This window comes from Panthera tigris, chromosome B1 (genome assembly GCF_018350195.1).
Source record: "Panthera tigris isolate Pti1 chromosome B1, P.tigris_Pti1_mat1.1, whole genome shotgun sequence".
Taxonomy (NCBI): Eukaryota; Metazoa; Chordata; class Mammalia; order Carnivora; family Felidae; genus Panthera; species Panthera tigris.
This window is the reverse complement of record NC_056663.1, coordinates 198,728,032-199,294,042: the sequence shown is the minus strand read 5'-3', so window position 1 is coordinate 199,294,042 and position 566,011 is coordinate 198,728,032. Positions and strand designations below refer to the sequence as shown.

The following is a 566,011-nucleotide window of genomic DNA, read 5'->3' as shown; positions in this document are numbered from 1 at the left end:
CACCAAGTCTTAGTTCCCTGGAGGGCAAAAACCATGGTGGTTGCTTTGCCCAGTACTCTCACCTTGATTATGGGAGATGGGAGCCTCGGGACAAAGACCTGAACCTCTCCCGCCTCCATTTCAACATCTGTGCGCTTGGCAACAAGCTCTAGCACCCACCGAACCGGGTTCCAATCCTGGTGACGTCCTTAACGACCCGCGGGGCCGAGATCGGGTTGCTGAACACCTTGGGTTTCTCACTGTGGAGATGGGACCATCCCCCGCCGCCCCGCGCGGGGGGCGCCCTGGGCGTACACCGGCCAGGTGAGCACGGGTTCGCCGAGTCCAAGCTGGAGCCTGGCCGAGCGCCCCCAACGCAACTGCTCTCAAGACCAGGTCTCCCGCCGACCGCTCGCACCCGTCTGCCCCAAGCAGCGCCCGAGACCGTCCCCGGCCGCCCGGATTGCAGGCCAGCTCCGGACCCGGGGCCGCACCCGCTTCGGCACCGGCGGCCGCGGACAGCGCCGGACCCAGGCGGCCGGAGAACCCGCCTGGCCCCCGCGCCCGGGCACGCGCGCGGAGCGGACCGGGAGGGGCGCGGGCCGGGTCACGTGCCAGGGCCTGGGCCCGCGGGGCCGGGCCGCACCGGAGCGCGCCCACCCCGCCCCGGGGGCGACCTCCGCACTCCCGGGCAGCGGGGCGCGCGCGACGGGGAGGGGCGCAAGTTCAGCCACTGACCCGCAGCCTGGCCGCTGTCCCGCCGCGGGTCGCCCGGGACGCGGCCCCGCGCCCGCAGCTCTGGCTCCGCCTCCCCCCCCCCCCCGGCCCCCGGCGTCCCGCCGCTCCGCCCCGCCGCTGCGGGTCCCCGGGGCGCGGGCTCTGTCAGCTGGGAACCGCTTCGCGCTGCCAGGGGCTGGCGAGCAGGGCGAGAGTCCCAGCCGCGCAGGGCGCCCCGGGCTCCGGGCTTTCCCGGCAGCCGCGGACTGGGCGGGGTCAGAAGGCGGGCGGGGGGCGGGGCGGCGGGCCGGGCGAGCCCCTCCCCTCTGCCTCGGACGGCGTCCCTCCGCCCGCACCGCAGTTATATACGCGCGCCCAGTTGGCGAGAAAGAGCCAATCAGCGACGGTCATCTTTGAATTCTGTCTTCCAATATCGCTAAATCGCGCAAGAATACATACGCATCGTCACTATGGCGAAAGTAGGACATTCAGAGCAACCCCTCTCCCGGAATCCCGCACCTCGAAGCCGACCACCTGTTAACCCATTAACAGGTGCCTTAAGTAAACATTTTTTTTTTTCCAAAATATAATTTCAAAGATAATTCCAAACATATAAAGATAGCCACGAGCTCCGCCTCTCCTGATGGCAGCACAGCTCGATCGCATATTCCCTTCTGGTTTGTGGCAGGTGACACGAAGGCGATCGGGGGCCGCACAAACCCTCTGTGGGTAATTTTGAGGTTGCCTACGGGACGGCACAGCCTCTAGAGCCAGACGGTCTGTTCATCAGCCTACTTCTGCTGGGTAACCTCTGGCTGGTTCCCTCACCTCTCTGGGCCTGAATCTCTTCATCTGTTAAGGGGGGATAATAATAATGCATATTATTAGGCCCAGGTGTGGGATCAAAGAGTACTCCTAAAGTACATCAGAGGCACTCAATAAATACGTCTGTTCTTATTTCTGAGGCCTTCTGCACATATCAAGGGTGATAAACAATAATTGTGTGACAATATAATTTGGTCTTTTCCTACTCTGCAAAGCTCCCCACTCCATTCCCACGTTTCTGTTTTGTTTCGGTTTGGTTTTTTTTAACCAACCAAGGGCTTCAACAAATAAATAAGTCAGGAAAACTCTCTGTTGCTCAGTTTCTTCCCTTATAGAATAGAGATAGCATTAATAGCATCACACGAATGCCTGGGGATTAAATGAAATGTTGGAGGCGTGCATGTATAGGATTGCTGAGTACCATGCCGGGGCGTGTGATGGCACCAAAGGCATACAGCTGCTCTTATCACTGGTGCTGCCTCATGCTCACAGGGAAGCCCCAGGGCTGAGCCAACATGGGCTGGGACTCCCGGCAGGACAGGAGCCCAGAGATCTAGATGCCGTCCCCTCTCTGCTCGGTGGAGGAAACAGCTTGCCTAAGTGAAGCTGCTTCTACCTCCCCACGCAGCCCCTCAATTCAGTCCAATTAAATGTAGCAAATACACAATGAGATCCCCTCCTTACGAAAATGGGTAAAACCTATTCCCCTAACATAAATCCTTGAGATTGGCCAGGCAAATTATGAAAAGAAGAACGTGCCAGACTATACCTAAAGCCACCGGAATTGAATCACTGAGGTATTGATAGAGGGATGACACATGCATGGGCAGGACCAAAGACAGAACCCAAATCAAATCCAGAATATGTATTAAGTTAATCCGTGACCGACATAACAGTTCAATTCAATGAACAAGAATGAGTTATTAATGAATACTTCTGAGAACTGACCAGCCACCTAGAAAGGGAATAGAGTCCAATCTAACAACAAATACAAAAGGAAACTCCAGATGGACTAAAGACCTAAATGAGCCAAGAAAACAGTAGAAATCACACAAGGAGACTTTGGGATCCCCAAAGCGTGCTCGGACAGACCCACTCAACAGCAATACCTTCTCAGATGAAAATATTGAGATGCGGGACTATTCCCAGCATACTTAAAATGCCCTGCTGAATGTACGGGGAAATCCGGGGAAATCCCAAGGACCACGCCTCCCCATAAGAAGAGGACTAGCCAGCCCAAATCAGTGTGTGAACCCAGAAGTCTGGCCTCCACCGGGTACAACCACCTACAACAGGAGCTTCAAGTTCGAGGGTCTCATGCTGGTGCCACGGACCAATGAACAAACCTTCCCGTATCGGCTGCCTCTCGTGGTAAAACCGAACGTGATGTAAATAAATAGTCTCTCCAGAGACCCTGTACCGAGAGGACTGCTCCCACGTGTGTCTGAGGAGCAAATCTGCCCCGCCCAGGAGGTAAGAAAACTTACCCATCAAAAGAAATTGCAATAGTTACAGTTTAGTAGCGCCCCCTGGAGCCTAGAAGAAGTACATGCAAATGCCCTGCGGAGAAAAATCTCTTCCATCCAGGCCTATCACCTTGTGCCGTATATGAGCTCATAATAAACACGGAAAGTCCGGTGACCTGCTACTCCACACCTGTGAGGATGTCTAACCTTAAAAAGGCAGACCACGCCAGGTTTTGGCGAGGATGTGGGAGCACTGGACACTTGACATCCTGCTGGGGGTGGGGGCGGGGATGGAAAATGGTACGGCCACGTTAGAAAGCATAAACTTTCTAGGTTAAACACGTATGTCCACAGGATCTGGACATCGCATTCTTAGGAATGAGTCCCCAAGAAATGTGGGCATGCATCCACACAAAGACTTATACACAAGGGTTTACAACAGCTTTGTTTGTAACAGCCCCAAACTGGAAACATTCCAAATGGCCATTAACATAAAGGAACTGTGGTCCTTCCATGAAACGGGGTATCCCTGAGAGATAAAGCAATACTCGTGGCACCTGCAACGACCTGGACGAATCTCAAAATACCTGTGCCTGGTGAATCAAGTCCAAGGAGAATGCCAGGGATGAGGACTGGGTGGGGGGGGGGGGGGGGGGGAAGAGGCAGGAGGGAGGGGCCGCAAAGGGGCTCCAGGAAACCTTCAGGGGGACGGATGTGCTCATTATCTTGACTGGGCCGATGGTTACACGGGTGTATAACGCTTCTCTGCGTTTTATATACATGTGCAGTTTATTCTCGACTCATTTTACCTGACTAAAGTCGTTATAGAAGTATAATGGGCAGTTTTAAGCAAAAGCGACTATACTGCACTTCTGAATTTATAAGAAACATAGGAGTAAAGTAACTGACAAAGCACAGAGGAAGGCTGTGTGAGGTAGCCCGTGTTAGCTGAATGGCACCGTGGTCAGGAGAAATAGACAAATTCATAATTATAGTTGCAGATTGTTAAAATATTTTCTTTAAAGGTTTATCTATTTATTTTGAGAGAGAGAAAGAGAGAGAGAGCCAGGGAGAGAGAGAGAGAGAGAGAGAATCCCAAGCAGGCTCTGCACTGTTAGCACAGAGCCTGATGTGGGGCTCGAACCTGTGAACCGTGAGATCATGACCTGAGCTGAAACCAAGAGTCAGATGCATAACCAGCCGAGCCACCCAGGAACCCCTATAGTTTCAGATTTTTTGACATCACTCACTCTCTCAGTAATTGGTAGAAAAAGAAGAGAAAAACCAGTAGGTGTTTAAGATCTGGAAAACTCCATCAATGATTCTGACCTAATTAACATTATAGAATCCCCTCCCCAATAATAGTAAAACTTGCATCTTTTCAAGCGCAAATGGAAAATTCACCAAGATTGAGCATGTGCCAAGCCATAAAATATGTTTCAAATCGAAGAGAACCCAAACCATACAGAGTATGTTTTCTGCTAACAGAAGGGTTAAATTATAATTTAGTAACAATAAGATGTCCAGATAATCCCCCAAATATGAGGAAATTAAGCAATACATTTGGTTTTTTAAGTTTATTTATTTATTTTGAGAGAGCCAGAGAGCATGAGTGAGGAAGGGGCGGAGAGAGAGAGAGAGAGAGTGGGAGACAGAGAATCCCAAGCAGGCTCCCCTGAGTCAGTGCACAGAGCCGGATGCAGGGCTTGAACTCATGAAACCATGAGATCATGACCTGAGCTGAAACCAAGAGTTGTACACTCAACGGACTGAGCCACCCAGGTGCCCCAAGCAACAGGTTTCTAATTAATACATCAGTCAAAGAAGAAATCAAGGGGTTGATTGGAGACAAAATATTTAAAACTGAATGGTAACACATACTGGGTCTATAAAATGAGTGATGTTTACTTTATAAGGTTAAACAAAAGAAACCCAGAAGCTAGGACTACAGTACTGAACAGCAACCTTGTAACCCGGGAGAGCAGCGATCAAGGTCAAACCATTTATTGCTGGAGGCGATGGCTGAGATATGGATTAATTAGAGCTTTGTAAGATAAATGCGGTAAAATTTCTAGGTCAATCGCTGAAAGTACGGAAATTATGTAGCTTTCAAATGGCGGGGAATGGAATATGACCAAAGGCTCAGGCAATCCCCAAAACGAGCACAAATGGAGAAAAAGGAGAAGCAAGGAAAAGTAAGACGAGTAAAAACGCAAGATCAGAAATAGCTCCCAAAACACTGGTGGTCCCAGTCCGTGTAGACGAACAAGCCGGCGGGCAGGGTCAGACAGTACTGGACTGGCAATGGTACAAAACCCAACGATCTATATGGTCTTTGCTTGGGATGCATCTCAAGTGTGAAGAAGACGCAGGAGGGTGGAAGGATTTACCAAGCTATGGAAGGCTGCGGTAGCTTTCACCAGTGGACCAAATAAAATTTAGATCAGATCATCATTGGGGTAAAGAAGACGGCCACCCAGTACTAAATTCGCCAGGAAGAGGCCACACTTCTACAACTGCACGCATTTCGCAGGAAGCGAAAAGACAGAACCAGAAGGAGAAAGCGACAAATCCGCTATCTCGGCGGGGACATTCTGACACGCGTCTTTGCAACATTTTCTCTGTTGTGAGAAAATATGCATCACGTCAAGTTTAGCCTCTTAACCACTTAAAAGGTACAGTTTGGTGGCATTCGGCACATTCACACCGTGGTGCCGCCGTCCCCATCGCGCATCTCCGGAACTTCTTCCTCTTCCCGAACTGGCGCTCTGTCCCCATGAAACGCTCACTCCCCATTTTCCACTGTCCCCAGCCCCTGGCACCCACTCGCCATTGTGCCTTCTGTCTCTGTGAATCCGGCGACGCTAGTATTCATGTAAGGGGGGGTCATCGCCTCTGTGACTGGTCTGTCTCACTCAGCATAGTGTCACCCATGTGGTGGCAGGTGCCGGGATTGCCTTCCTTTTTAAGAGTGAATAATATTCCCGTGTGTGTGTGTGTGTGTGTGTGTGTGTGTGCATCCATCACCTACGATGTATCCATTCATCTACTGATGGACACTGCGATTAATGCTGCGATTAATGCTGTTTGTGAACCTCAGTGTACAAATACCTGTTCAAGTCCCTGCTTTCGTTTCTTTCGGGGGCGGACTCAGGAATCTTACTGCATCACACGGTGATTCTCTGTTTAATTTTTTGAGACATCCCCAGAGCATCTTCCACAGCGGCCGTACAATTTTATATTCACAGCGACAGTGCACCGATGTTCCTCACATCCTCACCCGCACTTATTAGTTTCTGCTTCTTTTGGATAGTAGCCTTCCAAACGAGTGTGAAGTGTCAACACTTAATAATCGATAGACCAGCTTGTAAAAAAAAAAAAAAAGACAGCTGGTAAGGATAGAGGACATTTGAGCAACACAACTAATTAGCTTTACTTAATGAATGTATACAGAATCTTGTACCTGTCACATAAAGAACTGTTACAGTTTTTAAAAATTAAAAAAATTTTTTTTTAATTTTTGACAGAGAGAGAGAGAGCACAAGCGGGGAGGGGCAGAGAGAGAGGGAGACACAGAATCCGAAGCAGGTTCCAGGCTCCGAGCCGTCAGCACAGAGCCCGACGCGGGACTCGAACTCACAAGCTGCGAGATCATGACCCGAGCCGAAGTCGGACGCTCAACCGACTGAGCCACCCAGGCGCCCCAAGAGCTGTTATAGTTTTAATAAAGATACCATTTACGGGAGCAAAATAAAATGAGAAATGCATCTATTGACAAATAGGCGAGATCTTTATACAGAGAATCTTAACTCCATAGTGAAAGGTGTTTAACAAGAGCTACGTGAATAGAGGATTCATCAGTGGAGGACTTGATATGACACATCATGTCTCTCCCAGTTGTGTGATCAATTTAATGCAGCTCTGATCAAAATCCCAATAAGGTTCTTTGCAAAATTTGCCTTTCTAATTCCAAAGTGGATATGGAGAACAAAGGGCTAACAACAGCTTCAATGTCCCTAAAGAAGATGGCCAGGCGGGGAGGACTTGATTTGGCAAATATCAGGACTTAGTATAGGGGCGCCCGGGTGGCTCAGTCGGTTGAGTGTCCGACTCTTGTTTTCAGCTCGGGTCCTGATCCCAGGGTTGTGAGATCAAGCCCTGTGTTGGGCTCTGTGCCGGCAGCATGGAGCCTGCTTGAGATTCTCTCTCTCTCTCTCTCTCTCTCTCTCTCTCTCTCTCACACTCACTCTCTCTCTCTCTGCCCCTCCCCCTCTCCTGAGCTGGTTCTCTCTCAAACACACAAACGACTTACTATAATGCTAAAGTAGTTGTGACAGCATGAAATTGACACAGAAACAGACAAATAGACAAAAGAAACAGACCATGGATCCTGCACACCTGATACATGTCATAGGTGACACTGTAGCCCCTGTGAGAAAGGAAGGGGTTTTACATAAGCGATGCTTGGACAACCGGCTATCCCCACGAGAGGGGAAAAAATAAAACAGGACATCTTGCTCTCACTGCCCATAAAACTCAACAGCAGGGGCCTTAGCCTCAAAGTAAAACTTAAAATAAAACTTAAAGTAAAACTTTAAAACATTCAGAAGGGAATATAAGAGAATATTCTTAAGGACTCTAGATAAGGAAGGATTTCTTAAAACACAAAAAGCACAGATCCTAAAGGAAAATACTGAAAACAGGGACTATATTATAATTAATATTAAACATTTTTTAATGCTTTATTCATTTTTTTTTTGTTTTTAGATAGAGAGAGACAGAGTGCAAGCAGGGAGGGGGAAGAGAGAGCTGGAGACGCAGAATCGGAAGCAGGCTCCAGGCTCTGAGCTGTCAGCACAGAGCCCAACATGGGGCTCGAACTCATGAACCACGAGTTCATGACCTGAGCTGAAGTCGGACGCTTAACCGACTGAGCCACCCAGACACCCCTAAAATTAATATATATTTTTAAATTTATTTATTTTGAGAGAGAGAGAGAGAGAGAGAGAGAGAGAGAGGGAGAGAGACAGCATGCACATGAAGGGGGAGGGGCAGAGAGACAGAGAGAGAGAGAGAGAGAATCCCAAGCAAGGAGACCGTGAGATCCTGACCTGAGCTGATATCAAGAATCAGACGCTTAACTGACTGAGCGAACCAGGTGCCCCTAAAGTTAATATTTCTACTCACCCAATAGAATGCTACAATAATATAAATACAATATTATAAAGGAAACTACAATAACATAAGACGGTAAGCCCTTAACTGAATGGAAGTATGTGCAGAACATATGCCCAACAAAACATCAGTATCCAGAAAATATAAAGTATCCCCGAAAAGCAATAGGAAAAGACAACCCAAAAGAAAAATAGGCGGGATACGTGAAAAGGCCACGTTCATGGAGAGAAAGTATGAAAAGCCAAAAACATACAAAGAGCTTCTGTCAGAGAAATTCACACCGTTACGTTGCTCGGAGACACCAGTTCACTCTCACCAGGTTGGTAAACATCCAGCCAAGACCGCAGGTTGATAAAGATGGGGAGGAGCTGGGTTTCTCATGGACCGTTGGTAGGATACTAAATTGGCATGAACATTTTGGACCGCTGTTTGGCAATACCTTGTAGAGTTGGAGACGTTCACGCCCCATGCCTTTTAGCAATTCCAGTCCAGCAGGGTGAACTCCAGAATGGTACCTCAACTAGGGGTGATTTTGCCTGCTAGGGGGACATTTGACACGATCTGGAGACATTCCGCTGTCACATCTGGGAGGAGGGTGCGAATGGCATCTGGCAGGTGGAAGCCAGGGACAGCCCCCTCGACAAAGAATTATCCCACCCAAAATGTCAGTAGCACCGCTGTCGAGAGATCCTGACGGACAAACCTCTTATCTACGCGCATCGGGAGGTATGAATGCAGATGTCTGTGGTTGCGCTGTTTAAATTTTTTTAAAAAAATGGCCAGAATGTCTATTTGCAGTTCAGCTTCATGTTTCAAAGTGGATGCATTTTTAAAACTCAATGTGAAATAAGAAGAAAAATATGGGAGAATAGAGAGAGATATGACACCATGCAACCACGCATAGGAAATCAGGGAAAAGATAAAACACATTTGAGAAACACGGTTACCAGTTGGGGACAGGCACATAGGACAAGGCTCATGTTCTATTTCTTAGGTTGAATGGAGGATACAGTAATGTTTATTTGATAGTTTTTTAAATTTATTTTATTTTTTGATTGTATTTATTTTGGGGGGAGGGGGGAGAGAGAGAATGTGAGCGGGGTAAGGGCAAGAGAGAGAAGGAGAGAGAGAATCCCAAGCAGACTCCATGCTGTCAGCACAGAGCCCAACACAGGGCTCGAACTCACAAGCCTCGAGATCATGACCTGAGCCGAAGGTGGACGCTTAACCGACTGAGCCACCCAGGGTGTGCCTGTAATCTTTTATTCTTTGAATATAGCAAAACCTTGAAGTGATGAATCTGATGGGAACACAAATTCTGATTTAACAGTTACTGATGGAGTCCTGTCCTCTGTCGAGCCCCTATTCTAAGGATAAAGGGCCACTAACATTTCTTACCGTGTGCAGGGGTTACCATCACCCAAAACTCGCTCAGGTCCCTGTGGGGTTACCGGTGCAGACAGAATTTTACTCTATTTTTGTGTGCATGTGCCCCCCCCCTTTTTTAGGCAGTATAGAGACGCAACTGACATTTTTGGAAACCCCCTTACTGGGCTTTGGAAAAATACATATGTTATATATATATTACTTGGCATTCTTGAAATATTTCATACTCAAAACATTTTGTAATAGTTGGAAATTGGTCTCCTTAAACGTATTTTGTAAGGTCACGCTTCCCAGGCAGATCACGTTTTTATTTTTTGTGAATCAACAATGAATGATAGCTGTCCGAGCTTTCTTGAACGAAAATCTAGGCTACAGCGTGCTCTAGGTGCCATGGAGACCAATCTAACCAAGAACGAAAGGCAGAAGCTATATGAAAAAGAAAAAGAAAGGGAGAGGGTCTGGCTACATACTTGGCTATATAACGTGGCAACAGATGCCACGAGCAAAGTCAAGAGATGCAAGAAAGGTCTGGAAAAAATGCTTGAACCCCGAGAACCAGCAGAGGAGTACCCGCTCTGCTGAGAACACTTAAAAATGGACAAAAGGGAGCAGGCTCGTAAGTATGGAGAACAATCCTGATGATACACATGGTTTGAAAAACACAGTTTCCAGAGGGGAGGGAGCGGGGTGGTGGAAGAGATAGGTGAAGAGGCGGGGGCGCCTGGGTGGCTCAGATGATTAAGCGCGGGACTCTTGATTTCAGCTCAGGTCATGATCTCACCGTTCGTGGGTTCGAGCCCCACGTCGGGCTCTGTGCGGACAGCTCAGAGCCTGGAGCCTGCTTCACATTCTGAGTCTCCCTCTCTCTGCCCCTCCCCCACTCACACTCTGTCTCTCTCTCTCTCAAAAATAAATAAACATTAAAGAAATAAAAATAATAACCCTGTGATAACGTTTATGGTGACATGTGGAGACCGCACCTGCTGTGGTGAGCACTGAATAATGTATAGGATTGCCAAATCCCTATATTGTACACCTGAAGCCAATATGACATTATATGTCAACTATACTTCAATAAAAATTAAAAAAAAAAACCCTGGAAACACTCCCCCCCCCAAAGGACAAAAGCAAAAGCCCCAACTAAAAATGGACAAAGGGTAAGAAGCCAATTCCCAAAAGAGCACCTCTAAAGTCAAACATATATTCAAGTTCTCCCCGATTCCCCAGTAGGCAGGGAAATGCAAACTAAAGTCACAAGGACAGATCACTTCGCACTCATCAGGATGGCAACGTTTACAGCGTGCCCTGGCATCAGTTGATGGTGGGAACTGTGTGCATTGAGGCAGAAGGGTCAGGTGTCACAGAATCTTGGGAAGGTAATCTGTCAGCATCTATTAAAATAAAAGTTTAGGTCTTCAAACCAGTAACTCCACTCCTGGGAATCCAGTCTGTGGGAAGAAAAATACTGACACTGACCAGGAGATTTCCTGCCCATTGTTCTTAGCCGGCAAGGGCAGGGAGAAGGCGCACATCATGGGATGTCATCAGCCTTTCAAAAGAATGAGGCGAGTTCCCTGAAGAAGCTAGCGCGGATTTCAGCAGGTGTTGGCGAGCCTGAAAAGTAAGAAGCAGATAAATGTGATTAGGAGGGATTCTTTTTGTAAGACACTGACCCCCAAGCTCCCCTGTGGGTGCGTGTATGTGTGTGAATGCACGTGTGTAGGTACGTAGCATATACTTACGTGTGTCTGTGGAGAAACATATGGGAGAAGGTAAGCCAGGGGGTTATCAGGGGCCACCTCATGGGGGATGTGCTATGGAAATGGGGAGGGGGAAGCGTCCAGAACAAAACCATTGTGTTTTTATTACGCCCATTCATGTGAACGTATCTGCACATGGGAGAGGCACGGAGGCCTGGTCACCGGAAGGCTCTCGGGGATCACCCCGGTGTGGCGAGATTCAAGGTGACCTTTGTTGTCTCCTTTATATCCGCCTGTACTGTTTGAATTCTTTACAATAAGCATGCATTATTCATAGAACCAGAAATAGCCCACAGAAAGCTGTTTTCCTTGAATGGCGTAGAGGAAAAGAAAGAGCATGTCCTGGCCTGGGGACGCTGCGTCCCAGGAGGCCGGACTCCCCGACACGGAAAGGGATGCAGAACTTGGACACTCTGCCCGGCCTCCCACCCCTCATGGCTGATCCACCTTGTTTCTGGAGGGAGATCCGCAGGCCCTCGGTGCCCACCCCGGGGCAAAGCCCTGTCCTGTGCAGGAGACTCCTTGGGCAGCTACCTTCGTGATCATCCTGTTTCTTTAAAAAATAAACTTTTTGTATTGAGATCGCTGGACACTCACATGTAAGAAACAATAACGAGCCAGTATACCCTTCACCCAGTTTCCCTCAAAGGTAACACCTTGCAAACCTATAGTTACAACATCACAAACCAGGCAACTGACGTGGATAGGATCCACCCGCCTCAATCAGATTTCCGTGGCTTTACCTGAGCTCACGCGGGCGCATGTGTGTGCGAACTTAGTTCTGTGCGATTTTATCACTCGTGTAGACTGGCCTGTGCACCGCCACAGGGTACCCTCGGGGTAGAACCCAGTGCCATCCCGCTACCCCTTTATAGACACGGCCACCACCCTCCCCCTCCCCAACTCCTGGTGCCACGCATCAGTCCTCTATTTCTATAATCCCGTCGTTTTGATAAAGTTCTATAAATGGAATCACGCAGCTGTTGAGCTCAGCATAATTCCCATCGTCATCTTTTAGGATCTGAACGTGAGCTGATGGCAGCGTGGGCTTGGGGTCGGAGACCTGGCTGCAGTTTCCAGATCCTTTTGTCTGACTCTCCTTTGTCTCTTCCAGAAAATGACAGTAACAGCGCCTGCGGGGACACGGAGGGAGGTAAGCTTTTCTGCTACGAATCCCAGCAGTGTTCAGTGCACACATCGAATAGCCTCACTCTTTTAGGTGTGCCATGATCACATGCCTAGGTCCTATTCTTCCCATCACTCGGATGGTGGCACTGGGGGCCAATGGTGGAACCAGGACTCACATCCCAGAGTGTCTGGCAGGTGTGTGTGTGTGTGTGGGGGGGGGTGTCACCATTTCTATTCGACAGGGAGGAAGGAGACCTAGGCTCAGAGCACTGATGGGACTTGTCCCAGGGACACAGAGCTCCCCGCCCCTCACCTGGCACTGGTTTTGCTGTGCCCCCTACCTCAGGGCATCTTACCAGCAGTGGGGTAGTTTTCTGCTACTCAGGAGATACAGAGAGCCTGAGCGGTGTCGGCCACTGTGGAAGCCAGGTCTGCTGGTTCCGATCCCCAACTCAGCCACTGAGTTGGTGCCCTGAGGCAAGTTATTGAACCTTTACATTCCTCGGTGTCTAAGGATAAGGAGGGAGGGATTGAAATGGGTTAATTTCTATGAAGCTCAGACAGTGCCCAGCACACAGTAAGTGCTCAGTAAACGTGAGTCGTTATTATCAATGTGATGGTTTATTTATCCCCAGAAGCAATTGCATTCTGGCTCTCCTGGCTGTGAGACCCTGCGCAAGCTGCCTAACCTCTCTGTGCCTAGGGTGGTTGTGCAGATTAAATTAGTACACGCAGCGTACCTGCATCAGTACCTGTTTGGAGCAAGCTTGACCAGCGTTTGCTCTTGTCATGGGTACCCTTCCCCCAGCACCGTTCACCACCCAGAAGGCAAGTCTTACAAGTTGGATCAGCCTAGTCGGGGGCGGGGGTGCCGCTCAGAGGGTTCTGACCTGTCCTCCTGGGACCGTGGGTCAAACTGCCCGGATTCTGACCCTCAGCCTCCTTCGTCTCAGCCAACGCCACGGTCTCTCGCCTCCACCTTCCCACCCAGCCTCCATGCAGATGCCAGAGTCTGCCAACCAACTCCAGGGGCGTCATGGCCTGTTCCAAATTCCTTGATGACCAGAAGTCCCAGTGAGGCTTTCAGGCTCCTTGTGATCTGGTCTTGCCAGCCTCTTAACCTCGTGTGCTCCCTACGGGGCAGCAGGCCTGGAATCCACGGCTCAGTCTTTGTGCCTCTATGGTCCCTCTGCACGTGCTGTTCCCTCTGCCTGGAAGGCCTGCTTCCTCCCTCTTTGTCTAGCTGCAGTGCACATGTCTCCTCCTCCAGGAAGCCCCTCCTGACTCCCTGAAGTGGTCCCAGGAGCTCCTTCCCTGGCACTCGTATAGTCAGGGTACCCCATCATAATGCTCCACTGTGGTCTCTCCCACTGACCCATGAGCCACGGGCAGAGACAAGCTGTCTCCCTGCCATGTCCCTGCTGCCTGGGCAGAGCATCCCTGTGCAGTGGGTGCCTGTGTCCGCGGGATCCCTGATGCAGCTGGCGGGGCCTGCCTTGCCCTTCTGTACTTGACCAGGCCTCCTTGAATCCGGTCACTCATGGCCTTCCTCCAGAACTCCTGATGGCTCCCTTCCCACCGGAAGGTCAAGTCCAAACTCAGGACCTTCACACTGCTGTTCACTATCCCTGGAATATGCTCGCTTCCTCTTTGTCCAGCTAGCTGAGGCTCAGGGCTGACTTCCTCAGGGAAGGCTCCCGGACCTCAGACCACGCCAAGCTCCACAGGATGTGCTAGCTTCGCACCTTTCCCCCCTCCTTAGGAATGATTACAATTGTAGTTAATAATTCTGTGACTTACAATAACATCCTGGAACCTGAGAGGGTGGCCTTACTTGGGAAAAGGGTGATTAGATGTGATTAAGTTAAGGGTCTTGAGGTGAGATAATCCTGGATTAACTCGGTAGGTCCTAAATCCACTGACAAGAATCTTCATAAAAGAGGAGATGGGGGGCACCTGGGTGGCTCAGTTCGTTGAGCGTCTGACTTCAGCTCAGGTCACCATCTCACGGTTTATGAGTTCGAGCCCGCATCAGGCTCTCTGCTCTCAGCACAGAGTCCACTTGGGATCCTCTGTTCCCCTCTCTCTCTGCCCCTCCCCTTCTTATGCTCTCTCTCTCCCAAAAAGTTTTTAAAAAGAAGAGGCATGGACAGAGGAGGCAGCCACAGTCATGGGAAGCCACATTTGAGTGATGTGGCCACAAGCCCAGGAGCATCTGGAGGCCCCAGAAGCTGAAAAAGGCAGGAAAGAATTTCCCCTAACAGTTTCTGGACTAGGGACTTTTACCCTATAATATTATGAGAGCACACATTTCTGTTCTTTTAAGCCTCCTGGTCTGTGGTAATTTATTTTTATTTTTATTAAAAATCGTTTTGAGTTCATTTCTTTTATTTTGAGAGACAGAGCACAAGCAGGGGAGGGGCAGAGAGAAGGAGCGACAGAATCCCAAGCAGGCTCTGCACCATCAGCACAGTGCCTGATGCGGGGCTCGAACTCACAAACTGTGAGATCGTGATCTGAGCCGAGATCAAGAGTCAGACGCTTAACCGAATGAGCCACCCAGGTGCCCCTGGTCTGTGGTAATTTATGATGGCGGCCTTCAGGAAGTAGCAGAGATCCATATATATTAGGTCATTTAATCCCCGCCCAAACCCACCGATTATCACTGTTTTAAGGTCCATTTTACAGACGAGGAAACTGAGGAAAGCCAAGGGTCAATCACTTGCCTAAGGTCACCAGCTAGTAAGTGGTCAAACCGGGATCCCTCCCCTGACCCCCAACAGCTTGGTCCCAGCAGAGGCAGGCTAGTGGGCACTGACTGCTCCCCGTCTGGAACGCAGCAGGAACCCCTTCCCCAAGACCCTCAAACGTGGACGGCCTGTCGAGGGGCTGGGAGCTCAGCACATCTTCGAGAGCGGCATCTCTGAGAAGAACGTTTGTCCTCTTGGTGAGCTGAAACCCGCCTCCCTGCGACTTGGAGGTCTGGGCTCACGAACTTTGAGTCTCAGGGTACCTGGAAGGCTGTTCTGGACAAGTTTGGACCCTTGGCTCCCACCTTGCTACCTGCTGTGGATCCTGGGACCCGGGGCCTCCTCATCCCTAGCGAGGAGAAAGTGGTGGTACCTGCCTCTCGGGTGGTCCGGAGGGGTGGTCCAGACACAGCAGATCAGCACACTTCAAATACGTAACTCTGACGTTGTCCCCACAGACCACTTTCCCTGGTGAGACGGCCTCAGGATAAACTCAAATCCTTTCCTGTAGCCAGAGACCCTACAGCCCTGGCCTCTACCCGTCTGGTCACCCTCCTCTTGGCCATTCATCTCACCCGTCTGTAGCCCGGAGACACCCCCCTCTTCTAGATTCTCAAATAAGCCACACTTTCCTGTGATCAAGGTGCTTTCTCATGCTTATGTGAATGCTCCTGCCTTCCTTTTCTTTGCCAGAATATAAGCTCCCGGAGGGCAGGACCTTCTGTCTGTTCACTGCGGTATCCCTAGATCTTAATGGCTCCCTGGTACATAGTAGGTGCCCAATTAAATATTTGTGGAACGGAACTGAATGAATGGATCTTTGCCTCACGAAATCCTACCCTTCCTTCAAGCCTAGGCTGGACATCACATTATTCGTTCCACTATTTTTTGCTAACACGGGTTTGCCTCGCGATGAAGGCTGTCAGCTCTGGCGTGAGACTCCTGGCTCTGCCCCTGGCTAGCCGTGCCACCTTCAACACTTCCTTTCCTGGGACCCGGGACCCTGAGAGTTCCATGTGTACAAAGGCGCAGGTCGTGTCTTCCCTGACCGCCGATGGCCTTCGATGCCCACCGTCCCAGGTGAGGGCAGGGACGGGCTTCCCGGAGCCTTCAGCCCGAGCTGGAGCTGGCAAGCCCCTCCCCAGGGCGGCTCCCACCCGCCCGGCGCCGCGGCCCTGCGCCTCGCCGGGCGCTCGGCCGCGGGACCCCGGCCCTTCCCCGGCGCGGGCCTCGGGGCCAAGTGCGCACGCTCAGGCCTCCCCGCACCTCCTCCGGCTGCCGCCGAACGGCTCCCGGCCTCGGCCCCGGGCGGGGGCGGGCGAGTGCCGCGCCTTCCCTCTGACTGGCAGGAGGACGGGCCAATCGGAGGGGCGGCCCGGGGAGGGGCGGGGCCGCGCCGCGAGCCGGGCGCCGGGTGGTCGCCCGAGCTGCAGCCGGGAGCGTGCGGCACGCGCCTGCCGGCTGCCCCGAGCGCGGTCACCGGCGCCGCCGCACCTCGCCCCTCGCCCCGCCGAGCCGCGCGCGCGTCTGCCCGTCTTCCCCCTTTGCTGCTTACGATTTTTCTTTCTTTCCTTTTTTTTTTTTTTTTTTTTTTTTTTGCACGCAGCCTTTTTCTGTTCCGTTTTGTCCTTTTTAAGGCGGGGGCGGCGGCAGCGTAAGCTCGGGGCGGGGAGGGGGCGGCCGGATGATGCGGCGCGGGGCTGCGCTGGCTACGTCCGCTGCTGCTGCCCGGCTCGGGCCTGAGCGCCGAGCAGGTGGGTACAGGTGCGCCGGGGGGCGGGAGGCGCGCGCTGGCCAAAGGGGACCCGCGGACCCCACGACCGGGGGGCGGACCCGGCGGCAGGGGACTCGGTGACCGGTGCCACCCCGCCCAACGCCCACCTCCCCCTCCTCCAGCCCTCGCGCCCCTCCGGATCCCTTGACGCTCTCGCGTCTCACCTCCGTGGACCCCCACCCTTCCCATCCCCCATTCCTCCCCAAATCCCCCCGCAGCGTCTCTCTCCCAGCAGGAGAACTCTGCGTCGTCTCCCTCCGTAGGCCCCCTCCCCGTCCCGCCCCCAGTGCCTCTATCTCCCTCACGCCACCCCCATTTTCACGAGCCAAGGAGGGGGAGGGGGACCCACCGGCTGCCTCCAGGGAGTGGCGCGGGGGGCGTGGCCGGCCGGTTCTCTCGGTGTCCTACCCACTGAGTAGGTCCGGGTACCCCCGGGTCCCGGCCGAGGTGGCACAGAGGTTGGAGGCCGGAGGCGGCGGGGTGGGGGGCGAGGCCGCCCTGCCTGCACCCCCGCCCCGCGCACAGCACCCGCCGCCTAGGCCCCTGCCACGCACACCCCCGCGCTGCTCCGCCCACGTGGGTTCGGGGAGGAGGCTGTAGCGCTGGGAAGAAAGGCTGGTACCCACCCTGCTGCCCCGCCGGCGCGCCCTGGGCGCACGCAGCCTCGGGAGATGGCGCAGAGGGATCGGCTCTGCGGGGCCGGGCACCTTGCCTGGGCGCGCTGCGTTCAAGCCCCGGCCTGTGGGCCTGCGTTAGTGCGCCGTGCCCTCGCCCCCAGCCCTCTGCCCCCCCCCCACTCCATCACTCCACCCTCCCTGCTTCGGGTTCTTGAGGAGCCGGCCTCGTCATCCCTGATAGAGGCAGCTTGCCAGGCTGGAGTCTTTTGCCATAGAAGCACCCCCCCCCCCCTTCCCCACGACCTCCCCTCCCCACACACCGGAGTCTGCCTTTCTCCTGATGGCTTGGCCGGCCTGGGCTCTCCGCCAGCCTCTGCCCGGCTCTTTAGACTCCGGAGATACTGTGTCTAACCGCGGGTGCTCCGCCACCCCCACCCCTTCCACGCGCACTCACAGGCACACTGTCCTTGGCCTTTGCTTGTGCTGTTCCCTCTCTAGGAACGCCATTCCTTCAACTGGTCGGCTCCTTCTCTACCAAGGTCAGGGAGAACCCCTTGCCCCGCCTGAGGTTCCTTGTATGGCAGAGTGGGACACACTCTCGTCCTGTCTGATGGCTTCAGCCTGCCAGACCAGATTAGGAGATCTTGGAAGGGCAGGGGCAGCCTCAGACCCTCATATGGGGTTCCGGGGCTCCCTGCCCCTGAGGGGGGCTCTCCCCACGAACTCTGTCTGACCTGCTGGTGTAGGGTGTCTGTGGGGGAGCTGGCTTCTCCTCCAGGACCTTGGGCAGAGCCCAGATGGACAAGGAGGAGGGGCAGGTTTGGGGATGGCATGGGTGGTCAGGACCCTTCTCAGATGCTTGTCCAGCAGGGCAACTTCCCGGATTGCTGCTGCTGAGAAAAGTCTTCCAGAAGGTGGGTGATTGCCAAGTGTTTGTTGCTGAGCTCTTGCACGTGGGTTGTAACGCTGAGCATCTCTGCAGAGCATGGGGGTAATTCTCATTTTCAGACTTTTCACGGTGAGAGGCCCCTCAGTGGGTCAGAGTGTGGGCCCAACAAACGCGATCATTGCCATTGTCCTCCTTGACAAACCATCCTGGCTCCCGCTGCCCCTGTGACCTCACCTGTTCCTCACATCCTGGCTTCCTTGGCCCTCCTCTCTCTCTCCCTGCCACGCCGTCTCAGCTAAGTGTGCCACCTCTGCGTTCCCCAGACAGGTCTTGACCCTTCGGCTTCTCCCCCTGTGCTGTGGTTTTGTTACTGTTGTTTTTGGGGGAGATGTTCCCCTCCCTTGTCTGCCTGGAGAACTCCTATTCATATGTTAAGGGCCAAGTCTCTGGGTCCTTCTTTGGGATGTTTCCTGATTTTGGCAGACAGATTGTGGGTTCTCTTATCTGTGCCCTTTTGGAACATATATCCGTGTGTGGTTTAATATTTGTGTAGCTTTTCCTTAAGCAGACCTTGCCCACCGGAGACTGGGGACACAGTGAGGTCTGAGGGGCAGCCCTGCTTTGAGGGGGGCTCCGCCTTCCAGGGGGGCAGTCACGCTGTCATGGATACTGCCAGCGCCGTAAGAGGGACAGAGCTTGATGGTCTGTCCTCGGCCTGACCAGAAGGTTTCACGGTGAGGAGGCAGGAGGGAGGCCCCACCCTCTTAGGGTACAGGGTGGATTGGGGCCAGGAGGGGAGCAGAAGGAACAATTTTCTGAGGAAGGCATAAGCCAGCAGCCAGTGCCGCCCTTCCTCTCCACGGGCTCTGGAGCCAGACTGCCCCGGTGCCACGGCGGCCCCGCCCCTCACTCAGCTGCAGACCAGCAGGTGCCTCCCCGCCCTGGGCTTTGAAGCTAAAACGGGGTGCCTCCCTCAGAAAGATTGGGGATGACTGCACTTGTGTTCCAGTTTTCCTCGTTTGATCTCCTGAGGGTGTCTGAGCCCCCACAGGGCTTCTGAAGCGGGGTTCACCTTTGTCCTGTTCCTTATGGTTGTGTGATCCCGGGCAACAGGATTAACCTTTCTGGGTCTCCCATTTCCTGTCCAAATGGGGGCAGCGGTCTGTCTGGCTGGGTTGATGTGGGGATCAGAGTGCGGTCTCCGGGCGCGGGAACCACTGAAGTGGCCGTGATGATGAGGGAGTGTATGGTTAAAAAATGAATCTTTTGGTTTTGTCCCAAAGCGGCCACCCCAGTTAGAGGCCCTCCGCGTCCTTCCCTAGCTAACAACACCAGGCCAACGAGCTAAATAAATAGCCAATGCGTGGGAAAGACAGGCGGAGGGGGTGCGTGCGTGTTGGCTGCTGGGAGTTGTGCACATCTGTGTGAGAAGGTGCTGAGGGCTGCAGGCAGGAGTCCTGAGCTCACCGTGCGTGCAGAGAAGGCCATCCCCCTGGCCACCCTCCGTCATCCGAGCTTCTTTCCCGCTCAGTGGTTAAGCCGTGAAGGCACAGGGCGGGGTCATGGGGGCTGCACTGAGGACCGGCTCAGACCCTACTGGCTGTGCCACCTTGGGCAAGTCACTTAACCACTCTCTGCCCAGTTCCTTTCTCTGCGACGCTCACGTGAGGAATGTAGCTATGGTTGCTTAAGCTCCCACTCCTGCTGTGAGTTCTCTCCCCGAAGCTGCACAGAACCTCCCTAGGGTAAGGATTACGTGAGCACCTGACAGGCAGGGGCTGAGTCCGGAGGTGGGGGCGGAGGCGGAACTCACGGGGCGGAGGGGAGGGGTCCCGTGCTCCAGAACTCTGGTGTTGCTTCGTGGAACACGCTGATCCCTGTAATGGAAAGTCGACCTTCCCAGAAGGCCCGTGCGAGGAATCAGTGAGAGGAGGCTTCTCGGTGCCTTTAGTCGAAACAGGTTACCTTGAAGCCAGTAGCAGCCATTAGGGTTGCTGGGATCTGAGGCTCAGGAAGGGACCCCAGGGCGGGCCAGCAGTGGGACCTTGCTGGTCATTGTCATTCTAGCCCTGAACACGGTCAGAAAATGTTTCCCTTGCTCTTGCCTGTCTAAGGCCGGGTGGACAGCCCAGGGATCATGGGCCAGCGGGGAGGGGCAGGAACAAAGAGGGGGGCCTGAGGGCCTCGGGCTCTGGGGCAGGGGTGAAGAGCCCTTCCTGTAGGAGGGGGGAGGGGGAAGAGCTTGCGGAGAGTGGCCAGGGCTGGTTCAGAAAGACTTGAAAGCAGCGGAGTGGGGGCAGGGCCTGGGGCTCAGAGTGAGGGAGCTCCCCGCCCCCCCCCCCCCCCCCGCCTCCACTGGGCGGGGGGACCGAGGCTCTGCTCTTGCCTTCGGTATTAGTATTTATTTTTGGAACTGCCACAGGAAATATTTTACTTCTCATTCACCTGTAGAAATGAAATAAATGCCATTTTTCTTCATTGTAACAGTTAACATTTGTTAAGCACCTACCAAGTGCCAGAGTAAACGCCGGGGTGGGGGGGGGGGGCGGCAAGCTGTGGCCCATCAGCCCGCCGCCTGCTTCTGTAAATAAAGCTTTATTGGTACCCAGCCACGCCCACTTGTGCACCTGCTGTCTGTGGCTGCTTTCCTGCTGTGCTGACAGGGTTACCTAGCTGGGGCAGTTACCCGTAAAGCCAGAGACAGTTACTGCCTGGCCCTTTGCGGCTGGAGTGTGCCACCCCCCTGGTCTGTGCTGTCCCTGATTTGAGTTCATTCAGTTCTGGACACAAGCCCAGAGGGAGGTACCTTGCGCCTCTCATTTTACGGATGGGTACAGCCTGTAGCCTGCCCAGGGTCACAGAGCTGGTACATAGGGGAGCAGGGATCTGCTCCCGAGCAGCCCACATTATTACTTTTTTGGGGGGGAGGGAATTTGTATTTTTTATTAGCTTCTAATTTGAATTTTACCACGTTTAGAGATTATGGTCTGTATACTATCGATTTTTAAATATTTATTGACAAAATTTTTTTTAAGTTTTTTTCTTTTGAGAGAGACAGAGACAGCACGTCAGCAGAGGAGGGGCAGAGAGAGAGGCAAAGAGAGAGAATTCCAAGTTGGCTTCAGGCTGTTGTCACAGAGCCTGATGTGGGGCTCGAACTCACAGAACTGTGAGATCATGACCTGAGCCAAAATCAAGAGTTGGACGGTTAACCAACTGAGCCACCTAGGCACCCCTCTTTTTTTTTTTTTAATTTTTAGTGCTTATTCATCTTAGAGAGACACACACACAGAGTGCAGTGGGGGAGGGGCAGCGAGAGAGGGAGACACAGAATCTGAAGCAGGCTCCAGGCTCCAAGCTGTCAGCACAGAGCCCGACGCAGGGCTTGAACCCACGGACCGTGAGATCATGACCTGAACGGAAGTCAGATGGTTAGCCAACTGAGTCACCCAGGTGCCCCCTCCTTTTTTTTTTTTTAATTAATTAATTTAAATTCAAGTTAGTTAACATGCAGTGTAGTATTGGTTTCGGGAGCAACCTGGGACCTGATCATTTTTATAGGATCTTTGTGTTAAATATATATGTAATATTTTTAGTAACGGTTAACATATTAACGGTTAACATATTTCATAACCGGTCAGTGGCGTGGAGTATGTTCACACCGTTGTGCCGCCATCACCGCCCAAGTCCAGAACTTTCCCGTCCTCCCAGAGTGGCAGTCCACGTTCTTAACCATGACTCCATGCTGCCTTGTGGGAGTTTTGGAGGAAAAAACGCAAACGTCAGCGGCATCCTGACTTTGCACAGGAGGCTTTGGACGGAAGCTTTGCGTTTGAGCGCTGGGTCTGCCATTTACCAGCTGATGGGGGATGAGGCACGTGAACTCCTCTGTACCCGCTACAACTCGGTGTCCTCATTTGTAAAGCGGGGACGCCCCCAGTCCCTGTCCCTGGAGATGGCGTGAGGAAATAAAGAGTCGAGGTGAAGGCCCAGCCTCGTGGGGTGGACAGTGGCAATGATGGGGCGCTACGTCTGTCCTCTCTGTGGCCCGTGGTGCCCCCTTTATCCTTTCCAGGTCCTGGAAGCATCCTCGGGTCCCATCACATGCCTTGAAGCCCCTCCTCCTGGACCTCAGAGGACCCAGATGCCGTGTGGATGAGGCCTCCCGCTGTCCCTTCTACCCCGTGGCCCAGACTTGGCTGGAGGGCCACCTTAGAGAATGAAAGAGGGTTCTGTGTGCGACCGTCCTGACTGCCCATGTGGCAGTAATGCCCTTGTGTGTGCCAGGTCAGGGGCCCCAGTGGCTCTGCCTCGGCTGCATTTTGATTTGGGAGTCCTGGACTGGCCCCTGGTCCCTTCGTCAGAGCTGCGGGGGGGGGGGGGGTGTGGAGTGGGACATGTCACCGAGGAGGTTTTCTGCTTCCTTGGGAGGACAGGCAGCCTGTGAGGATCACAAGGTAGTAGGGGCTAGGAGAGGGCTGGCAATATTAGCTTGCTGAGACACGGGGACGCAGCCTGGCTTTCCTTTGTGTCTCCCCCTTTTGAAAAAGCGGGGCGGCCTTCACACAGCATAGGATTAGCCATTTTAAAGTGTCCCATCCAGTGGCATGTGATGCGTTCGCGAAGTTGTATAACCACCACCTGTATCTGGTTCCAAGACATTTTCGTGGCCTGCGGTGAAAGCCTTGTGCCCGCTAAGCGGTTCCTCCCCGCCGCCCCCTCCCTCAGCCCCTGGCAACCACCGGTCTGCCTTGCGTCTCTAGGGATTTGCCCATCCTGGACGTTTCGAGTGAATGGGATCCTATGTGAATGTCCTCAAGGTTCATGCAGGTCGTAATGGGGGTGTCTGTGCTTCAGCACTTTTTATGGGTGAGTAGTATTTCATTGCGCGGACAGACCACATTTTATTCTCCATTCGTCTGTGGATGGATGTGTGGGTGGTTTCCGCTTGGTGCCTGGTGCGCCCAGCGTTTGAAGCAAGGCTTCGAGTGTTAAGATGCTCTTCCGGGGGCCTTTGCTGCCCAGGTTGTGTTGTCACCTCTTACTGCCACTGTCGTCACCGACCCGCTCGGCGGATGCTCCTGGACAGACACTCCATGCTGGCGTGTGCTGGGAGCGGCCGGCCTGGACTTGATCTTGACCCGAGAATGGCTTGCTGGCTTCCCATTTTCCAAGCCGGGGTGTGGGAGTGCCCTGCGGCGGGAGGGGTGGCATGGGGGCCGCCTGAGTCGCCCCAGAGAGGCTGCTGACACGGCGCTGGGAGCCCGGGCACCTTTCTGTTGGTTCCTGGAACATGCTGGCTTCTTCCTGCCCAGAGGTTTTTGTGTACTGCTTGCCGTCTGGCATGCTCTTCCCTGCCCTCGCCAGAACAGTTTTCTGAGCCTCCACATCTTAGGTTAAATTTTCCCCTCCTCGGAGACGTCTTCCCTGTCCATCCTGGGTAGATGCCCACCTCCCCTCTGCTATTTCCCCTCCCCGCACTCTGTTTTCTTCTGAAGTCATCACCATCTGAAGTGTTTTTTTCCTCATTTATGATCATCCCCTCATTTATGATCATCCCCTCCCCCCTCAATGAGCTGGGGGGGGCGGGTAAGCACCACAGGACAAGAACCTTGCCTGACATGTTTATGCTCATCTTTCAACACAGGGCATTGGCGCACAGTAGGTGCTCAGTAAATAATTGCCTGTTGCTTAGAGTCCGACGTAACTTAACTTCCTGATTCCAGGCATCAGGCTCTGTGTCCTAGAACACGTTTCTTCTGAGCATCACTTCCTTTCTTAGCCAACACGGAGACCATCCGGTGTCCCTACCTCTTGGGGTTGGTGTGAAGGTCAGAAATAACCTGTGCAGCCTTCCCAGAGCTGTGCTGGGCTGTAGTAGGCACTTGGCAACCCGTGCTGCTGTTGGTGGAAGTTGGAGACGTGGTCACGGTGATTGCGCAGGAGTCTCCCTATGCTGGGTGACCTGTACGCGTGCTCGCCCAGAGGTGGGCAGGGGACTCCTGGAGCCAGGCTCCCCGCCACTCGCCACTCGGAGCTGTTGAGCCCTGAAGTGTGGCTCCTCTGGACCGACCTGCTGGCGAGTGAAAACAGGTTTCTAAGATGTTGTGTCAGCAGAGGGTGTAAATGATCTCAGTAAAAAACTTTAACAGCCATCATGCATTGAAATGATACTATTCTGGATCTGTTGGGCCCAATGAAATGTATTATCAAAATTAGTCCCATTTGTTTTTTTGTTTGTTTGTTTCTTTTTTTTTTAAGTGGCAACTAGAAAATTAAAAACTGCAGGTGGGGCTCGCATGGTATTTCTTTGGGGACAATGCTGCTGTAGACCCTAATCTCCTTGAGGGCAGGGGCCAGGCTCAGGGTACCCTGCCTCTGCCTTCTCCGAAGTACATGTCCCTAGGCAAGTTAATTAAATTTTGTTGTGCTTCAGTTTCCTCCTCGTAAACAAGCAGTCGGGTCTGATGACAAGCAGTGACAGTGCACACTTGAGGGCTTCCTGTGTCTCCTGGGAAGGAGCGAGAGCCCCAGTAAGAGGAGGTGTGGCAAGGGCCCTGCCCACACCAGCCTTCACTCTGGGGAAGCAGAGACCCACGCAATCGAAATAGAACACGGACCCAGTCCCCGAGACCGATTGTCCCCCGAAGAATCCAAGGAAGAAGGCGCCGTGGACTTCATACTGCCACGAGAGCCGGGTCTCTGGTTGGGAGGATCTCCATCCGGGGATGGATCTCCGCCCAGCCTGGTCCATAGCAGGTTCTTCCTAACTGGCAGCCGAGAGGACTATTCTGGGACGGCTCAAGAGCATTGGACCACTCTGCTAAGATGAACCTCCACTTGATGGCTCTGGCCTTTTTAATCCCAATGCATGTAATCACCACACCGGGATTTTGCTGCTGTTCTCTGAAGATTTTGCAACCTCACCTTTATTTTCCATGGCTCCTGAATGCAAGACTCTCATCCCAGCAGCTTACTCACGGCCAGCTCTGATTGGACAAGCACCTGATCGGCCAGCTCTGATTGGACGAGAGCAGCTGATCGGCCAGCTCTGATTGGACGAGAGCAGCCGATCGGCCAGCTCGGATTGGACAAGGGCAGGTGATCGGCCAGCTCTGGTTGGACGAGAGCAGCTGATCGGCCAGCTCTGATTGGATGAGAGAAGCCGATCAGCCAGTTGTGATTGGTTGAGGGCAGCTACTTCTCGGGGTGTGGCACAGCCGCCCTCCTGCTGTACATATTGCTTCTGCTCCATAGCCCATCTCCATGGATTTTCTGTCAGACCTGGGAGGGAGAATGGATTTTGTCCCCAGTCCAGCCAGGAACCACTAGGGAGACCCCCCGTACCCGTCACGAGGTGTGTGTGCTCCACGTGGACAGATGCCCAGAAGAGCTTTGTTTCAGTTCTGCAGAGGTCTCCTAACGTTGTCCTCCTAGTTGTCCACAGGCACCGCCGGCCTGCAGGTGCCTGGCATTGTACTGCCTTCTGGGCTGGGGGGTTGAGAGTGGAGACCCAGGGTAGGTGATGGAAGGCGCCAGAGTCTTCCTTTCCAGCCCCCACTGGGCCGGCACCACCTCAGTGCTGCAGAATGAGTGAATTACCTGAGGTTGCACAGGTAGAAATGGGAGTGGTGGGCCTGCTCTGGCTACTCCTACAGTTGCTGATTACATATGAAAAGTGTGCAGAGGCCTTATCTAGGCGTTCAAAGCTCGCGTGGACTGCCCCCAACTCAACTGCCGGTATTTACCCCAGTGGACTGCACCTACCCCCTAAGCACTGCTCTCTCTTCCAGATCCTTGTTTGCCAGCTCCCTCTGCCTGGAATGGCTCCCCATGGCCCGCCTGTGACCTCCGCTTGCTCCATGGCCTGGTGGGCCCGCCTGGATGCTTCTTCCTCCATTCTCCCCGGGCCCCCAGGAGAGACCTGTTTGCTTACTCTCCAAGTTCAGATTGAGTGAATGAAGTCACCGCGGTTGGATTAAGACAGGAACGGCCTGGAAGCAGAAAGAATGCACCAAAGGGGCTTCTGCTCATCCTAATTTTGCCAGCATGGCGTGGCCCGCTCCTGCCTCCCTCTCCTCCCACGCTTTCAGTAGGGCGTGTGGCCAGCTACACCATCTGCCCACGGTTCCTGACTGAACCAGGCTTTTGCACAGGCTGTTCCCTCTGATCGATTTGCTCATTAGCTTTTCCTGTCCTCATCCACCCGGGGAACATCTTCCACTTGTGCTTGGGATCCATCATCAACCTTATTTCCTCCAGAAAACCTTCCCTGATGTACGTACCCTCTCCCCTTCCCCAGGCCAGGTCAGTCGTGTCCCTAGGGCTCCTGCTGCCCTAGGCATCCTTCTGTTACTGCCCTGGACATAGTATTGCAGCTGTCAGTGACTTATCTGACTCTTCCATTAGACAGAAGTCTCCAGAAAGTTCTGGGAGGCTTGAAATGCCATCTGATTCACAGTGGGATTCCCAGAACCTGGGTGGGGCACACAGTAGGCAGTCAATAGGTTTTTGGCCCTTAGTCTCACAGATCCCAGTAATGTCAGTGTTGGGAGTGGCCTCAGCAGGGAGGTGGTAGGCTCTCCTCTCTCTTGCTTGTGTTGGGTCCACTCGACCCTTAACTAGCCTCACTCCACTCTCTGCAGCAGTCACCTCTAGTGACTACCCTGTGAACCTTAGATCCTGCAGAACTCGGGGCTGAGATATATAGTGGTTGTGTTAGCCCAGAGATGACACTGGGGAACCTCTCTCACTTCTCCGGAAAGTCTCCTTCCCCTGCACGCAGGGCTTTCGCTGTCTTACAGTGCAGCCTGCTTTTGGTTTAGGACAACAAATATGTTAGAAAGCTGTTCTCCAGAGTCCAAAGCATCCTCTCATGTTTATTGAAAGCTGTATTTCTTGTTAAGTTGTCCTGGTCTCACCCTTTATCCCATCCCCTCAGGATGCACTCAAGGAGGTGTGGCTTCTTTTAGGAAGTTGGCAGAACTGCTTCCTGGGTCAGGGCAGCTGGGTGAGGAAGTTCATTAAGTCGGGCAGTAATTGGGTTTCTGCAGCAAGCCCGGGGTGCTTCATGGCTTGGGACTAGGTGTTCTTTTTGTCAACCAGATACTTGATTTTGAACCAGGACCTGGATGCCTACAAATTGTTCCAAATCTGTTTAAGCCTTCTGGCAAATGGGCTCTTTAGTGACACTTGTCTCTACCTGGAATGTGACAGTCACCCAGGATGAGCCCCATTTATGACAGCCTGGGCATTTTAGATCCCCTGAGACTTCTACAAGGGTAACTGAAAACAAATGCAAGACACTTCAGACCAAAGACACAAACAAGTTTTATGGCTGGGTAGGATATTGGAACTGGGGGGGTGCTCCAGCAAGGAGATGGGAGGAGGGGTGCCAAGTGCCCCAAACCTCAGGTGTTGACAACATGGATTGGGGATTTGGGATCTCACAGTTCACAAGCTCCTGGGTTACAGCCTCCCTTCATGTATGTTGGTGAACAGAGAGCTTAGTAGGTAAACTAAGAGGTCAAATGACCAGGAGGTTGTGGTGTAAGTTACTTAGGGCAGGATGTGGGCTGATCACTTCAGATGGGGTGTTCACTATGGCAGGTACAGAGGGACTTCTGCTCACTAGACCCTCGTTAGCATCCATGCCAGGCATCTGCAAGAACAATGCCACGGCATTTGAAAATACCCATGTTGTGGACTTGTGAATTCAACCATCCCTTCCCACTTTGGTTTGAAGCACTGAGCCATTACCACACTTGTAGTCGCTATGTGTCAGGAAGATGACTCCCAAAATATTGCGAATGGCCCCATCCCTTTTCCTTGTGGGCAGGTCAATTTGTAGCTTCAACTCCTCTGATTCAGGAAGTTGATAGTAGACATTTCTTTAGATGGTGTCCCGTGACTATTGGACAAATAATCGATGTGCTCCTGTCTGCTGGAACCAGAGAGAAGAAATCATGATTGTTTTGAAAATGAGCCATTTAAGAAACGGAAAATTGTCAGGGAGGTCATTTTGTTATCTGAATTAAAAATAATTAGCCCTTTGAAGTTCTTGCTCTACCTTTTATGCCAAACCCAGTGTCTGATTCACTTAATACAAGAGAATGCAGTAAAGGAGGAGCAGAGGAACCAAAAAGACACGAGATCTACAGAAAACAGTAAGTAAAATGGCAGACGTGAACTCAACTATACAAATAGTAATATTAAATGTGAATGAGTTAAACAATCCAATCAAAAGGCAAAGACTGTCAGAACATATAAAAAATGATCTAAAGATACACTGTCTACAGGAGACACACGTCTTTGGATTCAAAGATAAAATAGATTGAAAGTACAAGGATGAAGAAAGATCTGTCATGTGAAGAGCAAAACCATAAGACAGCTGGAGTGGCTGTACTGATATTATATAAGACAGACTTAAAAATAGAGATACAGAGGGACATTTTGTAATGGTAAATGGGTCAATCCATCAAGAAGATATAAACAATCACAAACATATATGCACCTAACAGAGCGTCAAAATCCATGAAGCAAAACCTGACCGAAATGAAAGGAGAAATAGATAATCCCACAAGACATAGTTGGATACTTAAATACTCCACTTTCAATAATGGATAGAACAACTGGATAGGAGATCGGCAAGGAAATTGAAAACTTGAGCAACCCTGCAAACCGACTAGGCCTACCAACACCATCAGAATGTGTATTCTCAAGTGTACATGGATCATTCTCTAGGACAGACCATAGGCTCAGCCATAAAACAGCCTCAATGCATTTAAAAGGATAGAAGAAATAATGCAACCTATGCTTTCTGACCACAAGGCAATGACGTTAGGAGGCAATACCAGCAAACAGTGCCTGTCCTGTAGCTGATGCTCTGCTCCCCTCTTGTCAGCCTGACATCCCAGACCTCCACTTGTCCTTCCCATCTCATCCTTCATCACTCTCAACACCTTTACTTCCTGGCCAGACCAAGCCACTGACTTCTCCAACCGCTGTGTCCAGCTTCCCTGTGTTTGCTCATGCTGCCCCACTTTCTGGAAACCTCATTCCACTGCCTTCCCCACCCCCATCCCATCTCCCAAGTTTGCATCCTGCTCTTCCTGCCTTCCACGAACATCTGCCTTAGCAAGCCACAGTGAGGAGGGTACATAAGGAACTGACCAGAGCGGTGGTTCTCTAAGTGGGGTCCTGGACCAGCAGCATCAGCATTACCTGGGGGCATTTTAGAAATGCACATCCTTGGGGCACCTGGGTGCCTCAGTCGGTTAAGCGTCCGACTTTAGCTCAGGTCATGATATCGCGGTTTGTGAGGTCGAGCCCCGCGTCGGGCTCTGTGCTGACAGCTCAGAGCCTGGAGCCTGCTTCGGATTCTGTGTCTCCCTCTCTCTCTGCCCCTCCCCCTGCTCATGCCCTGTCTCTCTCTCTCAAAAATAAATAATCATTAAAAAATGCACATTCACAGGCCCCACCCTGAGCTACCGGGTCAGAAACACTGGATTGGGGTCTGGCAGCCTGACTTTTAATAAACACTGGGAAATTCTGATACTCCCTCCAGCCTGAGAACCAGGGCAGGAAGGGCTTGTCCCACTTATCCTGCAGTTACACAGTCTGTCTCTTGGGTCATCACTAAGTGGAGGGGGGGGGGGGTCAGTCCTCCTGTCCTGCCGAATCTACATCTGAGCACAGGGACCCTTGTTTCCCAAGGGCAGTTCCTTAAGGGCGGTTCTTCTCTGCCCAGTAAGCACAGGCTCCAACTGGCGCTCAGAGCAAAGGGTGCTTGGTTTCCAGGGGTTTCTGGTGGGAGAAGGTGGATGTCCTGACCTTGCTCTACTGTACCTTCTCCCTCTTTGTGATGGATGTGTGATTTCCAGGAAAGAGGGAAAGGGCAGAGTGTGAAAACCAGCCCTGAGCCGGGAGTCACAGGGCCCGGGCTTGCATTCTGCCCACCTACTGCCTGTAACGCCCTGCGGTGGTCCTTTCCCGAGGGTATATGTGGAGCGTCAGCCGCGTGCTGGGCACTTGGGTCCTGCTGTCTCAAAGCACACTGAGCAAGCACGATAATCATAGTTAATCACAGAACAATGCAGCAGCCTTACCTCCCTCTAGATCTGTTTTCCCATTTGTAAAATGAAATGTTTTCAAAGAAAAAAAAAGTTGTAGGGGCACCTGGGTGGCTCAGTGGGTGGAGCATCGGACTCTTGATTTCGGCTCAGATCGTGATCTCAGGGTAGTGAGATTGAGCCTCGTGTTGGGCTGTGTGCTGACAGCACGGAGCCTGCGTGGGATTCTCTCTCTCTAACTCCCCCTCCCCCTGGCCCTCCTCCACATTCGCACACATGTGCGCACTCTCTCTCAAAATGCATAAAAACACTTCCATTTTTACAAACAGCTACACTGTAATGTGGTCAAATATACAAAGCAGGGCCATGACGGCTTATTACCGCATGCATTTTATGACCTTGAACTTAACAACTCTTACTGGTTCTAAGGTCAGTCCGTGAGAACAGGGAGGTTGATCCGGTGAAGATAGCTTTCAGAATGAAAAACTTGGGGTGACAGTTGTGGTCTTAGCAGCTGTGGCATCCTCGGCGTTGCCAGGCTTTTGTTGTGGTTGGGAAAACATTCTGCGTTTCGAGAAGCCTCATATGCCACGTTGGCCATGGGTTAGGGTTTTGTCAGAAAGTTGCCTTGCGTTTGACCGGGGGTGATATGAGAGGCCGTACAAAGGCCTGCACAGAGCCGAGTGTTCTCCTGGCAGCTCGGGTCCACGCAGCGGGTTAACATCTGGTGTGCAAGTCATTTGAGTTTGTGTGCTGTCTGTGTGGCTGAAAACGATCACACCTGAAAAGACAGAATCAAACACGCGTGGCTCCAGACCCCTGATCCCTGACCCCCGAGCGTCTTCGCGGGGCACCAGGGCTCCGTGGCACGGGGTGTGCGATCCAGGCCCCCGCCGTCACCTCCCAACCCCCTGACCTGCTGATAGTCCTGCTCTGTTTTAGACATTGGCCACCGTCGCTTCACAGGTGCCTGTGCCTTTGTGTTGTCATCTGGCCTGTGCGACTCATGTTTGGTTCTTTGTTGGGTCTTAGGCTCTGAGTGTCCCACGTGGCCCAGGCTGGGACCTGGGAAGGCGGAGCCCCGCCGAGCAGGAAGAAGAGTGTGTTAGGGCCAGCCCTCGCTTCACCTCGTCCCTGGGAGCAGACCCGGGGGGTCCAGTGCCCTCCTGGGAGGCTGTAGGTCCTGCCGGCCCACTGCTTCTGCATAAAGGCCTCGAGTTATCGGGTGTTTGGGAAGAACAACAACCACGCCAAGGAGGATGATATCTCCCTGAAGTGACACCTGGCTGTGTCACTCCTCTACTTAGCGGGCTCCCTGTGGCCCAGGATGAAGTGCACGCTTCTTGTCATCACATCTGTGACCTCTCCTGATGCTCCTGCTTTTACCGGCTGTCTTAGCTCAGGCTGTCATAACAAAAATACTATAGAATGGGGGGCCCAAAACGATGGAAATGGAATTACTCCTGGTTCTGGAAGCTGGGAAGCCCAAGGTCAGGCTGCCAGTCATTTTTTTTTTTAATGTTTATTTAATTTATTTTTGAGAGAGAGAGTGAGAGAGAGAGAGAATGAGCAGGGGAGGGGCAGAGAGAGAGAGGGAGACACAGGATGCGAAGCAGGCCCCAGGCTCCGAGCTGTCAGCACAGAGCCCAACGCAGGGCTCGAACCCATGAACTGCGAGATCATGACCCGAGCCGAAGTCGGACGCTCAACCGACTGAGCCCCCCAGGTGCCCCAGGCTGCTGGTCAATTTTGATGTGAGCTCTCTTCCTGCCTTCTTACTGTGTGCTCATGAGGGGGCAGGAGAGGGACAAAGCAAGCTCGCTTGTGTCTCTTCTTGTAAGGGCACTCATCCCATCTTGAGGTCCCCATCCCTTAAAGTCCCTAAAGGCCTCATCTCCAAATGCCAACACACTGGGGATTAGGGCTCCAACATACGAATTTGGTGGGACACAAGCAGTCTGTAACACTGACGCCTACCTTAGGGACCCTGTGCCTTCCCTGAGCTTGCCAGGCCCCCTTCCTTCCTCCTGACTCTCTACATCTGTGCCTTCTTCCTAGCACTGCCCTTCTGCTGCCTCTGGAGGTGGCCTCAGTCTCACGTCCTTGGGTGCCTTCCTGACCCCCGGGCCCCTGCACGTCTTTCTGTGACAGCCCTGACCACACTGTGGGGCTATCATCTTTCATAGTCTTCCTTGCTCACTGGCTGCAGCTCAGGACCCAGGTGGGGTCCGTGTTTGAGGCTTCGGTGCCCGGCCCGGGGCCAGCAAATGTGACACCTGATGAAGTCATCCTTGACCACCTTCCTTCCCGACTCAGCTGGCAGTCACCTGGCAGGGAGTAGCCCGACAGTAAGTACACCTTAATCCAAGCCCCCCCCCCCACCCTGTAATTAGTGTCCCTCTTTGAGCCCCTGGTCTCTCTCTACCTGTTTCACCTCCCCCCCCCCCACACACACACCCCACCGTCCCCTTCATTTCTAGAGTCACCTTCTTGAGAGAAGCCAGGACACAGGCTCTGCGTCCCCTCCCTGCAGCTTTGGGCACACAGCAGGCACTTGGTAGGTGTCTGTTGAAGAGCGCCCCAGGCACAGCACACCACGTTGGGTGGCTGCTGTAGAAAGGATGTGGAAACCACAAACGAAATCGGCTTGAAAGTCACTGGTCGCCTCTGCTTGTTCCTGGCAGTGTGATTGCCTGTCAGCCCTGTGACTCATTTCAGCAGAGGTGGGACAGAGACGACCTGACAGCTGGGGCCTTTTCTGGGACTTCTTGAGGGCACTTTGCACCTCAGTAAAGAGGTGATTCCGAAATGGAGCAGGGGGTTTGCCAAAGGCCAGCAAGCGGCAGTTGAAAGGGCAAAGGTAGGGACTTGAGCAAATCCGTTACTCACTTGAGGTTGAGCCTCTGTCTCCGCGAAATGAGGAGGATGACATGTGTCTGTCCGGGACCTTGTGAGTGCTGGGAGTCTGTGTGTAAAGCACCTGATGCCAGGGGGCCGCAGCCTTCTCCCCCCAGGTGTGCAGAACAGCCAGGCTTAGCCCGCTGCTCCATCAGTGTGGTTCCTCTGGCCTTCCTTTGGACGAGGTGATGTCTGGGTCACCCTCGTGGCTCTAGCCTCAGGCTGGGACCCACGTAGCAGAGCGGGTAAGAGCATAGACACTGGAGCCAGACCACCTGCTCATCTTCCCACCCCTATTTGTTGGCTGAGTCACCTTGGCCGAGTAACCTCACCCCTTCCCGCTGGAATGCTAAAATGGGGACACTGATAGCACCATGTCTTAGGGCTGCGGAGTAGTAGATAATTTGGAAAGGCTGGGAAAGTTTCTGGCACGCCGTGACGGCCTCGTGAGCGGGGACTGTAGTTATTAGCACTTGGTGCATGTTTGTTGAATTGTGTTGAGTTCTGTCTGCCAGGAGAGGATGTGGGTGTTGCCACGATGCTTTACTTTTCTTAAAGCCCGGGTATCAGTTCCCATTGCTTGTCCCCACCTCAGATTTTTCTCTCCCGTTCAGCATTTGTAAGGTTCTACAGTGAAAAGTTAAAGAAAACAGAAAGGTCCACACGCGCAGAATGTTCTACAGGAAGTTTCCTCATGTTCTTGTAAATGCTGATAAAAACTCTCAAACCCGCTCTTTGATGGGAGTTTTGCGACGTGGGTTTTGAATGGGAGTAGCAATTTTATCGGGCATATGTTTGTGTTTGTGGGTGTGTCTGGTGGGAAAGTGAAGTCGGTGGCTTTCTGTTGCTACTGGAAGCTTTTCATGGACTGGACTGTTTGGAAACTGTAGCTTTATGGAAGCGTTGAGGCTAATTCAGCAGTATTTAATTTGCTGTCAATATGCTTTGCTCTGGGAGGGTGATGGCACAGTGAGCCTGGCTGTCCCTCCCTAAAAATGTGCTTGGGTGCCTTCTGAGACTGTGCCTGGCACGGTACTAACTCCTGGGGATAGAAAGCAAACCGACACACTTCCTTGGGCAGCTGGGAAGTGGCCTCAGAGGCAGACGGACGTGGGTTCGAGTCCTGACTCTGCCACTCACACGCTGCGAAGACGGGGCAAGTGAGTTCACCTCTTTGAGCCTCAGTTTCCTCATCTGCCAAACGGGGATGACCCTGTTACATGTTTCACAGGTTTTGAGGCTGGGTTGAGATGGGCACGCCCAGCACGTTGCCTGGCCGCGAGTGGGCTCTTAGAAAGGGCCGCTCTTGTCTTAGTTGCTGCTTGGGGCTGGGGGCAGCAGTGATGTTCTGAGAGACCCAGGCCCCCTGACCTGGGGCTGCCCCCAGGCCACTTCCTTTCCTTTGCTCTCCACCTGGCAGAACAGGCAGGGTCACTGTTTGCAGAGGAGATGCCTGTGTCTGAGGGCGAGAGAGGCCTGGTTTCCTGTGGGCTTGTGGCTTTGTCCTATTGATGGCACCTGCCGGGGTTTCTGGCATGCCTAGGAGCAGGTGGTGGGGGCTTGGGGGAGGGTCCTCCGTGGGCTGGGCTTCCTGTCCGGGTGTGTTCAGTCCGCCTCTCAGCCGTTGGGTGTACCGAGTGCCCCCCAGGCAGGTCCCCTATGTGCCTCTGTGGGCCTCTCCAGTACTGTGCAGGAGGGCGGGAGATAGCAGAGCCTTCCAGCAGTCACAGGAGGTGAGCCGTGGAGCCTCAGGAGGCCACCTTGCCCTCACCCACGCACAGGGGGCCTTGTGGGTGGGCTCAGTGAGGGCTGCTTGGGAGGCTGAGGTTTGGGCAGCGGGTCCTTCCAAAAGTAGCAGCCTCACGTGGACCCGCCCCCCCCCCCCCCCCCCCCCCCCGCAAGATTTCATTGCTCAAAAAAAAAAAAAAAAAAAAACCAGGGGCGCCTGGGTGGCTCAGTGGGTCATGCCTCTGCCTCTTGGTTTCAGCTCAGGTCACGCTCTCACCGTTTTGTGAGTTCTAGCCCCACACGGGGCTCAGCGCTGACAGCATGGAGCCTGCTTGAGATTCTTCTGTCTCTGCCTCTCTCTCAAAATGTGTAAATAACAACGTAGAAAAAAAAAGAAAAAAAAAACACATTCGATAAGCACCATCCTTTTTTTCTTCCTGCTCGTTTGTGCGTGTTTTAGATTTTACTGGGGTCGCGCTGTGCCAACTTGGTAACCCGGCCTTTTCTTTGACTTTATTTTTGTTTAAGTTTATTTATTGATTTTGAGAGAGAGCACAAGTGAGTGGGGGAGGGGCAGAGAGAGAAAGAGAGAGAGAGAGAGAGAATCCCAGGGAGGCTTCACGCTGTCAGCACAGAGCCTAATGCAGGGTTCAAAACATGATCTAAAACTGTGAGATCGTGACCTGAGCCGAAGTTAAGAGTCAGATGCTCAACCGACTGAGCCACCCAGGTGCTCCTGGGCCTTCTTTTTAAACATCACAGCCCGGGCCAAAGGCTTCCCGGCTTCTCCCTGCGCTGGCCTTGGAGGCTGGGCATCCCCAGGGCTGGGGGCGGGACTGTTGGTGCGGACAGGAAGCGGAAGGGGAGGAGTCGGCTCGGCTTATCCCGGTGGTGGCCGGAAGTGAGGCAAACGGAAGTGGGGGCGGGGTTGGGGCTGAGGAGTGAGGGTGAGCCTCGGCACCCCGGAGGCCAGGCCAGCCCTGGCGTGAGGAGGCCTGGCAGGGGTGGGGAGGAGAGGGCAGCGCCGGGGGCTCGGAGGCACGAGGGAGCTAGGTGCTTCCCAGGCGCGGCCAGGAGGTGGCCCTGACGTGGGTGGTGGCCCTGATGTTCCAGGGGAGGCAGCCGTCGTTGTTCCCGGGGTCGGGCTGCGGAAGGGGTTGCTTCGCGTCAGAGCCTGCAGTGGTTGTCCGAACTCACTTAATCCATGCCACAGCCTCAGGAGGCGGGAGCGCCTCCGGCTCAGGTGGCAGGACTGGATGCACGTCCTACAGGCAGTAAGGGACGGAGCCATCAGCCAAGTCCAGGCTTTCTGGGGAGGCATCGTGGTGATCATGGAGGGCTTCCTGGAGCAGGTGGTGCTGTGGCTCATAAAGCTTCACCAAGCCCCGTGTGACACCAGGGTATAGGCAGATTGCAGGAGGGGCAGTGAAGAGTCGGGTTTCCGTGGGGATTAGACACCCCCACCCTCGGCCCCCTGTTCCATCTGTACAATGGGGAGATGGGACCAGATCTCGAAAGTGTCCCTTCCGAGTCTGGAGCTCACTTCTCCACGTCAATGTTTGCTAAATATTTTTCCCTTTAGGAAGCCTGTCGTCTGACTGCCAACGCCCCCTCTCTCCCCAAGCTCCCTTTGTGGTTTCAGGGTTGTCAGTGGGTGTCCCGGCGGCGATCACTATTCATGACCACAAGGGCTGGAAAGACTCTTATCTCTTTCTGGCCACCCAGGCTGCGGAAGCGGCTAGAAGGTTCACCCTGTAGGCGGTGCCATGAAGCAAGCCCTGGAGCCGGACAGATCTGCGTTCAACCCCCTGCTTTTCCTGCATGTTCCATGGAAACCTGGGCCCATCAGTCCACCTCCGAGAGCCTCAGTTTCCCCATTTGTAAATTTGGAGGTATTGTCTCCCAGCCCTTAATTTCCTCGGCCCCGCTCCCCATCCCGAGTGGGTCAGGGTGACGTGGAACAGTCATGCTTCTCATTTTCTGCCAAAAGCCAGTCTGGCAGCAAGAGTAATAAGGAGCCGGGCCAATGTTTGGAGAGGTACAAAAATCGGTCCCCATGTACAACACCACTGCACTCCAGCTTTAGGAATTCTTCCCTGTCCCCTGCACTTGGGCCGTAGGTCCTGTCTGGTTCTGCCTCCCAAAATGTCTTTATCCATTGCTTACCTCTGTCCTCTTCTCCCGTCACGAGATGAGGCCACAGCTTCAGCACTGTCTCTGCCTCCGGGGGCGGGCGGGGGGGGGGCTCCAGGCAGCCCTCCATGTGGACCCTGAGCAACTGATCTGAAATGCATTGGTGTCCAACGTTTTTTCCTCCCTGGCATAAACCTCTCCGTGGCTCCCTGCTGGGCTCAGGGTCACGTTCAAGCTTTTTAGGGATTTATAGTCCTCCCTCCCTCCCACCAGGCGTTCATTCACGCCAGGGCAGAACTGCCTTGTTCATCTCTCTATCTTTATGTTTTTCACATTTATTCATTTTTGAAAGGCAGAGAGAGACAGAGTGCGCAAGGGGGAGGGGCAGCGAGAGAGGGCGACACAGACTCCGAAGCAGGCTCCAGGCTCTGAGCGGTCAGCACAGAGCCTGACGCGGGGCTCGAACTCACAAACCATGAGATTGTGACCTGAGCTGAAGTCGGACGCTCAACTGACTGAGCCTCCCGGGCGCCCCTCATCTCTGTATCTTTAGTGCCTGGGAAAGTGTCTGGTGCTTAGTAGCTTCTCAGTGGTAATAAATGGTAATGAGGCCGTTTGTTGTCTGTGGTGGAGGGAGGGCACCTCATCCACTATGAGGCACGTCGGTGGTCATTCTGTGCATGTCAGTATCACCATCTCTTGCATGGATGAGGAAACTGAGGTTCAGAGAAGATAGGGGTCTCGATGGGATTCAAAATGATCATTAAGTAAATATACGCGTACCCTTTAAGCATCTGTTACTTTAATCGGAAAGCAAAAGTCTGAGCCCTGAATCTAGAGTCTTTTCTAGGTTCAGAGAGAGCCAAGGATCGACAGGCACGCGGCAGGGGCGGGCAGGGTATGGTCTCGGGCAGCGTCCGTCTGCCTGGACCTGCCTCGTGCCAGCCACTCTGGGTGAGTCCTCAGCTGAAATCAGGCCACCGGCATTATCACCCGTGCGTAGCGATTCCCCGATGCAGTGACAGTGAGATGCGCGTGGGACTCTTTATCCCTTATACCTGCTGGTTTCTAGTCCTTACCATTTTCCCACCCTCAACATAAAACTGTGTCAAAGTGAAGGTCTCGCGAAAAGATTCCCACCACCCTCCGGACCACTGTCAGTGTTCTTTCCGGCCTCGTCCGGAGGTGGCGTGGAGAAAGATGAGTGTCGATGAAACATTTTGCTTTCTACGTAGAATGAAGGGAGCTCGCTTAGTTGTGCCCTGGTTCTCTCACTCCTGAGCTGAGTGACCTTGGGTGAGTTCCTCAACCTCTCTGAACCTCCGTGGCCTCAGCCGTCCCCTAGAGGATTCACCCACCCGCCGGGGTTGCCGTTCTCTGAGGTTGGTTTGGCGGACGAGGAGGGCTTGAGCAGATCTACAGTAAAGGGACAGGGGAGGCAGGGAGCAGACGAGGAGGGGCCTCATCCAGGCCCAGAAGTGTGGTTTTCACTCTGGGGGCAGTAGGGAGCCCACGGTGTGAATATATTTCGCTGTTCTCTAACTCTTCGAGAAGTAGTAATGGCCAGGATCCAGGGACCCTGAATCAGGACTCTGCATGGTTCAGGGTGACCGTGGATGAGGGGAAGGTGGGGGGGGGGGCTGCATGGGGTGGGGCAGAGGGTGAGGAGGTGGCCAGTGGGGACACACTGCAGAGGGAGGCAAGAGAAACCAGCCCTCTGCAGGGAGATGGGTGTCGTGGTCTAGTTGGGAGTCAAAGGGGTCAGAATGGAGACAAGGGTTTGGGCCACGAGTGGCTGGGGCTTTGCGTTTCTGGGAGCCCTTTCAAGAGAGCCTGGGGGTAGGCTGGGCGCAGGCTGCACTTGCCCCTGGGGCCCTCGGGGAGGCGCTGCGGGCCTGTCGATGGGACACTGAGGCCCATGCAGCTGTGTGACTTCTCCAGAGTGACTCAGCAGGTTGAGAGCTCTGAGCCCCGGGTCCCTGCTTTTCTGCACTGTGGCCTGACTGGTCTCCTCTGCCAGCTCCCAAGGACAGAGGGGACTCCACAGTCAGGCGTGAGGGCGTGTGGCTTGTGTTTTCTCAGAGCAGGAGCCAACGACCAGGGTCCGGCGTCAGCTGAAGATTTGTAATCCTCTCCCTCTGTGCCCAGAACCCCTTCCGGCTGCTCTGCCCTATTGTCAGATGATGCTTATTAATCTTGATTATCGTCATGTTTTACTTTTCTACTTGGTTAACTCGGGGAAGTTTGTCTCTGGTCCCGAGTACATCTGACAAGGACATGGGTGCGTTTTGCGGACAGCTTCTCTCAATAAGCGCTCTGAGACTTGGGTCAAGAAAGTCATCATTTTGCTACAGAGACATTCTTGTGACAACCGGTGACGTTTGAATATGAGATGTATGAGTGATAACATTTCCTGGGCTTGTTCGCTGTGTTGTGATTTCGTAACATCCTTGGTCTAAAGGGGTGAAAACCACAGCATTTTAGGGCGAGATGCTGTGATGTCTGCAGTTGGCTTTCAAATTGGTCTTAAAGATAAACGAGAAACACGTATCTTGATCTGTAGATAGTGCAGATGTGGAAAAACGTGAACCAACAGTGAGTCTCGATGAAGGTACAAGGAGTTCATTGTACTCTTCTTGGAACTTGTCTGTAGTTTTGCAACTTTGGAAAAGAAAACATTTTTAAAAGGGCTGCTGGGTTGGGGGGTGTCTCGAGTATCTCGGGGTCCACCCGTCGGCCCTCTGCTCCCTGCCCTGTCCTGGTCTCTGTCGATTGGAGACCCAGGGAACTGCCTGCCCCACAGTTAAATTCTAGGCAGCCCGTTGGGGTCCGGCTTTGAAAGAGCGGCAGACGCTTTTGACAAAATGTACTCCTTCCTCTATAGAGAAGTCACTACATTTCTAGAATCTTTCGTTGGGGACCAACTTCCCTTCAGGTTTTCATTTCTCCCCTCAAAATTTTCTTTTAAATTTTGATTGCCTTCTAAAATGACCGAGGCCGCATTTGTTGTTGTGATGATCCAAACAGAGAAGAGGATAAAGAAATTAATAGGTCCCTGTTTTTTCCATCGCCCGTGGGGTGGTCAGAGCCTCTTGAACTTTGTCCTGTGCTCTTGGGAACACATACAAACACCCACAGGCATCCAGTGGAGCTTGACGTCTTGTCATTTTTATCCTTTGTTAACCTGGCTGGCCAGCCGGCTCCCTACTTCTCCTTGAAGATGCAGCTTGGGGGTCATCTCCTCCAGGAAGCCCCCCAGGCTCTCCGTGCTGACCTCATCCTTTGCAGTCACCCGAATCTGAGCTGCCTCCCCTGCCAGGTCTTGGGTAACCCGAGGGCAGCCGCTGTTTCCCTTTCGCTGTCTGCACTTGAGCTGGGAGCCCAGGAGACGCACAGTCAGTGTTTGTGGAGCCAGCAAACGGGCAGGGGAGGCATCCTGAGCGAGGAAGAGGAAGCCGCCTGAGCAGAGCCTTGCAGGTGAGAGAAGCTTTCTCATTCAAAACGTTCCCCCTAGCCCCCGGGGGAAGAGAGTGCCAGGGCCCTGCGTGTCTGGGAACAGAAGGTCACTTTAGGGAATGTGGACACTGCCTCCCTGGGGCTACCTGTGCCCTGGCTGATCCTTTCCTGGCACAAATGCCCTCTGTGGGTTGGGCCGATGGGGTGGCTATGAGCTACCGAAGGGCTGGGCCGGGGCTGGGTCCTCTCTTCTTCCCAGGGCTTAGTAGGGCCTGGTTTGCTGCGGGGGAGGGGGTGGCTCTTGGGGGCGACAGGAAGAAGCGAGGCCAGGGCTGGAGCAGCCCAGGCTTTAGATGTGGGCCTGGCCTGGGTCTCTCTCTCTCTCTCTCTCTCTCTCTCTCTCTCTCTCTCTCTCTCCACGATCCTGCCTCCTTCCTCATTAGGGGCGCTGTTTTCCACAGCTGGGCTTTGTTAATGTCTGCAACGCATCTGATCGATGCCGGGGACCGGGTCACTGCCAGCTTGAGGAGGCTGAGAGTGGAGTGAGGGTGGAGAACCCAGTGGCAGTGTAGACCAAAGCATCCCTCGCTCTGAGAAGCTCTCCCGAGCTCGCCCCCCACTTCAGGCCGGCCTGATGGTGGGCTCGTAGACCTTAGGGCATCAGGCCACCATCTCCAAGGACTTATGTTGCAGGAAGTGAGTGGGGCCGGGAATCCCCACGTGGTGCTGTGCGGGTTGTGTTCTAGGAGAGGAGTCAGTGTCGTTTGGGGAAATCGTGGAGGAGTGAGGAATTCTACTCTTCTGTTAGCGGTTGACTGCTAACGTAAATGTCATTACCGCTTGCCTATGACCTGTCTACATAGCTTTGCAAAGATACCCCCCTCACCGGGTTTGAATTCAGCGCTCTCCCCGCCGAACGGAGGCATGAGCGGAGCGGGAAGTGACTCGGAACGTCGGGGCTCGCCGCCTCCCCGGGTTGTATGCCAGGCCCTGTGGGGGGAGGTGGAGTTTGGAGGTGAGAATGCACGGTCCTGCCCTCAGGGAGCAGCTGGCCTAGGTGATTTTGGAGGTTGAAACACGGGTATCCAGGACCTGCAAAGGTTCCGCTGCCGTCGTCCCACCCCTGTCTCTAGTTTGCACGTGTGCCCTGGGCATTAGGTTCCGAACAAATGCTGAAGCAAATTGAGATGGCTTATGTGACGGCAGGCCCTCCGTCCTCCCTCTCTCTCGGTTTCTTGTCTGCCGTTCCACCTAAACTGGCGTTCTTTGCTGCTGGGACCGTACTGTGACTATCTGGCGATAAGGGCAGTGGCGGTGATGGTGGCAGTGAATGTGTGGGTGGCAGGGGCGGTGGCGGGAGCGATGACTGCACGAAAACTGGAAATTCCAGGCACATAGCGGGCATTCTTAGAATCGCTCGAGCCCTCACAGCAACCAATGACTCGTAACTGTCACGGCCCATTTTCCAGGTGAGACCCCCGAGTCAAAGGGCCACCCCGTCAGTGCCCGGTAGAGGAAGATTCGAAGCCTGATAGACTAGTTTTTTTTTTTTTTCAATATGAAACCAGGAATACCCAAGTGTGGAAATGCACATTCGGGGGCCCCCAACCCATTGGATCAGCACTGCCGGGCAGGGGTCCGCTCAGGGAAATTCAGGGCACTGGTAGGGTGTTCTCACTCTTTAATGGGCCCCGATCCCCTGGGGACCTCGTTTAAACATGCAGGCTCTGGTTCAGCGGGTTTGGGTGGGGCCCGAGACGTATCTTCACAGGAGCCCGCTGATGCAGACCGGGCTGGCGCTTCGGGCGGCCAGGCTCTCCGCGACAGGTCCTCACGCTCCGGATGGCTTAGCGTCACACGGCGGGCCGGCTGACACGGACTGTGGGCCCCCACCCCAGAGTGTGGGATTTAGTAGGCCTGGGGCGGACCTGAAATCTGGCAGCCCCAGTGAGCTCTGTGGTGAGGCGGGGACTCCTGGCACGGAGACCACACAGGGCCCTAAACCAGAGATTTCTGCTTTGACGGCACATCGGAATCAACTTCAAAACCGCGGAGACCCGGACCCCACACTCAAGTCCTGAGTCAGGGGGACTGAGTGGAGCCCAGGCATTCTGGATCGTTCTCGTGTACACCCCTGGTCGAGGCCCCCCCGCGCCTGAGTTTTTCTTTTTACGCTGGCTGCCTAGGTGCCTGGAGAGGTGACAGTATGAGTCAGGCCCACCGCCAGAAAGATCTGATCGGTGGCCAGGTGGCGCCAGGCGATGGCACGAAGAAGAGGTTCTCCGGGTGTTGCCGGGGGTGGTGGGGTTGAGAGCAGCTTCTTGGACCAAGTGCTGGCCCCTCTTGGGTCCCCTGGGCTGCCAGACCCGGGCCCTGGGGAACGGCCTCTGGTTCCGAGCCTCCCCTTCCTGCCCGGGGTGGGGGAGGCGCCTTGCAGTCGGACGTCTACACGGACTCTGCTTCTGCTGCTCCCCTGCTGGGCCGTGTGACCTTCGGCGACTCGGTTCCTCTCTCTGGAGCTCTTTCTTCTCTGTAAAATGGGAGAAATAAATGATCTGCGCCAAGGAGTTCCTTGAGAAATAACATTGCTCAGTGCCCGACACCCAGGAGGCCTCAAGATCAGTTCTTGTGTATGTCCGGGTAGGGTAGGTTGTCACGTACAGCAGCTGGAGGACATCGGTGGGGGAGAATCCCCAGGGGTCTGCAGGGGCTGGTCTCCGTGAGCCTCCTCAGCTCTCCAGGTGTTCTGATGCTCAGCAGTTAGAGCACCGCTGATGTTGCTGTGATGACCCGATGGCTGGGGAACCTGATCGTTGGTGGTTATTGTTAGCCAGTAGCCAGGAAGGACGCCCAGATGTCATAGGTTTATGAATTAGTGTTTTTATTTTCTTTGGGGGAGTACCCACGACTGGAATTTCTGGATCGCATAGTACTTCTATTTTTAATTAAAACAAATTTTTTTTTAACATTTATTTTCGAGAGACAGAGCATGAGTGAGGGAGGGGCAGAGAGAGAGGGAGACACAGAGTCCGAAGCAGGCTCCAGGCTCCCAGCTGTCAGCACAGAGCCCGACGCGGGGCCCGAACCCACGAACGGTGAGATCTTGACCTGAGCCAAAGTCGGCCGCTTAACCCACGGAGCCACCCAGGCGCCCCTCTATTTGTAAGTGTTTGAGGAACCGCCACACTGTTTGCCACAGTGGCTGACAGTCTGCATTCCCACGAGCGTCCCTTTTTCTCCACATCCTCACCAGCACCTGTTGTTTCTTGTGTTTTTGATTTTAGCCGTTTTGGCGGGTGTAAGGTCGTACCTTACTGTGGTTTTGATTTCCATTTTCCTGATGACGGGCGATGTTGAGCGTCTTTTCCTGCGTCTGTTAGCCATCTGGATGGGTTCTTTGCCTATTTTAACATGAACTCGTTTGTCTTTTTATTGTTGAATCGTAAGGTCTCTTTATTCTAGATGTGGTCCCTTCATTGGGTACATTGCACCCATCCTGTGGGTTGTATTTCCATTCCTTTATGCTGTCTGCATTCGTTTCGTAACCTGCCATAACAGCCGTAGGTGGGGGACCGTTGCCTGAGCCGCCACCAGAGTCCTACTGGCCCTGACGAAATGGGACTTGGTGGAGGATGGGGAGGTGGGGGCAGAGGTGAGGAAGGAGACAGAGGGCCGGGCCGGTCCAGGCCAGAGCAAGACGGTGCGGACAGAGAGACTAAGCAGCTAGCCCCGGCAGGACTTGGGGCCTGTCAGGTGTAAGAGGGAGGGAAGGGGGTCTCGCAGGTCTCTAGGACCTGGGTGATCGACTGGAGGAGGGTGGCTCTTTGCCGAGCCAGGTCTCATCCCAGGGAGGAGGGGCAGGTTTGGAGCAAGACGGATTCCAAGAATTCTATGAACAGCAGCCGTCACTGCGTGCGGCCCGTGGGCCAGGCCCTTTCCTAAGTGCTGGGCGTGGACAGCCGGATCCAGTGCTTGCCAGGCCCTGAGTGGTAGAGACTGTTGCTGCAGACAAGGAAACTGAGGCACAGGGAGGGTAAGAAATTTGCCCAAGGCGCACAGCTGCTGTGGGGAGCTCAGAGCGTGTGCTTTTAGCCTCCCGTCTCCACTGCTGCTTAGACGTAAGCCGTCTGCTAGACCGACCTTGCCTGTTGGCTGGGTTGCACACGTGATATCTGTCGTGGCTGAATGGTGGCCTCCAAAAGAAATGTGCGCGTCCTTACTCTTGGAGCCTGTGAATGTTACTCTATGCGCCAAAAGAGCGAGTATTACCTTACATGGCAGAAGATGTGAATAAGAATTTGGGGGGGGGGGGGAACTTATCCTGAATTATGTGGGTGGGTCCTAAATCCAGTGACAAGTGTTCTTATACGAGTGAGGCAGGAAATGTGACGCAGGAGAAGGCAGTGTGAAACTGGGGTAGAGGCTCCACGAGCCGCCGGGAGCTGGAAGAGGCAAGGAGGGAGTCTTCCCGAAACCCCCCGGGGGAGTGAGGCCCTGCTGAGCCCGTGATTTCTGCCCCGTGATCTGCATTTGGGCTTTGACCTCCAGAACTGTCTGAACTCTGCAGGACCCAGGCCTCCAGCTCTCAGGGGCACGGCCGTTTCTTTCCACTGAAAGCCCCGCAGAGCCTGAAGCTGGGTTTGATCATGAGGCAGCAGAGCGGAATGTTCCAGCGCGTCTCACGTCCGGGGCTGTGGCCTCACACGGTCACGGTGGAGCTGGTGTGGATATGCTGCTTTGTGGGTGGCGGGAGGGCAGAGCGGTGAGCAGCTTTGCAGGCGCGGAGGGGCACGGGCTCGCTCCCGCACGGTGACCGCTGGTTCCCACAGCTGTGCCACCGTCCCGTTGCGGCCCCACAGCCCCTCCCGAAACTCGGCCTGGACTGCGTCCCCTGGCCCGTCGGGCCGTGAGCGGTGCTGATGGCGAGGGACCCGGGCTTTGGGATCAGACACGCTTGGGTCCCACGCCCAGCTCCTAGCTGGGCGACTTGGGGCAAGTGTCAGCCCCTCTGAGCCACTCTTCTCCCCTTGACGGTGGGGGTACTGGTGACAAGGTGAATGCCGCCCCCTTAGCCGGTGGCCGTGACGGCGGCAGAGCCGATGGATGGGATGAGACAGCGGCTTTCCCACCGCCGTGACTGCCTCGTGCAAGTCAACCCCTTCCCTAATGTGCAGTCCCATCTGCGTTTTGGGAATCAAAAAATGGGAACCTGCATCTGGAACGTGTGGAGAAGCCAGACCTCTGGTTTCACCCAGCCCCGCCTCTCGGCTCCCCAGGGACCTCAGCGGGAAAGACCAGGGCCAGGCTCACGCGGGTGGGGAGCTTCCCGGACCCCCGCCGACCTGACTGCGCGGGAGCAAGCCCGGCTGTGCTGCGGGGCTGTGTCCCGGCCCCCCGGGGGCCTTCCTGCAGCTAAGTCGCGTCCGTCCCTTGTCAGACCGGCGGACCGCACCAGTTCCCACCGCCCTCCAGGAAGACAAGGGCCAAGTCTGGTAGTGGCCCTCACGAGCCCCCCTGGTGACCTGCCCCCCGATCCGGCCGCGCTCCCAGCCTCCCGTCTGGGTCCGGCCTGCCCCATCCCAGGCACGGCCGAGCCTGAACGTGGGGTCTGCCCGTGCAAACCGCTCCCCTTCCTGGCTCCTCCACCCCAGCAGGGAGGCACGGTGTCCCCACCGTGCCGACCAGACATGAGGGTGCCCCAGCGTGGCCTGTCCCTCGGCCCCCTGTGTCCCGTGCATCCCCCGGTGCCCCTGGTGATCCTTCCTGCCCACCTGCCCGCCATGTGGGCTCCTTGCTTTCCCCTGGTGCGCCAGCTCCCTCTGCCTGGAGCGTTCCACTCCTTTCCACTGGGTCGGCCCTTTCTCCTCCCTCAGAACTCCGCTTAGCATCACTTCTTGCTCAAAGTCTTTGGGGAACCTCCGTGTCCAGGACGGTTTGCCCCGCCCCCCCCCCGGTGGCCGGTTTCCTTTCTTGCAGCGCACCTGCCCGGGGTTCGGCATCTGCTCAGCTGTAGGTGTGTTGGACTTAGCTCCTCCCACTCGAGGGTGACGCCTGCACGTTCCTTCGGGACGCTAGATTCCCAGTACCCCCGGGGCCTGCATGGAGGAGGTGGCCAGCGGGCGTTCTCCCACCGGATGGCGGGGGAAATCGGGGGGCATACGCATGGTTCCTCCAAACAGCTGCCTTCTCTTACTCCTCTGGGCTCTAAAACTGTGCTCTGATTGACGCCCCCCCCACGCCACCCCATGCCCGGACCCCCCCCACCCCGGCCGGCTCCTGTTGGTGCTGAACCTCAGGCCACGGTCTCCAGGACTTTCCCTGAAGCTCGGGCCCCCACAGGACCGTGGGATCTCTTGGCAGAGCTCGACGCCCTCTTTCTCTACCCGGTGCTCTTCCCTATTGGACTGACGCCTTCACAGAGGCGGGGAGGGACCCACCCGCACGTGTGCTCAGAGCAGATGCTCACGGGGCATGTGGGACACCAACAAGTTGGACCCCATAGGTGTTAATCATGACCCTGAGCATCTGCTGTGTGTCACGTGCTGCGCTGGGCCCTGGGGGAACCGCCGTGAACACGCCAGGCCACGTCCCTGCCCTGCTGGAGCTCGTCTGCCAGCGGGAGAGATGGGTCACCCACACAGACAAACATGTGACACGGGAGGTGGTGCTGAGATCTAGAACTATGTTAAAGGGGGTCCAGAGAAGCCTGAGGGGACTGAGGGAGGAGGCTGTGCAGGCATTTGGGCGAAGAGTGGTCCAGAGAGAGAGAGGTAGCAAGTGTAAAGGCCCTGTGGTTGGCCCTGTGCTTGGTCGGTTGAGGGACAGCAGGAGGCCAGTGTCGCTGGAGCAGGGGCCGAGGGAGGGAGGCTGTGAGGTCTGGGGGGTGTTGTGGGGGGGATACACGATAGAGGACCTCACCGGTGTTTGACGGCAACGAAGCCGTCTCACCAGAGCCCACGCCTTTCCTTCCCAGGGCCCTGCGCCGTCAGCCTGCCAGTCTGGGGGGTGCATCCTCTTGCCTGGAAGGCATGTCAGCTCCCCTCCCAGACCTCCTTGCTTGATCCCACAGGGTGCCTCGGGCGCTCTGTTTGTAAAGTGACAGTGGTATCAGTGTCGGCTGAGAGGGGGGATTGAGTAGGACGGGGCCGTCACACTCTAGCGTGGTGCCTACGCATGGCGAGGATTTGGCGGTCCTGAGCAAGTGAGATCATCACCTTATGGACTAAATGTGACCGTAATCATCAGGGGAGAGAGTGTCTGGGCTGGAAGGCTGGGGTCAGCGATGTCAAAGTCCACTTAATGGTCAAAGAAGTTAAATTACGAAGCGTGGGCTCAATCTGGCAACGTGGCGGTCAAGGGAGGGTGAGTGGAGGCCAGTGGAGGTGACGCCACCTGCAGAGAAGTGAGGAGGCCATCCGGACGACAGATGGAGACAGCCCCGAACGACTGTGGACAAGCAGAGAGAGGCAGAGGTTAGGGGGATTGGGCGCAGGGAGGCTCGGTTTTGTTTTAATGGGGGCGACCTGAGTATGACAAGTGGATGGTGAGGCGCCCTTGGAGGGAGGACGGCGTGGGAGTTTTGGGGGAAAGGTGGGAAGGAGAGGGGGCCATGGCCAGGGCGAAGAAGGGAGTATTGCTTTGGGGGTTCAGGCTTGAGGATGATGGTGTCTGGTTCCCAGTTCAGCTTTCTTCTGCATCCGCAAGATAGAAACACCACTTTCTTCTCTCTCCTGAACATTCTGTGCTATTTTTCCCAGCTGCTTTTGATTCAGGCATAAATAACCACCCTCTAGTTTTGTGCGCCGATTGCTTATTGCTATTACGTTGGAAAGCATTTTTTTTTTTTAGCACTTAGCCGCTATCCAGTGCTTTGGGGGACCCTAAAAATCCCATCCGTGTGTTTTGGAGCAGATGTGTGACTTGACCTCTCCCCTGTCCATTTATTCCCGGTTTTCTTGGCCCAGACCTACCCTCTCCCATGTCCTCGGTTCTCTCCCTCCCCTGCCCTTGGTAGGAGCGGCCACCTTCTCTTTCCAAGAATTCTCTTGGTTCACACAGCCTCCTCCCCCTGCCCCCAAATGGAAATAGCTTTCCTGGCTTCCCCTGTTCCTTAGGGCTGTGATGTCAGCAGGTGTCTGTGTCCGTGTGGGTTTTTTTTTTTCCCCCTGAGAAAGGAGATCTCACTGCTTGTGACTGGCTTTTCCCCACACGGCAGGTGTGACAGGATTGTCCCCCAGCCTCCACGGTTTGGACACTCTGCGCCTTAGTTAACTAACCAGTTCTCTGCCATCCCCGGTGTTGTGGACCATCCCCTTGTCCAATTACCCCCTTAGGACAGAGCCGAGAAGTGACGTTAGGGAGCCAAAAAGCGATCCATATTTAAATTTTTCACAGAAATTGTCAAACAGCACTCCAGAAAAAGTTGTGCCAACTTGTACCCACCGAGAGTGAATGAGAATAGCAGTTTGCCAGACCCTTGCCAACAGTGAATGTTGCAGATCTCGGCTAATGTGGTAAGTGAGAATTCTTCTGGTCCCCGTTCCGTCGGTTACATCTCGTGGTGTGTGTACCGGCCACGTGCTTTCTCCTCTTCGGGGAACCGTTTCTTCATTATTCACACTAATTCCACGATTGGTGTGCTCTCAAAACACCTTTGATTTTTTTTCTTTTTAATTTTTTTTAATGTTTATTTATTTTTGAGAGCGAGAGAGAGCGCACGCGCACAAGCAGGGGAGGGTCAGAGAGAGGGAGACACAGAATCTGAAACAGGCTCCAGGCTCCGAGCTGTCAGCACGGAGCCCGACGCGGGGCTCGAACTCACGAATCACGAGATCGTGACCTGAGCCGAAGTCGGATGCTCAACCGACTGGGCCACCCAGGCGCCCCCAGACCACTGTCATTTGTAGAGCCCTCCTAACCCATTAAATACATTCGCCTGTGGTCTGTGACACGCGACTAATGTTTTCTCCCCACCTGTGGTTTGACGCTCTTGCCTGTGATGCGATGCTTTTCCTCCGTGGAGCTTCAACACAGGTGTCTTCTGTGGCTGCTTAGGCTTTTTGGTCTCCTTTTATGGTTGTTTCCCGGAGATTTCTTAGTTTTGTCGTTTCTTTGCGTTTATTTAGCACGTGGCCCACCTGTAAGTTGTTTTGCTGTAAGGGTCTCAGTGGACGTCTGGTCTTACCTGTTCCCAAGCAGTTAGTCCTTTGCCCGGTGTGGCAGCAGGGGCTCAGCTGCTCTCTCTTGCCTTTTACGTGGGTCAAATTCCTGTCCGCCCTTGAATCTGTGTTTGGACTGTGTCTTCTGTCTCATCGATCTGCTGAGCAGCCCAGTTTTTCTCCCTCTGGAGAGAGACGCAAACTTCCAGCTTGAAGTTTTCAGACCAGCTTTTGTTTCAAGCTGACAAGATGAACTTCTTGGGGTGCCTGGGGGGCCGAGTCGGTTAAGCATCTGACTCTTGGTTTTGGCTCAGGTCACGATCTCCTGGTTCGTGGGTTCGAGCCCCGCGTCAGGGTCCTCACTGACAGTGCGGAGCCTGCTTGGGACTCTCTCTCTCTCTGCCTCTCCCCTGCTCGCTTGCTCTGTCTCAAAATAAATAAGTAAACTTAAAAAATAAAAAAAAAAAGACTCCCTATCAGAAGTTGGCTGCTGTCATCTGGGAGGGGTGGCCCGGGGTGGGGGGGGTTTTGATTGTCCTCCACTCCAGCCTTTCTGGAATGTCCTCGTCCCTGCTTTCCATCTGGTCACAGCCCACCCCTGGCTCCAAACCCTCATCTGTATTTGACCTACGGCCACTTGCTCACCACCTCCCAGATGAATTCGCCAGGGGCTTCCGAAGCCACCAGCTCTGGTGCCGCGAAGCTTCGCGGCCCCGTGTTCCTCTGCAGCGTTTCCGAGATCCCTGCCTGCAGGCCGGTGGGCAGGCAGGCATCACCGCCCCACCGTCGTCCCGACACTGGAAGGTTCTTGGCCTTCAAGTGCTTTGTGTTTGCAGTTGAGATCACTGGTGGGAAGCCGGAGCGTGCCGGGGAGCACACGGGGACGCCTGGAGCTCGTGCCGTGTGCTGGGCATCATCTGTCCGCAGCCCTGGCCTGTTCTTACCATCCTTGCTTTCCAGCCAGGGGACGGAGATGGAGAGGGCGGGAGGAGCCTGGACGGGGTCCCCGGAGCCAGCCTACGGCCGGGGCCCCGCCTTGTCGCACTCACTGTTCTCTATTGCTGTCGCCCCGGAATGCGGCCCAGAGAACCCTTCTGAACTTGTGCGAGCTTGGCCAGCTTTGTTGTTCGGGGGGCTGAAACGATCCTCAGCAGGAACGCTGCACCGGCCTCATGCCGCTGGTGTAAATGAAGACCTACGTCGCCGGGAGTAGCTCCCTTCCCCACCGTGCGGGCTCTGGCACCAGACGGAGGGCAGGTCTACCGCTCGGGGAATGGGAGCGCAGCCAGCCAGGGCCCCGTTTACACACAAGGAGGCTTCGGGGGTCTTGGGTGGCCCGGCCAGGGTAGCACAGGGGGACGGTGGCCGTGGATTCGGGCTTCACATCCCGTGTCTTCACTGCCGGCACCACTGGCTCATGAGAAGGTCAGGACAGGGTAGGGTTTAGTCAAAAAGGTGAGGTGTTCCGTCGGGAAGTCGGAGGGTTTCTCTGTCTCCACATCGCAGCTTCCTGAGTGTCGCTGATCCCCCCCGTGTAGATGTTGCTGCTTTTAGAGAGTTTTCAGATGACTCTCATGTGGTTCTCAGAACAACCCTGGGTTGGGGGCCAGATTCCCATCCCCGGTCCCCTCCTGCAGATGAGAGTAACTTGCCCAGGGCGTTCGGCTCTCTTCTGAGCCGTGGGACTAGTTACGGGAAACGCAGGGCCGTGGAGCATCAGCGAGCAGGTGCCGGTCCCCCGAGTGCTGGGAACTCACAGCGGGACCGACAGCCGCTGTGGACAGACCACGTGCCCCGCTGAACATCCAGGGCCAGTGGGGTTGGAGGTACCCGGGTTCTGGCCCAGCACCGGCCTCTGGCCCATCCTGTGCCTCCGAGGAAAATGCTGTAGAAAAACCCCTCCAGCCGATGCTGTCACAAGTGTCCAGGTGAAGACATGTAAACTGCCATTTGCATCAGACCTTGCATTCGTATCTCAGGAGCTAAGTGTGGGACGGCCAGGACCACTGGGGGCTGAAGCCAAAAGCTTAGAGCAGATGGCGTGGGATTAATTTTTGCAAACCATAAGAAAGGGAGCGCACGGCAATCTGTTAGCTGTGTCGGCATCTGATCTTAGTTTTTTAAATCAGAATCGTGGACTCCGTTAGTTACCGTGTTCTATTAAATCTAAGATGCCATCGGTTGAGAGATGCGTCATTGTATTTATACCACCGAAGAAAGGGAGGAAAAGCAACAGTGACAGAGTCAGGCTGTAAGACACATTGTCATTTCAGAGATGTTAGTGAAGAAACACGCACCACAGGGCTGGGCAGTGCATCAGTGTCCCCTCGTTGACCTGCTGACAGACCACGGCCGAGGGCTGGCTTCGTGTGGGCACAGAGGGATGAGAGGATGCTCCCAGTCCCTGCGCCCCAAAAGCCCACGGACTGCTCAAAAATGTAGCTAATGCTAAACAGATTGGTGTCAGAAGTTTGCTGATTGATGGGTTCACTCAGCCACAGAATATTTCATGAGCACCTACTATGTGCCAGGCACTGTTCTAGGCTCTGAGGACCCCACGGCGGACAAAACTTCTCACCGAGCTCACTCCCTTCCAGGGCAATCAGTATGCATTCCCGGTAGCAATTCTCAAACACTCCCGTGCAGAAAAATTCACGTGCAAAAAATTTATGTTCTGATTGCCCGGCTTCTAGTCTTTGCTCTTTATCAGGTGTAGGATGAGACTCGGGGGTCTGCATTTTCCCAAGCACGCCAGGAGGTCCCAGGGCCGGAGGACTTCCAACCAAAATGTGACAAATAGAGCTTCAATGTTAATGACTTCATCGTAGCCTGTTGTATGAATGTCCTAGAATACATTTACTTGTTGGGGATTTAGCAGATATTTAGTTTGTTATTATTTTTTTCGATCTTCCCATTGTAAATGACACATCTGTGAATGTCCCTGCCACTGAATATTACTTGCATACCTCCTCCGTGGTTTCTTTAGGGTCCGTTGGGCAGGGATACTTGGGCTGAGTTTTTGAGGGTGAGGTAGGAGTTCGCTGTGGTTCTCCCCACCACCACATGTGGCCCTGGAGCCTGACTGCCTGGGTTCATTCCCCACTTATTAGCGGGGGACTTTTGGGCAAGTTCTTTGCCTTGCCACAGTGTTTTCTCATCCCTCAAATGGGACAGTCATAGTATCGACTTTTTAGGGCTACCATAAGGAGTGAATGAACAACGCTGGTGGACCCAGCTGTGCACGCCGTGGCCGTGGTGGCAGTGGTTGCGATTTGGCATACGGCAGGCGGAGCAGGGAGAACCGTTTGCACGGTGCCCGCATCCACAGCTCGGGCGTGGCCGTGGCTCTGTGGACGGAAGCTCTGGATGTGCTTCGCCTCGCGTGTAGGAGCTGATGCCGGACGATGGACCTCACGTCGCAAATCCACGCCCAGCCCGTCACCCACGCTGCCCCTGGAAACACCTTTCTACCACATTGGTCTGGATGTGTCCCTCTGCTCACGTCCCCTCCCTCACATCCTGCTGCCTGGACACGACCCGTAAACCCCTTGGCGCACGGGGGAAGGAAGGAGAGCCCTTAGGACTTGGTTTCGGCCTTCTCTAATACCACCCCACCCCCGCGTGCCGCTGTGTGACAAGAGTCTCGTGGGAGGTGATGGCAGAACTCGGCCCTCAACCCCGCTCGGCTTTTGAGGAGTGAATAGGAGTTTTCCAGGTGGAGGAGGAAGGGAGGGCTGTCCCAGCTGATGAGCTGGCGTGTGCACAGGTACAGCGGTGTGTTTGGGGTGACGTCAGTGGGTCACGGTTGGGGTGGGGCTGCTAATGAGGGTGGCCGTGGCTGCAGAGGCGGGCCCAGCATCGTCGGGCTCTTGAAAGTCGCCCTGGACTTCCTCGTGTCTCAGCTCTTCGGCTGTGCCTCTTTCTAGGCTGAAACGCGCCCCCACTCGTTTCCTAGCTTTTTAAAGGACCGTAGACATCTGACAAATTCTTGCCCGATTGCTAAGGGCGCAGAAGGCTTCCCTTCATTATTTAGTTTGCCTTGGAACTGGGACTTGGAAGGCAACCAGTCTTTCTTTACACGCTTTGTGGTAAATCCCTTCTGGGAAACCAAATGCGACATCTCAGAAGGCTTCTCTTGCAGAAGGTTTGATGGGAATGAAAATAACTTAGCGGGCTAAGACGCGGCTCCCGGGATGTGGCCTCTGGTCGTCTTCTGCGTCCACCTGGCTTGCTCTTTGCTTGGCCTCCAGAGTGGTGTCCATGCACCGTATTGATCAGCTCTGCAGAGCGTAAGGTGGCTGCCTCCCGCCAGGGGAGGCGGGTCTCAGGAGGGGAGAGTTGGAAAAATGGACCTTGAATCATCACTGTGGTTCAGCCGCCAGTAAGCCCCTGCTGTATGCAGGCATCAGGCTAGACTGGACCCGGGCTGGAATCCAGACTTCCCCAGGAATCCAGACTTCCTCAGGGAGTGGTCATTTCTCCGGGGGCCGTGTGGCTCTGTGATGCGGGAGAAGGGTTTAGGTGGCACGGGGACAGATGTGTTTTATTTTGATAGTATTTCAGTGTGTATTAGAGAAAATATAGCACATTAAGTCTGTGTGTGTGTGTGTGTGTGTGTGTGTGTGTGTGTGTGTGTACATGGACTGAAATAGTCCATACTTCTTAAAAACATTATTTATTTAAATTCAAGTTAGCTAACATACAGTGTGGTCTTCGTTCCAGGAGTTTCATCACTTCCATAAAACACCCAGTGCTCATCCCGAAAAGTGCCCTCCTTAATGCCCACCACCCATGTAACCCAACCCCCAGCCACCTCCCCTCCAGCCACCCTCCGTTGATTCTCTGGATTGAAGAGTCCCTTATGGTTCGGCTCCCTCTCTGTTTTTATCTTATTTTTCCTTCCCTTCCCCTGTGTGCATCTGTTGAGTTTCTCAAATTCCACATAGGAGTGAAATCATGTATCTGTCTTTCTCTGACTGGATTATTTCGCTTAGCATAATACCCTCCAGTAGCATCCACGTTGTATGTATGATTTCAAAAGTCAGCGATTATAAGAAGAATATTAGGCAAATGAAGGTAAGTTGCAGAGGGGCCGTGAAGGAACTTTCTTGGGGTTCCCCAAGATGTTCTTGATCACAATGGCTAAAACGCTTTGACTTGTAACTTCCAGTGCAAACCACGCCACAGTAAAGTTGATTTTGAAAAAGTAAATATGGGTCATATGTGTTTTACGCAGAAGCCACAGCAGCCGCACCTGCGTGACTGAGGGTTGGAGACCCCCGTCTGGGCCAAACGCGCCTCACTTTTCCAAAGGCACACCGGAGGCCCAGAGAGGCGGGTGCCGCACAGGTGTTGTGCCAGGGGCAGGATGGGCGGGGTGGGGCCCGGCGTGGAGGCCTTGGCCGGCTTCACTGCCCGGTGTGGAGGGAGATGGCCGTGATGGATGGGTGTGGGTGTGGCTTGTGGCAGAAGACAGGCTGCCCTCACATGGGCGGGCAGGTGGCATGGGTCTGCTCAGGTTGCTAAGGGATGCCCGCTTCTGTGAGGAGGTCCTGCAGGAGGGAGCTTTTCTGTCCTTCTCCCCTTTCTTCCTTCCTTCCTTCCTTCCTTCCTTCCTTCCTTCCTTCCTCCCTCCCTCCCTCCCTCCCTCCCTCCCTCCCTCCTTCCTTCCTTCCTTCCTTCCTAGTTTTTTTTAATGTTTATTTATTTTAGAGAGAGAGAGAGAGACAGAGCGTGAGCAGGGGAGGGGCAGAGAGAGAGGGAGACATGGAATCGGAAGCAGGCTCCAGGCTCCGAGCCGTCAGCACAGAGCCTGTCGCGGGGCTCGAACTCATGAGCCGAATGACCTGAGCCAAAATCGGACACTCAACCAACTGAGCCACCCAGGCACCCCAGGAGGGAAGTTTTCTAAGTTTCAAGACCAAAGAACCCGAGTTTCCCTTTGGGGGTTATAGAGTCCTCTGCACACTCCCAGGTATCAGCTTCCAATGTTCCATTTTTTTTCTCTTTTAGACACTGCCAGTGTCGTGAGGGCTGACGCCCACTCACTCCCCCCGGGGCCAGGTCTTGTCTTGGCTCCTCAGCAGGTGGGCAGCGACACCTGGGGTGGGGGTGGGGGTGTGGGGATCAGGGGCTGCGGGCTTAGACCTCCTGTCTTCCCCTCAGAGGCCTGGGTGGGTCAGGGCAGTTCACCAGCATCGCCGCGGGGCGCCCTGGCCAGGAGTCACAGACGCTTGGCTTTTTGGCTCCCATTTAGGGACTGGCTGTTGGTTAGGCTCTTGTATTCCTGGTTGATTCGTGGCCTCCCTCCTTCTCTGCCTCAGTGGTTACAGTGCATCGGGCACAGTGGTGCGGACCAGCAGCGGTTACCAAGTAATCCTACTGACACGAGCGAATGTTTTGTCACCGTGTGTCCTGTGCCTAGCACTGGGCGAACTGGTTTTACTTCTGTGGCCTCGTTTACTTCTCAGGGCAACACTAGGACGGAGGCGTGTTGGCGTGTTGTTTAAGGACGGATGGTCCGCGAGCTCACTGAATTCTCACCTGCTCCCGCGCAGAAACAGTGTCTTTTGTTGGGAGACACCGTGAGTGTCTCGCTGGGAAGGAGGAGCCTAAGGGCCAGGCGTGGACGTGTCCTCCGTGGTCTCTTCCTCCTGTCCTGGTCCTCGGAAGCTGATTTTAGAGACCCGTGTTGCAAAAGTGTTTTTGTTGTTGTTTGTTTTTTAAAAAGATTTTGCTTCCTACCAGCAGCATCGGGCACTTTTCTCGGGCCCAGACGGGGGCCGCGGGGTTCCAGGGAGGAGGCCAGACAGACGCGGAGGCAGGCACTGCCACTCCGAGGGCTATTCATCAAGATCAGGAGGCCGCTGAGGGCCGGGAACGCGACGTCAGAGCTGGGAGCAGAAGCACGTGTCTATTCCTGGATGCAGAAACCACTCTGTTCAGCAAGCAGGGCCGTGTCCCTGCTGCGTCAGGCCCTGGGCAGGGCCCTGGGGACACAGAGGTGGATGAGCCATAGGCACTGCCCTTGCGGGTCACGGCACAGTAGGAAAGGATTCGGGCAGATGGAGCTCTGAAGGGGTGGGGGCTGCTTCCCAGTCCGTGATCTTGGGAGGGTCCCACTGTCCCCTTCTCTGAGATGGGGGTTGGGACGGGGACAGTAACAGCATCAATTCCAAAGGCACGGAGCTCCGACCGGGAGCTGCCCCCCTTGCTCGGTCTCTCTGACCTGGTGGAATGTTCTATGCTGTAGGGAAGCAGGGATGCTGGCCTACTACCTGTCTCATTCGCCCTCCCTCCCGCGGCATGTCTGTTGAAAGAATGAACGCGACGTTGACCTTGGAGGATTTGGGGTTTAGGCGGGTGGAGGCTTGGGAAGAAGGGCGGTGTCGTGGGCAGGCAGAGGTGCAGAGGAGGGCAGGCCAGAGGCATGGGCAGGGAGGACGGGCTCCTGGGGGGGAGGGCTGGGCTGTGCTACAGATCCTAGCAGCCAGTGGGATACCTTGCTGAGGCGCTGAGGCCAGCTTTTGAGCACCGGGTAAGAAGGGTCTGCTCTGTGCTGGTGGGGAGGCAAGAAGCGTGGGCCCTGGCCCCCTTCCCAAGGAGCTTACGGCCTGGATGGGAGAGGAGGACCCCACAGGTAGAATGAGAACTTGATATAACTGGGACTTTGTGAGCAGATGTACATATTGAATTCAAGTCAGGTTTTTTTTTTTTTTCCCCCAATTTTCTACTCTTTGGGAGCTAAATGACACGGACCTTCCTTCCACTTTGGGCACGTGTGGGACAGACACGCTGGGGTTTGGAGTCGGGCCTGGTTTCAGGTCCTGGTCTCAGTACTTCTTACCAGGGCGGCCTTGGGCCCTGACTCCTGATTTCGCTGAAACCCTGCCTTCCCGTCTGTAAAGCGTGAGAGTCCTTCTTCATTGGTGAGACTTGAGGGTCAAGTGTGAGGGTCTGCCCAGAACTGGGCCGGGACAGAGCGCCTGCTCACTGCTGTTGGGTCATTTCTTCGTCGGAGGAAGGGCTGTAAAATTGGTGTGTGTGTGTGTGTGTGTGTGTGTGTGTGTGTGTGTGTGTAGGGGTAGGCTGTAAATTACTTTTTGTTTTCTTTTCTGAACCCCTCGAATTTTTTCCTTGATGAGCATTTTATTTTATTTTTCTTGAAGACTGTAACTTATGAGGAACAGACCTGACTAAGCCATCTGCTCAGTTGGGTCTTTGCTTCTGCAAATTGGCCCTGTGCCCTCAGTGGCAAGTTTGGGACTCGTGAGTGAGCCCCACGCCTTGGTAGACACATGCCATGTGCTGCTTTAAAGCCGTGAAACGTCCCGGGCAGCCAGGAAGAAGGGAGACTCTTGGACCCTGGTTCCTTTGCAAAGCCTTTTGCCCCATAAACGTGAGCCTCAGGCTGTCAGTCCTGACCAGCCCTCCAGCCCCAGGACCTTGGATAAAATCCAGCCAGGGTGCAAACCCCCAGCCCGCTGTTTTCTGGGTGCGTGTATTTGGGCCTGCTGTGTAGCCTCTTGGAAGCGCCCCCCCCCCCCCCCCCCGCCTCCTGCAAACCTAAAAGCACCCTGTGACGCCATCCAGTTACCTGCATCAGAAACCTGGGCGTCTTCCTGCCTTCTTGCCCTGTCCCCTCATCCAGGCCCGGGCCCTGACCAGGAACCCCCCTGTCTCCTTCCACGTGTCTGTGGAGGGAAATTCACCCAGTGAAGAAAAGTGAGTGCTTACTATGAGCCAGGCCTCAGGATGGATGCTGTGGAAAATCCACAGATAAAGCCCCAGCCTCCTGGACTTGACATTCGGAGCGGATGGTGGGGGCTATGTTGGGCGGGTGCGGGAGAGCCGTGGTGGACAAGTGGAAAATACGTGAGAAATGTAAGTGCGCGTTTGCCGCAGCTCCTGGAGGTCCGGTCTCCCAGCACCTGCTTGGCCCCAGGATATGCTGGCCAAGGGAGCTGGGTGCAAGAAGGGAAGACGTTGGCTCTGCCATCTTGAAAGGGCAGACTCGCCCTCCGTGGAGTCTGAGCGGTGTCCGGGTTACTGCGAGGGGCCGTGGAGAAAAGGAATGTTTGCATGCACTTCCTGGAGTCCGGAAGCTGAGGCCTGAAACCCTCATTTGCTTAGGAAGAAACAAATGCAAAATGGCGCCACGCCTCTGCCCAGGGAAGATCTGCTGGGCGTGAGCCAGCCTTTGAGACCGGCCGTCCTTCGTCCACCTGGAGCCTCTCACCAGGAAATGCGGTTGCCCTGCTCTTGGCCTGAAAGAGAGGCACCAAATCATTGAGCTCTAGCTGGCGTTCAGCGTGGGGCTCTAGAGTTTACTCAGCGGCGTCCACATCACCCAACCCACTGCTTTTCCAGAAAGCTGTCCTACAATGGGAATCACGTCCAATCTTCATTTGGTCCCTCACTATTCTCTGGGCACCTACCTAGGACCAGGCTCTGGGGGAGGTCCAAGCGCAAAGTTGACTAGACCGGGTTCTTGCTTCTAAGGATGGAGTGTTCAGAGGAGGTGAGCTCTGGGTGGGGGGCAGGGACTTCTGTCTGTGTTCTGTCTCTGTGTCCGGCCGAGCAACGGCTCGGCGAATCCTTGTTGTACGAACGATGCTTGGGTGAGATGAATGAGTGATTGGATGGGAACAAGTCAGAAGGTGATGCCAGCCCAGAGTGGCCAGGGTGGCCAGGGCAGAGGGGAACACAGGAGCCATAGGTGCCCTGATGCAGATTATAGAAGCCTCTGGGGGAGGCTTATGAGCCGAGGAGGAGAATATCCACACGGCATCCGGTCCCTCTGGCAGAGGGAGGCACGGGAGCGAACTTTCGGAGAGCTGAAGGGGGCGGGGGTGTGGGGGGGGACTTTAGAGGAAGAGGAGGCAGATGGGAGGCTGGTGGGCTTGGGCTGGACCCTGAGTGGGGGACCACCTGAAGCCATTTCGGCGGAGGAGTGACATGACGGGGCGCCCCAGAAGACCACGTGGAAGACGGTTGGGGCCGGCGGGGCCTGGGAAGCAGACGAGGCTGCACCTCAGAGCCCAGGCTTCCCCCGCTGTTAATTCGCCAGGGTGTTGCCCAGACATTGGTGTTTCCGGTGTTTCGGCCCAAACACGTTCTTTGCGGACGGCCAGTTGATGTTTCTTTGTTACCTGTCGATGTGCGCTTTTAAAACTAAACAACTTTGTGTTAGCCCCCTTAGATGATTTAAGGGCCCCGCCAGTGACTGAGTTTTTAAGAGTTGGCCTCTTCCGATTTCTATGCCATTAACTTGAAGGAGGCAGAGGAGTTTCTTGTGTCATTTCTTCCTCTCAAACGTGTGTTGGGCAAGAACCCAGACCTGTGTTCCAGTCCTGCTCCATTACCTACCAGCTCTGTGACCCGGGGGGCAGTGTCCCCAGCTGTTAACAAGGGAGACGAAAGGTACCGGAGATAACTGCCCTGCCTGTTAGAGATGGCGGCGTCTGACCTGAGGGTGTCAGTGCCCGGTGTCGTCTCTTCGATTAAACTTTCTAGCTAAAGTTGGCCGCAGGGAAAAGGGTACCTAGTAACCGAAGCTCATTCCCTTCACGGTTATTGGACTTTCATGTGCACAGGGGGCACCCGGGTCAGTGGAGTGCGCTGTGTGACCTTGCCCAAGTCACTCAACCTCTCTGAGCCTCAGTTTCTAGTTTCTTAGCCTGTGAACTCGGGACCATAATCATTTCCGTCTCACTGGGTATCGGGACAGATAGGAGAACTCCAAAGCTAAGAATTGACCTGGAGTTTTCTGACTCCTGGTTTTGTATCCTCAACCCAATTCATCTGAAATGGTGCTTTCAAGATAACACCTTATGCGTCCTTTTAGGCCTGCTATTTAGGGGGATCCTTAAAAACAAATAATGTTCAGGAGTTAGTAAGTTTCTTTGGTAAGTATTTTTGGTAAGTTTTGAAACGTTAAGGTAGGCCGTATTTGAGGATGAGTTCAGCGGGGCTGGCTTCCCCCAATGAGCTGTGTCTGGAAGGAAGCACAGCCCGGGGTAGGTTGTGTCTTTCAGGCAGGTTAAGTGGGAGAAGATACTAGAGAAGCTTCACATCTGTTACTAGCAGATGTTCTCGACCCTGGCACCTGCATGTTGGAATCCCCTTGAATCACCTTGTCTGTTTTGGAAAAATACCCACGTCTGTGTCCACCCCTGCCCCCCCCCCCCCCCCACCGCCCTGATCAGTGTTGTCTGGACTGCATCTGGGTGTTTTCCTAGTTTTGTTTTTTCATTATTGATACAGAAATACAATTAATTTTTGTATACGAATCTTGTATCCTGCCACCTTGCTGAATTCGTCTATTAGTTTTAATAGTTTTGGGTTTCTTGGTTTTTATAGATTCCTTAGGGTTTTCTGTACACAAGATCCTGGGAGCTGCAAATAGAGATAGTTTGACTTTTTCCTTTCCAATCTGGATACATCTATTGCTTTTTTTCTAGCCTACGTTTTCCGGATAAACCCGTAGTCCAATGTTGAATAGAAGCAGTGAGAATAGACATCCTTGCCTAGTTCCCGCTCGTAGAAGGAAAGCTTTCAGGCTTTCGCCGTTGAGTGTGATGTTGGCTGTGGGGTTCTGCAGATGCCCTTTATTGGGTTGAGGAAGTTTCCTTCTGTTCCTAGTTTGTTGACTGTTTTCATCATGACAGGTAGCCGATTGCATCATATGCCATTTCTCATCTGTTGAGATGATCTTGATGAGGTTTTTGTCCTTCATCCTATTTTTTTAACTTTTAAAAAATCTTTCTTTACTTTTGAGAGAGAGAGACAGAGACAGAGCATGAGCAGAGGAGGGGCAGAGAGAGAGGGAGACACAGAATCCGAAGCGGGCTCCAGGCTCCGAGCTGTCAGCACAGAGCCCGACAGGGGGCCTGAAATCATGCACCACAAGATCATGACCTGAGCTGAAGTCAGACGCTCAACCGACTGAGCCCCCCAGGCACCCCTTTCCTTTATCCTATTTAATATGGTGTATTACATGGGTTATGTTTGGGTGTTAAACCAGCTGTGCATCCTGGGATCAATCCCATCTGGTGGCAGCGCATGCTTCTTTTTATATGTTGCTGGATTTGGTTGTTAGGCAACCAAATTTTGTGTTTTGTTGTGTTTTGGCTTACAGATGCATCGCCCCAAGGTCATCCATCTTCACGTGACCTTCTCCCTTCTCTCTGTCTCCGGATTTTTCCTTTATATAAGCACACCAGTCATCTTAGATCAGGGCCACCCTATCATGTTAACCTGACTGTGTTAACCTGACTGTGTTGGTAAAGACTTTATCTCCAAATAAGGTCATGTTCTGAGATACTGGGGTTAAGGCTTCAATACATGAATTTTTTCAGGAGGGGGAGGAATTTAACCCATTATACAGATCAGGAACACTTTTCAATATCATTGAAATGTTCTTCTGACATTGATTTTCAATTTTTTTTTCATTGGGTGGAACCCATTTTTTTTTTTAAAGTTTATTTATTTTGAGAGAGAGAGCATGCATGCGAGCAGGGGAGGGGCAGAGAGAGAGTTAGGGAGAGAGAGAATCCCAAGCAGGCTCCACACTGGCAGCACAGAGCCAGCGGGGGGGCGCGAACCCGTGAACTGCGAGACTGTGACCTGAGTAGAAACCAAGAGTTGGGTGCTTAACCGACTGAGCCACCTGGGCACCCCTGGGGTGAAACCCTTTTAATGAACAGAATCTTATCTTGAAGTCCATGTGGAACATGTGAAACCCCCCCAAAGCAAGCTAAAGTTGGGGGTAGTGGTGCCCCAGCCTCAGATGGGTCCAGAGATGAGTGGAGTTGTCTGTTGTTGTGTGTGTGCACATGTGTGTGTGCGTGTGTGTGTTCCTCACTATTAATTCTTAATTATTAACATTAATGAAATGGTTATTAGTTATTAATCAGGTATCCCCGATTCCACCAGAAGAATGGAGGGAGGAGTGATTTTTTATTTATTTATTTTTTTTAACATTTATTTATTTTTGAGACAGAGAGAGAGCATGAACAGGGGAGGGTCAGAGAAAGAGGGAGACACAGAATCCAAAACAGGCTCCAGGCTCTGAGCTGTCAGCACAGAGCCCGATGTGGGGCTCGAACCCACGGACCGTGAGATCATGACCTGAGCCGAAGTCAGACACTTAACCGACTGAGCCACCCAGGCGCCCCAGGGAGGAGTGATTTTTAATCTCATCTTTATCTGTCTTCCCCAAATTTTTAACAATGAACACATAATACTTACTAATTAATCATTATGCTCATTAATAATAATATCAATCAAATTATTAATTAATGAGTTAATGCGACTCTTGCTGTATTCACAACAACCCAACCTCCTGAGGTGTAGGTATGATTATTTTCCTCATTTTTCCAGGTAGAGAGACAAGCTCAGAGAGGACAAGTAACCTGCCCGGGGACACACAGCCCATAAGGGGTAGGGGCTCGATTCTAACTCAGTCTGATACTGAGCTGGGCCTCGAGAACACTCTGAGGTTCTAGAACATGAAGTTCCATCAGGGGAACTTGGGTGTGGCTAGGCTCTCTTTGTAGTGAACGAGAACAAAGTATTAGGTTTTCTGCTGTGTTATTTGAAGTTGTTCTTTATGTCCCTCTTTAATTTTGGCGCAGTTTTCTGGGGCACCCCTATCTCTACCTGTGTTCATCTGTGGGGCTACTTCAAACAGGGGTGGGGGAGGCAGGGGTGGTTGGAAGGTGGAGGGGCTGGGTCTTGGCTGGGCCTCAGGCTTGACCCCAGAGTTGCCCTGCAGGGAGCTGAGGGGGGGGTCAGAAGCCATTGTGCCACGGCTGGCTCCAGCCACAGCTGTAAGCAGGGTGATGGCCACACCCCATAAGCACCCCCCCCCATATGCCAGGCTCACACCAACAAACGGGCACCTTGCAGCACCCCCTGGGTCCCCATTGATCCTGGGGTCAAATCTCGTGTGGATGAATGAATGAATGAATGAATGAATGAATGAATGATGTATCTATGGTTACCTGTAGAACCCAGCTCCGAGGCAGCCTAGGAAATGTAGTTTCTGGCTTTGGAGCCTCCACAGTTCAGGGGGGATGGCTGTCCCCGTTTGGGGTCATTTCCTCAGGGTGATGTGAGTACAGACAGACTGAGAAGGGGGGTGTTGAAATGCCTCTGTCTCAGATCTTCTTTTTAGGTTTATTCATCTATTTATTTTTGAGAGAGAGAGGGAGAGAGGGAGAGAGAAGGAGAGAACCAGCAGGGGAGGTGCAGAGGGGGGACAGAGGAGCTGAAGCCGGCTCTGTGCTGGTAGCAGCGAGCCTGATGCGGGGCTCCAACTCACGAACCGTGGGGTCGTGACCTGAGCTGAAGTCAGCCGCTTAATCGCCTGAGCCGCCCCGGCGCCCCTCGAATCTTCAAGCTACTCATGGTTCCCTGGTTCCCAGGGTCCCTCCCGGACGGGTGGCACGTACCGTCTCTGAGCAAGACGTACAGCCTAAGTCTGCTCTGGCCCCTGTGGCCCCTGTTAGGACAGCACGCCCTCCTCCGTTCAGCTGGTGGTTCACAGGAACCACAGGGCCCAGCAAGCAAGTGGCATGGACGAGGCAGGGCTGCACGCGGCCGTCTGCTGGGGCAGGAAGGAAGGAAAGCCAGAGGGCAAAACGACAGGCCGCCCCTCGGCCCGAAAACGTGGGGAGAAGAAACATGTCCCATCCCACGGGTAGCCCGGACGGGGCCACCCAGTGGGAATCCGAATCCCGGAGCAGAGGAGGGCTGGAGCAGGCAGCCTGCGGAGGCCGGGGTGGGATCTTGGCTCCTCACTTCACCTCCTCGAGCCTCAGTTTCCTCACCCGTAAAATGGGATAGTCGGTTGAATTCCATGAGCTCCGTGTTGAGATTCAGCACAAGACCCCGCGTAGCTGCCCGGTGGGAGACGAGCTGATCGCAGGCACTGTGTGGTCTGATCTCCGCGTGCCGTCCGCCGGAGCTTTCTGAGAGCAGTCCGGACCCACTGGCACGGGGCTTACCGTCGGCCGGCAGGAGCGGAGGGGGAGGGGACCTTCGTGGCTGGCCTCTTCCCGAGTCGGCGGTTCCTCGGAAATCTAAATTCTTTACCTTAGTTCGGCTCTTGACCAGCACCGACCATCATCAAAAGTAAGAAAAGCAGGGGTGGAAAGGATAAGTCAGGGGTAACTGAGCGCCGGTGTTTCTGGCCGTGTGAGCGTGGGCAGTGGGTTGGCCTCTCTGTGCCTCCCGTTGTTTCCGGTACGAGGCATGGAAAATGAGACCTCCCTCTCGGGAGCTTGATAGGGTTAAAGGGCTGGCCTTAGCACTTGTAATAGGTTCCTGTGGTGCTCCCCTCATTCCTGCTCCTGGAGGAAGACATTACCGCCGGGAGGCAGGAATAGGCCTTCCCAGGGCGATTAAATATTCCCGTGGTTGTTTGGGTTCAAAGAGACCAAAATACGGGTTTATAGGTGCCTGCTGAGAGTCCAAGCCCTTCTGGAAACGTCGAAGGAGCTGTTCGTTCACCGCGGGATTCTCCCCACATCCACCGTTTCTCGATTCGCCCGCCACCAGTCTCCACCCGGGCGCTAGGTGATAATTTGAAAACGTCTGTGAGAACTTCTGTGAGAGCTGGCCGTGCTGGCGGGCAGTGATTTGGGGAGGAGCCAGTGGCTGGGGCTCACGGCGGCTCGGGTTCAAGTGCAGGGTGGCTGGGGCTCCGCGGGCCTCTGTTTGCTTCATCGTAAAGCGGGGCCATCACTGCCTCCTCAGCTGGGCTGTGGTGGTTGATGCAATGAGATGGGGGGGGGTGGCTAGATTATTTTACGCTGCAACGTGCCATGTACATGGTGGCATTTTTGTTAAGGGAGGGCCAGGCTGGGCCCCGGAAGTGCGCATCTCTGGAATGGGCTGGGTCAGCTCTGGTGGCATCCCGCAGCTTGAGAATGGGGGAGGAGTGGTCCCCGAGGAACCCCGCCCCAGGCCCCTCCAGACTCCGAATAGATGGACCCTCCGTCTTTCTCCTGTCCCTGCCTGGGTCCTGCTGGTGCTGCGGGGCCAGCTCACAGGCTGCCTCCGTCACGGAAGGCGCCTCTCTCGCCTCGGGGCACCACGGCGGGCTAGCCCTCGTCTCCCGTGTCGGGCTGATTATTATGGACACCTCACCCCTACCCTGCCGAACTTGAAGACCCGGTGGGAGTGGGAGGGTCATCATCTGGATCCGGTCACCTCTCTATCCCTGGGCCCCCGCGGCACCTGCTAGTGTCTGCGTGCGTGAAGGAGGGCGCCGCGGGGTTTCCTGTGCGCGCATGTGAACGTCTGTGTCACAGGCACGTGCCCGCTGCCTTTGCCCGGGGACAGGTGCCCAGCCGGGCTCTCAGAAGGTGGAGGACATGTGTGTCAACACAGCACGATCAGGACTCCGAGGAAGGGAAGCTCGGGGGACCACGGTGTGCAGGGGACGCCCCCGCCGGCCTGAGGGTGGGAAGTCGTGCCAGCACCAGCTGTCCGAGGAGGTAACCCCCAAGCTGCATTTGGAAGACGGTGGGCAGGTGGGGGCGCCTGGGGGGCTCAGTCGGTTAAGCCTCCGACTCTTGGTTTCGGCCCAGGTCACGATCTCATGGTTTGTGAGTTCGAGCCCCGAGTCAGGTTCCGCGCTGACAGCACGGAGCCTGCTTGGGATTCTTTGTCTCTCTCTCTGTCCCTCCCCCACAGGTGCTGTCTCTGTCTCTCCCAAAACAAATAAATAAATGTAAAAAGGAGATGGACGGGCGGGAAAGGGGGAAGGGCATCGCAGGAAGGGAGGATCAGCTGGGTTTGTCGAGGTGATGCTGGAGCCCCAAAAGGTCCCTTCTGGGTCACCCGTGCTCTGGAGCAAGTCCCCTGGGCTCTTGTCCGGGGGTGGATTTCAGGGGTCCTGCGCTCCCGTCTGGTCATGCCATCATCTCAACATGTGGCTTCGAAGGCCTCTGCCCCCAGGGGGAGAGAGGAGGAGTCACTAGGGCTCTTCCCCTCCTCCCCCCCCCCCAGTCCCGTAGTGACACAAGTCACTGCCGCTCACGCACCACTGGCCAGGGCTGGTTACACGACCCCCACCCCCTGTAAGGGAATCTGGGAAGTGGAGGGAAGCAGGCGCGGGATTTGAGGAGCGCACGGGGAACCGGCTTCCAGAGATTCCCCGGGGCCCAGGGGAAGACGGCATCGATGGGGCTTATAGTCCCTGGACTTCGCGGCTCTGCCAGAAACTCGATAAAACACCGACTCCCTCCCCGCCCCCCCCCCCCAACAACTACTGGGCATTAATATTATGGCTAGAAAAGAAACCCGTGGAAAGAACAGAGCTCAGGGGATAAAGGGAGTCTGGTTACAACATGTGGAGAAGGACTAAGTTCTTTGGTGACTGTTCATGCTTTTAAGGAAGTGGGTTTAACATTGGCCCTGTCTCCTTCTTGCCCTCCCTCCCTCCCTCCATGTCAGAGTGTAAACACTACGGAGTAGGTATGGTGGGCTTTTTCGTGTGGAAACGAGCCCTTTACATTTACGAGTCTTCTAAGCCTTTCAAAGAAGCTGCTCACAGAGTCTGCTTCTCGTTGCTTCAGGAGATGCTGGCTGTGGATGGGGAAGCGGGGCTGAGTCCTGCTCACGAAACGCCCAGGAGCACAGGCAGGGGAGTCCCGCTCAGCTACCTTCCCCGTTCTTCTTGGCAAGGGCTTGGTCTTCGCTTGCGAATTTACATTCGTCATCATGGTTTTGTGTGTTCTTTCGGGCCACATTATTTCCCAACGTGCTTCTGGAGAATCAGTTGTATAATGCAGTTTTTATCTTACCGAATTTATTACGAAGATCTTTCTTTAATTCAAATAGCTGGCGCTTTGGGGTGTAGGTGAGAGACTGTCAGCATCGGGAGACCAGCAGTGGCTGGGGGTTCGTTTCCCTTCGTTGACTAGGAGCATGCGGAAGACAGCTAGCTTTGTGGCAGCCTCGGGGGGGGGGAGGGGTCTCGAAGTTCACCGCTGTCTTGTAGACCACACGCAGCTGCCTGCCGTTTTCCCAACCACTTTGACAGTCCCTGTCTTTTTATTGGTGCAGTTAGACCACTGATGTTTAAAGATTTTTTAAAAATATTTTTTATATTTGAGAGAGAGAGAGAGAGAGAGAGGGCACATGAGCAGGGGAGGGGCAGAGAGAGAGGGAGACACAGAATCTGAAGCAGGCTCCGGGCTCCCAGCTGTCAGCACAGAGCCTGACACGGGGCTTGAACCCACAAACCGTGAGATCATGACCTGAGCCAAAGTCGGACGCTCAACCGACTGAGCCAGCCAGGTGCCCCTGGACCACTGATGTTCAAAGTGATTATTGATATAGTTGGAGTAATATCTACCATATTTCTTATTTTTCTTTTTTTAATGTTTATTTATTTTTGAGAGAGAGAGAGAGAGACAGAGCATGAGTGGGGGAGGGGCAGAGAGAGAGGGAGACACAGAATCGGAAGCAGGCTCCAGGCTCTGAGCCATCAGCCCAGAGCCCGACGTGGGGCTTGAACTCACGGACCGTGAGATCATGACCTGAGCTGAAGTCAGACACTCAACCGACTGAGCCACCCAGGCACCCCTGTTATTTTCCTATTCATCCCCGTTCTTTGTTTCTCTTTTTGCCTTCTGCCCTTTTTCTGCCTTCTGTGGTTTTAACTGAGCATTTTACGTGTCCCCATTTTCTCTGCTTTCTCGGCATATCAGTTACACAGGCACACCTCATTTTCTTGAGCTACGCTGTATTGTGCTTTGCAGATAGGGCCTCTTACAAATCGAGGGTTGGCGATAACCCTACGTCGAGCAAGTCCTGTCTGTTAGAGCCGTTCCTTCCAACAGCATTTGCTCCCTTCGTGTCTCTGTGTCACATTTTGGTAATTCTCACAATATTTCGAACTCTTTCATTATTATTGCATTTGGCAGGGTGATCTGTGATCGGTGATTATGACTCTGGGAAAGCTCAGATGATGGTTAACTGTTTTTAGCAATAAAGCATTTTTAAATCAAGGTATATACAATTTTTTTTTTTTTTTTTTTATTTTTGGGACAGAGAGAGACAGAGCATGAACAGGGGAGGGGCAGAGAGAGAGGGAGACACAGAATCGGAAACAGGCTCCAGGCTCCGAGCCATCAGCCCAGAGCCTGATGCGGGGCTCGAACTCACAGACCGCGAGATCGTGACCTGGCTGAAGTCGGACGCTTAACCGACTGCGCCACCCAGGCGCCCCTATACAATTTTTTTAGACATTGTACTATGGCACGTGTAACAGCACAGTATGGTATAAACGTAACCTTGATGTGCACTGGGAAACCAAAAAATTCGTTTCACTCCTTTCGCTGAGGTATTCACTTTATTGCAGTGGGTCTGGAAGCAGCCCTGTAATGTCTCCAAGGCGTGTCTGTGTTTCTTAACTTCTCAGAGTGGCGGCCTTAGAATTTGCAACAGACACGTAACACAGACGCCTAATCCAAGTCCCTTCCCAAATGACACCGTGTGACGTCACATGTAGCATGCAAGCACCTTCCACACAGTCTTCTTGTTCCCTCTGTCTCGACCCTCACCGCACTGCTGCCTTCCGTGCCCCTCATCCAGAAGCTGTAATCACGTGATACGTTGTTGCTGTTACTATTTTGACCACCGTCACCTGATATATCATTTAAGAATAAGGAAAATAAGGGGTGCCCGGGTGGCTCAGGCGGTTAAGCATCTGACTCTCGATCTCAGCTCAGGCAGGTCCTGGTCCCACAGTTCATGAGTTCAAGCCCCACATTGGGCTCTACGCTGGGCATGAAGCCTACTTGAAAAAAAAGAGAAGAAAACTAAAAGTTTGTATTCCTTGTCTAGCTCTCTTCCTTTTCCTGTGTAGATCTGTATTTCTTTTCATTTTAATGTTTTTAATTTTCATATTTTGAAATCTATCTTCCTTCCTTCCTCCCTTCCTCCCTCCCTCCGTCCCTCCTTCCCTTCGTGGTCTGCATTTCTGACCTACATCATCTTTCTTCTCACAGAAGAACTTCTTATCACTTTTTTTTTTTTTTTTGCAAGGAAGATCTACTGGTGACAAATCTCTTCAAATTTTGTCAGAGAAAGCCTTTACTTCTTCACCTTTGAAAGATGATTTCACACGGTACAGAATTTTAGATTGGTGGGAATTTCCTCTCAACACTCGATCTCACTCCACTCTCTTCTTGCGTGGTTTCTGAAGAGAAGTCTGATGTGATTCTTACCTTGGTTCCTTTTTAGGTAAGGCGCCCTCCCCCCACCTCGGCCTCTTTCAAGATTTTTCATTGATCTTTGATCTTCCTCAGCGTGAGCGGGATGTGCCTATGAAAAGATGTGTTGGCTTTCTGGTGTTTATCCTGTTCGGTGTTCGGTGAGCTTCATGGATCTTTGGTTTGGTGTCCAATGCTGACTTTTGGAAATTCTCAGACATCACTGGTGCAAGTATTTCTTCTCTTCCTTTCTCTCTTCTCTTTCTGGGATTCCCACGATGCACCTGTTACGCCTTTTGTAATTGTCCCACAGTTCTGGGATACTCTGTTCTGTTTCAGTCGTATTTTTTGCTTGCTGCTCGGTTTGGAATAGATTTATGGACCTATCCTCACTGGTTCTTTGCCCAGCCGGGTCCAGTCAGCTAATGATCTCCTCAGAGGGATTCTTCGTTTCTATTTTAGTGCCCTTTTTTTTTTTTTTTGGTTTGTTTTTTAACCTTTAGCACTTCTTTCTGGTCCTTTCGCAGAACTCCCGTGTGTGCTAACGTTAGCCATCTCTTCTCGTGTGTTGCCTACTTTTTCCTTTGGAGCCCTTCGCGTATTAATCGTAGTTACCGCACAGTCCTGGTCTGATAGTTTCAGCATCACTTCCCTATCTCAGCCTGGGTCTCATGGTCTCATGCTTGGTCTGTCTCTCCGAGGTGGGTTTCGAATGCCTTGTGATTTTGTAGTTGTGGAAAAACTGGGCAGGAAGTATCTGGTAAAAGGAACCTGAACTGATTTATTTCCATGGCAGTTTCTGCCCTGGTAGGGTTGTTATTCTCGGTATCCATCTGTCTGCCTCTCCAAATTGTGCCGTGTGATCTCAGCTGACAGACGGGCGTAAGAAAAGTTACTGATTTTCGGTTCAGCTTTTCCTCGTGCGGATGAGGGTGAGGACTTCCAAGCTCCTTACGCGCCAGACCAGAAGCTGGGAGTTGGACGCAATTCTTTCTGTGTTCTCCCTCCCTCCCTCCCTCCTTCCCCCCACCCCGGCCTCCCCTGTTCTCCCCCGCTCCCGCCTGCGTGTGCCCCACCTGCGTCGCACTGGGCAGGACTTGTCTGGGCGTTGCCCTGACTGGAGGTTTCTCTGGTTTTTGTTTTTATTTTTTATTTTTTAGTGGGGGGCATCATGAGTTCAGGCCCGAGCTCTATGCGTTGGTGTTTAGAGAGGCCTCCCTTCCCTGAACTTGGCTGCACTTTACTCCTTGGGGACACATCAAGATGGGCATGCTAGGGTCAGGTGACAGAGGTCGTCCGGAGTTTCCTGGGCCCTCCTGCCCCTGTTGAAGGCCGTGTCTTCACGGTCCAGCTGTGCTTTCTCAACTGCACCCCTCCATCCAGCCCTGAGCTGGGATGGAGCATGGAAGGCCCTGAGATGACCATGCTTATTCTGTGGCTGGGGTGACAGTGACAGGTGGCAGTGGTAGGTGATGCAGCCAGCGGAAGGAAGGGGTGTCTGACTAGGGACAGAGGAGCATGGCCCATGGGGGAGTTTCGCTGTGCCCCTTCTGTGGCTGTACGTAGGATACAGAGGTGGTTTCTTCATGATCTATGTGTAGAGACGTTGAAACGAGCAGACAGACAGAGGTCTGCTAGGAGGGGGCTTTGGGCAGGAGGGGCCGTGAGCATCGTAGGGGCAGGGCGGGGTGCGGCTTGCTCAGTGGGTAGGAGGTGGGCAGCAGAGTCCTGCTGGGCAAAGCATGGGACGCATTCAGCCAGCTAAGTTCCTCTGCTCCCAGTTGTGTTTACCCAAGAGCAAGCCCCAAGGTCCTCGATGCTCAACGTCTTGTCTTTGTGCTGCAGCCATATTTAAATACGGAGTGTGCGTGACTAGGGTGGGGGGAGGCCAGAGAGCCGAGCCCACCATCGGGTGCCCCGTCTCTGCCCACGCACATGCCAGTCCTCACGTGGCTGTACTTGGCTTCTCTGTGGAATGGGGCTGTTTTTAATCAAGGACTCAGGAAACCTTCGTTCCCTGAAGGACCTCTGGTGTCCTTCTGGCTTTGTGACTGGAAGGACACCCATGGGGATGGGTCTGGGGATGGGCGATGCTTTCACACCCAGCGGACATCCAAGGAGGGAATCCTGATGTTTGGGGCACCTGCTCTGGGCAGGCACTTTGCTTGGTGCTGGAGACTGAGTAAACCAGGTGACTGAGGAGCAGCTGAGAGTCCACAGGCCCAAGGCCTGCAAACAAGCAGAGGTGGCCCTGGGGGAGCCGGCAGGGGGTCTTGCCAGCCAGACATGCCACTGCAAGGTCCCTTCTGGGCCTGTCCCTGAGGCAGCGGGACTCCTGAAGCTTGATTTGCTGTCGTTGTTGTTATCACTGGTGATGTTTTGTTAATTTTCTGCACTGGGGTGGGAGTGGGCTGACCTCTGCTTTGGAAAGTGCCCTCAGTGGGGGGCTGGGGAGGTAGGTGGCTGGGAGGAGGGGGGCAGGGAGACTGTTTAAGGCCTTGAGGTTCATGGGGCTGAGAGTTGGCACCAACTTGGCAAGAGCATGCGGCCCTATGTGTATGTGTGGGGGGGTTCTTGAGCCTCAGTGGCCCCTGGAATAGGAGGGTCCTAGGCAGGGGGCCTGCTGACCCAGGCGGGGGGACCCCCCAGCTGCTGTGATGAATGACATCATCAGCCAGACAGAGGGGGCTGTGGAGCCAAGGGCACCTCAGTGAGCCTGGGCGGGGTCCACGGTGTCCTGGGCGGGGGCGGGGGGTGGTGTTAGTTCCACTGCTTCTAAAGCGCCAGGTAAGCTCTGGTGACCACCTTGTGAGATGGGGTGGGGGGGGGCTGTGGGGTCTTCTCTCCCCTCTGGGCTGCCAGTCCCTCTGGGACCCCAGGCAGGCCTGTGATCTTCCTGGGCCTCAGTTTCCCCATCTGTAAATGCTGGCCTCATAGTCCTGGAGACAGTCAGGCAAAGACGCCTAGAATCATCCAGTGCAACGTGGGCTACAAGGACCCCCTGACCTTGCCTGTGGGTCCAACAGGGGCTTGGAGGAGGCGTGGCCCAAGGTGAGTCCTGGGAACGGTCAGGAGGTGGCCTGAGGTGGCCCGGTGGGGCAGGTGGCTGTTCTGTTGTCATTTCCAGGACCTGCCGGCTCTGAGCTTCTGGGGTGTGTGATGGGACGCAGGGGCCGTGGGGCCCGGGCTACAGGCGGCTTGCTCTGGCCTCTCTGACCTTACTGGCGCTCAGCAGCCCTGCTCCCACGCGGTGCCGTGTGCACGGCACATTTCCCCTGCATGATGAGAAACGTTGGCTGAGGACACAGCCCAGGCCGGGCCACGCACAGGTCAGTGGCAGGCACAGTGGCAGGCCTGGGTGAGTGACTGGGCCTCTTCCGTTCCTCATCCTGGGTTCTCACTACAGAGCTTTACCCCAGAACCAGAATAAGTGTTAGGAAAACCTAACTCACTTGACATTATTTGTCGCATTTTATGGAAGATTTAAAAAAAAAAATTTTTTTTAACGTTTATTCATTTTTGAGAGACAGAGACAGAGCATGAGCGGGGAAGGGGCAGAGAGAGGGAGACACAGAATCCGAAGGAGGCTCTAGGCCTCAGCTGTCAGCACAGAGCCCAACACGGGGCTCGAACTCTCGAACTGCGAGATCGTGACCTGAGCCGAAGTTGGAGGCTCAACCGACTGAGCCCCCCAGGCGTCCTTGGAAGTTTTTTTTTTTTAACTTCCACCGACTACTTTGCACCAATATGAAAAGAGTCTAGACAGCAACAGCCTTATTAATTTGTTACAAGTGGAGAACAAGGTCTCCTAAAAAAGTTAATATCTAGGCCTCTCGGGCTTTTTCTTTTAAGTATTTAAGGAATTATTACTTTGCTCTCTTTTTTTGGTGGCGGTGTGGTGGAAAATCTTTGTTCCCTTGTCACTGCCTGTCTGTGTTTATCTTTTGTAAAACTGTCTTCCAGTTCCTCGCTTTTTTTTTTAATGTTTATTTTTTGAGAGAGAGAGAAAGAGAGAGACAGAATGCAAGCTGGGGAGGGGCAGAGAGAGAGGGAGACACAAAATCTAAATCAGGCTCTGGCTTCTGAGCTGTCAGCACATAGCCTAACGCAGGGCTTGAACTCACGAACTGTGAGGTCATGACCTGAGCTGAAGTCAGACGCTTAACTAACTGAGCCCCCCAGGCGCCCCCCTCACTTTCCTTTTCTGCTCTGGGCAGGGAGGACAGACACTGTGCTTGCTAGCATTGTATGTAAAGCATGAGATAATGGGCTCTGAGCGAGGGACTGGAGATTTGCCTACTGTGCGGTGCTCACTGGCCTTGGGTGGATGTTTGCTGAGCCTCTGTGGGGTTCTTCTGTCAGCCCGGGGCCGTGCCGTCTGCTCATGCGCTCGGAATGGAAAGCCCCTGGCACGGAGTGGGCACCCAGCTCATCTCAAGTAGGAGAAGGACCTACTTTTGCCTCCATGGGTGAGGCCGTCATGGTGGTCAGCAGCTGCGGGGCTGTTGGTAAGGATGACAAGTGACCCTGTGAGCCTCGGGCCAGAGCAGCGGGGGGTGTGTTCCTGGGAGAGGAGGCCAGCTGCCTGGGGCCCACGGAGAGCCCTAACTTTGAGCCCATAACTTGGGGTAACATCTCCTCCTGTATCCCCTCATCGCGACACGACTGAGGCCCCAGCCTGGCCAATGTTGCGTCAAGATCCTGCCCTCGAGGGGCTGACGGAGGAGCAAACACACAGGGCAGCCCTCTGCCAACCTGGGAGCCGAGAGGAGGTGCCTGACCATGGGGTCATGAGGGGAGGCTTCCTGGAGGAGGCAGAATGGGAGGCCACGAAAGGAGCGGGAGGGAGGATGGCTTTCTCCGTCAGGGAACTGAATGCACCGTGGCCTGCTGGGGAGTGTGGGGCGGGTGGCGGGGCCCGAACTTCAGGGTGAGTCAGACCCTGTGGGGCCCACACCCCTTCACGGGCCAGGCTTTCTTCAAGGTCAGCCTGCACCTTTGATGGCCGTGAAGCAGGCATCTGATTGCAGATGCCGATCTCCATTTCTCATCCGTGAAGCGGAGAACAGGTGCTGAGGCTCTCCTGAGACACTGGTGTGCACGCCCCTTTCCATGGGTGGCTGGGGTGACAATGGGGTCGTCCCCACACACGGCCTCCCTTCTCTGGGTCTGGTCTGTCTCTCCTTTGGCCTTTCTGCTCTTGGGGCCCCGAACGCCTGGCTGGGAGACTAGGAGGCATTGGGGTCCAGCTGGCCAGGGCGGCTGATACAAGTTGGTGTCTGGGGACTGGCCCCGAGACTTCACCGGGCTCTGTTCTCACGGTCCCCCAGGTGCTCCTGGTGTACTGTCCCCCCACGGGCTGGGGCTTCCTCTCCCACCCTCCCCTTGTGGCTCAGCTGGGGTGCCATCCCAGGGCCTCACGAGGAGTGGGCCCGTTTCACTGCCTGCATCCGGCGTGCTGTGCCGCCTTGGGCAGGTGCTTGACCTGCCTGAGGCCCAGATGCCTCATCTGCTACCCTGTCCTCTCTGGCATCTTCAGGGACCCTGGGAGGGGCTGCTGGGGAGGGAAAGGGGCCTTCAGGACATATACTAGGGCCGCTGAGAAACTGTGACACTGGCTGGGCTGCACCTTGATGTGGTGGCTTCCAGTGGTGCCTAATCTTAGCACCTGTTATCTTGACCTTCATGGAGGCTACTGGGAGGCTGGCATCACTCCTCCTAATTGATTCATATTTCTTTTGTTTGGTGAGTGTCTTCATTGGGCTGAGTGTCCTGCTGAGCACAGATACGGATCTGAGCAATTCCCACACACCCCCGTGAGGTTTAGTGCCGTGGGGCCCATTTAACAGATGAGGACACTGAGTCTTAGAAAAGTTCAGTGACTTCCCCAGAACCATCCAGCCAGGAAAGCGTGAGCTGAGAGGACACACTTACTGTGGGTGACAAGGCTGTCCTACAGAACAGTCAGCTGTGTCCTGGGGGATGTGGCTCGGGTCCTCTCTTCCCAGGCGGGTCCTTCCCTTCCGGGCGGCCCTTAGGGACGCGGGTGGAGTTGCTCCCAGAGAGTCCATCAGCCTCAAGAGCAGGTGTCGCTGCAGTGGTCCGGGGACAGGGCCCATTTGCTTTTCCTTTGGCTTCTGTCTTCTCTCTTTCCCAGCTAGATCCAGATGGTTCTCTGAAACTTGCTTTCTTTTTTTTAAAAACAAAAAAGGCATCATTTTTTTTTTCCTGTAAAGCAGTAATAGAAATAGAAAATTTGATTTATCTGGAAGAGCGTAAAGAAGAAGGTAAATATCAGCTGTCACCCGGGCAGTCGCTGCTAACATTTGGGACGCCTGGCTGTCTGTTCCTCACCACTGCGTCCCCAGGGTACTAGCCTGGAGCCCAGCAGGGGCTCAAAAAATACTTGTGACCAAATGGAAAAAATGAATAAGTACATACATACATACATACGTATATATTTCTTTTTTTATTAAAAAAATTTTTTTTTTACATTTTTATTTATTTTTGAGAGAGAGACAGAGCACAAGTGGGGAGGGGCAGAGAGAGAGAGGGAGACACAGGATCTGAAGCAGGCTCCAGGCTCCGAGCTGTTGGCGCAGAGCCCGACGCGGGGCTCGAACTCATGGACCGCGAGATCATGACCTGAGCCGAAGTCGGACGCTCAACCCACTGAGCCCCTCAGGCGCCCCAAGTATATATATTTCTGAAAACTGAGATCACAAATTGTATTTGTTCTTTGACTCTGTCTTTTCACTCGTTCATCTTTCTCCCTGTGGTTTGGTGTCATTTACTCAACCGTCCCTTGGGCTGGGGGGACGGATTGTTGGGATTGTTGGGAAGGAGAGCTGTGTTTCTACAGAGGCCGTATCTCTGGTTAGTCCTTGTGGTGTGTTCCTAGAGGTGGTGTCGTTGGGCCACAGGATGGAGTGGACAGGAGAAGAGTCCTCCCTCTGGGTGATGGATCTGGAGAGTGCTCCCTGCTCACTCTTCAGGGGCGGGGATGCTTCCGAGAGCTTCTGTGCCGGTAAAGGCAGGCGGGTCAGGGCAGCGAGGAATGAATTATGGATTATGCTCTAATAAGTCACATGATTGCAAAGGGAGTTCATGCTTCTCTGAAGACAGAACGGACCTTTCTGGAATCAATCCGTGGGGATGCTGATTGTGCCTGGATAATCCTTCATGGCATGTTGAGAAAACCGCTCCCTCCTGCTCAGCAGGGCTGTGGCCGGCCTCCACCTCCGCCTTCCCAAATGGCTAGACATTCCAGCGCCCCCAGGCCTATCAGGTCACGCTCGACCTCAGCTCACAAGCACTGAGCATCTACAGCTTGCCTGGAGTGCTGGCATCCATGAGACCCGGCCCCAGCTCCCTGTCTGCCTCCCTGTCCCCCTCCACCACCCCCCAAAGCAGCTCCTGCCGAGGCCCCTGACCCCCTCCCCTTCCCCTTCCCTGCCCCCCCTGCCCAAAGCAGCTCCTGCCGAGGCCCCTGACCCCCTCCCCTTCCCCTTCCCTGCCCCCCTGCCCAAAGCAGCTCCTGCCGGGGCCCCTGACCCCCTCGCCTTCCCCTTCCCTGCCCCCCTGCCCAAAGCAGCTCCTGCCGAGGCCCCTGACCCCATATTCCTGAATCTGGTGGATCTGTCAGTTGTCCCCCCTTGCCTTGCTCTTGCCCTGTCAGGAGCTGCTCTCTGTCGACTCCTTCCTTCTTCTACAACCCCTTCTTCTCCTAGCCTCCCTGGTCCCCCCTTGTTCTCCTTCTAGCTCCAGGCTTCTTGTTTATGGCCTCCCTTGCTGGCTTCATCTCTTCGGCTCCACCTGCGAAGGCTGGCATTCCTGCATGCCGGAAGGTTCTCTTCTCGCTGTGCATGCTCTCCCAAGGCGATCTAACCCCGGTGCTACCACTGACTAGCTCTGTGGCTTAGGAGTAGCTTACTGCACCTCTCTGTGCCTCGATCTTCTCTCCTCTCTAGGATGGCCCTAACATCTGTGCCTACCTCTCCAGGTGCTACAAGGACCACACGCTCCCCAGCTCCTAGCACAGGACTTGATGCATCATAGGGCTTCACTCATTCATTCATTCATTCGCTCACTCGTTCATTCACTCATTCATTCACTCACTCATTCAACGCATACTTCTGGAGGGCCTCCTGCATGCTGAGCTCTGATTCCAGGCGCAGGGGATACAGTGAGAAGCAAAACAGACCCAGGCCCTGCTTGTTTGGAACCCGCGTGGTTTGTCACGTGGGAAACAACCATGAGGCAGAGCAAGGGGACCAGGGGAGCAGAGTCATGCTGTCAGGGGCAGTGCCGCATGGGGTTAGGCTAGCACAGTGCTGGGGGCTGGGGGGCTGGGGGGGGGGGTCCAGACTCACCACGTCCAATCCAGCTGTGGGCCTTGACCAGGTTAATGCTGTTTTCTCGTCTTGGCCGTGTGACTGTTGCTAGCACTCGGCCTCTTTGTGCCTCAGTTTCCTCATCTGTGACACGGGGCCACATCACCTACCTCGTAGGGCAGTTGTGGCGATTAGTGAAAGGTGACAGGAGTCACCTGGATGCAGGTGCCATTAGCTGTCAGTCTAGACCCTATCTTAAGGCTTTGTCACCCTGTGGCTGGGAGGGCACCTCCACCAAATTGAAGGCCCGGGCCTCCCCTGGAGAAATATGGGTGCTGGAGGGGCAGTTAGCTCATCATGGCGCCCCCGCGAACCAGGAAACCAGCCCCGGCCTGGCCAGGCGGGCACAGAGGCCTGGAGGGACCGCCGTCACCTCCCCGGGGCACAGAGCTAGCAGTGTGAGTGACCGGTGCTGTGCTAGGCCGGGGACGGCATAGGGGAGCCACTGATCTTTATAACGGCCCATTTTTCAGGGTGCGGTCCTCAGATCCTCTTCCAGAGTCACCTGGGAGTGTGGACGGAACATCCAGTGTCCTTGGTCCCACCACGCACCTCCTTGTGCCCTGAGCTCTGGGCTCCCCGGGGACCTGCCTTTTGAAACGCGCGCCCCGGGCAACTGAGGCTCACTGACGTTTGCAGCCGGTGGCCTACGGGTTGCTCCGGTGATGTGGTCTCCTCTTGATAAGGACGGTAGTACATCCAAACTACTCAAGGTGTGGTCGCCTGGGAGCATCACCTGGGAGCTTGTGAGAAATGCAAATCAGAGTCTCCCGGGGGGAGGGCCCAGGACTCTCGGCCTTAACAAGCTTCTGCGGCCGCCAGTCTGAGAAGCGCTGGGTCAGTGTTGTGAATGGCAGGGCCACCTGGCGATGAGCAGGTGCCCGGCCCAGGCGGGGAGGCCCCGGCAAACGCCGGTTGCCATTTGAGTGCCCAGGCAGGGACGCCAGCCCCTCTCTCTCTCCGCTAACCCCGTTTCCCTCTTCCCAGGGTCCCAAGTGATGGTGGTTTACACGGAGGACAAGCTGAGCCCTGCAAAACTGGTTAGCACGGCGGAGCCCGGAGCGGCGCCTGCTGGCTGGTGGGTGTGAACCGCGGGATCTCCGCGCCTCAAGCCACGAGGAAGCATGTCTAAGAAGGGCCGGAGCAAGGGCGAGAGGCCCGAGATGGAGACTGATGCCGTGCAAATGGCTAACGAGGAGCTGCGGGCCAAGCTCACTAGCATCCAGATCGAGTTCCAGCAGGAAAAGAGCAAGGTGGGAGGGGTGCGGGCCTCCCAGCTCCGCGGACGGGGCGCGCGCCCTGGTGGACGATACTCCCCTCCGCTCTGAGTGGAGGGTGTGTTCCGGGCTGGGGCTGGGGACGGGCACTGGACCTGTGAGCCTCAGCTTGTCCCTTGTTAAAACGGGTATAACGTCAGTGGTGGTACCACCGGGATTCCACTCCTGGCCCCGTCGCGTCTCTCTATGACCTCGGACCAGCTACGTTACTCTCTGTGCGGTAATCTCCCTCGCCTGCGAGTTGGGGTCATGGCGGTACCACCCGAGGGGCCTGTGGCTGGGAGTTAGGAGGCGAGGGTATTAAAGAGTTTGCAGCAGGGTCTGGCTCTGTGACGGGGCACCGGAGCTCTGGTGGGGCGAGACTGAGCTTTGGGGCCGCTCGGCACCATCGCCAGGTGGGTGCCAGGCCGGCCGTGCGCATCCAGTCAGAGCGCGGCTGTGACAGGCACCCTGTCACAATGGAGGAGCGCGGGCTTTCTCACCGCACAGACCTGGCTTTAAACTTCAGCTTGGCCCCCGACTGGCTCCGTGCCCTCGGACAGGTGACATAAAGTCTCCAGGAAGAACCTGTTTTTTCCCGTCTGCAACGCAGCGTCATCATAACCGGCCAGTTCAGTGTCCTAAAGATGCAGTGTCACGGATACAACAAAAAGCCCATCGGTGTTCTCGCTTGGGTGGTTTGAGGGCAGAGCGGGCTGGGGCTCTGTGGTGTCCGTGGGAGAAGAGAAGGGGGGATGGGAGCTTGCTCCCGGGTAGGCTGAGTGGCCGAGGGTCTGGGCTGTTCTGGGTAGGATGGGGGAGGTTATACCCATGTCTGCAGTTGGTATGTCTTCCAGCACCTGGGGCCCCGGGAGGGGACAGCCGGGGTATGGCTGCAGGTGTCCTGTCTTATTGAGAGCTGGGCCTCGGCAGCAGCGGTGGGGGTGCTGGTTGGGGTCCAGCCCCCAGGTGGGGAGCGGAGCTGGGTCCTGGGCCCCCGACTCGGCCCCTGGCTCAGGACAGCGACATGGAGAGCAGAGGCAGAGTCCAGGGCCTGAGGGATAAAGGCTAGGCTCCTGGAGCTTGAGGACAGGTGTGCCCCTTCCCATCCGCAGACACTCAGGATTCCAGGCCCGCGGCCGTCACCGGCACGGCTGCCCGAGGTGCCAGGCTGGCCACACTTTGTGCAGCTCGGGCGGGATTCACCTGCTGGGATCCCTTGGGGCTGGCACGTCCCACCCAGAAGCAGCGATGGCGGCTGTGGTTGCCGGGAAGCCGCATGGCCAAGGTCATTCTGCCAGGGCTCCACCACCTAATTCGCCTTGAGGTCCGGGGGCAAAGCCACATAACTGCCCATGCCTCCGTTTTCCCATTTGTTACATGGGGTCCTCTGATGTGCCCGCCCCCCTGGGTTGTCGGCAGACTGGATGAGACAGTCACACACACGTGCTGCCTGTCACACGCAGTCACACGGCAGTTGGCTGACATTTATTATATGTCTGCTGTGCAGGTCACAGCAGATGCCTCGGAGGGCCTCCTGACCCTGGCAGTGACCTGCGCGGTCAGGGGCGGCTTTCTCCAGTTTATAGGTCAGAGAGGAGAGGTGACTTTGCCCAGGTGCGTTAGCTTGCTGGGGCCACCGTAACGAAGCACCACGGACTGGGTGGCTTAAAAATTCCAAAGAACTTCTTCCGGAGGTTGGCAGTCATGGGACAAGGTGTGGGCAGGTGGGTTTCTCCAGAGGCCTCACTCCTTGGCCTGTAGATGGCCGGCCATCTTCTCCCCATGTCCTCACATGGCCGTCCCCCTGTGTGTCTGTGTCCTGATAAGGATACCGGTCATAACAGGCCAGGGCCCACCTACATGACCTCATTTAACTTCTTTTAAGATTTCACATCTTCTAAGATTCTCCAATTATAGTCACATTCTGAGGTCCCGGGGGTTGGGACTTCCACATGAGAATTTTGGGGACACACCTCAGCCCATCCCACAGCAGGTCCACACAGGTGTAGGTGGTGGCACTGGGCTGGGAGCCAGGCCTTCCCCGTCACCTGGCCACCTCCCTGCTGGGCACGCCCGGCTGCCTGTTTTCTCAGCCCAGCCATCCACGTGGGCCCTCGGGAGGGCTTTCCCCGTGTCGCCGCTGGGGGAGCTCCTGTCCTCAGAGAATTCCGCACAGGGCTTACTGGCTGGTAGGAGAAACATAAATATAAAGTTTACAGTCGCATTTAAACGGTATTTTTATATGATCTCATAAAACTGTTGTCGATGCCCCAGTTGAAGCATTGTTTTCCCGGAGGATCGCCGTTGAGCAGGGGCGGATGAGGGGACGTGGTAAATGTCTCTGTGGATTCATTCATTCACTGAACAGCCTGTACCGTTGTTCCGTGCTGTGCGGATCGGCACGGGGGCAAGGGGGCCCGAGCAGGCTTCGCAGAGGCCATTTGGAGCCGGCTCTTTTTTAAGGCTTTTGCTGGTGCTCCCACGGTCCCGTGAGCACCCCGGTCGCCAGTCAGGGGCACCAAGGCCCGTGGGGCGAAGTCCCTGCCTTGCTGGCCAGCCCTGCGGTGGGCAGGGGCAAAACAGGGAGATTATGGTTAGGAGACGGCTGCCGCGGTCGGGCGGTGGGACCAGGGTGGCTGCAGGGAGTGGAGGAAGTGGCCAGGCCTGGAAATGGGGAGCCAGCCCTGACGGATCGGATGAAGGGCAGGGTGGAAGGGGACAGAGACAGGGGGAGGCCGGCTTCGCCATTCCGGCTGCAGTGGCAGGTGGCGCTGGCTCAGAGGCTTTTCTGCACCGGCCCCTCCCTCCTCCTCCAGGGCGCGGTCCCTCCCTGTCATTTTGCTCCTGTCTTATATGCAGCCAGGTGCTCGTCTGTGCTGCTGTGCCGCCAGACTTGAGAGTGGCTTGGAGGCAGCTGGCGGGTAGAGTGCTGGCACGCTTTAGACCTGCTCAGCGCTAAGGAGTCGGGAGCAGGTGCTCTGTGCACAGCCCGGGCCAACCCAGCCTCGCTCTGCTCTGCTCGGGTCGTGGCACCTGGGCTCGGCCCTCGGCTCCTCTGCGACCCGGCAGGGCCTTCCCACTCGACCCCGTCTTCCATCCGCGTCGCTGCCCTAGACACCTGTCTCAGCAGGCCCGACCTCCCCCAGGCTGCCCTGCGCACGCCTCTGCTCCCCTCCGCACCCCTTCCTTCTTTTTCACCTGTGAGCAAACTTCCCTTTATCCACTCAGTGCTTTGGGTTTTCCTCCTCCCAAGTCCTCCCGGGCAGCTGCTGATGTCCCTGTTTCACAGTCAGGGTTCCTCAGAGAAGCATGGAACCAATAGGAAATTGTGTGTGTGTGTGTCTGTGTGTGTGTGTGTGTGTGTGTGTGTGTGTGTGTGTGTAGGGGTGGGGAGTGGGAGGGAGACACATTTTTTTTTTTTAAGAAGTTGGCTCACATGGTTACAGAGGCTGGCAAATCTGAACTTTGCAGAGCAGAGGCAGCTGGAAATTTCAGCAAGAGTGCATGTTGCAGTCTTGCGTCTTGAAGCAGCCTGGAGGCTAAATTCCTCTCTCGTTGAGGAGCTCAGCCTTTTCACTCGAGGCCATCGACTGATTGGGTGAGGCCCACCCACATTATGAAGAGTCAGCTGGTTTACTCAAGGTCTGCCGGCTTAAATATGAGTCACTTCTTTAAAAACTTTCACAACATACAGATGGGTTTCTCGCCAAATGAGTTGGTACCACGGCCCTGCCGACTTGACACGCACCATTCACCATCGTGGGGCTCAGTAATCACACAACCGTGCAGGCTTGGGATGCGACCGACCCCTGTCGGCAATAACCAGGGAAGTCGGGACAGCGTTGCCTCCTGGGAAGGACAATGCCAGAAGCAAATATTAGTCCCTCGCTAGGGGCAAGCACGTTAAATGTTTAAAGTTCTGGCTTCCCGGCATTGCGTCCACTAGGAAAAGACTCCCAGTCCCAGCCCAGGGAGGGGGAGGCCCGGGGCTGACAGGTTCTCCCGTCTTGTTTCTGAGATCACAAGTGTTTGATGTAAGGAGATGCTGACTTTCTTTGTGTCTTTGCCTGGCTTACTTTTTGCTTCTTTCTCCGCTGTCAGAAGGATTTATCCATACCGAGGGACACTGTAAAGCTCCTCACCTGACATTAATTTCAAAATGTGGGCATGCCATAAACAGCGTAGGCCGGGGAAAATGTTGGCCACCTTCTGCAGAAGTCGCGCGTGTCTTCTGTGAGGTACAACTGGTTCCCGTTCTCTGGAGACTGGTGTGATATAGAAAGCAAACGGACTGTAAAGGGTTCCTGCCCAGTGTGTGTTTTTGTGGGCTACTTGAAAAGGGGCGAATATGGCGTTCTGGAGCGTCTTAAGCAAATACTCCCTGGGCACATTCTACAAGCCATGGTTTAGATTTTGCTGATTAGACGGATGCGCTCAGGCTGGGTTGGCAGCCGGGCATCTGAGCAACATGGCTCTGGGGCCAGGGGCCTGGGGGTGAGCTGGGCTCTGTCCCCTGGCAGCCCCTCCCCCCAGGCAGGTCTCGGAGGCATCTCTGAGCCTCCACTGCCTCCGGGCAACACAGTCACCTCCCTCCTGGGACCCCCTAGGGATTAATGTGGGGGATGCTGTGGAGCCCCCAGCCCGCGGAGGGGACAGGTCAGCAAGGGTGGTTGTCCTCCACTGCCCCTCTCTGCCTCCATCTGCTCTGTTTTCCCTGTGCCCACGGTCCAGTGCACGGGCACTGAAAAGGTATTTCTGGTGTCAAAATGTGTCCATCTTTGGTGAGTGACGATATCTGCTTATGTGTCTTGTGACCGATAAGTCTCCGAACTGGAAGGGATGTCAAAGGCCTGACTGCCCTCGCCGGCATCCGCAGGTGGCTTTCCACCTCTAGCGAAATTCCCAAGAAAACGGTAGCAAGTAAAGAAGCAGGTGGGGCTGCTGAGGGTCAGGACCACAGGGGTGGCAGGCGAGGGAACTGGGGTGAGGGTGGGGGACCCGGCGAGGGTCTCGGGGGCCCTCCCGCACAACGGGGCGCGGGGAGGTGGCGGCGGGGCCTGGCCGGCTCCCCCAGCTCCGACCCTGACCCGTGTCCCCGTCGCTCGGGCTGCAGGTGGGCAAACTGCGCGAGCGGCTGCAGGAGGCCAAGCTGGAGCGCGAGCAGGAGCAGCGGCGGCACACCGCTTACATCTCGGAGCTCAGGGCCAAGCTGCACGAAGAGAAGACCAAGGAGCTGCAGGCGCTGCGCGAGGTGCTCATCCGGCAGCACGAGCAGGAGGCGGCGCGCACCGCCAAGATCAAGGAGGGCGAGCTGCAGCGGCTGCAGGCCACGCTGAACGTGCTGCGGGACGGCGCGGCCGACAAGGTCAAGACGGCGCTCCTGGCCGAGGCGCGCGACGAGGCGCGCAGGGCCTTCGACGGCGAGCGCCAGCGGCTGCAGCAGGAAATCCTGGAGCTCAAGGCTTCGCGCAAGCAGGCCGAGGAGGCGCTCAGCAACTGCATGCAGGCCGACAAGACCAAGGCGGCGGACCTGCGCGCTGCCTACCAGGCGCACCAGGACGAGGTGCACCGCATCAAGCGCGAGTGCGAGCGGGACATCCGCAGGCTGGTACGTGCTGCCTGCGCCCCCTCCCGGCTGGCGTGCGTGCCTGCACCCTTTTCTTCCCGCCCGCCCGCCTGCCCGCCCGCGCGCATCCTCTCCTTTGTGCCTTCTTCCCTGTCCGGCTTGCATGCATGCGTTCCTTCCTGTGTGTGTGCGGTAAACGCCGAGTTTTGAGGACCCGCTGTGCGTCAGGCACGGTTCTAGCACGGGGCTTCTAGCAAAGCCCCTGCCGTCCTCGTGGTGGTAAAGGGGCGTTGGGCAGGTAGAACTCTTCTCGCTGGGTGTGGGATCCTTGGTCCTTCTTGGAACAGCTCAGAACCACAAGTTTCTGTAAAATGGGGTTAATAGGTTAACGGCCAAGGTTGTGGTAAAACAAAAACAAAAACAAAAAAACGACCGTGGAAGCTTATCAAAGTGCTGGGCATTTATTTATTTATTTACTCATTTAATTACTAAACTGGAGCACGCTTATACCTCCAGGTAAGATGTGGTAGGTAGGGACAGGCCAGCCATTCTGTTGCAACAACTGGGGAAAGCCAAAAATTGCAAGCAATCTCATCTCATCTCATCTCATCTCATCTCATCTCATCTCATCTCATCTCATCTCATCTCATCTCATCTCATCTTATCTTATATTTTTAAGTTTATTTTGAGAGAGACAGAGGCGACACCAGCGGGGGAGGGGCAGAGAGAGAGAGGGGGAGAGAGGATCCCAAGCAGGCTCCGGGCTATCAGTGCAGAGCCCGATGTGGGGCTTGAACCCATGAAACTGTGAGATCACAACCTGAGCCGAAACCAAGAGTTGGATGCTTAACCGACTGAGCCACCCAAGCGCCCCACAAGCAATCCTGTTTTTAAAGGCTGGAGGGCTATGGAAGGCACGAGGTCTAGAAGAGCTAAAATTTCAAGGAGAGGAGAGAGAGCCTGGCCCAGGAGAGCTGACGGTTACCAGCTGACAGCTTCTTCCCTGTGGGACATTTGTGCATCCCAAGAGCAGGCTGGGGATGGGGCTTCCCCCCAGCAAAGAGACTCCACCAGGGCTGAGACAGGTGAGCAGGGCTCTTTGCCATCTCTCATGGTCAGCATGAAAAGTGGGAAACTAAGGAGCCCCCACACTGGGGGGGGGCGGTTCACACCCCAGATATTTCCTGAGTTCTGGGGTAATGCGGGAAGCCAGCGAGTCGGGGTGGAAAGGCAGAATGAAATCTCCCAGAGTCGTGTCATACTTAGGAAACAAAGCTCGCCAGACGGGGGAGGGGCTTCAGCAGGCACACCACCAGTCCGCCTCTCAGGACGACTGTCAGACTTTGAGCCTGTGTGCTGCAGGAGGCTGAAAAGGCGAGCAAGCTAAGTTTCTCAGGGTAGAGTCAACAGCAGTGACAACAGTGATGTTTCCAAGAGGCATATCTTGATTATGAGGATGCAGTGAGGCTGAAAGTTGTAAGGGTGGAAATAGATACAACATCCAAACACTAACCACCAGAAAGCTGCTCTGTATTCATGTTGAAGACCTCAAGGCAAGAAGTAATACTACAGACAAGTAGGGGATGCCTTTTTTTAAAAATTAAAACATTTTTTAAAGTTTATTTATTTTGAGAGACACAGAGACAGTGTGAGTGGAGAGGGGCAGAGAGAGAGGGAAAGAAAGAATCCTAAGCAGGCTCTGTGCTGCCAGTGCAGAGCCCGACTTGGGGCTCGAGCTCACAAAACCGAGATTGTGACCTGAGCTGAAACCAAGAGTCAGAGGCTTAACCAACTAAGGCACCCAGGTGCTCTGGGGACGCTTCTTAATAATAAAGGGGTCCATTTGTAATAGCACTTAGTAACGAAACTTCCAAATGTGCAAAAGAAAAGCATCAAAACTAAAAGGAGAAACAAAGCCACAGTTGTAGTTGGAGAATAAGACTCTGAGCAAATAATAGAACATATAGACAATAGATGAACAAAGACATGGAAGATTTAAACAGCATTCAGTTAACCAACTGGAGGTACACTGACAAAATATGGTATCTCAGCAGCTGCACATACTGTTCTCTTCAAGGGAACCTACACACTTTCTTTTAAAAATTGTGCTTCTTAGAATAAAACAGATTTTAGACAAAAAGGAATAAATGCTGAAAACCAAACATCTAAGCTTCCATCTTGAGAACGAAGAAAAAGAACAGCAAATTAATCTCTGAGAAAGCAGAATTGAGGGGCTTAATCAATAAGGACAATCAACGCATCAAAAGTTAATTAAACTAGGTAAACTGATAAGTCCTGAGGAATACCAATGAAGGAACAGAGACAAGTCCCCCAGTGTACAGAATGTAAAAGAGACACTACTACAGCCCTTACAGAAATTAAAGAGACAGTATGAGTACTTTCTGAACAGCATATGCCAGTGAACAAGAAATTTGGATGAAATGGGCAGATTTTTTGAACAAGTACAACTTAACCAAACTGACACTATAAGAAATAGAAAATGTGAGTAGTCCTATAGCTGTTAAAAAAGTTAAATCTGTAATTAATAGTTTTTCCTCAATGAAAAGTCCAAGCCCAGAGACTTCACAGGTAAATTATTTAAGTATTTAATGAAGAAATAAAACTAATTACACAGACTCTTTCAGAAAAGAGAAAAAGGGAACATATTCTAATTCATTTTGTGAAGCCAGCATAACTGACCCCCAAACCAGTGATATACAATAAAAGAAAAAAATTAAATAATCTTTTATAAACATAGACACAGGAGTACTAAATAAAACATTAACAAATAAAATCCAGCAGTATACAGAAGGGTTAATAAACTATAACCAAGTTGGGTTTATTCTAGGAACACAAAGGTTGGTTTAATATTAAAAAATCAGTGAATATAATTCAGCTAGTAATAGAATAAAGGAGAAAAAAGCCATATGATCATCTTAATAGATACAGTAAAAGCATTTAGTAAAATTCAACATCACAGTATAAACTCTCAGCAAACGAGGAATAGAATAGAATTTTCTGAATCTGGTAAAGGGTTCTACAAAAAAATCTACAGGGGCGCCTGGGTGGCTCAGTCGGTTGAGCATCCGACTTCGGCTCAGGTCGTGATCTCGCGATCCGTGAGTTTGAGCGCCACGTCGGGTTCTGTGCTGACAGCTCAGAGCCTGGAGCCTGTTCTAGATTCTGTGTCTCCCTCTCTCTCTGACCCTCCCCCTGTTCATGCTCTGTCTCTCTCTGTCTCAAAAATAAATGTTAAACAAATTTTTTAAAAAATAAAAATAAATAAATAAAACAAAAAACAAAAAAATCTAACGTATAGTGATATTGAACATTTCCCAGTGAATTCAAGGACAGAACAAGATATCCACTGTCACCACTTCTGTTCAACATTGCACTGGCTAGGACCTCAAATCTGAAAGACAATAAAAAGAAAAGTTTTAAAGATTGGGGGAAAAAAGGGGGAAACCGCCGTTATTTGCAGATGCTGTGATTGTGATGTAGAAAATCCAAGAGACTCTACAAACTATTAGAATTAGTAAGTGAGTTTATCAAAGCCTCTCAATAGAAAGTAAATATGCAAAATAAAACTGTGTTTCTATATATTAGCAATGTGTAATGGGAAAATGGAGCTTTACAAAAGACCATTTATAATAGAGTACCAAGACCTACGAATAAAGTCTGATGAACGTTGGGTAAGTTGCAACACGCTGAAAGCTTCAAAACACTGCTGAGGAAAAATAAAGGAGACCAAAATAAATGTAGGGAGAAGCCATTTTCATGATATAAGTATCAGTACTTCCATAAATGATCTATAGATTTAGGGCAATCCCTGTCACAACCCCAGCAGGGTTTTGGTTTTTTTTTGGTAGACATTAGCAAGTGGATTCTAAATTTGATAGAAAAATTTAAAGGACCTGGAGTCACAATTCTGAAGACAAAAAAGCCCAGGAAACCTGACACTACCATGTAACAAAGCTTACTATTAAGACCAGCTGAAGGATACGTGGATGAATCACTGACCAGGAGAGTCCCCAGGCAGCCCTATGCACGTGTGGTCACCTGGTTTAGGAAACAGGTAACATCATAGTCCAGTAAGGAAAGGGTGGTCTTTCCATAAACAGTTGAGGTAGGTGGGCATCTGTAAAACAGGAACAGTGATCCTTGCATCCTGCCATCCGTGCATCCATAGTGATTAATTCAAGGTGGACCATAGATGTGGATGTTAGAAAGTAGACTAGTGAGTTGGTTAGGTAACACAGAGCAGTATTTTCATGATCTTGGGGCAGATGACACCCCAAGAAGATTTGGGTCTTCTTGGAGTGAGAAGACACAGATACACCAGTCATATAAATGCCCTATTCGGAGAAGGTTGTACACTGAACTTTTGAGGAATAAATTTTGTTCATCCAAAGGCACCAATGAAAGAGAGACAAGGCACAGTACAGATCGGGAGGAGATCGTTTCAATACGTGTTATCATAAACCGCTTTTATTCAGATTACAAAAACAACCACGAGGCAAGAAGAAAAACAATTAAAAGGGGCAAAGAGTACTTCAAAAAGGGAAAATATACTTAAATGACAGATAAACATCTGAAGAGGCGTCCAACCTCACTGATCATCAGGGAACCACAAATAAAAATTATAACTAGATACTGCTTCATACCCAGTAGAATGGATGCATTTAAAAAAAAAAGAGGGGTGCCCGGGTGGCTCGGTGGGTTAGGCGTCCGACTTTGGCTCAGGTCACGATCTCACGGTTCGTGGGTTCGAGCCCCGCGTCGGGCTCTGTGCTGACAGCTCAGGGCCTGGAGCCTGCCTCGGATTCTGTGTCTCCCTCTCTCTCTGTCCCTCCCCCACTTATACTCTGTCTCTCTCTCTTTCTAAAAAAAAAAAAATAAACATTAAAAAAATGAAAAAAATAAAATAATTCAGCAGTTTCTTAAACTGCAATTTGCCTGCTCCCTCCCAGCACCTCTACCCCCAGCTGTATACCCAAGGAGATGAAAACATGTTTCCATAAAGATGCATACGTGATCACCGCAGCATATTCATAGTAGTAAAAGCGTGGAAGCAGCCCATCTGTCCATCAATTGGGGAATGGATAAAATGTGGTATCGAATGGGCTGCTGTTGAGCAGTAAGGAGTGGGATGTTTATTTACCTGAGTTCCAGCACTAGCTTAGGCATCAGAACTTCTCTTCCTTTCTGGGTGTGGGGGTGGGGTGGGGGGAGGTGTTATCACATCAGGGGAAGGGAAGCCTTGGGGGAGAGTCTGCTCCGGGTGAGAGTCCAGTCTTGTTTACTGGGTGACCCCAGCGAAGCTGCCTCCCATCTCTGAGCCTGTGGTGTCTATTCTGCGAAAGGGGAATGATTGCGCACCTGCCCTGGGGTTATGAGAATAAAACGAACTACCGCGTCTGGCAGCTCTTACCATTTCTGTAACAAGAGACCCATGAACTGTGTTCCTCTCTGGCAGGAGAAATATACGTTTAAAGTAAAAAAAAAAAAAAAAAAAAAAAAAAAAAAAATGGGGAAGAAACAAATATTTGCCTAAGGGACTGCCGGAGCTTATTTAAAACGTACCAGAGGACGTGGTGTCTGTTTCCGCGTCGGCACTAAACAGGAATATCCTCAGTTCAGGTATTCTCGGTGGGCGTGTGGCTTTCACTGCAAACGCCCCACTTGGACGATCCAGTGAAGAGAACAGGTGTCCATTTCTCCCGTTACTTCCCCCCCCTCCCCCACCCCCCTCCAGTTTGAAAAATGTGGCTTCTCAGGCAAGGCTGTTTGTTCGTGGCAACGTGTTCGGAAGGTGGCCCGCGTTTCATTTCTTGGTCAGCTGGATTGGATCGGATCGGATTGGAAATGCAGGCAGGTCTGTGGACGCCCCGCTTACACATTTAACGTGCGTCTTAAGGGAAGCAAAGCAGAGGGGCGTCTGGGTGGCTCAGTCGGTTAAGCGTCCGACTTTGGCTCAGGTCACGATCTCCCTGTTCGTGGGTTCGAGCCCCGCGTCGGGCTCTGTGGGGACAGCTCAGAGCCTGGAGCCCGGTTCGGATTCTGTGTCTCCCTCTCTCTCCGCCCCTCCCCTGCTCGTGCTCTGTCTCTGTCTCTCAAAAATAAATGAAAATGTTTGAAAAAAAAAAAAAGAAGCAAATCAGAAAAGGAAGTTACGGCCCACATGGGGCAGGGACACCAGACTGGACTCCTTCCCTAGACCAGTTAGGCTCAGGCCTGGTGGCACATAAGGGACTACTCCCTCAGGACGCGGGGCTTCAACGTTGGAAGTTTATTTCTCTCTTGTGTACGAAGTCCGGAAAGGGCTGCCACAGGGCTCCACAGAGTAGTGAGGGACACGGGTACCTCCCAGCTCTCTCCTCAGAATGGACTTTGGGACTTTGGGATGTGGCCCTGCCCTCGTGGGCCTTCATGCTCACTGAGCGCCAGCCATCACGTCTTCGTCCCAGGTTGGCAGTAGGAGGGCCGATGAAGAAGGGCATAGTCTTCACTGAAGAACGCTTTTCTTTTTGGAAGTTCCATACACTTCCACTTCCACCGCTTTGGCCAACAATTACCCAGCCTCATCTACCTGCAGGGGGCACTGGGAAATGTAGTCCCTTTGCGGAGTGCACCGCAGTGTGATAAATCCGGTCTGGTGCTCTGTTAAGTTTTCCAGGGCTGCCGTAACAAGTCACTGCGAACTCAGCTGCTCCCAACAGGAATTTATTTCTCTCACGGTTTTGGAGGCCGGAAGTCTGAAATCAAGGGGTCAGCGAGACCACGCCCCCCCGCCGCTTGCAGGGAGGAATCCTGTCTTGCCCCGTCCGGCTCCTGGTGGTGGCCAGGAATCCTTGCTGCCCCCCGGCCTGTGGCCGTGCCATTCTAGGCTCTGCCGCCACGTGGCCTGTCCTCCCCCGTGTGTCTGTGTCTCGTCCCCTTCTCGCGAGGACGCCAGTCGTGGATCTAGGGCCCGCCCTAATCTGGTGTGACCTCATCTTCACGTCCATCGTAATCGCATCCACGGAGACCCCGTTTCCAAATAAGATCCCAGCCTGACTTTTAGGGTCGACGTGACATTTGGGCGAACGCTCACGCTAGTCGCTGACCACAGGTAGGCGGGAGGAGAGCGGGAACAGGTGTCGGGGTAGCAGCCCCCACTTCGTTCTTCGTTCCCCGAACTTTGGGGTGCGGTGGAGCTCACCAAGCTACTCGCACGTTGCTGGGCATGTTGGGAGCTGACCACACGAAGGTTCTTGTCGGGACAAATGTCCTGGTGGATGCGACCGTGGGGAGGTGGTTGGATTCTGCACCCGAGGGGCACGTGGGATGGTGAGGGCGTTGCAGAGGCTGACCTGAGTTGGCCTCGTGGTCCTGCTGCTGACCAGCGCTTGGGCACATGCTTCTCTCCAGGCCTCACCTGGCTGTGAAGCGGGGCGGGTAGTGTCTACGTGAGGGTCTTCTGAAGACAGAGCGTGTCTCGGAAGTATGGACGAGGCACCGAGCTCGCGCTGGCACGTAAGAAGGAAGTGACAGCCATCACCCAGTCTGTGTGCTTTCCCTAACTCCGTGTCAGGGTCTTTTGGTCGCAAGTGACAGAAATTCCACCTCCGACCCGCTTGAACCATCATCTGTCAGCATTTGTAACTGAAGGAGTAGGAGAAGCTTCAGGCAGGGCTCCAGAGGCACTCATGCCCCCCCCACCCCAAGGGATCCAGGGTTCCCAGGCTCTGCTCCGACTCATCCTGTGTCATTTTCAGCCTCGGGGGTCTCACGCTGTGCTGGTGAGATGTCACTGCTGTGCCGGGCCCCTCCCCCCCATCCTCACACACACAGCTCAGAGAAAGTGAATCTCCTTTTTAGCTCCTAAGGAGGAACAGGAGGGTCCTAGCTATGCTCTCTCTAGGCTATTCGTTCTGATTGGGTCCTGTATCCATCCCGGAGCTGTTGAATGTGAGGGGGCAGGGCACGTGACTGCTGTGAGCCAATCAGGGCCTGCCCTGGGAACTGGAATGATTTCAGCCCCACCCCTCTCCTGTAACATATGCTGAGAGCAGAGGCTGGGAGAGGGAGTCTGCTCGCTCAGGGGATGCAGGTCGGGGAATCTCGTGTCAGAGATTCATGGCCTTGTCAGCATCCTGGGGGAAGGGGACAGGGTTGCTGAGAACTCAGCCTGGGAGGCAGACATAAAGTCCATGAATGGAATGCTTGCCTTTAGCTGTGTGAAGTTGGCAAGTCTCCTACCCTGGGGGGCCCTGAGGACTCTGGCTGGGGAAGGTACAACAACCTGACAGATGTTGATTCCAGAATACGTTCTGCGTTGTCCATTCGTTCCTGGCTGTCATCGCTGCTGGTGGAAACCGTTTTCCGGGAACCTTTCCCAGGGTGATGGGTGCGAGCCCTCTGCTCGTTTACGAGAGTAAGCCGGGAACGGGCACTTTCCTAAGATGCAGAATTTGGGGCTCCAGAGGTGTCCTGCTCGCAGTGCTGCCGCTTTGTGTGGGAGGAGCTAGTGTAATGCACGGTGGGGGCTCCAGTGCAAAGCAAGAAGTGTGTGGCCCGGATGCCGAGGGGACCCTCCCTGTTAACTCGCACCACGTCCCGCTGGCCCTGCTGATTCCCGCACTTTCTTTTCTCCCGCTTGCGCGAATCCCTCTCTCAGCCACTGCAGTGTTGACTTATTGTTTAGTGACTACGTCCCCCTCCAGAGTGGAAACTCTGAGGGCAGGGACTCTAGCCTGTTTTGTTTGCAGAGGCTTCCCAGGACCCATCAGTGACGCTCGGCTCAGTATTTGTTGAATTAATGGCAGCGCGTGAGTGGTTTACATTAATGAACTCCTTTCACGTACTGCTTAGTGCTTCTGGGCTGGCCTGGGCAGTGGGAACAATTTCCGCATCCCTAAGGATTCCTCCCCACGGCCAGGAGGTGCTCCTCCCAGGGATTAGGGCCAGGCGGGGAGCTGATGGCGGGTTGCCACCAGGGGGAGCAGTGGGCACCTTCTGTCGAGGCTTCAGGCAGGCCCAGGGCTGGAGTCCCAGGAGATTGTCCTGTGGGGCTGGGGATGTGGCGGGAGGCGAGCACACTCTGCTCTAAAAGACAGGCGGCGCAAAGAGTTTTTCAGAACTGTAGGACTTTTGCTTGAAAACCTCCCAGTATTTTGAGGGTACCAATTCCCCCTTCTGTAATATGGTCTGCTGTTTCAATATGTTCACCAGGAGCTAACACAGATTCACGGGGGCAGCCAACATTGACCACAGCTTATAACATGCCAGGGTCTGCACTAAGATCTAACTCTCCACAACTGGACCGGGGAGGTCCTAAGAGGTCTCCGTGTCCCCACTTTACGGAGGCTGAGGCTGGGTCCGACAGGTGGCCCTGCCTGTGCTGTGCCTCAGGAGGTCACGCGGTGTCGGGGAGGGCCTTTGAATCAGCTTTACGTCTGCTGCCAGAACGGGGCTCTTAACCACTGTTCTCGGCCGTTGACTGTCTGTGGACTTGAGGTGCAACAGTCACAAGTAAGAGGTACAGATCACAGTCACGGAGTATCTTTGTTTCCCATGACTTTCTTAACAAACAGCCACCAACTCAGTGGCTTAAGACAACAGAAAGGTATTCCCGCACAGTCCGGAGGCCAGGAGTCAGGAGTCAGGAATCAAGGTGCCGATAGGGCCGTGCTCCCCGGGGGCTCCAGGGGAGGGTCCTTCCAGCCTCTCCCAGCTCCTGGGGCTCCTGGCAATGCTGGGCTCCCGCATCACTCTCTCCTAGTGCTTGGCAAATTATCCCTTCTAAAGCCTGTCTCCGTTTCCCAGGGCTGCTGTAATAAAGGGCCACACGCTGGGTGGCTAAAGCAACAGAACTTTATTGGCTTATAGTTTCGGAGGCGGAAGTCTGAGATCAAGGGGTCACAGGGCCGTGCTCTCTGAAGGTGCTGGAGAGGAACCGTCCTTGCTTCTTCCAGGGCTGGTGGCTGCAGCCAGTCTGTGATGTCCCCAGGCTTCTGGGTCCATCACTCCAGTCTCTGTCTCCGTCTCTACCCAGCCTTGTGGGCAGAGGCATCTGTGTGCCTCGTCTTCTCTTCTAAGGACACACTCATAGGGACCACCTTACTCCGGTGTGACCTCCTCCTAACTATATCTGCAGCAACCCTGTTCCCAAATGACCTCACAATCTCAGGTTCTAGGAAGGACACGCAGTGGCAGGGGATACCCTAGCACAGCACCCTTACTGGGGCAGTTTCCCAGCCGTTGGCTCTCTGGAATCAGTTGAAGCGGATGGCCCGGGGCCAAAGCTTTCTCTTCTGTGAGCTGCTTTCTGCTTGGTTTCCTCTAGGGAATGCTGGACAAGACCGGGCTGGGGCGAACTGGGGCTTACTTGGAGGTTTGCATGTGGAGACGCTGAGGTCCTTTAGAGACCCCAGCAGAGATGTCAAATACTCAGTTAGTTCTATGATTCTGGGGCTCTGAGAGAAGTCAGGGCCTGGGGAACACATTGGGGTGTCGGCTGCATATGGGGGTTTAACGTCATGGGTGAGGACGCGGCTGCCTGGGGAAAGGAAGAGGGCCAAGCCTTGGAAAGTCCAGACTTTAATGGCGGCCGGAAGAAGGTGAGTCTGTAAGGACAGAAACCAGGAAGTCATGGCATAGGGCGGGAGGGGCGGGAGAGCTTCGTGGAGCAGGGTGTGAGTGGCTTGGTCACATGTTGGTGAGGATGAAGGACAGAAAGTTGCCCTGTGGGTCTGGGGGCCAGGGGAGCATCCAAGACCTTAATGAGAGCTGTGTTGGTGGAGAGGTGGGGGCTGTGACCGGACGGTAGAGGCTTGGGGGGTGAGTGGGAGAGAAGACCCACCAACTCGGTGAGGAAGCCGAGCTGTGGGGCGTGAGGTGGCTGGAGGTGCCTGGAGGTCAGGATTTTGTTTTGTTTAATTCGCGTGAGAGAGAAACGAACGTAGCCCTGTTTCAGGGGTGAGCGTCTGGCCATCGAACCGTAACTTGTCCGCTCCTCTGTGCTCAGGGGAGCGGGGCCTGGGCCGTGGACAGTGGCCCCTCTGTGTCCTGAGTTTTCCCAGTTCAGCTGACCTGGGTCCTTGATCCTTCTTAACCTTTTCCTCTGGGCCTCAGGCCAGCGAGGGAGAGATTTCCGTGGTCACGAGCCCTGAGGCTGAGTGTTCATTCTTTCTCGTTTGCAGATGGACGAGATCAGAGGGAAAGACCGTGTGATCCTGGCCTTGGAGAAGGAACTCGGCGTGCAGACGGGCCAGACCCAGAAGCTGCTTCTTCAGAAGGAGGCTTTGGATGAGCAGCTGGTTCAGGTCAAAGAGGCTGAGCGGTACCACAGTAGCCCCAAGAGAGAGCTCCCGCCTGGCATCGGGGACATGGCAGAGCTCATGGGCGTCCAGGTACGGGGAGTGGCGACTCGCACAAGCACCGGGGCCCCGTGGCTCACCGCTGCCTGCCCTTCTTTCTGCGGTCGTTCCGCCCCCCCCCCCCCCCCGGGCACCTTGCCCGCCTGCCTCCTCTCACCCCTCCCTCCCTTCCGCCTGTCCGTGCGTCTGGCCTCCCTCCCCAGACTGGCTGACGTTAACCACGTGCAGGGCCCAGCATTAGGCCTGGGGATACGGAGGGGAGAGCAGCTGACTGCGTTTGCTTCCAGCCGGTCTGGAGCCCAGTGGGAAAGAGAAGTGAAGGCGTCAGCGCCGGGTGCACAGTAAGAGCACAGAAAGGCGCCCAGTCTTGAAGTCAGAGCCCTGCAACATGAGTAGGAGCTTAGCCAGAAGGAAAGGGCTCTGGGGGCAACGTGCTCAGAGGAAGCTGAAGCAGCGTGCCTTCGTTCACTCATTCATTCATTCATTCATTCATTCGTGCAGTCAGTCACCAGATGTTTGAACGTCTGTCGTGCGTGCTCTGTGCGGACAGCATACGAGGTGCTGGCGAGATTGGCCCGGTGGGTCTTGAGGGATGTCCTGGCACGTCCGTCACGGGCCTCTGTGAGAGAGACACAGCGGGCCCGGGCTGGAGCGTGAAGGTCCCCAGAGACCACGCACAGCTGTCTTGGCTTGACCTCTTGTCACTTTGAGACGAAGTCTCTTGCGGGTCCCTGGCAGGGCCTGGGGTGTCGTCCCCATGGCCTGACTGCAGGGACGCCCAGCGTGGTGTGGGGCCCTGTGAGGAGGAGCTCGCGGTCACGTCCCACGAGTTCCCTGGGAGTGTTCGGAGTCACTAAGACATCTTTGAAGTACGTTCGTATCTTGACTTTCTTTTAGGATCAACATATGGACGAACGAGACGTACGGCGATTTCAACTGAAAATTGCTGAACTGAACTCGGTGATACGGAAGCTGGAAGACAGGAACACCCTCTTGGCAGACGAGAGGAACGAGCTGGTAATCAGCCCCCGAGAGACAGACGGTGCCTTGTAGGGCGCCAGGAAGCCCCCCCGGGGCCGAAAAACCCGCCCTGAACTCATAGTTAGTGCAGAGGCCTCCTGGTTTCCTTTCCTTTCTTTCCCATTAATTCCTGACCAAAAATCTAGCGCAGGTTCCGTGAAGACACCTGCTCCTCCCCTTTGTTTCTACAGGAATTTATCCTGGGCAAAGAGTCAGAGCAAACAGTGAGGAGTTTAGAGAGGATGTTCACTGCAGTGTTGACGCTAGCGACCCAAAGTGACCCGAAACGAAACAAAAACCCAATTGTTCAACGCTCAAGTATTGGGCAGAGTAATTATGGAACATTTAGGCAGTGACCTGTCTACAGTCGTTAGGAGGGACGGTAGACATCGCGTTTATTTGCTCACAGTAAATTAAAGCGACACGCAGTTTACAAAACAAACACGCACATTGTCATGACGGACATTGGGAGCTGTTTTAGGTGGTGTAATGATGGATCATTTTAGGTTTTTTGCTTCTCTGTTTACTTTCTTTTGCAGAAAAGTTCAGACATTTCTTTTTTAAAAATTTGTTTAATGTTTATTATCTATTTTTGAGAGAGAGAGAGAGAGAGGGAGAGACAGCGTGAGCAGGGGAGGGGCAGAGAGAGAGGGAGACACAGAATCCGAAGCAGGCTCCAGGCATCGAGCTGTCGGCACAGAGCCTGATGCTGGGCTTGAACCCATGAACCATGAGATCGTGACCTGAGCCAAAGTCTGACACTCAACCGACTGAGCCACCCAGGAGTCCCAAAGTTCACATATTTCTAATTTTAAAGATAACGAACAGGGACTCTGGGTTAAAAAAAAATGAATCCTTAGGGACGCCCATTTCCTCTTTCTCTGCCCCTCCCCCACTCAGCACATGTACAGTCTCTCTCAAAATTATTAAATAAATAAACAAATAAAAAGATAATCTAGTAAAAAGAGTAGTTTCCTGAATATGTGTAAATTTGCTGCATAAACAGCGAAGTGAACTTTTATGTCGTGGGAGTCAGTCCATAAACTTCTTTTTTTTTTTTTTAAATTGTTTTTCAACGTTTTTTATTTATTTTTGGGACAGAGAGAGACAGAGCATGAACGGGGGAGGGGCAGAGAGAGAGGGAGACACAGGATCGGAAACAGGCTCCAGGCTCCGAGCCATCAGCGCAGAGCCCGACGCGGGGCTCGAACTCACGGACCGCGAGATCGTGACCTGGCTGAAGTCGGACGCTTAACCGACTGCGCCACCCAGGCGCCCCAGTCCATAAACTTCTTGACAAGTGTCTTGTCATATTTCTGTTGATTCTAAATTTTATCGTGAAAGCGAGCGCATCTATATAGTACGTGAGAGCCATGCGAGATGAGCAGCGTAAGAGTCACCTCTTTGCAATCTTAACAGGATCGAAGTAAAGTCATTGCCTTCAAGTTTTTTTTCTTAATTTTTTCAAATGTTTTTATTTATTTATTTTGAGAGAGAGAGTGGCAGCAAGGGAGAGGCAGAGAGAGGGAGAGAGGGAATCCTAAACGGGTTCCACACTGTCATCCCAGAGCCTGAAGCGGGGCTCGATCTTACGAACCGTGAGGTCACGACCTCAGCCGAAATCAAGAGCCGGACGCCTGACTGACTGAGCCACCCAGGCACTCCTCCATCAAGTATTTTTAAAAGCATACTTTCAAGTGGCTTTAATCAGACTGTATGTCTAATATCAGATGTACGCTTTTCGCTTAAATATTCATTAACTAAAAAAAGTCCCTCGTGTACTGCATAATAGCTCACCGAGAAGATTAGAAAAGAAATGTAGCTTGTGTGAAACAATTTGGAGCACACTGAAGTGTTTAAAGCAAAAATTGAGCAGCTAGCCAGCACTTTGATCTTAAAATCATGAAATAACTACCATCAGCTGTTTGGGGTGGTTCTTACGTGCTTTTAAAACTGGTGTAAATACATCGACACCCACCAGGAGACTTTCTGTTGTTGTTTTGCCGTTACAGACGGGATATTTTCTCCTCTGTATTATTGTTCTGCAACTTGCTTTTTTCCCATGATTCATCAGTTCCGGCTGTCGTTTGGGCAGGTGCACGGCTCACGCCCCCCCTTTGAGGACGACCCGTGGTTCATTCACCCATTCCTCTAGGCTGCTCGGGTTTCTTTGCTGTTATGAGCATATGTCACCCGAAGACACATTTCTGTCGTCATCACTTGGAATTTTATTCCTGTGAGGATTTTTCAGAAGTAGAATGTATGGGTCAAAGGTCTATTTTTTTTTCATAAAGTTTATTAATTTATTTTGAGAGACACAGAGACAGTGCGAGTGGCGGGGCGGGGGGGGGGGCAGAGAGAGAGGGAGAGAGAGAATCCCAAGCAGGCTTCTCTCTGCCAACACAGAGCCTGACGCAAGTCTTGAACCCATGGAACCGTGAGATCATGGCCTGAGCCGAAACCAAGAGTTGGATGCTTAACCGGCTGAGCCACCCAGGCGCCCCTCAAAGGTCCATTTTATATTTGAGTGGGTCCCACCAGACTGCTTGATCTTAACTTTACAACCTGGTGACCAAAATCAGGGATCTGCAGTCAGTCCCTGTGCTTGATTCTTGGTTCTAGCACTTTCTGTGTGGCCACGAGCACAGCATCCCACCTCTTTGCTCTCAGTTTCTCTGTCTGTAAAGTGGAGATGGGGCCCCTCCTGGGGTTGTGGGGAGGCACAGTGTGTTCGAGAAGGCAGACCTGACCACAGAGAGCAGCCCTCAAGGGCCGGGGCAGAAACTGAATGACAGAGTTCTCCAGCCCCCGAAACCAGGCCTCACCGTGTCCACCCCTCTATGCCCAGCACCCCACATTCTGTGTTCCCACTGCACTGAACGAGCTGTGTTCTTGCCCGCTCTGAACCTCAGGGCGCGTGGTCTCCCCGCCTGGAACGTCTGCCCGCACTTGGCTCACCGTGTTCTTACCTCCTTTACTGTCTTTGCCCTCTTCCTCTGACGTTGGGCGGGCACCCTGGCGTGCCGTCCCTTCGATTCAGCCCCCAGCACAGGGCCCCAGGCGCCAGAGGGGCTCCCCCAGCGCTGATCCCACGGGAGAGACTGGAAGGACAGCCCCTAGTTGTACAGACTCAGGGAACGCCTTCGGGTTTGATGTCCCAGCACCGAGTCTGGCACGGAGTGGGGCCCAGGATTGATTGCCTGCTGTCTCAAGAAGGTAGAGCTTTCTGCTAGGTCTGTACTTGGGGAGGAATGGTGGCCAGGAGCAGCCGGGTCATGGGATTGACCTTTGAGCGTGAGACCCAGGACCCCTGGGGGTTATGCCCAGAGGTTAAGGAAGTGCAGACCAGTGGACCCGGCACAGGTCACTTGCCAGCGGGGTGCCCGGGGGCGGATCTGTGGGCCTCCCCTGTTGCCTTACACGAGGCCCCCTGAGGCTCTGGTGGACTACTGTGTTTGGGATCCAGGTGGCTGTGGGATCTTCCTGGGGTTTGTGGTCCCAGCGGAGGCAGCTCCGGTCCCGGGTTGGACCCCTGCTGGCCTCCGCGGTGTGACGTCAGCAGTCCGCTGGGCCTTACAGCCACTGGCCTTCTGTGTCTTTCTGATCGCAGCTGAAACGCTCCCGGGAGACCGAGGTCCAGCTGAAGCCCCTTGTGGAGAAGAACAAGCGGATGAACAAGAAGAATGAGGATTTGCTGCAGAGCATCCAGAGGATGGAGGAGAAAATCAAGAGCGTCATGAGGGAGAATGTGGAAATGGTGAGTCAGCCCTGGGTTCGAGTCTCCGCCTGGGCTTCTCCAGCCCCCGACTGACCCTCGCAGCCCACGGTCTCCCCCCAGCCCCGCCTCCCCCAGGAAGCTCGCCAGGGCTCTCCGCCCTCACCCAGCCCCGCTGCCCCGCTTCTCTAGGAGGCACGGTGTCGAGGGCTCTGTGCCCGGAGGCAGAAGGCCAGGCAGTGCCCGCAGCTGGGTCTGCGCCTCAGCCCTGCCCCCCCGCCCCCCGCTGCCCCCGGGGCCCCGGACACAGCCCCATTCTTTCCGTGCCTCAGCGTCTTCGTCCACAAAGTGGGGATGCGGTTATCAGCACCGCGGGGCTACCCAGAGGGTGGAGTGTTGGCATGGAAAGTCCTCACGGAATCCTTAGCTCTTCGGAGACGCTTCGCACGTGACAGCAACGGCCACCGTTGCATGAGGGATTTGCGTTTGCTCCCATCAGAGTGCTCGGTCTTTGTGGCCAAGGTTCATTGTCCCCAGCGGTGTCAGTCGCCCCTTTTCCAGCAAGAAGGCTGAGGCTCTGGGAGGTGGGGTGCCCTTCTCCCCGCACCCCAGCAGGCCCCGGTGTGAGGGGGACACGATCGCCGGTGGCGTGCCTTGCCTCCCCAGCTCCCTCGTCCAGCCTCCAGGGCCCGGGTTTGGACGACCACCTCCCACCCCCACGCCTGCCCAGCCCGTTCTCTCAGCCTGCAGCTTGCTTCTGGTCTGCACCTGTCCCCTCCTCCCGCGTGGGGACTGGGTAGCCTTCTTCCCTCCCGCATCCCTGAGCTCCCGCTGGGTGCTCCCTGACCTCCCTCTGGGTGCTCCCTGAGCTCCCGCTGGGTGCTCCCTGACCTCCCTCTGGGTGCTCCCTGACCTCCCGCTGGGTGCTCCCTGACCTCCCTCTGGGTGCTCCCTGACCTCCCGCTGGGAGCTCCCTGACCTCCCGCTGGGTGCTCCCTGACCTCCCGCTGGGTGCTCGCGCTGTAACTAACCTGCTGGCTGAGTGGCCCTGCTGGGCGCTCTCCCTCTGGCTGCAGAAAGAGAAGCTGTCGGCGCAGGCGTCCCTGAAGCGGCACACTTCCTTGAACGACCTCAGCCTGACGAGGGACGAGCAGGAGATCGAGTTCCTGCGGCTGCAGGTTCTGGAACAACAGCACGTCATCGATGACCTCTCGCTGGTACGTTCGCGCTTGGTGACATCGCTCGGTGTGGCGCCGGGTGACGCGGTGTGACGAATGGCATCGAGGCTCCAGGGCGCTGCTGCTGATGCGGGTGGGGCCTCACGGAGCTCACCCGCGCGGGCACCTTGCTGCTTTAATTCAGCCAGACAGCAGCCTCGACTTTGTGTAAAAGACACCGCTGGTGCCTGGAAGCCGTCTCCATGGCTACTCTTTCTCAACTCTTCTCCCTGGTTTGCTGTTGCTAAGAAGCAGCATCCGTTTTAGGAATGGGTCGTCTGGCCTGGACACAGTGGGCACAGTTTGTCCCTGAGAAGTCTATTTTTTTTTTTTTAGCTTAGTTATTGCAGACCATGAACTTGAAAGCCTGAACCTTGTAATCAGGCTAGAATTTGAAGGGCTGGCTGAGACTCTACATCTACAAGGTTAAGGGGAGAGGAGGGTGTCTTAGTAGGCGAGTGTTATATCCAGAGAATCCTTTTTCTGTCTGTGAAAGGAGCTTAGGCACCAGTAAGAGAGCATTTGCAGTAAGCTTCAGTTGGACCCTAGAAGCAAAGTGTGTTCTTAATGCCCAAGAGGGAATGTGATGGTTCCACTCATGGGTCTTCCAAGAGTAGAAAGCCAGTGATCAAAATTCTAGAAAAAGCTTTGACCATAACTGTCAAGCTCGCTTTGCTGGCCTATCTTCCTCTCTCTTTAAGTCCTTCCCTTCTTCCTTCCACCCACCAATCCATTCTCCCTCCCGTCCCTCCATCTATCTTTGCCTCTGTCCGTATTCCCATCTTCCCATCCCCCCTCCCTCCTTCCATCTCTCAGCTGTCCGGCCACCCATCCATCCATCATTCATCCATCCATCCATCCATCCATCCACCCCTTCTTTCTCCCATAGCTTCCTTCCATCTGTCTGTCCATCCATCCTTCCTTCCGTCTGTTCATCCATCCACCCTCTCCTTCCTTCCATCCGTCCATCTATCCATCCTCTCATCTTCCCATCATCCTCTCTCTCCTTCCATCCCTTCTTCCTCCCATTTCTCTATCCATCCATCCATCCATCCATCCATCCTCCTTCTTTCTTCCATCCCTTCTTCCTTCTATCCATCCTTCCTCTCATCTTTCTCCATTACCCAAAAACTTGGTAGAACATAAGATGAAAACATACCTTCAATAAAATGACGATGAGGTTGAAAGAGGAATAATAAACCAACAATCCCAGAAAAAATAAAGATCGCTGCATCCATTGAGATGAGGAGGGACGGATGGGTGGACCATAAGGGCTATAACCAAACAGCAGATTTGTCTCTGGGTTTCCCGGCAGCCAAGGGGAAAAGCAGGGCTGAGTTAGAAAGGAGAGACCTCCTGGTTTTGCCTAGAGCGGAAAGGCTGCCACTCCTTCTGCTGCCCTGCAGATGTCGATCTTACTGACAGTGGCCACCAGGCAGCCACAGGCTCTTGTTTCTTTCTTAGGGCCACGCTGCTTGGTAGGTTCTAGCCCCATAGAGCAAAGGAAGAACCTGAGAGTCAGAGAAATAAAACGCGTCACCTGGTTCAGAGGAGGCCCATGAAGATTTGGACCCGGCTCTGTCTGAGCTCAAAGCCGCAAACTATTTCATCCTGGGCTGTGGTCACTGACAGAACGGCGATCGCCAGTCAGCACTGCCTCGTGCTTTACGACTTCCAGCTCCCAGCGCAGACAGGCTGGGGCTTTCAGGATTGGCACACTTTGGTATTTTTTGGTCAAGACAGTCCCCGTCCCGTTAAGGACTCGAGTAAATGGGGTGACTCTGTAGCGTGCAGTTCTGGGAGGCGGCCGTCACGCGGGTGCTCAGAACTTGGACGAACGCACGCCCAGTGCCGACGGGGGGGAGGCGCACTTTGGGAGCCAGTTGGGTTGGCTGGTGTGATATGAGGCTGGCTGATAATGCCAACCGTTGTATCTCCTTCTAGGAGAGAGAACGTCTCTTGCGCTCCAAACGACATCGCGGGAAAGGTCTGAAGCCACCCAAGGTGAGTCTGCGGGGGTGTGGCTGTCCTGCTTGCTGTCCTGCATGGTCCAGGGGAGGGAGGAAACGCAAGCAATCCGTGAGGGGCCCTAACGGCAGGGACACTCACATGTCTGCACGTTTGGTGGTGAAAAAGCTGTTATCGCGTCTCTCGGTGCATCGGTTATGGCCGCGAACCAGTGACTGTAATTTATTCATGGAAAACTCACCGATGAATTCTGTCTGTAGGCCTCAGGCGCTGTTTGCCCCCAATTAAAAGCATAAATACTTAGACCTTTTGAAGGATTCAAAACGCACCCGGGCTTGGTTTCTGACATCTTATATCCCGTTCTAAAAAAAATCAGGAGCTTTGAGCTTCTTTTTGTTCAAATAACGCAGAACCGTGTTCTTTTTTTGGAAGATGTGGTTTTATAGAGACGGTGCCCAGATGTCCTGGCAGGGAGAGCACAGCTGGACGGGGAGAATTCAGACGCCACAGGGGCCACGCTGGAATAAACAGAGCAAATTGGGGCAGGTGTGGAAAAAAAAAAAAGTTTGCATTTAAACCCGTGAACCTCGTTTCACCGCCACAGAGACGTGGGTCTTTCGTTTGAACTAGACGCCCCCTCCTGGTTTTTCTTTCAATAGAGATGTGGTTGTAGAGAAATCTTTGTCTTCTCTAGAGAAAACAGCAGTGTGGATGTGCTGCCGAAAAGCCACAGGCACGTGGCTCTCGAGGCTGGCAGCAGGGAGTGGTGGGGACTGGGGCAACCTGAGCGGGAGGCAACAGGGGGTAGTGCCACGTACTCCAAGTGGTGGGAGGGAGATGGGGATCCTGGTGCATCAGCTCCCTGGGGCTGCGTGACAAAGTACCCCACACCGGGCAGCTGGGAACAGTAGAAACGTCTCGTCTCGCGGTTTGGAGTCCAGGGGTCCAAAATAAAGGTGTCGGCAGCGCTGTGCCCCTTCTGAGACCCGTAGGGGAGTCCTTCCCAGGCTCTTTTAGGTTCTGGTGATTTCCTGGCACACTTTAGCGTTCCTTGTCTTGAAGCTGCGTCACTCCAACCTCTGCTTTGGTCGTCAGAGACCATTCGCCCAGTGTGTCGCTGTCGTCCTATAAGGACACCAGTCATACTGGGTCAGGGACCCGCCCTCTTCCACCATGACCCTCATGTTAACCAAGTACTTCGGCAGTGACCTTGCTCTCTTTCTCTCTCTCTCTCTCTCTCAAAAATGAAAAAAACATTTAAAAAAATGTTTTTAATAAAAAATAAAATAAACACACTGTGCTGAGCCACTTCCATTTCTGAGTCTCTGAGGTCAGTACATAGAGACATGTGCCTCATGCAGCTTGTCTTAGTGGTGGAAACGTGGGCCTTGGAGCCCGGACTTGAATTTGAACCTCCCCCTTGTCAGCTCACTTGGTCTCTGAGCACGAGCGGGGTGCGGCAGAGAGAGAGGGAGACACAGACTCCGAAGCAGCCTTCAGGCTCTGAGCCATCAGCACAGAGCCCGACGCGGGGCTCGAACTCACGAGCCGTGAAATGGTGACCTGAGCCGAAGTCGGACGCTCAACCGACTGAGCCACCCGGGCGCCCCACAACTTGTTTATTTTTAAATAGTCACTTTTACTGTGGAAGCAATATCACAGCACCACAGACTAACCTGAGAAATAAGCCAAATGTCACCCACAGGGCCTCCCTGGCACCATCTAGGCTGGCGTTTTGTGCAACCCCTCCCCCACCCCCAGCCCTTGATCTGCCCCATCTTTTTCTTTCTTAATAATGTGACTGTGACTGTAGAGTACGCTGTTGCTTCCTGTTTTTTTGTTTTTTTTTTACTTAACGTTCTACCATAAAGCATTTATCCGTGTCATGACCCTGTCGTCATACAAGCAAATTTTGATGGTTATATAATCTGTTGAGTAGATGGGCCATACATTTGTGTTCCATTCGGTGCCAGACATGTTTGCTTTTAGCTCCTGGCAGCTGTAACTCCTGCCGCAGAGTGTGTTTACGGTAGGCAGCGTTCTGGGCCGGTTCTGTTGTATTCCCTGGGTATTGACCGTTGCTTTAAGGGACTGGACTTTCTGTTTCTGTAAATGCCACCCCGGTGGCCTCCTTTTGTCCAGGAAGCTGCGCCAGGGTCTGGATTGTTCCCGTGGACAGATTCCCGGAAGCTGAAATGTGGATCCACAGGGTGTGGAGGCTTTGGTGGGGAACACGCGACCCCCTGTGCCGTACGGAAAACACGCCTCGTTTCGTACAGCTGCCAGTCATGTGCGTGAATGCCGTTTTCACCACAGGCTGTGTTGAAACAGCAGTGGTCTAAAGGCATTCGGCCCGGAGAGCCGGGAGTATTGCGGCATTGTGCAACCCATAAAGCTTCTAAAGTAGGGGGGCCCCTAGTCGGCTAAGCATCTGACTTCAGCTCAGGTCATGATCTCGTGTTTGTGAGTTCGAGCCCTGCGTCAGACTCTGTGCTGACAGCTCAGAGCCTGGAACCTGCTTCCGATTCTGTGTCTCCCTCTCTCTCTCTCTCTGCCCCTCCCCTGCTCATGCTCTGTCTCTCTCTCTCTCTCTCTCAAAAATAAATAAACATTAAAAAAATTTTTTTAGAAAAGCTTCTAAGTAGGGTTTTCGGGAGTCCCTCTGTTGAGCTGTGACTTTATTTTTCAAACGTGTATCAGAGTTCGTGGAGTAAGGAAGATTCCATTGTCCTTTTCCCGATTTCCTTTATGGGAAGAGAACTTTACAAGGGCCTAGAACTGACCTGTGGTTTGCTAGGCTTGTGTGCACAGCAGGTGAGGAGGGCAGGAGCGGTGTCCTGCTCACTGCACCCCCTTCACCGTCTTGGCACAGAGTACGTGTCCCTAAACAGTTGTTGAGTGCATAAGCAAATTGCTTGTACTGGCGAAGTGTGTTTGCACAACACCGGATCATGTCAAAGGATGGGATGTTCGGTCCCTAAGTGAAATAGTTCGCTGCCACCAGAAGGCGGGGTTTGGGAGTCTCCATGGGCATTTTCCTGAGCTGTGCGCAGTCTTCTCAGCTTAACTGTTTCTATGATCCACGAACCTCTTATCTTTGTCTCAAGATTCAAGATAGAACAGTTTCCCCCACATGCTCCTACTTACTCCTGGAGTTGTCCAGGGCAGGTGGGGACCTGCACAGGTTTGTAACCCCCTAGGGCTATCTCTCGGGCCTGGGCAGTGTCCCTTTCTTCCCTCCCGCAGGCTGCTGGGATTCAGTAGTTTCCTTTTCCCCTTAAATGCCTCCATCGTGCTCTGTCTGTTATGTATCTGTGTATTTTACCACTTTGCCCGGGCCTTTGTTGGGCACCGATTTTTGTGCCAGAATTTTCTGGAAGTCTGACAGCCCGTCTCTGCTCTCTGGCTAGTTCAAGCTTCCCTGGACTCTCTGTTTCCCCCAGAAGGGGGTTTGTTCTCCGGTCCCACATCCACACCGCAGTTTGCTGCAGATAATCGTGATGGCAGAGCAGTGGTGAGATCCAGCCCTCATCCCGGGTGGGGGGGACCCTTACGCCCCAAAGGCTGCTGACCCTGTCTCACCGTGCTCCTGGGGACAGAACCGGTGTGGGCGTTTCGCCTCGGGACCCTGCTATTCAGCACCCCCATGGGGAGTTGCGGGAGAACCCCCGGCGGCCCCCAGGCCCCATCTGGGGAGGGTGGGCTTGCTCCGCAGAAGTCCAGTGTCACGGTTGAACCCTACACGGAGCCCCTGTGGGCGGTAGGTTTGCTGCCTCTGAAACTTGCTGTCTAACAACGTGGAGCTGTCTCAGTAGAAAGCTGAGCACGCGAGCGTGGCTAAAATCGGCATGGTTTGCGCACACACCTCGGTTACCGTGGGGCTGGGGTCTCGGCTGAAGCTGAGACCCCGTAGCCTGTAGCCGTGTGAAGGTCCGGTCCAGCTCCTGGCTCTGTGGCATTGACCTGGGAGGGCCTGTTTCCTGGTTCTTACCACGATCATCACATCCAGAAGATTATACAGAGCGTCTGGCTCTGTGCCTGGCATGTAGTCAGGGATCCACAAATTATGATTCATCCTTCTCCCTTCCTCTTAAACCGACAGCTTTCCTTTGGAGGGCCTGTTGAATGCAGATTCCCAGGTCCTGCCCTTGATTTCCCCCGTTCTAATTTGTGTCCTCTTTTTTCAAAAGAGGGACCATCTCAGGTGACAGTGAGGTGAGCTCTTGATGCCCTTTATTATTTTTTGAGATGTTTATTTATTTACTGGGGGGGGAGGGGCAGAGAGGGAGAGAGAGAGAGAATCCCAGGCAGGCTTCACGCTCAGCACAGAGCCCGATGCGGGGCTCGATCTCACAATGGTGAGATCATGACCTGAGCTGAAATCAAGAGTCGGATGCTTAACCGACTGAACCACCCAGGCGCCCCGTGCCTGTAGACAGTAGTCAGCCTTCACAAGAGGCTGGGAAACTTGCTGAGAAACATCAAAGTACCATGGGAAGAATCGCCCTTCCGAGGGCCCGAGTGTCAGTACATGGTCCCCCGGTCCCCATACGGACCCTGGGACTGCTGATGCCTGAGGAGCTTCTGGTGGGTCACTCGTGGTCAGTGGCTCCTGTATCGCTGCTCATCGGACACTTAGGGCCTATCCAAAGTTGACCTTGTGCCCCCAAGGCCAAGCCTGCTCCTTCGTGGTGGGAAGGACAGGGTGCCGGCCGCTGCCCTGGAACAGGAGCCGGTGTGCACGCCCTTCTGTGGCTAGGGCACCTGGACGTTTGTCATCATGTGCCACGCTTTCCGTTTCTAAGTACCCAGAGGAATCCAATTTCCCCCGTATTGTCGTTTCCACTCGACTCTGCTCCTGGGCCGTCCTTTCCCGCAGCTCTGTCGCCAGCTGCCTCTGAGCGAGGTGCGGCTGGACCGTGTGTGCCTCGTTCACGGGGCTGCCTGCAGTCCCCGGCACGGTCCCCCCTCGCCGCGGGGGCTCTGTAACTTGCACTAAGCGAACGTTAGTCATTTCAGGCCACTTGCCGGCCCGGCTCCCCACTGTTGGCTGGCCTGCGGCTGAAGGCTTTTGCTGCGTGTATCATTCTCTGTAGGGGATGAGGGCTTGTTCCCTCCAGGCCGGGCAGCGACCCTGTCACCTGTCCCCTCCTCCACGGCCTGGCAGAGCCTCACATCAGAAGCATGAGGGGCCCCAGACGCTGTTCCCATGCTGCCCGCTGGGTTTGTGGGGCCCGCTGGTACAGGACTTTGGATTTGGGTCCCGTGGGTGGAGCATGGGGACAATTGTGCAGGCACAGAGCCTGCGTCCCGGGCCACACCCGGGCCGCTGAACGGCCCAGCCATGCACACCGTCCGCATGTGTTGACCTGGGGCAGCCCTACACGTTGCTGGGTAGCAGGAGGAGGATGGGGCTGCCCAGGGCACGTCATCTGGCAGAGCAATGACCGCGGGACATCGAGGCCACACCTGAAGACTTTGGAATAGACAGGAAGTCAGGGTGGTTCCAGGCAGCATATTCAAATGGGACAGGAAACCCCAACACTGAGAAGGAGGCCTCTGGAGAAGAGCTGGCTGGGGGCTGGCCTGCAGCCCCAGGCCCCCTGCCTAGTGTTGAGGCGACCCCAGAGCCATCGGGGAGGGGCTTGAGGCAGAGGCTGTCTGATCCCAGACCCATCCTGCCAGGCCTCTGCTTTCCCAGCGCTCCAAGGTTCCTTCGAGCCCTTATCTGCTTGTCCTGGGACCCCCTCTGCTTTCTTGGCTGCCCCCTTGGCTTCCAGCACGTTCCTCCCTCCACAGCTCCCAGAACCGTCTTGTTGAGGCACAAGTCTGGCCTCGCCACCTTCTTCCTAAGAACCCTATGCTGGCTCCCCCTTTACCGGGGGATAAAGTTGGGGCCCCTTGGGCAGCTCTCAAGGCCTTTTGGGACCCGGCCCTCCTCACCTCCTGCTGTATCCCCCTTGGCACACCCTGGCTCCAGTCCCTTGGGTTTGCCGTGTGGCCTCATCTCCAGACCCCATCTCGGGCCGGCCCCCTCACGTCCTCTGCTCCCGACCGCCTCCTGCTCCTTCAAGATTCGGCTGAGTGGTCCCCGTTTTCGACAAGCCGTCACCCTCACAGCAGCGGGCCCTTTCTCTGGGCTTCCTCAGCCCTCTGCTCCTTCTGCCCCGACACGTGGCGCAGTCTCCCCATCTTCTTCTTCTGAGGCCCTGTGCTCGGAGGACCCGGGGTGCTGTGGTCGAATGTGGTTGATGGCAACACAGAGAGCAGGCGTTGGGGGCCACACAGTCTATCCTGCAACCCAGGGAGCAGGGCTGTACTCGTGGCTTATGCCTGGGGTCCTCAGTCGGGCTCCCCGGGTCAGGTGCTGGGACAAGGCGGACGTGGTGGTCATGAGGCATTCTGTCCCATCTGGACTGCCCCGGGCCTGAGGTTTCTCATGTCCACCGCGAGCCCAGGGCTGACGGCCAAGGCAGTGTGGCTCTCAGCCCCTCCCATCCTCCATCCCTCTTGCCATCAACCTGGGCACAGCAAAATGTCAGGTGACAGGGCGCAGAGGGGTGTCCCCACCCTTGAGGAGCTGTGGCCTAGGTGAAGGTCTTAGTAGGTCCGAGAGCCAGCGGGACAGGACACGTCTCATGGTTTCCCCAGAGCCAGGAAGGCACCTGCCAGACAAAGGCGGTCCCTGTTTCTTCTTGAGGGTCCAGGTGCACAGCTGCCTGGAGAGAAATTGGCTTCAGGCTTGTCCCAGAACTCAACAGTTTGCAGACGGCATGATTTCTAGGATTATCGTCCCCTCTTCCATTAGCCAAGATTATTTTCATTGGGAGTCTCAAAAACCCAAAGTCATTTAAGAAGGGAAAGGGATTTATATCGCTGCTAAGTCTGGAGGTGGCTGGTTTCAGGCACGGCTGGATCCAGATGCCCACACGATATTGCCGGGAACGTGTCTCTCCACCTTTCCACCCTGCTTTCCTCTGGGCTGGGCTCCTTCTCAGGTGGGGTCTCCCCATGTGGTCACCTAATTGGCTTCGGCAGCTTTAAGCTGGTGTTACACTGCCTAGCAATTTCTGTAGTAGGAGGGCGTCTCTCCTCAGTGGTTCCAGCAAGAGTCCCAGGGCGCATGTTCCTTGGCTCAGTTTGGTCACAGGCTTGTCCCTGAACCAGGCCCAGGGAGCTCCTCATTTGGAAACATGAGTGAAAGGCTTGGGGGGCATAGCTCGTATCGTGGCTACTTTGAAAGGAGCAGAGTATCGAGCATTATTAAAATTGAAAGTTGTATATGCACTTGGTTGCCTATGTTTTGCTTTTGTGGTTGCCCTTCGCCTTTTAGAATCGCTTGAATATCTTTCAAAGTACAGAGGTTTTACTTTTTTATGGTGTCATCTGCCCATTTTTTCAACATGTGGGTTTTCACCTTGGATGTTTCGCGGAGAGAAGCTTCTCCAAGAAATGCGGGCTTCCGTGGGGGCCCCGCATGGGCGGGAGCACCGGGCCTGCACCCCTGCAGCCCCCCTGTGGCTAGTGGCTTCATCAGTCTGTATAAACGGTCAAACAAATGCTGAGGGACAGATCAGTGAGAATCCTGTGAATTCAGTGGGCCCAGGGTGCACATGGGGTGGCCGGGACGGACAGACAAATTGCCCAAGCGCACGAGGCGGGAGGCGCCTCCTCGTTTTTGGCTCTGGTCCGGAAGAAAGCTGTCTCTGCATCCATCGTGGTTGCTAGTGTGGTGTCCCCAGGGGGCCTCGTGATCACCCGGGGCCTGTGGGAGGGCGCTGACGACAAGGCAGCTCGAGGAGGGAGAAGCCGTGTGACTAGCGTGCCAGCCTGGCCCCTGGATCTGCCCTTGGGCTGGCGGCCTTGCCCACGAAGCCCGATCTCTGTGCAGGAAGCCTCGGGCACAGTGGGCTCGGCGTGGTGGAGGGAAGGAGAATGTTCCGGGAGAGAATGAGCGCTTTCCACTAGGACTTGAGAGAGGTCTGCAAGCAGACGCCAGTGAGGCTGCTTTTGGCCCACGGGGCGCACACGGGGCCCACGCGGGCTCCACCTCCCTGCCCGGCAATGGAGTACATCCTCTTCGTGCTGTACTTCTCCTTTTTCCTCTGTCTCTGTGCCCTGGTGTGTCTGTACTTTTCCGGTTGTCAGGAGATGACCTACAAGCATGAAGGTAAGCGTCTGGCTCTGGGCGGCCGCGGTTCGGAGCGAGGACACGGCCGAGGCTGGGAGGCCCCTTCCGAGCTGGCGGTTGGTGGTCCCGAGTGATGCAGGGGGACAGGAGACGGGGCTCAGAGGCCGGAGCCAGCGGAGGGATGTTTATTTCAGAGACACTACACCCCACCCCCTCCCCCGGTGCCTTTTGATGTGCTGAGAACGACCACCTCTGTGTGTGCAAGGTGCAAATGGACCAGACACGTTTATTTTTCACTTGGGCCCAAGCTGCATTTAAAACATTTGGATTAGTTTGTATTTTATTTTTATTTTTTTAATGTTTATTTATTTCTGAGAGAGAGGGAGAAAGAGAAAGAGAGCACACAAGCAGGGAGGGGCAGAGAGAGAGGGAGACACAGAACCTGAAGCAGGCTCCAGCTTCTGAGCTGTCAGCACAGAGCCCGACGTGGGGCTCGAACTCATGAACCCTGAGATCATGACCTGAGCTGAAGTCAGATGCTTAGCCACTCAGGCGCCCCTGGATTAATTTGTAAAGAGGAGTCAGCAAGGCAAGACTCCGGGGGGTAGAGAAAATGGGAGTCTTGGACGAGCGAGCTCCTTCCATAGGGAAGATGTGCCACCCTGAGCAGAGACGGGGGTTTATGCTCCCAAACTATCTGCTCCCGGGACATAAATGCCCGGGGGATCTGAGCAAGGTGGACGCTCTGAAAACTCAACGATTTCCCCAGTGCTTGGCTCTTTAAGAAAGAGGAAACCATGTTTTCTAGATGATTCTGTCATTCCTCGGAGGCAGGCACTATTATTTTACACATATTTTGAAAATGCAGCATAAGGCACTGGTTGCATTGTCCTTAAAGAAACCAGCCCCCAGATTTTCTCTTTAAGCATTCCAAGGTCTGTTTCTCTCTTGCATTTATTAACAAAGGCATGAATATATGCAGTACTTCTAGACTTCCTGCATAATCCAAGAGCTTTTAAGAACCTAATCCTTCCAGGAAACAAACTCGTCCAGCCTGTATGTTCCGCAAGGTTGGGGAGAGGGGGTCTCGCATCTGCAGATTCGCCTCCTGTTGTGAGAGGGTCAGAATGTGAGTGTTTGGTCTCCCCAGCCCTGCTCCCTACAGAGCCTCATCCTGCCTCCCTCACCGCCGCATGCTTCCCCGGGGTCTTGGTCTCTGGGGCCACCCTGGACTGAGGGGCTCCATTCGGGTCTGGGGTTCGGCTGATGACAAAAGCAGCACTTTAAACGCACGTCTGCAGCATCCGGAGTGAACGCCCCGTGTCAGGACTCGGTAGCGGAGTGCCCAGCTAGCCGTCCTGCAAGGTTTCAGGAGGCAGATCAGCCCGGGGGATGAACAGAGGCGTCACAACGGTCCGCGAGGCTGACCGTGGGTGTCGTGTCCCGAGGCTTTGGAGAGACTGTGGCAGGATGGTTCCCGGGGACTCGGTCAGCGTGCGTCACTGCTCGCTGCCAGTCCACACGGCAGCAGACACAGAACTGTCCCCAGAGGCCTCGCAATTAGCCGTGTTTACAAGAAATAGGGTCGGGTGAATGGCTGCCCGGAAAAATGAGGAGCCTGGAGCCCGGGGCGGTGAGCTGTGTGCGTGCAGAGGACCTCTGAGTGCCGCAGACCTGTCGCTCCTGAAGGTGCCGTTGTCACCGTCAGGATGTCGTGGCCGCTGCCCCCTGGAAATCGTCTGGAGAGTTTTCGATGCCTGCATTCAAGTGAGGTTTCTCATCTGGAGAGGAGATTGGGGTATATGATTGTCTGCAACCTCTACTTGGAGAGAAGGAATCATGGAAAGCCGACAGAACCTAATAGGTCCCCACAGTCCTACCTGCTAAACTCACCTGGGGTGGGTAACCGGGCGGGGGTCCAGCGGTGCTGGCTGCGTGAGTGAGGGCAAGGGCTGTCGCACGCGAGCCCGAAACTAGGGGCAAACAAGTTGGTGTAGCTCTGAGTTCGTTAACAAAGACATGTTCACGAATACGCATTGAAAAACCGGTGTTGACTCAGTGTGCCAGACTCTGGGCCACAGTGGGGAATAAAAAAGCCCAGATCTCTGCCCTCACCGTCCTCCTGGGTGCCTCTAGCAAAACCTCTCGAGAAACTCTAGCTGCAGAAGGTGACAGAGCAGTCCACTCTGTCTCCCTCTCCCTTCCTGATTCAGAATTCTTTCTTTCTATTCTATTTTATTTTATTTTTTCTTAAACATTTTTTAATGTTTATTTATATTTGAGAGAAAGAGAGAGTGCACGAGCGAGCGTGAGGGGGGGAGGGGCAGAGAGAAAAGGAGACACAGATTCAGAAGCTGGCTGTCAGCCCAGAGCCTGACGCAGGGCTCGAACCCACGAACTGTGAGATCATGAGCTGAGCCGAAGTCGGACGCTTAACTGACTGAGCCACCCAGGCACCCCTTAATTATGTTATTAATTGTGGTACCGGCCACATTTTTCTTACATCTGGGTGCACGAGATTGCAGACATATGCCCGCTTAAGCAAGCAGGTTAGGACGGGTCCTCAGCATGTGGGGTGTGCCCCGATCCCTCTGTGGGGTGAGGGATGGGGAGGGGGCTCTGGGAAAAGCCAGGTTCTGGGTGAACCAGTGGGAGCCTGGGGCTCGGCTGTGGATTTAATTATGTTTCTTTCTTCATGGCCATGAAAAGTACTCATCGGTTGTAAGAAACAAACAAAGAAACGAACAAAACATTGTTCCTAACACAAGGGAGTTCGATCTGGTGACTGTGGGTTGATGTCCGCAGACCACCCCCCCCAGGAGACTAAGCGAAGCTCCTTGTGGTGGGGAGCACGGCTGGTGTTCATCAGGTGGTGTTCCCCAGGCCCCGCCCAGTATGTGCCCCTAGAAGGTGCTCAGTCAGGGGTTTGCCGATTGAATGCGGGCATGTGTGCGAAGCCACATATATCACGGTATTTGGGGTGGGCAAAGTACTGGGTGGGGTAGCCAGGAGGCTGGCGCACAGAGCGGTAAAATTTCCTCCGACTCTGAGTGATGGACGCGTGAGGGGTCCGTTGCACTGTTCCTTCTCATCGTTTCAGTGCCTCAAGGTTTCTATACTCAAAAGTTAAACAAAATTTGCCCCTCAGTGAGGTCCAGTGAGGACCCGGGCCACACACTCACCCAGCCGGTTGGAGCCCGGGGTCCATCTGTGGGCCTTCTGCCCCCTTCAACTTTCCCCGTGTCTGGCACGTAGAACGAGACGTCTCACGTGGCCCCCTGCCCCTCCTTAGTAGGACCCACACGGGCCCATCGAGGGTCGGCGTGCCGGGCACAGCGGATGCGTGACCTCACTCTGCGCTCTTGGGTGAGGCGGGGGCTCCCTGTCCGTCTGATGGAGAAGGAAGTGGGCGCTCAAGGGGGCCGAGGGACCCGCAGAAGGAGTATCGGGGTCAGGCCAGCGTGCTCTGCTGTCCCCACCCTCCACCTCCTTCGGCCGCCTCCTTTCCGCCCGTTCAAGCACAGACCCCGCCAACCGCCTCTTGGGATGCCCTTGGGGCCCCGGTGTGCGTAGTCGCCCCCGTGCCTGGGGTGACAGGGCGGGTTGGGCCGCCGGGGGGAGAGGGGGGACTCGGCAATGCTGAGTCCGTTCCTGATGTCACGCACGTTGCGTTTTCCAGAAGCATGTTGTGGAGACATTTTTTGGATTTGATGAGGAGTCTGTGGACTCGGAAACCTTGTCAGAAACCTCCTGCAACACGGACAGGACGGACAGGGCCCCAGTCACGCCCGAGGAAGACTTGGATGATGTAAGCACCCCCGCACCTGAGGTGCTGTGGGCACACGCCTCCGGCCTCTGACAACCGCCCCTGTCGCTCCCCGGTGTAGAGATCTCGGCCCCGAGGACCTGTGACGTCTCAGCCTGCAGCCTCGAGGGCAGGAGGCCCCTGCTGGGCCCGGCCTCCATGAAGGCAAGGGGGGCACCGGCAGCATGTAGCGGTCCCTCCCTGCCCCCCCCATCTCACCACCCCAGTGGTGGCCTCGCTGTTACCTTTTCAATTAAAATTGCTGCATGGTGGTCTGTCCCTGTCCCCCCTGCACACGCGGGCACACAGGCACACACATGTATGCACAGGCTCACGATGCTCACAGAGGCACATACACACGCGGACAAATGCACGCACAGGGACCCCACCTGGCGGGCAGGACACGGTTGCCTTGTCCTCACGAAGGCGACGCCTCACACAGGAGAGAACGCTCCCAGTGCTGGAGAGCGTGGAGGGCGGGAAGAACACCCCCGGAAGCCCTGTCACCCCGAGCTACCAGCCTCACGGTGCCCGACCAGCGCGCACATCCAGGCTCATGACCGCGGCACTAAGTGAGCCGGCCTCACAGAGGCGTGAAGGGCGGCTCTGTCCTCGCCCGCCCGCCCCTCGCCGGCCGGGCTCTCTGGGGAAACCCGAGTAGAGCACGGTCACACCAGACACGGGCCTTTTTCGATTTTCCTTTGGCACCAACGGCTTGTAACGGGCAGCTTTCGGCACCAAATGCCGTGTTCCACGCCCCCGTCTCTGGTGAGCACGCGGGACTTTTCACGTGGACGCGCACGGAGCCTTTAATGTCACGAGCGTCCCCTAACGGGTGCTTCCCAGTTTTCACAGCCACAAAGACGTGCCACTGGCCAGCCAGTCGCTGCACCCTTGCGTGCCTGGGGGGTTGTCTTCGGAGAGATTCCCGACGTGAGGAGCACGGAGGGAGGGGGCACGGAAACGTCCACCCGTGGGGTCCGGGCTGGCTCAGGGGCGCTCTTCCCCTGCCTCCCTTGCACGTGACTCAGGCATTCTGGGCTTCCGCGAGCTCCCGGGGAGGGCGCTGACGACGGGGACGGCGTCTCCTCCCGCAGCCTGTCACCCGGGGTCCCCAGTTACATCCCGGCGGTGACCGGCTCCCCCCGAGGAACTGTGGGCAGCGGCCGGGAGGGCCGGGTGTGTGCTTCCGGGCCGAAGCCTCACCACGTCACGCGCTCTGTTGTGTCTCTCTTCTCCGGCACGTTCAGACGACGACGAGAGAAGAGGCCGACCTGCGGTTCTGCCAGCTGACCAGGGAGTACCAGGCCCTGCAGCGGGCCTACGCCCTGCTTCAGGAGCAGGTGGGGGGGACGCTGGACGCTGAGAGAGAGGCCCGGGTGAGTGCGCAGAACGCCGGGTCCCCGCGCCCCGCCTTTGACGCTTGGAGGGGGTTGTGCGAGCTGATGGGGGACACCGTGGGCAAACCCGTGGGCCACCGTGTGACCGCAGGCGCGGCCAGAAGAAACGATGCTGTGGTCCGGCACACGTCACGCGTGCCGTCTGTTGGCAGGAATGCGTTCAGACCCCAGGGCTCGGCAAGGACCCTCCTCTCCCTCCCAGGCTGAGAAACCCCTGTGCACATCCCGGCGTGCTCCCAGCCCTCAAGGCGCTTTGGTCCCTGCCGGCCACCCAGGGCTGGGCCAGGCCCCCCGTTGCACTGGGCTGAGCTCTGCCTTCCAGGAAATTCCACCCGCTGGCCCTTACCCCACCCTCAGGAGTCACATGGGCCGGCGGCTGCCTGCCCCTCCTTCTGAAAGCAAGGGGCCCCGCAGACACAGTGCTTTACCCAGCACAGTCCCCGTATCGTTCCCACGACAGCCCTGTGAAGTAGGGGGTGGCGGATGAGGCTGGGGGGGCGGGGAGGAAAGCTTCTTGTGCCGCAGTGGAGTTCAGCCTGTAACCTTGTAGGTCGATGGAGGTAACAGGGCTGGGCTCGGTGTGGCCTGCCTCCTGTGGCTGCCAGCGTTTAAAAGTCAAGAGATTTTGCGTAGAAATTCAGGTTCCTTACCTCTCTCAGCGGCTCACAACGTGCTCGGCCGGGCAACAGCGGGCTTCCTGTTCACGTGGTGGCGGCTTTGGGCCGCGGCTGAGTGGGCATTTCGCCTGAGAGGGGACGTGTGCCTCACTTGGTCCCGATCCCCACCCCCCGTGCGACCCCACACTCAGTCGGCTTCCCTTACTTACATACCCGCCCGGTCCTTGAGACACTTGGGTTTTCAGCCCTTCCCGTAGGTGATAAAGGGCCCACGAAACGTGTCTGGGAGCGTTGATAGAGGCAGCCACTGAACGTGGTCAGAAAGCCAGGGTGGGGACCTTGACATCTGGCTTCCGGCTCGCTTACCCCCTTGTAGAAATGAACCCCTTCTCTAGGCTTCCGTGTCAATGTCTGTAAAATCGAGGGGAATAGAGCCGACGACCCCTCAAGGTCTTTCGGTTCTTAAACGTGTGTAACGTGCAGGCGAGCGACCCCACGTGCCGCCTGCGAGCCCGTGCTCCCCCACACGGACGTGCTTCCAAGGCCCGGATCGTGGCGCGGTCCTTTCCACCCTTGTCACCCATTCGCGGTGACCCGCTCACTTTTTGGTCCTTTTCTCTCCAGACTCGGGAACAGCTCCAAGCTGACCTGCTGAGGTGTCAGGCGAAAATCGAAGATTTGGAGAAGTTGCTCGTCGAGAAGGGACAGGTGAGTAGAACGAGCGTGCGGCTCTTTGCGTTTCTGTCCCCTCGTGGTGTCCCCGTGGCCTTGGTGCTGGGGGGCGGGGGACCCCCTCCACGGTCTGTGTGGTTTGCTCCAGAGACATCAGAGAAAAAATCCCTAGCAGAGCCCAGCGAGAATATCCTTCCTGAGGTGCCTGTTTGCAGAGTTTTTATAGAAATCAAGCCACGAAATGAAATCCTAACGTGGCGTTTTCTTTGTGGGCCAAATGCTCAGAAGTGGGAGACGCTTCACAAAGCAAGGTGGTGACCACAACCCGTTTTGACTTGACTCTGAACGAAAAGCTGCCACTGGTTCTCCAGACCCAGTTGTGAAAGTGAAGGGGATCCCGGCTTCCCGGCTGTGGCCCCGTCACGTGCCCTCCAGGTCCCTGAGTTTCTCGGAGCCGAGTCGCCTCCACATGCACCTTCTCTGAACGTGACAAGGCCCGGTTGACAGCAGGGAACAGTAAAGAGGCAAAGCCCAGCCCCAGACCCGTCCCCTGAGTTGGGGGAGACCGTGGAGGGTGGTCTGGGCGGAGGTCCAGCCTCTCAGAGGGTTACGTTCAAAGGCGACATCACCCAGGGGTCAGCGCAGGTCGGCCGCGCTCTCCGCGGTAAGAAATAAACCAGAACTTCGCAGTGGCTTTACCGCGGTGAGGTTTGTTTCCTACTCAGCACCCTTCCTGTCCCTCCCGCAGGCCGGGGGGTCGTCTACTCCATGTGGTTACTCAGGGATCCAGCGCTGGGGCACCAGCCTGGATATAACGGCCCCGTCGGCAGCTCGCCTTCCCCCTCAGAGGGCAGGAGAAGGCAGTTTGCTGCCTGGACACGTTTCACCAAAACAGTCATGTGGCTACACCTGACGGTGGGGGTGCCGTGCGGGTAGGGGGTGGGGAGGTCTGGCAAGGGCTCCCCGAGGTCCTGGGCTGGGACACGGGGACTGGTGGTGGGTGTTTAGGGAAGGGCGTGTATGAGGTTCTGAACAGATGGCTTAGAACTAACTCTGAGCAGTTAGTGGCTCTAGGGCTCGGGTGGTGGCTGAGATTCGAATTCAGGCAGACGGCCAGTAACCAGGGCTGGGGGTACTCGCGAAGCCGCCCACGGCAGCAGCATTGTGGCCGGCGCTGATCGGCCAGCCCTTGGGCACTGCTTCCATAACCGTGGTCCAGAACATTCCACGGAGGCAGGACAGTGGTGAAGAGCCCATACTCCGGGACCGACTTGGCAGGCATGTAGCACAACCCACGCGACCGACATTGTCTCTTTGTGCCTCAGTTTACTCATCTTTAAAATGGGGGTGATATTAATCCTTCACATACTGGGGAAGCAGAAGTGGTAAGAGGAAGCAGCCTGGGGAACAGTCCAGGTGGGAGAGAAGGCTGTTTTCAGACTCCCGTCCACCTGCCACTGTCCTGGGCCCCTCTTCCAGGCTGAGCTCACATAGCTCCTGACCACCGTCTTCGACTAAGTTACGCCCCACCTGTGGATGGGTGCTCTCAGCCGTGGATGGGCTGCTCTCAGCACCATATAAATGAAAGGGCCACGCTGGGACAAAGCAAATGTCCGTTTGTTCAGTGAACGCTCACCAGAGCGCTTGCCCCACGCCAGGCTCTGTGCTCGGCCTGCAGGGATAATGTATCGATTAGCTATCACTGCGTAACAAACCACCCCAAAACTTAACGGTTTAAAACAAGAAAAAAAAATTGATTTGCTCATAATTCCGTGGGTCAGCGGTTTGGATTGGGCTCAGCCCAATAGGGTAGTTCCTCTGCTGGTCTTACCGGGGCTCATGCTACAGGCTGCTCTCTGGGTCACCTGGGCCCGGGTGGCCTGCAATGGCCTCTCTGTCCCGTCTGGGCACTGGTGCCAGCTTTGGCTGCCGTGTTGGCTCACGGTCTCTCATCGCCATCTCTCTTACTCTCTCCAACCTGGCGTCTTTGCCTGGTGGCCTGGGGACCGGAGGAAAGGGCAGGCGTCAATGCACAGGTGCATTCCAAGCCTCTGCTTGAATCCCATTTGCGAGTATCCCGGTAGCCGAAGTCGCCCCAGCCACGCCTGGCTTCAGGGCTGGAGAATTCGATGCCATCGGTCATTGGGAGGAGCTGCAGAGTGATACCGCAAAGGGCCGTGGAGGTGGGAGGGACAGTTGCAGACGGTATGCTCCAGGTACAAGGATGAGTAGAACGGGCTCTGTCCTCACAGGGACTCACGGCCTCATGGGGCCTCCATGTGTCGACCCAGCGACAGTGCAGGGTGATACGTGAGAGGTGGAGGGAAGCCGAGGCCGCCGGAGCTGAGAGAAGGGAAGAGGAACGTTCTTCCGTTTGTTCCCTTATCCATCCTGCCGTGTTTATGGAGCACAGGCTGGGGACGCCACGGTGGAAAGACAGACCTAGTGCCGTGTGCTCATGGGACTTACCTGGACAGGAACCTGCCCGGGCCGAGACATGTAGTTAGGGCCTCACGGGCAGAGGGACCAGGATGCACCCGAGAGCGTGTCCGCGGGTGTGGGGGAGACCCCGGGTGCAGTGAGCAGGCCTGAGCGGGTGGGCAGTGCCGATTTGGTCGCTCTGCAGCTGGTTTCCTGGCAATGACACTCAGCGTGGGCCCCCTCTGCTTTCAGGGAGCGTGAGCGGTAGGGAAGGGACACCCTGCGATCCCGCCGGCTCGCTTTTCTGGGTGTAGAGGTTTAGAGGGATGATGAAGTCTTTCTAGCTGCTGTCCCTTCTCTGATCTTTTCATAGTCCCTTTTTTTTTTAATGCTTATTTATTTTGAGAGAGAGAAAGAGAGCACATGCACAAGTGAGGAGGGGCAGAGAGAGAGGGAGAGAGAGAGAATCCCAAGCAGGCTCTGCACTGTCAGCACAGAGCCCGACGCGGGGCTCGAACTCACAAACCATGAGATCGTGACCTGAGCCGAAATCGAGAGTCGGGCGCTTAGCCTACTGAGCCCCCCAGGTGCCCCATGACCTTTTCATAGCCTTATATTAGGTGACTTTTTTTCGCTGACTCAGTCTTTGCTGTGTGAGCACCTGTTTGCTTCAATGAGCGTGAACATATTTAGTGCTTTTTCTTAGGATTCCAAGTGGGTTGAAGAGAAGCAGCTTCTCATCAGGACAAACCAGGACTTGCTGGAAAAGGTACGTGAGCGTCAGTGCCCTCCCCGCCCCCTCAGAGAATCAGGGACCTCAGAGGCTCAGCCCGACTGAGACTCTGCCCCAGTGCCCCCATGGTGGGTCTGGGTCCTGACTGGCTCTCAGAGCACAGACCTCTTCCTCACGTTGAGTCCGAGCCCAATTTGTGGGGCTTCCCAGGCCTCGGCCCCGGTTCTGTCCTCTGGGACAGGGCGTGCGCCCTGCAGACACAGTGAGGGCCGCCTGCCCTGCCTCCACAGGGCTTTCCAGGCCACCTCTCCCGTTGCTCTGGAACCCCCGGCAGGTCCCCTCCCTCCCACGTGGCAGGGGGGACCGAAGGCGCTGGCCGCCCGGCAGGCTCTCAGGCCGTCACAGTCCAGTTCATGGACCGGAGGCCTCGGTGCTGGCAAAGCTGAGCCTGTCTTCCTTCTTGCGGTCATGGAACTTTCCAGACGCCTCTTGAGACAGCAAGGGGAGTAGGTTTAATGCTTTGGAATGAGACCTCAGCTTTATGTTTCTCTCGTTTGTGTGCAATTCAGAGTGTTGTTCTGTTTTGTTTTCTTTGTGCAGCCACCGTCACAATGCAGCTTTAGGACCTTTTCCGCGGCCCACAAGGGTCCCTTGTGCCCATTTGTAGTCACTCCCTGTCTCCTCCCACCACACCCCCCCCCCACCCCCACCCCTTGGCAACCAGCGGTGTACTTTCTGTCCACAGAGGTTTGCTTTTCCTGGACCTTGCATGCCAGCCGCCCCAGACCTGGGTGAGGCCTCAGCTTTAGAGCATCCTAGAACACCTGCAGCGTTGAGCCCGGGCTTGCCCCCCTCCGCGCCCGTCCCCAGTCCCAGCTCTGCCACTGACGGGTGTGGCCGCTCACTGCCCTGTGTTTCTCCATAGCGTTTGGAGCTCGGGGACAGGGCGTGTCGCCGCCCTGCAGGTCGGGCCTGTGCGTTGGGAGAGATTTCGTGTCCTGCTCACTAAATTCAGGGAGCCATGGAGAAAACACACTGTTTCCAAGAGTCCCCTGGGGGTGCAGGACCCCGTCAGTGGAGACCCTCCCTCTGGTTCTCCAGGCAGGAGGAGGGGAGGCCCTCTGTAAGGAGGTGTGCCTTACCTCAGTCAGTCCTGGCTGCAGGACTTTATGCCCCTGCGACAGAAACTGAGGCACGGAGCCATTAGGGTGCTTTTCCAGTGTCTCCTGGCAGGTGTTGGACCAGGCGGCCCACCTCCCCAGACGGACTTGTGCCTTCAGGAGAACTGATTCCACTAGGCCTTCTCCTCAGCCCTCTGGCAGGGTCACAGTGGCGGCCTGTGCCTTCCTGCCGCAGCTTGGTGCTGTCTGTCCGGGGGGGGGCTCATCCTGGGGGGCCAGACCGCCCGCGAAAAGACCACACTGAGGCTTTGGGATCAGAAGCGCCCATGGTGCGTTCCTGCCTCCCTCACACTTGACCTCAGGAAGGGACTTAGTGGCGCCGTGCCTCAGTTTCCCCCATCGCTCATTTATTCGGCAAGCCTATGAGGAGCCCCTCTTCCGGGCCCGGCCCCCCGGGGGGGGGGTTGGCAGGGACGGTGCCGGCGCCCCCACCCCCGCACCCCGCCCGCGCTGAGCAGGGTGCGTCTCCCGCGGCCCCCACGGAGACGGCGGTCCTCCCGCCCGCTAACCCACAGGTGCGTCTGCTCTAGATTTACAGACTGGAAATGGAAGAGAGTCAGCTGAAGAACGAAATGCAGGACGCCAAGGACCAAAATGAGCTGCTAGAGTTCCGAGTGCTGGAGCTCGAAGTAAGAGACTCTATCTGTTGCGCGCTCTCAAACGGAGCAGACCTTCTCTTTGAGCCCAAACTGAAATTCATGTAAAGCTCCCCGATGCCCTCCAGCATGTGTAAAGGGACGTGGTAGAGTTCTCTTTTCTTTTCTTTTCCTTTCTTTTCTTTTCTTTTCTTTTTTTTTTAAATCTGTATGTTCAGAATAATTTCACTGCCTTAATATGTTCTGGAGAGAATGCTCACCGAGGTCTTTGGACATGTACCAGAGCTAATCTATTTATTGCCTACGGCTTGTTTTTTGCACTTAATAAAATAATTTGTTTTTGCAATATTTTGCCTTTTTTATTTGTGTTTCATTTCCATAACTACTTCTTTCCTGCATGCATAGTCACCTGGTATGCGTTCTGCAAAGTCGGACAGAAGCGCTGTTGCAATTAAGAACACACCTTTTTTAAGTGACCTTGCATGCAGGGAATGTCTCCTTTTGAAAGAGCGGGGTCCGACCCGGCCCGCAACTGCCTCTGTAGTGTGTTCACTGCTAGTTCGGCCCATGTTCTGTTTGCCGAGGTGAACACAGGTAAGTAAGCGAGCAGGGGGAAAGGAGGTATCTGCGTAGGCGTTTGAGAAAACCGAGGCCATTGCCCCAGCTCCCTGATCAGTGAACACGGGCCCGTGTGTCATGGCAATGTTGCATTGGACTGGAAATGTACCTGTTTGTACTCGAACCGCTCGACTCCAAAATTCCTGGTTAGCGTGGAGGGAGACCGAGCGGTGTTCGTAGGTAGCGGCCGTGTTCCAAACCTTCAGTAAGGTCCCCAGTACAGAGCTGCATCCAGGGCAAGACCGCTGACGGTTTTTTTGCTTCCCACTGAAACCTTGTTTCCGGTATGTCGCTGTATCGCCTTGCTGCCACCCGAACGTCATGACCCTTTTGTGTTTGTTTGTTTGTCTGTTGCCATTTAAACACCATCCACAGTTTAAACATCAGCCATGTTGGTGACACTCGTTTCTCTAAGCACCTGCAGTGACGCAGCCCCGCTCTCCCTCGGCTGAAGCCTTTTTGCATGCACGGAACCCTCGGGAGAAGCGAGCGCCTTCGCAACATTGGCGTCCCCCCGATTTTGTTCCCTCATCCTGGCCTCAGTCAAAACTGTTTGCGCTAGACCTTACCATCTTGTCCTTTGTTGTGTTGGCGTGGACCGTGGCCTGAGGGTCTCGAAACCAAGCGTTACCCCTGCAACGCAACTCTTGCTTGAGCGCCAACCGGGCCTGCGTTCACGCACTAGGAATCGGAAGCCACGTGAGGTCACTGTTCACACTTCGGCCAGCTAGGAAGCCTTTCACAGCCCTTGGTCACACGTCTTTCTCATGAGAGTTCCGTGAGCGTTGCTCAGCGTGCTAGGATTTTCTTGAAGTGTCTCCACTGTCCTTCAGAGCCGTTAGAGACCAGTTCGGACTTTCGTTCGGATAAAATATGGGCTTTCTGTTGTCACTTTTTCTATGGAGACTCCACTTAAGCATTGCAGGTAGAAAGGCATCCGTAGAAGAGAGCCACTGTGAATTTCGGTCTTCGTGGCTGATAAGGGAAACGAAGTTTTCCCCCTGAACTGCTTCAAACAAGGTTAGCCAAGTTGCACCTTGTGGAAGGTAATTGAATGTCCCCTGCCACCCACCTCACCTTCCTCTCCCCATTAGCCTTATCCATCTGCGTAGGTCCTGCCATCCAAGCTGGTGCTCATTCGGTTACGTTTCTTAGCTGAGTGACTAAAGAGACCCATGGGTGCCCTCCCTAGATTCTGCAGGAATCATCCAAAGCGGGCTTACTCATCTTACTCTAATTTTGGCCAAATAAAAGCAGTTTGACTTAAAGGTATAATTCAGAAAGGTCTTCTCTGCTGGCCTTCCCATAAAGCTAGCCTGTCCGTTGCTCAAGTTTTAAAGGCAGCTCTGTGTACTATATCCCTGCCATTAATTGGGTTTCTCTTGTCCTTTTTAAAAACGTGTCGCGTTACATAGGATTAACGAGCACCTCTTCTGGGAAAACGCTTGCTTTTCCTTCCTCAGTGGTCGAGATTTGAATAGCAATCTAAGGCAGGGATAGAATGATCGCTGATGTGTTAGCACGGCTCAAAAAAAAAAAAAAAAAAACTGTGAACAAAGTCAGCCGATTGTCTTGAAAACGGTGTGAATCCAGGGTTCGTGTCCCGGCCCTGCGGCTGGGGAGCTTGGGACCAGGACTCGCCCCGCTGTCCACGAAACGAAAGCAATAACGCCTGCCTCGTGGGATTGTGTGAGGGCTCAACGAGGTAGCGATTTGCCGCAGGGCACGAGGAACGCCATAGCTGGTGGCTGTGCTGTCCGTTGAAATTTCACACACTTGTTCTTACTGAGTGTTTAATGATCCGTGGCTTCCCGGGCTCCCGTCGCGCAGCAGGTGAACACATGCCTTGGTTAACCGTTTCTTCCTAGCGGAGTGGGTAAGAAGTAGACGCATTTCGGCTCGAGACCCGCCGCCCTGCAGAGGCGGGACCTCGGCGTGCTCCTTCGCGGACCAGGAGATGGTAGTCTGTGAGCCTTTTAGTAACGCCTTGGCCAACTGGAACCCGTTGGTCTTTGCTGCGTAACGTGGGAAAGTGGCGAGTGGTAAACAAGCCAATAAAGTTCTGTTTTTAAACCAAATCTTTTCCCCAGGAGAGAGAGCGGAGGTCGCCAGCATTTAACCTCCAAATCAGCACCTTCCCCGAGAACAACAGAAGCGCTCTCCAGCTGTTCTGTCACCAGGAAGGAGTTAAGGTAGCGTGCTTGGGGGGTGCCTCCGCTCAACCCACCGCCAGGGGCCCCCTCGGATGCCAGGCGCAGCCGTAAAGGGGGATTGTGCCTTTGTGTCACACACACAGCCGATTTTAACGAGGTAGCCCACCCCCCGCCCCCCAACACCGTATTTGGAAAGTCGGAGTTTGTGTCTCAGAGGGTCACCGAATGTCACCCTCTGTGTACCCGTGTTAAAAGAGCAGAAGCGTGGCACACAGCTTTGAGGGCCCACCCCGGCGTGGCCGCCTCCCAGCTCCGGGCTGTGAGCTCCCCCAGCCGCGGGCTGCCGTGTGTGAGGCGAGACTGGCAGCACCAGCCACGAGACGAGACGAGACGAGACCAGACGAGACGAGACGAGACGTGACATGGGCGTGACATCAGAGCAGCGCCGAGCGCAGCGGCCGCGCAGTGAGTGAGGGGGTGGGGGACGTGGCTGCGGCTGCCGGCCGGGGTCCTCCTGACCCTCACGATTCCACCAGCCGTTCCTGCAAAGCTCAGCCTACAAGCAGCAATCACTGCCTTCTCTCCCTCGACCCCCGAAGGAGCTGCCGGGAGCCCTTGGCCCCGCCGCGCGCACCGAGAGGGACGGACGAGGCCCCGGCGGTAGAGACCGGTCTGCACGGGCTTGGCGGCTCCCACAAAATGAACGTTGGCAATCTTTTCCAGGATGTGAATGTTTCTGAACTTATGAAGAAGCTAGATATCCTTGGCGATAACGGGGTAACTATGCCGGCCGGCTTCTGCTCTCGCGCTCTCGTCTCCACCTGGGTGTGTCCTGTGTGCCTTTCCTTTCTGTTCGGTTCGGGTTCTTCCCAACGTAAGAGATCTGACACGCGCAGTGTAAGGCTTCTGTGTGGCCGTGCCCTCGTGGGGGGTGGGCGGGTCACGCTGTCACGGGCGGGGCACGCGGTCACGAGCGGGTCGCGCTGTCACGGGCAGACTTCTGGACTTAGCGCTTCCTTCGCACCTGCCGGCGATGCGGGCGCACGAGGGAGCTCCCGGAGGGATGGTGGACCGGTGGGATCCCTCAAGGTTTCTGAGATCAGAACGTGGCATCCCTGCCCCCTTAAGAGACTGGCTGGAAACAGGCCCTATCTGTCAAAGGCCTGGCCCCAGATAGGACACGGCTGCCTTTAAACATGGGCCCCCTTAGAATGTGGGGGCCGAGCCCCGGGGTCGCCTCTCGGAGGGGCATGGAAGCCGGTCAGCGCTGTCTGCACGGGGACGCGGGGTCCAGCGTAAAACGCCCTTCCCCATTTTTGTGTTTTAGAATTTGAGAAACGAAGAACAGGTTGCAATAATCCAAGCTGGAACAGTGCTTGCCCTGTGCGAAAAGGTAGAGCCCCGCGGCACCCTCTGTCCGTGCACCGCGTCGCAGCTCCCCCGGCGCCACACGAGAAACGGCACCTCGGCGTCTCGCTTGGCTCTGGGGCATGACTTCCCGCCTCCGCGTCTGCATGTGCACGCGCATGCCCGCCCCTTGCCCGTCCAAAGCCACACGCGCTCGCCCTAGACAGCTTAGCGCACAAGCCAGCGGAAGCCCCCACGGAGGAAGGAAAGCACCTGCGACCCTGGGGTGGATTTCTTTCCGGTGTTTTGCCCACGACCGTTTTTTAAGCCTCGTTGAGATCCGGCTTGACTTCCCGTCTTTAACCCTGCCTGCCACACTTCCACCCGCATCATTCCACCGTAGGGTTCAAAGAAGTTCCTTATTCCTCAGCTGCTAGTTAGCGAGGGCGTTTCCTTTTTTTTTTTTTTTTTCCCCTATTTATCGTGATGCGTGGTGAATAGCGTTGTGCGTCGATTTCGATCCACCTCTTAAGACCCTCCCACGGGACAGATTCTAGATGTGGAATCACGGGGCCACCGGTAGGGAGGTTTCTCAGAGCTTTAATATTGTCAAAGCGTCCACCCGCGTGTTACCGCATTGCCGGGTCCACGTTCAACTTGGTGCCCTGCCGTTAGAGACCCCTGCCGGCTTGATAGGCTTGGCTGAACTCACATGATGTGACCGTTTCCGTTTTCATGTATTTGAGTGCTAGTGATCCTGGCTTTTTATTGTGTATCGTCTGTTTTCTTCTTCCTTGTGAACTGTAATTACATTTCTTTTGATGATGTCCGTTGGGTTTGTCATTCATTCATTCATTCATTCATACATTCACTCCCTACATATCTGTCGTTAAGTATGGTGTTTCGTACTGACTTCTCTGTGGGCCTTATGTGTTAAGATAATTAACTTTTTGCTGTGTTTGCTAAAAATACGTTCCTGGTTTGCTTACCTTTTACATTGGTGTAGGATAATTTATTTAAAAAAATTTTTTTTTAACGTTTATTTATTTTTGAGACAGAGAGAGACAGAGCATGAACGGGGGAGGGCCAGAGAGAGAGGGAGACACAGAATCTGAAACAGGCTCCAGACTCTGAGCTGTCAGCACAGAGCCCGACACGGGGCTGGAACTCACGGACCGCGAGATCGTGACCTGAGCCGAGGTCGGCCGCTTAACCGACTGAGCCACCCAGGCGCCCCTGGTGTAGGATAATTTAGGCACGCACGACTTTCACGTCGCCCCCGTCCAGAGAGCTTTTCCTTTCGAAGCACAGGAGTTAAACTTTGAAATACTATTTTAATAACGATGAGGTCTTAGTGACCTTAATCAAACTTCTTTCCAGAATTTTTGGAAGGGCATGGAAAATACAGATAGTCTGCTTCACTGGGCTCCTGTCCTTCCTCCCCACTCACGTGAAAGGCACTGAGTGTTGGTAACAAACTTGGGCAAGGCTTTGCCTGAGGTCACACAGGTGGTAAGTTACTTCCCAAGTCACAGCGTCCTCAGGTGGACAGCAGGTGGCGCTGACTCACGCCTGGCTGGCTGGCACATGGTACATGGTCAGTAAATGTCCCTCTTACCAACATATGCAAACTCGGCCGCCCAGCCTCCTGTAATAGTGCTCCGGAGAAGTGTTACACAACGTGCCTGGTAAACACTCCCGACTTGGTTTAGTGCCACGTGCTCCCTGGAGGATGCCGTAATGTCAGGCCCAGTAATCCCTTCCTCATCCCCTGGGAGGCCTCTCCTGCACTGACTCCCGCCCACCGCTCAGCCTTCCGCAGACCGGTCTCTGGATCACTCTGAGCCCCCACACTAGGAACCCGTGAGCCTTGGAATCCAGGACATGGCATCTAAGCAGAACCAAACATTGTTACTAAGCACCTGGGGCAAAGCTTGCTTGCTAGAAGGGTTTGGGCAGTGGTTGTGGACGGGGAACTAATGGCCAGAACCATCCATGACTTGGGTGGCTGATTTGGGATGGGGCTGGGAATAGGCCAGGGTCTCCTGGAGGGCCACACTGGGTGGAAAGTTCACAGACTCACTGAGAGCAGCCCCTTTCGAGCCACTTTCTTCTCCCACTCAGGCCCTCCCTGACCTACTCCTCCCCGTGGCCCGGAAAATAGTGAGCGTCCAGACCTGTAGCCTTGGGCCCTCACCTCAGATCTGTGGGACCCCTGTTCCTCTCAGCAACCATGCGAGATTAGTGACTCACCCCTTCTACACCGGCCTGGTCTGCGGCAGCTGTCACCCCCCACCCCCACCTTCACCAGCCAGCTGTGCAGGGGAGAGGCGCCCACCTCCCAATCTGGGACTGTCCTTGGGGGCTGGACTCAGACCAGTGTTTTCCCATTTTCTCAGATTGGGTCTGAGAGACCCCAGCCCCATCCTGGGCCTGTGACTAAAGATCTTGTAGGTTGGGAGTCACTGTATGTCCCCCTGGAGGGAATATTAATGCTGAGAGTGGCCCCAAGAGGAAAGAAAGGTGGGTCTGCAGGACAGAGGGGACCCCCGGGGAGACAGACTACCCGGTTTGCCCGGAACTGAGGGGTTCCTGGGACACGGGAACTGAAACAGGGACAGTCCTGGACAAGCAGGCACGAGTTGGTCACCCTGGAGCACATGGGCTGGCAGTGGGATCTGAGACCCACCAAATGTGTGTTGTTAAAAATCACCACCCAGTGCCAGTATCCGACCAAACTGAGGTCAACTTCAAATTTTCTATTTAGAGGGACAAAGCTGTGCGTGTAGCGTAGAAGCGAAGTGCACCCCTAATGGGGATGCCACGTGGTGTTCCCGGGTGACCTTGCTCTGGGGCTTTGTCCAGCTCCTAACCCTTCCCCGAGGAAGCCCTGTCCCCACGCCACGTCCTCTGCACACAGCACATGCCAAGCAGAGAAGCTTGGACATAGGACGTCTCAGGGTTTACAGGTGATCGTGAGTCACAACTCTTCCTTATGAATCTCCCTCAAGTTCAAAACCAGCTGGGAAACAGTTCAAAACCAACCAGAAAGATGGAAGTTTTTAAGAGAATTTCGTGTTCTCGCTGGTAACAACAGATCAGAAGGTTCGGCGTAGGCCTGCGGCCACAGTCAAGCTCTCCGATAGCTGGCCTGGGGTCACGGTCTTGGGACCCTCTCTGGAGGGAGCGTCGGGGCTTAGAGGCTCTGGGGCTCAGAAGCCGGCACCTGTGGGCAAGGACCTGGCTTCCTATAGAATGTCCTCCTCCCCTGAGGGCTGACTCGCTTCTCCCCTGAGGGCTTAGGGGAGGACAGGTGTCCCTGTCCCCATCACCCTCCCTGCTGGCCAGTAATGTAGTGCTATTTGCATTTAGGCTCTTGCCCTGGGAGAGGAAGAGGGGCCCACTGGCTATCTGGCAGGACTCTCTGATGGGAAATTCGTGACCTCACATGCCCAGGATGCTCATGGCCAGCGTTTTCTGCCCTCATGTTACTCTTTCAATTGCTGAAAAGCACTTGTCAAAATTGTTTTTTCTTTCTACGCATAATAGGCATGTCACATCTCTTTAACGGGAAGAAAAGACTGGACACCATATTCTGTAAAGCCTATTCTGAGAGTTGCTTGCTGTCATGATTCAAAACTGGATTTTTCAATTTTTTTTTCCATTTAGACTTTATTCATTTTATGACTGCTTGCATTAAGGTATTCAAAATGAAATGTGTCATTTCCCGCCAAAAATATGCCGATCTATTTCTGAGACATTGCACAGCCTCCTAACATCTAATGAAATGCTCCATTCTGGGCGCCTGCTTCTGCTGCTGGCTCTGGGTGCCCAAGACATTGGGGGGACCCTGTGTGATCACAGCTGTATCTAGTCTTGTTTCCTCCACGGAGCCAGCACACCCCCTCCCAGACCTCCACATTGTCACGTCTGCTCTCGTTCAGCAAAATGTTTGTTGGGCACATGCTTCGTGCTGGGGCCCGTGCAGGGTAAGGAAGTGTAACAGACCGTGTCTGATGTGGTCCCCACCTTCGGGCTTTTGTGGGAGGGAAACAGACAACAGCAATCCGTCAGGTGAGTGTCGTGAGATCCGTTCACAGGATGACACAGGGATCCCAGAGGGCACCTGACCCCATGGACTCAGGAAGCAGGGCAAGCTTCCAGGAGGAGACAACAGCTAATGTGGCCTGAGGCTGAGTCGGTGTGACCTCGGTGAAGGCCTGGGGCTGAGGCTGGTGTGCGGGAGGTGGTGATGCTCTAGGCAGGGGGAGAAGCAGGTGCAGAGGCCCTGAGGTGAATGAAGACTGGGCTTGGTGGCCCCCAGGAGCGATGGGCTGTCCCTGAGGGCTTTAAGTGGAAGCAGATTTTTGAGAGGACGCGAGGGCCTGAGAGCAGAGAGGGCTCTGGGTCCAGACAGGAGGCTGGAGTGACGGTGGCCGTGGTTGTGCAGCGGGTGGGTGTTTGAACCAGGAGGAGGTGGACCCAATGCATGGGAAGGGAAGGAAAAGGTGGAATCGAGGCTGCTCCCTACTTCCTGGTTTGGGTGAAATGGGGCTCTTCCCCCACAGAGGGACCGGGGAGGCCAGGGAGGCATCAGAGGGAGATGCCATGGGGCGGTCTGGGCTGGAGAGCAGAGGGGACACAGGGACAGGTAGAATCCCCAGGGAGGCGAGGGGGGAAAGCCAAGGGCAGGGCCCCAAGGGGACGAGAAGCTTCAGCCACCAGGGAGGAGGAAAAAGCCAGGAGGATCACACGGCAGCCGAGGGAGGCTGGGACGCCCGGAAAGGGGCGTGGTCCCCAGGCTGGAGGCAAGGAGGCTGTCTGTCCCGCTGAATGCACACGTCCATGCACATTGTCACACACGGACACCCCCAGCCCACCCCCCCACCCGGGTCCACCCAGCCACCCATCTCTTAGGTGGGCTCCTCCTAAAGACATACCTATGTACCTCCATCCAGAGAAACAGCTGCCCACCTCCCAGCCCAGACCCAAGAAGAGGCAGACTGCCCCCTGCCCCTGGCACCTGCCCTCGGCAGGCGCTCGCCCACCTGCCTCCGCCCACCCACGCCCTGGTGCTCAGCACACCCCTCACCCCCCAGTGCACCTCGCCGCTCGGGGCTGCTGCCGCAGGGGTGCAGACTTGAGGGCTGGGTTAGAAATCCCCATGGCCCACCTGTGGGACCTCGCACGAGCGACCTAACTAGGCAGCCATGTCCTCCCAGGCTGCCTATGCCGTGGGCTGGGCCTGAAGGGCTGGATGAGATCCTCAGCATGAAGCCCCCATCACACCTTAGACCTCGGTGACACTCAGCGAGCCCGCTGGGCACCGAGTCAGGCTCCCACTGAATGCACACTGACTCCCTCCTGGACACACACACACACACACACATACACAAACACCCAAGTGCAGGGGCACACACACACACACACACACACGGATATCCATGATCCACTTGATCCCTGAGCAAACATCTGTCAAAGCCAAACATCTGTACAGACTAAGAAATTCTGTTTCGAGGCCCCCCACTGCCCCAGGATGGGACGAGGAGGCCAGGAGCCGAGTGGAGGAGGAGGCCCCCTACACACGCGGCTGGGGTGAAAGGCCCCCGGGCAGCACTGGTTCTCACGTGTGTCCCTCTGTCCCTGCTGTTTTCCAGTGGCTGAAGCAAATAGAGGGGACTGAGGCGGCCCTGACCCAGAAGATGCTGGATCTGGAGAAGGAGAAGGTAAAAGACTTAGCCCTCTGGGAGGCAGGCGGGTGGAAAGGGTTCAGACAATTTCCCTCCCAGGACGGCTTCTCGTGTCTTTTCGCGCGCATTTATTTGCACGCGTTTCTAAATTTTGCTTTTGCCCCAGTGGCCGTTCTGGGTAATTGTCATCCATTGGCTTACTCATCCACTCGCTCGGTCATTCACTTCATACGTATTTTTGGAGGCTCTTTATCCCAGGCGCCATGCCAGGATTAGACGTCTGGTAATGAATACGCGGGGTCCCTGCCTCGAGGGCCGAGCTCACAAGCCTGGGGGACGTGTGCTCATGAGCTGACAGCCACAGTGTAGCCCGAGGACACCAGGATGGGCGTGTGCTGATGCCGGGGCACTGGGCCCAGCGGCCTCGGAGACACACAGCTGGGCCTCCCGACTTTGCTGGCCCCCTTAATAGCCATGAGAGTTTGGGAACGTGGCACTGGACCCTGGTGTCCTTATTGCCAAGTGGGGGTTCCAAGTTCCCCAGCCTGGGGCTGTCAGAGACGGCTTCCCAGAAGAAGTGGCTCCCGAGAGCCTTCAAAGACCAATTCAAGTTTTGCAAGTAGAAACGAGAGGTGAGAACGGGAGGTAGAAGGATGAGCTTCACACCAGCCAAGTGGTGTGAGAGAGTCCTGGCTTGGAAACTGGTCCCTCCTCTGCCACCAGAGCACTGGGGCATCCAGGGCAAGGCACTGGTCCTCTCTGGTCCTGTTTCCTCATCTGTAAAGTCAAGGGACTGCAGTAGACCAATCGTCACCTTGAAAGTCTCAAGTCAGTCCTGGGGATTTGCCTTCAGGATGCATGGTGCATGCAGGGACTAAAAGAGTGAGCCAGTGGGTGCAGGGGGTGGGGGGGAGGGCACGCACAGCAAGGAGACCGGTCAGAAGGTGGGGAGGTGATGCTGTTGGTGTGTGGGGGGGAAGAGCCTCATCTGGGAACTGTTGAGACGGTCTTCAGGGGCCACCGGGACGTGACAAGAGGAACTGAGAAGGATTCCTGCTTGGCCACCGGGTGGGAGGGGTGTCACGTCCTTGCGGTCGTGGAAGGGAAGCCGGGAGGGGGTGGGATCACGGTTCCTGGGGCAGACCATCGCCTCCCTCCTCGCCTGAGCACCTGGCGGGTCCCCGGCTTGGTGGGACTGCCACTCTCTAGCAGAGGTGATCACGTGAGCTCTGAAGATCTTCCCTGTGATGAGTTCTCACGCTGATCTTGATCTTGGGGGGGCCTCCCCTTTTCAGGACCTGTTCAGCAGGCAGAAGGGCTACCTGGAGGAAGAGCTGGACTACAGGAAGGAGGCCCTGGACCAGGCTTACCTGGTAGGACCAGACGCGGGTTGGATGCTTTGGCTCGTTGAACTCACCCTTAGGGGCTGTTTTTCCCTTCGGGGCTGGCACCGCGTTTAGGGGTCTTACAAGGGCCGCGTGGACGCCATCAAAATGCCCTGTCTCTGTCCTGACCGGAAGGACCGTACCGAGAAATTGGTTTTTTTCTCCCAATCAAGCGTGATTTTCAAAAAGTTACCCTGATGGTTTCTTTACACATGCGCATCCAATGCCAGTAGTCGTTTGAGATGTGTGAGAAGAAAGCGTCTCTCTTCTGTGTGTGGTTGTACTTAAATACTTATTTATGCATCACCCTCCTGCCAAGCAAGTTTTCCCGGAAACAGGAACGAGGGTCAGTCACCAAGGAACACAGAGGCAGAGCACTGAGCAGAGGCAGGTGATCGTTAGAGCCAGAGGGACCTGCCGTGAGGTCCTGTGCAATATTGCATGTGGGTCACACAATCTGTTCCGGGCTTCCCGGTGAGTAGCTTCAAATGGGATCATGCCCAGGATCATATGTCATAGGGCTTTGAGGACACTCCTGGCACCGAGTGAGACCGGGAGACAGGAGGGGCACCGCCAGGGTGTCCCCACGGCACAGAGAGCGAGAGAGCTCAGGGTCACATCTTGCAGGAAGAAGCGGTGTTGTACCCAAAGCCGCGAGTCAGTCTTTGCCCGGGTCATTTGTGGTTGAAATTATTTTCCAAAATGGGTTAGTGCCTGTGACCTACAGAGTCAACACGTGAAAAATGACTTTCCAACCCTCGTTTCCATGAGCATGTCCGGAAGATGGAGAGCAGGTGGCCCGGGCTTGGTGCAGACAGGAGATGCTGGGGGTGAGGGCTCGCCTGCCTCCTTGAGGCCCTTGGCCTGCCTGGGAGTGTGGACGGCATGGAGCCCAGAGGGAGTAGGCCGGTGGATTGAGCCTTGCTGGGTCTGACGTTTGCCGTCCAGGGCTTACTTGCGGGCACACGACTCTATAACGGTGTTGAGGGCCCTGCTGAGCGTGAGCCCCATGGAGGGTTGCCTCCTTCCCTTCCCTCGCTGGTTTTGCCTCGACTCTGCCCACCCTTGGTCTTTCGGTGAACGCCTTTCCCGGCGTCACGCACCGTCTGTCACGCGGCACTGCCTCCCCGAGCACTTCCGGAAATCTCCGCGCAACATGACTTGTGTTCCCTTGTTCCCGAGGAGCGGGGAGTTGGGAGGGCTTCACAGGCTCTCAAGGCAACCGAATAAGTTCGGAAAACCCCGAAGGGCTTCTTCAGTCCTTGAATACGTTGATGGGTGGGCCGGGGCTCCGAGAGGATCATAAGCAAGGAAATTGTCAATTGTCAGATGGTTCGTGGGCCATCTTTTCAAGGGACATCGTGCGGGACTGGCGATTTTCAACACATTTTGGAAAAGCTTGGTGTCCACGCTTGGCTGTCTAAGCACCATCGGCAGGAGGGCCCTGGGGGACCCTCAGAGTCCTGCTTCTGCAGAGGAGGCCCCTGGGCGTGCTGACCCTGCCACGCTGTAGGAACTACGTGCAGTCCCAGACCGTTCCAGAGCCTCGGGTGGGATTTCAGGCACGTGACGAGGTTGCGTTCTGATGCCGTGTTGGAGTGACTTGAACGGTCAGGGGAATGCCACGCTCCCAGAGGGTGACAGTGTCGTGTGTCCGGGCAGGAGTGAGGACGGCAGGTGCCACGTTGCTGGCCTGTGTGCCTTTGACATTGCTCTGAAATGGGGCAGGTCCACAAGGGAGCTTCCGGAATTGGGGGGCGTGGGATCCTGGCTGGAAGCTGATGACAGCTCTTGAACGGGGAGGGGGTGAGCCAGCAGGGCACAGGGACAGGCAGGCTCCCTGTGCACCCCGCATGGGGACCCCTGGGCTGGGCCGGAGGGCAGACTCCCACCTTCTGGGGCCGGGAGAGGGGAAGGTGATTATGTCTGTTGGTTAAGACTAGGCCTGGCCTGATGGGTCTGGAACCTCCCCGGGGGGGGTCCACACAGCCACGCAGGCTAGAGGGGCGGCCTCAAGCCACCTCTCGCCTCTGTTTGGCACTTTCCACCCAAACTAAAGACCGGTCTGTCTGGTCTTGGGAAGACAAGGAACCGTTCCTTAGCCCCTAAGGTCCCTGAGCTGGAATCCCCGAGGCCTAGGTAGGTGGGGAAGTTACTGGTGCGGATGCAGACCCAGCAGCCTGACCCACGACGGGGTTGGCATCCGAGGACGCTGTGGGGGGCGGATTTAGGGAGGCAGAGAAGGAGATAATTCTCTCTTTTGTCCCTAGATATTCCCGTGAGGTAACTATATTTTAAGTGTCTTACGGTGAAGTTGGGAAGAAATAGCTTCCTCTAACGATTAAAACTCTTGCCTTTCACGAGGTGCCTTCGACCGGCCACTAACCTCTCATCTGCTTCGCTAACACGCGGTGTCTTGCGGGGAGGGCACGGTTAGAACGTGGTTACTATTTGCTGTGGGTGGACATTGCATTCCTCGCTAGCTGGCTGAAAACCACGCGGGTGCAATTTGACCCATATCTCCCCCACTGACGCCCATGATCAAAGGGGAGATTTGTTCCCGAGGAGCGGGGAGAATGCATTGGGGGCCGAGGATAAAAGGAAAAGTCTCTTGAATCACACGCTCTGCGGGGCGGTTACGATTATTTCTTCCTCCTGCCCTGGTCCCCTCCCGCACAGAGTAGGGCATCTCGATCGAATGGAGCGAGACATGTTCTCCAAAAGCTGCTGCGCCCGGGGCCCGAAAGGGGCTCCCTCGCTCCCCGCCACCCGTGTCTGCTGGCTGCTCGACGAGGCGCCCCCCCCCCCCGCCCCGTGCCCCGACCCCGCACGCCTCCCCTCCCTGCCTGAGCTCCTCAGCTCTGCCTCCCTCAGCTGCAGTGTCCCGGCCGTCACTGTCGACCCGTTTGTGACCTTGCGCTGTCTGTGTGATTTGGGCCACTCAGAAAATCCAGGAGCTGGAGGCCACGCTGTACAACGCGCTGCAGCAGGACCCGGGGCGGAGGGCCAGCGAGGCGCTGAGCGAGGGCCAGCGGGAGGATCTGCAGGCCGCCGTGGAGAAAGTGCGCAGGCAGATCCTGAGGCAGAGCCGCGAGTTCGACAGCCAGGTTCTGCGGGAGCGCATGGAACTACTGCAGCAGGCCCAGCAGGTGAGGGGCAGGTGGCTGGCGCCGGGTGCCCCTTGCCCTCTTCCCAGCCTCGGACCCCTCCGACGGGCCCCTGGGTGCTCCAGGCGTGTTGGATGGGCGGCTGGCAGCGAAGCGAGCTTCCGTGCAGTGAGGCGTGTTCTCCCAACATGGCAGGTGCATTCCTGGCAAAGCGGAGCGAGGTCCGCAAACCGTTTTTCTGATGCGCGTTGATTTCAAGGATAGGCCCCGCCCCCTGGCTGAATGGTGATGCAAACCGAGGCGGGGGGTCCCCTGGGTCCCCCACCTCCTGCATCTGTGTTCTATTTGAAAGTCAGGTTCTTTTTTTTTTTTTAAGTGTTTAGTTATTTTTGAGAGAGAGACAGGCAGAATGCGAGTGGGTTACGGGCAGAGAGAGAGGGAGGCACAGAATCTGAAGCAGGCTCCAGGCTCCGAGCTGTCAGCCTAGAGCCCGACGCGGGGCTCGAACCCACGAGCTGTGAGATCGTGACCTGAGCCGAAGTCGGACGCTTAACCTCCTGAGTCACCCAGGCGCCCCTAAAAATCAGGTTCTTAAAGCCAAGAGGCATTGCTGAGCCGTTTGCTCTTTTGCTGTATGTCGTGACGATGGCTGATCTGAGCCCTATTAGTTGTTAACTCCGAAAACCTAAGTGTATTCCGAGGTTTGGGGTCCTGTGTGAGTGACGTGGGCTTGGCTGCAAGGCCTCCAGGGTGACCATGGGGACAAAGAGGTGGCAGCAGCATGCTGACACTTGAGCGCTCGCGGTTGCAGACCCTTGACGGCCACCCTCCCCCTCTGCAGGGTGGGGACGATGATGTCCATTCTCGATGCGAACACTAGAGCTCAAGAAGGTTAAGTCGAGTGCCTGAAGGTCACACAGCTAGCGGTGGTGGGGGGGGGGGGGGTCCCAAAAGTGAGAAAGGACCTGGGTGACCAGGGGGAGGAGGCGATGTCACGGCAGGCAGAGCAGGCAGACGCGTCAGGAAGGGGCAGGGGAGAGTCGTGTCTGAAGACAGCACAGGCCCCAGGGGATTCGGGAAGGTGCAAGGGGACACAGACTGCACGTGGTGCAGGAGAGAGAGAGAGGAGGTGGTGAGGGAAGGGGGGCCAACAGGCTGGGAGGGCTCTTCATTCAAGACTTGGTTTGGCTGAAAGGGCACGCAGACAGTCCCTGGGACCCCCGCCTGGCTGTGGCCCCCGTCCCCGCGCTGCCTGCTCTGTGCAGGCAGCCTCTGCTCATCTGCCCGGAAGCAGCGTGCCTCCAGAGTGCACACGCGTTCGCACACACAGCCTGTGTAGACGGAGAGGGAGTCTTCACGACTAGGGAGGTTCCTGATCAGGTTGGAACAGCAAGGGGAAAGGGGATGGAGAGGCTGGAGAAGGAGGGAGGAGAAGGGAAAGGCATCCATCCACTGACTGAGAAGGTCTGATGTGCAGAAGGGACGAGTGAGGCCAGAAAACAGACCAGCGGGCGAGGGGGAGGCTCATGCTTCTGAGCAGGGCCTGGAGGGGGGGGGGGAGGAGGAAACAGTGGTGAAGCTTTGTGCCCTCACGCAGGGTCGGGGGGTGACGGTGCTGAGGGGAGAAGAGAGTCAGGCCACCTTTGCTCACATGAGGACCGCGGGAGGGGCGGAGACAGAAGGGAGGACGAGGAATCCCCGTGGCCCCAAGTAGGTGGGGCAGTTGCTGGTTCAGGAGAGGCCACTGGGATGGAGACCAAGAATTTGCAGGTGACAGTGACCAGAGTGATTGTCAGCCTTGCAGGGCGGAGCGGGGAGGGAAAGGGAGGCAAGAGAGGGAGGGAGAGGAGGGGCTTACGGTCAGTTACCATCAAGGAGATCCTGGCGCAGGGATATTGGCGTGGGCGTTTGCCTTTGCGAACACTGTCACTGAGCCGCCTCTGTTACTGTCACATTAACAGTGACAAGTGGCCTGGGGCACCCCCAGCCCGGTGGGGACCCCAAACACAGCACAGATCCTGACCAACTCTTGTGGCTGAGGCTGTTGAGCCAGAATGCACCTGCTGAAGACGTGCAGGGGAGGGTCTCCTTCCGCAAGGCTGGCGAGGCGCCCAGTGCAGGGCGTTACTGAGCCGGGTCTGAAGATAAATAGGAAGATGCCCGGTGGCCCTCAAGGGGGGATAAGTAGCTTTTCAGACGGCAGCATAGCATGGCGCCGTCAGCTTAGGGTGACAGAGTGCTTAAAAACACAAACGCTGCGAGCAGACGGTACGGCTCTGAAACCTATTCTCCTACTAGCTGTGTGGCCTTGGCCAAGCGACTTGACCTATCTGAGCCTCAGTCTCCTCCTGAGGATGGTAATAACGCCTGCTCATTGGGATGTTGTAAGGTTTAAATGGACTCTCACGGGTGAAGTGCTCCCAGTAAGGGTAGGCGGCTATTTTTACTGCCAGTGTAGAGGGTGAGCAGGAGCCCGATGCTGGCTGGTATCTTATGTCCAGCACCGGGCCTCATTGGTGGGGCCTGCTGACCGTGCGGTGAATGGAGGCGTTGTTCAGAGAACCCAGCTCAAAACAGAGCGGCATGCGTGTGTTTGAACCGAGAGGTCATTACCCGACTCGAGGGCCCGAATCTCACGGAAGTGCTTCTGACGGTCTAAGTCTGGAATGTACGAGGGGCCAGTGAGCACATCCTGAAGACACGGGGCATTGCGGCATTTGGCCGTGACTCCTGGGGAACGCACGGTGTCCCGTGTGCCAAGAAAGGAAGGGAGCTGGGTGTTTTAAAAAAGAAAAAAAAAAAAAAAAGGAAGAAATCCAAGCTGCCTGCGTAGGGAGATTGAGGACTGGGACCCCCTAAGAGAGAAAAACCATTTTTAACAGGAGGGTTTTGGAGTGTCAGCTAGGATCACATGGGACACATCACTTCCTTTTACTTTTCTCATGTACCTAAGCGTGGAGAAAGTTAATGGCTTGACCCAGCACTGCAAATTGTGCTCCACTGTCTCCGGATCCTCTCCAAATGAGTTGAAAATTCTGCTGAAGGTACAGGGTAGGCTTCTATGAAAACACACGGGTCTGCGTGTGGCGGGCGACATTGACAAAGTCACTGAATGGCACGCCCCTCTGAGGCTTGGAGGAGGCAAGACATACGGATGGATTAGCTAGTGCCTGGAGCATGGTGGGTGTTCAGTAAAAGGAAGACCCTCCCCTTTGTAGAACAGCCCCGTCTCCGTCCATCCCTGCTACTCAAAGTGTGGTCCGTGGACCAGCGGCGGTGGCGTCACCTGGAAGCTGCTAGAAATGCAGACCCCCGGGTCCACCCCAGACCTGCCGAATCGGATGCTGCCTTTGACGAGATTCCCAGGTGATTTCCGTGCAGCTTCAACTCGCTCAGTTTGGGCTAGTCGTCAACAGAGATCCAGGGCTGTGAGCAGAGGGGAGCAAGGTCCCGCCTCCATCCGCCCGGGGAACCGTAACAAAACGCCGCGGGCAGGACTCGAACGTGCATCTGTGTCTCACGGCTCTGGAGGCTGGCAGTCCAAGAGCCAGAGGCTGGCTGATTCGGCTGCTGGTGAGGACTCTTCCTGGCTTACAGACGGCCTCCTTCTGTGCCCTCAAATGGCCAGGGGTGCCCGAGGTAGGGAAAGGGGGACAAAGGAGGACGAGGAAGAGAGGGAGAGCAGGCCGGAGGGAGATCGTTCTCTTCTTAGAAGTCCCCCAGTCCTACCAGATCAGGGACGCACCCTATGACCTCCACTAACCTTCTTAACCTTACCATCACCTGAAGGTCGCATCTCCAGATACAGTCATGCTGGGAGCTGGGCTTCAGCCTAGAATTTGGGGGGCACCGTTCTGTTCACAGCAGGGTCTCCTCCCTTCGTTGGTTCTGGAAGGACATGCGTTCTCCTTCCTTCTTGCCCTCCTTTCCTCACCCTGTTGCCGAGTCAGCCCAGCCCAGGTGAGCCCCCTCCTCCGCCGCAATGTGCCATGGAATCCAGAGGGCAGGGCCCAACTCCTCGCCGCCCTGGGCTCGGCTCCCGAATCGACGGCAGGTCCTCACGCTCCGGCTTCAGCTTCTCCATCTGTCCTCCGGGCAGCTTGGAGCGGTGCCACCGCCAGGCTTTGCCTTGAGGGTGCCGTGCTTGTCACCCCGCAGGTGGAAATGCTTGGCCAAACCGTCCCTGTGTGGTGCAAGCCTATCCCAGACGGCTCCCCCTCCCTGCCGAGCGCCACACGTGTAACCGCACCAGGCATGGGAGCCCCGGCCGGCATCTCGGTGCCTTCGAAAAAGGCGCTCAGACTTCACAGCACGTCTGTTCCCTGGAACAGAATTTCCTGGAGTTGGGTCGTGGGGGGGTTGATGCCTGAGCAGAGGGGAGGGTGTCCTTACAGCAAGCCCAGGGACAACAGGGCATCGGTAAAAGCGAGGTTTTGCGGCTTCCTGCTTCCCTTCAACGGTTATTTACCTGCCGAGCACCTATCATGTGCCAGGCACGGGTCCGGCTACTGGGGCCGGGGCAGTGAGCGATGTCGCTGCTTTCATGGAGAGCATGTTCCTGTAATCCAGTGAGGGACACTCGCAGCACACATAAGTGCCAACGATGTCAGACAGGGTTAAGACGACACGAAAGGCTCTGTGCAGAGAGCAGCACGTACAAAGGCCCTGGGGTGGGAACAGGGCCACCATGCTTGAGGTCTATAAGCCAGAGTTTTCAAAAGTAGCACCCGCCGTATGTAGGATTTAAAAAAACCTGACCTGGTAGTTGTAATGAACATCGCCCAAACACCAGTTTGTACAGAATGCCCCAATTTGTAAGTCTTCAGCCCAGTTTGGTAGATGGGGAAACAGAGGCCCAGTGGCCGAAGCAGCTGGATAAAGGCCAGCCCCCAAGAACAGTGTGGCCCTTCCACTTGTGGCCACCTCTGAGTTCACGTCCAATGCTCTGCTCTCCACATCGGACTAACTCCTTGAGTTTCCGGCTTGCTTTTTGCAATGGTCTGTTCTAATTTGATAGGGTCTTCAGACATTCGACATTAAAAAAAATAATAATACTGAAAAATCTGCATTTTTTTCCCCCAAAGAGAAAAGAGGGTTAAGGGCCTGAGCATTTCAAACATGCATCACAGTGATTTTTTTTTTTCCTTCTAGGAACGTAAAATGCAGTGCGTTGGTTATATGCGGAAAGCTATGGGGTTAGGAGGACAGGCCCTTGGGTCAGACAGGTTTGGATTCAAATCCAGCCCCCACTTACAGTGTAACCCGAGCCTCAGTGTCGTCCTCCCCTGTAGAATGGGGACAGTGAGAGCAGCATGTTGAGCGGGGGTCAGTGGAGAATTTATATGCAGTGCTGGGAAAAGTGTGTGCCACAAACTAAGAGCTGAACACATATGAGTTAATATCTGCCACACCTGACCTTCCCCACCCAGACGACCTTTGCTATGAAGGGAGAAGGGAGAAGACAAACCTTGGCCTTGTAGAGTCACGCCTGGCAATGATAACAGGGAGCTTGAGAGTGGGGGGCCGAGGACCTGGGCCAGCTCTGCTGGGGACCCTGACACCTGAGGACTGGGAAGGGGCTGTCCCCTACTTGAAGTCCCCCAGTTGTCCCCTTATCCTTGGACTAGAATCCAAGGCTGCGTGTGGCCTGGCCCTCTTGACTGTGTCCCCTCCCCACTGTGACCCGGGCTGGCACCTGCTGTGCCCTGCGAGGGACAGGCTTCTTCTGTCATACGGCTTCCATTCAGATGTACCCCCGAGAGCCGCCGGCCCCACAGCCCTGTGTAACTAGCTGCCCCCCCCCCGATTTATTCCCTTCCTGTCGCTTCTCACTACCTGACCGTCTCCCCTGTCGGCATATCGACGCTGTGAGGCCAGGCACCTCTTCCTCAAAGCCCAGAAGTTGTTCCTGGGGGATTTTCTCCAGTCCTTTGAAAGCTGTAAAGCGCCACCCTCCCTCCACGTGGCGCGGTGGTGTAGGAGTCCCTTCCCCCAGCCCCACCCAGGGTCCCCGTTTCACCCTCGGGGGCTGGGGTCACTGTGCAGATGTTAGAGAAGAGGGTTCCGATTCAAGAGATCACGTGACTCCGTAACATCCACCAGCTGGAAAGCTTGGGGCGCAGGACCCAGGCCAGAGTCCAGCTGAGCTCTGTGTTCATTCTCGGGTGCTCTCTGCCTCCTCACCGTGCAAGGGGATCCTTGGGGGACGGTCACGGCCACGCTGAGGTCCACACGGCTTCCCTCAGGTGGAAGAGAATTAGAAATGCCCGGGTTTGCTGATCCTTGACAGGGTACCTACTCTGTGCCAACCCTGCTCTGAGCCCTTTGCTCAGATTCACTTGTTAGATCCTCAGACGCGGGCAAACTGTGACCCCCCATCTACAGATCGGGAAACCCAAGGCCCAGAGAGGTTGAATCACTTGCCCAAGGCCTCATCTCTGAGGACAAACCATCTTCTGTGTCTTCTCTGCTACCCGCGTGATCTTTCCCAAACCAAATTCTCATCCCTTCCCTGCTGGAAACCCACCACAGGCTCCCCATGACTCCCCCAAGTCTCTGAGCTCCTCAAGGGGACATTCCAGACCCTCCAAGCTCCGCCTCTGTCCCCCTCCTCCCTCCCTCCCTGCACACCCAGTTCCCTCTGCTTGGGAGTCTGTCGAACCACTGTGAGTCCTGGGCTGGGCTGCGCCTGTTCCTGCCCCTCCAGCCCCACGGCTCAGTGCCCCCGCTGTTCTGCCCTCTGGGCTCCAGTGCACCTGCCGGGGGCACCCACGTAGGATAGCACCCCGCCCCCTTCCCTCCCCTGCCTGGTTTTCTCCATGACGTTTGTGTTCATTCAGTGCCCCATCTCGGTACTCGTATCAATGCTTCTGTCTGAACCCTGATTGGACCACAAACTCCTTAGGGCCCCAGGCATAGTGTCCGTAGAGGTGGTTCTCAAAGTGGGTCCCCAGACAAGCAGCATCTGCATCACTCAGGAACTTGCTGGAGACGCAGCTTCTCAGGATCGGCCCCCAGAAACTGAGCTGGAAACCGGTGGGGGCACAGCGATCCGCAAGCCCTCAGAAGGCTTCCCCAGGCCTGGCTAAGGGTCCGTGGAGGCCACATGCTTATTTAGACTGACCTGAATCACCCGCCCTCCAGCCTGAGCACTTTCTCTCCAGGACTGAGTTCTCCACCTCCGTTCAGGCCCGGCAAGGCCGCAACCAGCTGGGCCGCGGTCAGGGTACCAGCACTTCAGGGGTGACTGTTGGGCATGTGACCATCCGGAAAAGGTCTCACGTGTGGGACACCTGGGTGGGACACTGTGCGAAACAGGAAGGAATGGATTTGTAAACCACCGAGGGGGGGCGGCGAGTGCCCCAAGGGGCATGAGGCGGGTGACCACCTGGTCCAGCTTCCCGGGACGGAGGGGTTGCCCGGGACCCCAGACTTTCAGGGGCAAAGCCAGGAATGTGCTAAGCAAGCCGGGCTGGTTGGTCATCCTTGAACCTGGTGCTAAGTGGGCTTCTAAGAGGCTGGGGTGCCTGTGGTAGGATGGCCCCTGCTTCCTCTGCCGCAGCTGCCCGGCTCCAGCTGATTAATCTTGCCCAAGTATATCATTTCATGTCACTTCGAATCCGCAGTCTTTATGAGCCGGTGCAGGGCACCTCCTGTCTCGGTCCAGGCGTGATGTTTGTTTTAAAGGGATCCCATCTTAAGAGTCCGCGCTGTATGTTTCCAATTCCGAGCGCCTTCAAGAACAGGCCAAATCGATCTTCAGTGGAGGAGGTCGGAGGCCCGAGGGACCCTCCTAGTGCCGGGGCGCCCCTCTGTCTTGATTTGGGTGCTAGAGATACAGGTCTGCACCCGTAGAAAAGCCAGTCAAGCCTCCCCCTTGTGTTTGCACGCTTCTCTGCTCGTGCACTACGCCGTGATCAAAGTAAAGAATAAATCTTGAGCCTGGAAAATTTACTTTTTCTGACGCGCGAGGTAATGTGTTTCAGAGAATCCGCGAGCTGGAGGGTAAGCTGGAGGTCCAGAAGAAACACCTGAAGGAGCTTGAGGAGAAGGTAGGTGGGGCGCTCGGACCCTCTCCCCCCACCCCCCAGGCTCCCTTCTGTGACGGGTCACCGTGGGGCCTTTTCCTTCTGGGCTCCAGTGTTACAGTGCAAGAGGATAGGCTGTTCCTCCCGCCTCCCTTCTCGGCCCCATGCTCCCCCCCCCCCCCAATGGGCACACCCACCAAAGAAGTAGCTCCTTCAAATGTTTTTCTGGGGAAGAGAAGTGCAGTTTGGGACCAACTTAGTGTGCGTGGACGGAGTAGGGGGGATGCCTTCCCTTCCCCACCCCCCACCCCCCCACAAAAGACCTTCCGCTGAACCCATCTGACACTAGATCACTGGGAAGGACAAGGTGACCGTCTCTGGATTGATAAGCCAGGTTGGGCTGACCAGGCCGGTGACGTCACCAGTGAGGACCTCGGTTACGTCCCGCGGACGCCTTCCCCTTTGATGATTCCCGTGAGCCAAAACCAGGTCGTGTGTTCTTGGAAGTCTCTGCCCTCCCAGCCGGGAGCAAGGCTGGCCTGTCACATGTGGACACCGAGCCCCCCCTACTTGTCTCTCTGGGTTGCTACCACTTGATGGGTGGGGAGACCCGGCCTGAGATAGATTCAGACACCGGACCCCGATCCCACAGCTGGGAGGTGCCACGGCCACCCCTCAGCCCCTCCAGCAGCCCCCCCGCCTTGCTGGTCTAGGCGGACAAGCTCTGTTGTGCCCTCACCACCTCCTGCACGTCCACCCGGTGACCACAGATTCCTTGAGCTCAGGGACCCCCTTGTATTCATCCCTTCATCCAAGAGCGTTCTTACCATGGAATGGGGTATCCCCACACTTTTGCCAGATGAGTGACAGACAAGTAGGGCAGAGCCTGTAATTGCGCACTGTGTGCCACAGAGGTAAGTCCACGCGTGGGAGCCACACAAAGGCTCCAGCCCCGTCCGGGGGTCGTCGGGGACGATGAGGAGGGGATCCCCGTCTGAATCTCAAAGGCTCATGTGCAGTCACCCCGGAGAAGAGGAGGGAGAAAGGGCATCTGTGGGCTTCAGGTCTCCGAGGCGGGTCCTAGGAGAGAGGAAGCCAGATCCCAACCCAACTCCCAACTGTGCGTGGACAAAGTCACAGAAGTCACCGGAGAGCAGATTTCAGGGAGGATATGTAAAAATGGGATGACGGCCCCTCTCTGTCCTGGAGGGAATCAAACACAGCGGGCCCAAGGAGACAGGACAGCTCTACAGATGCTAAGCCACTTTTAGAAGCTTCCTCTCCTTTCCCTCAGGACAGGCAGACCCCCCTTTCCTGTGTCCTCACTTCCCACTCAGTGCCTCCGGCCCGCACAACCGGCGGTGTCCCCCGGGGGGCAGCAGAGGGTCGCGGCTGGAGGGCTCGCGCACAGGGATTGGGGCCGTTCTCCCGCCACAGCCCCGGGGAGCCCCTATGGGATTCTGATTTAAGCGCATTCCTGGCGTCTCCATCTTCCGGATGGCCACCTTGAGACCTCCTGGGGCTATGTTGAGGCCCCAAGGGGATCTTTTGTATGATTCGATCCAAGAACGTCCTGGGCCTGGGCGTAAGCTGGCTTTGCAGGCAGGTGCACCTTGGCCCCCTGGGGGATCTGTCCCTCTGCTCCGGCCTGGGGGTTCTGATCTGCCCTCCCCATCTTCTGTGGTTGTGAGGCTACCTGGGAGGGGGGATGTGAAGGTCTGAGCCCCAGGCCCCGACACCAGTCAGTGGGTCACCAACGCTGGTTCTCCCGCTCAGCCCCCCAGCGTGGCTTTAGGACTCGAGTCGGCAAAATGGGTCACAGAGCAGGACCTGATGGCAAAAAGACTTAAAACGTGCCACCGTTGTTCTGCCGGTTAAAGTTTTAAAAGGTGGGATCGGCCCACACATAGAATAACGCCGGCTGCCTTTTTGATTAGGAGGAGGACTGGGCAATGTTTGGTCCCCCCCTTTCTGCCTCTTTTTTACTCTCTTCTCAAAGCAAATGTGTGCGGGTTGGTCTGTCTCCGTTGGTCCCAGAAAGGAGTCCCCGAGGCTGGCACACAGAGCAGGTGGACTCCTGGTCCGGCCAATAGGACAAGAAACGCCCAAACGTGCATGTGTGCGATGGGCACTCCTGGGAAGTGACTCCGGCCACGTTATCGGTGGCTCATGTCAGTGGCCAGGAACCCTTCCCAGCCACACCCGGCTGGGTGGTCCTGGCAGGCCCTTCTCCCTCCCTGGGCCTCAGTGTCCCTAAGTAGAAAATGAGAGCTGGGAGGGGCGCCTGGGTGGCTCAGTCAGTTGAGCCTCCGACTTCAGCTCAGGTCGTGATCTCACAGTCCTGAGTTCGAGCCCCGCATAGGGCTCACCGCTATCAGCGCAAAGCCCGCTTCGGATCCTCTGTCCCGCCTCTCTGCCCCTCCCCTGCTTGCGCTCTCACAAAAGTAAATAAACATTAAAAAAAGAAAGAAAGAAAATGAGAGCTGGGTGACTCCATAGGTCCCGTCTGGCTCCAACTTCCAATGATTCTAAAACTTGTGTGAAACTTGGTGGCTGCCTCTTTGGATTTTAAATTTCCCAATAAATAATTTAGGGATGCGATTACCTTGCTTTTTTGGGGGGGAAAAAGAATGATTTTCAAAACCCCCGATGATGCTCCGATAGGTTCTACCTAATGAGCAGCATTCCTTCTTGAGCAAAACAGGTCATGAGTGAAGAAAGCAAAGTGTACTTTCAAATTGACCTGTATAATTTTTCCTTTCCCTTGCCATCTGTTTTCGTGCTATTTTTTCCTTTTTCTTTTTTTTAATATTAATTTATTTTTGAAGGAGAGAGAGAGAGAGAGTATGATCGGGGGAAAGGGGCAGAGAGAGAGGGAGACACAGAATTGGAAGCAGGCTCCAGGCTCTGAGCCGTCAGCACGGAGCCCGACGTGGGGGTCAAACCCACAAACTGCGAGATCATGACGCGAGCCGAAGTCGGACGCTTAACCCACTGAGCCACCCAGGCGCCCTGTATTTTTTGTTTTCTTTTTTAAAGCAGACTCATTGAGGGGCGCACAAAAGATTTTAAACAATGATCTCTTAGGAGACTGGGCGGGGATGGTGTTGCGGGAGGGCTTCTGCATGTTGGCAGGTCAGTCTGGGTGACCTGTGACCCCGGGTGGAAACCCCTGATCCTGGTGGGCCCGCCATGTCCGGTGTTTGCTGGGGGCCACCGACCGTGACCATCGGAGGGTCCTTCCCTGTTTAGAAAGTGTCCTGGGGTGAAGAAAGCCACATGTCCTCACCCAAAGCCTCCCCGTCTGGCTGAATCAGCTGGGCGTTGGGGGGCGCAGTTGGGGGGGGGTGCCGAGGCCTTCCGGAGGGTGGGGTCCCAGTGAGGTCAGCTTCTGAAGCTCACTTCCTGTCCTCCTTCCGAACCCCACCCCGGTGCATTAGTTCTTGTGAAATGTGTCACTGAATCCCAAACCACATGTCTTACATCTTTCTTTCTTTTCTTTCCCCCCCCACCTCATTTTCTTTTGGTCTTATTTTATAGTTTTTGTTCCTTTTTTTGTTTTTCTCACTAGCATTCATTCTGTGGCCTTGATGACGTCAGTGAGCAAAGAACTCGGGTTGGTATCCTTTCAATTTCACTGCTAAAAAACAAACAAACAAACAAACAAACAAAACACGATGGTTTTCTGAGAAGGCGAATTTCGCCCATTTCTGACCATCACATTCTTCCTTGGGCAATGAGGGCTCCGTGGAAGGTGGCCCGTGGAAGGTGGCCCGTGGAAAGTGGCCCGTGGCAGATTCCTCAGCTCTCTGGCTCCCTGGGGAAGGGGGGCCATCCGGGGGTCCCTGGCGAGTCCCATCCCCTGGGAGGGAGGTCGGGGGAGCTCTTTGTGGAGAAGGGACAATGGGACCTCATGGTTGCCCTGTTGTATTTCGTCTTTAGAAGGGGGGTGGCGGTTGTGGGTTTTTTCCAAAGCGCCTTTCTCTTTTGGCTTTGCCTTCTGGTGCTCTCTGTTGCCTGTGGACCAGACCATAGTGGGCTTCTGGGGTCGGGGGTCTTCAGGAGCAGGAGACTGATGGCCAAGTCCATGACCCGCATACAAAATACCCAGGAAGCCCGTGTGAAGAGCCCCAGCTCCCTGCCCCTCCCCTGCCTCTGCCTGGTTTTCACCCCTGCGGGGACCTTGCATGAGCCATCCGGGCAGGGGGTCCGGCTCTGCCCTGCGTGTCCCCAGGGCCCAGATCTCACCCGAGTGCCTGCGTGGGCGCCCATGTCCCTCCCCATTCTCTTCGTTCTTGAATGCCCCCTGGGTAGGGGGTCTCCCAGGGCCTCTAGGATCTGCCTCTGAATCTGGCCCAGGCCGAGAGCGCTGTGAGCTCTGGGGATGCCCGCAGGGCCCATCCGCTGCCCTGACCCCCAGGCTGAGCTCCGCTGCCAGGTCCTTCCCTGCCTGACGTTCTCATGGAAGCCCTGAGCCGCCCCCCTGCACGCCAGGGCTTTGCCTGGGACCTTCTGTGTCCCAGGGCCTAGGGCTTGGCACGTGGTCGATGTTCGTGCAGTGTTTGTGCAGTGAGTAAAGGAATGATCCCAGGTCGCGTCGGATGGGGAGTGGGAGTAGCCAGGGAGGTGGGGGGAGGTGCTGGAGGACAGGCCATCCGAGTCCCGTTTCCTCCTCCCCTGCATTGTCGGCAGAGGTCCCTCAGTGGGCTCAGCTGGAGAGTTTAGGAGGGCAGTGGGGGCGGGGCGGGGGGCAGACAGGCCAGGGGCTTCTCCAAGCATTTGAACCCTTGATCTTTGCGTCGTTTCAAATTATTTTTTTAATCTTACAGGGTAGAAAAAGAGCTTATGGAATACATTGAGTCCCTGCGGCATCCCCAACCCCACTCACACCAAAATCCAACGGCAAAACAAGCTCCTTCAAGCCAGAGACTGAAAACAGAATTCACGTGTACTTGACGAGGAGGCCTTTTGATCTACGGCTGGGTCCTGGCTGGGCCGAGCTGTAGGAGCCCCGAAGACGCTGGGGGTTTTGTCAAGCTCGGGGCCACGTCCGAGCCCCCACTCTGGCACCATCGAAGCCCAAGGGGCAGAGACCTGAATACCAGGAAAGTAAGTGCAATTACTAGAAAGCGAGTCACTGGGGAGCCACTGCGCGGTCGGGGGCCAGGCCAGAGCCCTTGTCCCCGCACTGCATGCCTCCCCTGGACGCAGACTTCTGTACATATGTCTCCATGAACTGTGCTCTGTGTACCCGGAATCTGTCAGCCAAGTGACTTGCAAGTGTCCCTGTGATCTGAACCCGAAGTCAAGCCCCGGTCAGCAAAACCCTTCGAGAGCCCTGTGCAGCTGATCCAGCGGGTGGCCACCAGGGGGAGAGAGAGCGAGAGCGAGAGCGAGAGCGAGAGCGAGAGCGAGAGAGCGAGCGCAGGACTCTGACTAGGGGCAGGAGCCTTGCCCACTGTGGAGGGCGGATCCAAGGACCTCAGAAGTCCAAGAAAGAAGCCACAGGCTCCATCACTCTCCTGGATGGGACACGGTGAAAGTCTCAGAGCATGACTGTCCCTGGAGCGAGGACAGAGGAGGTGGACGCAGTCCCCGACCACACCACGACCCGCGCTGCCTCGCATCTTGGTTGTAATTTGCAAGACGCTGCTGAGGGAAGATGCCGGGAGGCGGAGTGTTCTGTGGAGGATCCGTGGGGGACGAGCCTCCCCCCGCATCGGTCTGACCCCAGGGCCGCCCTCTCTCAGTTGTGGAGGAGGGAGCCCTTCCTGATCTTGGGGCCCCCGAATGGAACCTTCGAGCAGACGGAGCGCCCGGGGCAGCCAAGGAGGCCAGGCAGCGGCTGCTGAGAGTCGGGCCCCGGAGGCAGAGCCCCCGAGGAGAGAAGTGACCTGGGGTGATGCTGTTCTTGTTGTTCTCGGTGGGGTGGGGGGGGGGGGTGAGCATCTCCAGAAGCCCCTGCTCACGTGACTGTTCTCTCCAAAACGTCTGGAAGGAAGATGTGCAGAATTAGAGTCGATGAAGTTAAACAGGAGGCGGTGCAGGGGAAGGAAGGGAGGAGCAGTAGCGGGGACGGGTCGGTCCCAAGGACGGGAAGATTGGCTGCTCTGTGGCTGCTGGGCTGCGAGAGCCAGCCTGTGATTTCTAGTAAGAAGAGCCTTAGGAGGAGACAGAAGTGACTGAAATTCGGGCCGCGGAGGGGAGCAGCGGAGGAGCGGAAGGTTCTCAGAAGGGCAGACCGGAGGACGGAGAAGGCGGTGACCGTGAGCGCAGCAGGGGCGCCCCGGCCCGATGGGGAGGGATGTCCAAACCAAATCGAAGAACCGAGGGGGCTCTAAGCAAACACGCACAGGACAGCTGAGGAGAGACCATTCTCTTTTGAGCACCCGCCGCCCCAGCCCCCACGACTTACCACCGTTCGGCGACCGAACGTGCATGAACTGGTGTCTTCGCGTGAAGACAGGCATCTGAGCATCCCAGGGAGCGATGGGAGTGGGGAACCGCGCAGGGAGTGCAAATGAACACACATCTGCTTTCCCCGGGGCCCAGGCAGCCCACAGAGCCCTTGCTCTGCTGAGTAGGCAGAAGTCCAGGCGGTGTACACAGCTCTCTAGGAAGTGTTTTTATGGCACTGCCCACCCTCTCCCCGCTGCTGGAGCGTCCAGGGGCGTGGTCCTCACGCCCTCCTGTCCTCGTCCTGTCTGCTCGGCTCTCCCACTCAGACGACAGGAATGGCGTTGGCTTTGAAGTCAGACCCGTCTGGGTCCGCTCCCAGCCTGGCCCCTTTCCTTGTAGCCGACACGGGCAAAGTACTTGCTGCCCCGAGTCTTAACTCCTTCCGGGGGATGGGGGTGATGGTCCCCATGCAACGCCTCACCCCTGCTCTCTGTTGGGCATAACTAGACGGTTAGACCCGCAGGACTTCCGGACCCTGGTTCCCTCCCTGGCACTCGCCCTGCAAGGAGACCAAACAACCCGCGGGGGACCGGGAGCCATTCTCTGAGACAGCTCAGGTGCGAGGGAATGAGACCACGCAAGCAGGTATGGAGCGTTCCTGGCGGAAAAGCCCGAAGTCCCCAGTAGGCGCCAGTGTTTCTCGTGACAGTCCTGGGCATTGCTTCCGAGGTCCCTGCCCGGGACAGGCTTGGTTACGACAGCCCTTGAACTCGGGAGGGCCTCAGAGCTCTGGTGGCTCACGAGATGCATACCTAGACTGCATCCGCGTCCCCCACTCCCGGAAGGGGCTGTTGTGGTGGGTGTGACCTCGTAGCACAGCCCAAGTTCCATGCCCGTGTGGTTCCCAGGGCAGCAGAGCTCCGAGGTCGGCCGGTCCCCGGGTCAGCGTCTCATGCAGAAAGGAGAAGGGCTGGGTCCACCCTTTCCCACCGCCCTCCTTGCAGATCTGTGGGCGGGATGAAGGGAGAGCCGGGTCAAGTTCCTGGCATGTGATGAGGCCTCAATGCATGGTTTCCCACCCTTCACCCTAATTCCTCTGTGGCCGGCGGCCACCCGCGAGGAGCTGGGCAGAGAAGTCCAGGGGGCAGACCCGTGTCCCGTCACTGTTGTTCTGGCAGCATTTGTGGGCCAGGAGACCGGCGGTGCAGGGTGACAAGCCCTCCCCGTTTGCCTGGGAGGTGGGACTTCCGGTTTTAAAATGGGGGGAGTCGCAGGCGAGCCAGGACGCGAGGGTCCTCCTGGAGCACGAGGACTTGACCGCTGGCCCTACTTCACTCTGGGCCCAGATGCGCACGGGTGTGTTTTCCTTCCCCTGCACACGCTGAGCCGGGTGCTGTGGCGTGAGAAAGGCTGGGCGCGTGCTGCTTCTGGGGTTAGCTCATCCGGAAGCACCCCCGCACTGTCTGAGGCGCTGTGGGGGGTGGGAGGGCTGCAGGTGCACTGAGTGTGTGCACCCCGCCCCTTGTCAGGGGGCCCTGGTTACCTTGGAGACACGAACGCTGTGCTCCAGCATGAGCTCAATACCCTTCTGAGCAAACTCATGATCTTTCCTCCCATCAGCCACTCCTGCCCCCTTCCTTCCCCGTCCTTGCATGCTGGAGGCTGAAAGCCTCAAGGTCTCTGGCTCCTGCATTTCCCTCGCCTCCCATAACCGGTATGTGACCGGTGGAACCCTGCCCGACAGTCCCGGTCCAAACAATGACCTGTTTGTCTCAGCCTATTTTCTCACATTTAACCAGAACCTGCTAGAGGCCTGCCCACTTGGGGGTGCTCCTCCCTGAGGTCGTCGAAGCGCTCGGGGCTTCTGAAGACCCCAGACTCTGCCCCCCAGACTGTGCCCAGCAGTTAGGTAATTTGCCCAGGATTCTGTCAGAGAAGCCACAGAGATGGGATTCGAACCCAGGCCGTGTGGCCTGGGCACCTGAGGTCCAAGCTGGCCCACTGTATCCCCTCTTGGCCAATGCCCCGCCCTGCTGCCTCTGGCCACCCCGTGTCTGTCGGAAGCCCTCTGGGCCGCCCCAGCACACGGGTCCACTGTTGTGTATGAAAACCAAAATGTATGAAAAACAAAATGTATGAAAAACAAAATCTGCCCCCAACCCGGAAAACGTCTCTACAGAGGTAAATAAGAAGGAAAGCACATTTAGTATCGAATAAGTGTCAAACCAGTGACGTGCATCATGGGCAATTCCGCTCAGAGGTTTGCAAAGACAGAAAGGAATCTCGCCCCTCTATGAGCCAAGCAGACACAGTCCATTGCACACGTGCCCTCAAGATAAACACTACTCAGGTCTCAAATCAGAGGACCGGACAGCACCGTCTTTTACGCACAAGTCCCCCTAAATCCACCTGGCCGTGGGGGTGATCCTCTGTGTTCCTTAATTTGCTTTATTCAAAGGAGAAGGAAACGTTTCTCGTCTTTATGGCAGGCTGGTTTTGCAGTGTGGAGCCAGGCACCCACTGCAGTTAGGCCCCTCGCCTCCCACAGGATCTGGGAGACAGGGTTCTATTATCCTTGGATGTTTACATTCCAAAGCGATGGTCCCAGGGTCTTCAGAAAGACAACCCCTGGGTCAGAAAGCTGGCAAAAAGCTTATTTAGCTTTCAAAAAGATTTACACGTATTTCAAAGAGCCGAACAAAGCATATGCAAGTTTTCCTTAATGTTTATTTCTTTTTGTGAGAGCCAAAGACAGAGGGGCAGAGAGAGGGGGAGACACGGAATCCGAAGCGGGCTCCAGGCTCCCAGCCGTCAGCACAGAGCCCGACGTGGGGCTCGAACTCACGAACTGTGAGATCATGACCTGAGCTGAAGTCGGACGCTTAACTGACCCACCCGGGTGCCCCTACAAGTTTTCTAAAGTAAATGCTCCCGTAAATAAGGGCAGGGGGGAGTCCTTTCCATTATTTTAACAGGGGCAGTTAAGCCTGGTATTTTTTTTTTATCAACTTTTTTTTTTTTTTTTTTGGGACAGAGAGAGACAGAGCATGAACGGGGGAGGGGCAGAAAGAGAGGGAGACACAGAATCGGAAACAGGCTCCAGGCTCCGAGCCATCAGCCCAGAGCCTGACGCGGGGCTCGAACTCACGGACCGCGAGATCGTGACCCGGCTGAAGTCGGACGCTTGACCGACTGCGCCACCCAGGCGCCCCTGGTATTTTTTTTTTTTTTAATGTTATTTTTTTGAAAAGGGGAGAGGAGGGGCAGAGAGAGAGGGAGACAGGGGATGCAAAGCAGGCTCCCAGCTGTCAGCACAGAGCCCGACGCGGGGCTCTAACTCACGAACCCTGAGACCATGACCTGAACCGAAGTCGGACGCTTAACAGACAGAGCCACCCGCGCGCCCCAAGCCTGGCATTTCTAGCTTGCACTGCTCTGCATCAGGCTGAGCACACTGGCTGCTCTTCCTCCCACAGGCCCCAGAGTGCTCCCTCCTCAGGGTAAATCGGACCAGGCCCTCCCTGCCTCTAAACACCCCTGGGACACCCCGCTGCCCACAGAGAGATGCCTGAGTCTTTGTCCTGGAGCTCGAGGCCTGCACTGATACGGCCCAGGCTCACCTTCGGTCCTCTGCCCTCATTTCCCCTCCAAGTGCCCACGGGGCTGGCCACTCCCTTCGCCTGTCCTGCCGATGCCGCGGGGCTTTGACCCCAAGGCTGCCTCCGCCTGCTGGAAGCCTGTGCTCAGGTCCGCCAGCTGCGGTCCTCCATTCCTGAGTCCACTGACCCGAGTCCTGAGTGGGCTCCCTCCCACAGGACATGCTTCTTCCCATCGGGGCCTTGGTGTACTCCTTACCTCTCCAGTTTTGGATTTGGACCCGGTCTTGAATCCTGACTCCAGCACCTCCCATATGTGAGGCCTGGATGAGCTCCTCTACCTTCCGGAGCCTCTGTCTCATCATCCACAAAATGGGCACGATGATGCCCACCTCCTAGGGTTACCGGGATGGTTGGGCCGGCTAGGGTGACGTGACCCGGAGCGCGGGCGATACCCGGAGCAGCACTAGCCCCCCCACCCCTCTGCCTGGCGAGCTCTAGGTCCCTGATTAACGTTTGCTGTCCTCAGAGAAGAGGCATAGAACTTCATTCACCACTGAGAATTTATATTTCTGACAGTCCTGCCCGGAAATCTCGTTTTATCTCTCTGTGCGCAGCATTAAGCGTTCAATTTCAGGTGACTTTTCCGCAACTTTGTCTTGCTTTGGGTGAGTTCTGGCATGCCAGCTTGTAAAACGAGAGGCGTTCATTCATATTGTATGATGTGTGTGCCAGTGAAACCCAAGGCCTCAGAAGTACTCATAAATCATTCACCTGTTCTTGCCCTCCTCAAAGGGTGTTGTCCCACACAATCTGAAGGCACCGCGGCCTCCGGAAATCTCCAGAAAGTCAGAGTCGCAGATCCACTTCGTGGCATTAAGTCTTGACCCGTAAACTATGCACTCGATGGAGCCCGCAGCCAGAGGGCGGACCGAGAAAAGCTTCAGCTACGTTGTCAGAGCCCCCGGCAGCGATGGGTTTGATGTGATGAACGTTGACGTGAAGATTGACACGTGCTGGGTATTCCAGGACGTAGAGGATGGTGGTGAGGAGCCCGGCTGTCTTCCGGCAGCTGGAAGCCCAGACACGGATGCGGGCGTGCTCAGGAAGCAGCTGGAATCCTCAGAGCAGAAGCTGCTGGCAGCTGTGGACAAGCACGTGATGTCGGAGTCCAGGCTCAGAAGCAGGTAAATACGGCGTTTGCACCTCTTGCTTGCGTACTTAAGGAATCCGAGCCCCGTAACCGTGTTAGATCGGTGTGTCGAATCGTTTCTGCGGCCGGGGGCGCGGCCGGCCTGTGCTACGCAGCCTGCCTGCTGCCTCTGCGGCCCGCACTGGTCCCCGCTCCCTCCCGTCCTCTGCTCTGCATCTCGGGCTGAGCCCACAGTCTCCCGGGCTCCCAGCTCAGGCTTCCAAGTGGGTCCGGCCAACGGGAGCCACCGCGGGGAGCCACCCTCTCCGGGTGACATCTTGGGCCAGCGGTGCCTCAGCCATGCCCGGGGTTCCTCTGCGGTCCTCCCCTGCCTGTGGCCCAGCGTCCCTGCTTCCTCCTCATGTGTCCCTTGAGACGCAGGGGCCGCAGTGGCTCCTGCCGGTTGCTTATCTCTCCGTTGTCTGGCGCGTCTGGCCTTTTAGCTCTTCTGTCACCTTCACAGCAGACTCCCTGCACTTGTCCCTCGCTGCTGACCTCCGGGGGTGGGCTCTGTTTCCCTGATGGAGCCAACGTGGTCTGGAGGTTGGGCATGCGAGCCCGGCTCCTTCTCAAGGCCCGTGCTCTTTCCTGACCAGTGAGGCGGGGTCCTGCGTGCCTATCAGGGGAGACACCTGGAAACACAGGACAGCAGTGGCTGGGCTCCACTCTGACAGGTTCACCGAGATCCCAGCAGCCAAGTGTCTTGAATTTGTCTGGGACGTCAGCATTTTCTTGTCTTTTCCTTCCTTTTAATAAAGGCGAGTTGTTCAATGTGTATTTACACGTGATTTCCTTTTTGTTTCCTCTCTGTAAAGCTTTTTACGTGGAGAAACTCACGTCTCAGGAAGATTGGCTTGGTACTCTATGTGATTGTCCACTCATTCATTCATTCATTCATTCGCTCACCCATGATTCCACCACCTGCACTCGCCCACCCAAGAGTCATGTGCTAAGTTATAGTAGTTTGCTCAGGCTGCTCTGAGAAAGTTCCACAGACTGGGGGGCTTAACGGAGTCTGGGAGTCCAAGTTCAAGGTACAGGCAGGTTTGGTTCCTTCTGAGGACTCTCCCTGTGTCCTCACATGGTCATTCCTCTCGTGTCTGTGTCCTAATCCCCTATTCTTATGAGGACACCAGTCAGATTGGATCAGGGCCCAGCCATACGACCTCATTTTAACTCAGTTACCTCCGTAAAGACGCTGTCTCCAGATACGGTCACTGTCTGAGGTCCTCAAATTCGACATACGAATTTGAGGGGGACGCAGATCAGCCCATAATATAAACCCTGGGGGTTGAGACCCAGGGAAGGTAGGGCCCCAGCCCTGGAGAGAGTGTAACCCACACACGCTGTGGATTCAGATCTTTCTCCAGAAAGATGGGCAGTGAAAGCCAGAAAGTCACTGAGCCTGTGGAAAACGGCGGGAAAACGTCTGCCAAAGGAGATCCCTCCATGCCAGGGAGAGACAAGGAGCCCTGGGGGCACCATGAGCGATGCAGAGGAGGGGGCCTCTGTGGCTGGGGCCTGGGGTGAGGCCATCCTGGAGGAGGCCTCCTGGACCTGCCTGTCCTGTGTGTAATGCAGGACATGTCCTCTGTTCTCTGAAGGTGGGCCGCACCATCCTGCAGGTGCGGGGGACCAGAGGCTGGGGAGGATGAACCACCTTATCCAGGGTCACTGAGAGCTGCAGCCGGGGGTCAAACGCCCCATGGGTTTCATCTTGCTAGGGTACGGTTAAGGTTGGTCTTAGGACTTCACTTGGAGGAAAGAGCTAAAATTAAACAGCATTTATTATAAAAATAATGAAGCGTTGTTGAAATTTGAGGAAGAAGAGCCCCTCCCACCTTTATTACCACATCAGTGTTGCCCATTCATTTCCAACCAAACTGCAGCAAAAGTAACAGGACCATCCACTGAGTGCTTACTCTGTTCCAGGCACTGTTAAATCGCCTCGTATTTAATCCTTAAGACGATACCCAAAATGAGGTGATAATGTTATCCTCATTTACAGATGGGGAAAGGAAGGCGTGGGGTAGTTAAGTGACTTCTCCACAGTCACTCCCATCCAGCCACGTGGTGGTGGGGGGGTGGGACTGGGACTTGAACCCCAGTGGCCCCGCCCAGGGTGGTAATAGCAGCCAGGGTTGGGGGGAGGGGGGCAGTTTCTCGTGGTGCCCCTGGTTTCATAGCAAGCAGTCTGCAGCTCTGCGTAGTGATAGTTGCGTAACTGGTCACCAGTGGAAAATGGCACCTCGTTGTCGATTTCGTATCCGTGGGCGTGTTTGTTTCCAAGGGCTGCTGAAACAAATTTCTACAAACCTGGTGGCTTAAGGCAACACACAGGGATGGTCTGACAGTTCTGGAGGCTGAAGCCCTACAGCGACAACCCCGGGGGCCAACGTCAAGGCATGGGGAGAGCCATGGGGGAATCTGTTCCCTCCTCGTTTCCAGCATCCACAGCTGCATTCCTTGGCCCCCGGCACCTTCCCGCACCCACAGAGTCAGCAGATTAGCGTCTAGCTTCAGGGCTCACCTGGGAATCTCCCTCTGCTTCCCTACCGCAAGGACAGACACCTGTGATGGCAGGCAGGGCCCACCCAGATGGTGTCCAGGCCTTTCACGTCATCACAGCTACAGTCTCTTGCATTTCAAGCAATGTTCATGGGTGCCGGGGATTAGAGCCCGGATATATTGCGGGGCCAATATTCAGCCTGCCATGGTGAGATTAGTCATTTTCTGCTTCACGTATGGGGATAATTACCAGAATTAAATATTGTCTCATTTTTAGTGTTCTGGGTCGATCTCAAAAAATGGAAAGAGAAGCTTTTCTGATCCCTTTCAGATATCACATTTAAAACACATTTTTTAATGTTTTATTTATTTTTGAGAGAGAGAGAGGGAGAGGGAGGGAGGGGCAGAAAGATAGAGGGGGACACAGAATCTGAAGCAGGCTCCAGGCTCCGAGCTCTCAGCACAAAGCCGGACACGGGGCTCAAACTCACAAACTGCAAGATCGTGACCTGAGCCGAAGTTGGAGGCTTAACCGACTGAGCCACCCGGGCGCCCCCATATCACTACATTTTATAAGCAATCGAGTGCTCGGCCTGACTCTGACTGATTAACCTGGGGCCATTCCTGGGGTTCGGCTTGGAAGGAACCTGATTACAATCCATACAAGGGGCACACCCTCTTCCGTCTCTTACGAGAGCCTTCCCCAGGGCCTCAGGGCAGGAGAGGGGGCTCTTGTCCTTATTAGGAATAATAATGCATCATTTCAGTTCTTCACAATAACCCTTCCGAGCCAGGCACAAGTACCTCTATCTTACAGATACAGAGACCGTGGGTCACGGTGGGGAACAATCCCAGGTGAGGCCCCGTGGCTGGTCAGCGGCCGGGTCAGGGAGCAAAGCTGGGTCCTCCCCCAGGGGCACAGAGTCTGCCCTGGCGGAGCAGGCCGCCCTGTGTGGCCTGGGCCGAGGAGTGAAGGTGTGCACAGGTGTGGGCTGTGAACACACTTCCCACGTTCTGCCTGGATTTCTGTCATAGAGGGGAGATTGGCACATTAAGGGGACTTGGAAGCCAGGCACGGACAGGAGATGGGCAGTCTTTGTGGTTCCTGGGGTCCCAGCGGGACCAGCCTGTCCCCTTGGGTTTCTCTCCATTCTCCCGTGCACCTCCTCCGGACGGAGCTGCGGTCAGGGCTCACATCCGGCCTGCCATACAAGTTCCACATTTCCCCAGGATGATAAGAAAAGGCTTCCTGTGGCTGAGCCGTCCCTAATTATCAGGCCGTTTCCACCTTCTCTCTGTTGTAAGTAATACAGGATGAGTGATTTCAATTGCAGAAAACTTTTTCTGAATTTCATTCATTTCCTCGGAAGAGATTTGAAAGGTTATAGCTCACGCGGGGGTCAACAGAGCGCAGGGTTAAAAAAGCATGAGTTCAGGAGTCAGACAGACTGGGCTCTAGGATGCTGTGTGACCTCGGGCAAGTTGCCCGGCCTCTCTGATCCTCCCTTTTCTTGAGGGTGAAGTAGGGGTAAGGGAACCTACCTGCAGGCTGCTAACGTAGAATGGATTGACACGACACAGACAAAGCTCTTGGGCCACATGGCACAGCCCTTCTTTGTTGGTGTCGACTGAACTTGGGATTACGGGCTCAGGGATGAGAACGCGTTGAAGACTCTCGATGCATGCTGCCGTATTGTTCGACAGATATCTTGGAAGCGTTCCAAATCATCTTAAATATGTGTGACTGTTTCGCACAGTGTGATATTGTCAGAATATCAAACTGGCCCAATGACCAAAAAAAAAAAAAAAAACCCATAAAAACCCCACAAAGGTTGGCCCCAGGGTCTGTGAAACTCTCCGGCCACACTTGCACCCTGAGTAAGCATCTTCCCGCTTCAATGCCGCAGAATCCAGGAGCTAGAGCTGTCGGAGAGACAGCTCCTCCAGAGTGCGGACCAGCTGAACGCCCGCGTGTTGCAGGAAAGGAGCGACGCTGCCCGGGCCCAGGAGAAGCTCCAAGCCCTGCGGGACGAGCTTGCCAGCCAGGTACCCTCTCCTCCCCCTTGTTTCTGCTACTGGTTTCTCCATCCAGCAGGGTGACCCCATGGGCTTGGATTGCAACGGTGCAGGCGGGAGCTGCAGGGCCTGGGGCAGGGTCACGGGGTCTCTCTGGGCCTCAGCGGGCCCCATCTGTAAAGCGGGATCGCCGTCCTGCCCTGCCGGCCTCACAGAGGTCCTGGCTGGGGTCTGCGGGGGGGCAGGGGGCTGGCGAAAGCACTGGGTGACGAGCAGGGGCCGCGCACGCACCGGGAGCTTTGGCCTCAAGTTCGTTTCTCTGGCCCTTCGGGGAAGCCAGCTCTGGCCTGGGGACAAGCGGGTGATGACTGATGCAGGGTCCCCGGCCTCAGGAGCTGGCACGCAGGTGGGGACGCAGATAGGAAACAGGTAACGCCCAAACCGGGCGCCAGGTGCCAGGAGGAGGGTGCAGGCACGGTGTGGGTGCATGGGGTGGGGGGCGGGAGGAAGCTACAGGAAGCCATCTGGCCTGGCCCTTGTGGGAAGGGCACGTGGAGCGTGGGGAACAGCCTGTGCGCAGGCACAGAAGTGCAGAGGGCGTACCGGGGCCGGAGCAGAGGGCGTGGGCACGGGAGAGGGCGCTGGTGAGACAGGAGGCTTCCAGAAGGGCCAGGGTGTGAACCAAGTATTGACTGCAGTGAGGGGCAGGCTTTAGGAAACTTAAGCAGGAGAGGCTCAGGACGGGGTTTGGGGGAAATTATTCTAGTTGTGTGGGAGACAGAGATGGTGGAGACACTCACTGGCTGTGATTTCTGGGCCTCAGTTTCCTCATCTGTGAAATGGGAATGATTATAGGACCAACCCTCTTGGACTGTCGTGTGGGTTAAGAGAGTCGGTACGCGTTAAACACTGACAACGGTCACAGTAAATAACAGCGGCTCCTTTCATGAATATTAATTAGCCTTTCTTGAGATATTCCAGGGGCGATGATGAAGGCTGGAGGGCAGGGCACGTGAGGAAATACTGCAGAGGCAGAAATGAAGGCCTTCCAGGACAGCCACAGGGGGCTCTCAAAGAGGCTGTTTCTGCTGATTGCCGATTACGGCCCAGCAGCGTGGTGGGAAACCAGTTCCCAAAACGGGATCGACTAGAAAATAAGAAAGGGCGCGACGTGTGTAAGGAGGACGGCTGTTTGGTGAGACTTCTGTTTCAGTGGCACACGTGTGCGTGGAAAGGGGGAAGTTGTAAAAGTGTGGGGAGCCGTCACAGAAGCGTGCAAAGCCCCGATGTCGGCCTTCACTGAGACAGACGTGGAGCACGGAAAGATAAGGGGCTCAACTGAGCTGCAATTCGCCTTCGAAATGCCAGGGAGACACACAAGTGGCAGTTTTTGCTTTGCCCTCTGCGTTGAACTTGGGTGCAGAAAGTACAGTTGATTGGCCGTCTCAGCTCCTAGCACACCGTCACTCACGTGAAAGGTAGTGCATCGCATGGGTCCCCAGCAGGAAGAATGCCACCTCTCCGTGGAAAATACTTCAATAAATATGCTTGGGGCCGTGCCCGATATACATGTAGGTTTTCCAAGACGAGTCAGCCACAGCCCTGCAGTCACGAGTCGTTCCCAGTGTGACGGGAGACAGAGGACGAGGGTGACAAGCAGGGACAACGCTGTCAGGGGGCTCGGAGGCACCGCGGGACCAGCAGTTGTGTGGGACGCACGCCTTTTCTACACGCACCTCCTTATTACCGTCTCCTGTAACCCGTATGCTCCTGGGGAGACGGGTCAGGAGCCCCACGTCCAGATGAGGGGCACAAAGTCAGAGTGGTGCGGGTGCTCTGCTCAGGGACCCTCCGAGACCGCCTGCCCCAGCTACCACCCAGCCCAGCCCCCCTAACCCCGAACCTCTCCCCAGAGATGCCCACACTTCGGAGCAAGTTTTGCAGGGGTGCGTGCACGAGTTCTCTCTGCTCTTTATGCCCAGTATGGGCCAGACGGCGGTTTTGTCCTGTTGCGTCAATGTTCCCAGGAAGCATTTGCGTGCAAAACCATCTCATTTCTGTAGTGACCTGTGGTCCTTCTGAAAGCCCATAAAGGCAGACCCATCTAGGGGATAACGCACCGCCGATTACGGGATAGCTGGGGACAGTTTTCCTCCCGGGGAATCGGACTCCAGGTTTATCTGCCCCACATCCCCCAAACCAAGCTGTCGAACAAAGCGTGCCAAGCGGTCCCCAGGTTTCGCCTTCCGCACACGCTCAGTTCTGTCTTCCACCAGATCTCCCGGCCGACAGCAGGCACGAGTGGCTGAGAGAGAGAGCTCCACATAGAAGTAGTTCGACCCCTTGTGATCGATTCATTCTGGAAACTGGGCCAGGACTCGCGGGTGACTCCTGTGACCCAGTGGTTGGGTCACCCCACTCCAGCTCACAGCTCAAGGGCCTGGAGGGAGGCTAGGTCTAAGAACAGAGAGAGCTGTGTTCTCCAGACCTTTCAGATGCACGGAGGTTGGAATCCTGGCTGTGGAGACTGATGATGAAACAAGCCACTTATGAGCATCCCAAGGGGGGAGTAACCGTACCTAGTTCTTGGGGGGTATTCCCAATATGGCTGCTGTGGTTTGTCTCAGCAGCCAGAAGCCAGGGCTGGCTGACCTCTGCAGGGCCAGGCGTGAACACTTGAGGGGTATGGAAATGGAGAGATGTGGGAGGTCCTGGGTAGAAGCGGGGAAACCCAGGCGGGTCCAGGAGGCAGCTCTTTATAAAGTGGTGCCGAGGTATTCGGTACTGGAACCACCAGTGCGCGCCTCCCTGTGCACACCAGCTGACGCCCACCCGGCCCAGTGCACAGTTTCCTTTCAAGCATCACCGGGGAGCTCACGGTGTGCGGGGCTGACTTCCTGACGCCCTCACTCCACCGCCAACTTGTAGGTTCTGGAGAAGGAGCGCGCGGCCAGGCGGCAGCGGTGGCGGCTGCGGCGGCTGCGGGAGCGGCTGCGGCGCAAGGACGAGGCGCTGGGGCGGCAGGCGGCGGCCCTGGAGCGCTGCCGAGGGACACAGCGGCGCCAGCTGGCCCTGGTGCGCGAGCAGGAGCGCGGCCTGCGGGAGCAGGTGCGGCGGCTGGAGCGGGACGTGCGGCGCCTCTGTCACGCGGCCGGCCTCCTGCTGGCGGAGCTGGACGCCCCGGCCGCGCGCGGCCCCCGCGCCCTCTGCCCGGACGGCCCCGGTGGGGAGGCCGAGGAGCTGCGCGCCCTGCAAGCGCGGGCCGAGCGCGGCGAGCGCGAGCGGGACGAAGCGGCGCGCCGGTTGCGGGAGCAGCGCGCCACGGAACGCCGGCTCCGCGGGCAGCTGGAGGATCTTCGCTGCTGCATCTACGAGCTCAAGCTGTCGGAGATCGGCCTGCAGGGCCAGGTGGAGGACCTCGCCCAGCAAAACCGCAGCCTGCGAGAGGAGCTGGGGGCCCAAGCCCCCGGGGAGAGCGCGCGCAGCACTGCCTCTGCCGGTCAGTGCAGCCCGGTGAGTGGCCGCAACCCAAGGCACCAGTGGGTTTTCAGATTTCTCTTTCTCCTACAGCCCCTTGCAAGTCACCAGCGCCTCCGTCCCCCAGTTTTCCTCTTCATCTACTCATCCAGCCTCACCAGCCCCATCCATCCCTCCACCCATCCATCCATCCACCCATCCATCCACTCACACACCCATCCATCCACTCACCCACCCATCCATCCACCCACCCAGGCATCCACCCACCCATCCATCCATCCACCCATCCATCCACTCACCCACCCATCCATCCACTCACCCACCCATCCACCCACCTACCCAGGCATCCACCCACCCACCCACCCACCCAGCCACCCACCCATCCATCCACCCACCCACCCACCCACCCATCCACCCACCCATCCACCCACCCACCCACCCACCCACCCATCCATCCATCCATCCATCCACTCACCTACCCATCCATCCACCCACCCAGGCATCCACCCACCCACCCATCCATCCATCCATCCATCCACCCACCCATCCATCCATCCTTCATTCCATCAGTCATCTGACCCACCCATCTGCATAGCCAGTCAGGCACCTTCACCCACCCGTTCGTCAGCACAGCCACCTCACTGCCCATCTGTCCACCTTCTCGTCCACCCATCCACCAGTTCACCCATATGCCTGCACATCCATCCATCTGCTTGTCTACCCATGCTCCATCATCTCATTCACCCCACCATCTGGCTGTCCGCCTCTGCATCCAGCCACTCTACTGGGAGCCAGCTACCCCTCATCCCTCATCATCCGTTCCCTCCTGTCCATCTGTCTGTCCAGCTGTTACAAGACCAGGCTGTGTGCCAGGCCCCTGAGTCCCTTGGGTGTGCAGTGTTATGTAACTGCCACGTGCCCGTAAAGTCTTCCTTCCGAAGATGATGACCCCCTCTCCCTCCTCCCACACAACTCCGAAGGTGGGGACTGTTCCCTGGTGGCGAGTGCCGTCCATGGTTCTTCACTTCTCCTTCCTTAGACTGTGAGCTCCTTGAGGGCAGGGCCCAGGTCCGGGGGCTCTTTGGAGCTTCGGTCAAGCATCATCACCCAGGGGGTCCCCAGGACTATGCACACAGGGTTGGGTCCCTTTCTGGTTCTCTTAATGACTAGCTGTGTGACCTTGAGCGAACTTCTTACGATCTGCAAACAAGAGCAGATTGGACATTGATTCTTTCATTTGACTGACAGTAGAGTAAAAGCTCACGTTTAACCTATTCCTGCCCTGTGTTCTGCACCCTCCTGGGGGTTTTTCAAAGGCATTGTTTTCATCCAGTGCTCAAGAAGGCTGTGAGGTGGGCACTAATGGTATCCCCACTCCACATAGGAGGATACTGAGGCTCAGAGAGGTAGTGCGTCGATCTGTTGTCACACAGCTAATGGGAAGCAGACCTGGAGCCCGATCCAGGTTTGATGGGAGTCCAGAGTGCTCTGTTCCTCCTGAACCAGCCTGCCTCCCTGGCAGGGAGAGTTAACTCAGCTCCTTACAAGAGCTCCGGATCCTGCCTCCCTCCAAATTACATCTAAGGAAAAATCAGTGAGCAACCTTACCGAAAGAAGATCACTCGTTAAACAAGCTAACACACACACACACACACACACACAGAATCCACTTTTTCTTTGGATGAGATAAATCTCTTTCAAATTAACTAGACCTTTAAATGTGCTACGTTTTCTCAGGGAACGAAGGGCAGCCCGCTTGGCTCATTTTAATAATGAGTTTCTCTGTGGCCATTTTTTAAAAAAGAAAATAGCAACCCTCTGCCCCTGTTTCCTCTCTTCTGTGTGGTCTATTCATTCTTCCTCTATTATATTCGCCAGATAGAAGGAAAGAAGTGTACATTTTTATATTGGCACGTTATTGTAATTCTGGAAAATAAATCGTGTCTGGACGGAAATTGTCATTTATTGCAGCTGCCACAAACATAGTGGTTGAGACGGCAGTTCTGGAACTTGACCTCCAAAGTCAGGGCGGTGGCAGGATTCATGGGCTTCTGAGGCCGTGAGGGACGGTCTGTTCGAGCCCCTCTCCTGGGCTGGTGGGTGCTGTCTTCCCTCTGTGCTTTGACGGCATATCTCCCCTCTCTGTCTGTCTCTGTGCCCAAACGTCCCCCTTTTTAAGAACACCAGTCACGCTAATGGACCTCATAGCAACTGGTTGCATCTGCAAAGACCTCCCTACCGCCATGTCCAAAATCCGGTCACATTCTGAGATACTGGAAATGAAAGCTTTAACTTGGGAATTTGGGGGACACAATTCAATCCATAACAAGTACCCCTCTGGACAAACAGTCGTGAAGACCTGCGAGGTGGCAGGGACACGGGCTGCATGGCCAGCTTTGCCTGGGTGGATATTGACAATGGCATCTTTATGCCATGTGAGGTTTTCCGTGCTCTTTAGCTGTCACTCGTCTAGTCCATCTGAGGAAGGAGGCACTATTTTGTCCTTATTTCACAGAGGAGGAAGTAAGGGCACGGAGAGGCCATAACCTCATAGTAGGGTCACGGACATGCTAAGTAGTGGGGCAGGAGCTGTGCCCCCACAGGCTCCTTGGACTTTTGAGTGCCATGCTCTGCCCTCCAGCACTTACTGGTCGGTGGCATAGTAGTCAGGACTAATGGGTGTCCCGTTGGTGCCTCCGCCTGGCTTGGGCCCTAGGTCAGGACAGGGGCTGGGAAAGTTCCTATGACAATTCCCTGCCTGCACAGGATGACAAGACCTCGTAGGTGGAGGGGGTGGGGCTGAGGAAGGGGCCTGACGGTCAGTCTGTGGGTCGCTGCTGGGGACCCTGGCATTTAAAATAGGGGCTGGGGATGCCTGGGTGGCTCAGTCGGTTGAACTGATTCTTGGTTTTGGCTCAGGTCACGATCTCACGGTTTGTGGGTTCCAGCCCTATGTCAGGCTCTGCTGGCAGCTTGGAGCCTGCTTGGGATTCTGTTTCCCTCTCTCTCTGCCCCTCCCTGCTCTCTCTCTCTCTCTCTCTCTTTCAAAAGAAGTAAATAAATATTTTTTAAAAAAGAATATGGGCCGGACCCAGGGCCACAGGCTGTGACAGTCTGCCGGGGTCTGTCTTATTCTCAGAGGGCAGTGCCAGCCCCGACTTGGGGCATTTTGGGGTCAAAAATGGCCGTCTGGAGAGAGCTCCTGGGGAGGTGTAAAATGCCAGCCAGGTACCAGCTTTCGGGGGAGTATAGCTGAGGTTTAAAATTTCGGTGCTAGAACCTACTGATAACAAAACTGCCCAGCCACACGTTGACCTTCAGGGTCTCAGTGGAGAATTGTATCAAGTTCAGCGGCCCGTGGTGGCACTCCTGCGGGATTGTAGGCAGAGTTCTGAGAACATGGCACGCGTGTGTGGTTTCCGGAACCTGACAGTATGTTTCCAAAGGGGTTGGAGCCCGGTGGTGGGGAGGGGGTTAAGAGCTATAGGCAGGTGTTCAGCACCTTTGTCTGCATAGGCATGGTAACCCCCAAATAATCTCCTTTTGTAAACCTCCTGGCACCTGCCACTCTGGGATCAAGTTCAACCTCCTACCCATGGCCTTCAAGGTGCCCACACTCTAGGCTGGGCTCCTTCTCCAGGCTTATTGCCCACTAGCCCCCCCACCCCCACCCTGTCCTGGCCACACTGAACTCCTGCAGGCCCCTGAATGCTCCAAGCTCTTGCAGCCTGCAGCCTTCCCTGTGTCTAGAAGCTTCTGCAGCCTGCAGCCTTCCCTGCTTCTGGAAGCTCCTACCACCTGCTCTCCTCGGCTGCTCTAAAAACCCTTGCTACCCTCTCTCCATTCAGTGGGAATACCACTTCCTCCAAGAAGACTTTCCTGACCTCTAGCTCATTCGCTCCTCAGTGCCCCTGTAGTGCCGTGACCCACTTCTAGAGGCCATAGTTTTTAAAACTATGGCCTAATTCTCACTGTGCAGGGCCTGGCTGGTGTTTGCTCCCCGTCTGAGTCAGCCCTGAACCCCGGGCCCTGACCATGGCCGGGAGGTGCTTGGCAAGCTAGCGGTTCAGTGGGCAAGCGACCACAAAAAGAGATTTGCTCCGCTGCCCATGGAAAATGGAAAATCCCGGCCGGAGGGACGGCCTCACAATGGCAGTGCACTGGGAACCCCGGGTGGCGTCCAGCTCCAGGGAAGCACATGAGATAAAAAGTTACCCGTCATCGGGGAGCCACCCCCTCAACAGCCCAGTGGTTACCTGTGATGTGCCCTGGGCGTTCTGGGTCATGGTGAAGTGAACCGTCACGGGAAGGTGTTTTATTTGCTTCGTATTTACAAGCGCTTTTCCAAGCAGGATCTCATCAGCGCTGGGAGGTAGCCAGGCAGGAATCCCCCTGTCCTTGTACCCAGCCTCACAGTCCAGAGAAGGCACACCACTGGCCTGGGATCACACACCATCCAGTTTCCAGAACAAATGCCTTGGGGCCCAGGTCCCTGAAGGGACGGGCCACTGCAATGACAAACCGTGGCCTGGGGAGGAGTTTGGGGAGAGCGTTTCTGCTCAGGGCGCGGGTGAAAGGAAAGTTAAAAGGACTGTGGTTTGCAAGACAAGAAAGGGCACCGGGGCTGGAAGGGTGACCCTGCTCTTTGAAATTTTATAGGGGAGACAGACACAGGGGCTGGTAGGGGAGACCTGGGCCATAGCCTGCTACAGCAGGGGACAGCCCAGGGGCTGTGGTCTGGCCTAGAGGGAGGGCTTGTGCAGGGAGATGAAAAGTTACACACTTAAAAATGTCATGCCAGAGCAGAGTTCAAGCTCCTGGTGACCCCAGCATCAAGAATGTGGGAAGCTCCCAGAACGTCTCTGCCCCGGCAGTGTGGGTAGAGCGCCCCCTGGTGGCGTTTACAGGAATCGTTTCATTGTGCAGCAAGTTCAAGTTCCAGGCAGCCCTGTCCCTGCTCTGGCTCTCACTTGTGCAGAAGTCTGTATTGCATACTTGGGACTCCAGTAGTCAGCAAGGGCTTTAAAGCGTGGGCCGGCAGGGTCAAAAAATAAAACACAGCAAAGCCACGGACATGCAAGTAACACAAAAGGAAAGACGAATGTCTAGTGGTCTTCCACAGAAAGATCAAGTCCATTAGTTACAGAATTAATACACATACACAAAAGCTCAAGGTCCCATTTTATTCTGAATACTGGTCAAATATTAAAAGTGCCCCAGTGCGGTTTATAGTTGGTGAAAATCGGAAACAACCTAAACGTACAATTAGAAGGACCTGACTTGGTAAGTTAAGGCATCCCTTCTGTCAGAGGTTATGAGGCAGCCGTAAAACACCACGTTATAGGAGAACTTGTGGGGAGATGATCCTTCCGTATCATCAAATGAGAAATGCATGAGGCAAAAATGGGCATTTTGTAGAAACAGACTTTTGGAAGAATTTAAGTGTCTCTGCATAGAAGAAAGCCCAGGTGGATATATTCTGACACACTGATTGTGTTTGTGTCCAGATAGCTCTGTATTCCTCATTTTCCTCTTTTTTGCTTATCTTTCCCCATAATTGCATGTGAAAGCTGAAGCCACGTAAAACTGGGGGCTGCTGCCCCCCCCCCCCCGAGCACCGAAAGGCAGGAAGGGTTGAGAAGACTGAGCGGGGGTGGGGAGGCAGGGAAGGGCAGAGAAAGCCCGGACCCAGTTCAAGACCCGAGCTCTGGTTCTGTTCTCCCTCCGTGTGTGCTGTGTGACCTTGGACCGGCCACTGTCCCTCTCTGAGTAGTGGTTTGGTCACTTGTGAAATGAAGGGCGTGTAGCACCTTCTTCTAGGATGTCCCCCTCCCCCACCAAATTGCCTCCCGGAGGCAGGGGGTCTGTGTGTTTCATCCGCGGCGGTGTCCCCAGCTCCAGAACAGGGTCTGTCACTTAGCTGAGGCTCGGCAAGTATTTGTTGAACTGAATTGAAGTCAACCTGGGTATCAGAACGAAATCCAAACAGAAGCAAACAGAGCTGCGGTGCTGGCCTTTGACGCTGCCCTCCCGGCTCTCCCTCCTCCTTTCTTCCCTCCTCCTTGCCATCGCTCTCTTGCTCGCCTCCACGTGGAGCCTCTGTCTCCCTTTGTCCATCCTGCTCCCTCCTCTTCTTCTCACGACCTCCTCTCTCCTCCGTTTCCTCTTCTCCCCCTCTTTCCGGTGGTGATTTTGATGAAATCAAAACCCCACACGCAGAACACGAGGCCGGCGCCCAGGTCCCTCTGGCTTTGGGGGCTTTGGGCCGAGGCCCTGCTCTGTGGCAAAGCCCCCGGGGGATTCTAAGGTGCAGCCAGGGTTGAGGTGCCTGGTCTGTGAGGACGCTGGACGTGACATCACACAGACAGCCGGGAGGTCCCAAACCCAGAGAGTGAGCGGAAGATGCTTGAGGGAGGGAAGGGACTTGGTTTGGGGGAGGGCCAGGGAAGGCCTCGTTGAAGATCTGGCCTTTACACGGAGCCCAGAGAAGAGCAGGTTAGCCGGGCAGAGGGGTGGGAAGAGAGGCAGGCAGCAGGCACTAGGGGTGCAGGGCTCTGAGGCAGGGTGGGGGGAAAAGGGTCCCTTTAAAGAGCAGAACGAGGGTGGGGGCAGTGGGGCCGGGCAGCGGTTTCCTCTTTCTGCACAGCGGGAAGCGTGGGACATCGGAGACAGGAGAGCAACCCGATCTGGTTTCCATCTCACCGGGATGGCTCCGCTGCTGAGCGGGGTGTGCAGGGAGGGGCGGAGAGAGAGGTGCGGGCAACCCCCGTCCTTCCTAGGAAGACGTGTAGCCAGGCAGAAGGAACAGCATATGCGGATGTGCAGAGGCAGGCAAGAAGCCGGCTGGGGAGGGGCCGGGAGGCCACCGTGAGCAGAAACCAGGGTGAGGAGTATCAGCCCCCCTGCCGCCACCCCAACAGTGCGACAGTGCGACAGTGCGTTATGGCAGCCTTGAACTGATCCCAGCCTGGGGAGGGGGAGCCACGGGAGGCCTTGTAGGTGCGAGAGTGCAAGCTAGGGGGGTCCCTGGCACTGTGGGTGGGATGTGGGGGGACAGGAGGCCTGGCTAGGTGTCGATGCAGGGCTCTGCTGAGAGCAGGTGAGCAGCCGGGGGACAGGGGACAGGGGATGATGTTACCTGTTCTCCTCTGTTACCCCTGCACCTAGAATAGCACCCGACACACAGTCGGAGCCTAATAAGTGTTTGCTGAATAAGTGCTGCATACCTGTCTTTCTGCAAGTTCTGCCCATCCATCTATCAAACATTTATTAAGCACCTAATGTGTGCCAGGCCAAGGTGAGGGTGCCAAGCACATGAGGCCAAGTGGAAGGCTTGAAGGACTCAAGGTCTAGTGGGGAAGCAGGGGCAGAAGCAAACAGCGCCCATTAGAGCCTGGTTCCAAGTAGTGGGGGCCGTGGGAAGCCGGAGGGGGCCCGTCCCCAGCCCCTCGTGGACGGTGGATCGGTGCTGGGCTGTGTCTGCACGATGCCCTGCAGGGCGGGTGCCGGCTCAGGGAAGCTCTGTCCACACAGCTGGCTTGCCGTTTGGGAGAGGCCAAGGGGAGGGGTGTCCCCCGGAGACCCGTGGCTGCAGCATTTGGGACTTGTTGACGGTTGAGGGACAGGACTGCCTGGGGCCCCCGGGCAGGCACCTGCCTCTGCTGGGGGGACACAGAGGACCTTCGGGAAGGAGAGGGGACTGGGAGCCTGTGGTGCCACTCTAGGGAGCCCGGGGGCATCTTGGCCGGACAGACACTCCTCGGAGAACCGAGTGCCATACCTCGTTGTCTGCTGAACTGAGTCGTGCCAATAGGAGGGGGGGTTGGCCTTCGGACCAAGAGCACTGGGGCCGGGGTCAGGTCTCGTGCCCTCTGCTCTCAGCTGGGGACCCGGCTCCCTCCCGAGTCATTGGAGGAAGCATCCTCCCAGCTCCTTCCTTGTGTTTTCCTCAAGGACGCCCTGAGCCAGCTTCAGGACGAGCCACTGGCCCTGCCCGGGGAGGGCGCCCTGGATGCCTGCCGAAGCCGAGGCTTGCAGACCACCCTCTGCTCCCACGGCGCCCCTGGCCCGAGAAGCTCAGCAGGTGTGTGGGTGCTGTGGGTGCGTCTGGTGCCTGCGTGGACCTCCGCTGACGGGCTAGCTCGCTTAGGACATGCTAGTGTGCCGGGACGGGGGCGGGGCGGGGGGGGGGGTGACTGCCCCATTCTGCAGAGGGGAAGCTAAGGCTCAGAGAGGTAGTGTCGCTTGCTCGATGCCACACAGCTGGAGAAGGTGGGATCAGGATGTGCGATGTCCAGACAAGGTCCTTGACGTGGGCTCACCTAGACATTGAGGCTCATTCCCTCCGCCCTCAGAAGGGTGCCAGCCAGGTGACACCTGTTCTAGCACGGGGCAGCCGGTGTCTCGGGAGGGGATGTCTTTGCAGAAGACCATGTAACGAGTGTTCTGTCCCCCACCCCCCACCCCTTGACAGCTCAGGGGTGAGACAGGTGTGAGGTCTGGGAGCTGCTAGGACTCAGAGCCCCTTGTCCCTAACTGGTCCCTCATGGGAACCAATGTGTCTGGTCACAGTCTTGGGCCCGGCCTCCAGAGCCTCTGTTGCAAAAGCCGCTGCACTTGGGGAGCCCCAAAGCCACGATGTCCAACTAGCTGTCTGTGGTTTGCGGACAGCCTTCCGAGGCCAAATGCAGTTTGCAGACGAGAGGGTTACTGACACCCAGCGGTGCCGGTGATGGCCCCCCTGATGCTCCCCCTCCCCAGCTCTATCCTATTTCTGGGGAACAGAGCTGGCAAGTCAAACAGGTCCGATTTGTCCGTGGAAGAAGGAGGAGGGGGGCCGTCTGGTGGTGAAGTCTAGCGTCAGCCCCTTTGTCTGCATGCCAGCCGTGCGGGGCTGGGGGTGGGGCGGGGGATCAGCACCCCGTGCGACCACGAGGGGGCCGGGCTTGAGGCAGGTCTCACGGCAGGTATGAGTCACCTGCGTGAGCTTTGTGGTCAGCACAGGTAGCTTCCAGACCCGACCTGCTGCTCATCGGCGACAGTCATTCCCCATCCGCGAGCCTCGGTTTCCTTGCCTGGCAGGTGGCGGCCATTGGCTGTCTCTGGGGCTCAGAGGACGTGAGTCCGTGAGAAGAGCCGGGCCCTCCCAAGTGCAGGGGGCTCAGTCACTGGCAACAGTTGTGAGAAAACCCCTAGGAGGGTCTCTTTAACTCTTGGGGTCCTTGCCTCCCAGGCCAGCCCTCCGAGGCGTGCTGCTCCCAGGACCGTGTCGGGGCCGGGCGAGGCCCCTGTGTTGTGGTGGCAGGCCTGGAGGCCACAGATGAGACCCTGGAAGACGTCACAGGATCTGACCGTGGACGGGTGAGGTCGGAGGCTTTCTGCCAGCCCAGGGCTCCAGCCCTACTGCGCGTGGGCGGCGGGAGAAGGGGGTCAAGAAGGGCTTGGAAGAACGTTCTGGAACTAACTGAGAGGGAGATTCGAGGGGATGCACTGTAACAGCCTGAGACCTGGGTGGGGAGTGGGCAGGCAGGGGGTCCCCAGCCCGGGGCCACGGGTCCATCAGGCCGCACGGAGACAAGTTGCCCCTCCCAGGCCCCCCTCCCTTCTAGCAGCCCTTCCCCAGCCCAGCCTGTGAGCTGGCCCAGTCTCCTCCCTGGATACATGCACTGAATTAGTATGTCTTGTGGGCCCGGCACCGGTCTAGGCCCAGGGCCCTGCCCCACCCTGTCCCCTAGATCTCCCACGACGACGGAAATGTCCGGTGCTCTTGGAATGTGGCCGGTGGCCGGTGGCCTGTGGCTACCGTATTGGACACGCAGGGCTGAGGGGCGTTAGGTGATGCCCACGTAGATGTGCAGCAGGATGTGGGGAGGGGAGCACAGTAAAAGGGAACATGAACCGTGTGGGGAAACGGTCAGGGGCTTCTTGAGGAAGTAACGTCTGAGCAGAGATAGGCATCGATTGAGAGTAAGCCACGAGGGGATCTGGGGAGGGATATTCTGGGCAGAGGGAAGAGCAGGTGCAAAGGCCCTGGGGTGGCACCAGGCTTGGTGTGCTAGGGAAGCCCGTGTGGCTGGGTGAGGAAGCACCAAGAGCATCAGGAGATGAGGTCTGAGAGGTGTGGGGGACTAAAGAGAGGCAGGGGCCGCTTCACACCTTCCCTTCTCTTCTCTTCCCATCCCTAGCGGACTCCGGCTGAGCCCAGCTTGGATGCGCAGACTTTTCTCCTCATCTGTGGCTGCCCCCCCGGCCAGTACAGGGACGGCTCACTCCTCCCCGTAGAGCTGGCCGGGATTTCGGAGCAGAGGCTAGCAGCTGCCCAGGTCCTGGTGCAGACGTCCACACTCCCTCCCTGGGGGCCGGCCGGGGACCCCCCTTCCCTGCCGCCGCTGCTCCTGCTCCAGGAGGCTTCTCCACAAGAATCCCAGATGCGACGGACGCTGGACTCCAGGTTCCCACCTGCTCCTAGAGCCGGAGGACCCACCTGCCGGAATCCCCACTGGAGAAGGGGCCAGAATGCCTCCCTCTGCCATGAGCCCCCCCAGATCTCAAGTCACAAGTTCAAGTCAAGTGTGAAAGGCGCTTGGAAGGAGGGAGGAGGGCCCCCAGAGTGGAGAACCGAGGAGCGGGGAGCGAGGAGGAGTCGGGGCAGGAAGGAGGCAGACCTTGGTGACAAGAGCAAGCTAAGTCAGGAAATGCGAGACAACCCGAGCCCGGGGGACGGCATCAGAGCCCCAGAGGGCGAGCTGGTCGAGAACGGGGCCTCAGAATCCCAGGCCTCTGTCTCCTGCCCTTGGCCCAGGCCAAAGCTCCCATGGCCTCTTTTGCAGGAGGAGGCTTCCGTGTCAACTGAGGGTCCCGCACCCCTGAGTAGGAGGCGGAAGGAGGGAGGGCTTTCGTCACTGGAGGAGGAAGAGGCCCCCCCAGCCAGGGCCCAGGGCTCCCAGAGGCCAAGTCCAGGAGGCACTCAGCTCCTTGCAGGGCAGGGCGAGGAGGAAACGCTCGTGTGGTCTGCAAATGCTCTGAATCTGCAAGAGGAAAGCCCTGGGGACCAAAGGCAAGGAGAGAAGGAGGAGAAAGCACCGCGTCTAGAAGGGGCTCGTCTGGGCCACAGGGATGTCCCAGGGGAGCCTGGCCCCGAGGAACGTGAGCACCAGGAAACACTCTCCCTGGTGGCAGAGGGAGGTCTGACACTGTCTCCCCGATCGGCTTTTCCACCCAGGGGAACGGAACCTACCAGTGATCCGTGGGCTCTGAGCCAACAGCCTGACAGGTCTGAGCTCAGAAGAGACGAATTTGGGAAGGAGGCAGAAGCTTCTTCCCAGCAACTCTCCATCCTGCAGCGTGGGGGCGGGGGGCGATGGTGGCCAACCTCCACACCGGCTGGAGGAAGCAAGAGCTTGGCTCGGAAACAGCACAGCCCCCCAGAGAATGCTCACTCCCAGCAGGCTTTGGCAAACCAGGGCTCGGATATTTGCTTGGCCAGAGAGGTCAGACCCGGAGGGACCGGCGAAGAGGTCGGACCAGGTGGGACGGAGGTCCTGGGGACCAGCACTGCTCTCCCAGGGATGGTGCCTGATTTAGACGACGTGGGTCCGGGTCCAGAGTGGCCCTCCGAGCTGGGTGGGAACCAGCCCTCTCAGCCACTGAGAGCCCTTGAAGAAGAGAAGAGAAGGTTTCACCAGCTCATTTCTGGGCTGAAACGAGAGAGAAGCCAAGTTTTACGTGACAACGCCGAGCTGCGGGGCGACCGAGAGAGATGCCGTCGAAAAGCGTGCGCCCTCGAGGAAGAGAGGGAGAGAACTGTGACAGAGATCGCGGCCCTCGAACAGGACAACAGCATACTGCTAGGAGACATCGCGCGCTTGAAGAGGGAGCTGGCCCAATACCGGCAGGTCGTTTCTGACCTGGAAGACTGCAATGGGAAAAGTTACAGCAAAATTTCCGAGCTCGAAGAGGAGAACGAGCAGCTGAAAGGGCGCCTGGCCCAGCTTCAGAGAGCCACGGCCGAGAGCGCCAGAAAATCCAAGGGTGTGATGGAGCACGTCACGATGGAAAACCGGGAGCTCAAGGCGCTGATCTCGGAGCTCGGGGTCACTTCCAAAGAGCTGATGAAGGGCGTGGTGCTGGGGGTAGAAGACACGGTCCAGGCCTTCAGGGGGGAGAACGCCCATCTTCTGAGCAGGATCCGCGTCCTGGAGACAGAAGTCGCGTTGGGGGCCAGCACAGCTGGGGGCCGCTTGGTGAGAGCGGAGGAGGGTCCGCAGGGGGAAAGCACGATGGCGGGGGGCAAGGGGGGTGCTGTGGAAAGGGGGGTGCAGGTGACTCAGATGTCAGGGCAACTGACCGCAGAAGCCCACGGGCCGCCCTTGGAGGAGAAACCGGGTCTGGCTGGCAGGTGGATGGGGCCTTCCTTACGCATGGAGAATTCCAGAAATGATGGCAATTCAGCCGCCTTGTCGCTGGTGGGGGGAAGTGCCGAGGTATCCAGCGCCCCGCGAGGAAACATCAACGGAGCAGGAGCGAGAGAAGCACGTTTGGAAAAGGAGGAGAAAAGACCATGGTGTTCTGCAGACCCAGGGCGAGCTCTGAGGGCAAGCAACGGCCCCCAGGTAGGTTGATCTGGAATCGGTGCCTTCTCATCATCTTGCTAACTTTCTAGAGTGCGGAGCATCCCCTTTCCTCAGGTGAGCGTCCAGCAGCCCTCGGAGGAGGGACGATCATCGTCCCCATTTAGCAGATGCGAGAACGCGGGCACAGGGAACTTTAAATAACTTGGGCCGTCAGGTCGCAGGAAGGGTGGACTCCCACCCGGACGGCCCCTTCCTGTGCACAACCTGAGACACAAGCCTGCCCCTCTGCTCAGGCTGTTTAGACGGGTGTCGGGTGGGATGGCGGCGGAGGGGGCCGTGTTCAACTTTGACATCAGAGCTCACGTTTTCAGCGGCGCCTGGGTGGCTCAGTCGGTTAAGCGTCCAGCTTTAGCTCAGGTCATGATCTTGCAGATCGTGGGTTCACGCTCCGCGTCGGGCTCTGTGCTGACAGCTCAGAGCCTGGAGCCTGCTTCGGATTCTGTGCCTCCCTTTCTCTACCCCTCCCCCGCTCACACTCTGTCTCTCTCTCAAAAAATAAGTAAACGTTAAAAAAATTCTTTTGTTTTTTTAAAAAAGAGCTCATATTTTCAGATCCAGGAGATTTTCAAGCAGTCCAGGTCCTAATTCTTCACATTGAGTCTCTCTCTCTCTTTCTCTCTCTCTTTTATGAGTCTCTCTCTCTCTTTTAAAGATATAATTGACATAGAACATTGTATAAGCTTAAGGTGCACAACGTGTTGACTTGAAACGTTTATATGTTTCAATATGATCACCACCATAGGTTGGCTAACACCTCCATCAGGCTCTGCATTGGGTCTTAAAAGGGACAATGGAAAGAACAGGGGCTTTAGGACTCACTCTGAGGTCAAACCCAGCTCTGTACTTGACCACGTCTGTGATTTGGCCAAGACGTGGGCTTCCCCGGGTCACTGTCCACACGTGTGGACGGTAATCAATGTTTAGGAATCGCAGGAAGAAATGCTCATCACTCTCACGGTGGTCTTGCATATCTGTTAAGACATCTAGCGTTGAGCCCTTTGACCCATATTCTCTCTGTCTCTCTGCAGCAATTTTGTCATTCGTGGCAAAGGATTCTCTTTGGGTTTTGCTGATTTTCTTCATTTTATGTCTGTCTTTTATTTCACCGGATTCTGTTTACAGAATCGCTCCCTTTCTTCCCCTTTGTTTTGACTTAGTTGGCTGCTCTTTTTCTTCCATCTTGTGTTGAAAGCTTAGATCATTGATTTTCAGCAGGTTCTTCTTTTGTGATCTGTGCACTTAAGTCTTTGCAATTGTTCTAGCGACCAGGTTATAGTCTATTTTGGTAGGTATCCTGGAGGTCCTTGTAAGGAGTGAATATTCCAGAGTTCTTGAGGATTGTGACCAGTCCAAGGTGGTTAATTGTGCTAATCAGATATTCTGTGTCTTCACCAACATTTTGTCCATGTGTTTTGTTATTTACAGAGATACGTTTGCAATCTCTGAGTGTGCATTTGTGTATTTCTTCTTGGCGTTATATTAGTTTTGACTCATATATTTGGAAATTTTCTTTAACGTTTATTTATTTTTGAGAGAGAGAGAGAGAGAGAGAGAGAGAGAGAACAAGAGAGGAGGACAGAGGATCTGAAGTCAGCTCCTTGCTGTCCGCACAGAGCCCAATGCGGGGCTCAAACTCACGAAACTGTGAGATCGTGACCTGAGCCGAAGTTGGACGCTCAACCAACTGAGCCACCCAGGTGCCCATGGAAACTATTTATAAGATACACACGGACTTAAAATTACGTTTTCCTGCTGACTTGATTCTTTGATCGTGATGAAGCGTCCCTCGTTATCTCTCAGCCTTCTTGCCCAAATTATGCTTTGTCTGACCTTAAGGTAGGCACATCAGCTTCTTTCCCTTAGTGTTTTCATGGAATCTTCAACTTCTTGTACACCATCCATCCTTTTGCATTCAACCCATGGGCATCCTCGAAATAGCATGCGACTGGTGTGTTTTCGCTTAGCTCAGTTCCACAGCCTCTGCTTTTCAGTTCAGGTGTTCGGTCCACATACATTTCATGCATGTGATGAAGAATTGGGTTTTTGTTCTGTCTGTTCTGTTCTGTTTCTCCTTTCTGGCCTTTGCTTTTGGTATTCATAAATATTTTCTATTATTCATTTTTCTTCTCCATTAGCTCATTCTGTTCCTCATTCTTTCAGTATTTGCCCTAGAGGTTTCAAAGTGTACCTGTTAATTATTTAAATGTACCTTACATTAGTACGTTTACCAGGTAATGCAGAAGTCCCAAATAAGTGAATAATTATTAATGATGAATGCAAAAATTTTAATTCCTCTTTCTTCTTTTCTTCATTTTTAGCGTATATATTATGTCTCTGCCTAATAAATGTCACAAGGCGTTGTTACTGTTGTTGTTTAAAGCAAGCAATGATCTACGTTTCCCCATATGTCCTCACGTTTCTGTGCTGTGCATTCAGTCCTGGGGATCTGTTTTCCTTCTGTCTGAAGAACTTGGTTGTTTCTTCTGGTGAGGATCTGGATGTAGAATTTTAGGTAGGCAGATATTTCCCCCTCTTTTGGCCCTTGGAAGATCTCATTTCATTGCCTTCTGGCTTCATAGCTTCTGTTCAAAAATTGGTTGTGTTTTTATTCTGGTTTTTTTTTTTTTTTTTTTTTTTTTTGCTTGGTTTTGTTTTTCTGAAATGCATGTGTTATTTTGTCTCTGACTGCTTTAAGATTTCCTTTTTATCTTTGGCTTTTGGCAATTTGACTATGATGTGCCTGGTGTGGTTTTATTTATATTTATCCCGCTTGCATTTTTGTGAGCGTCTTAAAATGGTAGACTCAAGGGTTTTTTTTATCAAATGTGGAGAATTTGGGGTCGTTATTTATTCAAATATGTTGTTCTGTCCTATTTTTCTCTCATTTCCTGGATATCCAAAGTTTTTGACTCTATCCCACATCTTTGGAAACTGTTCTGTTTCTTCCTTTTTAAAAAATATTTGTGCATTAGTTTGGATTTTCTATTGACCTGTGTTTAGTTCACTAATTCTGTGTTCTCTTGTGTCCTATCTTCTGATAATTCCATCCTATGAGTTCTTAATTTCATTTGTTCTATTTTTTGGCTCTAGAATATCCATTTTATCTTTCTTAAACAGATTCTGATTCTCTATTGAAATACCCCCATCTTTTCATTCATTTTGTCTATCTTTCCTATATTTAAAAAAAAATCTTTTTTACCATTTATTCATTTTTGACAGACAGAGAGAGGCAGGGTGCGAGCAGGGCAGGGGCAGAGAGAGAGGGAGACACAGAATCCGAAGCAGGTTCCAGGCTCCAAGCTGTCAGCACAGAGCCCGACGTGGGGCTCAAACCCACAAACCATGAGACCATGACCTGAGCTGAAGTGAGATGCTTAACCAACCGAGCCCCCAGGCACCCCAATCTTTCCTATATTTTGAAGGTCTTGTCTGCTAATGCCAATATCTAGATATCTCTGGGTCTGTTTGTTTCTTGGTTAAGTCCCATTTTCCATCTTCTTCATGTGTCTGGTAATTTTCAAAAACTTTTGTATGTTGGACATCGTGTAGGATGAGATGTGGTAGAGACTCCTGATTATTAGCTCCCTCTAAAGGATGTTGAGTGTGTCTTCTTCTGGCAGGTAGTGGGATGATCAGCAGACCATATCATTCCTGTGCAGGTGTATGTGAGTTTCAACCCAGTCCTAGGGCCTGATTGTCCTCCTATGGTGTGGACCTTGCTCCTGGGTCCCGGACTTTCAGTGGTAGCAGCTGAGGCCCCTGAGTATTTGCCGAGGACACTCAAATGGGGCTTGGCCAAAAGTCTGCCAACTTGGTGACAGTGTGCGACCGCTGAAGTCTCTTCAGCAATTGGCCGACCAGTTGCTCTCCTTTGCGAGGCCCCAGAGTCCCACACTCTGCTGCTCAGCTTAGGATTCAGCCAAGGACCCAAGGGGGCATTTCCAGGGCAGTGCCAGGCTCTCTCCTTCCTGTTACTTTGTTCCCCAGACCCAGATATCAGAGCGCCTCTGAACCCCAGCCTCTGAGCCCTCCATCTAGCAGGACCACTGCACGGCCTGGGCTCCACTCCTGACCCAGGCTTTGGAAAATGCTCCAGAGAGAAATCCAGGGAGAAATGGAGCTCACCTTGATGTACATCCTTTCCCTCCAGGATTGTAGCCCTGCCTCAGCTGCCACTCAATGCTTGTAAAGAATTGCTTTATGCATTTCCCCAAATTCTGTAGCTGTCCAATCTCAGCCAGTCAGACCTGCTAGGGACTGGACTCGGAGGGGAGGCATATCAAGCCGAGCATTTCAAGGTGGGGAAGGAGCAACAGGCAGAGAGCTTTTCAGGCAGAGGGGGAAGTAAGTGGCAAGGCCCTGGGGCAGGAGTGAGCCTGGCTCACTGGAAGAACAGAGGAGCCAGCGTGGTGGGATCACGTGGGCAAGGGTGGGTGTGGTGTGAGACGGGGCAGAGGGGGGACAGCCTGCAGGCCCCCGTTAGGATCCTTTGTACGTGCAGTGGGAAGCCACTGGCGGGTTTTAAGCAGGAGAACAACATGGTTCAATTTCTTTTGTAAAAAGATCACTGTGTGCTGTGAGGCAAAGGGCCAGGGGGATGCAGGGGAACAGTCAAGACGACTTTGCAGTCAAGAGATGATGCCAAGACACGATGCCAGAGCGGAGGAATTTGGAGCTGAAAGAAGGGAGGATTCCAGACAAGAACCAGAGTTGAAAGAAATGAGGTTTGTGGATGGACAAGAGGCAGAGCATGAGGAAGCCTCCCCTTTCCATCATCCGGAGTCAAAACCCGATCGGGTTGTTCTTTTGCTTCAAACCCGTCTGCTTCTTCCTCTTGCACTTGGTGTGAACTCCACCTTCCTCCTGGCGGATCGTGAGCCCGGCAGCCTTGGCTACTGCTGCATACGTCCTACCCTCTGCACGCTGGCGTCCTTGCTCTGCCCCTCCTCGACCCCACTTCCTCCTGGGACCTGTGGCTCATCTGCGGGGTCTTCTTTTGGGGGGCATCTCCTCCTGGCACCCCAGGACGGCCTCAGGGTGGAGGCGTGATGCCATTTTCATAGCGTGTCGTGGTTCACAGTGGGGACCTTTACACCACGGAAATCGGCAAATGCTACAGGTTTGTGTGGCCCTTGACCCGCCCACAGAGCAGTTGTGACACGTTCGTCACCGCCCGCCTGGGTGGCAGTGGGTGCCTCTGGTTCAGTGCCTCCTGGCCTTCCCCTTACCACGCCCTGCCAGTCCCCCCCTGCAGACAGAGCTCCCAGAGGGCCGTGTGCACCGTGGCTCTCAGCCCAAGTACGGCGTGTGGCTGGAGCCTGTGCCGATAGTCTGTTAGGGAACAAGTGGGTCACGGGGGCCGTTCACCAGGCTGCTGGCCCCCACCCCACACGTGCATTCTCTTTAGAACGCACGGGGGGTTTTCTCTCAGGATCCTTGGGGCAAAGCCCTCGTCCAAGTCCTGGAGGGGAGGGGCGGGCCGGGGGGGGGGGGGACACAGCAAAGGCACCAAACTTCCCAGAAAGGCCAAGTTGTTTTGCAAGTCTTAGAGCCGGATTTCATGGAGCCATCCGGAGAACCCATCTGTTCCTGACAGGGCCCAGCCTGTGCGTCTCAGGCCCACGCTCTGTGAATTTCTATTAATTAGAAGAAAACCACATCCTGCTCTCGGATTCCTTGCTAACGAGGCGGAGGCCTCATCAGCCGTGGGGCAGGCTGTGTCCTCAACACGGTGTTCTCTCTCCTCTCCCGGCAGGATGGCTCACAACCCGGGGCCAGGAGCGCAAGGCAGGCATGGCCTTCCCAGGCCTCAGATTCCCAGGGCGGCTGCCTTAGTTGGAAGGTGGACCACCCCAGTGAGGACGAGGGTCCGGGAAGCCTCGAGCTCCTGGGCTCCCGCGAATGGAGCCGTGATTAGCAGATTTGCTCCTTCACAGGCCACTTTCTCATGGGAACTGGGAGCTTCTTGATACTCTGGGTCCTGGACCCAGAAAACCCCCTCCCTGGTGATCCCACGGAAGGGCTCAGAGTCTGGGCAGGAGCCGTGTGTCAGAGTCTCTATCACGGCCTCGGTTACAGCAGCAGAATCTTAGAATGACCTGCACCTCCAGCACGGTGCAGAAGGCTTCCCGTGTGCTAACACAGTGTTTTCAGTATTCTTTACTAATTTGGAAAAATGCTCATGGCATGGTATTAAAGGGGAGAAGCAGGATGCAAAATACATGGTGTGTTCAATGTTATGTAGAAAAGAATGTGTGTGTGTGCGTGCCTGAGTGTACGTGTCTCCGTATAGAAGTTACTAGAAAATAAAACTGTAGAGTCCAGAACCATCGGGGACGTAGCATCACTGTCATTTAATCACCCTTCCCAGAGTGCTAAATTACCTCTCCTTCCCGCCTTTCTGCCTCCCAGAAGTTCCCCATAACGTCCATATGAAAGCTGCCCATGTCTGACCCAAAAAGGGTGAGAGACAATTATGTACTGATTTAAGAAAAGTGGGGAAAATGCAGTATCCTCTTTTATATCAACAGATGATGCTTTAATGTGATAAGCATCTCGTAATTGGATTTGAACCTTAAATTCCATTCATTATACTTTTTTTCAGCGGCGTGGTGACCGAAATTGATTGAAATAGATTCTGGAATGCCATGCCATTTTACGTATTTTTGAAAATATATGCAAAAGATATAGATAGATACATGTGTCTCTTGAAAATCACACTCGAGAATGTTATTCTCTAATTCTCTAGACGCCCCCAACACCCTGATTCCCAGCATGGGCCACACACACACACACACACACACACATGCGTAAGGAAGGGCATAGCAGAAAGACTGGAGAAAATACACGGATGATCACAATGATTACTCTGGCTAATAGGATGTGGGGTGACTTCTGCCACTTTATTTTCTAAAATTTTTCACTTGAGAAAAAAAACGTAGGCAGAAAAAGAATTAAGAAAGAAAACGGATCCTGTTTGTTTGCTAAGGCAAGTTGCTTTGGAAGATAAGCTAACCTAAGCATTTCATGCGATCTGTGATTTCCGCCGCTGCAGGGCACGGAGACAGACACCCCCAAAGAGGACCTCAGGCTGTGCATTGGGTACCTCCAGCACCAGGTGCTGACCCTGCGGTGCCAGCTCAGAGACCAGGCTTCTGCCCACCGGGTACTGCAGGTGTCACATGCGGAAGCCACCCGCCTCCGGGACCAGCTCAAGGGCGAGGTAGGCTGGGCCCGCAGGTTCTTTCCCGCCTGTGAATGAAACGTTCCCAGGCTCCGGGGAGTTTTGAGAATAGAAGAATCAGGCAAGACGTCACCATTCCCAGCGGTTTTTGCTAGTATTTGTTAGATGTCTCAAGTAAAGAACGGTGTGGGGAAGGAATCCCTCCACCCAGCTGACTTCTGTTCCATCTAAAGGTGGTAAATACGCGTAATGGTTTCCTAAAAAGTCTAACGGGTTTTCAACTGTTACGTAAATAAAAGTCCTTCCTCTGTAGGAATGAAGCGAGTGTCCACTGTTCATTGTCTTGTCCATCATGATGGAGACGTGAATGTTCACGGGTGATAAAACTGCATAGAACTTAGTACACACGCACACACACACACACACACAGACACACACACACACACACACACACACAGTACAAGTAGAACTGAAGAAACCTGAGTAATATTGGAAGATTATACCAGCGTCAGTATAATTGACATGATAACGTTGTAACATACAATAATTTTACAAAATGCTCCCCTTGGCAGAAACAGGGCAAAATTCTCTGTATTATTACTTACAACTGCATGTAGATCTATAATTAGCTATTTTCTTAAAATGCAAAAAAAAAAATTAGTTCTTGTCCCCCTTTGGCCCCAACCCCTTCTGACCCCCAGTATTTTTTTCAGCCTTATCTACTCATATTTAGTATATGTATGGATGCATACACAAAAGTGAAATTATACCACCCCAAAATATTCTGCGCCTTGATTTTATCATTTAATAAAAATATTGGTAATATTTCCATATCAACACCTACAGACTGACCTCATTTTTTAAAAATCTGGCATATTATTTTTTCAAGAGGCCAAACCATAACTTATTTAACCAATTCTTTGTTTATGGAAATCCGAATTGTTTCCGTTTCTTTGCTTTACAAACAAAGCTCAGTGAACCTTTCTATACCCCTGTCTTAGGATGTGTTTCTGCTACATATGCAAAGGGTAACATTCTAGCAGAATAATTACTGGGTCAAAGGATATGTACATAATTGACTTTGAAACATAAAGGCAAAGAACCCTCCAAAGTGACTACATCATTTATGCTTCCACCAAGAATAAATGAGTGTCGTGTTTGCCCACACTTGGTACCCCGAATGTTATCACACTTTACATGTTTTTGACAAGCTGATGGATGGAAAACACATCATCAACATTGTGATGTAATTTCTGGCTCCTTTCCCGTGCAGTCTCTGTATAATCAGATGCATTTATACTATACTTAGCCTCATGTCCACGTTGCTTCATAGCCTTTGTATTTTTTTTTTTTTTTTCCTGTGTGGTAATCTATCGGCTGGGTGCGATGTTCATTCCCCTGTTGTTGGATCTATGGTTATTTCCATTCATTTATAAATTCCTGTTTATATGCAAGAGCTCAGAGAACTGGGGGCGTACTGGCCCCGAGTGGAGATGTTGGTTCTTAACAGATATTGAAGAATGCCTTTCCGTGGCACTGTCGCCCGCTTCCAAAGCCAAGGCAATAACCAGTGTTTCTCGCTGTGCCTCAGCCAGCAAGGGAGGGACCGTCCCTTTTCCCTCCTGTCACTGAGGTGTGAGAAATACAACCCCCGCTACACATAGTAGGGCTTTTTACCATATCCAATGTATTTTGAAGTTTTCATTATTTTCAGTCTTTTTTCTCTCTCTGCCCTTCAGTTCGAATATTTCTTCCTAACCCATCTTCTAGTTGATGCTTTGCGGGGGCACTGAGTTTACTCATAAACTCATTATTTTAGTTCTTAATTTCAGGGGTTGTATGTTGCAGTCCTCGTATTTCCATTTGGTTCCTTTTCTTATAGTTTTCAGCTCAATGAAATTCTTGTAATGTGATGATGGAACTTTTCAGTCACACTTAGTTACCTTAAGATGGGTCTCTGATTGCTGGTTCGAGGCCCCAACCTCTCCGCAAGCTCCCCGACGCTCCCTACTGTCTGTTTGGTGATCGCCATCCCCGTGGGCACGTCGTGGTGTCTCAGTGTGGTTTGATTTACATTTCCCCGGTGGTATTTTCTCCCACCTGTTGTCTGTTTACTCTCTTCTCATTCACGTTTTCATGGCAAATGCCCCACCACACGGCGCCCAGCAACACATTCTTGCTATTTCCTAAGCGGAAGCCGAGAGATGGTTGAATCCAAGCCTGCAAATATTATTGAGTGCCTTTTGAATGCAACACAGTAGGCTTGGAGCTGGCATTTTACACTTTGATTACATTCAGGAAGGTGTATGCCAAAAAAGTAGCTATATAGAAATGTTCATTGAAGCCTGTCTGTGAAACAAAGAAAGAATATAAACTTTCACAAAGAATCGGTTAAATAGATTATGTTTCAGCCTCGTGATGAAATAATATGCAAGATTTTAAAAGAACATGGTCCGTTTGTATGAAATGACATAGAAATAATGCCATGATTTTATTTTATTTTATTTTAATGTTTATTTATTTATTATGAGAGAGAGAGAGAGCACAGGAGTTGGGGAGGGGCAGAGAGAGAGAGAGAGAGAGAGAGAGAATCCCAAGCAGGCTCCGTGCTGTCAGCACAGAGCCCAACTTGGGGCTCGATCTCATGAACCGTGAGATCATGACCTGAGCTGAAATCAAGAGTCAGACGCTTAAGTGATGGGGCCGCCCAGGTGGCCCAAGATAACACGATGATTTAAAATCAAACGGCAATCCAAGATGTAAGACATTTGAATAGCACAGTTTCATATGTGTAGGCATTGTGAGGGCGGGTATGGAAGGCTGAGAACAGCGTTAGAGGTCAGAGGAGGTCGGGAAGAGGAAAAAGGACTTTTATTTGTGTAGCTTTCTTTGTGCCGACTACAGAGGGAACGAGAGGGTGAGGCAGAAGGCCTGACACAGCAGCCCTCTTGTTCTGTCTTACGATTTGGTGGGTCAGCAGTTCGGACGGGACGCGGCCGGACAGCTCCGCCCCACAAAGCATCGATGGGAGTCACCCGCTGGTATTCAGCTGCGTGCGGGGCGAGGCTGGAGGGTCCGAGGTGGCTTTCCTCCCGTGCCTGGTGCCTCTGCCAGTTCGTAATAACGGTTTACCTTCAGTGAGTGCTAACTGGATGTTCTAAGCACTTCACAGGGGGCAATTCACGGACTCCTCGCTGCAATCCTCACTAATTGGGTGGGCTCTGATAGGACCCCCACTCTACAGACAAGAAGACCGAGGCAGAAAGAGAGGTGATTTGCACAAGGTCACAGTGCTAGTGAGTGGCTGAGCCAGGATTAGGACCCAGGGTGTCTGGCTCGGATTCCCAGAGGTTAACACAGCACCAAAAAAAAATCGCTTCATGGGGAATCCGGGAAGGCTTCCTTCTGGAAGGAAGAAGGAACAGAGCTGGCCGGGCACCTGCAATCTGGCAAAGCTCATTCGTAGCGCTCAGAGCATCCTTCCCCGCCCAGATCTCACCGGGCAGGTGACGGGCAAGGCCCCCGCTCCCCACTGAGAACCACACCCCCAACCACTGTGGGAAGAGAGGGGACCAGAGCCAACCTCTCTGAGCCCAGCTCCCCTGGGGAGGCTCAGGCTGTGTCAACGGGGGCTGGGCATTATCAACCATGTTGGTTCTCTTTCAGCTTGAGGAACTTCAGAGAAAGCAACACGAGGCAAATTCGGCCGTGGCTCCTTTGAAGGTAATGATGTCTGTGAGATCGATATGCGATGTCCCTTTCCAAAAAAAAAATAAGATAAAATAACGAGCTTAGTATCTTCCCCATTCTAGATGTAGTCCGTGTCTATTATGAAATAAAACTGGAAAGAAAAATGGGAGAGACAAATACCACCCTAAATCCCCGTTTGAACCTAGTGCTTTCATTAATTTTCTTCCAGTATATTTTGCGTGTGTCTGAGGCCCCGCCACACCTCCCTGTCCGTGTCCTGCTTTCCTGCCTGAGAGCGTGACCCAGAGGGACTGTCCCCGTCTGTCCCGACCTCTGAAGCTATGGCACGTGCTGGCCGAATGCACGAGGCCCTGGTGTTTTGGGGTGGTGCGATCCAGGGGACCCGGGGAGCCCCGGCCTCCACCTCAGGCCACCCTCCTGCCCTGCCAGCCGGTACTGGGTGCCCAAGCATCACTGCCTAGGGAATGTTCCTGGGCCTCCGGGCTGGGCTGGGCCGGAAGTCCTGGCAGGAATAGATCGTCACCTGCTCTTCTGATGGAGCAGGAGGGCACATCAGGAGGGAAGGGACTCGCCTGGGGCCACTCTCGAATGAGGAGGGTCTATCTGTCACCCCCTCCAGACATGCCCAGATGTGGGAGGTCATTTCATGTCAAGAGGGTCCCCTCTCGCACCATTCATGCAGCAGATCCCTCCCAGGGGCCATAGTGTGCCCAGCAATGGCACAGTGATGGTGCAGGGATCTAGGGGAATGTCAGCTTTGACCTTGAAGAGCTCCTGGGCTACGTGGGAGACAGACCCACAGATATGAACGCTAATTGTTGGGATAGAAGGAAGCCTGGAGCCGGGCACAGAGGGACAGCAACCCCTTTGCCCTTAACAATGACCATTGTACAGATGAGCAAGTCAAGGTGTAGAGAGGAGCTTGGTCACAGAGACGCTCTGAGCCTGGACCCCACCCAGAGGGCAGTGGGGAGCCCCTGAGGGTGTGTGGCTGTATGGCTACTTTTCAAAGGTGTTCTGGCTTCGGGGCGCAGGGAGGGGGCCGAGCTAAGGCGGCACAGGTGGATACAGCGCAGGGCCCAGAGCCCAGCCCAGCTGCCCGGCCCCCAAGGGTGCCCTGCCTCCGCGGACCCGCCTGGAGCACCTCTGCTCCCACCCCTGCAGGCCAAGCTGGCTTCTCTGGTCCAGAAGTGCCGGGAGAGGAACCGCCTCATCACGCACCTGCTGCGGGAGCTGCACCGACGCGGGGCCGAGGATCACCTGCTCTCAGAGACGGCGCGGGGCATGGTGGACGACGTGGCACTGGCCGAGTACGCGGCCGCCTTCCTGGCTCCGGCGCTCCCAGAGGTAGTCTTCACAGACCCGCTGACACTCTTCCTCCGGGAGCTGAGGGCACACGGCCTGCCTGTCCACCTGCCTGACCCGAACCGTCCTTCCCTCCCTCTGTCCACTGAGCCCACCCAGAACACGCCCAGGACTCTTGCTCTGGGCCGGCCCCTGCGCTCCTGGCTGGTGCAGGACGGCGAGCTGGGCCGTCCTTACCCTTAAAGTGCTCACAGCACATGCAGGAGACAGACACACACAGCCACAGTCCTACAAGCCCCGCGACACTTACTTCACCAGAGGGTTCTTGCACGTGTGCCTCAGGGCCTTAGCACTTACCGCGTCCTCTGGCAGCATCCTTGTCTGTCCCGCAGCCTCCCAGCCATCCTTCAAGGCACAGTTCAAGTGTGACCTTGCCCAGGGAGGCTTCCCTGATTCCCATGCACCACAGAGTCAGCCACCTCCTCTGTCCTCCATGGCACGTGGATGTTCATGACATGGCACGTGAGAGGGATTTTGCCCTGCTGTCGTGGCAGCTTTGTCAGCACCTCTCTGATGGGGCCAGAGAGGCTCCGTAACCATCTGTGTCTCCCTAGTGCCTGGCACAGAGAAGCCGCCCGGGGGAGACTGGTTGAATGAATGAAATAATGAACTGGATGAATGAGGGTCTCCTCTCCTAATAGTCAACCAAAAAGGAAACTGAGGCCCAGAGAAGTTGGGAGGCTCACTCGAGGTCACACAGCCCCCAGGTAGTGTGGACGGTCTGGATGCCGGCTCTGACCCAGGTCTGGGGAGGGGCTCCCGGATCCGTGCCCAGCTCTGAACAGCAGCGTCCCGGCATTTGTGTGCAGGGTATGGTGGGTGCTCACTGAGCCCACCCTTCACACACACACGCGTGTAGACACAGCCGGCCCTGCTCCCCACGCTCCTGATCAGCAGCTCGGCCCTTCCCAGCCCAGCTCTGCAAGCCCAGCCTTCTCTGTCCCTTCCTTTCCCCCATAGTCATCAGAGGCCCCCTGGTCCCAGCCACCAACCAGCCCGGGAGATGGAGACCGGGAGGCCCAGGGATCTGCTCAGGGCTGCGTGACAGTTGAGTTCAGAGCCAGAGTTTGAATCCGGAGTCCCAGACTCTCAGTCCGGGGCTCATCTCTCTGCCCGAGTGGTTCAAACCTCTTGAGAGCCAGGATAGGGCTGAGGAAGGAAGTTAGCATGTTGTTGAGAAGCTTTGCACAGTCTCTGTGTTGACGGAGGCAGGACAGAAAGCAGAGTTCCGGGGTGTGGGCTGCAGTCACCCGGGAGGGCCAGCTGGCCCCCTGCTGAGAAGGCATCATAGCAGTGAGAGCCCCACCTCCCAGGGGCTGCTCTGAAACTAGAACTGAAATGTTCACCGGGATTGGCTGGGCTGACTCATAATGACCAAATTCACAGAGACTGATGCACAAACCTTAACACTAATGTATCAGTTTCCCATGAGAGCTAGAACCATGTGCAGGCTGAAGTTTTGGAGGGATGGATGGAAACTTGTCCACATATTCTCCCCCCGTATAGTGGAATTGTCAGGAAATCAAGTTCATTCATTCATTCCTTCGTTCGTCTGTTAGTCACTAAACATTTATAACCAGGTCATTTTGGAGGCTGGAATGAAAGCAGGGAGAATGAATGGTGTTATCAGCCTGATTCATTCATTTCCTGTAAGGATGTGCTCCCGGGGCCGTACTTACCTCCCGGGGTGTCTTCCCCGAGACCTGTTGAAAGCAATGGCCAGTTACATAAGCTTCTACTCCCTTCTTTTAAGGACTTGGACTCTGCCCTCCCTCCTTTTGCATTACTTTACAATTCCGCTCTCCAAGAACACCCCTATTTGCACGATCGGGGGGACGCCTCACGACTCCCTGTGCAAACCACAAAATCCTGGCTGTGCCGTTGCCCCCTACCGTGACCTCAAGTGTCGAGCGCTGAGGGGGAGAAACGGTGAATCATTTCTCAGAGCAAACCTGCCGACAGCGGAGGAGTAGATAATCGTGAGTCGTGGTGAGGGTCATGAAGGAAGCGAAAACGGGACTGGGGCAGAGACTGACTGACTATGTGTGTGTCTCTGGGCAAGACTCGTACTTGTTCTGAGCCTCAGTTTTCCAGTCTGTAAAATGGGAACAGGACCGCCTACTGGGCAGAGTTGACATGAAGACAGCTCGTTTGTGAAGTGCCCTGTATGGGGGGGGGGTGTGGTCCCACTTGGTGGGAAGCTGGTCTGTGTGTGGGCAGCTGTCAAGAGGATGGCCACTGTCTAGCTCTATGGCCTTAGGAGGGGACACTTCCACGTACCCCTTACAGCGCTCGGACGCTGTCCCAAGTGCTTCATGGAGCTGACTCGGGAGGTCCTCCCACAGGCAAGGTGCTGTCATGGTCCCTTCTCCAGTTGAGAAGCCTGAGGCTCAGGGGTCTCAAGTCCTGCCCAGAGACACACGTCTACAAGTGGCTCTCCAGCTCGGCCTTCTCTGCAAGAGGCCGTGTGCCTGAGCTGAGCTGGGCTTTGACGTTGACAGGGGGCCCCCGCACCCAGCCAGTGCCGTCACCACCCCTGTGGGAGGGGGGTAGGGTGCGTGCGCATGCACCGTTGGGAATATGGGCGGTGCGGGGTCTGGCACGTCCCAGGCCCTCAAGGACTCGGTCCCTCTTGTTTCCGGAAGGCTGGCCCTCTGAGTGCGGCTACAAGGCCGTGATGTGTTTAAGAAACCAAGGGTGTTCCGGGCTGGCTGCAGGGCCCGGGTGCTTCGTGGAGCAGTGGTGGGAGACTGGCCGGGTGGGAGGTCACTTAGGCTGTGTTCCTCGTGAGTGGGGACACCGGTGGTGGTGGTGGAGCAGGTCCCCATGCTCTGGGAAGGCGGACCCAGCAGGTGTAGGGGTGAGACCCGGCTGCAGCCTGGGCGGGGGGCGGGGGGGGTGCTGTGCACACAGCAGCTTCTCTCTTTCAACAGCCAGTGACTTGGGCTGTGAGGACCGAGGGCCAGGCGGCAGGGCAGAGCGTTGCTGGCGGCCGGGCAGGGGTGGGTTTGACAGGCACTGCCTCTCATTCAGAGAACACAGATTCCCCGTGGAGGCTTTGGGCTCTGGCTTGCAGCCTGGGGGCGCTGCCCAGCTGGCTGGGGAGACACGGGTGGGCTTGGGGTGGGATGTGCCAGGGCAGAGGGAGCACTGAGGCCCAGCCGTGCTCCCAGAAGCATCCCGGGAGGGCCTGGACCCTGGAGGCTCAGGTGGTCTGGCGCCTGGCCTCGGGAAGAGGCTCCCACTAAATGCAAAGGTCTGACGGAGGACGGGGCTGGGGGCTGGGGTGGGGCCCAACCGGACGGGCCCCACCAGACAGGCCGGTCCTTTATCCACTAGCCGTGGGGATGCTGGCCGAGACTCAGCCCTCCCGCATGCCAGCGTTTTCCATTCGCTCATTTCCTCCTCCCAAAGCCTGCGTTTTTAGGGAGGCCACTGAGGCTCCAAGTAGTCTGCTGGTTGCAGACGGCTGCCTTCTCGCTGTGTCCCCACATGTCTCTGGTTACAAGGGCGCTAATCCCATCCCGAGGGCTCCCTCCTTCGGCCCTGATCACCTCCCAAAGGCGCCCTCTGAATACCATCACATAGGGGTGCTGTGCTGGCCCTTGGCATGTCTGGCCTTGCACGTGCCCCGGTGTCTTTCCTCCAGCTCAGCTCAGGCACTGGTTCTAAAGTGGGGCATTTCCCTGAGGCCAGCTCGGCCAGCTTCCCCAACATCTTTCAGCGGGCAACACGGGGGTCTCGCCACCTCCCTGCCTGTACCCGGAGGTGGGAGCAAGGGGAAGGCAGGTTCCTTCCCTTTTTTGGATTCCTGAAAACCTCTCTGGGAGGTGGGGGCGGGGGTCTCAATTCCACCCACCCCTCAAGCTTGGCTTAAGTGGTCAGTGTCCCCCGCCCCCAGTCCCAGGACACCTGTTTTCTCCCCGGCTTCTGCCAGGACCTAGGCTGTTGACATTCCCAAGCCAAGAATGAGGCACACCTTTCTTTGTGGTTTCTATTCAGGTGTCATCCCCTCCTTGGGGGCAGATGCCCTTGGTGGGAGGGGGGAGCTGGGGAGGGGGTGCCAGGGCTCACCCTGGAGACGGCCCTGGTTAGGGTGCAGGCACGCCCTCCTGCCTGAGCCTGAACCACCTACCCCGGGGTCTGGCCTGCTGTCAGCTCAACAAATGGCAGGTCCCATCGGAGAACTTGATGAGTGGGGCCTGCCTGGCACCCAGCAGTTCCGGGACTCGGGGGTCACTGTATTTTCTCCCGGCACGTTTGTACCAGGCAGACGGACACGCCCCAGACCCCGAAGAATTGCCAACCTGTGACCATGGTGCTCCCCCCTCACCTTCCTAAGCTGCCTGTTCCCTTAGGCCAGGGGGCTGCGGTCCCTCCACCGGGCTCTGTGAGGCTTCAGTAAGACCTCGTGTCAAATGGCCACACGAGCTGTCACGTACAGGCACTCAGAGAGCACCGGGGTCCCCGGGCGGAGGTCGGGGCTTGGGCATTCCAGCAGTGGGGAGCTGTCTGCACCGCAGCCCTGGGCGGGGGCAGGCGACCGGCAAGGGGGCTGCTACCTTTGCTTCCTCTTGCCCTGCGCTCTCCTTTTCCTCCACCTCCTTGCTCTCCTCTGGGCATCGTCAGCGAGATCTATAGACGGGCTTCCAGAAAAGCAATCGCGTCTTCACAAGCAGCAGCGGGGCTCAGACCCCTAAACTCCCCTAATTCATTAAATCGGCGACCCCCAGGCCTGGGCCTCCAAGGATCCAGGAAATGATTCTCCCTTTAACTCTTGCCTTTTATGAAATTTAGAATATGGCCCCCAAAAGTTTATGTGGGGGAGGGAGGGGAGCGGCGCCCACAGGGCGAACGGTAGTCCGCTACCCTGTGTGGAGCATTTCGTAGACGTCCACTCTCCTCGCGTTCCGACAAGCCCCCGCCAGGAACACGTGAGCGCCTCCATTCTGCAGATGGAGGCGGCACGGCTCAGGGTCTGGGGTGTCTTACTTGGCCGAGACCAAGGAGGCGGCAGAGCCAGGATTCTGCGTGGCGGTGCCCGGCCCTGAGCCTCTCCAGGCCAGTGGGAAGAACGAGGGGCAGGAAGGGAAGGAGGATCTGTGGCTCCCCGATCACAGGCTGCCCCCTGGCCGTCGGTGGGATGGGTCTGAGGCTACTCTGGACACGAAGGTCAATGAGACCTCGTTCTCGTGGTGAAGGAGTCGGCATCGAACGGGCCCCCCTGGGAGGCTGGTGCGAGGGACAGTAAACGTGTGGAGAGAGGAGAGAGGGACTTGATGGGGAGTATGCTTCCTGGAGGAGGCGGCACACACACCAGGCCTGGAGGGATACAGAGGGGTCGTAGTAGCCAGAAAGGTGGAGCGAAGGCCGTCTGGGCCCCGGAGAGCTGGACGTGGGCGGGCACAGGGCTGCGAGCCGTGATGGTGCCGGAGGACACGCGGTGTCCCCGGGGATATGAGCGCAGCGCCCCGTGAGCAGAAGAAGAGGCAGCGTGCCTAATACAGAAGGCTCCAGTAAATGGGGCCGGTCAAGATGGTCAAGCCATAATCTGTGCCCTTGTGTATCCGTCGCTGGGTTGGTCAATCCATTTTCGAGGGGACAAAAGAGTCCCTTGTCACGGCACAGCCCGGAGGGGCTATGTGAGAAGCAGGTGGGTGAAATCAGGGAAGACTTCCTACCGGAGGGGACATTTCAGTTGGGTTGTGACATATACATAGAAGTTCGCCAGAGAAAGAGAGAAAGGGCAGGGGTCTTCAGGCAGGGGGCCAGCTGATGTAACTACCTCGAGGACACAGTGATGGGGAAGCGAGATATCACAGTGACACACGGGCCCCTGCCCCGCCAGAAACGCCCAAGAGAAGGCAAGGTCTGGGCTGCTGGTCTGGAATCTGACCTGCCTTGAAGGTCCAGCCCTGCTCTTGTTAAACCAGTCGGGACACACCAGCTAGCCAACTTTGCTGCACCCTCTTTTGTAGACCCTGCGCGGTCGTGGGACCCAGGAGGACAGGCACCCGGTCTACACGGTGGCGCAGTGGGGAGTCCGGTTCAAGCCCGACCTGAATTCCTGGGTCACTGCACCAGGGACCCCGGGGCAGCTCAGCAATCGGTCGGTGCAAGGTCTGGCAGGACCTCCGTGGAGGAAGAACATCTCTCCTGGAAACTTTGCCGTCCAGCCGCCCTCATTTTCTCCCCCCACTTTTCACAGCAGTTTCTACAACACATTAATCACAGTCTCCGTTTGGAGATTTAATCTGAGTAGAGAAAATGCAATGGCTTTCCCTGCACCTGTATTCCCTAAGAGCAGATTCTGGACTCCTTCGAGGGTCACGGGCAGAGGGGGGAGGGGTGGCTCTGACCGGAGACTGTGCTTTGCGCGGGATGGGGGGGTGTGCAGTGCATGACCTGCTTCCTCCCAGTTGCAGCCACCCGCGGGAGGCTTGTTCTCCTGGATCACGCGGAATAACTGCTGACTCGTCTTTTCTTCCAGACCAGCCACCGCCTGGATGTCGAGTCTGAGACGGCAGCAGCTGTAAGAGGTCAGTGCGATTTTCAATTAGCGCTATCTGTGTGCTCAGACGCCAGGACCATCTGACAGGTGGGCCAGGGTCAAGTGTAGACTGTGAGGAACCAGCCCCGCCGTCTCCCCCTCCCGCCCTACTTGGCCCTGACTTCTCGCTCCCCAGTGTAAGGAGAACACGGGACCAGAAACACTCCACAGAAGTGGCCGGTGTCCTCAGCCCTGTGGTTTCGCTCCTGGAAGCTCATCCTAAGGAAATAATTCTCTGTGTGGAAAAACTCAATGGACAGGTGTATTCATGCCCTGGCGTTTCTGATAATGAAAAGCTCTGTGGGGTGGGGGCCCTCCAGCATTGTCGATGAGCCCTGTCTTTTAAAAATTTAGGACAGGGGTGCCTGGGTGGCTCAGTCGGTTAAGCGGCCGACTTCGGCTCAGGTCATGATCTCACGGTCCGTGAGTTCGAGCCCCGCGTCGGGCTGTGGGCTGACGGCTCAGAGCCTGGAGCCTGTTTCAGATTGTGTCTCCCTCTCTCTGACCCTCCCCCATTCATGCTCTGTCTCTCTCTGTCTCAAAAATAAAATAAATGTTAAAAATAAATAAATAAAATAAAAAAAATAAATAAAAATTTAGGAGAATATCATATCTGAGATGGGGAATGGAATGCACTGGATGATTACAGGGATAGGGCTATGTAAGCACATCGTCTGTATGAGTAGCAACTTAAGCGGGCGGATAAACTCAGATTCTCACAGCGGTTATGTAGAAACATGGTAGCGGATGATTGCTTTTGTTCTGTTTAATATGATTATTTTTAAATTTGTTTTAATGTTTATTTTTGAGAGAGACAGAGTGTGAGCGGGGGAGGGGCAGAGAGAGGAGGAAACACAGAATCCGAAGCAGGCTCCAGGCTCCGAGCTGTCAGTGCAGTGCCCGACGCAGGGCTCGATCCCACCAACCGTGAGATCGTGACCGGAGCTGAAGCTTAACCGACTTAACCGATGCTTAACCGACTGAGCCACCCAGGTGCCCCTGTTGTGTTTATTCCTAAAAAGGAAACTCAGATGCTACCTGGGCAGATAGGATTGCCCTGGTTAAGTGCAGCATGCTGCCAGCATGGGGGAAGGGATTCGTTCAGCATTCTGCTCACGTCGGATGCTCAGCAGAAACGTGGAGAAAGTGGGGCGCCGGCCGGGGTGGCTCAGCCAGTTAAGCCATGATCATTGGCTTAGGTCATGACCTCCCGGTTCTTGAGTTCAAGCCCTACATCGGGCTCCATGCTGACAGCGTGGAGCCTGCTTGGGGCTCTCCGTGTCCCTTTCTCTCTGCCCCTCCCCAGCTCACTTTCTATCTCTCTCAAAATAAATAAATAAACTTTAAAAAAAAGAAACACAGAGGAAGCACGGATGGCATTGCCTGCAGGTGAGTGGGTTGCTCTTGAGATCTGCTTATCTGGCAACTCTTATCACAGGATCTTGTGCTTGCCAGCTGTGTAATCTTGGATGAGTTAATTAGCCTCTCTGAGCCCCAGAATCTTATCTTTTAAAGGAGGATAATATGACCTTTCTCAGGAGTGTCTTACTGACTGACCCAAAAAGAGAGATCTTTTCTCGGTCTTTGTCTGGTCAGGATGGGCCTGCCCCCTGTACTGTCGTGTCCTCCTAGCAGTCTGAGTTGGCATCTGTTTTCACAGTTGGAAGGGCATGAATTCCACTTGGCCCTTCATCTGCCACTAATTTGTGCAAGTGTCTTTCCTTCTGTGGCCTCAGCGTCCTCAGAAATGGGCTCGATTGATTGAGTTACTTGTTCCTTAAAGATTTCCAGAAGGCTACTGAGTACCAGACCCAGGGGGTGTATCTCAGAGTTTACAAAAGTGGGTCAGCTTGGGGCCCCTGTGTGGCTCAGTTGGTTAAGCGTCCGACTTCAGCTCAGGTCACGATCTCGAGGTCCGTGAGTTTGAGCCCCGTGTCGGGCTCTGTGCTGACAGCTCAGAGCCTGGAGCTTCCGATTCTGTGTCTCCCTCTCTCTCTGCCCCTCCCCTGTTCATGCTCTGTCTCTCTCTGTCTCAAAAATAAATAAACATTAAAAAAAATAAAAAAAAAATGGGTCAGCTTGCAGAGGTGGTGGTCCCTGTGTTGAACGAGCTGACATCCAAGGAAAGAAAGCTGATGAGGGCAGGTAGTTTTCTAGGATACCCACAGCCATGACGGGACCATCAGAAGGGTGTGGATAAGGCACTCAAGGGTTTGTGGGCATCCGAGAGGGCCTCTGTCATGGGTACGTGGGGATCTGGGAATGAAAGAGAATGGAAAAGCTTATTCCAAGGCTCAGAGACTTGTGATTTTTAGAGTAGATTTCTGGTCTGAGGCTTGACTGAAAATACTCTTTTCTAGCTCAGAAATACCTCCCGAAGCCCAAAACAGACAGTGTCATCATCCAAAGACCTTTGCATTCAGAGTCCTGGCCTGTTCCCGAGGCTGAGTGGCCAGCACAGAACACGGCTAGACCGGATTCACCAAAGGTGAGAGGACATCAGTCATCTAATTTCTTCGATAAACTTTTGTTTTTATCAAGACTGTAACACACATATGGAAAACGGCACAAATTGTAAGTGTACAGATCAATGAATTATCATGGAGTGACACCCCAAAAGCCATCACCAGGTTGAGAACTAGAAAAACGACCAGCACCACAGAAACCCCTTGGTTTCCCTTCCTAGTCTCTATCTATTATCTACCATTTAATTTGTGGTTTTGGTCAAGTCATGTGTTCGGTGTCTGGTTATTTTTCCCTGAGTGCTAGACATCATGTGTCAAAACCTAAAGGTATAATTTGGGGTTCTGCCTCATAGTGTATTGTCTTCATCCAGAGCGCGCTTCCTTTTGCTTGTGACAGGTGGCTAGGCAGGGCTCAGGCCATTCCTCACATCATAACCTGGTTCAGAGATGGTTTCAGTACTTACGAGTTCTGTTTTCCTTCCCGTTCACTCTCACTCCTTGGGCATAGCCTTTGGCGTCCTGACCAGAAGACTGTAGTGTTTACCAGCATCTTTTGCCCATGGCCCTTGTCAGTCCCATTAGCTGGGAAAAGCCTCGCTTAGCCTTCTGCATCACAACTGCCACTGTTACCGTAGGCTCTCACCTGGAGGGAAGTATGGCCTCCACGGCCATGCCAGTGACTCCCGGCTTCTCTCCTGTTTTCAGCTTTAGTCCCTCAGATCCTGCCCATCTCCGTAGCTCTCAGACGGTTTAAATAGAAGGTGTGCTCTGTTCTGTCCAGCTTTTCTAGTATTTACCAGAGGTTCAGTCCAAAATGTCCTAACCAAGTGGAGCCACAGCAGCCCCCTCTTTTCTCAGAGAGAACATATTTTACTGATGAGATGTGAAGTCTGACGGGCTTGAGTTCAAATCGCAACTGTAATTCAGCGTGATGTTGGGCAGAGGACTTACTATGTCTGTGTCTCTGCTTCCTCGTCTGTAACATGGGGATGATACTTCCAACTGCTAGTATGATCACAAAATCAGGTAAACAGGGCTGAATAAGTATGTGAACAAGAGAGATGCTCAGGAGAAAAAGAAAGTCGCCGTTACTCAGGAGGAATCTGATCTTATTCTTAGCATTTCATCTCAGCCTATTGGTGATTTCCTTCCACCTGTCATTCGCGTGGCATCTCTCCTGCCTCCATGATTACATTAATTTTTTTATCTAAAAAATGGAGACAGTATTTACCTCTTAGAATTGTTAGGGCAGTTCAGTGAAAGCACACACATAACATGCTTGCTATACTGCTTGGTACATGAGAGGTGGTCAATAAATGACAGCTATTGTTACTGGCCTTCATTTATTTTTAAAATTTCATTTATTTACTTTTGAAAGAGAGAGAAAGAGAGAGAGAGAGAGAGAGAGAGAAAGCAAGTGGGGGGAGGGGCAGAGAGAGAGAATCCCAAACAGGCTCCACACTGTCAGCACAGAGCTGATGCGGGGCTCAATCTCTCGAATTGTGAGATCATGACCTGAGCCGAAATCAAACGTTGGATGCTTAACCAATTGAGCCACCCAGGCGCCCCTATTGGTGACCTTCTTAAACATTTTTTCCCCTGACTGGTGACTTTAATTTTAAATTACTCGTCTACAGGTTTATTACCTAAGAATGAGTACTTTTTTTTGTTTTTTTTGTTTTTTTTCCCAGCTTTGGTCTTTTCCTAGGAAAATTTCCACTGACTTTTGACCTTTGGCCTGGATTATCCCAAGCAATAGAAGGCATTCTAGAAAAAGGAAACAGTACCAGCAAAGACAGAGGGGTCAATGCTCCTCAGGTGTCAGGGGCATTGCGGGCAGTTAAACGTGGCCGTGGCAGGAAGTAAGAAGGTGTAGAGAGGGGTCTTAGAGATCCCAGTGATGATGTTAAAAATTTTTTAATGTTTTGTTTATTTATTTATTCATTTTTGAAGGACACACAGAGAGAGAGTGTGTGTGTAAGCAGGGGAGGGACAGAGAGAGAGAGGGAGACACAGAATCCGAAGCAGGCTCCAGGCTCCGAGCTGTCAGCACACAGCCCGACGTGGGGCTCAAACCCACGAACCGTGAGATCATGACCTGAGCTGAAGTCGGATGTTTAACCAACTGAGCCACCCAGGTGCCCCCCAGTGATGATGATGATGAGAGTAACAGTGGGAAAGAAGCCCCCCGCCCCCTTCCTGAATGCCTGCTCGCCGTGTGCAATGCACTGGCTCTTTCAGTCCTCACGAGGGGCTTACAAAATAGGTGTCAGAATTTGCCCCCTTTACCTGTGAGAAAAGACAAGGTGCAGAGGAGGTATATAGCCGACCCTGGGTCACGCAGTTCATAGGCAGCAGAGCTGGGGTCCCACCCAGGCAGCCTGGCTCTGGAGCTGGGGCTGCGGCCACTAAGTGGCCAGACGGTGAGAAGCCTTCACGGGAGGGATGGGAACAGTCTCTCCTGCCCCCTGCACGGCCCAGCCTGGAGTTCAGGGTGAGAAAAACCCCGCGAGGGCGTGCGCTAGGTGGTGCTGGCCAGAAACTTGAGGAAACGGGCAGAGCATAAACTGAATGAATGAATGAATGAATGAACCAGAAGGTGCTCCAAGTTTCCGGATTGTTCTTTAGCTTTCTTCAGAGTCATTGCCACGCACATCGAATGCCACCATTAAACACGCTTCCTCTGTTGGACGCAGTTACAAATCCGCGGGATGTTGGCCTGACTCTGCAGCGAGATGGTGGGATGTCGGTACAGGCATTTTTGTTCCCCTGCTTTGCGAGCACCTGGCCCACAGGGGGCCCTCTCAAGGGCCTGTGGGACGCAGAATCAGAGCGAGGGGCTGGTGGGCTCTTTGTCTAGAAGGTCACGGGGCACCTGGTCCCCCCCCCCCACCCCACGCAGGCTGCATCCTGCTCTGCTGTGCAGGGTGTCAAGAAGCAGAGAGCCCATTGCCTTGTGGGACAACAGATTGCGAGCCATAGATCCGGGCTGGCTCGAGGGGAAGGGCTTCCTGTGGTGAAAATGAGTTTGTTAAATAACTACACTCGGGGATCAGTGACCTAGCAGCAAAACGAGGTCATTGTTGAAGGGCAGTAGCTAAATTTGTCACATGTCACAATTCTATTATTTTATGGTCGAGCTTAGAGAAAAAAAGAAAGAAAGCAGGGAGGGCCTGGAAATACACACAAATATCCCAAGAAGGCTGGTAAATCTTTGGTGATGGAGGCAATGTCTGTCCCTGTGTCACAGCCTGGTCATGCCACTGCCCCACTGAAGACCCTTCATCTGTCCTGTGTGTGACAGCCCGGCTGTAGGGGTGAACGGTGCAGGCCCAGGGGTTGAGCGACCTGGGCTCAAATCCTGACTCTGCCTCCTGTTAGCTGTGTGGCCATAGGCAAGTCACTTAACCTCTCTGGGCCTCTGTTTCTTCATCTGTACAATGAGGTAATAATCCTAGTTGCCTCTTTGGGTTAAAGACGGAATGAATCAATATGTATACATTGCTTAGCATGATATCCGGCACATCATAGGAGCTCCAGAAATGTTCGCTGCCATAGGCTGAACCATAGGAGACATTGTACTACCTTCTCGCGACAGAATCTGCGGTTTCATGAGGTTTAAACTATTATCATTGACAAGTGCAGATTCCTTAAGTTGCTGGTTGCACGTTACTCTACATGCAATGACCTTCAGCTTTTAACAGCAGAATCCTGCTCCTTCTCGAAAGTCTGGCTCAGACACCGCCTCCTCCAGGAGGCCTTCCTGCCCCTCAATGTATGGTCAGTGCTCCCCTCCCGGGTGCTCCACTGACGGGTGCGTGGGCCTCTCTTCCGGCACTGATTCCGCACTGGACCTGCACGTTTTTTGGCCTGCCTGTGCCGCTGGGTGGGGAGCACCCTGGGGGAGGGGCCGGTCCAGGCGGGGCACACGGGCCAGCACCCGATGACCGGCATTTCCTCTCCTTCCTGGCTGTGCCTCTTTCTCAGCCATCAGTGGCACTGCGTGTGCCACGCCACCCACTGGTCACGGCCTCCCGAGGGCATGGGAGAAGTTTGCTCCCTTCTGCCCATCTGACTGCTGAGGCCCTCTGCCAGAGGACCGAGCAGAGACATAAGTAGGACTGACACTGCCCAGCATGGGGATCCTTCCTTCCGTCATTTGCGGGGAAGGTGCTTGATAACTGTGGGTGCTGGGCATGGAGGGCTGACATGCGTATGATAGGTAGGGGTGGAGCTCCAGAAAGAGTGGGTGGGGCTTTGAGGGCAGGTGGGCTTGGGTTCAGCAGCTGCATAGATTTAGGTGAGCTATTTAGGGTCTCTGAAACAGGCACCTGTTTCCCCATCGGTCATGCAGGCCTGATGACAGCCTGGCGGGAGGGCTCAGTGGAAACAGGTGAACCAGCTCGGTGGCAAGAGCCGTGGACGGTGCCCGGCATGAGGTCGGCAGCCAGTCGACATCGATTGCCGCTTGATGGGACACTCGCCATCTCTCGTCCCTGTAAACAAGAAACGTCCCCGCTCTATGGGGACACCATCAGTGATTGTCCTGGCAGACACCTGCTGGATGACGTGGTGAGGGCCACCTCCCAGCCCCTGTTCCTCCCCCGCCGCACCGTGAAGGCATCGTGTGCCTCGTTGAGCTGTATAGGAGGACGTGAGTGGTGCAGGGGGAGCACTCGTGCCGGGCACACAAAGCCTCCGTAAATGTTCCTTCCTGTTGCCGTCTCTTCCCTGGATAAGTGTGGGATGAGGGGGCTTTTACGAGCTTGGAGAGGCAGAGACCATTTCGTTCTGCTCTTGCCTCCAGCTTCCCCCGCCCTCAGGGCCGACGCCTGGTCCCGGAGCGTGTCCGTGTCCGGCTGCAGCCGCTGTGGAGCCCGCGTGCCCTGCGCGACGCCCGCGGGGAGAAGGCGGGCTGTCCTGTCCCGTCCTCCGAGCCGATGACCCCCCACCGCCCTCTGAGCTCCTGAGTCCTGCGAGGATCCTGGCTTTCCACAAAGAGCTCACACGAAGCATTCGCAGCAATGCCCAGGTCCATCAATCACCGCTGGAGTTATAAATTTAATAGAAGCTCTCACGCTCCGGGGCCATTTCATAGACTCCATAAATATTTGAAGCCGAGCCTTCAGACACGGCTTTAAGGAATTGGTAGCAATCAAAGCCCTCATTCGGTAGCAAGTGGTTTTGCCTCTGGCTCGGGGGTCTGTGCTGCTCGTCGGAGCTTGGGAGAAATACTCGACTGTGCCCGACACATTCCGAGAGCTTTGTCAAGGCAGCAAAGGGAATATTTACCGTACCAAAACCTATTGAATGACCGGTCCGGTGGTTCTCAACTGGGCATGATTTTTCCCAACCAGGGAAAAAATTGGCAACGTCCAGAGACATTTTCTATGGTCCTAACTCGGAAGCCGCTCCCGGCATCTAGTGGGTAGACGCCAGGGATGCTGTTAAACATCCCACGATGCACAAGGCAGTGTCCTACAACACAGGTAATCCAGCCCAGATGTCAACAGCGCCGGGGTTGGGAACCCCTGAACTGGTCTATCAGCTCCTAACATTGACAGCCACAGAGACCTGTGTTGTTATTTTCCTGCCCTTGGGGCCCCTCCCCATGTGTGAAAAGAGCTTTGTCTACTAGATGAAATGCTTGATTTAAGTAATTATATATTTTACATGTTAAGGCATTAAAACCCATCAGAACTTTCTAATAAGGCCCATTTGTTCAACCAACATTTGTTGACATCCAACGAATGCCAGGAAGTATAATGTGAGGGGGAGGGAGGTGAGCCAACTCTGGTCCCTGCCTCAGTTTGCTCACGGGGCAATGGGAGACACACGTATGAACCACGCACCGTGTAGCTCATTAAGAGTGCCGTGAAGCGTGGTGAGATGAAGGTAAGGGCCCTTTCTGCCCAGCCTCGGAAAATGGAGGTCATTCAGGAGGGGATGACTGAGCAGAGCCCCTGGGCCCACTGAAGTGTTCAACACACAGGTGAGGTAGGGAAGGGTGTTGCAGTCAAAGGGAACAGCACGTGCAAAGGCCCCGAGGCATGGAACTGAACTTTGTGCGTGTCATTAAAGACGTGTGCAAAGCAGCCCCTGGCCCAGCCAGCTATGAGGGGTTCCTGCCTCATCCCATCCTGCACCCCTCTCTTTCCCCCTGAGAATAGGACTTACGCCCTGACCTGGGTGTAGGACTCAGGAGTGAAGAAAATGCATCTATCCTGAGAGCAAGCCGCCCAACAAAAGAATCAAGGGGTCTTACACCACTTAAGCCCAGATCCTGTCCCTGGGCTCACCAATCAGAGACACCATCTCTGTCTCTGGAAAGGGACTGGTGAAGGGTTGAGGGAAAGGTCAGAGTTACCTGTCCGGTTCTGTTCCCCCCTGGAATGTCTTGTCACTTCGGGCCAAGGAGGTATCAGGACCAGAGACCTGGGGCTCCCGGGGCAGCAGGCAAACGTGTAGATTGTACTTTAATGCGGTTCAACTTTGAATATTGGCAAGTGCAGGGAGGTCCCATCTACCCTTCCCCTGGCCTCCCGTAACGTTCACACCTTATACGCCTGACCACACGGCAGTGACAGAAACCAGCGGATTTATTTTGAGGGAACCCGGGGGAGCCATTGATTCGTAAGAAAAGCGGGGCCATCGAGCCAGCGACAACACACTGAACTGCCGCCACCGTGATGAACCCAAGGGGCTGCGTGATGGGTCATCACATCCATCCACCTGTCCGTGCGCTGATTTGCCAACGGACCCGCCCATCCGTTTGTTCAGTGCGCATTCAGCGCTAACTGCCATGTGAGGCCAGGTCCCGGGAAGCAGGAACAAAGAAGATGCAGTCGGTCCTTATCCCCCAGGACCTCCTGGCAACCGTGCGTCCCCATCAGGTGCTCAAGGAACCCCCGATGTGGGAAAACACTGTTGTAACTACAGCCATTCCGGCCACCAACGCCAGCCACGGAATTGCCAGCCGTGTGGCGTCCTATACAGCTGGTCCCTCACGTCGGCGTGGGACCTCTCTTTGGGAGCTTTCTCTACCTTCATTTTGGGACAACGCCGTCAGCTTTGGGCACTGGGGCTACGAGGAAGAGGAGGGATGAGCCAGGTGAGGCCGGGCAACAGCCAGCCGAACCTCACTGCTAAGCCGGCCGGATGCTCTCGAGGCCACCCCTGATCTCCAGGACACTCTCCCCGGGTTCGGGGGCCCTGCCGCCTGTCACGTGAGCGCTCTGCCTCCCGCTTCTCACAGCCTGGGCCTCGGCAGAGAGGCAACTGGGGAAAATCCATTAAAGGAAGCCAAGGCAATCTTTGTAGCATAACACGGTGATTCCATAATAAATCATCTTCAAAGCCAGAAACCACTTATTAACCGGCCTGGGGCTGGCACTTCCTGTCGCCTCAAGCCGGGTCGTTGCTTGGAGCTGTGACTCCCCGGTGGTGCATTTGCGATGGCGGATGAAGGACTCTGGCATTTTCTTCACCTCCACCATAGACCCCAGCCCTGGGAAGGGGCCACCCCCTCGCTGGGCCCGATGTGGCCAGCGCCCAGTCTGGTCAGATGCCCCCGGGGTGGAGGCTGCACCAGCTGGGGCGGCAGAGTGGGGTCAGGCAGGAACCCGGCACGCAGAAGCTGGGGTCAGGCCGCCCCCCACACCGGGAACCGCGCTGTGAGTGACCCGAGGCCTCCGGGGAGCGGCCAGATGGACCAGCCCGGCTGCCGCGGCAGAAAACAATTTGTCAGAGGGCTGTCAATAAGCAGCCACGGTGACCTTCTTTGGGACTGCCTGCCCAGGCTCTGCAGAACGGAAGCCCTGAGCCCGAGCGAGGTAATGCACTCCCCCCACCCCACTCCTGCAAAAGGGCCCCACCCGGGCTCTTAAGCAAATCAGATGAGAGTGTTGGCCTGGCCCGTGGCCAAGCTGCAGGGAATGTTAGTGCGTGTCTCTCCCGGCCGCCTGATTCATTGTCCTGCCCTCCGGGGAGGCATTTTCCTCTAGTGGAAGAGGTTCTGCTCAGCAGACACTTCCTGGGGCACCTGCTGGGGCGGGTGAAGGGCCGGGAGCTGGGTCACAGGGGCCTCGTTCCAGGTTTCCATCCTTCAGGCCCCTGGCGGGCAGATGTGCAGGCAGACCAAGACCTCTGGCATGGGCCGGGTGCAGCGGGGCGAACGCCAGGCCCGGGGGCACAGAGCCGCTTAAGCAGCGAAGGGTCAGCAAGGACTTCCCGGAGGAAGTGCCAACTGTGACGGGTCCTGGAGATGAGCAGGGGTCAGCCCCGGAGGGAGGCGGCAGCCACGTGTGCAAAGGCCTGGGGTGCAGTCGGGGGGCGGGTAGGAAGCAGGGTGGACCTACTTGTCTTTCTGTAACCCTGGGGTCGAAGTTGCCAGAAGGCAGGTGCTGCCTTTTTCTGCAATCGTGCTGTGATTCTCTCGTTTTATTGAACATATGCATTTGGTAGAAGTAAGACATTTTCATTCTTCAAAATCTGGAAGGCGCAGAAGTGTGCACAGGGCCAGCTTCTTCCTTTTCCTCTCCCTTCCCCAGGGGCCAACAGGTCCCAGTTTCTTTTTTTTTTTTTTTTAAGTTTATTTATTTTTGAGGCGGGGGATGATCGGAGGAGGGGCAGACAGGGAGGGAGAGAGAATCCCAACCAGGCTGTGAGCTGTCAGCTCAGAGCCCAGCAGGGCTTGAACCCACAAACCGTGAGATCATGACCTGAGCCGACGTAAAGAGTCAGACGCTTAACCGGCTGAGCCCCCCAGGCGCCCCGAGGTGCCAAGGAGGGATTTCTTACGAATCCCTCTGGAGATGCTGGCGTGCTGTAAGCGGTGGCCCAGGCACGCGCACATCTGTGCCCCGAGGGAGGCGCTCCGTACCGTCCTGCCCCCGGGGCCTTTCCATCGACTCTATCTTGGTGTCCGTGCTGCATCAGAACATACGTTTCGCCTTCGTGTTTCAACAGTTGCATTGTTTTCCACGTGTGGTTTCTACCGTCCTCTTTCGACGGACGTCTGCGTCGTTTCTGATCTGTTGCGGTTCAAGCCGGTGCCGTGGTGCAAATGCTCGCACATACACCTGGCTCGAAGCACAGCCTACTGCCCGCCCCCCTCCCCACCCCGGGGAGGTCCCACTTGCAAGGCTCGGGGGTCCTGGCTGCCCGCAGCCCTGCCATGTTCTTCCAATTCAGCATCTCCCTTCCAGCCCCTACCGTGTGCCCGGCGTGGTTGGAGGTGGTGAGCTAGACAGAGGGGGCCCTCGCCCTCACCGGGGAGCTCCTGAGTGGGGACGTGAGAGTTTGTAAGCAGGTGTTTCCTTCCTGACCCAATGAGGGACCGTCTGGGTTTCCGTCCTGCAGACGCTCACGGCCTGGGTGGGACGCGATGTGTGGTGGGAGTGACCTCAGGGCAGGGGAGCTGGGATCTGGCCACCGGGGATGGATGACGACAAGGCTGCAGGCAGCTAGAGGCAGCGGGGAGCAGAGAAGGTGGCGTTCGGGCTGAGCCATGAGGGGCGATACGGTCCCCAGAGCAGAGGTGGTGGCCTGGGTGGGGCCGGCAGGAAGGGACCTAGGGCTTCTGAGCCACGCTGTGCGCTGGGCTCCGTGCTCGGTGGCTGGCACCCCAGGTCCCAGGGTCGACGCCCGGCAGGGGCCTAGGAAGCCGGAGGCGGCCGGAGGGCCCCAGGCAAACGACCCCACGCAGCAGGTGGTGCCGACACCTGCATCCACAGCCCCGGAGGCTGGGTTTCCTCCTGTAAAAAGGAAGTGGCATCACTCTGAACACAGTCTCACCACACCGGAGCCTTGCCGGGGTCTGCTGTCTGTGACACACGCCCCGTCCCTGCGCGCCCCTCTTTCCCTCCCTTTAGCGCTGGCGCTCAGGAGCTCGGCCCACACCCTGCTTCAGCTCACTTCTCTGTGCCTCAGTTTTCTCATCTGTCAAATGGGGATGCCTGCCTCTCATCTGTCAAATGGGGATGCCTGCCTCGAGCACCGTGGCGAGTACAGACGTCGGTCCGATGTGTTGTCTCTGCACCGGATTTTTGAAAACCAGAAAGGATAAGAGTCCTGGGAGGCAAAGCAGGAGAGAGGGCGGCCTGGTGACGCGGCCCAGCCAGTGCTCAGGACCGAAAGCTGATTGGGGGTGGGGGGCAGGTGGCCAAAGAGACCGGAATGCGGTCTCACTGCCGCTTGGGCCCCGCGTGTGGTGACGCAGCCGAGCTTTCCGGGGCCGCAGCAGACCGGCTTGTAAATTTAGTCCCGAAAGCGGCCACCCAGTCCCCGCGGGCTGAGGCCTTGCACTGGCCCTCGCCACCCCAGCGCGAAGCTGTGCACCCCCTCCGGGGTCTCTGGGCCTTTATTGCTCTGCCTTCCCAGAGAGCGGAGGGTCTCCTTGCCGGGATCCTTCCGGAGACGGCCAGGGGCAGCTGACTTCCTTCCATTTCCTGAAAGTCCCTGTTTATTTATCTGGCACAGTGCTCACTTCTGCTGCTCGAGTGTGTCCTTTTTCTTCCTTTGGACCCTTTTAAAACTAACAAATCTAACATGGGCCGTAGAAGCTCAGAGAGAGAGAGAGAGCTAGTCTACTTGAGCCACAACCCCGGCTCTGCTCCCCGGCAACCGCATGACCTTGAGCAAGCTACTTAACCTCTCTGTGCCTCGGAAAAGGATGCAAATAACAGATTCCACCTCAGAGAGTGTATTCTGGAAGGACTGCCTAGAGGCTAGGAGCCTGATCCTTAGCTGTTGGCGGTGTTGATGGTTTCCCAAAGCACAGCCTGTCAGCACCCCTTCACCTAGAAAGCCAGCAGCCGCTGTCAGGCAGAGGAAGCACTTCACCAACAAAGAACTTACTGTGTGGCGTGTGAAATGACTTCCCGGGCTCCCCCTTCCCCCTTCGAGCCCGTGGGAGCAGCTCCGTGATGGATCAGGGCCGGCTCCAGACTCGAGTTCTGCTTGCCTGCCAGCCGTGGCCTCTCTGTATGGCCTCGGGCAAGTTTAGCGCCTCTGGGCCTCAGTGTTCTTATCTGTAAAATGGGGACACTTACACTTACAAAGTCCAGAGTGCCCTCACTGTGTGAGCTATGATGATTTCTGCTGTCATTAAATTCGTCACCTGCGCGAGTCAGGGGACAGTCTCAAGCTGCCCGTTGCGGGAGTCAACAGCACACAGCGCCCCTGATCCGTCATCACCCTGGGCACGGCGCCCCTGTGGCTCCAGGCCGGCGCCGTGTCTCTGGACCTTCTCGCTGTCCAGCCTGCGAGGGAAGGGCTTCGTGCCCATTTTGAAGCTGAGAAAACTGAGGCCCAGACTGCTAGAGCCAGGATTTGAGTCCCCGTCTGTAGGGCTCTCACCCTGAAATCGGCTTTCTTTCCGACCGGCCGCGCAGGTCCTCACGACTGTACCCTTGTAACCCACCCCCCCTGCATGCTGCATGTGTTACTATCTGCTTCTAGGGAAGAGTTAGACCTAAAATAAAAGACATAGATACGAGAAAAAGAATGTGTGTTGCAGAAGCATGAAACCTTAGGGTCAAATCATAGGTGAAGAGGGAGTAGGACAGAATAATTATTCTGGGCCCTGAGACTATGGGTAGGTACCCATAGCCATACCCATACCCAACTGAATGGAAAAGTGAGTTCTGAGCCTCCTGGTAGCCGAGGCAAAAAGGGGAGTGGCATGGGCTGTCCCGCGCTGACTTTGCAATAAAAGGAAACAGGTTTGGAGAACGTTTCTTGCAGCTCTGAGCCCGGAGGGCAGGCCTCCTGAGGGTCTCTAGACTGTGGCCAGGACAAATGGCGACTCGTGTCCCTGGTGACACGCCTCCACAACCTTGGGGAGGGAAGGCGCCTCTAGCTGAAGCCGTGCCCTGCCTCCCCCTTGGCCACGCCAGGCTTTGTGGGGTTCTCACGGCTCCCTGGGCTGAGCAGTGTAAGTTGCCCTTTAGGGATGCGACCCGTGGAGAAGCTTCGGCCGTGTTCTACGTCTACTCTGCTTGTGGGGCACAGAACTCCCTGCCATCCTCCAAAGCCCTTCCCCTCTGCGGCAGTGCCCAGCTCAGGGGGCTCCGCGCTGGATTTCCTGCCAGGAGCCAATCCCCCTCCCGTCCTCCCCGTCCACCACACAACACACACACACACACACACACACACACACACACACACGCAGCAATTCTCTCCTCGGCTATAAATCTCAGCTAAGTGCTCTCCTGGGCTCCCGGACCCACTGGGGCTGAGCTTCAGGACCGGCAGCTCTGTCTGCTGGGGCTGGGACGCAGGTGCAAGGCTGGGGGGGCGGGAGAGGGGTGCGTGGAGGGGGAACTGGGCTCTCACTGCCTCCAGATGCTGCTGCTTCCCTCGTCCCCATCTCCAGGACGGGGGTGCCCCGGGGTTTGCCTCATGCTGGGCCAGACCCAAGAACTTATCTCTTCCACCAACACACACAAGGGGAAGCCTGCAGACAGAAGCTGGTGGGTTCAGTCCCAGTGGCCTCGAGTAGCCAACCCCCCCCCCCGCCCCCGTCGTTAACCATGGTTCGTTATTGGGTACGAGCCGTTACTGCGGGCCTGTTGTGTTTTTGCTGTCCTGGCCAGGGGCAAAAAGCATCTGGCCAGGGGCAAAAAGAGGTGAAATCCAGCCTTACCCTCTCCTTGCCAAGTGCCTGTCTGAAGAGACCAAGGCCACTGATTCCTCCCTTTACCCCCAAGTAGGCTGAGCCCTGCGTCCTCAGTCCTGTGTCAGGAGCTTAAGGGCTCCTCTGCCCCAGCGCCAAGCTGAGGGGAGAGACAGAGCCCTGGACCCGGAGCCAAGGGGCCTGGGTCCACTCCCAGGGCTGCTTCCCGATACATGCGTGTGCCCAGGTGAGTCACTTACCTTCTCTGTGCTCATTGGCCGAAGCGTCGCTATTACGGCATCGTAAACCAGCCCGAGTTCAGCCTCCTGGAACATGGATTCTCACACTCTTGGGTCTGCAGGTTGACTTGGCTGCGGCCAGCCAGGCTGGGTTCCGGCTGCGAGCTGGGTTCGGGCCGGCTCCCCCTGCCACCGTGTCCTCCTTGGGATTCTCAGAATCCCTCCTCCGGCCACCTGGGCCTGGTCCTCCGCGGCACGGAGGAGGGCGCACAGAGCAGCGAAGCCTCTTGACCCCTCTGCTCAGAACAGTCAAAATGAGTCGCGGGAACAGGTTGAACATCCACAGGGTGAGGAAATACGCCCCCCTGCCCCCTCCCCCGAGTTACAAGCTCACGCGGCAGGCGGACGAACCGGTCAGAAACCCCAACCCGCCACCCCCTCGAAGCAGGACTTGAGCGCGTCCTGTGCGGTTCAGCGGTCAGGGCGGGAGGTGACCAGCTGTGCAGAGTGGCCGTCACAGGGGACAGCGGTGACTTTGTGTCCACTGCCTTCCTCCTCTGCCGTTCTTTGAATATCTTTATGTTGACATAAACTGTTTTGAGCAAATCCAAAATTCGCCAGGGACATCCATGTGCCCCAAGCGGAGTGAGGGGTGGAGGGCCCCCTGGTGCACACAGCCCCGCTTGTGGGCCGCAGTGTCCCCGCTGGAGGGCCTGCCCGGCTGTTCCCGCCTCCGACCGGCTCCTTCCTGCCCAGTCTGCCTCCTGGCAACGCTTGGCTTTCCTTCCGGTCTGCCAAATGGATCTGAACCGAGACATCCAGAAGAGGAAAACAGAATCAAGTCCTCAGAGGGGCCAGGAGACTTTATCTCTTGCACTGGATCTTTTAGGAAGCTGGGAATATTTTCCCCACGGCCTCCTGGGGTGGCCAGGGCCGGCTGCCCGCCGTCCCAGGTCAGCTGGGGTGGGGTCACCGGGCCGAGCGGCCTGGGAGCAGGGACCCCTGGCCTCGCTGCTTTCTGGACAGATGTCACCACGCCTGTGTGTTTAGTCCTACTCTGTGTCCAACCATCAGAGGTGCCCTGGCTCGTTGCCGGCTTCGCTAGGATTCTGAAGCGTGAGCTCGCCGGCTTCCGGCAGCTTGCTTCAGGAAATCAGCGCAGCAGGGAAAGCCGGAAAGCTTAACTTCCGTTCTCCTTCTCTCTCTCTCCTTCTTGCTCCTCTGTGCATGTGCACATGGGTGTGCGTGTGTGCATATGTGTGTGCGTGGGTGCTCAGATACTCAGAATACATCCAGGACCCGACCACTTGTTACCAACCCCAACAAGGACCGGTTGTCCTGCGGACATACTCCCAGTGCCTGAAACAGTGACCGGCACACGCTGGGGGCTCCGTGTTTGTGGAACGAATGCGTGAGTCGGTGGGCTTCAGCTTCCCACTCCAGTTTGCCCTGCTTCTTAACCCTCGCCCTCCCCCGTCCATCCCTGGGTGCAGGTGGCTCTGCTGTACTGTGGCTAGGACAGTCATCTGGTGTGACTATTTCATGCTATGTGGTGAATGGCTGCTAGTGTCTAGGGACATTGGCATTTCGTGAAGATGCTCATCTGAACAGAGAAATTCATTGGCATCATTTCGGAAAACACTGTTTTTACGAGAAAATACAAGTGCTCAGAAAGGAGACAGAATAACAAAAGGAGCCCCTACGTAGACGTCAGTCAGCTTCAACGGTGGTTTGTTCCCGAACAATCTCGTTTCATCTGTACAGCACCCACTTCTCACATGTATTACTTTCAAGTAAAACTAGACAGTTTATCACTGAATTCGTAAATATTTTACAAAGCCATCATACCTCAAATAAACGATCCCTTGATTTCATCAAACACCCAATCAGTCTTCAAGTTGCCAATTGTCTTATCAGTTAATAGGTAAAATTGGTTTTTTGCAGTTTGTTGGGATCAGGATCTGGATAAGGTCCTTAAACTGTGATTTCCCGGTGTGTCTTTTTTTGTGGTAACATTTAGCATTTTAACCAATAAGTATTCCATGTCCGCCATCCGTCTCCGGAACTTTCTCATCTTCCCAAACTGAAGCTCTGTCTCCGTGAAATACCCCCTCCCCCCACCCCATCGCCTCCCCAGCCCCCGGCACCCGCCATCTGCTTTCTGTCCACGAACCTGACTACTCTGGGAACGTCCCGTAAATGGAATCGTACCGTGTTTGCGCTTTTGTGGCCGTGTCTGCAAGGTTCATCCATCCATGTTGTCGCGTGTGGTAGGATGCCCTTCCTCTTCAAGGATGAGTCACGTTCTGCTGGGTGGACATATTGTGTTTGTCCATTCTTCCATCAATGGGCACTTGCGGGATTGTTTTTAAACTCTTCGCATCTTAGTTTTCTTGGAATGTGCTGTTGGCGGAAGCAGGTGGCTTGTCCTTCAGTCTCCCACACAGGCTCTTGCCAGTGGTGTCCCCGCGGTGCTGTGTCCTTGTGTGTGTCCTCGAATTGGCCCCTGGACCTGGAGGTCGGGCAGGGTCCAGGCTCAGCTGGGCTTTGCCCCTAGACTCTTACAGGTAGGATCGTGCTCTTCCTTCCGGAGGGCGTGTGTCTGGCTGCCTCTCCTTGCGTGCTGTAGGCATCCGCCACTGCCCGGGACCCAGGTTCATGGACTCATTACTGGTTACAAACCGATAAGTCGCGTCATTCGTTTATGTGGGTGCTGGGACCCTTCTACGAGGAATTTCCCCTTGCCTGCTGTCTAACTATTCTGTACATTTGGTTTTTATCTACCTCGGAAGTTTGCAAACTGTAGGAGTGCTCGCTCACTCATTAACTCATTCATTCACTCAGTCACTCACTCATTAACTAACTCACTCATTCATTCACTCATTCATTATTAATTCGTTCATTACTTGGTCACTCATTCATTAACTCACTCATTCAAAACTCATTCATTCACTCATTCACTTAGTCACTCATTTGTTAACTTATTCACTCACTCACCCACACATTCATTCATGAGCTCACCCACTCATTAACTCACTCACCCTCACACTCATTCATTAACTCACTCATTCATCGACTCACTAGCTCACTCATTCTCTCACTCACTAACTCATTCATTAACTTCCTCATTGACGAACTCATTCACTCACTCACTCATTCACTCACACACTCACTCACTTCCCAACTTTTGCCGACTGCCTGCTCTGGGTGCTTGCTGAGGGTAGAAAGATGAGGCACTGTCCCTGGGTGATCACACACTCGAAGGAGATAACAGAATAACAGACGACCAGGATAACAGAAGTATTAAGGTCCCATGGGTGCACAGGGCTGGGGAGACTGGAAGAAGTGCTTTAGTGGCAAATCTGACTCCTGTCATCTTGGGCCAGGATTAGCGGATGGTGACGGTCAGCTGGCTGACGTGGGTTCCTGCTGGCCTGGCTGACAGCTCACACTTTGACACTTTCGAAGTTTGAGTTTTTAAAGCTGGAATGCACATAAACCACCCTGACATCAGCTCCCAGAGGGACAGATCAGCTGGCATTCCTCAGGGTGGTTCCCATCCCCTGGAATCAGAGGAGCCTTGGGTTAGAGCCTGGACACAACTGCATGCAGGGGCCTCAGTGGGAGTGATCAGGACCTCAGAGGACACACAGGAGGAATCTGCTTCACACGGGAGTCAGCAGCTGTCAGATGAGGGAGGTCCAGGGCTGCGGTGTGGGGGGGGCCTGGCCTCCACAGGCTGTCAGACGAGGGAAGCCCAGGGCTGGGGTGTGGGGGGCCTGGCCTCCACAGGCTGTCAGACGAGGGAGGCCCAGGGCTGGGGTGTGGGGGGCCTGGCCTCCACAGGCTGTCAGACGAGGAAGGCCCAGGGCTGGGGTGTGGGGGGACTGACCTCCACAGACCCCACTGCCCCTACTGACCTGTAGTCATGTGGCTCCTTAGGTCTTTTCCTACAGGCAACTTCTTATTCCATCCGTCTGTCTCCCCTGGCTGCACTTACCTACTCCAGGGAGCAGGGAGGTGATGGACATTGAGTTCCTCCCCCATGTCTTCACCCCGAAAGAAGGCTTGACCACAGAACTCTCCAGCTGGTAGACTTTGGGTCAACAGGAAATGAAGGCCAAGTCTTGGAGGCTACATAGTTCAGCTCCTTTGTCTCACACCCCAGAAGGAAAGAGGCAACATCCCCAAGTGGGTGATTGAAGAGTGAGTGAGTGCGTTTGCTGTTGGGGGGAGGGGGAGGGGTGAGGAGAGCGAGAGCAGGAAGTCATTACCACCCAAGGGCTGCAGATGAGGACAAGGTGCTGCTACCCCAGAAGATGGAGAGAGCTACCCTGCCATTGCCCAAGCTTTTGATGGGACAGAGAATAAATTCCAGAAGCTTCTGTCTTCCCTCTCTCCAAATGCCTGCCTGCATCTCTCATTGGCAAGGAGCCAGAGACCAAGGGAAACGTTATTCTTGAGGTCAGCTCCTGGGGTCATCCTTAAGGGTGGGTCTCTTGGGTTCATCCTTCAGGGTCAGCCTCCTGGAGCCCAGAGAATGGGGCCAGGAAGGCAGAATAACCAGCAGAGTATATGAAAACACAGCAGGAGGTTCAGCTGACCAAGGTTAATCAGAGCCTATGTGCATAGTAGATACTGAACAAAAATTTGAATTTCCCACATGATTGATAGGAGCCACTGAGATGGAGAAAGAGAGGCTGGTAAGGAGTCAGGAGGCCTGGGCGGGTCCAAGCTGTGGGCCTCCTTAGGCGGGCAGTTTCAGAACACTCTGGAGCTTGCTTTGCTCGTTAGGCTACTCGTGTGAGTCACCGAATATACAGATGCTCAGTCCTCGTGGCCAAGAAGCACGTCTCTGAACCCACGCAGGGTTGTCCCTTCCCCAGAGCTCTGTCTGAAGCTGATCAAACCCTAGGGAAGAGAACGTAGAGGAAGGTAACGTGAGTCTTCGGGTTTGGCCTCAGCTGGGACCTGGGCACCAGCAGCTGGCTCGGCCCCTCGGGAATCCAGGGGACAAGCTGAATCACAAATGACACCAGAGGGAAGATTAGGATGTCATGCCTTTTCCGGGCTGTCGAAACAGAGTGTTGCTTACTAAGGGGACCCTCCACTCTCTGCTTTGGCTCCCTTACGCAGTGGGGGCTGGGGCTCCAATGACCCCAGGAGATCCTCCTGTTCACCAGAAAGGCTTCGACATTCTCAGCCCAGAGCACCTCGTCATACACACGCAAGTGATGGAGTCTTTTATCGAGATTTGTTTTGTAAATCTGAGAACAGGCTGTGGGGCCACTTGGGCCTGGGTGGGAACTCCAGCCACACCGTTTACCAGCCGTGGGGCCCTGGGCAGGTGTCTTACTAGGTTTTCATAAGGAGTCGGTGAATCAAGGCAGAGCAGCCCTTCCCAGACGCGACCCCCCAGGCACTCGGCTTCCAGCCTCAGTTTCCCGCTGCACAGATGAGCCTGGTCCCTGCTGCTTGTCCCAGATCCATATCCCCGCCAGGCCGTGTGCTCTTCAAGGGTGTGGGCCCACCCTGCTCATCTCTTCATCCTCCACCCCTGCAAGCCCTAGGAGGGTGGAGACACTTCCTCCACTGGGGCCTGGGGGCTTCCAGAAGATTCTCCCGGGTATTAACCAGGCTGTGGCCTTTGCTCACCCGTCAGGGGAGGGGAGGATGTGCCGAGCGGCTCTGGGTCGTAACTTCTGCCTCGATGTCGGCCCCATCTGTCATTCCCATTCGTTCACTCCCTCATTCACTCCCCAAACACTTCCCTAGTACCTGAGGGAGATATAGCCAATAGCCATAGAAACAGGCCAGGGTTATGGGGGCAACAAAGGGGAACCCTGGACAAGATAAGAACCCAGCCTCTTACAGGCTGTCCACTGTGATTGTCCAGGGAACAGATGAGGGATCTGGACACCAGTGGCATTGGTGACTACAGCACAGGTCTTCTGACTTCCTGTCCAGAGCTGTGTCCCATCAGCTAGGGACACAGCATGTCGGAGGTTTCTGTGGGAGGGATATGGGAGCTCGGGGATTGCCTGAGCCACCTCCTGAAGGCTCATGTCTGCCCAAGACCACACAGCATGGGTGAGAGGTGGAGGCCTGCTTTACCCTGACTCCTCACAAGGGATCTGGAAAGGACACCACATACCTCCATGCTATCCCAGTTCCACCTGTCGGTGCTTGGACACCAAGCCCAAAGGTGCATCCCCAATAAAATTCAAAAACTAAAGGGGAGGACCCCCAAAATAAGACCCCTCCTGGGGAAACTTAGAGCCTATCCACAGAGTGAATGTAAAGAGACAAAATCATTAAAATATTGCCAGGTTCTGTTGTGTTCAGAACGGTTTTAGGGAGGGCGTGGCCACTTTAAGGAGGAGCCTACCGTGGGGGGCGGGGGGGAGAGGGGGTCCAGATATCCCAGAAAAAGCTGCTGCTGTGAGGAAAGAGGCCGAGCATCCCTGAGCATCTCTTGTGGCTCAGGCTGGGAGCCTTCCTGGTTTCCCAAAAAACTAGAATAATATCATAGCCTTTGAAATAAGCCCAGTGCCTAACTAAGCCTGACAGAGCAGATACTCCGAGACATAATTTAAGTCACATTTTTTCCTGCTTGTAAAAGTTAATATATGCTTTCTTGAGAAAACTTAGAAAATACAAAAAACTAAACAAAAGTGCATAGAATCCCGTCATTAAGAGGGGTCCACTTTCAGCGCTTGGACATTTACCCTTATTCGGCCAGACTTTTTACAAGTTGCGATCGCACTGTGTATAACGATGTGTAGTAGCATTTCCCGGTCAACAATGTGTTATTGTCGTGTGATTTCACGGGGGCAGGAGACCTGCTGCTTAAGGTAATGGAGTCTGGAGTGTTTACTAGCTGTGGACAAGTTGACTGAATTCCCCTGGGCCTTCATTTCCTCGAATGCAATATAAATAAGCATAGTGTGTATCTCGCCTGCTCATTGGAGCAAAGAACTAAATATGTAACGTGCTTAGAACAGAGCCTGACACATAGCAAGTTCTAAGTATTTGATAGTGTTACTATTCTTAGTAAGATTATTTAAGACACACCAGCTACTTACTTTATTCATTCATGCAATAACCATTGCCTCACACCTGCTGTGTGCCCAGTACTCTTCCTAAGAATTAAGGATACCTATGTCTACAACACAGTAGACAAGACCTCTGCCCTTAAGGGTCTAAACACGTGCCCAACACAAGCAACCACTCTGAGCACCTTCTCTGTGTGACTGCACGAGTGCTGAACGTTTTCCAAAGCCTTCTCACACATGGTGCCATATTTCTTTCTGTCCTTCTTTTTTCTTCCAAGTCTTTATTTAAATTTCAGTTGGTGTAATATTAGTTTCCGGTGTAGAATTTAGTGATTCAGCAATTCTGTGCATCACCCAGTGCTCATCACAATAAGTGCCCTCCTGAATTCCCATCTATTTCGCCCATCCCCCGTTAACCTATCCACCACCCCCCTCTGGTGACCACCGGTTTGTTCTCTATAGTTAAGAGTCTGTTTCTTGCTTTCTTTCTCCTTTCCCCACTATGTTTGTTTGTTTTGTTTCTTAAATTTCACATATGAGTGAAATCATATGGTATTTGTCTTTCTCTGATTGACTTACTTGGCTTAGCGTAATACGTTCTAGCTCCATCCATGTCATTGCAAATGGCAAGATTCCATTCTTTTTTTTTTTTTTTGGTTGAGTAATAGTCCATTGTATATATACACCACCTCTTCCTTATCCATTCATCCATCAATGGACATTTGGGCTCCTTGCATACTTTGGCTATTGTTGATAGCGCTGCTATAAACATTGGGGTGCATGCGCCCCTTCAAATCGGTATTTTTGTACCCTTTGGGTAGATAGCTAGTAGTGCAATTGCTGGGTGGTAAGGTAGTTCTATTTTTAACTTTGTGAGAAGCTTCTACACTGTTCTCCAGAGTGGCTGTGCCGGTTTGCATTCCCACCAACAGTGCAAAAGGGTTCCCCTTTCTCCACCTCCTTGCCAACATCTGTTGTTTCTTGTGTCGTTGATTGTAGCCATTCTGACAGGTGTGAGGTGATGTCTCGTTGTAGTTTTGATTTTTATTTCCCTGATGATGAGTGATGTTGAGCATCTTTTCAGGTGTCTATTGGCGATCTGGATGTCTTCTTTGGAAAAGTGTCTGTTCATGTCTTCTGCCCATTTCTTCACTGGATTATTTGTTTTTTGGGTGTTGAGTTTGATAAGTGTTTTATAGATTTTGGATACTGACCCTTTATCAGAAATGTCATTTGCAAATATCTTCTCCCATTCCGTCGGTCGCCTTTTAGTTTTGTTGATCATGTTGCCTCACTTAATCTCTATAATGATGCCAAGAAATTAGTATTGTCTCCCATTTCACAGGTGTTGACACTGAGACTTGGAGCAGGCACATCATTTGCCATGTCATGTTGTGATTGGCCCAGTCTGATGCCCAAACCTCTGCTCTCAAACCACCCTGCTGCCCATCTTAGCTCTGAGAAAACCAGATTGGCACTCGAGAAGCTACTATTGATTTGTCTCGCGTTGATTGCTACTGCTTCCTGGGGCAGTGTGTGCAGGGTGGTGGGGGATGGGGCTTTTCATCCCATGTGTCTCCCCATGATTTCAAGCCAGCTGCCACCTCTGCCTTCAGTTTTCTTAGGCAGCTGGGACTGGGATTCCCCCTTAAAGCCATCCCTTTCCCCAGGGCCTGACAGATGCCAAGTGCTCCATAAATGTGCGTACAGTTGAGCTGAAAGCCACTCCATAAACATAACCCTTGGCAAGCAAAAGGTCCTTGGGACTGAAGACCTAAGGACAAAGAAAGGAAATGGAGCCTTTAGTTTGGAGAAGAATCAGGACATCCATACCCAAGGAGCTGTGGGGAAGGGGAGGGGGTCCAATGGTCAATTAGGGAAAGCTTAAGTCTGGGGTCAGGCCAACCTGGGTTCTATCCCTGAGTGACCTTGGGCGAGTGTGCTTATTTTCCTTGGCCCCATCTGCTGTCTACACCATAAGGCTGCAGCGAGGAGGAACATGAACTCAGAGTGGCTGTGTGTGCAGGGCCTGCATTTAGACCTTTCAGAACAGAGATCTTTGTCTGCTTTGTCCTAGGAATTAATGTTTTTAATATAAAAACGTGTGAGGAGATGTTATTGCATAACCCAACACTCATTCTGTCTGAGTCCCAGGGGGAAGTTACGGGGAGGTGTGGTGAGGGGGTGGGGAGCAGGGGGGAAGGATGGCCCGGAGAGAGAGAAGCGCGTGAACTGAGATGAGGTGCCAGACCTGGAACCAGTGCACCTGCCGTTCAGCCCCTGCTCCACCCCTGCTGGCTGTGCAGGTTTAGGCAAAGTGCCTCATCTCAGGTCCTCAGTCCCCTCATTAACAATAACTGTCCTTAACTCATAGGGTTGTTTAAGAATTATTTAGAGCCTGGCACAAAGGAAGCATCTAGTTAATATAAATCATCATCATCATCATCATCAACATCACGGTCTATTAATTGGCAGAGAGAAAGCAGTTTAGTTAGATATTATTGGGTAATAAACCACCCCAGAGCTTAGTGGTTTAAAGCCACCACGATTTTATGTATTTGCTCATCTGGGTTAGCAGGTTGGATGGGCTCTACAGGGTGGTTTTTTGCTGGTCTTACCTAGGTCATTCCCGTGGCCGTGATAATCAGGTGGCTCGACTGGGAATGGGTCATCAGATGGCCTCACGTCTGGGGGTTGGTGCCAGCCAGTAGATGGCTGGTCTGTTCTAAGGATTCTTAGTTCTGCTTCATGTGGGCTCTCATTCTGCATCTGCTGGTCTAGAGCCAGCATTCCAAGAGAGCAGAACCTTGAAGGCCCCTGTGGCCCAGGCTCAGAATGCCCACAATGTCACTTCTGCTCCCTTTCTACTGATCCTGGTCTGTTACCAGGGCAGCCCAGGCAGTAGGGAGCCAGACTCTCCTGGTAGGTGGTGCAGGGGAGTCATTTTGCAAATGCACATGCACCCAGAGATGGGAGGGATTCTCGCAACCAGCTTTGAAAACTGTCTTTTACAGAGGGAGCTAACATTTTTGAGGCCCTGCTGACCTCCCAGGCACATTGACTTTCATAGCCTTTGGTCACACAGCAAAATTATCTCCATGGTGATGTGAGGACTTCACCGTACTAGGAATATTCAGGCCAGGTCTGCAGTACTGTTAAAATGATGGAGATGGTGGGATCTAGGCTGCAGACTAGGGGCTGGGAGAAGGGCACCAGGGTTCTTTCTGTTAGCAAGAGTTGCAGGGTTGGAAGAAAATTCACAATAGCAAAGTGAATTGTGGGTGAGAGGTAGGATTTCTGTTGAGTGGTGGGATTGCAGAGTCATGTTGATTTTGCTGATAAGAAGTGAATATCAGCAAAGATGTGTGGTTCCCCCCCAGGCATTAAGGAAGAGAGAGGCACATGATTTTTGAAGGGCCTTAGCGGACAAGAGAGAATGGAATCATCTAGTCAGTCAGTCTCAGAGGAGCTCTTGGTGAGGCCACTTTAATGTCCTGACCACATAAAGCAAGGTGGGTGTGGACACAATACTTCTTCATCCATATGCTTGTTGCTTTTGCCTCTGGACTTTTGAAGCCAGTGAGTTTTTGGCTAGAGAGTGAGATGAATTCTGGGCAGGGTGGAGTTTGTTGGCGGAGACAACCACTCTTGCCAAGAACGATGAGAAAGTCTATGTTGTACAAAATATAAAAATCACCCATTCAAATCCTCAGGGAGCAGCTGAAGTGGTGAGAGACAGAGGAGCCTGGTTCTGGGGAGGGGACAAGCTTGGAGAGCCAACTGGCTTTTTCTTTGGGGTCTTTTGTGACCTTGGGACAAGGCTTTGAGTCCAGACCTGGTGCAGTAGATGACCCTGCAGGAGGCAGAGAGATGCTCTCTACTGGGGCCGAAGGGACAGAATTAGAGACTGGGGAGTTGGGGGGGCACTTGAAACACCTGATTGGTTTCCTCCTCCAGACATTTGCTAGATTCTAAAGCTTGCAGAGCAGGGCGTAGATAAACCAACAAGAAAATCTCTAAACAGCAAAACAGAGTTTTTCTGGTCTAGATGCTGAGAAGCAGAGGATCGGTGTATAGGCTCTACCATGGACAGGACCCAATGAGCTAGCTGGGCCCTCATCTGGCTGCTCTAGGTGTTTGAGTTCAGGGTCCCTTGCAGCCACAGAGGTGCTTCCAGCAGGAGAATGGCTGTATACTTTAGGAAGACCATTCTGGACCCAGTGCAGAGAAGGGATGGGAGGGTACAGAAGAAGGATGTGCTGGTTGTGGACAATGATTGAGGGGCTGCATGATGATTGATTTACTCCATTTCTTCCATAAATCAAAGGAGCAGATAAACATGAGCAGACAGAGGAAGGCACACCACTTGATGAATGGACCATCTGTCTCCACAGCAAACTTGGGAAGATGAGGGTGAAGCCAAGGCAGAAAAGAGGCATCATTTGTCTTAAGTGATAAGAAAGAAAAGAAAACTGACGTGGCATTACGAAAGGGGTTTGACAGGTTTTTACAATGCGGGGGAAGAATTCGTTTTGATCCGTGTGATATTAAGCAGAATTGAAACTAGGGGTGGATCCAAATTAGGTTGAAAAACCAAGAAAGCAGTTCTCTGAGACATGCGGGTGAATCAGCTCAACTCCTTCATTTGGGGAAACCAAGGCTGGGGCAGGAAAATGGCACCATCTTGCTCAAGGGACCCAGTAAACTGATTACAACCCCCGTGTCTTTTTTATTTGTGTGGACTTGCTCTATTTTCCAAGATGATGATCAGTTCTTGCAAACGTCCCATATACGGTTGAAAATAGTACATATTTAGTTATTACTGGCTTCAGACTTCTATAGATGTATCATTATATCAATCTTATTAATTATTTTCTTCAAATTTTATTTGGCCAGATTGGCATTTTAGTATGCTAAATCTGTCAAGTTCTGAAGATGTGTTTAATCATCCAACGATGGCAGGAGATTTAGCAATCTCTCTTTCTAATTTTCTTAATTTTGTTTTGTGTATTTCGAGACTATATTATTCAGTACTTGTGAGTCTAGTATTTTTCTATTATGCTATGAATTTTTATTTTACAAAGAGGTAGTGACCTTCTTTCTGCTTTTGAGTCTATTTTGTTTAATGTTAATATAGTGATATTGAGTTTATTTGGTTAGTGTTTGCTTAGTACAGCTTTTCCTATTCTATTAAATTCAACCTTTCTCTGCCCTTATAATTTAGGTATGTCTCTGGTACAGCCTGGGGCTGCATTTTGGAAATCCAACAGGACGATCCTTGTCTTTTTAATGGAGAGTTTAGTCCATTTATAATTATTATGATAACTGATATATGTGTTTATTTCCGTCATCTTATTTTGTGCTTCCTATCTACCCTGGCTTTGCTCTGCTCTTTGTTTTTCGCATTTCTGGCTCTCTATAAAACAGATTGAGTTTTCTTTATTCACCCTAGGCACATTTCCATTCTTTTAGTGGCAACTCTTTAAAGTTTCAACAAGCATTCTCAGCTTAATATCTCTACCTGCTTCCTATACACAAGAGCCTAAATGGCTTTAATTCTGATAACTCCTTTTTTGTCTTTCATATTGCCCAGAAGCATATTTCCACACTACTTTTATACTTCTCACATTAGCCAGTATTTTATATAGTCAATACTTGTTTTAATTACCAATTTGTTTGCTTACCATTCCTTCTTATATTTGGCGGGGGGGGGGGTTAATTTAGTTCTCCCTGGAACACATTCTTTACTAACATTTTATCAGCGAGACATTTAACCTGTAAGCTTCTTACATGCTTTCTCTATGCCTGAGAATGTGTTTATTTTATTTTCATCATTGAGTGATCATTAGCTAGATATAGAATTCTAGATCCCCAGTTACTTCTTCTTGGTAATGTGACAATGTTATTCTGTTGTCTTCTGGTTTCTATCAAGATGCTTGCTATTGGTGTAATTGCCATAGATTTTTAGGTAATCTTTCTTTCTGGTTGCTTTTAGGATCTTCTCTTTGTCTTTGGGATTCTAGACTTCTGCTACAAGACATGCTTATTTTTATTTATCCTGCTTGGAACTTGTGATTCCTGAATCTTAGGATGTATATCTTTCAGCATTTCTGGAAAATCTGTTATTATATATTTGAATATTACTTTTCCTCCCTCCTTTCTTTCCTTTTGGAACTCATATTAACATTGTTGGGGTGCCCCATTTTTTCTTCAATGGCTCATAATCACGTTCATGTTTTCTAATCTCTCCAAGTAACATTCTGTGTAATTTCCTCAGATCAGTCTTCAAGTTCGCTATTTTTTTTTGTAATGTGAAGACCCTGTAACGAGACTGTTGGAGTTCAGATTTAGGCAATGAGCCCTTTCTGTGCCTCAGTTTTGGCATCTTCACAGTGAAAGTTACAGTAACACCTAGCCATTTAAAGTTATTTTGAGGTTAAATGAGTCTATATATAGAGAAAGAGAGCATAACCTGACCCCTAGTAAGTGATGTATATAAGTTAGTCCGTCTTTTACTTATTTTAAGCATCTGCTTTATACCCTTTATCTAATAGTTCTGTTATCTGGTGTTCTTGGGGAACTTAACCCTGCTGATTATATGTCTTATGTCTTCACTCATGAAATACTATTCTCTTGAGTCTGTAGTCTTGGTTCCTGGGGCTTTATCTGTAGGAGTCCTATGTGGCTCAGCTTTGGCTGCAAAGGTATTACAGGCTCAGAGATATCAGCGATATCATGCCCAGGAGAATCAAGAGTGTCCCTGGTCTGGGATGTCAGGAGTATTAGGAGTATCATTAGCCAGGGGTTTCACTGGCACCTTTTTCTGTTCATTCACCAACTGAAGGTTTGTGTGCCATTAGGATGACATTAGTTCAGCCCCAAATTCCCATAGGACATAGGCCTGTATGCATGTATTCTCAAGGGAGATTTTTTTCACCCCACCTAGAGCTCAGGCTAAGACGGCCTCCTTGTGATCTCTTATGCTAAACTGGGGTGTTCCCACCCTACCTCTTCTGCTGAGGGAATGGCCTTTCCAGGGTGCTGGCTTTATGTGGTGGTCTCAGTTCCAGGGCCCTGACTCTCTCTGCATCCCATTCCCCTCATGCACAGAGACCAGCATGGCCTTCCACTGTGTCTCATGCACATTTCCTTTACTGGCTTGCGAGTTCAACCCTTCATGTAGAAGACACGTTAAGTGCTTTATCCAGCAATGCGAAAGTTATCCTGTCCGCCATATTGCAGGAGGTTGAATCCTTTCTTGGTCTTCCTTACAACCCCACACCTTGCCCGGAGCCCAGCTCAATGTTGGTCTCAGAAAATGTCTGTTGAAGGACAGACTGGATGGCAGAACATGTAAGAGCTCAGGATTCCAGTTCAGAGCCTTGACTGTCACTCAGAACCACACCTCCACCTTGTTAGGAGTCCTGTCTTAAGTATAGGAGACTATGCCTGGAAGGAGGACAAGAGGAATTTATTTATGTTTTAAATGTTTATTTATTTATTTATTTGGGAGAGAGAGAGAGAGAGAGAGAGAGAGAGCAGGGGAGGGGCAGAGGGAAAGAAACAGAGAATCCCAAGCAGGCTCCACACTGTCAGCATTGAGCCCAACACGGTGCTGGGACTCATGACCTGAGCCAAAATTAAGAGTCAGATGCTTAACCACTTAATGGACTGAGCCACCCAGGCGCCCCAGGACAAGAGGAATTTAATTGGAGACTGTGATATTCCCTCCAGAGGTCAGCTAACAGTGTTTCTTATACACTTCCTATGTGCCTGATGCTGTCTGGGCCCCAGGACAGTGGTCATTAAGGCAGACCCGGACCTAGCCCTTCTGGAGCTGACAGGGTCGTGAGTGGGGCAATGCTTCCCAAAGGTCAAGGCATGTAGGACACCTGGAGATCCCATCGATGGGCAGATAGGGCAGGAGGTTCCAGTCTGTGATTCTGTCTTTCCAATGATCCCACACCAATTCCGAGAAAATGCCAGAGCTACAACCCAGTCAGTGCCAGCAGGGCGGAGAAGAGGCGAGCACAGGCTTTGGCCTTGAGCAACTGGGGGGCCAGTCCTGCTGGGTGTCTACCCCACCTGGGGCCTCCATCCATCTCTCACCCCCCCAGCCTTCGTTCCCTCATAGGATGCTTTCCTCATTGAGCCACTGTGAGGAAACCATGAGACAGGCTTCAGTAACAGCGACATGCTTCTTAGAGCTTGGGTGCCAACCACCCTCCCCAGCATTTACAGCTACTAACTCAGAGCCTTCCCAGCAGCCATATGTGCACACAATTGCCAACCCTGTCCACAGGTGAGAAAACAGGCACAAAGCTGTTACAGAGTTGGCTGGGGATCACCCCACCAGAAAGTAGGAGCTGGGATTTGAACCCGGGCGGTTTACATCCAGATCCGTGCTGTTAAGCCAACATGGTGCTGCCTCCCAGGCTGTGGGAAGACACTTCGCATGGCCTCTAGCCCATAAAAGGGAGTACACGGTATTGGGTATTATTTTCAAGTGAATCCTGTTCCCAGAGCTCAGATCATGGCCCAGGAGACCCAGATACATATATGGAAGGAAGCGCCACTTAGATCAGCCTTAGAGGGCCCCGTGGACCTGGGGAGGCAGGGCCATGGGGGTGGGGGCAGGCAATGTTAAAGTGGAGGGGTCAGTGTGGCTGGGAGAATAGAGGGGCAGGACACCGAGAAAGGACAGATGGGGCGAGATAAAGGTGGCCCAGGGAGTGTGGAGTCCCTCCTGCAGGGACTCAGGAGCTCTTGCGTAGAGGCGGCGATCGATTTTTTAAAAAGCTCAATGCTGTGTTGAGTTCTCCCATCAAAGGAAACGTGTAGAGAAATTCATATCGGTGACATTTGAGCAGAGAGATAGTGGAGGCAGGTGACACAGAAAGGACCCACGTTTGACGATGATGATGCCTGAGGTTCACAGATGTTACGAACGGGACTTGACACTTTCGGGTGCAGGCTGGGAGCCCGCATTGCTCTGAGCACTCATGGACACGTGGTCATTTCATCCTCATAGCTCTCTAGTGGCACCTCGCTGTGATTATCCCTTTCTACAGGCAGGGAAACTGAGGCACCGAGGGGGCAAGAATACTGCTCAAGGGCTTGGGGGGGGCTTGGTTCTGGAGTACATTCTCAACCTCTACACCAGGTGCCTCTCCAGTTTTAGAGGGAAAAGGAGGGGGGGTGGCTCGGTCCTGGGGTCATCCCTCCCCTTCCTCTTCTCCCCCATTCTCTCCTCTCATCCTCCTTCTTCTGTCCCCTCACTTCCCCAGCCCTCTCCACTGTAGGCTTGTCACCAGGATCCCGGTGTTTGGCTGCTTTCTGGGCTAAGGGGGGCTTTCACCCACCCCTGGCTCACTTCCACGCCTCCCAGGCCTGCCTGAGAGCCACCCTTGAGAATGGCATCCTCCGTGGGTCCAGGCCAGAGAGGACACCGTTGCCGCCCCGGCCCGTTTCCCACGAGCACCTGAGCCCTGCAGGGAAGAGCGGGTTTGGACAGGACAGAAACGGCTCTGCCTGAGACAGCCCCACCCCCTGCCCCCTTCATTCGTGCACCAGACACTGAGCGAGTCTGGGCTGGCTGAGTGCTCCAGTTGGGCACACGGGGATGAGCGAGACGGTGCCAGCCCTCAGGGACTCCAGCCCCACAAGCAAGTCACTGGAGTGCAGCCTGATGTGACGGATGCGTGTTGGGACTTCTCCCCTCCCCCCCCCCACTCCTTCCTGCACACGGAGAATGTGGGGGTGGGGTGGGGGTACCAGGCAGGCTGCCACTCAAGGAGGCTGGAGAAGCAGAAAAAGGCCCCATCACACCAAGTGCTGTGAGCGGTGCCCTGGGAATTTGGATCTTCTCCCAGAATCAGTAGGGAGCCATCCGGAGATTTTAAGCCGGGCAGTAACAGTGTGTATTTTTATTCTCTGAGGCATGTTTTTAAAAGTGTTTTCATGCGCATCGTTGCATATCCACCACCCTGTGGGAGAGGAAGGCGGGTCAAACCATGCCCATGTTACAGATGGGAAAACTGAGCTGCAGAAGGGCCAAGGGACTTGCCGGGTCGCTCGCAATCCAATACAGCAGAACCGGTCTTTGGTGTTCCCCGTGGGGCTTCTCCCCTCTGGGCTCCCGATCCCTTGTTTTGAGGGTAGCCCTTCTAAAAGGAAACTCAGGGGGCGCCTGGGTGGCTCATTCAGTTGAGCGCCTGACCTCAGCTCAGGTCACGATCTCACGGCTCGTGAGTTCCAGCCCCGCGCCGGGCTCTGTGCTGCCAGCTCGGAGCCCGGAGCCTGCTTCGGATTCTGTGTCTCTCTCTCTGCCCCTCCCCTACTTGCGCCCTGTCTCTCTATGTCTCTCAAAAAGAAACAAACGTTGAAAAACAAATTTTAAAGGAAACTTCGTTGCGAAAGCTGTAGGGCAGAGATCATGAGGATAATGTGCAACAATAATATCTGTGTCGTTTATGGAGTGCCTGCTGTAGGCCAGGGGCTGTGCTCCGTGTTGTAAGGGCGTCAGGCATAACAATCTGTGAACTGGTGATGCTCTCACAACGCAACGAAGGAAACTGAGGTTCCAAAGAGCGAAGCCGCTCTGTCTTTGGTGGCGGATCTGCCTCTTACGTGCCCCTCTTGGATGCCTGGGTTCTCAAAAGGAGCCCAGCCTAGCTGTTCAAGTGCGCGCTCCATAAACAGACCAAGGAAAGAAGGCGCTAGCATGCAAATCATATATTCTTCTGCTTTTGTGAGGCATTCAGCCAAGAACCGTGGTTCAGCTCCCTGTGGAGACGGGTGGCTGCTGGGCCAATACCTGGCAGCTTCCTGAGTTACGCCTGCCATCTCGACCCCGATGGGCAGAGGTCCAAACGTCGTGCAGAAGTGAGCCCCCACGAAGAGGCAGGTACTGGAAAGAACCTATTTGGGGCTCCTGGGGCAACTCTCTCTAAATATTCACTGAGCGGACATGTTCTTGCGTGGCTTCTAGTCTAGCCTTCCGTGTGGCCTTGCCAGCCTCAGCCTCCCCTTCCCCAGAGGATCTCTAAATTTTCTTGAATAAATTAACCGAGGGAGGAAACGACATCAAAGAGACGGCCACCCGGGGTGGTGAATTCTGCGTTAAAGCACACAGTTCAGGAGTGGATCCAGCCAGGAGTGCCGGGTGCATGGAGGGGGCGTGAGTAATCTGAGAAGACTTCCTGGAGGAGGTGGCATGAAGAATCCTCCTGCACAGAGAGCGGAGCAGGGCCGTCCCAGAAGCAGAGGAGGACTTTTGTGCTAGAAGGGGGACTCAGGGGACGGGGGTTTAGTTCTGCTTGGCCTCACAAGAGCTGCACATCCTCTGGGAAAGTGGCTCTTTGTTTCGAAGCTTTTTTTTTTTCTGTCCTGTGAAATGAGATAATGACAAATTATTTCATCTTGCCCAAGGGGAACCAGACAGAGAAAATCCTCACCTATGTGAGGATGTATTTCTCTACGCGGGAAACTGAACACCATTCCTGGGAGCCTCATGCGGATCCCCCAAGAACGACCCCCTGCCCGGGTGGGGCTTCCTCTGTGTCCCCTCCCTTTGCCCTGGATGCAGACCACAGAGGTCGTGGGAATACAGCAGCCACGCGGCCGGGACGGCGAGGCCCCGGGGGGCTGGTTCGCCCGCATGTTTCTAGCTCCGTCTTGTCTCTGGGAGTGCCTTTTCAGCCAGCTGACAGAGGTGGATTCCAGCCACCTTGGGGCCTGGGGGTGGCACTTTAATTCTGGGCCCTTGGGAAGGGAGTGAGGCGCTCTTACACGCAATGCCAGAGGGCCAATCGGCCTGAATCGTTCACTCGCTTATGCACAGGGCATTGATTCATTCTGTCCGGGGCTATGCCTCCCTCCTTTCTTTCCTCATGGCCTCCGCACTTCTCTCCTTCCATTTATGCCTTAGAACATTGTTTGGAGCACCACTCCGGTCCGGGCCAGGCATCCTGGGTAGCAGAGTTGAATCTAAAACACAGTCCCTGCCCCCCCAGGAGCTTACGTGTTCCCCCAGGGACGCTGGAGTTAGTTACAGCCCCTCTACCTGGGCACACATTTGCACGGCCTCGTGGGAGGGTGACCCAGCTACCGGAAGGGAGCGGTCAGACCTTCCCACCTGGGATGGGCGGGGGGGTTTCATGCTCCGTGCACCCCGTATACAAAGCTGCTGCACCTGTCCCCGGAGTGTGATGTTGGGGAGGGGGTGCCCAGATACGCTGATTAAAACTCTTAAAATTGTCCAGTCTTCCAAGGCTTACAAAATCTCAACGATGAGGTGGCCAACAGAGAAAACAATTTAGAAAAGTTTGATGATGATTTCAACCAATAGTTGAAGCCACAGTCAGTCTGATGCCCAGGGCAGGATCAGGGATCCTGTGGAGCAGTGGCCCGCACAGAGCCCAGGTCCCCGATTCTCGGTCCCGCACCTGCCACACAGGAGGGCAGCCTCTGCCGGGGACCCAGTGATTTCCATATCCACACCTGGAGGTGTCTTCTGAGTCCTGTAAACACAGGAACAAAATTTAAAGACCATAAACATTCATGAGGCTATAAACCTCTCATGTAAAAGCCATCTGAAACTCCACTTCTCTGGAGGTGCCCAATCGGGTTTGCTCACGGTGGGGAAGCTAATATTTAAAGGTGCTCGTTGTCACAACAGTCCTTAATGACCTAACATCTTCAGCACTTAATTGCCCTTTATTAGATTATAGCAGAATTAGGTAATTGCACCAAGCACTTGAACTCTTAGCCGTCTCCCATTTGTAAGAAGGTGATGTGTACAGACAGAGAGTTTCTTAAGTACCTTGGGGTCCAGCTGAAGCAGGATGTGCTTCGTGTACGGGGCCCGCGTTTCCCTCAGTTTCTCAATCTGATTTTTCTGTTTAGAACAACTAAGTCGTAAATTCCGCCCCTCCCCCGCTTCCTTCTGTCCTTGTGCTTCTAATACGAGTCACTGCTATTCGAATATGGTTCACTTCAGACTCCGTTCTCCTGGTTCCTCCAAGGGTATATTTCATCTTGTGCATAAATGTCAAGATTTAATGTCATTCCTAAAGGAGCGAGCGCTCACTTTTGCAAAACAAAATGTAAATCCTAGTTGCCTTGGCTATTGGGTTTGGGATACAGGAATATTTACATAACCTCCAGCTTTTAAAATAAAGCAGATTTGGGATGTAAATTTTAAAAAATAAAAAATAAAGTTAAATTACAAAAAAACAAATAAAATAAAATAAAATAAAATAAAATAAAGCAGATTTGGCTTTAAAAAAATAAAAACACTCCTGCTGGCAGGGGAGCCAGCAGCCTGAGAAATGTTCACACCCTTTGACTGTGTAATAACCCCTTTTGGGGATTCTTCACTTGCGTGATCACTGAGACACAGATATAATTAATTGCACTATTTATCACAGTATGATTTATACTTGCTGGCTATTTGAAAAAACCTATAGTTCCAACTGCAGGAAATGGTCAGGTAGACGGTGATATATCCTCTCAGTGAAATGGTGGCCATTTGACATTCACACAACACACAGTTACTGAGTGCCCACTGTGTCCCAAGGACGGTGTTAGGAGTTGCATATGCAACTACGGACCTGTAGATTATGTAGCTGTTAACAATGGTTGCTGTGAAACACGATGCTTTGAGGAAATCTCATAATGCTCAGTAAAAACCTCTGTGAAATTTCATGATCTCAATTGTGTTGAAAACACACACGTGTGGTTTCTGGGAAGCTGGCTTATTTTTTGTTTTTTTATCTGTTTCTCCAAATATCTTTAAGATGCACATAAAACTTCTACAGTGGGGAACCCCCCCCCCCAGTGTTTCAAAACCATTTTGGAATATGAATCTGGACGTGCCACTCTTAGGAGCTGTGTCCGTATGTTGGAAGTCACTGTCCCTTTGGAAGTGACACGGGAAGGTGTTCTCCCCAGGAAGAATGGCGCCTGGCCCTGGGGAGACGTTATGTCGCTGGGAGGTGTGCAGGACATCTGTGCCTCCGGCTCATGCTTGCGCCCACCCCCTTCCTCCAGCAGCTCGAGGGGAGTGTCACCTTCTCACTTCCTGTCCATCAGCACGCAGACCAGCCGGCTGGCTCCCGCACAGCCCTCGGTCAGAGCAAACAAAGGTACTTCATCATCTGCCGTGCACACTCCCTGGTGACCCACACCCCCGGCTGCTGCTGTCTGAGAGAGCTGTGTGTGTGCGCGTGTGTGTGTGCGCGCTTGTGTGTATGAGAGAGAGAAAGAGAGCCAGCCCAGCAAAGGGCTTTGTTTGCTGATTTTGCCTTTGACCTTGCCCGATTAAATACCTCGCCGCTTGTATTTCCAGGTGCCCTGCATATGGCAGACACGCCCCGAATATAAAACGAACTAAGACATGTTATTCAGGAGAATTTTGTGAAAGACTTTGTCTTTCTATTTTTGACTTAATGAGCTCTACCTCAGTTAAATTATCGGGTGTATGATGAACGTTTAACATTTATAGAAGACTGTAAACTTTATGTTCCTTAATATTGCAAGTTCCCCGTGTTAATTTCAGCTCCTCATTTCAGACCCCTCCAGCGAGCTATACCTGGGACTTAGAGGTGACCGAGGCGGTCTCCTGTCCCGACGGCTCAGGGTCTGCGCATACCTGGCTCAGACATTGGCAACGTTGCGTGATCGGTGCTGGGACCCGCAGAGCAGGCAGCCGGCCCCGGCAGAGGCTGGCAGGGATCTGCCCTGTAGTTAAGGAAGGGTATCTGGAGAAAACTACATCTAAGCTGAAACTGGAGACTGGGCAGGAGTTGCCAGGCAGAGGGCAGGGGTAGAGAGTGAGAAAGTTCCAGGCAGAGGGGACACCGTGGACGAGGGCCAGAGGCTAGAAAGATTAGGGCGGCTTGAATGTGTTTGCAGCCAGTGGTCACTGGTCAGCTGTGGGCTGCAGAGGGGGCAGGATGTGGAGGAGTCGTGCCCTGGAGGCACGGGGGTCTCAACGGTAGCCCCACATGTGTGGACATCAGACTGTAGCCGTGGCGTCTGTCCCCGAGCCCTGATTACTGAGCCACCTCTGGATGACTGGTCTTCTGGCTCCCGGGCACAGCTGGGCTACCCCTACCGCCCCCTTATCCTACTTTGTGGTTTTTTCTACCACTCATGGCCATCTGCCAAATGTGCATCGACTCTTGTCTGCCTTCCCCTTCCAGAGTGGAGGTCCGTGAGAGCAGGACCTTCACGCATCTCACCAGAGATGTTGGCACACAGAAAGCACCCACAAAATATTGTGCCTGGGGGGGCGGGCTCAGCCAGTTAAGCGTCCAATGTTGGCTCAGGTCACGATCTCACAGTTCGTGAACGCAAGCCCCGCGTCGGGTTCTCTGCTGACAGCTCGGAGCCTGGAGCCTGCTTTGGATTCTGTGTCTCCCTCTCTCTCTACCCCTCCCCTGCTTGCACTCTGTCTCAAAGAAAAAAAGAAAGCATGCATAAAATATTTATTGAATAAATGAGTGAGTGAATGAATGATACAAAGAGGCTGTGGAGGCATTAACTATGCTTCTCCCCGGTGACAGAGCTGGTGTCCTTGCTGGGTGGGAGACGGAGAGCCGGAAGAACGGCGGGGGGCGAGGGTAGGGGTCCTACTTCCAAACTGGCTTATTTCCAGCAGCTTATTCCCTCTTCCTCTGGCTCTGAGTTGTGATCTACAGGTCTGAGGGTACAGGTCCTGGGCGGGTTCATCCACTTTTGTAAAAAAAATTGAGGTAAACTTCACATAATGTAAAATCCACCACGGTAGCCATTTTAAGGCCTTCAATTCCATGGCCTTTAGTGCCTTCATAATGTTGTGCAACCATCACCCCTAGCTGGTTTCAGAACGTTTTCATCATCCTAAAAAGAAACCCTAGTACCCATTGGGCGTTTGGGGCCCATTCCCTCCTCTCCCAGCTCCCGGAAGCCACTAATCTTTCTGTCTCTCTGGATGTGCCTCTTCTGGACATTTCGTGCACACAGAATCGCACAGCACTCGGCCTGCCGTGTCTGGCCCCGTTCCCTTAGCGTGAGGTTTCAAAGGTCAGCCGTGGCGGGGTGCGTGTCGGAAGTTGGTTCCCTTTTGTGGTTGAATGAGAGGCCTCTGTGTGGATACGCCACGTTGTTTTATCCATCTGCCACTTGATGGACATTTGGGTTGTTTCCGTCTCTTGGCTATTGTGAAACTTTAAGGCGCCGAATTAATGGTGTTCGTTATCAGAATGTAAACCTTAGAGAAGGACGCATACACAGGGAAGGGAGGCTTCCGGGAGCCCCAAGCCCATCCGTCCACCCTGGGCTTCTGCTCCATGCCGCTGCCAACACCCCAGAGGCCGTAGATGTTCCCAGCCCCTTGATCAGCTCCCAGCTGAGACACTGCCATCTCCGGAAGTCATCGCTGCTTCCCACGGGTGAGTCCTGAGGTTCCTAGCCCCGCCCTCAGCCCAAACCCCGGTGCCAGCGTGTCTCCCTTCCAAGACCATGGGCTCCCCAGGGCCGGGACCATGTGGGGCCCGGTGCTCAGAAAGTGCTTTGCTGCTGGGCACCTGGGTGGCTCAGTCGTTAAGCATCTGACGTTTGGCTCAGGTCATGAGCTCATGGTTCATGAGTTCGAATCCCACATCCGGTGGAGCATGAGCCCTGCTTCTCTCCCTCTCTCTCTTTCCCTCTACCTCTCCCTCTCCTGGGATTCTCTCTCTCTCCTCTCTCTCTCTCTCTCTCTCTCTCTCTCTCTCCAAAAAAAAAAAAAAAGAAAGAAAGCACTTTGCTGAAGCTGAACATTTGTGGGATATGCAGGTCAGAGACAGGTTGCCATAGAAACTCAGTTTTTGGATGTCTAGGACTGGGACCCGTCTGTCTGATGCAGCCAGCCTTCTCTCAACACCCCCAGGGACAGACTGGTTGCCTATGGCATCATGCCAGCCAGACCCTCCCCCAGGCAGCCTCCTCCGCGGGATGACCATTGGCCTACCTGGCCCTGTAGCCTTAGATCGAGTATATCCTAGATCTCCGGCCTCGGAGGGAGTGGTCACCAGTTCCCACGCAGGCCTCTGTGCTCCCCATGTGCCCTCTAACTGGAAAAGTTCTGGAAAACTGGAAAAGAAAATGGGGACTCTGGGTCTTGGAGGCCCACCAACACCCCGTCCCCGATTGGCCTCGTTTTCTTGTGGCCACAGAGGAAGGGGGCTCCCTGCCTGCCGCTTCCGCCCCTGCTCCTGCCTCCTCTCCGAAGCCCCTCCGTCAGCTGTGGATCCTCCTGCCTGCATTCCCAACCTGCTGGTTCCCTTGCTGCAGCCAGGTCCCTGCTTCCCTGCCCGCTTCCCCTCTGCCCGCTTCCCAGTGGCCGCTGGGGTCCTGCACCCACTCTCTCTAGCTTCTCCTAAGACCTCCACTCCTCAGACACTGCTCCCACCCCAGCCTCCACTTGGGCTCAGACCCAAAGCTCACTTCCTGGTCCTTCTGCGCTGAGTCTCTGCCCCTACTCGCTAGAGAGCCGTGCAAGGCCGCTCCCCTCCCTCTACTGCGCCCCTACACCACCTGGTCCCCTTCCTTCCTGCCTGTGGGCTTCCCTAGCGCCTTCCCCGCCCTCTCCTCCTGCCCCCACCATGCTCTTTCCCATAGCTTTGTCCCAGACCTGGCATCTGGCTCCAGCCCAGACGGCCCTCCAGGCCACCCAGCCTTCCCACTCCACCCGCCTCCCTCCTAGTTCAGACTGAGGGCCGCTGGGGGCGGCTGGAACTTAGCCAGATGTGAACAACGAGGCTTCGTATCATCTACAGCTCTGCCCCTCTGACACAGCTCGGGCTGGGCGAGCAGACACCCACTCACTGCCTCCCCTATGCCCCTGGGGGGGCTCTGGTTCGTCTCTGCCTGGGGGCGGCCTCTGGCCCCTTCTTCACCAAGGGAGGAATACGAGAGGTGCCAGCTGTTGCTGTGGGCCAGGACTCTGCCCTTCTGCCCTGATAACCCACGGATGTCCTCCTTCCCCCTGCATAGAATGATTTTCCGCCAACATTCTCTCTACCTGCTCCGTCCTCTGCTGCTGGGGTGGGGTCCAGGCATCCCCCCACCACCAGCCTTCCCCTCCTCCACCAGCCCCTCAGTCTAATTAATTGTGTACGCTCCCCCCATCCTCCACCCCCTGTTGGCTACCCCAACCCATGGCACAGGTGCTCTTGGTGATCCGGCCCCTCCTTGTGTTGTCCTGCATGGCTGGGGGCAGGGGTGCATCTGTCTGGGTTTGTGAGTCCCAAAGGCCCGCCTCACTGCCTGGCTTCTCCACCCACTGGCCTGGGTCCTGTAACCCCCGCAACCACGGGTGGGGTCGTATCCTCCTCTGCCGAAACAGGGTGACAGTCCCCTGCCGTGCTGTTGTGAAGCCATGTGGCCCCTGGGTCCTCATAGAGCCCCCGAAACTCCAGGCCCACGGAGCCTCTTCTTGTGCCCTACCCGCTTGCCTGCGTCCCCCAAACACACACAGTCCCTCCGGCCCGCACTGCGGTTTCTAGAAAGTCCTGACTGTAGGGTTTAGGCTTGTGGGAGGAGGTGTGGGGAGGTTTCAGGGAAGACGGGCTTTGTTCGGGCTTGGATGCTGTCCAGAAGTGGGCATCTCAGTCGATCTCACCTCAAAGCGGGGGGAAGACTCCACTGAGCGCTATGCGTGTGGTGACTTGGTAGAGCAGCCACAGGAAATGAATGCAGCCAGGGTGGGGGTGTTGGCCATTTCTGCGGTTCGCACGGCGACCTTGTCTTAGCCCAGGACGAGGATGAAACGGATTGCTTTGGGTTTTGCGTCATCCCCGGCCCAGCGGGGGCTGGTCTGATATCCGTGATCTGGAAAATCATTTGTGTTTGCAGGAGAAGCCCTTGGCGGTGAGCACCGGCGGGTTCTAGCCCAGCCCCCGGCACCTCCCGCGTGGGCCCCGGCGCTCAGGCTGCTCTCCTCCCCTCTACCCCGCGAAGATTCACCCGCCCGGATTTCTTGCCCTGGTGGGCCTTTCTTCCGTGGAGAGACCCCTCCACAAGCACAGACCTGTCACACCCTGAGCTTTTTGTCACTCTTACATGGACGTCCAGAGACAGGGAGCTCACGACAGCCCTGAGCCACACAGTCCGTTTCAAAAGACCTTGATTTCTTTTTTTTTTTTTAATGCATTTATTTAAATTCAGGTTAACAGACAGTATAGTCTTGGCTTCAGGAGCAGAACCCAGTGATTCATCTCTTACATACGACACCCAGGGCTCATCCCGACAAGTGCCCTCCTTAATGCCCATCACCCACCTAGCCCATCCCCCACCCACCTTCCTTCCAGCAACCCTCAGTTTGTTCTCTGTATCTAAGAGTCTCTTATGGTTTGCCTCCCTCTCTGTTTGTGTCTTATTTTTCCTTCCCTTCCCTTCATCTGTTGTGTTTCTCAAATTCCAAACATGAGGGAAATCATATGATATTTGTCTTTCTCTGACTGATTTCACTCAGCATAATACACTCTAGTTCCATCCATGTTGTTGCAAATGGCAAGATTTCATTCTTTTTGATAGCCAAGTAGTATTCCATTGTGTGTGTGTGTGTGTGTGTGTGTGTGTGTATGTGTGTGTTTTCATTTTTTTAACTTTTATTCAGTTTTGAGAGACAGAGAGAGGGCATGAACAGGGGAGGGGCAGAGAGAAAGGGAGACACAGAATCCAAAGCAGGCTCCAGGCTCTGAGCTGTCAGCTCAGAGCCCAATGTGGGCTCGAATTTACGAAGGGTGAGCTCATGACCTGAGCCGAAGTCAGACGCTTAATTGACTGAGCCACCCAGGCACCCCTATATATATATATTTGTGTGTATGTGTGTGTGTGTGTGTGTGTGTGTGTGTATGGATAAAGAAGTCTTCTTTATCCATTCACCAGGTGATGGACATTTGGGTTCTTTCCATAATTTGCTATTGTCGATAGCACTGCTATAAACATTGGGGTGCATTTTTGGAATCAGCATTTTTGGATCCTTTGGACAAATACCTAGTAGTGCAATTGCTGGGTCGTAGGGTAGTTCTATTTTCAATTTTTTGAGGAACCTCCACACTGTTCTCCAGAGCGGCTGCATCAGCTTGCATTCCCACCAACAACGCAAAAGGGTCCCCCTTTTTCCGCATCCTTGCCGACATCTGTTGTTTCTTGAGCTGTTAATTTTAGCCGTTCCAAGAATGGCTCAAAAGACCTTGATTTCTTAGAAAACTCTTTGTTCTTCAGAGCTGAAGTTACCCTTCTCAGGGTCTATGAGAATAAGCACGATGAAAACAAAATTCAAATAGGATCAGGTCTGGAGATACACTTCATTGATGCCTCTTGAGAGGATGTCTCCATATGTCGGGTTCATCTCTACTTTCTAGCCTGGGCCACGAAGCTGCATGCCGCGCCTTAAACTGGTAGCACAGAGTAGCAAACCTGGAACTACCTAATGCCCGGGAAACATCAGGTACCAGCCCCCCATGGCCTCCCGACACACAAGTCCCCGAGTGCCTGTGGCCCATCATGGTGGCTACCAATGGCAGTTACCCAATGGGATTATCAGCATTATCACATCAGTATTAGCTGACTACCAAGTTAATATGAAATTGAGTATTAAATTAACAATACTCATCGCGCACCAGGCTCAGTGCTAGGCCCAGAGTTAGCACTCAACAAGCACCCTCCACCGCCCGCACCACCCTTTACCACCTTTGTTGTCAGGATGACTGGCCTGGGGGGTGACACAGATCCAGGCTCGAATCCTACCTCACTAGCTGGGTATCCTTGGGGAAGATGTTCGACGTCTCCGAATATCAGTTTCTCGAATATTTCTCCGAATACCTAGAATAGGGATGATCCGAATTCCCGGGCATTGTTGCTGAGCGGACTTAATAAGTTGCACGTAAAAGTGAAGTATGAACAGCATTTGTAAGACAACCAGCATGGGCGGGGGGAGGGGCAGGTGTAGGACCCCAATTCCCCTCCCTCCTGGAACAGGGAAGATCATGAACACCGTCAGTAAAGTTGATCGTCTGTCCCTCCTTACAGAGGAGTTGTCTGAGATCCCAGGGAGATAATGTGTGCGAAGTGGATCGTAAATGCTCAAGTGCCATAAACGTGTTTATAACGATTATGACTAATTAAAATTTAGGGCAGCCGGGAGAGAGGCCTGCTGTGAGATGAAGCTCTCTCCTCCTGCTTTCAGAGGGTCTTTTAGAGACACCGAGGGAGAAAACATTGCCAGTTAAGAGACCTTGGGTTGTGCGTCACTTAGGGCACGGGGGCCGCAGTCCCGCAAACTCTCTGGGTCCTTCGGCGGCTTCGACTTGTGTGCGTCCATCCCTGGAACGTGCGGCAAGCGTTTGTTCTGTGCCCGGCACCGCTGAAGACTGGCGGTCCTCGGGCCAGACACTTAGAAAAGCAATTTGTAAGGAACCTTCTCCCAAAGACCTCCTCTACAGAACCACCTGTCGCGGGCAGTGCCGGCCTCTTTGGGGAGTTCAGTCCCCACTCCGGCCCCCGGAGTGCCAACCCCTTGAGGCTAAGGGCTCTCTCTTGCTCCCTGCCGGGCACAGGGCCCGGCACCTGGAAGGTGTGCAGGATAGATGAGCGTGGCGTGGAAGTGAGTTAATGAAAGCTGGTCTCCAAGCAGTCAGGGACCAGGCAGGCACTCCCCACCCCACAGGTCATTCATTTGTCTTCCCCGTGAGCACTCTTGTTGATTCCTGTTGTTTGGTCCCCGTGGGGACTTTCCAAGTGGCATCGCAGAGCTGTTCAGCTGCCTTTTGCATCTGATGGAGGAGCTGAGCCCTCTCTGCCTCCCCACCCCCCACCCCGGGCAGCCCTGTGCCTACACTCTCCGGCCAGCTGTCCTGTCCCCATTTCTCACCTCCCAGCACCGGCCATCACACTGGTCTTTGTTACAAAGGGTATCTCACCAGACCTTGGCCGTGCCGGCACCCTGATCTCCAGAACTGTGAGAAATACATTTCCGTTGTCCGCTCTTAAACTGGGTTACGATTGACATATAACATTATATTAGCATCAGGTGGACAACATAATACATGTGCATATCGCAAAATGGTCACCGTAGTTGGCCCAGTTGACATGTGCCATCACACAATAACAATTCTTTTTCTTGTGATGAGAACTTTTCAGACCTACTCTCCTAGCAACTCTCAAATACACAGCACAGCATTATCAATATATCAGCTGGGGATACTGTACATTACATCCCTGTGACTTATTTATCTTATAACTGGAAGTCTGTACATTTTGCCCCATTCACCCATTTCTCCCACCCACCCCCACCCCTGCAACCACCAATCTGTTGTTGGCAACCGTGAGCTCGTTTTGTGAAATTATTCTTATTTTTTCAGACTCCGCTTATAAGTGAGGCCATACAGAATTGGTCTGTCTCTGACTTATTTCAATTAGCATAATGCCTTCAAGTTCCGCTCGTGTTGTTGCAAATGTATGTTATGGCTGAGTAATATTCAATTGTGTGCACACACCACATCTTCTTTGTCCACTCACCCATCGATGGACACTTAGGTTGTTTCCACGTCTGGGCTGTTGTCATTAATGCTGCAATAAATACGGAGGTGCAGACATCCTTTCAAATAAACGGTTTCATTTTCTTCAAAAACATCCCAGAGTAGGGGCGCCTGGGTGGCTAGGTTGGTTGGGCGTCCGACTTTGGCTCTGGTCATGATCTTGTGGTTCGTGCAAGTTCTTGAGTTCAAGCCCTGCAAATGGCTCTGGGCTGATGGCTCAGAGCCTGGAGTCTGCTTCAGATTCTGTGTCTCGCTGTCTCTCTGCCCCTCCCCTCTTGCTCTCTCTCTCTCTCTCTCTCCTTCTCTCTCAAAAATTATAAATAAACATAAAAAAATTAAAACAAAACACAACAAAAATATCCCAGAGTAGAATTGCTGGGTCATAGGGTAGTTCTATTTTTAATTATGTGAGAACGCCCCCACACTGTTGTCCACAGTGGCTGTACCAGTTTGCATCCCCACCAACAGTGCAAGAGGGTTCCCCTCTCTCCGCATCCTCACCAACACCTGTTGTTTCTTGTGTTTTTGATACTAGTCGTTCTGACAGGTGTGAAGGCATATCTCACTGTGGTTTTGATCTGCATTTCCCTGATGATGAGTGATGTGCAGCATCTTTTTGTGTGCCTCTTGGCCATCTGGATGTCTTCTTTGGGAAAACGTCATTTCAGATCTTCTGCCCATTTTTTAATTAGATCCTTTGTTTGTTTGTTTTTTTTTTTTTGCCATGGGGTCGTATGAGTTCCTTATGTCCCTTAACAGATATATGATTGCAAATATCGTCTCCCGTTTAGTAGTTTGCCTTTTCATTTTGTGGATGGTTTTCTGTGCTGTGCAGACACTTTTTAGCTTGATGTAGTCCCGCTTATTTATGTTTGCGTTTGTGGCCTTACATTCTGTTGTTTCCGAGCCACCCAATCTACGGCGCTTTGTTACAACAGGTGGAACAGACTAAGACAACGCTAGCACGTAGTAAGTGCTTATCACGTTCCGGGCCGTGTGTTAAGCACTTTGCACACATCGATTCACTTAACTATTACAAGTCCCACTGTGAAGTACATATTACTGTCTACCTCTTATAGATGTGGAAACAGAGAGGTTCACAACTTGCTCAAGATCACACAGCTGATGAGTGGCAGAGGTGGGATTTGAACCGTGGCAGTCTGATTCCAGAGCCCAAGCTCTTGATTGCTATGCAGTAAATAATGACTCTCCCTTAAGAAATCCTGAATTCAGAGCTGACTCCGGTAAAGCGTCCTACATCATATGCTTTGTTGAGGCTCAGTGACTCGGTATTTCCTGTGCTACCTGCCTCCACTCCCGCAGCAATTTCTTGGTTCCAGAACCTGCTGACATCAGCCTGTGTTGCGCTCGCTCACAGCCGTGGGTCCTGCCAAGGCACTCTGGGCCAGCATGGTGTTTGCCGATCCTGGTTTTGTGACAGGATCCGGCCGGGGTGGTGGCATTAGAAAGGAGGCTCTTAGAGACCAAGCAGGGGTCCTTGTCAGCCATGCTTCTGTTGCTGCTTGCTCAGGGAAATCTGCCGGGGGCACCGTCAGCCCAGCCTCCCTGCAGGGGCTGAGAAGCGTTGCTTAGGGCGGGCACTGAGGCACATTAGTCCCTGAAGAAGGGGTGTGGCCCCTGCCACCACACCCAGCTGCACCTGCCTCAGCCCACTGCTTCGGAGGAATGAGTGACGCAGACTTGATGTGTCACCCCAGGTTAGCCCATCCACACTTCCAGAACCTTCCAGAACCTTCCTGAACTGCAGTATCCATGGAAACTGGGGCTGGATCGGCCAGCTTGTGAACCTGGGGCTTTCTCTGAGCTGGAAGCTGTGGCAGCACCTCAGCTCCGGAAATGAGACAGCCAAGAGACCCTGAACGGGACAGAAGGGGTCCGAAGATCTGATGGCAGCCCCCACCCTGCCACTCACTGGCAAAGTCAGCATCTGGGAGAGAGAGAGAGAGAGAGAGAGAGAGAGAGAGAGAGACTAATAGCCATCCTGACCAGGGGTCCCATTGGCAAATTCTCTTCAAAACTCACCATGCCTCATGGGACCTCGAGTGACTTTCCTACATCTCCAGTCTGTTTCTCCTTCTGAGAAGGGTCACAGCTCGGGACCATGACCTTCAGCTCTGGCTGCATATTCCCACCCACTGGGGAGCTTTAAACACTGAGGTGTCCCGGCCCAGGGCCCAAAGACTCTACCTGCTTGGCCCAGGGGCGCCCAGGGATTAACACTTTTGAAAGGTCCCCAGGTGGCTTTGACAGAGGCATAGACCCTGGTGACCTCTGCCAAGGTGGGGGCCTCCTCGGCCAATGGGGAGCCCTAGATGCTGCTTGCCAGGAGACGTCCTTGAAAGCAGAAAGGCCACAGAGGCTGTCCAGTTTCCTCCCGTGCCTTGGAGATGTGGGAGCAGTGAAAGTCGATCTACCAGCAACCAGCTAAGACAAGATTTGTTCTATCCTTCCCCTGACAGCTTCCCCCTGAAATCACACGCCGCAGCCCTGAGCTCCTCTCCTCTCTGTCCCACACAGCCCACGGGGGCCCACCATCATTCATTACCCATGAACCAAAGCCTGCCTGAACCTGTCAAGACCTAAGTATGGGAAGAGATTGGCTGTTTTTTTATTTTTCCTGCCAAAGGTGCTGGTGTGAACCGTTCAAGAGCGTGGCTCAGGAGCCAAACTACCCAGATCGGAACTCCAGCAACACCACGTTTAATGGGAGACCTTGGGCAAGGCACTCAGCACCCCATGACCCCATCTCCTCGGGAGAGGCCCTACCTCCCGGGGTGGTCATGAGGACTAACTAGGTACAGCACCCCAGCCATAAATATCAGCGATCATTACGTGCCTAGGACTTCATTATTCTTATACCATTTCTTCAAGGAGAGATAAACATTGGCGCTTACTGTCAGGGGAAGGTGCAAAATTCTTGGCTTTAGGTTGTTTTGGGTTGCTCGTTTCTTGGAAAAGAAAGATGGTTAGATGTTAAAATCCAAACATGAACCAAGAGTAGAGAATTCGTCTGAAAGCCTCTTAACCAGGATGGCATCAGTCTAGGATAAGGGCCATTCATTCAGTTATCAAACATGTTGTTTCTCAAGTACCTCCTTTGTGCCAGGCCCTGGGCTCAATGGAGGGGCACCAGCGGTGAGCGACAGAGACACAACCATCCTGGCCACAAAAAGCAAACAGCTGTCTTAGAGGGTCCATAAATACTTACCTAAGAAATCCAGCAATATCAGTCATTGTGATTGCCAAGAAGAGGACAGTGAGGGTCTGTAACGGGGGGGGGGGGCATCTGGTAGGGGAAACCTCCAGAGGAAGTGACAGCCAAGCCAAGATCTGGAGGATGAGTAGAAGGTCTCTGAGTGTTGAGGGGCAAACATTCCAGCAGAAGGAAGAGCACGTACAGGTCCCCGAGGCAGGAGAGGACCTGGCCACTCGGGGGATGGTGAAGGGCCGCGAGTCCTGGGAGGGCAACGAGCGTGGGAGGGAGTGTCGGGGGATGTGGTCAGGGAGGCAGACGTGAGCTGGCCATTCAGGGCCGTGGGCCAGGGCGGGAGTCTGGGTCGGGAGCTGCAGTGGGAAAGCCACGGGAGATTTTCAAAGCAGGGGTGTGGACTGCCTGCTGTCTGTTCACTGTGGCTGCTGTTTGGAGGTGGACAGCAGGGCCACCAGTGGATGTGAGGAAGGGAAGGACCAATTAGGAAGTCCCAGGGTGCTGTGAGTGTCACCGAGGAGTGCAAAGGTCCAAACGACAAAGCCGTCACATGCAGGTAGAAGGGAGGTTGGCGGTGATGGTTGGGGAAAGAGGGAGGAGAAGGGGAGCCACACCATTGACGTGTCACCTGCGTTGCTTCATCTGAATTGTCACACAAGTCATGAGAAGGGGCTGTCACCCAGAGCCCGCCACCCTTCCTGCTACTGATGCTCCACATCCTCGAGGTCAGAGGGAGTCACGTTAGGGAGCCTCGTTTTTGCGTTTTGCATTTCAGTTGCCGGGGGGGGGGGGGGTGGTTCTTGGAGCTTCACGATGACAGAAGTGACAGTGTGGTTTGTGTTTTTTCAAATGTTGCCCTTTCATTATATGCCTCTCGCTCTGGGCCCTGGAACCATTCTTCTTAGTCATTATTTGCGTCCATCTGGTCCCTGGGCCCTCTGATGGATGACCGGCCACATCTCATTGTACCCTGAGCTGATTGTGCCACCTCGCCCTGGGCCTCTGCTTGGTCTGCAATGATTTACGGATGTCATAGGCTGGGTGTCTCTGAATGACCTAGGCAAACAGAGACCAGCAATGCTCGGTAATGAGACGCCTTCTGGGGTTAGGTGTGAGCCTCAAAGCTCAGGGAGGGGACGCGCTGTAGCTTTCAACAGAAATAAAGGAACGGAAACCCTCCACCTTCCCTGCGTGACTGGCCCAGTGCTTTTATTCTTTTTTAAGGAAGTTCACTGATAATGTTTCCGTTCGCTTCCCTGCATGTTTTCTTTTACTTTTTAGGTAAAGGTTAAAAATGTCTAGCTTTTGCAATCTCAGGCTGGCTGGTCGGGGCTGTGTGAACGAGGCCACCTTCTCAAAGGCACTCAGGGACTGGCTCTTGCCCAGCTGTCCCTTTGTGCTGAAACTCTGGTGACATCGAGGTGCGCTGCAGGAGTCCGGACGTGGGAGCAAGGTGGATCCAGACTTGAATGCTGGTTTTGCCCACTTTCCACCTGGGTGACCTTGGACAAGTTGCTTGGCATCTCTGAGCCTCAGCTTCCTCATCAGTACCATGGGCATGAATACAGTAATTACCTTGTGCCCACCTGAGGCATGGGCTCCCACCCTCTAAGCAGAAAACGGTCTTCTGTGTGCTTCTCAGAAGCATCAGGCTCTGCTTTTAGGGGCACCCAAACCAAGACAGTTTTCATGATCACGCAGAGTCATGGCTTTTGCCTTGGGCACATCACCCTGCTCTAGGGGCATCTTGGTTGTGTGTACTGGGGAGGGAGGAGTGGGTGGTGGAGTGAGGGGGACCAAGGAGCACAGGCGTCCAGCTGGGCAGACTCCTCCCTACACCTGTCCTGCGGGGGGGCTGAACTCCCTTGGCTCTGCTCCGCCCCCTGGCCGTTGATTGGCCCACAGCTAGACACCTGACCCAAGCCGGCCCATTGGAATTCTTCTAGGATTTTTCTGCTCTGAAACTGCTGAAGATTCTTTCAGATTAGGACCCCATGGTGACTTTGGGAGCTGTCAATGTGTCTGTGCCCTGTTACAGGGAGCGAACCGGTGCGGAATAAGAAGGAAACCAGTATCAGCCAAGGAGAAACAGAAAAGTGGTGAGAGCGCCCTGTAGTGCTTAAGGGTCACTGGTCCCAGCTGTGTGTGGAGCCCAGTTACCCCTGGGGATGGCTGTTCAGCCTTCCCTCCCGGTATGGGAGATCTCCTTGCCATACGGTCTTATTTTTGTCTAAGCCACTTCAATTTGGTTGCTGTCACGGGCAGTCAAATTGCACACCAGATGATATGCCAAATTATGTGCCAGACAACCTGGTATATCTCAGTAAAATATATGGTTCTGGGTACAGTGTATTCCCAACAGGTGAGTAGGTTTGTCCCAAAAAGAATGCTTAGGAAGAAGAGGAAACGGAACTTCTAGAATGTTCCAGCCACTGAGCTCCCCGTTTTGTCTGCGTTGCGGAATATGAGGGAAGAAGTGAATCCAGTACAAGATATGCAGCCACTAGCAATAGAACCCCTCACCCTAACTTATCAGCCTCGAGGCTGGTCTGTCATTTCACTGATGACCATCAACCGCCCAGCTGTCCTCCATCGCTCAGCTCCACTGGCTTCCGCTTCTTTGTGTTTATTCCTGGTGATTATCGCCTTGAGGTCACAAGGGGGCTGCTGTGGCTTCAGACTTCACATCTGTGTCCCAAGAGGAAAAGGAAAGGAAAACCTTTCCCAGATGGCTCCAGCCAGCTTTGCTTTGTATCACATTGGCCAGATTCACCCATAAACATGTCCTGTGACCATTTCTACTTGAAAACCAGTTTTCACCTTCCCAACCTCTCGGGTGGGAGGTGACAAGGGAGAAAGGGATTGGGAATAGCTGTCGACTGGTCAGCAATGGTGTCTTTCCATAGCCTGAGCCCAGATAAGGGTCTGAAGAACATGCTGTGTCTGGGAAAGGTAGGATGGGCATGAGTGGACCCTGGGCTATGTGGGCTGCGTGGGGGAAAATCATGTCCACGGTCAAGGCCTGATGTGGTGGTGGGAGCCACGGAAGGCTCTTCAGCCTGCTGGAGGAATGTCAGGACTACGTTTACATCCTAGAAAGACCACTCTGGCTATTACTTGGAGATAGGTTTGGGCTGGGATTGGACTGGAAGGCGGTGACAGGTGTTTGCAGTGCTCATCCTGTGAATTCGAGGTAATATATGCAGGCGTAGAATTTAGAATAGGGGCTCCCGGGTGGCTCAGTCGGTTAAGCGTCCGACTTCGGCTCAGGTCATGATCTCACAGTCCATGAGTTCGAGCCCCATGTCGAGCTCCGTGCTGACGGCTCAGAGCCTGGAGCCTGCTTCGGATTCTGTGTCTCCCGTCTCTCGGCCCCTCCCCTGCTCACACTCTGTCTCTCTCTGTCAATAATAAATAAACATTTTAAAAATTTAAAAAAAGAATTTAGAATAACTCAGCACCTTTCTGAGCTGCTCACTGGACCAAGGAAAGAAAGTGACCAAACAAGTAAGACTAGATTAATACTCACAAGAAATATAGGAGAATCCATCCTCGTGGGAAAATAGACCATGACGTGGCACTTATCTTCCACGTTCGATCTGATGGAAGGTGGCTTTTCTCCGCATTTTTGTGTGCATGGAAAATCCCAGGCCATACTGAGTTACTGACTCAGCCATATAAAGCAAGCTCAAGCTTACATCCAAGGGAGAGAGAGTACAAATTACTTTAACACTAGAGAAAAGGACATTAGACCTTCTAAGTATTTCTAACAAGTGAGAAATGAGGAGTACCATTGTATGTGTTCTTTCCTATAGATGTGCTAGCTTTGTAACAGAGGCCATCATATGCTTGCGTACCTACTGAAAAATTCAAATTACCAAAAGTAATTGCAGTTAGGAAGAAAACATTAAAGGGGCACCTGCGTGGTTCAGTCAGTTAAGTGTATGACTCATGATTTCAGCTCAGATCATGATCTCACAGTTTGTGAGTTCAAGCCCTGCATCGGGCTCTCCGCTGTCAGCACAGAGCCCCCTTTGGATCCTCTGTTTGCCTCTCTCTCTCTCTCTCTGCCCCTTCCTCTGTCTCAAAAATAAAAGCATTTTTTAAAAATAATAAAATAATAATAATAATAATAGGAGAAACCATTAAAAACCATAGAAACCAAATCACTGTTAACATTTTGGCACATGTCCCTTTTTATCCCGATGGGTATGTTTCCCCACAATATTCATAGTAGGAATCAATGTACAATTTTATCACCTCATCTTGTAGACTTTTCCCCCTGCTAACACAGTCTTCATAAACTTCACTGTCCATGGTTTATACGCCACAAAACCTCTCGACCCCTGTTATTGAACATTTGACTGGCTTTCTTGTGTTTTTTTTTTTCTGTAATAAATAAATGGTGATCACCATCGCGTACAAATTTTAGTCTTCACAGAAGACTATTTCCTCGGGATGATTCTCAGAAATGGAATGACTGTCTCAAAGGGAACAAGCATTTTTAAAGCCATTGATACTTACTAGCGATTCAGAAATCCACACTGGTGACAAAAGTTAAAGACAGACAATGTTCTCCCTTGGCAGCCTGTGGGTTGGGTCATTACGTCTGTGGACGATTTATTGCCTTATTTCTAAATAGGATCGATACACCCAGGAGCCCTGGCATAATGAGATTCAGAGGGGCCTCCACTCATGAACGCATCCGTCAATTAGACCAGAACGTTAAGAACAGTGAAAGTGAAAATGGCTTCTATGAATCTTGATATTGAAACACAGATTAGGGCATTTGGGGAGGGAAGTGTTTTATCTTTATCCGTATTTTCTGTATGCCATACGATGAGGAAGCTCATGGAAATTGAACAGCGGCTCACCTGTTCCTTAGTATGTGCTCTTTCCACATTACCCACTAAGCTCGCTGACCCCACTGCCCTTACTCAAAATGCATTTCAAGAATAACCATTGGGGGGCACCTGGTTGGCTCAGTCAGTTAAGCATCCTACTCTTGATTTCCGCTCAGATCACAATCTCGTGGTTTGTGGGATCGAGCCCCGCGTCAGCTCTGCGCAGACAGCCTGGAGTCTGCTTGGGATTCTCTCTCTCTCTCTCTCTCTCTCTCTCTTTATGCCCCTCCTCCTCTCTCTAAAAATAAAGATTTTATTTTTTTTTAATGTTTATTTTTTTTTTTTGAGAAAGAGAGAGCACACGCGCGAGTTTGGGAGGGACAGAGAGAGAGAGAGAGAGAGAGAGGGAGACACAGAATCTGAAAATGAATAAATATTTTAAAGCAGAAAAAAAATAACCGTGGCACGTGTGGGACACTGCAGGTGTTTCACCGGGCACTGGGGACATGGCCACCCTCAAGGAGCGGTAGTCTGGCGTCTCCATGATTTGCCAAGGCCCAGGTGCCGGCTCTCCCATTTGCTGAGGCCTCTGACTGCTGCCCTCTTCCCAGCAGCACTGTGAGGTGGGTGTCATCACCCCCCCCTCCCGTTACCGGCGAGGAAACAGAGAGACTCAGTAGCGTGCCCCAAGACGCACAGGTAGGGAGGTATGAGGCCGTGCCTTTCGCGGTCATTCCTCTTTATAAAAAGACAGAGGCATGACTCTGAAAGCAGTTTGAAGAAGCTGCTGAAAATGCTTTTTGCACTGAGCCTGGCCTGGTCTACTTGTAAAGTTGTATCCACGGCAGTTAGAAACACGTTCTGCTCATTCTACTTCTCTCCCATTACTTTCACAACATTGGAATCCCTCTCTCATTCGTGCGTGCATCCAGTCTTCCCAAGCACACGCACGCACACGCACACACACACACACACACGCACACACACTGGTGTGATGGAGTGGCTCCTTCTGGCACACGAGAGCTGATCACGAGCATCTCTTACCAACTCTTCAGTGACGCCCCACTTGCAGCTTGAGACCAGCCACGGCTGAAGTATTTACACCCCAGCAATTGGCAGACACTAAAAGAATCAGGGTTTTTTTTCCCCCCTGAGTCCCAGTTTTTATTATCATTTACCAGCTCAGCACTGTGGTCGCCCTCCTCCGCACCTGCCAGGGCCTGAGAGCAGCAAGTTGCCTCCCCTCTTCTGGGGTGTATCGGACACCCTGGGGCAGGCCCCTCTGGCGGGTGAAGCCAGCAGAGCTGGGCCATCCTTCACTCCCAGGAAACGCGAGACAGCACACGTGGAACCAGGCTCCGCATGTCTGAAGAGAGGCCAGTCTCTGTGAGCGGACCCCGTGCTGGCTTGAAATGTGCATGGAACACTCCTTCAGTGACTTCATTCACTTCTAGCAAGTGTCATTTTAACTCCATTCATGGATGAGTTTCTGTAATATCGTGATTCACAATAAGGAGTATCTTACTCCACCATTCCGGCATGTAGCTCCTTAAACTCTTGGAATTTCCTAAGTGTTGTGAGTGATAAAGATGTATTGGGTATGTTATGTTATGCTGGCGACTTTCGGGAAGCCCCTGGCTCACCTGAGGGCGGATGCTTGCTGTCAGGGGAAACCACCCGGTGATTAAAAGTTGGAACGTTCAGTCCCTCCCCAGAGTTTCTGGCCAGGGGAGAGGGTTGGAGATTCAGCTGGACTGCCAGAGGCCAATGATTTAACCCATCGTGCCTATGAAATCGAACCTCCATAAACCCCCAGAGGATGGGGGTCAGAGAGCTTCCAGGTTGGCGAACCAGAATGCATCCACCTACTGGGAAGGTCACACAGCCCCAACCTTATGGGGACAGCATCTCCGGTGTTCAGGATGCTTCTGGACCTCAGTCTATGCCTCACCTCTTCATCTCCAGCTTTTACAATACTCTTTATGACAGACAGGTAAACTTATGTTAACATTTCTCTGAGTTCCGTGAGCCCCTCTAGGAAGTTAATGGAACCCGAGGAAGGGATCATAAGAACCTCCAATTTATAGGCAGCCAGCCAGAAACACAGGTGACAGCTGGAGGGACTTGGGGTTGGCATCCTAAGGGGGGACAGTCTTGTGGGACTGAGCCCTTACCCTATGGGGTCTGACACTGTCTCCGGTAGATGGTGCCACAGTCAAGTTAAATTGTAGGACACCTGGCTAGTGTCCTCTGAGGCTCGGAGAGTTGCTTGGTATTGTTGGGAAAATGCAGAATGGAGTTTCCCACCAGTCAGAGCTGCCCAGTGGAGCAAGTTTCCCTGGCATAGGTGGTGAGCTGCCTATAAGAGGATGCATCCAAGAAGAGTTTGAGCAAAATCCATCCCAGATGCTTGAGGAGGGGGACGGTTCTGGATTTGAGAAGGGCCAGAAAACCCCACATGTTCAGAAGGCATAGAGGGAGGGGCGCCCGGGTGTGACTCAGTGTGCTAAGCATTCGACTTTGGCTCAGGTCGTGATCTCGCGGTCCGTGAGTTTGAGCCCTGCGTCAGGCTCTGTGCTGACAGCTCGGAGCCTGGAACCTGCTTTGGATTCTCTCTCTCTCTCTCTCTCTCTCTCTCTCTCTTTCTCTGCCCCTCCCCCACTTGTGCTCTGTCTCTGTCTCTCTCAAAAATGAATGAATGGTAAAATTTTTTTTAAAAGGAGGCATAGGGTGAGAAGAAACCCATCAGCTCTGGTGAAACATCTGTTACGGGAATGGGGACATGGTCCCACTTTGGAGTTCATGAAGGAGTGGCCCTCCCAAAAATGTGAGCCGCTTGAGAGCAGGGAGCTCATCCCCATTTCACCCGAACACCAAAACAGCTTTTTGCCCAGCGCGGGAAGACGCTGGCAGGGGTGAAGCAGAGAGGGCATTGGTTGGAGGACTGGGGATCGATTCCAAGCTCAGCCATTATCAAGCTGGGTGATTACCGTGGGGCCATTTTGTCTCTGGGGATCGGTTTTCTCAACTAATTATGTGAGGACTTATTTTAGATAGCTTCTTCGGAATAACTAATATTCTAATTAAAACACCGTGATTCACACCGAACCTGTTTATAGCATAATGTGGATCACAAACAGACATCATTTAAAACATAAAAATTAGTGGCCAGATGGAGCCAAAGGAATAGATTCTTAAATTTTGAAGGCTTTTGTTTGACACACACACACACACACACACACACACACACGATGAATTTTGCATTTGATTCCCTTTACCTGCAAGAAAATACCGATTATTCCCTGAGGAAATATGTTGGAACTGGGTTGCATTCAATGAGAATCACATTAAGTTGATTTAGGCTTAATCTGTCCTTTGTCTGCACCCCACCCCCCCTTTCAAAGGCTGTTTCTCCTCTGCTTGGGGCCGTTTTCATGCGTGTTTTTCTGTGGGCCTTGGAGTCTGACCGGGTCTCCTTTAAAATCCCAGCTGCACCACTTACTGGCTGTGGGACCTTGGGGAAATTTCTTGCTAAGCCTCAACGAGTGTCCTCCTCTGTGAACAAGGAAAATGAAAACACACATCATGGGGGGTCGTGAGGATTCAGTGTGGCAATACCTGTCAAGGGCTCAGGACACTGGCTGACACATGAGAGGTGTGGTCCAGGGCTGCTGTCCCTGTAATTCTTGGATTATCAGGTTTTGTCTCTGCTGATCCTCCCACCTGGAGCACTAGGTCCCCCTCGGGGCAGGAGCTCCCACATAACCCTCCTTGCCCCCCGTTTACCCAAGTTCTCCTCCCCAGGGTCTCGATCACCCTGTGGAGGCTGCTGGTCCTTCGGTCCTGTCGCGCAAGTTCCTGACGGCACAAACCTTGCATTTGTGCAAATCCTGAGTGCTCAGTCCAGTGTTCAGCATGCAGGGAGCCAGGCATCTGCTTTACCGACTGAGCTAGACTGCACGTTCAGACGAGGGGGACATGAAAAGGGAAACCATTTCTGGCTCAGGAACCGCTCCTGATAAAGTGCTGATGGAAAGAAAGTCCTAACCCCCAAACACCAAGAAGAGAATGAAAGTGGAGGGAACCCACTGAATGTCCCCCTCCGTGCCAGGAGCACGTGCCACCAAGCACTCACTCACTCATTCCAACCTTAGACACCTAGCGCTGCTGTGTGACCACAGTGAGCATGCTCAGTGTGCAAGGAGTTCATGTGGCCACTGCAGGAAGTGGAAGGGCTTGAATCTCAAGTGAAGCGATAAGAGATGTGGGCAGGGCTAGATGTTGCAGGTCCCCAGAAGTCTGTCTAAGGAACTTGGCTTTATCCTAAGGGCAGAGAAAGCCAGGGAGTGGAAGGGAGGGAGTGATCACTCAGCTTTCTAGTCATTCTGGCTGTTGTGTGGAGCGTGGAGAGGGGCGGGGCTCTACCTGGAAGCAGGGAGCCTGGTTAGGATGCTGTCCTGGTGGTCCAGGTAATATATGGTGGTGGGCTGGCTGGAACTATGACAGTGCAGAGGACACAGAGGAATCAGAGAGAGAGAGGAATCTGAGCAGAAAACACCAGTTCTTTACTTTCTGGGCATTTTTAATCTATGAAGTAGGTCAGGTCGGCACTGCTTTGATTAATACATCAGAGTGAGAGAAAGGGTGGTGATGAAACAGTCCCTAAGTATGACCTTCTCATCTCCTGTATACATCCCCACTGATGGCTGCCTGACCTTGGGGGTTAGGTGAATGGTGTCAAGGAGAGTCACATCTGTGTGGGCCCCTCCTGTCAGAGCACCTTCTCTCATAGAGGAGATCTTATCTTCACAAAGGTCTGAAACTAAGTAGGGCATGGACTAGTGTCCCCATTTTTGCCCTCATTTTCTGATACCCAAGGGCTTCCCCCCTCCCCATCATGTGGTTATCTCCCTGCCTGGGATCTTTGCTGTTATCTGCTCATGCATTTGCTTCCCCAGTTGGACCAGGAAGGGAGGCTGGAGCTTAGATCTCTCCAACTCTCTGAGGCTTGTGAACACCTGCCATGGTTATATAGAAACATCAAGTTACGTGGTGGGAAGGGACCTTATGGTCCACTGGCTAAATTTTCCTCCAAATGCAGGAGTCCTCTTAAATATTCTCAATTTCCTCTTATATGTCTGGTATATAGTAGGTACTTGATAATGAGTAAATGAGTGAATGAATGAATAATGAACGAGTGAGTTAGTGAATGACTTAATGAATGAGTGAATGAGTGAATGAAAGAATCCATGCATGAATGAGTTAGTGAGTGAGTGCATGAATGAGTGAATGGATGAGCTAATGAATTAATGAGTGAATGAGTCAGTGAGTGAGTTAAGGAGTGAATGAGGGAGTAAATGAGAGAGTGAATTGAGTGAGTGAGTGAATGAGTTAATAAGTGAGTGAGTTGAGTGAATGGATGAAAGAGTGAATGAGTGAGAGAATGAATGAGGGAGTGAATGAGTGAGTGAGTGAGTGAGTGAGTGAATGATTTAATGAATGAAAGAATGAGGGAGGGAAGGAGGGAGTGATGATTAGTTCTCATTGTTAAGAAGTTCTTTACTCTTGGCTGACACTTGCTTCCTGCTAACCACCACTTCCTGAGCTAAGTCCACTCACTGACTCTACAAGGATTCACAGGATCACACTCTCCTCCTCCCCTGGTGTCTTCTCACATATTGCACCCACAGTGACCTGTTCTCTCGTCTTCAAACATGCCAACCAGGTCCTGCCAAGTTTGTTCCCATCTTGATCTTTTTGCCTGCCTGCCCCTTCTGCCTAGGGCTCTTGACTCAAATTTCTTTTCGTGGCTGGATGCTCCTTGTTATTTCAGTCTCAGCTCAAATATCGCCACCTCAGAAAAGCAATTTATAACCTGTAAGTCTAGAGTAACCTCCTCTGCCCCTTCCCCCCTCTGTGCTGAATGCTGGGTGATTTCTGCAGATCTGTCTTCCAGTTCACAAGGTCTTTCTTCATCAGTGTCTAGTCTACTTTTTAACCTGCCCATTGAGGTCTTCTATCAGTTACTCTATTTTATATCTATAGAATGTAGTTGTGAATGTTGTAATCATTCTTATTTTGAAGTCCTTTTTAGAGTCCCTGTTACATGTAATCCCCCAGAGCGATTTCTCCTATTTATTGTATCTGCTGGCTATCTCTCATGAGTTGTGTATCTTTGTATTGTAATAATTTTTTACATGTAACTTTATCAGGAAGTATCATCTATGAGTGACCCACATGGTGTTGGAGGTGTGGAGGTGACCCTATGGTGTTTATTAATGGTAGAGGAGTTGTTATGTTAATTTCTTGATGAATGCAAGATTAGTGCAAGGATTTGGGCACCAACCTCATGCATGACGTAGGCAAGAGATGATTATTTCTTTTTTAAAACTTTTTATTTATTTATTTGGTGGGGTGGGACAGAGAGAGCAGAAGATAGAGAATTCCAAGCAGGTTTCACACTGTCAGAGTGGGGCTAGATCTCATGAACAGTGAGATCATGACCTGAGCCGAAATCAAGAGATGGACGCTTAACTGATTGAGCCACCCAGGTGCCCCAACAGATGATGATTTCTTATGTTTGGTGTCACTCTCCTTATTCCAATAAAGAGGACTTTGCTCTGAAAGATTCATACACAAGCATCATGCAATGCATCAGTGCCTAAATGCCTGGTACCTGATGCATGAACATAATGCATGAAAATCACCCAGCTTGATGCATAAGCATGAAATTCACTGAAAATAGATTTCTGAGATTGCCTCCTCGATACCAACTCCCTAAGTCTGGGGTTGAGCCCAGGAATCTGAATTCCTGTAAAGTTCTCTAGGGGATTCTGATGCATAGTTAAGTTTGGGTACCAATGATCCTGTAAGCTTTGAAGACTGGAATTGAAATTATTTTTGTCTTATTTACTTCAAGTGAAAAGATTTAAAGCAGCTTATAAGATATATGAAAATACATTTTGAAAAGCAGACTTAGAAAACATCTACACAGGGTACCTGGGTGGCTCAGTCAGTTAAGCACCCAACTTTGGCTCAGGTCATGATCTCACGGTTTGTGAGTTTGAGCCCCATGTCAGGCTCTGTGCTGACAGCTCACAGCCTGGAGCCTGCTTTGGATTCTGTGTCTCCCTCTCTTTCTGCCCCTCCTCTGCTCACACTTTGTCTCTCTCTCTCTCTCTCTCTCAAAAATGAACATAATAAAATAAAATAAAAAAGCAAATAAAACACCTACACAAACAGATAACAGATAACCTAAGTGAGTGTGATCTGACTTTATTTACTCCAATACTAGGGCACACAGGAGATGCTATGGTTGGCATCCTCACCAACATCCATATCATGGATGAGGCTGTGGACCATGCATGACCCACCATTATCCATTTCTGGAGACCCTGGGCATTACTGCAAAGCCCACCCCAGTGAAGTCAGTTATGGGGCAGTTGTGGCACTCCAAAGGGAGGCTGCTCTCTGATATGGCTTTGCTGTTTCTGGGATCCCCTTCTGCAAACTGTCAGGCTGCCCAAATGCATTTACTGACTGTCAGCCCCCTTTGTTTCCTGGACCACCCTTTGTCTGGGCAATGAAGGCTCCTCTTTGCAAGCCGATGCACCTTGCTGAGCTGTGTTCTTTTGGACCTCTAGGCTTCTGCCCCAGCTGTTTCCTCTGCCCAGAAAACTTAAGACTCCATTCAATTATCTCTGTCTCCAGGTAGGCTCTCTCCTCTGCTTCCTTCATTTCCTTCCTTCCTTTTATCTGTTATTAATTGACCCTTTACCATATCTCAGCCCCACACTGGAGCTCCCCAACTTCCCTGCATCCCAGCATCTGCTCCACTGCAGACCCTCCCAGCCTCACATCTCGCCGTGCTGCCCCTCCACTCTCTGCTCTCTCCACACCAGCTTCTTGTGCTCCCTCTCTCTCTCCATAGGACTTTTGCATAGGCTTCACCCTTCTCTGCCTGATGAGTGCCCCCCCCAACTCTCCTTTTCTCCCCACAGTGATTGTCATCTCCTGGTTCCCTATGGTTGTCTCATTCTGCCTTCCTTCTTCACTTCTGCCCTTTTGTGATTCCTAGATTACCCTCTGTCTCCTCAACCACACTGGAGCCTCACAAGGGCAAGCCCTGTAACCTCAGCGCCTAGCACTGAGCCTGCCATATAGCAGGTGCCCAGTCTTGAGCAGATGAAATGAAGACATCCTTGAGAACCTCAATCTGTCTCTTCCTTTGGACCAGTTCTTAACCTTCTATTGGCCATTGGCCCCTTTGAGAGTCTCATGAAAGCTAGAAACCCTCTCTGCACAAATACACGTGAACATTTATTCCATATTATTTCAAAATTGAAAACCACCCCAAATAAAGAGGCCACTGTCTATTAATTCCAAGCTAAGATTCTTTTCCTGAGAGAGCAGCTGGTGAATTGTGTCCAGATATCATGATTGAAGGCCACCACATTAAAAAAATTTTTTTTTCAGTTTTTATTTATTTTTGAGAGACAGAGAGAGACAGAACACGAGCCGGGGAGGGGCAAAGAAAGAGAGAGACACAGAATCCGAAGCAGGGTCCAGGCTCCAAGCTGTCAGCACAGAACCCAATGCGGGGCTGGAACCCATGAACTATGAGATCATGAGCTGAGCCAAAGTCGGATGCTCAACCAGCTGAGCCACCCAGGCGCCCCTAAGCCCACCACATTTAGAGATAAAAATGGGCCTCCCAGCATCTTCAAAGGCTGGTGGTTCAGATGGCATCATGGGGGTGCCATGCTGGCTGGTATGTCCCCTTTAAAAGCTCATCTCCCTGCTTTTGTTGTTGCAGGAAAGAAGACAGCACAGAGGCACGCACATCCCACTGAGGAATATTTATATCCTTCCCGACTGACCAACAGAGCAGCAGTGGCCCCAGGATTTTTGGTTCCTTCCGGGGACCTGAGTTACAAGCCAGAGGACTGTCTTCCTATTCTAAGTCATTCATGGGAATGTCTCTCTTCTGTATAATACCAACCAGGGGACCAAAGGATGGCTCTTGACTATCAGAAGCTGTACGTATTGGCATGGGGTGGTGGGAAGAAGCTTGGGTCTGGAGTCCCAACGTCTTGGCTGGCTTTGCCCCTCCTAAGCTGTGTCACCTTGCACAAATTACTTCGAACGTCCGCTTCTTTACCTGTCTAAGGGTCTAAACACCTACTTGACAGTTTTGTTCTGACAGCCAAAAGAGCTCATGGCTACGAAAGTGTTCTGCACCCCGTACGATGCTTCCCACACGTCAGGGATCATGGCTGTTTGTAAATGTGATTCTCTCACTCATGTGACTGACCACACCCTGCCACAGCTACTCATTACACTCACAGTTCTCTGTAGCTGCCACCCACGATGGGTGATGTGGTACCATGGCAGGATTATCGTTTTTGCATTCTCAGTGGTCATCTTGATATTATAGAGCTCCTGCGGAAGCCTGAGCTAAGGTGAAGGTTCTAACCTGTGCGAAAAATTGTACACATGTGAGCACTTCCCTGGGAAGAGGGGCCATGGGTTTCATTAGATTCTCAAATGAAACTGGAACCCTCAAAAACCAAGCACCCGTCGTCTAGGGGGAAAGGACTCCACTGAGGAACCCAGAGACCCAGCTCTGCCTCTAACTGGCTGGTGACTTTGAGGCCTCAGTTCCTGATCTACAAAATGGGTGCAGCCTCATGCCCTCCAGTAGCCTTCGCAGTCCGGCTGCGGATGAGTCTGTGGCCCCTCCCTGCATGTGTCCTCCCCCAGAGAGGACACTCTTCCTGCTGCAGCAAACACTTGCTGGGTCCCTACTGTGCGGTGAGCTCTGGCCGGCTGGAAGCTCCTGTACCCAGTCTTCTTGCTTCCTGAGTAAGTAGAGAGTTCTTCTAGTCTAACCATATGTCACTTCATGCAACTGTGTCCACAGATTGTCCCCCAGATAACCACAGCACTTCAAAATTCTTAAAGCACTCAAAGCTCATTAAAGAGCATTATGGCCCAGCCACTGTGCAGACTGAGGGGTTTGCTGCCTATGAAAATACCTCCCTGTAAATTACAGGTCTGTGACACCCTCTTCCTTGGGCAGCCGAAGGCGTAACAGGGACACTGAAACCTAAGCATCCCCCAGGAAGGCAGAATGAAAAGCCGGTTGCAATGTGGTACTACCTCCATGAGCCGAATTCTTTCCCACCCTGCTGCTACTGGCAGAGATTGACAGTAAGGAGACAGGCTGGTGGTCAGGATCTGCCCCAAAGTCCTTGGCCTCAGCAGAGCCTGGGCTGGCTCAGCGAAGGGTAAGTGACAGGCAGGCCCCACGACCCACGGGGCAGATCTCAGAGAGCTCTTAGTCTGCAGCGGGCACACGGACAGCCCTTGGGTCAGATCTGGCTCACAAACACATCCCATTTGGCTTAGGTTTGTTCAAAAAACAGCAGTAGAGTACGTAAACATAAAATGTACCACCTTAACCCTTTTTAAATGCCCCGTTTAGGACATTCACATGTTGGGCAACCATCACCACCATCCACTTCCAGAACATTTCCATCTTCCCGAACTGAAACTCTGTCCCCATTAAACGCTAGCCCCCTCTTCTCCCCTGTCTCAGCCCCTGGAAACGCCCATTGTGCTTTCCATCTTGACAGATATGATTGCTCTGAAAACTTCATGTAAGTGGAGTCCTACCAGAGTTGTCCTTTGGGGACTATTTCACTAGCCATAATGGCCTCTAGGCTCATCCACATTGTTGCAGGTGTTAGAACTTCCTTCCTTTTTGAGGCTAAATGATATTCCAGTGGATGGACAGGTCACATCCTGTGGACCGTCTACTTGTCGACCAACACTTGAGTTGTTTCCATCGTCTGCCTCTTGTGAATAATGTGCTGTGAACACAGAAGTACAAATACCTGCATTGTATTTGTTACTATTGGGGTAACCAATAGTAACCCCATTGAAAAACCAGAAGATTTCTCATAGAAATACGAATTTCTGGCTTCTCTCGGAAGACAGTGGACCTGGCAATTCAAGGTTTCTATGTTCATGGCCATGCTCAGATGAATGAGGCCAGCACACTCCTTTCCCAATGACAGGCACACTCAGCCTTGGGAGGGCTTCAGGCAACCACCCTCCCAGGGTCTCTTCTGCCGACCACCTACCTTGCCCGGTCTGCCCAACCCTCTGATCAGATGGCTGAAAGTACAGTGACCCCGAGAGGCACAGGGACCTGGGCCCGTGGTGTCACAGGTGAGATGGTGAGTGACTGCTGTCACCTGGGAAAGGCCCGGACTAGGTTCTGGTTCCAGCTCTGCTGCTTTGCCTGCGTCAGTGACCTTCACCTTTCTGAGCCTAAGTTTCCTCCTTTGGAAGAAAAGATACCTTCTCCAGCAGATTCATGGAATTATTGTCAAGATAGAAGAAGAAGGTGTGTGGGGACTGGAACATGGCATTACTAACAGCACAGTCCAAGTCTGGCAGCCTAGAATTTGAGGGTCCATTTCCCCCTCTGCAAAATTGGAAAAGGGACCATGCCTCTCCACGGGAGCGTCCTGAGGACTGAGACAGGAAAGGTAAAGCATCCAGCAGAACGCCTGGCACACAGCAGGTGCATCCCACATGTTACTTGGTAACAAGAGAGGGCTCTGTTGGAGGGCTCCAGATCCCCCTTGGCAGAGATCACAATCCAGGAAGACACCTGACGTCCTGATGTTGTGGGCACAGCCTGGCTGCAGATTCCATCAGCCTGATTTCAAAGCCCACCCTCCGCCTTTTATCTGCCAGGGCCTGTCAGCGGCCTCCCTGAGCTGTAGACTGTCCCCTGTTGGAGGGCACACAATCACTGTCTTTGCCAGCACCAGGGGAGACGAGAAACATCAGGTGCCTGGTGCATACTAGATGCTGAACAACAAACGTAGTTCCCCTCCTCCCTTTCCCAAGCAGAAGTCGGCCTCTGACTTTAAAAAGATGGCATGTTTTCCAAATGAGTATTAAAGAAGAAGGGGAAGGAGAAGGGGAAGGAGAAGGAGAGGGAAAATATGGTTTTCAGCCCCCACTGGAGTGCTTCAGGGCTCTCATGTTCTTGGGGTTAAGGTTTGTTGCTCAATGGGATTCATTCATTCATTCAACCAGCACGCATTTATTGAGCACCACTAAATGCCAGGCACCAATGATGGGCCTACCTGGGGTAACAGGAGAAAACAAAACATACCAATCCCCTGCTCTTTGGGGTCGAATTATATCAGCCAATGGGTCAGTTGGTGGATACATGCTCATTAAGTGCCTCTTCTGAGCTGACTTTACGCGGGACCTTGGCCTCACCTTCAAGGCTCATCTCTGTTGCTGGATGTGGGCTGCCTCCAAGCTGTACCCTGTGGATCCTATGGCTCCTGTGGCAGCCCCAGATGTCACGCTTGTCCTGGGTCCCTGATCACCCACCCCTGGTCTTTCTGTCCATTTGTATTGCTTCATTGACTCGGTCCGTCCCAGATTCCCCGAGGGAAGTCTCTGAGCCTCTTTGGGACCCGTGAGGCACCCCTGGGGGGAGCAGTCCATCCCAGGCCCAGTGTGGACCCTGGCAGAGCCCTGCCTCTCTACCTTTGGGCTTTGAGTGAGATGGAAATGTGACCAGAAAAAGCACTTTGCGGACCTCAGTGTTGTGCATATGCTTTCTTCATTTCATTAATTCAATACGTGTCCGCTGTGCACCTACTGTGTGCTGTCATGAACAAGGTGGTCTGTGTCATGACGATTGGAAAAGGTCCTTAAGCTAAGGAAGAGAAGCTTGCTTGTCAGATGGTTGTACTATGCATTCATAAATTATGATTAGCAACAGCCAGGGAGTTGGCATGGCAACGTTTCCCCATAAACTGCGAGGCAGTGTTCTTAAAATAGGTTCCCCGGAGGTGTGGCAGCGGTGGAGACACACAGAGGCAGTGTGGTCTGATGGCTCTGTGGACCAAGGTAGACTCCACTGCCACCTGTGTGTTCAGAAAGGCCATGCCACCCCCCTTCCCGAGCAGACCAGAGGCACGGTAATTAAGATAGACCTGGAAGCATCCATTGTTGGAACTGGTGACTTAATTTGTTATAAATACCCCTGCCCTTCCCCATTTAACAGGGGAAGTAAGGAAAGCAGAGACCCGAGGGGTTAAGTGACCGACCCAGGGTCACACAGTCATCTGATTGCAGATGTGACTGAATCTGGTTCTGACGTCTTTATAGAGACTTCTCCAACTGTGCTTTTCTGCTTTGGAATTCTAGATCTGGGCCCGATGCAGTTCATTTTCTAATGGGTTACAGTCTGCATGACATCACTTAGCAACATGCATCGGGTCAAGGAATCTTTCCTTTCGTATAGAATCTATGCCCCGTTTCTCCCTGCGGAAGCCCTGAATCCCAAGATGTCATGGAAACTCACCTGCTTCTTGGCCAGGCTGAGATGATTGTGGTTTAAGTTCATCTCTCCACAGCCTTCCCTACCCTAGTTTCCCAGTGTGGAAATCAGGTAGCAGAGCCTATCCAAAGTTTATGATCTGCTTTGCAATGAGATGACTGTGTGAGTTAGTGACCCCTCATTACAGAGGACGGGGAAGCCAAACCCTTTAAAAGATGAGTTCCCTTTCTTCTATTTGTGTTACTCAGCAATTTATTGCATAAATTTTATCAACTTGGGAAGGTGTTTTGTCTCTGTTTTGTTTTTTTGGGTTTTTTTCTTTTTTTACCTTCAGGCTGGCGAGCTGCTTTTAAGAGATTCGCAACTCTTGTTTAATCCAGGGTGAAATTCCAGGACCGGAATGTGAAACTTTGTTGAGCACTATCTACTTCTGAGAATAGGGTGCTAGACACGTGTGACGTATTTTAGAGACTTAACCTTTCCTTCTCTATGTAGAGAGGTCCTTGCCGTGGAAAGGGCTCTGGGCTGGGAGCAGGGAGGTCTGCCAACTGAGCTTTGCCAAACCCCCTCTCTAGGCCATCGGTAGGCTATAAAGATTGCCCTAGGTAGCGATAATTCTTTACTGTGATTTCGTGTTGGACTCACCTACAGAGCTTTTTAAAAACCCAACGCACAGGCCCCTTTCCAGGCCTTGAAACCAGCCTATCTTGGGTGGGCCCCAAGCGGGGATCTTTAAAAAGGCCCCCAGTGATTCTAATGGGCAGCCAGTGGGAAAAGCATCAAATTGTCCCTTTCAGTTCTGCCATCTCCTGTGTTAATTAGATTCCAAGATGCCACTGGGGATTTCTTCTGTATTAGACTCATTTATTTTTGCTCCTTGCTAGGAAAGAAATGTGTACTCAGAGTTGATAGGAGGAACCTTCTCATCTTCGGAATGTTTTTGACCATGAGTCAGCTTGGCAACTTCACCTTTAGAGGCCCTTTTAAGCAGCTAATGATCCTTAGGAAAACGAAATGCATGACACCGTAGCATTCATTTCTATGGTGGCAGAACCTGACGCTGAGCTCCTTTTGGTGGCTGATCACAGCACGCTTACATGGGAGTTCGGATAACAACTGGGTGATGCAGTAGACATCAAGAATGAACCTCCTGTGTACGGCCGAATGCATCCTAAAATCTTCCGGAAATAGATACTCCAAATCCACTGCTATCTATAGCTTTATCAGTTTTGCAACCAAATAGAAGCTGATTTCTGTTCAGCATTTGTGCCAGTGGCCAACTGTGTCCTATCTGGCCTTGAAATAAATTCTTTGGGAATTCTTGATGCCTTAAGGAGGTGGACAAGGAAGACCCCTGGGACTTGTTCATGTATTTAGTCCTCTTCCCTGTTTTAGAAGAATTTCTAAAAAAAGATAGTGTGTGCCTTGGACCAAAACTTGTTTTTAAAAAGCTGGTAGGCTTAGGATGGAAGGATTGGCTTTCTTTATCCCATTGGATCTTCCCTAAATCCTACTCTGGTTTGAGAAAGCACAGCTCTCATCCCAATCTGACTTTTGCATCCATGGCACAAATGTATTACATGGAGTCATGGAAAGACTAATGGGAGAACTGGTACAAATCAAAGGAAGGTTTGCTCCAACACCATTTTTTTTTGTCTTTGAAAAGTATCATCAGGCTATGTCCACAGGTGGATTGATGCTGCATTTATATGATGGCAGAATAAGGGGAGGGGAAGACAAATGAATGGGATTGTTAAAAATGGCAGAAAGCTTGATATCAACTCTGTATCAATATTTTCTTTTCTAAGGTAAAGTAATGTAATACCATGTTAATGGATATGACGTCAAAAGTGATGGGGGAATAAATATCTATGCAGTCACAGTATAACTATTAACTGAGACTTTTTCAATGAGGGTGAAGACAAGGTCTGACTCGAATAGAGATCATAGAAGGAGTTATGGGCCAGATACACTGGGTTTGGACTGTCCTCTGCCACCAACTGGTTGTGCAAGTTTGGATGGTGTGCTTACCTCTCTCAATCTCAACGTCCTCCATGGAAACGTCAGGGAAGGTGTGAGCCTTGATGAGATAGCACATGTGTTGTAAAGCACCTGCATATGTTGGTGCTCTGCAGATGCTGGGAACCTTTCCTCACCCCTTGGAAAATGCTCTGATGCATTTCAGTGCCATGGCTGGGCGTGTGTCACGAAGCTGAGTTGTGTGACTCCGTTGGTCTTCCAACTCAGATTGTTCAGGTTTGCACAATCCACTTTTGATGAGGAGGCAAGGAAGGGACCTGGGTGTCATTGGCAAAGATGATGAACAAGGCTTGAGAATTCATCTTGGCAGAATGTCCCTGTTCTCTTCAGTCTTCCAGGATGACTCCTGGGAGGATATCGTGTGAAAGCTGTGAAGCACAGACAATAGGTTGGAAATTGCAGACTTTCCCACTGGGTCCCAAATGTATGCTGATTCTACACCTTGCTACTGCTTGAGCATTAAAGGAATTTTATATTATATACGGCCATTCATAAACACAAGGGTCAGAATTTTGGCAGAGTTCTGGCCCTCCCCTCAGTTAGAAGTGTGGATTCGCATGGGAGTGGTCTGGCAAAAGGAGCAGAACCCTTTTCCTTCTGGATGCTTTTCAGCAGGAACCTCCCTTGGGTCCAGGAGAAGTGGCTGTCCCCCAGCTCCTGCCTTCAGCAAATGAACAGAGCGCTCAGTCCCTGGAGACACTCATTGGATTCCCGATCTGTTGTGAATCAGGCTCAAAACTCCCTTCTGGGTTTTCAAGATTTGTAATGATTGCTCAATCTTGTGTAAACCAGGCTGGCATTTTCTCTTGTTACCAAGATGTATTTTTCTATGTTAGTTAAATGTATAATTTGTGTAATTTTGTACATTAAAATGTATGCTTTTTCACAATTAAAGGTTTTTTTTTCCCCTTTTGAATGTCTAACTTACTGATGGTTTGTTACAAAGAGTTGTAGACCTTGACACAATACAAAAAGGCAATGAATCCAAGAGTCCTGATTTTTGGTGGGGAATAGTGTCCTTCTCAGAAGTCACATCCACTTTGCACAAATAATGAAGTGACTTCCTTTATGGCCCTTTATATGGCTGTGTTAGTTTGCGGTTGTGTAACAAGTTACCACGAACGTAGGGGCTCCAAACAATACATGTATCTTACAGCTCTGGAGATAAGAAGTCTGCATTGGGTCTCACAGGGCTAAAATCTAGATCTCTGCAGGGCTGTGTTCCTTTGGGAAGCTCTGGGGAGAATTTGCTTCCTTGCCGTTTCCAGCTCCTAGAAGCTGCCTTTGGTCTTTGGCTTATGCTCTCTTCCTCCATCTTGAAAGGCAACAGCATATCTCTCTCTGACTCTGACACCTGCTTCTGTCATCATGTCTTCTTCTCTGACTCTGATCATCCTGCCTTCCTCTTTTGCTTATAAGGATGCTTGGATTACCTTAGGCCAAACTGGATAATCCAGGATAATCTCCCTTTCCCAAGATCCCAAATGTAACCACATCTGCAAATTCCCTTTTGCCACGCAAGATAACATCTACACAGACTCTAGGGATTAGGAGATGAGGATCTTTGGGAGGGGGATATTATTCTGCCTACCATAATCCGCTATGAACTGATTTGGAAGTAGTGGGGGAAAAAAGCAGACATATTAGAATCAAACAGGCCTGAACTTGAACTGTATCTCTGCCACTTGGTGGCCACACAACTTTAGGCAGCTTGCTTAACTTCTCTGAACCTACACAAAGTGACTGAAATAATCCATTACTGGCCTCACAAATTCATACCTAACAATAAACTATATTTCCCTTTCCCTCATTTTTTTTGGAAATCATTCTTTTTACAACTTATACTTAAAAATTGTTTTTTGATGTTTACTTACCTTTTAGAGACAGAGAGAGAGAGAGAGAGTGGGGAGGGGCAGAGAGAGAGGGAGACAGAATCCGAAGCAGGTTCCAGACTCCGAGCTGTCAGCACAGAGCCTGACTCGGGGCTCAAACTCACAGACCGCGAGATCATGACCTGAGCCGAAGTCGGACATTTAACCAACTGAGGCACCCAGGCGCCCCTACAACTGACACTTATAAAAAGTATCTTTTTGTGTGTTTGTTTGCCCAAGAGGGGCCCTGATGGAGAATATGCATTGGAACTGAGTGGTCTCTCCTGTTCTCTCCCTATGGCCATGTGATGACGTGACCCTTCCTGTTCTCTGCCATCACCCCGGGAGCCCTCATGGGGTGACAGGATGAGCTCCTTGCTTATCCTTCCCCCAATGCCACGGTTTCATTCACTTGTGATCACTCCTTTCCTGGAGGACTGAGAGCAGTCAGAGAACAGGATGGGCAAGGTCACGGCCATCCTCTGGCCCGAATGCAGTTTGCTCAGGTTTCCTGGGTTTTTTTCTGCCGGCCTCCGTCAGATACCATTCTCTTGGCTTCCCTGCAGACTGGTGGGTGCATTTCCTAACTTACACCCCCAGCTTGGTTTCTGGCCTCCCTTTCTTTGCTACGCTTGGGTTACTACCCTTGAATGAGGGGACATTGTAGGAAGCACTCAGACAAAGCTGAGCCAAACCCCGGCGTGATCACCTCCTGGCAGTTAACTGGAGTTGCGAGGGTAAGGTGTGTGCCCCTCAGTGCTCCAGCCTGAAAATCGAGATGGTGTTGTCTGCCACATGGGGCTGGGGAGAGAGCTGGTGCCGTGTAAAGCAGAGTGTAGTGTGTAGAGATGAACGGTGAGTGCACAGACCCTTATGTATACATGGTAGGCACTCCGTAAAAGTCAACCCCCCCACCTTGTCTGTAGGGGTGCAGAGGAGTCCTGAGGAGTAACATAAAGTAACATGCAGTGGGTGTCCAAATGCATGTTGGATGCAGGATGAATGATTTTTTTGCCCCAGGTTGTATGGAGGACAGGATTCTAACCCCAAATCTGGACTATCCGAGACCTGTTCTTTTGTTGTTGTTGTTCCTTAATGTTTATTGTGTGCGAGCAGGGGAGGAGCATAGAGAGAGAGAGAGAGAGAGAGAGAGAGAGAGAGAGAGAAAGGGAATGAGAGAGAATCCCAAGCAGGCTACACGCTGTTGGCGCTGAGCCCATCTCGGGGCTCGATCTCACAAACTGTGAGATCACGACCTGAGCTGAAATCAAGAGTCGGGTGTTTAACCAACTGAGCCACCCAGGTGCCCCCACCTCCCCGCCAAGGCTTATTCCTTTATCTCCCCTCTCCTAAAGGGACTTCTCAGCCACACTTCTTGGGGAGGGTAAAGAGTACTCATTAAGATGTAGATTTTGGGACCAGACTACTGTGCTTAAGTCCTAAGCAGCATCATTTACCAGCTGTGACCCCAGCCAAGTCACTTATCTCTCTGAGCCTTAGTTTTCTTATCTGTAAAATGAGGCTACTTACATCAAAGATTGCTGTGAAGCTTAAAACAATTACTATATGTAAAGTGCCCACAATGGTCCTTGGCATGTAGTAAGCTCTCTGTAAAGGGGAGCTATTGTTTTCCTTTCTTGCTTCTGTAAAAGGTGACTTCTCCTCCTTCTTCCTTGTCCCACTGCCTCCTAGTCTTGACAGCTGCCTCGCCCTTTCCTACAGCAGGAAGTGTTTTCTTGGAAAGCAGTGGGATCTCTGACATGAGGGGTATTTAAGCAAGGAGAGACTGCCTTCTCAAAATGTTGAGAGCAGGCAGAAGCATGGAAGATTGACCTCAAAAGTTCAGTCTAACTCATATTCTTGGATTCTCTGGTATTTCTATGGGTTTAGTGGCTATGAATATTTGTGAAGCTTTAGGAGAAGCTTCTAGGTGGGCTTCAATATGAGATTTCCTTGCCTGGGATATACTGGGAATAGTGTTTCCCAGGACAGATGGAAGTTTTTACTGAAAACACTAGCAGTGAAGCCTAGAGTCCCCCAGACCTCAAGAGGATTATTTGTGACAGAAATCTGTCCAGGGTACTCAGGGACAAAGGAGTGAGGAGGGCAGCATGGAGGGTGGGGTGGATAGAAGAGAGAGTTGGGGGGGGTGATATTCTCTGTTCTTATGCTTTTTATGGCCAGTACTCCCTGCACTGCAGTCATATATGCTTCTTGAAGGCAAGGGCTTTATAAATACTCATTGTTATGTCCCCAGCATGGAAAAGGGACTTGCTAAATGGCCACTGAGCTCCAGACCTGGCTGAGTAGCAGTACAATCCGAGGCACTAGACATCTGCTTCACTACTCCTCTCCTGTTTCCTCATCTTCCAAGTGGGCAATTTGTTACAGGGTTGCAAGACAGCAAATGTGGGGAGGCGTCAGCTACTATGAAGCCAGTAGCCCTGGAGTGATCAGTCCATGGGTTCTGGCAGTCACAAGAATGAGAATGTGAGTCCGGCTGTCTGGGACTCCAGAACTGGCCAGACCTGGTGCTGAAGGGACAGCTCCCAGAACAGGGAGGACCTGGGGTGTGAGGCCAAGCACTCTTGCCCCCTGCTGCGGTCCCCACCCAGCCCCAGATGCCGCCTGTCGGGACTCGCCTGCAGAGGGTCAGCAGCTGGTGCTCCCATCCGTCCAGAAAGAGCAGCTGGGATCGCCAGGTCCCCCGAGACTCTCAGGCCCTTCTGCCTGATAATAATCATGGAAAAATGAGGGACAGTATCTAGGGAAGGCACATGGAGCCTGGTCTCGAAGAAGGATTGAGGGGAGACACAGATGAATGACCCCCAAGACCCCATGCCTCCCACGTGGCCCAAGTCAGAGGAAGCCTGGGACCCTCTCTTGCAAGCTCCTGGCACATTAAGGATAGGCTGTACAAGGGGTCGTGGGAGGTGACCCTAGAATGGGGAATATGTATCTGTCTGGGTGACTGACAGGAGAATGTGTGTATGTACGTGTTCCTCTATCTCTCTGTGTGTCTTTCTCCGGGAGGGTTCCTATTTAAGCTTCCAACTTTCCTTATTTCTGGTGTGGATTTCTGTGTGGGCGTCCTGACCCGGTTTATGAGTGCATTTGTGTGGAGTCACCTTGTGAGTTTGCCTTGGGTATGAGTGTGTGACAGTGTCTGTGTGGAGTGGGTGTTGTAGGAGTGAGCAACGTGTATGTGTGTGTCATTCGTTCCCGTGCAGGAACGTGGTTCTCTTGTCTGCCTGAGCGAATGGGGCCATGGCATGGCCCTCTCGTCTTGCCGTATCATCTTTCCCAGCGCTTAGCACCTCCTGGCACATTATGTGTGCTTGCTTCCTCCCTCCTTAGAACGTCTGCTCCCAGAGGGCAGGACTTGGTGTGTTTTGTCCACAGCACTGTCCCCAGCACCAAACACGTGCTAGGCACCAGCGGGCACTCAGTAGAATAGCGAGGAGTGAATGAATGCTGGGTCCAACGTGTGAGTGCTTCTCAGGTTGCACAGTTAATTTCGGCGTAATGCTGCTGGGTTGGCGGTGTTGGGTGACTAGGAGAATTTACGGCGAGGATGTGTGTAATTGGCTCGGAATATGTACAAGCTTGTACGTGTGTGCAAAAGTGTGTCTGGGGAGCTGAGTGGAATGGACTGTGGTGTGTGCGCTAGCGGATTTGTGCATCTCTCACGTGTTGTATGGCGTAATTGTCTGGTGTGCTAGTGCGAACCTGTGTGTGCCTGAAGAGCGTGTGTGCGCCCGCACGCGAGTGTGTGTGTGTGTGTGTGTGTGCATACTCGAGGCTCCCACCCCTCGCTCTCCTCGCGCCCTGCGCTCGGCCTGGGGGCGGGGAGTGGGGGTGCGGCGAGGGCACTGCGGTTCGGCGGCCCGCCCTCGGCGCTGCGGCTCCGGCGCGTCACTGTCCCTCCCCGCCCCCGCCGCGGGCCCCGCCCCCCGGTCCTTTGTAGCCGGCCGCCGCGCTCGCCTGCAGCCGCCCGGAGGCCCCGCCCCGGCCCCGCCCCGGCCCCGCCCCGCCGCGCGCCCCGCCCCGCCCCTCCCCGGGCCGCAGTCGCGCCTGGGCCGCCGCGGGCCCGCAGCGAGCGCGGAGCGCGGCGCACGGCGGTGGCCAGGGCCGCGGGCGGGCGGGAGCGCGGGCGGGCGGCCGGCCTTGGACCGGCATGGCGGACCGGCGGCGCGCGTGGAACACGGAGGACGACCTGCCCGTGTACCTGGCGCGGCCGGGCAGCGCGGCGCAGACCCCGCGCCAGAAGTACGGCGGCATGTTCGCCGCGGTGGAGGGCGCCTACGAGAACAAGACCATCGACTTCGACGCGTACAGCGTGGGCCGCCGCGGCTCGGCGCGCACGCCTCGCAGCGCTGGCCGGCCCGACGCCGTCGGCCTGCCGGGGCCCGGCGGCAGCGAGGACACGGCCAGCGACGTGAGCGAGCTCTCGGGCTCGGCAGTCAGCTCGCCGGGCGAGCGCGAAGAGCGACCACCCGCGCTGCGTATCCGATGCCCCGCGCCCCGCGACCTGCCACTCGGCCGGGACAATGGCCAGGTACCCTCGGGGCGCGCGCGGACCGGACCGGGGGGGGGGGGGGGCGGGGCCCTCGGGGCAGTTGGGCGTGGAGCCGCCCGAGGGCAGCGCTGGAGCCGCTGCCCCCAGGCTTGAGAGGGCTCCGGAAGGCCCCTCCCCCACTCCATCACCCCGGAGGGTCGGAGAGGTTGTGCGATTTGGTTGGGGTTGGCCAGCCTAGCCCGTGAGACTCCAGAGGGTCCTTCGAGATCCAGTCCCCCGCTCCTCTTCTGCAGAAAGGAAGAGCAAGGTTCTGAGAAGGAGAAAGTAAGTTGGCCCAAGGTGCCATATGGACCCTTAAAATGCGAGGGGACCTCTAGGGTGAAGTTAACCCAGGGATCCCCATTCTCTGCTTAGTGAAAAGGAGGGGAGCTCCTTTCCGCATTCGTCCATTCATTTTTTCACGCACTCATCAGTCGTTATAGAGCACCTACTGTGTACCAGGCTCTGGGAGAGGTTCTGTGAAACGCCTGTGGTCACACAGGTTAAAGCTGAAAGAAACCTTTCCTGTGTGCTCCCTCTGTGCTTTCTAGGGCAAAGGTTTGGTTAAAGATTTAGCGGGATCGGGCAGATAGAACTAGAAACTGCTATCTCCAAGCACCGACATCTTCAGGGGACGCTCCTGAGTCCCACAGCACGACGCCAGTGTGCTCTCTTCACAGAGCAACTTGGAGGCAGAGCGGAGGTTTGAACCCCAGTCTCTAGCTTCCTAGACTTGGAGGTTTTTACCCTCGGAAGTGGAGGCGCATTAGGGCGAGGGAATGCCAGGCCGTGGGCCCTATAGCTCTTCTCCCTTAAGCTAGAGGTCGCCAGGGAACTGGAGGAAGATGGATGGATAGACAGCACACCTTTGGGATGTATGTGTGAGGGTCGGGGCCAGATGCCGGGGGAACGGAAGTTGGAGCACCCGAGGGCCAGCGAGCTGTCAGCTTAGCAGGGAACTCGGAGTCTGAGCACTGCTCAGGCCCCAGACCCCTGGTGCTGGAGTCCTGGTTCAGCACGCTGGCCCCACCCCAGGCCAGGGTGGGCGATAGATTCATTGTGAGAATTACATCAGTTAATGCTGGTAGTCAGTGAGCATTCAATAAACGTTCGTTTTTGAATTTTACTATCATTTTTTATTAACCCTTCTCCCCTTAAATACTATGAAAGGAATAAAGCGAGAGGGAGGAAGCAGAGCTCCATCCAGACAAATCTGGGAGGGCTTCCTGGAGGAGTGGGGGCTGGGGCCAGCCCGGGGCTGCTGGGACGCAATACTGGGTCTCCTGCTGCTCCCATTCCCGATCGCCTTCCGCCTGGTGTTCCCGCAGCTCGGGAGCTCTCCGTGGTCCTGAATCCGGCGCCCTGAAAGGGGGAGGTCTACAATGATGGTGTGTGAGGTGAGGGGGTGGGGGGCAAGGGAGGGAGACATCAAGAGAGTCATCTTCTTTTCCCTGCCCCTTCTTATTCTTCCCTCACCACCTCCTAACCTGGTGGCTGACCTCACCTGGGATCCGGGCTTCTGAGCCCTTGCCGGAGGTCTCAGGGCTGCGGGTCCAGAAACGGGTCAGTACCGGGAAACACTGCTTTCCAAGCCAAGGAAGGCACTTCGCCCTTTGAACCTCAGCTTCTCCACCTGTGAAATGGGGATGGCCTTTTTCTCCCAGCCACCCATAAGGCGTGGTGGAATATCAGGACGGCGAGAGAGCTTTGTGCACGTCCCGAGCAGTCTGGAAGTGCGTCCCTGACAAAGCTACGGTCAATGTCACCAGCGCCAACGTCGCCCCCAGGCTCTGCCTGGGCCGGCTCCGCAGCCGCGCCTAGGCACTTGGGGATGCTATGCTGGTCGCTTCACCTCTTCCACTCCTCCCTCTCCTCCTCTGGCCCTCTCTTCCCTTTCTCGGTGGCTTCTCGGGGACTGGACAAAAGGCGGCGCCTCCAGCGCGCCTAGGGCTCCAGAGCCCTCGAGGTTCGGGGCTGCGGAGCCAAGGGGCTCACGGTCTCCCTAGAGGATGCGTTTTACTTTCTGTGGACCAGGCGGCCACAGGGCTTGGGTTCCGGGGCGGGCTTCGCGGCTCCAGTGCTTTGCAGAGGGTATGGGGCCGGGAGTCCTCCTCCCCCCCCCCCCCCCCCCGGCCCAGAAAGCCCTCTCCTGGGGAGGGAGGAGGGGTTTCTGCAGCGCCGGCGCAGCGTTTGCGGAGGCTCAAGGCCCAGCGACTGCGGCGCTTTGTACCGGAGAAGTCTGCTTGGGAGCAGAGATCTGTTTGGCCAATCGCGAACCAGTGCCCCTCCCCCGATACGCACGTGGTCTTGTCCCCAGCCCCGGAGCTTCCCTGCCCTGAGTGGCCCCTGGGGACGTCCCAGTACGTGGAACCTAGGACTTAACAACGCTGAGGAAGAGAATGCAAGCGTCATGGGAACGGAGACCTGCAAATTCTGGTCACCAACAAGGATTTAACCAACCGCTCGAGCCCAGAGGCCAGGCTGAATGGACGAATGTAGGAGAGTGAGCTCTAGAGAAGGTGTGCGGGAACCTGGCCTCCAGATAGTGTTCTGCTGTAGCTAAAATACTTTAAATAAATGAGATATCATTTTATTTATGTAAGCCCTAACTTCCCACCTGTATAATGGGAAAATTATGGCCTAGCGTGCCTGGAGTACTAAGATGTTTCTCTTTTGTGAACTTACAACCCCACCTCCATTTCAAGGCCAAGGCATCTCTGGCCTCCTGTCCTGGTCTGGGTGACTGGCCTCTAGGTGGCCTGTGAAGGTAAGGGCCTCAGGCCTCAACCTGCCTAGTGGGGGCTTTACCACCCCTAGCACACCCTCCCTCTGGGTGGCAACTTGAAAGTAAAGAAGATGGGTCTTCTAAAATACACTGTGGGTTAGTATGTTGCAGGCAGAAAGTGAATGGCAGAGAAAGTTAGCATTTTATTCTGTCTGGAGATTTGGGGCACCTGTCTAGGGCTGTGGGGGCTTGCTGGGACTCCTGCTTCCTTCGTTTTCTGCTTTCCTGTTTATTAGGCTATGCACTGGCCTCCTGCCCACCTGTCCCCAGAGGAACATCTGGGTCAGGGGTGCTGGGGTTCTGGTACACTGTACCCTGGGAGGCAGGACATCCTATTCCCCTCCTGTCTCCTAGCCTCTCCTGGGGTCTGTGGGGACCTTAGTGCCAGTGGTCCGGCCCTCCAGGCAACCACTGGTAGGCAAGACCATGGGGGTGACCTGGTGGCCCCAGGGCCAGGCTGCTGTGTGAGGAGAAGCTGCTGCAGAGGGTGCAGCCGTCAGCCATTAATTAATTGGCTTAGGGCCTTGTCTCATTCTGCTGCACTCCATCGGCCTGGCAGTGGGGCTCCTGGTCAGCCCTCAGGGAGGCTGATTCAATGATGTGAGTGGGGAGGGTGGCAGGAAAGGCTTTACGGAGAAGCCGTTGCCGAGGAGTCTGGGAGATGGGTAACCTTTGTCTGGGGTTAGATGTTGAGGAAGAGGGTACAGCCCGAATAAAACGGCTTGCAGGCCTTGGAGACGGAAAAGTGCTTAATTTAACTCCTCTATTCAGGGAGTGTGCACGGCGCATGGACAAACGGAGGCTGCGGCACGAGAGGCAGGAGGGGGGGCAGTCGTTGGGCCGGGGCCAGAGGGCCCCGAACGCCCCCCAGCAGCTCGGGCGGGTCCTCCGCGCCCGCCCCGCACTCCCTCCCCCGCGCAGCTGTTCCCGGAGGCCCGCAGATGCGGTGCCGCACACCTGTGGCTCCGTCTGCGCAGCCGAAGGCCGTCTCTGGCATTTAAAAGCACCCTGAAAACCAGACCTTTGCAATCGCGAGAGCGAGGCCGGGGCGCAGCCGAGGGCGTGTGCGCGGGGCGGGGGGCGGCGGGGCTGGGCGGCTGGCGGGGAGGGCGGGGGGGGGGGGGACGGAGGGCGGAGTGGGGGGGGATCGGAAGGGAAGAGCTTCCTGGTTCGAGCCGAGAGGGGCGAATCGGGCTCGGCTCCGCGCCGCCGGGAGGAGCTGTCTGTCTGTAGCCCCCTCCTCCCGCCCTCGCCTCTCCCTCCTCCTCCCGCCCTCCTCACCGAGCCGGGCGGTGCTGGCAGCCGGAGCGGCGGCGGCGGCGGCGGCGGCGGCGGCGGCGGGCGGGCCGAGCAGCCGGGGCAGCGGGCGCGTGGGCAGCCGCGGGCGCCGAGCCTCCGTCCCTCTCTTCTGCCCTCCCGGGCCTTTGTCACCGCGCCCGCGGGGAGCGGGACCGGCTGAGAGCCGGGCCGAGCGAAAAGACAGCCCCACGGGTCCGCCGGCCGGGCCGAGGGCGCCAGCGGGGCCATGTCTTACCAGGGCAGGAAGAGCATCCCGCACATCACGGTAAGCCGGGCCCCCGCCCCCGCCCCCGCCCCGCCGTTCTTTGTGGGCTGGGGGTGGCCGCCGCCAGGGTCGGGATCCGCGGGGGGACTGCAGGGGCGGCCCGCGAGGCTTCCTGCGTGGCGGCGGGTGGGGCGGGGCTGATCTCAGCCTTGCAGCCCCCTCCCCCCCAGCCTCTGGGGACAATGGTGGTGGTGGGGGGAGCCCCGCACGGCTAGGCGGGGCCGGAGTCTCGGGTCCCTCTCCCCGCGGGCTTGCCGCCGCCGCCCCCCCCCGCCTCCGCCACGGGAAGTGCCAGAGGGTGGCGTGGACCGGGTGGATGCGGCGCTGAACAAAAGAGGGAGGGGCGCGGGGGCCCGAACCCCTCCCTCCGGCCCTGGAGCGGGCTTAGGGCGGGGAGGGCCGCTGGCCTGCGCCCGGCCTCTGCACGGTCCAGCTCTTGCGCCTCGCCGCCGGGTTCCTTCCATGCCAGAGGCAAGAAAAATGCCTCTGCCCCCCCCCCCCCCTCCCCTGCCCGTACTGATGGAGTGGAAGTCTGGACCCAGAAACAGCGCCATGATGGCAGAGCCCCTCCCGTGCCTCACCGCGGCTAAAAATAACCCTCTCGGGGCTGCACTGGCAGCTGTGGCCCCAGAAGGGTTAACACTGGGGGGTAGGAGAGCAGTGGGCCCGAGCCTACCGCCGCCGGCCCTGGGTGTGGCCGGAAACAAAGGATCCCTGCTTTGTCTTGGGTGGGGAGCTGAGGGCTGAGGACGCAGCGGTGAGGAGACCTGGCCTCCACCCCATTCCCTCCTTGGCACCAGAGGGGAGCCAAACCAGCCCCGAAGGATGCGCCCCACAGGCGCTGTGGAAGCCAGTGGGCCTTCGGTGGTAGCCGGGGGCTGGGAGGTGGGATTCCAGGTGTGATAGAAGCCTCCAGCGTGACACCTGAGGTTTGAGGACAGGAAACCCAGCCTACTCCTACTCCTTTACACAGAATCCTGCCTCTGGGAGCCCTAGGGCACCTACAGGAGGGCAGCCTTGGGTAGGGGGAGGGAGCGGACACTTCCCATTCACCTGCCCAGTCTATTGCGGACATTATTTTATGGAGTCTTCTCGATAAATCCTTTGAGGGCGGCATTGTCTACCTAAACCTCCCAGAGGCTGGAGCACTGGCTGGGGCACGGGTGAGAGGAAGGCTGGGTGAGACCCCCCCCATGCCTCCTGTCCAACTGTGGTCTGAGTCTTCCTCTAGAAAACCCCTCCTGGGCTCAGCTTCAGGTCTTGCCAGCAGACCTTTGGTGAGTTTGTGTCCAGAGGTATGACCCCTGAGGGTAGAGACCGTCTCTAACCCATCCATGATCCCTGCCTTCTGAGATATGAAGGTGTAAGTGGCCAGTCCTTTAACACTCTAGTTGCCTGTGACTCACTGGAAGGGGTCTGGTTGACCCCAGGCGAGGCAAGTGGGAGGAAAGTGGAAGGGGAGGGTGTTTGAACCAGGTCCCTGCCTTGGGACTCTCTAGCCCTACCCCCTGAGAGGAACTAGGGCAAGTGATGGCAGTGCAGGTGATGGATGCAGTGACAGATGAGTCTGGAGCCTTGGGTCCCATTGTGGCTGTGGCCCATGGAAGGTCTGTCTACCCCCCACCCCCAGGACCCTGGTTTCTAAAAAGGTAGTTTGGCCGGATGATCTTTGAGGCAGGTCTGGAAGGTGCCCCAGACTCAAATAGTTCTCAGCCTTCAGGGACACCGCAACCACCCTGCCCTCCTGCTGTGACCCGCTGAGCGGAGGTGACTTGGCCAGGCTTCCATACCAGACAGATCTGGCTGCTCATCCTTGCTCTGCCAGCTCTCTTGGCCTCCGTGCTCCGATACCCCAAATGGGCTAACGCTGGCCACTTCCCAGGACCGATGAGCATCCAGGAGAGCTCTGGCAAAGCGCTGAGTGTGTGCCAGGCACACAGTAGGTGCAGCTGGGACTGCTGGCTGATTCTGCTGCTTTAGTGTTTGTGTGAAGCTAGTAGTCGGCCTGTGTGTCAAAGAGAACCCAGTGGAGTGGTTCCAACAGCTTCAATAGCTTGGAGAAGTGGGAAGGAGATGCTGAGAATTATACTTAGTTCCTGGGAAGGAGGCTCTTGATGAACACTTGTGTTTTATTTGGTCCACATAAGCCCACTCCATCCAGGAAGATCTATGGTTTAAAGGAAGAGCAAACCAGAGAGGATGGACTTGACTGGAGCCCCTTTGCAGGACCCTCGGCTTCCTGAGGGTCTCTTGCTGATAACGTCCATGTTGTGACAGGAACCAGAATGCCGTTAAGTGGGGGGGGGGGGGGGGGGGGCACCGTGGCTTTCCTGATGCTGCACCCCCGGCTTGTGCAGTCATACTCACTCGGTAAATTAAATTAGCGCTGGTCTGTGCTGGGCACTGTGCGGGGTGTGAGGCCAAATAGGAAGGAGGTGGGCTTTTTGCTCTTACCTGCCCAGAGTTTGGCAAAGACTAACATTTCCGCCTGAAGTTGCACCAAGGTGTGGGGGCTGTCGTAAGGGGACACCGAGGGGCCTGGTGGAAACCACAGCAGAGAAACTCACCCTAGTCCTGGGATGGGGGACAGGAAGGATGGGGGAGGGGGTTGTTTCTGCCTGAGTGGAGGGAGGCCCAGAGGCAGAGGAGTGCGGCATGCTGGAGAAACTGAAGGAAAGTCCGCATTGTGGGAACCCAGCCTCTGCTTCCAAGTCTGCTCTGTGCATCGGGAACAAATCCTGGATGTTTCCATAGCCATGGTGGGCGTGGCCCGTGGAGGGGCCTTGGGGGTTGGAAAAAGACCAAGAGAAACTCTCAGCTCGTCCCCAAGGACCCCACCTGCTTCATGTTTGGCCACTCTGTGCCCCCGTGAGCCTCAGCGTGGTCATCTGGCCAATCGGGATAAGGTTCCAGCTTACGCAGAGAATCCAGAGATAGGGGAGAGGGTACCTTGAGCAGAGGAGAAAGGAACATCCCAGGCAGGGCAGGGCTGAGTTAGGAAGACGTTCTACCCACCTTGATGGTGAGCGGGCATCTTCCCCTCTGGTTCCCACCTCAGCCTTTTCCTGAGAGAACAGAGCACCCGACAGAGAGGAGGGAAAAAGCAGAAATGCTTCGCTTCACCCCCCAAGGTTGTTTAAAATATTTACAAGGCGCTCCTTCATGTGTAGCTTTGTAAAAAATTAATGGCACAGCCAGGGATTAACTTAGCTAGAGCTGTTTCTGGAGCCCACTGCGGTGGTTAAGTGTTAGAACATCCTGGGCGTGGCTATCAGCAAACAAAGGCACATGGTTTCCTGGCCCCGCACAGGCTCTCGTCTCCCAGCAGAGCCACTAAGGAGTGGGGGGCCTGCTCCGCTGTGGGGGGAGACCAGCGTGTCCACGCAGAGGTTATGAATTATTACTATTGCAAGTAGGACCTCACGAGTCCTGGTCATTGGTGGTTTTGCAGGCTGTTATTATTACAGCATTCACCATGACCTCCGTGATCTGACTCGGTGTCCAGAGCGCCCCCATGAGGCAGGCGGGTTACTTGGATCATCCCTGTTTCCCAAAGAGAAAACGAAGGTTCACAGAGGCTTAGTGGCACGGAGGAGTTCTTGCAGTGGCCTGCGGAGGAATGAACAGCCGGATTGAAGCAGAAGGGGGAGATGGGCTGGTCTGCCTGCCCTGAAAATCACTCTCTGGTTGAAATCTGTGTGAGTCTGTGTGTGTGCCTGGGTTCGATCGAACGGTGATGAGGAGAGAAAGACAGGAGTTAGGAAAACATCAGACTCAGTTAGTGACTCTCATGTGCAAGCGTGCAAACCCCACGTGAGCCCCGTCCTGCTTCTTCCCGAGGACGCCGCTCAATGTATCGATAGGTATTCAGTTTATTTGCTCCCCTTTCTTTTCATGCAAAGGATTTGCGACGCCCACAGTGATTTGTCATGCGTATAGTGAAATCCTGAGGATCCTGAGGAAATTCCTGAGGATCAAAGTAGAGCAGGGAACAAACCTGCCAGTATTTCAGGCCACTGGAGGTGTGCAGCTGGACATCTGATGGCGATTCGGAGCTTCCGGCATCCAGGGTAGAGAAGCAAATGCTTAGCGACATCAAGTTCGTGACCAGAGAGAGGGAAGTGGGCCATTTTCTTGGGGGGAAAATTATTTTGTTTAAGTGAAATTGTTAAAAAAAATTTTTTTAATGTTTATTTTTAAGACAGAGACAGACAGAGCATGAGCAGGGGAGGGGCAGGGAGAGAGGGAGACACAGAATCCGAAGCAGGCTCCAGGCTCTGAGCTGTCAGCACAGAGCCCGACGTGGGGCTCGAACTCACGAACCGTGAGATCATGACCTGAGCTGAAATCAAGAGTCAGATGCTCAACTAACTGAGCCACCCAGGCATCCCACCTTAATTCCCTTTTTTAAATCTTTCTTTTTTTAATGTTTATTTATCTTGAGGGAGAGAGAGAGAGACAGAGCATGAGCAGGGGAGGGGCAGAGAGAGAGGGAGACATTGAATCCAAAGCAGGCTCCAGGCTCTGAGCCGTCAGCACGGAGCCTGACGTGGGGCTTGAACTCACGAACCGTGAGATCATCACCTGAGCTGAAGTCGAATGCTTAACAGACTGAGCCACCCGGGTGCCCCTAAATTAAATTCTTAAAAGGTGTTTCAGAGGGGGTAACCATGATATTGTTAGCTTCTTTGGTAACCTAGCTATGCCAACTTAGCCCTGCATGTCTGTGTCTCGTGATAGACTTGGCCCAGACTGAATACATGGGACACACGTGATGTAGCATATGTGTATGTGCCTGGCACACTGTGAGTGGCTGACAGATGATCGTCTCCCTCTCCAAACTCGGGCTGTCTCTTTGAGGAAACAAAAACTCAGGGTGGCAGGTGAACGGCAAGGGTTGGCCACATGTCTGTTCTGTTGTTTGAACTGTGCGAGGTGCGATGGGCGGTGGAAAAAATCCCCCTCTCATGATCCATAACCTTAACGAGCTTACCGCCTAGGTGACAGAGTGCACACGCGAGCAACCGAGAATGACAGAGCACAGGTGTTAGAGGGCCTCGGGGAGGGGGAGACTCTGCTGGTGGAGGCTGTGGGAGGTGACTGCCTGAGGCTTGGGGGGGACAACGTGAGCTAGACGTTCAAGGATTTGATTGGTGGAGACAAGGGAAGAGTGTGTAAGGCACGTGGAAAAGCATGTGTAAGACTTGGACTGGGGAATGAATATGGTCAGAAGAGAGTGAGGGGTTAGTCATCGATAGACTGGGGGGTGAGGAACGTGAGAGAAATGTGAATTCTACAATGCTTTGGAGGTCAGGTAGACTGTACCCAACACGATAGGGGGGGAGCAGATTAGATTCCAAGTCCGGCTCCAAGGGAAGTGGGGTATTTGACTTTGGGCAAATCACCTCCTTTCCCTGAGCCTCAGATTCCTTTTCTCTATAGAGTTGGATTAGAGGATCCAGTTCCGCGTTTTGGATACTCCGATTTTATTTTGTGGGTAACGGGAAGCCACCAGAACTTCAAGGAAGTTCTTGAACTGGGAAGATGGTGTCATAAAGGCAGTGTATGTGAGAGTGTGGGTTCTGAAAGCAGACAATTTGGGCTTGACTTCTATACTACCTGCGTAATTTGGGCGCGTTGTTTCTTTCTGAGAATTGAACGAGTTAGTATAATACATGGAAGATGCTGAGAGTAGTGCCCGCACATGGTCTAGCGTCTGTAGGTTAGCTGCTGTTCCCACCGTGGGAAGGCGTGTTAGTCGGCGTTGTTCCATAGCAAGCAGCCGCCAGGTCTGGTTTTCAACAACAGACACTGAATTCTTGTTCACGCTGTGCGAGGGCCTCGGATTGGCTGTGGCTCGGCCCCCGGATGCCGGTGAACAGCGGTCTGTTCCCTGTGTCTCCTCACTTTGAGACTCAGGCTGAAGGAACAGAGGAGGGAAGCATGGGAGTCTGGTGGCAACTTGAAATGCCTCTTTGAGGACTTGGGCTCAACCGTGGCTCATAGTCACGCGGCCAAAGCCAGTCCCACGATCCAGACCCAAATCAGTGGAGAGAAGCCCGATGTTAGACTTTCTTAAGGAGATATGAGGGTTAAGTGTGAAAATTACGGCACATGGAAGGTGGTAATCAACACCCGTCGGAGCTGATGATGAGGTGGTCGGGACGCATGAGGGGTGAGTTTGGAAGAAAAAGCACTCGAATTGAGTGGGGGAAGGAGCGCCAAGCCGAGGGGTCTCAGTGGACAATTGGAAATCTAGATTGGAATGGGGGGTCAGAGCCAAGGGGCCAGTTACGGAGATCGGAGACCCAAGAAGATAGGAAATGTGAGCTATTCTAGCAGCCAGTGGTTCTCAGCCCATGTGCTGTGAGCAGAGGGACACATCCAAAAAACAAAACAAAATCCTCTGCAGATGCACCGCTAAATTTTGATCAGCATTTAAAATTCGTATTTGTTGCAACCAAGTCGACACGTTCCAGTGACACGTATCAGGTGGTATTCCGCACGCTCACAAGCTGGGACGTATCAAATGAGTGTCAGTTTTTGTGAATCAAAGGCACCCCCTGGCCTGGAAAGGAAGCATCAGAGGACTTTGCCCTTGAGCATATCAAAAGGACACAGGGCAGTGCATAGTGCCAGGGTGCTGAAGAGTAAGCATGGGCAGTGACGACCAATTAAAGGCCTCCGAAGACGGGCGGTGACACCAGTAGGGAGGGCACGCCGATGAATGCCACCGACTTGGCGGTGTGTATGTCTTTCATTACTTTAAGAATGCTGCCACTTTTTTATGCTGTTTGTACATGTTCTTTTTTTTTTTTAAGTTTGTTTTGAGAGAGAGAGAGAGAGCACAAGCGTGAGAGGGGCAGAGAGAGAGGGAGACAGAGAGAATCCGAAGCAGGCTCCGTGCTGTCAGCACCAAGCCCCACGTGGGGCTCGAACTCACGAACCATGAGATCGTGACCAGAGCCAAAATCAAGAGTTGGACTCTTAACTGACCGAGCCACCCAGGCGCTCCTGGACGCGTCTTCTGAACACAGGTTGAGATTCACGGTCCTGGAGAGATGCAATGATGAAATCGTAACTTTGCTCTGCGAAAGGGACTCTGAGTCGGTGTTGGTGGTGTGGGAGAAGGAGTGGGGTCTAAGTAAGGTGTTTCCGGGAGGGGCTGGTCTAGAAAACGAGAGCAGGCAGTAAACGGAGGGAAGTGATGGCTGTGAGCCTAGGAGGTTGCGCTCGCCCACCTCCTTCCTCAGGCCTGCGCCCCAGGCACCTGGAACTTTCTCCTGACGGGGCTTACCCTCTCTGGCCCTTTGCACTTGTGTAAGTTGTGCCCATTCTCCGTGGAGGATCCTTCCCCTGGGGGCCGGGAGCCACGAGCACTGGCACGTCCGTAACTGTGGTTTGTCCAACCTCATCGAACACTCTGGAGGGCTGGGACAGCTTTTCTGGCATCTCTCGGGGGTGCTGCAGCTCGCTGGTGACTCACAGAGGGACTCCAGACTGCGTGGGTGGCTGGATGAATGAAGCCAGGTTGTAAATGGTGCTGCTTTGCTGAGCGAGGTTTTAGCCACTTCTGCATTTGACTTTCCTTAACATTTAACTAATCCTATCCGTGGATTTCGTGTTCAGGTGGTTTACGGTCCAGAAGAACGTGAGGGTGGCATGAAGGGTTTTTGGAGCTCAAAGAGGGCCGCCCAGGTGGTACTTTGGCGGTGGGGAGAGGGCAGGTCTGATCTTTGAAGGTGCTTCATCGTATTTCCCACCGACAAGCACGATTTTACAATAGGGGCCTCCCATTTAAGTGGGTGCAGATCCTGGCACACGTGTCCCCTAGGCCTTGACTGAATAATGACTTGGGGTCAGTCCCACAGGAAGACTCAATGGCTCTGATGCAGAATTGCATAGAGCACACGGGGAGCTGTTTGAGATTTTGTACCTGTCCCCAAATTATGCTGCCCTGTCTTTTGTATCCTGCCATATTCATAGGCCCTTAGGGCTGAAGCCCTAATGATATTTTATTTATACAGTCTTAAAGTCGAAAGGAGCCTTTTAAGTTATGTAAACTTGTCAGCGTTTGTGTGGTTAGGAAGGCAGGAAGTAGTGTCTGTTGCTTCTCCCCCAGCCCCCTATCTCTCCTCTAGTGTAGGAATTCCAAATACCCTCTCCTTGCATACCTCTAGTGACAGGGAGATCACCACTTTACTCGTCAGCCTGCTTTATCCTTGAGAAGCTCTGTCGTTGAAAAGCTCTTAGGTATGTGGACTGAGAATCTGCTTCTTGCCCTATTTTTGCCCTCTGGATAGTCACAGCCCTCCTCCTCTTCTACGCCGATATTTCTGGAGGCCCTGGAAGGCATTTCTCAGCCATTTCTCCTTATCCAGGACCTTCTCTTTTCCAAAATGGCCCCAGTTCTTTATTCCTCATGGAGCGTACTTTCCAGGTGCAATCTTTTTCTTTCCTCCCCCGACCCCCGGCCTTCCATTTTCTCCTTTTTCTTTCGGTATCCTTTATTTCTGGGCATGCAGAACCAAACAGACTCAAAATAAAACTTTAATCATTGGGCATGGGTTTTTTTTTTTTTAATGTTTATTTATTTTTGAGAGAGGCAGAGCATGAATGGGGGAGGGGCAGAGAGAGACACAGAATCCCAAGCAGGCTCCAGGCTCTGAGCTGTCAGCACAGAGCCCGACATGGGGCTCGAACCCACGAACTGCGAGATCATGACCTGGGCCGAAGTCGGATGCTTGACGGACTGAGCCACCCAGGTGCCCCATTGGGCATGTTTTAACACCTAGGCCAGTATTCCGTGTATGAGGTGTGCAAAGTGCTTTTACACATTATCTCTAGAAATCCTCTGAGTTGCTACTTTGATTCGTTCTGTTGGCAGAGCAGGAGGCCGAAGCACACAGAGGCTAGGTATCTGGCCCCAGGTCACCCAGCTAAGAAGCTGTGTGGGAAATAGGCTGTGGTCTGTGGTGTGAAGGATCTCCCAGTCTCACGGGAGAGAGAGACAAGAGACGAGCTGAATATAACACGTCACGAAGCAATGCTAACCGTAAGGCACAGGCCTCGCACTGTGGGGACTGCAAGGGTGACCACGTGTTCCTGGGGTCAGGACCTTGAGCTGGAGATCACTGGGGAGAGCAGGTTTGGCAAGAAGGCCAGAGGAAGGCACGGGATGTGACGTTGCAGTTTTAGGGCGTGACATGGTTGCCTTTGTGTTTCAGAAAGGTCACTGGCTGTCATGCGGAAGGGACGAGACGGGCAGCAGGGGGAGAGGTGGCGAGGGCGGATGGGGGGCAGGTGCCGCGGGAAGTGGGAATCAGCAGGTGTATGCCAGGACTTTCTGGACCAGATGCAACACGATCTGGAAGTCTTGGTTGTGAAATGAGAATTTAGAAGTCGAAGATGTAACTGAGCATCTGTATGCGATCAGACTCCCTAGCTTGCAAAGACTTAAACAAACAAACAAACCAACAGGCTCAGTTCTAAGTGCTTGTCCACGTGTTAATTCATTTAACTTTCAAAAGAGCTCTCTGCATTACAGATGGGAAACTGAGGCTGGGAGAGAGCTTGCCTAGGACACAGGGCCAGTAAGGGCGGGGCCAGATCTGAGCCCAGGCAGTCTGCCTTGGCACCCACGTGCTGAACCATCAGGCCACTCTGCCTCTTTGTCACATGAGATAATGAGTGTGAAAGCATCTGGCCCACAGGAGGCATTGCCAATGCTTATTAGGCGAATAGGTCTCTGCCTTTAATATCTCCCCTCCCTGGAGCCCTTTGCAACTTCCAGAGCCCTGGAATCTGCCTTACTCCCTTTCGGCTATAATGGCAGCAACCCCATTAGGAGGTCAGGTGAGTGCTTGGCATTGGGAATGTGCTTGGATAAATAGTGGAATGTGTATACATGTCCGGCTCTTGCTTATCCCCATTTTGCAGAGGAAGGAACTGAGGCTCAGACATGTTAACCAGGTACAATGAGGAGAACAGGGGAGAACTACCTGGGGGTAATGGGGCTGTCACTTTGTAGGTACCGACGGAGCTAGGTTCAAATCAGGCAGCACCAACTGGCTGTGTGACTTTGAGAAATTACTTCACTTCTCTTATTTCCTCATTTGTAGCAACCATACCCACTTTTTTTTTAAGTTTATTTATTTATTTATTTTGAGAGAGACCACATGAGAGGGGGAAGGGCAGGGGCAGAGAGACAGGGAGACAGAGAATCCCAAACAGGCTCCGCACTGTGAGTGCAGAGCCCGACACAGGGCTCAAACCCACGAACGGCGAGATCATGACCCAAGCCCAAAGCAAGAGTGGGCCACTTAACCGACTGAGCCACCCAGGCGCCCCAGTCGTACCTACTTCTTAAGGCAACTTAAGAGTTAAAAATGAATGCAGAACTGGCACTTAGTATGCACTCAGGAATGTGATTTCCTTAAAGAGAAAAGATTTGTGTTCAGATTGCTTTATGGAAGGTAAAAAGCAGAGACAAGGAGACACAAAGTGGGTCCCAACGTAGATACAGAGATAGCTGGCATCATTGTCCTTTGGGGCAGCCCGAAGGCCCTGCCCACTCCTGGTGTGTTATTTTAAAACCAGATATTCAGTCCATCAGGGAGTATTTTCCTGAATGTCTGCTGGTATCACGGGACCTGAGACCTTGCTGTTAAAACTGCGGTTGTCATGGAAACGGGCCCAAGCTTCCAGAGAAGGTCTGCAATCCATGGGGACCACCTGTATTTCTAATTCATGAAAGAGGAAGATGCCACTGTGCTCTCTGCCCATGCGAGGGGAGAGCAAATGTGTGTTAATTAGATTGGGTCTCAGGCCTGTTGCCCTTTCCAGAGCTGCCTTCCTGGAAAGTGCTGCGAAGCAAAGGGCTGCAGGCTGATGGGCTGTCCCCTGAGGCAAAAATCAAAGGCAAATGGGCTAGTTTTCTGTGAATGAATAAGAGTGCGCAGCTGCACCTTTTGGGAGATCTGCAAGGGGGGCCTGGGAGGAAGGGGGCTCTGGTTATTAAAGGTAGGGACTGAGTCTTGGGCTGTGAAGTATTTGAGCTGGAAAATCCCTCAGGCAGCTCTCAGCACATGATCTTTTTTCCTTTTTCTTTTTCTTTTCTTTTTTTTTTTTTTTTAGAGAGAGGAAGAGAGTGGGGGCAGGTCAGAGGGGGCGAGAGAGAGAGAGAGAGAGAGAGAGAGAGAGAGAGAGAGACTCTTGAGCAGGCTCCACAGTCAGTGCAGGGCCCAATGTGGGGCTCAATCCCACGACCCTGGGATCATGACCTAAGCCGAAATTAAGAGTGGGATGCTCGGGGCGCCTGGGTGGCTCAGTTGGTTAAGTATCCCAACTTTTGATTTCCGCTCAGGTCATGATCTCACAGTTTGTGTGAGTTTCCAGCTCTGTGCTGACAGCATCCAGCTCTCTGGGATTCTCTCTCTCTCTCTCTCTCCCTGTCTCTTTCTGCCCCTCCCCCACTTGCACTGTCTCTCTGTGTGTCTCTCAAAATAAATAAACTGGAAAAAAAAAAGAATGGGATGCTCAACTGACTGAACCACCCAGGCACCCGTCAGCACAGAATCTTGATGGCGTATCAATTTGCTTTGACACAATAATGCCACGTAAACAAACAACCTTGTAATTCTGTGACTTACAACTTGAAATGTTTCTTGCTCTTAGGTCTGTGGGTGGTAGAGACGTATTAGCAGAGCTTGGCCAGATTTGTCATCAAGCTTCTGTTTGGGTCAACTTTTCTCCTCATACCATCTCCTTCTGGGACTCCGAATGAAGGAGGTTCCATCCTTGGCCATGCGGTTTTCGTGACAGAGGATGGACTGTCAAGAGATTGAGCTGAATCCCGTCTGCCTCTTGAAGCTTGTGCTCAGACTGGTGCACTCACATCTACTCTCATTCTATTGGTCGAAGCAGACCAACTTCCCTCCCCCCAACTTCTTGGGAGAATTAAAGTCTTGTACTATGAGTTAAAAGTACTTGGAACCAGTTGCATACATTGTGAAGCATAAGGCACGACTGTTTGTGTTCTCTGGAAATGTAAAGATTACAAAATGCCAGTGAGCTGAGAAAGGAGAGCAGTGAAGAACTACAAGGCTGGAGGAGGGAGAGGGATCTTCAACATCCTGGGGTTGGGAGAAACCTTGCTATCCGCGTGACCAATGATGTGTCAGGACCACGGACAGCACACAGCTTGCCCTTTCCGTTCCTTGTTCATCCCGTGGAACCTGGAACTTTGGAAACGTCGTGTCTGTGTATATACTATTCATTTTGCTGGAATGCTCCCCTTCTCCCCCCCTTTTTGGCTTCATGAACTTCTCACATTTCAGAACCCAGCTTAAATGTCCCCTCCTTGATGACATAGTCGCTGTCTTTCCCTGTCTCTGTAATAACAGCTTTGGTTTTCTGCTGTTTTCCAGTTCATAAACGAGTGATTGGGGGGTTGATTAGATGAGAACTGCACCTCTCTTTTCTTCCAAGGCTCCCTTAATGGATCTTCCAGTCCTATGACTTTGCGGTGGAGATGACAGATTTTATTCCCACCAAGCAGGAGAGAGAACCGAATGCAGGGAGGCTTAATGCTTCATTCATTCAGGGGTGGACAATGATGCAAACGTTTCGCTGTGACCCAGACCTCGCATTCTAGCTGAGGCTGCCTGCTGTTTACTTTGCTGTTGTATGGGTAAGAATGTCTGAAGCTTTAAGAGCTAATTTTTGTAAGCAGCACTCAACATAGTACTTAGTGTTTGTGAAGAGAATGAAGGCGTCCTGCCAACACCGGCTCCCTCCCAGTTGAGGCTGGATGCAAGATAATAGTGGGTTTGAAGACAAGCCCTCCCCTTCTCTGAGCTTCTCCTCTGACTCACAGGACCTTTGGCAGAGATGTGATTCCTGCCCAGAACCAAGGTTTAGGTGGCCCTTCGTGAGAGCTCTTTCAGCATCATCTGCACTGTACAGGCTTTGCACTAAGCCAGCTTCTATTCCCAGGCAGTAGGCTTAAGCTTTCAGGGAATTTTAAAAGCAGAAAAAGGGATTTCTGATGTATCAGTCTTCTCTTTTCTCCTGTGCTGTATTTCTTCCCTCACCCCTTCTTCCTCCCTTCCTTTCTTCCCTCTCTCGTCCATTCCCCCCCTCTTTATCTTACTCCTTTCCTCCCCTTTTCACTTCCTCCTTCTCTCTTTTCAAACATTCTGTTCTTCTTTCTCCCTTTCTCCTTGCCTCCTGTGTGTCTCCCTCTCTCCTCCTGCTCAGCAACCTCTGGCTGGTCCCTGGGATCCAGAGATGAATCGCCCCAGGCAAGGCTGGCCAGGAAGGGAGGTCCAGCCCTGCGGGAGATGGACACATGAGCCATGACCATGACAGATGCTCAGTCTTGTAGCAGAGGGGTGTGCAAGGGGCAGTGGGACACGGGAGCACCCCATAGTCTCTGCTGGGGGGAGTCTGTTACTATTAGAAAGATTTGCTCTCCCCCCTGAATTACTACCACATAGAGAGTTTGGTATTTTGCTTTTTCAGCTAAGATTTTATTGCCTAGCACTTTTGTCTGTCGTTAAAAATTCCTGGGAAATATTTTAGCAGATGAAGGATACCCCATTAGTGGTGTGGTTATACGAGTGCAATTAATTCTGGATCACACTTTTGTGTACAATCCTTTGACCTGTTTGGGGATATTTTCCTGAGGACAGATTCCCAGCACTGAATTTTTATATCAAAGGTCATCAGCAATTTTAAGGCCCATGATACAGTTTGCAAAATTGTCTAGTGCTTATCTTACTGAGAAACCCCTGCTTTGAGGAAACTCTAATCAGTTTCCCTTTTTCTACTTCTGCCCAGTATTTGTGTGATGTCTCAGCTCAGGAGCTTTTGTATGTTTGAGTTCTTCTTTGAAGAAAACCCTTTCATTATCATGGGGACCCGCCCAGACTCCATTCCTCATGGCGTTAGGGTCCCCTTGAGCTGGCATCTGAACCCCTCTCCAGGTCCCCACCCTGAGGTCCTACTTCAGCCAGATAAAACCACATATGGATCCCCCAGCACACCCTGTCCCTCTGTGCCTGTCCCCATGTCATACCTCTTTCTGTAGTCTCTTTTGTCCTTTGCCGCATGGCTAATTCCCATTCATGCTTCCAGCTTAAATAAGCATTTTTCCCCTGGAAGAGCTGGAACTGGGGCACCTCTGTGCTCCTGGCAATCTCTGCTCTTCTCTCTGTCCCAGTCCTTCCCAGTCTCCCCCACTGGCCTGAAAACTCCTTAAGGGCAAGTGCTATTTCTTTTAGCTGCACATACTCCTTCCTTAGTTATTTATTGAGTGTGGTTCCTGCTATAGAAAATGGCAAAGAATAAACAATGTGTGACTCTACTGAGTAGTTACACATGCCAGACCTGTGCTAAGTGCTTTGTGTATATACCCCATGGACTTTTCCCAACAGCCTTATGAGGCAGGGACAGTTGTCCCCATTTGCAGATGAGGAAACTGAGGCTAGGAGAGGTTAAGTCACATGGATAGTAAGCAGACAGAGATTGGACCTTGCATCTGACTCTGGACAGTCTGCTCTGATGTAACGCTGATCCAAGGACACGAGCCATACTGAGCATAATTCCCTTTAGGTCACAGCTGTCATCATGGAATGAATGGCAGTCTCTGGCATACTCTAGCTGTTGGACTTTTGTTGAATTTTTAGTCAGATATTTCATTTCCTTCAAAGAATTGAAAGAGTGATTGTAACACAGAACAATTGTCCTTGTTCACATGTGTGTCTGTGAGAGGCAGGGAATTGTTAATTTTCTTTTAAATGTGTGACTGTTATTTTGTTACGTTCTTAACAATTATGTACCACCAGCTTCACTCCTCTTGGTGTGAGATTTTACACTCAGATTTCCTGCGTAAAGAAAGGGAGCCCTAGAATGCTAGGTCCTTGGGTCACAGACATCTGGTATTTTCTAAATTATATCTGATGATGGGTGTCATGGATTCTAGAGTGTGAAAATGCTTCTCTTTTTTTAACGTGCTTTTTTAATGTTTATTTTTGAGAGACAGAGAGCTCATGGGGGAGGGGCAGAAAGATGAGACAGAGGATCTGAAGCGGGCTCTGAGCTGTCAGCGCAGAGCCCGATGTGGGGCTCAAAGTCACGAACCGCGAGATCATGACCTGAGCCGAAGTCAGACACTTAACCGACTGAGCCACCCAGGCGCCCCTCGAGTGTGAAAATATTTTAAGATGTGACAGAAGAAATATTTAAGATGTGTTTGGTGCAGTGGATGCCAGGCCGGAAGTTAGGGAACCTTGGGTCTAACCCGTACCCCCGTTAGTTGTGTGAACACGGGAGGTCACCCGGTCTCTAAGCCCCGTTTCCATCTGAGGTCAGATCAGACCCAACACTCCACAAGAACCACTCGGTGCAAACAGGCTTGGAGAGCAGAACTGTCGTAAAGCACAATTCCCAAGGTGTCATCTGGGGAAAGTTCCCTTGTCAGAACTTTCCACACAACAAAAGGATCTGTGTTTGGAAAAGATGTTAAGTGCAGTCCGCCGCTCGCGTATTCACGTTACACGTCAGCAGAGTAAAGGATCTGGGTTCTTGTCATATGGACCATCTTTTGTTTCTGCTTAACCCAGAATTTTCTAAACTCACTACCCCCGGGACTCACCTTGGGGAATAGCCTCTACTTAAACCCCTCTGAGCTAGAGTGCCAAAGGACATGATTCTGAACATGCCAGTTAAGAGGCAAAGGCACTGCTAATTTCAAGGAAGAAAAGCAGGGAGTCACATTGGCTCTTGCCTTATCATACACGGACTTACTGTTTTAGAACTACACTTGCACCCGACTACGTCGGAGCTCGGACCGGTGCAGTAGCTGCACACAGAATCGGCTGGTAGTTGGGGAGGAGGTGGACTTGAACACAAGCTGCACCACCTGATTCTAGAAAGAGCAGGGTGGGGCTGATCTTCTGGTGTGCAGTGTATTAAACACTACCTTTCAGGCTGAGCCTGAAAAGCCCTCTATTAAATGTGGCAGAGCAGACAGCTGCCTGCGGGAGGCCGTGTTCTGGAAGCCACGCACCAGCTGCTGCTGCTGCTGCTGCCTCACATTCCCCTGCTTTCCGGTGCCCGGGAAACCTGGACACAAGCTTGTCTCTGCTTCTGGGTGTGCGGAGCCCATGCCTCCCCTTTCCCCTGGTACCGGAGTATCCTCCCCGGAAATGTGCACATCGTGGCTGGCTTCCGTCTTAGGGCTAAGAGGCAGGTTGTAGGGCCTGGGAGCGGTTGAGCTTGAAGACAGAGACTCTCCTGCTGGGGGGGTAAGATGTGCTGGTTCCTACTTGTCTCCCTTGCCTCATGGCTCGTAGTGCTTTGTCTCCTAGCTGTGATACCTTTTCTCTCCATCTTAATCCATTTGTCCTTCAAGAATCAGTCAGGGATCCGTCTGTGTGTCCATTCATCCATCTGGCCATCCATCCATCCATCCGGCCAGGTTGTGTCCAATACTGGAGATGCAACACTGAAGAAAACAGATGAAATCTCTCCCCCGGTGAAGCTACCAGTCTTGTAAGGACATTTGAAGGGCACAGCTATAGGTGGCCCGTCCACCTACATCAGCATATATGCAGGTGTCCCCTGTGAGTTGTGTCTGCCACAGCCAGTGGGCGACCACCGCAGCGCTGATGTCAGCGGCCAAGTCACATTTTAGACAAACGTGTGGATACATAGCGTGTAGGGGCTGTGAAACAAAGTCGGGGGGGAGGGGGTGGGTTTTGCTGTCAGGGCACAGGTGTATGATGTTCCAAACAGGGCAGGCGGCGGGAGGGCTCTCAGGTAAGCGACACCGAACAGACACCTGAAGCAAGTGGGACAGTGAACTTGGCCTGGGTGGTGGGATTCCAGATTACGCAGGGTCTCACTGACCTTGGCTTTCACTCTGAAGGAAGTTCGGTGCCGATGCCAGATGCAGGCAGAGGGTTCTGAGCAGCAGGCTGTGGGCTCCGTTTCTGCGCAGCAAGCCTTCCCTGAGTCTTTAGTTTGGGTTAACCCTTCTTCTCTGGGGTTGTACAGCGTCCTCTGCCTTTTCCTCGTTCATGCCACGTGCATTCTGTACGGTTCCTCAGAGGGTCTGGGTGGGATCAAGCCCCAGTTAACCCCAGTGTTACCCAGATCAGCAAACACCCTGCATTGCTAACCCTACTTCTTCGTGACAGTTCTTGCAGTCACCTCCCGTATACACGATCTGCCTCAATCCTTGTCTCAGGCTCTGCATTCAGGGAAGCCCATGGAGGACGCTCCCCCAGAAGTGACTATCCTGAGTTGTTAATGTCCGTTTACTCTCTGTCTCCCTACCCCAGGGCTGGGGCTTTCGGACAGAGAGGCTGTGATTTACTTATTCATTGCCGCATCCCCAGCTAGGAGATAGCACAAGTAGAAAGCAGCACACAGCAAAAAGAATTCTCTGCCTCCAAGAAATTCAAATGAACAATTATTGAGAACCAAGGGTGCTTGGTGATTTTACGCAAGCCAAATAGGGGCAATACTTTTGGGAAGCTATCTGGTCCTGTTTATCAAGGGCCATAAACGAAGTTTATCCTGTGTGACCCAGTCGTTACGCCTCTGAGGACCGAGCCTAACGCGTCAAGCCGAGGGAGACACTTTGTGTGGAGAGACGCAAGGTGAAATGCTTTGTAGACACTCACTTATGGCTGTGAAGAACATGTGATAACTTGGGGATACCCTTATGGCAAAATGCAGAAAAGGACACAGTTGTGGTTTTTGACTTCTAGAATTTGCTGTGTGTGTGTGTGTGTGTGTGTGTGTGTGTGTTGTTGTTGTTGTTTTTTACTGTCTCTGGGCCTTGGCTTCCAGTTCTCTCTGCCCAGACGAATGAATGTTTGCCCTACCTGGACGAACTTTGTTTGTTTGGAACAACTTATCTCGACTTATTTTCTAGGGGTGAGCTGGTCTTGCCTGGCCCCCTGTAAGGGGGACAGCTCCTTAACTTTGCTCCCATGGTGGGCACCCTCCCCTTTTCCTCTTGTAACCAGCCCCCACCACCCAAGGCTTGTGAAGCCTCTGCCTCTCCCTCCGCCATCTCCACTAGGACACATTCCCCTCTGTCCCTGGTTCCTCCTGGCTCTTCAGGGCTTGGCCCTGGGCTGGGAGCCGAGGCAAAGTGCAGCATCTGATGGGACACAGATGAGTGGATGGATGCGTGCATTACGATCGCCACCATCACGGAAAACGGTAGAGAGAAACATCAGAACGTTGACTGGAGGTCATTCCGGGGCAGTTGTGTTTTTTTTTAATAGTCTTTCTGCTAGTTTTTACGATGTCTCTGAATTGAGTTGTATTATATTCAATAATGATGCCTTAAGAAACTCCTGTTCTACAAATGACCCAGTTTTCTGCAACAAATGAATGGCATCAGAGAGGGAGGAGGGCGGGACAGATCCCTGCAGACTTCACAGAGCCAGATGCAGGGTGGGGGCTGTGGACGGGACCACTCAAGCCGCCCACGGTCAAAGGACATTTCTGAGACAGCCAAGCAAAATTGAGCATGGTCCATTAACCGATACAAAGGAATTCATGTCAGTTGGATCCGCTGAGATGACGGTTGTGGTTATGTTTATTTCAAAACTTCTTGGGGCGCCCGGGTGGCTCGGTTGGTTAAGTGTCCGAGCCTTGGTTTCAGCTCAGGTCATGATATCGCAGTGTCATGAGTTCCTGTCCCATGTCGGGTTCTGTGCTGGCAGCACTGAGCCTGCTTGGGATTCTCTCTCCCTCTCTCTCTCTCCCTCTCTCCCTCTCTCCCTCTCTCCCTCTCTCCCTCTCTCCCTCTCTCCCTCTCCCTCTCTCCCTCTCTCCCTCTCTCCCTCTCTTTCCCTCTCTCTCTCTCTCTCCCTCTCTCGCTCTCTCCCTCTCTCCCTCTCCCTCTCTCCCTCTCCCTCTCTCCCTCTTTCTTTGTCCCTCCCCCACTCATGCTGTCTCTGTCTCTCTCAAAATAAATAAATAAACTTAAAAAAAATTTTTTTTAACTCCTTCATGGTCAGAGATACACACTGAAGTATTTACAGGTGACGTGATACAGTGTTTGGGATTTTATCGGAAAATACCACAGCAAAAACAAAACAGAAGTGTCGGTGGGGGCACAGAATAGGTGGAACGTGAATGGCGAAGTGTGGAAGGTTTTGAGTCCGGGTGATGGACGTGAGGGGGCTTTTTTATGGCATTTCTTTACTTTTGAAAATATTTGGATAATTTTATATTAAAAGTTCAAAAAACGTCTTGGCTTTTCCCTAGTAACACTGAACACTTTGCTTGGCTTTTCAGAGCGACCGACTCCTCATCAAAGGTGGACGAATCATCAATGACGACCAGTCCTTCTATGCTGACGTCTACCTGGAAGATGGACTGATAAAGTGGGTTGACCAAAAACCTTTTTTTAAAAAAAGAAAAGGATTTTATTTTTTAAGTAATCTCTACACCCAGCGTGGGTCTCGAGCTTACAACCTTGAAATCAAGAGTCACACGCCCCACTGAATGAGCCGGGCAGGTGCCCCCAAAACACGCCTTTGAAGAAGCCAGTCTCCCCGGGCTGCCTGGCCCTTAGGGGATACAGACAGCTGGCATTCTGTCCCCAAATGACTGTGCTATGTCCTGTGAATGTCAGGGAGGGAGAGATTCGAGGAGGGAGGAGCTCCAAACTAGTGGTGGGGAGGGGACTAGCAGTTATTGAGTGCCCCTGCCGTGTGAGCCTTCTGTAGGCCCCCAGATGCACAGGGAGCTGTGATGTGCACCTGCTGGCCTCCTGTCGTATTGCAGGAAGTGGTGGGCTAGTCAGGCAAAACAGCTGCCCCACACTGCAGTGTCCGTTAGGGACAAGGCACAGGTGTCAACCTGGTACATAGGACTGAACCCACAGCTCTTTCTTCCACCTGCCCAGAATTTCTGGATTGGGTTGAAGGGGGGCAGGGGAGAAGGGAAGAATGTTAGGACAGGGCCGTGGTACTTAAATAAAAGACCTCCATCGGGACTGAAGTCTCTTCCACTTTCTCCCTATCGGCGTCCTCTCCAGCTGTGACATCCCAGTGTGCTCGTTCGCTGTAATGGAGAACCTGCGGCTGGGCGGCTTCAACAATAGGAATTCACTTGTCACAGATGTGGAGGCTGCCAGTCCTGGGTCAAGGTGCCGTCAGGGATGGTTCCTTCTGAGATCTCGCTCCTTGGCTTGCGGATGGCCGTCTTCTGGCTGTCCTCCCGTGGTCGTCCCTCCCTGTGCATGCACTCCTGATGTCTCTTGTCTTCCTCTTCTTACAAGGGCATCAGTCCTATTGGGGGGTCAGGGCCCCTCCCTAATGCCTCATTCTAATTTACTCACCTCTTTAAAGGCCCCCTCTCCAAATACAGTCACATTCTCAGATGCTGGGGGGTCAGGGCTTCAACATACAAGTTTGGGGGAGCACAGTCCACAGATAGTGGTTTGGATGTGGCCTCCACATTTCACCGGCTCATAATGGAGAGGTTCAGCTCTTTTTTTTTGCATGACAAACGCCCTGGATTCGCTCAGCATCTTCCCCTGGAGTCTGGGAGAGTAGGAGCCGGAAACTCTCAGTATCTAGCTCTGGCTGCTGGCACAGCAAAGAAGGGCAGAGGGGAACATGCGTGAGATGAAGGTCAGGACTGTCTGGTGCCCATGTAGGCTTTGATGAAGAGGAGGAGGAGGAGGAGGAGGAGGAAGGGGAGAAGGAAGAGGAAGGGGAAGAGGAGGAGGACAAAGAGGAGGAAGGGGGGGAGGAGGAAGGGGAGGAGGAGGAGGAAGGGGAGGAGGATGAGGGGGAAGAAGGGGAGGAGGAGGAAGGGGAAGAGGAGGACAAAGAGGAGGAAGGGGAGGGGGAGGAGGAGGAAGTGGAGAAGGAGGAGGGCGGAGGAAGAGGGTCAGGAGGAGCCCTACTCTGCCCCTTTCTGCCAACCCCAACTCCAGCCCCAGACTCCAAGCATTTCAAGTCCAGCCCAAGCCCCTGTTTTTCCAGGTGATTCTCTCCTCTCAGCTGTTCCCAGCCACGCTGAAATCATGGTACCCCCAGAGCGAGCCCAGCAGCCCTCGCCTGGAACCTCGCACCCATAAATCCTCTGCCTGGAACACCTTGCCCCTTCCCTCATTCTCCTTTTCTCCCCCGTCCCCCAACCCCTGTTTGTCCTTGGGTCCTGGTTGTGTGGCCCCTCCTCCAGGAAGCCTTCCCTGACCCCCGTGTCGGAAGCATTCTCCTGCTGGCCAGCCTGCGTGCCAGTCCCACGCTCCTCATGCTGCACGCGGCTCCGACGTAGGGACCTCACCTTAGGGCCTCCCCCCTCCCTGGGGCCTGGCACAGTGCTGGGGACAGACAGGTACCAGGAGCATTGGCTGGAAGAACCCTGGCCCGTCAGTGCAGGACCTTGGTCTCGGCCGCAGTACAGCCTGGAACCAGAGGGAGAAGGGCACACGTGGTAGGGGGGTGGGTAGTGAGGTTCCTAGGTCACCCCCCTGCTTAGATAAGGAGACAGCCATTCCAGGGCAGACCCTGGTTTGTGGGGGCTGGGGGCTTCTGGGGCGTGAGGGGTAAAGGATGCTGACAACTGTTGCGGGACCACCTTCCCACCAGCCTCACGGGGTTTGAAGTTAACCCCCCAGGAGCCTTGCAGTCCAGGGTGTATGCATGGAACAAGAGCTCACTGGCTGAGCTGCATTTATGAAGTGCTTGCTGCATATGCAAACACCTGGAGTCTTCGGACCTTGGTGGACCGTGTCGTTCAGGGTTTCCACAAGTTCGGTATGTGTCGGCCCCTCTCAGTCTGAAACGCCTTTGTATTTGACTCTGCTGGCCCTCCCCTTCCGCCGTTAAGCAGACGAGTCTCCGGATGGTCATGTGGGGCGCAGGTCCCTGCTGGCTGGGAAGCAGGTGTGGGAGGGCTGAGACCCTGGGAGAACCACCTGCACTGACCCCAGGCACCACCCGGCGTGAGGAGGCTCAGTTATTTCCCTTTACTTTGATGGAACCCCAAGAACCCTTTTATTTGGCAGCCGTTCACCAAGTTTTCCTGACAGCTGTTCATCTGTCTTTGTGCAGAATCTGTTATGATTCATTGAAGGTTCCGTCTAGTTTGCTCAGCGCCGGTGACTCAAACGCCGGCCGCCCAAGACTCCTGAGCGCGGTGTCGAGCGTCTGTCTCATTCTCAGAGCCTCCTTTCTCCTCGCCCCTTTTCCACACCCATTGCCATCGAGAACCTTTTAGGTTTTTCCTCCGAATGCACTGAGGGCTCCATTTGGTTCAATCCCGGTTTGGGGAGAATCTGCTTCTATCTAAGGGAAGCAGGAAGGCAGTTGAGGCTGGTGGGCAGAGCCAAGATATGAGATTTGGGGGGACCTGGCTTGAGTCCAGACCCACCACTGACTTGCTGTGTGGCCTCAGACATGTCACGTGCCTCTCTTGAGTTCTGTTTTCTTCTTTCACTTCCTGTAAAGAGAGGCGACTGTCATGCCTTTAAGACGGACCCTGAATAGCAGTACTTGCTGGCAGTGTGGCATGGTGACTGAGTCACATACCCGATCAGACTCCACGGATACCCTCCTGTAGGGCCCATGCCCAGTCTGGGACATGCCCAAGCCGTTGCCAGCATGAAACATTTGAACGTGACCCCATCTTCTTTAGAAGCCTGTTGGAGCGTTAAATGAGATGATCCCTGAAGTGTAGAGAAGGCCAGTGCTCAGCAGCGACCTGCCCCTGCTGTAAGGTTTGGGGGTGTCTCCTCCCGGACCCCTGACATACAGCCCTGTGTTTGGAGCTGGACAGCGGGAGGATCGGGCAAGGCAGGAGTCTGCACATCGAGATGGAAATTACAGAGGGGAAGAGGTTGGCGTTGGGAGCAGCAGTGGCCGTGGCTGCGGGAGTGGTAGCGGTGATGGTCCCCGGCACCGTCCTCCCGCTACACCTACTTTCAGCTTTGGGACAGATAGTGTGTGACGCCCCAACTCTGTGGAAGACCCCCAAGGGGAGCCCTGTGGCCTCTGTCCCCCCCCCACCCCACTTGCCTGGACCGTTCCCGCCCAGGGGTCCAAGGGGAGCCAGGGGATTCTGTTCCTGCCACCTGGGGGTGGATTCTTTTTGGGGGCCTGGCATGGTGGTCACCAGAGCGACACTTTCCTATATCTTCATTACTGGTGTTTTCACGTGACTTAGGATATTGTTGCCTAAGCTGATGAGCTCAGAACAACTGTATTTAAAAAAAAATTTTTTTTAATGTTTATTTATTTTTGAGGGAGAGAGAGAGAGAGAGAGAGAGAGAGAGAGAGAGAATGAGTGGGGGAGGGGCAAAGAGAGAGGGAGCCACAGAATCCGAAGCAGGCGCCAGGCTCTCAACGGTCAGCACAGGGCCCGACGCGGGGCTCGAACCCACCAACCGTGAGATCATGACCTGAGTCGAAGTCGGATGCTCAACCAACTGAGCCATCCAGGCACCCCTGTATTTTTTTTTTTAATAAAAACCGCTCATGTTCAGATCTAGTGGTCTTCACCAGGCGTTGACCTTGGAGGCTGTTGTATCTGTCCTGGTGCTGGCTGAGCCTCCCCTCTGCCCCCCATGTCTCCTGACTCTGGTTCCAGCAGGTGAAACACAGCTGCCACCACAGGGGCAAGGCTTCGAATATCTTGGGCTCTTCTCTCTTCTTCCAGCCTTTGGAATTTTCCTTCTTTCTGGAGGGAGTTTGCAGGCACCTGGTGCATTTGGGAACAGAGGTGATGGTCAGCGTGTGCAGAGAAACCCTGCCATCCCCAGTGTGATTCCCTCCAGGCAGGTTTTACCCTGTTAGTGGATTTTTCTTGTGGGTACTGGGGAGTCCAGCAGCTTCCCTGAGGTCAGTGCTCCTGAGAGTGAAAATGAAAATCCTGGTTGCTTGTCTGTATTAGCTAGCCACAGGTGCCATAACAAAGCCCCCCAGACTAGGCAGTTTAAACAGCCCACATCTATTTTTTCATGGGTCTGGAGGCTGGAAGTCTGAGGTCAGAATGTCAGCAGGTGGGTTTCTTTGAGGCCTCTCTCCGTGGCGTGTAGACGGCTGTCTTCTCCCCGTGTTCTCACATGATCAGTCCTCTGTACGGGTCTATGTCCTGATCTTGTCTTCTTACAACGACACCAACCAATCTTACAAAGACACTGTTGGGTTAGGGCCCACCCTAATGGCCTCATTTTACCTTAATTGCCTTTGTGAAGGCCCAGTCTTCAAATACAGTTACATTCTGAGGTCCTTGGGTAGGGCTTCAACATCCAGCTTTTGGGAGGGTCACACTTCAGCCCATAGCACTGTCAAAGTTTGCAGAGCTAAGGGGACTTTACTCCTGCAGTCACTGTCCTCTGTTTCCCTGAAGTGGTTGACAAAGAGTGGGAAGTACTCTGGAGGGACAGGCTGTTCTGAGAACCCTTTGACACCAAACCCCATAAGCCTCCCCAGATACCCAGGCTGGTAAAGCAGCCCACCTTATACCCTCCACCCCTCTGCTGTCCTGGAGTGTAACCACCTGCCCACATGCCTCTCCCCTTCCTCAGGCCATGAGCCCCTTGAGGGCAGGAACCCTGCCTGAGCTTTCTCTGTCTACCCAGTCCCCTGCATAGGACCTGGCTCAAAAATGTTTACCCAGTGGAACTGACACCACACAGTTGACTGCCATCTTGTTTTTCTCTTAAGAACCCAAGGCCGTTTCTGTTGTTTCCAGACAAATAGGAGAGAACTTAATAGTTCCTGGTGGAGTGAAGACCATTGAGGCCAATGGGCGGATGGTGATTCCCGGAGGTATCGATGTCAACACGTACCTGCAGAAGCCCTCCCAGGGGATGACAACTGCTGATGACTTCTTCCAAGGGACCAAGGCAGCACTGGCAGGCGGGACCACCATGATCAGTGAGTTGCACCCCTGCCTTGGGCACATGTGACTTCTGTTCTATGTCACCAGCAGCATCAGCAACACCACAACACTCAATATAGATACAGGCACTTTGCTCAGGGGACCATTTAATATAACTCACCACAACCCTTCCATAAAGGCCAATATATTATGTGTGCCGCTGGTAATACACTGATAATTTTATAGGCAGTAGACATTTAAAAGTTTAAAGTATTTTAATGCATTCGAAATGAGATGACTGGCACATTGTGGGTACTATTGTTTCTTGTGCGATTAAAATGAATGTTTAAATTTCTAGGAACTGTGGACTGATTTAAAGAAAAGTATCAAGGGAAGAATGATATGGATTATAGGCAGACAAAGCCAAAAGTTCCTGAACCTGGTGTGCACATGGCTAAAGTTTGGGAACCAGTCATGTAGGTGTTACTATGAAAGATGGAGAACTAGAGGCTCACAAAGATGAAATAAGTTGCTGGACATTACACAGTGGGGAGCAGGTTGTACTAGTCAGTATTGATGCTGTAATGCTGTGATAATGCTGCATAACAAACAGTCCCAAACTTCAAGCATCACTTGTTTTTCTTGGTCAAGGATCTGAGGGCCCAGGGAGAGGACTGGAGTGGGTCTGCTTCAGGCTGTGGGTTGGGACAAGGACACCATGTCCCTGCTTCAGGCTGTGGGTTGGGACAGGGACACCATGGATCCCCCATCCTGGAACCAACGGCCACCTCAACTGTGCCCTTCTCCTGGCAGATGGCAGAAGTGCAAGAAAGGTCTGGCAGGAACTTGTCACTCCTCTTACCACCTTATGTCTTCACTTACACACAGAAGTTCTGTTGGCCAAAGCAAGTCACATGGCCAAGCCCAAAGTCACTGGGATCGCACTCTGCCCACCATGAGCCATGGGGAAGGTGGGGAGCGGAGGAAGAATTGTGCACAAATAATGCCATGTACCTCAGTGGTTTCTTTGGAGGCTAGATTCTTCCTCTACTGCACTTTTCAGTCCCCTATATTTTTTTAAGTAGCTTTTGTTTCTTGGATTCCATTTTAATAAATGGTTTTTAAAAATATTTATTTATTTTGGGGGGGGCGGAAAGTGAGCATGAGTTGGGGAGGGACGGAGAGAAAGAGAGAGAGAGAATCCCAAGCAGGCTCCATGCTGTCAGCATAGAGACTGACATAGGGCTCAGTCTCACGAATTGTGAGATCATGACCCGAGCCGAAATCAAGAGCCAGTCGTTTAACTTACTGAGCTACCCAGGCGCCCCTTAGTAAATGATCTTAATTAAGCAAGCATTAGCTGATTTTCAGTGTTCTTTCAACTGGTAGGCTCTCTGTATCCAGGCAGCTCATCCCCAAACTGGCCACAACCCTGCCCATCTCTCTTCCTCCAACAAACCCCTTTGGAAGTACATTGTGGGCTAGAGCTGGCCATCGTGGGTGGGGCTCGAACCTACGAGCAGCGAGATCAAGACCTGAGCCAAAGTCGGACGCCTAACTGACTGAGCCACCCAGGTGCCCTATAGGATGAGCTGTATAATAGGAGCCTCCCCACCGCCCCCCCCCCCATAGTGTTGCTGGGAGACATACACGAGGTTACTGAGCGTAGTGCATGGCACATGATAAGTACTTGGAAATATGAGCTCGGATGGTTCTGAGAGGTGGAGATGGAAGTTCCAGGCTCAGGTGACCTGTGTGGAGTAGAGGACAGAGCCCCAGATGAGGAGTCAAGATCTCTAGAGTCCCCCTTTGCTCTTTTCCCATCATGAGCTTTGAGACTCTTGGGAAGGCCCCTGGCCCATTCTTTGGGTCTCCTCCTCCCCATCTATAATAGGGTGGTTTTCACAGTGTGTTTTATGGAACTCCAAGAACCTGTGACAACACCAGGAGGACCATAGTAAGAGGAGTGTGAGGGGCAGCGAGGTTCTGAGTCCCCACCCCATTTTTTCATTCAGCTGATCCTTATTGAGGGTTGCTCTGTGCCAGGCACAGTGCTAGGTGTTGAGGGAGAGGATGGAAAAAGCAGGCATGGTGCTAGTTCTCCAGTGGTTGCAGGCTCGTGGGGGGTTACAAATCATATATGACTATATATCCATGTCTATAGTCTGTGACTCGGGCTACAACAGAAAGGTGCACAGAACTCTGAACTGAGGGGCAAAGCATTCAAGGAAATCTTCCCTGAAGAAGTGGCATTCATGCAGGGATCTGGAGGATGAGTATGAATTAACTGGGTGAAGAAGGTGGAGGGGACCAGATCCCCAGGAAGAGGGAACGACATGTGCAAACACCCTGTGATGGGAGAACACAGTTTGCATTTAAGAGACCCATGAGGCATGAATGCAGAGACTTAGGGGTAGAGTCCTGTGAGGTAAGACTGGAAGGTGAGGGTGGTGCTGAGCCTCGATGGCTGAGGTAAGAATTTTGGACTTTTTCATATGGGCAATGAGCAGCTGTGGAAGGATTTTAAGCAAAGAGTGATGTGATCTGCTGATCCGCTTTGGGTTTTAAAGAGACCATAATAGAGTGGCCTAGATCAGATGTGGCTGGGCCAGTGGGATCACAGTAGCTCACTGAGAGAAGAGGGTGGCTAGGACTAGGGGTGTGGCCATGGAGTGGACAGAGGTGGACAGCTCCAGGGATACGTAGGAGGGAAATCTAAGCACTTGGTGATGGGTCAGATGTGGGGGCATCTGAGAGAAAGGAAGTGTCAAGAATGACCCCTTCGATCCTAGGTATGGAACTAAGGTGGTATCTGCACAGCTAAGGAGGTGGCGGGGGACCAGATTTGCAAGTGGTAACGATGTTGCATAAGGTTTGGGACATTTGAATCTGGAGGAGCTTTCGAGTTTTGCTGGTGGAGAGGTCGGGGAGACAGCTGGTTTCAGAGTTCTGCAGCTAAGCTGGAGTGGTACATTTTAATGATTAGCTACATTGAAGGAAACATTCCAGGACCAAGCCATGAGGAATTCGACCATTTAATGGCCAAGGAGAGGCAGAGAATTCTACAAGGAGCCTGAGGAAAAATGGCCACAGAAGTAGAATAAAAGCCAGCAAGCCATGTTGTCATGGAAACCAAGAGGAGGGAGTGATTCACTGTGCCCTGAGAGGGCCAGTGGAGTCAGGATTGGATGTTTCCATTAAACCCAGAGACATGGAGATTGAATTAGCAAAGGCCAGTGCTTTAGATGGGTGGAGGAGTGAGTGGGAGGAGAATAGGGACCTCTCTTTATAGGTGTCTGGCTGTAAAGCGTGGATGTTAGGGAGATAGGGCAGTAGCTAGAGGGATATACGAAGCCAACTGAGGCTTAAAAGTTAGGCGTCTCCCCTGTCATTTGCTTTACATTTAAGATTTTATTTGAAAAAGGGTGATGAAATTAACATTCTTTTAGTCTCTAAAGTCTTTTTCACTTTTCATCTATGGCAGCATGGAGTAGGGGAAAGGTCCAGACTGCAGCAGACGAGACTCTGGGGATCTTCCTACTACTTAACTAGTTGTGTGATGTTAGACAAGTTCCTTGCCCTCTTTGAGCCTCAGTTTCTTCATCTGCAATGGAGATGCTAATATTCACTTCGTGGGGTGGTTGAGAGGATTAAATGTGATAATTTTAGGCCTTGTGGCAGTATCTGAGGCATAGTAAGCATTCAACAAATAGTTGTGATACTGTTGCTGCTGCTGAAGGTGACAATGACAATGGTGGTGACCATGCCGCTGCTGATGGTAATGGTAGTCATGGTGACATTGACGGCAGTGTTGACGATGATGATGAAGAGGGTTGTGATGATGAGGATGTTGATCTTGGTGATGGAGGTGGGGGTGATGATTAAAGCGGTGGTGATGATGGTGATGGTGGTGATGGGGTGAAGAGGCTATTAGAGCCTACCATTGGGACATCTTGGGTCCTAAACATCTTGGAATGTGACAAGTACCGTTCTTTCACAGTTGACCATGTTGTCCCTGAACCTGGGTCTAGCCTGCTGACCTCCTTCGAGAAATGGCACGAAGCAGCTGACACCAAATCCTGCTGCGACTATTCCCTCCATGTGGACATCACGAGCTGGTACGATGGCGTGCGGGAGGAGTTGGAGGTGCTGGTGCAGGACAAAGGTCAGTTAAAGTCTCAGAATGGGGGCGCAGTTCTGGAATTGCTGGTTCTTTGGCGGGTCTGATTATGTGAAGTGAAAAATCCCTTTATCTGCGTCTGCGGGGAGCCCAGCTATGTGCTGCACACTGTCGTATACACAATGCAAAAACGGGATCCTCTATAAGGGGTCTGTCCTCTTCTCCTTCGAGCCCTTGGGAGGTATCCCCCTGTTCACAGAAGCAAGCCTCATTTCCTTACCCTGGCACGCAGGGCCCTCGCTGATCTAGTCCCCTTTCTCTTTCTCTGCCTAAACGTATCTGGGGTACTTGTTATCCTGGATGCCGTCCCCTGAAACCTGCTTGACCACTGGACCTGTGCTCACACTGAACACCCTACCAGGATGGCCCTTTCTTCCACTCTGCTTCCCGAGCTCAACTAACACCTTCTCCAGTTTCCCCTTTTTTGGCTCTCCCCTCTCCGTCGTACTTGGATTATGGGACACTGGTTCTTTGGCTCATCTGTTACACCCTGAGCTCTATGAGTGGGGGGATCGTCTCTATCCAACTCTGTATCCCAGGCCGTTTCCCTTCTGTTTGGACTCACTCACACCGGGTGGCCCTGCACAGTGTAGACACTACAGCGTGCATCATGTTGAGATGACTTAAACTGCAGATACATGAAGCAAAACAAGAGAACAGAATGAACCAGGACAGGAGTGGTCTGTCCGGAGAGGGACTGTTCTGGATGCTCTCTGAAGAGGCAGCCTCAAATGAATGAGATGCTTCAAGGAGACCTAGAGGGTGTTCTCAATTTTTAAGATAGAGATGCTGTGTTTTCTCATTATAAGAGTATATTCTCCACAATACAAAAGAGTCAGGAAATAAAGAGAAGGAAAAAATGTTTTTCTTCTGGCCACACACCCCCGCCCCCACCACCTACATTAACGTTAAGGAGTATTGCTTTCCATTCCCTGTCCATTTAGACGATTTCCTCCTTATATAGTTACACGACGGCAGTTATTCGAGATCCTTCTATTTTCACTTAACATTTTACGAGTAATCATTAGTTTTCATTAATAACTTTTTAATGGCTTGTAATGTAGCATGTAATGGTTAATTTGCTTATTTTCTTTTTATCGGGCACTTAGGTTTTCTGTCTGCTTTACTGTAAATGGTGTTATGGTGAACATCTTTGTCTACAAACATTTGTTTGCATTTCTAATCGCTTCCTTCAATTTCCAGAGGTGGAATCACAAGGTCAAGGTGTTAACATTTTTCAACATTGTGACACTCGCAGCCAAATTGCTTTCCTGGAGGATGCACACACTTGCATGCCCACGATCCCCGTGTCTCTGGCTCCTTGCACGTGTGCACCGTGGGGCGTTACTTCTACAAAATCCTTGTAAATTTGATGAGGCAAATCCAGTCTACCAGCATACGCTGCAGTTCGTTTCTCATTAATTATGTCAGACATTTTGCATCCTCGTTGTGAATGTGCGACTGTATTCTTTGCCTACTTCCAAGTTTGGGTTTTCTGTGTCTGAGTTCTCCACATCAAGAAGGCGATATCCCTCCATTGCGGTGGCTGTGAATCACACTCTTGTTTTGGGCAGTCGCAATCCAAGGGGATTTACAATTCTGTACCTTGCCTTCCTCACCTCGTGTTAAGTCCTGAGCAATTTTCCACTGTCCCCATGGGGCTCATCGTATCAGTTGTAGCAGAGCCTGACCCTATGGGGATGTGCAGAGGGGACAGGTGGGACACTGAGATCACAAAGCTGTCACAAGAGAATGCCACAGCTCTGTCAGGGAGGGGACTTTGTGGGGTCGTATTTATCGCATTGTCCTGGAGGAGGGCAGAGAATTTTCTCCCCTTGACCGGACGCTTGTAAGGAAATGGCTTGTGGAGGGAGGTTTTTCGGTGCATTCCTGGTTTTAAGCGTCTAACTCGTACTGTGTAATGTTTTTTTATTGATTTAAGTTTAAGAGCTAGTGCACGTAGGGTGCCTGGGTGGCTCAGTTGGTTGAGTGTCCGACTTCGGCTCAGGTCATGATCTCACGGTTCGCGAGTTCGAGCCCCGCGTCGGGCTCTGGGCTGACAGCTCAGAGCCTGGAGCCTGCTTCGGATTCTGTGTCTCCCTCTCTCTCTGGCCCTGCCCCGCTCATGCTCTCTGTCTCTCTCTGTCTCAGAAATAAATAAACATTAAAAAAACAAAACAGGGAGGGGCGTCTGGGCGGCTCAGTCGGTTAGGTGTCCGACTTCGGCTCAGGTCGTGATCTCATGGTTTGTGGTTTCGAGCCCCGCGTCAGGCTCTGTGCTGGCAGCTCGGAGCCTGGAGCCTGCTTCGGATTCTGTGTCTCCCTCTGTCTCTGCCCTTCTCCTGCTTGTGCTCTGTCTCTGTCTCGAAAATAAATAAACATTAAATAAATGAAAACAAAAGAACTAATGCGCATTTATTGAGAAACAGTATGGAAGTGTCTAACATAAAAAGTGATAATTTGGTGTTTGTCTTCCCAGGCATTTTTCCTATTTGTATATTTGTGAGGTACATGCTCACATAGCCATAATTTTTACTTAAGTGGAACTGTAATATGCATAATCTGCAGGATGCTTTTTAAAAATTTTTTTAAATGTTTATTTATTTTTGAGAGAGAGAGAGCAGGGCTGAGCTGTCAGCACAGAGCCCGACGTGGGGCTCGAACCTGTGAACCATGAGATCATGACCTGAGCTGAAGTCGGACGCTTAACTGACTGAGCCACCCAGGCGCCCCTGCAGTATGCTCTTTTAAAGAATATTTTTCATCCTTTTAAGTTTTTATTTATTTAATTTGAGAGAGAGAGAGAGACAGAGAGAGACAGAGACAGAGAATCCCAAGCAGGCCTTGCACTGTCCGCATGGAGCCCGACTAGGGGCTTGAATCCACAAACCACGAGATCATGACCTGAGCCAGTATCAAGAGTCAGACCTGAGCCACCCAGGTGCCCCTGCAGTATGCTTTTTTCCTCAATAAATGTCATGGACAACCAGGCCCCTCCGCTTAGCAGCTGTGTGACCTTAGGCCAATCCTTCAACCTCTCTGTGCCTCAGTTTCCCCGTCTGGAGAATAGAGGTAACAACGAGGTTGTTTTGAAAGTCCAACGAGAGGGTATATATAAAGTACTTAGAGGAGTGCTGGCCCCTGGTTTGATTCTGTATTATTAGTTATTTCTTTTATCATCATTCCATCGTTTCTCCTAAGAGCATTCCATTTTATGGAGGTACTGGGTTAATCTACTCCCTAGTGGAGAATTTTAAAAAATCGTGTTGTCAGGGCTCGCAGGGAGCCGACTCTGAGGCAGAGGATGGCCTGTAGGAAGCGAGTGTGGATTAGTTTCATGTTGCTGTTATAACAAACTCTAGCAACCTGTGGTTTAAAACAACCCAGATGGTACCTCTGGAGGCCGGAAGTCTGAAGTAGGCTTTAAGGCTCAAGACAAGGTACTGGCAGGGTGGGCTCCTTCTGGAAGCCCCGGGGAGAACACTTCCTTGCCTTTTTTTAGAAAAATATTTTTTAATGTTTATTTATTTGTGAGACAGAGAGAGAGAGAGAGACAGAGACAGAGACAGAGAATGCGAGCAGGAGAGGGGCAGAGAGAGAGGGAGACACAGAATCCGAAGCAGGCTCCAGGCTCCGAGCTGTCAGCACAGAGCCTGACGTGGGGCTCGAACCCACAAACCGCTACATCATGACCTGAGCGGAAGTTGGACACAACCGACTGAGCTACCCAGGCGCCCCTTCCTTACCTTTTCCAGCCCCTACAGGCTGCCCAAGTGCCTTGGCCCCTGGCCCTGCATCCTTCCAGCCACTGCCTCCCTCCCCCCTCATTGACTCCAACCTCTCCCTTCCTTCTTTCACTAAAAAGGACCCTGGTGATCATACTGGGCCCACTCAGGTGATACAGGATGATCTTTTATGTCAAGGTCCTTAATTTAATCTTACCTGCAGATTCCCTTTGTTGGGAAGGGAACATAGTCATAGTTCCTGAGGATCAGGGTGCGGACGTCCAGTCTTTGGGGGGGGGGGCGTTATTTTGCCTCCCACAGGGCGAATCCAGGATCCACCCCTGTGAGCGAAGCCCAGGAAACAGGATTGGCTGCAGGGAGCTCTGAGACCTGGACGCCCTTCAGATGGATCCCCAGGATGCCAAGGGCATGGGGACTTCACACCTCCCACCAGCCCGGCATTGGGTGTGGCCCCTCTGGGATGGGGCATGACCTTGAGCTAGGCTGCTCTGTGCATGGAGGGTGGTACAAACAGGACTGACAGCTGAGGGCCATCTGCCGGCAGCTCGCCCAGCAGCCGGGGCTGGGGAGCCGGGAAGAAGTCCTTCATTCCGAAGAGGGCTCTTGGGGCTCCTGACGGCACCTGCTGCTGCCTATTTGCAATTGTTTGGTGTTTCAATGTTCTGGGAGAACATGTTTGTGAAGATACCCATGCTTACCTGTGTAGATATTTTACAGGACAAGGAGGTGGAAGTGGACACTGGGTGCTCTCCACCCTGTGTCCGTGCGGGGCTGTTGGTGTTGGGGTGGGAGACGACGGTGGAGGCGGTGGTTTCCGGGACCAAGCTGGGCCACCTGCAGCCGGTGGGCAGGTCACTGGCTCTGTCGCTAACTTTGTTTCGTTTTCTAACACTGGGTAGCGTTAGGACTCTCCCTCCCATGAGCGCCCGTGGAAATGGCTTGTAAGTGTCACGTGCCTTATACGAAGCAGCAGGTGTGGGACAGTCCCAGCAGGTGGACCGCCCGGGTTCAAATCCTGCCCTTCCGCCTCCTGGCTGCGTGATGCTGGACAAGTCCCCCAGCGGAGCTCTCTGCGGTTGCTCGGCGGCCCCTCATCCAGGGCCCTGGTACCTGGCACCACAACCTGAGCTCGGTGTTAATTCTCCACCCTGATGGAGGTCTTCGTTGTCGTAGCAACCTCAGAGGTAGGCAGTGCGTGGTAGGGATTGCTTTGCTTGAGGTACCACGGATGGTGAGCTCCTCAGTCCACCCGGAAGCCAGGCATCAGGCATCGAACCCGGCATGTCTCTTGATGGTCCCCATGGGGTGTTCTCTGTGGAGAGAGGTCCTACCCCAGTCTGCCCTAGTGAAGGGGGAGGAATCGCTGCCAGAGCCAGGGGCCCGTGTCCACACTTGGCAGGCTCTGCCAGAGCAGCGGATGCAGTGACAAGGGCTGGTGTCTGTGCAGCCACCCACAGAGGCAGTGACCTCAGTGGAAGGGCTTTGGGCAAGAAGTAGCATGTTGTCTCTGGGGCTTTACCCCCACCACCCATCTCCTTGTTCCCCGGGAACCTGGGGCACTGTGGTCCCTCAGGCAGGATCCTTGATGCTTACCCAGTGCCCCGGGGGCCTTCAGCCTCATTCATCATTTGGTGGCCCCTGGGGCTGCCTAATCTTGGTGCAACTGAGGCAGTGGTGAACACTCATCTTCCTGGAGGGGCTCAAGCACCCACACCTCCTAGAAGCCTTTCCTGCTTGCTCTGCACTCCAGGATGGGGTCCCCTTGGAGCCCCCACAGCCCCAGAGGGGGCTTCTCCAGCAAGGCTGTGGGGCTCAGGGCTCTCACTGCCCTCTGGACCATGATGACTCAGGAAGAGGTTGGTTTTTCTCATCTCTGTTCCCAGGCCAAGGCTGGCACACAGTGGCCTCCTGCTCGGTTGTCTCATTGGGAGCAGGAGGCACTTGGATTAAGTCACCGGTTCTTCTCCTGGGCTGCTGGAGCCCGGCCCCAGGCCCCGCTGAACCTGAATTCCCAGAGGGAGGGTTTGCAAAGCTCAGGTATTCTGATGCAAAGCAGGGTTGGGGCCACTGGCTGGATGACTGCCCAGGGCCTGCCCTGCGTCCACCCTGTGTCAGGGTTTTAGGAATGACCCAAAGGACCATCAGCCCCCTAAGACCCGTGGGCCCTCAGACAGGTCACAGGCTGTACCTCACATCCCCTGAAGGAGACCCAGGACTGGAACCCTCTGCTCGAGGATGGGTGAGCCAGTGAAGATGCCCTCCTTTGGGGCCCAGAGGGTTAACCACAGACAGGCTGTAGGGGTTGCTAGGACCAAAGGGCCTGGAGGGAAACAAGAATTACCAGGTCCTCTGTAGAAGCTGGCCCCTGCCAGGGGCAATTATTCTTGCTTTTTCCTTCCTGTTGGCCAGTCCTGTGTCTGAGATTGGGTGGACAGGTTATGAAGGATATCGCTATCAGGGCTCCTAAGTGCACAGATTCCTTCTTATCCCCAAGGCAGCACCTTCAGGGGCCTTGGCTGAAGCCCTCCCGCCTCCTCTGTGCACCTGCAGCCCCATCAAAACACAGGTGGGATCCTCTCTAAGCCCTGCCCAGCCCCGCCTGGTCTTCCTTCTCCTTCCCAAGGTGCTCAGTGAATGGTGGTGACCTCAGGGCTCCAGTCCAGGCCCCCCTGCCTGCGGGACCCCTCAGCTTCCCTAGTGTCTTATGGCCAGGGTCACCCATCTGCCGCGACCCTGGCCCAGACTCACACAGAACATAGCTCTCTAGACGCCCACATGGGGCTCGACTTACCAGGTTCTCCCAAACCCATCAGGGGTTCCAGTGAACCCTACTGCCTGTCAGTCGGGGCCTCACAAGGGGCACCCCTGTCCAGCCATTCACTCAAGGCAGAAACCTGGAGACCCCTGCCAACGATCATTCCCGATGTGCCCTTCGCTCTTCCTTCCCCATCCATCACTGGATCCACGGCTTTGCCTGTGCAGTACCTCAGATCTGACTGTGGGTCTCCACCCCCGGTCCCTTCCCTGATGCCGGGCTCACTGTGTCTCCTCCAGATATTCCTCCTCAGTCTCTGTCCCCAGTCCTACCCCTCCAGTGCATTCTTCCCCCAGCCATACAAGTGGGATTGAAAAAAGTAATTAGTGTGGATGCCCGCAGTGGCTCCACAGTGTCCCCAGGATAAGTTCCAAGGTGCTCACATGGCTTCGAAGGGCTTTTCCTCTGCCTGCACATCGGAGAGGGGCAGCAAATATTGGGGAGCTGGCAGAGTTCCTGAGAGACGCTCTGGCGAACTTCTGTACCCCAAGTGTTTAGCACACACCTGCATAGAGTAAGTTCTCAGTCCATACTTCCTGCATGAATGGATGAGTTAGGGGAGGAGGAGAGGGAGGGAGGGAAGGGAGGGAGGGAGGAACAAGCCTGGCGTCCTTTCCTACAGCATTTTAGCACCTTGCTCTCTAAGTCAGAGGGCTTGCTCAGGAATCTCGAGGGTCATCATCACTGGACTGCAGAATCAAGCACAGGAAATTTTCAGGATGGGAGATCAATTTAGAGCTCCTGCAGTTCAGTCTGCCTGGTTTTAGAAATGGAACCTGAGCTCAGAGAGGCGTAGTCGCCTCCCGAGTGTCACACAGCAGCTAGCGCTTGGACTCTGTTGTCTCTGACAGAGCTCTGCTGGCGCTTCTGGTGTCTTTGGCACCCTCTTGGGGTGGTCCACTGGGAGAACGTGCCCTTGTCTCAAGGCACAGGCTTGGCAGCTGGGGCTCAGGCTGGAGTCAGCCCCCTTGGGTGCTCCCTTTGCTGGGAGCCCTTGTCCGGGGCACAGGTGCAACTCCTCACGGCTGCTGCCCAGCCCCTGCCCTCCTTCTTGCCAATTGCTTTTTTCACTCTATTCAGGCTGCCAAAAGAACAGGTTCACCGTGCGTCTCCCAAGGACAGGCTCAGCCCGTGGGATATGAAAGTCGTGGTTCAGCACTTGAATCCGTCTTTAGATCAAGCAACTTATGGCTTATTTTAGAAATCTCAAAATACAAGAAGTTATTCTAGAAAACGGTGGTGCCAGCATGCTGTGTAGACTTGGCAAGGGAGAATGGCTTCCCTTGGGATGGAATTTTTTATAAACCACTGACAGGGAAGTCCTGCCTGTGTTTTCTAAGCCACAGACCCCTATTAATAGCACTTACTGGTTTTGTTGGATGTCAGCAGCATTTCAGTCTCAAAATAGAAACTTTAATGCAGAAACCATTGAAAAGAAGAGGAAAAAAATCGAGCCCAGTAAAGAAGAGAGGAACTCATATTGGCTAGGTGCTAGGCTGTGTCACTTAGGTCAGGTGTTTAGCCTGTATCACTTGGTTATTTTCTAAGAACAGCAGTGCACAGGCAATGGGGTCATCCACTATTGGTATGAACCTCCTGGATCTTTCTGCGAGCACTTCCATTGTCTCTTTGTCACATTGCCCTGTGTATCAGCTAGCTTTTGCTGTGTAACAAACCATTCCAAACCTAAGACTTAAAACAACAATCATTAATTACCTTCTGATTCTGTTGGTTGACAACCAGAGCTGGGCTCAGTTGAACAGTTTCTCTACTGATCCTGTCTGGGCTCGTTCAGACATTTGGGCCTCAGCTGGAATGGCTGTGGGAAAGGGGGTGGGGGAATGCTCCACACATGATCCCTTGTCCTCTCATGGGCTCTCTGGGACCTCTTCACTTGGTGGCAGTGTTCCAACAGGTGAACGTAGAAGCTGGAAGCCTTCCTGAGGATTAAGCTTAGAACTCACACAATATCATGTCCATTGCATCCTGTTGGTCAAGTTGAGTCACAAGAGTATCCCAGATTCAAGGGATGGGAAAAAAAGACTACTCCACTGATGAGATGAACTTGGAACAATTCGTGGCCATTTTAATCTAAGTTGTGTCTCATCTGGCCATAATTAGTGCAGTTCTCCATCATTCGTTCAAAATACTCTCAACTCCATCCAGCCATCTCAAAATTTCCCTCCAGTTATGGCATCAGGCTCAGAGTCCAGTATCTCATTATGAGCATGTATGTAGGATGTGGATGAGGTTCCTTGGGTATGACTTCTCTTGATCCAAAGACCTGTGAGCCTAAGAGGTAAGTTCTGTGCCTCCCCTCCCTGTACATCTCACATCCGATGGTGGGGCACAGACAGGACAACCATGATAAACAGTCCATTTGAAAAGAGACAAGACGAGTGGCACATGGTCATAACTCCACAGGACTGGAATCCAGCCGGACACATTGCTGGGAAGACCTTTTCTGGGGGTAGAGAACACTCCTTCATCCAAGCCAATCCTTCTCCTTGGGAGTGGTGCCCAAGTTCAGGGGCTGGCAGACTCCACAATCTGGGGGCCAAATATGGCCCGTGGCCTGTTTCTAGGTTTCTATGCAGCCTATCAACTAGGAATTTCACATTCTTAAGGGTTTTTCAAAACAAAATCCAAACAGCAACAAGGAAACAAAGAAGAATTTGTGGCAGAGACTATATATGGCCCACGGAGCCTAAAACATTTACTATCTGACCCTTTATGGAAAAGCTTCCTGTCCCCTGCCCTAGGCCATTGCTTGTATAGCTCAGGCTCTACCCTCTGGACTCTTGGCCAGACCCTTAGAGATATAGTTTGCTTTCCATAAAAGTGACCCATGTTTGCAGCAAAGTACCTTTCTCAGCCTTTTCCCTACCCATGGAAAGTTCATTTTGAACAGGCTCAGTCTCTTTTAGTCACAGAGGGTATACTTTTCTTAAAAACATTGTGGGTTTCCAATGGTCGCATTGTAGTTCACTCCATTGGACAAATGGACACTCCAATGGACAAATTTTTTTTTTAAATGTATGTATTTTGAGAGAGCGCCCCCATACATGTGTGCTTGTGTGAGTAGAGGAGGGGCAGAGACAAAGGAGAGAAAGAATCCCATGCAGGCTCTGCACCGTCAGCACAGAGCCTGACGTGGGGCTCAAACCCACGAACTGTGAGATCGCGACCTGGGCTGAAATCAAGAGTCGGATGCTCAATCAACTGAGCCACCCAGGCACCCCATGGACAAATCTTTTTTTGAGACGGGCTTCTTTCCACTTTAGGTGACTGTCAGTGTGCTATGTGATGATACTTATAAGATTCTTAGAAGCCCTGGGGCACCTGGGTGGCTCAGTCAGTTAAATGTTCGACTCCTGGTTTCGACTCAGGTCATGATCTCACAGTTCGTGAGTTTGAGTCCCACGTCGGGCTCTGTGCTGATGGTGCAGAGCCTGGTTGGGATTTTCTCTCTCCCTCTCTCTGCCCCTCCCCTGCTCATGCCCTTTCCCTCCCTCTCTCTCTCTGTCACCTTCTCTAAATAAATAAATAAAACTTAAAATTTTTTTTCAAAAAAAATGTTTTTTGAAGCCCTTTGGCCAAAGAAGTTTACTGGGCACCACCTTGGGTTTCTATGAGGTCTTAACAAAGAGTTCTGGGTATACCCTTGATTGAATCTTACACTTGAGGTCATTTTTCACTTTGAGAACTGTTTGCAGATTGGCAAGAGTAGAGAGGAGAAGTCGTCCTGTGTGTTCACTGAATTTCGCTTGCAAACTAACCTGATCCTTGTCCCTCAGGTCCATTTTGATGTGTGTCTTCTGGTGCTTCATCACATGTAGCTTAGAGAAACCAACTGGCACTTACTATGTTCTTCATGGAAATCATTTTAGGCAGACCCGCAAGTTCTCTGGGTACATTTTCCTCCAAGTTACTCGTCATGGTTTTTCCCATCGTGTTGCCACTACCTGGGATGAAGGGCCCCTTTCCCACCCTCCACTAACAGTTTGTTGGGTATTTTCCCCCAGCCTTTTCCTACAGTTTCCTCGGGACTATTCTGACCTCCACTCACTCCCCAGTCCCAAGGCCAAGGCCACATGTTTTAGGTTTTGGCCACTGCAGCACCCGACCTCCAGGCACTGATTTCTGTATCAGGTAGCCTTTGTTTTTAGAACAAACCACTCCAAAATCTAGTGGGTTAAAACAGCAACTGTTAAAACCACAGTGAGATACCACCTTACACCCCATGGAAGGGGTGTTATCAAGATATCCGAAAAGAACAAGTGTTGACAAGGCTGTGGGGAGATGGGAACCCTTGGGTACCATCGGTGGGAATGCAAAATGGTGCAGCCACTTTGGAAAGCAGTATGGAAGTTCCTCAAGAAATTAAGCATAGAGCCACCCTACAGTCCAGCAGCTCTAGTTCTGGGTATTTATCGGGAAGAATTGAAGGCAGGGATTTGAAGAGAGTTGTACAGCATTGTACACAATAGGCAAAAGGTGGAAGCAAACCAAATGTCCATCGATGGGTGAATGGATAAGCAACACATACATCTCCATGACCTGTCCTCCCACAGGCTCTCCCGAGACCCTTCACATGAGGCTCCAAAGTGAGCTGGAAGCCCCAAGGCGAGGCTTGGAGCCAATATGGCGTCACTTCTGCTTCAGACCATTGGTCGGCACACGTCTCCAGACCAGCCCGCATTCAAGGAGTGGGGAGAGGCAGAGTCACTGCAGAACTTTGTGAAACTTTAAAAAATGTATCAGCCTGTTTAATTTCTTCCTAGCACCCATCTCTGCATGAAATGCCCTTGCTTATTTATTCACTTATTGCTTATTCCAAGTAGAAGGTAGGCAGGCATCCTTCTTCCTTCCTGGGTCACAGCTGTATCTCAAACTTCTAGGATGGTGTTCATGCATAGTAAGGACTCAGTAAATATTTGATGAGTGAGAAAATAAATATTCCATGAAAAAGGGCTTCTGGGGTCCAATAAGTTTGGGAAATGCTCTCTGTTTATTCTGTTCTTGAATATTCTTAACGCACATTATCATGTTAAAATCCGGGGGAAGCCCTGCAATAAAGAAACCTGTTCGTTGCTGATGAATCAGGTTTTCTTTACCAATATGGATATCAACATCCCCGTGTTTGATTGCAAACAACAGAATCCCTCCAGATTTTGGCTTAAGTTGAATGGAGCAGATGTGCCTTAGGGATAATGATGTGTATCCAAGCATCCTTTGCAAGGGAGTCTTGCCTCCTGTTCTTCTGTGCTTTTCTCTCTGAGCCAGCTCTGTTCCCCCTCACCCTTGACCTGCATCCTCTACTTCTGTCTCACCATGATGGAATACAGCGGCCCGCCCTTTGGGTGTGCATCTCTGTTTCAGAGACCAACAGGTGTTTGGGGGTATTAACTGGACTCTGTCCTTCCTCCTGGCTCAGCTCAGCCTCTGCCAGGGGCCCAGTCCTAGACTAACATCTGTGGTCTGTGGTCGCGTGGTATGGACATGGCTGCCTCCAAGGTTATGAGGTGGGTAGAGTAAGAGTGGGGTTGCCAAGAACTGGAAGGGATTATGAATGGGTTGACAGTCCAGTAAGTGTTCAGTGCAGTCCTTGAGAACTGGTGTTTCATGCAGGCTCCTTGGAGAAAAACTGTTAATGATGGCATCTGTGAGTTTGGGAGGTTTTGTGAATACCAGGACCCACTGTGTTTCCTTAGGCTCATTGCTAGTACTGGCAGCATCCAGCCGAATATTCTGGAACATTTACTACTCTTGATATGCATGGCTTAATTGGTTTTTTAAGCAGGTGCAAATTGGTATGTAAGAGGGACTCATTTCGATGCACATTCACTAGCTCTGGGCACCATCTGTTAAGATGTGGTGCAGTGCTGAGGTTTTAGTTTGAATTACTTTGATTACAAATAAAATCAATTTTTTTATCTTTATTAGTTAGCCATTTTTTTTCTTAAATTGTCTGAAAGTACTGTTTTCCCTTTGGGGTTTTTGGCTTCGTTGCTTTTATTTGAATATTTTGAACCTAAAGTAAAGCAGAAGTAGAAAAACCACACAAATAAAAAAAATGTGGCTTTATGAATTATTATGAGGCTCCCCTACTCAGGCAAGAAATAGAGCTTTGCCAGATGCCCCCCAATAGAAGATCCGTGGGCTGTGTTGCCATCATAATACCCTTCCCCAAAAAATAACTGTGTCTGCTGTTATTATTTTTTATTTAAAAAATATTTTTATGTTTATTTATTTACTCTGAGAGAGAGAGGAAGGGGCAGAGAGAGAGGGAGAGAGAGAATCCCAAGCAGACTCTACACTGTCAGCCCAGAGCCCAACACGGGGCTTGAACGCATGACCTTCGGATCGTGACCTGAGCTGAGATCTAGAGTCAGATGCTTAGCCACCTGAGCCACTCAGGCACCCCAGAAACGGATACTTTTAATGTTGCTTTCCTAATATTACTTTTTCTTTAAATTTTTCCTAATAATTTGACAAAGAATTTTTGTTGCCAGGGTTTTCTTTTTTTTTTCTTTTTTTTTTTTTTTAATTTTTTAACGTTTATTTATTTTTGAGACAGAGAGAGACAGAGCATGAACGGGGAGGGTCAGAGAGAGGGAGACACAGAATCTGAAACAGGCTCCAGGCTCTGAGCTGTCTGCACAGAGCCCGACACGAGGTTCGAACTCATGGACCGCGAGATCATGACCTGAGCCGAAGTCGGCCGCTTAACCGACTGAGCCACCCAGGCGCCCCTGCCAGGGTTTTCTACACAAGGAAAGATTTTGGTCTATCTTCACCATTATTTAGTAGAAAGGAATTATAAATCCCATTTCATAGTTTTGCCTTCAACTCATATTATCCAGACACCTCTAGATTCCATGAACAAGCAGTAATTGCACAGCACATATTATGGGTGTGCAAATTAAAATAGTATTTAAGAGGTGCCTGGGTGGCTCAGTCTGTTAAGCGTCCGGCTTGGGTTCAGGTCGTGATCTCATGCTTTGTGAGTTTGAGCCCCACATCCAGCTCTGTGCTGACAGCTCAAGCCTGGAGCCTGTCTTCAGACTCTGTGTCTCCCTCTCCCTCTGCCCCTGTCCCGCTCATGCTCTGTCTCTCTCTCAAAAATAAACATTAAAAAAAGTATTAAAAAATAAATAAACATTAAAAAATAATAAAGTGGTATTTAAGACATGGTGCCTGTCCTCAAGCAACTGGAAGGTATGTTAGGGAAGAGTCCCCTACGTCCCGTGCTCCCTGCTGGCCTGTCCACACAGCACGTGAAAGCCTGCCGTTTCCACCTTTTCGAATCCTCCCCGACCCTGCAGCTCCTGTCCAGGCTCAGAGTCTCTGCGCACCTGTCCCATTTGCTCTCACCATCACCCTACGAGCTGCCATATCTCTCCGCTGTTCTGCAGACCCACCCCCCATCCTCCACACCGCTTCCAGCATGGTCTTTCTGAGACAAAAAAAGCCTGATCATGTCACTTCTTGCTTTAGAAACACACGCTCTGGTAGATCGTGGTGATGGTTGCACAACGTGTTGAATGCACTCAACGCCACTGAACTGCACACTTCACAATGGCGGTGATGGTGAATTCCGTTCTATGGATTTTAACATAAAAAAAAATAAGGGATTAAAAAAACCCCACGTGGTCCCTTGGATCCCGCTGTAGACACTTCTAGTACCTTCACATCGTGTGTCTTTTCATCCTCCCCACCGTCCTTACCCACGCACACCCCCTCTCAATCCAAATGGTTCCCCCCACCTCCCCCCCTCCTTCCCTCCCACGCCCCCTTCTCCTCCTTCAGATTCAGCCTGTGTGGCTTTCCTAGAAGCCTCCTTTGACCCTCCTCCCCATACCCCCAGGCTGGGTTCGGTGTCCCCACTGTGAATCCCAGCGGCAGCCCTCTATCCTAGGGGTCAGCACTCTGTACTGTGATCACTGACTGGACAGTCACCCTTCTTTTTTCTTAATGCATTTTTCTGTTCTCTTTTTTCATCTGGAAACAGGTGTCAATTCCTTCCAAGTCTACATGGCGTACAAGGATCTCTACCAGATGTCTGATAGCCAGGTGGGTCCTCCTGCACACCTCCTCTCCTGGGCAGGAATAGGCCACCGTGTCGGGCAAGACAGCACAGGGCAAGGGAGCTGTGAGAAGGGGCAGGGGAGAGGTCTGGGTTCAAGTCCTGGTCTGTCCACTAAATCGCCGAGTGACCTGTGTCAGTCCCCACGCCTGCTGGGCCTGCATTCCTTTCTGGCTCCTAGAGTAGGGTGGAGTGGGGGGGGTCCCTTGCACAGTGGTTCCCAAACCCAGCTCATCCTTAGCATCCTCTAAAACGCTCATTGAAAAGACAGACTCAGATCCTATCACAGACTTTCCAAAAGCTGTGCAGTTCATCCTGGGGCTCTAGCAAGTTTGGGGACCGTGCCATTAGCTCTGACCCAGAGGAGTGGGGACCATGCCGTTAGCTCTGACCCAGAGGAGTGGGGACCATGCCGTTAGCTCTGACCCAGAGGAGAGTCCTGGCTGTCTCTCCAGCCAGTCGAGTGACTGGGGCCACTCCCTCCCTGGGTTTTCTCACCTGTGCAAGGCGGTCATCTCTGGCCGTGCCGGCTTCAAACAATTGTCGTGTGGGGACAGCCACTATAGAGAAGGTGCGGCTTGATGGTACGGTGATGCAGTGACTGTCTGTCGGGCGCTTGGCCTTCTGACGCCACTGGGGCTCCTGGTTTGTTTTGTTATCAGTGCCCTGCCCTCTGCTGGTTAAAAAGGCAGGGTGGTGCACTGGTAAAGGGCAGGGATGCGACAGCCAGACTGCTTGGCCGCAAGCTTTGGCCTTGCTGGGCAGCCCGAGGCAGCTTTCTCAATCTCTCTGCTTTAGACTCCTAAGAGCCTCATGAAGGTTGTCAGAGGATTGGATGAGTTCACACGAGGCTCCAGGGCAGTGCCTGGCACGTATGGATGCCAGTAAGCTGTAATGCCTTCGATGTGATGGGAGATGCTTTCGTGTCTTGCCTTTCAAAATAAACACGCGCAGTTATAGAGAATCACTTAACACCAGATGCCCTGGAGGCCTCTGCTGTGTCACCAAAAGGCTAAAACTGGCTCAGTCTCATGACAAAGTAGCATGAGTCTGTCTAGCATAACTGAACTTTTCACCTGTTCTATTCTAACCGCCAAACCCCACAGACTGGTGGAGTTGAGCGATGGGGGTCCTGGAAGGTGCTTCCTGCCCCTATGTATCCTCCCCGCCTGCCATCTCCGTAGAAAAGCACACGTCCCAGGGTGGGGTGCTGCCTTGCACACTTGGAGAACGAAGGTAAAATTCGAGAGGCCCCGGAGAAGGAACGTGGGGGCTGTGGGCCTCACCGCGTGCAAATGTCTGAGTGCTGATCCTTTGCAGGTGGGAAGAGGGCAGGGGCGGTGGGCGGGGCCCGTACTGCCTACATAAGGGGTTGCCTGGCAGGGTGCATATGACCTGAGTGTTAAGAGTTCTTGTAGACTTCGACCCCTGCCCCACCGTGGTCTGGAAAATGACACGCGTTCAAGTTCTCGCAGAGCTGTACAAACCCCCCGGGTGCCGCAGGACAGGCTGAGCGCATTCAGTTACACGGTCTCAGTAAAATGAAAACCAGCTTTGCACCCTCGTTGTCCCCAGCGGCAGCTGAAGGCACGTCAATGGAGCAGGGCCGCAGCGAACGCGAAAGGCGTGGGTGGGCACCAAGACAGAAGGCATATTGTGCCACGGTGCGGCTTTGATCGGTTCTGCCCTACCCTCAGCCTCCTGCTTTAGCGTCCAGAGGGCGTCAGGGTCAAAGGGAGATCCTCTCCAAGGCTTAACTTTCCATCCGCGTGAACAGAACGGTCGTGCCGCGGCTGCGGCCGCCGGCGGGTGGGTGACTGTGCGTGAGCAGAACACTCTTTGCAGCTGTTCAGGCTGTGATATTTTTTTTTAATCTCCCCCAACCCCTGTTTGTTCTCCCCCAGCTCTATGAAGCCTTCACCTTCCTTAAGGGGCTGGGAGCTGTGATCTTGGTCCACGCGGAAAATGGAGATTTGATAGCTCAGGTGAGCGGTGTGGAGGGAGGTTCGCCCTTTCCACTCCAGTCGGCGGCCGTGTGCAGAAGGTCTGATCGAAGGGGTGGGGGCATCGGTCAGTGAGGTGGCCAGGCAGCGAAGGGGCAGGCGGGGAACCGGATGACGCCTCAGACGCTCCGGGTGGGCGTCACACGCGCGCCGTCTGCAGGGGGCCTTCGGCAGGCCGCTGGGGACCTCAAAGGGTTTGTGTCAGAGACAAATAAGGATTGAATGGAGACGCTTTGCAGACTTGGGGGACACCAGATGTGAGGCACGTGGGCGCTGGGGTTGATCAGCGTCTTATGGGACTTGGGAGGGGGGTGTGATGGCTAAAGCCCGGCCCCCTCCACCTCCCAGCCCTCCTACCTCGGGCAGGGAACTCTACCCCACGAACATTCTTGTTCTTCGTCCAGAAGCACCTACCTTGTGAGGATTAAATTCTATCGCGTACGTGAAGGACAGTGTCTGACGCATTATAATAGGCTGCAGCCATGCAGAAGCTTTGGGCAAAGGGAGACATTAGCCCAATGTGATCATTCTGGCTGTAGAATGAACTTGGCAGGAAAAGGATGGACGCGGGGTGACCAGCTGGGTTCTACTTCATTTCTTAGAAGGAATGAAGACGGGAGATAGAGGAGGTGGAAGAAGCAAAGTGTGTGAAGGAAGGAGCACCTTCTTCAGATTTCATCGAGTGACCAGATGGAGGAGAAGAGGAGGAAGGCAGGGATGGCCACTTGGCCTTGCGGGGGGGGGGGGGGGGGGGGTTGTGGGTTGGTCATGACGTCCCCGAGCAAGGTCAGGCATACAGGAGACTTGGATGCATCTAGTCAAGGGAGTTAATTCCAGGCACGATGCCATGTGTATGGCGATGCTCACAACGACTCCATGGCATAGAGATGGCACAGACGTCCCCACTTTATAGATGGGGAAACTGAGGCTCCGATAGGAACATCTTGCTCGCTGTTACATGGGGCACACAGCCAGGATGGTAAGGCAGTTCCATGGCGCAGCAGGACTGTGCCGCGATGGTGAAGTGCGTGAGATCTGAAGATTCGCTGTGAACGTTAGCTACTGGCTTTACTTCTTGTTATTTGCATCCTTGCAGTTTTTCTGCGAAATCAAAATTCTTTCAAATTCAGAGTAAAACACAAACACGTTGTGTCACGCAGCAGAATCCTGTTCATTGGTAACAAGTCACTAAGGCTAGCCCACAGCCAGAAAGTTGGGGTTGTACAAGGGTGTGAATGCCAGGAAGGGAGTATCGCTGGGGGCCCTCTCCGAGACTGTCTGCCAGTCTGTCCTCTGACCCCCAGGGACTGATACCCCTCTCACATGCAGAACACATCCGTCCCCTTCCAGGGTCCTCCCGACTCCCCGTCACAGCCCCGCAACGGCCCCAAAGTCTGGAAGTGTCTAGGTCAGATCTAGGTGTGGGTGAGGCGCCTTGGGGACAGTCCCCATAATCTGTAGGTCTCTGGAGCCACAGAGGTGAGTTATCTGCCTCCCCCCGACACACACTCAACATACAGCATCAACGGTGGGTGGACATTCCTTTTCAAGAGGGAAAACGGAAAGCTTCAGGATTGGTCCATAGCCGTTCTGAAATCCGGTCGGACACATGTTGGCAGTTCCTTGAGTGGTCTTGGAGCCTGAGAATAGTTCTGCGTGGTTCGTGGCTCCGCCTTCCGGGCTCTTGGCTCTATCCCCCGCTTCCCGTCATCGATCTGTCCCGTGGCAGGCAGCACGTGCCTGCAGCTGAGCCTGCTTCCTGCCCAGTAGACTTTGAAGGTCCACCTGCCCCCTTTCCTTTCGAGGAGTTTTCATTCCATTCAGCCCAGACTGCCAGTGTTTTGCTAGAGTGATTCTCCCCAAACCTTTGTTGGCCTCCCATGAATCCCTCTGTGGCTCACCCCATCAGACAAAAGGCACCCACAGATTTCTTCCAGATAAGTCTACCCCTACCCTGGTCGCACCCGGAGCTCCCTAGAGGCCCTCTTGTCGGAGAGGCTCCGGGGACACACCCTCAATCTCTTCACAGGGCCTTTTGTGACCGATTCACCCCGTGGACAACCACCCTCCATCTTTCCAGATCTTCACCAAGGTTGTAGAGTCAACTGGACTACTTACTGTCTGCTGCTTATGCCCTGCATTTGATATTTGCTCAGGAGACATTTCTTCATTGCACTGTCCTCTACTCTTTGGAGAAGTGGAGAATTTTCAAAACTATCATGTCCTGGTTCCTTTTTAACACCCTTTGCTTCTTTATGCCCCCTCTTTCATTTTACTCCAAGCAGCGGGAAGAAACCAGACAGACTCTCCCAACAGCTCGTTGGGCAGTCTCCTACGTGGGGCCCCAGCTCATTCGGCCCGTTTCTGCCCTCCATGTCACCATGGAGGGCAGTGCGCCAAGCCTTCTGCTAAGACACAGCGGGCTCTAGCTTCCAAAAATGTCCTCATTTCCTTCTGAGGTCTTACTGCCAAGGTCCCCCAAGGTCCGTCTTTCCACAGGCGGTCCATTCCAGGCTACTTTGGGCTTTCTTCAACACGTGCCTTGAAATTCTTGCAGCCTCCGTGCACGGGCTGGTCCCAAAGCCACTCCCACAGCTTCAGGTGGTTGTTACGGTCACACCCTACCTCTGGTCACCAACATCTAGGTTAGTTCTCTGTGGTTGCGTGACAAAACACCCCGGCACTTAACATCATAAAGCAGTAAACATTTCTTATCTTCCTGTCCATTGGGTCAGGAGTCCAGGTGTGGCTCAGTTGGGACTGTCACAGGCTACGGTGAAGGTGGCAGTCCTAAGGCTGGACTAGGAAGGGTCTTCCAACCCCACTCAGGTGGTGCTTTTCAGGATTCCGTTCTTTGCAGGCTGTCAGACCGATGGCCTCTGTTCTTTGCTGGCCGTTACCGAAAGGCCAGCTTGGTTCCTTGCCAGCGGGGAGACTGGCTTCCTCTCGAGAGAGCAAGGGAGAGAGCAAGGTGGAGGCCAGAACCCTTTTGTGGCCTCCCCTCTGCAGGGACACCCCATCTCTTTTGTCCGTGTGATGCTCATTAGAAGCATGCTGCTAGGGCCAGGTCACATGCCAAGAGGGGATCGGTTACCAAGGGCACAGAAGCCAGGAGGCGGGCTCGCTGGGGACCTCTCAGAAATCGTGGACCCCACACATCTCCGTTTTGCCTAGTTTTGAACTTCATAAAAATGGAACCACGTGGTATGTGTTCTTTTACGTCTGTCGTCTTTTGCTCAAAATGCAGTCCGTGAGATTCCTCCCGTTGTCCACAAAACTGTAATTTTTTCTGTTTCCATCACTTGTGGAATTCTGATGCAGGAATATGGCAGAAATTATTCTCTCACTGCTGGATGTTTGGATGGTTTCAAATGTAGGACTGCCGTGTACAAAGCTTCTATGCACATTCTTGCTCAGTCTTTTGTTAAACCTGTGTTCCCATTTCAGGGGCGCTGGGGTGGCTCAGTCAGTTAAGCATCTGACTTTTCATTTCAGCTCTGGTCACGATCTCACGGTTTGTGGGTTCGAGCCCAGCGTTGGACTCTGCGCTGATGGCGTGGAACCTGCTTAGGATTCTCTCTCTCCCTTTTTTCTTCCCCTCCCCTGCTTATGCTTGCTCATTCTCTCTCTCTCTCTCTCATTCAAAAAGAAATAAGAACATTAAACAGGTTTTTTTAAAAACCTGTGCTTGCTTTTCTGTTAGTCTATACCTAGGAGTGAAATTGGGTGCATGTATATTCAGCTTTGGTTGTTACTGCTAACCCATTTTCCAGAATGAACAAACCCACATACCCACCGGCAGCGTGCGAGACGTTTAACCGTACGTGCTCGGCCCACGATCTCTGCCTGCAAACCCTGTTCCGGTTTTCTGTGATCTGTGCTTTCCTCCGTCGTAGTGTCTTGGGTCCTTCCTCCCTCCTCCCTTCTTCCCTTCCTGCCTTCTCTCCAACAGAAACAGTAACAGACAATTAAACAATCTTGCACAGGGCTCTCTCCATATCATAAAATCGTTTTGTAGACTGTGTACAGAAATGCTTTCTAAACACCATCTGTAATAGCTGAAATTATTCCATGCCTTACTCAAATCCACCCCAACTCTTAGACCTTGACCTTGTTTCCTGTTTACATTTCTGTAGTAAGCTCAAGCTTCATAACCAGAGATGCAGTTGAAATTAGGTTGTTTTTTTTTTGTTTTTTTTTTTCATGGCTGATAGGGCTCGGGGGCCCATGGCAGGGAGGTGCCTGAGGATGATACAGAAATGCAGAAGCGAAAATTAGCAGCAGCACAGCTGACATCTGGGCAATATAAAACAATTTTTTTTTTAGAAATTATAGTATTCCTGTGGCAAGGAAACCTTGAAGCAAATGGGTTTGGATCTAGGGCATTAGCTCAGGGAACCATTTCAAGGCTACATGACAAGCTTGAGGTAGAGGCTTTTCGCTAGAATGACAGGCTCCAGGAAGAGGAGGCCGATAATGAGAACCCGCTGCCGATTACTGATTTCCGCTACACTCCGGGTGCCATGCAGGCATCTCACAGATGCCCCCTCCCTGACTCATTGTGGGAGCTGCAAGACAGAAGCACTGATGTCCCCAGTGTAAAGAAGAGAAGGCTGAGGCCGGAGAGCTTGACCAACTTGCCCAAAGTCACAGAGGCGGCCAGTTCTGTGGCCGGACTCCCAGTGGGGGGCTCTGTGGTTTGTTTCCACGTTCACGCAATACCCACACACCACCTTTCTTGCCCAAGGAGAGCCCTGCAGCAGAGAGTCGGGGATGGGAAAGGTGAGTGGGTGGTCTTTAGAGCCCGTTTCTTACCCGCCCCCTCACTGGTGTCGGGGCACTGAATAGAGAGCAGGTGTGGATGCAGACAGAGGTCCTGGGTTGCAAAGGCAGAAGGAGGCAGGGGGAGCAGAGGGAGCAAAGAAGCTTGATCACCCCAGAGCCCATGTTAGTCTCCCATAAACCACTCACCACCCCCGCCCGGGCCTCAGCCGCCCACCTACCTAACCAGGGGCTGGAGAATCGGCCTCTCCCCATTGACTTTCTACAATCCCTGACTCGTTGCTCTTATCTTGCAGGAACAGAAGCGGATCTTGGAGATGGGCATCACAGGTCCTGAGGGCCATGCTCTGAGCAGACCTGAAGAGGTAATGGGGCCTCCCCTTGGGTGTGAGTCTGACGTGGCTGAGGGCTCGCCCTGATGCTGTTCCAGCTGGAACAGCCCAGCCAGAGCTCCCGCCTCCATCCCATTCCCCTGACGTGGACACCCCAGCATACATGGCCTTCCCTGGGCTCTGCCCTCTGACTCGGGAGCCCCCGGGGGATGGAGATCAATCAGAGGAGCCAGGGAAAGGCTCTGCTTGTCTCAGGGCCCACAAGCTTCACACCAAGGCCCCACGAACACTCCAGTGACCTAACCATGTCCAGGATCCTCACGAGGATTTGTGTCTCTGGTGATAGAGAGTGGAGCCGCATGTTTGCGACCTGGAACCTACCAGCTTCTCCTGGACATTGCCCACTGTGTTCTAAGACTCCAGCATGGATGAGTTTCCATGGCAGGCAGTTTGTGTGTGTGTGTGTGTGTGTGTGTGTGTGTGTCTGCTGTGGGCCTGGCCTTGTGCCCAATCCTGGGGACACAAATACCCGAGTAGAAAGACGTTTTATCCCGAGGGGCTCTTGGTCTAGGACAGTACTCTGCACCCGAGCCCCGTGCCCCACGAGCTGTGTTCCTGGTCCCTGGTGAGATCAGGGAGACCGTGTTTATAAACATTTATAGCACATGGACTTGGCTCCACATCTAGGCGTGTGACCAGTGGGTCCAGCCGGGAGAGCAGGGTGGGGACCCTCTTGGGTGTGCGTGGGTGGGACCACGTTTGGGGCATCAGCAGACTGGAAATTAAAACAAAGCCGTTCAAAACGTATCTGGTCCTTTTATTCAAGACGCATTGGTCTAGAGGAGGGCAAGGTGGTTTTTTATGGGCTTTTTGATGCTTTATGCTGCCTGGTCTGTTCCCTTCTAACGGAACCTGCAGCGTACTTCCAAGCAAGCATAATGACACAATCCTGTCTCCCAGCCCTCTAACCAAATACGTTTTGACTCGATTTTTCCTCTTTTTAGAAATCTAGTGTTTTTCTCCTTTGATGTGGTAGATTTGCCTCTGGCCACACTTAATTGAAGAACACTGAAGGGCTCTGATTCGGGGAGAGCCCTGGGGACTTGGGGGGGGTCGTACTGCCTCTCTCCCTCCCTCCTGTGACCCGTGTATTGCCGTGTCCTCAGCTAGAGGCCGAGGCTGTGTTTCGGGCCATCACCATCGCTGGCCGGATCAATTGCCCGGTGTACATCACGAAGGTCATGAGCAAGAGTGCAGCGGACATCATCACTCTGGCCAGGAAGAAAGGTATGCAGCCCAATGCCTGGGCCTCCTGCGGGGCAGCTGGGCCATAAGGAAGGGGGTCGTCCAGTGGGGTCAAGTTCACTGGTGGGGCCACTGCCCAGAGACACCCTGCCAGCAGTCTAAGCCTCAGGCAGGTTATTATCCCACCTTGTGGGATCAGATAATGAGCTCTGCATTGTTCCAGCTCCGTCCTGGATGGCACCTCGAGTCAGTGATGGGGCCGGGCTGTGTCAGCTCTGGGATCCTGCCCACCGTCTTTCTGGTCCCCTCTGGCCCTTCATCCTGAGTCCCCTGTCTAGGGCCCCATGGTCAGTGTCTGCATCCAGGGTCAGTCGTGGGGCCCACAGAGTCTCGGCTGCGGGTTGGGAAGGAAGAAGACGGTTTTCCAGAGCCAGGGGGTCTGTGTGAGTGTGGTCCAGGAAGCCAGCCGCCCAGCTCAAAGACGGACGTGCTACATAACTGCTTTGAGCGTCCGCTGCCTTGTCTCTGAATGGCCCCAGGGGCTCATAGACTTGAAGCCCGTGGCGGGTCCCCAGGGCTCCATAGGTGTTGGTTGATGCCGTTCTCAGCTCCATGTTGGCCATTCCTGCCTTGGTATCCTCACCTCCTGAGTGGGGCCCCAGTATCAGGCCACCTGCCGCGCTGAGGACCATCGGGTGAAGGCCGCAGTGGGTGCGTTCTAACCACAGGAGACTCAGAGCAAGGGCCCGAGTACCGTCCCCAGGCCTTCTTGAGAGTGAGGTCCAACAGTCTCCAGCAGTCACCAGACCAAGAAGGAAGAAGGGTGCCCAGAACATCTTCCTATCCAAACTTAGGGAGAGAGAATGACAGACAGATGGACAGATGAGGGCTAGTGCCCATTGCACAGAGACAGTGGCCGGAACCCTTTTGTCGTGGAGGACACTCGCCAGGGACATTGGCCACCGGGACGAGGTCTGCCCATTCCCGCTGCTTCATGTGAGGCCGACCGGGGAGTTGTGGGTCCGTGGGGAGGGCCAGGTGGAAATCAACAACACAACAACCGTAATGGAACATCCACTGTGTACATTACGTTCCTTACTTCTCATAGGAGCCCCGAGTGGGAAGTACTACCATCTGTATTTAAGAAAAATCTTCACTACTGTATTTTAACTTGATATATCCAACATATTCTTTCAACACGTAATTATATGAAAAGATCTGAATGATATATCTGTCTTATTTTTTTCTGTGCTGTCTTTGAAATCAGTGTGTCTGTCGCTGTTACAGCACATCTCAGTTCAGACCAACCCCAGTGGCAAGTGCCACCTTATTGGACAGAGCACCTTTGAACCCATCATAACCTGGTTTTAGTATCGTTCAGGGAAAGCTGACAAGCAGAGGCATTCAAGGAGAGTGCTCTAGTATGACACAGCTTGCTTAGGACTGGCTCCATTTTAAGGATAAGGAAACTGAGGCTCAGAGAGGTAACAGGAATCTGGAAGCAGTCCTAGAGCTGCATGGAGAGATGTGGTGACCTCCAGTCACGCATGGCTGTGGCAATTTAAATTAAGTAAAATTAAACACAATTCTAAATGCGTTCCTTGGTTGTGATAGCCACATTTCAGATGCTCAGAAGCCACGCGGGGCTAGCGGCTGCTGTCCTGGGCACCACAGATGTAGAACTTTCCCATCACGGTAGAATATGCTCTTGGACATGCCAGACCGCTGGAGCTCAAAGCCTGCCACCCCACCAGGCCAGCAGCGTGGCTCCGGGCAAATTCGGTGGTGGTACTGGCCCACATCCCAGCAGCGTCTGTCTCTCTGAGCAGACCTGCAGCTGTGCCTATGGGCTTTGTTCTGGCAGAAGCACATCTGGCCTGCTCCCCAGAAGGCAGGCTGGAATTTCTGGAAAGTGAATGTTCTGGAAGCAGCTCTCAAGCTCCCACACCCTGGGACAGCCCTGAGGTGCCAACAGCCGTCAGTATCCCAGAGGCCCCCGCGGCACCGAGCTGCAGGTGCCCATGGCCGTGACTTGGTGACAACTCACCTGTTCCTGACGTCTTTCTCTGCCTTATGTCACTTCTTCAATCTCTAGCCAGTGCTGCCTGGAATCACCTCCCAAATAAAACACTTGAACTTGCCTCCTTCATTTGAAGATCTGCTTCTGGAAGAATCCATACTGGGAGAGCAAATCCCGTCCCTGTGCCTCGAGGGACAAATCTGCCAAAAGGGATAATGGTCACATCCAAATATTAAAAGCACGACTAGTCCGGGAGGTTGCTGGGTGGGTCAGCAGGTGCTGAGTGAGTACCTGGGCAGCCAGGGGTCACTGGGCTGCGTGGTGAAGCCAGGAAGGACAGACAACATGTTGCCCCTCAGAGCCTCCTTTTCCCGTCTCTGAGACCCTCCACTTCTATTACACCAGCATCCCACACAAGACCATCTGCCCTTAACCATGTGTGTTCGTGTCTGTCTCCAAAGGTCCCCTCGTGTTTGGCGAGCCCATCGCTGCCAGCCTGGGGACCGATGGCACCCACTACTGGAGCAAGAACTGGGCCAAGGCAGCGGCATTCGTGACCTCTCCTCCTCTGAGCCCGGACCCCACGACACCTGACTACTTGACCTCCCTGCTGGCCTGGTGAGAGCCCAGGGGGTGGGGGGTATATTGGGTATACTGAGGTCTATCGGGAAGCACTCAGGATTAGGAATGAGAGTCCAGGATTCACCTTGGGCTTGTCGCATAACCTGGAATGGCTTTCTGCCTCGGTTTCCTCATTGGCAACATGGGGGGGGAACATAGTATCTATTGCAGAGCTGGGTATGATGCAGTGTAGGAAAATGGCCTGGGATTTAGGGTTCACTAAGTGGCTCCTATTATTTGCAAAGCACCTCCTGGCCATGTGCACACAGTAGGAGCACAGCCACTTTGGTCCCTTCCCTGCTATTGGCCAGCATGAGGGAAGAACACAGGCCATAGAGAAGGGTAAGTGGTGAGGTGCCCAAGCTGCTCTGGGCGTAGAGATACGTGCTCACAACCAGGAGACTTGCAGAAGGCTTCGTGGGCAAGGTGACATCAGGCCTGGAGCTAGAGGGGGAGTAGGAGTTTGCCGGATAGGGGATAAATCAGGGCTTCTGGTCAGGAGGGGCCCCAAGGGGGTGAGGGTGTGCCTGTCATGGAAGTCTCTCCCAAATGATGCAAAAACCCTTGACTCGCATATCCACGGGCTTACTCATCATCTGCAGCCTGCTGTCTGGTGGGCAGCTCCAAGTCCAAATGGACTCCCCGTCATCCCCCACAAAGCGAATGCTCCCACAGTCTTGCCCATCTCTGAAGATGGCAGGACACAGGGCCCCAGAGGCCCCGGGATCTGACCACTTCTCACCCATTGGCTGTGGCCATCCTGGCTCATCTCCAACAGGCCCCTGTTTCTGTGCTGCCCCTTCCACACCCCCAGCACATCACAGTCTATTCCCAACCAGCACCCAGATTTTAAAACCCAACTCAGACCAAACCACTCCTCTACCTGGAGACTCCCAGGGTCCTCTTCTGTCAACATGGAATCCAAGTCCCACAATGTCCCCCAAGGCCGAGGCTGATCTGGCCTCGCTCCCTCCTGAACCCTGCCTGGCACCTCTTTTGGGCGGATGCCCACTCTTCCAGGTGAGGAAGAGGAAGGCCACCTAGAGAGCCCTACCCGGAGAGCCTGAAGCCCACACTGACCGAACCTTCTCCCAACAAGATACATGGCCCCCAGAGGGCCTTCTGATGTCACTCACCGATTCCTGGGATGTGCCCCAAATCCTCTCCTTAGAATCTCTGGGGGTTTTCGTTTCACAGCCTGCAATGGGTGCCTGAAGTTCAACCTGAACTCAGGTCTGACCCCCACCTTGTTTTTGTCCTTGCAGTGGAGACCTGCAGGTCACAGGCAGTGGCCACTGTCCCTATAGCACTGCCCAGAAGGCGGTGGGCAAGGATAACTTCACTCTGATCCCTGAGGGCGTCAACGGTATAGAGGAGCGGATGACCGTCGTCTGGGACAAGGCAGTGGTAAGGAACCCCCCGGGGAGGTTCCTTTCCCCAGGAACATTCTAGAAGCACCCTTCCTGACCCATCAAAAGCTGGAGCATTGTGCCCTGCTGGCTCTTAAAGCTCCTTTCCTTGCTTTGGGGCAGAAGCAGAATATACCAGGAGAGCACACGAAGAAATGTGTGACTCTTCAGAGAGCAGCACAGGTCCCATGGGGTCCTCTGTATTTGCAGACGTGACAGCTGCCCTTTACTCTTTAAGGATGCAAAATGTTTTCTTTAGCTTTGTTTTGACCACATCTCAGTTCCTGTGAAGATGGTTTTGTAAACCGTGTGTTTGTGTCTGGGGTTGACAGTGGGTAGGAGAGTGCTTGTTGCACAAGTCAGCCCCTGTTCCCTGACTTGAAACCCCAAATTTTTATTTTCTATTAAACTTGGACCCAATGAGGACCGACAAGATGGCACAGTGGCTGTTGAGCAAATGCCAACAACATACCCCTGAGCAGTCAATTACATTTCCGCTCTGATGGGGCCACGCCCTTGGGCTCTTTCAGGATGGCCGGTTTTCGGCGGGGGAGGAGAAAATTTCAGACTTCTGTTGGGGACTCCTGTCGGCAGTTCCATATTTTTGCCTGTCTGCCCTTCCCCTGGCCCTGTTACGGGGCATTCTTCTCATGAACGGATCTTGCCTTTAGGCTACTGGCAAAATGGATGAGAACCAGTTTGTTGCCATCACCAGCACCAACGCAGCCAAGATCTTTAACCTGTACCCCAGGAAAGGGCGGATTGCCGTGGGCTCAGACGCTGACGTGGTCATCTGGGACCCCGACAAGGTGAAGACCATAACAGCCAAGAGTCACAAGTCGGTAAGTCCTGGCTCATCTGAGACCTTTCCGGTTTGGGTAAGTGATTCTTCCTCTGCAGCCACTTTAGCAGTCTCGGTTAAAAATGATTTGTGAAGTTTTCAACGAGGATGCTATCTGATCATCGGCATGACTCGTTCACATTTCTCTTCCAGTTGGAGAGACTGAGTTTGATCAGGCTCGACTAAGCTGCTGCCGTTCTATTAGATGTGTTTTCTCTCCACCTCTCTCTGATGCTGTGTCTGTCTTTCTCTCTCGGTGGCCTGTCCCCTAGACACATGCATTCTCAGGCTCAGAGGAGAAGTATTAGGTCCAAGATTCTTTTTCCAATTTCATTATCAAGCTAGGAAGGGTTTGATCTCCTATCTCAGAAACCTCCTACTTCATTTTGTGGTCACTGCTAACAGTCCACAAAGGAAAGGTTTGGACCTAAAGTCTGCCGTGTGTGAACACACCCCACGCGTGCACGCTCTCCCAAGCTCCAGGCCCCAAGCCTATGGCTGTGGGTTATCTCTGCACTTTGTATCTTACATGCCCTTGACTTCTTTACTCAGCCAGCAAACCTAAGGATGCAGAGAGACTTAAAACCTCTTCCTCTCCCTCACTGCTTGCTGCAGGTCCACTCTGTGAGGCCAGCAGTGATCTTGGGTCCAGATTAACGTACACACTCAGAAGACACAGGAGGCCACAGCCTGGCCTCCGGCCCGCTAAGTTCTGCTACAGGACATGGGCCAGGAGGCAGGGTGTATGCATGCTGTATCGCCCTGTGACAGGGTCCTCACTGCCACACAGAGGCAGATTCCCAGCCTCCCGGGGGTTACCTGCTGGTAGAGGCGAGGCCACATGCATGAGGACAGGACCCCAGGCATAAGGAAATCTCATAAGAAAGTGACAGGAATCATTTTTAGAAGTCCGTGAGCTTGGGCCCTGGAACCCTGCTTGGCCACAGGGGTCATGGCCTGGGGCCATAGAGGTCCATCCATGACTGTCCCCAACAGGCAGTCATGCTTACAATAACTGTCGTAGACTCTGGGTCTGGAGTTCTTTCTTGTCCAGCAAGAAAACGGGATGCAGCATTAAAAATGTGAGAGAGACTAATGTCCAGGAAAAGACAAGAGCCAAGAGCCCCGAGTAAGGGCCCTTGTTCCATTTTTATTAGGATCAGAAGGCTTACAAACGTGCTGTTGGGTGTGCACAAAGAGACAATGAAATCGTAGACATTAACTCGTGGTCGTGAGGGCAAGGGGGTTTTCAAGATATGCGGTGTTAGGGGTTTGGGTTAACACAAAACAAAATCCTGGTGCTGGGTAGAAGGCAGTTTACAGCAGACGTGAGGCCCTGCCTCTGTTTACCTAAACTGGTCTAGGGGACAAGAAAGAGCATGCCACCTCAGGGTCAACAAGGAACCTTTCTTTTGCCAATTAGCTCTACTTTGGGCAACTTCGCCCTGCAGCGATCTGTAGCCCTATTTACCTAATTTGGTCCTTCCTTCCTGTGAAAGCAGCTTTCTGCTATAGTACTCAGTTGGGAGGGGGGGGTTGCTTCTGCCCTGAATACCTAATCTTGCTTACCCATCTTGGATGTTTTCATCCTGAGATTCCCCTATTCCTGTACCTTTGTCCTATACTGGGACCTTCGCCCCACTCTACCTATTCTTATTTACCAAATCTTGTTTACCCAAACTTGGGTGTGTACATCCAATGGGTTTCTAATTCTTTATGCCTTGTTAGCCCATCAGTGCAGGCTTGGGAAATTCCTAAGCTTATTCCCCACAAATAACCAGTGCTTCCTAGTGACACGCTGGCTTCCCTCACCCCCCCTCCCCCCATTCCCGGGGACAGGGTCAGGGGGAAACAAGCCTGAGGTCCACCCCCGGAGAAAAGCGTACCCCATTCTTCACGCTTACCACCTAGCAGGCACGCAATCCCATTTTAATCACTGTGAACGCAGTGATGTGTGCGTGCACGGTGGGGTCTGGTAATGCGGGACAGGCACACGTTCCCCGTGGTGTCAGGAAGGTGTCACATCAAGAGAACATTTGAGAAGGTCTTGTGGGTGTGAGGGTGTGCACCACCCTGCCACCCGCCGGCTGGGGCCACCCCTAAGCCCACACGATGGTCAAGGTCCAGCAGAAGATGAAGCCCAGATCACTCACTGTTCAAGCCCTCCTGCTGGGGGCCCAGCAGGGACACGGACAGGTGGGAAGGAGGCTGAGCTGCACAGGTGCAGACCTCTCATTTCTCATTATTTCAGTGCGTGTTCAGTGGATGTGCAGGCTCCGTGCTCAGGAACAGGGTTTCCAATTACTGTCACAGTCCAGCCAGATACGATCTTGTAGTTACTCTGTGCCTAGCATTTCCCATGTGTCCTGTCACTTAATGACCCGTACTTAAATGACTTAGTGGTCATCTCAGGTATGCCGGGATTAATAAATACAGAAGTGGACGGAGAGAGGATACGTGAATGAGTTCCCGTGGCTGCTGTAACAAAGCATCACAAACTAGTGGCTTCAAACAGAAATGTGTTCTGGAAGCCGTGGTCTTGAATCAAGATGTCCGCGGGGCTGTGCTCCCTTGAAGGTCTGGGGGAGAACCTGTCCTGTGCCTCTGTCCTGGCTTCTGATGTCACTGGGCATCCTTGCCATCCCTTGGCTTGTGGATGCGTCCCTACGATCTCTGGCATCTCCCTGTGTCTTACCGTCTTCCTCTAAGGACACCGGCCATTGGATCAGGGCCCGCCTCCTCCAGTGTGACCTCATCATAACGAATCCCATGTGCAAAGACCCTATTTCCAAATAAGGTCGTGTTCTGAGGTGCTGGGGGTTGGGACTAAAGCGTATCTTTAGGGGGACATGATCCAACCCATAATAAGTCATGTGCCGGAGGTCACCCATAAGGGAAGTGACTGTTTTAGGTTAATCTTGGGGAAGCATCCTCCCCCCATGCCAGGCCAGATTTGAATTCTTGTCATAGCAAGAGGAGGACTACTCAGGATGCTGTAAGATTTTTGTCTGTTGCATTGTCTCTGTGCAAAAGCAGGGCCATTCACACAGTGCGGGACACGAATGTTTTTTTTCAGACCATGGATTGAAAAATGCCTTGTTAGAGGTTTGTTTGGCTTTCTTGAGTTTAAAAAAATAGTACTTTTCTTTTAAGAATTAAAAAGAGATCATGTTATATGTTGATCAGTGATTAATGTTTGAAGAATACTCTTTTGTAAAAAGAATGCAGCTTCTTTCCTCTTAGTGGAAAAGCATTTGCTTCAAAGTGCCACACCACAGGTGTATCTGTTTGTGTATCTACCTGTTTGTGTATCCATAGGCCACTTAGTTTTTCTTTTATTTATTTATTTATTTATTTTTTTTTTTATTTAAAAAAATTTTTTTTTTCAACGTTTTTAATTTATTTTTGGGACAGAGAGAGACAGAGCATGAACGGGGGAGGGGCAGAGAGAGAGGGAGACACAGAATCGGAAACAGGCTCCAGGCTCCGAGCCATCAGCCCAGAGCCTGACGCGGGGCTCGAACTCACGGACCGCGAGATCGTGACCTGGCTGAAGTCGGACGCTTAACCGACTGCGCCACCCAGGCGCCCCAAGTTTTTCTAACTCTTCACATTGAGATGTAATTCACTTACCACGATTTCATCATTTAAAAATGTACAATGCAGTGGTTTTTAAAAAACATGTGTATTTGTTTACTTTTGAGAGAGAGAGAGAGAGAATGAGCCGGGGAAGGGCAGAGAGAGAGAGGGAGAGAGAGAGAGCCCGATGTGGGGCTTGAACCCACGAACCGTGAGATCATGACCTGAGCCGAAATCAAGAGTGGGACAGTTAACTGACTGAGCCACCCAGGCGCCCCTAATGTAGCAGTTGTTCTATTCAGAAGATTCCCCATCCTCCCCAGAAAGAAACCCCAGACCCACTAGCAGGCACTTCCCATCTCCCCTCTCACAGTCTCTGTCAGCCAGGAATCTCTTTCTTGTCGGATGTGCCTTTCTGGACTGTCGCAGACTATGAGTCTGGAGTTCTCTCTTGTCCAGCAAGAGAGCAGACGCAGAATTGAATACGAGAGAGGCTAATATCTGGGAGGAGACAAGAGCCCCGAACAGGGGTTTTTGTCTCCATATTTATTGAGCTCACAAGATATTACCCACATGGTGAGTGTGAAGAAAGATCTCACACACATGAACATGGAGAAAACAATCAGACAGTACTCATCAACTTGTGTGTGTAAGAAGCAAAGGGTCTGGCGGGCAAGTGGAGTTTGTGATCAAGGTGCATTGGCGCCGGATGGAAAGTAACTTCCTGCAGGTGAGACAACAAGTTACTCATGATCCCATTACAATATCTCGCTAGCTAACCTGGGGTGGGTGGTTCTCTCTAGCTAACCTCGGGTGTTTTCACCCCATGGTGGCAGTTTTCCCGTGCTAAGCTTTCTTCCAACCCATTTATGTAAGTAGAGTCTCTATCCCCACACTGGACGTACCATAGAAAAAGAATCACACCATATGTGGCCTATTCTATCCGGCTTCTTTCACTTTAGTTTCATGTTTTTGAGGCTTGTCTATGCTGTGGTCTATACTTCATTCCTTTTCATGGCTGCAGAATATTCCCTCGCCCGGAGAGAGCACGTTACTCATCTCTTCGAGGATCTAAGCATATGCCCTGCTCTCCGTTCGTCAGTGTCAGGCTGTCTTTTACAGGACACAGAGGGACCGAGGAGCAGGAACTGCCCCCTGGGGTGGGGTCTAGGGACCCGGGGCTCACAGATGGCAAACAATGGTTGTGTGTTTTCATTGTGGTTCTTTGTACTCATTTGGATTATTAGATCGTTCACCTGTCACCTTTGGGCAATGAAACAACTTTTGAAACTCCACGTGGTTGCGAGACCTAGAACCTGGTGCCACGTGGAATCCATGGGGAGTTGTCACGTGACGCACGTCATGTCCTTCCCCTCCGAGGAATAGTGGGCCATGCAGGGCCGAGTGAGCTGGGAGGCCGGCCGGCTTCGAGTGGTAGGGAAGTGCTTGCTTCCTCAGTGTCTTTTGGCTGGACGCGCTCATCTGGGCTTCAACAAGACTGTGAGGCACCACACGGCTGGTCGCCGCAGGGTGACTCGAGAAGGCTTAGATGCAAATGTTACAACGGAGAGCAGCCCGTCTGCTCGGGTCCTGGGAGGCAGCCACAAACTGAGGGTGAGGCTCAGTGTTAGCAGCTGTGTGTGGATCTGTCTCCCCGAAACCCTGAGCGTGCTCCTAAAACCCATCGGAAATGACAAGAGAATCCTTGGGCTGATTACAAATCAATATAAAGAATCGCTAGCTTTTCTATGAAGTAATTCAAAATCACTTTAAAAAATGGAATGGAGAGGGGGGCACCTGAGTGGCTCAGTCGGCAAACCACCCGACTCTTGGTTTCGGCTCAGGTCCTCATCTCCCAGTTCGTGAGTTCGAGCCCCGCCTCAGGCTCTGCAATCACGGTGCGGAGCCTGCTGCTTGGGATTCTCCCTCTCTCCTTCTCTCTCTGCCCCTTCCCTGCTTGCTCTGTATCTCTCTCTCAAATAGACAAACATAAATAAATAAATAAAGGAATAAAGGAATGAAAATCAAAATCCTGTTTCTAATAACAATAAAAACTAAAGACTTACATAAACACAAGTTCTTTTAGGCTAAAATGAATCATTAGACGGACCATACCAATTCTTGAGAATTTAATCTCTGCATTCGAAGTAATCCCATCAGAACAGTCAAGGGAATAGTTTTTTAGCTAGAAAAGCAGAGGTCTTAGGTGCTAAATGTGAGAGTAGGTAAACAGTTGTGGGAAGCTGAGGGACAAGGCCCGCTCATCCCTGTTATTAACACGGGTTGTACCGTTGCAGGCGTGGGGGGCGGTTTGCTGTTGGCCCGACAGAGGAGAAAGCCAGGCAGCAGACCAGCCGCACAGAAGGATCTGGTGTCCCATGCATGCAGGAGGCAATTCAGATTAGCCGGACAGCGGTGCTCATTGGCCTGTGGGTCTCAACAGCGGGCTCGTAAGGCCAGACTTCTCTGTGCTCCTTATCTCAAAACACACTCAGGAGGGATCGGAGGTTGAAGTGAAAGTTATCAAGGGTCTATAATAAAGCATGTTGTTTTAAAAATGATGGTTTGGGGGGCGCCTGGGTGGCTCAAACGTCGAACTTCAGCTCAGGTCTTGATCTCGTGGTTTGCAAGTTCGAGCCCCACGTCGGGCTCTGTGCTGACAACTCAGAGCCTGAAGCCTGCTTCGGATTCTGTCTCCCTCTCTGCCCCTCCCTCACACTCACTCACTGTCTCTCTCTCTCTCTCTCTCTCTCAAAAACAAACCTTAAAAAAAATTTTTTTAAAGTGGTAGTTTTGAAAAATAAATAAAAGCAAAGTAAGTAAAAATGATAGTTTGGAAGGGGAGAAGATCTTTCTAAGCAAGACACAAAACTTAGAACGTGTAAAGGGGAAGATTGGCCTGTTTGAGCATCGAGTGTATACAAATTAAACAAATACCCCCTCTGTATGGCATGAAAATAATAATTATTATTACCTTATATGAGATCAGGAGGCAGAGGACAGACAGCAGAATGATACTCAGGACAAACAACGGATAAATTCCTTAACATCAAAAGTGTCCCCTAGGGCCACCTGGGTGGCTCAGTCGGTTAACCACCCAACTCTTCATTTCAGCTCAGGTCATGATCTCACGGTTCATGAATCAGAGCCCATCCATGCTGACAGCGTAGAGCCTGCGTGGGATTCTCTCTCTCTCCCTCTCTCTCTGCTCCTCCCCTGCTTGCACTCTCTCTCTCTCTCTCAGAATAAATAAACTAACTTTAAAAAAAGCATCCTTAGAAACCAGTAAGAAAAATACCAAGAGCCTAATAGAACGCTGTGCAAAAACACAATTATGCAAGAAGAAATACACAGACGACTTCTAGATCTTTAATAACAGACCCAGCCCCACAGTTAACCAAATGCAAACCTCAAGAATAAGATGCTGTTTCTGACCCGTGCAGTGCCAGAGACCCTGGCGGCTGAGGGGTCTGACCCTGGTCAGACCGCGGGAGGCAGGCGAGCTCACAGAGTTTTGTTGGGAGTGGAGACTGGTGCTGCCTTTTGGGAAGACGGATCTATCAAAGTGAAAATCCATTGACTCCTTGGCCCCAAACTCCACCTCTGAAAAGGTTCACACATGCCGGGGTGGACCCCACAGAAGGGTGGTTCAGTATGGGTTTTAGCAAAACGCAGGGAAACAACCCAGTGTTCCATCCCTGGGAATCGGATAAATAAACGATAATACACCCCTGCGAGGGGACACGGTGCAGCAGTTTAAAGAGTGTTGAACACATTTTTAAAGCACGTACCTTTGCTGATAGGCAGCAGTCCCTGAGCTCCAGAGAAAAATTCAGGTGAAAGCCAGCTGCACAGAGAGTGCTCTTGCCCTGTCAAGACAGAAAACATCTGTGACACAGAAGAATCTCTTTAGGGCAGATGTCTCGGTCAGAGGTAGAAGAGAGACCTACTTTTTAAAATCAAATATTGTTTGCACCTTTTGAGTTTTCTCTCACCCTATATAATGATCTACTTTTTAAATAATAAAAAGCAGTCAGCTAGAGGTGGTTATGTTCCCTTTCGGAGTTATGAAAACGGTGTGTATTTTTAAGAACACGTTTTGTCTTTCAAATTAAAGGAAGGGAGAAAGGAATTAAAAATAAAGGTGACCGCGGGGCGCCCGGGGAGCTCCGTCGGATAAACGTCGGACTTCAGCTCAGGTCATGATCTCAACAGTTCGTGGGTTCGAGCCACACGTCGGGCTCTGTGCCGACCGCTCGGAGCCTGGAGCCTGCTTCGGATTCTGTGTCTCCCTCTCTCTCTGCCCCTCCCCTGCTGACGTTCCGTCTCTCTCGCTCTCAAAAATGAATAAATATTTTAAAAATAAAAAACAGTAAATCAAAACGACCTGACCCAGTGCTGGTGGGGATTTCATAGACGTCAAATCAGTGAAATGTCTCTCTCCTCCCTGTTGCCCACATGGTGTCAGATGGTTGGGAGCCTTTGAAAAGTAACTTGGTGATAAGCGATAAAGACCCTAAAAAAGCTCATTCTCTCTTGACCCAGTAGCTTAACTGTAGAAAACTATCCTAAAGGAGATATTTGTGGGGGCGCCTGGATGGCTCAGTTGTATTTTGGCTCAGGTCATGATCTTAACGGTTCGTGAGTTCGAGCCCCGCATCGGGCTCTGCACTGACAGCATGGAGCCTGCTTGGGATTCTCTCTCTTCCTCTCTCTGCCCCTCCCCTGCCCATTCTCTCTCGCTCTCTCTCTCTCTCAAAATAAATAAAAATAAAAAATTTTAAAGGAGATATTTTTTTTTAATTTTTTTTAACGTTTATTTATTTTTGAGACAGAGAGAGACAGAGCATGAATGGGGGAGGGTCAGAGAGAGAGAGGGAGACACAGAATCTGAAACAGGCTCCAGTCTCTGAGCTGTCAGCACAGAGCCCGACGCGGGGCTCGAACTCACGGACCGCGAAATCATGACCTGAGCCGGAGCTGGCCGGTTAACCGACTGAGCCACCCAGGCGCCCCAAGGAGACATTTTTTAAAAAGACACAAAAATGTCTTGTTTGTAGTCTGAGCAGCCACAGTGCCTGACATCAGGGGCCCCCGTTCACGTTCGTGATGCCCCAGACATCAGTTGGGTTGTACAAAGCCACCCGCGATCTAAACGCCCATGGCGAGGGCTGGTTATGCCGGCGCAAGCCCGCGGAGTGGAATGCCACACAGCCCCAAAGAGGAGGTTTTCAGAGGGCAAGGGCTGCGAGGTGCCCCTGTGGGGACGTGAGGGATGTCCCGGCCCGGGCGGAGAGCCGGAAGGGCCCGGTCACGTCTCTTGCCATGCAGGCCGTGGAGTACAACATCTTCGAGGGCATGGAGTGCCACGGCTCCCCGCTGGTGGTCATCAGCCAGGGCAAGATCGTCTTCGAGGACGGCAACATCAACGTCAACAAGGGCATGGGCCGCTTCATCCCGCGGAAGCCTTTCCCCGAGTATCTCTACCAGCGTGTCAGGATCAGGAGCAAGGTCAGTGGGTCTGGGATCTGGCACGCGCCACGTTCACGAGTCGCAGCCGCGGGGGCCTCCCTTTCCTCTCGTGTCAGGTGGGCTCTCCCCCCCGCCCTGCCTGTGTCTCGGGGCCGGAGGGGAGGTCTCGGGGTTTTGCAGACTGTGAAGGGGTGTGCGCCCGTGGGGTGGGGAGGAGGGGGCGGGAATAACACGGACCGTGCCGCTTTGGGGTACGCATCCCACGTCCTTTCGGGGCCCTCACCACCGGCTCTTTGAGGTGTCGAGACCTCCCGGTGCTCGAGCATCGGACAGGCCAGCGTCACACAGCTGGGAAAGCCGAAACCCTTAGGCATTGCCCTTCTGGTAAAAGTCGACACCCCCCCCCCGCCGCCCCCAGCATACTCGGGGGACAGCAGAACTGTGTCTGGATGCTCTTCAGGTCTTTCCTCTGTTCTCCTTGCTTCCCCGCCCTTCCGTTCTGTGTCCCCCTGTCCCTCTCTCCTTGAAGAGTAGTGGCAGGGATGCAGGAGGCCCTGTCGGAGGTGTGGAGTGGCCCCATCCCTTCTCTGGTCCAGCTCAGAGGAGGGAGCCGCTCACACTTTGGCTAAACTGCCACTGTGGCCCATCGTCTTCCCTAATCAGGTCCCTCCTGTCACCGTGACCACCTGCTTGGTGGCTGATGTTTGTTGGAAAGGCCAGCTTGTGTGTATGTGTGTATATATGTGCACGTGTGTGTGCGTAGATATACTTGTATGAATGTGTGTATGTGTATATGTGTGTGCACACACGTGTGTGCGTAGATGTACGTGTATGTGTGTGTGTGTGTGTGTGCCCACCTGTGGGTGGTCCCACTCTTCTTGTGTTTCACAAACGGCACCGCCACCACCCCCAGTGTTAATGGAAAAGCCCAGAAACCTCCTGGCCCCCCCAGACCCCCAGGCCTGCATTACGATGCTCGAGGTCTTTCCATGTCACATAGGGTGTGGCACCCGGGTCCGAGATTCCAAATGACACAGACGTTGCGTGTCCAGTGGGGAAAGAATGGGCGTGGGGAGGAAGCCAGTCAGATCTGAGAAATGGCCGTGGAAAGCCGCGGTGGCCAACTGACCACAGCAGGCTGTTAGAGATGAGGAGACTTTTGTAAACTCCCGGCTGGACACCCACGGAGGGGCGCAGATACACCTTGGCCAGATGCATTCCCTCTAAACTGGTGTGGACCGACGCCTGTGCTTAGTGGCCACGTCTGTAAGAGCAGGTGCCTGGGATCTATGCCAGGCCATCATCCGCAGTGGCCAGAAGTCCGGGCCCCCTCACATGCTGGGGCAGAGGACAGGAGCCACAGCAGGTGAGGGACAGAACCTGTCCCAGAACATGTCTCTGGCTGAGCTGACTTGGGGGGGGCAGTCACTGAAGGGCTTGGGGGGGCAGGGAGGCAGGCCTGGAACCAGCTGGAACTGGGGGAAGTCCCCGAGGTGCAGGAAGCAGGTACAGTGAAGAGTAGAACAGAACGGTGGCCAGACCCGGTAGTCAGGGACATAGGGCTCCCCTGGGGGCAGCACTCAGCCCGCGGGGATGGGGACTGTGGCCCATTCTTGGCCCCCCAGAGGGTCAGTGAACGTGTTCACTTCCCAGCCTCCCTGAGCCAGCTGCCCTCAGAGGTGGCCCCATCACCCCACCTTTGTCTCCTCCTCCTCCTTTCTGGAATCCCGTCCCCGATAAACTAGCTGCCCCCAATCCTCGTCTTGGGCTCAGGACCACAGATGATTCACTGGCCCTTGAGGGGGACAGTGGGGTGTGTCAGGGAAAGTGTTTTCCTCTTGAAAATGGGCTTGGGGTCCTGCATGAAGCTGTGTGTGTGCACGTGTGTATGTGGAGTAAGTAGGTGCATGCTTATGGAGTGTGTGTGCACACGTGTACGTGTGTGTGTGTGTGTGTGTTTCCCCGAGGCGACCTCCGGTCACTGTCCAGCTGCAGGGCTCCGGCCTGCCCGAATGGGAAGTGGCAGGTGAATCCTGCCTGCCAACCCCCCTCGCCTCCCTCTGTTTAGGTTTCTGGGTTGCAAGGTGTTCCCAGGGGCATGTATGACGGTCCTGTGTATGAGGTGCCAGCCACGCCCAAATATGCAACCCCTGCCCCGTCTGCCAAGTCCTCGCCCTCCAAACACCAGCCCCCGCCCATCAGAAACCTCCACCAGTCCAACTTCAGTTTATCAGGTAAGAGGCTCCCCGCTTCCCAGGGGCCCACACTCCTGCTGAAACAGCCCCGGGGGGGGGTGGGGGCTAGATGAGGAAGCAAGGAGCGGGCGAGGGAACCCTTCCCCTTCCCTCCCGGGGTGCCAGAGCGGGCTGGGGGAGGTCAGAAAGCAGAGGGGGTCTGCCCCCAAATTGGCCCTGAGCTCAGAGCTCATCCTGAAGCACAAGCTTACCCTGGAAGCTGAACGCGTCCCTCAGACCCAGTAGACGCTACAATGTCATCAGCTAGCCACGTGAGGGCAGACACACACACGCTGGGAAAATCGAACTGGAATCTTGTCCCCCAGAGTATCTGAGGCATTAGCGTGTGTGACACACGGGGCTGCGTCCTAGGAATATGGTGAGGAGTTGGGCACAGCTGGGCAGCCCCCAGTCTGGTGCAGGGGTCAGCAGACTTCTTCTTAAAGGACCAGACAGTAAACATTCGAGGTTTTGTGAGCCGAGGGGCAAAGTTTAGGATATTCTATTAAGCAGCCATTTCAAATGCAACCATTGAACAGTGTAAAAAAAAATAAATAAATAAAACAACCGTAAAAAACTATTCTTCACTCCTGAACAATACAAAAGCAGGTGGTGGCCGTTTGTCCATGGTCTGTAGTTTGCAGACTGTGGTCTAACAGGAGGGAAGGACAGTTAAACAGAAAAGCTGATATGCTCAGCAAGCGAGTCGAAGGGGCCGAGAGAAAGACGAACATCGGTTTAAACCGTGGGGGTGACAACCTGCCATCCATCCAGGGAGTGTCTGTCTCAGCGATTACGCAATGGGGGACAGAAGTTGGGCGGGGTCCCTAGTCCAGCTCATCTCACTTTCTGTGAGCCTTCATGCAAGAGCTTCTCACACGCTGAGTGCGGTTCCGGTCTTTAAAGACAACTAGTATTGTTTCCACAAATGAACCGGAGACACAGCTCAAATAGCTTCTCTGATGCTCAGTCAACAGAATTAGGGAGTGGACGCAATGCCAGGACAAGCCACTGGGTGGGGCTACGTGGAGTCTGCAAACCGGACCTCTCTTTGAAAGTCGTGCAATTCACAATTGCCGCCGAATACAGAGGGAAAATCCCTCCCTTTCAGAACTAGCAAAACAACGAAACGAAAAGTCTGCTGGAAGGGCCCCACGGCCACCAGTGCCCCGGGTCGGCAGAGTCCTCTCCGAGACCCGCAGAACTGCCCCGGCCGGCCTCGTGGCCGGTCGACGTGTGATTTCATTTGCTATCAACACCATACGTGCTCTCGGACATCAGGAATGACTTCGCAGATGCCTTTTAAATAATCTGCATGATGCTACTTTGTAGAGATGTGGCATGATTTCCTGCACGAGTGTCCTTTTGTCCAACAGGTGTTTTTGAAGTAGCTGACAGGTAACCAGCAGGGTGGAGATGATTATGAGGGAAACTGGTGTTGAGCACTCCATCCGATTTCTGAATCTGGGACAAAAGGAAGTGAGGCCAAGGGAGGTTGGGTCTGATTCCAAATTACCTGGGTTCCAGACATGACTTGTACTGGAACCTGTCTCCTGACTGGACCCCAGGGCCTTCTCATACCATCCCTCCTTTCAGCATTGTCTGTCTGTCACTAGTAATTCACTGAATACTTACTGAGCATCAGGCACTGGGCTTGGTGGTGGAAAGTTAAATCTTTAACTGCAAGGGAATGCATGAAATTGGAATAAACGGTCAGCTTTGCAGATTTAAAACAAAAACTGATGCCCCTTCTCCATGGAGGTCTGCCCATTGCAAATCAGGTGGATAAGTCCAGCTCTAAGAAGTTCACACACATAAATGCACATGCATCCAGGGGTGCCTGGGTGGCTCGGTTAAGCGTCCGGCTCCGGCTCAGGTCATGATCTCCCAGCCTGTGGGTTCAAGCCCCGCGTCGGGCTCCATGCTGACAGCTCGGAGCCTGGAGCCTGCTTCGGATTCTGTGTCTCCCTCTCTCTCTGCCCCTCCCCCACTCATGCTCTGTCTCTCTCACTCTCAAAAATGAATAACTGTTAAAAAAATTTCTTTTGAAAATGCACATGCATCCACTCCCATGCATGTCGTACATAAAATGCGTTTGACGTATCGGGCACTGCTGTGTGCTGCTCTGACTCCTGTAGAAGCTGGAGCTTTGGGGACCAACCAGTTGGGGCTGGAATCCCGGCTTACCTGTCCTCCAACTTTGTCCCCCAAGATGGATGACCTGAGCCTCAAATTCCTCATCTAGAAAGTTGGGGTAGCCACCCCCTCCCACTTCATCATATCATTGTATACCCTAAGTGCAAGCATATATGTTAAATCACCAAGTGTGTGCCTGCACACAGTAGGCACTCAGTAAGTGCTTGCCCACCTGTCTCAAGAGCACGAGGCCAGGCAAGAAATAGCGCAAGGTGGTCAGAGGGTGCAAGAGGGTGACCCCAGGGCCGGAGGGGGCACAGAGGAGAGGGCAGTGAACCCCGTGGAGGTTGGGAGCCTTCCCAGAGGTGAGACTGGATTGAGTCCCAGAGGGTCGAGCGGATGGAGGGATGTCACGACGAGGGCTCAGCATCCCAGCTCTCAGGAGCGGCCCGTGGAACCGGTCTGGAGCGGTTGGCTCTGTCTCTTTCAGGTGCCCAGATAGATGACAACAACCCCAGGCGCACCGGCCACCGCATCGTGGCGCCCCCTGGTGGTCGCTCCAACATCACCAGCCTCGGTTGAAGGCGGACGAGTGGATGAGCCAGTGAAGCGTTCCAGGAATACTGTCACTCCCTTTCCCCACCAGGGGTTGGGAAACCCGCGGTTTTATTTGGTACTGATGGGGGGAAAATTGAATGACGTTCTTTCCTCTTTTGTTTAGGAAGAAGTGGTATTAGTGTGGTGTGTTTGCTCGGAAACTCCTTGCCCCACAGTTGTGTGTTCATGCTGACTCCACCTCAGATCATGGGTCTCCATTGCCCTCCTTAGTGAACCCAGGTTCTAGCATCGTCTTGTACCGTCCCTTCCGCTTCTGACTCCACGGGCTCCATGATTCTCTGGGTGGTTCCTTTGCACCCTCGTAGCTGTTCTAGGATAGTTGATGCATGTTACTAAATTATGTATGCAAGTCTGTGAGTGCGTCTGACAGAACATCACCGAGGACCGATGTAGACACAATGCCCAGACCTCAGGCCCCCGGGGCCCTTCCAAACTCTTCACACGGAGATGCTTACTCGTCCCCACCCCAAGTCCGCACTAGAAAGAAGCCTGCCCCATCCCTCCCCTCCCCCACCCCATCCCCATTGAGACCTTCTGTGAATTCTCAGAGGGGCAGGGGAACCTTCCAGTGCTTTCAGAGAAACATCATCCACGTCCTGTGTCAGAAACTCCGGTCTCCGTGGCACTTGTGACTCGCCATGACGTCTTTCTGGTCTGTGTGTGTCCTTCCAGCCAGCTCCGACTTCAGGCCTAGCCAGGTTCACACTCAGAAAGGGGTCTCCCCACCCCCATCAGGGCTGATGACGGTGGGGCGACGGCTGCTCCCGGTTGCCCCGGTCCTGGTCCCTTCGAGGTGGTTGACGGGGCAGTCAGATTTTTAAAGTTTTGTACAAAGTTTTCCTTTGTAATCACCCCCATTTTTACTTAACAACTGACTTATTGTGGCTCTTATTTCTGAATTCAAAGCTTGTGAAAAAATAAAGAAAATAAACAGCCCGTTGGCCCCACTGGTGTGTTTTCATTGAAGGGTGACTGTTCAGTTGGGTGCAAATGCCCCAGTGGTCCCTCCTCGTGATGACCGGAGTGTAGGTTGCTTCCCAGGACTCGCTCCTGTAGACACCGAAGGAGCAGAGGAGGAAAGAGAGGGAGCCAGTCACGAGGTGTGGATGGTCGGGCTCAGATCCTGAGGCCATGGCGGGTGGCTTCTGTGACATGGGCTGAGAGCACACGTCCGTTGTCTCCAAGCCTCCTTGGTGCCCTCTCTTCATATAGGTTGTGGGTCTGCCTCAGACTGGGAGTTCCAACCTCGTAAACATCACATTTCTTCACTCCGGGTCCCATGAGCAGATGCACATTCTTGAGAAGGAAACACTCAGGCAAATTGCTTATTCCAATTTGCCTTTAGTCGTAGTGACAGTGGTGGTGACGATTGATGACAGTGATGGTGGTGGTGACAATGCAGGCAGTATCTGTGTGGTGTTATGCCCAGAATTCGTGGCCCCCAAAGACCACCAGGGAGCCAAGTCCGATGCAAAAGCAAAAGAGCCTTTATTCGAGCTAGCTCGAGCTCAATCCCCTACCTGCACCGACGCAGCGGTGAGATGCCGGGGAGAGAGAGCGAGTTTCAAAAGCACAAAGGTTTTATAGGGATCATGGCCTTAGCCGATTGGCTGGAGAAGGGTCGTGGCCTCAGCCGATTGGCTGGGGAAGGGTCGTGGCCTCAGCCGATTGGCTGGGAAAGGATAGAACAATGGCTGCCGAGGTGTGGTCCCACATTAGCAATTATCAGCATCATCTGGAACTCGCTAAAAATGCAAATGTTGGGCCTGGTGGTCACAGACCCACTGAGTCAGGAACTCTGGGGGTGGGGCTCAGCAACCTGTGTTTGAACAAGTCTTCCAGGAGATTCTGATGCACCTGAAGTTTAAGAACCACTGGGTCTGAGGGTCTCTAACATGTTTGGCCTCAGCGTATACAGAACGTTTCTCACTGGTCACCTATTAACCATTGGCTGTCAGCCTTGCCGTGCTATATAAATACCTAGCACCAAACACCATCCCCAGAGACTCTGATTTAATTGGTTTGGGGAGGGGTGAAATGCTCCCAGGTCATTCTAAGCCTGGACAGGGTTGAGGGCTCCTGCCTCTGGCCCCTACCTGAGAGAAGCCCTCCCTCTTCTACTCACGCTTTCCACGCCTCTCACACTCCCCTTCCTCCCACCTCAGACTTCGGAAGAATGCATCAATCGGTAGCCTGCTTTCTTAGAAAACTTAAGTTACGCAAGGGGAGGAGGCGTGGTCTGAGGTTTGAGCCGGAACCTCTTTCTGCGGCCACGTCGGGGACATAGTGGCTAGTCGGCCGGCCTAGGTCTGCTCACTCTGCGAGGCAGGCTCTATTACTACCCCCCTTTCACAGATGAGTCCCAGAGCGTTCAGTGACATGTCCAAGGTCACACGGGGAGGAAGAGGCAGAGCCAGGATTCGAATCCAGGACCCATGCGGTTTGGCTCAAAGTACAAAGCTCCTTGCTCCTGACCTCTAGCCCTTCCTACCGTTCAAGGCAGGATGCCTTTGATGGTCCTGCATCTACTTACTGGTTTTAGTGTATTCTCCCTCTGCCCCCAAGGTCTGTTGGACCTTGGTTAAGGTCCCACATGGTGTTGGCTCACAGCCTGCCGTGGATTTTCTTGAAACAAGGCTAAATAAACGGAAGGTCAAGAATGGAGGGTAAGGCCTTTTGACGTTTGTCCTCGGCTCATTCAGACTATTAAAGGGCAGCAAAGAAACTTCCAGATAAGTAAAGTTGGCAGCCGCAAGCTACTCGTCCCGCTCTCGGGAGAGCACTTCGTCTCTGGCATCCATCACCCCCCGCCCCAGCCCACCCAGAAACGCAAGCAGAAATCTTCTCTCTAAGGCCGCCCCTGGAGGGGCTGCTGTCCAGCTGCGTAACCGGCTGAGGTTCCCCACCACCCACTGTCCCACACAATGTTCCCCAGCACGTCCAAGCGGCAGTCACGGGTTCCGGGCGGTGCGAGACAGACGAGCCTTAAGTCTTGGAGGCTGTGCTGGAACATTCCTTGTGAGGCACATGCTTCTCTTTCGTGCTCCCCTTTGCCACGTCATCGCCTAGCCCCGGGCTCCGGGAATTAGGATGCGGACATCTTGGAGGGGGGTATTATTCTGCTGTCCTGTCTTCTAAGTCTCTTTCCAGAAATTTTGTTTTATCTTGCCATGTTCGGGTATACGGTCCATCGTTCACTAATCCTCGTATCTAAGGAAAAGGAGGGCCCAAGACTCACATTTTCCCATATGATATCCCATTGAGCCGGCACCATTAATGGAAAAGACTATCCCTTCTCTCATTAAGCTGCAGCGGTGGCTTTCTTGTGAATCAGGTGACCGTAGTGTGTGGGTCTTCTGACGCAGTGGTCCCGAGGTGGCACGGCTAAATGTGGAGCACGGGGCTGGGCTGGGCTGGGAGCCCCAGTCTGCAGTGCTTGCTAATTTCCACTGTAGTCAGTTTCAAAGTACCAACGTAAAGCCAGCAAGCTGGCAACTCCTAAAATTTAAGCGGGCTCTGGTGTCCCATAAGGGCTGGCCTAGCCCCACTACCGCGGCTGGTCTATTTTTGCACCCACACTGCACACGGACTATAAACAGTGAGACAGAACGGCCAAGGTCTCCTCATACCCATTTGCCCCCTGCCCGTAAAGCCCCAACCATTTTCCGACATCCCCAGCACTGCCTAACGCGTTCTGGCCCCTGAGTTTGCTTGGCCACTTTGGTTAGTGCATGCGGACCAGAGAAGGCTGCTCCCCCAGCCCGAGTGTCAGATCTCCGCACCCCCCCCGGGAGCTGGTCTCTGGACCAAAGTGCATGTGGTCGTGACTCTCTGTGGCACAAAGCATGAGCCCCGATGATGCGCATTTGCAGGGGCGGATCTACATCTGACCGCTTTGCCTGTATCTCAACTGGTTCCAAATGTGGATGGGAAAGAAAGGGATGGTATTTATTACCCTCCCCATCCCAGCAGCAAAATACACAGTGCTGAGAGCCCCAGAGGAGCGTCCAGTCTCGTCAGAGGGGTGCAGGGAAGGCTCTTGAAGACGTAAGTCCTGCTGTTGGGACGTGGATGATGATTACAGACTCGGGAGGCAAAGGGGATGGGAGGTGGGTAGAACTGTTCCGGGCGGCAGCAGCAAAGTCCTGTGCAAAAGCCCAGTGGCAGGCAGGGGCGGGCACGTATGAGTCCACGAGAGGAGACAGGCTGCGTGGCTGAAACTGGACCTCACAGGGTTCCGCGGTCCTTGTTAAAGATTTCCTTTTTCTCCTTAGAGCAAAGAATACCGCGGAAGCTCGTGAGTCAGATGTGCGTTTTTGGAACGTGTAGACCAGGAGGCTGGGGCAGGGCAGTTAGGAGTCATCTGTGGCAGCATCTAGGTCAGCAGCCAAGGTAAGGACAGGACAGACACCAGGTTGGCCAGAGAGGTGCTCGGAGCGTCTACGGCCTTTCTCCTCACAGCTGAGCTCAGACCAGAGGGTGGGTGTGTGTAAAAGAAGGCATCTAGAGTCTTCTCATTGGATCGTCACTCGTCGTCCCCACCAGCGCCACCTCCTATCTCTGTAACAACCCACAGCCCATAATGCACGTGGGGACGGGAACCCAGTGGAGGAGGGGGGTCGCAGTGTGTCCTCGGTCTCCCCTGCATGGAGCATGTGCTGTGTTTGCAGAGCCCGGCCCCGGGCGTCCCAGAGCTGTAGCTGGCAGAGTCGGTCTGCAATGGGATGAAAACAGAGAGTCCACAGCCTTTCCGGAATCACGGGCCCCTAACTGCGCCAAGCACAGTAGTGGGGCAGCAGGGCTGAGGAAGGGCCCAGAAGCACTGGCATGTGACACAGTCCCTTGGGCCGAGGAGGCTACGCTCGTGAAGCAGAATAACTTTCACGCAAGGTCTGCGGAAGCTGAGATGGCCTTCGATCTTTCAGAGATCCCGGTGCTGCTGGGGGAGGGGGGGGGTCTGGATTTACCAAAATCAAGTTACCAAAGCAGACACTCCCAACTCCAGAATGCCTCTGTGCAGAGGGCCCATGTGACAAAAGTGGTTTCTATGTAAACCGGGTTCTCAAAACGCGGCAAGAAGGAAACCACTGCCTGTTACGGGACTCAGCAGAATAATGAAATGCTTTATTCAGCCACTAGAGGGAGCTGGCGGTTGACTCTGGAAATCCCGCCTGCTGACCAGTCGCTCTGATGGGGAACATCCTTAACCAACCAGGGAACTGCCGTGGGAGACTTCTTCTGTCTCAGAGCTACTCCTTCCTAACAGAATCTAATTTAGATTTTAAGAAATAAAAATTCAGCCCACAAACGGTTCAGAAATCTCCCGAAGCCCACTACGTTCTGGGCTCACCAGGTACTGGCACACTTTGACTCAGGGGACATCGGGCCACGTCTGAACACATGTCTGGTTGTCACAACTGGGGAGGGTTCCTGGCATCTGGTCAGTGGAGGCCAGGGATGTCCCTAAACATCGCGCAAGGCACGGGACGGCCCCCACCCCCAAACACAGCTCACCCAAAATGTCCACAGTGCCGGGTTTGAGAATCCCTGATTTCAATGAGAAGAGTAATTTTCATTCCCAGTGGCAAAGACCTCTCCCGGCAGTGGTTTAAGTGTGGCCAGTCTGGAAGCTTGTGGATACTGTCCCTGCCCGCTGGGAGCAGCAGTGCCCCTGGGGAACACGTCTCCTGAGGGGGAATTGCCATCTGGCAGAACGGCTTGTCCCCTCCCAGGGGAAGTCTGAGGGCTGAGTGGGGCCGCCCACAGAAGACACCGCTGTAGGTGTCATTAGGTACCAGTCAGGCCTCAGGTCCCCAGGGTGGGTGACGTAGGCCTGCAGGTCAGGGATTCCGTGGTCTGTGTCAGGGTCCTGGGGCCCTGAGACAACCTCCAAGGTGACCAGGCACTAGCTGCTGGTTCAGCCAAACATGGGGATCAGTCCAGATGAGAACCCTGCGGCCAGATGCATGGGACACGATGCGTGGGACACGTCTCATGGGACAGGAGAACAAGGATGACAGAATTGGAGAAAAAGACGTGCCTGGGTGGCTCAGCTGGGTACGTGTCCGACTTCAGCTCAGGTCATGATCTCGTGGTTCGTGGGCTCCAGCCCCGTGTCGGGCTCTCTGCTGACAGCCCGGAGCCTGGAGCCTGCTTCGGATTCTGTGTCTCCCTCTCTCTCTGCCTCTCCCCTGCTCACGCTCTGTCTCTGTCTCTCTCAAAAATGAATAAACATTAAAAATAGTTTTTAGAAAGAGATGGAGAAAAGACTTCAGGCCAGGAAACGCCAGCCCCGCCCGGAGACCCCCGCATTCCCAGCAGAACTCCATGGAGAGTCTGGGGAGCAGGGGGTCCCCGAGGCTGGAGGCAGCCTCATGCTGGGCAGGCAGGGTGGGGGTGGGGGTGGGGTTCAGAGATCCAGGGCCAAAGAGGTCCCTGAGGAAGGGAGGCACGTCTCCAAGCCAAAGAGAAAGAGAAAACTGGAGGCAGGGTTCGGACACGGGGTTTTCATGCCACAGGCGGCAGGGTCTGCCATGCTCAGTCAGGCCTTCTAGGCACTTCTCCGCCTGTCCGTCTATCCATCCGGCCCCCCGGTGGCCCTTCCCGTCCCAGCCGGCTGGGGCGGGCAGGTGGCATTATTCCAGCTGGATCTTCCACATCGGCCCCGACCCAAACCGTAACCTACGGATGGCTTCTTTCCTTTAGCGGCTTCTTGGGGCTCTCGCCGTCGCCAGCTTCATTCTCCTGCTGGTTCAGCCTTTTGCTGCTCAAAACAAGGAAGCAATGCAGTGGTCACAACGTGAGTCCAGATCTGTCCAGAGGCAAGAACTCATCCGATCTGATCAGATGAAAAGGCAGTGACAGGCCATCAAAACAGCCCCACCCCCTTTAACTGGGGTTGTCCAGAGACAAACACGGCCTCCGGTTTCCCTCTGTTGGGTGGGGGGGGGGGGGGTGGGGTGGTCACCTGAGGGCCACGGGGTAAAGGCAACCCCCCACTCAGATGACTGGGCGCACCGGGACGCACTGACCCTACTGCAGACCCCAAAGTGTCTGCAGCCAGTGGGGGCCTGGCAAGGCGGGGACCGTTCAGGCCGGGTGCTGGCAGGACGCGGAGCTAGGTCATGGCCGGCCCAGCCAAACTGGACACGAATAGTAGCAGTGACAGGCATATCAACAGCTCCCGCCATCGTCCATCATTTCTGGGACCCTGTGGCTAACACCTCGGAGAAAGGCGCCTGTTTTCCTGCCCGGACTGTAAGCGGTCAATACGCATCCACTGGCAATAAGCCGGCCCCTGCCCCCGTACCTGAGTGATCCCGAGGGGTGGCCCCCTGCTGCAGGGTCATCGTCGGTGGGGCCCCCCGGGTTCCCTTTCTCCCGGGGTGGGGGCTTCTTCCTTCTCGTCCTTACAGGCTTCTCTGCAGAAGACACATAAACCCAGACATTGGGTGACGTCAAGCACGTGACAGCTCCCCTCGGCCTCACCCCGACCCAGCCGGGCATCTGCTGAGGACGTCCGCGGCCAAGGAGACACTCTGTGCTTTCTGCGATTACACCCATTTAACTTGTAGGGAAACTGAGGCCCGGGGAGGTGACGTGCTTTCCCAAGCTCACACAGCCGTTACGTTATGGAGCTGGGATTCGAACACAGGGCTGCCAGGCTCCCGCTGGGTTTCTGCCACGCCCAGCTGACCCGAGCTTCCGAAGCAGAAGGACCCTGACAGAGCAGCGTTGTTTTAAGAGAGCCCTGTGTTCTCACACACACCCCTGTCTGTATCCCGTCAGCCGGCTACACCACTGTGAGGTCACAGTAGTTGCCGCCGGCAGGGGGCCAAGGGTTAATCACCCCCGTCTGTAAGTCGGGGACACAGAGGCCCGGGTGGTGAGGTGCAGACCTCAGAATCCAAAGTACTGAACGCGGGAGAGCAAGGCGGCCCTGGGGCTGAGTCCGCTCGTTGATGGGCAAGGACACAAAAGCCCGGAGAGGGTAAGCACGGTGCCCGAGGCCACACAGATGGTTAGTGGCGGACACGGGACTGGAATCCATACTCCCGCTGCTGTGCACCGCCTTCCACGACTTACCTGACGAGCCACGCTTGCTTGAAAACGGTCTGCTTTCGGCGAGGGGCACCCGGGCCAATGCCGCCAGCTCTGAGACAAAGCTCTGCTCGGCCTCCTGGATGCAAGGACGGAGGGTCAGCTGGGTCCCCCTCTGCCCCGTCCCGCCTCTGCACCACAGTGAGGCTGACGCCCTCTCCAGGGTGGCTGATGGCCCCGCATCCCTGGCGGCAGACGGGTCTCCAAGAAGAACCCAGAGACGGCAGGAGCAGGGCGGACGCGTGTGTGAGCACAGGAACCAGCACTCTCCGGCTCCTGCCAGGGAACTGTCCGTCCTCACTCACGCCAGCCAGGGAGCCCCATTTTACAGAGAAGCGTGCAGAGGTGAGGGCTCAGAGAGGGACACGGCACCCGCTTCCCCCCGACTTCAGAGTCTGAGCTCTTAGCTGCCGACGCTGTGGCTTAACCACCGACCTGGATTCCGTGACTTATTAGCTGCGTGACACTAGACGGTGACTTCAGCTCTCAGAGCTGCAGTGTCCCCACCTGTACCTGGAGTACGACAGTGACCTTGTCCTCAGTTATGGGACGACGAGGTCAGATGGCGTGTGTAACGCTCTTGGTTCCGTGTCTAGGACAGACGCTCAGGGAACGAGCATTAACCACCCTGGCTCTCACCTGTCGCTGCCACACCGGTGGGGACTACTCTGACTGGGCCAACACTCTGTTAAGTGCTTCCATTCTGGAATATCTGATTTTTTTTTTTAAGGCACCCACTTTGCTTTAAAAAAAAATTTTTTTTTTTAATGTTTCTTTATTTTTGAGAGAGACAGAGACAGAATGCGAGTGGGTTAGGGGCAGAGAGGAGGGAGACACAGAATCCGAAGCAGGCTCCAGGCTCCGAGCTGTCAGTACACAGCCCGATGCGGGGCTTGAACTCATGAACCATGAGATCATGACCTGAGCCGAAGCTGGACGCTCAACCGACTGAGCCACCCAGGCGCCCCTATTTTAGTTTTTTTTAATGTTTATTTATTTTTGATAGAGACAGAGCGTGAGCAGGGGAGGGGCAGAGAGAGAGGGAGACACAGAATCCGAAGCAGACTCCAGGCTCTGAGCTGTCGGCACAGAGCCCGACACGGGGCTCGAACCCACGAACCGTGAGGTCGTGACCTGAGCCGAAGTCGGACGCTCAACCGACTGAGCCACCCAGGCGCCCTGCCACTTTGTTTTCATAACCGCACTTTATGAGACTTCCCTGTGATAGCTACCCACTTCATTTCACAAGGGCCGAGCCGCCCGTGTGTCCCAGGGAAAGTGCAGGCCTCGGTCACCAGCCGCACTGCCTCCGTGACTCTGAGAGGCCCACATGATGGTGAGCCACGTGCAGGGAAGAGCTCACTTCTCCTCCGGCTCAACAGCGGGGAGACGATCGGGGCGCAGGGCCTGGCCCCCCGAAGCTGCTCGGGAATCAGCACAGCGCTGCCCGCCCCCAAGGCTCACGGCCAAGCCGTCAGCCAGCGAGACTCAGCCAGGGCCAAGGTCTTTTTGCGGCGACCTGTGGTCACGAGAGTGGCCTTTTGCTGCTCCTGTTCCTCCCTAAACCCCGGCCCGGTCCGTGAAGGCGCTTTTCCGACACTCGTACCTGTAGCTGGGTCTCCAGCTGGGCTTCCAGATGATCCATAGCCCTTGCCTTCTGCTTCCAAGCATCCAGGCGGATCCGCTGGTGCGCGGTGAACTGGGCCAGAAACTTTTTCTGCTGTGCCGCCATCCTGGCAGAAGGAACGAAGGCCATCAGCGCCGCCCCAGCCGGCGGCGGGTTAATCAGAGACCCAGCACAGACGTGCCCCCGGAGGCTGCTGAGTCGTGGGAACTGGGGAGCGGAAGCCGTCCTTGGGCCCGTGGAGCCCAGAGAGAGGAATGGCCTTGGCCGGCAGGATTTACAGTGGCTGCACGGCCTGTGACAGTGGCCACAGCTGGAGTCCCTCCACCTGGGGGGGGGGGGGGGGCTGACTCATCATAAACGTGAGTCACGCTCGCGACTCTGCAGAATCCCGCGTGTGCGTTTTTTGTTCGGTCCCGCTGGGTCCTCAGTGATACGAGCAGGACAAAGGGTAGAACACTCAGGGCAGGAGCCGCTCAGAGGGGGCGGGGGCATCCCTGGGGTCCCGCAGCTGCCCAGTGACTGGACGGCATGAAAATCATCTCAACCCAGGGGTGGGGGCGCATTCCCCTGAAAGGGCCAGAGACCCACCAGCTACCCATCCTTATGGAAAACGTGCAACGCGATGCTCATCTCCTAGCCTGCAGCATCCGAGCCATGTGCAGGGAAGAGCTCACTTCTCCTCTGGCTCAATGGCGGGGAGACGACTGGGGCCCCCCTGAAGACGGGGGCCCGTTACTCTGGGTGGCACAGCTCCGAGCGGGGGCGGCAGCAGGGTCCCTGACCGGGAGACGGCCCCCGCTTGCTTTCACCTTGCCTCCCCCCTACCCTGAATCCCCTCCTTCCTTGGCTGACCTTCCTCAGACCCTCAGCAAACAGGAACATCCCATCCCATCCACCTTGTTTTCCTAACGGCCCTTTGCCTCTTTCTTTCCAATCTTCTGTGAGTTCCTACATCTGCAGAAGCCACGTTTAGTGTCAACAGGGAGCTGTTCACGGAGTTTACCTGCAGGCACAGAATTGCACCTTGCTTTCGCTTCATGCTCCTCTGCCTGCCAGTCATAGCTTTCCCCTCTTCTTTGTAGTTGCCTGGCAAACTCCTATTCATCCTACAAAACCCCATCACTCATCCATCCATCCGTGTACAACTTCATGTATACATAAAAACATCCCTGGCCTGCCAGGTGCTGTCCTGTGTTTTGAAGATACAGGTGCGAACAAGAGACTCACAGTCCCTGACTTCACGAAGCTCCACTTTGAACTCGGGAAGAGGATAGATGGGGAACAAATAATTGATACAGATGAGGTCAGTGCTCTACAGTACAGCCTCCCCCACACCCTCGAGGAGGCTGCATTGGTTTCCTGGAGCTGCTCTAACAAAGGACCACAAGCTGAGGCGGGGGAGGGGGTGCTTAAGACAACAGAAATCTATTCTCTCACGGCTCTGGAGGCCAGAAGGCTTCGATCAAGGGGTCAGTGGGGTTTCTTTGCCTCCAAAGGTTCTAGAGGAGAGCCCACTCCCTGCCTGTCCCAGCTCCGGGTGGCTCCCGGTGATCCCTGGCATACGTCCACACCGTTCCCATTCCTGCTTCTGTCTCCACATGGGCTTCTCTGTGTGTGACCAAATCTCCCTCCACCCCACCTGCCCTTGGATTTGGGGCCCGCTGGAATAATCCAGCATGATCTCTTCTCAAGATCTTTCACTTAATGATATCTGCAAAGATCTTTCCTCTACATAGGTCACGCGCACGGGCTCCAGGGATTAGGACACGCACACACAGGTCACACGCACAGGCTCCAGGGATGAGGACATGCACAAATCTCCTAGGGGCCCCCATTCAGCGGCCAGGTGGCTTCTTGCTGTGAGCAGCCTGTCCTGTACCCGTTCTGCCAACAGTCCTGGTCACTCTCGGCTGCCACCCTGACTGCCTGCCCGCTCCCCACCATGGACTTGGCTAATGGGCCTGCCAGGCAGTGAGAACGCTATCCGGGGGTGGGGTCGGAGTGGGGCTTCCCCCCGCACAGCCCGGAGATCCACGAAAGGGTCCAGGGGAGACTGAGACACAGCCGCCTGTGTTTACGCGATGCCCTGGCTACACGTAGACACAGGACAAGACGGGAGGCCAGAGGCCACAGCTCTAAGCCGGGAGGGGCGGTACAAGGACATGGGACTAGAGAGCGGCCGAGAGGCAGACAATCCTGCCTGCGGAGGGACAGCCATGTGGTGCTCTGGCCCGAGCATGACCCCCTTCGGCACTGCTGATCCTCTGGCACCTTCCGGAAGGAGAGGATGCCCTACTGTAGGATCTGAGTCACCTGGACGGATCATAAACCCCTTCCTTTTGGACTCCTATTTGGTTATGGAAGTGGGTGTTTAAAAAAACATCCCTCCTGAAAGAGTCCCGACTGCACAACTGTTTCAAGCCGCACTGCGCACCGTGCAGAAGGCACAGCAGTGACAATTGTGCTGGTGGTGAAGGACATCAGGCGTGGGGCGCTGGCCGCGGGCCGGCCCTGCTGTGGGCGCCGCAGTCTCTGTGGGTCCTGACGGTAACGCCCTGTGAGCCAGGAGCTACCGTCATCCCACTTCACAGATGGGGAGCCTGAGGCTCGGGGCGTGAAGGGACCTAGCCCGCGTGTGGCCAATCCACCGCCGCGTCACCTGGCACCCCTCAGCCGGGCTCTCCCACGATCCCACTGCTCCCCGGGGATGCAGTGTGGAGTTCGCCCTCGGACCAAGAATTGCTTCACGCGCTTAGTCTCGTAACGTTCTTTTAAATCAACGATCCGTTCTCGCTACACGGCTCTGTCCCCAGGAGCCCTGGCGGACCTTCACCAGAAACTGCGAGCGGACGGGCACGGAGGAAAGGGCACCAACAGCCACGTACGAGCCTCTAAGTCACAGCGAGAGTCGGTCACGCACCCGCACCCCCACGGGGCTTTGCTTCCATCTCCCGTAAACCTGGCGGGGAGGTCGGACTGGGGGCAGCTGAGGCCCCTCCTCTTGGGTCACTGGGGTCCAGGTGAAGCCCCTGGGCTCCATCCATCAGAATCCCTGGAGAGGAGGAGTGGGGTAACAGCTCAGATTCCTGGGTCCCCCCGCAAAGAAGCCCCCGAGTCTGAGTGTCCAGGTGGGGTCCTGGCATCTGCACGCTCGGGAGGAGAACCAAGTGAGATGATGCCCCCCCACGTCTGAGAGCTGCCGGGCCCGAGTCAGGTGGATATCCGACCGTCAGGGCCAGGTGGCACGTAGGCGCGGGATGGCGGGACGTTTCCTGACCACTGCCAACGGCCATCGGAGGATTTATGGACAGCGTGTGCGGGACTCAGTCCGAGGACTGAGGGGGACCCTGTGGTTTTTGTTTCCAGCCGTCCGATGAGGGGCTGGAATCTACTCTGAGGCCGCGCATGGAGCCCACGCCTCCATCCTGCAGGGCCGTGGCTGTCTGCTGCTTCCAGCCGCCGGGACGCCTCCGCCTAGACAAGGGACCGTCACCTGTCGTCCTTCAGCGCCCCTCCCCTCCCCCACGAGAGCACCCGCACAGATTTATTGCTGTTCCCCTGTCCGTCTCTCCCTCCAGGCTGTGAGCTCTGGGGTGACAGGCATTGTCCCCAGTGGCTAGCTCAGGGCCCAGCAAACAGTCGGTGCTTACAGGGGCATGCTGGGTGGCTGTCCACACTTGGGTGGACAGTTTCCACACAGGCCAGTGGCTTCTTCCGCCAAACACCTGTGTCTGTGTCTGTGTCTCAGTGCCTTCTCTGGCCACGGGGGTGTGTCTGGCCAGCTCAGGGGCCGGAAGTGCTGGTGACATAACACCCCCAGGGCAGACCCTCAACCCGTGCGGAACAGGGCTTGGCAGACAAATCCCCTATCTTTCGCACCCCTTGTTGACATAATTGGAAGTTGAATTTTATACAATCTCCCAGAAGGTCCAGAGCGGGATTGGGCCTCAGTTGCCGTGGACAGGCTGCACGGCCACAGGGTTGGTTTGCTTCTTCTCCATTGCGGTAGGCCACACGGTGCCCCCACAGGTGGCCTTGCCCTAATCCCTGGACCCGTGAAGACGTTACGGTACGTGGTAGCCGGGTCTCTGCAGGCTGGGTTAGGGTTATCGACTTTAGGATTCGGAGATTCTCCTGGACTATCCACGTGGGTCTCAATCACCACAACGCTTACAAGCAGAGAAGTTTCTCCAAATGGAGTCAGAGAGATGAGGCGGAAGAGGAAGGCAGAGGACTTCAAGCATCGAGACGCAGGGACCACGAGTGACGACCAAAGAGAGGCCTCTAGAGGCTGGGTGGCCCCCAGCCGACAGCCACAAAGTAAGGGGACCTCAGTTCTACAGGGACCCGCGTTGTGCCGGCGACCTGGGCAAACCTGGGAAGATTCTCCCCAGAGCCTCGTCAAGAGCCCACCGGGCCGACACCTCGAGCTGGGCCGTGGGAGACCCACGAAACCAGCACCCGCCGCGGGGACCTCAGGTCCGCAGAAGCGTGGGCCACGTAGCTGGCTGTTGTCAAGCCAGCAGCGGGAACCAGCTGGGGGCCTCACCTCCCTGCTCCCTCACGGTGCTTTCTGGGGTCACTTCCAGGGTGAACAGCCTGCTCCCAGCCCCCGTGCACGGGGGGATCCCACCCCACCCGGACTCGCTCGTTCCCGTGTGCCAGGCCCCGTCCTGGGGGCCGCGTGTCGAGCAGGGAGCCCGACCGAGGCACGGGGGCCTCCACTCTGGCAGCCACGTGCACGCACCATCGGACGCTGACTGCACGGAGCAGACTCATGGCAGGGGAGGAGGGCGCACAGGACAGAGGGGGCGAGCTCACCTCTGGTGGACGGCCTTGCAGGCTCCGCCAGATCCATTCACTGCCTTGCTCCCCGGCGAAGGGTCTCCGAATCCCTGCTTTGTCCGCAGCTTGCAATTCTCCGTTCTCTCACCTAGACCATTTAGCACACAAGGTCAAGGGGCATGCTTGGGGCTGGCCTCTGAGCCAGGTCGGGGGTGGGGCCGGGCACAGAGATCGGCAGGAGACGCGCTCTCAAATCGTGGGCCACTTACGCAGCACCCGCGCTGCCCCTGGGAAAGGCTCCGCGTGCGTGAGAAAGCGAGGCTTCCGTCAAGGACCCTGCGCCCCCGGAGGAAGGTGACCCCTGCTCTCCCTACAACTGCTCAGACCCCACTTTCTTGAGAGTGCCAGGAGCAAAGGTGTAGAAGAAGAAAGATTCCACTGCAGAGAGGCCACCACGGGTGAAAATTCAGAGCAGAAAGAACAAAGCGTTCGACAGGCGGTGCTGTGGGTGTGCAGCCGGCCGCTCCCATGTGGGTGCTTTCCGGGCGAAGTCCGGTTGGGCCGGAGCTTTCTAGAACACACAGGTTTAACCTGGATGGTCTCTAACCTGGGTGATGTGGCATTCTAGGACTCCTAAAAAAAAAAAAGGAGCACTGAACGAAGCAGAAGGAGCTTATGTGGTCAGCTAAGTTGTATCATTTCAATGTATTTCCTGGGAAATCCTCGCATGAGAGCCGGGGTGTCAGGGAAACAGGAAATCTGAGCTGAGAGGATGCATGGAGGGTGAGCCCAGCCCTAGCCTCACAGATGGGGAAACCGAGGCCTAGAGAGGGAAGGGAAGGCCCCGGCTCCCGAACACCCTGCGGTGACCATCTGTCTGTCTCCTGCTGACAGAGACCATCTGGAGTCATTGGGCAGATTTCCAGGCAGGTGTCCAGATTTTACTTTGAGTCTGGGATTCAAAGTCCCCAGGACAGGGGAAGAAAAGGCACCTGTTGTGCTTACTGAGAGGACTCATATTCCCAGAAGACTGCGTCCAGGACCTGCTGCCCATCGTTGGTCGAGGAATCGGTTCCAGCTCTGGGAAATCCAGGCAAAACCCATCTGAGAACGTGGGGTTCTATGCTGTTCTGAAGTCCCGGATGCAGGGAGGGACGTTACAAGCAGAGGCCTCGAGGAAACTGGCTTGTGTCTATTATTATACACGTATTGTTGCTGGCTTTGTGGATGTTGTCCATTCTGTCACCCGGGTGGCCTCTTGTAAGGGCACATGGGGGAAACTCTCTGGGTCTTAGGAACATCAGGGCCACTGATCTGTTCTCACTTGCTGTCACTGCACAGCTGTAACTGATGAAGTTCCCATCCCTTTGGCCACTAGGAAGCCCAGAGTCAAAACCGTGTCACCATTAGGTAGGGATCTGACGGCCTATGTCCCAGATCATGACCTCACCTGAACCCCATCTCACTGTCCTATCCTTGTCCTGATTCATCTACTTTTTTTAAAAAAAATTTTTTTAACGTTTTTTATTTATTTTTGAGAGAGAGAGACAGAGCACAAGCAGGGGAGGGGCAGAGAGAGAGGGAGACACAGGACCCAAAGCAGGCTCCAAGGTCTGAGCTGTCAGCACAGAGCCCAACGCGGGGCTCGAACCCATGAACCGTGAGATCATGACCCGAGTCAAAGCTGGACGCTTAACCGACTGAGCCCCCCAGGCGCCCCCTGATTCATCTACTTTTTAGAAATCCTCTTATACCGTATGGTCCTCTAGGTGGCTTTTTAAAAGCCTATTTTAGGGGGAGGGAGCAGGCAATCAGTCAATCAACCAAACCGCCCCAGTAACGTTCGGAAGGTCTGACGTGCCATTGCGTCCCAAAGCAGGAGCGCGTCTGGCCTGCTGTGTGCGGGGCTTCCCTGAGGAGGGGGCCGTTACCCTGCAGGGTCTTCAGGTGCTGCAGCCTTCTCTCCTCGTGGTCCTGCATGACCCTCCCGATGTGCTGGTAATATGCCCGCACGAGCCGGCCGACGCCAGCACTGGTCACGTAGACGCTCTCCACGGCCGCCTCCGTCAGCACTCTCTGTGGCAGGAGGGGGAAGACACAGCAAAGTCACGCGCGGTCCCCCACCCGCGTCCTGTTCTTGGCTTCTACCACGCCCGACCTTGACTGGTGGGGCAGCGGGCAGAGCACGGGTGGGTGGGTGGCTTACGCCTGTCTCGGTGATCTTACGTCCTTGGTCAGGGGTGCTCTGGGGACGGCCGTATGACCGGTTCTGGCCAGCGAGACCCAGCGTTAGGGAAAATCTGTCAGGGGGGCACCTGGGTGGCTCAGTCGGCTGAACATCTGACTTCGGCTCAGGTCATGATCTCATGGTTCATGGGTTCCAGCCCTGTGTCGGGCTCTGTGTGCTGACAGCTAGGAGCCTGGAGCCTGCTTCGGATCCTGTGTGTGTCTCCCTCTCTCTCAGCCCCTCCCCCACTCACACTCTATCTCTCTCTCTCTCCAAAATAAAATAAAAACATTAAAAAAAAAATCTGTTGGGAGACCTTCCCTTTACAAACATTAAGGCAAAGCTTAGGATATGGGTGAAAGATTTTGCTGTCTTCTTTTTCCTGCCTGGAATGCAGATCTGACGTCTGGAAAGGCAGTGGCCATTTTGAGACTACGAGGGAGCGAACTGACGTCAAGAATGGTGAATCAGGAAGAAAGAGCCCGGTCCTTGCTCGCAGCCTCTGTGCCAGCCTGGAATCACCTACTTGCACATTTCTTGTTATGTGGGCTGAACAACGTCTATTTTTTTGCCATTTGAGTATGTCTTTTTGTTACCTGCAGAAACAGGCAATCTTAAGCGATACACCTTCAGACCCAAAGCGGAGGCTGAGATGCCCCACCATCAGGCACGTGCTGGCCGTGCCCTGGCCAAGTCACCGCCCTTCACTTCCCAAGATGATGGGCCAAAGGTCAGAGAAGTCAGACGCCAGAGGCCCCCGTCTCAACAAACATCTATCAGATGGTTCCAGGCTTTGGGCAAGAAAAAAATACCCACTTACTGCTGAGCGGTTACTGCTGCGCGGTTGGTTACGATACGTTCCTGGAGCTGCGCTATGTCATGGCGCCGTGGGAGACGTGCAGGGGTGCGTGCAGGCGGGGGAGGCGGAGCGGGTGGCAGAGCCGGTCTGAGCCGCCTGGAGCTCCCACGACCCCGCTCATCGCTCACAGAGCCGGTGCCCTCTTCCCCTCCCCTCTGCTGACCTCAGCACCCTCACGGAGGGGTTCTGACTCCATGCCTCCAAGGCCCCCGGACCTGGCCTCGAACTTCCTGCAGGAACTGCCTCCGATGGCTGCGCCCTTCCTTCGCTTTCATTTAGCTCACGGAGCCGGAGCCCGGAGACAGGAAGCCCCTCTTCTCCACCTCCCTCCCAAATCAGCTGAGCCAGGGGCACCATCAGGTCTCTGTCCTCCTGTCTTCCTGCCACAGGAGGGCGCTGTTCACTCCCCTCTGTGTCCCGCCGATGCAAGTCCCACGGAGAGCGCTTGCCTGCCTGGATCGCCAGCCCAGCACCTGCCAAGAAGCCCCGCGACTGGGACATTCTTCCAGAAACTGAACACCTGTTCTTTCTCGTAGCGGTGTGTGTGGGGAGCACTCCTCCCCTATCCTGACTCAGGCTCCCTTTGGGAAGGGACGCCACGTTCACGTTTCACTGCAATTTCATGCCGCGACCATCTATCCGGGAGGAGCTGTAGACTTTTACGGAAAGGAGGTGACCCTTCCCAACACCACAAACCGGGCCCGGCCCTGATGTCTGGATGGCGGGCAGCAGACATGAGCTATGTGGAGCGAGGGGGGTGTCTCAGCAACGTGGGTCCCCTCTCTTTGCTGTGCATATAAGTACGGTGTCTGTAGCAAGCGGAGGTTTCTTGCCTTTCCTTATGGTCTGAGCCCGGGAGGCGACCCGGGGGAGGCAGAGTGTGTCCACACTGTGCGGGGAAGACTGGGGTCCAGTCCCACTCGGCCACTTCCTAAGCCTGGGAGTCTTTAACCATGTCCTTTGCCCGTGATAAACCTCAGTTTTCCCATCTGAACAAAGGGAAGGAAAGGATCCTTTCTGGGCAAGGTTGTGGGCAGAGCCTGCTGAGACGCGGCCGGCGAGGCACTCAGGTAGGCTTACGAGCACACCGCTGTCATCTTTCTCCCTAGGGCTCATGGTTGGGGTCGGTTCAAGCAGGACACCCCCACCCACCCAAGCCGAGCTGGTTTTAGCTGCACTCAGCTGTCAGGATCAACTCTGCAAGGCCTCGTGTCCACCGAGGCAGCCAGAGGCAGGAGAGGCTCACGCCTGTCTCTCTGCGGCAGAGGCTGTCTCCGGATCCTGTGTCCGCCACTGACCGGCCGGGCAGCTCTGGCTGAGCCCACGTCCCTCTCAGAGCTACTGGGAGGGCCGGGCCAGTGCTCAGAATAACGTTACAGGCGGGAAACCCCGCCGTCCTGTGAGGGAGGCGATTCCCGCTGTGGAGGACGAAGAGGGGGCTCGGAGAAGCCAGGTGATTTCTGCCAGGCCCGAGGCTGCTGGACAGGGCACCGCGGGGCCGGTGTCCCAGGCTGCTGCCCCGTCCACACCCTTCCCCCTGCCTGCCCAGCCCACCCCAGTCCCTCTTGCCTCCCGGGGCCCCGGGGCCGGGGCTTGGCTCGCACCTTGAAGTCGTCCCAGTCCTTGGCCCGGCTCTTGGTGGCCGCATTCCGCGCGTGGGCCAGCAGGGCCTGCCCGATGGCTCTCTCCGTGTGCTCCTGCAGGAGCCCCCCCACCTCCTGGGCCTCGGCCAGGAGCTGCTGCTGGAGCTGCAGCCGCATCTGCTGCGCCTCGTCCTCCAGCCTGCTGGCCTCCTCCACGACTCGCGCCTCCTGGAAGGGACGGGAGAGGGAGGAGCCCACGCTGCACAGAAGCCGCGGCCAGGGCCAGGACTGGGATGTGGGCTGGCCCAGCCCAGGGCCCCAGGAGGGGTGGGGGAGGGACTGAGAAGGGGCAGAAAGGGGGGACCTCTGGGCTCGCAAAGCCAACGATGGGTGAGCCGGGGCGTCTGTTCAAGAATCCCCCAAGCATTTATTGAGCACCAACGGTGTGCCCAGTGCCCCCTTGTGGCCCCTCACACGTACGAGAACTTCCTCGTTCTTCCAAAATACTGTGAGGCCTGAACGCTAGGAGTGACGGGGACACAGAGGCTCAGAGACACTAAGTAACTTTGTAAAAGTCACACAGCAGACCTACGTTCTGAAGCTAGACCTGAGTCTGAGCACAGTCCGGGACGTCATGGAAGCCAGGGCAGGGTCCTGGGACTGCCCTTCGTTATGGAAATCGGAATTAGAGAAGGAGGGGAGGGGAGTCAGAAGGAGGAGGGCCAGTCCTGCCTGCTTCCCGCTGCACGCTCCTGGGGAGAGTGACAGTCACTGTGAGCTCGTCCCCCACTAGTGGTCAAAACGCCAGCTGCTCCAATAGCTCGGTGACTCCATGAGCCCTGCAGTCAGCCTGCTTGGGTTGAGATCCCAGCCCGGCAATTTCCAAATCCTTTCTTCCCATTTGTTGAAACGGAGAAGCCCCTTTCTCCCAGCACCCTGATGGCGACCGTACGTATCTGTTTTGTGATTCCACCTGCATATTTAGCACAATTCTCGATACGGCATGCACTAAAGCCCTCGGGCACACGGGGCGTCCCCACGGGAGGCTGCCATCATCCCACCCCCCCTGCGATAACAGGCGTGGCAGGATTTGGGCTCCGGCAAACACGGCCGAACCCGGACCCGGCACGGCCTGGCTGGGACGGGTAGGGCCCGACATGCCGATCTCACCAAGGCTCTGAGCAGCTGCCACTGATGCTCGTCCAGACACTGGGAGGAGCCCTGCTCAAGGGCGTGCTGCTCACGCAGTTCCTGGAGAAGACTCTTCTTCCCGGCAAGTCTCATGTGGGTCAGGGTGGTGATGGCGCTGCCCCGGAGAGCCAGCCTCCGCAGGGCTGAGCACAGCAGCAGGTCGTGTCCCTGTAGGATGTACCACGTGGACCTTTGAGGAAAGCAGGCAGGGGGCCGGGAGTCAGTGCTGTTGGCTTCACTGAGGGTGACGGTTAACTTTGCCAGCTGGAATGTTCACAAGGCGCCTGGACATCTAACCAAACATTATTCTGGGTGTTTCTGGATAAGATGAACATTTGGATCAGTGGGCTGTGTAAAGCAGACCACCCTTTCTGATGTGGGTGGGCCTCATCCAATCAGTGGAAATCCTGAAGATCAGAAAAGGCTGACCCTTCTATGGGTTGCATTGGCCTAGAACATGGGTTTGGTTTTTTTTTTTTCCCTGCCTTTGGACTTGAACTGAGATACCAGCTCTTCTGGGGTGTCAAGACTTCAGACTCAGGAGTGAAAATATACCATGGTCTCTCCTGGGTCTGCAGCTTGCCAACTGCAGATCTTGGGACCTCTCGGTCTACATATATTTCTCCGGTTGGTTCTGTGTCTCTGGACGACCCTAATACGTTGAACTACCAAGAAACGCCTCAAGTAATCATGCTCCACAGGGAGCCCCTCCAGAAGGAGGGAGGTTGGAATTATCCGATATCATGTTGCCTATTCTCCATTTGACATGGGTATTCTCACCTATATTCAGTCATTTGTTCTTTGATTCGTGTTTTCAACTTTATCACATCCTGCCCCAAGTTTCTGATGCATTTATGCAGCTTTCTTCAGCACACATCCACATGAATTTCTTATATTAATTTTCCAAACCAACACATCCCAAACTGAAATTGTGGGCTGTTTCTGAGTTCCCATCTCAATGACTCAAGTGAAAAATGATAGTCTAGCAGACAGGCCCAGCGTTTGGTATTTTCTGACAGCCTGAAAAGCTGAACAGAGTGGGGGCAGTCAGCCTACCAAGGAGGAGAGACCAGGCAAACACTCCAGGCTTTTCAGCTGGGGGCTCTTGTCCTAAGAGTAAGGAATCATCCCTCACAGAGGCTTAATTTTGAATCCACTAAATTCAAAACTGGGGTAGCAGACCTGCCACTATGAGAAATCCCTGCTAGAAGTAAGATAAATCCTCTCTGGAGGAAGATCCCATCATTCAAAATCTTAAATTATCTCTTAAGTTATCAAAATTATCTTAAATTGTCAAAATGTTAAACTTTGAGCAACAGCGTCTAGCATTCGATGAAAATAATCAGACTTGCAAACAGATACGAACTGACCAAAAATAAAGAGAAAAAACAGACAATAGAAACATACCCAAAAGATACTGGCTGTTGGGCTAATCAGACAAAACCTTCACAACAATTATGATGAATATGTCTAATAAATTAAATAAGTGAAGAGTTTCAAGAAACAAGTGAAAGCTGTGAAAAGAATCAAATGGAAATTCTAGAACTGAAAAACAGTAGATGGACTTAACAGCAGATAAGACATTGTTCAAGAGAGCGTGGATGGGATGCTAGCTCAAAATAAGTGTCTAGAACTGAACCACAGAGAACAAAAGAATGAAAAATAAAGGACAGTATGTAAGATGTATGTGAGATAAGGCAAAAAGTTCTAATAAAATGTAGAAGCGGAGCCCCAGAAAAGTAGGGAAAGAATAGGCAAAAGGAATATTTAAAGATATGATGGCTGAGAAACTGATGGGTATAAAACTGAAATGGCTATAAAACTGATGAAAGACTGCAAATCAGAGAAGGCTTAAGAAGCACTATAGATTTATTACACAAACAAGAAATGCCCACGAAAACCACACGCATGGTTAGATATAATACACCAATGAAAACCAAAGAACAAAAGGACATCTTAAAAGCAGCCAGAAATTATTGAAATCAGAAGACAAAAGATTATCCTTAAAAGTATTTAGAAAAAGAAAAACCAAATTAGGATTCTATACCCACTGAAAACATTCCTCAAAAGTGAAGATGAGATAGACCTTTTCAGACAAGCAAAACCTAAGAGAATCTGTCACCAGCAGATCTGAAATAAACACACAGGAAACAATCAAGAGCAACTGAAACGGTAAATATGTGAGCAAATCTAAAGAAATACTGACTGTTGGGGTGCCTGGGTGGCTCAGTTGGTTGGGTGACCAAGTCTGGCTCAGGTCATGATCTCGCAGTTTGTGAGTTCAAGCCCCGCATCAGGCTCTGTGCTGATAGCTCGGAGCCTGGAGCCTGCTTTGGATTTTGGGTCTCCCTCTCTCTCTGCCCCTCCCCTGCTCATGCTCTGTCTCTCTCTGTCTCAAAAATAAATAAATCATTAAAAAAAAAAAAAGAAATACTGACTGCATAAAACAATAATTATAATATCTCACAGGCTTGAAAATAGATAGAGAAGTAAAATACCCACTAAGAAAAGCATAATCTATGAGGGAGGAATAAATGGAATTAAGGTGTTCTAAGGTGTCACACTGCCCAGAAGAAGGAATATATTAATGTACATCAGATTTTGGCACAGCAAAAATTTAAAAATGTTTAACCATTAAAAGCACAGTAAAAGAATACATAACTAACATGCCAAAAGAGAGATAAATTAAAATGATTAATAATAACAATAATAATAATAATAACACCTAATCCAAAGGAAGGCAAGAAAGGAGAGAGAAAGGAACATAGAGCAGGGAGAACAAACAAAATAAATAGTAAGGTGACAGATTAAAAATCCAAATATATCAGCATTAAGATTTACATTAAATATAAATGGACCAAATATTAGTACACTTAAAAGACACAGGTTTTCAGGCTAGGCAAATCTTGCAGTTGCTCCCTATTATCTTAGCAGGGCTCACAGAATTTTCCTGTGTGTTGTCATCTCCTTCCCCTGTATTACCCCATAAGAGTTATCCCCCTACTTCTTGATGTATACACAAACTAGTTTCCTGGAAAAGGCTGGCAACTAGTAAAAATAGTTTTATCAGAATAATTATTCTCATAGAAAACAAGGAAAAATATTTTAGAGTAAGATGAAAATATGGTATTACACTAATAGCTACAGAAAAAACAGACTAGGATATACATTTATTAATAAATTGAGAGTGATGGAAAGTGGGCACAAAGAGGTTTTTTTTTTTTTTTTAAGTGATGGAAACGTTCTAAATTTTGATCATGGTCATAGGTGCAGAACTCTTGTCAATTTACCAAAAATCACTGAATTGTACACTTAAAATAACGTATGTGAATTATACCTCCAAAAAAAGTGTTTAAAAAGTTCCTATCAAAGACAGCTCTACAAAGCAGGTGTGATTAGCCCATTTTATAGGTGAGGAAATTGAGGGCAAGAAACGGTAAGTCATTTGCCCAGCACATTTCTGACTCCACGCCTTTATCCGTGGCACCCTATCACTCTTTTCCACGTTTACGTTTACAGTTCGGCTGGTGTCCAGACCACGCAGTAAGAATGGCAGGGGACGGTTAACTTGTCCCCTTTGCAGATGAGAACACTGAAGCCTAGCATGGATCACACAGGCCCCCACCCTGCAGAAAGCTGTACTCACTCTTCACTGAGGCCACCAAATCGGCCCAAGACTTGGTGGACGATGCTCTCATGGCCATCTCGCAGGTGCGTCTGCAGCACGGTGGACAGGGTCCACTCCTCCATCCACACCTAGGCCCAGCACAGAGGAACAGGGGTCAACTCACGGTCACTTCACCCATCACTGCTTTGTTGGAACATGCCTTTTGTGTCTTGTCTCAAAGATCCTTTTCTCCCCTGATTTCATTAAAAATTCCCCTCACCGTTCCTTCTAGAGATTTTTAAAGTTTCTTATTTGCATTTAAATCTTAAAGCTAATTTAACATTCATTTCCTGCGGTTTGAAGAAGGGATCCAATTTTTTTTTCTGCATAAATGGATACTAATTGTGCCAGCACCATTTATACCTAATTTGTCTTTTTATGACTGGTCTGTCGTGCCACCTCGTCTTACATAGTTTCCATACACACACAAATGTCATTCTAGGCTCTCTGTTTTGTTATGAGTCTCTTTATTTCTGCAACAGTACCACACTGCTTTTTTTGTTGTTGTTAAATTTTTTTTTTAACGTTTATTTATTTTTGAGACTGAGAGAGACAGAGCATGAACAGGGGAGGGGCAGAGAGAGAGGGAGACACAGAATCCGAAACAGGCTCCAGGCTCTGAGCTGTCAGCACAGAGCCCGATGTGGGGCTCGAACTCACGGACTGTGAGATCATGACCTGAGCCGAAGTCAGACGCTTAACCGACCAAGCCACCCAGGCGCCCCAGTACCACACTGCTTTAATCGCTGTTGCTTACAGCAAGACTTCATAGCCAGGCAAGTCCTCCCATATTCTTACACAAAACTGTCTTAACTATTCCTGGTTGTTTTTCCTCTCCTATGAATTTTAGCATCAGTTGATCAAGTTTGGGGAAAAAAGCTTTTTGGATTTTCTTGTAGTTGAACTGAATTTATAGATTAATTTGGAGCGGATGACCGTCTTCCCAAGATCGAGTTTTCCCATTCAAAAACACGGCATTTCTTCTCAGTCTTACTTCAAGCCTCCAATGGCATTTTATAAACTTCTCCATTAAGCTTTTATACACATTGCTCAGATATATTTTTAGGGACCCTATGGCTTTTATTTGGAAGGGGATCCTTGTTTATGTTATCGCTGGGTGCTGCTGGTATATGGGAAACATACTGGTTTGGGATGCTGGTTTTGTATCTGGGAAGTTTACTGAGCAATCTGAATAGTTGTAATTGTTTGCAGATTCTTTGGGCTTCTCAGTGGAGACAGTCACGGGGTGCCTGAGTGGCTGAGTCAGTTAGGCATCGAACTTCAGCTCAGGTCATAATCTCACAGTTTGTGAGTTTGAGCCCTGCATTGGGCTCTCTGCTGTTAGCACAGAGCCCACTTTGAATCCTCTGTCCCCCTCTCCCTCTGCCCCTTTCTCTCCCTCCCTCTCTCTCAAATACACATTTAAAAAGACTTCAATGGAGACAGTCATATCATCCACAAAAACCTACATAGGAGCCACACAGGTCATCGATTGTGTGGTTTAGATCTTATTTTTATGGCCTGATTTGTCATCTGATCAGTCTATCATGTTCTGTGAGATGAGGTGTTAGAATATTCCATCATGATTTCCATCTGTTCATTTTTCCTTTTAATTCAGTCAAATTTTGCCTAATGCATTTTCCTGAGGAATTGTTTCTTTTACGTTATATAATGACCCTCTCTTATCCCTCAAGAACGCTTTCTGCCTAACGTAGTTTGTCAACTTTCTCTTGGTTGGTATTTGCCTGGTATATAACTTTTGGTGTCATGATGCTGTAGGTGAATCTCATACTGTCATGTAGCGTGGGGAAGGTTTCTCTGCAACTTACATGAATTTACTATTCATTGTGACTAATGGTATACTTGGACTTATTTCTACTATCTTGTGGTTTCTAGTTGCCATGAATTTCCTTTGCACTGTTCACCCCCTCCCCTTCTATTTGCCTTTTAATGGGACTGACTGAGCAGTCTCCAGGAGCACAGCTGTGGTTAACGAGCTGGGTTATGGCTCAGTACAGGGAGGGAGAAGGTGCACCACGGGGACACGGGAGACATCTCAGGTAGAGGGTGTTAGGCCTGACTGTAGGATTTAGGCTTTGGAGGGTTCAAGGTAGTGGAGCCTTGCTCTGGATTGGGTGCTGTTGAAAGGGGTCATGCAGTGATGGGGCATCTCTGTAAGTCCTTCCTAAAAGGAGGGCAATCTGGGGTCCCCGGGTGGCTCGGTGGGTTAAGCGTCCGACTTTGGCTCAGGTCATGATCTCACGGTTCATGGGTTCCAGCCCCGCATCGGGCTCTGTGCTGACAGCTCAGAGCCTGGAGCCTGCTTCAGATTCTGTGTCTCCCTTTCTCTCTGCCCTCCCCCGCTCACACTCTGTCTCTGTCTCTCTAAAAAATGAATAAAAATTAAAAAAAATTTTTTTAGAAGGAGGACAAGGTTGTCATTGCGGAAGAAGCAGCCCTCAGTCATCTCAGCCAGGATAGGGGCACGGTTGGTCATTTCTGTGGCTCCGGCAATGTTCACGTGTTACCTCCGTTCAGACACGCTTACGAGCTGGTCTCACTTTGTCCCCATCCTTCCCGGTCACAGAGTGGCCTTGTCCAATGCTGATGTTCTGTGACGTGGTTCAACAGGAGACCCAGGCCCGTGGGTCTCAGGCGGCTCCTGCATGTGAGGGGCTAGTCCTGTCTCTCTCACGTGGGGAGACTTCATCCCGACCTTACACACTTAACCTGTCAGTACAAAGCTCAACTTCCCTTCCTCCAGAGTAGGACAAATGCAATTCCGCTGTTCCGTCCTATTTTCTAAACTCCTTGTTTTTGAACCATTGATGTTCCTTTTGTCGGTATTCTTATTTCCTTTTCTCTACTGCTTTCAAAGTTGTGTATCGCATACCTATTCCTTTTGTGGATTTAATTTTCTTAACAAACATTCCTGACTCCACAAACCTAAGCAGTATTTCCTTGACCTTAGAATTCATGTCTGCCACCAGTTCTGGAAGTCTCTTATCCACTGTCACTTTGAGCACTTCCTCTCCTTCATTCTCTCCATCCTCTCTTTCTAGGATCCCATGAGAAAGCTCCTGTGGGACATTATCCTTCTGGTGCCCACGTCCCTCCGTCCCTGTCCTATGTCCCCTCTCTGCCCTGCATTCTGGACCTCATTCTCGCATCTATCTTCTAACATTTCACACCCTGCCCCGTCAGCCGTGTTGAATCTGCCATTTAACTGACTCATCCATTAAATATCTGCTTCCATCGCTAGAATTTTCATTCATAAAAGTATATGCTTTTTTTATCTGTTGTGTTTTTTCCCTGCGTCCTGTTTTAACAGCTAGTAATTCCTTCTGCTAAGGTTTTTTATTGTTTTAAACATACATCCTTTATAAGAGCTCCTTTTTTATAAAATTATTTTAATGTTTCTTTTTGAGAGACAGAATGCGAGCAGGGGAGGGACAGAGGGAGAGGGAGAGAGAGAGAGAGAGAGAGAGAGAGAGAGAGAGAGAGAGAGCCAGAATCCGAAGCAGGCTCTAGCCTCCGTGAGCTAGAGTGCTGACCCTCGTCACTGCTACAGGTAATTTTGTGGCTTTGGACAAGTTTACTCTGTGTTTCAAACGTTTATTTACTAAGGAGAGAAAGGGGAAAGGAGCCAGCAGTCAGGACATGCCCGGTACATGCTAAGGGTTTTGTAGTGCCCTCCCACAAACAAGGTGGGCTTACAGGCAGGGGGAGTTCTAAAGCTAGCACTTCAGGCAAATGATGTAGTACAGAGGGAGGGGAGCACCACCATTTTAAAAAACACAGTCGGGGTAGGTCTCATTGTGAGGGTGGCCTCGTGTGAGGGTGACATGGGAACAAAGACTTCTTGCAGACACAGCAAGGCAAGAGCAGGCCCGTCAGCTGGAGGAGAAGAAGGCCAGTGTGGCCGGAGCAAAATGAGCCGGGGAGGGGGGGACAGAAATGAGCAGGTCACAGGGAAGCCAGGTCCTGACATGCAGGGCCTCGTAGGGCACTGTGAGGACACCGGCTTTATACACGAAAGGAGAAGCCACTGGGGGTTTGGAGCATAGAAGTGACACAACGTGACAGGGTCTTTTAGCAAACCTGACGTGCTGGAGATTGTAAGGTGCACAATCATTTTAAGTATCGCTAAGGGAAAAAAAAATCGCTGCCAATTAAATTACGATGCATTGCAACTTCCAGGCTGGGAAAGCACGTTTAAAATGTGCATCTTAAAAATTAGTGTCATGTGGTATGTTTTTAAAGTATCACTCTGGCCGGGGGTTGAGACTAGATCACAGCGGGGGAAGGCGGTTTCAGGGGGACCAGGGGGCCGGCCGTCTTGGTGATCTGACAAGAGGTGTGGTGGCTACGACCAGGCGCGAGAGCAGGGGTGGCGAAAGTGGCTCCGCTCTGGACTAGACAGAAGGCAGAGTCAGTTGGATGTGGGGTGTGCTAAAGAAGGGTGAGTCGTGGGGCGCCTGGGTGGCTCAGTCGGTTAAGCATCCGCCTTCGGCTCAGGTCACGATCTCACGGTCCGTGAGTTCGAGCCCCGCGTCGGGCTCTGGGCTGACAGCTTGGAGCCTGGAGCCTGTTTCAGATTCTGTGTCTCCCTCTCTCTCTGCCCCTCCCCCATTCATGCTCTGTCTCTCTCTGTGTCAAAAATAAATAAACGTTAAAAAAAATTAAAAAAAAAAAAAAGAAGGGTGAGTCGAGGCAACCCCAAGGGTCTTGGTCCGGTTGACTGGAAGGATAGAGGAAGGACAGAGAAGAGTGTGGATGGAGAGGGTTCGCAGGAAGACGGGGGGGCAGTTCTGTTTCGGGCATGCGACATTGCACATGCCTACGAATCACACGCACAGAGATCTCAGGCAGAGAGCTGGGCCGGGACACATTGCGAGCTGGAGACATAAATGAGCGAGTTGCCGACCTCAGCCCCACCACCACGAGGAACAGAATCCTGCCGAGGACTGTGTAAGTGAGCTTGGATGCGATCCCCTCCCAGCCGAGCCCCTGGAGGAGACTCCAGCCACAGCCTTGATTGCAGCCGTGAGACCCCAGGCAGGGGACTCCGTGTCCGGACTCCACCACTGAGGCGGCAGAAGCGAGAGAGCCAAGCAGCGGTTTCAAGGAGGAGGGGAGAGCCCAACTCCAGAGAACAGGAGCTCTCGATATGGAAAGTGGGAGCGCGGACGGAGCCCACGTGCCGTGGCTGAGTGCGGCAGGAGAGGCCAGGAGCTCAGCACAGGCGGGGGCAGGTGTGGTGGCCAGGTGATGGAAACCCGCCAGGGGTGGGGTGGAGAGGGTGCGGGCAGAGTGGGAGGTGGCACCAGGACTCAAAGCCTGCTGGACCGACTGCAACGCGGTGTCCCTGACAGCGGTAAGTGCTACGGGGCACGCCGACTGCCACGTTCCTTGTCAAAGGTGCGAACTACGTGGTGGCCTATTATTCTCCTACTTCTGCTGTTTGCGCTGCAAACTTCGTAGCTTGAAACAACACAAACTCATAATCTTATACTTCTGGAGGCCAGAAGTCCAAAATGGGGCTCAAGGCGCTAAAATCAAGGTGTCAGCAGGCTTCCACACCTTCTGGAAGCTCCAGGGCAACATCCATTTCCCTGCCCTTTCCAGCTGCTGGAGGCCACCTGCGTTCCTTGGCAAGTAGCTGCTTCTTCAATCCTCAATCCGGCGATGGCTGGCTGAGACTTTCTCTAACCAACCACATCACTCTGACTCTCCTGCACCAACCCCCCGCCACTCCCTTGTGAGGACCCTGGATAGTCCAGAATTGCCCTATCTCAAGATCCAAAACTTAATCATTTTTGCCAAGTCCCTCTTGCCATGTGAAGTCACATGATCACAGCTGTTGGGAATTAGGATGGGGGTTCCTCTGGGGGGGGACCTAACCCAGCGGACTGGGGAGAAGCCCAGAAACCGACATTAGAACACATTACTTTTTGAGAACCACTATGCTACAACCTGTTCCAATTGGGTAATTGACACATTCCATACTATTTAACAACTTCCTGGAGTCCTAAGACACGAAATCACCAAAGCCCTTTGGGTAGAAGACAGTTTCACAGTCTGGGTGTGCGTTTCATTTTCCACGAATAGTTTGTTGGTGCTTTTCTTCTTACCACTAAATATTCACCCGAGTCACAGAAAGCTCATCTGTCACTTTGATCATCAAGGAGGAAATATAGCAAGCGAAAGTGCACACGGACCTCTAAGTATCTTGTGGAAACTGACTGCAATTAAATGACCAATCAGTCAATTAACTGTGACATATACACATGGAGAAAACGGTCTTGGGTCATACTTATCCAATCAGCTGATGAGGTCAGTAACTATCCTGCTTGCTTCTTGCATGCAAAACTCCTGAAACACTGCTACACAAGCCAAGGAAAATTCACATGCACGCAAATACAGAGCAAATAAATAGGAATTAATAACCAGATGCTATGCGATGTCTACGATTTGCTTCAAATAACTTAAGACTCATAACCAGAGGGTTTCCGATGCATCATGGATGTGGGTGTAATAATTTATCGGAAATGAAATTCTGGATCTTTTTTCGATGTCAATATCATTAAGTAATGAAACAGATGCTGTGTGAAAGGTCTTATCTTGCATTATCTCACAGCAGCTCTATTGGGTATTTGATCCCAATTTTTCACACCGAAGCAGAGATTCTGAGACATTTAGCAAGTTGTGCAAAATCCCAGAGCCGTGAGGAGTCAGCTAACCGGCCAAGGTCACCCAGCCCATTAACGGGTTGCGCTGACTCAAACCCAGGCATCCAGCTTCCAAGGTTAGGAGCCCGCCTGCATTTAGGGAGCCTTCATCAGGGGCACGTTAGACTCACCTGGCGATCTTGTCCCCGTCCCTCCCCAGAGACTGTAAATGAAGCGGCCTGGGCCCAGAATTGCTATGAATCCACCGACTCAGCTTCACGTACATCCCTAAGGTGAGCCTGTGATAATTTCCAAGGCCGCACTGTTGTTGTTGGTAATGCAGCAAACTTTTCCTGAGCCCTTGCTGTGTCCCAGCCCCTGGGCTTTCCATAAGGGAGTATGAAAGTGAAAAGCAGCGGTGCTGTCCTTCAGGAGCTTAGAGCCAAAGGCAGGACACAGTAACCAATGAAAGGAAAGCATGATGCAGCTGACAGAGGACTGAGATAAACCAGAAGGAAGTCCAACGGGAAACTAGGTCTTGTGCTGCCCTGCGGCTCTGAGTGGCCGTGTGTTTGCATGATGCTTCCTCTTACTTACTTGGTACTTTGGACAGCTCCAGTCAGCTGCTTTGGAAAACCTGCGTTCATCAGCCCAGTGCTCTTTGGTAATGATGGGTGTACTTGGACTTGGGAGACCCATCGTGAAGAGACGGTGCGGGGGGGGGGGGTTGTTTCTTATAACGAGCACAGGGTGGGGGGCAGTCTGAGGCTGGGACAGTGACGCACACTCTCTGTCCCTACCATCCTGAGCAGCCTCCATTCTCCTGCCTCTGAGTCAAAGGAAGGCTGGGCCACCCCAGGCCTGCTGCACACGCTCTGGGCAGGAAGAACGGGGAGTCCTGAAGAAGGCGATTTCTCCAAGCAACACTTGGCTTTTGTATTAGGTATTGGGAAAGGAAAGCTCTTTGCAGGGACCACACTTTGAGGCCAAGACTATCAGCCACTGCTAGATACCCGGATATTGAACACATTAGTTTTAGAGCCTCTAGCGTGCAGGAAGGCCAGGGAGAGAAAGGACACGCAGGTGTCTGTCACACTTGGAAATTCCCCCTTTGTTGGACACATTTTCGTTGTTCTTTAATAAAACTAATGTCTATTCGCTTCCTATTGCGGCTGTCACACATTCCCACAAATTCTGTGGTTTAAAACAACACAAAATCATGACCTTACAGTTCTGGAGGCTCCGGGGTTGGGTGTGGGGGGGATCCGCACCCAGCCTTTTCCAGCCTCCAGAGGCAACTGCATCGCTGGGTGCGTGGCCACATCATGCCGACCTCTGCTCAGGTCACTACTTTTCATTCTCCGACTCTGACCCTCCTCCTTCCCTCTTACAAGGACCCTGTGATTACACTGGGGCCACCTGGTGACTCCACCTGGAGAATCTCCCCATTTCAACACCCTTAATAGAATCACTTCGGCAAGGTCCCTTCTGCTGTGTTAAGTGACGCGTTCACGGGTTCTGGGATTAGGATGTGGACGTCTTCGAGGGCCATTATTCTATCTACCACATTTATACGTGGTTTTAATATTGAAACAGACTTGCACTGAAAAGCGGGAATTCTATGTGTATAGCAGCCTTCCCCCCCATGACCAAGTCCACTCCCTTATAAGCCACCTTCCGGCCTCCCGTCATTCTAGAGAACAGGCATTGCTGCCCTTTCCTGATGGATCAGCCGGAGACACTATCTAGTGACTTCTCAGCCTCTGCTCTCCTCCCCGGCCCACCCTGGCGGCCCGGGGCTGGCAAGCACAATCTCGGTACCGTGCCCAACACGGGCACTAGGGGACGCTCCATGGACGAAATCTCTCATTATTCTTCCTAAGTGTAAAGCATGCGGATCCCAGACCTGGTTTTACAAAATACCCACCTGCTTGTCTTGCTCCAGGAGATCTTGGAAAAGTTCCCACTGCTGTTTCCGGAAGCGATCGGACTTCCCCAGCTGCCAGGCTGTGTTCTCCTGGACCTCCTGCCTCAAGTTCTCACAGTCTGCCTGGGACAGGCCAGTCATTCCTGGGAGCGTCTGAAGGAACAGGACGTCCACAAACTTCTGGAACGTTTCCATGGTGCTGCGGTACAGCTCCTGAAGCCGAGAGCCACATGATGGAGTTATAAGTCGTGGTCTCACTCTGGGCAGGGCCGTGGGCTTCCCACAAGACAGAGAGCAAACCCAGGGTAGGGAGCTCTCAAGCCACAGACACACACACACACACACACACACACACACACACACACACACACAGGAAACACCTGCTGCCTTCCAGCCCGTTCACCCCAACCCAGTCCTGCCCTCTGCCCCACAGGCCCTGACTCTCTGGTGACCCCTCTGAACCTCCCTCCAGATTATTTTTACCACCCCTGGCCTCTCAGCCTCCCTCCACCCCCCACACTTAGGCCGGTTATTTGCATAAACCACAGATCTTATTATAATTCCAGCTCAAATAACCTGGAACCCCTCTCTTCCGGTCGCTTTCAGGGTCACCTAGCAGGGCTGCCGGGAGGTCCTGCCCCACTTTCCACCCTTATGTTCCCTTCAGCCCACCTCGCCCACTCCAGTCTTTTCCCGAAAATGTATTTCTTTAAATTGAGGCAAACCAAAAAACACATGTATGATAATATATTAAACACCTGTGATTCCACCACTCAGATCTTTTTTTTTTTGTAGATTAAAAATACTAAAGTTTACAGGTGAAATTGGAATCCGTTATGTTCCTCCTGTCGTTCTTTTCCCCCTCCCTCCCAGCATCCTCAGAGACATCCATCCCCATGACCTCAACATCTCTCTTTCCAGCTTGGATTTCTACACCCTCACTCCATATTATGTTCATAAATGTGGCTTTCGTGTGAGTTATCCACATAAATGGCATCCTGTGGCATGTTTCACGACACAGAGGCTTTTTCAAGCCACTCCCCTTGTCCCAAATCCAGACACTTTCATTCCTGGAGTGGACTCCTCTTCATCCTGCAAAACCCCTGCAAAATAACCCCTTCTCTGTGAAGCATTCCCTGGGTGGCTCAGACTAACGTGGCTGTCTCTGACCCTGGCTTCCCACAGCTCTTTGGTCAGCTGCCCAGGGCACTGAAACTACAATTTATTTGTCACCCCTCCCCCAAACCACAGTTCTCTGAAAGCGGGGGCCACATGATACCCAGATCGCACCAACATCTTGCGTCCTCCTGGACCAAACACCTGGGTTCAGTACCTGAATGTATCACGCACGGACGTGATGTCCAATGCCCATTCTGCAATCTCTGCCTGGGAACTCCCCACACATGTCCCAAAACTCAAGTTGCGGTCTCCTCTTCGGGGAAGGCCTTCCTGACTGCAGGGTTTGATTGGACTCAGTGTGATTTAGGCTGAACACCTCCTTCCTTCTGGGGTTCTGGAACCTCGGTGCAGACCAGGTAAACAGCACCCATGTGACTGACCCCCCCCCCCCCCAAAATCCTTGGACTCCTAAGCTCAGGAGAGCTTCCCTGGTGACACCAGTCCACACAGGTTATCACGCTGCAGGGGTGGAATTATGCACAGCTCCGCTGGGAGAGGATTCTGGAAGCCTGCTCTCGGTTCCTTCTGGACTTGGCTCGCCCCGTGCACCTGTTCCCTTCGCCGATTCTGCTTTGAATGTCTTCACTGAAATTTAGCATAAGTGGGTTCTGTGCTGAGTCCTACAAGTCCCTCCACCAAATGATCAAACCTGAGCATGGTTTGGGGGGCACCAAAGAGGAACCCTTCCTTTGCTGCCCCTCTGGCACCTGCCTCCCTTTGTGGTCACTGGCTGTGTCATTGTCCTTCTCAAGGACGAGACCAGGAAGTTTCTTAACAGTCTTGTCTTACTACCTAAGCATCTGTAGGGCCTGCCATAGCGCCTGGCACGCAGCAGGTAAAACACTATTAACTGGTAATAATTATGAATTCCTACCATATACCAGGGGATGCCGTGAACAGTCTTCTTGTATAATCTCTTTCGATCCTTGTAACAGTGCAATGATGATGTTCTATTATAACTACCATTATTTCAGATGAGGAAACTAAGGCACTGATCAGGAAAGTAACCGGACATGCTTTGTAGAGAGTGGGTCCTGGCCACTGGACGGTCGGACTCGTACTCATAACCAGTATGCTACAAGGAGAGCACACTCTTTTTTTGAAAGAAAAATAAACATATTCTCAGCACCTGGAATGGTGTACCTAGGTCATACCTGGTGTGTTCAATGAATAGAAATTAAATTGAATTGAAGTCGGTGTTAATTAAACCCAACGAACGTCCTGCTTTAAGGAGCTCATAGCCAAGCTGGAGTTTGTTCAGAATACAGTGATCACGACGGGGACATAAGTGACCCACAGCCTTTCGAAGGTTTAGAGAGCCTACCGATAATGGACAAACAGCTCATTTGGACCAATCCTCCCTCTGAGAATGAATGAAAAACAAAGCTGGACAAAAGGCTTATTAAATGATCATGAAAGTCCCAAGAGCCAACAAGACAGCGAGGAGAACATGAGCAGAGGTCGTGAAGAAGGCACAGTCAGAGAAGCGTGCCCAGCTCTGGGGCTGTGCTTAGCCATGGGGAGCGGGTCCATCCAGGGGAGACAGCTGAGCACCTGACAGGACTTCTGATGGCCACCAGCTCAAAAGGGAGCTCATGGCTCCCCAGGGGTGGGTCCTGGTAAGTCATTCCATGCTTAGCGTCAGAACCCAAAAAGCTCCACCATGAATGCAATGGAAGGCAACAGGCTCTGACTGGTTTAAACAGCTGCAGCCCAGAGTCAGTTCATGGGGGTGGCCCAGGACATTTCAGGCCCTGACCTCAAATTAAGGTCACCTTGAACCCCAGAGGCCCAGTCATCTGGCAGAAGCAAAGGCAAATCCTCTTTGGAGGACATGACTGTATGCCTGAAAATACTTTCACAAATAAATGTACACATTTGGAATAAGGCATATAATAAAAAAACGAAGAGGCACACAAGGAGATCAGACAACATCACCAAAGACCCCACAGACAACAGACATCAAAAACAAGCCCTCAGGTACCCCCGGGGGCGTAATTATAGGACGCGGACTTTAAAGCACTGATGCTCGCTATAGCACGAAATTAAAAGCCACTCCTGCGCCTCGAAGCAAAGAGCTGGCCATGTGGCATCAGCACATCCTCCGGCGGGGCTGGGGCTCGAGGTCAGGCAGGTCTGCGTGGCTGAGCCCCGGTAAACTGCGGACCACGGCTCAGGCGGGCTTCCGTGGCCGGCCACACGCAGTGCGTGATGCCGCGAGGGTCAGTGCCGTCCACACTCGGTGGGAAAGGACACCTGAAAGGGTCGGGATGGGAGCCCTGGATTCTGCCCCACGCGCTGACTGTGCTCTGCATGCTTGTGCCGGAATAAACCGTAACCGTGGGCAGAACAGCTTTCCGTGGAGTCCTTCTCGAGGACTTGGGGACCCCCAAACTTGCATTTGGTTTCAGGCTTGAGGGTGTCTGGGGATTCCTCCCAAACGCTCCCTGGGCGCCTAGAATGATCACTGCTGCCTTCATTGAGGACAGTTTCATTTTTGCTTTTATTTTCTTCAGCCCTGACTCTTGGGGGGAGACTCGGAAGCTGAGAGAGGGCTCAGGCTGGGCAGGCTGCCGTCCCACCACACTCCTCAGCAGACCCAGCACAGGTGGGACAGTCCGGAGTGAGATCCAAATCAACAAGTAGGTCGACGCGGCACCCTGGAAGGGGACGGTGGCAGCCCAGCCGTGTGCCCATCACTACCCGGACGACTCTGGGCTCGTTCCAGCCGTCTCTCCACGAAGCACCGAGACATGTTCTTCAGCGGCCACTGTCTCAGTCTCACCGAGAATGTGCCATTTGTTTAAAGGCCAAGCGATGGTGAGAATTTAGAAACATGCGCTTTTCTCTGCAGCCTGAGAACCCTCAGGTGGTCATCGAATTTATCGCACAGCCTCCGTGCCCGTGACATCATGATCGACGTCCTGCCCAGAGAGGGGAGATGACGACTCCCGGTGCCTGGGCCTGCGGAAGAGCCAGCCAGACCGCAAGGCGCATCATGTCCTGCATATGTTCTGTGCTCACACAGCCTCCCGGGCAGGCAGTAATGACGACCGCGGTCGCGATAATATGTTTTGAATGCTCACCAAGGGCCTGGCGAATGTGCGAGCTTGTTTAAGCCTCTGAATAGCTAGTCCTGTGGAGAAAGCTTATTATTCCCGTCGTAACAAAGGAGATGAGATGCTGACCATCAAAACAGAGCCCGACCCAGACTTCTCGCCGCCCCCACCCGCACCATGCCAGTGCAGGCCCCCATGGTCTCCTCCCCGGACCGCCGCAATGCGTCCCCAGGTCCCCGCCTCCACCTCTGCCCCCCAACAGTGCCTTCCCTGCACAGAAGCCAGAGGGATCCTCGCAAAACATGAGCCAAGTCACTTCCCTACTCAAAACACGCCAGTGGCTTCCCATGCTGTTCCGATGTCAGTGCAGATGTCTTCAGATGGATTGCAGGGCCCTTGGGTGGAGGCTGTCCGACCTCGGCCCACGTCACGCTCCCCTGCCCTCCCGCGGCGGCCGCATTGGCCCCCGTGCTGCTGCTGGATCCCCGAGCTTGTCGCTGGCCCCGGAGCTTTGCAAAGATGAGCACTTTATTTATTTGGTTTGCAGCTGACTAGGTTGCACAAAACAGGGCTCAGTAATACTGAACGAAAAGGAATGAACAAACTCCCCGAGTCGGCAAGGAAGCCAGATTCACACTCTGCAGCAAGAGCTGTGCTCCTCAGCCTGGGGCCTGAGATCCCCTGTTCAGTGTGCTCAGCAGTCGGGTAGCCAGGGAGGTATTTACTGAGCACCTACTGTGTGCTGGGCCCTAGGCCCCAGCCCTGCTCTCCTGCTGCCATAATGGTCGATAATGTTCTCCGTCTCCGTTCTGCAGACGAGGAGGTGAGCTCAGAGAGGTTAAGGCTCTTGCCCGAGGTCACCCAGCGAGGAATGGCTCTGCCAGCATTTAACCGGCTCATTCAGCTTCTCTCTAGTCCACCTGAGGGCTTCAACCTCTCCTTCCGGAAATACCAGGAAAGCAATTCCCAATAACCAAAGGCAACGATTTCCACAATGAAGGAACATAAAAGAAACCAAAGTTATCTGGAACCAAAGGGTTCAACATGAGCTGATAAAAAGAGTCTGAGGGGGCACCCGGGTGGCTCAGTCAGTTAACCGTCTGACTCTTGATTTCGGCTCAGGTCATGATGTCACAGTTCCGGAGACTGAGCCCCGCGTCGGGCTCTGTGCTGAGAGCACGGAGCCTGCTTGGGATTCTCAAGCTCTCTCTCTGCCCCTCCCCCACTCACTCTCACTCGCTCTCTCTCAAAATAAATAAATAAGCATTAAAAACAATGGATCCGAGGAAACATGGCTGGACTAACTCTGGGAGACAAGCTGGCACAGGACTTTGGTTACGTCCTTTACAAGTAGCTACGCACATGCACGGAGTCACAAGGGCCTTCTTGTGCCGTGCGCCTCCAAGGACCGCCTCAGAGGCACAGAGTCCAGCAGGTGTCACCCCTGGTTCGCACCGGACAGCCTCTCCCTGATGCTAGAATAAAGCGGGTCTTTAATCTCAGCCCGAGCTCTCACAGGCCCGGCAACCAGACCCAAGTGCAGGAAAACCAAATGCATAACATCGTAAGGACGCCACTGGAGGGATGGGGCTGTGGTCACTTCGGTGTCACCACAGACCTTTATTGAAGTGAATGTAATTCCTGGCGGCCACGGAGACTGGCCAGGCACTTCCGTACGCGCTGCCCGTTCCTCCGGCAGCAACGACCGGCGGGCGTTTCGTCCTTGCTTTATGGAGAAGGAAAGTGGGTTCGGTTGAAAGATCTTCGCCTCCAATCCCAGCTCAAGAGAGGGAGTGTCAGCCTGCCGGAGGGGGGGTCGGGGGCCGTGGGGCGGGGCATTCAGAGCAGCTGCCCCACGAGTGTCAGCTCACTGGACCACCCCACCCCCTCCAAGACAGCGGTTCTCAAACTCTGCCGCATCGGAGTGTCGTTGGGATGGAGGAAACCGAGGCACAAGTCAGACAAGCTGTTCCTGATCACGTAACTGGCGAACAGCCTGGCTGGGATCAGAACCCAGGCCGTCTGGCTCCACAGCCAGGATGTCACTACTACACGGCCCCCACACTGAGCAACACGCTTCGTGGCAAGAACATCAGCACCGAAGGTAGAAGGACTTCTTTTAAATCCCGTCTTCACTACTCGTTGACTCTAGAACTTGAGCAGGACGGTGGGGCCAGCACAGGGAGGCTGTGTAACCAACGCAAGTCACACAGCATTGTTAGCATCCAGGGTGGGCCTGGGACTCAGCTTTCTCACTCCCCGCGCAGGGATCTGAGTCCTGACAAGGTTGTTCGTTTCCTGCCTGGGGGGTCTGGGACTTTGACTAATTGAATCCCACCCTGCACATTTCTCGAGAAAACCCTTCCCAGCTCCACATCTGCATAGGAAGGAAAATGCAGTTTTCACCACACAGGTTTCTCATTTGGATTAAGTGATCAAATACTCAGAAAGCACTGAAGACAGTAGCTTGCCTGGAACAAAGATCGGCTTCTGTATCAGTTTCCTGTGGCCGCCATAGCAAAATCCCATAAACCATGTGACTTTAAACAACAGAAATGGATTCTCTCACGGCTGTGAAGGCAGAAGGCAGAGACCAAGGTGTCGGGCAGCACTTGGAGGGCAGCACTCCCTCCAAAGGCTCTACCGGAGGGTCCTTGCCACCTCCTCCAGCTCTGGTGGCCCCCGGTGCTCCAGGCGTGTGGCTGCCTCGCTCAGGACCTGACATCATCTTCATGTGGCCTTCTCCCTTCTTATGAGGACGCCAGTCATTGGATCCAGGGCCCCTCTCAGTCACTATGGTCTCATCTCAACCAATTACATCTTCAAAGACCCTATTTCCAAACAAGGTCACATTCGGGGATTCCAGGGGAACTTGAAATTTGGGGGGTGCCGTTATGAATAGGATTGTGTCCCCCAAATTCAAATACAGAAGCCCTAACCCCAATGTGACTGTACCTGGAGATGGCCCTCAAGGAGACACCGCAGGTTAAGTGGGGTTATAAGAGATGCCCTCAGCTCACAGGGCTGATGTCCTAACACGAGGAAGACACCAGAGTACTCTTCCTCGCCATGAGCACAGAGGAAAGGCCAAGTGAGGACACAGCGAGAAGGCGGCCATCTGCAAACCAGGAAGAGGGTCCTCAACAGAACCCAACCACGCCCCCACCTTGATCTTGGACTTCTGGCCCCCAGAACGGTATATACGATGATATATACATCCTCTGTTTAAGCTCCCCTGTCTGGGGCACTTCGTTACAGCAGCTGAACTGACTCATACAGACCCTATTCACCCAGTATAGCTGCCACGACGGTGAGGGTTTGCACTTCCCGCCTTCACACGTTTTTCTGGGCCTGGGATGTCCCCCCAGCTCCTCGTCCACAGGGCCTGTCTCCTCCCTTAAGGCTTGGCTCAGGCATCACTTCCTACAGACAGTTGTCTTCGACCTGGCCTGAACCCCAGGGCATCCCTCATGCCCCCTCCCTGTACCTGAAAGCGGGATGTTACAAGGGGAGCCAGCCCCGAGGGGGTGTGTCCCAGATGCCCGCGGCTGCCTCAGGGCCCTCCCCAGCCCCCCGTGTATTCGGTGTTCACGCCACTCCCAAGAAGAAGGGCTGTCATTGTCCCCATAGCCCAGGCGGGGAAACAGGGAACCAGAGAGGCCCAGGGAAGTCTGGAGGCCACACAGTGAGGAAGGGGAAGAGCCAGGACGCCGACCCAGGCACTTTGGGTCTGGTGTCGACCCTTCACACGTTACCCATCATGACGCCACTTGTCAACTTCCTTTGCGACGACATGTCTGCATTTCTGCCTTTCCAGCAGCTCAGGGTGTGTACCCGAGGCAGGCGCTCTGTGTCTCAGTGATCACCATATCCCCCGGAGCCCCTGTCACTCTGGAGGGCACGTGCGCACGCCTGTTCTCCCAAAGCCAGCCTTCCAGGCAAGCGGGGATCCCCCTGCCCCGCTCCTCCGGAACTGCATGAGGTTGTCCAGTGAGAAGGGGTGGGGGGTGCCGGCACTCTGAGCCAGGCCTCGCGCTCCCTCCTCGTCACGGCTCTACCCTGACGACGCCCACAAAAGCCAGCCTACTTTCCATCCTGGGTGAACTCACTTCCAAAGGCCGTTGCCTCTAGGGACACTTGGAGGAAAGAGCCCTGAGCTCCACAGAAAACAGAAGGTTTTCTGGTATATGAGGTGGGGAGGGACCCATGGCAGGCGTGTGCCCAGCCAGAGGGCCGGGGCTGGACCCAAACCTGCATCTCTGGGGCCCCGGGCTGAAGGATGTGAGATTCCCACGCACACGCAGATCCTGAGGGTTCTCTGAAGGTCCCTCCGTGATGCCACATACCTGGCAGAGCACAGCCATGGCCTCGGTGGTCCTGACGTCCTCCTGTTCCTCCAGGTAACTCTGGGTCAACCTCTGTCTCTCCAGGACTTCGTGAAAAGCCTGTGAGTAAAACAGGGGCTGAATCAATCCCACGAGACAATGCTGATTTTTTTTTTCTAGAAAAAAGGACCCCTGCCTCTCAGATCTGAAGGATGTCCATCCCTGATTTATATACAAGGAGGGGCACCTGGGGGGCTCAGTCAGTTAAGCGTCTGACTTCGGCTCAGGTCATGATCTCGAGGTCCGTGAGTTCGAGCCCCACATTGGGCTCTCCGTTGTCGGCGCGGAGCCTGCTTGGGATTCTCTCTCTCCCTCTCTCTCTTCCCCTCCCCTGCCCCACCCCAAATAAATAAACAAACTTCAAAAAATGTATATACGTGAAACCAGAGGCACAGGGATAGCACGTGGCTGCAGTTTGCAAATTTGGTCGCCTGGCCACAAGCCACCCAGACAGCATTCTGTGACTAAACTGCTGGGGACCACCATCCAGGCTCTGGGAGACCACCCAGTGGAGCCCACCGCCTGGCAGGGCCGGTCCAGATAGGCCATGAGAGGTCAGTGTGGTCAGTGACCAGCCAGGCCCACCCTGACCACGTGGCTGGGCCCCGCCCTGACGAGCCCAGAGAAGGGCAGGGAGCAGACACAGGGGTGCATCAGGGGGTCCCAGACACGATCAGGGAGGCATGGCAGGTCATAGCGGCAGAGGGAAAGATTCCTCTCAGGGAGGGTCCACAGGGGAAAACTCCTCGTGTACGCTGAGTCTTTAAGGACGAGGAAGTTTCCCTGGAAGACGGGGAACCCACGCTACTGGGGTTCTAGGAGCCGCTGCAGCTGGGACCAGGTGGTACGAATCCATCTGGCCCTGGCGTGGAGCGGGAGCTGGGCTGAGAGGGAGGGGCAGGGACCAGAAAAAGAAAGGACACTGGGTCTGGGTGAGAGTTGCATTCATTCATTCATCCGTTCATTCACTCCTTTATTCACGTATTTATCCTTTTTCTCATTCACTTGCGTATTCATCTATCCTTTTACACACTCGTCCAACCTGTTCTTCCCACACCCATGTCTCCTGAGCACCAACGTGTGCCTGGCCTGGGCTGAGGTCCTGGGCAGCCTGTGCCATGCGATGTTGGCGGAGGGGCCAGTACAATCATAGCCTCTCTCACTCTTTTAAAATTTTTTTAATGTTGATATATTTTTGAGACAGAGCATGAACGGGGGAGGGTCAGAGAGAGAGGCAGACACAGAATCCGAAGCAGGCTCCAGGCTCCGAGCTGTCGGCACAGAGCCCGACGCGGGGCTCAAACCCACGAACCGTGAGATCATGACCTGAGCCAAAGTCGGACGCTTAACCGACTGAGCCACCCAGGCACCGCAGCCTCTTTCACTCTTAGTTCTGATACATTTTCCCGAGGACAGAAACAGCTCCTGCCCCGCTTTACTGCCTGGAAGGGACCTGGGAGGAGGCTCCTTGAGGAAGGGGGCAGCTGGACCTTAAAGGGACCTCAGGGCCTCTCCTCTGTTCTCGAGGGTCTCCTCTCCCGGCTCCTCACTGGGGAGCTGCCGCTGCCCTCAAGGTGCCCCTGGGGGGGGGGCGGTGCGTGCCTGTGACCATGTGGGTCACCGTCCCTCGATCCCCCTGGCAACACCGAGATGAGGTCCACCACAGGCCAATGCAGAGCAGAAGGGACCAGACAAGCAGTCTCGCTGGACCCTGACAACCCATGACGTAGGTGCCATTACTCCCAGTGTGCAGATGAGGAAGCTGAGGGCTGGGGGGTGAGCGATGCGTCCAAGGTCACTTGGCCCCCTAGCAGCAGAGTCGGTGTTCCAACCCATTTCCAGGCAGCCCCCGTGCCCAACGGCCTGACCACCGTGCAGGAAGGACAAGCAGACCCCGGCCCCGCCCATTAGCGGGGAAACACAGGGGCAAAGGCAGGGTCTTCTTCCCTCTGAGAACCTGAGCCGGGGTTGTTTCAGCCTATGCCAGGGACAGCTCACTTCCTTGCCCTCAAGGACAGTGACCTCTTGTCTCTTGTCGGCGAGTCTCCTCGTCCCCTTCCTCGTCAGGACAAGGGCATTTTCTAGCGTGGCCACCTCCCTGGTCCTGCCGACTCAGCCTCACAGGCACGGTCCCCGGGGCCCCTGGACGTGCTAAGGTCACCGGGCTGACAGGTGGAGGCAAGAAGCTGACCTCGTGCCTGGCAGATGTCAAAGCGTCTGGCTTTCCTGGCCCGGTCATGAGGACCAAGCCCCAGCACTCAACCTGCGTGGCCGTTCCCAGGACGGCCGTGCCTGTGGACATGGTGGGGAGTCAGGAGCAGGTTTACCTGGAGGAACTCGGCCGGGTCGGAGGTCAGCTGTGCCTCGGCCAGGAAGCCCCTCTGCTCCTCTTCTTGAGCCAGCTTCAGCTTCGCCGTCCCCTCTGCCTGGTGGACCAGCGACGCTTTAATCAGGTCTTTGCCTCGTTGCACAAACTCTGAAATGGAAATAAGCCACGGGACATGGCAGGTGACTCTCCCGGCAAGACCTTCCTGTCTCCTGCCGGCACCAAGGACGAGCCACACGGTTTGATCTTTCAGGCACGTGTGCTTCCAAAAGGCCAATGTTAGGAGCTCCTGGTCCCACATTATTTGAGGGACCCCCACTTCCCCTCGGGCCCAGTGCTCAGGACACCACACGAGGCTTCACTTAGCTGTTGTGCAGGGCAGCCGGCCAACCTGACGAAGAAGAGGCATTTTCCTGGGGCAAAATGAGGGAGGTGGGGGTGACGCAGGGAGGGACAGGTGGTAGGGCAGGATAGAAGAGACGGGGTCTGCTGGGAGACAGTGACATCTCAGACTGTAGTTGAGTCATAAACCAGGAGGATGAGCCCAAGGGCAGGGCCTCTGCTTGATGGGGGAGATTACAGGAGGGAGAGAGGCCGGGGTCTAAAACCACCCTCCACCCCGCCCCCGGTCACTCAGCCCGGCAGTGTGGCACAGCCCCGGGCGCTGGGGCCGTCCCAGGAGCAGGACCCAGCCCTGCTCCCAGTCTGCTCCTGGTCCTGAGAGGTTGAGACAAGGGTTAGGGAGAATCAGTGCCATGTGGATGAGGGACGGGGTGGTGGGGTGGGAAGGATGAGGCATGACAGGCAGTGTGGGACCCCAGAGAAGGATCCCGGGAGAGGAGACAGAGAAGGCAGCCAGATCCTTCTCCCCAAATGGGGGCGATGTTGAGTGTTGAGGCTGGAAAAGTCCATGGGGGCCAGGCTACCAGGGGTCTGCAGTCCTTGGAGATGTTTGCTTCAGCATTTCATACACACACACACACACACACACAACCTTCCACACTTGAGACACAAGCACACTTCCTTGGGTTTTGTCTGAGAATCTCCCCCTGACTATCTCTTTGCCTCCCCTGTCTTGTCCAAGTTCAACAGAGCCTGATCACTGGGGGCTGTGTGTCCTGTCCCTGCCACTCTCTGCTGCTGGGGCCTCTTTCCGCTGGTAAAGCCCAGGCCATTGTGTGTGATGACCCCCAAGGCCAGATGTGCTCATTCTACACAGTCCAGAGCTCCAGCCAGCCAATGGCAGGCTTCCACGTGGTCACAGAAGCCATGACACCGAGTGACACAAAGACCTCGTGGAACGGCCTGGTTGGAGTCCTGAGGTCCCAGCACTGAGTGCCTGCCCTCTGGCCCCCTCTCCCCAGGGCAGCGGGCAGGCTTGGTGGAGGGGACATGAACCACTGCAGACAGAGGACCAGGTCCCTGGCTGCGATGAAACCCAATGCTATGGACGGAACTGCATCCCCCCAAATTGATACACTAAAGCCCTGCCCGCCACATGACTGCATTTGGAGACGGGGCCTAGACAGAGGCACTTAAGTTGAAACGAGTTCATGAGGCTGGGGTCCTAATCCCATAGGGCCAGGGCCTTAATGAGAAGAGGAACAGGTGCAGGAAAGCTCATTCTCTGCCATGTGGGGACCCGGGGAGAAGGTGGACATCTGCGAGCAGGGCACGGTCTCTCAGGAGCGGCTGGAGCTCTGATCTTGGACCTCAGGGTCCCCACAACTGGGAGGGAAGGAATGTCTGCCGTGTGAGTCCTCTGGTCTGTGCCATCTTGTTACGGTGGCCCGAGGTGACCAAGATACCTGGACACCCCCTGGTCCGACAGTGTCCACACCCGTGTGGCTGTTGGAATCCGCTGGGGAAACTGTTAAGCACACGGGCCCCATGCCCGGCAGACACCCTGAGGGCAGAGAGGCCCCAGCCTCTGCCCGGCCACTATCACGGCCCCAGGCAAAGGCCATCACAGAGCCGCCCGTGAGCTCTTCTGCCAAGGGCCCGGGAAAGCGGGTGCGGGCAGCGTGTGCCCCACAGGTAAAAGACGTGGCTTCCTTTTTCCTACTGATGTGACCTGGACTGGGTCTCCGATGCCCTCAGCGCCTTGAACCTTAACCTGCGCACCTCCCAGGGCCCACCTTAGCCACATCAGGTTCCCTCTCCTGCCCCACATGCTCAACCACTGCCCGCCCACACCTGCCCTGCTAAGCAGGGCCCTGTGCCTTGCGTAGGGCTGCAGGCTGCAGCTGAGTGGCATGTGTCCTTTCTGGGCATTTCCACGCCCCTCTGTGCTCTGCATAGTCCAGGCGCTTCTCCTGCAGGACCCTGGGGCCTCCGTCAGCCCGGATCACTGGGGAGTAGACGCAGCGGGCAATCCCCGACCCCAGGGGCGGCCTGTATCGAATGCTACCTTATGGGGAAGGCAAGCAAGCCTCAGAGAAGTTACGAGATGTGGTTCCAGGGGCAGAAAGGCCATCGCAGGCTGTGCTGGTCTCCCGGGCGCTGCTCCACGTCTCCTGACACTCCCAGGCCCGGGCCACCCCGCACCACCCCCTCCCAGGCGCGGGAGGGCTGCGCCCCGGACCAGGCCACCGCTCACTCACCCCTGCCGAAGCGCTCCGCCTCTCCCCAGAAGGCCTTGTGCTGCTGTGCGAGCAGCTCCTCCTTCTGTCGCCCGGACAGCCTCCCCTCGACGGTCAGCAGCTCCAGGCTGCGGGACAGGGCAGCCAGTCGGCATCTGGTCTCCTCCTGGATTTGCAGCTTCAGGGACTCGATCGTCTTTGCCATGTGCACCCGCCCCATTGTTCTCTCCAGGGCGTCCTGGGAAGGGAAACGCCCTGGGTCAGCGCCCTGTGGCACAGGTCTGCTGATGGCCACGGGCTGCGTCCACCCTGGTGCCCATACCTCCCTGGGAGCGGAGGCCGGACCACCGGGCTGTCCTTCTGAGCCTCCCGTGTCTGCCCCTTGGATGCGGACAAAATCACCCCTTATGGGGGTGTGGAGAGGCCGACACGGGGTGGTATACAGAAAGCACTTAGTACACAGAGAGCCCTCCTCCGGGGCTGCTCTTCCGGGAAGGGATTCAATCCGTGCCCATGGCCCAAGAGGAACATCCACCTTTCTTACGTCCCCCCACCCCTCCCCAGTCAGCTGGGCCTCTGGCCTCCGCAGCCCTAGAAAAATAAGGCGAAGGAATAATAAAGGTTACAGGAATCCTCGGCTTCTGAGCCTCAGAGAGCCTGAGACGCGGGGATTGAAGAGACCTTGGAAGGTAAGACTGACTTTATGAGCGGCTCCCTCGAGGTCAGACTTTAGAATGGGCCCGGCCCCGCCCTACCGCAATGTCATCACTTAGGACAGGACTCGTGGAAAAGACACTTCCCCAGGGCAGGAAGTGACCAGAGCCAGTCGGGACACTGTGGATCCGGAAGCTTCAGAGGGTAGCTGCTCACCTGACAGAATGAGTGTGAGGCCAATGGAACCAGGGGAGAGGTGCTGCTGTGTCTAGGAGGCCCCAGATCCCGGGGGAAGGATGCCTTTCCCACCCGGGCAGGGCCCCGGCAGAGCCCCGAGTCAGCGTCTGCTCCCTTCTCCTCCTCCACGCCTGCAATCCTGCCTCCTCAGACCCCCTCTCCATCTCCTTCCCGCTGGCTCCAGTCACAGCCAGTTCAGGCCCCGGTCACTCGTGTCCTGCTGTCCTAGCCTCCAGCCGTCCCCCTGTGCTCTGCACCTGCGTGGCAGACAGGGTCTTTCTGAGATGCACACACAGAGATGTCCTCTGGCCTGAACCCTCCAGTCACTGCCTTCAAACCAAGTCTGACCCCAGGGCATGGTGCCCCTGGTCCCCAAGGACCAGGCCTGACTTCTGTCTCGAGCCTCGTCCACACACCTCCCTGCACCGGGCTGCCCTGCGTGCCTGGCTCTCAGCTCCGCCGGGCCTTTGCACACTCCGTACCCCCTCTCCTCTGCCTGCTAGTCCTACTCACCCTTACTGGCTGGGCTGTGTGGTGCCCTCCCTGATCTTCCCCCCCCCACCGGGCCCCTCCTCCGTGCTTCTGTCTTTAAGGAGCTAATCACAAGGGACAGTCCCAGGCCGGACTGAGAGCCCTTGAAGACCGGGTCTGTGTTCTGGCAACGTGAGAACAGGGCAAGGATAAGGATCCCCCAGTTACAGACAAGAATGCTGAGGTTTATTCCGGAAGGCCACGTAACTAGCCCAAGGACAGTGGCTTTGAACCTTCCTCTCCTCCTATTATAGAGGCACCAGCCAGCAGCCGGCAGGCCCATGAGCACTAGGGGGCGCAAGAGGATAAGCCCTGGGCGGCCGTGTGCCTGGCGGGAGGGCTCTGTTCTGCAAGGACCCAGACAGGGCGACACTAGGAAGCAGTGCCCCCAGCCACCGCAACTGCCACCTCTGAGGTAGCAAGGTGAGCCCTTGCCGCTCAATAGTGACAGCACAACCTCCGGATGTATATTCAAAGAAAGACAGCAGTGGAAAGAGGCGAGCACGGGCAGAGGGGCATCAGATGGGAGGCGACCGGTCCCCTTTGCTCCGAGAGTGTAGCAGGGAACTCGACAGGTGCCTCGGCTAGAACTTGACTCAGCCTCTCAGAGCAGCAGACTATGGGCACAGAGTCCTCCTGGGACACGAAACTTATGGAGCTGCTGTGAGGATTAAGTAAAACATGTAAAGTATTTAAAATAGCAGCCGGAACATAGTAAGTGCTCATGAATGCAAGCTGCCGGCATAATTATCTTACAAGCCCCCACATTGCTCTTGGCACGGCTTATTTATAAATTTTTTTAATGTTTATTTATTTTTGAGAGAGCGAGGGAGGGGCAGAGAGAGAGGGAGACACAGACTCTGAAGCAGGCTCCAGGCTCTGAGCTGTCAGCACAGAGCCCGACGCGGGGCTCGAACCCACAAACCTCAGGATCGTGACCTGAGCCGAGGTCGGACACTTCATCGACTGAGCCATCCAGGTGCCCCGATCTCAGCACAGCTTTTTTGGTCAAACATCCCAGGAGATTGATTCTGGTGACCTCTGGGGTCCTTCCCAGGACCCTACCAGTCTGACACTCATGATGCCATGTGAACATTATAGATCCAGCGGCGCAGGCCAAAATGCTCAGACACCGACCCAAGAACTTATATCCTTAGGGAGTTTATCAGCAACATAAAGAAGCTACTATTTTGGGGATTTTTGCCGTTGTTGTTGTTCTGTTTTTTGATACCTGTGATGCAGGCAGAGCCTCGCTCTCCTGTAGAAACAGATCATAGGCCTTTGCCTGCAGGCATGTGGCCCCAGGGGTCTAATTGCTAACACACACTGAGCATTTCCTGTGTGCTAGGATCTGTTCTAAAGGCCTTACGTATTATCCACTCTCTAACATTCTCAGAGCAGGTGCTATTCTGACTCCCCACTTTACAGAGGAGGAAACTGAGTCACAGAGAGGTTAAGTAACCTGCCCCAGGTCATACATACAGCTAACAAGCAGCAAGGCTGTGGTGTGAGCTCAGGTCTCCAGCTCCAGTCTGTAACACTGTTTCTGTAAGAGAAGGAGGCCCACAAGGAGGTGCCCATCAAATGTTGGCTAAGAGAAGGACACATTGATAGCCTGGATAGTGCCTTCCCTTCTTCCTATTTGGAAGTTACTGGCTAATACTTGGGCCGGAGTCAGCTAAGGATACATTTTTTTTTCTGCATCAATATCCTGTTGGCAGAATGATAACTGAACAAAAAGAAAAAAAAAGAGGGAAAAAAAGTCTTTCTCTTTTGATCAGCATTAGTATCAGCAGCCTTATCAAATTAAAATCTAATTCACAAGGGTTTGGACGGCAAAGCTGGAAGCTTGTTGCCCAGGCTCAGCGATGTCAACCGACAGCACGCGGATCCTAGGCGGGTCGCTGAGCTGGCTCCCGCTCTGCTCGTCCCGAGTATCTGCCGGGCCTACCTTCCAGCAGCACCGAGGAGGGAAAGGAGATCGTATGTGGACATGATGCTATGTTCTCAGACAGCTGCTGCACCGCGGGCGTTTGTGAAAATGCACATCCTGATTCGGGTGGGGAGGTGCTGCATTTCTAACAGGGTCTTGGGGGCTACGGATGCCACTGGTCTGTGGGCCACACTCTGAAGCCGAGTGGTTGTGGGAAAGGCGCAGGGCCTGCTCCGTAGGTCTAAGCTGCTGGGTCTCTGAGCCAAGGACCGGGTGGCTGCTACAGGATTCTGAGCTGGGTGTGACCTGGGTGGGTGCATGGGCATGAGTTTCCGAGGTCAGAGGAAGGGGGAAATGGGTACATAGTGTGCAGGGCAAGGCCAAAACCACCTCTGGGAAACCCCACAGTGACTAGGGTGTTACGGGTCACAGAGCACTTCCTGGGGCCCTGTGTGCAGAAACTCCTAGGACTACTCTTTTATAAATAGAGTAATTGAAGTTCAGGAGGGTCAAGTAATTGGTTCAATACCACACAGCTTCAAGTGGCTGCACACTAGGTTCAAAGTCAGATACCAGTGGGTTATATCTCCAACTATGTATCAGAATTGTTTAGGGAGCCTTAAAACCAGCCAATACCAGGGTCTTCACTTTAGACCAATCAGGTTGGATCTCTGGGCATGAGGTCCAGACATGGGCATTTTCTGAAAGTTCTTCAGGTGATTCAGAGCCATCAGGAAAGCAAATGAAGTTCTGTCCACACAAGTGGGAGTCAACAATGACTACCCACTATGCTCCCCTGAAGCTCTAAACACTCCAGACTGATTAGGTCAGAATCTCTGGGATGGGGACCCATCTGGGACCCAAGCATCAGTCCTTTCTAAAGCTCCCCAGATGACTTCAGTGTGCAGCCAGGATTGAGAACCAGTGCTCTATTCAGCAGTAACACAAAGATGGTCAGCATCTCCACTTGAGGAATGGGTGAGTGGATATATGGATGGATGGATGGATGGATGGATGGATGGATGGACGGATGGATGGACAAATGGGATAGATGGATAGACAGATGGATGGATGGACAGATGGATGGATGGATGGATGGATGGATGGATGGATGGACAGATGAACAAATGGACGGATGGATGGATGGATGGACGGACGGACAAATGGGATAGATGGATAGATGGATAGATGGATGGACAGACGGACAGATGGATGGATGGACAGACGGACAGATGGATGGATGGATGGATAGACGGATGGACAGATGGATGGATGGATAGACAGACGGATGGATGGATGGACAAATGGGATAGATGGATGGATGGATGGACGGATGGATGGATGGACAAATGGGATAGATGGATAGACAGATGGATGGATGGACAGATGGATGGATGGATGGATGGATGGATGGATGGATGGATGGACAGATGAACAAATGGACGGATGGATGGATGGATGGATGGACGGACGGACAAATGGGATAGATGGATAGATGGATAGATGGATGGACAGACGGACAGATGGATGGATGGACAGACGGACAGATGGATGGATGGATGGATAGACGGATGGACAGATGGACAGATGGATGGATGGATAGACAGACGGATGGATGGATGGACAAATGGGATAGATGGATGGATGGATGGATGGATGGATGGATGGATGGATGGAAGGAAGGAAGGAAGGATGGATGGATGGATGGATGGATGGATTCACTGCTTTTCTCTGGGCTCTATATCCCCATCTACAACTTAAAGCTGTTCAACTTGATCTCTACGGGGCATCAAACTTCTGGATTCTCCTTCTCTAGAGTGAGTATCTTCATGTTCCCTCCCCGGCCCCTCCAGCATACCAGAGCCTGCAAATCCTGAGAGTCATGCAATAACCCTTCGGCTGCAATCATTCTTTCCGTGAGAGTCACCATGAGCTGTCGGGCTTTGGAGCTGGAACACTTAAATTGGTCCATAAGAAAGTGCTGGATATTTTCCATCTGTTTCCAGAAAGCTTCCATCTGTGAAATGAGAATGAGAAGCAAGAAGGTGGGTGTAGAAAACTTATTTAAGAAAGCTATAAAGCTAGATGGCTCCTGCTTGAGAATTACAATTCATTCCTTATCACAAACTGAGATTCTAAACAATTCTGCAATTCCGAGCGAGCTTATCTTGGCAATAATCGAGTTCTATAGAGAGGTTCCTCCTCGGAGTATTGTAGGTGCCCGTCAGTTTCGAGGTGGCTTTTCAGCAAACACCAGTGCTCTGCTGATAAGGAAGGCAGGCACAATGAGATCACCCGGCGTAAACAGCTTAAAGACTCTTAAACAGGCCATGATTGCTGCCTGGGGAGTGCGTGAAATTCGACAGTGTGCTCCTGGAAGCTTCCAGATCTCTGAAAAGGATTAAATGTGTTCTGGAAATAAAAGCACGAATGGCTGCTTACATTTTAGTTATTGCCCTCAAAGTACAAAAGAGCAAATCTGGCAGAGACGATGCCAACCGTGAAAAAATTCTGCTTTGAAATCTTTTTCCTCCGCCCCCCCCCCCCGCCCCCCTGCATCTCCTCAGGAGGAGAGGTGGGAATCACGGAGGGTCTCAGAGTATCGGGGCTCATCCAGCCGCCCAGAGCTGTGAGAGCCGTGACACCGGCAGTCAGGACAACTTCCCTTTACCGCACGCAGGTAGATGCCAGGCTCTGTGCTTCACGCGTTTTATTTCCAGGTGGAGTGCGTATTGGCTGGAGGCAGGGACAGGCTCAGAAAGTTAGGTCGCTGACCACGGAGCTGACGGGAGGCAGGGGCAGAGTTGGTGAAGGTCCACCCAACTCCCCAAGGAGTGGTTTCCTTCCCCGTGGCTCTGCCTCTCGGACGCTGAATTCGTCTGGGCACCTCTGGCCACACCGGGCATGGTGGCACCAGAAGCCCACCCTGACCTTGTTGCAATGGCGAAGGGTGGAGATAAACACAACCTGAAACACTGAGTCACTCTGAGCAGCCCCCTCCCAGGGGCTGGGCACGGCCGAGAGGCAGCGCTCACCTGGGTGCCCTGGCGCCTCGTGTACTCAGTAACCCGCTGTTTGCCCCAGTCGGCTGGCAGCCCATCCATCAAACCTCCAGCCTCCCACCTGTCCCTGCTGCCAGATGCCGTCCTTCCCGACGGCTCTAAGGGAACGCGACTGTCATCCATGACACCCCACACACCCCCAAACAGAGATGGATGTCCAGCCGGCTTTGGCACTTCCCCTCCAGCCCCAGGGAGCCGGGGTGCCCCTCTGTTCTTAGAAACTCTTGATTCCCTTGATTTCCGGGACATGATTTTCTCCTGGTCCCTCAGAGTCCATACTCTGCCTTCTCGTCTCAATTCTCCTTGACTCCTCCTCCTTAAATGCCGGCAGGATCCAAGACTGGGCACCAGGCTGCCTCCCCTACCCACTGTACAGACACCCTGGCCGGGCGTCTCCAATGCTGGAGGTCGCCGTACTTCAGGGCATCTTGGGCAAACTATGAATCATCTGTCTGAAATACGCAGACATGGACACACAGGTCCCTTGCTTCGGGAGCCTGAGGACCCCGGAATCCAGGCTGAGCGCCCTCCCTCTGCCATCTCATGCCACGAACATCCTCGCTCCCCGTGTCATCCGAGCCGAGCGTAGCGGACTCTCTCCATCCTTCGGCATCTCCACCTCAAGATGTCAAGCCGGGACTCACCAGCTCCCCTCCCAACTTGGCTCTCGTTCTGGGGTCCTTATTTCCACCGCGCGGATCCTCTACACCCGCTTCTCCCCCAAACTTCCTTATCTGCCGTCCTGTCAGCTCTCCCACTTTTTCTTACCCCTCTGCTCCTACTTGCATTTGCCTTCCACGAAATTCCTACCTCCCTAGCCCCAGAGCTCATACCTCTCCCCCACACAGCAGCCTGAGTGGTCCTTCTGAGACAGAAATGGACACAGCCACATCGGCTGCCAAACTCCAGTGACACCCACCTCCCTGGCACAAGATGAAAACCCTTGGGCCAGATCTCTGGCTTTATCTTGCTCTGCTTGCACCTCGCCCTCCCCCCCCCCCCCCCCGGCTCCCTTCTCTGCCAGCATCCCCTGGCCAGCATCCACCCACACGTCTCCCAGAAAGCCTCTCGATGGGTCTCTTCTTCTATAAAGACTTTCCTAACCGTAGGGTACAACGAACTTCTCTCTCCGCGGCACCCCAGCCTTCCGCTGTTTTCACCTATCACAACGCTCGTGAGCTCTAAAGTCTGCATTCTCCTCACCTGTCGGCTCCCCCGCCAGACCAGCCTGTGCATCTGTCTGGCAAGGCCAGGTCTAAGTTCATTCTGCATCCCCAGTGTGCAGCACAGTCCTGGGTGCCAAAAAATGTTTAATACCTAACGTAGGAACAGGGGGCAATGGAACTGAGAAGCAAGAAAAGGGATATTTGAGAGAAGCCACCCTGGCTAGAATTTAAACCCAGCTTTCATGAGTGACGCCTCGGGCTGGAGAAGTTAGCCGCTCACATCTGTTCTAATCCACGGGGTGGTATGACATAGAGGGTTAGAGCAATCTTTGCTGAGAATGATCAAAAGATCAATCTAAAATTTAAACAAGGGGAATTCATTGGAATTCCCAAGGAACCTTGGCCCCTTAATAATACCTTCTCTATCACATAACTTCCGAAACTGGATCCCTGGCTCTGGGCAGAGCGCAACAGGGAATTCAAGTATGAAGCATGCTTCTAGAAGCCATCTCTTTAATCTCGCCAATTTAACTGTCCCAGAAAGCAAGGTTTTTACACAGGAAAAAACTAATCCATCGCATACATTATCTATTAGCTGCTCAGAGTATTCTCGCTCCTTCTTTTCCACATCTGCCAGAGTGATGTATTCAGAATCACCAGTCCCCAACATTTCCGTGTTTGATAGTTTGACCTGAAGTCTCTTTTCTAATTCCTCCAAGTCCTGGGAAAAATAGGGAAAAAAAAGCAAAAAAAAAGCAAGTAAAAAATCTAATATATCTTAAATTCTACAAAAGAAATGCTTTTATCTTTCACCATATTATCATAAAATATTTCTTAACCATAACTTCCCTAGGCATTGTCCTACTTAAGGTCTGATGACAGAAATCTATTTTTCTCATTAAACATAGAGCCTCAAGAATACTAGATTCTTTTCTTCTATACTCCTCATTCCACAACCGCCCCCCCAATAGAATGTATTTTTTAAAAATGATGAAATAATGTGTTTCACTCCTTAAAGTCCTGGAAAATACCATCACATCTGGGGGTTGGAGGGGGAATCTTTCTTCCCCACTCCTCTGGTTTCCGTGGGGAAGGAATACTCTCTACACCCTAGGGGAGGCATGAAGCAATGCGATTGGTGGGTTCAACAGCAGGAAGTGTGCACCCATAACTTGTCCAGCCTCTTCCTCTTTGGCATGGACCATTCAGGGGAGGCCATTGCTGTGGTGTGGCCTTGGCCCAGGGTGGGCTGGGCAGGCCAGAGGTGGCCAGCTTCGCCCCAGACGAGGCAGGTATTTACCTAGTCCTGAGTTTATGACTCTGCTGCTCAGCTAAGCCACGTCCTCCAAGCTGCCCTGTGAAGCTGACCTCTCTGTACCTGTCTCCTTGACTCTGTCTCTTAATCAACTCAGAACTGGAGCAGGAGCCTCCTCTGTACCGGCTCCTTCAGGCCCCGCCGTGGGGCGCGAGAGGAGCCCCGTCTCCTCCAGGACCATGTCGAGAGAACTGGAATCTGCGCCGGGGTGGCTCCAGCTTCATTCGGAAAAAAGATGTTGCTGAAAACTGCTTCTGCGCGTCCGTGGTGAAGCTGTGCGTGATTTCGGGCCCTTGTCACTACCAGAGAGAGACGCTGGCTCCTGCCAGAGGGAGAGCCTGATGTTCGGGGAGTTGGGGTATTTCGTCTGGAGTCTCTTCCCTGTAGGATGAGGCGTGCTGGGCTCGACGCTCAGCCTCGAGGACCCCAGATACCTGCGCCTCCAACTGCATGCACCCCCATGATGCTGCTTCCTTCCCAAGAGCAGCCACCGGTCTGAGTACCTTTGTCCTCGTCTAGAAGTCGGGGGGGGGGGGTCATGATGAGCATTAAATAAAAGTACACATTGGAAGCACTTGGCCAGACAACCTCTCGATAAGCAGCAGCCACTGCAGTGATTACCCTGCTGTGCCGGTACTGGTGGTGGAACCGGCTCCTGGGTCTGCAGACTACAAAGCTTGTTACCGTTTTCGTGTAACACAGCTTCGTTATTACTTGTGCAATTCCCAGTGTCGCCATGATTATTGTCATTTATTCACTGGAGAGTCATTTAGACTCAGCCTCAGTTTCCTCAGTTGTAAACAAATAATAACGGCTCCTCCCAGGGCTGTTGTGAAGACTGAATAAAATAATGTGTGAGGGGGCGTCTGGGTGGCTCCGTCGCTTAAGCGTCTGACTCTTGATTTCGGCTCAGGTCACGATGTCACGGTGGGTGAGATCAAGCCCCTTGTCGGGCTCTGTGCTGACAGCATGGAGCCTGCTTGGGATTCTCTTGCTCCCTCTCTCTCTTCCCCTCCCCGCGCACTTGGGCGCTGTCACTGTCTCTCAAAATAAATACATAAAGTTAACAAAAAATTGCGTGAAAACCCCGTGTGCGTTGCCTGATGATGACGATCCTGGTAGCGGTGATACCGAGGACGGGGACGATGACCACCATGGTGTACCGTGTCCTCCCTGGGGTGTCTTGGTGTCTCCTTCCCCATGGGATGCAGGAGAGTGGGGAAGAAACCTTCTCTCCCAGTCCCCCAGGTATCATGGCGGTGGTGGTGGCGGTAACGATAATGGTGTGACGATAATCATAAGAATGATTATGACGATCGAGATGATGGTGGCGATGACGATAATGGTAGTGGTGGTGACAGCGGGGATTAAACGGTAACGATGGTGAGGACGCTGCTACTGATGAAGTGGAAGACGGTTGTTGTGGTCGTAACGAGGCTGATGGTAGCCACCATGTATTCAGGGTCTAACTATTACTGTGCCACATGCGTCACGCACTTTCTCTCATCCCTTCCATGATCCCATAGGATGGGAATTATTATCCCATGGCACAGGAGGAACCTGGGATTCTGAGAGTTTGTGAAGGAAAACCAGGATGTCTGACTCTGAGACCCGGCTCATTTCGCGGCACGTAAAACAACGGAAACTTCATGTAAAAGACTGAGAGGAGGGGAACGCAAAGTAGGACAAACCGTTGTAACCAATAAACCGATAATGTATTTAAAAATACCCCACCTTGGGGCACCTGAGTGGCTCAGTTGGTGAAGCGACAGACTTTGACTTAGGTCATGATCTCGTGGTGGGTGGGTTCGAGCCCCGCGGCGGGCTCTGTGCTGACAGCTCAGAGCCTGGAGCCTGCTTCGGATTCTGTGTCTCCCTCTCTCTCTACCCCTCCCCTGCTCATGCTCTGCATCTCTCTCTCTCTCTCTCTCTCTCTCTCTCTCTCTCTCAAAAATAAACATTAAAAAAATAATTAAAAAATCCAAAAATAAAAATACCCAACCTTGGGCAGAAGCTAAAGGTAACAGTGGTTCTCTCTGAGTAGCGGGTATGACCAACACTCTTCTCTTTTTCCTGCTTTCAGTATTTTTCCAAATTTTAATAATAACCTATGGTCATTTTTACATTTGTACACATACTTTTGTATGACTGCACTGTTCAAAGGCAAATATTGAAATAAATTATTTTTACACGTGAAAGCAAAAATAGTTTCATACAATGTTGTGTTTTACATATTGTAATAAACTCTCACTAAGTTACCTTGAGATACAGGTTGAAGACTTACTTACGTTTTCTTGTTTCGAAAGAATCCTCTGGTATAATTCATCATCAGACTTCTTTTTGGGAAGAAGATCAAGGAGGCACATTTTTAAAATCTGAATAAACATCTATGGCCAAGAAGGAAGACATAACGGAAAGGTTTAAAAATGGTCTCTCTCTCTTCCTCCCTCCTTTCCTTCACCTGCTCCCAGCCCCTCTCCCCATCTCAATCTCTATATATCTCTTCACATGTACATATTTTTACTATAGAAAACTATCTCAGATTATAAATCACGACGATAGCATTTTCATGAAGCTTCTAAAAAATATGCTCTACTTCTTTTGTTGTCTTTTTAAAATTTTTTTTTTAATTTTGTAAATGCTTTTTTATTCATTTTTGAGAGACAGAGCGAGAACAGGGGAGGGGCAGAGAGTGAGAGGGAGACACAGAATCTGAAGCAGGCTCCAGGCTCTGAGCTGTCAGCGCAGAGCCCGATGCGGGGCTCGAACTCACAAACCGTGAGCTCATGACCTGAGCCGGAGTCGGACGCTTAACTGACTTAGCCACCCATGCACCCCATATTATTTTAATTTTTTTAATGTTTATTTATTTTTGAGAGGGAGAGAGAAAGAGTGCAGGTGTAGGTGGAGCAGAGAGAGAGGGAGACACAGAATACAAAGTAGGCTCCAGGCTCTGTCAGAGCCCGATGTGGGGCTTGAACCCACAGACCGTGAGATAATGACCTGAGCCGAAGTCAGACACCCAACCGACTGAGCCACCCAGGCACCCCTTGATTCAAGAAATCTTCATTAGGCGCTTAATGTGTGCCATTCCTTCCACGTTGCCCATTTCCCTGTGAGTCAAGAAAATACAAAAGGCAAAGAGTGTTGCTTCTTTGTGGGAAGAATCAGAGGGACAGTTATTTGGACCTGGGATGTATGACATCATCCACTCCAGCCTCCTGTGTTGATGGACGGAGGCCTCCTCTAAACCAAAACGTGTCCTCCCATAAGTGGGGACACCCCAGAACGTCCAAGGGTGCTATCTCCATAATTTGTTTAACCATTCACCTACTTTAGGACCTGAGGGCATTTCCAGTGTGGGGCTCTTACGAATAAAGCTGGCAAGAACATCCACGTACAGGCTTTCGTGTGAATGTTAAGTTTCTCTGGGGTAAAGGCACAAGAATGCAACTGCTGGGTTTTGTGACAAACTGCCTGTCTTCCTGTGCAGCATCTTATATTCCCACCAATGTACGACAGATCCAGCTTCCTCGCATCCTCACCAGCGTTTAGTGTTCTCATCACTTGTTATTTTAGCCATTCTGATAGGTGCCTACCTCACATGGTTTTAATTTGCATTTCCCTAATGGCTGATATCGTCAAGCACCTTTCTGTCTGATTTTTGTACGTGTATGCTTGCCAACTGTATCTCCTTTTTGGTGAAATGCCTGTTCATGTCTGTTGCCCATTTTCTAATTGGATTGCTTATTTCTGTTGAGGTCGGAGTGTTCTTTATAGATTTGAGGCACGAGCTTCCTGTGGATACATGGTTTGCGATGTGAATGTTTCTCTTTCTCTTCTTCCTTAATGGGGTCTTTTGCCGAGCAAAAGTTTTTAATTTTGATGAGGTTCAATTTATTAGTTTTCCCTGTGTAGGTCACATTTTCAGTGTTAAGAAAGAACTCTTTGCTAGGGTTAAATCCTGAAGATTTTCTCTTCTGGTTTTTTTTTTTTTTTTTTCCAAGATGTCTTACATTTTACATTTATGTCCATGATCCATTCGGAGTTCATTTTTGTACGACATGGAGGTCTGGCTCGAGGCCCATCTGTGTCCGCTTCTGGACGCCCATTTGCTGCATATCATTTCCTGAAAAGCTTATCACTCCTCCACTGAATTGCTTTTGTACTGTCGCCAAAGGTCAGATACTTTGGTGCAGGGCGTAACACATATTGTTCTGTAAAGGGCCACTTCACCAATAGTAAGCGTTTCTGGGTTGGTAAGCCATACTGTCTCTTGCAAATATTGGATTCTGCTGTTACAGCATCGAGGCAGCCAGGGGCAATTTGGGCAAGAACAGGCATGGCCAGATCGGCCCAAGGGCCATAGTTTGCAACCCTCGTTCTAAGGTTTGTTAAACACCGTTCTGTGCCAGGCTAAGATATAGATTATCTCATTTGGTTTTAACAGGATGCAGGAGGTTGGTACAATCTTCCCCACTTCACTGACAAGGACTCTTGGCTGAGAAATCAGGATAAACTGGCCTCATGTCACAAGGGACAGCCATGAGGGACAGAACCCAGAACTTTCCACCAACCTTCCTTACGCTTGCCCATGCTAACGAGCTCTAGGAACACAATGTTGTCCTGGCTTCCTACCCACTGAGGTCGAGGCTGCATAAGGTAACGTTCTTTTCTCAAGATGTTGGTCTCAAACCCATTTTCCTTTTGACCCCAGATGGAATCAGTAACGTATACCGGTCTTGCCTCATTCCTTTCAAGTTAAACATTTTGTAATTTGGAAACTTTACAGGCTCGGAGGAATGTGTCAACCAGGACAGGGTCCCAGGTGTCCTTCCCCCTGGACGACATGTGACATCACCACAGTACAGTATCCACTCCAAAACTGACATTGGTCCAAGTGCAGTTTACTGCAGACTTCAGTTTCCACTCATTGTCACCGGCAGTCGTGTGTGTGTGTGTGTTTGTGTGTATTTCTGTGCAACTTTACCCCAAGTACACGTTCATGTGGCCACTGCCACAACCAAGACGGAGAATGTTCCAGCACCGGGAGAAATCCCCTAGTCCTAACGATCCCTCTAATGGCACCCCTCCCCCCCCACACACCCTAATCTGTCCTCATCTCTGCTCTTCTGCTTTGAACGCTGACAGATGCAGCTTCCCTCCACCTCCTGGTGAGCCTAGTGCCACTTTCTCCCTCAGGGGCCACCAGGGAGCTCTAAGCTCCTGGGCTGAATGATGGTTGCATCTGGCCTGAGTCACTTGAAAAAAAAATTTTTTTTTAATGTTTATTTATTTTTGAGACAGAGACAGACAGACAGACAGAGACAGAGAAAGGGAGACACAGAATCCAAGGCAGGCTCCAGGTTCCGAGCTGGCAGCACAGAGCCTGACGCGGGGGTTGAACCCATGAACGGGGAGATCGTGACCTGAGCCGAAGTCGGACGCTGAGCCGACTGAGCCGCCCAGGCGCCCCACCTGAGCCGCTTTTTTATTTCACTTTGTCGTTGGCACGTCGTCAACCACGGTGTTGCCGCAGTTTCAGCTGTAACAACACACATCCCACGGGTTCGTACGGGGCGCCATCTGTCTGTGGCCTGAGTCACTTCTGAACTCTGACCTGTGGTGACGGATCTCTACCAGAGAAACGGAACTCGAGGTCTCTGCGAGAGCTTGCCGTGTTTCTGCAGGTCCCGCACCCGGCGGAGATGTGCCCCGCAGTGAGGGAAAGGCCACGCGTGGAGAGCAGTCCCCAGGGCGGCCTCGGTGTCAGCGTGCACATTTCTACGGGGCGCCTACTATGTGCGGGCACACAGACCCTACACTCAGCCAGACCTCTTCTGGGTTCTGTGTCTGCCATTCACCAGCTCTGCGATTTTGGACAACTGACGCGACCTCTCTGAGTCTCAGGTTCCTTGTGAGGGTAAAACAGAAGTAAGGGCTTCACTGAGATCAGACATACAGAGCGCTTAGCCTGGCCGAGTACGAGTGCTGACCGAGCAGTGCTGTGACAGTGCTGGTCACACCGCCCAGCAGAGCCCAGAGCTCTGCCCGCAGAGACGACTTCACTTCCTAGAAATTCTACGGGGTAAGAGCTGGAAAAACATTATCTTTATACCTTTCCTAAAGTGGCCCAGAGAGGGGAAGCGACTTACCCAAGGTCACACAGCCCATAAGTGTGGGAGGGTGGACTAGAACCCAGGTGTCTGACTCCTAATCCAGTGCTTCTGGAACTTTCCTAGGTTCCAGCTTATGTGTCTCCCTCCAAGGAAGCCTGGCCATCTCCCCCACACTCGGGCCCCCCTTACACAGGCTCACGGCACTGTATCGTTTGTTCAGACCCACTGTCTGCATGGTGTATTTGTGTGGTTTACTGCTGTGTCCCCGTGGAGAGTGGGCTCCATGCAGGTGGCGGCTGTCCTTGTCCCTGTCCCTGTCCACTGCGCCTGGCAGGGAGGGGAGGCTGCCCACATATAAGGCGGGCAGATGAGTGACGGTGGATGCTTCCTCCAGGTCCCCACAGGCACCTGCTGTCTGCTCTGGGGGCGAGGTGCCTGGCACCATGTCACTCGCAAGCTGGATGGGGCTCTGAGCCCAGTAACAGTCAGCCCTCCAGGGAGCCCAGAGCCTTTGAGAAGATGGCCAGGGCCACCGGCCTGCAGGTGGGACGCGATGTGGCCGAGCGAAAGCAGGCGGGCTGTGGCCTCAAGGCCATGGGGCTCTCCAGGCACAGTGGGGCTGCCAGAAGAGGCTCTATTTCTGGAGTCCTGGTAGGATTCCTGGTTTCCAACACTGGCCCCTGTTTACGAGGCCCTTCCTGCTCTCACGGAGCCCGCATTTCTTTTCACTGCATCCCCAACTTGATGTTTTTATTTTTCTAGTTTCTAACGAAGCACCTCCCAGGCATGTCTGTCTGTGTCTCCATTTCTACGTCTCTGTCACCCTCTCCATTGGTCCCTCTCCCCTTCTCTTTGCAGCAGGCCTCCCCTCTGTAGATCTCATCCTTCAATCAATAATTTGGGAGAAATCATTCCTCTTTGTAAGCCCCCTGGCCCCGATGCCTGGCCGGCCCTGCCGTTCTGCAGCCACAGTGGGACGCATCCCCCCGCCCCCCCCCCCCCCCCCCCCCCCGCAGCCTGGATCCAGTGCTGATTCACTGGGAGGCCAGGGCATCTGGCAGAGATGAGTCTTGGTCCGCTGCCCTCTGTGGTTCTGATGGCGCCCTCATCCGCTCCGAGAACGGACGCCTACAACAAGGTGCCTGACTGCCCATCTCAGCTCCAACTTTGGGCTTTACGACTCGGGGTGAGTCCTTCTCTCTGTGCCTCAGTTTCCTCATCTGTAACGTGGAATAACGATGGCACCCACCTCTCCTGGTTGTGGTGAAGTTCAGAGCTAACTGCCTGTGTAACACGCCCAGGGCCCAATACATAGTAAGCAATCAACAAAGTTAGTGCTCGTGAATACAATATTATCTTCGCTATTATCACTCCTTTAAAAATGCTGTGCTCTTGGGGCGCCTGGGCGGCTCAGTCAGTTAAGCATCTGACTTCGGCTCAGGTCATGATCTCCCGGTTCGGGAGTTCGAGCCCCACATCCGGATCCTATGGCCCCTTTCACTCTACCCCTCCTTTGCTTGTGTGCGCACGCTCTCTCAAATGAACATTAAAAGGAAAAATCTGGGCGCCTGGGTGGCTCAGTCCGTTAAGTATCCGACTTTGGCTCAGGTCATGTTCTCGCGGTTTGTGAGTTCAAGCCCCGCATCGAGCTCTGTGCTGACAGCTCAGAACCTGGAACGTGTTTCAGATTCTGTGTCTCCCTCGCTCTCTGCCCCTCCCCCGCTCACGCTCTGTCTCTGTCTCAAAAATAAATAAACGTTTAAAAAAAATTTTTTTTTAAAAAGCAAAAACCACAAATCAAAATGCTGTGCTCTTTTCAATGCCTTTTACCCCCGTCTCCATCAGGAAGTGTGCCCTGGGAGGAGGGTCTCATCTTTCCACCCCACCCCACAGCTCTGGGTCAAGTACAGCCTGTGCCCCATGAACAGGCACAAATTGCTTCTCTATTTTATTGTCAGAAGCCTAACGCCCTGTGCCTTCCTGTCATGGAGGCTCCACTGTCACTAGGACCCAGTCCCTGAGGGCACACAGGACTCGGTGCCCATGGGGGCCTGTGTTCACGACCCAGGAAAGGGCGAGAAACTTGGCCGGCCACCTACCAGGTGCTTCTCCCGCCTCAGCGCCGTGTCCAGATGCAGCAGATCCTTTAAGTGAAGGTTATAGATACACAAGTCAAGGTCCACACTGAAAAGTCCAAAGAGAAACGGAAGGCCTTTGAGAGTACTTGAGGTGGGGAGGGGGGTGACAGGGAGGGAGCACATCCCTGCTCAGTACAAGCCTCGGTGCATCCCGAGCCCAGATTTTAAATTCTGCAGCGTGCAGAGGTTCCCAACAGCCGCCCAAGTGATTCATCCATCACTTGTGACCGGAAGGGAGCAGCTGTCTGCGACGTGACGGGCAGAAGGCAGCAAGAGACGGAGGCGGGAGAAGAAGGACACCCCATTCCGGCATCGTAACGTCTGCATCACAAGCCCTCTCCCCTCCACCCCTGCAGGCAGACATTCTCATGCCCATTTTACAGATGGGGAAACAGACTTAGGAAGTCAATTAGCCGTCACAGGGTCACAGGGCAGGTCAGTGGCCGGGCAGAGTTGACCGTTTGTCCGGGGTGGGCACACGCACTCTGAGCAGCCCCATTCCCACCCAAACTGTGACGAGCCCAGTAAGTTCCCAAAGCTCCTCAATACCCCTTCCCAACCACTGTCAAGGTCGGCACAGAGCTCAGGGTCTGGGCCCCCTCCTTCCACAGCCCTGAGCTGAGGTGGGGCCCGGTTCATTTCACAGGGGCAAGGCCCCTTGGACGTCACCGAACTTAAAGAGCAGAGAAGTCTGAGGACCAAAGCACAACGCTGTTGCCTCTGTCTTCAGCCTCTCCCACGGGCTGAGCAGCTTGGTGATTTACAGAGCAGGCTTTGAAGATAAGGTCAAACCCAGCTGTTCCACTCACCTGCTGTGTGACCTCCGGCATGTTACTCAGCCTTTCTGTGTCCCTTCATTCTTTGTAAAACGAGGGCAGTGATAGCAGCTACCACATAGTGTTAAGAGGAATTAATTCATTGATTGATTAACTTTTATTCATCCATCACTGAACCTGTCCCAGGCTCCTACGGGGCAGTAGGGACACAGCAGTGAATAAAACAGACCCGGTCGCACTCGTGAGACAATTAATCCCTACAAAGTGCTCAGTACTCTGCCCAGTACACAGAAGGCACCTGATCAGTGCTAGCTGCTGTTATGCAACGCTCAGGGCACATCGATGATTCAACGACGCCCCTAATGTCTCTCCTCGGGGCTCAGGCTGGATTCCATAACCCCCACGTTGGCCAACACCACATGGTGAGCTCCAGCTCAGACACTGGGTGGTTGTGTGTCCGTGGCTGAGTTGCTTAACCTCTCTGGGCTTCCATTTTCTCCACTGACAGTGATATGGTCCACGGGTCTGTTTCTCCATCCCTTCCCCCGCCTTACCTCTCGCAGATCAGCACCTCGGGGAAGCTGTTCACCCGGACGAAGGTGCGGCTGAGGAACCTGTCGTCACTGGCCGTCGAGTGGATGCTAGACGAGGAGCTACAGTCCTCCTTCTCGGCCTGGCTCAGGCTCCCCAGGCTGCTGGAGGGGGAAGCCTCCACCGGCTGGTTCGGCAAGATGGCCTGCTTTAAGTTTTCGTGCAGAGATGGGTTGGAGGAACCGTCGGCCAGCGGCTGGGGTCGGGGGAGAGAAAGCTCACTCAGTCCACATGACCTATCGTGACTTTGCTTCAGTAATTCCGCTAGAGATATATGACAGCAGTCCCAAGAGGGCCAGGCTGGAGACACACTGGGAGGGGAAGAGTAAACAGGTAGAGCCCCGTGCCCCAGGGTCACGCCCACATCCACACTCCAGGGACCAGGGTCATAGCTCTTGTCCCCAGGAGGCCAGCCCCTCTGCACTAGGCCCCTACCCCTTAGCCATGAGCCTGGGTCCGCTCACCAGTGGCCCACCTACACCCCAGACCTGGCCGCCAACTCTGACCTCCACCTGCTCCCTGCCCCCCGCCCCCACTGCTTCTGCCTCTGTCCCAGACCCCCGGCTCTGCTCTGTCCACTGACCTGCTGACCACCTGGCTCTTCCCCACCTACACTGACCTGGGCATCACCTCCTGACCCCAGGCCTTCGAGGTGGCTCCCCACTGCCCTTAGATAGGCCCGAAACTCCTTACCAAGGGACTCAAGACCCACACGCTGCCATGGCCACATGAGGTCACAGCCTAGTGCCTGGCACAGCTGGAGGGCTCAACAAATGTCAGCCACCACCTCTGTCCAGCTTGCTCCACTGCTCCAGAATGTTCCTGCCCAAGTAGTACGGAGCCGGCTGCCAGCTCCAAACCTCCCTCGTCATTCCGTACTTCTGGGTCTTTCCAGATTCTGGTCCCCTTGCCCGCAACAGCCCTCACTCACTGTCTGCTGGGCGGAGGCATCCCTCCCTCCAGACACAGATCCAGAGCCTTCCATCCCTGGTAGCCCGGCCCAGCCCATGCTGGTTACGGCACACCGTCCTACAATCTCTGCCCAGACGGTGAGGGCCTCCAGGGTGAGGACGATGCTGTCCCAACCACTGGATAATCCCCAGCGCCCAGCAGGAGCCTGCCTGGCAAAGGGTGTCGACGATGAATAAATGCCCCTGGTCCGGGAGTTTTGCCCCAACACCCACCCACCAGATAGCTAAGTGAAGGAGGCAGTTCCCAATGAGCGTCCCTGGGAGCAGTCCCAGTACTGCAGAAAAGTTCTAATCTGGGAAAGTCTGTGTTCGGCACAGTGAAATCATTTCTGTGGGGCAGGGATTTGCAGAACCTGGCTCTGGCTGTCTTCAAAAGCAAATAATAACCGAGGAAACCGAACAAGTACAGAGCGCTTGGCTGCCACATGCAGGGCTAAGCCCTATGTCTATAATCCCATTTGACCCTCAAACAATTGGGGGAGGCAGGAGGGCCCATCACCCCCATTTGCAGATGAAGAAACAGGAGGCCGAGTCAGAAAATGGCCCATAGTAACGGCCGAGATAAGAGTTAGGATGGAGTCTGTGTGACCCCAGAGCCCGTCTTGTTTACGGCCAGGAGAGCAGGCAACATTTTCCTCCAGTACTGGACCAGGGACTCTTTCTTCCAGGGACAGTCTCAAAGCCAAGGGCTCCTAGAAGCACCGTGGGATGGGCTACTGTCTGCAAATCTCCTGACCGCAGGTGAATTCCTGGCTTCAGGTGTAAGAGACCTATAGCCAGGGGACCTCGCACAGGTCATTGGCCTCTCTGGGCCTCAGTTTCCTTATGCATGAAGAGGCAATAACAGTATGATTTACCTTATGGGAAATGCCTAACGCATGAGAAATGCTTAGCATTGGGCCAGCCCCACGGTCAGTGTTCAGCAGGGTGGAAGCGGGATCTGTGAATGAGGAGCGATGCCAGGAACTGTGTCAGGGCCGGTGTTTGTGTTACTGCTAGAAGAGTAGGGTGCTGCCCTACTGTGCTGCCCCTGGTGTTCCTGGGGACACCTTGCTATACCCTGTCCCCGACAATGCTGTCATAAAGAGGATTCATCCTAAAGTTTTAGTCCATTCCACAGCCTCAAAATTATCCTTATTAAAATGACTTACCACAAAACCCTCAGAGAGGACCCAAAACCACTGCCCACTCCTACCCCCATCTCTAGGGCATTACTGAATAATTGCGTTTCTAAGACGGAGCTGAGGACTCTTACCCGGAACTTCTGATTGATGGGATAGATGACTTTTGCCTTCAGTGCAAATGCTGTGATGTTGCTGTTGAAAGATGGCTCACATTCCTGGGAAGGAAGAACACATGGCATCGGGTGCTTTCTAGGAAATGAAGGATAAACCGCTAAGAGTTACAAAAATGCCACACCCCATTTGTAACAGTGGCCTTGGAAAGGGACTGTAACAGGCTCATTTAGATCCCAGTAGATGATCACTTGTTAGAAGGATGGGTGGGTGGATGGGTGGATGGATGGGTAAATGAATAGGTGGATGGATGGACAGATGGACAAATGGGTGGATGGATGCATGGGTGGATGGGAAAATGGATGGATGGGTAGATGGATGGATGGATGGACAGACTGATGGATGGATGGATGGATGGATAGATGGATGGATGGATGGATGAATGGATGAATGGGTGGATAGGTAGATAGGTGGGTAAATGGATGGATAGACATATGGACAAATGGGTGGATGGATGAATGGGTGAATGGGAAGGTGGATGGGAAAGCGAATGGGAGGGTGGATGGATGGATGGATGGATGGATGGATGGATAGATGGATAGATGGATGGATGGATGGATGAATGGGTGGATAGGTAGAGAGGTGGGTGAATGGATGGATAGACATGGACAAATGGGTGGATGGATGAATGGGTGAATGGGAAGGTAGATGGGTAGGTGGATGGATGGATGGATAGATGGATGGATGGATGGATGGATGGGTGGATGGATGATGGATAGATGGATGAATGGATGGGTAAATGAATAGGTGAATGGATGGACAGATGGACAAGTGGGTGGATGGACGCATGGGTGAATGGGAAAGGGGATAGGTGGGTGGATGGGTGGATGGATGGATGGATAGATGGATGGATGGATGGATGGATAGGTAGATAGAGAGGTGGGTGAATGGGTGGATAGACATATGTACAAATGGGTGGATGGATGAATGGGTGAATGGGAAGGTGGATGGGAAAGCGGATGGGTGGGTGGATGGATGGATGATGGATGGATAGATGGATGGATGGATAGATGGATGGATGGATGGATGGATGATGGATGGATGATGGATGGATGGATAGATGGATGGATGGATGGATGATGGATGGATGGATGGATGATGGATGGATAGATGGATGGATGGATAGATGGATAGACGGATGGATGAATGGGTGGGTGGATGAATGGGTGGGTGGATGGACGGATGGATGAATGGGTGGGTGGATGATGGATGGATGGATGAATGGGTTGACAGGTGGATAGAGAGGTGGCTGGATGGATAGATGGACATATAGACAAATGGGTGGATGGATGAAAGGATGGGTGGGTGGATGAGTAGATGTTATATAGCACATTCCTTATTTAATTCCAAGTCTTCAGCTTTGAAAGAAATAAGTATTTAAATAACATGACAAAAATTTATGAGCGTTCCTAAAAATTGTGAACCATCTTTTAGTGGAAAAGAAAACAGAGTAGTTTTAGCATTGCCAGGGGCGTAAACATTTACACACGGTAATATTCACACAAGCCTCTGGATCAGAGCCTTCAATGAAAAGCAGTTGGGCAAGTCTTTTCACTTCTCTGAGCCTCAGTCTTCCCAGACAGAAAACAAGGTACCGTATGTGCCCCTAGGTCCGTGAGACAAAGCACCCAGCAGAGTTGCTGGGACAGAAGAGCCGCGAAGCAAGGGTGGGGAAGAGGTGCCTCCCCGGGGAGCCTTCTCTGACCGCAACTGGAAAGACTTACTCCCGGCTGCTCAAGGTTCCCCACATCCTCTCTGTATCTCCCTCTGCTGGAGCCACCCCCTGCATTTTGCTGGGCGTGCTGAATAAATGTTTTGGAAACCACCTGCTGGGCATGACGGTGAGCAGGCAGCCGAATCAGGAGCCTGGCGCTCCAGACCACGAGAAATCTCGACCTGCCGGGCGAAAACTGCACCCGCATCTACTGCAACGCTGTTCAACCAAAATTTCTGAAGAAAGAGCTCCATAACCAATGATTTCTTGTTGCCAACTTTACCTCGGGATAAGATACCCTATCACAGGGGATACAGAAAGATTTACCACTACCTCATGATGCGGGCACTGGGACAGCACCCGACAGCGGTGTGGCCCAGGACGCCTCCCAAGCGGGTTTCGCCGAGATGCCCTTCTGAGCAGGGTGGGGGTGGAAGCCACATGGCGAGGGCTGGACCTTGTCATTTCCACCTGTGCTTCATGACTCACAAAAAACAGACTTAGATGACGAGAATGGGGCAGACCACCCACGTGTGCCACCGCCAAGGGCCCCGCCGCTGAGTCTACTGTCTTCATTTCTCATGGGGGAGACGAGACACAGAGCAGTTAAGCCGTGAGCCCAAGGTCACACAGCTGATAAACGCCAGAACCGGGATTTGAGCTCAGATTCCCTCCTCTTTGGCTGACACCTTTCTGCCTCCTTCAATGTCATACAAAAAAGAATGAGGGTAAGAGCCAGGAGGTTAAAAAGGAAGTGGGTGTTCAGTAGAGAAGAGCCCTGGGCTGGTGTCCCCACCCTCCAGGAGCACAGGCCACATCCTGAGATACTTTGTTATTCCCACACCCCAACCTGCCATGTAAAATCAACCACAAATTCCACACTCAAACTCCTAAATGTCACTCAGACCCACAGCCCTGGCCCCAGCCACCACCATAATTACCCGAAGGGCTTCAACAGCCTCATAACTGGTTCCCGTCCATGCACTGAGTGCCTACTATGTGCTAGGCTCTTAATGCCTTCTTGATCATTTAATTATCACACGTCAGCCAGTTTGGGGAGATCTGTACTATTTCCATCATCCCTATTTCATGCAGCAAGGCTCAGAGGTTAATACCTTCCAATTCATTCTCTACGTGGCAACTGAATGATCTTTTGAACTTGGAATCCCCCTCACTGCCGGCTTAAAACCCTTCCTGGCTTCCCTGTGATCCGAGGGAGGAGGGCAAAGCCTGCCCTGGCCCCCAGCATCCAGTCCCCATCTCTGCTTGAAGCTGTGCAGGTACAAAGGCAAAGGAGGACCGTAAGATTGAAAAGGCTGATTTCAGAACAGGTTACATAATTTGCGGGGTCCAATACAAAGTGAAAATGGGGGGTTGTGCATCTTATCAGAAAGTGATTAAGAATTTCAGGACAGCAGGGTCCAGAGAGCAGAAGCAGGGCCCGACTGAGCTCAGGCCCTGTGTGTTTGCGCGGGCTGCACGCCCGGGAAGCCGGTCCGGGCTGCTTTCCAGTGGACACTCGCCTGCTCAGAGAAAGCCGGGGAAGCGGAGGGCACCACTGTGCTTTTCTAAACTTCTTACAAACAGAGGCGAAGAGAAAGCACAGCATGGAAAGGGTGGAAAATGAGAGGAAGGGCGTGGTCGCTGCCCTGCAGGGGAGACAGACAACAAAAATTGCACTTAATGTGAAAAACATAATTAGAAGAACAGGATGAATAGGCTGGGGTCCACCCGAGACGCAGGGAAGCAGAAGCCGGGCCTGCGCATCAAAGCGTCAAGTCCAGCTGAGGCGTTCCCGAGCCGTCTGGGGAGCCTGTGAATGCGCCCCATCCACCTGCAGTTTCCACCCCATCCACCCACAGGATGCAAGCCCATCGAGCACCGAGGACCGACCCCGTGACGGCCACGATGTTTGTCAGGATGAAGGGCCCGAAAGGGCTTGGCAAATGGAATCCAGGAGAAAACTGGCTTCTGCTGGTTTTGGTTTTGTTTCTTTTTACAGCTTTTCTTATTAAGTTCAGATGCCCTCCAAATTCTGATGACCTTCCCAACAGCAGCGATACAATTATACAGAAAATTGGTCGTAGTGCAAGTTCACAATGTAAAACTTCCCCAGCTGAAGCAATGCAATTATTCAGAAAATTAGTGAAAGCGTAATCGCAGGAAAAGAAAAGGCATCTCGCTCACCAACATCAAGGTGTTCTTTCAGTGAGCGCGAGGATGCGACCACAAAGGAGCCATCGCCCCAGCTCTCTTCATCCTGGGCAATGGCATGCCTCAGAGCCTTCTGGAGTTTTCGGTTTGTTTTTGACCGACGTGAGCTATTTATCGAAATGAGGTTCATGCCAGGAGTGGCCTGGGCCACAAATGCCTTGGGTTTTCTGTGCATTTCAGGACATCGGCGTTAGAGCTCAGCTCGCCCGGTCCGAATCAGTCCTGGCTGCATTCCTTGACAAGCTCAGCCTGCAGAAGGCAGGGCATTTTGGCAAAGCCGGTCACTGGAACAGGCAGATCTTTAACTTAACTCTTGGCAATTATTAGCTAGATAATGGACATCGGCTGGCATAGCTAAACAGTTAACAGGTAAAGCGTTACTGGGAAAAACAATGAGTGTGGCTTCCGGGGAGGTAAAAGGACTGGGCTCCCCTGCAAACGCTGAGTGATCGCTGCAGTCCTGCAGTCGGAATATTTGCAGAGTTAACAGGTGATCAGACAGGTTAGGTTTCTTGTCCGATGCCACACAGCAAACAGGTGACGGGACTGGGGCCGGCCTCTGGGGTCCTGGATCCCCAAGCCTGTCGTGTTTTCATCATCTCCAAAGCTGCCCTCTGCGTGAGCAGGGTTGTATCCAGGCAATTCAACCACAGAAAGCGTGCAATTTAACAATTTCTAGCATATTCACAGCTATGCGCAGCCATGACCACAGTCAATTGGGGAACACTTTTACCGTCTCCAAAAGAAACCCTTTCGCTGTCACCTCTCTCCCTCCCACACCCTCCTCCCCAGGCAACCACCAACCTCCTTTCTGTCCCTGTAAATGTACCTGTTCCGAACATTTTATACGAATGGAATCCTCTGATAGGTGGTCTTTTGTGACTGGCTTCTTTCAGTCAGCATATCTTCAGGCTCCATTCGTGTTGAAGCAGGTACTAGGATTTCGTTCCTTGTCATGAACACGGTGCACACGTTCTCGTGCACACGTATGTTCCCACTGTTGGGAGCATGGTTTTGATAACACGGATGATAGGGCCAGAGGGCCAGAGGGTGAGGGAAAGACACACAGACACACGGAGATGCGGACAGACAGAGAGACACGAGAGAGAGGGACACACAGACAGCTGCACCAACACACGCACGTGCAGCCACATGGGGACATCAAGCGCCTGGGGACAGAGAGGCAGGGAGCATGAGCCGGACACACAGCACCTATGTGCCAGGGGCCCGCTCCCGCTGCAGCCCCGCGAGGGCAGCTAATCCATCCATCGGGCCGCGTAAGGGAAGCCTGTGTCCAGAATCCTCGGGAAGATAGATCTGCCTCGTGGGGCTGCTCAGAGAGGTGCTTGGGGGTAATCTACACGAGTGCTCACCATCATTCAAAAGTGACATATGTGAAAATGCCTGACATTCAGTAGGTGCTAAAAAAAAAATGTCAGTTCAGTCTTCCCCTTTTCTCAGGACGTTCTCCATCCCTCCCTCTCCCTCTCTCTCTCTCTCCCTATCTACCTGTGTAAATGTCTATATTTACCTTTGGGCAATTGAGGGTAAATGGCCAGGATCCATAGTATTTTCTGGGGACCGGCAAGCGTCTAGAAATAGCACACCTTTGGAAGAAACGCCCTCCTTATCCACAGAGCTCATGCATGAAATGATGCCCCACGGCGAGCTCAGGCTGGGCAGTGTGGGGGCCAGTGAGGAAGGAACGGGGAGAATCCACCTTCAACATGTCTATCAAGAGGTCCAGAGCCCGAGTTCCTGGACATTTACTTAACATTCACGTAAAAGAAATAAAACGAAATGGAAACAAACTTACGTACAAACACTCACAGAGGCCTCATTCAGAAGAGCCAAACCCTGGAAACAACTCGCATGGTGATATATCCCCACAGTGGACTGAACAATTAAAAGGATAGATTGGGGGAGCCTGGGGGGCTCAGTCGGTTAAGCCTCCAACTTCGGCTCAGGTCAAGAATCTCACAGTTCATGGGTTCGAGCCCCGCGTGGGGCTCTGTGCTAACAGCTCAGAGCCTGGAGCCTGCTTTGGGTTCTGGGTCTCCCTCTCTCTCTGCCCCTCCCCCGCCTCAGGAAGAAGTAAACATTAAAAAAAATTTTCAATAAAAATTAAAAGGGATGGATTACTGATAAGTGCCGCCATACGGTAAAAGCCTCGAGAGCAGTGTGTTGAGTCACTTGTCAGCACAAGAAAGCACAGGATTCTAGAACAGTGAGACCACAGTGGTGATGGGAATCACACACCTGCCACTTCTGGAAGGAGCAGGGAAGGTGGTAGATGGGGGGAAGGTAAACCAGAAAGGAGCAGGGGGGAGCTTTCTGGGGCGACGGAACGTTCCAGATCGGGGTGTTGGCTACAAGTGGAAAACTTAAAATTTGTGCACTTTGCTGTATGTAAATTATACTGCAGGAACGAAGCCTGTTGGGAAATCTGTCAGGGGCTCATCTGGATGACATCTGTGCTGCCAGGCAGGGCACACAACACCCAACGTACGACTCGGCAAACAAACCCAAACACGCGGCTTACGTCCACAGCCTCCTCCTTCGATGTCTGTGCGTGTCTCTTCCTCCTCCCGGACGGGGAGCCGGTTTCCGAGGGGTCCTGTACGTTAGACTCCAAATTCTTGAGCAGACTCTGAGCATCGTCTTTCTAAAATCCAAAGGTGGGGGTGGGGAGAACACAGGGAAGCCGGTCAGCCTGGTGCCCCCATACCTCGAGCCGTCACCTCCTCACCCAACGTGTGCACATCCCCGTGCCTCTGCCTGGCCCCTCTGTGCGTAGCGCCCTGCCTCCTGCCTCCTGCCCCCGCCCGGGGTCGGGTCAGCCACACAGCCTTCACGACTGTCCCATCCCCACTGGATCAAAAGTCACTCCATTGTTCTTCTGGGTTGGTGGCCCCTGGCAGCCTGTGAGCTCCTTGGGGTAACAGCTTACTGCGGGAAACAGCCCATCAATATTAATTTTCCTGCTAACCCCCATAATGCCACTGGATGCGTTTAAGAAAATATTTCAGGTAACGGTACAGTATAGAATGGTTTGTATTGGGAACCACGGCTGATCCTCATTATGGGAAAGGTTCTGTATTTGTAAATTTGCTTACTTGCTGACATTATTTGTAACCCCCCCCAAATCAACACTTGTGGTGCTTTTGGGGGTCACTCCTGGGCAGGTGCAGGGTGGAGAGAATTTGAGCTGCCTGACTACATTGTCAGGGTCTCCTACTGCAAACAGGTGGCCCCTTTTGTTCTTAATGCCATTCTCCTCTCACACATCCGTGCTTTCTGTTGCTAATGTAGTTGTTTAAAATAACCCCTAAGTGTAGTGCTGGAGTGTGGTCCGGTGTTCCCACGGGCAAGAAAGCTGGCGTGTGCCTCACGGAGAAAATGCACGTGTTGGATAAGCTTCGTTCAGGCATGAGCGATAGTGCTGTTGGCCGTGAGTTCAATGTTAATGCATCAACAATATGTGCTAAATAGAAACACACATAAGACAAAGTTACGTATTGGCTGGTTAATGAAGATGCTGTGGCCGGAGTCTTCCAGGAACCCAGCCCTGTGTCTCCCCTGGGAGCAATGATGGAGTCTTTGCTAATTCTGGCTTTGCAGTGATCTCATAGGTCATGATTATCAACCGTATTTAAAATCCCATCACGCCAGAGACACGTATCAAGCCCCTCTTGGGGCTGCTCATGGATATAATCTTTGCCTTGAAGAAATATCGCCCGTTGGTCATTGAATTAGTCGGCAACTGCTACGAAGCATCACTAAGCCTCAGGCTTATTCTAGTCACTGGGAATGGAGTAATGAAGGAAGTAAACAAAGCCCCTGCCTTCATGGAGCTTACATTCCAGTGACAGGGTGACATAAATAAATACGTAGAGAGTAGGGGTGGTAAGTGGTACAGAGAAAAATGACGTAGGACAGGAGGATGGAGAGCAATAGGAGGGGAAGGCCTCTTGGCCAAGGTGGCATTTGAGAAAAAGCTTTTAGTGAGAGAGCCAGCTATTCAGATAGCTCAGGAAAAGCTTTCCAGGAGAGGACACCGCAAGTGCAAAGGCCCTGTGGCAGGAGCGTGTCCAAAGAAGCCCTGTGGCTGCACCAGCGTGGGGTGTGGTAGAGAGGTGTAAATGATGAAGCCAAGGACTCAGGGATTGTTTGTTTGGCAGTTACGGCTGACCAATACAAGGGTTCCACAGGCAAGCACCTAATCAGATCATCCTATGGTAGCGACTGCAGGAGATAAACCTCACCCACTCCACACGGGGGCATCATTATTTTGCTCCCCAGTGAAAAACAACCAGGAAGCCAAGGATCGCCAGCCACTTGAGGACAAACTCTAAATGAAAGAGAAACCCCAAACAAACCAAAAGAAAAAGTGAACCAAACATAGATGCTGTGTGGGCAAAAAGAAAACTTCAAATGAATCAAGCAACTATAATATCCTCAGGGAGCCAAGAGAAGATGTTACTTGCACTAAACAAGAACAGGGCAGTAAAAACACGGAGCATTCTGAGGACAAAAAAGAACTCTTGAAAATTAAATTAAAATTTAATTTAATTAAAATTTAATTAAATTTAAAAAAAAAGGAAAAGAATCATCAAAGAGAGTGAGTTTCCACATCATAAGGCCTCCTGAATACACAGTAGGAGGGAGGGGAATCTATTGATTGTCAACAACATCCATCCTGGTGCCTCTTCTAAGCTGGGAGCAAAGATACTTCCTTCCAGATTCTCTAGGGGAACAAAACAAAGTTATCAGCGATCAGAACAAAATCCCATGTCTCCACATCAACAATGGCAGTTGGAAGGCAATGGGGAAAAAAATGCCTTCAAGATTCCCGGGTTGGCGGGGGAGGGGGGGTTATTCCCAGCCTGGCGTCCACAACCTAACTGCTCTCACCAAGCTAAGTGTAAAGACAGAAGGACACAGATACTTCCAGACACAGAAGTTCTCAAAAGCACCTCCCTCCATCTCTCTCGCAGGAAGATCCAGGAGTTCATGCTCTACCCACGTGAGGAGATTAGCCCAGGAAGACAGTGCAGGAGATCCCTGGAAGAGGATGTAACTCCAGGGAGGTGAAGACGTTCCAGGGTGATGGCCGGAGAGGTCCCACTGGTGACAGCAAAAGCCTAGAGTATCCGCTGCTTGATGTTGAAAAACAAAACGGTCCCTGGGAGGGCTCCTTAAATGTAAGTGGAGATTACCCACCTCCAGAGATTCTCATCAGTGAGTCTGGGATGGGGCCCAGGAACTGGCATTTCTAACAAGCTCCCAGGAAATGCTGTTGCTGGTTTGGTCCAAATGAGTCACAGTGGTCCAGAGAGCCAACCCGGTTGAGACGGGAGCAGGCGAGAAGTTTCCCGGTGTTTGCAAGAAGATAAAACCTATCAAATGCTTAACGCCCTCAAGTGTCTCGACAAGAAATGTGTATAAAAGGAGGGGTGTTCGGTGTTATATGAATGAGCAGGAGAATCGAAGCAAATGGAAAAAAACCTGGGTAACTATTAATTTCAGCGAAAACAAAAGGCAGTGAGAAAAAGGAAAGTAATCACAATTGCAGCTGATCCTTGACTCACGGTGAAAAAGTGCTTCCAGAATCCTGACAAAGGGAACACTGAACACTGATTGAAACAAAATTACCCAATAGCCACACAGGGAGGGTGGTGGTGGCGGCTGGGGTGGGTGTACATATGAAACAGAAGAAAAGAGAGCTGAACCCTCCCGGGGGTCCGGGGGTCCGCAGTGTGAAGTCAACGCTATGCCTGAAGCCAAAAATGCAAGAAGGAGCCGGGGAAGCAAGTTCTTTAGAAAGGGGAAGAAAATTACCCTAAAACCAGCTGAAAGAGTTGGACGCATTGCTTTCTGAGACGGGGTTAAGTGGACACTTGATGAGCAGGTAGAATGCCAACGCAAATAAAAAGTTTTGATGATGAAATAGATACGACGAACAAACAAAGGAAAAGGAAAACAACAGAAAGAAAGTGGTGCAAGGTAAAATTATGAGCTGGGTGACCTGGACCAGAGGAGAACAGGGAACCCAGCACGCAGGAGGGAAGAAGTACCTCATCTAGCCTGAGGGGGTCTTTTCTCTGCCTCCTGAAGGATCAGTGGGAAAGGTCAGAGAGTAGGGAAAGCCGAGAAAGGTCACTGCAGGCAGAGAGAATGGGTGTGCAGAAGTGGAGAAGCAAGGAGATACTGGGTGGCTGGAGAACAGGATGCTGTGGGTGCCTGGGCACCTTGTGTTGAGGCTGGATGTCCCGGGGAAGGTGATCACCTTGTACTCCATTTCCTTACGCTGGGAAATCGGACATAATCTTCTGTAGGTGACCAGCAGTCACTGGAGGTTTTTAACCCAGACAGTCAGATTGCTGCGTGGGCATTTTAGAAAATGAGATGTAGGGAAGAGAAGAGGAAAAAAGGAGTCCACGTAGAACGCTGTTGCTGGGGCGCCTGGGTGGCTCAGTTGGTTAAGCATCTGACTCTTGATTTCAGCTCAGGTCACGATCTCCCAGTTCGTGAGTTCGAGCCCCGTGTCAGGCTCTGCAATGGCAGAGCAGAGCCCGCTTGGGATTCTCTCTCTCCCTCTCTCTCTGCCAAACCTCCCCCCCTCCATGCACACATATCCTCTCCCTCTCTCTCTCAAAAATAAATAAATAAACTTCAAAAAAATAAAGAAGGCTGTTCCTAAGGTCCCATCCAAATCATCAGAAAACCCCGTCAGCCCTACCCTGGAGCCAGAGCCCCCTCTAAGGCTACTGCCCTAGTCTGAGCCACCATTAGACCTTCAACCGGACGAATGCAGGCCTTAGCGGCCAGCTGCACAAACCCAAACCCCGTGAGCCTCAGCTGTGACACGGGCCACCGGGCCACCGCTATGGTGTGAAGGTTTGCGCCCCACCCCCCACTCACAGGCTGAAACCCCAACTCACAAGGTGATGGCATTTGGAGGTGGGACCTTTGGGAGGTGATTGGTTCCGGAGGGTCCAGTCTTCCCGAAAGGGAGGAGTGCTTTTACAAAAGAGTCCCGGGGAGTCCCCGACCCTTGTACTCTCTGAGGACAGTGAGAAGTCAGCAGTCTGCAACCTGGAAGAGGTGCTCACCAAGAACCCAGCCGTGCTGGCCCCTGATCTGGGACTTCCAGCCTCCAGAACTGTCAGAAATAGGTTTCTGTGGTTTGTAAGCTACACAGCGTATGGTATTTTGTTACTGCAGCCCGGACAGACCAAGACAGAGACTGACCGTTACCGCACCAAGTAGCAGATGGCCTTCAGAGCTTTCGGCTCTGATTTAGGTGTTCAGACAGACTGGGGTTGAAATCCAGCCCCCCTGTTTATTCGCCATGTGGCCCTGGACCGAGAACAACGTTGTGGAGCCTCGATTTCCTAACCTGGCATGTGAGGATAATGACAGTTCCCCCACTCAGAGGTCTGGAGCGAGAACATAGAACCCAAATCCCACAAGCGCTTGGCTCGGAACAGGTCACCCAGCAAAGGCTCTGTACGTGTAACCTCTCTCTTCACACAAGAAGCCGAGGTCTCTCAGTGTCCCTTAATCACCAGTGGGATGTGACAACCTCAACCTTGCCCATAAGCATTCAACACATTTTACTTTCAGCCTTTATCACTCCTTTCCAGCAAAAACGCTCCCCTGAAGTCCAGGGGCAATATGAAAGAGCCCGCATTTCCACCTGCTGGGCTTGTCTTCTTCTCCAATGGGCCAGGAACTCAGGCAACAAGACCACACACCTCAACTCAGATCCTACCAGATTTTATCCTTCAAAGAGGTCAAAGCTGCAAGGACCCAAGACAGTGATCACGTCACTCCTGATCGAATGAACGCCTTGCTGTATGCCAGACCCCTCCGCATGACACCCCATCCCGCAACAAAGGTCACGCGAAGCCCCCACAAATCCCCTTCGTGCATCTAGCCTGTGACCACTGCCTCTCATGGAGAGTACAGTGACTTTGGGCTTAGACACGCATCTGTCACTTTGGCAAGTCACTTCACCTCTCTGTGCCTCAGTGTCCTCAAACGCACAGTGGGGTCACTGACCGAACAAACTCACAAAGCTGTTTTGGGGATTCAATGAGATAATTCAGGTAGACGATCCGGCTCAGGGCCCGGCACACAGTCAGCAGTCAGCAGGTGGTAGCAGTATGGTTTCCCATCATGGAGCTCAGCAGGTTGTGTTACAATCAAATGTTTACTTGCAGCCTTTTTCTGGAGGCTGTGAACCTCCAGCAGCAAGGGCGGGGTCTACCCTGCACGGGAATGTGGCGTCTCAGCCCCTCAGGACAGTGGCTGCCAGAAGGCGCTCATCAAACTTTGTAGGGATGAATGAGTGAATGAATGAATGCATGAACGCATACCAGGGTGGCAGCTGGGTCTACAGAGGCTAGTTGGGTCACTCACCCAACAGGAAGCAGAAAGGATGGGTAGGGATCGCAGCCCCCCCACCCCACCCCGTCCACCGTGCTCAGCCGGGCCCCTCGGCCAGCTGCGAATCCAAACCCGTGGTGCCACAGATGTGGAGACTGAGGCCCAGAGCACTTTAGCGGCCGTCTGTGAACGCACGGCGGAGTCGGACGGAGCAGCCACTTCTGGGGGCCCCAGGGCGGTGCCCTCCTGTCACTCCACCGCCGCCCTCCCCTCCCCCACTCTGGAATGGATCTCCAGCCCCCTTCCCAGGGCAGAGGGGAAGCCGGGGCAGGACCAGGTGCGCGCGTTGCCCGCGATCTCGCTCGAGTGCGCAAGGGGCGCAGGAGGCCCGCGCCGCGCGCGTCCCACACCCGCGCGTCCCGCCAACCTACCCACCTGGTGCCGTGGGCGCGGGCGGGCTGCGCGGCAGCCGAGCCAGAGGCCGAGGCCGAGGCCGAGCGCGGCGCCCAGCAGCACGGCGGGGGCCAGCAGCGCGGGCGCCGGCCGCACCGCGTCCCGGCCCAGCGGCAGCCGCGCGTCGCTCCCGCAGGCCGCCGCGCCGCGGGCCATCGGGGGCGCTCAGGCGGCGGGCGGGCCGCATCGCCCCCGCCGCCGCGCGCCGCCTCGGCCCGCCGCCCGGGGCACCGTCCCCGCCAGCTCGGCGACAAGCGAACTCGGGGGCCGGGCGGGCAGGGGCGCGGCGCGCTCCACCGACTCCTCCGGCCTGCGCGCTCTCCAGCCTCCGGCTCCGGTCCCCCTTCCCGGCGCGGCCCGGCCGGAGGGAGGAGCCTGGGTGGTCCGCCCAAAAGTTGGAGCCGCCCCCCGCCCGGCCTGCCCTCGCACTGAGCATGCCTGGAGCGAGGCGCGCGGCTCGGCCAGGGGAGTCCCCGGGGCCTCTTGGCTTCCCGGGAACGAAGGAGGTGGGGAGGGGGGTCCCCCAGCCACGGAGGAGGGTGTTGCTCGGTTAAGTTTCTCGAGCGTGTAAGATGGGCTAAGCATTCAGCCTGTTGATGTCAGTAACTTTCTCAACAGCCCTCCGGGATGGGTACTTATTCTCCGCCTACTCTCCAGACGAGGAAGCTCAGGGTCACGACGGCTAAGTGACCTAGTGAGAGTCCGACTCCAGTCCCGCTCCTCACCCGGACCGGTCGGCCGTCTGTGGACCACACAGTCCGCCACTGCCTCTGAACTTGTTAGCCTGAAGGCTCCTGTTTTAATCCCCTTCTATGGATAGTCAATAGTTTCCTCTATGATAATGTGTAGAGACAAGATTGTTACACCCAGCCCGCACTAGGAACGAGACACTGCGTGGTCATTCATTCGCTCAGCCTTCACAGAGAACCTGCTGATGGAACCAGCCCCAGGCCCGCAAGGGACCAGACGAGGTCCAGACACCGGATATCTCACGGCTGTGCGGGGAGATAAACAACTCGAGGAATTCACCATCTGTTCTTTGCTTGAGCAAACATTTACTGAGGAGCTCTTGTCTTGGGGACGCATTACCTCATGAACCTTCCAGGTGGGCAAGGTGGGAACTATTACCCGGATTTATTTTTTATACAATAAATGGACACCCAGAGAGGAAGAGTTGCTCATTGCAGGTCTCGCAACTAGGAAATGAGACATACATTAACAGCCGTATCTGGCTGGCTTCAGAGCTCGCACTCTCCACTACTTAAATGTTTCCTTAGAAGCATCTCCAAGGCTTCTGGGAACGTGTATGGGGCAACAACCTGAAGTTCTTGCTTTTTATGCTGGCTGTTTCTTCGGACATTAAGAACTTATTTTTTAAATGCAGTGTTCTTTGCGTTTTACTTTATTGTAAAGTTGTTTGGCTCTTAAAACCACCCTGTAAATTACTCATGTCAAATAGAACGGATGCTTCAGCAATATGCTGGCATCTAGCCTTCGGCCTTGGCTCACTCCTGGCATCCTGCCAGATACCCCCTACCCCCTAGGGCAGTGGTACCTCTTGTGGGGAGCCTGGCTAATACATTTTCAGACTCTCAAACCCCACTGCCTTGTCTGTGTCGAGTCAGGGAGGGCCTGTCCTTGGAGGGGTTGGGGGAGAAGGAACGGACAGGTGCCAGTCTTACTGGCCTGAGGCTGCTCGACAGACTGCAGGATAGGAAACTTCTCCCCAAGAAGCAGGTCACTGAGGACTCAGGGAAAGCAAGAGGAAGCAGAGAGACTACTCTACCTGGCTCTCTCCCGATATCTGTGGCCCCTTCCTTCTCTACAACCATACCCCCTTGGACAGTTCAAGGAGTTTCTTCACCGGCTGCCTCCTGGCTCCAGGCACCAAATCCCCTCTCTCCCGTTCCCCACAGTGGCTGGGTAACTAACTGTCTGCCCTGGAAACTGATAGATACCTAGGCAGGTCCAGGGGCTAATCCACAGTAAGGGTTCAGGAAATATGAGCCCAATGGGGCTGAACTAAATCCAATAGAAAGTGAGAGTAGCCTTTCCCTCTGGTTCCTGATCCCCGAGTCTCCCTCCCAGCCCCTCTTTATCTTGTCCTGTCCCCTCAGGGCTCTCCAGGACACAGGGCTATCTGCCTCTCTAGATGCTTCTCCGTTCTCTGATAAGGGGCTGGTGGGTCTGGAGCAGGCTTTGGGGGCAGCCCGGTGTGTGCGTGTGTCACGGAAGGCTCCCTGGAGGAGATGGGTCTGAGCTGAGAACCGGGAGGCATCAGTGGAGGGGCACTTGGAGCCTCTGAAATCTTTGGGAGAAGACGAGTGACCCGATCCGGATCTGATTTGGGTAGAGAGGAGCTCCCAGGCGTGGCGCGAGCAAACCCAAGTGTGGCCCCAGGCTCGCTCCCGCCCTCCGCCCCACGCCCGTCCCCCACCCAGCCTCCTCCCAGCCCGCCCAGTCCCAGATGCCCGAGCGTGTTCCAGAAAACTTTCCGCGGCGGCTCGAACTGAGCATGCTCGGCGGCGGGGCGGGCCTGGGGTCCGGAAGCTCCGGCGACTCAGCCGCGCCCGCCACCTTGGGGTCGCCGCTCCGGAGGGGCGATGGGCGCGGCGGGCGTCGCGGGGAGCGCCACGTGGGTGCTGGCCGGGGGCCTCCTGGCCGCAGCCCTGGCGCTGCCCGCTGGGCCCGGAGGCCGAGGCCGGCTCCCCGCGGGCCCGGGTCCCCTCGGGCGCCCCCTCGGACGGCAGCGTCCCCCGGGTCTCCCCGCAGCTCCCGGGGCGGGGCCCGAGCGGACTGCGCAGGTAAGGAGGGTGCTTCCCCCGTCTCCGGTCGGACTCAGGCCGGGCCGGGCTTCGTCTACACCGGCGGCGGGGAGGCCCCTTCGAGTTGGGGAGACTATCGGAGGGAGGGCAAGCTCCGAGTAGGACGCTTCCGGTGTTTCTAGTGTATCGCGCTCAGACCCGCGAAGTCCCAGGAAAGGAGCAGCGCGCGCGGTGTCTGCGGGCTTAGGCTTTGCCGGCCGCCTGGGTCGAATCTCGCTCCGAAGCCTAAAAGCCCTGTGACCTGGGCAAAGTCGCTTCACTTCCTGTGCCTCCCGATTCCTGGTCTGTGAGCCTTTGCAGCGACCACCCCGCGGGTGGGTGCCGAGGTAGGCGAGTTCACTTGGGTGCAGCGTCCGCAGAGGGGAGCACGCCTGGAGGGCAGCGGCTGTTAGAAGCCCAGTTGGGATTCCTGGCTGGAGTTTCATTGACCGTCTTGGTTGCTGAATTTACCCACTTCCCACCTTCCCCTCCCACTGTGGCCACCAACCTGGGAAGGCACAGAGCCCTGGCTCTCTCCCTAGATTCCCCTTTCCCCTGCCTCCAAAAGTGGCCATCAGTTCTGCGTCCTGCCCCCCCTTACCCAATCCACTGGACTTTCTGCACTCCGCTCCAGCCCTTAGCTTCAGTCCCCACTACTTAGCCTCCGGCCTTTGGTGACTGTTTCTTCTGAGTCTCCCCCACCCCCTAATTTGTGCTCTCTCCCACTCATTTCCCCCAGATGGCTGACGTCCAGGATGGGGGATCTGTCTGTGGTGTGCGATATACTTACGACCACTTTCCTCCCCAGCCCACACCCCCCTCCCACCAATCCCTGGGAGAGTTAGGCTTCTGTTCCCAGAACTGCCCTTTTCAGTGGCCTCTCCCCTCAGGCCTTGGGGTCCTCCCCATCCTCCCCCAGGGTCTGGCTTCCCTGGTCCTGTTGGGTTCAATGCCTGCAGGCCCCAAGGTGCTTGCTACACGTGCCACAGGTGTTTAGGGCCCTTCAAGGAGATTCTGTTCATTTTCTATTATTAGATATTCACTAGAGAAGACGAAGTAATAACACCGTTGATTTACTGAGCTTTTGAAAAGTCCCCATGGCAACATTTCACAGGGTCCTTTCATGTACTCCTGTCCCGTGAGGTGGGACGTGTCTGGCCCATTTTGCAGAGGACAAAATCCGGCCGGGGAGCCACCCATCCCCCCAGGCCCGTGCCGTGCTCTCACCCTGGTCCCCGTGTTCCGAGCCCCCCCACCTGGCCTGCTCCGCACTTGCTCTGAGAAACCAATGCCGGAACATTCTTTTGGACACTTGTTGCTAGGCTCCACAAGAAAGTGCTTTGAAAACCTGAAGATAAATGCTTAGTGTTATCTTATTATCTGTCCCTTCCTGCAAAGGATAAACTGAGAGGCGGTTACAACCATTTCCCAGATGGCCTAAGTAATGCTCTGTCCAGCACGGGAGCCACTAGCCACGTGTGGTTATTTAAACATAAACATTTCAAGTGCTTAATGGCCATGTGTGCTAGAGGCACGGACTATAGAACATTCTCACCATGGCGGAAAGTTCTGTCGAAAGTTCGTTGGAAGGAGAGAAGGCCTTGAAGGGTTGAGTGGACAGACGCTTCTGAGTTAGCCGTTCACTTCTGGTGTTTACGGACAAGTTTCTAGGTGCCAGGCCCTGTTTGGGATATAAGAGAACAAGCAGTCTCTCCTCTTAGGAAGTCTGCATTCCTGGGGCAGGACAAGGCCTCAGCAGTGGTGCCAGGCAGTGGTTTAGGCTGCAGAGAAAAATACAGTGGGCAGAGTGGGCTGGGAAAGACAGCAGTGAGTGCTGTCTAGTCGAGTGGTCAGGGTGGGCGCTTTGAGGAGGTGGCAGGTGAGCGGAGCCCTGGGTGGAATGAGGGAGGGCAAGGCCATGTCCAGGAGAAGAGCCTTCTGGAGTGCCACGCCAGAGTCCAGAGGTGGGGTGTACCTGGTGTGGCCCAGGACCAACAAGGAGGCAGGGGGGTCGACAGAGCGAGGGCGGGGGGGGGAGGTACGGAGGTGATGAGGTCAGAAGGGTGAGGAGTGGCAGATCAGGAAAGGTCCCGTGGCTTATGCTCAGGATCCCGGCTGTGATTCTAAGCAAGGTGGAAGGCAGGTGAGTGTTGAGCTGGAAAGTGACACGCTGTGGCTCATCTTTCTAAAGAACTCCCGCCTCCCCGCCCCCCTTCCCCCCCCCCCCCCCCCCCCCCCCGTCCTGGGGGCAAGGGAGAGGATAGAGGACCGAGAGCGGAAGTGAGAGCAAGAGTGGAGGTGACTGGGAGACCAGGCCAAGGTGGAGGGATGCTGGACCAGGGTGGTTAGAAACAGGGGTTTCTGATGTATTTCGAAGGTGGAGCCAGTGGCTGTGGATTGAGAGAGAGAGAGAGAGAGAGAGAGAGAGACAGAGGAGTCAAGGATGAGGCCAAGGATTTCGGCCTGACCACGTGGAAGAATAGAGATACCATTGGCTACGTTAGGAATTCGGTTCTGGTCTTGCCGAGTTCAGTTTGCCTCTGAGGTGGGCATACAGTGGAGTGTTAGATGGGCAAGTCTGGACTTGGGGGAGGGATCCGAACTGGTGACGCCGGGCAGTGGTCAGCTGAGAAATGGCTGAGCTCACCTTGGGGGGAAGCGGGGATTGGGAAGAGGGAGGCCTTAAGGCAGCACCCTGGAGCGGGTGGCTAGGCAGGAAGAAGGAGGGATCCAGCAAAGGAGATGAGAAGGTGTGGCTGGTGTGACAGGAAGGCAACCAAGACTGCGACCCAGAAGTCAGGGGAGGAGAGCACTAAAGGGAGAGAGGGGCTCGGTGTAGGCAGAGCATTGCCCCCCAAAGACCTCCACATCGATCCCGGAACCAGTGAATGTGTTAGGTTACCTTGCAAAGGGGAGTTTACGTTGCTGATGGTTACTAATCAGCTGACCTCAAAAGAGAGAGAGGTCGTTGGATTATCTGGCTGGTGCTGATGTAATCACAAGGGTCCTAAAACATGGAAGGGGGCGGGGGGAGGAGATGTGGCGTTGGAAGGAGGTCATGGTGATGCGGTATGAGGAGACCCTGCTGCCGCTGGCCTTGAAGATGTGGGAGGGGGCCCTGAGCTAAGGCGCGTGGGTGGCCTCCAGAAGCCAGAGAAGGCCAAGAGATGGACTTTCCCTTCGAGCCTCCAGAAAAAATATGTAGCCCTGCTCACGCTTTGATTTTAGCCCGTTGAGGCTCACGTCACACTTCCGGCCTCAAGAAGCGTAAAGTAATAAATGTGTGTCGCTTTGAGCTCTTAAGTTCATGGTGGTTGTTACAGCAAGGATGGGATGCCAGTACGTTCCCATATCGGATGCCGCTGGTGGGTCGTGTGCAGTGAGGACGGACAACCAGCCGTTAAACGGAGCCTTGTAGAGGTCATGGTGACCTTGTCAGGGGCTGCCATGTTGGAGGGAGGGATGACCAGGGAGGGGAAGGCTGGGCATTGAAAGGGGCTGTCGGCTGCCTTCTGAGCACCGTCTCCGTGAGAGCAGGCTGCTTCGTGGGGCCAAGGAGCCCCTGGAGAGGCACCCTCCAGGCTGGTGCTACCCAGAAGCCAGGGAGATCCCTGGATACTTGGCCAGGGGCTCCTGGCACCTGGGCTTTCATGGGTTGTTTGCCCCCTTGGAATCTGCCCCTTCGAGGGGAAATGTTTGTTGGTAAAGAGACCATCATCCCTTGGTGAGGTCAGGGGCCAGGTCTGGTGTGCTCGCCTGGGGGTGCCGAGTGCACAGCCTGTCGTGCAGCAAATCCTGGCGAGAGAATGGGTGGAAAGTTCCAGGGGGCAGGGGTTGTACAGACATGCAGATGCGTGGGTGTTGGGTGCACAGTGGAGCCCCTGTCCACTCTAGAGACCTTGTGGATGTGTATTTTGTAAGTTAATAGCCTTTCTGTTTTAGAACAGTTTCAGATTTTAGAAAAATGGAGTGCATAGTACAGAAAGTTCGTATATATCTGCCCTGACCACACACCCGGTTTTCCTTGCTAACGTCTCACCTTAGTATAGTACGTTTCTTGTCGCTAATGGACTAATACCGTTATCGTTATATTATTATTAAAGTCCATAGTTTATTCCGACTCTCTGAGCTTTTTTGTTTTCTTCTTTTTTTTTTTAATTTTTTTTTTAACGTTTATTTATTTTTGAGACAGAGAGAGACAGAGCATGAATGGGGGAGGGTCAGAGAGAGGGAGACACAGAATCTGAAACAGGCTCCAGGCTCTGAGCTGTCAGCACAGAGCCCGACACAGGACTCGAACCCACGGACCGCGAGATCATGACCTGAGCTGAAGTCGGCCGCTTAACCGACTGAGCCACCCAGGCGCCCCTGTTTTCTTCTTCTTAACCTAATGCGCTTTTTCTGTTCCAGGATTACATCCAGGACACCATAGTATAACATTCAGTCATCTTGTCTCCTTAGGCTTCTCTCGGTCGTGCCGGTGTCTCAGACTTTGTTTTTGATGAACTTGGCAGTTTTGAGGGTCCTGTCCGTTGTTTCGCAGGGTGCCACCTCCCAGGATTTGTCTGGGTGCATGCCATCAACATGCCCTACCGCTGTTGGTGTTGACCTTGGCCTCCTGGCTGGAGTAGCGTTGGCCATCATTCTCACTTTTTGTGTTTCTCATCTTCCTCCTCCTGTATCGTACTTGCTGGGAGGAGATCCCTGTGCGCCACCTGGATCTGTGTTGTTATCGTGAGGTGGTTTCCCCTGCTGGGTGGCGGTAAAGACTCACTCCGTCCACACTGCTGTATCACAACAGTGTCTGACAGGCGGAAGGACTCTTGGGGAAGGGGTACCTCCTTCTGCCTGGTGGAAGGCACTTTATGAACTGGCGGCTGTATTGGCCACGTACTCCTGTCCGAGGAGACTCTGGGGACGGCGTTCACGTCGGGTGTGAGGGACCCGGCAGACCCCCAAAAGAGCAGGCGTGCGGGGCAGCTCCTGTACGGTGGCTCCCATCGCTCGGTCACTGTTACTGCTGTTACAGTGACACATGGACATGTGCTTCTGCTTGTAGGAGATAAACCACTCAGTTGGCATGGAGAGAAGGGGGCCTCCCTCTCCGGCCCGCAGGGACACCACCCCTTTCCCCAAGGCCACCCAGGCTGACGCTTCAGAACCTCCTTCTAGACTTTGCCACATGATAGGTGGTCCTGATACTTTATGTAGCATATTGTTAAAAGTATAATTATTCATGAAATATGCAATTAGTGTTAAGTGGGTTATTGAATATCTGCATTCAGTATCTACCTACGTATCCCGTTCCCCGAGTCTGGGGATTTTACTGGAAAATGAGAATGGCACTCACTTCACTAGCTTGTGCCGAAGACTGTTTGTGTAACTCATCTGAGTGCACAGCAGGGGACCCAGCCCATTTCAAGGGCTCAACCAGGCCAGCTTTGTTATTATTATTAATTTTACGGTAGAAAGGTCTGGGCCTTTCCAGGGCCAGTGTTTTACAGAGGTGGAGTGGGAGAGTTAGCTGGGCCCTGTTTGGGCAGGTTTCATCACTGAGCAAGGTGAAGCAGGCTGGGAGGAGGCTTTGAGATCTTCACTTCTTAGATGAGGGTCTGAGGCTCAGAGAGGCTGAGAGACTTGGCTAAGGACACACAGCACGTAGACTGTTCTGGCTAGAACCCACTTCTCTGGACTCCCTGTCGAGTGTTTTACGAGCCACTCCATAGGAATTTGCAAGACTGTGGGAAGGCAGAGGCTGGAGTCCCAGCCAGTGTCACAGGGTGGGCGAAAGGCAGAGCTGGGATTCGAACTCAGGTCTATCCGAGTACATTGAAATTTTGACCACACGGTGCTGCCTTCCCAGACAGCCTCCCCAAATGCAGTCAGGACTGAGCTGATGGTCTCTGTGGGAAAGAGAAGGTAATCCCGTACTCCTGGTGGGGGTGGTTGCTCTAGAAAAATTTGTTTCAGATTTCCGGGTAAAAGTGCAGCTCCTTTCTGTGTGAGCCATTTACGAAAATGACGTTCAATCACTTGTTACAAGTAGGGTCTTCGGTTAGTGACTTTCGCCTTTGAAATTTTCTAGGACTTGCCCCATTTGATTTGGCCCAATGTAGAAAGCTCTCGCCTTAAGACCGAAGGTAAGTTTGTCTTTTGCTTGATTGTTTTCGTTGCTTTGGCCCTGAAAGAGAATTAGACTTAAAGTCACAGCCCTCTTGCCTCCACCTGCCTCAACATTCCACTGACCTGCCCACCTTGGGCAAATATGTCATGTTATCCGCTGACCTGATAGGGCAAGGGCAGTGCGTCGCCCCTCCAGCAGCTGGCCGAGCCCTAGTGCACAGAACAGGGTTCAGGGTCAGGTGGCCTGTCCTGAGTCTCCCTCAAAGGAGTCTGATTGAATACAGTATGTGCATATTAGCCAGGTGTGTGAGTTTCCCGCGGCTGCTCTAACAAATCACCCCAAAGTTCGTGGCTTAAAAACAACACAGATTTACTCTCTTAGAGTTCTGGAGGACTGCAGTTCAGAATCCGTGTAGCTGGCTGAAGTCAAGGTGTCGGCAAGGCCGTGCTCCCTCCGAGGCTCCAGGGAGAACGTTTGCTCCTTTTCCAGCCTCTCTGGCTATGCTCCAATGCAGTCCGTGGGTCCTGGCCCCTTCCTCTATCTCAGCACCAGCAGGCCGGCGTCTTGCCTCAGTGGTCCCGTGGCCTTCTCCTCTTCTACCTGTCAGCTCTCTCTGCCTCCCTAAGGACACCTGCGATGACATTTACTACCCACCCGGATAGTCCAGGTGATTTCCTCATCTTCAGGACCTTGATTTAATCACATCTGGGAGGTTCCTGTTGCATACAGGATGACATATTTACTTGTCCCCTAGATTAGCTCCTGGGCACCTTCAGGGGTCATTCATTAGTCAGCCCACCACATCAGGAGACAGAAATTGAGCTGAAACTCACCTACAGAAAACAGAACTGGCTGGCCTTGTAACTGAACCGTGCAAGCCTGGGCGTGGCCAGATCCAGGGGCTCCGCGTGCCCGGGCCACGTCTTTCTTTTTCATCTCAGCCCCACTTTCCCCTAGGAGCCTTTGGGGAGCTGTAACAGCCAGCCCTTATGCAGTGGAAGACTTCTCAATAGCTTGGCAAGGGCTCTAGGGGCGACCGATGGGCTCAGCCTGAGTCCTGTGTCTGTCCCCGGCCCCATCACTGGGGCTGTGGGTGGACTCTTCTGGGCTCTGTGCCTCATTCTGCCTCCTGGGGACTTGGATGGACTGGGGGCCAGGCTGGCCCCGCTTGTCTGCACAGACTGAACAAGATGCTTCCTGAGAAGAGGAGGGGCCTCGCTGACAAAACTGTCTTTTCAGCAGAGTCTGCTCGGCACAGATTAGACATACACCTTCCTTGGGGATCCTCCTTCATACCAGGGCTGCCCAGATCTCACTCACTTGCGGAGTTAAAAGGTATTTCCCAGGTCTTTGTTTACTCTCTGCCAACTTTACATTTTCCAAAATACAGTTTTCGTTTGAGTAAAATAGGTTGAGATGATCTCACTGCAATGGTAGAGAACCTTTTATTCATTGATGAGGCAGGTCTGTGGGCGAGAGGGAGCAGAGTATACTACTCTGTGACTGCATTAAGAGCAGGGGACGGAGCAGTAATATCCCTGGGAGGGGCTTCAGGGAGGGCTTCCTGGAGGAGGTGCTCCGGTGCTCCCCAGCAGCATCCTGAGAAGTGACAGTTTAGCAGGACAAGGGGATGGAAGGAGGAGCTTCCAGGCGTGTGGCAGCCAGAGGCAGGAGAGTGAGGGGACAGCCCAAGAACTGCAAAGACAGTGCAGATGTCCCTTGTGCTGGTGGCCAGAAGGGGGAGGCCACTGAGCGATGATGTGCTGGGTGGTGATAGTCACGGTATGGCCCGGATTCCTTCTCTACTGTCTGTCAACCCCAGAAGCGCCTTGTTCAAGTTTTCATCAGAGCCTGTGTTTGGGCCTTCTGAGGGCTGGGGGCGTGAACAGGTGCACCAGAGGTAAAGCCGAGTGTGGCCTCAGATTTTATGTCCGGCAAGTTTGCCGAGAAAGCATGTGTCCCTTAGCCTGAGGGACTGGGTGCAGGTCCAGAGACGTGCGTCCAGTCCCGCTGGCACCTGTGTGATTTATTCAGACCTTCCTGAGTCAGCAGCCGGCCTGGGAAGGCGCCCAGTCCCTTCCATGGCGAGGCCCCAATGCTCGCCATCATCCCCTTTCCAACTTTGTGACCTGACTCAACCCCAGACGCTGTCCGGGAAAAAAGTTACCAGTTTTATCCAGGATCCAGTTCCACACCTTTTTTGTTGTTGTTGTTCAAGTGCTTACTTATACCAACATGTATTTTGAAGTTATAAAAGTTGGCGAAAGCACTCGTAAAGATCTTGCTGTCCATACACTGTAAGGAAGACCGAAAGGGAAATTCATTCTCAATCAGAATCCAGTCTGTGTCTGGATAGAAGGTAAACGTTGAAAACGCACGATTCTGCAGACGTGTGAATTTCTGGCTTCGAGCCCTGGTTACTCCTGAGCGTGTTCACGTCTAGCCTGTCATCTCGTTTGCTCCGTAGGGAGCCCCATCTCAGGGATATTTTAGCCACGTCCCCAGGGGAGGGAGACTGAGGCTCAGAGTGTTCCGGGGCCCCATAGCCGATCAGCACCCCCTCCTGACAGCCCAGCCAGTGTGTTTTAAGTGATGTTTCTGTTACTCATGGCGCCTGTGAGTTGTCAACATACTGACACAGGGCGAGTTCTGGAGGGACCCTGTCCATGTTGGGTGACTCAACAGGCGCTGTGTCTGGCAGTGGCCAGTCCTCCCCAGAGTCACCATCAGTGGTGCTCACCAGGGGCCCATTCTGCAGGAGACAGGTCATCTGGAGGACCCAGTGAGGTGAGACTTACTCTCCTGTCCACTGTGCAGTTAGGGAAACCGAGGCACGGGCAGGTTAGATAACTTGTCCAAGGACACAGCTGATGAGTGACGGAGTCAGGATTCGAACTCAGGGCCGCCTGATGCCGTGTGTGTGTGTGTGTAGGAATCACCCAGGGCCCCCTACCTTGCCTGGTGGTCTGATTCGGTAGGTCTGGGAGGGGGCCCAGGAATGTACCTTGTATCACACACCCACTTGGTGAAACACTCTCTTCAGGCTCGATGGCCCCTCAATGAGCCTGTCTCGTATTCCCGGCAGAGAGAGGATAAGTCATTCGTTCGTTCATTCATCCACTTACTCGTTTTCAGCAAACCCCTCTCAGGCGCCTTCCGCATACGTGTGGTCTGCCTCCCGAGTCCGTCCCTGCGTCTTATCGCCTTCCCGCCCATCCCTGCAGACGCATCACTGTTTTGCAGGGGGAGCACCGTTTGGAAGGAAATTCAGCAGGAAAAGTGAGGTCTTTAACCCACTCCTGGCTTCCGCAGCCTCCAGTGAGCCCTGGACTCCATCCACGCTTGCTTTTACCCCCTCGGGGCCCAAGAAGACTTTGTCTAAAAGAGAGTCTCCTATAACTCAGCGCCTGGTAAGTAACGCGTTTGGTACGTCAACAGAAATACCAGAAGTTGGCAAGAAACCAGTTTGGGGCCAACGGTGTCGGAAATGCCACGGGCTTTGGTTCTTCAGAAAAGTCTGGTCCTTCTCTTTCACTAAATAGAGTTTTCAGTCCAAAGAGCTTTTCTCTTCTGTACCACGTCGAGTGTTTGAGATGAATCGTCGGAGGTTTGAATCTGAGCCGTGGGCTGCTGGTTCTGAAGCGGGGCTCTGGTTCTGCTTCAGCTGGACCGATTGGCTGCCAGCTGTCAGAAACACTGCTAGGGACAGTAACGGTGAGTGTGTAACGAGTATTGACTGCACCAGGCCCTGGGCTTAGCATCGTCTGTGCATCATCTCACTGGAGCCTCATTACGAGTTCTGTACACAGGTGCTATGTTTAGGGAGCAGGATGAGAGAGATTATGAAACGTGTTAAGGGTCCCGAAGGTAAAGTGGCTGAACCTGAGTCGGAGTCCCCGCCCCTGCTGGTTTTTTGTTTGTTTGTTTGTTTTTTGTTTTTTCTTTCAAAGGTTTATTCCATTTTTTTAAATGTTTATTTTTGAGACAGAGAGAGAGAGACAGAGTGTGAGCGGGGGAGGGGCTGGAGAGAGGGAGACACAGAATCTCAAGCAGGCTCCAGGCTCTGAGCTGTCAGCACAGAGCCCGACGTGGGGCTCGAACTCACGAGCCACGAGATCATGACCTTAGCGGAGGTTGGACGCCTAACCAGTTGAGCCACCCAGGCGCCCCTGCTGTCGTTTTCCATTCTGTTTTGTTTGTTGGCTCACATAGGACTGCCTTTTTTTTTTTTTTTAAGTTTATTTATTTTGAGAGGTGGGAGGGGCCGAGAGAGAGAGAGAATCTCAAGCAGGCTCCACATTCAAGTGCGGAGCCCAACACAGGGCTCGATCCCACGGCTGCGAGATCATGACCTGAGCCATAATCAGCAGTTGGACGCTTAAATGACTGGGCCACCCAGGCGCCCCAGGGCCGCCTTTCACTTACAATTTCATGACCTAAGATGGCGTGAGAGCCACTGCGCTCGGGCAGCAGGCTGCCACGGCCATGAGCCCCTTCTTGGCCCCCCTGCTAAGTGTTTGAATTAGTTTCTTAGAACTGCCAAACCTGGTGGCTTAAAAGAGTGACATATATTCTGTCACTCTCTCTTCTAGAGGCTAGAAGTCCAACATCAAGGAGTGGGTAAGAGCCACGCCCCCTCCAAAGGCTGTAGGGGAATCCTTCCTTGCCTCTTCCACCTTCTGGTAGCTTCTTTGGCTGTGGCCACGTCACTTCAATCTCTGCATTGAGATTCTCCAGAAAAACGATAAGAAATTGTGTGTGTGTGTGTGTGTGTGTGTGTGTGTGTGTACTTCCTCTTCCTCGCAGGAGGTTGGTCTTTTTTGTTAACGCCTCAACTGATTGGGCGAGTCCCACCCACATTCTGCAGGGTCATCTGCTTCACTCACAGTCCACGGATTTAAATGCTAATCTCACATAAAAGAAAAAAACTGCCTTCATAGAAACATCTGGATGTGTTTGGCGAAATACCTGGGTGTCACAGCCAAATTGACCCATCAAGTGTTTGATCAACTGTTTCCACCTTCACATGGCCTTCTTCTGTGTCTTTTTCCTTTTCTGTCGCTCATAAGGACACCTGTCATTGGATCTGGGGGCCACCTAAATCCAGTCCACCTAAATTTAGAATGGAAGGATCTCATCTTGAGATCCTTGGTGGCATCTTCAAAGACCCCTTATTTTTTTTTAACATTTATTTATTTTTGAGACAGGGAGAGACAGAGCATGAACAGGGGAGGGTCAGAGAGAGGGAGACACAGAATCTGAAACAGGCTCCAGGCTCTGAGCTGTCAGCACAGAGCCCGACGTGGGGCTCAAACTCACGGACCGCGAGATCATGACCTGAGCCGAAGCCGGCCGCTTAACCGACTGAGCCACCCAGGCACCCCCAAAGACCCCTTCTCTAATGAAGGTCACATTCGCTGGTTCCAGGGGTCAGGATGGGGAACTCTCCTTTTTGGGGGCCACCACGCACCCCCCCCCCACAGTGGTCATCATTGTTCTTTGCAGTCTGTGTCACTAGGAACAGATGACTTGTGGCCTGGCCTAGTCGCACGTCTGTACTCCCACCCCTCCGGCGTGTATATGCTCAAAAGCCGTGTCTGGCAATACCGTTGGAGGATGAGAAGAACAGAAAGCCAGGTGCCTGCTTGAGGGCTCTCAGGCTTGTTAGGATGCTGGCGTGTCAAAGGCACTGGGGGAGGTGGCGGACGGAGAGCCCCCCTGGGGTCAGGGACCTGGTTGGGCCGATGCTGGGATGATGCCATAGGCACACTGTCTGCACCTTCTCAGGGACATGACTTCCCTTCTCTGCGTCTTTGTCTCTGTACAAAGAGAGGGTCAGGCTCTGGAGAGGGGGTGTACGTGTGGAAGCATCACAGGATGTGGAGTCACACGGCCGGGGTGGAGGCCAAGCTTCCTGCCCCTGTGACCTGGGGCAAGTGAGTCGACCTTCCTGAGCCTTAGTTTCCTCGTCTGTAAAATGGGGGAGATCGAACCCATGTCTGTAAAGGGATGGGCGTGTGGCTGGGCTTGGCAACTAATGGCCACTCTTCTGATTATTGGTATCACTGAGGGCTGCCTTAGTTTGCACATAGTGGTCCCCCTGCAGGAAGTAGGTGGGCGGGGCAGAGAGCGGGAGGTGTGGCCCAGGGAAGCTTCCCAGTGAATGAGGTCAGAATTCCGTTTGGTTTAAAGGATGTGCCCATATCTTGGAAGCCAGTCCCCGGGGTCGGGGGGTAGGGATATCCCACGGGCAGACACGGACAGATACTGGTTGTGATTATGAGGGGCAGCGATGGTTGGCATCTGGTGGGCAGGCCCTGCCTTTCCTCTGGGATTTCCCAGGAAAGCCGCAGAGGAGCTGGAGGAGGCCCGAGCTGGGTGGATTCTCTGTGTTGATGGTGGATCAGCTCACAGAGGCTGCCCCAGCACCCCATGATCCGAGCCCCCTTGGCCCCTGCTGTGTGTGGCTGGTGGACCCCGTCACCCGGTGCCCAGGAGGCACGCAGGGCGCGTGAGCAGCCCTCATAAGATTGTTCCACGGCTCTGCTCACATTCCCTCTGTCAAAGCATCAGCCGTGCTTTGCCTGTCCCCCTGTGACAACGGGTGTTGTTGACATGCGCCCCCAGACTAGGAGAGAGCTTGGGTGTGACCACGCGCACACATTCTTTGTTCCTCACAGCCTTCAAGTTCCAGTCTTTTTAATACTCTCTTTAAAAAATCTTCAAGAGGCACCTGGGTGGCTCAGTCAGTGAAGCTCCCGACTTCGGCTCAAGTCATGATCTCACGGTTCATGAGTTCGAGCCCCGCGTCAGGCTCTGCACTGAGAGCGCAGAGCCTGCTTGGGATTCTTTCCTTCTCATGCTCTCTGCCCCTCCCCTGCTCTCTCTTTCTGTCTCTCTCGAAATAAATAAATAAACTTAAAAAAAAGTTTAAAAAATCTTCAAGGTCATTTAAGGCGGTTATTAGACTGCCAGAAGTAATCCTCTACTCCTCTTTTAAAAGTTCATCTTGTACATTCATGTATTTATTTGCTTATAATTTTTTACATCTTGTACTTTTTATTAAATGTGTGTAATAATTTTCATTTTCTGATAATTTCCATACTTTATCGTAGTATGGAGACATCTCGAGGGACGTTCAAGGAACTGCTGAGGAAGGAGTGATTTTTCAGAAATGCGCAGTGGTAGGTATTCACAGGTGGCTTGTATCGAAGAGAAAATGGCTGGGTTTTGACCACATCGCATCTTGGTAGAGTTATGTATTCAAGGACTGGCCAATCATGGGTTATCCACCTGTGTCTGGACACATGAGTGAAGAAATGACATACAAGTGATCTTCAGTTTTATAGGTAGAACCAGGACCAAGAGTTTTTGGTGACAATTAAATTCCTGTTAGTGAAAATGCACTGTGATCATTTTTTTTTTTTAATTTTTAAAATGTTTTTGTTGTTTATTTTGGAGAGAGAGAGAGAGAGACAGAGTGTGAGTGGGGGAGGAGCAGAGAAAGAGGGAGACAGAATCTGAAGCAGGCTCCAGGCTCCGAGCCGTCAGCACAGAGCCTGAGGCGGGGCTCGAACACATGAGTCACAAGATCGAGACCTGAGCCGAAGTGGGACGCTTAACCGGCTGAGCCACCCAGGCGCCCTGTGCTGTGATCGTTTAGAACGGGAAAGAAAGAATGATGTATTTTCTTTCAGATTTTGACATTGATAGGGTGCTTGACAGTTAAAATTTTTATTTGGTGTTTTTTACGTCTTTGATCCTTATGAATCCTGTGAGCATTTCACATTATTGTTGTGTTGGGGGTCCCACAACCACCCTCAGTCTCCATGATTCACTAGAAGGACTCATCAGAACTTAGAAAAGCTGTTAGACTCAGAATGTGTTACAGCAAAAGGGTACAGGTTAAAGTCAGCAAAGTGAAAGGCACATGGGACAGAGTTGTTGGGACACCAGGTGGGAGCTTCCCACTGTCCTTCCCTGTGGGGTAGTGTGGCCGGTGTTTCATTTTCCAAAGCACCCATGTGTGACATCACATACAAAGCATCGTCCCCCAGAAGCACGCACCCGAGCCTTGACATCCAAATTTTTATTGCGGGTCCATCACATAGGGGCGCAGTGGCTGACCTCAAGAACTTGCCTCCAGCCCCTCCGGAGGTCACCTTGACAGAGCTTGGCGTAAGGCCCCCGCCTCCAGCCATATTGTTAGCACAGACGGCCTGGTGTGGCCCAAGGCCACAGGTACACACAGATACGCTTCTCAGATAGGAAAGTCCAAGGGCTTTACAGGTTAACCAACCAGGAGCTGGTCAAGGGGCGGTCCTTTCTTCCGAGTGTGCAGGGTCTGGGCCGCCCAGACCTGCAAGGTTAACCCTTTACTGCACACGCCCGGTTTTATCTCAGGCCTTCAGCTGTCCTGCCCCCCTTCCTGGATATGATTGGTGCAAACAGTTTCTCCTAAGTCTTTGTGGAGATGTTTCTGCCGTATGCATGCCGTTATGAGTGTGTGTGTGTGTGTGTGCGTGCATGCATGCACACCTATGTGTATCATACACTGCTTCCCTCCGTCCTCAGCTCCTACATCGTTTCCAGCTGGTCTGGCTGAAGGCAGGGCAGGGGTGGTGGGGAAAGCTTAGAGAGTGGGAACAGGCCAAGGTTGCAGAGGCCAGGCGGGGAGCCCAGCTGCATGGGCCGCCAGGCAGCTTCCGGCAGCCGAGCCATTCAGACCCATGGCCAAGCAGAACCTGCCTGCATGGGGGAGACTGGCCGGGAGGCTGGAGACGGGCTTGCTCCTTGCTGGAGGTCAGATGGCAGTCAGAGGCTCTGGGCAGGTCCCCGGGGCTGGGCTGAATCTTCAAAATGACCAAGGGAGCAAGAGCCATTGTTTGCTTTTCTTGGTGATGCCGGTGGCCACAATGTCCCCAGACTGACTGCGGTTCTGTGCTTCAATATGCTTTTTGCCATTTCTCTGTAGGAGTAATTTCGCTGCATTTCAGGGTCCCAGTTCCCTTTGAAATGGCCACCAAGCAACAGCTTAGCAAAGCATGAGTCAAGACACTCCTGGGGCCTTTGAAGTCAGACCTGATATGTTGTCAGGACCCAGTGAGACCGTAGTGCCCTTCCCTCCACCTGGAGACCTGACGTGTACGAAGTTGAGCTGGCGGGGGTGGGGGTGGGGGTCATACTAGGAAGGTTGGACTTTCTGGGGGGGGGCGGTTATCCTAGGAGGTTGGACTTACCAGTAAATCTGCTCCTGTGTCACCTCCTGTCCTAGGTGTCCGGGCAGAGCGAAATGCAGACGGCTCAGGTGAGACTGCTTGTGGTCAACGCCGGGACCCCCGTGGCCACCAACCTCTCAGATCTGCTCCTGCTTGACAACATAACCGGCCTCTCTGTCAGGGGGTCGACTGGAAACCGGACCTCGGCAGGATTCCAGGCTTTCAGAAAGAAGTTTCTGCAAGGTGAGAGCAGAGTGTGTTAGGTCAGGGAGGGAAAGTGAACATACTTAGAGACGCTGGCGGAGCGTGCGATGTGCGGCAGGTGCTTCCTTAAACACGTGACGTGGGTTCACTCCCAGCGGAGTTCGCTGTCAGGTATTGGCGGAGGAGACCTCCGCCTCCGTGGCTCAATGTCCACACCCGAAAAGCTGGATTGGTTACTTAGGTTAGAGAGAGGCAGGATTGGGGGAAAGAGGTTTGAAGAAATATGTACTTTTATTATTTTTATTATTGTCTCAATTTTTGGTCATGAAAAATTTCACACGTACAGAAAGGCAGAGTTTCTAGTGAACCCCGGTTCATCCACCGCCAGACGACCAGATTTATCAGTGAAACGCAGGTCTTGTCTCCAGGTACAGGTGGGAGCGGTTTGACATCAGCCCCGGAAGCACGCGCACGAGATGTCCGTGCGTGTTCTAGCGTGTTCTCTGGATTGCCTCTGCCGCCGTCACTGGCTGGCTTTTGGAGAGGTGTTTCCTGAGGCAAGTTGCATGGGTTAATTAACCAGGCTTAAATTTTTTTTTTGATATTTATTTCTTTTTGAGAGCTGGAGAGACAGAGCGTGAGTCGGGGAGGGGCAGAGAGAGAGAGGGAGACACAGAATCTGAAGCAGGTTCCAGGCTCCGAGCTGTCAGCACGGAGCCTGATGTGGGGCTCGAACTCACGAGCCGTGAGATCATGACCTGAGCCAAAGTCGGACGCCCGACCGACTGAGCCCCCCACCCACCTCCTCTACAGAGGAAACGACTGCCCCCCGTGACCATTATGCTGTTGTGCCTGTCACATGCACAGGACTGGCCCCTCCACTTCCATGTCCAGGGTCCACATTGCTCAGCAATCAGCCCACGCTTTCCCTCTGGGCCTGTGTAGGGCCTCAGAATCGTTCTTGACCCCTTACTGTTGACTGAAGCTACCAGCAGATTTGGCCCGTGAGCAGGGCAATGTCTTTGCTGGCTGTGGTTTAAGTAATGTCGTAAGAACTGTTACGATACGTCCCAGCTAAGCGATCCTCAGCGTTTTCTTTCAAAGATGCAAAAATAAATCCTCCCCATTCCTTAAGCTGGTGTTCAGAGGACAGAACGTGGGGCCACAAGCAGAGCACAGACTCGGTCTCAAATGGACCTAGATTTGACTCCTCGCTCGGCCACTTTGGAGATGTGTCTCCTCTGGAAGTGACTGAACTTCTCTGAACTTGGGATGGCCCATGCGTGTATCAGCGCCTCACAGAGTCCTAGCAGAGACCAAGTGAGACAGCCTTGCCTGGCTCCGCCCTGGCGTCCCTCCCCACACCTCCCGGCTGTGACCCGGCTGGCCTGCCTCTCTCCTCTCGTTCCCCCAGTGCCTTCCGTCATCTGTGGTCCTGCCCGACCGCACTTGTCACTTCCCTCGCCTGCCGGCTTCTGCCCTTGCCTCTGGAGACGTGTCGACTGAGAAGTTGCTGTGGCTGAGGCCAAAGAGGTTTTTGCCTGCTTTCTCCTCAAGGATTATGATGGCTTCCCATCTTACATTGAGGTCTTTCATCCGTTTTGAGTTTATTTTTGTGTGTGATGTAAGAAAGCGGTCCAGGTTCATTCTTCTGCATGTCGCTGTCCAGTTTTCCCAGCACCACTTGCTGAAGAGATATTCTTTCCTGCTTTGTCAAAGATTAGTTGGCCATACGTTCATGGGTCCATTTCTGGGTTTTCTGTTCTGCACCATTGATGTGAGTGTCTGTTCTTGGTGCCAGTACCATACTGTCTTGATGGTTACAGCTTTGTACTACAGCTTGAATAAAGTCTGGGATGGTGATGCCTCCTGCTTTGGTTTTCTTTTTCAAGATTGCTTTGGCTCTTCGGGGTCTTTTCTGGTTCCATACAAATTTTAGGATTATTTGTTCTAGCTCCGTGAAGAATGCTGGTGTCATTTTGATAGGGATTGCACTGAATATGTAGATTGCTTTGGGTAGTATCGACATTTTAACAATATTTGTTCTTCCTGTCCAGGAGCATGGAATCTTTTTCCATTTTTTTGTGTGTCTTCTTCAATTTCTTTCATAAGCTTTCTATAGTTTTCAGCGTATAGATTTTTCACCTCTTCGGTTAGATTTATTCCTAATATTTTATGGTTTTTGGTGCAACTGTCAATGGGATCGATTCCTTGATTTCTCTTTCTGCCGCTTCATTGTTGGTGTGTAGGAATGCAGCCGATTTCTGTGCGTTGATTTTATATCCTGCAACTTTGCTGAATTCATGAATCAATTCTAGCAATTTTTTTTGTGGAATCTTTTGGGTTTTCCATATAGAGGATCATGTCATCTGCGAAGAGTGGAAGTTTGACCTCCTCCTGGCCCATTTGGATGCCTTTTATTTCTTTGTGTTGTCTGATTGCAGAGGCTAAGACTTCCAATACTATGTTGAATAACAGTGGTGAGAGTGGACATCCCTGTCTTGTTCCTGACCTTAGGGGGAAAGCTCTCAGTTTTTCCCCACTGAAGATGATATTATTGTTGGGTCGTTCATATATGGCTTTTATGATCTCGAGGTATACTCCTTCAATCCCTACTTTCTTGAGGGTTTTTATCAAGAAAGCATGCTCTATTTTGTCAAATGCTTTCTCTGCATCTATTGAGAGGATCATATGGTTCTTGTCCTTTCTTTTATTGATGTGATGAATCACGTTAATTGTTTTGCAGATATTGAACCAGCTCTGCATCCCAGGTATGAGTCCCATTTGGTTGTGGTGAATAATTTTTTTAATGTATTGTTGGAGCTGGTTGGCTAATATCTTGTTGAGGATTTTTGCATCCATGTTCATCAGGGAAATTGGTCTATAGTTCTCCTTTTTAGTGGGGTCTCTGGTTTTGGAATCAAGATAATGCTGGCTTCATAGAAAGAGCTTGGAAGTTTTCCTTCCATTTCTATTTTTTTGGAACAGCCTTGAGACAATAGGTGTTAACTCTTCCCTAAATGTTTGGTAGAATTCCCCTGGAAAGCCATCTGGCCCTGGACTCTTGGTTTTTGGCAGATTTTTGATTATTAATTTGATTTCCTTACTGGTTATGGGTCTGTTCAAATGTTCTATTTCTTCCTGTTTCAGTTTTGGTAGTGTATATGTTTCTAGGAATTTGTCCATTTCTTCCAGATTGCCCATTTTATTGGCATATAATTGTTCATAACATTCCCTTATTATTGTTTTTATTTCTGCTGTGTTGGTTGTGATCTATCCTCTTTCATTCTTGATTTTATTTATTTGGGTCATTTCCTTTTTCTTTTTGATCATACTGACTAGTGGTATGTCAATTTTGTTAACTTTTTCAAAGAACCAGCTTCTGGTTTCATTGATCTGTTCTACTGGGGTTTTTTTGGTTTGATAACATTAATTTCTGCTCTCATCTTTATTATTTCCTGTCTTCTGCTGGTTTTGGGTTTTATTTGCCGTTCTTTTTCCAGCTCCTCAAGGCGTAAGGTTAGGTTGTGTATCTGAGATCTTCCTTCTTTAGGAAGGCCTGGATTGCTATGTACTTTCCTCTTATGACCACCTTTGCTGCTTCCCAGAGGTTTTGGGTTGTGGTGTTATCATTTTCATTGACTTCCATATACTTTTTAATTTCCTCTTTAACTTCTTGGTTAGCCCATTTATTCTTTAGTGGGATGTTCTTCAGTCTCCAAGTATTTGTTACCTTTCCAACTTTTTTCTTGTGGTTGATTTCGAGTTTCATAGCGCTGCGGTCTGAAAATATGCATGGTATGATCTCGATCTTTTTGTATTTACTTGGGATTGATTTGTGTCCCAGTATATGTTCTATTCTGGAGAACGTTCCATGTGCACTGGAGAAGAATGTATATCCTGCTGCTTTAGGATGAAATGTTCTGAATACATCTGTTAAGTCCATCTGGTCCAGTGTGTCATTCAAATTCATTGTTTCCTTGTTGAGTTTTTGATTAGATGCTGAATTCTGTGATTCAGGTTGTGCAGATTGTTGTGTTAATCCTCCAATCCGTTTTCTAGGCGTGTAGGATGGTTTAGTGTTGGTCTGGCTCTATTTCATGGACGCGAGCGACACAAAAAACTTCCATGCTGTTCTGCCATCTTGGCTCCTCTATTCTCAGTTTTTTAAGAGTCTCTTATGGTTTGGCTCCCTCCCTCTCTCTTTTTTTTTCCTTCCCCTCCCCCATGGTCTTCTGTTAAGTTTCTCAGGATCCACATAAGAGTGAAAACATATGGTCTCTGTCTTTCTCTGTAGGACTTATTTCACTTAGCATCACACTCTCCGCTTCCATCCAAGTTGCTACAAAAGGCCAGATTGCATTCTTTCTCATTGCCACGTAGTATTCCATTGCGTATAGAAACCACAATTTCTTTGTCCATTCATCAGTTGATGGACCTTTCGGCTCTTTCCATAATTTGGCTATTGGAAAAGAGTGTGGAGGTTCCTCAAAAAATTAAAACTCAATCTACCCTATGACCTAGCAATAGCACTGCTAGGAATTTACCCAAGGGATACAGGGGTGCTGATGCAGAGGGGCACTGGTACCCCATCGTTTATAGCAGCACTCTCTAAGAGCCATTTAGACACGACCTGCCACCCTAGTCAATGAGGCACGTCAGGGGTTTTGCAGTGTGATTGAGGGATAGCCCCGAGCTCATCGGCATAAAGATCTGCCAGCACTGACCCGCCAGTGCCTCCCTTTTGCAAATTCTCAGGGAGAAATGAAAATTTTAGGAGTGAATCCCTTACAAATTGAAACCCAAATATATTCAAGTCCGAAAGGAATTAAAATCTGAGATCAGAATCTTTGTCCTTCTAAGTTTGAAGTCCAAAGTCCAACTTTCTCAAATTAAATTAAAATCCCCCACACCATCCTCCTAATATTTTATTCTATCCGCCTCCCACCCACCCGAGGGCTACAACTGTCTAGAAAGAGCTGGGGTCCCTTCAGCAGCAGAAAGGATGCAGATTCTTTGTCTTGGAAGCTGAATGAGCAGAATGCTAGGTTTCTTGCATGCCTCAATTCTGAAAAATTCCAGAGTTAAGGAACACAGGAGACTTTCATACACACACAGTGTGGTCTGTCCCCACAATGGAGTAGCACTCGCACTGAGAAGAAAGGAAGGATTGGGGCGCCTGGGAGAGCTCTGTCGGTCAAGCGCCTGACTTCGGCTCAGGTCCTGATCTCGCGGTTTGTGAGTTCGAGTCCCTTGTCAGGCTGTGTGCTGACAGCTCAGAGCCTGGAGCCTGCCTCAGATTCTGTATCTCCCTCTCTCTCTGCTCCTCCCCCACTCACGCTCTGTCTCTCTGTCTCAAAAATAAATAAATAATAAAAAAATGAAGTCAGTACTGACCGATGCTACAGCATAGATGCACCTCAAAAAAATGTCGGTAAAAGAAATCAAACACAAGCAACACCTAGTATATGATTCCATTTCTACCAAGTGTCCAGAAAGGCAACTTAGTCCCCAAAAAGTAGAATAGAGGTTGGCTACGCCTTGGGGTGAGACGTAAGTTGTATCTCAAAGATGTTAAAAAAAAAAAAAGTATCACAATCTCGGCCCCACCACCACCAGCCAAGAAGCCAGAGTCAGCTCTGGCCGGGCACAGCCTTGTCCCCAGACCCAGCACTCAGTACTTTCATGCACCGTGGCTAAGGCTGGAGGCACCCGTCGTAAAGAACCGGGACAGAGATGTTCCTTATTGGTTTTAGTTCCCCGAGAGCCTTTGGTCCCTGGCAGGTGACTAGAGCCACCTGAGGACATCAGTTCAGTGGAAGCATCCACTGTTAGTACTTAAGGTGGGCATCATCTACCTCCAACATCAGATGGGGGGCAGGGGGGCACCTCCAGGAAGCGGGGCTGAGGGCACGCTGCCTCCTGCAAAGCTAGAAACCCACATGGTGGCCTCTCCGTCACCCGACCTCGTCTGGGGTTCCTCTCTTCCCCGGTGGTTCGTTCACCTTGGGGTCTGGGTGTGGCCCCTGTCCAGTAGCGGAGCTGGGAGAGCTGGAAAGTTCGGTTCTGGCTTCCTACTAAGCAGAGCTTTGAGCCACGGACCCTGTCTTCCAGGGAAGCTTCCCTTGAAATCCAATTGGTTTTTGTCATGAAGCAGTCGAGGGCCAGCTAGAGACCATGTGGCTGGAGGGGGCCCCACGTGAACCCATGGTGACCTCTAGAGCCCCTTCCGGGTCCTGCCTCCCCGTACCCCTTGCTGTGCTCACAGAACCAGCCCCCCGGAGGGGTCAAAGTAGTGCTTACTGTCGGTCTGTCGGCCAAGGCCCAAAAATCCCGTGGAGACCGTCTTCTTTAGTTGTGTGGACCGGATTGCGGGGGGTAAATAGGCCCTCACCTGGACCCCAGACAAAACAAAAAGGTTCTGGGCTTCCCAAATGTGTGAGTGAGCCTTATCCTGGACCAGGAAGACTGACCCACCCCATCCCGGGCAATGCTGGCTGGGCCCGGGGGCCAAGGTAAGACCGAGCATGTGCTGACAGCCTCTTCTAGGTGACAAAGAGGGACCCCATGAGTGGGCATGCGTAGTTCACCGTCCTGATGACGGGCACCTGAGACCCGAGCGGTGCCCTCGCTGCCCACGTCAGCGATGATGGTGGCTTCCGTTGATGTGTTGCTTCTCCGGGGTGTGGTGGAGGGGCCCCTTCTTGACTCACACCTGCTTTCTTTCTGAGCAGTTGGAGACTCCTTCTCGGTCAGCTACACAGCCTCCATCCAGGCCGGAGAAATTGGGAGCGGAGACGTCCTGATGCTTCCTGCCTGGCTCACCTTCCAGAGCTCAGCACCGGTATTTCCCTGTTACTCTGATTTCTGTCTTGTCGCTCTTGTTTTGGAAGCATTGACACTTGGGGCACGGTATCTGTTAGCTTTTTCCTTTCTTCCCTCCCTCCCTTCTTCCCTTCCCTCCCTGCTTTCTACCCTCTCTCCTTCCTTCCTTCCCTCTTTCCTTCCTCCAGTGATACTGAATTCCAGACAAGTGCGTGGGCCCTTGAATCTCACACACTTTGCCATGAACCTGGCTCCCTGGCATCTCATCGGGACCTTAATTACTCAACTCCTGTGGGCCTGACATTGGCTTGTTATAAAGATAAGTCATCACTAGCTTTAATTTGTCGTCCCTGTGTTTTGCATATAATAGGCATTCAGCCCAGTAGTTACTGTTTATGTGAGTTTGCTATGAGCTGCCTTGACAGAGTTCCACAGAGTGGGTGGCTTAGCAGCAAACAGACATCTGTTTTTTACGTGCTCCTGGGGCCAGAAGTCTGAGATCAAGTTGTGGGCATTTGGTGCCTTCAGAGGCCTGTCTCCCTGGTGTGTAGATGGCTGTCTTCTCCCCGTGTCCTAACGCGGTCATCCCTCCATGTGTCTGTGTCCTGATCCCCTTCTTATAAGGACACCAGTCGGATTGGATCAGGGTCCACCCTAATGGCCTCATTTCAGGTTAATCACCTCTGTAAAGTCCCCACCTCCAAATACAGTCACGTCGTGAGGTGTTGGGAGCTCGGGCTTCGACATCCGGGTTTTGAGGGGACACGATTCAGCCTGTAACACCATTGCTGTTAGTGTCTTCATTTTTCAGTCACCTTTTAATCTGTGTATACAGTTGAGTGTCATGCCAGGATGCTGTGCACACTGTGGGGACACAGGAGGAGAGTGCGTCCTTGTCCTCAAGGACCTCATGCTCTAGTTACGTTGGTCACTTTGTTATGACTCCGGCCCCTGGAAAAAGTACCTTTTACTAGATGGGGAAAATGAGGCTCCGAGCGTGACTGTCCCGGGTCACGCCACAGAATCCTAATCGGACTGCACGGCTTCCGGCTCCTTCCACCCAAGGCCGATGGACCAGTGTGTGACTTTGCTGCTGCACTAGGAAAAAAATCCTAGACAAAATAAGATAAAAGAAAGATTCCGGAAAGGTAAAGACCTGATACAGGGAAACTATCAACCTGTCAGACGAGACAAATGTCTCAGAAAATAATCAGGTACAAAGTCAAGAACAGAGGACAAAGAAGGATACAGAAATAGTGGCAACATGACCCAGAAGAAGTACCATCCCAATTTCAGAGGACAGGAAACCAAGTAAGTGAAAATCAGAATTTAAGAAGGTGACAGAAACCAACAGTGGGAAACTCAGAAAGTCGATGAAACTGAAAGCCCGCCCCTCCCCATCCTGGAACATTCAGACCTCAGACCCCCAGGAAGTGGGGCGGGGCGGCAGGGGAGGGATGGAGGGGCCCCTCACTCACTCAAGGGCGCTGCCCAAGCCGCCGCGCCTTGATGGGTCCTGTCTGTTCCTTTGCTTGATGTGTTGCTGTCATATTGACTCTTATTTCCATAAGAAACCCTCACACTCGCCCTGGTTCCGTGAGACCAGGGACGTCGTCTTTCCTCTTGCCACCTGTGTTCCCAGTGCCAAAAAATAGACCTCTGCACAGGAAATACCCAGTAAATATTTGTTGAGTAAATGAATGAACAAATCTGTAAACTAATGAATCTCAGGCAAGTTTTTATTTTTTAAGTTTATTTATTTTTGAGAGAGAGAGAGAGAGAGAGGGAGAAGGCGAGCGTGAGCAGAGAGGGGCAGAGAGAGGGAGAGACTCCCAAGCAGGCTCTGTGCCTGACGGCCTGTGATGCAGGGCTCGAACCCACAAACCATGCAGTCGTGACCTGAGCTGAAATCGAGAGTCAGATGCTTCACCGCCTGAGCCACCCAGGCACCTCTCTTTTATTTTTTAATGTCTCTGAACCTCAGGGAAGGGGATGATTCTCCTCCAGTCTTCTGGAGAAGACTCTCCAGTCTCTTGTGGGGAAACGATGTGTCTCTGTGCAATGGCCTGCAGTTTCCTACCCCTTCCAGACCTTCAGGGGGCTCTCTAGGCAGTTCTGCAGATGGAAAGGAAAGTGCCCACCCACCCACCTGAAGATTCCAGAATTCCGAGCTTCACTGGCCTGCGTTCGGGGCTCCTGCCTGCCGGCTCTGGTAGACGGTCAGCATTGCCCCGACCTAGATTCCGCCATGGAAATGGGTCCTGGGGGCCTGGTGCTTGCCGAGTGAGCAAGCGAGTGCTGGCAGTGGACAAGGGGCTCCTGTACCGTGTTCTCAAGTCGTTTCATCCGATTGGACCTCACAGTCCATCGGGGGACTGCTGGGATTCCATCCGTGATGTGGAGAAGGTCAAGTGTGTTTGGGGCTGATAATGACCCAAATTCTGAGTGAGACTCCAGTGGCTGCACAGGAGAGCACTGGTTAGCTCTGCGTGTCAGTCAGTCCCAAGACGTCGGATACGACAAGAGGGGGGCGGAAATGACCGTTATTTAAACAGGCAAGCACTCCACAGGATGGAATCCTTCCAGTAGGGTGGGGGCGATGGCCGACCCGGCAGAGCCTGGGAACCGCCCCCCGGCTGTGTTTCAGAAGCAGTGCGGCCTCGGTGGGCTCGGCGTCCCCGTCGGAACGATGACAGGAGCAGGAAGGGTCTCACCCGGATCTCTTCTCGTTCTGGCGTTTTAGAATGGCATCAGAGTAACGGAGGAGACCGCAAGAATACAGCACCCGCCCCGCCCCGCCTTGTTCACGGTCTTGTTTCCGGTGCTTGCCGTTACCCGGACCGGCCGTGGTCTGGAGCCTGACGTTCCTTCTGACCTGTGGTCAGCAGGTCAATAGTAGTCTGAGGCCATGTCACAAGGCCCGTGCCATTCACCTCCTTCATCTCATCCCAGGGGTGTGTAATCTGCACATTATCACTAACTGACGGGCAAGTACAGGGCAGAAGGCATTTTGCGAGAGAGCGAGCGAGCACGCGAGCACATTCACGTAACTTTTACTACACTGTATTGTTACTTTTAGTTATTGTTGTCAGTCTCTTACTGTGCCTCATTTATCAGCGAAACTGTGTATATGTACAGAAAAAAACACATCTAGTGCGGGTTCGGGCATCCACTGGGTGTCCTGGAATGCGTCCCTGGCAGATAAGCCGGGGCAGGGGGGACCAACTGTGGCTCCCACTCACCGATTCCCTCAGCAGGAGGTGGTACAGCCACAGGTGCATGGAGTTTGGATCTGGAAGCCACTTTCTCAAACACACACACGCGTACCCCACATTCATACGAGTTTAGATAAAACACACCCTAGGTGATGGATGGCTAACGGGGAAAGACCTAGAACATTTATGTCAAGTGTCTTATGAAAATTTCCTGCCCACCTTACACATTATGCAGTCACCACTATATTTTACTTGGTCCGTGTTTGCTGACTTCATGCTGTGATCTAAAGCGTGTTCCTGGGGGCGCCTGGGTGGCTCAGTCGGTTGAGTGTCTGACTCTTGATTTGGGCTCAGGTCATGATCTCCTGGTTCATGAGTTCAAGCCCCATGTGAGGCTCTGCGCTGACAGTGTGGAGCCTGCTTGGGACTCTCTCTCTCTCTCTCTCTCTCTCTCTCTCTTCCTCCCTCCCTCTTCCCCCCCTTCTCTTCCCCTCCTCCACTCATTCTCCACCCCCCTCAAATAAATAAATATTAAAAATTTTTTAGAAAAAAAAAGTAAAAAAAAAATAAAGCGTGTTGCTCAAGCCTTGAAGTTCCCGCAGCAAGCACGGGGCTGAGGATTTATGTTTTGCAAAGAGCTGAAGTCAAGCTTTGTCACACACTTGATTGACGCTTCTCTCGGCTTAGACCTTGGGTGTCAGAAAACACCGGGAGGAGGGACCCGGAGAGAGAGAAGGGCATGGAAAACGTTAATCGAATGTGTGCTTCTGAATGCAGCCTCATATTTGTTGTTGTTTTTTGTTTTGTTTGTTTGTTTTGTTTTTAAATTCCCTTTCCCCCTAGAAAAGGACCTGGTAGTGTTTTTATTTCCCTTCAAAGCCTCCATTAGGTTGGCCTGCTGGCCCTCAACGGGTTTGGGCTGCTACTGTAGCTGCTGTGGGATGTGGGTAGGGGGTTCCACTGGAGATGGACTGTCCCTCCCGTGAGACCGAGAGGCCTCCGCAGCGGCTGTGATAGAACAACACAGGGCTGCCTCGCTCATAGGCTCCAAGCTCCGAGCCTCAAGGCCAGGTTGTACGCAACGATACCACGACTACAGCCACCAGCGAGAATGCTTTCGGGGCTCCCTCCGCGTGCCACGCACACTTCTAGATTCTATCCTGGCTAATTTAATCCTCACGGCAACCCCACGAGTCGAATAGGGTTCCCGTTTTACAGATGAGAAGACCGAGGCACAGGGAAGTCAATACCTTGCCTAAGGTCAGGCTGCTGGTGAGTGAGGGAGCCTGGTGGGAGTCCCGGCAGTCTGGCTCTGACCACCAACCCAGCTGCCAGACCTTCTGCCTGCTCTCCCAGGAGGAAGTGTGTTCTCACCGTGCGTCTTCTCCGATGCCACGCGCTTGGACAGATAGCTGCCCTAACGCCCTGCGGTCTCCCGTTTCCCCGTAGCTCCCGAGCAGAGGAGATGCGACCCGAGCAGGCAGACCCGTGGGGCGTTGGGGTTTGGGGGCCGGGCTCATCCCACCGGGAGGTGAGCTCAGCAGAGCCCCGTCCACCGCCGTCGTCGGCAACTTTTCCTGAAGGAAGCGGTGCTGGGGAGGGCCCGTGGCTCCTCCGTCCCGTGGCCGTGAGCTGCGGAGTCCGTCCTCTGCCCCGTCTGGCCGGACCCCAACCCCAGGCATCTCACCACAGGTCACTCTGTTCCTGCTCTCTCACCAGTTAGGGAAACTGGTGACTGGATTCACACGCACCTCCGGGAGAGAACGAGGCTCTATGTTTCCACACACCTTTTCCCTGTTCTTTTAAAAAAATTTTCTTTTTAAGTTTATTCATTTTTGAGAGAGAGAGAGAGACAGCGTATGAGCAGGGGAGGGGCAGAGAGAGAGAGAGAGAGAGGTAGACGCAGAATCGGAAGCAGGCTCCAGGCTCCGAGCCGTCAGCGCAGTGCCCGACTCGGGGCTCGAACTCACGAATCGTGAGACCACGACCTCAGCTGCAGTCGGACGCTCAACCAACTGTGCCACCCAGGCGCCCCACCTTTTTCCTGTTCTGAAGGGACTTCAAGACCCCCGCAGGCCCCTGGCCCCCAGTAGTCCAAGGCCCGGTGCCTATCCAGGCACGGCGGGTGGCGGGTGCCTCAAATGTCAGATTCCCAAAACTCGTTGATGAAAGCATTTTTTTCTTTCTTTTTCTAGAACAGAACGCAACTAAAAGCCCTTTTCACCATAACAGCAGAAGAGAAGATAAAGGTAAGAGAAAATGCCCGAGTTGGACAGCCACCTTACGCCCCGATGTGCCTTCATGCCGGTGTGTTGGTCCCTGGGTGTCCTCAGAGCCAAGGGGAGGGGCGGCCGCTGGCCTTGGCAGTCTGCGGTCCCCCAGCGTGGCTACAAGCCGTTGGCTGGTTTCCCGAATGGCCCTTCCGTCTGGACAGGATGGCGTATACACACGGTGGGACCACACCTCACACTACCTCAGCACCTGCTGCAGACAGGCATTCTGAGCGGTTCACACACGCTGAGTCGTGTGATCTTCGCGGCAGCGCTGGGGGGCTGGGTTCCATTTTTAAATCGCCTTCGCTTCATAAATGGGGAAACCGAGGCACATCTGGGTCAAGTAATTTGCCCAAGGTCACCTGGCTAGCGTGTCCGGGTTCCCAAGACCACTCCCAGGCTCGGTGCTTCACTAGGAGGACACACAGGACTCCGCGTATAGTCACGTTCCCGGCTGATTTCTTACCGGAAAGGATGCGAAGGAGAATCGGCGGAGGGCGGAGGGGCACGGGGCCAAGTGTGAAGGACACCGGGCCTCAGCTTCCAGAGTCCTCTCCCGGCAGAGTCACACAGGATGCCCTTCGTTCTCCAGCAGCAGGTGTGACAGCACACGTCAATGTTGTCACCAGGGAGGCTCGTCAGAGACGAGCCCCAGGGTTCTTCTTGGAGGCTGGGCACACGGGCACCCTTGTCTGGCATGTTCCAGACTTCCAGGAGTGTGTTCGGTGTAAACCACGCTGTTTACACGGCCGCCTAGGCACAGTGAGCCACTCTTATCAGGCAGCGGTGGTTACTGTCCAGAAACCCAAGCTCCCGCGTGCCAGCCGAGGCCCTGCCTTGCACGGTGGCCTCTCAGAGGGTACCAGTCTTGGGCCTGTGAGTGTGCTTTTCTTGCGGGCGTTAGAACCAGGGTTTGAACACTGGGGCTCCAGAGCCCTGCGGCTGGGCCACGCCGCCTCCTAAGGAGCTAAATCCCTGTCCAAAAGAGATGGAAATAAAATCCAAGTCTGGCTAGAGCAAGGAGAGGGTTTCGGGGGGGCAGGGGAGGCAGGAAGATGGGTGCAAACCATCTTGGCTTCTCTGTGAGCCCCTGGAGGGTCGGGGCCGTGTCTCCTGCATCCTTGTGCCCCACTCTGCGCCCTACCTTCTGGATGGCACTCAGTAGGTCAGCCTCCCTTGGCCGAGCTGATCGTTGTCAATGCTGGCGATTGCTGCTTGCTGTCTAGTCGCTGCGTGACTGTAATAAAAGTCAGAGAAGGTTCATTTCGTCGATGTTTGTAAGCCCTTCCCCCGCTCCCACGTGGATGGAGGTGAGCCACACCCAGGTCTTCGGGGCAGCCTCCAGGCCACACATTGCCTTCAAGGGAAACAGGAGTGGGTGCCCACTGTGGGGTGCAGACCCATGGGTGCAGTCAGGCAGTGGAGCATTGGGTTGGGTGTCAGCCCTACCGCCCCTGGTCCCGGTGACCCTGCCCTTGTGGACCACGTTCAAGGAGATCACCGTTGAGTGGGGAGATGAGGCATACAAAATGCGATGGCCTTACAGCGTTGTGGGGCATTAGGTTCTCGGGCCAAGGGCCTAGCTTTGACTCCCTGTCTGTCCACTGATTGTATGTGACTGTGGATGCGTTACTTACCTCCCTGAGTCTCCATTTCCCGGCTATGAAAGGAGACTGACAATAGTACCCCCTTCGTAGGGTGGTCGCCAAAGTAAATGGATTGAGGTATGTAAAGCACTCAGCACAGTGCCGGGGTTTTGTTTTTTTTTTATATACTTTTTAATGTTTATTTATTTTTGAGAGAGAGGGAGAGACAGAGTGCAAGTGGGGGAGGGGCAGAGAGAGAGGGAGACGCAGAATCCGAAGCAGGCTCCAGGCTCTGAGCCATCAGCACAGAGCCTGTTGCAGGGCTCAAACCCACAAGCTGCGAGATCGTGACCTGAGCCGAAGTCGGACGCTTAACCGACTGAGCCACCCAGGTGCCCCGTGCCTGGCGTTTTTTAAGTGCTCTGTAAGCATCAGCTGTGGTCTTTGGGATCGTTATTACGTGCACATGCAGACAGCACCCTTCTGCAGCTGTTCTGTGGTTCTTGTGAATGGGTGTCACGTGTCAGGGTCTCAAGCCCAAGGGGCCATCGGGTGCCATAAGTGTGAGTCAATCCCCGTGTGAGATTCCAGGGCGTTGTGGAGTCTGGGGCAGCCTGGAGACTCAGATCACCTACCACCCGCTGTCCCCTTGCCCTCACTGAGACATTAAATGAGAAGAACAAAGGTCAAACCACACACAGCTGCCATGACTGAATGTGTGAGGTTGTGACCCCGAAATCTAGGTCATACATGCTGCAGATACGGGCAGTAAAGAGTGCTGGGTAGACGGCAGGCTTCTTGGAGGAGGTGAGCATTCAGCTGGAGGTCGTTAAGGGAAGGACCTAGTTAAAGACGGAGGAAGGGTGTTCTAGAATACGCCACTGAAGATCTGACCTCGAGGCTGACCTGGTTCAGCTGTTGGTGGGATGTGAACCGAGGTCTCCTGGCACCAGTGAGCTATGCGTATGGATGACCCAGCCAAGGCTCTTGCCGGCTACAGAATGTGTCCTAGCACGGCTGACGGGGGCACCTGTGAGGTGACGTCATTACATCAGGAAAGTGTGAGAGTGAACGGGAGGAGCAGGGCAGTGAGGATGGAGGCTCCCTGCCATCATACAACTAAACAGAGTAAAGGCATGAAGTCTGCGCTTTGTAGGCTGGGATTCTTCAACCCCTGGAAGAGACCCCATCATCTCCTTTGTTTTTCTCTTACCTTCCTGAGGGTGAAATCGGCAGGTGTCAGCCAAGGACAGCAAGGTCCCCATTTCCTATCTCAAGCCCTCTTGCCCTTTCTGTCTGTTGCATGAGAGGCTCCGGGAGGAAATAATCACGCTGTATGTGCTGGACACGGGTGTTCAGATTGCGCCAGACCTCCCCACAGCTTCTTATGTTGGTGCCGTGCGCTCACGAAAGGGCTGGGCGCCGGGGCAGAGATCGGGAGAAGGGGGATCTCAGATCCAATCAAGAGAGAGATGTTTAAACCACCTGTTACGTCCCCCAAATTCATGCAGAAGGCAGTTCCAATAATCATTTTAGTCGGATTTGGGGGGAGAAATGCGATCAAGTTAATCCGTTTCACCTGCAGATACAAATTTATGAAACTAGGTGAGAACATTGTGACAATTAGAGAGTAATATAGGAGGATTTCCCCTAGCACATATTAAAAAATTCTAAAGCTACGTTAATGCCGTATGCAGCTCTGCAGGAAAAGCCAGACCAAGGGCGTAAAATAGATTGTCTACACAGATGTACGTATAAAAAAAGGTATTTCAAATCAATGGGGAAAGAGTGTATCATTCATACCATTTGTGGGCAACTGGCTGGATCTCTTAGAAGAAAATAAAGCGAATTCCCTCATCAGATTAAAATCTAGATAAAGCGATTTGTAAAAAATAAATATAGGTTAGCATTATATGACAGGAAGAAAACCATGAGGGAGAACCATGGATTTGAGTACACAAATAGTTGAAAATTTTACATTTAAAAACAGCATTACGAAAGTGACAAACCTGGGAAAATACTTGTAACATACATAAAAGGGGTTTAGTGTCTTCGACATGCGAAGAATTTCTATTAATGAGAAAGAGAATGCGTCTGTAGACAGCTATATGCTATATGAGAATTTCTCAAACACGGGGATTTGCAGCGTGTACCTTTGTGCCTTTGTGGAGGGAGCAGGTAACTGTTGGCAGGATCACATGGCTTTTAGATGCTCTCAGGATGCGAGGTGTGCACTCACACATCATGTCCACCTTCTCTGTGTCACCTCATGTTTGGATTACTGCACCAGCCTCCTAACTGTCCAGTCCTACTCCCCTCCAGCCCATCGTCCTCACTGTAGTGTTCTTTCTATAAAACCCAAAACCTGCTTGCTTTTCTGTTTCTGGAGGGACTCCCTGTTGCCTGCTGGATTAATCCCAGTTATCTCAGGGTAATATTCAGGATCCATCAGAAAATTTGGTCTTCTACTGTCCCCAGGTGCTGCTGGGTCCTTGTGTTTTCCACATTGCTCTGGTCTTGTATATGCTGTTCTTTTCTTACCTGTGCTTTGGACAATTCATAAACGTCCTGAAAGACCCTGTCCAACTTCTGCACATCTGTGATTCCTGAACCTCCCCCAGGCATGCTGGTAGGCCCCTTGGCTGGGAATCCCACAACGCTGAGACACCTGATAAACCTTGTCATTCTGTGACATTGGCCTAGTTCCCTTGGTTGGCATTTAATACATTTTTGTGACATCAGAACAGAATTTTTGCCCTGGAAGAGACTTTAAATATTATCTGGTTTCACTTTCTCATTTGAGAGTTAAAAAAACAAAAACCTGTGTCTGGAGAAGCTCTGGGAACTGGCCAGGGTCCTGAAGCTTGACAGGGTTAAAAGTCCTGTTGGGCAATTTGTTCCCAAATCTGCTTATTCACCAGACTGGTACCTCAGCAAAGCTCTGTTGGTAAGTGTGATTGCCTCTACCTGTGACTGCCTCTAAGCTCTCACTCCTGTCAGCATTGTCAGCTGGGAAGCCCAGAGACTGTCTGCTCTCAGAGCTGCCCCTCAAGGGTTGTGGGAGACACATCCGCAAGTAAGTAACTCCCGCTGCTTCTTGGATCTTTAGCTCGAAGTGAAGGATTTCAGCAAATTACTCTTAAAGTCAATTTCAGAGAAATCATTCTGTATGTTTTTCTCTTCAAACTTTTTTCTGTCTTTTGAGGCATAGGTGGGTGGGATTTAATATACGTCCATTGTGGACAAAGAAAACACCCTCCCGGTATCACACAGACACACACACAGACACGTACACACACATACGCAAAGAATTGGAAAAGTAAAGTAACATTAGCACATAATCTCACCAGCAGAGGACCGCTGCTAACACGTTGGCTTCTTGCCTCTGCGGGTCTTTGAACTTATTTATTACGTAATTGAAGTCAACGTGTACATAATTCCTCCTCATGCTTTTGTAACTTGCTGTTAGATTAGAAGCACTGAAAGCATTCTTTTTGAAAGGACTTTTTTCCCCATCATTGCCCCTCTTGAATGCACTGACAGAGCTCATCAAAGGAGTCTGCTCTCAGCTAATACGTGCTTAAAAGGATGGCAATAGCACGTGATTCTTTGTCAGAGACGAGAGGGAAAGTCAGAGCCCGGGGACAAGGAGGCTGGGACCACTCAACTGCTTTTCTTTCTTTATTCGTTAATGAAGTTTATGGTAAATAAACTCTTTGAAATCTGTCCTTATACTGATTATCAGTGGAATTTGGCTGCGAGGTTTTTAGAGGAAGTCTTAAAAGAGTGATTACCTTGGGGCTGATTTCTGGCGCTCTAAGTGCATACATTTCTGTACCCGTCCCTGTGGTGGCTGGTCCCACCAGCCCCCAGCCTACCAAGCCAGACATCCAAGGACGCTTTTGGCCCCCATCTCTAGCATCCCACACATCCGTTCCAGCACTCAAGTCACCATAACCAGTGGACTCTGTCTCCTAAATGTTTTCCCAATTCCTGCCCTTCCCTCCAGCCTTCCAGTCGTCACAGTAATAGCAGCTCAGATTTGCTGACTGATGTCTCTGTACTACATCCTTAGCCAGTAGGTCCTATTTTCTGTGTGTGTGTAAAGTACACATACACAAAACTTACCATTATGGACATTCAGTACGTTCACAGTGTTGGGCAACCATCACTGCTGCTTAGGTTTGGAGCCTTTTCATCTCCCCAAAGGGAAACTCTGTTCCCATTGAACAGTTGCTCTCCAATATCCCCTCCTCCCGCTCAGCCCCTGGCAACCACTGATCTGCCTTCTGTTTCTACAGGTGTGCCTGTCGTGGCCATTTCATCTCATTGAATGTGGCCTTTTGCTCCAGCTTCTTTCCCTTAGCGTAACATTTTCAAGGTCTATCCGTGTTGTAGCATATGTCAGGACTTCATTCCTTTTTATGGCTGATTCCTATTCCATTGTATGGGGGGGGGCGTGGACCACATTTGTTTATCTCTTCATCAGCTGATGGGCATCTGGGCTTCCCCCATCTTCTGGCTATTATGAAGAGTGCTACTGTGAATATTCAGGTACAGATTTTTGTTTGAGCACCTGTTTTCAATTCGTTGGGGTACACACTCAGGAGTGGAATTGCTTGGTTGTATGGTAATTCTGTGTTTCACCTGTCTAAGAACCGTAAGGAGTACTTATTTTTATTTCATTTTAGAGAACGTGCAAGCGGGGAAGAGAGGCAGAGGGAGAGAGAGAGAGAGAGAGAGAGAGAGAGAGAGAGAATCCTAAGTAGGCTCCATGCTGAGCATGATGCGGGGCTCCATCCCATGACTGTGGGATCATGACCTGAGCCCAAATCAAGAGTTGGACGCTCAACCGACTGAGCCACGCAGGTGCCCCATGCCTGCCGTAGGCACTATTTTAATCCTCATTTTACAGATGGGGGAGATTTCAGCTTGCAGAGAGGGAGGCCCGGGGTCCCACAGTGTGGTAGGGGGCAGAGCTGAGAGCTGAGCCCTCAACTAGGGCCAGAGTCCATGGTCTTTATCAGCAGATTCTACTGCCTCCTGCAGCCTTGTCATCATTTCTCCGTTGGCTGTGACATCTCGTTTATCCTCCTCCAGGCTGATGCCACGCAATGGCCAGCTCTACCTTTCTAAAATACTGATCTGACCGTGTTACTTCCTGGCTTAAAACCCTGCAGTCACCCCCCCCCCAAACCATTCGGACGCTGCTGCAAATCACTAACCTGCTCTTGAAGACCCTTTGGGACCCGGGGTGCATTTCCTCCACATAGCAGGTCCGGCTCATGCTGTTCTTTCTGCCTGGCTTGCCCTCCTCCCGGCCCATTCTCCTCTGTCCATGGGTCACCTCGTGTAAAGCCTCTGTCCTTTGAGCTAGGCTAGGAGCTGCACCCCTCCCCACCCTACTTCTCCAGGCTTCTCCAGCCTCACCCAGCCACACTGTGTCACCCCAGCTCGCTTGCTTGTCTGTTTTTTTCTGCAAGATTGTGAGCTCCTTAGAGCAGGGCCTGGATCTTTTGTTCCCCACTTGTCCTTTGAGGACCCATCACTGGGCTCACTGAATGAACTTGATGTCAGGAAAGTTGACCACCACATCCAAACACCGAGCCAACCTTGGTAGCCCACTGTGATGTATTCACTTAAATAGAGAGTTTCAGGCAAAAAAAAAAAAAAATTATAGCAAAGCTTGGTTTCTGCACATGTGAGATGGACATAAGAATTCTGAGTTTAAAGTATTGTTTCAAAGACTATAAAGGGAGTAAGGCCTCGCCTCTGGCAAAAGTTCAGTAAAGACCCTGATGGTTAAGAATAGTTTTGAAGAATGGTTTGCAAAGGCTTTTGTCCAGACACTGAGAGATTTTTAAAATCCTGCCCTGCCACTCGGTCCAGAAGGGTGAGCTGTATACTCAGAGTGGGAATCACAATGTTCAGGATGACGCAAGACCTTGATGACCTAATGCAAGGCTCCTGGTAAAAGGCCAGGCTGGAGCCTGAGCCCCAGAGAGGCAGCTGTGGTGTGAAAGCTTCTAGGCCAGACTGTTGGCTGTGAAACCTGGATTCACTACTGACTCATTCTGTGATCTTGGGCCATTTATTTAACTGATTAGCACTATTGAACTCTAATTTGTAGAATATAGACTGAAACAGTACCCACTTTCTGGTATTATTATGAGATGTTAATGGATTCATGCATGTAAAGCACTTGGGGCCATCTCTGGTGTTTACTGTCTGCTGAATCAGGTTAACTATGATGATGGTGATGGTGATGATGGTGACATTATGGTGATGCTGATGGTGATGATGACAGTGATGGTGATTATGGTAACGATTATATTGGGCCTCCGTCTTCCCATAAAGCTAATCTTGAGATCTTACTCTTCTTTAGCCATTTACATGGAGAAGGAAAGTTGAAGAGCAGAAACATTTTGGGCAGGAGCAGGACCTAGCTTAAAGTAGCAACATGGATGAGTGAAGGTTGAAAGAAGAAAGTGAGAGTTGTGAGTGGGCCTGCCCCAAGCAGGCAGTCTCTACCTGGATGTGCTTACCACTTGGCATCAGATTCCCAAGAGAGAAGGGAGAAAGATGGCGGGATCTGTAGAGCTGCCCTGCCTTTGCCCTCTTCCTAGTTACAGGCATTCATTCCTGCATTGCATCGGTGTCGCTGAGTTAAGCTAGATCCTGCGCCACCGTCTGCCACACTGCTTCTACTCTTCAAATTCTCTTGGCCATGTGATTGGCCAAAGGAAGGTAAGACCTCAGGTGGAGATTCAGAGATGGTGAAGGTGGGAAGGGGAGACAAGTTTGGTGGTTTGACCCCGTTGGCCCGTTCTACTTCATGAAGTAGGAAAGGAAGAGAGAGACAGAGGGGGACAGAGAGATCTCTTCCTGCCTTTTACAGTACAGTGACCCTGCCGGCATGTAATTCTGTGCTAGTCTTTGTTTCTGGTTCTCATCAATCAGGCAGGGAACTTCTACCTTGGTGTGGGAGGTTGGGACTCCAGATGTGTTTAGAAAACCCCACAGCCCCCTGGACAAAAGCAGTGTGATCTAATGCAGGGAGAACACAGACTTTGGAGTCAGGCAGGGCTGGCTTTGGTTTTTTGGCTACTATGCACTTTGATTACCTACTTAATCTCTTTCCATCTCCGTTTACCTGTCAATGGAATGGGGACAATACATCCACTACAAGATTGCTGAAGATTGTATGATGTAAAGCTGACACCTTATTAGTTTCCTGGGGCTGCTGTAACAAGTTATCGCAAACTGGGGAGCCTGGGACAATAGAATCTTACTCTGTCACAGTTCTGGAAGCTAGAAGTCTGGAGTTAAGGTGTCGGCCGAGCCGTGCTCTCTTTGATGGCTGTGGAGAAGAATGCTTGCGTCTTCCTAGCTTCTGGTGGCTCCTGGAAATCCTTCCTTGGTTGTAGCTACCTCACTCCAGTCTCTGCCTCCGTGGTCACATGACCCTCTCTGTGCGAGTCTGTCTTTATAAGGACACATTCATTAGATTTAAGACCCACCCTAATCCAATATGAACTCATCTTAACTTGATTATTGTTTCCAAAGATCTTCTTTCCCAATACAGTCACGTTTATAGCTACTGGGGGTTAAGACTTAAGCATATCCTTTTGGAAGACACAGTTAAACCCATTCCAGGCACCTAACCTAGGGACTGGCATGCTGTTGGTGATCAGATATCAGCAATTCCCTGTATCTCTCCATTCTTCTTCCTAAAGCTGAAAAAAATAAATAAATACAATATAAGCATTTGCCTTCTGACACTAATCATTAGAGAAATGCAAATCAAAACCATGATGATTCCATCTCATATCAGGCTGGTTACTATCAAAAAAGAAGGAGGAGGAGAAGGAGGAGAAACAGTTTGGCTGTTCCCCCAGAAATTGAAGATAGAACTATTATATAATCCTATTATTCCACTTCTAGGTATATTCCCCAAAGAATTAGAAGTAGGGTCTCAGAGAGATATACATATACCCATGTTTGTAGCGGCATATTCACAAAAGCCAAAAGATGGGAGCCACCCAAGTGTCCAATGATGAATGAATGGATAAACACAGTATGATGTATACATAACAATGGAATTTTATTCAGCCTTAAGAAGGAAGGAAATCTGTTTCTTAAATCCCACATATGAGTGAAATCATGTATTTGTCTTTCTCTGATTTATTTCACTCAGCATAACACCCTCCAGTTCCATCCACGTTGTTGCAAATGGCAAGATTTCATTCTTTTTGATCGCCGAGGAATATTCCATTATGTATATGTGTGTGTGTATACACGTATATACATATATAATGTATAATGTATATACATATATGTACAGACACACACACACACATACACACACACCACACCTTCTTAATCCATTCATCAGTCAATGAATATTTGGGCTCTCTGCATAGGTTGGCTGCTGTCGATAGCACTGCTGAGGAGGTAGATACTGAGGTGCACGTGCCCCTTTGAATCAGCATTTTTGCACCCTTTGGATAAATTCCTAACAGTAGTGCAATTGCTGGGTCATAAGGAAGTTCTTTTTTTTTTTTTTTTTTTTTTTTTAATTTTTGAGGAACCTCCAGACTGTTTTCCAGAGTGGCTGCACCAGTTTGCATTCCCACCAGCAGGGCAAGAGGGTTCCCTTTTTCTGCATCCTTGCCAACACCTGTTATTCCCTGAGTTGTTAATTTTAGCCATTCTGACAGGTGTGAAGTGGAGAATGGAAGGAAAAATAAAATAAGACACAAACAGAGAGGGAGACAAACCATAAGAGACTCTTAAATGCAGAGAACAAACTGAGGGCTGCTGGAGGGGAGGTGGGTAGGGGAATAGGCTAGATGGGTGATGGGCATTAAGGAAGGCACTTTTGGAGGTGAGCACTGGGTGTTATATGGAAGTGATGAATCTCTAAATTCTGCTCCTGAAACCAATACTATTCTATATGTTAACTAACTTGAATTTAAATTAAAAGAAAAGAAAAGAAAATTCTGAGACACACTGCAACGACATGGATGAACCATAAAGATCTAATGCTAAGTGAAGTACTCAGATTCACAGAGACAAGAGAGTAGGACGGTGGGTGCCAGAGGCTGGAGGATGCAATGAGGGTGGTTTAATGGGGACAGAGTTTCAGTTCTGTAAGAGGAAAAAGTGCTGGGGACAGGTAGAGGTAATGATTTCAGACCAACGTGATTGTACACACTGTGATGTACGACTGGACTGGACTTAAAATTGGTTAAGATGGTAATTTTTAAAAAATGTTTATTCGTTTTTTGAGCAAGAGAGAGAGAGAGAAACAGAGCATGAGTGGGGGAGGGGCAGAGGGACAGGGAGACACAGAATCGGAAGCTGGCTCCGGGCTCCGAGCCATCAGCACAGAGCCCAACGCGGGGCTCCAGCTCACAAACGGCGAGATAGTGACCTGAACCAAAGTCAGAGGCTTTATCGACTGAGCCACCCAGACACCCCAAGATGATAAGTTTTATGTTATGTGTATTTTACTACAATTAAAAATATTATTAAAGGGGCGCCTGGGTGGCGCAGTCGGTTAAGCGTCCGACTTCAGCCAGGTCACAATCTCGCGGTCTGTGAGTTCGAGCCCCGCGTCAGGCTCTGGGCTGATGGCTCGGAGCCTGGAGCCTATTTCCGATTCTGTGTCTCCCTCTCTCTCTGCCCCTCCCCCGTTCATGCTCTGTCTCTCTCTGTCCCAAAAATAAATAAAAAACGTTGGAAAAAAAAATTAAAAAAAAAATATTATTAAAAAAAACCTTAATGGTTAAGCATTCAGAATTCCAAGGGAAAAGGGAAAACTTTAAAATTCCTAGAAAGCCAGAAACAGATCCCTCTAAGAAGTCATCAGACACAGTTATGTCAGAAGACAGTGGGGCAGTACCGTCAGTATTCTGAAGAGAAATGATTTTGGACCTTGAATGATAGATTCAGCCAAATTATAAATCAAATGAGGGCAAAGTAACAACATTTTAAGACATATGAAATAAAAAATGTTTTCTAAACAAATTTACTTGCAAACAAATAAAATACTGAGAATACTCCCATCACACTGAAAAAAAAAAAGCATCCAAGAAAAAGGAAGAAATGGGATCCAAGAAGCATAGTTTTGCTTTAATCAATCATGTGTGACAACACAGAAAGCTGTAAATAGAGGACTCCAAATGACAGCAGCAACCCTGGAAAGTAACCAGTTCTGATCAGATCAGAATGCCAAAGCATTCAGGGAATGATGACTTTAAGAAAAAAAAAAAAAATCCACTACTTGCAACAGATAATGTCATTAAGGAAATGGTATATAATAGGAAGAAAAAAGAAAGACAGTGAGAAACTCCAGGGAAAACAAAAAGCTACAGAGAAAGGACTGTTAGTCCAAAGTTAGTTAACAAACTAAAAATATGGCATGATTTTGAATAATCGGTAAAATGTAAGAAAAGGGATTGAATTAGAAATATATTGCTTTGAGGGGCAGATATTTAATAACATAGGATTTTTTTTTTACTTATTTCTTCAGTGAATAACATTTGTATAATCATAATAATAGTGTCTTAAAATTTTTTTTAGTTTTAGCTTTTATAATTAATCTATAAATGACAAAGAATTGTGATTGCAGAACAAAATATATATGTTTTAAACCTAATAAACTGTGAAAGAAAGAAGTGGGAAAGGCAAGGGGGGAGAGGCAAGTGTGAGACATTAACTTCATTATCTTTTTTTAGTAAGACAACAAGAAATCGTCTCTAAATGTTGTAAAAACTGAGGTTTAATTTTTTAATTTAAATTTACAAAGATAGCTAATTGAAAAACTAAACATAATCATTACAATTAGAAGGAAGGGCAGAGATATTTATAGGTCACAAACCCTACAAATTTGTAAGGTAAAAATTCATGAGCTAAATTCACATCTGTCAAAGAGGGAATAATGTGTTAATAATTATATAATATGGCATATATGTGTATATGTATGGTATATATACGTATTACACATAATATGTTACATACGTACCTATAATATGTTCATAATAATTCAGTTAATAGTATGTAATGCTGATGAGTCAAGAAATAGAGATATATGTATAAATTTTAGACTTCAATTTTAAGTAACCATCTGGTTTACTAAGCCATAAAAACTAAAAACAGTATCTATTTAAGATATTTGCCTCTGGGGCCCCCTCAGTCGGTTAAGCGACCAACTTCGGCTCAGGTCATGATGTTGTGGTTCATGAGTTCGAACCCCACATTGGTCTACAAGCTTTTGGTACTGGAACCTGCTTGGGATTCTCTGTCTCTCCCTCTCTCTCTGCCCTTCCCTTGCTTGCATGCACTCACTCTCTCTGTCTCAAAATAAATAAACTAAAAAAAAAAAAAGATTTGTCTCTGGGAAGCTGGGTTAGAGTGGGTAGGGGAAGGCAGCAGGACATTTGCTTATCATTTTATACCCTTGACTTTTGTTAAGAACTCTTTTCTGTAGTAGATTTACATTACTGTGGTTTTTATTTTTTTATTTTACTTATTTGTTTTAAGTTTTTTAATGTTTATTTAATTTTGAGAGAGAGAGACAGAGCATGAGTGGGTGAGGGGCAGAGAGAGAGAGGGAAACAGAATTGGAAGCAGGATCCAGGCTCCGAGGTGTCAGCACAGAGCCAGACATGGGGCTCAAACTCACGAACTGCGGGATCATGACCAGAGCCAAAGTCAGAGGCTCAACTGACTGAGCCATCCAGGCACCCTACGTTACTGTGCTTTTTAGAAGTAGTAAAATGGCTACAAGATTGCTCATTATATGGATTGAATAATTTATAGAGACTTAAAATATTTAACTGCTCTTTGTATTTTGCAACATTTAGGATACATTAGAATACTTTATATGATGCTCTGCAAAACAGTCTTATATAATACAGAGCTAAATTTTTGTGCATATTTCTGGACCAAGCCAACCTTGTATATAAACTTTTATGCATAGTTTTGAATTCTTCCCTGAGGATAGAATCCTAGGTATTAAACTGCTGAGTTAAAGAACTGACTGTTTTAAAGCCTTCTTGTTATGGACACACACATTTTGTCCCTCTTATTTTTGAGTATAGACGTTTTGTTGAAAACACTCCAAGGGGTAAAAGTGTTATCAAAATGTGAGGCTCTTGGTCCAGGTCTGTTTTTGAGGTCACCTTCTTTTTTTTTTAATTTTGTGAATTTTATTTATTTTTTTATTTTGCGAGAGAGAGCGGGAAGGGACAGAGAGAGAGAGGGGGAAGGAGAGAATCTGAAGTAGGTTCCGTGCTGTCAGTGCAGAGCCCAACACGGGGTGGAACCAATGAACCGTGAGCTCATGACCTGAGCTGAAACCAAGAGCTGGACATTTAACTGACAGAGCCACCCAGGTGCCCCTTGAGGTCACCTTCTGATAAAACGACTGATTAATGGCCACCGTACAGCTTCTCCATTATGGTACCAAAAGGAGTTGCCTTTGTCTACACAGCCCACAAAGGAAGACACGGCAAGATTCACTCGGGTTTGGTGAGCAAGTGTTAAGGCCGGATACTCTTCTAACGACTTCTTCAACTTCGTTCATATTCCTGTGTACTCCTCAGTACGACCGTTGGACGGCCACTGTCTCCATTAGACAAGGGACGGAACAGAGGCAAAGAGAGATGAACTGATCTGACCAATTCTACACAGCCAATAAGGCAGAACTGATGTCACACAGCCTGGTGGTCTGAATCCGGAGGCCAGGCTTCACCCTCTCTGCTGTTTACGGGCCCCCCTTGCCTGTGAACAGGAGGTGGGAGGTGGACCTTGGTCAGACCCAGTCAGTGCCCACAGGGAGGGTACATCCCACAAACGGAGAAAGGACCCCCGCCAACAGCCTGGTACACGGTAAGCACCCGATAAGCAATCGGTGATCAAGTAGCACGATCAAGCCAAGCTTTGCACGAATCTCTACATTACTGTTGTCTTTGATCTCCCTGCGGTGATGTATTTTTATCCCCATTTCACAGACGAGAAAAGTGAGGCTGCCAGAGGTTAGGCCTAAGCCACTCATCCATGGCATCACGGCTCTTGTGACAGAGCTGGAATTTCAAGCCAGATCTGGAGGGCTAGAAATCCAGAGCTCTTCACTTTGTCCAGAGTGCCTTTGAGAGCATTCAAGGAGTTAATTCTTGTGAAACCCTGAACCTAGGGGTTCTCAACATGTGTTCCTCGGACAAACAGCACGGCAGCGGCCCCTGGGAGCTTGTTGGAAATGCGCCACTTGTGAGGCCCTGTCTCTGGGTCTAGGGGATCAGAAACTCAGGGTGGGATGCAGTTCTGATGCGTGCTTAAGTGTGAGTCAGCCCAGAGTTTGACCCCTTCGGAGTTCTTGTAAGATGCCAGCTGCTGCTGTTGTCTAGACCCTAAGGCAGAGGCGGAGGGAGGGGCTGATGGCGAGTGTCCGGAACTTACCAGCTCCTCTCAGTGGATAGATGCCAGCCGCCCCTGGCCCATCCCAGAGGCACGTTTGTCCCGGGCTCTCGCTGGCTGGAGCCCAGAGGACGCCACCGAGGAGAGAGGCGGCTGGGCGAGTTAAGCCCACGGGAGCTCTAAAGGCCACCTGTCAGGTTGTTGAATCGCCTGGCAGCTGGCTGCCCCTGCTGTGTCATGCTTCCCTGCCCTGTGTATCCTTCTGCTTGGCCCTGATGTCCAGAGTGGGCTGCGGGCTGCCCCTCTGATGGGACGTGTTCCCAGCGAAGGGAGCAGGCGGTGTCGAGGGGGAGGGAAGGGCGCTACACGTTCTCCTCTGGTGTCTGCAGAAATCTGCCCCTAACTCAAAACAGTTCATGGATCCCCAGTGCCCTCTTAGGGTTGTTACATAAGGATTCGGGAATTTAACACTCTTGAGGCCTGTGAGGTGCCAGGCTCGGGGCGGATGGCCCTACTGTGTGCAAGCCACCATGCTCGGCCCCTTGCAGTGTTTGTCCCTCTTGACGCTTAGAGATGCGCTAAGGAAACAGGCTCAGAGAGGTCCAGCGACGGGCTCAGGCAGCCCAGCCAGTGTGGACAGAGCTGGGTCCAAATCCAGGCTGGTCTCGCCGACTTCCTGCTTCTTCTGCTGTAACTCTTAGCTGTGACCCGACTGAAGGCTGTGAACTGTGACCACTGACAAGCCCCCCCCCCCCTCCTCGTCCCCTAGGTTGTCCCAAACCATGGCCTTCATGCAGCAGGATTCTTCATAGCCTCCATCGCCTCCTTCGTGCTGACCTGGGCCACACTTTTCTTCACGGCTCGCTATCAGTGTTTGAAGGGAAGCCTGATCACCAGACATCAGGTGAGTCTCCACATGCATCTTGTTGCCGGAGGGTAGTCGGGTCGGCGGTAGATGTGAGGTTGATTGAAGTGTTCCCTCCAGTTCGATGGGTTGATTGATCCTCAACCCTGGATTGATGTCCGAATCCCCAGGGAAACGACAAAATGCTCGTGTCCAGCCTTGCTTGCAGAGACTGTGACTGGACCGTCCCAGGATGCGCCCCCGTCCTTAGTGACTTTTTTATTTTTATTTTTTTTTAATGCTTACTTATTATTGAGAGACAGAGAGACACAGAGCGTGAGCAGGGGAGGGGTAGAGAGAGGGGGAGACACAGAATCGGAAGCAGGCTCCAGGCTCCAAGCTGTCAGCACAGAGCCCGTCGCGGGGCTCGAACCCACAAACCGCGAGATCATGACCTGAGCCGAAGTCGGTCACTTACCCAACTGGGCCACCCAGGCGCCCCCTTAGTGACTTCTAAAGCTCCCCAGATGATTCCAGCAAGTGGCCGGGGCTCAGAGCCACTGCGGCCTGACCGAATAAGCGAGCGCCTGCCTGTGCGGATAGCGCTGTGTTCCCGCCACACTAATTCGGGGCCTGGTCCACACTCCCTGCGGAAAAGTCTTTGGAGGCTCACTCCACCCTCAGGGGGAGGCCGGATCCTTCAGCCGTGGAGCTTCACCGTGCGTGGGCAGCTCTGGGGACAGTATGGAACTAGGCTCAGAGTCGTGCTGGCTGAGGAGGGACGGAGCTGGGGTATATATCACGCCCCGGTGGTCATCGGTCGAGGATATGGGGGCAAAGGCGCTGTTAGAAGGTGGGGGAGGAGGGACTGCCCTTCCCACTGAGAAGGTCCTTTGAGAGCAGAAAAATGAACTGCCTGCAAGTTACAGTCAGGCTGACTTACAGGGAACGGGGCGCTCTGCGATCCGGGCCCTGCACGGCTGTTCTCACTAAGTCTGGACCTCAGCCCGCGGGTGTTACAGAGCGAGGGGACGTGCCGAGGGCTTTGTAGTGAGACCAGAGGGTCCGTACGTACCTCCCAGGGTCGACGTGCGCCTGATCGACAGCTCTCCTGGAATTAGATCTCATGGGGCCATCTGTGCATCAGGAGGCCGAGAGACTGTGTTATCTTTAACCAATTTACGGACAGCCAAAACAAGCCGCCCCCTTCCAGCCTTCACGGGCATTTCTAAGGAATGTATATTAACCTCCAAGGGGCCCGGAACACGTAGCCCCAAGAGAGGAGGGCCACAGATGGAGTCAGTATTGTCCACAGTCCTACAGGGGCCAGGACAAAGGGTGACGTTATTTCCTGGCATGGGCTCTGAAGGCCCGCAGAAGCCTTTAGGGGAAGCAGTGTAGATACTGGCTGGTGGGTCTTGGGCCAGTGGGTCTGAAGCGGCGAGGGGGTGTGGGTAGGAAGCAGGCGATCTCTGCTACAATCTCCATTGCCTCCTGTGGAGCCTGGAGCTTCGGAGGCCCTGAATCCACGTGTGAGGATATGAAGGAGCCCTCGGCCCATCAGTGGATGGACAGACGGGAAGGAAATCAGGGCGGCAATTTTTAGAGTGAGAGGAGCTCCGTGGAGCCTCCCCCGGAAGGCGCTGCTGGGAGTAAGCATCCGTTGGCAGCTTCTTGGTCCCTCCAGGGCCGTGGAGGGCTGGAGCTGCTGTGACCCAGTGTCCCCCAGGGGCCCAGCAACTTGAAAGGAACACAGCCATCTGTTCCCCTCACTTTATTTTTTTTAATTAAAAAAATTTATTTATTTTTGACAGAGAGAGAGAGAGAGAGAGAGACAGAGCATGAGGGGGGAGGGGCAGAGAGAGAGGGAGACAGAATCCGAAGCAGGCTCCAGGCTCCGAGCCGTCAGCACAGAGCCGGACGTGGGGCTCGAACTCACAGACCGCAAGATCATGACCTGAGCTGAAGTTGGATGCTCAACGGACTGAGCCTCTCAGGCGCCCCTCCCCTCCCTGTATATTGAGGAAACTGAGGCCCATGAAGTTAAATACTTGCTTCAAGTGGCCCCGGGACCTGGCTCCTGGGGGCCGTGTCTGGAGGCTGGAGGTCGTGTCCCATTGTTCACTTTATGTCTGCTTCCTGGAGGAGAGGATGGCCATTTCAAAGTGAGATCGGCCCACAGTGTCCGTGGAGGCAAAAGTGAGGGGGAGAAAAAGCGTTCCTCTAATCAGACCTCCAGCTTCTCTCTCAAAGCCGTTATCAATCACAGAAGAACAAAACTTCCCAGCTGCTTTGATGAAGGAGCAGAAATCCTTTGCCGGAGATGAAAGGCTGATCATTACAACCGCAGAGAGGAAAGCAAAGTGTTGACTTAAGGTCTGAAGACCCTTGAAGTTCACAGGATGAACTCTTTTCACATCTTTCTTTATTTTTGGCAGCCTGAGGCAGCCGCTGAGACAGTGTGCAGTGAAAACAGTGTGATAAAACCCTCCTTCTGCCTTACGAGTTCGATCATCTTGGGACCAAATACCAACTCCTTGTACCTTAGGAGTTCGACCAACTTGGGACCAGATACCAACTCTGACTCTTCGTGAGCCGTGCAAACTCAGATAACGTCATTTTACCCCTCTGAGCCGTGGTTTCTTATATGTGATGTGGGGACGACAGAACTTAACTGTGTCGTGATAGTTTCATGATAATACACCTACAAGGCACAGGGACAGGAATTCTTAAATATTAGCTATACTTATCACCCAGTTTTCAGGATTGATATTAAGGACACAACAGATACATCTATCCAGTCATGGCGTTGGGCTTAATTATCTCTGAGGTCATTTCCATCTGACAGTTCTGTATTCTGATTCGAAACCAGCCAGATGCATGGAATTGAAGTTCATCTGCCAACTGTAATTTTCCTCTGCATGATGATGATGATGGTGATAGTGAAGGTGGTGATGATAGTGATATAGTGATGATGATGATGATGGGGATGCTGGTGATGATGCTGGTGGTGGTGATTGTGATATGATGATGGTGATGGTAATGATGGTGAAATATTTTCATAGGTCTTTACAGGTTGCAAAGGCCTCTCCATCCATTGTTTTGTTCGTATGCACGGGAACCCGGTGTGGGGCTACTGGAATTATGATCCCATTTCTTTGATGGGAAGATGGAGGCTCAGGCAAATGGCAGTGTCTTGCCTGAATGTACCCTGTTCGCCAGTGGTGGGGCCAGCAAGGTCCTCCCGACTGCAGATGCCTGCCTTCCCTCGTGACTCTCAGCGCATGGCGGTCACAAGAGGGTTCACTCGGTTGTGTCTGAAATTCCCCTGTAGGTTCAGCATCATGAGAACAAGCTGGAGTACTCCCAGTTCACCTCGGCCAATGGTATCAATGAGGACCTTGCTCTCGATGACCAAATGATTGACATTCTGTCTTCAGAGGACCCCGGGAGCATGCTTCAAGCCTTGGAAGAGTAAGAATTCTCAATCACATTATACTGGCTTGGATGTGATGAATGCTTTAACTTCACTGGCCTCAGAGCAAACCCTGAGTACATTTCATTCATTCATTCATTCATTCATTCATTCATTCATTCTGTCATCTGTTACTCAGTTATCATAATGGAACTACTACTGTGCTTAGTATTTGGGAAAAGGGGTGGATAAGACAGAGTTTGTGCTAAAAGCTGCCTGATCTAACGGGGGAGACAGACACACAAACTTAAGTGACCATACAAGTTTGATGAACACCCTGCTAAAAGGAAAATCAAGGCTAGCTGAGCCGAGAAAAGGAAATAATGACCTCTGAGAGAGTCCTGGAAACGCTTCTCAGAGGAGGTGGTGTTTTAACTTATTCTTGAAGCATGGATATAAGCTTTCCAAGCGCATTATGAGAAGAAAGACTTTTCAGGCAGAGGGAAGAAGGGGCCGATGAAAGGTTCAGCAGGATGCATCTGGTGAACGCAGTAGCTGGGTACGACTGACGGGTAGATTGGGGTATTGAGTACAGCAAGATAAGGGAAGAGGCAGCTGGAGAGAGAGGCCAGGCCAGGCGACGTGTTTGCCGAACTGAATTCGATTCTTGTTGTTTATTAGCACGTGCTTAGAATGGACCACCTGTGCACAGTAGAACGTGGAGCCGGACACGGTTCTGAAAACTTTCCGAATACCAACTCATAATCCTTCTAGCAACCCAACTGAGCAGGGATTATTGTTCTTACCAGGGATGAGGATTTGAGAGTCTCGGGAGCTTGCCCCAGGGCACACACTCAGGAACGAGAGAGCCAGGTTCAGGGCCAGGCTGCCTGGCTCCGGGGTGCATGCCTCTAACCAGGATGCTGTTGCACGGCCCACGGTTTCTCCTGGCCGGCACAGGGGTCACGGTCTACAAGGTGACTGACTCGGTTCATCAACTTGGCCTTTCCTCGTTTCCTTTTGGCAAATATTTACAGAAAGCTTCTTTCCGTGTTGCCTATCTCGGCGTCCAGTTGTCTTCCAAAATTCTGTTTCGTCTTTTACTTCTTCAAGTGTATGAAGCATAATTATTTTAAAGTCTCTGAAGCTTTATTACCTTTACCATGTTCTTGTGCCTGTTGTCTTCTGTTCCCCTTAGTTTGTGATCAAATTTCCTCTTCTCCTCGGATGCCTGGGTAGTTTTGATCGTGTGCCAGTGTGTGTGAAAATTTGTGAAGACATTGGAGGACTGACTAGGAGGAGGTTACCACCTTCTAGGCGATGAGGGGCGTCATGCTGGATGACCCCCCATACAGAGACTGAGACCACGCAAGGCAGGGCTTCTGGTCCTCCAAGGTCTGGTCTGTTTCTGGCATATCTTTACTTCTGAGGCATCTGTACCAACCGAAGGGTACAGGCTGACCTCTCCTTGGAGTCTCTGGACTTGAGTTTCTACCTCCCCGGTTCTGCAGGTCTGTTGAGAACTCTGCAGAGTTTATCAGCCCTTGGGGCTGCCTCTCCTGGTACTTAGACGCCCTGGGGAACAGAGTGGCCCCAGATGCGGGGCTCCCCTCTCTGAGTTTCTTTGTTCTGCTAGGTCTTGACCTCATCTTTTACTTCTCCTTGTTGGTTCTCAGATGGTCTCAGAGTGATTTGGTTTTTGCCCAGCTTTTCTTTTGATGGGATAGTTTGTCCAAATTACCTGGACCACGAACAGAACCCATCTTTGTGTAAACCCCACTCTAGGCGAGGAGTAGACACAGTCCCGGCCACAGAGGCAGCCCGTGAGAGAGATGGACAGGGAAACAGGCAAGGCCCAAAACAGCACAGAGCAGTAGCACCCTTGACTGGTCCCCAGAGTTAGATCAGGGTTTAAGTCTGGGCTGTGCCACCAGGCGCCCTTGGTTCAGTTACGTAAGTGAAGTCTCAGGGTGAGAGGGGCTAGGTCTTGTAGGGTTCTGGATGTCAGGGAACGGCCTTTTAATTTTAATATGGGCAGATCTGTACGTTCAAAGGCCACTCTGGATACAAATGGACAGTGGCTTAGAAGTCCAGGGAGATTGTTGGAGATGTCGATGTGTGACTTGGGGCGGAGCTTGGGATTAGCCGGAGGAGCCTACAGAACTTGGCAACTGATTGCCGTGTGGCTGTGAAGGCATGCGCCGGGGGCGTAGTTTGGACACTGAAGGGCAGGGGACAATTCAGGATGCCTCCCTGGGATGCCGTGTTGGACTGATGGTTATTAGCAACAGAACCCGTGGGAACCTCCCCAGGCTGGATTCCATTTATGACACACTTCTTCTGATCGTACATTCGGGATGCAAAGCTCCACCCGCTCGTTTCCCACTGGGGAGTGATTTCTACCGATTGGAGTCATCACCATGCCGATTAGCTATAATATCTTCTATTTGTGCATAATACCGTATATTCGGGAAGCATTTAAAAATGCAAGGTCTCGGGACGCCTGGGTGGCTCAGTCGGTTAAGCGGCCGACTTCGGCTCAGGTCACGATCTCGCGGTCCGTGAGTTCGAGCCCCGCGTCGGGCTCTGTGCTGACAGCTCAGAGCCTGGAGCCTGTTTCAGATTCTGTGTCTCCCTCTCTCTCTGACCCTCCCCTGTTCATGCTCTGTCTCTCCCTGTCTTAAAAATGCAAGGTCTCTTTTCCACATGTTGGTTTGGTTCCCATGCTAATGCTTTTTGGTAGGGCATCTTATTTTTGGCGTTTGCTAGCTGAAGAGTCTGATGCTCATCTAGGCAGAGAGGTTTATCCACAGCCACAAATCTAGTAAGTGAGTCTCCTCTGTTTAATCTCGGCCACGTTGTGTTCCGCAAATACTCTCTGAGCCCGAGTTTCCTCATCTCTTAACTGGGAGAAACCAGGAACACCGTGGGAGACTGTACAGCTTAATGATATGAAAGAGACTTAACGGCAGAGTCCTCACCGCAGCGTTCCCTCCGAGCCGGGGTCTCACCTGCAGGGACGTGAGCAGATGGAAAAGAGAAGCGTTCAAGACGGGCAGCCCTTCTCTGAGTCTTTCTCAAGAGCCGTGCAAACAGCAACTGAGCAGCTCCGATGCTGTCTCCCTGGAGCCTGGAAACCGAGTCCCGTGGCAGGAGATGGACCCAAGATACCTCCGGAAACAGAGAGCACGGTCTGTGCTTCCTTAGGAGCGACTGGTCACTGGTCTGAGAAAAGAGCTCTCCTGTGTCTGACTCGTGGCATTTTGTGAGCTGAGGGAGGTTCCGAGCCCAGGGGGACTTCCGTCCTGCCTGAGGGGAGCCCCTTCCCAGCTCAGCGCCCTCGTGCACTGTCGGGCCTTCAGCCACGGAAGTGCAGGACTGTCTTTGCACGGAGCTGGGCCTTGTTCACCCATTTCTGGGTCCAGGGTCGTGCCGCTCGGCTCACTGAACTTTTGGGCAGCCATTCAGGCGTGATCTTTCATTTTAGCTTAAGTCCCTAATCAGAACGCCAAGGGAAGCACGTTAAAGTTTGTCACACTACTCAAGAGGGAGGAGGGAGGATTGGATGGGCAGCGGGGCGAAAGGTGGGTGGCTTACTGGCAAAGATTTGTGAATGTCCCATTACATTACATGGTAGGAGCAGGTGCATCACCAAAGTATTTCCTGGCTTTTTGTCCGTTTTCTTCCAAAACATGAAAACGCAAAGTAGAGTGAAAGGATTTAGTTTGTGTGATCAGCACCTGGATATTTAATTTGCAAGTAGGTGGTAGTCCACCACCTCCGGCTGGAGGAAGTAGGGCTGTGATTAGCATATATGTGTATATTAATACATATATAATAGTGTATGTGATAGTAACCTACAATAGTAACAGCGTATAATGTAAATAGTGTCAGGACTAGATGGGAAGGCATTAATCATTCTTTGTTGTTGGCTCCAGAAGTGCTTGGGGCACCTGGGTGGCTCGGTCGGTTAACATCTGACTTCGGCTCAGGTCACGGTCTCACGTTTCGTGAGTTCGAGCCCCGCGTCAGGCCGCGTGCTGACAGCTCAGAGCCTGGAGCCTGCTTCGGATTCTGTGTCTCCCTCTCTCTCTGCCCCTCCCCTTGTGCTCTGTCTCTCTCTGTCTCTCAAAAATAAATAAACATTAAAATTAAAAAGAAGAAAAGAAGCGATGGCGTGTAGGGAGCACCGTCTTCCTCGATCCCCGCGTTCTGTGAAATCAACAACAGCCACTGCAACGTGCTGGTCCTGGTGTGTGTGAAATGCCATGAGGACTGAGGTTACCGAGACTGTATTCCTGTAAGTCACCTAGGAGCTCCAGAATTTTAGATTTATTTCTCCTTGGAAGCCGGTCTTGTTTGGCCTGAAGAGTGTTTGACACTGATGTTCAAGCCTGACCTGAGAGTGCGTAGCCTGCGAACTGCCTTTGTCTCTCGCTCCCCTCCCCCACCCCACCCGCCATCCCGACATTCAGTATTTATTGAACACCAGTTCTGTTTCAGGCTCCATGGTTGCATGCTCATTTTAGGGTCTTGGCGATTTTTTCATTTTTTTATTTTTGATCACCGCGTTGTCAGTTACTTTTAATCTTTCCATCTTGACTTCTAGTCAGGCTTAGGAGCTCCCAGAAAGAAAATGTCACTCAGAATGTCAGGGGCTTAGTGTGCATGGAAATCTGTGATTGTCTCCCCACTAAAAATAGCTTTTTTTCCCCAGCAAATAATTTATCGCATTTGTAATTCTTATGTGAAGTTTAGCTGGGCTTCTAAATATGCCATGAGGTGACTTGACTGCCACCTCTTCTAAGACCCATCAGAGCCCTAACCTTGCTGTCTCTTGCTGGTTTATTTTTGACAAAGAGCATTCCCTTGGTTGGCGTGGTGTATCTTTTACATCATTAATTCGTAGGCTGCCTCTCGCAGAGAGGATCTGAGGGACAGGTCTCTCCTTTGGTTTCTATCAGGTTCCTGGACAGTTGTCGTAATAGATACAGCTCAGCCCTGGACCTGCAGAGACGAGAGGAAAGAGGAACCAGGCAACCACCGGCTGCTCCCGAAAGCTTCTAGAAGCGTGGAGAGCCCACAGTGTCTTAGCACCGGGCCTGCTCTGGCCCTGACCTCTGCCAAGCATCTCTGGCCCATGTTCTTAGGTCATTCTCACCGCGGCTCCTGAAAGGAGCTGGTGTTCAAAAAAGGTTTATTGGGGGGCGCCTGGGTGGCTCAGTCGGTTGAGCGTCCGACTTCAGCCCGGGTCATGATCTCGCGTTCCGTGAGTTTGAGCCCCGCGTCGGGCTCTGTGCTGACAGCTCGGAGCCCAGAGCCTGTTTCAGATTCTGTGTCTCCCTCTCTCTCTGACCCTCCCCTGTTCATGCTCTGTCTCTCTCTGTCTCAAAAATAAATAAACATTAAAAAAAAAAAAAAAATTAAAAAAAAAAAAAAAAAGGTTTATTGGTTTTGCCTAAAGGTCGCACGAGTGATAACGGGTTTGTGCTTTCCGATCCGCTGTTCTATTGACAAAACACAGCTTTTGAAGAAGATGGAGCGTAGATTTTTCCAGAGAGGCAAAGGAAAATAAGAGAAGAAAGTCCAGGGCTGTGTCTCTTTCTAGTTACTCAAAGGAAGCTCATTGCTGATTTCTGATGTTAGCACTGCCTTCTAAGCTGTCTCAACGTGATGGTTTGTACCAAGTAGGTGTTCGGGGAGTATGCGTTGAGGTGAGGCTTTTCAACCTATGTCTTTGTGATTTTCACCGGCCATATGGTGTGTGTGTGTGTGTGTGTGTGTGTGTGTGTGTGTGTGTGTGTGTTTTACAATGGCGTCCTCTTTATTCTGTATTGACACTCTACAGAGATGTGATTTTGTTCCTTATGTCTGGAACTCAGGGAAATGAAGCGACTCACCCGAGTTTCCTTAATTCATTTGTTCTTTCATTTGGGTTGCTTGCTCGTGGGTGCGATACATTTTTAAAACGTGGGAGGCCCTGGCCCGACGCTGGCAAAGTGTCCTGCTGTGGGTCCCCGTGGGACTCACGCAAGCGGGATACAGACGCGCCCACGGATAACCGCGCAATTCCACGGCGTGGTGGGGACTATGAAGGAGCAAGGCGCTCTGTTAAAGAACGGCGGGGGCTCACTCTCGCCTGGGGCTCCGGGAGGCCCCTCAAGAGCAGGGTCAGGGAGCTGAGACCTGAGTAATGGGCACCCGGTGGGGGCCACATGGAGCTTAGGAAGGGATGTGGGCACTTGAGGGTCTAGGAGGGGATGAGGCCGGTGTAGCAGAGGCACGCGGAGGTGGGCTGGAGGGTGGGCTGGAGGTGGGGTGCCTGGAGCAGCCTCCATTATTCACCCTAAAATTCCTGTGTTCTTGGGGCGCCCGGGCGGCTCAGTCAGTTAAGAGTCTGGATCTTGACTTTGTCTCAGGTCGTGATCTCACGGTTTGTGAGTTCAAGCCCCGCATCGGGCTCTGCATGGACAGCAGGGAACCTGCTTGGGATTCTCTCTCTCTCCCTGCCCCTCCCCTGCTTGCACACACACTGTCTCTCACTGTCTCTCAAAATAGATAAAAAAAAATTAAAAAAACAAAACAAAACCCTGTTTTCTTTACAACATTCACAGCTGCCAGAAGCCACCTTGCTTGTCTTTTCTTTCTTTTTTTTTGTAATGTCGCCTCTGCTTTGGCAGCTGGGCAGTAAGGTCACAAAGGCAGGGACTTTCTGTCATGTTCGCAGATGTGGCCCCGGTGCCTCAAACACGGCCTGGCGCACAGTAGGTGCTTGTGGGGTGATGGCACACGACAGTGATAGGCTTGATGGAGAGTCACCGGCAGGTAAATTAGAGGCTGTGTGGTTAACTTGACAGCAAAGATTGGGGGGAAGGACGGCACCACTCAAACCAGCAGTTAGCACAGCACGTTCCCAAAGGTGACGTGTCCTCACGGGCTGCCCAGAGTTGCCCCGCGGGCGTCGGGCTGTGACGGGGACACCCTGGCAGAGTGACGTTCATTCGGCGGCCACCAGTTCCCGTGGGCGTCGTCCAAATGGGCTGTGCGCGGGTCCGTCACTCGGGGCCAGCTTCCCAGGAGGACCCCCAGGGCGTAGGTGTGTGGGACGTCCCTCCCGCAGGCTCCACGCGGGTCTGTGGAATCAGGGGACGCACGAGGGAGGACGAGCTGCACCTGCTGGTGGCTTCGCGGTGGGGTTTGTGGCAGCTGTGAGCTGAGCCCCGGGCAGAACGTGACACAGCTTCCTAAGACCAGGAAAGAGGGAGGATTGAGCTTTGAGGAAAGATCCAGAGGCGCTGCTGGGCTTGGCCAGGTGAAGATGCCTCTCAAGACGCTGGGTGGGTGTGTCAGGAGGAACCAGATGCTGGGTCTGTTCAGATGTGACTTTGAGTTCGGGGCCGGACGTGGCTGGACGGAGACCGAAGAAGGAGCCTCCGGAGAGCCGCATCGAGGGGAGGGGAGCGGGACGGCGCCCGCGGGAACTGCAGCATTTACACGATCGGGAAAGTCACAGGACACCCGGGGAGTGAGGGCAGGAAGGCAGAGAACAGGGGTCCCAGAAGAAGGGGTGGCCATCCATGTCCGATATTTCCTGGAGTTCTGTCAAGTGAAGACTTGGAAAGGTTTTGGTTTTACCTCCAGGACATGCTGAGGACCAGAGCAGGGTTGGGGAGCACGGGGCGAGTAGCATGGGCTCAGTAAACCCCTGTGAGTCCTCCATTATGTGTTGCTGTGCAGGGGGCAGAGGTGGGGAGCTTTGCCGTGCAGGGGGGCGGACGTGGGGAGCTTTGCCGTGCAGGGGGGCGGACGTGGGGAGCTTTGCCGTGCAGGAGGCAAGGGGTGGGGAGCTTTGCCGTGCAGGGGGGCAGAGGTGGGGAGCTTTGCCGTGCAGGGGGGCAGAGGTGGGGAGCTTTGCCGTGCAGGGGGCAGAGGTGGGGAGCTGCAGATTATGGGGAAGCTGGGGCCAGGAAAAGGAGCCTTTAGGGGTGATGCCAGAGGCTCTGAGCCTTCCAGTGGGGACATTTCCTCCACAGAGAGGAGGAGCCTGAGGGTTTGGGGGAGGGCAGGGAGAGTTACAGGAAAAAAGGAGAAGGTGGGAGGGGATGGGAGCCAGGTGTCAGCCCTGGGGAGGGAGAAGGTCCAGAGTGCACGGAGGTGCCTGCTGGTGTGTGGATGGGACGCATCCGTGTGATGCTTGTCACTGGGGTACAAGGTGAGGACGTCGGGAAGAAGAGGGTAGGACTGCAGAGGAGCCTGGGACAGTCCCGCCAGCGAGGGGAAGTGACTTACTGGCAAAATCCCAAGAATTCCCGCGCACGTAGAGTGCCCGTTTGAGGCGGGTGGTCCCAGCCGGCCTGCATGAGGGGCTCCCTCCTACAGTGCTCTGGTGGGAGGTACCGAGCCCCCCGAAGGGTGGGTGGGAGAGCCCAGGGGTTTAGACAGCAGGTCGAGAAGCAAGGCTGCCTGATTTGGGTCCCGGCCGTGCCACTTCCTGTCGGGTGACTGTAGATGTCATATCCGTCAAGTGGGGACAGCCGTGGCTGCCTCTGAGGGTGCCTCTGGGGGCCCCAGGCTGTCTGAGGGGAGCAGGAGCGGCACGAGAGAGGGATTTCCTGTGGCCGCTCTAACACAAACTCGGGGGCCCCGAATTTCTTTGGCACTGTTGGAGGCCAGAGGCGCAGAGTCGGTTTCCCTGGGCTGAGTGAGGTGTAGACAGGGCCACCCTTCAGACGGTGTAGGGTGGAGCCTCTCCCTCTTCTTCCAGCTTCCAGAGGCTTCTCTCAGTCCCCAGCTTGTGGCCACAGCCCTCCAGTCTCCGCCTCCCCGTGGCCTCCTCCTTTTCCGTATGTATCCGGTCTCCTCAGCCCCCGTCTCAGGGAGACAGTTGTGATGGGATTCAGGACCCACCGCACAATCCGAGGTAATCTCCCCATGTCGTGATCTTTCACTTAATTCCACCCGCAAAGGTCTTTTTTTTCTTATAAGGCCACGTTTACAGATGCTGGGGATGAGGGCCTGGTGTCTCTGGGTGACCATTGTTCCAGGAAATGATCAGAAAAATCTCAAAAGAATGAGGAAGGAAACCGAGACTTGAGGGGATCCGTGGGCTGGAAGGTTCAATGAGGTGAGTCCTGCTGTTGTTTCTGGAATGTTCCTGAGGGTTCTCCTCACACAAGGACCATTAGAAATGGTCATCTCCCCATTAAGGAGTGGTTGGTCCAGAGCTCAAACCTGGGTCCTGTGACCCGGGCTGGTTCCTCTGCTGCTTCCTCGCACACTAAGCCCGTATGATGGAGATCCATCTGGATGGTGAAGACACCCCGGGAGGGAAGGGGGCACGGCCTGGGGGGGGGGGCGGCTCTTCTCTGCCACCGGCGTAGCACTCCTGCTTCCCTCCGTGTGGCTGGGGTGTAAATGGCTCCCTGCACGTGGCGGGGGCCTGGAAGTCCTTTTGGCATTAAATGATTTCACTTCATGAGCTGTTGCCTGCTGTCTCACTGGAGTTCTCGTGGGGGCTGGCCACAGTAAGAGGCCAGTGATAACTCCCTTAGCTTTTCGAGTTCAACTCCCTCTCCTCCCTCCCTCCGTCTCTCCCGCCCACCAGCCCTCCAGCCCCCTTCCCGTATGGATCTGAAAGCATCTGCTGTGTGCCGAGCACTGGGTGACACGGTGGGGACACAAGCCAGCCTCCGGCAAGCTCCCTGCCTTCGGGCCTCCATTGGCGCCCTTGCCACGTGCTTTTGTAAGGCTCGGTTTGTGTGTCTGACTCCCACGTGAGCCCCCGAGCCCTTGTTTGGAACAGGTCTGGCAGCGCTAGCTAAGTATCAGCAGCGTCTTGTGAATGAGTCTGGGTGAAATCTCACTGGGTGTTGGAGGGTCTTTAGGACCCTTAGGTCTTTAGGACAGTGTCAGGCAGGGAAGGGGGGCGTTCTTGGCAGAGTGATCCGCGTGTACAGGGCATGGGCGTGTGACAGTGCCTCCTGATGTCCTCACAAGGCACAGAGAGGATTCAGGAGACCGGACGCGTGGGAAGGTGTCCAGGAGAGGCCTTAGCGTCTGAAAGAAAGCCTTCACGGACTCCCCGATTGCCTCTTCCCTGCCCCCCCCAACCCACCATGCAGATACTCATGCCTGGGCCGGTCCTGGATTTCTGGAAGGATGGATGTCGGGGTTCACCTAGAGCCTCACTTGACAGACACAAGCACACAGGCCAGCTGAGGCGGAAGCCCCGCCCTCACACCTGTGCCTTGCCACCGGGTTCCCAGGAGGTGCTTGCTGGGTCCCCGCCAGTGGCTGACAAGCCAGAGCGGGATTTGTGCGGGGGACAGACCGGGAGAGCAGAGCAGTGGTAAGGCCCATCTCGTTCCCATGGCAACCCGCACTGTCATCTTCCCAGCAAGGTGAGGGTTTCTTGGAGGAGACACTTTCCTGCTTTTAGAAGCAGGTGTTTTGTGAGCCCCCCCCCCCCCACCGCCATGTGCCTGGCGCTGTGCTTGGTGAGGTGCCGGAGAGGAAGCCGAGAAAAGCGAGGGCCCCCGGGATGCCCGCCATCGGCAGGGGGAAATGACTCCCACACGGACACGTACCGCACAATGAGTAACCCTCGGGCCGCGCCTCTGCCGTGTGCGGGTGGTTTCCACGTGGTCCAGCGAACCTCTGCAGGGCGGGACGTGATCTTCTTCCTGACTTTGCATCCCACCGAATCCACACCACCGCTTCCCCGGGCCAGGAGGTCCACGCAGCCTCTTAGGGGGTTCTTGAGATGAAAGGAATCACCTCGACTGTTGGAGTGGCTGAGGGGGGTCACTACAGAGCTCTCACCTCCCCTCAACCTTGAGGTCTGCACCAGTTGGGAAATAAGACCTGTATCTGGCATGTTCTCCAGCCAAAAATCGAAATCACTCGTCACTTTCATTACTTTGGAAAGCTCGATCGGAGGATGTGGCTTTATGTGCAGGCGTGATGAGCCCCACGGTGAGACACTGCAGCCCCTCCCCCCTCCAAGAAAGCCGCCTTCAGGGACGTCCTGCTTCCGGTCAGCAGGTACTGTGGCTGCTCTTGCCAAGTGCCAACCCCTGTCCCCCTGTCGGTTCCCTCACAGAGCTCCTCCACGTGAAGGGGCCCCAAGGAGAGGGAGACCCGCACGGCCCCTCCCCAGCATTGGCCACTCAGGTTGGCCAGTCCCAACCAATGGATACTGGTCACAGACGGCAAGTGCGTGTGCCAGGCAGGAGGAGAGCCCGCTTCCCTGGGGATGGCGGGTGCCTGCAGCAGACTTTTCGGGGCCCTGCCCTGGGCCACCAGCTTGACTTTACTATACATGCCGGGCGGCACCAGCCACAGAGAGCATCCAGGAGAGAGGTTGTCACAAGCACGGGAGAAACTCCCTGTGTCCCAGGGACGAGAACACCCCATAGTCCCTGACTCCGATTAATGCCCATGTTTCTTTTTCCTGCCTCTGCTCAGCCAACTTGTTGAATAGTGAATAGTGAACAGGGCCAAGAATTAGAGGGGCATAAAAGGCCATAGTGTGCAAAACGAATCGTCTTCTCATCCCTGTGCCCAAAGGCAGTCCGTTCCCCGTGGCAGGCAGCCTGGGGGGATCATCCCCGGCTATCTGCATTTTTACACATGGACTCTTTTTTTTTTAATGCAAAGTAATAGCCTATCTCGCGCACTGTTTTGCTCCTTTATATTACCCCATTTTGCAACAATCTTGGGGATTGTTCAACATCCATAACTATGTATAACAGCCTGTTCTTTAAGTGGTTGTATAATATTCCTCTTTTAAGGAAATGTTTATTTTGAGAGAGAGAGAGTGAGCGAGTGTGCACGAGGGAGGAGCAGAGAGAGAGAGGAAGAGAGAGGATCCCCAGCAGGCTCCCCACCGGCAGCACAGAGCCCCGTGTGGGGCTCCATCCCACCAACTGTGAGATCACGACCTGAGCCAAAACCGAGAGTTGGACCCTTAACCGACGGAGCCACCCCGGACACCCCCGGGGGTTGCATAACTTCCTAGTAACAGGAACGATTACTGAATTCACTGAGAACTTAATGTAAATGAAAGACAGCTCTGTGTTACGTGCATGAACCCGTCTCCCCGCAAAGCAGCCTCCGAGCTGAGGACTGTTGACAGATGAGGAGGCCAGAGCACAGAGAGTGTGCGTCACTTGCCCAGGGTCACAAGGCAAGTAGGAGGATGTGAGTCCCGGCGGTCTGAGTGCGGAGCCGGCCGCGTTCGTGAACACCGTGTTCCACAGCCCCCAGCAAACGCGTGGCCGGTAACCTCCTGCGTCGAGGGCTGTGCGCACGCGTGCAACCTTAACTGCAGTATGAGTTCTTCACGGTGGAGTTGCTGCATTATTGTGAACTTTCCACGGTTGCTGTCAGACTGCCCACCAGAGAGGCCGGGCCGGCTCCAGCCGAGTCCCTGTGTCGCACATGCTCGTCCCCGTGGCTACGGATCGTCGTAGCCGTGGTCAGTCTGATGGGAAACCGAGGCTCCTTCCTGTAGCTCTCACCTGCGCTTTTCTTGTAACGCACGAGGTGGGACGTCTTTTGCACGTTGAAGACGTGTCTGTGTTTCCTTGTCTGGTGAGCAGAGGAGGTGGCCTGGCCTTAGGCTGGACGGCTTGAGTCACAGCGCTTGCCCCCCACTCCCGATCTGCCATTTAATCGTTCGATGACCTTGAGCACTGCCTGTAACCTCCCTGTGCCTCAGTGTTCTCATGTGAACCTGGGAGTGGTGACAGTGCCCACCCAGTGGGAGGTGAGGGTTTAACCAGCTCACGTACGCCCGGGGCTGAGAACAAGGGCTCTGGATGGGCTCGTGGCGAGCGGTTCACCTGTTTCCAGACCCTTCAGTGCTTGGCTCTGTTCTGCCCACTGACATCCACGTTTTTCTTTTCTGTGACTCAGCTCCATAGATGTCGCAGAAATGGACGACAGTTACTCAGCGCCTCTCAGCTCCTAATTCATTGCTGTGCCTGAGCGTGTCATGTAGCTGTTGAGTCCACAGTGGGCTGGAAGGCTGGAAAAGCTACTGTGAGCCCAACCAGCGGGGTCCCGGCTCCTTGGAGATCATAGGCTGGTGGGGGAGACAGGCATTCATCAGAGAATCACATGGAAAAATACATGATTACACTGACCAAGCTGGGCGCCACGAAGGAGGTGATGCCTGGGGCTCCGAGAACCTCGCCCAGAGTCCCCTCTTGCCGGGAGAGGTCTGTGGGCTGGGGGTTTGGCGTGTGCTCAGTGACCAGTGAGGCTGACTGGGGACGGCAGTGGCTCAGGCAGGGACACGGGCTTCAGGAAACACCAGGTCACCGGATTATCCTGCAGGGCGGGGTGCTGTGGATGGTCGGATGGAGAGGGAGGCCGGCCCGGTTGTGAAGGCTGGACTGCTGGGCGTGGGCTTCGGGCTTTGAGTCGGACTGGGGTCTGTCACCCTCGGAGAAGGTGAACCCTCAGACCGCCCCCTTGCCGCTTCAATTTCAGTGGGATTTCTAAGCTCCTTTCTTTTCAAGCATTCACCGATTTGGTGTCGGGATGCTTACCCAGGGATTTAGTTCAGAAGTTTTACTTTGAAAGTCTTTGCTTTGTTGTTTCTGCTACTTTTGTCTGTTTTGTCACGAACGCGTGAAAATATCCAAGACGGTCATTTGACACTCATGTACACAGCTCTCTTTGGGACGATATTCCTTCCCAGTCACTGCAGCCTGACGTTCCTAAACGTCCTGGGTATTTCGGTGCTGGGGGAAGTCAGCGCTCTAGGAGACGTGCTGTCCCCGAAGACTCTGGCCTGAGTGGTGATCACCGTGTACAGCCCAGAAGACCAGCCGGCAGGTCAGCCCTTTACGGCTCCCGTTTCTTCTCTCGCTCGCTCATCCCCTCTCCGACGGGTGTTCCCCGAGCACGTTCTCACCCAGAGCCTCTTTCCAGGCACTGCGGATGCTAAGATGGGCTAGGAGTGCTCCACGATCTCTGGACACTCGCAGTTCACAGAGAAGACAGACTCACAGACGGTCCCGGCAAGGTGGCACGGGGTGCGGGTGGCTGGGGACAGCACACTGCACAGGGTGGGAGGGGAGGGCTCCAGCTCTGCCTTCACCAAGAAGGCGTGGCCTCAGGCAGAAGGAGGAGCCAGAGGACGAGGGCGGGAGTCAGGTTCCCAGATAGACAGATAGATGTGGCCCCGTGGAATTAGGCTTTCCGGTTTATCCATCTGGGAGACGTGTAACGAGCAACGTGTCTTGCAGGCACTGTGCAGGTACGGCAGGGACCAAAGTAAAGTCCTTGTCCTCACAAGCTGTCCGTGGTCGGCGGGGACAGAAAATAAATAAAGATGAAATGTATGGAGGTGACGGGTCAGCGGGTCAAATGGGGAATGGCAAGGACTGCGTGAAGTAGATGCCTCGGGAACAGCCTTCCGGACAAGGTGGCATTGGAACAGGAAGCCCTGGAGGGAGCCGTGAGGGTGGCGTCCCCTCCTCCCTGGGAGAAGAATGGGGAGGCCTGTAGCATCTTGCTGCTAAAGAGAATCCGTGGCCTGGATTCTTGGCCCGAGCAGAAATACTCTCTCGAGCACGCCTCGCAGGTGGTTATTCCATTTCTACTTGGATATCCCATGGTCAATAGGAACCTTCATCCCTCGGAGTTTGTTGTGAGTTGAATTGTGTCCTACAGTTGTGTCCTTTAAGAATTGGGAAGTTTAGACACACACACACACACACACACACACACACACACACACAGGGAGACACCACCACCCCCCCCCCGCACCGCCCCACAAAGACGGAGGCAGAGATGGAAGTGATGCCTCCACACGAGGGTTGCTGAGCACGGCATCCACACTGGCAGCCAGGAAAGGGGCACAGCCTCTTAGGTTCAGAGGCAACCAGCCCTTGCAACATCTTGATTCTGGGCGTCGCACCCTCGCTGGTTACAGCAACCCTGGAAACAAGTACAGCTTCTCGTCGTTGTGTGGGTGGCTTGTACACCTTCGAAGTCCAGCCTGTTTTCATTTTTTTTTTTTAAGTTTATTCATTTTCTATTTTGAGAAAGAGACAGAGCTGGGGAAGGACAGAGGGACAGGGGGAGAGAGACTCCCAAGCAGGCTCCGTGCCCAGCCCCGAGCCCAATGTGGGGCTCGAACTCACAGACTGTGAGATCGTGACCTGAGCCAAAGTCAAGAGCCGGACCCTCAACCGACTGAGCCACCCAGGCGCCCCTCCCTCTTGTTTTGATCCAGAAGTCTACATTCGTAGTTCTGTGTGAGCAGAACCAGCGAATCCGTGCACGTTGTGGCGTCATCCTGATACTGTCCTCTGCAGGGCCTCTCCCTCCCTCTTGTCATCTCATGGCCACTGCCTGCAGCCTGACCATCACCCTGTCTTCACTGGCCTGCGCTGACCTGACATCCATCCCTGAGCCCCGGTCCGTTCTCCACGTACCAGCCGGGGTGGGGGAGGGGGATGCTTCCCACGGCCCTGACCACTTCCTGGAGGCCCCGTGCTGGCTTGCTCTTTCTTGGCAAAGTCCTGATCCTCGCCACAGCCCGCAAGGCTCTGTGTCATCTGCCCAAGGCCGTTAGGCCTGGACTGTTGATATTTTGTGTGCAGGTGATCACGATGACCAGATTTCTGTGAGGCGGTCATGAAGAAGACAGGAACCGGGGACAGTGATGGGAAGTGTAGGGAAGCGGATGTCAGGGGATTAAGAGGAAGACCTTTCTGTTTGAGCTCTCTGATCATGGGCAGCCTGCCTGGAGGAGCACTTAGCTCCCCATCACCGTGTGTGTGCAGCACAGAGGCTGGGGGACTCCTTGGCAGGGAAGGTGTTGAGGAAATCTGAGCGTTGGCTGGAAAGATGATTTAGCAGACATCCGAGGTTTATGTTATCTCCTCTTTAAATGTTTCATCCTAAAGTTTCTTTCAGATACTCTTCAGGTAGAACACAGTCTGTCTTTCCAAAGAGGAGTTTCAAGAGCTATCTATCTTCCTAGCTGGCTAGCTGTAACCCATCTGTCCGCTCATCCATGATCCATCCGTCCAGCCACCCACCCGCTAACCCACCAACCCAGCCACCAACCCATCCCTTCATACGTGTGTATATCCCACCCACCCATCCGTCCATCCACTCATCCGTACATGTATCCTTCCACCCACCTACCCTCCCATCCATCCATCCACCCACCCATTCACCCTGCATCCATCCCCCCATCCATCCGTCCACCCACTCATCGATCCATCCACCCATGCATCCACCCACCCGTTCATCCATCCATCTACCCATTCATCCATCCATCCATACACCCACTTTTCCACCCACCTACCCTCCCATCCACCCACCTACCCTCCCATCCATCCACCCACCCACCCATTCACCCTCCATCCATCCCCCCATCCATCCGTCCACCCACTCATCGATCCATCCACCCATGCATCCACCCACCCGTTCATCCATCCACCCATACACCCACTTTTCCACCCATCTACCCACCATCCACCCACCCATCCATCCATCCGTACATACGTACATGCATCCTTCCATCCACCTACCCTCCCATCCATCCACCCATCCATCCATTCACCCATTCACCCATCTATGTTTGTCATGTTTCCCTCTTATCTTCTTTTCTTTGTCATAAAAATGATATCAAGGAAGACTGGACAGACACAGACACAGCAACAACAATGTGAAATAACCTTTCTTAGCATCCGTTTTGTCTCAGGCACTAGCTAAGCGCTTTGCGCGTGTTGGTGTGACTGAAGCAGCAGGACAGAGGGTAGATCCGGAGCCACGTGTTATGGCTTCCAATCCCTGCTCTGCCACCTAATAGCTATGCTGCTTTCAGTCAGGCATTTTAATTTTCCTGTGCCTCAGTTTCCTCACGTGTTAAAAAAAAGGTTAATCACCTACTTTATAAGGCTGTTATGAGGATTAGATGGGATGATGTTTGTAAAGCTATTAAAACAAAGCCTGTGCGTAAGAGGCACTGCTATTCATCCTCTTAATGGCCTTCATTTGACACAGTGATAATATTCTCATTAACCAGCCGGGAAACTAGGCTCAGAGACACCAAGGCGCACACGTGAATCACCCAGCTCTGAAGGGACGATGCTAAGATTGGAAGCTGAGTGGCTGTGACTTCCAAGTTCATCGTGCTTTCAGACATAATGCGGTGTGCGCTGCCTTTTGCGACAAGGGGATTGGCGTGTGCCTGAAAGGGAGCTGGGAGGAACGTTCCGGAGGGATTTGAAGTGGGCAGAGGAGCGCTCACTCCTTTTGGTCTGTTGCAGAGCCGACTGGTGTGTGGGGCTGTGGCCAGTGCGGGGGCCAGGGGAGGGCAAGGAGAAGCTGGAGGCCGGCGGAGGGCGGGCCCGACCCGACTTCTACACGGAGGGATCAGCAAGAGGAAAGACTGTCACAGAGGGAGCATGCAGACCGCCCATTCCTGGTAGCCTACAATCTGAGTTCTTACCAAACCAAAAGCGTATGGTTCATCGTAACTTTTAACTGATGTCTTGGCTCACGTACGATGACTACGTTTGCTCTGAGTTAGGCTCTCGTTACCGTTTTGACAATGAAGATACTCAGGAGGTATGTTCCCTGCTCAACTTGCATTGTCTAGGCCCTCGACATCACCAGTACGCTGATGTGATTTATGGTCCTGACATGGGATCCCCCTGCAGGACGACTTTACGTGGAAATGGACTCCTAGGAAGAAAATTCCAGTTTCCCTAGTACTGTTTGCTTTTTGTGGGTCTGTTATGCCAACTTGAAGGTCCCAGATTTATATTGAAAAACGGCCATGGCTGATTTCTTTTTCCTTCTGGATTAATTACCCTCCAGGCCAGTGAGGTCTCTTTCACATTCAAGAGAACGTTTTCTGCCTTGTGTATCAAATCCGACCCTAATTTTGTTCTGACACCTTCCTCGCCGTTTGATGAGAACTCAATTAATTTTTTACATGAAATCAATAGGGGAAAAGACACTAATGTCATTCTCTTTTCTTTATCATCAGTAGCTAATCATCAGAGTCCTAATCAGTTCTGGGATAATTTAAGCTGGGCAGTTTCTTTGAGAAAGATGTTATCATAAGCAAGCCTGTTAAGAAACGATAATGGCTTACATTTATTAAGTGCCTCTTATGGGCTGGACATCATTCTGCACTCCGGGGTGAGTCTCTCATTTACAAGAGTATGTATATCGTTCGTACGGTGTAACAGAACTGGCCTGAGCAAATACACTCACCTTACAGTGCAGTGAAAACATATCATCTTTGTGACCTGAGAAAAATGAATATTCCCTGAGAACGCAGTGTTGGAATCCCACCAACTCCGCCAACTTGTAGTAAGAATTTCAGCCCAGCATGTGTGATTCACAGTGTCTCTGTCCCATGGAACCATTAGAGACTTGGGGGGGGAGGTGGAAATTTATGTGCATTTCATTAGAAACAATTTAAAATGCCGTAGGGGATGGTGGGAATTGCCTCCACAGCAATGGATCCAGTCCCGTATGTAGACGATGAATTCCTAATTCTTATTTTCCTCTCCTGTGGCCATTCGGGAAATTTAACAGATGAGAGTTGGCCTCATTAACTGCATGGCATTTTAATTGGTTTAAAGGCACATTTTTCTTTCCTTTGTGGCTTTGGGGACGCCCTGGCAGTTTTGACTGTTGCCTCTTCTGACAGTTTATCCATGGTGATTAACATTGAAACTGTTTGGACAGGAAGTGCTCATGAGATTGTCTTCCCGGGCAGTTGGGAAGGGCGAGCCGTGTGCGATATTCTATTCTGCCGCCTGTCTCCTGGGACAAGGTTAGCCAAGGAACTATGATTACTTAGAACGAATAAAATTTGAGACGCTACCCCGTGCGTTTTATATTTCTTACCTCTTTTAACCCTGAACACCACCCTGTGAGGGTGCCCCCCTTATCCTCTGGGGGAGCTAAGTTCTTTCCCCAGGTCCCTTAACTGGTAGGTGGTTGGACGGCAGTGACCTACAGCGATGTCCTCTTGTTCATTCCAACCCCCACGTACCTGGTAGAACACTGGGAGTTCACCCGACAGGCAGCCGCAACACTCTCTTGTGCAAGTTAATCAATGAACCAATGAATGAATGATGGATAGAGTGGTCGGGCAAGATGTAGGAGTTTCGTATTCAGCAGTAACAAATTACCGCGAACTGGGTGGCTTCAACCAGCACAAATGCATTGTCTTCTAGTTCTGGAGGTCATAGTCCAAAACAGGCCTCCCCAAGAAAAGTCAGGGGGTCAGCTCTAGGGGAGAATCCGTTTCCTTGCCTTCTCTGGCTCCTTGAGACTTCCCCTCTCCCGGGCTCCTGGCCCGTCCTCCGTCTTCAGGGCTGATGACCCCGTACCCCCCACCCCTTTCTTCCTCTCCCGATCCCACTCATCTTCTGCCCCCTCCTCCCACTCTTAGAGACTCTTGTTATTTATCTCTCTACCATTAAGGTCAGCTGATGAGCCACCTTAATTTCATCCGCAACCTTGTTTCTCCTTTGCCACATAACCCAGCGCATCCAGAGGTTCTGGGGATTAGGACGTGGATGTCTTCAGGGGACCATGAGCTTGCCTGCCACAAACAGCTTCATTAAAGATGTGAAATCTACTGTGTCTCTCTCAGCAGAGAAGTAATTTTTTTTCTGAGCCTGTGGAACATGGCCTCGTTCTTTGGATGTTTAACCCTGCACGCGCTTCTTTCTTGCTTTGTGACCTGGGACACTCAGCACACACACCTGCTCAGTGAGTAGTGGTGGAGAAAATGAGAGACGAAATGCCAGAGCTGTTACTTAAAAGTAGACTGATGAAGGGCGCCTGGGTGGCTCAGTCGGTTGAGTCTCTGACTCTTGATTTCGGCTTGGGCCATGATCTCACAGTTCGTGTGTTCGAGCCCTGTGTCGGGCTCTGTGATGACAGCGCAGAATCTGCTTGGGATTCCCTCTCTCCCTCTCCCTCTGCTCCTCCCCTGCTCGTTCTCCCTTTCTTTCTCTCTCAAAATAAAAAAATAAACCTTAAAAAAAAAAAAAGGCTGATCGGGTTATGTCTAAAGGACACAGGAGCTAGTTTGACCTGAGACGGAAAAATTTGAGCACCAAAAAGAATTATCACTGCAGTTGATTGAAACCCACCAGATACATAAAAATTTGTAATTTCACAATGATGCAGGACAGGAGGAAGGGGTGTTCCTAGGTCCAGGTAAACACTTGGACTCAAAAGACTCCCATAAGCTACACTTGACCCCGTGTAAGCAGATGGCCAGAGGGGCAGGAACATGGCTTGCCACGAGGACATCAGGCATTCTTCCGTGGGTGTCCTTGCCCCAGGTCACATTGTGGACTACGTCGCTGTCTGGGAGGTGTTTTCTCGCCAGGCGACACAGCTGAGTGCAAGGAGATGTAATCCACATCAGGGCTCAGGTGGGAGCCTTCCTGTCTTAAAAGCTTCATACCCCACAGGAGCCAGAATCTCCTGTAACAACTCACAAGCATAGCTTCCAGGGTCCCCCCACAAGGGACATCCCCAGTTCCCAGAGTCACTTCCCTTGAGGAAGTCCAGAGTGTGGCTTCCCTGCTAGGCATTCATGGCTCATGTACAGGTGCCCCCATCCAGATGTGATCTATCAATCAGGTGTCATTTGCCCCATAAGCCATGCTGCCTGGTAACATATTTCATGTTCTTCTTCTTGTGAGTTTCCCAGTAGAAGTTATCCAAAGCTCAGATTCTCAGGGATTTGGCAAAAGTTTGAGCATCCTTTTGTTTTCAAATACCAAAACAAAATAAAACAAAATAACAACAAAATAAGGAAACAAACAAAAAAAAGAAAAACACGGACCCAATCTCATTTGTCACCATTGGAAGTTGCTGTGACATCAGTTGTAATTAGCAAAGAATCAAACATCCATTCTGTCCACAGACTTTATGTCAGAACAACTGGATTGTTTGAAGACTGTCAGCTTTATGAATGTGGAAGTGATAGAATTACAAAATGAACATTTTCCAGCCCCTAATGAAATCGTGGATCTAAGTTAACAGTTGCACTTGGATGCTAAAACGATTAGGTGAAGGTTGATAGACTTTATGATGCAGGGATCATGCTGGCACTTACTTGAACCTCCTGATCGCTCTTAGAACTTAGCCATCCCTTGACCTTATAGGAAGCATATGGTGCCACTTACAGGCTATTTTGGGAAACAAATTAAGTCTGATTCTAATCAAGATATGAGATGTAACTAGTACTTTACAGGAAATACAGAGGAGAGAGGAACAGTGACACCCCATGGAAAGAAGGTGGAGCATTCTGCAGGATGAATAATCTAGCTCCCCCAACAAACCAATGGCATAAAAGAGAAAAGGGAGGGCAGAAAAAAGTAGATTTAACTGACATTGTGGGGTTTTTTGGTTCTTGGTTGTTTTTTTTTTTTAATTTATTTACTTTGAAAGAGAGAGAGAGAGAGAGAGAGAGAGGGAGGAGAGAACAAGCAGGGGAGGGGCAGAGAGAGAGAGAGAGAATCCCAGGCAGACGCTGCCCTGTCAGTGGAGAGCTTGATGTGGTGCTTGAACTTAGGAACTGTGAGATCATGACCTGAGCTGAAATCAAGAATCAGACACTTAACTGACTGAGCCGCCCAAAAACTCTTTACATTGATAGTTACTGTGGGACTATTTTAGGTTTTGAATTTTTCAAGTAACCCAAATGTGCAACACTAGAAAAATGGTTAAAAATCATGGTACATCACAAAATGAACTATTTTGCAACCACTGTAAAGGAAACGTTTATGGCTTTAAGAAAAAAAAATTTTTAAACATTTATTCATTTTTGAAAGACAGGGAGAGACAGAATGCGAGCTGGGGAGGGGCAGAGAGAGAGAGAGAGGGAGAGACAGAATCCGAAGTAGGCTCCAGGCTCTGAGCTGTCAGCACAGAGCCCAACTTGGGCCTCGAACCCATGAACTGTGAGATCTGACCTGAGCCGAAGTCAGACACTGAACCGACTGAGCCACCCAGGTGCCTCAAACTTTTATGACTTTTAAACACCACTGGAAGTTTCCTGTTACAGTGCTAATTGAAGAAAAAAAAAAAGGACAGAATTGTTTTTGCATCAATGTAAATGGTGTGCAAACATGGAGAAGTGTAGGCTTAGAGAAACAAACTGGAAGCAAATACAGCCAAATGCCTTCATTGGTTGTGTTGAAATATTGGTCTTACAGTAAAGGAAGTCTTTTTCTGTTTGTCTTTGTTATCCACACTCTTCATCATGAGCATTGATTTTTCTATGCATCCTTTTATAGCTATATAGAGGTATGATGAACATATGGTAAAATTCACCCGTATTAAGAGTATAATCTGACACATTCCTGTAAAGGATCGAGTCATGCGACCACCACCACAATCAAGTTCTAGAACCTGGGACCCTGTGATGCATCTCATTGATTTTTCTTGAGTAGACTTTATTTTTACAGCAGTTGTAGATTTACAGAAAAATTGGGAAGACAGTAAGGAGAGTTCCCCCCTACACTGTACACAATCTCCCCTGTTGTCAGCAGGTTACATGGTTATGGCACACTTATTACAATCAATGAGCCAATGTCGGTCCATTCTTCACCAAAGTCCGTACTTCATTCAGATTTCCCTAGATTGTCTTTTATTTTTCTTTTCAAATTTTTATTTAAGTTCTAGTTAGTTAGCCAACAGCGCAATATTGGTTTCAGGGGGGAGAATTTAGGGATTCATCACTTCCATACAATACCCAGTGCCCATCCCAACAAGCGCCTTCCTTAATACACATCATCCATTTACCCATCAGCCCACCCACTTCCTCTCCATCCACCCTCAGTTTGTTCTCTGTCGTTAAGAGTCTCTTGTGGTTTATTTCCCACTCTTCTCTTTTTTTCCCCCTTCCCATAGGTTTATCTGTTTTGTTTCTTAAATTCCACATAGGAGTGAAATCATATGATATTTGTCTTTCTCTGACTGAGTTATTTCGCTTAGCATTATACACTCTAGCTCCATCCACGTCATTGCAAATGGCAAGATTTCACTCTTTTTAATGGCTGAGTAATATTTCATTATATATATATTCATTATATATATGTATATATATATATACATATACCACATCTTCTTTATCCACTCATCAGTAAGTGGAAATTTGGGCTCTCTCCATAGTTTGGCTGTTGTTGATAGTGCTTCTATAAACATTGGGGTGCATGTACCCCTTTGAATCTGTATTTTTATTTTTGTATCCTTTGGGTAAATACCTACTAGTGCAGTTGCTGGATCATGGGGTAGTTCTATTTTTAACATTTTGAGGAACCTCCACACTGTTTTCCACAGTGGCCGCACCAGTTTGCATTCCCACCAACAGTGCAAGAAGGTTCCCCTTTGCCTGCGTCCTCGCCAACATCTGTTGTTGCTTGTGTTGTGAATTTTAGCCATTCTGACAGGTGAGGTGGTATCTCATCATGGTTTTGATTTGTATTTCTTTGATGATGAACGATATTGAGCGTCGTTTTCATGTTTCTGTTAGTCATCTGGATGTCTTCTTTAGAAAAATGTCTATTCGTGTCTTCTGCCCATTTCTTCACTGGATTATTTGGTTTTTGGGTGTTGAGTTTGATAAGTTCTTGATAGGTTTTGGATATTAACCCTTTGTGAGATATGTCATTTGCAAATATCTTCTCCCATTCCCATAGGTTGCCTTTAAGTTTTGTTGATTGTTTCCTTCACTGTGCAGAAGCTTTTTATTTTGATGAGGTCCCAGTAGTTCATTTTTGCGTTTGTTTTTCTTGCCTCCAGAGACGTGTCTAGTAAGAAGTTGTTCTTGCTGAGGTTAAAGAGGTTGCTGCCTGCCTGTGTTCTCCTCTAGGATTTTGATGGTTTCTTGTCTCACATTGAGGGCTGTCATCCATTTTGAGTTTATTTTTGTGTGTGGTGTAAGAAAGTGGTCCAGGTTCATTCTTCTACACGTTGTTGTTGAAGTGACTGTCTTTTGTCCATTGGATGTTCTTTCCTGCTTCGTCAAAGATTAGTTGACCACATAGTTGTAGGCCCATTTCTGGGTTTTCTGTTCTGTACCATTGATGTATGTGTCTGTTTTTGTGCCAGTACCATACTGTCTTGATGATTACCGCTTTGTAATATAGCTTGAAGTCCTAAATCGTGATGCCTCCCACTTTGCTTTTCTTTTTCAGAATTGCTTTGACCATTCGGGGTCTTTTGTGGTTCTATACGAATTTTAGGATTGATTGTTTTAGCTCTGTGAAAAATGCTGGTGGTGTTTTGATAGGGATTGCATCAAATGTGTAGATTGCTTTGACTAGTGTAGACATTTTAACAATATTTGTTCTTCCAGTCCATGAGCATGGAATGTGTTTCCATTTCTTTGTGTCCTCTTCTATTTCTTTCCTCCGTGTTCTGTAGTTTTCAGAGTACAGATCTCTTACCTCTTTAGTTAGGTTTAATCCTAGAGATCTTACTGTTTTTGGTGCAATTGCAAATGGGATCGATTCCTTGATTTTTTTTTTTCTGCTGCTTCGTTATTGGTGTATAGAAATGCAACAGATAATCTGTACGTTGATTTTATATCCTGTGACTTTGCTGAATTCATGGATTAGTTCTGGCAGTTTTTTGGTGAAGTCTTTTGGGTTTTCTACATAGAGTATCATGTCGTCTGCAAATAGTGAAGTTCGGCTTCTTCCTTGTCGATTTCTTTTTGTTGCCTGACTGCTGAGGCTAAGACTTCCAGTACTGTGTTAAATAGTGATGGTGAGAGTGGACATCCTTGTCTTGTTCCTGACTGTAGGGGAAAGGCTCTCAGTTTTTACCCCGTTGAGGATGATACTAGCTGTGGGTCTTTCGTATATGGCCTTTAAGATGTTGAGGTTATGTTCCATCTATACCTACTTTGTTGAGGGTTTTCTTTTATCAACAATGGATGTTGTATCTTGTCAAATCCTTTTTCTGCATCGGTTGAGGGGATCATATGGTTCTTATCCTTTCTTTTATTCATAAAACGGTGTATTGTGTTGATTGATTTGCAAATATTGATTTGCTCTTGCAGCCCAGGAATAAATCCCACTTGATCATGGTGAATCATTCTTTTAATTTACTGTTGGATTCGATTGGCTGATAGTTTCTTGAGAGTTTTTGCATTCATGTTTATCAGGGATATTGACTAGTACTTCTCCTTTTTAGTGGGGTCTTTATGTGGTGTTGGAATCAAGGTAATGCTGGCTTCTTACAATGAGTTTGTAAGTTTTCCATCCATTTGTAATTTTGGGGGGAACAATTTGAGATAAATAGGTATTAACTCTTCTTTAAATGTCTGATAGAATTCCCCAGGGAAGCTATCTGACCCAGGACTCTTGTTTGTTGGGAGATTTTTGATTACAGGTTCAATTTCTTTGCTGGTTATGGGTCTGTTCAAATTTTCTATTTCTTCCTGTTTCAGTTTTGGTAACTTGTGGGTCTAGGAATTTATTATCCATGTCTTCCAAATTTGCCCAGTTTGTTGGCAGGATCACCGCTAAGCCAGGCACGACCCCGGTGGTGTCGGACTTCTAAAGCTTCACGTTTTGTGCTCTGCTGATGCTAATACCTTGCGGTAATCTCCGTAAGCAGGGTTCCCTCCCCACTACCCCCAAAACCCGCAGTTCTTATCTCCCCCAAACCAACCCTCTGCAGCTCCTACTTTCCACGATTCTACTTGTAGACTTGCAGTTTTGTTCTCTTAGTCCTCAGATTGATTTCTTGCGTGCTCAGAATGATTTGATACTTACCCAGCTGTGTTTGAGGGACGAGGCAAGCTTAGGGTCCCCCTCTCCTCTGCCGTCCTAACTTCTCCCTAGTTTTTCTAATGTCCTTTTTCTGTTCCAGGATCCCATCCGGGGCACCGTATTACATTTAGTTGTTATTTCCACAAGATGACTCTTAATCAGAACAAAGTAAAATCGGCTTTATGTTAAAATCCTCCGGATATATTAACTGTCCATTTTTCCCTTGGCCTCCTCGTTGTTGTTGAAGCGTTACTTGTTGACAAAGACGAGGCCTTATATTAGTTGTATTCCTGGTAGTTTCCAGCCTGGCACCCTGCAAACTGACTACTGAAGAATCTGCTGATTTGGTCTCTGGCCGACAGTAACAGGCTGGAGCAGGAGGGAGGGAGGAAGAGGAGGAGGAAAAAGGGAAAAAGAAAGGCGTTACCTACAAATCGTTCAAAACTTCAGAGCTCTGAGGGACCTTCGGTGTCTGCTGTGACTTCACGGAGTGGACTGCTCTTGGCTTTTGTGTCCCCCAGGTTGGAGATTGCAACCCTGAATCGGGCCGACTCAGCCCTGGAGGCTTGTCGAACCCAAATCAGCAGAGATATCATCGCCCTTCTGCTGAAGAATCTGACCAGCGCTGGCCACCTCTCCCCCCAAGTAGAGAGGAGAATGGGCTCCGTTTTCAAAACGCAGTTTCTGTTGCTGGAGAAAGAAATACAGGAGGAGTATGATCGGAAGATGGTGGCATTGACAGCTGAATGTGACCTGGAAACGAGAAAGAAGACAGAGAACCAGTACCAGAGGGAGATGGCGGCAATGGAAGAAGCAGAAGAATTGCTGAAACGTGTCAGTGAGAAGGTAAGGCAGCTTTGAAAGGAAGGCTTCACTCTCCTGTCTGCTTTCTCTCAGGGATTCATCATTTATCCATCCGTCTGCCCGTCCATCCGCCCATTCACTCATCACCCATCCATCTATCCATCCACCCACTCACCCCCCCATCCACCTGTCCATCCACCCATCCATCTGTGCATCCACCACCCTTCCATCCACCTGTCCATCTATATACCCATTCATCCATCTACCTATCACTCTTTTAATCCACTCATCTGTCCACCCATCCATCCATCTACCCACCACCCTTCCATCTACCCATCCATCCATCCATCTATCCTTTCACCCACCCACCACCCTTCCATCCACCCGTCCATCTATACATCCATCCACCCATCCATCCATCTACCCACCACCCTTCCATCCACCCATCCACCCACCCATTCACCCATCCACCCATCCATCCATCCTTTCACCCACTCACCACCCTTCCATCCACCTGTCCATCTATACATCATCCCTCCATCCATCCATCCATCCCTCTACCTACCATCCTTCTGTTCACCTCTCCATCCACCCACCCACCACCCTTTCATCCACTTGTCCGTCCATCCATCCATCCATCCATCCATCCATCTAGAATTTATTTAGAAAGGATTTATTGATCACTTACTGTCTCCATGCACTGGGCTAGGCAGTGAAGTACAGAGGAAAATGAGACATGGTTCTTGAGTTCAAGAAGTTCACAGTTCAATGAACGATCTTCACGTTTAGAAGGTGTGACCTCATTCAACTATTTGAGAATAGAGATGTGTTCACAGTGCTGTGGGAGGTCATGGGGAGAGTAGAAAGCATGCATCCACAGAGAGCGTGGCCCAGGGAGGTGGTGACGTCAGCGCGTGTGGGTGTCCGTCTGGGCTGCGTGGTGCTAGACGGCGGAGCCCTCCAGCACCAGCTCCATTGTCAGACAGACCTCGACTCGCTTTGCAGTATATTGCGGTTCGGCCCCTGGGGGCCTGGATGAGCCTGCCTGGCTGTGAACCAGGGCTGAGGGCACCCCCTCTCAGGGTGACTGGGAGAGGTGATGCAGGAAAAGTAGCCAAGAGGTGTTGGCTGCCCCAAGCTCAGTGCACAGTGCTCAGCTCTGAGAGTTCTGACCCTCGGCCTTCCCAGGGCTGGCTTCTGTTGACCAGAGATCAGTTCTCATTTCTCTAAGAAACCTGTCAGTTTGTGTTTTGAGAGGAATCATACTAGAGTTCTTCACTGAGTACATCCAGTCAAGCCTGATACCTGCCTTCCTCTGTGAAAGAGGCTCAGTCCCTGGGACTTGAGCCCCCATTTCCTGGTCTAGAAATCGGTCATCCTCAGGAGGTCTAATACCTATTTAGGAAGGAACAGGCTTCTGAACTGCTAACTCCTGTTCCCCAGCCTGCCGGCCATGCCCAGATTCCCCTGGACGTGGACAAACAGGGCCCACAGCTTGTGGCCCTCCAGTGGTCATCTGTTGTCGGCCTGCAAGATGGGTGGTGATGAAAAGAGGCGAGATTCATGCCTTGCCCCCGGGGTCCCCCTCCCCTTAACATGCATCTCGTTTTAGGGTGATGCTCATTTTCTGCTTGGCTCCTGTATGAACTTCCTGTGACTGCTATAACAAATTACCACAGATTTAGTAGCTTAAAACAAGGTATTTTCATTCTTTGACAATTCTGGGGGCCAGAAGTCCTAAATCAAGGTGTCAGCCGTGCATACGCTTCAGAAGTCTCTAGGGAAGGTCCTTTCTTGTCCCTCCCAGCTTCTGGTGGCTCCAGGCACTCCTTGGCTGGTGGCCACATCACTCCAGTCTTGACTTCTGTCTTCACATGCACTCTTTTAGCCCGGGATGTCATCTCTTCTGTCTCTTTAAGGGCACTTGTCTTTGGAGTTAGGGCTCACCCAAACAGCCCAGGATGGTCCCATGAGATCCTTAACTTAATTACATCTGCAAAGATCCTCATTCTGAATAGAGTTACATGCACAGGTTCTGGGTTAAGATGTGGTTTTGTGTCTGGCAGGGGTTGGGGGCACTCCTCAGCCACCAGCTTCCTGCCGGCTGACCCTGCTCTCTGACCTCCCTCCATGACTGTGCTGGTCAACACCAAGTTTCTCTAAGCCACGTGCTTCTGAAGACGGTGCTGAGCTCACAGAGCAGTGATTTGACCCCTAAACCATCGCACAGCTCGTCTTTCTCTTCTCTCCTAGATTTGTTATCATTTTTGTTCCTATGAAAATAATACACGTTCTAGGAAAGAGGCTTGGAAAGTACTAGAAAATAGGAGACAGCAAACTAGACCCATGAGCCCAGCCTGTTTTTGTCTGGCCCGTGGATTGAGAATGTGTTTTTACATTTTTATATTTTTTTAATTTTTTAACATTTATTTATTTTTTGAGAGACAGAGCATAAGCAGGGGAGGGGCAGAGAGAGAGGGAGACACAGAATCCGAAGCAGGCTCCAGGCTCCGAGCTGTCAGCACAGAGCCCGACATGGGGCTCGAACTCACGAACCACAAGATCGTGACCTGAGCTAAAGTCGGTTGCTCAACCTACTGAGCCCCCGGGAGCCCCTGTTTTTACATTTTTAAAGGATTGTGAAAACTAAAAGCGAAGCAAGAAAAAAAAAAGTAGAAGGATAGGATGTGTGACGGCAAACCTTAAAAGATTTATCTGGCCCTTTACAGAAAAGTTTGCCAACTCCAGCTCCAAAGCATAAAAAGAGAAACCTTGAAAAAAAAAAGTGGCACCCCCTTTGCCATCCAAGGTAGACATTCATTCAGTCTGTTTTTTTTGAGTTCCTACTGTTGCCTGACCCCAGAGATTTCAGCATCCATTTTGGCCTTTTGCTTTCTATATGTATGTTTGTTCATTTATTTTGAGAGGGAGAGCAAGTGCATCAGCAGGGGAGGGGCAGAGGGACAGGGAAAGAGAGAATCCCAAGCGGGCTCCATGCTGTCAGCGCAGAGCCCGACGCGGGGCTCGAACTCACGAACTGTTGAGATCGTGACCTGAGGTGAAACCGAGGGTCAGACGCTTAACCGACTGAGCCACCCAGGCACCGTCTCTATTTTTTTTTTAACAAAGTGAAGTTTAGGCAGTTCATAAAATTGCGTATCTTGCTTGTTCCCGCTTAATATCACGGTGTGAATGTTTTCTGATCTTATTAGACGCTCCCGCACTTCGCGCTCGCCGCATGCAGGTGTGGTTCTAAGCACAGCGCGTAGACCTCGTCACATCTTCACACCCCCTGAGTGAGGTGGGAATTGATAGGATCCCACTTTTACAGCTGAGGAAACGGATTTGGAGAAGGTCACCAGCCCGAGGACACGTGGGTGGGGCCAAGACGCAGAGCCGCCAGGCAGCGAGCGCCAACCCCGCACCTCCCTGCAGCCATGGTGCCATACCCACCTGCTGCCCTGTGCCAGGCTAACCCATCCTGCTGCCTCCTACCTTTAGCTCCCTCCTACCTTTAGCTCCCAGAAGGCTGCCTACAACAATGTGGTTGTAAGTGTTGCCTCATTATTGGCGCAGGTAGTTGGGGTCCTGAGAAGGGATGGCGGGACAAGCGTGTTCCTGCCTGGCCTCACTCCCCAATCTGCTGGCCTGCAGCAGGAGGCTGCCATCGCTCTGGGTCCTTTGGGTCACCCTGTTCAGAAACCGGTCGCCTTGCTTGAGCCAGTTCGCTTCCAAAAATAGCATCTGAACGGCAAAAGTCTTCCCTTTCGGTCCGTGCAAGCCACTCCCTGTTAACAAAAACTACCAGTGACCTCGTAACTTACCTATATGTTTATCACAGTCGTCTTTAAAGAAAATGCGTGAAAATATTTTGGGCATATTAATTCCATTAAGAACTAGTTTTCTATTTAAAAAATTTTTTTAATGTTTATTTTTGTGAGAGACAGAGATAGGGTGTGAGCGGGGGAGGAGCAGAGAGAGAGGGAGACACAGAATCGGAGGAAGCAGGCTCCGGGCTCCGAGCTGTCAGCACAGAGCCCGATGTGGGGCTCGAACTCACGGACTGCGAGATCATGACCTGAGCCGAAGTCAGACGCTCAACCGACTGAGCCACGCAGGCGCCTCATAAATCCAGACTTCCAGCTTCTTTTAAAAAATGGGGAGATGTGCCACGGTGCGTCCATGTTCTTGCAGAGCCCCCGTTGGTGGGCTGAGCAGTGGGTGGCCCGTAGGCAGGGTTTCTCTCCATTGTGTCCACTCTCCACCATCCCTTAGCGCCTCTCATACCAGGACACCTCACTCACTTCTATATGCTCACCTGCTCGACAGGCCCTTGGTGGGGGGCTCCCCTGCTTTACAGCATAGCCTTCTCATCTGTGCCCCAGGAGGACTGAGCTCAGTCAGGGGGTGAACACATTTCTTCAGGTCTCTGGACCCTGAACGCAGGAGGGCAGTGTAGATGGAAGCGAGGGGGGCTCGCATCAATATTGGTTTTAGTGGGCGCCCGGGTGACGCATTCGGTTAAGTGACCGACTTCAGCTCAGGTCCTGACCTCACAGCTGGTGAGTTCGAGCCCCGCGTCGGGCTCTCTGCTGACAGCTCGGAGCCTGGAGCCTGCTTCGGATTCTGTGCCTCCCTCTCTCCCTGCCCCTCCCTTGCTCGCTCGCTCGCTGTCTCTCTCAGAAGTAAGCATTAAACATTCTTAATTGGTTTTAGGGAATGCTTCGCTACGACACGAGCATATCATTGCTTCGTGCCTTATTCTTCAGAAATGTAATTCTGAACAAGGACAGATAACTTTATTTTAGGGTTTCCGTGCATGCGGGTGCACTCTACATACGTCCTGACTGCGAGAAGCCATGTGGATTTCACCCGATGTTTCACTCCTGTTAATTAAAATAAATTGGGGTGTGCGGCTTGAATTTCACACTGTCAGGAAAAGAAGGTCACTTTGATGAGTGAATCAGCCTCACTGGGCACCAGCTCCTGTCTCAGCAGCAGATCGTCCTGTGGTGCCCACACCCCCCTGACTGTGGGTGAGCTGCATTCTCTAATTCAGATGAAAGCTGTGAATAACCACTTCTGTCCAGAAGAGTGGCTCACAGAAGTCTGATCCGATCCTTTTTGTACAATCAGCTTTTTTGTTTAATGTTTTTATTTATTTTTGAGACCGAGACAGAGCATGAGTGGGGGAGGGGCAGAGAGAGAGGGAGACACAGAATCCGAAGCAGGCTCCAGGCTCTGAGCGGCCAGCACAGAGCCCCACGTGGGGCTCGAACCCACAAACCGTGAGATCATGACCTGAGCTGAAGTCAGACACTTAGCCAACTGAGCCACCCAGGTGCCCCTATATGATCAGCTTTTAAAACAAGACCGTGTGTTTTCTGGTGGCCGAGGCAAACCGTTGATACGGGGGTGGTCCCTGGAGATGTGGCCGGGAGGACGCGTGTGGAGGTCCGTGACCTCGGGGGGCTATGGCTGCTGCTCTTCACAGATGTGGGGTGTCGTTGCACCCCGAGGGCAGGGATTGTCCTGGGTGGGCTGCTGGGATTTTGGGGGGCCCTGTGTAAATAACACTCTTCTATCTGGGCCAGATTCTGAGCAAATTCAAACGTAAGGAACAAGAACTAGAAAGGCAGAAGCGCATCTGTATCACCTTTATAGGCTTTTGCGAGTGATCGGAAGCACAGCGGTAGGTCTGGGCGCCTGGCCACATGGGTCACTGAGAACACAGAGCATTGGCGGGCATACGGTGGTCCCTGCTTAGCCGGAGGGGCTACAATACAGCCCTCTCCCTCTGTCCCCATCCCCCTTCTGCCTCCCCTCCATTTAGCCTACACAGCCACCACCCAACCCCTCCTGCCACCTGAGACCATGGTCTCTTGACCTTGACCCCTGGGATGGCTGTGCTCTCTGCCTCACGGACACGGGCACCTTCCCCTGACTTTGCTCCAACGTCTATGGCTGCAGAACACAGAGCCCGAAGATTCTGGTTTCACCTCCTCTCCTCTCCTGGCACGGGTAGGAGCTGGGGAGAGACCCTCAGCTTCCCGGAGCTTGTGTGACTTCACCTGTGAAGTGGACTGTGTTCATTTTCTGTCCCAAATTGCCACACGTCTAGCAACTTCACATCACACCCACTGACCATTGTTTCTGCGTCCGGGAGTCTGGGCACAGTTTAGCTGAGTTCTCTGCAGGGTCTCAGAGGCCTGCCGTCTGGGCCTCAGCTGGGCTGCCTTCTCTGGAGCTTGGGGCCCTGGTCCCAGCTCTTCGGTCGTGCACAGAATTCACCTTCTTGCAGTGTGGACTCGGGCCCTCAGCTCCTGTAGGTTTCCCTTCTCCACGTACTGTTCTTCTTAAGAGACTGCTCGCTTCTCCCAAGGCCAGCAGAAGAGCGTCTCTCTGCTCAGGAAGGCCCAGCGCATCTTTCCAGAATGCTCACCTCCTGTATTCAGGCCCACCCAGGATCCTCCCCCCCCCCCCCCCCCCCCGGTTAACTTCAAGTCAACTGATCAGGGACCTCCGTTACATCATCAAGACCCGTTCACTTTTGCCACGTAATAACCAAGTCATAAGGCGACGGTCCTGTCAGGTTCAGAGTTCATGTCCACACCCAAGGGGGAGGGACCTATATGATGTGTATGCCACGGGGCCAAGAAGCTGGGACCATCTTAGAAGTCTGCTCCCCAGGGGGAATTAATTACACTCTCCTCCTGGGATGTGGGTCTCTTCTGGTAGTGGGATGTGAAGGCAGCAGGAACTCAGTGTAGGTGTGTCTTTTCCTTCCTTCCTTCCTTCCTTCATAACGACCACAAGGAATGCAGGTCTCCAGTGGCCATTTCTTAACTACCCTGCCTCCTTTTTTTACCCAAATCAGCTCAACTTTGGCCTGATTGCTGGTATTTTCCTCTTCAATTGAGTTCAGAATGAAAGATGATGGAAATAAGCCCGAGAGCCTAACAGCACAATCCATTAATGTTTCCATTCTGCAAGCTATTTTCGGGCAGTTTGATTTGCAGATTTCCATCCCTGTGAATTTTCTGCTTTGAGATTGTTCTGAAAAACATTAAGATAACGGTGAAGGACAGGTTGCAGCAGTATTTCCCAGAGCTTAGCAGCCTTATCATTGCCAGCTTGGGACGTGTGTGTGCGTGTGTGTGCGTGTGTGTGTGTGTGTGTGTGTGTTGCCATGTGAGTGTACAGGTGCTGTGTGTGCATGAATGGATCCGTGTGCACACATTCGTATGCACTCTGCATTGCAATATGCATGTGTGTGCATGTGCATACATGTATTCACTGTGTGTTGCTGTGTGTATATATACTTGCTGTGTGCACACGCATGTATGCATATGCATGTGTGTGCACACGTGTGTGCACTGTGTTGCTGTGTGCATGTTGTAGATGTGTGCACCTGTGTGTATGCATTGCGCATTGCTGGGTGCATGCATGCATGTGTGTGCATGCATGCACATGCACTAAGTATTATGTGTATGTATATTTGCTGTGCGCATGTGCATATATGCATGTGCGCATGTGTGTTCTGCACTGTGTGTTGCTGTGTGCATGTGTTTGGTGTGTGCATCTGTGTGCATGGATGCATGTGCATGTGTGTGCGTGCATGTGCACGTGTGTGCGTGTATGCATTTGAACATGTGTGTATGCACTGTGTTGCTGTGTGCATGTGTGTTTGGTATGTGCGTGTGTGTGTACCTGTATGCATGTGCACGTGCGTATGCATTGCGCATTGCTGCGTGCATGTGTGCACGTGTATGTGTGTGCACGCATGTGTGTGCACTAAGTATTGTGTGTGTGTATATTTGCTGTGCGCATGTGCATATATGCATGTGCACTTTGGTCTTGTGCACTGTGTGTTGCTGTGTGCCTGTGTTCGGCGTGTGCACGTGGGTGGCTGGACGCACGTGTGTGCGCGTATGCATTTGAACGTCCGTATATGCACCGTGTTGCTGTGTGCACGTGTGTGTGTGTGTGTGTGTGTGTGTGTGTGTGCACTTGCATGTGGCACGGGCGTGCCCGGGCATGCCTGTTTGATGAGTAATGTCTCACGTTGCGCCTCCCTTTCCCACAGTGGGCTGTGGAGTGCAACGGCCTCCTGCGGACCCTGCACGGCCTGGAGCAGGAGCACCTCAGGAGGTCCCTGGCTCTGCAGCAAGAGGAAGACTTTGCCAAGGCGCACAGGCAGCTGGCCATTTTCCAAAGAAACGAACTACACAATATCTTCTTTACCCAGATACAAAGCGCCATTTTCCAAGGGGAACTGAAGCCAGAGGCGGCGAAAACGCTGCTGCAGGATTACTCCGCAATACAGGTGAGGCCTCACATCGGCTCGCGGTGAGGGAAGAGTGACTTCCCTGCCCCGTCTCTCGGGGGTTTCTCCTCTGCCGGAGTGAGTCCCGTCTCTTCTTTTCTCTTCCTTTCGGTTGCATACAGTGAACTGACCGCCTTTTCCTTCCTCCCCTTGAGGTGTGTGTGAGTTGCCAGTAAACCGGGCAGTCGGTGGCTTGAAGCCCAGGCCGGGGACACCGGCTGACTCAGATTCGAATTCCTGTCCCACCAGCCATCAGCTCTGAGAATTGAGGCAAATTGCCTGACTCCCCCGATCCCGTTCCCTCAGCCTGCAGAATGGGGGTAATAGAGCGGATTCATGGAAGAGCCTGTGCCTGGCACATTATACCCTTAATATATATATAGCAGTTAAAAATCTATAAATACACGTGTGCGTGCATCCGTGTGTACCTGGGGTTTACTCTCTGTGGATACTCCTGGGTGAATCCGTGTGTTTGCGTGTGAGCCTCGGTGTGAATGTTACTAATCCCGATGGAATAAAGTCCCGAACATCAATGGGAATAGCCGATCTGAGACCGTCACCACCGCTGCTGAGGAATTTCTCCGGCCCGCACGGGATATTTTGCACGCGCGTTTACACCCGCAGAGTGAAACCACCGGCTTGCAGCCATGCGAGCAGATTTCTGGTCCCGGCACAGGCCCGGCGAGGGAGGGCTGTGAGGAGCAGGGCCGTGCCAGAGGAGACCAAGTGACCGTCCCCGAAAGGCTCCCGAAAGTGGGTTTTCCAGGGTGAGAGGGCCCCCGTCAGGAGGCACCACGCGTGAGGAGAACAAGCCAGCCTCTCCGGGTTGTTCCCACTCAGACTTCAGCGGGAGTAGATACAGGAAGGATTCTGTTGTCTTCCTGGTTAGGCCTTCAGACCCCGTGGCATCCCTTAAGTACTGACCAGTTATGGAGTCATCTTTCTCCTCATGGCGGGCGGTGGCTGACTGTCAACACGTGGGCGTTCAAGCTAGAACGAATGCGTGATCATTAGCAGTAATGGGATCAAGAAGGTGACTTCCATGGGTGATAATTGTCCCACAGCACAGGCATCTGTGCTGCAAGGCGCTTTTCCTTACGAAACTGGCTCGAGTCAGTGGTTCGCACGGACCCGGTTTTTGTGGAGGGCAGGAATATTGCCTCAGTGTTCCCGGTAGATCGATTCTGCTGCTGGTGAGTCAGGAACACGCTGGTGTCCGGCCGTATCGGACCGACCGTTCTGCTTTCCCGTCTGGACGGTGCAGGTTCCCGGGTGTCGGGAGCTGGAGACATCGCAGCTTTAGGGGGAGAGGAGACTGGCCGTGGTATCACATGTATCTTGTAGAACAAAGCGTTGATCTCTCTGGCGACCCACTGCAGGGACTATGTTTCCACGGATGGGGAAAGACAGCAGAGCCACCCAGTGGGATAGCACAGCTTAAGCCAATGTTTTGATTACCGCTGGTCCAATGACTGCCCATCTAACTACTGTGCCGCTGGTTAAAGCGGCATTCGATAGCAGCCTGAATTTAGAGCACAGGTCCTGGAATTAGATCACGGAGTTCAAATCCCTGCCCAGCCATTGGCCAGCAGTTTGCTGTGGACCCCGTTTCCTCCTCTGTGACGTGGGAACAATTGTTCTCTCTCTCTAGATGAAGTAAGATAAAGCGAGGAACACTCTGGGCCCAGGACGGACCCAGAGAAGATACCCAGGTATCTGATAACCTCATAACCCAGGTTATCATCAGCGTCTTGTGTTTGCTTGGGCTTTGTCATCTTGTCTCCCGTCTCCTGCCGGAGTGTGGAGGTTCGGGGGGTCAATTCAGGTGTCTGATTTACCGGTGCTGTGTTTTGCGAACCGCGTGGGTGAAGGCTGAGCGACTGAGCGAAATCCGCTTCCCTTTTCCTAGGGCAGGAAAGATGTTTTGACAGCCCCCAGCTATCTGGCTCTAGAATGCACTCATTTCTTATTAGTATGTAATTTTCTTCTAAGCCCTTGTTAATGGCAGGGCGGTTGAAGGTGATCACCCCCATGCCCCTACCCCTGTGCGTTTCCTTCAGAAAGGAAATGGAATGCTTTACATGCCTAGAATGTCCTCTAAATGTTAATGAGGCATATTTTCTTGATTTTTTTTTTCTAAACAGGAGAAATTGGAAGAGTTAATGGACTTTTTCCAGGCTAGTAAGAGATACCATCTAAGTAAAAGATTTGGCCACAGGGAGTACCTGGTCCGGAACATGCAGTCGTCAGAGACCCGTGTGCAAGGCCTTCTGAGCGCCGCTGATGCTCAGCTGACCGTGTTCATCCAGAAGCATGAGAGGTGAGACCTGAGAGCCATCACAGATGACACACACAACCCCCTTGCCCCATCGTTCCTCATCAGGGATCGTCCACGCTGCTCGGTCAGCGAATACACTGACTGCTCCTGACTTCGTAAGGAAGATTCTCTAGTTGGAAGAATCCTTTGCATTGTAGAATTTTAAAAACGTAAGTGATAGTTGAGACAGCCATACGACGAACCTTCCCTGTGCCCATCATACAATCTCCGTGATCAATCTTGATGTTGCCCCACATCCCCCCAGAGTTATTTATTTATTTTTTTTAGTGTTTATTTATTATTATTTTGAGAGACAGAGCGCGAGGGGCAGGTGGAGAGGCAGAGAGAGAGGGACACACAGAATCGGAAGCAGGCTCCAGGCTCCGAGCTGTCAGCACAGAGCCCGACGTGGAGCTCAAACCCACAGACCACGAGATCACGACCTGAGCCGATGTTGGACACTCAATCGACCGAGCCACCCAGGCGCCCCTCCTCCAGAGTTATTTTAAAGCAAATCCCCAACATCTCGCTGCGAGATCAGTGGTGGAGGCTTACATGGGCTGTGTGGTGGGAGAGCCCACTTCCCCTTGAACTTGGGCACTCTGCTGGCTTCTGCATTCACCTCGGGAGTGAAGTCTGAACATACAGAGGCTTGGGGCACCTGGGTGGCTCAGTCGGTTGAGCGTCCCACTCTTAATTTCGGCTCAGGTTGTGATCCCAGGGTCATGGGATTGAACCCTGAGCCGGGCTCTGTGCTGGGTGTGGCGCCTACTTGGGATTCTCTCTCCCCCTCTCTCTGTCTCTCTCTCTGTCTCGGTCTCTCCCTCTGCCCCTCTACCCTACTCAGGTGCACATGTGCTCTCTCTCTCTTTCTAAAATAAATCAATACGTACACACACAGATGCTGGTCTTGGATCACACGTGGTCTTTCTCTGCAGCTGCAGGGTGCCGTGTGGTCGGTGGAAATGCACCTTCCTGCCAGGGCAGCCTCTGCTCTTCTGCAGCCTGCCTGCCTCCTTCCTTCCTCCCTTCCTTCCTCCCTTCCTTCCTCCCTCCCTCCCTTCTTCCTTCCTTCCTTCCTTCCTTCCTTCCTTCCTTCCTTCCTTCCTCCCTTCCTTCCTTCCTTCCTTCCATCCTTCCTCCTTTCCTTCCTCCTTCCTTCCTTCTTTCCTTCCTTCCTTCCTTCTTCCTTCCTTCTTTCCTTCCTTCTTCCTTCCTTCCTTCCTCCCTTCCTTCCTTCCTTCCTTCTTTCCTTCTTTCCTTCCTTCCTTCTTCCTTCCTTCCTTCCTCCCTTCCTTCTTCCTTCCTTCCTCCCTCCCTTCCTTCTTTCCTTCCTCCTTCCTTCCTTCCTTCCTTCTTCCTTCCTTCTTTCCTTCTTTCCTTCCTTCCTTCCTTCCTTCCTTCCTTCTTTCCTTCCTCCTTCCTTCCTTCCTTCCTTCTTTCCTTCTTTCCTTCCTTCCTTCCTTCTTTCCTTCCTTCTTTCCTTCCTTCCTTCCTTCCTTCTCTCCTTCCTTCCTTCTTTCCTTCTTTCCTTCCTTCCTTCCTTCTGTCCTTCCTTCCTTCCTCCCTTCCTTCCTTCCTTCCTTCCATCCTTCCTCCTTTCCTTCCTCCTTCCTTCCTTCCTTCCTTCTTTCCTTCTTTCCTTCCTTCCTTCTTCCTTCCTTCTTTCCTTCCTTCTTCCTTCCTTCCTTCCTCCCTCCCTTCCTTCCTTCCTTCTTTCTTTCTTTCCTTCCTTCCTTCCTTCTTCCTTCCTTCCTTCCTCCCTTCCTTCTTCCTTCCTTCCTCCCTCCCTTCCTTCTTCCTTCCTTCCTCCCTCCCTTCCTTCTTTCCTTCCTTCTTCCTTCCTTCTTTCCTTCTTTCCTTCCTTCCTTCCTTCCTTCCTTCCTTCCTTCCTTCCTTCTTTCCTTCCTCCTTCCTTCCTTCCTTCCTTCTTTCCTTCTTTCCTTCCTTCTTTCCTTCCTTCTTTCCTTCCTTCCTTCCTTCTTTCCTTCTTCCTTCCTTCTTTCCTTCTCTCCTTCCTTCCTTCTTTCCTTCTTTCCTTCCTTCCTTCCTTCGTTCCTTCTGTCCTTCCTTCCTTCCTTCCTTCTTTCCTTCCTTCCTTCTTCCTTCCTTCCTTCCTTCCTTCCTTCCTTCCTTCCTTCTTCCTTCCTTCCTTCCTCCTTCCTTCCTTCCTTCCTTCCTTCCTTCCTTCTTTCCTTCCTTCCTTCTTTCCTTCCTTCCTTCCTTCTTCCTTCCTTCCTTCTTCCTTCCTTCCTTCCTTCCTTCCTTCCTTCCTTCCTTCCTTCCTTCTTTCCTTTCTTCCTTCCTTCTTTCCTTCCTTCCTTCTTTTCTTCCTTCTTTCCTTCCTTCCTTCCTTCCTTCCTTCTTTTCTTCCTTCTTTCCTTCCTTCTTCCTTCCTTCCTCCTTCCTTCCTTCCTTCCTTCCTTCCTTCGTTCCTTCCTTCTTTCCTTCCTTCCTTCCTTCCTTCCTTCTTCCTTCCTTCCTTCCTTCTCCCTTCCTTCTTCCTCCTTCCTTCCTTCCTTCCTTCCTTCCTTCCTTCCTCCCTCCCTCCCTCCCTCCCTCCCTTCCTTCCTTCCTTCCTTCGAGGTACTTGATTGCAAACAATGACACTTGCTCTTTCTGGTTATGAGAAGCTCTGAAATAAACAGAGGCCTGACTATAAAGCTGGCTTTCCCAGGACAGTCTGTGGTTTTCTGAATTGATTCCACCACCTTGGTAATTTTATTAGGGCTCTGCAGCTCTCCCGCCCTACCAAATGAAGATGCTGTAAGGTGCAAATTATGCGAACACTCCCTACCCAAAGATGCTAATGAATTTGTCACTGCAGTTGCCTTGACACTCCTGATTAATTTTCACTCAAGTCAAAGAAACCGTTCCTTGCCTTGAACTGAAACACCGGACAGCTGGTCGTACGGTCGTGAGCCACGACTAGGCAGGTGTGTCCTATCTCTGACTTTTAAATTCTATTTTAAGAAGTTGGCCTAGACTTCTGTTTCTAAGGCATGTATCCACCGTTCATTCATTCATTCATTCATTCGCCTATTCACTCCTTCAAGAAGCTTCCGTGGATAAACTACCCTGTGGGAGCAGAGGGCCCAGCCCAGCGATGCAGGCCGACTGGGACTAGTAGTGGGAATCACAACAACAGACTGTGTCGGTCAGGATTCTGGAGAAAAACAGCCAGTCAGATAGGTATGGGGAGTTGGCACGCACAGTGACAGAGGCTGAGAAGCCCCCCATCTGTCGTCTGCAAGCCGGAGACTCAGCAAAGCGGGTGGCAGAGTTCAGTCTGAGTCCAGAGGCCTGAGGACCAGAGGGGATCCCAGCCTGGGAGCAGCAGAAGGTGAGGCGAGGAGTCCAGCTGAAGCAGTGAGACTGGAAAAAAGGGGGCAGATTCCTCCTTCCTCTGTCGTGTGTTCTGTTCAGTCCCCTGCTGGATTGGCTGGGGTCCCCCCACATGGAGGAGGGTGGGCGGTCTGCTTTACCCTCTAATGTCTCCTGGAAACCCCCTCCCAGATCCACTCGGACACAGTGCTTACTGTGGGTGCCCTGCGGCTACCCAGGTTAACGTGAAGAATTAACTCTTCACAGGGTATTTCCTACCTTTACTTCTTGGACTTCCGTTGTTTTTTTGTTTTGTTTTGTTTTTAATTGTTTTTAATGTTTATTCTTGAGAGAGACAGAGTGCGAGCCAGGGGAGGGGCAGAGAGAGGGGGAGACACAGAATCTGAAACAGGCTCCAGGCTCCGTGCTGTCAGCACAGAGCGCGACGCGGGGCTCGAACTCACGAACCGCGGGATCATGACCTGAGCCGAAGTCGGATGCTCAACCGACTGAGCCACCCAGGCGCCCCTGCTTGGACTTCCATCGTGACAGTCCCATCACCAGGAACTCCTGACCCACCGTCTCCTCTTGGAAAACTGTGGTGGCCCCTTGAGTGCCACTCTTTCCCAGAACTCTTGCCCAGCCTTGGCCCAAACCGGCGGGTTTCTGAGGTTGAGCCTTCTGTGCACGTCTCTAGTGACGCTGACTTCACCCTTCCTGTATTTCGGGAACTTCCTGCCTGCCTGTTCCGCTTCTGCTCCTTCAGGGTGAATGAAGACTTTCTCTGATCAAACCAAACTCATGCAGAGATGACCGTCCAGCCACACCAAGAGCTGGGCTGAGAGTGGGTTTGCAGCGTGCCTCAGCCACCTCTCTCTCTCTCTCTCTCTCTCTCTCTCTCTCTCTCTCCCTCCTAGAGCAGGGTACCTGGACGAGGACCAGATGGAGGCCCTGTTGGAGCGCACCCAGACGGAAGTCTTTTCCATCAAACAGAAGCTGGACAACGACTTGAAGCAGGAGAAGAAGAAGCTGCACCAGAAATTAATCCTTAAGAGAAGGCGAGAGATACTGCAAAAGGTATGTGAGGACTCGCGCCCTTGACGCTTTGTGTGACCTTCCCGAGCCCTCGCGGGGCGCCGGGCACCGCTGGGGTCCGGAGCGCGGCCGAGGATCTCCCAGAGCCACGTGCCGTGCCTGGCGGAGACTCACTAGAACGCAGTGTCCCGCAGGTGCCGTCCAGCCTGGGCAGAGCAGAGAGTCCTGGTGTGTTGGTCCCGCCCACCGGGGCCGGGAGTGAGGGCAGGGGGAGTGAAGAGTGAGCGATGGGTACCCTCGCGCTCACTGAGGGCTTGCTCAGCCCTGTGCTAAGTTTGCTGCAGGAGATGTCTCACTGAGTCCCTACATTAACCCTGTGAGGTCAGTACTAGCGTTTGGTCCTTTTGTTTTCGTGTTAGCTTTATTTTTTTACATTTGTTTTAACGTTTATTTCTGAGAGAGAGAGAGAGACAGAGTGCGAAGGGGGGAGGAGCACAGAGAGAGGGCGACACAGAATCCGAAGCAGGCTCCAGGCTCCGAGCTGCCAGCACAGAGCCCGACGTGGGGCTCAAACCCATGAACTGAGATCATGACCTGAGCCGAAGTCGGACGCTCAACCCACTGGGCCACCCAGGCGCCCCTGGTTTTGTTTTGTTAATGAGAACCCTGAAGGTGAGAGAGCCTAAGTGTGGCAGCTCGAGCTGACCGGGGGCTTGTGAAGGACTGACACTCAGACCTCGCGGCTCCAGAGGCTGAAAGCCTGAGATCAGGGTGGGGCTCGAACACGCGAGGACCCTGGTGTGGGCGGTGGACGGCCGACTCTTCGCTGGGTCTTCCCACGGTGGGAGCCCTGTGGGGTCTCCTTTGTGAGGGCGCGACTCCCGTCCACGAGGGCTCCACCCTCATGATCCCGGCACCTCCCAAAGGCCCCGCCTCTGAAGGCCGTCACATCAGGTGTTGGGTTTGAACGCATCAGTGCCCGAAGGGATGCGCACGTTCGGGTCATAGCGCTCAGTGGTGTGGCCACGGCGAGATACCCAGTAAGTGGCAGACATGGGGCCGAACCGAGGCCGGTGTGACTTGGGGCCTACGCTTTATCCTCATCACTAACCTCCTCTGCTCTTTGCCCACCTGGGGAGAGGCGAGACCCACAGGCAGACGTGAAAATGCATCCCGACGGGCTCACCTCACCCATACACTGAGTCCGGAAGCACCAATGTGCTCGATGCGCAGGAGGCCGGGATGGACGCTGGAGGTGGTGGGCGGGTGTCGTGTTCAAAGGGAGGCGAGAGTGCACTCTGCTGTGACCAGCTAGACTGGGTGAGGGCGGGGGGTGGAGGGGGCTCCCCGGGGAGGGCCCCTTGCGCCAGGCCGATGGGGAGCCCTGAAGGGTTTTCAGACGGAGAGGGACATAATCGGATGTGGGATTTAGGAAGCCCACCTAGGAGCACCCTGTGGGGGAGAGACGGTGGAGCCTGGAGGGACGGACCCACGAGAGGCTTGGGCAGGTGGGAGCTGACCGGGGCCTCCGCAGTGTCCCCGAGCACGGTGGGTGGGGACAGATTCAGAGCATTTCTGGGGCATACGGGGTGACACCTAGTATCGTCTGGTCCCGTTCTGGAGGGAGGGAAGGGGTTGCAGACCAACTTCCTAATTTGATCACTGGAAACCCTGCTTTTCGTGATCAAGTTTTGGCCCCAACGTCAAGCGCTGATTTTCGCCTTGACCGCTCAACTCCACCCCATCCTTGACCGTTGCCTCGTGCGTCTCCACTGGCTCGAGGATGAAATCAGTGGGGCCCAAGGCCACCTTTCTCTGATGGTCTGGCCTGATTTCGGGTTAGGATCCGGAAGGGTGGACGGGCTCCAGGGACTCCAGCAGGCCTCTGTGAATATTGTTTCTGGACCGTCCCATGTCCTCACAGAACAGAACAGAGACTGTCTGCCGGTGCTGTGATAAGTCCCAGCAGGACGGACATCTTTCTGCTTGTCCGCTCGCCCTCCACCACAGGGCCCTCACCCCTCCCGCTCTCTCCCCAGGGATGTGCTTTCGCCACATTTTTCTTTTTGGTTTTTAATTTCTTTTTAATGTTTTCATTTATTTTGGAGACAGAGAGAGAGACAGAGCATGAGCGGGGGAGGGGCAGAGAGAGAGGGAGACACAGAATCCGAAGCAGGCTCCAGGCTCCGAGCTGTCAGCACAGAGTCCGACACGGGGCTTGAACCCACGGACCGCGAGATCATGACCTGAGCCGAAGTCGGACGCTCAACAGACTGAGCCACCCAGACGCCCCAACATCTTTCTTTTTTTTAAGTTTATTTATTTTGAGAGAGAGACAGTGCGAGTCAGGGAGGGGCAGAGAGACAGAGACAGAGACAGAGACAGAGAGAATCCCAAGCAGGCTCCCCACTACCAGTGCAGAGCCCCGTGCAGGGCTCGATCCCACAAACTGTGAGATCATGACCTGATCTGAAATCCAGAGTCAGACGCTTAACCGACCAAGCCACCCGGGCGCCCCTTCTCTCCTCGCATCTTAACCCGACTGAAGTGTGCCCTCTTCCCTCGGGTCCCACTCGGATCTCTTGCCTTGAAGGCCTCCCCTGACCTCCTCACGTAAGTTGTCTGTCCTGGATCTCAGGGTGGTTTTTTCCCGTTACCCCATCCGGAGCTGGGGTTCCCGTGTGCCTGGGACATGGTGAGGGTAATAGACACTCCCTGTCGTGAGCTCTGCAGTAGGCACTCCTCTGAGTCCTACACACGGTGAAGCAACTCACTGAATCCTCACAAATGCTGTGGGAGATACATCCTGCTATTGCCCCCATTTCGCAGATGAGGATATTGGAGGCACAGAGAGGACTAGACGTTCTCTTTGGGTCACTCCTCTTGGCCATGGAGGTGCCAGGATTGGAACCCAGGTGGTCTGCCTCGTGGGCTTTACCTACTCAATAATAAGCCTTAGGGCTCATTCGATGAAGCGTCCGACTTCGGCTCAGGTCATCAGCTCACAGCTCATGGGTTCGAGCCCCGCGTCGGGCTCTGTGCGGACAGCTCGGCCTGGAGCCTGCTTCGGAGTCTGTGTCTCCCTCTCTCTCTGCCCGTCCCCCTGCTTGCTTTCTGTCTCTCAAAAAATGAAACATTAAAAATTAAAATTAAAAAATGATCATACAAGCCTCGAACAAATGAAGCTCTCACTATATTTTGGGTTACTACTCTCTTTTTAAAAATTTCGTTTAATGTTTATTTATTTTTGAGAGAGAGAGAGGGAGACTGAGCAGGAGTGGGGGAAGGGCAGAGAGAGGGAGACACAGAATCGGAAGCAGGCTCCAGGCTCCGAGCTGGCAGCACAGAGCCCCATGCGGGGCTTGAACCCACGAACCCTGAGATCGTGACCTGAGCCGAAGTCGGACGCTCAACCGACTGAGCCACGCGGGCGCCCCTAGTTTGGGTTCCTTTCTTGAGGCTAGTTTTCCAAGCGTGGTCGTCGGGAAAGGGCCTGTCAGCGTCCCGCGCCTCCTGCAGCCGGTTTGCACGGGGTCCCCCGGGGGGCTGTGCGCACGGACCCTGCCCTCACTTAGCTCTCCTGCCTGAAACCCCCGCAGCACAAGGAGCAGCGGAAGGAGCTGCTGTCCGTCGGGGAGGCCCTGCGAGCCGCCGAGGACGCCGGCCAGTTCCTGGGCCGCTGGGGGAGCCTGCTGGCAGAGCGCAATGCCGCGCTGGAGACGCTACAGGAGCGCCTGGACCAGGCCGCCCTGGAGGACCTCAGGGCCCTGACCCTGTCGCTGTCCGAGAAGGCCGCCGAGGAGCTGCGGCGGCTGCAGAGCTCGGGGGTGGCCCAGGAGCTGCTCAAGCACGGCGTGCCCTGGCTCTTCCTGCAGCAGATCCTTGAAGAGCACGGCCGGGAGCTGGCCGCCCGGGCCCGGCAGCTCGAGGCCGAGGAGAGGGACAGGGACCAGGAGGGCGTCCAGAGCGTGAGGCAGAGACTGAAGGACGACGCCCCGGAGGCCTCCACGGAGGAGCAGGCGGAGCTGAGACGCTGGGAGCACCTGATCTTCGCGTGAGTGCCCTGCGAGCCCTCCCCCCCTCCACCCCCCGCGAGAGGGGTCCCGCCCGTGGTCGAGGGGACAGCGGGCACTGCATAGACGGGAGCGGGGACGGCAGTTCCTCAGTCACGAGGACCGGCGGCCCAGGGGACGGGGTCACCCGGGGCCGGCGAGAGGCAGGCTTTGTAGCAAGAAGAGGGTGAGGTTCCCATGGAGGGAGGTGACTGGTGGCGAACAGGACCCTCCCCTCTCTGCTCCCGGGGACAAGGCCCTTCGTCGGCCGGCCTTCTTACCCAGGGGACCAGGCACAGCTCCTGCCCATGCAGGACATATCACATGTCGTTGCTCATTCGAGGCCATTCCGAGCCCGCCCGGTTTCACCAGATGTCAACGACGTGTGATGTTGGCCCCTACTCTGAGGCCTTCCAGGTCTCACTGTCCCTTCACCCGGCCCCTCCCTTCAGTCACCGATTCGGTGACTGGGCTATTTGATTTCATTCTTAATTCGAGAACCGTGTAATGACATCCGCCTGTGAGTAGGACGTACTGGGCCACAGCTGGCCACCACTTCTCATATAATAACTGGAAAATAGCAGATAAATGGCACACCTCCTGTTTTTAAAGACGCAGGAATGCTGTGGAAGTGATGAGGACCAACCCAAGTCACCTGCCTCAGGGGCCAGAGCGCCACAGCCCTTCGCTTCCCGGCAGTGTTTGGCAGCTGTCTGCACAGACGGAGATGTGGTGTGGCCCAAATGGGGCACCTTTTGTGGTGTCAGAGAGACCAGCAAAGCGTTTGGCAGTTGTTGAGGGCTGGCCCATCAGATCGGAAAGAGAAGGACCTCCAAACAAGGCCAGCGTGGGGCTTTAGAGAGGAGTGAGGTGTGGACCGCGTAGACCAGAAAGCCTGGATTTAAATCCCACCAGCTGAGTGTAGGAAAGTCACCTAACCAACTTGAGCCTCATTTCTCTTGCCTTAAACGACAATAGTAAATCACTTAGGGTGCGGTCCGCAGCACGTGATACTATCGCATCGGCAAAAGGCGCAGAGAATATTTTATAGGAAGGAGTCAGCGGTAGATGTTTCTAGGCTTGATTCAGTGGCTCAGTGATTCTGTCAGGGACCCAGTTCTCACAGTCTTTGTGCTCCACTACCTTCCGTGTGCCTCCTCGGTCTTTGGGCTCATCCCCTCATGGTTTCAGGATGGCTGCTGCAGCTCCAGGTGTCACGCTCATTATCCCTTTTGAACATCTTAGGCATCAATCGTTCCGATACCACCGGTCACAAGCCCATGCCTAAACCACTCACCAGCCAGGAGAATGACACAGCCATGATTGTCGTAGACCAGAGGCAGTAAACGTTTGTTTAATGACATGCAGATAAGCGTAGTCACTGAGGGCCACTTGAATTTTGTTGCAACCAGACGCACTCTGTAAACTAATGAACTGACTGGGTTCCAATAAAACTTTATTAACAAAAACAGGCAGGGGGCTGGACTTGGTCCACAGGCTGTAGTTTGCCAGTCCCTGCCTTAGACCAGTTGCAGAAGCCCCACCCCGGGGCTGTGAGGGGTGTGTAGGGTAGCCCCTCCAAACAAAAGCTGAGCTGACAAGGGGCACGGTAGTGGCCCTGGGTTAGGTCATCAACCACGTCTAACAAGATGCCACCTTCACGGCATCGATGAGGGAGTACATGGGTTAATATATTTAAATCCTTTAACACAACCCTTGATCTGCAGGAAGTGGGAAATGAGTAGTAGCTTTACCTCTAATATTCCTGTGCTCAGATTATCAGGAAAGCAGACACAGAGAGAGGCGATCATTGACAGACGATGCCCAGGCAGGTAACCATACGGGGCACCCTGCAGGATCCAGATCTTTGCCAGGCTCCGAGGGAGGTACGCTGTGTGCGCCCACCACCGGCCTGGCACTGGGAGCCAGAGACGAGCGGGCGTGGGCCCCCGGTGCCTTGCGGCGAGGGGGCACGACCGGGGATGGGGCAGCTTGACAGAAGTCGTGGTCCTTATCTGGGGGTGAAACGGAGAGACCGGTGTGGCCGGTGTGAAGGAACAAAGTTAAAAACCAGCAGCGCAGGAGGAAAGAACAATTTCCACCCTCCACTGGGTCCATTTATTTCCAGTAATGAAGTAACCGTTTGCCTGTATGAACGTGATTGTGCCCATCTGGCAGGAGCAGAGAGCCTCTTTTCCTCTTAACAAACGGACCTACCAATCCATGTTCCTTAAAGCTGCTTTTCCTTTCAACAAACCAACCAGCCAGCCCAGAAATTTAAGCAAATAAGCAAACCCAAACAATCCGTCCGAGCAAATAAACAAAACTCAACCCCATTTGGGATACTTTTCTTGGTATAGACGCTTCACTGTCTGAGCTGATTCTTGGGCACAACTTAATTCTGAATCCAGAGCTCTGCCTGTTGGAAGTTGTTGCACGGACAGGAGGGTGGAGGGGGTGTTGTGGGTCGGGGGTGGCGGAGGCCGGAGGGGAACGAGTCCTTTTCAGCATATCGGGTCAGCCCGTCTGTGTCCCCCCTCTGCCGGGCCGGCAGGCTGCGCGCTGGGCATCGGTGGTCCCTCCCACCTGCCCCCCTGTGATGGGCATGGGACGGAGGGCATCTTCCTGCCAATGCCCGTCCTTCCTTGGCAGTTACCTCTCGTGGAATGGGATCTGTCCGGCTTCTACCATTTCGTGCCTCCTATGCAGTGCTGGTCCCCGGGACTGACCTCACCACCAGGGAGAACGGGTCCTCGGGTGTCTGCAGGGAGTACAGCCTCTCAGTTCTTCCCCATCTCTGCTTTATGGTTCTCATGTATTTCCCAGTCTTTGTTAGCGTCTGTTTTCTTGGACACACAAGACGCCGTCTCCTCTCCAAGCCGGTAAAAAGCGGACCCTTACACACCACTTCCTAGTCCCACGAATTGTTCTCGGTGATTCACTCTGTATTCCCCCAGAGTCCCTTCGCACGCTGCAACCCACTTTGGACTCTTCGAGGCGTATAAATTAGACCTGACATCCCCATTACCAGATGGTCGTTGCCTTCAACATCATGTGGATCCGTTTTGCAGAGAGTATGACCAAAGCCGCCTCTGGTTTAGTCATTCACCAGGAAAAGAGAATTCTCACCTTGCTGTCTGAAAACGCTTTATCATTTTTCTAAGGGTCGAGGAGGGTCAATGCACACGATACACATGTGTTTGTCTACTTTGCTTATTCAAGATTCCAAAAGGTTGCAGCCTTTATTACTGAGGCATTCTGAAAAAAAATGGCTTTGCACCGTCGTCTTAAAACACATTTTTAGAAACTTTCTGATTTCAAGCAGGATGGAGTTGCTGTAAACCTGGTTGGGTAAAGTAGGAATTAACAAGGATGTGCTTTTTTTTTTTTTTTTTTTTTGCCAGGGAAAGCATGTGTTTGAGACTTCTTTCCTGAGCTCCTGCTTTCATTTTAAACTCCTTTAGGGCACAGATCCTCCCTGTCTCCTGTGTTTCCATCTTATCTTTGTGCCTACACAGCAGAGCATTAAGGCCGGGCCACCCCGGGGCCGATGGGCTTGAGGATGGGCAAGAATCATGACTCAGAGTCATTTCAGGGTTACTTTCACTTTGGATCCCACGTGCCCCACAAACACAGTGGGGAAAAGGTTCTCCAGGGGGTAAGGTACCAAGGAGCAGCTGGCAGCTTCCTGGCAATCTTTTATTTTTATTATTATTTTTTAACGTTTATTCATTTTTGAGACAGAGAGACAGAGCGCAAGCTGGGGAAGGGCAGAGAGAGAGGGAGACACAGAACCCGAAGCAGGCTCCAGGCTCTGAGCTGTCAGCACACAGCCCGATGAGGGGCCTGAACTCACAAACTGTGAGATCGTGACTTGAGCCAAAGTCGGACGCTTAACCGACTGAGCCACGCGGGCGCCCCTTCCTGGCATTCCTTTAAAACAGTTGACGGACCCCATGAAGTGAGAAACCCAAGACAGGATGTCAAGACATGGGCCTGGGGCCTTCGCACTATTTCTGGCTGGAGGTCCACGTCAGCGGAAAGTCCTATTCTATTTCCAGAAGAGAACTTTCTAGCTGAGCTGCGGTCCCAGCCTCCCTCACTGAGCTTTGGGCGTGGTAGGGCCGGCCCCGGCCTCCCACGGTGGTCCTGCAGGTTTTTCTAAAGCAAGCACAGGGCATATTTTATGCAGCCCGTGTGGATTGCACATTACCGGAAGAAGGAAAGAAAGCCGCGGTTATCAACAGAGAACACTTGTCAGATGAACTAGTGAACAGACATGCATTGCCCGAAGCAGGAAGCACAAGAGGACTCTCCCTCACTTGCTCGCTCCTGGCCCGGCAGGAACTTCTGCGCTGGGGTCCTCAGCAGACGTAGCCTCACATCTCCCCAGAGACGTGGGAAAGTGAGCTTGTGGTCTGTCCGCCCGGTGGAGTGGGCCGTGGGCCTTGCCAGAAAGGAAGGGTGGGCACTTTCCTCGGCCTCCTCACCTGTAAACTGAGGATCGAGTTGCTGGAAGGACTGGCAGTGACGGAGGTAAATGGATCTTTCCTGCGGCTGCCACAGCAAAGTGTCACAAACCGGGAGGGTATTCTCTGGCTGCCTTGGAGGCCGGAAGTGTGAAGTCAAGGCGTCAGCAGGGCTGGACTCCCTCTGAGGACACGAGGACAGAGTCTGTTCCTGGTTTCTCTCAGCTTCTGGTGATGCCTCTGCCCTTGGCATCCGTCAGCTTTGTTCTGTCACTCCAGTCTCTGCCTCTGTGGTCCCAAGGCTTCCCCTGCGTATGTCTCTCTTCTCTTATGAGGACATTGGTCATGTTGGATTAAGGGCCGATCCTACTCCACTATGACCTCGTCTTATCCTCCTTTCGCGTCGGCAGAAACCCCGTTTCCAAATAAGATCACGTTCACAGGTAGCGGGAATTGGGACTTGAGTATCTTTTGGGGGGACACACAGGTCAGCCTTTAGCAGGAGATCAGTCAGCACGTTCCCAGCATGGAACGGGTTTTCTCTGAGTGATGGCTGTCGGGCATCACCTCTTAAGACCCAGGCACTGGCCCCAGCCTTTCCCCTCGTCCTCCTGAGCTGAGCTGGCCACCCCTTCTCCAGGCTGCTGGGACCTACCGCATGCTGCTGAGCGGGCTCAGCGGACGACGCTGCGTTTTCGTGTGTTCCTAAAGCGAGAGCAGGCTCTGTCCCCGGTCAGGAGGGGCCGGAAGGTCTGCTGTGGCCCCGCAGACACCCTCACAGCCTCGTCCCACTGTAGCTTAGCTCCGGGACAGGGGAGTGTCCAGCACGACATAGCTCGGTGCTTGAGAGATCGCTGCGGAAGGAATGCGCCAATGAAGGCACGATGAGCCTTTCCAGGCGTGGACTGAACGTGTGCATTTTGCTGTCTGGATCCCCCCACCCCCGCCAGCCCCCCGGCCCGCTTCCTCCGCATAAGAACGTCTCTGTTCTGGCTTTTCCAGGAAGCTCTGTTCCTCGGCCTTCTCCCAGTCTGAAGAGGAGCTGCTCAGGATGAGGCAGGAGGTTCACGGCTGCTTCGCCCAGATGGACAGGAGCCTGGCCCTCCCCAAAATCCGGGCCCGCGTCCTGCTGCAACAGTTTCAGACCGCCTGGCGAGAAGCAGAGTTCCAGAAGTTGGACCAGGCGCTGGCTGCCCCTGAGATGCAGGTGAGAGTGATGCCCGGCGGCTCCTTGGTGGCAGACGTGGGGCGTCTCTCAGCCCCCGACGCCCCTCCGGGTTCATCCCACGTCGCTCTCCTCTGCAGCCGTGTCGGCATCCGGCTACTCGGAGCACCGCCAAGCTCGTCCTGACCTTACGGTGCCCGGCCCAGACCCCCTCGCCCGGGCCCTGCACCGCAGCCGCTCAAGGCTCACACCTGCTCCCTCCTTCTGGGCGTGGCTCCGGGCAGATGGGCACCACCCGGCCTGAGACGCGCTCCCCCAGCCACACTCAGTGACCCGCTCGGGGTACAAAAGGCTGGCCCTTCCGTAAGTGGCATAAGGAGGATGCTTAGCTCAGGTGGGGTCAGGGAAAGAGAACCCCCCCACCCTCGGCCTTGTAGCGCGATGATGGGCAGCTGCCTTTTGGGGACACCTGTCGTGTGCCTCGAAGACAGACAGCTCTCGGAGGCCATGTTTGCCCCCGAGCCCCCCCACGGAGCCGTCAAGGCTACACCTTACCCGAGAGCCCCGCCCTTTGCCCTTCCTGACCTGGTCCCTCACTGCCTACATGCTCCCAGCTCCTCTGTCAGGAAACCAAGGTCTCCCCATCCCCATCTCTGGCTCTGCCGCTGGGGAACCCAGCCCAAGACGAGACCTTTGAACTTGCTGTTTCTTCTGCCAGGAACACGCCTCCCCCAGAACCTCGAGGGTCCAGCCCTTTGTGATCTGTTTGCATCCCAGCTCAGACGCCCACCCTGAGCACCCGTCCAGAAGAACCCCCTCCCCAGGCATTCCTCACGTGGCTGTGGTCCGTGACTCCACATAATCGACCACTGCCTGAGACGCCCTGGTTTCTCAGCCCGCGCCCTGCCTGCGTCCCCACCGCAGACAAGCTCTCTAACCCCTTCACCACTCCGTCCCCACCACCTAGAAAGTGCCCGGCGCACAGTAGGTGTGCAGTTCATTTGACTGAGCCAGCCAATCACCAGGTGAACACAAGAGGTCAATCTTCTCTTGAGGCGATGCTGTGTTGAGATTCAAAACCTATTCAAAGCGCTTAAGCCAACACCGTCTCCTGCAAGTTCACAGCAATGCCAGGAGGCAGGTTTCCAAGCTCACTTTCCAGAAGAGAAAACCACCCAGCAAAGGAAAAGTGAGTTGACTGAGGCAGGCAGGAGGTGGGAGAACTGGGCTTGGGCTGGTTTTTCCTGACTTTAAACCCACTGCTTTTTCTTTAGGGGAAGAAAAAAAATCAAAACAACAAAAAAATCAGACATAACCTCACTGAATAAAAAGCAGTACAATGCAGAAACAGCTTGGAAGGTTTCATATTCTTTCACATTAAAAAAAATGTTTTTTTTTCCCTTTCTATTTCTTTTCTTAGAAGGGTGCAGGATACACAAGATGATGGTAGTTAGAGAGTAAGGAACAAATGATCAAAGTGGTTCCCCCCCCCCCCAAGTTTTGGAACAGCGACTAAACATATTTTCACATAAGGGAAGCAAGGTGTGTTTCCCCTGCTTTTGGGCTGACCAAGGGCCAATCCCGGCAGGAATTAAGTTTTGGATTCTAAAGTTGCTCAAGGTGCTGGCTTTGGAGAGAGAGGTGGCCCCGCGTCCTGCCTCCGAGGGGCAGAGGCCCCGCCTGCGAAGTGCGCTCCTCGATCCCCTTCGAGAAATGCACACACAGGCTGGTGGCCGCGGTTGGCTGAGCCTGACTCCCTTCACGAGGACGGTCCTGGGAAAGCAGAGGGGCCGGTGGTGGAGGACTCTGCTGGTGCCAGCAGTGAGAGCTGCTCTCTGTATCTTCACAAGCACAGGGACACCTCTTCTGTCGAGTCCCCTGCCCGGAGAGGCTGCCGGATCCGGGTCCCACGGCTGGGCCTCGGGGGCCTCGGGTTGGTTGTGCGGCCTGACCTCAAAGCTTTGGCTGTGCCCTCCGGAGTCCCTTTTCTGCCTTTGGTGGACCAAAGGCCCACGCGCTGAGCTTGTTCAGGAAAATGTCCATCTTTCCCCCCCTCTGCCGGCCTCAGACACCTGTGCAGGTGCATATGCTGCGGGAGCTCCTCTCGGCTTTGGGAGACAAGGCTGGGGGGGCGCTGTGCAAACCCACTGGCAGTCACTCCCCTGCCCGTGCTTTCTCCTGCCCCCTCTAGCAACAGTCCAAGGCAAGAAAGCCGCGCTCCAAGAGTAAAAGCAAGACAGACCTTCTGAGGAAGTGCATCGAAGATAAAATTCAGCTCTTTGAGGAGCAAGCCCCCGAAGACCTGGTTGAAAAGGTCAGTCCTCCTGCCTCCTCCGTTGCTCTCACTGCACACACGGGGCCGATGCCACCCAGTTCCCGGCACACACGGAGTCCCCGGGGGCCCTCACTGCCCGTCCCTGTTCTGCCGTGGTCCCGCAGCTGGGACCCAGCCCTGCCCCTCAGGCCCTTCCGCCCATCCTGTCTGGAACTCTCCTCCCTCCCCGCCCGGTCTCTGGTTCCATCTCTGCTTCGTCCTTCGGGCCCCACGTCTCAGCTGCTGCCGCGGTGGCCGCCGTCGCTGTGCCTGGCTCTGCGCCCAGGCGTTCGCACGTGTTATACTTTACGCCCCTGCGTGTACCACGCACAAACATGCGGAGCCTTCCACGTTCTTCCCTGTTCCTGGATGAACCCTGCCGCCTTCCCTTACCCGGATAGATGAACCTTGTCTTTGGCCCTCCTGAGGCACCGCCTCTGTCCTCAGGTGTCCCCTCCCCTAAGAAGCCTGATCAGATCACCCGGTTCTTCCCCCTCCTTCCTCCTTTCTTATCCTGACACGTACCCCACTGTGCGTTCACTGCGCTGGGACCCTGAGGCGGCATGATGCAGTGGCTCGGGTGTGGTGTCGACAAACTCTGGGACTTCAGTGGCGACGGTCCTTCCTGGCCTCACTCTCATGGTTGGGGGAGACGGACAGAAAGCACTTAAAACCACAGACCCTGATCAGTGTCGTTAGGACACAGAGGAGGTGATGCGACAGTGATGAGACGGGGCTGGGGAGAAGTGAGACCCACCAGAGGCGGCCGAGTCAGGTCAGGTCTCTCTGGAGAGGTGACGCTTAAGAGTTGACACTGTGCCTTCGCTGCCTGGGTGCCCGCCGTGTACCCAGCACCCCTCGCAAAGGGTGGGTTCCTGAGAGGAGGGGTTCAGTGGGTGGATCTATCAGACCATCTCTGAGCGGCCGTTTTCTTCCTGCCTCCTGTCCGTGTCCTTGTCTAGGTGTATTTAGTGCAGGTGTATTTTTCAGATCGCAAAAGCATAATCTGGCCGGGAGCTGCAGAGCCTGCACAGGGTGAGAGGTCAGTGGCTCCTTCTAGGGGTGACCAGGCTGGGATGTCTCAAGGGACACAGGAGGCAGCACCCTCTTCCCACCCAAGTTCTCTGCGAACCTGAGAAGTAGGACGAAGACTGAGGCGGGTAGAGGTGAAAATGTCGGCGTCCTCGTTGCTAAAGGCTAGCGCTGAAGATGGAAATTAGTGTGAGAGCCAGATGGGCTTGCTGAGCGGCTACCTGGTCACAGGCTTCCCTGGGGCTCTCTGGGTGGCCTTCCTGGAGGAGGTGAACACGAGGGCAGCTCTCAGGCAGAGCTAGCCTGCCTGGTGGGTTGTGGTTGCAGTTCACCAAGGAGCAGCAGAGGAGAGGGGTGCTGAGGGGCAGCCTGGGGGCCCAGTGGGGCATTTCCTCCAACACAGGCCAGTTTGTGACCCAAACACGTCAGGCTCGAGGTGGATGTTGCTGCAGAAGGAAAACTTGAGGTTTGTTTTGGCAGGGAGAGTGGGTGGCCTGAACCACGGCCAAGGACATGGTGCAGGTTCAGGGGAGCCCAGAGGATTGGCAGCCCTGTGAAAAGGCTGCTTTGTGGGAGTACAGGGTGTCCCGAGGGTAGGACAGCCGGCCACGGTGGAGGGTCTCACGTGCCAGGCTGAGAAGGTGAGCGGAACCTTGCTTGTCCCATTGACGGAGGAGAGGGACAGGCTGGATTCCCTGAGTTCACCTCCATCATTTCCGTGTGAGTCGTGCCTTTGTCCTGAGATCCAGCCAGGCCCTTTGCGTGTGTGGAAGACGCAGCCCTCTGCCCCACTCTGGATGATCGCTGGCATTTTCAAGGGCAGTTTACGTTTCATGTTTGTCCTGTGCACTGATTTAAGAACTTAACTCCCTTCTTGAGATACACTAACCCTCCAGTAAGAAGAGTGCTCATTTATTTTGTTTGCCTTTGAATGCCTGCGTCTCTGGGCACCCTACTCAGGACTTTCTGTATACATATATGTTGCTTATAGGTGACGGACATAATTAAAAATAGATCTACCCTATGACCCAGCAATAGCACTGCTAGGAATCTACCCAAGGGACACAGGAGTGCTGATGCATAGGGGCACTTGTACCCCAATGTTTATAGCAGCACTCTCAACAATAGGCAAATTATGGAAAGAGCCTAAATGTCCATCAACTGACGAATGGATAAAGAAATTGTGGTTTATATACACAATGGAGTACTACGTGGCAATGAGAAAGAATGAAATATGGCCTTTTGTAGCAACGTGGATGGAACTGGAGACTGTTATGCTAAGTGAAATAAGTCAGGCAGAGAAAGACAGAGACCATATGTTTTCACTCTTATGTGGATCCTGAGAAACCTAACAAGACCATGGGGGAGGGGAAGGAGAAAAAAAGTTAGAGAGGGAGAGAGCCAGACCGTAAGAGGCTCTTAAAAAACTGAGAATAAACTGAGGGTTGATGGGGGGTGGGGGGGAGGGGAAAGTGGGTGACGGGCATTGAGGAAGGCACCTGTTGGGATGAGCACTGGGTGTTGTATGGAAACCAGTTTGACAATAAATTTCGTATTAAAAAATAAAAATAAAATAAAATAATTAAAAATACATACGATACAAATCAGGCACACGCTTTACAGATAGATAAGTAAGAGCTAAGCCATCTGAGAGCTAGGTGCTCCTGCATTTGGGCACCCCATGTCCCGTAGAAGAAGCCCCACGAGTGTCCAGGGACGGGGGGTGGGGGGGGCGGGGCTCCAGCTTCTGAACCTCCGGCCCCTCGCCCTGGTGCTGCCTCTGCGTCGAAGGCCCCGGTCAGGATTGATGGGGAATATTCTCACCGGATGCGGTTACCTCCCGCGGTTGTTCAGCATGGGACAGACACGCCTCGGCTCCCGCATCTGTCACATGAGGATTGGGACAATCAGAACCTAGTAGCAACGGGGTCATTGGGAGGAGCAAACGGACAGAAAGGTACTTCGTAGCTCTGAGGGGGCTACAGTGCTGGTTTTTGATGATGCAGCAGCCCCGTGTGTGTGCGCCAGAACCCAGAGAAAGGCAGGAGGCCTTTGTCAGCTGTAACCTTTTAATGACAGGCCATCCACACAACCGGCCACCTCACTGTGGCAAGTGCCGATAGAATGCGCACTCTCAAGCCAACGGCTTTGACGTTCCTCCCGACATCGATCGGCCGCGTCTCTTAGCACCGGGGCCAGAATTGTTCAGAATTTCCATCTGCAGGGTAATTTCGGATGGAGATGACAGCCCTCGGTCTGAGTGCCAGCAGCTGAGAGCGGTCTGATCGTGTTCCAGGACTGAGAAACCCCTCACAGCTCGTGCGGCTGGAAAGGGACTGGGTCAGAGACCCGTCACAAAGCCTCAGTCTGGCCGGCAGTGTGGGGTTCCCAGAGGGACCCTGGCTTCACTCGTTGGGGCTGCCAAGCACACTGGAGGCACCTGCTGGGTGCCCCTTTCTTTGCTAGAATCCGAGACCGCGATCCCTGTAACCCTCAGTCCCGGGTGGATATGTGCCTCGTCTGGACGCTTCTGCCTGAAGGGATTTGCCCAACGTCAGTGCATACTAGAGCTGGGGGTCGGATGAGGCACATCTGCCGTGTTGTGACCCAGCTGCGACAGCGAGGAGGTTCAGCCTCCCAAAGTGGCTCTCCCGTGCCCTGCCCGCGTCCCCCTTGCCTTTCCTCCACTTCTTTCCCTGCCTTTCTCGTCTTTCTCCTATCCTTCTGTCTCCTTCCACTTCCTCCTTCGGAGATCGTTTTGTGGACTGCCTCCTCCGGGCCCGGCCGGTCTCGGTTTCTGCTCTTAAGATGTTCACAGCCTCAGGCGTGCGGCCACTTGGCGCACCAGCCGTTTGGAGGTTCCCCTCCTGCTTTCAGATAGAAAACCCACCCCGCTGACCCGAGCTCCGCCGTGGGTGAGTGGCTGCTTGACTGGTTCACAGAGAGTGGTGTGAATGATGCAGGGAGACAGACAGACAGACGAGGATGGGCTTCCTGCCTGACCACTTTTTCTCCACAGCTGAGGAGCTAATGGAGTGAGGAGTCTGCTCTGGTCACCGGCAGCTGCCGGAGGGGCCGGAGTGTGCCTGTGATCAGAAATGGGACTCAGGCAGCGACACCTGGGCCTTCTGATGGGGGGCGGGGGGGTCACTGTAAGCTCACTGGTGCATCATTTTAAACCTGAAAGACTCTGGAGGGCATATACATTTTTAGAATAAGTTAACCCAGTTCCTAAATAACTTTCTGTTGTGATGGCATGAAACTTACAGGTGAATTTGAGAATTGGCATTCCATCCCCCAGAAGGCAGAATGTTTCTTTTTTTATTTGGATCCTCTCTTAGGGTCTTGAAGAAGATTTACAATTGTTTCTGTAAGTAGGGTGACCATATATCTCAGTCTCTTGGGACGGTCCCAATGACCTTCCCGTTAGCTCCTTTTCACTCTCAACTTCGTGATAAACCATATGGTCACCTTAGATGAAAGGTATTTCTTTGCGTGATTTCTAGATCCAATATAGGTTTGCTCGCAGTTGTGAATGGTAACCTGCCTTCTTCTTTTTTAACCTTTTACTTATTTTTATTTTTTTGAGAGAGAGAGAGAGAGAGAGAGTATGTACGCATGCAAGTGGGGAAGGGGAGGAGGGAGAGGGAGGGAGAGAATCTTAAGCAGCCTCCACGCTCAACGCGGAGCCTGATGCGGGGCTTGATCCCACGACCCTGGGATCATGACCTGAGCTGAAATCAAGAGTCAGACAGATGCTCAACCGTCTGAGCCACCCAGGCCCCCCATGGTAACCTATTTTCAATTGTATTTTTGACATATTCAATACTGGTGTAAAGAAACGTTACCAGTTTTTATTAATAAGTCTTTCCAGACTGTCTCTGTTCTGTCTCTGGAGCCGGACATCTGCGTCCAAGTCCTAGCTTTGCCACTTGCCAGCTGTGTGACCTTGAACAAGTTTCTTAACTGTTCTGTGCCCTGTTATACTCATCCTTCAAGGTGGATAATAGAAGCCCCTGTCTTTTGGGATTCTTCTTGTGAGAATTCACCTGCTGCTTCTGTTGATTTTCTGCATAGTCAGTCACCATGTCGACAAATAATTGCAATTTCGTTGCCTCCCTTCCCAGCCTGTGCCTCATTGCTCTTCCTTATCAGTGTTTCCATGTCCTTGTCTGCTGGTTCCATCATCTCTCTTGGATTGGATGGATTTCCCCCTGAGTTGTGGATCCCATTTTCCTACGTCTTGGTGTGCATGGTAATTTTTGATTAGATGCTAGGCATGGTAGTTTTACAAGCCGGGTACCAGACTTTGTGGCATTTTCTTTAATAGTGTTGGCGTTTGGACATGTACTTACATTGTTTAGGATTCATTTTATCCCTTCAAGACATGCTTTATGTTTTGTTAGGTTGGAATTAAGAGCTGCCTTTAGTCAAGAGCTAATTTATCACTATTACTGAGGTACTACCCATCTCCCTGATGCCTCTGTGCTTTTCTCACTCAGGCTAATAGGAACACTGACTCTTCCCAGCTCTCTGTGGGCTCCAGAAATCGCTATGCCTCTTATTTTTGGTGGTTCTTTTCCTGATCTAGTACAGTTTTGTTTTTTTTTTTTTTTCCCAAGCATGCCCAACGCTTAGCAAAAGCCTTGAGAACACCCCTGGAGGTCTCTGGAGTATTCTCTCTCTCTCTCTCTCTCTCTCTCTCTCTCTCTCTCTCTCTGCAGCTCCTTCCTCTTTGGGACTCTGCCCTACAAATTCTAGACACAGTGACCTCCCAAACTCTGATTTTCTTTTCTTAACCCGGTGCACCTGCTGGGCTTTCCCCAGGTCCCCATCCGATGGTGCACCCAAGGAACTGCATCCAAGCAGTAAGCTGAGGCAGCTGTGGGGCCACCTTGTCTATTTCCTTCCTCTCTGGTACCCCAGTGCTGCCCAGTATCTGAAAACTATGGCATCATATATGGGATCTGGTTTTCTGGTGGTGGGAAAGTAAATCTGTTTTTGGTTCTTCCATCCTGGCCAAAAGTAGAAAATTTTGACCTATCCCTTTGTCATAGGTTTTGAATTTTACCCTATTTTTAAAAAGTTTTTTTCTGGGGCACCAGGGTGGCTCAGTCGGTTAAGCGTCCGACTTCAACTCAGGTCATAATCTCATGGTTTGTGAGTTTGAGCCCCACGTCAGGCTCTGTGCTGACAGCTCAGAGCCTGGAGCCTACTTGGCATTTTCTGTCTCCTTCTCTCTCTCCCTCCCCCGCTCATGCTCTGTCTGTATCTCTCTCTCTAAAAATAAACATTAAAAAAAAAAAAAAAAACTTGTTACTGATTTTCATTTTTTTTAGTATTCTAGTTAAAGAATAAAGTATATATGATAATGATACTTTGGAATTTATCGTGGTTCCACTGCGGCTTTATAAAAGTCCTATTTTGAAAGATATTTCATTTGTCTTCAGAAAGGCTGGGTGTTTTCTGTTAGGTATGGAGAAGGAAGCCCTAGGAGGTAGGTAAAAGCCAGGACCTAGGAAGTCTGGAGGCTACACTAAGAAACTGAGCCTTTGAGGCAAAATTTAGTCACTTTGTAGAGAATATTTGGGGGGACATACTCACTTTTAATTCTGTCTCGAACCCCTCCTTTCCTGCCTGGTCTCTGCTCTCTTTGACTCTAGGGGATGTGGGCCTTGTCTTAGTCTGACCTGCTCTTTCCCTTGTGTTCATAGGGCTGAGCTAGAAGCTAAGCCTCCAGTCCCCGCTCCCATTAAGAAATTTCTCGATTTCTGTAAACTAAAGGGCCCCATGGCCAGACCCTCTGCAAGGCTAAGGGTCCACTGTGGGCTTGGTGGCTAGCGTCACCCTACAAGGGTCAGTTATGTCAGTCCCAGTACCCTCTCCTGGAGGACAACCAAGGAGGGCTTCTCATAGGTGGGTGCCTGATTGAGGAAGGGACATTCGAGATTCTTCCCTGACTTCCAGGAGACTCTGACCAGCTTGGTGCCATTGGTTGGATCTGTAGGACTGGAGGGCTGCCCCTCAAAATGTTGCCTGGCCAAGATTTTACCTGCTGAATGCCTTGACCAGGACGGAGAATGTGTCTGTTCCTCCTGTCCCCGTGCCTGGGCCAATCCACAGAGCAAGGTAAACTCATAGCACAAATTATGGGACTCATTTTTACTTTCCAGCTAGTAGAAATAGGTCTGTCTATCTGTCTACATCTCTCTCTGTCTCTCTGTCTCTCTCTCTCTCTCTCTCCATATCTCTTTCTCTGTCCCACCTGCCTCTGCTTTTTACCCAACACTGAAGCTTGAAGACTTTCCCTATCAGTACATGAGAGTTCCCTCGTGGTGTTTTACAGCAGCTTAACATATCATGGTGCATGTGACGCTTAAATGATGTAGCTGGTGCTCAGCTCATAAGACATTTAGATTCTTTTCAACCCCTTGATATTTCAAACCATCTTGAACTCTGTTCGTATACCGTCTCACTCTGGTGAGACAATAATAATGGTGAGGGCAATAATTACTATTTCCATTTCATGGATGAGAATACTGAGACTCGGAAAGGTGGAGAGGCTTGTCCAAGGTCACATCGCCGGCAGGTGCCCAAAGCACAGGCCTCTTTTTTTTTTCTTTTTAACCTTTATTCATTTTTGAGGGGGGGAAGGGGAAGAAAGAGGGGGACAGAGGATCTGAAGCAGGCTCCATGCTGACAGCACAGAGCCCGACGTGGGGCTCGAACTCACAAACCATGAGATCATGACCCGAGTCGAAGACGGACCTCAACCCACTGAGCCACCCAGGCGCCCCAAACCACAGGTCTCTCTGCCCATCCCTGTGTCGCTTTGGCAGATCCAGAAATGAGGGGGATGTTTCAGCTAATCTTTGATGTGTCTGCTGCTGTTATGGCACACAGTTCATATAAATTTCTCATGAATATTCTTTGCAGACACTTAGATGTGAAGGAAAATGACGTGACCGTGCCTCCTGCTCACCCGTTATTTGTGGTCTTATTTGAAGGATGCTGTCCTCCACCTGAGTGGTACCCATTCACCCATTCGTTGTGTGTCCACTGTTTCCGGGTTTCGTGACACGCACGTGTGCACAGTCCATTAGCAGCCCCTTCATTCAGGAGTGGGACTCACGCGCTGCGATCGCCCGTGCAGCCTGCTGTGTTTCTTCACCCGCCGCGCCAGTCATGCAGAGGTGGCCGGGACTTCTGTCAGGCACGCCTCTCCACACCCTGTCATCTCAGAAGTGACTAGAGCTTAAGCATGAAAATAATGTGCTCATTTTCCGATGACCTGACAAGAGAGAACGGTGACGGCACAGGTTCTTATGAAGCTTAGAAGAGAAGGTGCGTTGCCAGGGGAGGCGTTTTAGGAAGGGGAGAGAACATCCGTCCATCCAGCAAAGACTGGGAAATCCTGTACGTGGTTCCCTTTGCGTCTACTCAAGCCCCCGTCTTGTCCTTTGAGGCAGGCTCTGTCAAAGTCCTGTTCTGAAGCACGATTCTAAGGGAAGTTGCTTAGAATCTTCTTAGAATCCCACCATCCCCAGACAAAATGCAGATTCCTGAATGTGGCATTCAGGCCTCACAGGCTTCATTTTACCTTTCTAATCTCTTCCACTTCTGCCTTTCACTCACCAGAAGGTTACTAGAGTGATCTTTGGATGGCTTGAATGTAGTAACTTGTTTCTACATTGTCCATTTAAAAATTTTTACTTTGGGGGCACCTGGGTGGCTCAGTCGGTTGAGCGTCTGAATTCAGCTCAGTTCATGATCTCATGGTTCGTGGGTTCAAGCCCCGCATCAGGCTCTGTGCTGACAGCTCGGAGCCTGGAGCCTGCTTTGGACTCTGTGTGTGTGTCTCTCTCTACCCCTCCCCTGCTTGTGCTCTGTCTCTCTCTCTCAAAAATAAATGAATATTTTTTTTTTTTTTTGGGACAGAGAGAGACAGAGCATGAATGGGGGAGGGGCAGAGAGAGAGGGAGACACAGAATCGGAAACAGGCTCCAGGCTCCGAGCCATCAGCCCAGAGCCTGACGCGGGGCTCGAACTCACGGACCACGAGATCGTGACCTGGCTGAAGTCGGACGCTTAACCGACTGCGCCACCCAGGCGCCCTAAATGAATATTTTTTAAAAAGCTAAAACTTTACTTTTCATTTTTATAAAATGTAGGCATGCATTCTTTTAGAATCAAATAATTCTACAAGGTTTGTGCTGAACAAGGAGCCAACTCCCAGGAGCCGCACACACATACATTTTCAAGTCCCCAGAGGTAATGACCTCTAATTTTTTAGTTTGATCTTTTGGCATTTACCTCCGTATTTCCAAATAACATGCTTATCTTGCTATTTCTTCATTTCTCTACTTTGGGTATTATCTATTTTCTTTCCTTTTTTTTTTAACGTTTATTTATTATTAAGACAGAGACAGACAGAGCATGAGCAGGGGAGGGGCAGAGAGAGAAGGAGACACAGAATGCGAAGCAGGCTCCAGGCTCCAGACTCCAAGCTGTCAGCACAGAGCCTGACGTGGGGCTCGAACTCATGAAGCATGAGATCATGACCCGAGCAAAGTCAGAGCCACCCAGACACCCCTGACAAAGGTTGGTGGGGGGGAGGGTTGGTTATTTTATTTTGCATTTAAAGACATCACAGCCCCTAGAAAAAACTACTTTTTTGAAATGCACTGAGTCAGAGGCACACATAAGGAGGCAGTTTAAACTTCCCATTTAAAATGAGAGTACTTAGCAGCGTATTATTTTGAAAATGAATTTTTATTACTTTAGGTAGCCTGAATATTTAATGAAACTTGTCACAGAAATGCAAACCCGTATCCTTTCCCAGAGCCTTTTTTAGACAAGGATGGAATCCCTCCCTGCAGGCACATGCTTATGGTGCTGGAATTAACAAAGTAAACTTTCCAAAGAGAAAAAAAGGATTTTGGAGAATCTTTCTTGTCTTAATTCTGCTGTCCACGTGGTTCGTGCAGCACACACGAAAAGCTTTACGCTGCCCCCACGTTTTAGGTTTGAATTTGCGTAAAAAAAAACTCAAGATACCCTCATGGCCGCCTCACCCTGCCCTGCCCTTCTGCAGGAGACACGGCTTTCAGGATATTTGGGCCACCACCCGTCCAAGGATGGGGCCAAAGGAGGCCGTTCGGAGGTCACGGTGACAGGAAATCTGAGCTCATGGCAGGTGTGGGAGAAGGGCACCGCTCCTCCCTTTCTGGGTCACATGCCCATCACTCGTGTTATTCCTCTCGAGGAACTCTCCGTAGGTTTGCCATAGCCCTTCCCACTTCCTCGGGGTGTGTAAATATGTCACCGTTTAATCAGACTGTGGCCTTTAAATATGTGCAGCCTCATCCCCAAAGGCAAGGGAATTAAAAGCAAAAATGAACTATTGGGACCTCATGAAGATAAAAAGCTTCTGCACAGCAAAGGGAACAATCAACAAAACTAAAAGGCAACTAACGGAATGGGAAAAGATATTTGCAAATGACACATCGGACAAAGGGCTAGTATCCAAAATCTATAAAGAGCTCATCAAACTCTACACCCGAAAAACAAATGATCTAGTGAAGAAACGGGCAGAAAACATGACTAGACACTTGTCCAAAGAAGACATCCAGATGGCCAACAGGCACATGAAAAGATGCTCAACATCGCTCCTCATCAGGGAAATACAAATCAAAACCACACTCAGATATCGCCTCACACCAGTCAGAGTGGCCAAAATGAACCAATCAGGAAACTATAGATGCTGGAGAGGCCGTGGAGAAATGGGAACCCTCTTGCACTGTTGGTGGGAATGCAAACTGGTGCAGCCGCTCTGGAAAACAGTGTGGAGGCTCCTCAAAAAATTAAAAATAGACCTACCCTATGACCCAGCAGGAGCACTGCTAGGAATTGACCCAAGGGATACAGGAGTACTGATGCATAGGGGCACTCGTGCCCCAATGTTTATAGCAGCACTCTCAACAATAGCCAAATTATGGAAAGAGCCTAAATGTCCATCAACTGACGAATGGGTAAAGAAATTGTGGTTTATATACACAATAGAATACTATGTGGCAATGAGAAAGAATGAAATATGGCCTTTTGTAGCAACGTGGATGGAACTGGAGAGTGTGATGCTAAGTGAAATAAGCCATACAGAGAAAGACAGATACCATATGGTTTCACTCTTATGTGGATCCTGAGAAACTTAACAGAAACCCATGGGGGAGAGGAAGGAAAAAAAGAAGAAAAAGAAGTTAGAGTGGGAGAGAGAGCCAAAGCATAAGAGACTCTTAAAAGCTGAGAACAAACTGAGGGTGGATGGGGGGTGGGAGGGAGGGGAGGGGAGGTGATGGGCATTGAAGAGGGCATCTTTTGGGATGAGGACTGGGTGTTGTATGGAAACTTAATTTGACAATAAATTTCATATAATAAAAAAATAAATATGTGCAGCCTATCGTATGGCAATTATACCTCAGTAAAGCTTTTTTTAAAAAAACCCATGCGTGGGGAGGTATTATTATTCCCATTTTACAGATGAGGAAATAGAGTCATACGCAGCTGAATGAATTTGCCCAAGGTCACGAGCTAGTGAGTGACAGTAAGTGACAGAGCTGGAAACCGTACTCGGGCCTCTGGCTCTGGAGCCCTTGGCCCCCCTTCACCCCTGTGCCTACTTGGGTCCTCAGTTGGGAGCTCTTTCAGGGTCAGATTCTTGTCTCACTCATCTTCACCTCTTCTCTACCCCCGCCCCCTCTCCTAAGTGCACCACACATTCCTTTATATGATACCTACTTGGTGCTCATTAGTCAGTTTTTGGATTGATGAATGAAAGCATAAATGGATTTCCTGTCTGCAGACTTGCAGGAAGAAAGTAGCTGTGGGACAAAGGCATTTGCAGGAAGACTGGGAAGATCCTTGAAGCACGTTAGAGACCCCGCGTCCCCATGAAGAAGCCATCAGACACGGCTCTTGGGTCCCACTCTCCCGAGGCTTTGCCCAGTCTTGGAGGGACGTGGGGCACCGCATGAACTGTGTGGACACCTCAGGCTGGGTGTGACTGCCAGCCAACCCAGGAGGTCCAGGTGTGATCCGAAGTCACCATGGGAACTCATCAGTGGGCAGGTGACTGTCACCTGGTTGTCCACATTAGGGCAAGGTGGGGGTCTAGTAGCACCCTCTTGAGAACGAGGCTTCTTGTTCCCGTTCGAGCAGGGAAATGAACGTCTGTCTTCCAGACCAGCTCTGTCTGTCTGCCATACTTCTGTGTCTTCTTGCCTCTGGCCCCCGATGTTTGTGGGCGTTGCCGTGAACCAGATATGCAGGTGCCTATACTGTGTATCTTTGCAGACCCTGCCTTCCGTTGGTGGCTCCTCTCCGTTCTCTGAGGCTGGTCAGAGGCCCTGCCTCTCCAAGAAGCGTTTGTAGGGCCCCCCAGACAGAAGTTTCTTCCCCAGCCGGCAAGCTGTCCATTTGTTCCTTTGGGGGACTTCTTCCCTCTCCACCCCCATCAGACTTCTTCCCGAAGGTCAGGTTGTAGAGGTGAAATCTGTGCTTTTCAAACCGGGCCTTGTCTGCTTCCGAGGGACACGTGGATGGACATGGTGGGGCTGTGCAGCCACGGGAGATCCGGGGTCGGCATCCTCCGCCGGCCCCCACATCACATAAGTATTCTTCCCTGTGTCAGCCATCCGAGACCTCTCCGAACATAAACAGATGAATATTAAAAATAGGTTACATGAAGGGGCGCCCGGGTGGCTCAATTGGTTAAGCGACCGACTTCGGCTCAGGTCATGATCTCGCCGTCCGTGGGTTCGAGCCCCGCGTCGGGCTCTGTGCTGACAGCTCGAAGCCTGGAGCCTGCTTCGGATTCTGGGTCTCCCTCTCTCTCTGCCCCTCCCCCACTTGCGCTCTGTCTCTTTCTCTCAAAAATAAAATAAGCGTGAAAAATTTTTAAAAAATCGGTGACATGGCAGAAAACAGAATTCCACAAAGTGTTTCAATATTTCTTATTGTGGTAAAATATAGATGACGTGAGACTTACTGTCTTAACCGCTTCTGCTCATACAGGCCAGTGCCATGCAGTACGTTCACCCTGTTGTGCAAAGCGTCCCCGCCATCCGTCTTCCCAAACTGAACCTCTGTCCCCACGAAACACCAACTCCCCGTGTCTGCTGCCCCCAGCCCCTGGCACACATCATCTGCTTTCTGTGTCTATGGACTTGACTGCTCTAGGAATCCTACAGTGTCTGTCCTTTTGTAACTGGCCTATGTCACGGAGCACGCCGTCCTCCAAATTGTAGCCTGTGTTAGAATTTCCTTTCCTTTTAAGGCTGTGTGATACCCCGTCCGTATCTGGGTTACGTTTACCTTTGGTTTTGCAAATGAAATTCCACACACGCTTTTTTTTTTTAAGTAACTTTTTAAGGTTTATGTATTTATTTTGAGAGTGTGTGTGTGTTGTCAAGTGGGACAGGAGCAGAGACAGAGGGGGAGAGAGAGGTTCCCAAGCAGGCTCTGTGCTGTCTGCGCAGGGCCCGACGCAGGACTCAAACTTATTAACCGTGAGATCATGACCTGCGCCAAAACCAAGAGTCGGACGCTTAACCGACTGAGCCACCCCAGGCGCCCCAAAATTCCACACACGTTTAAAGATTAAAGGAAAGACTTCACCAAGACACGTGTTCAAGCAGGCCGCTTTTTGGCTTGTGGCGTCCCTGTGAGGGGAGGGGGTACACATTAAAGGGAGCTGCCATCAGGGGCTCGGGGGGCCACGTGTGAGAAGCATCAGGCCCCCTTGTTCATGTGGCATCTTTTCTGGAGAAAGGAGAAGAGGCAGTGGGGACATAGAGAAGACACACTGATGTCAGAATGAACTGCTTGGTTGTGGGACCCAGAGGAGTGGATGCATTCCCTTGTCTGGGGTTTCTGGAGCCCCTCAGGTGCTGGGCCCTCCCCCCGAGGGGCTCGGGTCCCCGCTGGGTCAACGGTGCGGTGAGGGCCAGCAGGAGGAGGAAAGGCAGAGACGAGAGTGACAAGCATGTGCTCGGTGAGGGCACTTCTAACACAGTGGTTGGAACCGGGGACGGAAGGACAAATAGAGGATCTTCAGGAAGACGAGGATGCGGGGCATTTCAGTCCCGCGGGGAGCCCCCAGGCACCCGGGAAGGGTGGAGTCCCAGGGGTGCGGTGCGGGGAGCAGAGGAACAGATGAGACGTTGCAGGCATACCTCTGCTGGGAGCGGGGTGGGAAGGGGCTCAGAGCCTGTTCCGAAGTTTAAACTTTCATCCTCTGGATGGGATTTCACGCTGGGTAGCCACGTAATTCCCTGTACCTTCCAGAGTGATAAATGTGGAGGGAACAGCCAGACTCCAGAAGCCCCAGCGAGGCGAGTGTTTGCAAGCAGAGACACCCCGTGGTCCTAAATTGCACGCTGCACCTCCCAGTGCTTGCTTCTTTGCAAGTCGTGGAGGCCCTTCCCGAGCCCCCCCACCCCCACCCCCACCCCCAGTGAATGGGTGCTTGAGCTCAGCCTAGCGGGGTGCTGTCTGGAAGTCCTCTCTCCACACCCCCCGCCACTCACCTGTGTGGCTTGTGGCCTGCCGTCCCCAGGTCCGCGGGGAGCTGCTCCGGGAACGCGTGCAGCATCTGGAGGCCCAGGAGGCACGATTCGCGGAGTCCCTCGCCTCCCTGCAGTTCCAGAAGGCCGCCAGGATAGCCAAGACCCTGTGGGCTTACACCGCCCTCCTGAGCGTCCAGGACCTGCTCTTGGAAGAGCTGAGCGAGTCGGAGACCCTGACGAAGCTGGCCTGCGAGCAGATCCTGGGGTCGCACAGCCCGGTGAGCGCGGGGGCTCGGGAAGGAAGAGGGGACGATCGGGGATGGGCTCCTCTGGCTCCTCTCCCACCCCCCGCCGGCAAGTGGGTGGTCGCCTGCCCTGTGTATGCTTCAGGGTCGCAGTGAGGACTAAGTGAGGGAACTTACAACCCCGAGGCTGCTCGATTGCCTTGCCCCTGAGAAGTAACCTTTTGAATTACAACATTTTTAGCACCTCTGACACCGGGATGCGTCTCCCACATCCACAGCAGCATCAGGAGCTCCATCACAGAGCTGTGAAAAATAACAGTGTGGCTTTCAATTAACGGCGCCCTAGATGCAATGAAATACTGCACTGTTGTTTACGTTTATGATCACATTTGTACGGTTATTCCTGCACGCCGCATTTTTTTCAAGGTGCGAGAGGTGTATTCATAAAACAAAAGCCATGGAAGTAACTGAGGACTAACCTTAGATCCTTGAGGAGAGTGTTTTAGAATTTCGTATGTTATTATCCTACCTATAGAGAGGAAAAGGAATTCAGGCTTATTGAGTATATGCGAGCAAAAGCGCTAACAAGCTGTGAATGGGCATACTCTCATTTGAGCGTTAAGAGTTCGTACGCATGCATCTAAAAATGACGCGTTAAGCGCGATTGAGTATAAGTTGAGGTCTTACTGCTGGACCTTATGCTCCCTGTCTCACATTATATCGCTTAGTTATAGCACTGTGCTGTGAAGTAGGTACTGCTGTTCAGTTCTCGGGTAGAGAAATTGAGATCCCGGCAGGTGGCATATCAAGTTCTTTGTGAAGTCCACGCGGCTAATAAAGAAATGCCAGGAGCGGAATGCAGTCTGTTTCTGACTTAAACTCTCTAGGTCACGTTCATGGACTGTCCACCTTGATCTTGCCGGTAGGGGTTGAAAGTCATAAATAACATTAGATTCTGAAGAGTCCAGAACTACTTTTCCCATAAACATCATGCGTCCTGCACTGTGACCACAATTATGACGTTGATTTCTGTTAGGGATAGAAAGATGTGGAAACGTTGGCATTCCAGCACAAAACATATGGATGCTAAATAAATAAAAATGAGCATACTTCTTAGTGCTTTGTGAGTTCACAAGAGAATGTGGAAAATTCCCAAAGGCCAAGGATATCCTGGGGAAGGCAAATCCAGAGGCTCAGATCCAGGGAAAAAGACTGAAACCTACAACCCAGGGATTTGGGGTTCATTTGGGGGAGACAGGAGATGAGGCTGGGGGTGTCGAGGAGGTAGGACACCCAGTGAGGGGGTGGGAAGAGAAAGTCACCTGTTGTCAAAGGTGTTACCAGGGAAACCTGTCCTTCCCTCCCTTCCCCAGCCCTGCTCCAGGGGTGGGGGTGGGGTGGGGTGGAGGGGAGTCTCCCCGTGAATTTGTAGTCAAAGGCTCTTGCTGCTGTGAGGAAGGAATCCAAAAATACTTTAGCCCTCCAGTCAGGAAATCTCTAAGCTGATACATTAAATTAAAGTGGTTTATATATACAATGGAATACTACATGGCAATGAGAAAGAATGAAATACGGCCTTTTGTAGCAATGTGGATGGAACTGGAGAGTGTTATGCTAAGTGAAATAGCCATACAGAGAAGGACAGATACCATATGTTTTCACTCTTATGTGGATCCTGAGAAACTTAACAGAAGACCATGGGGGAGGGGAAGGGTGAAAAAAAAGGGAGGGAGCCAAACCATAAGAGACTCTTAAAAACAGAACAAACTGAGGGTTGGGGGGGGGGGTGGGAGGGAGGGGAAAGTGGGTGCTGGGCATGGAGGAGGGCACCTGTTGGGAGGAGCCCTGGTTGTATGGAAACCAATTTGACAATAAATTTCATATAAAAAAATAGAATAAAATAAAATTGTTGTAGGTTGAATGACGCCTCTGGTGCATGGCCAAAGCCATGGCACATCCTCTCCAGAGAAAAATAGCCTCAATCTGGGCAACTCGGGATTTTCACAGATAAATTTCAGCCAAATAAGTATTCTCAATTGAATTTCGGAGTCCCCAAACACGTAAGCAAGACGAGATGATGTATGTGTCGGAGAAACAAAACCCAACAGATTAAAATCCCTAAAGACGTCGGATGCTCGGATTAGCAGCCTAGACTATAAAATCACGATTTATGACATTGTCTTAAAAATTAAAGGTGCTACCAAAATGATTTTAAAGTTTCATTCACCTGGAGAGCAAAGCAAGTCTCCAGTTGCGTATATGTCATAGAAGACCCAAGATAATGAAAAGAAAACTTGATAGACCGTTGATGAGTCGTTCATGATAGTGAGGGGTTTCTGCACACACCCCTCTTTCTGTGGGCGATCAGACGAGACACAGGGAAAGATACCAATGAACTGAATAGCCCATTCATCAGTCTGTATTTAATGTGCACCTACAGAATCTTACAGCTGGCAATTAACAAACACATCTTCTTTTGCAGCACACGTTGGAACAGTTAAGGAAACGACTATATAATATCATTTTGACCACCTTTTTGAAAGAAAAGACCAATTAGGTTTAAATCCACTTAAGAAAAGGTCATTACTCCAAGCCCATACTTTGGAAGTTTTAAAACTTACCTCTGAATAAGTCATTGGTCAAAGAAATCATAATGGAAACTTCTAAAACTGTAGAACAGAAAAATAATGTAATAATGTAAATAAAACAGATCAAAATTTGTGGGATTTGGCTAACGCAGCTTTTCAGCTCTAAGAGAAATGAATGCTCTAAACTTAAATTAGAGAAGAAAAGCTCACAATTACAATCATAAAAAAAGCTAGAGGGTAACAGTGACAAATTAATCTGTAGAAAGAAGGAAGGAAGGTTGCATAAATAAAATTTTTAAAACTGCCAAAATCCAACCAAACAAAACTGTGATAGAAAAGATCAATAAAGAGAAGAGGTGAATTTTCTGGGGAAAAAAAAGTCTAATAAAATATACAAAGCTCTGACACAAGTGACCATTTAAAAAAGAGATAAGGGATGAGTAAATAATATTATATGTATGTATTTATTTATTTAATTTATTTTTAAATGTTTATTTATTTTTGAGAGAGAGAGAGAGAGAGAGAGAGAAACAGTGTAAGTGGGGAGGAGCAGAGAGAGGGAGACACAGAATCCGAAGCAGGCTCCAGGCTCTGAGCTGTCGGCACAGAGCCCGACGCGGGGCTCGAACTCACAAACCACAGGATCATGACCTGAGCTGAAGTCGGGATGCTCAACCACCTGAGCCACCCAGGCACCCCTGGGACAAGTAAATAATGAAAAGCAACATAACTATAGATGAAGTAGAGTTTTTAAAAACAAAACTCTACCAACAATTTCATGTAGATAGACTTGCAAACTGAAATAAAATGGAAGAATTTCTAGAAAAATGTAAATCATCAAAATTGACTCAAGTAGAAGTCTATTTATAATCCTATTGCCATGAAAGAAATTGATTCAGTAATTAATAAGTCTTCTAAGACACTCAAAAATACGCCTACCCCGATAGTTTTATAGGTGAGCTCCAACAAACTTTTCCACCTCATCTACACAATATTCCTGGTGTTAGAAAAATAGGGACTATTCCTCATTTTGTGAAGCTCAGACAGACAACCTTTACACCGAAACCAGACATGGGTAGTATGAGAACAACGAACCCTTCACCCTTACTTGCAAACTTGGATGTACAGTTTGTAAACAAAAATTAACATAGGCCAGCCAGCCATGAAATAATGAGTACAGCATGGCCAGGTTCAGTTTTTCCCAGGAATAGAAGTTCGGTTTAACCTTAAAATCTCCATTTACAAAGTTTGCCAGATTAGCAGATTAAAGGAGAAAAGAAAAAACTCGCACGATCGTCTCAGTGTAACAGACAAAAACTTCTTGGCAAATTAGTGACAGGAGGGGATCTGCACAGGGTATTTACCCAAAATCCACAGCAAGTATGGCTGAGGGGTGATGGGCATGGCCCTGAATTATAGGTGAAGGATGCGAAGCCTTCGGAGGAGGGGCAGGTCAAGGTCGTCTCTCGATTAGGGGCAGAGTAGATATGAAGAGCCTCTGGTGTTCGGTTCACATTGTGTCTGCTCCTTCTGGGTGCCCTGGGCAGCCCGTCAACTCAGCCCTGAGATGCTCGGTGGCTCTTTTTATCTGAGACCACCCTGATTTCTGTAGTCATAGGGTTGGATGTGACGCTTACATTTTCTGTTTATCTCACAGCCTTTGGGGGTAGCACCAAAGCTTCCTTATTCTTGAATGTGTTTGCAAGAGTTGGGTATCCCGAACTGGAACCACGGGTCCTGAGTCAGATGATGTAATTATGAAGTTGGTGGTAAGGCAATGGATGTGATGCCAGCGTTTTCTCGATTTGCGTTTGGAGGGGAGACAAACCTGTTGTTTGGCTCCAGATATTAGACTTTCATTCCACAGTGGATCATTCTGTCAAAACCGCTTTCCCTGGTGAATGGGCTTCTAAGCTGTTAAACCCTCAGGGGACTTAAAAAAAAGCATGGCATGAAATGCTGTGAAAGAAATGAGTCCTAAGAAAAGTGTATCGTGTATCAGGTGCACCTCCTTGGATGGAAGATTTAGACTTAGCTTGTGAAATGGGAACGCACACGAGGCATAATTGAATCACGGAGGCAAGCGGCGGAACGGGCAAGTCTGCATAGGACGGACTTCCTCGGCGCAGATCATGGGACCCCGGACTGACTGTACCCACCGAGTTCACACCGTAGCTTAAATTGCTGTGTTTCCTTTCTTCCAAGTCTGAAGCCGGTGTCTTCCTCTGTTCATGCTCTGGCTTACTGCCCTCTTGCTGCCAATCACCCAGTCTGCGGATTCTGCCTGAACTGTTTTCTTTCCCTCACTTCTGACGTCTGCCGCCCAGCTTCACTGCTGGCATGAATCTAGGCATGAAAAAGAAAAATAACACTACCGGTAAGTCGCTCACATTAATCGAGCTCTCGTTAAGTCCAAAGCATCCTGTTAAGTGTTTGAACCTTCTGTCAATCCCATGATGCATTGTTTAAAAATGTTTCCTGGGGCACCTGGGTGGCTCAGTTGGTTAAGCATCGGACTTCGGCTCAGGTCATGATCTCAAGGTTGTGGGTTCGAGCCCCGTGTCGGGCTCTGTGCTGACAGCAGACCTGAGCCAAAGTCGGACGCTCAACCGACTGAGCCACCCAGGTGTCCCAACCCCATGATGCTCTTATACACATTCTACCCATTCTAGAGGCTCAGGAAGGTTACATCATTTCACCGAGCTCCAGCAGCTGGCAAGTAGGGCTTACCCCTTCTCCCGCAAAGCCCGGCTCCTGTACGCACGTCAGTTTCCACCCCCCTCCCTCTCCCTACTCTGGTCCCCTCCACCCTGCAGCCAAGGAATCTCTGAAACATAAAACCGATCATTGACAGCCCCACCCCAGCTCTGTATTTAAAAACCTCACCTCAGGGTGCCTGGGTGGCTCAGTCTGTTGAGCCTCTGACTCCTGGTTTTCAGCTCAGGTCATGGTCCCAGGGTTGTGGGATCGAGCTCTGAATCGGGCTCTATGCTGACAGTGTGGAGCCTGCTTGGGATTCTCTCTCACTCCGCCTCTCTCTGCCCTTCCACTGCTCGTGCTCTCTCTCTCTTTCTCTCTCAAAATAAGTAAGTAAACATTTATTAAATAAATAAATAAATAAATAAATAAATAAATGCCTCATTTCCACCACTTGGGGACGGACCCCGCGTTTCAAACCTCTGGACTTTCTGTTGCTTCTGCACACTTGAGAGACATTCAGGCCTCCGTTCCTCTGAATCACCTCTGTCTGGCTTCTTTGCCCCTTTGCAAGCTCCTATCCATCTTCTGAGACAAGCCACATGTTGCCTCCTCTGTGAAGCCACCCGTGATTCCCTTGGGCAGAGTTGGTCTCTTTCAGCTTTGCGCTCCCACGTCCTCCCTCCTGAGTCTCGGCGATAGCAGATGATGTCTGCTTCCTGTCCCTATAACCGCACAGCTGTCTCCCACACTGGACTGCGAGTTCCCAGAGTCTGGGGGCCGTGTCTCATGCACTCCTGATCTCCGGTGCCCAACGAAAGGCCTGGACGTGTCTGTCAGTCTGTCTATCATCTCGTTGTCTATCCATCTCCCCATTCCTTCAGCAGATACCTGTGGAGTGGGTCCCAGAGAAACCGAGCTGAGGGGTACGGCCCAGAGTCAGAACAACGTGACATCACCCCTTAGCGTGGCGCCCAGGCAGCTCTGTGCCTTCAGGAAGATTTTCCTATACTCTCTGTGCGTCCGCCACCTTATCTCTAATGGCGTGATAGCACCCTCCTACCTTGTACCGAATCGCGTCTGGCCATGTACGCGTCGGGTACGTGCTGCTGCCATTATTACTATTATGAATAATGAAGACAGTGATGCTGATGCTGACCGTTGTTCCTTCTACCAGCCAGGCCCTGTGCTCCCTGCCCTCAGCAATTCAACTTCGGTAAGGAGAGCGGGCATGAGGGAAGACCGCCCCAGAACCGAGCCTTGGATTCCATTTGGGCAAAGTGGCAGGTGGGCGGACGGGTGGCGGAAGGCGTTTGGGGGGACGGAGCGGCCTCTGGGAGAACTGGACAATAGCAGTTACAACCTTTAGGACACAGTCCATTCACGTTCTGTGACCCGGTCTTGGAAAACACGTGTGGCGCTCTCTGTGCTCTACTCATGCCGTGGAGAGACAGGCAGGGGCGGGTTCGAGCCTTCCTTCCCCATGTGGTGGCCGGGGCCGGCGTCTCAGTGAGAGTCTGGTCCGGGACCAGGCTCCAGATGTGCTGACACAACAGACTGTCGGATACTCATTAACGCTGTTGGAAGCTCTGGGCTGGTTTCTCTTTCCATATGGGATGCTGCGACGAGATGGATGGCCATAGTTAGAAACCTGCGCGCATTAGAGGACCCTCCTCGGAAGTGTCCAAAGTCTTCCATGGCCCTGGCGGGCAAAACCCAAGTGCTCACCACACTTTGCCTTTGGTTTACCTCTCTGGCCCTTTCTTCTTCTCTCTTAGTTCTTGAGTATTCCTGAGCTGGAAGTGGGGGGGGGGGGTGCTTTGAGAACCTTTTGAAAATTAGATGCAAACTTTGGCTCCTCAGTAGGAAGGCAGACTCTTTGACACTCACTTTAGGAAGATGATGGACCACCATTGTCTCATGGAGGCCATCCGAGGCCCCTTAGGACTAAAGCCCAGCCTTACCCTCCAACCCCACTTAGAACACTGGCCTATCTGCCGAGTAACGGATTCAAGGTGCCTGCCTTCTACGAGTCGTGGGACCTTCCAGTCTCCCCTGTGCCCCTTACCCACTGAGCTGTAGACAGTCTCTTGTTCCCAGATTATCCGACTCTGGTGGCCTAAGAATGCAGATTTCTTCTGTTCGGCCAATGAGAGGCAGATTAGCCAATGATTAAGGACACAGACCCTGGATTCCCCTGGCCTGGCCTCAAATTCTGTCTCTGCCACTTAATTACTGCATGAAACAGAAGCTTGCTTTAACTCGTCTGCCTTAACTTCCTTGTCCATAATGGGGAAAATAAGACTATGCATTACTTATGGCAGAAAAACAGACCCCCTATCAATGGAACAGAATAGAGAACTCAGAAATGGACCCACAAACGTATGGCCAACCAATCTTTGACAAAGCAGGAAAGGATATCCAATGGAATAAAGACAGTCTCTTCAGCAAGTGGTGCTGGGAAAACTGGACAGCGACATGCAGAAGAACAAACCTGGACCGCTTTCTTACATCATACACAAAAATAAACTCAAAACGGATGAAAGACCTCAATGTAAGATGGGAAGCCATCAAAATCTTCAAGGAGAAAGCAGGAAAAAACCTTTGACCTCGGCTGCAGCAACTTCTTACTCGACACGTCTCCGGAGGCAAGGGAAACAAAAGCACAAATGAACTACTGGGACCTCATCAAGATAAAAACTTCTGCACAGTGAAGGAAACAATCAGCCAAACTAAAAGGCAACCGACAGAACGGGAGAAGATATTTGCAAACGACATATCAGATAAAGGCTTAGTATCCAAACTCTATAAAGAACTTATCAAACTCAACACCCAAAAAACAAATAGTCCAGTGAAGAAATGGGCAAAAGACACGAATAGACACTTCTCCAAAAAAGACATCCAGATGGCCAACCGACACATGAAAAAATGCTCCACATCACTCATCATCAGGGAAGTACAGATCAAAACCACACTGAGATACCACCTCGCACCTGTCAGAATGGCTAACATGAACAACTCAGGCAACAACAGGTGTTGGCGAGGATGCGGAGAGAGAGGATCTCTTGCACTGCTGGTGGGAATGCAAGCTGGTGTAGCCACTCTGGAAAACAGTATGGAGGTTCCTCAAAAAACTAAAAATACAACTACCCTATGGCCCAGCAATTACATTACTAAGTATTTATCCAAAGGATGCAGGTGTGCTGTTTCGAAGGGGCACATGCACCCCCATGTTTATAGCAGCGCTATCGACAAGAGCCAAAGTATGGAAAGAGCCCAAATGTCCATCGATGGATGAATGGATAAAGAAAATGTGGAATATATATACAACAGAGTATTACTCGGCAATCAAAAAGAATGGAATCTTGCCATTTGCAACTACGTGGATGGAACAAGAGGGTATTATGTTCAGTGAAATTAGCCAGAGAAAGACAAAAATCATATGACTTCACTCATATGAGGACTTTAAGAGACAAAACAGATGAACATAAGGGAAGGGAGACAAAAATAATATAAAAACAGGGAGGGGGACAAAACAGAAGAGACTCATAAACATGGAAAACAAACTGAGCGTTGCTGGAGGGGTTGTGGCTGGGGGGCTGGGCTAAATGGGTAAGGGGCATTAAGGAATCTACTCCTAAAATCATTGTTTCACGATATGCTAACTTGGACGTAAATTAAACAATTAAAAAAGCCGAGAAGACTATGCATTCTATAGAGCCGTTATAGGACTCAGTGAGACCAATCTCTGGAAGCACTTAGCACGGCGCCCAGCACGCTGTGGGTCCTGTTGGGGTGCTGTGCCCCCGTGCAGGCCTCGCCCCCGGGCGGACGGATGTGTGCTGATGCCCCACGTATGTCAGCGGCAGGTGCCAGCCGCCAGGCACGGTGCTGAGCGCTGCAGTCAGGGAGGTGGGGACGTCGCCCTGCCCTCTGGGGTTCACACTGTACAGAAAGGTGCAGGGACTTCAGGCAGCTGCAGACACGGGGCAGCATCTTGGTCCCGATAACAACACACCATAGCCTGGGGGCTGAGGCAACAGACACTTTTCTCACGGTTCTGGAGGCTGGAAGTCCAAGATAAAGGTGCCAGCGGTCACCTGCTGCTTGGGGCTTTCTTCCTGGCCGGCAGACTCAGTGACTCCTCACGTGGCAGAGATTAGGGGCTCCGGTGTCTCCCTTCCACTTCTTAGGACACGGATCCCATCATGGGGCCCTACCTTTGACGACGTCTAAACCCAAATGCCTCCCCAAAGCCCCACTCCCAAACACCATCCCATGGGGATTAAGGCTTCAACACATGAATTGTGAGAGGCCCCAGACACTCGGTCTGTGACGGGCACGTCGTACAGGGGAGGTGAGTGGGCGCCTTAGGAGAGGGGGAGTCTGTATCTTCCAAGGGACCTCAGGAGCCCTTCACTGAAGAAGTGCTCCTGAGCCAGGGCTTGAAAGGAGACCCAGAATTGGCCAGGCAAGCAGAGGAGGGCCCCACAGGCGTCAGGAGCCGCGTGCACAAAGGCCGGGAGGCGTGAGGGGTCCCGTCGCAGTCGGTTCGTGCCGTTTGCACGGCCGGACGGGCGCGGGAGGCCAGGTCACGCGGGTCCGGGAGGTCAGATGTAACCCCCGGCCCACTTGCCTTGTGCTCACCGCCACCCCTCTGTGCGCACACAGGAGCTCCAGGAGCTGGGGAGGAAGCTGGAGGGCAGGCTGGCGAACCAGGAGGCCGCGCAGCTGCAGCGGGCGCTGGCCAGTCGGCAACAGTGGGCCGGTGACGGGCCCGGGCTTCTGAACGAGCCCGAGGACGCGGATTCCGATCGGCAGGTCTCCGCTGTCCTGCAGCAAGCCCTGGGCAAGGGCCGGAAGTTACTGGAACACCAGCAGCAGAGGTGAGCCCAGCGCCCTGTGGCGCCGTGTGGCGTCGGTCCCCTGTAGGCCTGGTTGGCACCCGGCCCCCCAGCTCCGCCGGACGCGGTCCCCGGGCTGTCATGCTCCCGTCTCAGGCATCCTCCAGCGCTCAGACACCTGCTGCTAACTTAGCTCACTTGGTCCCTGACATCTTCTTATACTTGGTTTCATTGAAGTTTTTACTGAACATATGTTTTGAACTTTTTACTTTTAAATAATTATAGACTCACAAGAAGGGGCAGAAATAGTGTGGGGGAATCGCTGTGTGCCCTTCCCCCCAGCCTCCCCCAGCGGCAGCATCGTTGGTAACCACAGCGCATTATCCAAACCCTGACTCAATGCAGCGAATGCAGGCCTGACTCCGATCTCACGGTAAACGTAACTGTTTGCATCCTGCTTTGGAACAGACAGAACCCCGGTCTTTGTTAGGGCTGCACTTTGCATTCTTCTTCCCTAACAGACCACTGGCCTTTGCCAAGAACTCTTGGGAAACGTAACTTTTTAACAGCTTCGTCATTTTCCGCCATGAGTAGAATGTTGATGTGGAAAAGCCAGGGTGCAAACTATAGACACAGTGTGATTCCCTTTATGAAAACGCACACGCAGAAATTAATTAGAAGGAAACGGACCAAATTGTAACGGACGTGACCCCTGGGTGGCGAGATTCTGGGTTAGTTTAATTTATCCGATTTTGCTTGCCTATAAACACAACAGCAAAGTGCAGTTCTCGTGTGGAAGTCAGAAAGCCTGAGAGGGACCCTCACGTGAAAAGGTGGCACCAGCGTCTGTGGCCAGTGCCAGGACCAGGCTAGCAACACGGTTCTGGGTCCATGTCCACACAGGGAACGTGGTGGGCTAGGACCCCAGATCTTGGTCTCTCTCGAGCGTGACAGCTAACCTTAAGACTTGTCCAAGTAGGACCACGGATGGCCCCGCAGAGCCACAGAAAAGTCTCCCACAAAACTTCTCCCCTTGAGGAGCCCTCTGTCCTGGTGGGCCTCCATAATATGTTATTTGCAAAGTGTTCTAGGCAAGAAGAGGTTTAGCCTCTTGTGGCCATCTATTTTAATAGATATTTAAAAATATATAATGTAGATTAGATTCATGATTTTTTAAATGTTTATTTACTTTTGAGAGGGGGAGAGAGAGAGAGAGAATGCAAGCGGGGGAGGGGCAGAGAGAGACGCAGACACAGAATCCAAAGCAGGCTCCAGGCTCCGAGCTGTCAGCACAGAGCCCGACGTGGGGCTCGAACCCATGAACTGCGAGATCATCACCTGAACCGAAGTCGGACGCTCAACAGACTGAGCCACACAGGCCCCCCTTGTGATCGTTATTTAAATAACTAGATGATCTTCTCCGAGGGTCACATTTTAACTAAAGTGGACTCACGTAGATTTTGTCTGCACTCTAGCTGGAGGGAGGAGCGAGACCACAGCGTCGTGCTCGAAGATTTGCTGGAGAATATGGAGTTTGACACCTTCACGACCCTGTACAGCCAGGTGAGCCCCCGTTAGCCATGCTCTGGGCCGGCCCTTGTCAGCACATCATGTCACCTGTTCCTCCGAGTGCTCGTGTCCTCACCTGTAGCACGCGTGGCGGGGGTGACAGTGGAGCCCAGGGAACTGCTGGATGGATTTATGACAGGCGCCTGGCCCGGGGCCAGCAGGCCGAGGACGTCCCATCGGGCACAGTGGCAGCAGCGGTGACAGCAGTCGCGACCTCCCTGGTCAGCTGCTTTTCCGAGACTGAAAGGGCTCCCAGACATTCTGTTCTCCTCTTCTCGGTCTGGCACAAGTGTGACCTGCACAGAGCAGGCGCCACCGGGAGCAGAGCTGGCCATGAAATCAGGTTTTACTCTCTTTAAATGCTCTAGCCTTCCCATTTCATGCTGCTTCACATTCCCTTTAAAGCAAGACGCGGCCTGGGAAGGGGATGCCGCCTGAGACACGAAGGGCTCCAACCCAGCGAGGCGGGAGGCTTCCTTGTGCTGTGGGAGGGGCCGGGACCCTACCTGCATTCCTCACCGAACTCCTTACCCCCTCGAGGCTCCAGCGTGACCACAGCCATTTGTAGACAAAGTGGATTTTTTTCTTCATCACATAAGGCATGACTTAGAGTCCACTTAACTTCAAAGACCCTGACATCCTCTGAAGAGGTTTTGTTCCTGAATAAATATTCACTGTGTGCCTAATAAGCACCAGGGACTATCCTGGACACTGGGATTTCGGCAGTCAACACAAAAGATCGAGTCCATTGCTCTCAGGAGCTGGAAAATAAATCAAGGCGTATAAATGAAAGGTGTACGAGGGGCGCCTGGGTGGCTCAGCCGGTTAAGCGTCCGACTTCAGCTCAGGTTAGATCTCACGGCTCGTGAGCTCGAGCCCCGCCGTGCTGACAGCTCAGAGCCTGGAGCCTGGTTCGGATTCAGTGTCTCCCTCTCTCTCGGCCCCTCCCCTGCTGGCTCACTCTCTAATACACAACAGAAATCCATGCAGGAAGGAGGGAAAGGGTCCTGGTAAGAGGGAGGCAGGAGCAGTCACGGTGAGAAGAGAGGGCTGGGTGACAGTGACAGAAGCAGAGGTTGGAGGGACACACTTTGAAGATGCCGGAAAGGCTGTGAGCCAAGGCGGGCGGGTGGCAGCTAGAACCTGGAAGAGGCAGGAAGACGTGTGGCCCCCCCTAGAGCCTGAGCAGGGGCCCTGTTGACATCCTGACTGTAGCCCAGTGGAAGCGACCTCAGACTTTCGTCCCCCAGACTGCAGTGTTGTTTGGAGCTGCTGTCTGCGTCTCCCCAGTATGGGACCTCCGGCTCATTTTGTGCTCACAGAATCCTCTGCCATAAGGGTTCCTGTCACCCACTTTACAGATAAGGAAGCTGAGGACAGAGAGAAATAAAGGCATTGCTCCAGGACACACATAGTCCCGTCTGTGCAGTGGGGCTGGAAGCCAGCTCGGGTTTGCCAGAATGCAGAACCCATACTCTGTCTCTTTTAACCTTTTGTTTCGACACAATTTTAGGGGCGCTTGGGTGGCTCAGTTGGCTAAGCATCCGCCTTTTGAGTTTGGCTCCGATCATGATCTCGCGGTTCATGAGATCGAGCCCCAAGTCGGGCTCTGTGCTGACGGCACAGAGCCTGCTTGGGATTCTCTCTCTCCCTCTCTCTTGGCTTCTCTCTCTCTCTCTCTCTCTCAGAATAAATAGATAAGCTTTAGAAAAAAGATATGAAACAATTTTACATTGGTAGGAAATTGCCAAGATAGTATAGAGAGCTCCAGTACCACCCCCCCGCCACATTTCACTGGTTTCCCCCCATGACTGCATATGACAAAACTCATATAATATCAAACCAGGAGACTGACATCAATTACAAAGTGTTTGTCCAGTTCTGTGTCATTTTATCCCGTGTAGATCCATGTAGCCGGCACCACAATCAAGATACAGAACTATTCCCTCGGGAAAAAGACCTGCCTTTGTCCCTCCCACTCCCCCCCCCCCCCCCCCCATCCCCAACCCCCAGCGACCACTGAGCGCTTCTCCATCTCTGCATTTTGTCAGTTCTGGAAAGAAAGATGCACGACAGGATGTGACTTATGGAGATTGGCTCTTCTCACGCAGCATCCATCCAGGGGTGGGCCACGGCATAATTGGGGACCATTCCCACTTGGCCCCACTGCAGGCCAGAGCCGTGGCCGCGGAGCAGGAGTTGAGAGAATCTGGGAGGATAGATGGAGGTTTTGGACGTGTCCTGATGACCGAATAGATTCTTCTTGACAGCTCTGTGAATCTGGGAATGTATTTTCAAGACTGAGCTGCTAAAATATTTATCTCCCTGGGACAAAAATCCTAAGACCGTCATCCGTTAGGACGTGTTGTTCGTCAAGGTCAGCGCGGTGAGGTGCACGCTTCCTGTTAACCCTTCTAGGAGCTGAGACTGGCGTCGTACCTGTCCAGGCTGGCGATGGTGCCGGGGGGCACGCTGCGCCGGCTCCTGAGCGTGGCTCTGCCCACGGCCTCTCCGGCCGAGCTGCTGGCCGCGCTGGACTCGGGCAGCCAGAGGCATCCGGACCACTCGGCGGAGAATGATGGTGGTGGGGAGCAGGCCGACCTGGGCAGGAAGGGGTGAGTGCGGTATCCAGGCTGCTTTTGGAAAACAGGGTGAGATGCCACGAAGGCAACAAATGGAGGGAGGAAGCAGGCCCGGGACACACACACACCTTCCCGGTCCGCACTTCATCGCTCATGGAGCAAAGGACACCCGGACCAGGGGCTGTGAATCCTTTTGAAGTCATGGTAGGCCTAAGTATTTCGTCCAGACTTTTATTTTCATTGCCAACTTATTTTCCAAGTAGAATCTTAAGGTGTTTCCCCAGCCGTAAATGCCACACACACACACACACACACACACACACACACACTAAAGTGTAAAAAAAAATGCATCAAAGGAAAAAGAAGGAAAAGGAATACCCATGGTTCTAATACCTGGAGAAAAGGGCCATTAGCATTTTCTTGCAGTTTCCTTGCAGGGTTTTAGGAGTGCGTTTGGTGGGTGCACGGGTGTGTGTGCGCGAGTGTGTAGAAACACGTCGGAGTACGTCTGAGTGTGCAGCAACCCCAGTATGTGGCACCTACCTCCCCCTTCGCAGCCGGATGGCACAGTCGGGGGCGCCTACTGCCTTCTCTCTTGGCCGCGTGCAGACGTCCTTCTGTACAATCGTGATCACTTAGACTATGATCTCTGCTGTTTATTAGTTTAAAATTCGTACTTTCCACAGTTCTTGAAACACCTTCGTAGGAGGTTTGGTTTGGACTCCTGTTTTGCTCAATTATGGACAACGCTGCATAGACGCTTCCCTTCAGGAGCAGGTGCCAGGTGTGAATCTGGGCATCACCGGCTCTTTAGAAGGCAAGGCAGGAAGCAGGGCTGTGCAGCGAGGGGGTGTGGGGAGCAGCCGGCGGTGCCGCCGGAGAACAGAGTTTGAGGGGGACGAGGTAGCAAGAAAAGCCGCGGCCGCACCCGGAAAGAGTGTTGGACGCCGGGCGGTGAAGCCAGCCTCCTCCGCCGGGACCCCCGAGTCCGCCGAAGTGCTCACCCACGTGTATGTACATTATTTTCCTGAAGAAGGGGGCAGTGTCTTTTTCTCCATCTCAACCAAAAAAAGGAGGAAGCACCGCCAAGGGCGAAGAGTAGGGCTGGGTGAGAGGCAGGGTGGGACTGTGGGGACAGGAGCTGTGGGGTAGGGGTGTGAGTCCACGGGGGGCCAGATGAGTCCCTCAGGGCAGCGGGGCCCAACAGCTAGGGGCTAGGTGTGAGCGTGGTCAGGGCTGGTGTGGGTGTGGGCGTGGTCAGGCCTGAGTGGGTGTGGTCAGGGCTGAGTGGGTGAAGGCGGTGCTGAGTGTGGGTGTGGTCAGGGCTGCGTGTGGGCGTGGTCATGGCTGGATGTGGGTGTGGCCAGGGATGGGTGGGGGCCGGGTCAGGGCTGTGTGTGGGCGTGGTCAGAGAGCTGCACTGCACAGGGTGGTTTCTCTCAGTGCACAGAGAGGGAGGGACATGCAGATGGCAGGTATTGGAGGTGACCCTGAACCTGAATGTGGCCACCCTACTGGGCTGCACCTTCAGCCAGTTCAGTTTGGGAGGCTGGTGAACAGCGATTGCTGATAGACAAGGCAAGAGAACCCAGAGCGGCCGTCACCACGCGTGTGGGGCAAGAGCTTGCCATTTCTTTGTCTGGCCTCGTGGCCAACTGGACTCAGTTCTGGAGCTCTAGGCCACTTGTCACTGTCTCTGAGGTCAAGGGAGTCCCAAGCACCTGGTGCTCGGTCACAAGTTCAGGGTCTTGGGTTTCAAGCAACCAAATCTGATGGACTGATCTCAGCAAGAAGGCATGTGGCGGGGGAACCTGTCAGAATCCAGGTAGAGCCGAATCCCCAGGTCCCGGGATGGGCAGGACCAGGAGAGTACGAAAGACCTGCTCTCTGGGGTGCTGCCCTCACAGGACCATTTTCTCTGCCCAGGAGTTCGCTCCCGGGAGAGCGAGTCTGACACCATGGGAGAGGGTCTGTCTCCACCCCCAGCCAGGCAGTGTGCACCAGCAGAAGCAGAGCAGGAGCCTGGCCAGAGCGGAGCACGGAGAGGACTCTCAGCTCCACAGTGTTCTTTAGTGAACTGACCTGAGCCCAGGGCCCTCCAACATCTCCCTCCTGTCCCTCTCCTGTGTGACCCTGCAATGTCCTTTCTACAGCAGAGAATCACAGTCCTCTGCTGGGCACTAGCGCTCCCTGGGCAGCCCTCCTTCCAAGCTTCCATCGGGCCTTTGTGGCTCTCTTAATATATTCGTAAAACACTACTGAGCATTAGTAGCATGCCCGCTGTTGTAGCATTAGTAGCTGTGGGAGAGTGAGGAAGACAGAGTCGTTCCGCATGGAGCGTGCCCTCCAGGGATGGGCAGTCCACACGTCGGCACAGAGAACGCATACCTCCACGAACGCTCCGTGTGCTCCCTCTGTGGGGACCCCAGACTCCGCTCAAGTGTCTCCACCTCTCGGCAGCCTTCTCCTGCCTGACTGATGTCGCCCGTTGCCCGGCTCTGACCCCCGGACCGGGAACCTCCTGGGGACAGAGATTGTGTCTTGCCCAGAGAAGGTGCTCGATCAGCGTGCCTTGAGAGAGAGACAGAGCCGTGAAAATGAGTTCTTCCTGTCCGCTCAAGGTCACGTTGAGGGATGGCGTGCCATCGCGCTTTTGGGGATCGTGGGTCACTGGAGAAGCCTATTTTTCTAGATGACGTAAGACATTCCTTTCTCGCCTTCAGGAAGCACCAGGGCTGGTGGCAAGCCCTGGAAAGCAGACTACGGGGAGAACTGATAAGCGGAGGATTGGAAAAGATGCTCTGGGCCCGCGAGAGGAAGGAGAGGTAACACTGGGCACCTGCTCCGGTGGGCTGGGCAGCGGGTCCGCCCGGCTGCGCCTGTGAGCAGGACGGGAGGCCAGGGGCCCCCGAGTAACCCGGGGGAGGGTGACTCCAAGCTACCCACATTCCTTCCCTAAAGACTACAAGTTTTAGGGGCGCCTGGGTGGCGCAGTCGGTTAAGCGTCCGACTTCAGCCAGGTCACGATCTCGCGGTCCGTGAGTTCGAGCCCCGCGTCGGGCTCTGGGCTGATGGCTCGGAGCCTGGAGCCTGCTTCCGATTCTGTGTCTCCCTCTCTCTCTGCCCCTCCCCCGTTCATGCTCTGTCTCTCTCTGTCCCAAAAATAAATAAAAAATGTTGAAAAAAAAATTTTTTTTTAAAATAAAAAAAATTAAAAAAAAAAAAAAAAAGACTACAAGTTTTACTCAATGGGCTTAGTTAAGGAGCTGAAGATAAGCCTCTAGCTGTCAGAGAATGTTCTCTTACCACTTATTAGCGCTTTAACGATGGTAGTTATTTTAACTAGTGACTCAGTGGCCATGGGATTTGGGACCATCTGGCTAACCCCTAGGCTTCCAGGCCGGTGATTTTTCGATAGCATCAAGCACCTCTCTCTTTTAGCTGTGGTTTCCGCACACCTGGATGTCAGAGGACAGTTGGGGGCAGGATGGTTTTAGATTGCTCCCACCAATTGAACAAGTACGTCCCGTGTTTCTTCCTAGAAAAGCTTTAGAGAAAGAGTGAGGTCAGGTGGATTCATAACAGGGTAGAAAGTGACGATACCCAGTATGTGCTCCGGAAACGGTCGATGTCCAAGGGAAGTGTGTACCCTGAGGCCTGTCCCTTCCGTAATTTCTTGACTGAGGTAAAGGGGCCGACGCCAAGCGTCAAGAACTGTCCATGATAAAAATCCTGGAGCCACTGTTAATAGTCTGGATGTCAGCATTTAGTCCCATAGAACTTAGATCAGGGTTTTGAGCTCAAGCCAAGAAAACCAAATGCAAGCTGTGTAAACATCAAGTGCCCCACGAAGGAGCAAATCAGTTCCTCCAGATAAGGACGGGAAGTGAAGGCACCCCCAGGCTGCATTGATGTAAGTGGGGTGAGTACAGATCAGGGGGAATACTCCCCCCCCTCCCCCGGCTCGTTCCGCCAGCCTTTGCCCTGCCCGGAGGCACTGGGGAGCCATGGCAGGAGGAGGAGAGACTAGATCACACAGAGCTGGGTGGAATCCTTGCTCAGATTCATACCAGCTGCAAAGGCAGGAGGCAAGGGAGCCTCATCTGTCACATCTGTCCCAGAAGGGCCGGCAAGCCTGTCAGTGACTTCCAGGAGGTGACCCCCAGGGATATGGCCTCGTCATGCCCTGCGTGGGCACGGAGAGAACCCTGTGGCCTTTAGGTGGTAGTTCTGGCCGTTGTCAAGAGTATCCAGGGATCTAGGGGCTGGACTGCTCATGGACAGGACTCCAGCAATCCTGTTATGGGACATTCCCCCCAGAAGTGTAACTCCTGTTTCAGACACAGTCTGCCTGACTGCTGACTCTTGCTTCGCAGTCCGATCTCGTCAGCTTGCTTTTGGTATGAGGCTCACGGGCCGTGATGTCCCGGTAAATGTTGAATAATTGACTGGTGGGGAGAGAGCCAGGGTGGGGTTCTGCCTTGTGCCATTTACCAGTTTCCGTGCTATCCCTACTCTGACCAGGGCTGATGTCAAGCTAGTGACATGATAACAGCGGGCTCACAAAACTCCTGCAAAGTTCAGTCGTGAGCCAGGAAGAGTCGTCTGCAAGCCGTGCCACTTGCTGCGGGCTTCGGCTAATTTCAGGGGCAGTCTCGTGATCACAGGGAGAAAGTCTTCCATTGAAATGACACCGGATCGGGGGGCACTCAGTCGGTTAAGCGCCTGACTTCGGCTCAGGTCATGATCTCACGGTTCGTGCATCGGGCCCTGCACTGGCAGCATGGAGCCTGCTTGGGATTGTGTCTCTCCCTCTCTCTCTCTGCCCCTCCCTACCCCACTTGTGCATGTGTGTGTGTGTCTCTCTCTCTCAAATACATAAATAAAACTTTTTAAATTACTTAATTAATTAAATGACATCTGATTGAGGACCTAAGGATCCAAGGCGGGGAGAGCTCCATCAGGACACTCAGGAGGGCCACTTGCCAAAAACAACACATCTGATCATCTGTTCTTTCTCTAGCATATTGCGGAAGCCATGTCCCCCTCTCAGAGAGAGGGCGGCATTGCCTGGAAAAGGAAGCTGGCCACACCTGTCCCTGGAGTCCGTCGGAGAAGTGGCCGCTGTGCCCATCGTAGGGGCAGAAGCCATCGATTTGTTGAACACAGGCGAGAAGCTCTTCATATTCAGAAATCCAAAGGAGCCAGAGATCTCGCTACATTTTCCTCCCAGGAGAAAGAAGAAGAACTTTCTGAATGCCAAAAAGGCCACTTGGGCCTTGGGCCTGGACTAATCCAAAGGGAGCTCTCTGGAGTCTGAAGACAGATTTTTTTTCTCCTGCACAGGTGTGTGTGTGTGTGTGTGTGTGTGTGTGTGTGTACATGCCCACGTCCACACACATTTGTAGCATACGACTCATAGATAGAAATTGCACATGTATAAGAGACCAACACCCCCAACATCCACGACTTTCAAGGACTCAGTTCAAGCTGGTCTCCCGAATTTCCAGAAGGTTCTCTGTCCTTAGCATCACAAGGGACGTGACGAGACACAGGACCAGCCTTGAGCACTGTGGCGCTACCCCTCTGAGGGTGTGGAGGAGACCCCAGCCCCCAGGTTGTACCCCGGCACCGCCTGGCTGCTTATGGGCTGTGTGTCCAAGGGGGCTCTCTGTTCTTGCATTTTGTATTTGTTACATATTCTGTTTTTATCAAGGGAACATTTGAAAATACACTACACAGAACTCTTCTTGAAAATAAATTACACAACACTCTTCTCGGTGGAACTTGGTTTTGCTCTGTGTAGGAACCCTTTATTTTAATTACCTCTTGGGTCTTGGCTGGACGTCGTGAACAGCAGAGATTTGCCCTCTATCGTGCCAGCGGCCGGAAAACATGCCAGCCCTGGGGTAGACGATCTCCAAGTCGAATCAGTTATTTCCACCTTTTGCAAATGAGGAAATCCAAAGGCTGAAGAGGGTGAGGTGATGTGTGCAGGCTCACAAAGTCAGTAAGTAGCAGGATGGGGGTTCCTTTGCTTTATGGCCCCAAATCCTCGCCCTTGCCCCGGACTCGCTCAGTGGGCACACTGCCCACGGGTCCTGGTGTTTCACAGAAGCTTTGATCTGCTCTCACCCCTCCTACCGTCACACGTGGTCAAGCCGATGATGTCTGGTTGCAGTGGGACTGGCTCACCCCATGAGCTTTCCCGAGGGTAGGAAGTGATTGAGAAGGGGATCCTGTCACCAGCAAGGGGAGGACA

At 53.1% G+C, this 566,011-nt stretch overlaps 6 protein-coding genes and 2 long non-coding RNA genes across 16 annotated transcripts; 5 read left to right on the top strand and 3 right to left on the bottom strand.

The window, feature by feature from the left end:
* Window positions 1-27,904: 27,904 nt before the first annotated feature.
* LOC122238130 lies at window positions 27,905-33,141 on the bottom strand. Of its 2 annotated transcripts, none has more exons than XR_006217096.1 (3): window positions 33,024-33,141; window positions 30,957-31,318; window positions 27,905-28,406 (listed from the first exon to the last, which is right to left on the bottom strand). It is a non-coding gene; the product is annotated as an uncharacterized LOC122238130 (long non-coding RNA). The 2 variants fall into 2 exon arrangements; XR_006217097.1 differs by lacking the exon at window positions 33,024-33,141 and adding an exon at window positions 31,454-31,590.
* A 3,087-nt stretch (window positions 33,142-36,228) lies between these two features.
* JAKMIP1 (janus kinase and microtubule interacting protein 1) lies at window positions 36,229-126,990 on the top strand. Of its 5 annotated transcripts, XM_042984973.1 has the most exons (17): window positions 36,229-37,055; window positions 49,147-49,265; window positions 79,522-79,787; window positions 84,907-85,401; window positions 96,543-96,752; window positions 97,617-97,736; window positions 101,350-101,496; window positions 102,531-102,671; window positions 104,616-104,675; window positions 105,072-105,185; window positions 116,450-116,578; window positions 117,826-117,954; window positions 119,217-119,300; window positions 122,392-122,454; window positions 123,164-123,209; window positions 124,130-124,228; window positions 126,904-126,990. In XM_042984973.1, exons 3-16 carry the CDS (start codon window positions 79,659-79,661, stop codon window positions 124,195-124,197), a joined length of 1,935 nt encoding a protein of 644 aa, XP_042840907.1. In that variant the 5' UTR covers window positions 36,229-37,055; window positions 49,147-49,265; window positions 79,522-79,658; the 3' UTR covers window positions 124,198-124,228; window positions 126,904-126,990. The 5 variants fall into 5 exon arrangements, with proteins under 5 accessions (XP_042840907.1, XP_042840906.1, XP_042840905.1 ...); XM_042984972.1 differs by lacking the exon at window positions 126,904-126,990 and having other exon boundaries at window positions 124,130-124,295; XM_042984971.1 differs by lacking the exons at window positions 123,164-123,209; window positions 126,904-126,990 and having other exon boundaries at window positions 36,232-37,055; window positions 124,130-124,541.
* A 398-nt stretch (window positions 126,991-127,388) lies between these two features.
* Window positions 127,389-147,286, top strand: LOC107179002 (janus kinase and microtubule-interacting protein 2-like). Its single transcript, XM_042984799.1, has 8 exons — window positions 127,389-127,431; window positions 127,517-127,743; window positions 128,294-128,359; window positions 133,971-134,039; window positions 135,299-135,376; window positions 138,334-138,537; window positions 146,481-146,681; window positions 147,236-147,286. Exons 1-8 carry the CDS (start codon window positions 127,389-127,391, stop codon window positions 147,284-147,286), a joined length of 939 nt encoding a protein of 312 aa, XP_042840733.1.
* Window positions 147,287-151,387: 4,101 nt separating this feature from the next.
* On the top strand, window positions 151,388-205,236 carry CB1H4orf50 (chromosome B1 C4orf50 homolog). The gene is made up of 13 exons (XM_042984976.1): window positions 151,388-153,566; window positions 157,313-157,704; window positions 162,125-162,263; window positions 165,162-165,746; window positions 173,664-173,793; window positions 174,943-175,070; window positions 175,895-178,321; window positions 185,397-185,564; window positions 189,192-189,248; window positions 190,401-190,583; window positions 197,092-197,140; window positions 199,512-199,639; window positions 204,424-205,236. The coding sequence occupies exons 2-13, from the start codon at window positions 157,415-157,417 to the stop codon at window positions 204,673-204,675; spliced, it is 4,536 nt and encodes a 1,511-aa protein (XP_042840910.1). The 5' UTR covers window positions 151,388-153,566; window positions 157,313-157,414; the 3' UTR covers window positions 204,676-205,236.
* A 66,403-nt stretch (window positions 205,237-271,639) lies between these two features.
* Window positions 271,640-348,265, top strand: CRMP1 (collapsin response mediator protein 1). Of its 2 annotated transcripts, none has more exons than XM_042984969.1 (14): window positions 271,640-272,020; window positions 295,696-295,784; window positions 301,111-301,295; window positions 305,240-305,404; window positions 319,995-320,056; window positions 321,974-322,054; window positions 327,151-327,219; window positions 328,353-328,473; window positions 330,913-331,069; window positions 332,338-332,479; window positions 333,153-333,323; window positions 342,233-342,412; window positions 344,442-344,607; window positions 347,234-348,265. In XM_042984969.1, exons 1-14 carry the CDS (start codon window positions 271,640-271,642, stop codon window positions 347,323-347,325), a joined length of 2,061 nt encoding a protein of 686 aa, XP_042840903.1. In that variant the 3' UTR covers window positions 347,326-348,265. The 2 variants fall into 2 exon arrangements, with proteins under 2 accessions (XP_042840903.1, XP_042840904.1); XM_042984970.1 differs by lacking the exon at window positions 271,640-272,020 and adding an exon at window positions 276,296-276,369.
* Window positions 273,134-274,370, bottom strand: LOC122238128. The gene is made up of 3 exons (XR_006217095.1): window positions 274,322-274,370; window positions 273,525-273,653; window positions 273,134-273,382 (listed from the first exon to the last, which is right to left on the bottom strand). It is a non-coding gene; the product is annotated as an uncharacterized LOC122238128 (long non-coding RNA).
* Window positions 348,266-353,556: 5,291 nt separating the features above from the next.
* On the bottom strand, window positions 353,557-427,248 carry EVC (EvC ciliary complex subunit 1). Of its 3 annotated transcripts, none has more exons than XM_042984966.1 (21): window positions 427,075-427,248; window positions 420,788-420,910; window positions 414,278-414,361; window positions 412,015-412,247; window positions 410,646-410,730; window positions 404,716-404,814; window positions 401,696-401,833; window positions 398,743-398,901; window positions 393,551-393,767; window positions 390,949-391,097; window positions 388,583-388,681; window positions 379,999-380,211; window positions 371,380-371,489; window positions 367,713-367,923; window positions 366,564-366,770; window positions 363,805-363,949; window positions 361,910-362,021; window positions 357,068-357,194; window positions 355,447-355,540; window positions 354,671-354,782; window positions 353,557-354,127 (listed from the first exon to the last, which is right to left on the bottom strand). In XM_042984966.1, the coding sequence occupies exons 1-21, from the start codon at window positions 427,246-427,248 to the stop codon at window positions 354,043-354,045; spliced, it is 2,976 nt and encodes a 991-aa protein (XP_042840900.1). In that variant the 3' UTR covers window positions 353,557-354,042. The 3 variants fall into 3 exon arrangements, with proteins under 3 accessions (XP_042840900.1, XP_042840901.1, XP_042840902.1); XM_042984967.1 differs by having other exon boundaries at window positions 353,557-354,124; XM_042984968.1 differs by lacking the exon at window positions 427,075-427,248 and adding an exon at window positions 416,365-416,731 and having other exon boundaries at window positions 420,788-420,844.
* Window positions 427,249-429,695: 2,447 nt separating this feature from the next.
* Window positions 429,696-565,523, top strand: EVC2 (EvC ciliary complex subunit 2). The gene is made up of 22 exons (XM_042984798.1): window positions 429,696-429,896; window positions 435,982-436,036; window positions 439,264-439,430; window positions 443,136-443,204; window positions 445,295-445,481; window positions 452,177-452,286; window positions 457,678-457,731; window positions 473,533-473,667; window positions 476,942-477,081; window positions 503,346-503,670; window positions 511,715-511,954; window positions 514,099-514,274; window positions 518,513-518,672; window positions 522,230-522,684; window positions 528,154-528,358; window positions 530,508-530,630; window positions 545,275-545,502; window positions 555,426-555,640; window positions 557,074-557,161; window positions 559,586-559,782; window positions 562,473-562,574; window positions 564,773-565,523. The coding sequence occupies exons 1-22, from the start codon at window positions 429,696-429,698 to the stop codon at window positions 565,041-565,043; spliced, it is 3,903 nt and encodes a 1,300-aa protein (XP_042840732.1). The 3' UTR covers window positions 565,044-565,523.
* Window positions 565,524-566,011: the final 488 nt, after the last annotated feature.

Bases quoted from the DNA above. Each gene is read 5' to 3' on its own strand.
- EVC2 (XM_042984798.1), top strand. From the start codon at position 429,696: ATGGGCGCGGCGGGCGTCGCGGGGAGCGCCACGTGGGTGCTGGCCGGG. The intron at 452,287-457,677 runs GTATTTCCCTGT...TTCTTTTTCTAG, and splicing joins CCTTCCAGAGCTCAGCACCG to AACAGAACGCAACTAAAAGC. The intron at 559,783-562,472 runs GTGAGTGCGGTA...TCTCGCCTTCAG, and splicing joins GCCGACCTGGGCAGGAAGGG to GAAGCACCAGGGCTGGTGGC.
- LOC107179002 (XM_042984799.1), top strand. From the start codon at position 127,389: ATGGGCGTGACATCAGAGCAGCGCCGAGCGCAGCGGCCGCGCA. The intron at 134,040-135,298 runs GTAAAAGACTTA...TCCCCTTTTCAG, and splicing joins TGGATCTGGAGAAGGAGAAG to GACCTGTTCAGCAGGCAGAA. The intron at 135,377-138,333 runs GTAGGACCAGAC...TGGGCCACTCAG, and splicing joins CCCTGGACCAGGCTTACCTG to AAAATCCAGGAGCTGGAGGC.
- JAKMIP1 (XM_042984971.1), top strand. From the start codon at position 79,659: ATGTCTAAGAAGGGCCGGAGCAAGGGCGAGAGGCCCGAGATGGAGACT. The intron at 101,497-102,530 runs GTGAGTCAGCCC...CTCTGGCTGCAG, and splicing joins TGAGGGAGAATGTGGAAATG to AAAGAGAAGCTGTCGGCGCA. The intron at 116,579-117,825 runs GTAAGCACCCCC...CGGCACGTTCAG, and splicing joins CCGAGGAAGACTTGGATGAT to ACGACGACGAGAGAAGAGGC.
- CRMP1 (XM_042984969.1), top strand. From the start codon at position 271,640: ATGGCGGACCGGCGGCGCGCGTGGAACACGGAGGACGACCTGCCCGTG. The intron at 320,057-321,973 runs GTGGGTCCTCCT...GTTCTCCCCCAG, and splicing joins ACCAGATGTCTGATAGCCAG to CTCTATGAAGCCTTCACCTT. The intron at 342,413-344,441 runs GTCAGTGGGTCT...CCCTCTGTTTAG, and splicing joins GTGTCAGGATCAGGAGCAAG to GTTTCTGGGTTGCAAGGTGT.
- CB1H4orf50 (XM_042984976.1), top strand. From the start codon at position 157,415: ATGCACTCGATGGAGCCCGCAGCCAGAGGGCGGACCGAGAAAAGCTTC. The intron at 165,747-173,663 runs GTGAGTGGCCGC...GTTTTCCTCAAG, and splicing joins CTGCCGGTCAGTGCAGCCCG to GACGCCCTGAGCCAGCTTCA. The intron at 178,322-185,396 runs GTAGGTTGATCT...CCGCCGCTGCAG, and splicing joins GGGCAAGCAACGGCCCCCAG to GGCACGGAGACAGACACCCC.
- EVC (XM_042984966.1), bottom strand. From the start codon at position 427,248: ATGGCCCGCGGCGCGGCGGCCTGCGGGAGCGACGCGCGGCTGCCGCTG. The intron at 393,768-398,742 runs GTATGCTGGAGG...TTCCCTTCCCAG, and splicing joins CTCAGGATTTGCAGGCTCTG to GACGCCCTGGAGAGAACAAT. The intron at 354,783-355,446 runs GTAAGTCGTGGA...TGTCTTCTGCAG, and splicing joins AAGCAAGCGTGGCTCGTCAG to AGAAGCCTGTAAGGACGAGA.